Source organism: Anabas testudineus, chromosome 3 (genome assembly GCF_900324465.2).
Source record: "Anabas testudineus chromosome 3, fAnaTes1.2, whole genome shotgun sequence".
Classification (NCBI taxonomy): domain Eukaryota; kingdom Metazoa; phylum Chordata; class Actinopteri; order Anabantiformes; family Anabantidae; genus Anabas; species Anabas testudineus.
In genome coordinates, this window is record NC_046612.1 from 12419304 (window position 1) to 12877996 (window position 458693).

The following is a 458693-nucleotide window of genomic DNA, read 5'->3' on the forward strand; positions in this document are numbered from 1 at the left end:
CTGAAATAAGAAACAGAGAAAGGGAATAATATTCCTAATAATGCTAAATTGTCGTTCTTAATAATGTAATGGAAGTTAAGTTCTGTATGTATAACTGTTTCCCGCTTTTGTTTGCATCAGTGTGTGACCAATCCGAAACCATCAGTAACATTAGTTTGTTTTGTTCAATAGAGAGTGTTTGATATTCCCAGTCTACAAAAAGGCAGTTTGATTGCATTTATGATAAGCAAATAATAAGCTACATGTCACATTACACTGTGAGTGTTGTGCTTCAGGTAGAAAGAGAAAAAAGTAAAGGTTAACGTGCACACGTACGCTTTGAAGTGCACAAACACACGCGCGCGTGCGCAAACATCACAACGTACACGCACAAACACAATAGTTCAACATCTCATAAATTTTTCAAAGGAGCTTCAGACAGAAGTCAGTGATTTGGCAAAAGCCACACACACACACACACACACACACACACACACACACTGGCAGAAAGTACAGACATCTACACATAGACGAATAATATATGTAAAAAAAATTTTACTGGTAACAGTTAACATATGCAGAAAGTATGCATGCATTAATTTGTGCTGTATATATATATATATATATATATATATATATATATATATATATATATATATATATATATATATATATATATATATATCCCAGGCTTCTCTCTCGCTGTTCAACAGAACAGTCATGCTCTTCCATTTCTAGCTGCAAAGAGTTGCAGGTCAAAGTTTGCGAAGAAATAATGACACACATGTACACGCTTACAGAAATTGTTAAAGACGGGGATACTTGTACATCTGTGCCATGCAAGATGAGGGGAGCGTCATTCCCACAGGGGGCCTGGGAATCAATTACCACTCTCCCAAGGAGTGTGGATTGGCTACCAGGGAATGACAACATGCCAGACAGCCACACGGTCAGACTGTCATCATTTGATTTACACATAATCAACTCCTAATTGTATCACATTGGGCTGCAGGTACATGTAATTTGGAATAGAGTGTGAATTCACAGGGGTTTTGGCAGGCAGAGTGATTGTGTCCCAGTGGTAATGAAGGAGAACTGAATGCTTTAATGTCGTTGGCCGGGGTAGAGCCGAGCTCCCGACTGCACCCAGTCACGGAGTCTCGGGAACCAGACTTTAGTGCTTTGGCAGTTTGATTGACAGCTGACATGACTGGCTCCAGAGTTGCCAGTCAATCCATAGCTGAAAGTAGCCGTGATGCATGTGTCTTTCGATCAAGAAAAACTTCAAAAGGCTTTTCTTTCCTTTGTATGTGGTATTGTTGTCTTCTCCCAGAGTCATCAGCTCCACGTTGCAACCGTATCCTCTGGACACAGGAAGTTTGCAGTGTGGAACTATTCTTTGCAAAGTTTACGGAAGGAGCCATGACGTTCAGGTTACTGCTTCACTACAATGCTTGTAAGGTTATCGGGCTGCTTAAATTACAAATTTAATTATGTGACACTCAATTATGTGACAGAGTGCTGGTACATCAGGTTGGGACGCAATAAATCATCCCAGCCTTATGAACAGAAGGTATAATTCAACCTCTTGCTTTGGCATTGTCTAAACTTACGCCTGTGCTGCATCCGTGACATCAGACAGAAGGCAGCAGACTCCCCTGAGCATCAAAATGCAGACAGACTGAAAAAAATAATCATGGCCGCTCTATTAATCTACTGTATTATGGCCCTTGATCAATATATATTTTGTTCTTGTTCAACAATAACCATCTATCAAGTCGACCTCGCTCTGCAAAGGATAACCTTTTAAGATGTCAAGAGGAAAAGTGAATTCTCTTTAATATGCAGCCATAAAACATTTATATATAAATATATAAGAGTGGAATATACATAAAGCAATTACCTTTGCAGTAGTTCTTAATGACAGATCACCCTTTTATGTGTTATGGATGCAGTACTGTAGTAACTTGGTGCAGTTATGGCACCTTTTGTTCTTGATGGGACAAAGCTAAAATTTGGCAAAAACCCAAATTATTTATTTCGTGATAAACAAGTCTAGAGCAAACAGCCACCTGGACCCAATTTATGACCTTTTAAATAGACCAAAGTCTGTTTGAATTCATCAAGGCTGGTTCATTAACAGAATAATCTGTTCACCTGTCAGGTACAAGTTACCACGTCATTAGACAAGGACAAAGACAAAATAAAAGCCTGAGGCTTGTCTGTGGAAAGTGAAAAGGAAAATCTAGTTCAGTCCTGTTTGACAGAGATAGCACGAGAAAATATAAAATAAAGACTAACGTAATTAATAAAATGTAACCAAACCTTCCAAAACCGCGTTTTCAGAAACCACAATTTAAAACGTACTTTTGGTTAAGTTTCTTTTTTTTTTTTTTTATGAGCTATCGTGTTTTTGTTTTTGTTTTTTTAATATGTGTGTTCTCTGTGCATAACCTTTCTCTAATTCCCCAATTCTGCTTTTAAATTCACCACATGGTTTATAACTCACTTCTCTTGTCATTGACAATGTGTGTCTTTGTCCATTTCCTAATATCTGCAGTGCCTGTGTCATTCACTGAACTCAAAGTTGTTATACAGCAAAAAAAAAAAAAAAAAAGCCACACACACACACACACACACACACAGTGAGTCTTTGGATCTAATGGCCTTCCTACAGCATTTAGGCCATTCGAGTATATAAATTCAATAAGCAGTTTTCCACGCCCTGTAGCTGTACTCGCCAAGTCTTTTCCCTCACTAAAACTGTACTAAACAAAAGGAAACATTAAATGACTTTTATTGAATGATTATAATTTGGCAACGCGTGTACATGAACATAAAATGCATTCTGCAAAAGCTTTCCCAGTTCTTGTGCAGCCTTCAGTCTCCATCTACAGTGGGTGCTTTATAACTCACAGCGGGGCCACAGTGCAGAGCAGAGTAGACAGGCGCCTTGGTTGAAAAGATTTGTGGCAGCGAGTGAATAAAAAATAAACACAAAAGAACTATAAGACTTAAAGGAAATATTCAGCTGAATTAAATTTGGACAATTGATTTACTGTATTTTTTTTATAGCATCTGAATGCAAAAAAATATGAACAATAATTCAGTTCCTTTGATATTGGTAAAGCAAACAAGCAGCAACACAGACACACAAAGTACAAACACACAAAAACCCAAAACAGGAAGTGAGAGCAGCTAATAGCAGCTCAGAAGCCAAAGGCCATAGCAGCTACAGGTGCACCTCATTCTTTAGTGCCTGACTGAGATGGATCTCAGCAATTTCTGGCGCTGGCGTTGCAGTAAGTTGAATCTTAATAATTCAAGACCTGGAACGATTTTCAAATTGCTTTTATTTTGAACAGAATAGAAAACAGACAATGAAAAAAAAAAAAAAAAAAAAAAGAAGAAGTGCGGTGCTGTGAGTTTGGAAAAAATTTCCTTGTCAGAGAAAAACATGAAAAAAAAAAAAACACACATCACTCATTTCTGTAACATGCTACACACTGTGGAGTCAGTTTTCACAGAATGCAGTGCCATTTATAATAAAAAAAAATAAAAGCTGCGCCTTTATTGCAGATGTTTTTTTCAAATCTTTTCAAAGAACGATGTAGCAGCTTCAACATTAGTCAGCACTTGTACGGTCCAATGCTGCAGCTTCTGAGGAAGGAATTTACAAAGCAAGCTGTTTCACACACCCAAACTCTTCCACTTAACAACTCTCCCCCTTTCCTTTCTTTCTTTCTCCTGTGTTTTTTTGCCAAGTAAACAAATATCATTTCGAGTGATCCCTCACAATCCACCCCTCTGCCTCTGTAGTGTATTCGAGCCTGCTTGCTGTGCTTGTCAGAAGACGTCCCTTTAATCGCTCAGTGCCGGCATGTGATGTTCAAGGCCCGCTCCTCCTTCCAGCCATCTCTCCTCTTTATCTGTCAATCACGAGAGCTCGAAAAAAATAAAGTCCCGATGCCTTTATTTCAAGAGGAGCCTGATCAATATCATCAATCCATCTGCCTCCCCTGCTCGCACCCCCCACATGTTCTTTCTCTTCATCTCTCGCCCTTGTTCTCTTTCTATACTTCTCTCAGTCCCTCTCTCTCTGTCTCTCTCTCTCTCTCTCTCTCTCTCTCTCTCTCTCTCCCTCTCTCTCTTGCTTGCTGCAGCTGTATCCATTTCCTCCTGGCAAAAAGGGACTTTATGAATAAATGATACTGAATTGCTGAAGGTTCAGATACTAAATAATGAATTTCACCACCAAAAACACAACAACTTCTCCAATCATAAAATAGCTCTCCCCTTCCATATTGATTGTACTTGTGCAACCAGATGCAGAGAGCACAGTCTGCATCCGTGCAAGGTAGAAGACCATACAGGAGTAAATGTATAAAATGATAGGGAGCCACCTGCTTTTTTAGCTATAGATATCTGATAAGGGAGGCTAACATGTGGGTGCCTATGGTGGGTACACTTTCTCTAAGCGCCTCTCTCTTTGCTGAAGCACAAAGAGCGGCGTTGGTCTGAGGTAGGCGGAGGAGAGAAGAAAAAAATCGGGGAAAACTTTCCTTCACGGGACATTTAAAGTAAGTGCGGTCATCTATTCTGTGCTACGGCAATGGGCAATGTGCTGCTGTGTGTGAGTGTGTGTGTGTGTGTGTGTGTGTGTGTGAGTGTGTGTGTGTGTTGTGAGAGAATCGTCCTGTTGTGTGGTTATGTGTGAGTGTGTGTGCGTCTGTGTTGAAGCTGGCTTCAAGGAGAAAGAGTATTGGCTGGTGAGGCCATGATTTTTTTTTTTTTTTTTTCCTCAGGTCATAGTTGGTTGAGGTGCAGCTGTAATAGTGAGAGTTGCTCCACACTGCTGAAATTATATTTTGATTAGTCATCTCATTGCCTTTCTACAATAATAATAATAACAACAACGAGAAAACAGCTCACAGGGGCAACAGCATGTAAATGGGAATGTGCCTCGGGGGGTAATGGGGTTATTGTATGAGAGCTTTTCAAATATTGGGTCTTATTTTCACTTTTGTATGCGCTCCAATGCCTCCTAATATAAAAATACACATATTGCATGCTAAGGGAGAGCAGTTCGGTTGTAAAGATCTCTACGTGTGTGTGTGTGTGTGCGGTTGTGTGTATGCAATCACCAACGAACATGAAATTTGTCTGATTACATGGTGAAAATCTTTAGTGTAGTAATTTAGTATTAATCTGTATTTTCTACTGCTTCTTTGTGTCTGTTCAAAAATGAGTTAATGAAATAAGTGTATGTGTAATAGAGGCAGGAACTCAATTTCATTTAATTCAATTTAATTAAAGTATATTTTTGGTTTAATCGTGGTTATGGAAAAAAGAAAACTGCACATTTAAATTAGAAAGTGGTTGAGAATGCTTAATATAATACCATAAAAAGTAATGTTATTTTATTATAATAGAAAAAAATTGAGTAACGTACAAAAATAACCTAACATAGGCGATGAAAGCATCTTACTTTCTATGTTTTTTTTATATTTGTACATTTCTGTTTTATAATATTTGGATGTTGTTATTTGGTATAAACACATATTTATTTATTCCACTTATCCCCATGTATTATTTAGTCAAATGCATATACTGCCATGTTGTACTGTATGGAGGCACATAGTGTAGTAATGCAGCAAGTCATTGTGGTGAGGGATAAATAATTGATGTCTCAATGAATATGCAAATGAGAAAGGAAAAGCGAGTGAGAGTCAGGGAGGAAGGAGGAGCGTGGTGTGTTCCTGGTGCACAGAGTTAAACAAAAGGCCTGTGTGATTTCCATCATCCAATTAAGAAATATTACAGCCTCCACGTTGGGACTGCAACCATTTAGAGTTGTTTGGGGTCCAGCATTCATGTAGCTTTGTGTTGCACTTTTGGGAAAGCCTTTGAAGTAATTGTGTTCTATATTTCCCCAGATAGGGATTTTATTTTTACATGGTGAGATATGGTTTAATACAATACACAATAATTCAAGCAAGGCTGGGAATTTATTTTAATGAAGTCGGATCTATTAGTATGTAACAGATGGGTGTTGCATTCACAAATGCACAATTCATTTAAGCAGCACGTATAGTCATCAAGAATATATAATACCAGGGTAAAGTTCGAATGGAGAAATGTTTTTTTGCATTTTCTGTCTCTCTGTTTTACGCTTTTACACACACACTCACTCACGTCATGTCGTATTGCTTTTCCAGGTTTGCATTAGCCTTATAACCTACAAACTCGGGGAGACTAGAGCTTGTGCAGCAGGAGCATAACAACCTTTCAGCGCCGAGCTCTGAGAGAAAAATTAAAATTTGATGTTAATCAAGCAGACTGAGAGCTGGAGATGACAGGTGCTTTCTACTCTACTTAGCCCAGTCTCTTTCCATTTGGCATCACTGCTGAGCTTCAGCTCAAAGTTGCCCTTTTTAGCCCCGTCAAATGGAACTTGCCAATCAATCATTCAATGTTTCAGCAGCATTTGTAGTTCTGACCAGAGTGCATGACTGTGACTGATTCTGGCTCGGTGAATAATTTAACTGATTAATGAGAAAAGCGGTGAGATGAAAATGCAAGCTGTGAATTTTGGGAGCTACCGACGTGGATGATGTTAAATTTATCTCAGTGTATAGTGTATAGATCATTTAAACTGTGTGTGACCACTAAATAATTACGGTATGATAATTATCTAAAATACTGAATCTGCATGACAGCCATAGGACAAACATGTCAGAACTCATGAATGTATTTTTTCTAATTCCTTCCCTGTGATCCACCAGTCCTTCTACCTCATGTTCAGATTATGGGGTCTTGTCTACAAACAGACACAACCACATACACACTCATAACACCCCCGGGGACCTTGCTCTCAGACAGGAGTCACAAGGTTGAGTTGGTCATTATGGAGGTCCTTGACTAGGGCACAACACAAACTTATGATCCCTAACATTGGCCTCCTACACTCCCCAGTGAGTGATACATGGAAACAAAGTGTGTGTGTGTGTGTGTGTGAGACAAGGCCATCTGCTACCTGCCCTCTAAAATCAAACCTGAGCACCGTGTTGTACTTATATCTAACTATATAACCTCAATAAAAGAGAAGCAATTTCCCACAAACTCCATCATGTGATAATCCATACTGTCTGAAGTTCGGGTGCGTTTGTCAGTGATTCATGATGACTGAATACCAGACCAGAAAAAGCTTTAAAAGATGGAGATTCGCTGCATTTTAGAGCCATTTTAAATCTTATTTCCTTGCTTCCTGTGCAAGATCTGAAAGAGAGAGAAAAAAAAAAAAAAGATTTCTCCTCCACTCTGTCAAGTCCCTGAATTATTAGGGGCATCAATATCTTTAGCATATTGCCAAGGGCTTCCAGACAGTATCTGCTTTCATTATTAGTGTCAGCTCAATTATAGCTCACACCCAACTGTTTCTCAACATCTAATAGCATCAATCGACAGGAACGGTTGACGAGCCAGCTCTCGCGCACGCACTCACGCACGCCACGCACGCTTGCACGCACAGCCGATACTTTAATCTGTGTGTGCACGTGCGTTTGCACCACCCTTCCATCCCTGTGTTCTGTTGCGTTCTGTCATCTCGCTAATGTACACGGCTGAGAGGAAGCACAGGGCTCATAATGGAGGCCATGTTCTTAGTGGCGATGAGCAGCTGATGCAGCCTGGCCCATTTTCATCAAATATTAATGGCATGGAAAAATACACCCGGACTGAGGCCTCGTCCACAGCCAAACTGGAGAGGCTGGGGGAAAGAGCAAATGCAGTGAGTGTGTTTAGAAGTACTGTCTGATGGCCATAATTAGGGGCCGCTCCAATTAAAAATTCAAAAGCCCCACTTTATTTGAGCGCATGAATCTTCCACTCGCTGCAGCATTTATTTCCCTTTTACAAAGTATTTTATTTTACAACGCCAATTGAACTGGGCTCTTCTCCCCCTGCACTCTTTTCTCTGCCTGGTGCTTTTCGATTTCTCACTCACTCGCCTCTCAAGTCAGAGCGCCGTTAAAAGAAGAAGAAGAAGAAGAAGACAGCAGCAATTTCAACACGCGCAGGCCGTTTTTCAGGAAACTCTTGTCAGTTTAGGCAAATGATTGTCAGCCATTAAAAGAAAAAGAGAGGAAATATCACGCAGTGCAGACACAAACAATGAATTATAACTGGCAATAATGGCTACTGCACTCACAGGAGGAATGCACTCCAATTCCCCAGGACGTGTTGGGTTTTATTCCCGGAAAATAACATAATGAATTTACAGAGAGATTATTTTTAATTCGGGTTCAGAATCAGACTGACCCAGCCTCAAATTATTTACAATACCAGCCTTTGTATTTTCTTTCATCACTTTGTTGCTGCTCAGTTTAGGCAGAAAACAGTCCCTGACAGCACACGGTGAAGCCTTTGGCACAGAACAAAGCAGATAAAGTGTGAGATTTCTGCCCCGTGCTTTGTTTGATTATACAAACAATCGCTTCACGTTTTGTGTCAGCATCACAAGGAGGAATGAGCGATAAAGAGCCGTGTGAAAAGAACTAGGGTTTGGGGAGCTAGGCTTCCTTTTTTTAACCGTGCTCCCTGTGCCCTCTTTTTTTCTTCTCCATTTTCCTCCCTTTCTTCCTCATATTTCTTGCTCCTGTCTCTATCTCTCTCTCTCACACACACACACACACACACAGAGAGACACGACACACATTCAGAGCAGTCTATTCCTCTTTTGAATAACACCTCTTTTATTAGTTTGGGTCTTTTCTCTGTTGCCCGCTTTAAACAGAGAGGGGAGATGGGATTCTAAAGAGCTGCCAGGGGCTCAGTTTGCACAGCACTTTGATGTCACTGAGATGCTGTGAGAGCAAACACGCTCATACCAGAGACACACACTCACCAGACACCTCTACATAACCAGCCTGCGTGCACTTCCACTCCTGTACACACGTGCATAAACATGCATGCGGTACAGATGCATTTGCGGCTGCAGCAGCACATACGGACGTTCACTCGTTTCCTTCTTTTTCTCTGTTTCAGTCTCTTTGTGACAGCATGTTGTCCTTAATTAGTGCTTCTCCATGAAGAAGGTGCACAGTGTAAGGTAAGGTAGTGTTTAAAAAAATGCCTCTGACCTCGCTACAAAGCTGCTTGACAGTGTGGTAATCATGACCACTTCATCACAATTTAGGATTTCCTCGTGGAGAATAAATTGGCAGAATAGATTCTCATCTGTTATCCTGATAGGTTAAAGAGATTCCATTTATCTTTTCGCAGAGAGGTCAAGAGCCCTGGGAAATGCAGAGAACAATCAGAAGTACAGCCATGTCTTCATTATGTCCAAATGAGGTTGGGAGAGATTGGACAAATACAACGCATGCCCATTCAGCACTTCATATTCATGACCCTATTAAAGGGGTCCGGAGTCATTTTCAGAGCAAATTTGATCAGATTTACCCACAGTGTTGACGCTGATAAGTGTTATTTGAACTTGGACAAAATGAAAGAGGCTGGGGAAATTAACACATATGGTGATGTGCTCCAAGTGACAGACACAGTGATTTTTATTTAAGACGGAGCTGCCTGCAAAGCTGTGCCTCTTTTTGCTTAGTGTTATATAACTCAGAGTGCCTGCCTCATTCCTCTCTAAGTAGCAGCGTGAGAAGCAGAGTCTCATTGCTGTGTGTGTGTGTGTGTGTGTGTGGTTGCACAGCCTCCAACGAACCCTGACTAACAAGCATGTGTTAATTATGTAGGAGATCACAGGCAGGTCATCCAGCACTCTGCCACTAAAAAAAGGAAAGATGCATTACTGGAGGGCATATCCAGGGTGGGGATGGGTGTAACACCATCCTCCGCCACCATCTCTCCCTCTCCCCAGCCTCCTCCTTATTCAACATCTCCCTCATCATCATCCTCCTCATTTGTTGTCCTTTTAAAACATCAAAGTTTTTATATCAACATTGTTCCTTTGTTATATGAAAGCACAACCCATGTTAAGACCTTTTGCATTGGCACACACCCAATTCATTTTACCACTGTTTTCACTAAATTAACTGTATATTAAAACACTGAAACGGTGCCACAACATATGTCAACGTCACATTACCTTTATCACACTGGAAAAGAATTACAGTGGCTGGTACGGTTTAAGTGAGGATGCTAGGAGAGTTCGACACAAGCAGCTCGTTTGGGCTCTTTGACTACATCATTTTTGTTGCTACAGCAAAAAGCAGAGAGCAAATCCACTAATAATTGTTTCATTTGACACATTTTGATCATGAAATAGCTGTATTTGTCAAACATATTTCCTAATTTTTCGAGATTAGGGTTGCACCTGCTGACTGAGTCACGTGCTTCCTCTTGGGTAACACACTTTACAGTGGGAGTCTGCCTGATGCTAGAGTGCATCTTTAATGAGCCCAAAAACATGGAAACTTGCTGCTGAACATCCTTTGTATGGCGGGAATGACGTGAATGTTTTTCTGAGTGAATGATTTACTTTCAAAGCAACAAACAAACTGATCTCCACTTACTAATCTGGTACACGGTTCATTTAAAGTGTATGCTGCATGTTCAAAATGCAAACATGTGCATACACAGATAAATCTGTTTGAGAAATTTAGTTTATACCTTATTTCATTTGTTTCCTATTAACAACACTCCAGGAACTTTACTCCTGAGTCACCCTAATGCCAAGATTCAGTCTATCGTTTGGTTTGCAGCCCCTCTCTATGATTGACCCTCCCTTTTTCTCTCTCTCACACACACCCCTCCACCCTATACCCCCTAACGTCTACCCCGCCCCCAGGCTTTGCCCCAGAGCACATTGATTCCGCTGTATACCTAATTACTGCTCATAATCTATTCATTTCACCACCGCCAAAGAGGGCAGCAGCTGTCACACAACACACCACCGGGGGACTGGTGGAGGGATACTGGGGCTAGAAACTGTGGTGAGGGTGAGGATTAAAACTTGGAGGAAGTGCTGATGGCTTGATGGCAGCAGCAGCAATAACAACTGCTCCCGAGAAGGCTTCATGCTGAACATGTTTTGTTCCAATTCTTTAAAAAAAAAAATTAAGATTCGATGTGTGATATAGTTGTTTTTTTTTTTTTTTTGGTTTTTGCAATGCAGAGTTATGCTTCAGCTCTCATTGCTCTCAGACAGCGACTGAGCAGGATTATGCCGTTGGAGGTGATGTGTGTTGTTTTGGGAGTTAGAGGCAAAAGGGCAAACACAGCCAGTCATCTCTTGTTTGATGTATTTATCACAGTGAGATTGTTAAGAATGAATAACACAGTAGGTTGGAGTCTCGACCCTGAACATGTGCTTCAGTCATACATGCGCGTTTGTGCATTTATGAGCTGCACTGTTCATGATGTACACCAGTGAGACAGATATTTGGTAACCTTTTCTATACTGTAATTCATATTCACTGCTACAGTGGTTAATGACTTGCGGAATATATTAATGTTTCTTTGAATAAATCACATTTACCATGGATAACAAAGCTGGATAACAAACAACAGTTAAGTGCTTTGCATATTCAGTAGCTTCGCTTATACTCGAAGTTCCTTGTTTTGTATGTGTTGCAGTAAATGAGCGCTCATTTGAGAAGTTGTATTGGTCTACATGAAAATGTTGTAAATAAAAATATAAGTGAGGAGATATTTGCATACATTTCTAGCACAGTTACAACAGAATTTGATGAAAAATCAAATCCACATATGTAAAATGGTCCTTCTGTGCTTCTATGACTTCAGCACCTGGCATGTCTGAACCTATGTTTGAACATATTCCCCATACCTTAAAAGTGCTGCTCTATCATACATGTCACAGTAAGGCCTGTAATACTGAGCGCCGCTGACGCCACAAGACAACATGGTGAACATGCCCACAGAAATGCACCTCTCAGCCCGCCCAGGGGTAATCAGCATCTGTTTGTTTAATCTGCTTAATCTGCTGGTGAGCTCCGCTGGGCGTACCTAATTAGCAAAATTAATTTGTTAAGACATTAGCGTTGTAAGAGATGGCCAAATGAAGCTGCACTGTTTTATGCAAATGGTGCTGTGAATTTGGTTGGCTGTGTTACCTCAATTAGACCCTCCTTTGATATCTGCCTTTTTTTTTTTTTTCATTCTGTGTCCCTTCTCTTTCCTCCCCTTTCATCTTTCCTTTCTGCTCATTATCACTGTCAGATTTCACTAATCATGAAATACTGCTATTGTATGACAGCAAAGATGGGGCATGGAGGGGAGAGGGAGGAACAAGGCTCTGAATCTGCTAATCAGTATAAAAAAAGTTAAAAAAAAAAAAAAAAAAAACAGGGTATCGGGGTTTTCAATTAGGGCGTACACTCTAGAGCATCCACCACCACCATCACTGCATCGCCACCACTACCGGCACTGTGTGTGGTGTGTTTATGTGTGAGCGGGAGCAGCTCTTGGAGTATATTGGTGGGGTAATTAGTCTCTCGTATGTCGCACCCCTCACAAGCCTGTTTAAGGGTTAATGAGGCCCCAGCAGCTTCTCTGCATGGGTTAGGGGGGTTATGTATGTGGGTCGGTGCTGGTAGAGGCCTAGCTTCAATGAGAAACCACCCATAGGACTTCCCTTTGAAGTGTCAGAGGGTCCCCCCCTTGTTCCGGGTGGCTCCTGTTTCATTTGTCTGAGTGGCAGCATAAAATATAGATGAGCTGCCAGACGACACAATCTATGCACCCCTCCGCCAAAATACCCCTCCCTTACGCATCAATCCACCCCCACCCTTGACATTATTCACAGATTAACCAACGTCCCGGTCACCTGATAATGACCTCCCTTTCTCCTCCTAATCTATCTTTAGAGAATGACAGTAAAATAAAATAAGTTTATTTGTGATTTTTCTAGTCTCACAGCAACAATATGCAAACCAACTGCCACCAATGGACGAGTTACAGAAATGCAAACTATTAAATTAAGACGATGTAAAGTTGATAAAGTTTACAATGTGTATTTTTTAGTTTTGCCCTGAGGTGGGGTTTGGCAGTGAGTGGTAATGCAATAGAAGTGTGAGTGATACTGCAGCCTTGGGGATTTGTAGTTGTGGGCTCAACTGTATTTCATCTTTCCTGGTCCCAGTGGGATGTCCAGTAGTCCATTTGAACACCATGTCTAGTGAGAAGCAAGCCTCTGTCAGCTGTGGCCATGGACAATAAGGACCATGCAACTGTCTCTTAAATTATAACTGTGACCGGTTAGAAAGAAAATGTTACATTAACCAGCAGTTTAGGCGTTAATCTTTTTAATCTTTTGTCTCTGAGCTGAAATGCCTTTATTTTATATTTAATTTTTTGTAAACCTTGATTCTTTAAATATGATATATATGGTGTTTCTCTTGAATTGCAGTTACACTGACAAACTGCGAATTTAATTTAATTTTATGTTAAACCTCCGAATATTGCACTTCTCCTTCTAAAAACCCGATGACAAGCAAAAACCATAGTCCACAAGTTGACCGATATTCACAAAGTTCAAAATGGTGCAATTCAATATGTTGTATTGAATTTAAAGTCCATTTTAGCCATGCAGACATCTAATAAGAAAACATCAGGTTTCCATATGAATATTACAAATTCAACTAAAGTCTCGAACAGCAGGATGCAGCCAGAGTCCTCTGATACTAATGTTTTTGCTTGTCTTTATTTTGGAGACCTGCATCAATCAAGAGAAAGTTGGAGAGGAGCATTAATATGCCCTCATGATGACAAAATGCATTAGAGTCGGGAGGCACACATTTTATTACGGACTACAGGGACCTCTAATTTCATTCCAGTCCACTTTGTGGAAACGACAAAATGTTATTACATTCAGCGGGTGTATCAAACATTCCATAGCCACTATTTATTTTCACTTTATTTGCTTAAGTAACACAGGGGCATCTGCAGGTAATTGTTTTAAGTTTGAGAGAGGCTCTATACATAATAAATCATCTTTTTCTCCAACTTTAAATGGTTTCTTTGGAGCGACTTCACTTTTCTCCAGTCACTTCATGAAACTTTCTAATCCCAATTATTTTTGTCGGAGCAGGGAGATTGCTTTGACCTCTGTCTTACTTCACATGTTTTGCTTCAAAAGTGGAAATAGATATCTGAGTGGCCCGCCTGTCGACAAGGTCTGATCTAATTACTGGATGCATTCTTCATGTGAAGCAGGAACATTTTATTATACAAAGATTAAAGACAGCATATAGATATTAGAAATTTAAATAGTCCTCCACGAGCAACAGTGTTTGCTTTGTTCTGTGTAATATATGAAAGCTTTTTAAAGGCATCAGGTAATTTTTATGTAGTTTGGGTGTGAAACAATATGATCAGAAGTCAGATAATAATTAATCCTTTGAGTCGTGTCTATTCAGTGAATACAGAACAGATATTAGTCTTGATATGGTTGGTTATCTTTCTTTGACAAATGCTCAGGAAACAGAGATAGACTGCAGCTACACAGAAGCCAAACCAACTAGCAATTACAAACAAGATAACAATTTTGCTTCTGCACTTGAACTTTGAGTGGGGTATAAGAGCTGACAGGAGGACCGGGGATAACAAGGAGGGGGGGACGGGGCATTTCTAATCTCTAAATTATTATATCTGGACTACTGACTCTTCAGATTGCTTTTCCTAATCATTGCACCCTGTGTATGTTTGATCTACATGATGAACAGATGATTAGTTTTTCATGAAACCGTTCAAGCAAAACGCTCCAACATGAGCAGTGGCAAGACGCTGTTGATTTAGCTGTTTGAGAGGCTGCAGGCCCCGACATCTACCGCACATCAGCCTGAGCTGGAGCCCACATGGGAATAGGGAGGGGTCAGCCAGGGTCAAGTCTATGGGTAATGATATATTACCTGCCATATATTTAAGGTTTTGCTAATTCTCTCAATTATGACCATTCCTTTGCCCTGTTGGCCTTGGAAGCAATGAGGCGACAAAATCAATCTGGGCACATATATACATTTTTGGCAGAGAAATTACACCATCCGGATGTTGCAAATGACAGGCAGACAGCCCAGATGATCCCCACTGTCATATATACATGATAATGTCACTGTCTGGCGGGGCGAGAATGCAATATGAAGACATAGGAGAAATAGGTTTGTGTTATTAAAATTAAACATCTCTTCAACCACATCAATTTAGGCCTTAGGAAATTGTAACAGGTGTATTTCACAATTTTCTGAAATGTCAGAAAATTGTGAAAGCCAATGGGACTTCATCAGTCAAAAGGCCAACTTTTAGATTACTGCCAAAAATAAGCTCTGTGACAAAATAAAGTTCATCATACATTCTGCCCAGCAGGTTATAAATCACAAGTGATTTTTGAAGCTTCTGAACGTAATAAGCTATTATTAGGTTACAAACAAACTACACCATAGTTGCATGGCGTCAGAATCACTGTAGCGTAACGTTCGACTAGTGAGTAAGCAAGTCTCTGTGTTTAATGCAGTCACTTGTTATCAGTCACCTTTTTACCTTGTGTTAACAGTGCTACATTTTAAAGACTGAAATCATCAGCCAATATTAAGATGAAGTCCAATATGATCTAATAACTACTATGTCCAAAACTGACATGAGCTGACATAGTATCCCGCAGATGTTTAAATAAAGGTTTCACAAAGGTAATTTTGATTATAAACTGTTTGCATTAAAATGTACCAAAGTGTTAATTCTTTGGGCACACAGCCTTGGAGAGTAGAAGGCACAGCTGGTAATGTTTCTGACACTGGTACTGTATTTGCACTGAAAATAATAAGATGTCATGAAGTCTATGACCACATAAGAAATCATTCTTAATGTTAAGACGTGGAGAGGGACAGAGAAATAATTTTTTGGAAGCATGGACAGTTTCAATTACACTGTTCTAAAGTGTTTTTAAGATCTGTTGTGTAATACTTAAATGGCATGAAGCGCAAGAGCTCCTGTCAGATAAACCCCTGTAACCTCTGTATATGATGCGCCGACGCTCAGCACCTCAGCATAACAGGGTGACGGCTGTGCGAGTAGAGCGAGAGGGATGAAAAGAAGGTGAAATGGCTTATTTAACCAACAAAGAGCAAGGAACTGCAGGGGGGTTCAGTTCTCCATCAGTAACTTTGTTCTGCTTGGATAAAGTAGAGAGGAGACAGGAAGTGTTTGCTGCAAACAGAGCAGTGTGGTACGGCGTACGCAGCAGGCAGACCACAGATGAAGGCTGTGCATCCTCTCACGTTTTCACGCTGATTAACTTCTGAGACACATAAACTGCTGATGCGGCATATAATTTAAGCCCTCGCTGTGCTTAAAGCTTAAGTTAAGTGTTTTGTTTATGCTTTCAAATCAATAATGGTTTAATGAGTGGGATACTTGTAAGAAAAGGTCTTAACATAATTCAGCAATACCATGAACTTTGTTTTTATTGCTGATAACTTGCTAATTAACAGTTGTTCAGTTTATCAACCTTTTCAAATGTGCAAATTAGTGAAAACTATAATTAAGATCTGTGAATGTACTAAGTGCAATGTTTATGTACACTGTATAAATAAACTGCTGTAGCTGCATCACTTCAACGCTAACATTATTTTGAGATGGGGTGGTTTTGTGTTTTCTGTGTAAAGTGTACCCTAGTGTCCATCACTGAAGTCTCCAGTGTCCACTTACTGAACAAACCACAGTCTGCTGCTGCAGCACAGTAATTTCTTATTTCCCATGTCCAACTCCCATTACCCACTGCATGTTATGAAACATCTGTTGACCGTCACATTTTTCTATTAATTGCACATTGTTGTGACTGAAGAATGAGAAGAATTCATAAAAATAGTTTCCACATTCTTTTCACATGAGATCTTTTCAACTAGATAACATTTCTCATAACAAAATTTTTGTGTAATAATAATGTTTTTAGGATACTCAAAATATTACTAATATTACTTTTTGTCTTCTTGCTCCATTGTTTCAACTATTCCACTTGTTTTGTATTCGGGCTCCTGTTTGCATGACTCTTGAATTTTGGTATCATTGCGGTATTAGACAATGTTGTGTAGTTCGGTCAAATTATTGTGTAGCTTGGTCTTATTTGGCCTAGTCGAACGTCTCCTTGAGATTATTTCAGTGGAAGTGTTCTGAAGGGTATTCACCACAAAGTGAAATATACAGGTGAGCACCTGTGGAGTTACTGCTGATTGCATCATTGCAAGAAGTTCTAAGAATACACAGGATTTGTTTACAGGAACCAGCCTAAGTTATAGTGACACATACATTACAGACAGATTTATTTCTAGTTCCAGTATTTCTCTTTTAATGACACTGAGTTTATGATTTGGGTTTGTGCGGTGCATCTTCCCTTTGCTGCATCTGTAAGTACAGTAGTAAAACCACTTTTTATCTGTCTAGGTGCAGCTTGTATGATTGCGTCAGAGACATATGTTTGGTTTCTTTTTTTCGCTGTGATGCTATACATTGTCTAGACTTCTGTGTTGTCAAGCAGCACTATCGGCTCACATAAAATAAAAGCAGTGCTGTTTTTGTGAAGATGGTGGCCTTACATTGAACTCCTTTTTTGAATATATATAGTCTATACTTGTGATATTCCATCATTCTGTGAGTCTAGGGGCTTTCCAGTTGTTTTTATAGGAACTCTTCCAGGATGAGAAAAAAAAAAACTAACAAGCACTTGTCAGTTCCCAGCCGTCATTCTCTTGACAAGCCACTCTTGTGGACTTTTCCTCTTATCTTGCTTCTCTCTCACATTGCAGCCATCTGAGAGTGCACATTTCATTGTGTTTATATGTGTGTACACGCATGATTGTGCTTGTTTCGTGCACGCCTGCTTGTGTGCGTGCGTGCGCGCACGCACGTGCTGGCCTGCACGCATGTGCCTGTGTGTATACGCGTGTGCTTACATGTGTCAGAAACTCAACATGATCTTGTCTCCGGTGAAGGCCTTGGATCACCCGGCCCTGCTCACTCCAGACCTGACAGTGCAGCTGAACTAATCAATATCTATCTGCAGTCAAAGGTGGGTTCTGCCATGAGGCCGCGGGGGTGCACTAATTGATGGAAACTCACCGCCGGCTAGCTCCATGCCCTGCGGCGCTGGAAGACGGCAAGCTAGGGCCTTCCACCAAAATGGAAGCAGGAATAGAGAACAGAAAGGACCAAGATCATAATCAGTAGAGAGAAAGCTGTTTAGTTTTTGTCACTTTTGTCTGTTTACGTGTGGCACAGTGTGATTTTACATGTGTGGAACATGCTGCTTGTTGGGTGACATATTTTGCACCTTGGCACTTTCAGATGACTTTTTTGTCTTATAGCGAAGGACAACAATGGTGAACATGCCAATGGTAAACAGGTACAAAAGCTGAGGAAGAGTTTTTGTTTATTTATTTTTTGTTTCTTCCTTTAATTTTCAGTTTTGTGGGCGGCATGTTTGATGGGAAATTCATTACACATGCAATTATAAATAGTTAATTAACATAGTCTTCTATGAGCACCCTTGTGAAAACCTAACTGAATGACGAGTTATAGAAGTGTTATAAAGCAGTCGTTTGTGGCTCAGTTGTTCAAAAGGCTTTGTAGCCACATAAATTATCACATACACGAGAATCACCACTATCAGTTTCCAGTCAAGTGGAAAAAACAAAGAGTGTCCCAAAAGAAATAAGATAATTTGAGAGAATGCCCACGGACTTGCTTCTTCTTAAGAATATATTGTTATGGTGCAGACTAAGTACGCCATGATAATTACCATCAATAATTGAGCAAGGGGAAATGGTAGAAAGAGGGGCATTCAGTGCTTGCTAAATGTGCCTGAGAGATACTGGATGCTGAGAGATGGGCAGTCTGGCTAGCTAGCTAATTTGGCTCCTTTTAATGTGGCACTGAAGATTATCTTTACATTTCCACCCGCTTAGCGTTGGCTCTCGTGAAACCTGGGAAGGGAACACATAGTGTTTCCTGTCACTGCCTTTTATCAATTGTCATGGGGAACATATTGCAAAGAGCAACATAAAGTAAAATGCATGTTTTATCTTTTAGGGTTTTCATTCATGAATTAGAGCCTCTGAATTGCTTATAAAAAAAGAGCACTAATGCAAAGCTTTCTTATCATATTTGTGACTGAAAGTTGAATCAAACACAAGCTACAAACACACCTTATTGCACGATATGACAAATAGAAATCTTACTATAATCTAACTATTAAGTCGGTTTTTTTTTTTTTTGTGCCTCTAAAACCAAACACCACTGAATGAAGGAAAAGTTTCTTCCCTTAAATTCTCTGTTGTGCTGTGTATTTTGTGCTGACGATTACCTTTCCCGAAACAGTGAGTCTGAGATAACCTTAATGCAGAACTAGCTTGAGGGCAGTTGTTGGCAGGAGCTGTTGCTCATGTATCTGGAAGAAGCAGCACGCCTCTGAAATAGACCACACATCTGTTGCAGTTCAATCGTGCCCATGATTAATGCGATCAGCAAAAAAAAAAAAAAAAAAGGTGGAGTCAGCCCACAGAGAGAAAACTAACCTTGAAACTTATTACATTATGGAACTGAAGTGATCTCACAAATGTATTTTGGGGCAATTCAGAGAACGCTTTTAAATTATCTGGGCATCATCATTTAAATATAGCTTATTTAGTCCTTTTAAATATATATATATATATATATAATACTGAATAAAGCATCACCAACCATACATAGACTTGGACATCGGTTTACAACCACAAACAAACTGTAAAAAAAAAAAATGTTAAGCAGCCATATGTGCAGCCTGTGTGTAAAGAAGCGGTGAGTCTTCCACAACAAAGAAAGTTCAGAGTCAGTATTGACTGAAAACGATAGGCAAACCCCCCAGGAATAAGGTGCACTTTCCAAAATGTAAATCAGGCCTTCCCTGAGATACAGACCTCTCCCTCCCCTGCTGCTCAGAAAGCTTTGCCATTCACCTTTAAACAGCAGAACAATAATCAATGGAGCATTATTAATGCTGAAATCATTCATGTGCACTCCTGAGGTACCCCGCTGAGTGTAAAGCCCTTGAAGACATCCAGTGGATTGCACTATATACATTGCATGGTAGAATGATACACCTATAGATGCCTATACTGATGTATATTTATCCAACATTTATGACGGGGATTGTTCCCATCAACTAAAATCTGCTTTGTTTAGACACCCAGAGACCATATTGTTGAGGCTGATCATCAACTATCAGTCAGAGAGATCAGTTGCTCCAGAGACCTCTGATACCTTCAACTCCCCTTCGACATCTTCTTCCCCTGCATTTCTGTTAAACCCTGAAGTGTCTGAGCACTGGTATCATGAATTTCAGTCTTGAGACAGAAAAGAATCATGTATGTATGCTTCAATCTTTAATAAGCCATGTTTCCTCACCTTGTTACACACAAGCCCTTACTCCATCCCTCAAAGATCCTGGTGTGAATTTTTCATAAACCATGTCTCTGTTTCTTGTTCATGGGCTGTCTCAATACACAGAGGCCTATTCCTTCCATGGAGAACAGGCCGATGTATTTATTGGGCATTAGAAGAGTGGAGCAGCAGTGCTCTGCAAAATGAAGTGGAAAGGAATGAGCCTTCTCCTTCATTACAGGGCAAGATATAAATCAAACTAATTATGGAACAGCTACAGTATTGAGCCCATGGAGGGGAAATGAAATGATCAGAGGCAGGTCGCAGCTCAACACAGAGCGAGTTAATGAAAATATTAATTACCTGATGATATACTATGATATACTGGGAATCTGGAAGCACCCCCCACACCGTCTCTCGCCCTCTCAAACCCCCTACCACAGAGAGCATTTGTTTTAATTGAGTAATAATAGGACTGTTACATTTGGCTGAGTCACTTGATTTGAGTGGGTAATTGACCAATAAAGGCTGATGACAGCCAATTATGTCCCATGTAGCGCTAATTACTTAGCAACTCTTTTAAGTGTCTGAGAACATTACACTTCCTGCAGATGGTTATTTTCAAAGTCATAAAATAAAAGCCAAGTGAGTTCACTGAGATACTTTGGTCCACATGACAGACACTAAATTACTGTAGTTGCTTCAGTAACTCTCTCTCTGTCGCACACACACCACCTCCCACCTAACATTATGGTGTAATTTGCTGTTAATATCAGATTTTGGCCCCATGATCGATTTCCTCTGTGTTTTCATTCTGAATTATTCAGTGGTACACTTTATCTCCTCACCTTCCCCTCTCTCCAGACTGCCATCCCTCTCCCCACCCCTCTGCCATACCATTTGTCACACTGGTCAATAAGTGGGTGATATTTGGATCCTGACTGTGTGGGACTTGTAGGGTGTCGATGTGAGGGTGGGGGAGACCCAGACAGATAATATTGCACAACAGTCAATCACGGTAATTAGAGGAGGTATCAACAGTAGTCTGGTGTACTGAGATTTGAGGTAAAGGATGTGTTGAAGTTCATGCTATTCTTAGGATTTGTTTATTTATTTGCTTGAAAGAGTAAATCAGCTCCTCAGTTTGTGCTTTCGTGTTTTCAAAAATTCATTTACATCTAATTACAACTGCAGATGTTTGTCATTTCTTATGCCTTTTTGGATTTGGGATGTCTACTTCAGAAAAGTGCCACTTGGTAAAGTCCAACATAGTTTTGTTGTAATGTAATATTTCTCCACACATCGTATATGTTTAAATAGGCAGAGTAAGGGGTGCAGAGGCTCGCAAACTGTTTTTTGATGGAATATTTTTCCTTTAAAACACCATAGATGATACCAAATAAAAGCAAAATCACTCTTCAAACAGCAACAATCACAGCTGTTGCCACCAAAAAAGTTCCGCAGGTGGACGTTTGAAGGACAAACTGACAATTTGCATTGTTAATTCACTACACAATTAAATTCTATTACTTATTACGCTGGCATGTAATTACCAAAGTGACACCAAAACTATGCTCCAAAACACTTCATCAGTGTGACCAGTGCTTGTAACTTAAGCATATTGTAATTAGTGATCTCAATTTGTCTAGCTTGGAGAGGTGACGCACTCAACCCTCTATCTATCTGGCTCACAGCGAGTCAGTGAATTAATTTTACACAGTTTGCGGCTTTCCTCCATCCAGAGTGACAGGCTAATCAGTACTTTGTCAAAGTCGACTCCAGCTCCACCTGTCAAAGCTGTCAGTCTTCTAAGGAGTCGATGAGGTCCCTCGAGTAATAAACTGGAGAGCTGATTTCATACAGTGTGACCTGCAAGGTGTGAAGTCAGGACACTGAGGACATAACAATCAATGTCAGAACATGTGGTATTGATGAAAGGTGTCAGAAATGTCTGGAACTTACACGGGATCCTGCAGGCGCTTGGTGGTTGTCTCTTGGGCGTGATCATCATTAATAAACAATGTATTATATGGTACAACAGCAGCAAGGGTCTATTCACTGTAGTAGAGATAGTCCTGCGCACTGAGAAGACACGAGATATTGATGAAGTGCCCTTAAGGGGAAACCTCAAACTTTTACCTGCTTGCTTTTATTCTGTTAATCTTTGCTAAAGACGATCTCACTTCGTGTCACTGCTTCAGAAGGGGATGGGGAGGCTTTTCGCAGAGGCGTGAACACCACCCAACGGTGCAACGCTTTGTCGTCTGGTCGATCTGTGACACTTAGGTTGAGGTGCTGATCTAACAGCTGTGTCATGAGTTGGATATTCCAGTAAGGGGATCTAGAGGATGATATTGCAGTCTGAGTAACAAGAGGCTAATAAGATCACAGAGAGACAATCAATGAGCAGTAAGCTGAGCTCTCTTTTTGTCTCCGTCTCTTAGACACTTGTTTCCTCTTGCTGTTGAAGGCTGCCTGATTTTTCAAGGTTCTCACTTAGCATCCTCCACAACTCACTGAACACATCGTAGACGCTTTAGGGAGTAAATGCAGATGTTTATTTTTTTATTCTTGTAAAAAATGCATGTATACAATATCTTTGGGATAACCAAATGCTTTGTCAACATTAGTAAGCTGAGCATGTCTGCAACATGAAGACATTTTATTTGAACCCTCACTTTGAGAAAGTTATATACACTGCCCGTGCAAAAAAAAGTCACACACTAATATTTCATTGTACCGCCTTTAGCTTTGATTACGGCACACATTCATCACAGCATCGTTTCTATATGCTTTTGCAATGTCACAACGTTTATTCCCTTCCAGATTTTCTGATGATGGGAGAGTCGGAGCGCTGCGCAAAGTCTTCTCCAGCACATCCCAAAGACTCTCAGTGAGTTTAAGGTCTGGACTGTGTGGTGGTCAATCCATGTGTGAAAATGATGAGTGACACTCCCTGAACCACTCTTTCACAATTTGAGCCTGATGATTCCTGGAATTGTCATCTTGGAATATGCACGTGACATCATGGAAGAAAAAAATCCATTGATGAAATAACCTGGTCATTCAGTATATCCAGGTAGTCAACTGACCTCATAATGTTGCTGAACCTGAACTGCAGCAACCCCAGATCATAGCACTGCCCCCACAGGTTTGTACGGTAGACATGATGGGTGCATGACTTCACCCTCCACTCTTTATACCCTGATGTGCCCATCACTCTGGAACAGAGTAAATCTGGACTCATCAGACCACAAATCCCTATGTTCCCTGACAGATTAAAGCCTTTTTTTCCTATTAGCCTCACTGACAAGTGGTTTTCTTAAGGCTACACAGCTGTTTAGTCCCAATCCCTTGCATTCCCTTTACACTGTGCTTGTGGAAATGTTTTTCCTTTCACTATTAAACACAATCGTGAGTTCTCTCCTTGATTTCACCAACTGTTAAATGATCATGATCATCCAAGATTTTTTTTCCAGCCACATTTTTTCCTCAAAGATGATGGTTCCCCACTTTCCTTCCAGTTTTTAATAATGTATTTGAAAGTTCTTAACCCAGTTTTAGTATTTTCATCAATCTCCTTAGATGTTTTCTTTGCCAATAATTCAACCCCTCTGAAACAGATTTGTCTTCAGACATAGTTGTTCAAGAAATTAGAAGCTACTCACTGCATCAGTTAGGGTTAAATAACTTGTTGCCATATCAAACATAATCATCCATGCAGTAATTACCCAATGGGAGGCTCTTACCTATTTTCTCAGTTTGATCCTGGTGGTGACTTTTTTTTGTGACGGGCAGTGAATAACTTCACATGATGTTGCCTCAATTCTTTGCAGCTTTATTTAACAAATGTTATGACTTTGTTAGGACTTGGTTTGGTAGGTTTGCTTGTAGTGTTCTGGTTTCATTTGGCTACAAAACATTGGATGCATTGGAACTTGATGATTTGCACATTACGTTTTAATGCTTATTATTGTCTGTGTTCGTTTAATAAGCAGGAAGGAGTGAGAAAATTGTCATTTTTTTTTCCAGTCATGTGAGCACAAAAACTCAAATTGCCATCAATCATCCAATTAGACTTCCGTTGTCTCGCTGAATTGAGATGATAGGTGAGTGACAGTCCAAGATCTACTATACTTAGTAACAGTCCGAGTCATTGTTAGTTCCTTGTATTACTAGTGTCCTGGGGAGGTCATAAATCTGTTTAGCCAGTCGCATCACCTTTCTTTTGGGAAAATAGGCAAGTCTAGATAGTGTAATTTATTCAGTTTTAATTTGAAGGCATTGTGTAAGACTAGAGTTAGGCGATGATTATGGTTAGGGTAAGTCTCCATAAAATACAGGTAAGTCCATTTAAAACGATGGGATCATAACTGTGTGTGTGTGTGTGTGTGTAGGACTCAACCAACATGTGTTCCCCTGCATGCTTCTCAGCCCCAGCTTAGCAAATGAGAACCAACCTTCCCGGGCAGTCTTTCCTCTCTACTCCAACAACTCATGAAATATTTAACGTGCCTCATAGTAACCTCTGTGTGTGTGTGTGTGTGTGTGTGTGTGTGTGTGTGTGTGTGTGTGTGTGTGTGTGTGTGTGTGTGTGTGTGTGTGTGTGTGTGTGTGTCTCATACAGTTTTCTTTCTATCCTTCCAGCTGATGGTCATGGGATGAAAACGTCAATTGCCGCTTAAGCCCCGCTAGATTTTAAGAGTGCAGGCGACACCACCCCACACCCCCACACACCCCCACACACCCCCAGCCCTACAAACACCTACAGCCGCACTTGGTGAACTTGCTGCACGCAGCCCATGGTTTTCAGTCCCATTTGATTGTATTCAGGCTGGGTGCGCACAGAGGTAGCTGGATACAAATTTGACACCCTGCCGATCGGGAGCTGCCGGCTGTTTAATCAACACTGATGAATATTTGATGGCGTGGCGGCGGGCAAACGGTGGCCGACACTCTCCTCATTATCGAAGTCCGTGTGTACAGAGGAAGATATTCAATATCTACCGATGGGGACCTGGCCTCTCTCAGCCGCATGAAATGCCCTCACAGGTCCTGAACGAAAAACTAGATGTTGTGTAGGCTGTGTGGTGCTGGGCCATTAAAAAAAGTGAGAGAGATCTGCTGGGAGAAAGCGGGTCCACTGTAGTCTGGATGATTTTAGTGTCATATTATTTATTTCAACTTGTTCTAATTTATTTTGATGGGTGCACTTTAGTAAAGGGTGCATCCGACAAACTTGATATTAGAAAAGTTTCGTTAACAGATGAAAAGTGGTTAATTATAAGATCAGAACTCTAAATAACTCCAGTTCTTGTTTTATATTTATTTCAATGTGAACTAATGAACTACTGAAAGGGTGGAGGGAGATCTTCTGAAATGACCTTTAAATACAGCCTAGAGACACAAATTGAAACTGAAGACAGCTTTTCCCTCGCTTCATATTTGTCCAATCAATGACTTTAGTTTCCATCTTTAGAAAAAGCTCATGGTGAACATGTGAACAGCACAGTGAGATAAATGTTCTGCACCAGGAGGGAGGTGAAGGAGTTCAGCACCGAGGTCAGCGACATGGACAACAACAGAAAACACCACATCTGTAATATCTGTGGCATTAAAAAACACATAAGGACAGTTAAGACGGTAACGTTAGTGTTCAATCTGGGACATGACAAAGGAAACAGCAGAGGCAAAAATACAGGCCAAAGAAATTATTCCTTTTTATAAAGTTATTCTGTGCACTTGAAGCTTGGACACAGTAGCATTAACTTTCACCACTAGCATTTGGCTCCTGTATAAACATAATAAAATACAGTGTTAAAAAAATAAAACATGGCCGCAGTTGGATTTTTACAGTAGAGTCACAGAAATATTCTATATTTGTGGAGAGGAAAAGGATTGATACAGAACTGATTTGTTCTTCTTTTTGATTTTACACTGACATTTTATGGAGTGGGTATTCACTCCGCCTGGGGCCACGGTGGCTCCTCAGAGACAGGACTTGGAAAATAAAGCACGTTGGGATAGTGAGGCTGATTTTGCATGAAGTGACATTTAGGTGGCGATTCGTGATTTCTGACAAGAGGTGAAACATCCGGCAGCGAACCGGCGCAGACAGTGACGAGTGTTTTGATGTTGCAGTGCGACATTTTATCGGTATGGATGTCAAGCGGTGCAGGGACAACGCAGCCAGAGGGTTAAACGAGAGATTTGCGTCGGGAACGCTTCGTCCACACTTTCCACACCATCTCTACAAGGACAAATTAAGATCCGCCAAAGTGCGCGATGAGTGGCACGATGACGCGCGTCATCTCACTGGATGCAGGTGTTAAAATAACCATCACCTTCAGCTGAAATCTAAACGGTATCCTCACGGGGAAAATAGGAGTTGTAGTAATAGTTAGTAGTTGCTGGTACATTGTGGATTTACTACAAAAGCGAAATTATAAAACTGCCACACCTGGTGTAAAAGTCATTGAAGCAGTAAATAAATATATTTATGGAGGAACTCGCTATTTGTGGCACGCTGGAGTTAGTGCTTGACTGACTGTGCAGACTTTAATGAAATTCCATAAAATATCCCAAAAAAAATGTCAGTGAGCTGCTGCACAGCCTTCGTCAGCTGCTCCACTCATTTGGACGATACCGAGCTGCAAATAAAACGTGCTCTCCGTGGCTTTGTCGTTTTGTTTCCACGTTCAAGGTATATGTGGTGGCACTCACCAAGAGAGTTGGTGACGACTCTCACTTTGTTGATCTTAATATTTAAGGTCAAACTAAAACAAAACAAAACGCACAGCATCTGCCACGTCATCAATGGTTTCATCCTCTCCATTCATTTGTCCTCTAGACTGCAAAAAACTTTTGGTGTCTTCCAGCGATAGCTGTTTGTTAACAGAGCTCATGTTAAGGGGATGTGTGCTGGCAGACTTTGATCTGTTTGTGTGTGTGTGTGTGTGTGTGTGTGTGTGTGTGTGTGTGTGTGTGTGTGTGTGTGTGTTCCATTCAAATACCAGTCTAAATTGGTATTTTTATGCTGGCTACCTGCATATCCAACCATGCCCATATTTTATCTGTCTGTAGCTACATGACAAGAGGTCAGCCCCTCAAGATCAAATATTTTTCTTACTAAATGACGGATTTATTAGACAAATAAGTTGTTCGTCTGACTCTGAACCCTCTGTGATTGAAATATACCCCTGTGTCAACAGCATCGCTTTTCAAACCGAGTCCCGGGCGATGGAGGGCTGCCACAGCGGATTACTGAGCAAATATAAGTGGGAAATGAGAGCAGATCTGGGGGATCTACCCATCCACATCCCCGATTTGACATTTCCGACCACAGGCCAACCTTCCTGTGCATTGTTAAATCAACGGAGCCCTCACTGGGGGCTCTTATTTTAGTTTTAAGACACTGCAGAAGTAGATCGATGTCAAAAACAAGGACATGAGCCAATTCAGAAAACTCAACCTGGTATATGTGCGCTCTCCATTTCTTTTTTTTTTTTTTTTACCTTAGCGTGTAGTGTTATAATTATAATGATCTAATCCATCTTGACCTGGTTGCCCAACAGCTGCGATTAGGGCTCCCTTCCCTTCGCTCTCTCCCGCTCAGAGCTATGGTTAAAAGTCGTGCGCTCGTAAATCTAAGAGCCTGCCTTACCATAACGTGCGCTGAAATCATTATTTGGCGACGTGGTGTCAGAGACTCTCTCATCTCGACTGTCAGGAATCCAATTTCCTTTTATTTACATTCATGGTATAGACTAATTACTGCCCGACTAAAGTAGCCTGAAGGAATTAAGTTATGAGATGCATTGGTTGGCTCCATGATTAATCCATCGCGGCCTGTGCAAGAATACGCAGGAAGAAGGAGGGGATTGGAGCAGTGGAGGAGAGAATGATTACATAATAATAATAATAATAATAATAATAATAATAATAATAATAATAATAACATTGCTACAAGGTTCAAACATCCAAAGTTCATGGGATGGAGCAAGAGGGCTAGGTTAGTGGAGAGTGGCTATGGGAGGGGGGTTCACCTAAATGATCTTGACATACATATAGAGTGAAGGCCCTTTCAGGCCTACCTACGATACGGCCCACTATTGATAGAGCTTTAAGGGTTATGATATCGGTGAAGTTACCGATGAAATACCCCCCTGATTAATAGAGGACTCTGTCGTAGCGGGCTGACATATGGTAGGCGAGGCAGCTGAGGACGGTACCTCAGGCATCCCTTACGGCCATTAGCATATTAGAGGCTATTGTGCAGGCAGACAGTCCGACTTCATCCAAAGCCCCTGCGCAAAGAGAGAGAGAGAGAGAGAGAGAGAGAGAGAGAGAGAGAGAGAGACAGCACCCCAGAGCTGTTTGATACAGGCTTTCAATAATGCATCAGTCTTCCATCCGCCAGCGGAGCTGTTCGTGGTGCTGAAATTATTGCCATGCGGGGCGTGCGGTGCCGCGCGTGGACTGAGCTCAGTGCCAGCGGTGTTGTGTTACTGTGGGTAGCTGGTGTTGGACTGGGAAACTTTGAAGATATAAGATAAAAAAAATAAAAATATATATATATACAACAGACAGACGTGTATAGATAGATAGAACCAACTGGACAATACACACACACACAGACTATATCTATATCTCTCAATATATATCTATATATCTATATATATATAGAGAGAGAGAGATAGATAGATAGATAGAGAGAGAGAGAGAGAGACATAAACAATATTTACGTTAAAGTTATAAATTATATTATTTAATTTAATATTATTAGTATTATTTATTAGTAGTAGTAGTAGTAGCAGTAGTATTAGTTGCAGTAGTAGTTATATGAAGAATTTAAAGCAATGTTTATATAGTACATCAGTCTAAAACAAGGGCCTACTTTGACTAACAAACATATGGGTCCTTTACTATCACGCCTGTTTAGGTCTATGCTAAATATAACCGTTGTTACTGATAAAGAAAAACACCAGAATCGAACTAAAACTATTTTACTCACGGTGAAGAATCGCTCATTTTTCTCTCCAGGCAGCCAAAAGCTGAAGGAAAGTAATAAGAAGCAGCGTTCTCTGCTGTTTAACAGCGACTTCCTTCATCCGCCTGTTTTCCCTGAAAGCCCGATGGCTGTCTGAAAATATTGCATTTTATATCAGCAAATCACGATTAATATTGCATTACCTGCATTTAAAAATTCGTTGTTTTTTTTATAAACGCAGCGGAAAGTGAAGCAAACCAAAAAAATATTTGGACGTTAGGAGACAGACAGAAGGCACACAGTGGTTATTCCAAATAAACAAATCAACTTCCTAATTCATTTCTTTAATTTTCTCTCTCTCTGGTGTTTGAGTTATTCTGACTCTGCTGTTTAACTTCATTAAATGTTGATTCCTAGATAATAAAATGCGGTCACTTCATCTTAGTTAAGATTTCCAGGCCTGTAATCAATATTTCATTTGACAGTCGGTGTCGTTGTATTTAAGAGTGTGTAAATATTCAAATGTATGGGCAAAAAATACACAGTCAGTATTTATTGCATGAATTAACCTCTGGTGTCACTTTTAAACAGTTAAATCTGCACATTCAGTGAAGGTGTAATTAATTTTAAATAGTTGTTAAAAGTTTTTTACACAGTCATTTTTAAACTGAGCCCAAAAAAATCTAACAAACAACAAGAGGCAGAGTTTGGTCGTTTGTCGAGGGCCTGTAGTAGACTCTGATAGGCTTGTAGTGTGTTCAAATGATTTACTGGCCAAACGAATTTGTTATTATCCAATATCTGCATTAAAACCTTGACTGTGATGTTCAGTGTATAGGCCCAATCACAACCAGAAAAAAAAAAAAAACGCAGCTTTCTTTTCTTCAGTTTATTAGAAGATTGCTGGAACACACCTCCCTGTTGAATTTGGCTTTTACAGGATGAAGAGTACCAATGAAAGTAAGAGGACAACAGGGGGGGGGGGGAGAGTGGAGAAGTTGTGAGGGGAGGAAAAAGGAAAACAGTGGGACGTTTTTCCATGATGCACATGTCGCCGCGGTTTTTGTAAACATACTTGTGCACAAAGTAAAAAATATTACTTACACAACGTTTCCGTAACAATTAACACGACAAACAACGCGGTGATTCTTAATGTGAAAACAGGCATTTAACAGTGACTTACACCATCCACAAAATAAGGTCTGTCAGTAGACAGCCCTCCTGTATGCAGTGATCTTTTCCCAATGCATAGAGTGTTTGCACTGCAAACTGGAACACGACGGATAATGTCATGTATTTATTTATTTATGTATTTATTTATTTATTTATTGTGATCTGTCCTCGATGTTGCACACAGGGCTCCTCTCGCCCTCTGAAACTTTTTTTTTTTTTCCTTTTGATGCCAATGGTGTCGACAGACACTCTTAATTTATTTATTTCCCAAACAGGATCTCACCTCTTACACGTGATAAAGTGAAGTCTGTATATACAAAAAACCATTTCGACCTAACCGATCTATAAACCTAAAGGGTTCTTTTGTGCAAATTCAAAATAAATATATCTATAGATGTGACCAGCCCGTAGAGGCTAAATTACTGCCCGTGAATTCAGATTTCATGCAGGCCTAAATGTTTTCGTTAGTCGTAAAAGTTTGCAACTAAATTTGAGTTTTATAGCAGCCTCCAAATAAGAAGAATTGAACAGATGAAGAAATGAACAGATTCATGAATTATTCTATACCAACAACGACAGAAACCAAACCAAAAAAAACACAGTTCAACAATCAATGAGGTAATTCGTAAAATGGCTATAATTCAAATAATAGGCCTATTAGGAGAAAATAACTCGCTATGATATCAAGCAAATTACCTCTTTCCACATGTTTTTAAAAGGCAATTTCGACGGCGCTAAACTTTTTTTTTTGTTTGTTTGTTTCCCCTCGTAACAACTGAGCGAAATCTGTGTAATCTGTTATTTGCATACTTCACATTCACCGATAACGTGAAAAATAAACAAGATATATGAAGCCTCATAAAGTGGGCATCTACAGCCCCCCCCCCCCCCAATGTGCACCAACGTGTAAAATCGCTGGAGACAAAAGACTGAAAATGGTGTCTTAGTGTCCCTTGGTCCCCAAATTCAGTCACACAAGTTTAGTTTGTTTGTTTGTTTGTTTGTTTGTTTGCCCATCAGTGAGCAGCGGAAAATTTCAACCTCTTCTGCTTCTGTCTTTGGTTACAAAACCACACTCGCACCACGTTTTTTTTCAGGTCCAATTTCTCAGCTATAGCTGCTATTTTCTCGGAGGACGGTCGAGGCTGCACAGCGAAGTAAGCCTCCAAAGACCTCTTTTCCGGGGCCGCTATCGAGGTCCTCTTGCGTTTCTTTTCCCCTCCGTTGAAAATGTCAGGTTTGCTCATTTTTTCCCTCTGGGCCCCCTCGGCCTCCTCCAACCAGGCCTGTAAGATGGGTTTGAGCGCAATCATGTTGTTGTGAGAGAGAGTTAACGACTCGAATCGACAAATTGTACTTTGGCTCAGTGATCCCACGCCGGGGATTTTGAGATTAGCCAGAGCGCCTCCTACGTCCGCCTGGGTCACCCCCAGCTTGATCCTCCGCTGCTTGAAGCGCTCCGCGAAAGCTTCCAGCTCCCTTGGGTCTGTGTCCGAGTCATTGATGGAGGGGAGTCCGGTGTTAGTGAGCCCTGGGCCGCCTTGACTTCCTCCGTGATGTCCCGGCAAGAGCCCGTGGTGGGTGAGAGGCGAGTTCATGCTCATAGCCTGGTGGGAGAGGTGACCCAAGCCGTGCATGTGAGAGTGTGGGTGGCCAGAGGAGGTGGAGATGAGCCCTCCGCCGCCACCTCCACCACCTCCGCCACCTCCTCCGCCGGTCCCGTCGTGCGCACTTGACATCAGGGCGAGGGACGGCGAGCTGATGTGGTCCATAATGTCCGGGGGCTCCAGGTTCTGATGGTGGTGGTGGTGATGGTGATGATGGTGGTGGGCCAGCGGTACGGTGGACGTGGACGAGCATGGCACCGTGCTCATCGTGTGGTAAGTGGCGTCGGGCTTGAACGGGTGCGTCTTTCCCTGGGACACGGCGATGTCCACGGCCGCCAAAGCCTCAGCCCGGGCCAGCAACGTCTCATCCAGGCTCGCAAATATGTTACTCTGTAGCTGGAGGGGTGAAAATTAAAAAGGGAGAGGACGGGAGAAGGCAGGGGTGCGAAATGAGTAAAAAAAAAAAAAAAGAAAGAAAAAGGAGAAGAGAAGAGGGAAAGAAGAAGATGACAGAAAAAAGAAAAGACATAAATAAATTGATCTGTCAGTCGGGACTTTTGGCGACACATAAAACAGTCAGATTATTCCTTCAGAAGCAGCAAGTCATAAAAATTAATACAAAAACAGTAAAGCCGGGCTTTGCGCGAGCATGCTTTCAAAAAGATCACAGACTCTTCGAATGATTGCCGTGGAATACATGAAAAAAACATTAAGTGCGCGTCTTGGCTGAATGTGCCTTGGAGCAGCCCTTGTTATTACGCACAGACAGCGTTCAGCGCTTCATGCAGCCCAGGCAGGAAAAAAAAGGACAAAGTGGAAGTTTTTGGGGGGATGATTTACCTGTGGAGTTTGTAGACAGGCTCTTCTTATAGCTTCCGAGCTGGAATGCAGGGTGGTGTACTTGTGTTCGGGTAAGGAGGGATGCATGGCGAAGTGCGGCTGTTTGCTGTTCATGGACATCATCTTGGCGAGCTTCTCCAATTAAAGTGCAAGAGAAAGAAGGGCGAGCGGCTACAAGAGCTGGAAAAGAGTCATAGATACACACTGATCCTTTGCCTCTCCAGTAATGATGCAGTGCAGTTCGCTGTGTAGTGCGCCGAGTGCAGCCTTGAGCCCGGAGATCACAGAGATGCCTGCAGTCTCTCAGACGCACTTATCTGTCTACTGTTTCCCACTGCTGGGGATGAGAGAGGCTCTTACACCTGAGCGCCTCAGATCTCGTCAAGCCCGTGCTCGGCTGCTCTCGCGAGACACAAACTGCCAGAACAGGCTGACAGATAAAAAAAAAAAAAACTGCTCACAGGGCAGGCAGCAACATCTGGAGACTAGACGCCTGTGTTTATAAGGGCTCACTTCTCTCCATCCTGCCACGGAACTGCCCGTCCCGACGTCTTTAGGCCCCGTTCTTTACGCAAACCACTGACTTTACGCACGGATTCGTTACCTTTGCAGTATGTTACATATTATTCCACTATGACAGCAATAAAAGCACCAATTAAACAAACATTGAGGACAATAGTTTCTGATGAAATAGAAAAAAAAAGTAAAAAAAAGATTAATATTAGAATATTTTTATTACGTGCGTAAATATGAATTACACTTTCTTTTTCATTATCTATACAGAATAAGGCCACAGGAAAGTGAAGGTATATGTTTATTTCATTTATCCTCACCAGTAACATATATTTCAACGTGTACTTCCACTGTCTCTCATCTTAACCCTTATAAGTAATGAGGCCGTCGCCTTATCATTAAAGCCCATCACCGCCAGACGAGCACTAAACAAATTGATTTAATACACTGGGCGTAACCTTGTACACAGTCTTTACCTAAATTAATTAATCCCAATGAATTAACACTTCATTTCTTCAAACCACAACGGTTGCCCAATTAAAATTTCATGCACCGATTAGAGGTATGTGAAATATACATGATATCGTTACATTTACATAATAAATAAGGCGCTTTGTGCTACAGTGGAAATGCTGCGCCTGTGAGGTCTCTGAAGTGTGTCGTTATAGGCTACAACGAGCTTTAATGTGCACGAACAAGCTCTCCTTTTTGGCTTTTATTGGCTGCAGACTAGTAATTGTTAGTTTAATGCAATGCAAATCATCACAAAAAGCTGTATTAAAGAGACAGATGATGAAAAAAAACAACAACAAACTCTTGGCTAATATGTTAAATTCACCAGGGTTGTGTGGCCTCCATCATGTGACCATGAGGAAATTAAGCTTCATACACTGTCGATTCATAATTTTATTTTCCTGCAGTATTAAATTCAAATTGTTTTTCATGATAGTCATGTTCATTTCTTTTCAGTATTGCATGTCAGCATAAAAAGATTACCATGAAGAGCATGTTTACCGAACAGCCCAAAATGACAAACACACAGAAATAGGCCGAAAGTGATTCACTACGAAAGAACAGCACACAAGTGTTTGTGCGTCGATAATAGAACACATCAGGCTGTAGACATACCAGTGCACTAGACAGAAACTAACAAACCTGTCATGTTTCACTTTAATCTGTGATTCATCACAATAGACAAAAAAAATTCTAATAATAATACCAGATGATAAGTAACACCCAAGCACCTTATTCACAAATTTATTTTGAAGCAACACAGAGTTAACATTTCCTGCCGTGTGTGGTTGTCAAGCCTGACCAAAACACAACGACAGTGCACACTACAGTGAGAAGACACAGGCTCAGTTTTTAAAAGCTTCACATGAGCTTTGAAAGCTTTGTGGGACTGCTCGTGTTAAAGGGACTGTGAGACTTTCTCTTTGTTGGCTGGCTGATGTTCAGTGCATGCCTCTCTCTCGTTGTGTTCACAGGTTTACCAGTGCAGCTGGAGAAGGAGGAGGTGGAGGGGTTTACACAATCATGGTCTTGTCTCGCTGGACTGAGGGAGCCAGAGGGACCTGCCTTATTCTCTTCCAGGGGATCAAACAGCAAATCAAAAGACAGTTCTTCAGTTTGAGAAGACCCTCCATACCCGGCACAGCCAGGGACAGGGCCACCACTCTCCCTACCTGACACAGATGCAGCAAAACTTTCCTCTGTGTCCTTGTCCTTCAAGGTACCATCCACGTTGTCAGATGGGTGGGTTGTCTGGTCGCCTTGTAGGACAGGTTTGCCACCATGGCTTGAAGAGACATCAGGGCAGGTTTGTGGTTCTGGGATGAGAGTGCTGTCCAAGTCTGTGGGCGGGGAGGAAGCCAGGGAGAGCTGTGATCCCCGGCTACTGGAACTTTCTCCATCTAGCATCATGGAGTCCAACTCTGAGATTTTGTCCAAGTATGCAGCGTCCATGGAAGCCTCGCTGGACATCTGGAAACTATCAGTACCGTCACCTACAGCATCAGCAGATGTGGATCCTTTAACTGAGCTTTCTTTACTTGGACCTGGGCATGATTGGTCGTTAGAGTTAGATCTTTGCCAACCACCCCAGAAGACAGACTTTGAGGGTCCCATGTCAGTATTTGAAGGCAAGCCTTTGGGAAATTTGTCAAGGCTACTGAATTGGTTGTCCATGTTGCTGATACTGTTCTCTGGTCTAGGAAAGTCCTCAAAATCAAGCCTCCTCAGATGAGACATAGGTTTAAATGCCACCTTCTTTTCACGGATACCGGGGCTTCTCAGAGTCAAGGACCGGAAGGCAGAAGATGGAGTGGTGGGCAGAAAATCAGAGGCGCTTTCCAAATCCTCATTTTTCTGATCTCTGCTCAGATTCTTATTAAACTCTTTATTATCTGCAGATGGCGAAAACGCCAAATTGTGATTTCTAGGAAATGTTCGACATTCTGCCTCTGGATTACTGCAGATTAACTGCCTCTCATTGTCACTCAAGCTTCTCATCATCATGTTGATTTTCTGTTGCTGCGTGAGAACCTCTGATCCAGCCTTGCTGGTCCCACATGCTTCCTGCACATCAAGACATTTCTTCTCAGACTTTCTAACCTGAGACTCCAGCTCTTCAACGTACTGGTCACTGCGCTCCAGAGCCCTCCTCAAGTGGTCTAAATCACGCTCATACTGCTGGATTTTAGCCTCTAATGCTGCCACAGTGTAACGTCCAAACCTGGAGAGAGCATATTTTATATCTATAAATCCTGTCTGCCAATACACTGCTCATTATCAAATAAAAGTGAAAAAGCAAAAATATAGTGAAAATAAGAAACATGTTACAAACACATCTAATTCTTTGTGCCTTAAATGAATTAAGGTCAAACACAACACAATTAAGATACTTACTTCTGAGGAGATCTGCTCGCCACCTCTGCTTTCAATCTCATATTTTCTTGTACAAGATCAATATTTTGAGATCGCAACGCCTTATTTGCCTGAGGATGGTAAAGTAACGTTTGCATTATGTTATACAAATTATTCCCACAGCAGAGGTAGCAAAAAAAAAAAAGACAGTCAAGAATAATAGTTATGCCAGTGACATCAAGTTACTAATATTTCTGTTGAGAGATGGTAACTAGACATACTAAAAAAGAAATACAGTGTCATGACATTAACTTTATTGACAATCACTTTATATTCTTTAAGCAGCCAACAGATATACACTCACTGGACACTATATTATGTATAACTGTACTTTTACAAGGTTAAGATTTCTCAGCTTTGTTTTAAACCACAGATAGATGATAATTCTACTACAGTAAGTGTTTATTAATGAGGTCATAGGAGGGCTGGGGTCATAATGGGTCATAATGGAGGTGTTTTCTAATGTTTCTGCCTCCTTATAAAATGTACTGAGTGACTCCACCATCCACTATAACTTCCATAAATATATTGCAGAATTATGAGTTTTCTGACAGTATCAACAAAAAACTGAGACATTTTAACCTTGTGTAGATAGAATTCATGGACAAACGGCTGTATGGAAAATCATTAGATTATACAGGTGTACCTAATAAAATGGCCACTGAGTGTAGGTAATTAGTACAGATGGTGAATAGACAAAAATGTTTTTGTGGCAGCTATATCCACAGCTCTTTGTACTTCACCCTGTTCACTGACCTCCCTGTTGTGGACAAACTAAAATCTACTTTGAGGATCAATACAGTTCATATAAATGTGATTTATTGATATTTACATACCTCCTTCAGCTTAGCCATGTCTTGCTTTACTTTATCACAAACATCCGTGGCAGCTCGCAGCTTACTGGTCCACTCTTCCAGGATATGGGGGTCAACTATTTTATCACCACTTTGCACTGTGCTAATGGTGCAAGGATCCAAGGCTGTCTTCAATTGTGTCTCTAAACTTAGATTTTTTGTTTTCAAGTCTTCATTTTCTTTTATAAGTCCTTCAATTTCTTCCTGTTAAAATAAAAATTTATTTCATGATGATAAAGTGATACAACATATACTTTAAGCCACAAAATCTGCACGTCTGGGTGGTAGCTGCACTTAACTCTGTTAGCTTTGTACATGCTTGATATTGATATCAAAAACAGAAAAGCATGATAAATATAAGAAGTTACATTGCATGATGAATTGATACCTCATACTCCTGCAACAGCAGTTCTCCTCTGGTTTTTCTGAGACATTTCCTCACAGAAGCACTATCACTGTGATCACTGTCATTGGTACCCCCTGAAACAGAAATACATGAGGACAAAATAAAACACAAGGGCACTAGGCAACAAAATACTCATTGAAGTAATGCTCCAAGTACAGTCACTCACAGTTTTGATGTGGGTTCACAGGCTTATTAGTTGTATTACTATAAAATATCAGCATAGCTGGTGCTTATCTTGTTAACAAGTTAAATAAAATATATTGTTAAAGATGCTGATAAGTTCAGGCTGGTTTTCTTAGTATGCCTTAGTAACTGAAGTAAGATTTTAACTTAATTTAAAGTAGCTGATGTATGTTAAACAGGTGGCTTCCTGTTTTTGTTGTGGCTTCAGCATTTGTTTCAAGTGGAAGTCACAAACATTTAGATATTAAAGTTATTACTGATCCATTTCACAGTGGTTTGGTTCTTTCTTAACACCCATTTCTCTGATAACTATGGCCTAGTATTGCATACTAGTATGATCAGTATGATCAACATAACTGATATTAATTTTACAACAGTTTGCAAACTGGTATTAAAGTTTTATTTTCATTGTGGACATTATTTACATTGCGTATTAATGAGAAATTGGTGTTTTACAGTATGTTAAGGTTTGTGTTGCACAGAGGAAACAACTGGAGTAATAAAAGCTCTACCAACATTTCAGCTCTCAAAATTAACACCTGTGTTTTGCAAGAAAGATTATAGTGAAGGATAGAAACATCAAAATCAAAAGCTCAGCCATTAATTAATTAGCCAATCACAAGAAAATTAATTAACAACTACTTAATGTCAAAAATAGGCTACTGGAAGTCCTATAAGAGATGTAACCCTTGGTCAAAGGCAAACATTACCTGAAATAAGATAAAACCATTTATTAGAACAAGGTGAGGGACATTTTCTTGACATAAGTCAAACATACACTACGAAATAATCCAATCCATACTCAAAACAAGTCAGACTAGACTTTAAATCCAAATACACAATGCCAAAATATTAGTTTGTTCCATCTTCTTAAATTTGAGAATTAGGTACATTTCTTTATTGTACATGAATGTAAACTGAATATTTTGTGGATTCAAAACAAAAACATGTGAACGAGCAGATTAGTCTATAATGAAAATAATTTACAGCATTCCTATTTTGGTGGATTGAGAAATGTTTTTTCTAGTCTAAGATAAGTTCCCTAGAAGTTGCTAGTATGCAATGCTAGGCCACAGTTATCAGAGAAATGTGTTTCAAGAATGAACCAAACCACTGTAAAATGGATAAATAACAACTTTAATAACTAAATGTTTGCGACTTCCACTTGAAACAAATGCTGAGGCCACAAAAAAAACAGGAAGCCACCTGTTTAACATGCATCAGCTACTTTAAATTAAATTAGCTTAAACCAATGACTAAGACCTACTAATAAACCAAACATCACATCAGCATCTGTACCAACGTGTTTTATCCAACTTGTTCACATGATGTCAGGATGACTGATGAAGCCACACATCACCTCTTTACTCTTGTTTTGTGTGCTTTCATTAGTTAGCCCACTAGCTACTCACCAATGATCTCTCTGCAGGGGTTGTCCGCTGTGATGGGGACCCTGCAGGTGGGACACTGGCTAGCTTTCTGCAACCACATTTCCATGCAGGACGAGCAGAACACGTGGTAGTTGACACAAATCACTGGCTGTCTGACCTGCAAGGAGCCGAAAAGCAGCAGATTCATTGTCAGCTTTAGCAGTGAAGTAGCTACATGAACACCAGGAAACAGTTAGCTTGAGTTAGCTTGAGTTAGCTTGAGTTAGTTAGTTAGCTAACGTCAGGTTAGGTTACTAGGCAGCGGTTTACTCCGTGTAAACAGACCACCTTTGTTTAACGGCAGGGAGACTCGCACGGTGGTAAAACCAGAATGGCACTTACCTTCCCGAGACATATCTGACACGCAATGGGCAAAGTCAGTGAAAGAGTCGACGTCTGATAGTTAAGAGCCATGGTTTGGATGAAAACACAGCACACTGCTCCAGCAGAAGCTACAAATCTCCCACCATGACCCGCTGAACGGGAGAAGCGCGCCGAGTCTCAAGAGTACGGCGCGACAAAGAGGCCAAAAAGGCTCCTGAGGCAAACGGCCAAAACAGACGCTTATTGTAGTTTCCGCCTTTTGTTATTGTTATTAAAGTGAAACCAAACTTAGTAACCGTGTTACACAGACATAAATTAAGATAACTAATATAACTGTGTGATTTATGACATTTAAATATAAACTTAAACACTTACACTTAAGTGGCATTGTATTATTGAATTAGTAATAATAACTTCCTCTAGAGGGAATAAAGGAGAAAGAGCACACATGTTCAATCAGGCAGTATAACAACAAAAACACTTTGCAACAACCACACGTTTAACTAAGTAATTTAAAAAAAGAAATGGTTGCCTGTCAAATTTAGAGATGTTTCGGATTAGACAAGGCTAAAGTGGATTAAAAAATACATTTTGGTTATAAGTTGATTTGAAATGTGACTAATGTCTGTAAATTACCTTTTTAAATTAAAGAGAACCAACAACAGCTCTCTACAACTCATGATATTGTTCTGTAGGTGGTCATCTTAAATTTGAGTTCTTTATTTTTGCATTTTCAGTAACAAACCACACAGAAATCCAAAATGGACAATTTTTTCTTTTTCTTGAACGGTTGTTTTATTTTATGCTTTATGCTACATGTTCAAATAGCTATCAGCAACAATGGCTTCTCCACCAGTAAGTCATCTATCTTTAGGGAACAGTTGAGACCAGTGTAAGTGTGCCAGTGAATATAGAAGTGAAAAATGGTGCAGTAGAAAGTGTTACATTTCCAGTACAAATAACATGACATTTCCAGAGCAAAGGTCAGCTCGCTGTAGTTGATGGCCAAGACTGCTGTATTTTCCATAACGATTTATGACTGCCTGTCATCCAGAGATATGCAGAGCTTACTCAGCTTACTCAAAAATAAATCTTAAACATGCAACTCAGGAAAATAGAGCAAAGCGTTTGCAGAGATTTAATGTGGTAAAAATAAATAAATAATATTTTCAGATATGCAACAACATACCGGTGCTTCTGTTTGGGTTAAAATTATCTGTTCTTCGAATATCTCCTTTGTATTATACAATAAAGTTCTGGCAAAACGGGATTCACTTTAGGTTTCACTAAGACAACTAGGTTATAGGTCAGTGTGCTGCCAACAGCAACTAACACATCAAGTCATTAGCATGTTGAGCTTTCTTTGTTTAACATATTTTATTTTTCCTAACTATTGCAATATCAAATAGAAAAAAATACACAAAAATACAGATTAGAGCAATAATATTAATAAAAAAACATAAAGATTGCAATGAAATGTTTTGCAAGCCTTCATCTCAGATAAATAATGTAATTTATAAATAATAATGTGAGCGATCTAGTATTAGAATAATTTCCAATACAAGTATTTCAAATTACATTTCCCCCACAGTTTAGCCCTCCAGAGCCATTACTCATATCTAAACTAACATGTCCTTTTCTTCATTGTGTCTCAAACCGGGACATCTTCTCAGAATCTAATATGATTAGAATTGACTGACTGCAGAATAAGCTTGTACACTGATCCCGATTTAAAAACGCCACTAGTAGTTGTTTGGCTGTTTTCAACACAGGATCAAATGGATCACAGACCACCACTTCTTTAACTCATTTTCTATAGCAGTTTTATGAGAAGATTTGGAGTAACTCTACAAGATCGATATGTTTTGATAAGAGTTAAATGTAGTATCCCTTTAAATAACATAATTTAATGTTGCTTTTATTATCACTGTAATGAGAATTTGCTAAAATGTATACAGATGTTTTCAATACATCACATATTAATATATTTCTAGCAACCATGTCTGATTCGACTAAAAAAAAAAACAGGATATTTTTGCATTGCAAGCTTTCATTCAATCCCACGTTCATCTCAATATCACAAATGACTTCAAAGAACAAGATGCTGTCAGAGATACCTCCCAGTGTGCCTCACTACAAATTGTAGCTGAAGTGGTTCATGAATTCGTTACTGGAAAACGTGCCCTAAAATAACCAATAACAAAATTATAAGAAAGAAATACACATTTTCAACAAGTCCCATTGTCCCTCTGAGATTACATTGCTCTGAAACAAGCCAGCCATTAATTGGTGACAGTCAATTAATCACAGCTGGTACAGGCTGGTGCATCTATTGATCTTGTCCCAGCACTTATTTTTCATCCCTAAATGACACCGATTGCCAGATTTGACCAGCATGTGTAATGGACAGTGAAGAACCAATGACCCGAGTGTCAGTCTTGTCACTGGTTGGGATCTGGATACCCTCCCCCATCTCGCCCAAATAGCATCTTTACCATTTAGCATGGAAAGGTTTAGACTGCCCTAAGAGCACAGCAGCGAAATAGTGTGCTCTGGTGCTCAGATGACCTTTTCTGTTTAAGGCTTAATCTCTGACAAATGCTTGCTTTAATTAGCCTGATACCACCTGCCTAGGCTGCCACCCCACCCAGCGTCTCTCTCTCTCTCTCTCCCTCTCCCTCTCGCCCTCTCTCTCTCTGTCATCCCCAGTGAGCCTGTTGGAAATTCACAAACACATCAATGAGATCTAAATGACAAAGTGAGGGAAATCTTACATGTGCACATACAGTAAATGTACGCTTGTGCAAAATATTTAGACATAATAATCAGTTCCTTATGTTGAAATAATGAATATCCCAATTTGAATGTGACAAAAGTGAACGAAGCACAGAGAAAGGCGTAACGATGAGAGTATATATAGCCAAAAAGAAAAGATCAGCCAGCAAACATTAGGAGGTTTCCGATAACACACAACAGGTACCTGCTTCTATTGATTAGGCACTATCAGAGAAAGTAGATTATGTGTAAATTCAAGACAATACAGGAGGAATAGTGGCTCCAGAAAGTCTTAGAAATCTTTCCAATAAAAAGTGAACCTTTAATTCAGCACCTTTCCGAAGGCTCTTTGGTATCATTTACCACTTAGCAACATTCTGCAAGCTTTGCACACGTGGGTTTGGGCCGTTTTTGCCATTTCCCCCGGAAGTTGCTTTCCAGCTCCATGATGTTAGTGCAATTTTTATGGGGTTTAAAATTCAGGTTATGTCCAGTTTATGTTTTGGCTGGGTCACTCATGGACAGAGGCTTGTGTCATCCTCTCTGGTGTTGGCTGTCTCTTAGCTGTATGCTTTGGCTGTGCTGAACGGTGAACAATACACTGGTCTCCCATCGCATGCAATCCAGAGCAGGTCTGTATTTACCTTAATTTATCCTTCCCTCAATTCTGACTAACCTGACCAACCAAGTTCCTGCTGGTCAGAAGCCCTCTACTTCACAGATTCTGCCACCACCATGCTTCAGCACTTGAATCATGTTAGCTAGTATTCCTCCTACCACAGAAGCATGAACAGGCCCTCAGTCAAGTGATGAGCAGGGACCTGGTGTTTACCAGATATAGTGTTTGGCATTCTGTCAAAAAGCTTTTTTTTTTTTTCTTATGAGACCACAAAATGTTTGATAAACTCAAAGTGTGTGACCTTACAGACAAGAGGGTGCCTTTCTAAACAAGATCTAAAGAACTCAGATAGTTCAAGAGGATGCACAATTTGCAGCAAAGGATCTAAACTTTTAATAATGAGAGAGTCTTTGATTTTAAATGAAGTTGCAAAACTTAATTTCCTCTGAAGGGAACTCTGTTCACTTTTTCATTATGAGTTATTAAGTAAAGATACAAAGGCAATTTAAAATTACAGCTGTGTGTTTTGAAGTCACTGTGCTTTATAATGTGTGTGAACTGGACATACCCTACTCTTTTGAATGTTACCATATCAGCTTTAATTGAGGAGTTAATGAAAGAAATACATGCATAGCGGTAAATTCTATAAGATGCTGATAAGAAAACCTTCTAATGTCTCCCAAAGTTTGAATGTCTAGCAGTAAATTGAAAAAAAAAATGTTGCTGATCACTTTCCAACACTGCTGAAATTAAATCCTCTCAAAAGCACAGCTTCTCCTACAGACTGCAGCAGATCATGGGCATCCCTCCCACTGCAGTAGCAAACACAAGTAAAACAGATGCATGGCTACAAATCCCTGTTTTATTGGAAAGGGGCCTAATTATTAGGACGTAAGTCAGGCAGTGACTGGAGGGCCGTCTCCTTGATGCAGGCCTAGTTTATATTTATCCCCTCTCTTCTACAGCTACAGCAGCAGTGCCACCATCACTACCAGCAGTGTATGCCGCTTTTATTACATTGCCTACAGGCAGGTTCAGCCCTGTCACAATTGCACACACTCACACGCACACTTACACACACACACACACATATTCACACAGCCTGCAGGACCGGCAGCCAGTTGAGTCCCCTCAGCAGCAGAGTTACCCCGCATCCCCATGCAGCCCCACATGGGCCCCTGGGACAGTGAGGGAGGGAGCGGGTATTATGGTAATACTATAGCCTGCTGCTCCCTTCCCCTCTCCTGCAGCACAGCTGGGAAAGACCATCATTACAAGTATTGTAGCAATCTGTTTAAGAGGAACACATTGGAGAGGTTGGGTGACAGAGAGAGGATGAGTGCTGCATACATAGATCACATAAAATATGATTAAAATGTGTGTGAGGGGACCAGGAATAAAATGCAAAACTTGTTATGAACACCTTATATCAAGTCTACTGTCAAAATGGCCAGCTGTAAATCTCTATTTTTCCCTTTTTACTTTTTTATTTTATTAAAGGTTTCTTGTGTTGAGCTGGTCATATCTCAAGACAAGGGGCCTGTGGCACATTTGGAATAAATAGGACATAAAGTACTTGAATCTCTAATGCCTCATATAGCTTTACCAATCTATATTGTAGATGTGTAACATGTTGGAGATCCATTAGAAAGTGACAGAAATCAAATAGCCTTGTAATAATGAAACTGTACCTTACTTATGGTCAAATTATCCTGATTTCATGCAAAAAAAAAATCATTCAATTATCTTTGGATGCAAATCAAAGAAAAATATTAACATGTTGTCTTTATTGTAATTGATTAATAAAAGCTGTGGTGTTCAGTGAGGAAACTCCCACAATAATGCTGCTTTAAATGCATGTTTTTTGCAAGAGAATAATGAACATGTATCAGGAAAGTCAGATCAGAACAAACAGCCTACTCCACTATTCTGGTAACAGATTAGACCTTTGACAGAGCAGTCAATCACTCACTTTCAGATTAGGCTGCTCAAAGCCATTCATTTACTTGTCTTGATTTGGAGCTAAGGCTGTGATTCAGAGCCTTCCTCAGACTCCATCATCCTCACAGTATTTTTAGGAAACAGAGATATCCATTACGTCCCTTTTTTTTTCCACCCAGTGCCTTCCTCCTCATTCTATTTTCAGCCCAGTTTTGAACGGAAAGTTCGATTGATAAAGCACAGAATCTATAACAGCATGCACAGAGGTGAAGGGTTATTGAATGTTCTGAAGATGAACTATTAAAAATGCATATTATCTCATTATTCCTGCTGCCAAATAACTGGAAACTATATATGCCACAAGACAGAAAGTGATTCTCTCTTTTCTTTTTTTTTTTTTATTCTTTTCTTTTCTTGACCTGACAGAGGGCACACGAAGAGGAGAGAAGGGAGGGAGGAGCGTGGTCTTTTGAAAACTGCTACAGTGCATTAATGTCCCTGAAACCTGAACCTGTATTGGATCTGAAGGACATTTTTAAGACAGGCACCCTCCACACCCTCTATTTAAAGTTGAGGAGAAAAGCTGAGTGTGTTGCTAACTCGCAAGAGTAGTGTAACATGGAGTGAAACCGAGTGCTATAACATCATGTTGGTGAAAACACAATGATGTTTAATAGTGCTAAAAAAAATGCTACTGAAGGAGAGCTGGTGAAATAATGTTTCACCACCCTCCCTGCCATCTCCTCACCCATACCACACACACACACACCAGGAGGCCTTATTAATTATTTGTAGCCACTTGACTTCATATTGTGCTGCCAGTGGCTTGGTCAAAGATTATAATTACCACTTCCCTGTTTGTATCACTTTCCATCTCCTGTGCTTTTAGTGCAGTATTACTTCTCTTGTCCCTCTCTCTCCCTCTCTTCCTCCCTCTCTCTCGTATACACAAGACCAAAAGTGCAGGCACATCATTTATTGATAAGACAAAAAGAATGTAATGAAATTATCAATGTTCTTGAATTAATTATGAACATGATTAAGAAAGCTAAAATCTCAGGAGCCGGTCTCTCATTACCCATTCACTCTTAGGGATTGCTTTCATTCAGGGAAGGAGAGGCGAAAAAGCCTTGCAGCAGAGCCCACTCCGGCTCAGCCTTTCTCCCTGTGTGCCTGTCCCCTTGTCTCTGCTGCCGGGCTGATTGACCAACCCCTCCGACTGAGCGGCTGTCCGCCCACCTGGACGGCTCTCTTGCATCCATCCATACTTGTTACCATGATGTAGCCAAGCACAGCTAGCTGCCTCGTGGCCTCTGACGTTTGTGTGGAAAAGAGAGGATGTGCTCAATCTTCCTGTTCTACACCTGCATTCAACCTCTGGGGTCTTGACCTTCCTAAAAAAGAAACACTTGCGGTAAGTAAAACTTCTCAGACTTTTAATTATAGTAGACTTAAACTGCCTGTCTTTTAGAAATACTTGTCAGTTGTACTTGTCTAAATAGTTTCCCTAGTTTTTTTCTCTCTGTTAAGTGAAAAAGTCTATTATAATATTACTAGAGTGAACAGTGTCTTAATTTTAATTCAATCTAAAATATTACTGATGATACTGCTTTCATTAGGTTGGAGTATCATGAGTGGGACATAAGTTATTGTTGCTTCAAGAGAAAAACTAAATTGGTGTAACTGCATACAATGTAAAAATACATATAAGAAGTAAAAAAAAAAGTATTTAAAGCAATCCATTTGTTAGATTTTGTTCAGTTTTGTTGCCCTACTAATGATTATTAAGTGACTCTGTTGTGAAGTCATTTAAAAAGCTGATTATTTCTGTTGAGTAATTTATCACAAATATGAAGGAAACTGTCACACCTGTATCACGCAGGCAGGGTTGCAACTTTGTTTAGTCTGAATTTTGCGGTGATGAGAATAAAAATGTATGTGAGCCATGCAGAAACTATTTAAATTTGTAATTTGTTCCTTTAACACAACATGTAATATAGTCATTTATATACAATCTAAATAAAATTAAAATAGCACGCAGCTGCAGTGATAAAAAATTGTGGGGGTTGTGTTTTGTTTTGTTTTTTTGTCACCTAGTAATATGTATAATGCCCATTTTGTAGCATGTAACATCCTATTTAAATGTGAGTAGCAGTCCACGTTGGACTAATTTCAGTGACGGTTTATCCATTTATATTCAGTGGGAGCAATAGAAATGCTCTGAAAGAGATTCAAATCTTTGGTTCAGTCTGACTTTTTTCTGCTCAGTCACATGGGACAATATATGGGGCAATACTCCCTGAAGTATTGGGAGTTTCAAACAAAGTCTCAAACCCACTGTCTCTTTCCTATTCACACCATCTCTCTTTGTAACTTTCTTTCTAGCTTTCTCCACACGTGCACACACTCGAACGCAAGGCTACACACTCACTCACACACACACAGACACACACTCGTGCTGGAGATACAGAAATACAAACCAACGCATTAGCTTCTCCTCCCAGAACAAACAGAAAGTGCACACTCCTCCATGTGGACATGTATACTGTATTCCCACTAACATGTCTACTGTGTTTTACTGCTCGTCAAACGTCATGTTAGATTTGAGAAATACACATTTAAATAATTGTTATTTAATTAATTATTGTTATAAATTTTGTTCAGCTATTTATCTCACACCTTTGTATAAATTACATTGAAAGGTTTTGTCTGGCAGTAGCTAAAGCTGTTTTTTCTTTTTTTTTCTGATTTCATGATTTCCGCCAGAATATCAAGAGATAGAAAGATTCACTAGAACACAGAGAAAACAAGAGAGAAAGATCTCAGGGGTTAATGGCAATCCTCCTGTCCTAGGGATTGATCCAAGTATTGGATCGCACATAAAGCTGCAGTTACTGGATATTACCCTGCTGCTATCGGCCTGCAGTGATGGCCTGGATAAGAAGTGCTTACCAAAGAGGATGCTCCTCCAGGGCAGATACGGTTTCCCAGCCCTCTGGGAACGACAACCACATGCCTGCTGCTTGCTCAGGAACTTTCTACTTCATCGAGTAAATCCAGAGGCCTTATCAAGTTACTGGCCTACTGAACTGCTCAAAAAATGTTTAAACCACCGAGGATTTTGAGCTGCGTAAGGGCAGCGCAGTCGTTAAGTGGCACCTGCTTCTCATAGATAAGAGGCTTGATTATTTGTTATTTGTTCGGCTTGTGTTTTATGTTAGATGAAGTAGGGTTATCTCAGATTTAGTTCTGAGCCGAATGCGGTTTTATAGACTTCTGCTTAGTTAGATTGTAAAGTTGCTGAGTTATTCTTAACATTATTGATAAGTTTACTTTTTACTTTATGCAGAGTTCACTGTACTTGTCTTGACTAATTACTGGGAATGCTTAAAACCATTTAAATGGGCATGCTTCAAGTAATTGTCCTCAAACCAGTCGTGTCTGCATTTTCCGTAGTGGTTTTGGTTCACATTTGTATAGGGGTTAGCTGATCTGGTTTGTGCCAACGTGGGAAGCTCTGCACATGAGCATCTGCTGTATGTCTCTCTGTGGTATTACCCATGAAGCACCTGGCTTATGCCACACGCCAGCAACCAGAGCCCAGATGGCAGCTAAGCAGGCTAATTATTTCAATACAAAACTCTGATGTCCCACACCAGCACTCTGGGGCCACTTTGGCATTCTGTGTTTCTGTCTCTAGCTCTGCCGAAGAGGATATCTGCCATGGAGATATAAAGATGTCAAGTGGGTAATCATGGTCATAGACAGGCCCCGGTACAGTGCTTGGCATCCAGATGTAAAGCTGGTCATATGTGGTCTCCTTTAGAGGAACAGAGGCATTTGGCACCGGTAGGATGGTACATTCATAGTCTGTGCCCTTGGTGCTCATTGATGCAGATGCAAGCTCATAATATTGTTGAGTCAAATCAATTTTTGTAAACATTGTTTTGTATCCTGTCATGAAAATAACCACCCAGAAATTGCTGATTCAGAGTATCAGCAAGATTTCATAGCGGTCAAAGCAGCAGCAGTGATAAAAACATGTAGCCATTCATCCTCATTGTGTGTTTTCAGGTACTGACTGACGTGTTTTGTGAAGTATTTGTCTGCTTTTGTGTCAGGGGCTTCTCACTCACACTCCTCCTTCATCCATTAATTCTGTGTGTCCCCTTGTGGCCACACTGAGGTATTGTGATCTGTCCAGTTGAGGATCATTCACTCACCTCCTCTGTAGCACATCGCTAGTTTACTGCATGTCCTGTTTCCGCTTTTTTAGCTCATAAAGTAAATCTTGAATAGAGTATAGCAGACAAGTTAACCTTTGGTTAACATTAAAGAATGTCGGCTTACAGTTACACACTTCAAACTAACTAGAACAACGGTTAATTCTCAAGAAGGCCTTTATACCTGATGTTCCAGTACTGAACTGTATCATTATCTAACATCAGAGGCTGCACTTTCTCTGCACATCTTCTCTGAGGTTGATGAAGTGTTGCCATTAGAACCGTTTCCTGCATCCACAGCTGCATCGGAGGGAGAATTGGTTGGGGTTGATAAAGCTGGCACTTAGAGTGCGGTGCAGGCCCCACAGCGATAACCTACTGACTCCAACATTAAAGACTCCACCAATGGGAAGGACCACGACCCTCCTGATCTATTGCTTCTTGTCAGGGAAAAGTACTGCTGGCTGCAGCCTGTGTATTTTGTTTTTTGTTTTTTTTTGTAGTGCTTGTAGATCTGGCCTCCAAAGGGACACACAGTAAGTGATTTGATGCATGCAAGTATTTACACACACACATGCACAACCTGACATGGCATTGATTTCCCAACTTCAAATCTATAATAGTTTGGAGATATTTCAGAATTGTTGAGTATAATTTCTTGAACATACATTTAACAACAACAACATTTAATGAATCTACACTCAAAAATGTATTTTTATATATATATATATATATATATATATATATATATATATATATATATATATATATATATATATATATATAATGTAGGCTGTACTTTTGCAAACATGTCTAAGGCTGTCAAAGATTTTTACTTTTAAAACTAACCAGAGGTTCATTCCTGTCGCGACAGAATGAAGTAGGCGGCCGTTTACACGTAAACTGGAACCTATTGTTGTGTTCGCTGCCTCAAACTCTGAGACGAATTAGCTGAAATAAAGCAATAAAGACTCTAATTTGTCCCAGTACAGTTCTACCTCATCCTTTTACCCTCCTCCTCCTCTGTTCCCTCTCCCTAAAGTGTATCCCATCTGCTTTGGGGACCTCTCCCCAGCATGGAGGAGCAGGATAAGCACACCATTTCCCTGTCAATACTTTGCTATTAGCCTCTGCAGATCCATACATCACTGGGCTCTAGGCTATAAGCTGGTGTAGGGTGTTCTCCTTATCTGAATGGCAGAGGTTGAGGTTCTCCTGTCTGCCCTGCCCTTTGATTTATCCAGCTAGTAGGTTAATGAGAGATGGAGCCTGCCTCTTTACTTGTACCCTGAGGGGATGAAATGTGTGCATGAAAAGGGGTGAAGTGGAGTAGGAAGGGAGGCACAGTATGGTGTCCTAAAATGCTGTGAACGTTACTTCAGTTTTCTCAAGAGTTATCAGCAGTAAATATAGACAATAAAGAAACGAATGGGAAATAAGCGCCTAAGAAAGAATTGCCTAAATTGTCCTACTGTAGATGTTTAAAGGCCTGTTTGAGTGACCGTTGGTTCAAAGTGGTCAAAGCGAAATCTTACAAAAGCTGAAAGGAATAGTTTGACATTTTGAGAAATGTCAACGTATCACAAGAGTAAGATGAGAAGACTCCTTTTACATCGCCCACTCTCATGCCTGTTTGATAAATATCAAGCCAGGACCAGGAAACCGAAAGAAAAAAAAAAAGCACCAACATAGAGACCGTTAATGAACACATTTTATCATTTATGAAGTTTTCCAAAATGTCGCGTCCAACTGTTACTTTAAAATACTGATTCTTTAAAAAGCAGAATGTGAGAGTTTCACCTCAGCACAAAGCAAGGTCTTTAGTTTTGTGCAATCTAACATATACTAAGTTTTGTACAGGTGTGATGCTGGTCAGGTCCCTTTAGCTGCTTTCTGGTGGAAGAAAAGGAATCTGGAGAATAGCTAAATGTCCTGATAAAGACACTAGCGTTTAGATCCAGAGGGTGGTGACACCTCTGTATCTGATGTACACAGTCAAATCGTTCAAATAGTGGAGAAAAGGGGTCAAAAGCAATCTTTTTATTTTGGTCTCTCAGGCAATCTCCTCAACACTTCAGTTTTCACATATCCTGTGTTTCTATTTACAGAAGAGGTGTGACGAGAATGTAGTAAATGATGATAAAAGGCAGTCCTAAAAAGAGATGTGTAGCTTTTGAACACTTTCCTAGATCAGTGAGTTACATTGCCTGTTACATCAGTAAGTTTATGACCTGCAGATATTTGGCCTCGATCCAAGAAGAAACTGTCTAATGAGCAAGCTGTGTCAGTGTCTCTTGCAGCTCCCTCTCAGCAGTCTGCCTGTACGCTTTGCAGTGTGTGTGTGTGTGTGTGTGTGTGTGTGTGTGTGTGTGTGTGAAAGCAACAGAAATGCTCTATGTTGAAGGCATTTAGCTGTGGGATAGAGAGGGAACACAGGAACTCACATACAAGCACAACAGGGGAAGACAAACCACTGCCAGATAAATGTCCTACTTAGCTATCACACTGTAGTACATTTCAACAAGAAATCAGACCCCTCCCCATGCTTGCTTTTCACACACAAACACTTTTCATGAAAATATCTAGCATATGGTTGTACAGTATGCTTCCAGCTCGTATCCCAAGGCCAGTTTCCCAGCTGGGTCCCTGGGAGAACTGAGAGGAAAATGAGATACAGAGATAGAGAGAGAAATAGATGGAGAGAGGGAAAGAACAAGTAGAGGTAGAAGAGAAGAGAGGATGAAAGAGGTGGTCACATGTTTCACATCCCTCATCAGCCTATGACAGATGTATTTTAGGTTCGGACTGTTAAGTACCTGATAATTAGTTTGCCTGTGAGGCTTCAGTCACTGTGTATCTGTAATCACTAACTAGGCCCTATAGGGGATGACAGCTTTTCTCAGTGATTTATACAGTACAGCTTCTTCCAATGTGCAACGCTGAAAAAAACAGACACGAGAGCTCCTCTGACTGAGATCTACTGACAGAGCTGCTTCTCCAGCATGATAACCACATAGACACGAGATCGGGGGTTCCGTATTGAATTTGGAAAAACACGTAGTAGTTCAAACAAAAGAAAAAGTTGGTCACGGGAAATGTTCTGGCAAGTAGTAACCTTGGGAAGATTTCTTCTGCCAAACTTGAACATGTATGTTTTCAAGACCTGCATGTAGAGGATGACTTCCAGTCATCAGTTGGCATTGTTCTTGTTTCAGTAGGTCGTATAAATATACTCGCTGTCTTTGTATTGATCAGTCAAGGTGCTCCTGGATGCTATCTTTTCCTCAAGGATATCTAAGTCACAATTTGTTCAGACTCACAGCAGGTAGTGCTGACCTTGAGTCTGTCTATTAGGTGACACCGTTATGAGACTATGATAGAGATTACCCAATCATGTCACCATCATATGTCGTATGTTTTACAGATGTACAATGATAGAAATGTAAAAAACAGGAATTTAAGATGAGGCCGATTATTTTATATTCATCTTGTGTCTGAAATATTATTTTTAAATTTTAAACATCAAAGATCACAGACATTTGAATGAGAGAATACCACTATAATGAGATGAAATATAGGTCCTTACATCCACTAAATATAAATCACAAACCCTTCTAACCCCTGACATTGTGTATTAGAATGTGCATAAGTTTTTGCTGTTGTTATTGTTGTTATAAAGTGTCAGCTGCTAATAATCTAACAGCACTATGGATACTATTAGTGTGATTGCTGCTCTGCATTGTCTTTTAATAGTCAATAAACTGCCAAGCAAACATGCATCCTGTCTTGAAAGGGTTAACATGACTCTCATGCGCCACCACCTCAACATCCATCATGTTTCTCTGTAACCAGATCATAGCTTCAATCACAGGGTAGATTAGATAGTAGTCTATTAATCTCCCATATTAAGCAGATCCATTTGTGGATGCAAACGGCCCAGAGAGGCCATCCTTTCACTTGTTGTCTCTAAATCTGATTAGCAAGCATAACGACATGTTGCTGAGGGTCACAGGAGATATAGATTGGGCCCTGCCTGCATCTCCACTCTCGCTGGCTGGGGTGTTGCAAGAATGAACAATTTTATGTTCAAGGACTCCTGAGGATTCCTGTTCTAGTCACCTAGCATATTGAACACACAAGATAATGGGGCGGGGGGGGGGGGGTTCACATGGTGTATGTTTTCATTTTCAAAACACGGTGCAGCATGTTTTTGGGAAATTTTAGCAAAGCATCCTCTCAGCATTTTACACACACTGCATTTTTTGGGGGGGGGTAAAGCACTATATTTATTGATGTCTGGTAAATATCTGGTCAGGTCTAAGAATCTGTAATTCTAAGAGCAGAGTCAGGGTATATTTCATTAATAAACAAACATGGCACATTGTCTGAGCTGCCTGCATGGACAGACTGGCTTTCCAGATGGAGGTCTAAATAAAAGAGGAGAAGTCTAGTCTGTGAATCTGTGCTGTGATGATGAATGTCTGTCCTGTCAAAAATGCCAGCTCCAGTGTGTGAGCTGTGGAGCAGCAGTGGTGGAATTATTCACATCCTCAATTTAAAAAAAAAAGTTGCAGTAACACAGTGGAAGAATACTTCATAATTACTGAAAGTTCTGCTGTGACAAGTACAGAACAATTAGCAGCGAAATCTATTTTAAATGTTGAGAGTAAAAATACTCATTGAACAGATGTATTGTGTATTTTTATTAAACAGCATTATTATTACTTATACATTAACATGAACATATTTTTTTAAACTTTTGTACACACTTTTTGTATAAAGGTACACACAGTACACAGAGTAGAAGTATAAAGCTGTAGTATTTCAAATGTTCCCTGAGTAAATTAACTCACATTCTGCTTCCGTAGCTCTATTGTGTGTTTGACAATCCTGTGGAAACACACAAAACCTTTAGGGTCACAGGATGTTTTATATTTGATCTGTGACCCATTCAGAGGTTAAGGTGTCAGTGAGGAGGATGAGGATGAAGAATATGCAGATGATGTCATTGGTCTTTACATAGCCTTCTTACCCCAACACACACTGAATGAGGGCTGGCTGTGGCGTTCGGGTTTCTGGTTTCTCTCTCTTTGACTTGGCCCGGATAAGAAGGAGGAATATCTGGTTACGGTGCGGAGCAGCGAGCGTGGGGACGGATCTCTTTACTTGGGGGAAGTGAATTGATTGGGAGAAAAGCTGGTGAGGGGAGAAAGGAAGAAAAGTGGTAGAGGGGGCAAAGAGACTGAGACTAGGACTGGGAGGGTATTGATCATGTGACTGCTCCTGCCATAACCTTTGATATGCTTCTGTGCTTTTATTGCACTGTTATGCCAAATAGGATTGTTTCTTGTAAAAACAACCGAGAAAAACAACATGTGCTCAATGAGAGGGCAAGCAGAGGCAATGAATCGTAAAGATTTGGTTTAGTCATTAACATAAATTTGTACCTTATCCATTAACACTTTGGCCTCAGTGAAGGTTATGTCACAGAATATGTTCTTCTGGACTATAGAAGGCTCTCAAAAGTATGTTCATGTTTAAATGCATTCAAATATTGGCCCATTAATTATCTGAAACAAATATCACAAGATATTTTTGATAGGACACTGTGATTTACAAGAAATAGCTTGTTTTTATAGAATATAATCAATATAATAATAACACTTAAAAGATTTTTCTGTGAACATGTATATAGGCAAGGTGCTACTGGCACAAACAAACAAATTTAAGGCCAGTCAAACACATTATATTTGTTAGGGGAGACAGAAAAGGAGATGGATAGCAGCGGAGTGCAGTCTACATGCTACCCACTCTTGTATTGAAAAGACCACATTAATTATTTAATGGCAGGGCTGCTAGCTATTATTACAGAAAAACAGTGGACTGCATCTGGACGCTTTCCTCACATTTGTATGTCAATACACACCTTGCCCTTGTGGGTTCACCAACCACCATGGAGCTCACATCTCAAAACAAGGGCACGCTGAATGGGTCATATTCACGAGGCGTAGTGCAAAACTCATTCTCTGCGTTGAAACATCCAGTTAACAGGTTAACCAGATGAGATCCAGTATGTCTAAATAAGAGAAAGAGAAACCGTTGTTTGTCTCAACACATACATTGCTCTGTGCACTATCCTTGTGTGTGTGCAGAGAGAAACAGGCAGACAGCCTGCCTGAAAGAACAGGGAGGGCTGGAGGTGAGTGGTGGTGGTGGTGGTGGTGGTGGTGGTTGCTCAGATTTGTCTGCTATACCAAACAGAGTCTCCTCTCCTCAGTGTCGCTCCTTCCCGCCTAGATGGACATTTTTCTGTTGTTCACTCTGAGGTTATGGTTTTAGATTGAGGGCAAAGCTCGGAGCCCGCTGTTTGTTTTGAAGGAATCCAATGTCAATACAGATGCAGCGGGGTTGGATTGTTTGCAGAGTTAATAGTGGTTTGATGATGTCATTCTCAGTGACCTGAAGAGAAATTGACCCCTGTTGGGTGAGTATTTCTAAAATGCCACCTGCACAATTATGGTTGGAGTGTCCCTCGGCTGTTGTATGTGGCGTTTGTTTTATCTGAGACAGGCATGCTCGCACACACGGTGACCCTCATGTGAACACACGCACACACACACATACACACACACAAAATGTGTACTATAGTTTAATATGCTGACCCGTACCGCCACATCTTTTAAAAACATGTTCGTTGAATGTCAGTAGAAATTAGGTTCCTCACAGTGGTGATGCATATAATTTATTCATCCTGAGTAACTCCGAGAATTCTTACAGGGTGTGTTTTTACAGATCTGGACCCACCTCCTCATTTTATGTTGCTTCTTTGATTCTACTATTTTCTAACCTGTAAACAAACTAAAATAAGTTTTACATTTTTGATTCTTCAAAGCAGCCATGTTGTGCTTTATTAAAAGCTTTGCACACTCCTGATATATTCTCTCAACCAGCTTCACGAGGCAGTCACCTGGAAAGCTTTCCCGACAGCCTTGAAAGAGTTTACACATGTGCTGAGCACTTGTTGGCTGCTTTTCTTTTAGCGTGGCCAAGTCATCTTGATTAATTGTTGAGGCGATGTCATCCCAAGCACTCCATCACTCTCTTTCTTGGTCAAATATCCCTTATGTAGCCTAAAAAAGAAATGGTGGCCCAATTTGGTAGAATGTCACAGTGGCCATGTTGGTTATGTGTGCCTTGAATTCTGAATAAACAGCCAATGGTGTCGCCCAGAAATCACCACAACACTGTCGCATCTCCTCCTCCACGTTTCACAGTAGGAACCACACATGCCAAAACCATCCCTCAATCTTTTTTCATCTCTAACTTGGCAGTTAAACCAAAAATCACAAATTGGGACTCATCAGACCACGGTATAATTCATGCTCAGATTTCCCTGCTCTATTGTCTGTTCCTTATCAGTCTTCCTTTGTAGTGGTTTGGTTGCAGCAGTTCGACCAAGGAGGCCTGATTCATGCAGTATCCTCTGAGCAACTTAGCCTGTAACTGAGCTCTGCGAAGTGTGTGTGTGTGTGTGTGTGTGTGTGTGTGTGTGTGTGTGTCCTTTTAGTATAGTGTTTTATTCTGTAGGATGACCACAGATAGCCAAGAGACTGGATTTAGCCAAGACCTGAATCACGGTGGAATTCTTTTTGTCTTCACATGACCTTTCACAATATTTAACTGTGACTTCCACAGTTAATGTTAAAGTATATTAAAGTTATTGGAATAGTTACTGAGAGGCCAATCTGTATATATCAGTATCATCAGGAGAAGCTGAGCTGCCTGGATCGTGCCTGGAATAATAACAATTAACAACATTAATAATAATATGTTTCTGTATACACTGTACTTTCAATAAGCTAATATCAGTCAATATATTGGCTATTGCTCAATCACTGGTCTTAGTAGAAATGTTGCTACTGATTTTTAAGATCTGTTACGGTTTGATTTTGTACCATCTCGTCAAAAGAAGTCAGCAAACTAAGCATTTACAGTTAACAGCCCTGGAGGCTCAACTTCAAAGCAGCCGACTTGAAGCAAACATAAATAAAGCTGCCTTGAATAATTGTTCTTGTTATAACGGTACTGTTTTCTGGGCAGAGCCTCGGACGGCTGCAGCTGGATGTCAGATGTTAGATAATTGCAACTTCTTAAAACTACTGTTTCCTATTGTTGCCCAATAATCTTTCAAGATTGTTCTTTAAACTACTTTGTGAAGAGGCGCCTGGTCCGATGAGAGTGGAAGACTGACCTATATGCTCAAAAAACATCTGAACTTGCATCTAACTGAGTTTCATATTACCACAGCGCTGTCCCTTTTCAGCAAGAAAATGTGCTACTGCTTGGAGAAAAGTTATAATGGGCTTTAAAGTCACCTTTTTCCAACTTCGTCCAGAGTTATTTTTCTACACGTGATGTTACAGATCGGTGTAAAGGATGACGAACTGTTCTTTCACCTGCCTGACTGAAGTAGACAAACAACCTCAGCCCATTAACACAGAGTCATTTTTGCCTATTTGTTCCTGAAAATACGTTTTAAAGTCGTAACAATTGACAGATACAGCACGAGCATTCGTTTTTCACAATGCTCTGTGTTCACTGAGCTAAATGTTGTTTTAAAGTATGTCTATGGCAGCTGTATTATGTTCAGGGCAAACTGCTGTGTGTGGCATCGTTGTAGTCATCACTCAGTCGTGAATTATACAAAAACCAGGATTCCCATGTGTGAAATGGCATTGTTCACAGTTTGTGTCACGTCACTGCATGTTCAACTAGGCAAAACAAAGCCTTTTCAATATTTTAGTGTGCCGGGGCTGGCGGAGTGAGGAGACATCACCGCACTCTTATGCCTCCTGTTGTGTCTTCCTCCTCCTTTCTGGTGCCCCGTCCTTCTCTCTCATTCTCTGAAGTGCTCACTCGTCTCTAACTCAGCAGCTCCACGTCAGACCTATTTTCACAAAATGAAGCCAACAAGAATTGACTCACAACCATCCCTGTTCCCCATTTATCACGTCTCCATCTGTCCTGTACCACGGGCGGCGTTAGCTTCAGCATGCAACCCTTTTAAGCGCCCTCCACTGGGTTTGACTACTATGTGCTAAAATGCAGTGTTAATCAAAGTGCACACAGGTACATCAGGGTTTGGGTCTCAGAGGTTCAGTAGAAAAAAAACTACACTACAGAAATGATGAACAGGGGGGCTGTTGAACAGATGTGGAAACAGAGACACAAGAGGAACACTGAAATTTAGAAAGAGAGGAGCAAGTTATATGTATGTTCATATACAATAAACTTTAATATTAATTAGATTTCGTAGGAAATGTAATTGTGACTGCACCATGTGTCCATTTTATTGCTGAGGATGTGCTATTAACTTACATATTTGAAAGTAATCATAGAAAATAAACAGACATTTATCTTTTGACTACTGGATTGGTTCTTTTTTTTGCCACAGAATACAGTATCAGTTCTAAAATAAGACAGATGGTGGATTTGTTTTTCCTCAATGACAAAAATAGTTTTTGCTTAGATTTACACCTGCAGACACAGAAAGTAAGATACTGTGAATGTCGATGATTTTGTTGCCTGAACCAAACACAGACAGACTGTGGATGCAAACTGTGGTTTCTGATGAGACAGTTCTGCACTTTGTAGACCCACCGTCCACCATCCATCCGTCATTGATTCAAAACCAACATAGCCTCTCAATGAATTCCAGTCAGCAATCATGTCTATTGCAAAACATATCTGCTGTTGCAGTTTAGTTTTAAACCTAAAAACCCGGGGGTTGGTTTGAGCTCACACTCCACCAGATCATCAAGCATTCATCATATTGTTCAAGGTTTCTGTGACCACAGCGCAGATGGAGTCCTCGTGTGCTTGTAAGTCTTTATGTTCCTCTGCTGAGTCGACCACAGAGGAGCTCTTCTCTGCTCCCTACAATCTACTTTGTGTCCTTGTGCAGGAACTTGTCCGATTGGGCGTTGGCTAATTAGGTCTGACTGGCCAGGCTTTTAAGTCACAGGCCATCATGTATGAGGCCTGGTTAAATGTTGATACTGACGGGACTTTCATTTCCTGGCATAACTACACACCCTCTAAGGCAGTGCTTCCCAACCTGTCGGTCAAAACCCTAAAAAGGAATATGAAAAGTTCTGAAATGACTACTAGAAAATAAAAAACAGTATCTATAACAAATTAACAAATACCACACCACTATTGTGCAACGGCTTCCTGATGATGGACTCACAAATGTTCACATTAGCTGCTGCAAGAGAATCCTTTAGTTTCCTAAATGTTACACTGAGCTTGCTTTTTCCTGGACTATTGCACACTTTTGTTTGTTTTGTCTTTAACGATTGATATTTTCTTTTGAAATGAAATGGGTTATCCCCTTAGTAAAAAAATGATTCCGCAACAAGAAAAAGTCTGTGAACCCTTTGGAATTTCCTGGTTTTCTGAATTCATTTGTCAAAAAATGTGATCTGATCTTTATCTAAGTCAAGAGTATTAACAAATATAATGTGCCTCAAATATAATGTGCCGCAATAAGAACAACCATACAAACATTTCAGTGCTTGTGGAAAAAGTATGTGAACCCTTTGAATAATGACCTCATAAAAGCTGATTGGAGTCAGGTGTTTGCACAAGTTAAGAAAATTAGTTTGGAGGTGTGGACTAGAGCTACTTCTACTGACAAAAACGACTCTACCTTTTTTAGTTTACTCTGCGCAAGAAGAATGGGCTTTTGTGAGCTATGCCTCACCAAAAGGAGCTTTCAGAGGATCTACGATCAAGAATTGATTAATGATGTAAAGAAACAACCCAGAGTGACCAAAGATTTGAAGGCATCATTGGAACTGGCTAACATTTGTGTACAGGAGTCTACAGTAGCTTAAACATTGAACTAGCAGGGTGTCTATGGCAGGACACCACAAAGGAAGCTGCTGCTAAAAAGAACATTACCTGACGTTTCAGCCTAATGTGAGAATGTCTTTGTGTCAGCTGTAGAAGAACAGGACAATGACCCAAAACACACAACAGAATGGCTTCAGAAAAACTAAATCCACCTTTCAGAGTGGCCAAGTCAGAGCCCAGACCTCAACCCAACAGAGATGCTATGGAACGAATTGAAGAGAGCCACACACGAGGCATTCAAGGAATATGACAGAGGTAAAGCGGGTCTGCAGGAAGAATGGGCTAAAATTCCTCCTGAACAATCTGCAGGTCTGTTTCACAGACTGCTACTGCTCAACTAGTAATTAATTCTAAGGGTTCACATACTTTTTCCACCAGCACTACGAGGTTTTTATGGTTGTTCCACATAAAGACATGAAAGATCAGATTTTTTTTTTTGTTGTTGTTATTATTTTAGGCACATTATATTTGTTAATACTCTTGATTTAGATGGAGATCAGATCATATTTTATGACAAATTAATGCAGAAAACCATGAAATTCCACATATTTTTTCTTTGCCACTGTATTTGCATTAAGGTAATACTGCTTTGTTCGAAGGGGTCACTAAGTCAATAAGGTTGAGTTCACTTCAGTTTAATCCTGGATCATTTCTTCCCACTGGTTCAATCCTTTCCCTGCTGATACAGTAACACTACACAAATCACAAGATGGATAAGAAGCTAAAGCAGAGACCTGGAGTGGTAGAGTAGTCAGATATTAATCGAGACATTTTACTTTTGTCATGAGAACATTTTCAGGCTGCGAGGTGCTGTGCTGATGTTTAGCCTGAGGGCGTGACAGACAGGAAGGGATGTTATGCTATCACAGCGTTTGATCACCTGCGTCGCGGGAACACAGGTATCAGAGAGAGGTTCATATCTCTCACAGCTGTTGAGGAATCTGTCGCAAGGCCTGTTTAGATATTGGTGTAAATGGGCTGAGGAAGATTTACTTTTAACTTTGAAGATACAAGCCAAGCTCCTTTCCTTTAAATTCCCTTTGAATAAAGTCGTGTCCTGTACAAGTCAGAACAGTCCTTTGAAACGGAAATGTGTGAGTCAACATGCAACGCATTACTCTCCGAAGCTGTGTAATGGTGTTAACTGTGTGCTAATAGGCGTCACAGCACAATTACTTGGCCTGAACATAATAGAGGTCTAATCAATGTATGGATCCTGCCCCCTACTGTCAATGATGGAAATGACATCTATAATCAATTAGTTGGTGTTCAGTGTTGAGGGACTGCAGGGTGACAACTGTCAACAAAATATTTCTCTAATTTGGATCCTTTCACTGTACAGGCACTAAAAATACATCAGTCATGGGAAAGTTATTAAAACACGTTTGGGTTTGAAATTTACTTTCATTTTGTCTATGTATTTATTTGGGACACTTCCTATGTGTGTGTTCGTGTTAAAGGGAATGACAAGTTTCCAATTCTGGTTGCTTTACATTTAGATTTTCCTTCCCATTTCCTTTTCCTATCAAAAAATTGAAGTCTTTGGGATGTGTCATGATTCTCCACCTGCTGTATATGCAGGCAACACAGCATCCTCTTCTGGACGAAAGGGAAAACAGCAGAGCTAATGTAAAACAAGTGAGCAATACCTGCCTTATTCCTGCCTGACCAAACTAGGTTTACGCTTGTGGAAATTAAATTATATGTTAGTGTCATTATTAGATTGCTGCTGAACAGTTTGAAATGGACCCACTGAATCATATAGGAGATGTTAAAATCCCAAATGTCTGACATTACATCTCAACTAATAACTAACTAGTAATTTGACTTGAGAAAAATCATATTATTGCCCGGGGAAGCATTAAAAAGTATTCCATGATCAATGTATCTGATTAGTTTGCTTTGACAGTACACTGGTGAGCTAATCAGGCCAAAGGGATCAATGCAGTGGTTGTCACGCTGCCTCGCGTTTCTTCCATCTGTGGATAACTACAATGTAAATGACTGGGTACTAAAAGAAACCCTACTGGGACGCATACCAAACTCTGCCTGTGCTGCATCGTGCACAGGGGAATCTCTACAGACACTTAGGCAGTTCTTAATCAGTAGTGTGCGAAAAATAGGTCCCTATTACAGAGCCCTCTCTGAGTCTCTTATCATCATATTTGTCAGAGCTGCTTTATTCATTTCCAGATCAGTTTCCTCCGACTATAAACTTTACAGCCCTTGTAGCAAATCTTTGTGGTACAATCTTTATAGCTGCTGATAGGCTCTGAAGCTCTTTCCTCCTCCTCTGCCTCTCCTTTCCTCTCTCTCTCTCTCTCTCTCTCTCTCTCTCTCAGAGCTGCGAGGCCACCAGATGCTCTCCCAGCCTATTTGTCCTGTCCCTTTCACAGGCAAACTAATTGCTAAACAAAAGGTGCTGGCGTGCCCTGTCGAGTACCCTTGTAAATGCTTTACAGCCACAGCTCCATTCTGCCCGCTAGTTAAGTGCCTAATTATGAAAGCATCACAAAAGAGTCTGATTAGGGATAAAGGAGAGGAGGAGGAGGAGGAGGAGGAGGAGGAGGATGTGGTCCTATAGCGTTCCACACAGGGCAGCTGTTAGCTCAACATAAATGAAGTCCCACTAATGAAACTGCCCAAAGGCACGTAAAGAGCGGACCAGCTCTTTATGATTGTTGAAATGGAGTTACTGTAAAGATGTAATGATACGTAACACTACAATGTTAAGTGTGGTGGTTGTATGATTTAAGTGATATGAGTAAATGCATTTAGATAAAGCAGAGGTGCTCCGACCTTAAAATTAACTCTTGTCCACCACAGACCTGTAATTACAGTGTCTTTACAGTTCATTATTAATTAATCTGCCAACAAATTTCTTGAATGATTGATTCATTGTTTGGTCTCTAAAGTGTCTGTAAGTAATAATAAAATGTTCCCTGTGCAAGTCCACAAAGAGAGGTCCTCAGCGTTGTACAACGTGTAAAAAATATAAACATATTCAGTTTACTATCATCGACTTCCTTTACTAAATTATTTGTAAAAGCAAACGTTAATATAATATTTTATATACTGTTCTTATATTACAGTATAACTCGATTATTATTACCAACTCATTAATGTTTAAGTAAGTAGCACTTTACTGATTTTGCCATTTATGTTTGGTGATTTTTATATTTACTATAAATGTTAAACATTTTAAACTGATGATATGAACTGAAGTTTCATATTTAAGGTCTCAATCTGTAATCTGTAGCAAAAAAGTACAATATTTTCCTCTGGATTATAATAAAGTAGAGGTAGAAATATTCAAGCACAAATGCCTCAGTTTGGCACTCAAATACTATTATTAGTATAGATTATTACCAGGGTTAATCTATGAAATTGCATTATATTGTTGAGGTGTTGCTGCTGTTCAACCCTCTGCTTTTTAGAAACAGGCAGGAAAAGAAAAGGAGTCTGGAAATTGCTTCTTTTGGTGTGCGTCTGTGTTTTAGATTATTCCTACACCTGAATCTGAAAAAATGTGTCCCATCACCTGCTGATGTGTTTAACTATGTGTGCACGTGCATGCGTGTGCTTGTGAGCTCGTCTGTGTACGGACAGAGAAAACAGAGAGCCCCTGACTTGTCTCTTGACAAAGTTGGGTAATTAACGACAGAGCCTATTAAAGGGAGAATATTCAGTCAGTGATAAATGGCTTTAATAACAGGACCGTGTTCCCTCTAACAGAGACAGATCCTCCCGCCACCGTCTCCCTGCCCACCAGATAAAACTACTCAGACTCCCATCTCACCACCCTCTTCATCTTGCCTTTTCCCATCGGCAGTCCCGCTCCTTCTCCATTTTCTCTGTGTTTGTGTTTCCCTTTTTTTCCACTCAATTTTAAAACATTTTTGCTTTTGCCTCATAGATTCCATCTTTTCTTTCAGTCAGTTTGTTTTTTCTGCAACTGTACGTGTAATTTCAAAGTCTCATCAACACAATATCATCAGGCAATCATCAAGCATTACATGTCATCCATGCATTCATGAAAGCAGACTGTACGCTGTCCTGAAAAACACAAACGTGCGTGACCTTTAACAAGCTCCGCCTTGTCATCTACCTGCATGTATGTTTGTGTTATTCTGCATGTTTGTCTTGTAAAACATCGTTAGCCTCTTTGTGTAGGGGCCATGCAAATTGGACAGTTAAGAAGCTGCAGGACCAATTTATGTTCCCGTGCAGCCCTTTAACAGCGGCTGTGCTACCGTTTTATGTGTCCTGGTGGGTTTAGGGGCAAGGGCTGACCACAGGGGTCACATTTGTCACAGCCTCATATTGTGAGATTGGTCCAGACGTCTGTCCTCATTAGAAGAAGCAGCTCAGAAAGTGAAAACGTTCAAATGGGCGACCGGACAGAGCCTCTGGGTATTAAAAAGCAACGTATATGAGATTTCTAGAAGGACTTCTCTGTGTGTTTTACATAAGTCACATTGCTTTGTTTTTCTTAGAGAGAATCAGATTTCTTTTGTGCTGTTGTGATTTGTATAAAAATCAACTGCAACGTCTCTTTGTATGGATCATCCACAGACCTCACTGTGTGCAGCTTGATACTGAATCAAATCTGTTGGTTTCAGAGTGAAACCACAACTATCTGCATCACTAGATAAGAATCTATCAATATGTTGTTTTCATCATTAGGATGAAGTGGCCATTTAACTCTAATATTATGCTTATAGGCCAGAAGACTTCTCTGACCCTATAGTTAATGATATATGGGAACAAATATACATTTGTTAATTCATACCCTATTTAGCATAAACATTGTGATATATTTTCTTTTTTGCGGTCATAACTGTGTATTACATTAATTTCCATATTTTGTCTACCTTTATTATTTAAATATTGTATACTTATTAGGTTTTTATAGGTTCTAAGTTAAAAATGCATTTAATGTTTAAAAAAAGTTTGATTTGACAATGTATTATTATTTTTGTGCAAACAGCTACACGATCTTTGGGGCCTATACAAGTAAAGTCAATCTAACAATGACAAGAATCATATTAGCAAGTGAGAGTGTGTAAAGGATGACAGTTAAAGGCGTTTATTTGTGTGTCCTTCACAGACTCAAAGAGGCCCGGACTCCAACTATGGACAAGACTCGAGAAATAAAGCTGAAAACTTTAGCTCCAGGTTTGGTCTCTGTTAAGCACACACACACACACATACAGTATGCACAGGCACATTTCATTCCATGTCCCTCTCCAAAGTGTCTCCCATGTGAGAAAGGACCTTGTAACATCAAGCAGTCTCTCACAGAACCAAAGGCCAAATACACACGGGAGTCTAATTTGGACCCCACTCATGCAGCAGCCATAGAAGGCACTGGGGGAATGACACTGCCAAGACCCTGACACCCAAAGAATAAGCTCTGCAAATTAATAGAGAATGACAAAGGAGTAACTCTGTGACTGACTGGGACCTCTGCTTCCTAGGAGGCAAAAATGTTCAGTGCTGATTGCTCTCATTAAATTTGGTATAGTCATATAATTATGAAAATATGTCTGGAAAATGCGATGCGTGTGGTTAGTTTGCATACCATGGTAAATTTGATACTAATGTTTAATATTTATATGGTTTCTGTGACCTTTAAATGGGACCACGGAAAAAGGTAGTCTCGAGTATGTGTTTTAGTCTATGGCCTCATTTTACCCACTTTCTCGGCTAATTTACAAACATTAAACATCTCTATTGTGGTCTTTATTTGAATGATACTCAACCATTTTGAACAAGATTAACATAACCGATCATTTTGCTAATTTGTTCCGAACTCAGGCAGGAAAAGGGACTCAACTATATTTCCCATTATAATTAGGTGGATAATAACGCTGGGTGAATTATTGCACTTTTGTTATTCAGGAGGAAAGTCTTTCCTCTGCTCTATGTCAGATGAGATATTAGTGTGGACATAATTCTTATTCTGGCAGCAGCACAGTGACTGATATTATTTAAATTACATCTCCTTGGGCAAAGTATTCGGAAATACTTCGCAGATGGGTATTCATCAGAAAATGGTGCTGAGAAAATGAGGGACATCAGGGGTTGATTACACTGACAAAAATGTCTTTTTTTTTTTCAGCGGGAAATGACTAATGTGGTAACAACAGACTAAGGTGTGCGGTGCACTGAAAACTGACTGCATCTTCCCTCAACTCTCCATTCTGACGTTTGTCACCAGATTCTTTTTATTTAATGTACATTTTAGATGCACAGATAGATGCACATATGATGAGTCAATGAGCATTTGTGGCATATAGTGTATTTTCCCCTTTTGAGTCAATATTTATTAGACTCTCTCAACTTGCATTTTCCCTAAATGAATGAATTATATATATTTACATTTGTAATTAAATTAGAGTCACAGTATGGGAATTGGGAGTATTGATTCAGATTCAGAACATTTTGAAGAGGGATGAATAGTTTTTATAGAAACTAGTGTTTGCAGATCTAGAAGACTTTCCATGGGATGGCATGAGGTTTTTGCAGGTTGGACAGGGGTAAATGCTGATGTGCATGTTTGTTGCAGTTCGATCGTTTTTTTTTTTTTTTTTTTTTATATTAACCAGGTGAATCCAACTGATGTTAGCTAACCTTATTTTCAAGCGAGGTCTGGCCAAGGTGGCAGCTTAAAGTTTAAGACAGCACAAGCTAACGTGAAACACACACATACAAAACTAAAACCGTGTGTAACCCTACAATAGAAGGGGCATCTTCCCCCTTGTACCACCATGTGGTCTGCCCCTGGGCTCTAGAGAGAGAGAGAGAGATGCAGTGTAACATGGCTCACCTGTACAGCAGACACATTCACTCACTCCCACACTTCAACACACTGCTCCTCCCCGCCATCTCTGCGCCTCTGCTGTGACAGCTTTGGCCTTTAAGCTTGACACTGTTATCACTCGGGCTTCGCATTTTGTCAACAGTGTCATTAACATCATTTAGCTGACTGTTCTGCCGCCGTGACTGACAGCTGTTTTGACGATCTCTGCCACATCGACTGCACACACACTCATATCCATGCAGTTGAAATGCTGGATAACAGTAATGCAATGCTAAAAATGACGGTGGCGCTATTTAAATTTATTGGTTTTAAACCCAGTGGCTAAGGGATTATTTTACAGCCCGCTTCCTTAAATATCTTATGCTGAGATAGTGCTGTCTAAATTGTATTATACATTACAAACCTCTACAAGTATATAGCAGCAGTTACACAGGAAAGCACACATTCACTTTTTATGGCACACAATTCAATGTAAATTCTTGTGCAGATAATATTCTTGTCCTCATTTGCGGATCACAAATGTGTGCTCACACAGATGGGCCATGTTGTTCCAAATGTCCCTCCACCTCATTCACGGCGTACCCTTTCTGTTTACCTTCAAAATGCTGATTTATGCAACACATTTCCGTCAGAGCCGCACCGCACATTTACTGAACTTTAACCTCACATCTCTGGCCAGCAAGCTGCAATCCAACACCATCCCACACCTTTTGGTTTCTAATGCTGTTTTACTACCATGCCGTATCTGAAATTACAATGTAATGTGCTACTGTTAGTTTCTTTTTAAATAAACCTGCCAGTATTACGGCCACTTGTTAGGAAGGTTTATGTGTCTAGGTAGTTTTACACTTTTGGTAACACACGTCGTCAGTCTTTTCTCTCCTCTCTGTTCCTGTGTGTACCATATGATTGTAAATCTGCCCAACAACATCCACCCATTCATCAGAAGGCTGGTTACAGCATCTCATTAGTTCAGACTTTCTGAATTACCCTGGAGATAACAGCGTGGAAAATAATGGTAAAACAAGATTGTCATAAATAATCCTGCAAAAACAATCAGTCACAAATGCGACAAAGCAAGCTTCATCCCATTTCACCACACATTTAACATTTTACTTTGAGGAGAACTCAGACTCCCAAAGTGCCCGAAATGAATTACATTGTGGATTATCGTGTAATTATGGATCTTTCCAAAGTCTGATAGAGCAGGAAAATTGAGTTCTGAATATTTCATAGTGCACAGCCCTCAACATCATTGTTGAGGAAATTATTTAGGGATAGCACGCTCATTTGCAGAATGGATAAAGGTTCATTGTGAGGCGCCAGAGTGCAGCATTTGGAAATCTCCATGATTCAAAGGAATCATCCAAAGATGAGCATGTCTGCTCGATAACTGTTCACTCAGTACATCATCAATACTCAGTGAGTCACCCAAAAACTATCAACTGCCATCCTATCCTATTAAGCTGTTGCCATATACTGTATTGTATTTGTGCCACATATACATCACACTTATGTGAAAAATATACTGTACAGTTTGTTTGTGTGTGTGTTTTTTTTTCTGCAGATGATTCCCGGCACTGTCCCAGCCTCAGCCACCGACCACACAGGCAAGAAATGGTAACTCACGCACAGTCCCACCTGTGATTCTGATTTGAGACACCAAATTGAAGCATTTATTAAAACAAGCATGTTTTCTTTAGGCAATGTGAGTAAAGTTAATGTTCAGTTAGGTACAAATATCAGACGCTTACGCCCGTATCAGGCGATGATATCAATTTGAGCACATATCATGAAATAATATCAGCAATATCAAGGAAAACAAAACAACTGAGCAATTCAAGGTTCGATAAATTACACACTTATGTAAACACTCTGACTGGGATGTAAAAGAATAATTTTGTCGCTTGAAGAAAACATATGAAGAAATGCCACTTTTGAAAAATGTCATCCTTTAAAGGCAAATCTAAATGTCAGAGAGACAGATACTTTACACATAGAGAGCGCTGCCTTCTGGGTGTAACACAGAAAGACATGAGAATAATATTTTGTCCCTGTTGAAATGAACTGCAATTACCCAGCGTCAAGCACACAAAGTAGTGCACTCGCAGTCACAGGCACATAACCTGGAGAGGGGCGCACGGTCAGTGCTTGCAACATTACTCAGGAAATCAGAGAGAGAAAGCAAAATAAAAGCACAAACAACTGTCATTTGTAATGTCAGTGGAAAAAATAGACTTTACTCTCTCAGACTTTCTGTAATGATGTGATTTTCTTTTGTTAAACTATAGAAAACATGGGGTTTGGAGCGTTGATCAGAGACCAAAAGCACTAAAAGACAAACTTCTCAGTCCACAATCTACTTAATAACAAATGTTAGAAACTTCACTTCATGTCATCTCAGTGCTTTGAAATTTATGCAACTGTGATCATCTTTGAAGAAAGAAAGTGGTAAGGCGTTTTAAGTTATCTGCACCATATTAACGTTTTAAAAATATGGTTTGGATATAAATGTATTTTTCATATCAAATTCTCTGTTTTATGCTACAACTGTGTGTTATTGTTATATTATGTGTTTATACACCTAATCTCCACTAAAGGGAGGCCACAGGGGAGTTATAGTTGTTGACAAATACATGAATAAAACTCTTTTATCTGCTTACAACTAGATTACTGTGTATTCTAAATCATTTCTTAAACAGTGCTTATGGTACTATTATATATGCAGTATATTTTACTCAAAACATCACTTTGACTTATTCTCCAGACTTAATTTGTGAAAACTATTGCATGTGAATATGTGCAAGTAGCTATTGGCAATGGGGGTTTTACAACTTTTACCTAGAAGAGAGCAGAGATAAAGCAAATGGAGCAGCAACCCATGGTCACGTCTAAATCTTGCATGCTGGAGAATGTCAATCCCATAAATAATCAAAGCAGGAATGAAGTCTTCTGTGGTTTATCTGTATGGAAATGCTCAGTGGACGATATGAGCAGAGGCCTGAGTGAGTGATTCCATTACTAGCGGGACTTCTGCAAGAAGGCAGCTGGACAAAAAAACAAAGACGAGGAGAAAGAGTTGAAGGAAAGAGGAAACTGAGGCGAAGAAAGATGAAGAGGAGAGCTACAAAAGAGGCAAGAAGAGATGGAGTCGGGGAGAGTGAGAAGGAAGGAGACAAGGACTCACCTGTCTGCTCTCTGTTCTTGCTGTCTGAGGTCATGTGTTTTTATATTAATGGTTGGGGTCATGTGTCAAGTCGGGGACAATCTTAGCTTCGAGGCTGGAGGGCACCTTCAACCTACAGGGCATTTAGGTATCACTTCAAGCCAACAGAGAGCCACCAGGCTCTTCTCTTAGCATGCAAATGAGACAGGAACAAATGTCGCTTCACTTCTGGGGCTCCATGTCCCAAAGTGCTTAACACTCTTCCTGCCAACCCCCCCACCCCCACTCCACCCCACTCAAGCTTCTTTAAAAACCCCTCCTGCAACTCCCTCACTATTTTTCCCTCCCTTTCATGTTCTTTAAATGAGCTTTCCAACTCCACTTCTTTCTCGCAATTCAATTTTACAAGGCCATTATCCCCGGTGTAATGTGGAGGTTAAATATATCGGGGCAGACGTTATGTGAAAATAATTAGTGCTAATGAATAATGCACTCATTCAGCTGATGAAGGATGGTTGTCAGGGTAATGGAGTGCGAGGAGGGGCCCCTCTGACAAATGAAATTAAAATATTTAAACTCCATATTATGATATTAACGGGCCCTCGCGCTCTTTCTGTTACCTAGTCGCTACATGGGACAGACCAGCCTCTCTGTGACACGATAGTTGTCCCATTACTCATGCACATCTGTCTCACCAAAGACAGAGCGCAGGTACAAGGAGGAAATGTCCCTGTACTACTTCCACTGTACCTTTCACCACAGCTAATCACCCCTGCGCTGATAATCACTTTGAGAACATAAGAAATGCCAGTCCTATCGATAGCTTCTGTCTGTCTGCCAGATTATATTTGGTTCTCTTTATTTATTGCCCCTATCCTCATTTGGTCTCTTACGATCTCATTCTGCACCCATCATGTGCCAATGAGGGATGTAGGTTTTAAATCACCAAGTTTACTGCACCCTCCCAACCAACTAGCCTTCTCGAATCAATAACGGACCGTGTGCTCTGTGATTGATAAATGGTAAAACATCAACACCATCTTATTGGAAATTATGCTTAGAGGAGGACAGAGAAAAGTGGCAGAGGCAGAATGGAGCCAATGCATATTGTTCAGTGCTTCGTTGGCAAACTCTATCAGCTTTGATGACACTATAGATGGTTCAATTCAGCCAATTTACGACATACTCACTGTCTACACACTTGCAGTTAGTATCCAGAGTTTGTAGGACGTTGTTTCAGGATGAAAATGTTGATGATTTATTTTATAAAAATTATTATTATTATATTTGAATGCTTTGAACACTAAAATGTCACCACCATTGTATCTCAGTAGAAAAGACCATGTAGATGGCTCAAAGCCTTGGCAAATAAAACCAAATCGATTGGCATTTGCTTTTGTAGGTTTCACTAGTTTGTTTTGTTTGTTTTTTTTTTATTACTTAATTTAACTTATTTTAAATTGTTTTTGCTTTAAACGGCACATTATGGATGTCCAGCCCAAAAGTAGTTGTAAAAAAAATTTGATTTCAGATTGTTACAAATCATCACAAGTCTTTAAGTCCACATTATGTTCAGGGTTCATAGGACAGTGAGTAGCTGGTATAAAAGAAAAGGCTGTGAGCATTGAAGTGTGCTGCACATTCCCTGGGGCTCAGGAGATACAGCCAACACACCACACCAGCAACATCTGACAACTTTCTTTTATTAATCTCATATTTCACAGAATGGCGCTATATACATTTGACTTGTAAAACAGACCTAATTACAGGGCCTGTAGCATGCAAGCAACACATCAAACAGTAAGTTACAGTAAAGGCCGTGATCTCAGTTGCATTCTCTCTCTTTTTTCTTTCCTCCCTTGCCTCAGCACTCCAGAAACACTGATTATAACAGGGACATTAATAGGGAATTACAGTGGAACAATTTACACTTAATGTAGCCATCATGCGAAGAGGGAAGAAGGCTGGACAAAGGTATAGCAGTATTAATAATACATGCTTTAATTAAGCAGCTGGGAATGCACTGAGCAAGATCAAGGCACAGGGAAAGACAGACAATGAAAGAAAAGTGGTAGAGAACAGGAGACGCAGTGAGAGAAAGACATCTGAAGGAAAAACGGAGGCGAATGAGCAACTGAATGACAGAGAAAGGGCAAAACAGAGCGGAGGAGGGAGGAGGATCAGAATATGTTGCTGTGGGTTTTTCGGTGCGCTGTGATTCATGGGCAGTAAATATGCAGAGCCTGATGGCCATAAGGCAATCAGAGGAGCGCCACTCATCTACATGTTGCACAGTGGGCTATAATCCATCTGAGGGCCAAGAAATAATGATACCAGCAAGAAGGAATAAGAGCAGGGTCTGTTTATTACCTCAGACAGAACCATAATGCATACAGATGTGAGGGAGGCACGCAGCAGCCTCTGGCCAGAGAAATCCTTTGAAAAGTACAGAGAGTAATATAGTGTTTAGTGTAATGAAACACAATCTGATTTAAGCACCTATTAAGGCAAAATGTCTGATGTCACATGAAGTTTTAATACAAGTGCTCCAGCTATAAAAGTCATTGACAGATCAGATATGGACATGCAGGGAGGAGGAAGAGTTAATCTGACATGTTGACTGAAAATAGTAAAGTCACTACTAAATTATATGAATCTACACTTGTGTACAGTGATATGTAAGGTTATAATTTGGTCCAAATATGCACATATACTGTATACATATTGGGTATATATAAAACTTTAGGCTTAGATCTGTATAGATAAAACCTACCACTGGAAATAAAGCTGTAATTTCACTTCACTGGAGTCATTACGTTTGCTTTTCTTTATTGGCAAAGAGGCCCCCATAAACATATACACGTATTCACAAACACAAAGACCTCCATTTCCTGTCTCCACATAGAGGACATTAACACCAGCATCCTACTGGTGCCGGAGTAAGTAATAAATTGTGTAGAACATTGATAAACTAATGCAATTACCTGCAGGGCAAGCGAGTCAGCTAATTTAAAGATACCAGGTTTGTTCATGGGGTGGGAGGCTCTGAATAGGTCCCTAGGGGGAATGATGGTGCCTTTATTACATCTGAGAGGTCAGCTTGGTAGCACTGTATTAGGATTGATCTTTTGATCCCTGGCTGGAACCCCCCAGTACTGTACCAACCCCATCTGGCTGAGAAAAAAAACAGCTTATCTGGCGCAAAGGGTTAACTCTGCCAGCCAGGCAGCCTAATTGAGCACCACACATCTCAGCTACACAGCAGAAACAGGAACCTAGAGGGTCGTAACAAGCCAGGCGTGACTTATTCGCATAATAAACCAAACAGATATCTAAATGAGCCATTGAGCTAGCCAGAGGGAGGGAGGCCATTAGGCCGCATGGACCATGGGTACATATTTGTATATCTACAATTGCCCTATCATTTGCATATGTGGCTGGCTACAGAAATGTTAGTGCTGGTACCCAGGGGCCTAGTGACACAATAGAACAACTTTGTACTCATTCACAGCATCATAAACAAGTCATAGCCACATTCATTCTCCTCCCCAAATCAAAAAGTGATATACAGTGTGGAGGGAAACATTTAAATTATACGGAAAACTGCTACACCGACTGTACATCCTCACAGTAAAGGCATGGATGCAAGAAAAGGAACTGAAATGTCACATCTTAGTTTTAAGTGAGGTTATGTACATGACTATTTCTTGGCCAGGACCACCAATAACACTAAGAACAGTTGTTTTTAAAGGCTTGTTATAGGATACATTTACATTTTTTTAAGTCTGTCAGGTGCCCATATGAACACAGAAATGTCTCATTTACTGTAGTCATTCATCTTTCTGAAGCTCTTTCAATGTATGAACCTGGTGGTTGAACCTCCACAGCCTTTGTTCAGGTGTGTATCCAGAGCTAACATGAGGCTTAAGGAGTCTGAGTTTATTAGATCGAGTAAGCATCTTTCAAAGTTAATGTCTTTTTAGTGTGAATTTCCTTTTGTGTTTCCCCGGTGAGTTGCAGTAGAAAGTAACAAAAGGTTGCATCTTTGGCAGATTAAATAAATGTGACTTATTTAGGAGGTCAAACTATATTGTCTTCAAAAAAAACTTTTTTATATATTTCTGCAGAGATGGAGGACTGTGGATTTTGGCCCTTATCACCTAGATAGGAAGCATCTTTTGAAGGCATCTCTTAAAACTGTATTAACAGAAGGTATAGTTGCAGTAAGCAAAACCAATTTCAGTGGATATTGTGATAACCAGTGTTGTAAAAGTGTAACCATGTACCCAAAGAACTGGCTATAGCTTTAAATGTAATGAACACATATGAGATTATTATTAGATTACAGCAGTTTGCTTCTTACATGTTCTAAAGTGTGTATTTGACTGATAAAACCTGTTATGATATCAACATTCAGGATGACTGACTGACTCAAAAGCTCAATGCAAATGTAAAATCTCATATATCCACTTCAAACACGTGACTATGACTTTATTTCATGTTTGTGTGCTTTCATTAAAACCTAATAATAAAGACACTGTAGCCTCATCAGTTTTCTAACTGTGTTCCAATAGTACGCGCCATGATTTGTGCCATTGATTAAGCATATTTACTTAAAGCTATAAATTCTTACTGAACTCTTGAACTATTAAAAGTATTTTAACACTGTGAAATGAGGATTTCAGGACTATGTTTGTAGATTTGTTTGGGTTTTTGTCTCATTGTTATTTGTTTGTTTTTTAAATGTGGAGTATCGTTTGATGGACACATGACCAACATGCAGGAAACCAGAACTCTGTGAAATCAATCAACACATGTGGAGAATGATAGGACGACTAAACTGTCATTTCAGAGACCCCAGACCTGTCATTATGCCCTCAAATATGTGTGTTATGCTGTTGTTGTCACTAATCAGCAGGCTTGTGGTAATGGGGCAAGGGTCAGCCTTTAATGTGACCTTTGACACATAATTAAATTGCCATCTTTAACCTCAGTTACAACTTGTCACAGAGCATTGGATTACATGCTGCAAATCACTGCACCAATCAATGACAGAGGAGAGAGGACGGAGACAGTGACCTGCTGTGTCCAGCTGTGTCTGCACAGAGATTATCTTTAATGAAGTTGAACTGTACAGTGATCATGTTAGTCTGTAGCCTAATCAGATTCTCAATGACGTACTGCAGTGACACGCTCTCATCCTAACAGGGAAACTGCAGATAAGATATTATAGAGCCCCTTACTAGTCACATGACCTGTTTTATCTGTAGCCATGCAGTTACTCATGCAGATTTCTGTGTCACAAAGGTAACTCCAAGTTTATCTCGAGTGAAAGCTTCTTTTGGGTCTCCCAACTGGACAGGTAGACCCATAACTTACTTACAATAAATGTAAGTGTGACTATCAGCATTTTTTGTGATAAGCCCTTTTCATCAGTCTCACTGTCGTTGTTTACTGTGACACTTTATTATAACTGAATCTGAAGTTAATATTCACTCTCATTTGTCTCTACTAACTCCTGCCACTATATTCACCAGCCGGTAACTCTGTGATGTTTCTTGCTGAGCTGGTACAGTCTACATCCTGGAATCATCCTCTTGCTGCATCCAAAAACAATTCTGCGAGAGAAACAGTAAAGCTGTGGGCCGAGCACATAAACAGTTATCAGAAACTGGCTCTAATGCTCCATAAAGCTGATGTGAGTTGTACATTCAGGTAATAACAGTCTGTGGAGGCAATTATAATACGATGTGGATAATGAGTACTTACAGATGCTTAAAATATGTTTAGCTGATAATGACAAAACCAGTACCACTATTAAAGAACTGTGTTGTTGCGTTTGTCTTTTTACTTATTTAAAGGATGATTCCAGTAGTAGTTTAACTACATTTATGTCTGCATAGTAATTAAAGTACGTAAATTACTTTATTGCCATTTTTGTGTACTGAAACTACAAACAGATGTACCTGCACAGGATCATAAAAAACATATTGGCCAAAAGAATTAAGAAAAGACAGAACATGTAAGTTGTTTAAGGTCCATACAAGGCGTAGTGTACTTTGGTTGTACTATTATCACTGAGGGAGAGTCATTGATACGATTCATTGATGGTCTACAATCTGTGGTCAGCAGACAAGGTTAAAGGGCTTTGTTCAGTCTAACATAGCAGAATTTCTCAACAAACTCAAGGTGATCCAAAGTTTTTTTAGAAGAAACAAGAGCAACTAGCAGAAGCTTAACAGCTGAGGCTGCCGTCCTCACACAGACGGACTCCACACTGAAACTGCAGCCGGTGTTACAGCAAAAATAAAAAACAAAGTGTCCCCAAACTCAAATGATCCTGAATGACTATACTGATTATGATTTAGAGGCTGCTTGTTTTGTTTCAAACTGTGCTCCTCTTTGCGGCCAGGGGCCCTGTGTTGTTTAAAGGGTTATCAGGGTATAAATACTAAATTAATCATGCTTTGGCTCAACTTGGTGGGGACTGAAATTTGCTTATGAAGGCCCATGATCACATAAAATATTAATGGCTTTCGCAGAGAACTGGCATTGTACCGAAGGGGGCAAGGCATGTGAAAGTGTGCAGCACTGTGTTGGGAGGGGTCACTGCTGATTTGAGATCAGAAACGCCACCTTTACGTTTTCACCTTAAATTGATAAGTGACACACAACCAGTGACCAAAACATTGTGTTTGCACGTGTTCCATCTATTAGGATGAATTTTGTACACATTATTCTACAAAGCTGGTTAAGTGGTAATTGGTATTAATTGGCATGCAGCGATGTTTTCGTGTCGCGGAAATGCAGCAGTAATATTTAAATGAGGCGGAATAAATACATTAGGAGTAATGTTATGCATTTTTCTAGTGGTTGTATATCCATGTGACCGACTTCTTGAGCCCCTGAGGGCTTTAAAAAGGCACTGTGATCATTTTCACTAACAGACAGCAAACCTCCAAGTAAACAAAAGTGAGACTTTGAACACACACACACACACACATCCTTTTTTGAGTGAAGCACACTTTCAATTTCATCTGTTTTGTCCAGACAGAAGGAAAAAGAGTCAACATTATTGCAGCTCATTCCAAAAATTCATGCCATTCGTCTCCTTGACACAAATCAGAAAGTAAAGATTTATATAATGAACGACACGGATGCTGTAAACTTGTTAGCCCATACTTTCTGAGCTCACACTGCGATATATAAACATCCTCTTCCCACTGAGACACAAAGGGAGGCAGGCAGAGCCCTCAGACATCCCTGCATGCTCGTCACGTCACCACTGAAGTGGCACAGTCCTAAATTTTCGGACACATTTATTTGTGTAGAGGTTCCACAAAGCGCTCTACACAATTGTCAAGAAATGAGGGCATTTGTGTCAATCAAACCAAAAGCCACAGGTCCGTGACACAAATACACAAGTGTGTAGGTAAAACTGCAACAGCTCGTTTGATCACAAATGATGCTCGTGTGAGTTTGGTGGCACCACAGTAGGCAAATGAGACGTCAGGAGGGGGCATTTAACACTCCCGTGCTGAGACACGGAGGAATGACAGGAGGTATTTCTGGCGGTGGCGCAGGGGGAAAGGGCTTAAATGATAAACAGCAGATTCTCTACAAGCAAATCTGATTTCTCACAATTATCTCTGCAAGCCTGACAGGCACCGAGGGCGGCCCTGAGACACTGAACTGGTAGACACTGATTGGGTTATTTGTCCTCTCTTATTCGGGGCTGAGAGACTGTGGGAGCTGCACTGTGGAGGGCCTCTCTGCAGGTGTACACCAAACACCTACTGTTCGCAGAGTCGCACTGTTCACCATACAAAGAAATCAGAATCCTTTTTTATTTTACCAAAACGCCAGAGTCCATACTCACTTTGGATTTCAGCAAAGTGAAGGGTGGTCAGGTATGAACCCATGTCAAACTTAAGAGCACATGCTGCTTCCATTACAATATTGCTACTCTTATAGGCTGTGTAATAACAAGCTTTTCACAAAATAGACAGTTTTCAGCAGGAAAACAGGTATGCTTTTAAATATGCTGAAGAAACTCTGAATCCTTAATTAAGTCTTTACATTTTTGAGTGATTGCACTGTTCACGTACAAAGAAACAATGGTAGTGAATGGATGTATACTGTGATTTTCAAATTCTCCCACAGCTTTGGCCATTTCTCTCACACACAGTTGTTGTCAAAAACACACTTAGAGCAAAATATTTTATATCAACCGTCTTGAAAACACCCTTCAGTCTTATAAATCAACACTGTAAAAGACATTAACAATTCAAGGAAACAGAAGAAAATGACAAAGAGGAAGTTATAAAATATTGCAGAGGTCAAACCGTTCATCTTTCTCTTATGCTACCATCCATGTTCATGTCACGGTTGGTAGAGAGAAACACAGGCAACATGTGAGCGTTCACATTATCAACATGTATAAGTTTGTTTTTTTTCAGGGGGGGTTTGGTATTAAAACGTTCCAAGAGGGATATAGGAAAGAAAGTTACACCCATCAGCCACAATATTAACACCACCAGCTGTTGTGGCTGATCTGTGTATAATACTTGGCCACTTAAAATTTCATACCCAACCATTCAGTGACCTTTCATGTAAATGGATGAGGGTATTTGATGTTCCAACAGTCTGCACAATGCAATGCTAAATAGCTTAAAATACACATTTTGGTGCATTTTAATTACCAACACATACAGGACAGTCGAAGAAATCGCAACAATTATTCAAAATAATAACAACCATCTACAATTCTTTTGTTAATGATTGTATTTTTAATGGAAAAGCACTTAGTTTCACAGCACAAACAGATGTGTACAATAAATACAACAATATAAATTCAATGTTGAAGCCTCTTGGAGAAAAAAAAAAAAGATGTGAATGGATTCTGCTGACAGCTCCTGCAACACAAACAACACAATGTATTTAGGTCACAACGTCCCACTTAAGCTATGAAAATACAGTTTTTGTTAGGCAATAATTACAAATTTAGCAAAAATATACTATGAATATAGTGCAGTGTTCTTACCTTAGCAGTGCATTATCTTTACATTACCTTAGTGGTCCGATAAAGAAACAATAGAAGTAGGAATTTTGTAGGAAGTTTGCTCTTTAGGGGAAGAGGAAGTTTTTTGTTTTTTTGAAATGGTCTTTTCTCCAGCTCCTCTAGGAGCATTATTTTTTTCACTGCCACAGCTTTTTTTTTGTTTTTTGTTTTTTTTTTGGTTCTTCTTTTTTTTTTTTTTTTTGGCAGGATGTTTGACCATTTCAAATCTTTATTTTTTTGTACAATTCAAAGTAAACTGAGAAGCCAAGCTTTCATACAAATCATTTAAACCGAGACATAAAATATTTACAGTGTTAAACCAGTCAAACTAATACTATTTTGCAAAAGCTACAGTCCGTCATTCAGTTACATTAAAACACAGGTTTTGTTTTCTCAAACCGAATCAAACAATGTGTCCTTTTAAGTGATCAGCTTTCTCACAAACTATGTGTGTTTTGTAACCAAAACAACAAATAATACAGAACTATTTCTACATTAAGAGCATTAAAAAAATCACCATTGTTGCATCTGGTATACACATTAAAATTAAACTCACACATGGTTCTTATGCCAGTTACATTTTTGAGAAGGGAAAAAAGGTCTAGCCAAAATGAAAAGTGCCTTGTTAATTTATAAACAGGCACTGAAAATCTATAAAGTTGCTGGATTGTTGCTCGTCTTCCACACCAGTGCAACCAGGGAAAAGTCTGACTTCATCTGCGCCAGGAGCGAGGCTCGTTGTCATCTTCTTCTTCATCATCATCCTGCAGCAATGCATCGTCACTCAGCGATTCTTCCGGGTACTGTTAAGAAAGAGGAAAAAGATTGGCGGTCTCTATAGTGAACAGAGAGCTACATCTTTTATTTTGAGCATTAGCAGCACTCAGCTTGCTCCACATTTTTAAAAGATCTTAAGAAGGACTAAATTCTTAGCTTGACTGTATAATTCTGCACACAGACCAGTGGCCAAGCAAAAGCCAAATAGAGACAATCTTTGTTGCAATGTGTTATGGCTCCCTCTTGAGTTCTCTAAATGCAAACACAAGAAATAAGCCTTACTGATAAGATATCTGAGCTGACAGATATCTGATCCTCACCATAGTAAAGACACTGTAGTGGATTTCTACACAAGCATGACTGGTAGTACAGGAAGAAATAAGACCAATCCTGTCTGATCCCTGTCCTCAAGGCTTCTTATCTTTACAGAAAATCTGGCACAGGAGCAACAGTCCCCATCAGAACGATAATTAGAGATATACGCAAAGTGAGAAATCTTCCCAAACCTCCTCTTCCTCTGGTTCTGCCTCGTCAACATCTGCAGTATTCAGAGTAGCGACAGGCTTATGCCAGGCCAGGAGTAGAGTCTTGTTGTTGAATCTCACGCCATGAATAGCCGCCTGCAGCCGGCAGAAGAAACACAAGTGTGTCAAGTAACAATAACAGAATTAGCAACACTCTCGGTGCTCTGGCCTAAACAGCATATTGCATAAAGCAGTGTTTAAAAAAATGGAAGCTACAGTCACATTTCAGTTTGAATGTCAGGAAATGAAGAAATCTGTCACCTGCTCTGCCTCTCCTCTCGTCTTGTAAGTGATGACTGCAGACAGGTTGTTTTCATCAATCTGGCAATCTTCAATCTCTCCAAATTGCTTCAAAAATCGGCAACACACAACTTTTGGTCACTTTACATACACACTCAATTAGGGTAATTATTGTACACGAAACAGTACACCTCATATAAAACACAGTAACATGTTTGGTTTTTGTGGTTTACGCTTTTCCTGGTACTAGTGCAAGTTATCATGTCTTGCTGAGGAGTGAATAACTTGACCTTAGAGCCTAATGAATTACGACACCAACACCATGTTATTGATGTAGTTGTACAACTGGTGGTCAGGTGCATTGTGCAGTTGAGACCACCAGAGGGCTCTGTTGCTTTTTTTGCTCTTGCCTGAGTGTAAATAATATACAAATGACAACTGTAAATCTTGTAATGCATTACATCAATAAAGAAATTGTAGGCTGACTTACAGCAAAGTGTGGCAGCAAGTCTACATGATCTGCATCGGTGAAACCAGAAATCTCCAGCGCTCGTGGTCGATGATCCACTACTGCATGCAGTGGCACACCTCTTCCCCGGCCTCTGGAGCCCCTTCCTCGAGCCCTGAGAACACCGCGGCCTCGAGTGTGGACCCCACGGCCTCGTCCAGATGACAAGAGTCCTCTTTTAGCCGCCTGGATAAAAAACAGAATAGTGTGTAAAGCCAAGTGGTAGCTGTTTAAGTAGAATTTCAGCACATTGTTTCAAACTTAAGGGAAAGTTCAAAACTGACTCATTACCTCAATTTGCAGCTGGGTATACTTGATCTTCAACAAAGCAGTGTCTTCTCCAGCTTGAGTCTTCTTGTACAAGTCCAGCTCTGTATCCAGCAGTTCTTTTTGAGCCTGAACATATTAAGTCACATCAGGAAAGATAAGTAATGAGTCAAAGGGAACTAAAAGTATAAAAGTATTTGAGTTAGTACCTTTAGATGAACGAAGTCTGTAATGTCAAAGGAATAACAATGCCAAGTAACGGTTACAAGCCTACAGCTATAACATTGGTTATAAACAATAACTGAAAGAAAAAATAATACAGAGCAAAAGTGACGTACAACCTTTCTCAGTTAACTTTTGTGTGTGTGTGTGTGTGTGTTGTATGGAGGTCAGGACCTCAGCCTTGCTCTTGGCAGTGCGTAGTGGGTTGCTGCTGCCTGAGATTCCCTTTATCTCTTCTTGTAGTTTGGTGATGCTCTTGGTTAATGTGTCCAAAGTTTCCATGATCTTGGCTTTATCCTCTGCCTTCATCGTTTTGTTTTTCTCCATTTTGGATATCAGGAGCTATGAGGGAAAGTGCATAAAAAACAGAAAACCACAAGTTTAACTTGGGTAAGAACTGCTTTCAAGAGTCCACAGGTCAAATTGCAATATTTACAAATGTGGTGACCATTTTTTTTTCTCTGAACAGCCAACCAGTTCAGAAATTACAGTCAGGTCAGTTTAAATGTATGTATGTCTGATTGGAGACTACATCAGATTATTTTACCTTCTGTGTCTCAATGTGCTTCTCCAGTATTTCTTGCTTCTTCTTTCTTACATCCTGCTGTAGTCTTAGGGCTTCCTGTGAAAGGAAATATGGCAAATTAGGTTCTGAGGATCAGAGTCCCAGTTAATTGCTTCCCATGATATATATATATATATATATATATATATATATATTTATTTATTTATATACCTTAGTCGATATAAAGATCTCTATATCTTATATCTTTTCAGCACCTATCCTCAGAACCTCATTTGCCCTTTTGTGTATACTATACTCTATTCTTCTATATTATTTTATTAGGGCTTCCTCTGTTGTTTTCTGGACTGCCTTCAGAGCAGCAGGATTATATACAGTCTTTGTAAGGCCAACAGAAGTAGAAAACACCTGAAAGGATGAGAAAGGTTACAACACAATTAATAAAATTTAAAAGAAAAAAAAACTGAAACCAGTTTTTAAAAAAAAAAACAAACATTGCTGAACACTTACTTTTTCAAAAGGAGCTGCTGGTTTGGCAGAGAAACCCAAACGGTCCTTCACTGACACTTTAGAAGGATTCTGCACCAATGGGGCAAAATGCATAATGTTTATACACACCATCTGCAGATTCTGACAAGTAGATGTCAAAAGGCAGATCCTCACCATTATCCACACTCACCTGAGAGGCAACACTGGAATCTTGCGCGGGTTCAGAGTTAGCAGGGAGTAGAGGTCCGAGACGATCTTTGACAGACTGTTTCAGCGAAGTGGCTGGGGGCTGCTGAACATCAGAGATTATTTAAAAGTTAACGAAGATCTTTTTTATATAGGCATAAAGTTTCAACTTTAAGGTGCATCTATTATCTACAAAGTTCTAATATAGTTTATCAATCTTTACTGGGGCTGCACCACAAATATCAACAGGATAAATGTGGTGATAAAACTGGAACTTTGCAGAGACACCTTTACATTGTAGCTTGTGTTGAGACAAAACATTTTACAATAACAACATGCAGTAAATTACAATAAAAAAAAATTTGTTTTTACCATGGGTGGCTGCGGCTGAAGCTGCTGCTGTGTGTGAGACTGTCCCAGGCTATGTACATCACCCCCATCATCACGAAACCAGTGCACCTTGATAAAGCGGTTGTTGAGAACAGCCTCTGTGCTTTGCATAGCGCGCCTGGCCTCGTCTGGAGAGGCAAACTGGATCAGTGCCCCCTCTGGGTCATTTTGATAGGCCACCTGTCAGAAGACAAATGGTACCGTAAACTGGTTAAAGGAAACAATGATACACATACTGTAACTCCTGCCAGTAACACAGGACGATTTATCTAAACTTCACCTCAACACTGTCAGGTTATCAGATGGACTTATTAACCATTCCTACCGCAACAATAAATGTGTTTACAACTCACTGTGCAATACTTCAAAACCAGTGCACAAAGGCCTTAGGAAGATAATTCATTTTTACATTTTTAGCAATTATTTTACATATGTCAGAGTTTAGATTCATTTTTGTACATTAAATTTAAACAATACCCTCAAATTCTGTCAGAGGCCTCTTTTGGTCAAATACAACTTTTTCTTCAGCTCTTACGCTTCCTAATGCCAACATGACCAACAGCTGGTTTAAACTGAGTACAGTAAGTGCTCTGTTTTTTTTTTTTAAAATACTCAGAGCAGCTGCTATCACAGATGTGGGTGTAAATGGAGACCTTGAAGTCTTGCCTGTCACAGTATGGTTAAGGAGGGGCTAAAGGATTAGGCCGAATTGAAATACAAATCCAAGCAGACATCCACCAGTTAAATGTCAAAAGCCGTTTTCATACACAGTAAGAATCTTGTTGGGGTAACAAAAAGCCTGTATGAACACTGTATATCAACAAAATACCATGTGATTTTGTGGTTGTTTTTTTACTCATGCTACATTCCCAAATGTATGTTTTTCACATATCAGCTACCTATTGAGCTGTATAACCGATTATCTAGGGCATGGACTGACCTGCAGGTTGACGATGGTGCCAAACTTGCTGAAATGTTCGTTGAGTTTGCTGATGTTGTTGAGCTCGGAGGGAATTTGCCGAACCAGCAGCTTGGTGTTAGGAAAGAATGGAGGTCTTTTGTGAAAGCCCTGGTGGTTGGGTTTGTTAAAGTTTGGTCTGAGTAGAGAAAATGAATGATTAAAAATGTAGTCAGGATGGAAAAGGATCACTCTGGCTGATGGCAGCATGTGACTTATTTTTACATGATAAGAGAAAGGTTTCTTACTTATCAAACCAAGGTTTCTTTTGGGGGAAGGCCTCCATCACTGGATAAAGCTGGCCTCTTCCTTGAATCAGATTCCATAACAATCCTCACACTGTTGTTGGGAATTTTTTCTGGTGAGGGACAAACATTGAGAGGTCAGTACTAGGGATGACACAGCACAGAGCTCACAAGGAGAACAAAGCTCCAGGGCTTACTTTCAAACACAAATACTAAGAAAATTTATGCTAATGATAGGAAAGTATATGTACATTTTAAGACAAGCCATGTGAATAATACCTCTGATTGGCTGATCTACCTCCGCCATTGTGAGGCCAATCAGGTTGGGTCTCTGGGCATTGCCCCGGTGGCGGTAAATTGGCCTGGGGGTGTTGGTGATGCTTGGAGCCTCAGGATTGTAGACATCCGTCTCATAGTTGTCTAGTGAGCGAAAAACTAAATGATAAAACACCAAGGTACAGGAACAGCGACTCATGAACGCGATATAAATGTTGTAACTACAAAAAACACACGGCAATTACCGGAAGTGAAAAGGGGTGCTGGACCCTGGGGAAGTGAGGAGCGCAACCCAGAGGTGACGATCGTGGGAACAGAGCTGGTGATGGAATTAGGAGGAGCATCCATGCCCGATGGTTGCAGTGGAGGAAGAGGAGGAGGGGGACCTTCGTCAGAGTAAAAGAAAAAGAAAAACTCAACGACTGAGAAGTTCAAGCAAAACACAAAGTATGTAAATCTGATCTTTGTCTAACTAGTTATTATCGTAAGAGTTCTCCAGGTAGATGTCTCCTGACCTGCCTTCTGTTTATAGATCCATTAAGTTAACCTTTCAGATGTGCTGTTTTTGTTCAGTCAACTCCACAGTGTCAAACATAAATATTTATCTTTATATTTAACAGTTGACAGACATAATTTTGAAAATTCTATAAGCATGGCTGTACTCCAGAGTGCTCATAGGTTTAATGCAATCGGCAATACAGTCAGGGGAAAAAAAATATTTGAACCCCAGCTGATTTTGTAAGTTTGCCCACTAAAAAAGAAATGATCAGTCTATAATTTCAATGGTAGGTTTATTTGAACAGTGAGAGACACAATAACAAAAAATCCAGAAAAATGCATTTCAAAAAAAGTTAAATTAAATAAATTAATTTGCATTTTCATGAATGAAATAAGTATTTGACCCCTTTGAAAAACGTGCTTTAGTACTTGGTGGCAAAACCTTTGTTGGCAATCACAGAGGTCAGCTGTTTCTTGTAGTTGGCCACAAGCTTTGTACACATTTAGGGGGGATTTTGGCCGACTCCTCTTTGCAGATGCTCTCCAAGTCATTAATGTTTCGTGGCTGATGTTTGGCAACTCAAACCTTCAGCTCCCTCCACAGATTTTCTATGGGATCAAGGTCTGGAGACTGACTAGGCCACTCCATGACCTTAATATGCTTCTTCTTGAGCCAATCTTTTGTTGCCTTGGCTGTGTGTTTTGGATCATTGTCATACTGGAATGCCCAACCACGACCCATGTGAACCTATTGAAATGTTGTGGTTTTCTGCATTAATAAAACAAAATAATACTCTTGACTTAGACGATCAGATCATGTTTTGACAAAAATGATGTGTCTAAAATAATAACACAAAAAAACCTGATCTTTCAAAAAGTATGTGAACCCTGGGAAGAGGACTGCTTTAGTTCTGTAAGATTCTTTGGATGCCTCGTGTGTGGCTCTCTTCAAGTCGTTCCATAGCATCTCTGTTGGGGTTGAGGTCTGGGCTCTGACTTGGCCACTCCAAAAGGCAGATTTTGTTTTTCTGAAGCCATTCTGTTGTAAACTTGCTTTGGTGTTTTGGGTCATTGTCCTGTCGTATCACCCAACTGAACTAATGTACAGACATTCTCACATTATCCCGAAGAATTTTTTAATAAACTTGCCAGGCCATGATGCATTAACACAGGCTCAAATCATGATGTTTCCTCGACCACACTTTACAATTGGGATGAGTTTTTCATGATGATTTGCAGTGCCCTTTTTACACCAGACAGGGTGCTGTGTGTTCTTTCCAAATTATTCAATCTTAGTTTCATCAGTCTGTTTTGCCAATACCACTGTGCAGTGTCAATGTGCTCTTTGACAAACATCAGGCTTGCAGCAATGTTCTTTTTAGTAAGCAGCAGCTTCCTTCATGGTGTCCTGCCATAGACACCCTGGTTGTTCAATGTTTTACCTACTGTAGACTCATGAACACAGATGTTATCCAGTTCAAATGATGTCTTAAAATCTTTGGCTGTCATTCTGGGCTGCTTCTTTACATCATTTTGATTGTTGTTCTCTTGGGGTCATGTTGACTGGCCGCCCACTTCTTGGTAGAGTAGCCACAGCCCCAAAGTGTCTTCATTTGTAGATTGTTTGCTTAATGTTAGACTGGTGAATTCCTAAAGTATTTGAAATCACTTTGTAACCTTTCCCAGCTTTACGTAAATCATCAATTATCGATCCTCTGAAAGCTCCCTTTGGCAAGGCATTGCTCAGATAAGCACATTCTTCTTGTGCGGAGCAAACTCAAAAGATTAGAGTGTTTTTTTCTCAGTCAATGTAGCTCTAGTCCACACCTCCAAACTAATTTTCTGAACAAGACTGCAGGTATGCTAGCAATTGACTACAGTTAGCTTTTTTTTTTAATTTTGTATTATGGAATTGGTCATTAAGGATTCACATACATTTTTCACTTGCACTATAAGATTATTATGGTTGTTGTCAATAAAGACATGAAAGAGCGGAATTTTTTGTGTTATTATTTTAGATACATCATATTTGTTAATACTCTTGACTTGGATGAAGATCAAATGATGTTTTATGACAAATTAATGCAAAAAAAACACAAAATTCCAAGAGGTTCACATACTATTTCTTGCCACAGGTAGATACTGTGATCCTCTGACCTCACTTAATCAGCATCTAATCCCACAGTATGTCTAAAAACCAAAGGAAAGCAATTTACTTAGAGCTACAGCAATGAGTAACATGACTGATTCCTACCTGCAACAGGTGGAAGGCTGGGCGGGAGGGTGCCTGGTGGGGGCACTGGGGGCCGGAGGTTCACAGGTGGTGGGTTCATGAGAGGTGGCGGTGGTGGGAGGCCTGGTGGAGGTGGAGGGTCCACACCTGGGATGGGTGGAGGTTGGAAGGGCAACATACCGGGCAAATTGACATCTTCTACTACAACTGGGTCACTTCCGTGGTCGAAAGGACACATGTCCCCTCGCATGCAGAAGCCCTTTTCTGTAAGAGACAGAAAATGTGTAAAAAAATCTAACACATGGAACTACAACAATAGAAATGGCCAACATACTCTCTTTAAATGGGGAATCAGCTTTTATAACTTACCATCATAGTCACGGCATCGCTTCCGCTGTTGAGGCGGGGGTCCCCTGTTAAAAGGAGGGTGCTCAGGGCGGAAGTCTGACCAGCTCTCAGTGGTGGTGTTGTTGCTGTGATGATGTGTGGGTGCGATGACTGTGATGGTGCTGCTCAGTGAGGGCACAGGAAAATGTGACGTGGTTTCAGTGGAGACCAGGGTTGCTGGGGTGTAGCCATCCGCACTCTCTGACCTGTCCATTCGGTCATGATCATACTTCAGTTTCCCAGAATCTCGTTCTGTGAATGTGAAATAATGACCATATATGTCATAAAAGCACTAGTTTACACATCTATTCCATGATATCCAGCCATCATTTCTGTACACAACATGAACTTTGAACTTTGAGCACAGTGAAAGATGTAAAAGAGCTGTTTTAAAAGGCAGGTTTACATGTCTTTTCATAGCATGGCAATGTCCTAACGGGCACAAAGTGGCCCTGTTGGTGATCTATCATAAACTCCCTTGGATTGTTTTAGATGCATAAATCAGTTTCTCACCCCTACTCCTGCTTGTAGACTGAGTTCTGCTGAGAGACCTGCTCCTGCTGCGATCTCGATCCCTATCTCTATCCCTGTCTCTCTCTCTGTCACGGTCTCGGATGCGGTCCTTGCTCCAACTCCGGCTGCGGCTACGACTACGACTGTAACTGCGACTGCGGCCTCTCCTGCGAGTGTAGCGATCGCGATAAGAGTCCCTCCTCGGTGGGTTGCGGTCATAATCCCTCTTCCTGGTGCGATCATCTCTCTTTCGGTCATCTCCTCTTCTAAAATTAGGAAAAAAATATAGTTATAATCAGAAATTAAAAATAAAATACAAGTAAAAATTGTCTACAAAGTGTCTACAGTCAGATACACACACCTGCTATCTCTACTGTAGCGAGAGCTTGACTGTGGAGGGCTGTGATTCACTCGCCGAGAAAATTTCTTATCTCGTTCATCTTCCCGATTTATCTGGAAAAAAAAAACGTTATTTTAAATAAGCAAATTTATATATTGCTATTTATCTAAGACAGTAACTGATATAACAGGTCTGTTTGATGTTCAGTTTATACGTGATGGAATTAAAGAACTAACTAAACTAAATCAAAATAATAGATGCCATTTCAAATATTGTGTATTTAAAAAGATTACCTCTTCTTTTTTCTGCTCATCTTTCTCAACTTTGCCCAATGAAGATGACAGCTCTGACTGTGGGAGGTAGCTTTTATTGTTAATGGCTTCAAAAAGCTTATCCACAAATGGCTGTGTCTCTGAAAGAAGGGAACATTGTAAATCAAAGACAATATCTGAATGCAGAGTAAAGTCTTCATAATGCAAGGGACTGCGCAGCATCTGTGTCACAGATGCAACAATTCGTTCTTATGGAGAAATGTGTGGAAAAAAAAACTCAAAAAGAAAAATAAAAAATAATTTCGCAATCCATATGGTCAAAAGAATCTTTGAAGAACAAGAACAATTAAAACAACAGGTGTTCCTGTGTTGTTATGTCCCAGACCCACAAATTGGAGCTGGGGGATATTACCTTTCTGGAGAAATACATCCAACTGGTCTATACACAGAGCTTTAAGTTCCTTTTCACTTTTATCTTTCTTCACCAAAGCAACAACATATTTGGCGAGAGCAGAAGGGTCTGCATCACAGCTGAAATTAAGAAGAAAGAAACTCAGTGAGAGTAGTGAACATGGGAATAAATAATGTATAACGACTTGTAAAGGTGGGCCATCAGAGGTAATGTTCTCACAAAATAACTGTGACACTGTGCTCATCTGGATACTAATTTATCTAATGCAGACAGTGCCAAAATGGTTCAGCTGTGAACAGCAGTGTGGCTACCAGCTAACATTAACTTAACTTACATGGGCTCCAAGGTTTCAGACAGCCATGTTTTCAAGGCATCAAGGTTTTCAATGATCATTTTAGATCCAGCCGAACTTCCCCTCCACCACGGCCAGAGTTGACGTTAGCTGGGGTGTTGTTACCTATCTGTTTAAAATGAAAGTTAACATTAGCTGCTCAAGCTAACTACTCCAGTGGTCTTTGGCTAAGTTGTGGTGCTAAACGCGACGTTAGCTGAGCTTAACCGCGTCAACGTTGCTTGCGTTAGCTAGGCTAGCAACCGTCTTTCCAGGCCCTAAACGTGCCGCACGATTCTTTGACTCACGCAATAGATTTAATATGTTAATGCTAAAGCTGTGAGTCTATTATTTATTAACGCTGAAGTAACTAACCCTGAAGCCTGAACAAGATTTTTATCAGAAAATTTAAGGACCATTCACGCTTAACTTGCTGCTTTATCCCCTCTCACAAGCTAATATGCCATGGCGACTATTTACTTCCGCTTGTGTTCTCGTTGCCAACATATCGCGAGAGGGTGATATGAGGCGCGTCCCAGCAGTAGATCACAGAATAGTTTATTTATGATAACGGGCCCTGGTCTTTTGGTGAAATAATGTGATAATTAGATCTTTTGACACCATTTGTGAATCATTAACCTCCTATTGTTAAGTTATATAAAATAAACAACTCTTAGTCATAACCTACAATTATGTCACCTACAAATAGAGGTCTGTGTCTGATTCTATTAGTGATAATAAGATTTCTGTAAATTCAAACAATGATTGGGTGTACAATATGTTTTGATTACATCATTTTTAATGTATATATATAGGCTATACTTTGTTCACATTAGGACATTTGAACAATTACTAAAGATATACTGTATTTATTAATCTGGTGTTTTCTTAAGACATTTTTACATTTGAATTTTACAATGTCTGGAAAATCAGGTACGGACATTGTGTACAGTTGCTGGTTGTGGTTTCTGGGTAGAGGCTCAACATGATTCAAAATGTACACTGAGGAAACCCCAGTGTTTTGTTTAGAGCACATCAAAACACTGCAAGTTGCTTGACAAAAAAGATGTCTTATCTATACTAAGGTCAACCAGTTATTAATTCCAAGGGTTCATTCACATACTTTTTCTACACCAACATTATAAAGTGTGGGAAATATTTCCTATACTTTCTCTGATGAGCAGATCAACTGAAAATAAACACCTACTTGCTTGATGTGAATTTCCTGGACAATTATCTGTTTTATTTACATAGGCTTAATTTGACATTACTCAGACTTACTAATGATGTAGGTAGGGTAGTGTCCATTAAATATCCAGGCCAAATATCACTGCATTTGTAGTACTTAGAGATGTAGTGAACAATGACGTTGTAATACTCTACTATACAGTACATTGCTTATGTGGACATTGTAGAGGGACTGGCTCTTGACAAAAGATAATAGTCACAAAATTCACAAATCCACTAAATTATTGGTTTATTTAGTTGCACACTTGAATAGGAAAACATGAAAACAATCATTTCACTTTTTTGATGCCTACAAAAAACAAACATAAAATTCTGACCTTTTTTTGTTTTGTTTTTTGTTTTTCAGAAAGAAAGAAATGATTGAATGATCAGATGACCAATGTACATTATTGTATAAAAAGCATAATGTTATTGATGCAGTGCTAAAATAGTTTTATTCAGACAAACAGCATATAAATCAAAAGTATTGTTCCAAATATTGTGTTGAAAAAACAGATACACATTCAACAATTCAAACTCAGCAACTGTTGTAATTTTGATGATTTAGTTTCTAATGACACATTCATTAGTTCTAACCCAAAAGCCTTACATACTGTATATTAATGCACTTTAAAACAGTACAGTACAGAACATAAATTGTTGTTCATTTTTAACTATTTAAGACAAAATTAACGAATCGTCGTTTTTAAACATCTAGTAACGTTGACCTTCTAATTTTCTCTGTCGATAAACTGCAGGTTGATAGGGTCTCCGGGGCAGAGCAGGCCATGGGTTTTGGCCCTCACATCGCCAGTGAGTGGGGAAATTGCAATGTGGAATTTCTGAATGAGCTGCACACAGACAAAAACACAGAGATGTTGATCAGAATTTATAGTTATATGTGTGTTTACCTACAATCACAGGCTACTCTATGTGAGTAGGCAGTTACTTTGTCAGTGGGATGGTTCAAGAATATCAATTTATCATGAAATTACTCAAAAAGATCCTGAAATATCCTCCTAAACAACTGGTCAAAAATTTTAATTGTTGTTTAATTTGGTCTTAAGGCTTTATAACGTAACCTCATTTTTCTATGTTTTGTTGTTTAATGAATGGATTTAGCTTATACTGTAAGAAATCGTGGTGTCTTATTTGGTCGGGACACACAAATACAAATCATGTGTGTATGCATATGTTCAATTTGTAGTAGAAAGTAAGAATAGTAAGGAAGAGTAGTAGTAAGTAAGTAGTAGTTAATCTCCTACCCTTGTTAGAGATAGATGCATCTCTAACTCTGCTATTCTCCTGCCAACGCAGCTCCTGATACCATAGCCAAAGGGAATTGAGCCAAAGTTGTCGACATGATCTGTGGTATCTTTCCGTATCCAGCGATCCGGCCGAAAGTCCACCGCATCAGCAAAGTTCTCATCATCCAAAGATGTGGAGTAGTGACACATTGCCAACTGAGTCTAACAAAGTGAGAAAGCAGAAAATGTCAATTGTCTATTGAAAACAGCTGGGCTATTGTACATCAACTGTTTGAGTGAGAGAAGGACATTCATCCTGTAATCTTTTTAGCAGACACCCACAGTCAAACCTTTTATTCAGCATATTCACACTCTAGAAGACTTGCATCTATAATGTCTTACCCCTTTTGGGATGAAGTATCCACCCAATATCAAGTCATCCTGGGTAACGCGTCCGTTGCCTGGGAGAACTGGAAAAAGCCTGCTCCCAGGGAGGGGTGCAAAAAAGGTTAGTTATTAAAGTTATTTAACTATATTACACATTCTTCCATTAAGGTTAATTCTGAGATAACCAAATAAGTCGAAACCCACACTAAGAGAAAGATAATAGGCAATAAAACACTGAGTATACTGGACGTGAATATATTTAAGTCTATTCTACTATTGATAAGTTGTTCGACAACTAGAGAAGGAAAAAAGCTTGGCCTGTACCTAAGCGTCTCTTTGACCAGAGCTCTGATGAGAGGTAGATGCTGGACATCGTCAGCTGTGGCAACTCTTCTGGGTCCCAGAGTTCTTGTCACTTCTGTAAAGATTTGCTGCTGTACATCAGGGTGTCGTGCTAGCAGGTAGGCTGCCCACGAAAGAGTGAAGGATGTCTAGGAGAATGAAAGAGGGTAATTTAAAGAATGTGTCATATAAATTTGCATTCAGATGTATAGTATATTAGTCGTCCTGCTACTTGTCACCTTTTGGCTTCATGTTTTAAACAGGTTCTACTTTACTGCTAAATTATTCAAGAGATTATAGGTTGTTGCATAAGTGCTGGCAAAAAAATAGACAGGGAGAGTAAGCTAATTTCACACACTGAGTAGATACTCTCAGCCCTTTACACTTAAATGACCCTTCTCGTCTATTCTTATCCCACTGTAACGTGATTAAATGCATAGCGCTGCACTTAACAGCATTACAGTACTATTTGACATGACATGTCACCTCAGTCTAGACTAGCCACTCCCACTTGTCCTGAAACTACCTTAGTGTTCCTGTTCACCTGCACAATAGATCTTCATTGTCTTATCACCTTTGAGATTGTTATGTTTGCCTTGGAACTCATTCAGTCTTTTTTCCTAGCCAAGAGGCACACTGGATTATGTGACTACTGTCCTCTTTCTTTCTGGGTGTAATTGCTGTCTGTCCCACATTATATCCTACTCTATACCCAGCACAACTTGTATCTGTCTATCTTTCCATCTAACCTTTTCACTTTTCCATCCAAATAAATTCATGACATATGGGAGATTTACTAAGACAGCACTAATCTTTCTAACATCTTACCCAATAAACCCCAGAGGTCAGTCTGAGGTCAGTGTTTCCCCGTGGAGTAACTAATGATCGAAAGAGTATCTATGCTTACCCCACAATCCTTTTCATTGTTCATTCATTTATTGTTTCATCTTCCACATGCAATACGCTTCCCCAAATATCTCCTCCCACCCCATCATCGCCCTTTCCACATCTAGACATCTTGATCCTAATCAGTCGCAGCTTGGAGACACATTGGCGACACCTCAAACAAAGGAGAGGAATTGTATGACAAAGGATACAGCCAACTCTTCTTTCCTGCTTATTATGATGCCAATTTCAAACTCGTTGCTTTTTCATCACACTGTCACTCTACCTCAGCAAACCCCCCCGTTACCCTTACCCCTTGTCTCACCTCTGCCAAGTCGGTGCTATAATTCTGGCTGTGACTAATGTGTCTTGACAGGTATTGTGCATGTTGAGTTAAGGCAAATGCACCATGAGGTCAGGTAATGGCCCATCTAAGTTCACCCCCTACCAGGATGTGGCTATTGCAACAAGCTCTACAAAAACACATGCCCTTTTATCTGGGGGACCCTCTAGCTCAGCACAAAACACTCCACAGCCATAAATTTCACTAATCTGACAGCACCTCAGACAAATTAGGCAGTAATTGTGCACATGTGCGCACACATGCAAATGCACAAACGCCTAACAGAGTGTGAGAAAACGAATATGTTAGAGAGAAACACGTTCTTGTTATATTCTTAGTACTTTTTTGTCAGCTATTTTTGGGCATCTAATAAGTATGGTTGGTGCCAGTGGCATAGTCTTAAATTTTGGATCTACACCACATATCACATATCACACCCCTGCTTTTTTCTAGTGTTTTATATATCCTTTTATCAAATTTTATTTTATTTTATTTTATCTAGTAAATTAAAACATTAAAAGAATGTCTCATAGACATAGACAGAATAAAAGATTGGTTCAAATACTAATAGAAGTTTATCAATGAGGTAGTGTGTAGTCTCTGATTCACTGCTCTGACCTGAAGCTGGCACATCTACACAGGCATAAATCTGGCGCCAGAAACCTAACCCTTTGAAACTCAACACTAACACACACACATACACACCCAACTTTCTACCCCTCGAGCTCCTGCTAAAGCCTCCCTGCACAAATTCTGTAACACTGGCACTGAAATATGGACACACACCGTGTCGACCCCAGCCAGTAGCATCTCTGTTACATTGGCGTAGATGTCCTCCACACTCATCTGCCTGGTAACGAGCAGGTGTGTGAGCAATCCCCCCTTCACCTCCTCTCCCCGCTCAAGCTGGGCCTTAATCTCAGCGAATCTCTTATCAACGTGAATGAGGCCTGGGATCAGACAGAGACAGAAAAGGTGGAGTGAAGAAGCAGAAAAAGAGCAGGTTATTTATAGGTAAAAGGCATCCTGCAATCACAAGATACAGCAGAGATTAGTAGAGACTGATCTGTTTCCAGGTTGTTTATCCAAAATATGATGTGTAACGATGTAAATATGAAAGCTGACTTTTTAAATGAAACTATTGTGCTCAGATATTATTTTATTAATGTGCTCACTACAAGTATACTAACAAGTATTGATATGCCTCCTGCAGCCAAAGATTACAAGCTGTAAACCACTTACTGAATTTAAAGAGGCCATCCCAGGAGTCACAGAATTCCTCCCACGGTTTAGGGATGATAGACCGAAGCCACTTCGGGATCGCCCCGGCATACATGGTTGTCTTGAAAGAGCTGAACATGAGGTGCAGTGCAGCGATGTAGTCTTGGGTCTCCTGGGGAACCTCACTTTCCAAACAGCCAAGTCGACACTCGTATAAAATGGCTGCCACCGCTGTAAAGACAAAGACAAAGACGAAGTGTTTCCGTCATTTGTTGTGTGCAGATACACATCACTGGCTTCTTGATATAAGTGTCACTGGTGTCTGACACTGGCACAGTGTTTGTCATTTCTAGAGAGGACTGAATAACATAATTTGTGTATTTTCAGTTTTCCTCTTTTCTCTCTGCTATTAACTCTTCCTGCCAACACATTACATTTTCCGTTGTACCATGTACATTTGTGCATATGACAAAATAACTATCTTATCTGTACCTTGCATTCAATCTGAGCCCACTACTAATTGCCCTCCTGCCGTTCCTTCCCAGCCAACTTTGGCAGGATCTTTACCCACCTTCCATGGCATATTTGAAGAAGAGATCATTAATATTGAGGACAGTTGCACCGTCAGCCTGCTGGGTACGCAGCACAGTGATTCTCTTGATCAGATCATCCACTACTTCGTTGACATCATCAGAGAAAACTGCTACGTCACGGGGGCGCATGATGAGCTGTCTGAGCACGCTCCGCATCTTCAGCCACTCTTCCCCCTCGCTGTCAAAGAAGATACAGGACACAAGAATTGTTGTCAGTCAAAAGTATTGATCCCAGACATCCACAGACAGGAGATACAGTAGCCTAGTTTTTGTATTGTATCTACAAGTAATGATGCTAAATGAGCTAATCTCAAAGCTTACTGATACAAAAGCTGACAACTGAGTCAGCTTGCACACCAGCAGTGAGCTGATTCCAGTAATGTGGTCCAGATTGATTATCCTGTTAAGTCTAAAGTCATTTATTTCAAGAGGTTCTGAGTCAAAGCTCAAAGGTTACAGGGAACTCACGCTGAGATGAGTCCAGTGGAACGGCCTCTCAAGTCTCTGTATTCTTTCCAGGAGTCCATGTTTCCTCTCCGTGGTGTTGCGCTTTCAGTCCTCAGAACCTGAGCCACCAGGTCACGGTCTGCGATCGAGACCACCAGCTGGGGCCCGAAACGAGACTTGAATATTTTTCCATACTTCTTACTATGCTCCAGCTGTAACACAGTAAAGAAAACCCATTTTTAGTTGATTTGACCAAAACAAGAATATGGAGTGATTTCCACAGCGTATTAATAAACCATAAAAGATAAATATGATAAAATAACTATATCACACTTTTAAGCATAGCATTCATTAAAAAAAAAACCCAGGTTAAGGAAGAAAAATATTATGATTAATGTATAAAACATATAAATAAAAATAATGATGCTGCTGATAAAAATTAAAGAAAGATGCAGCCCAGTAGTGAAGCCTTAAATCTGTTGTGCTCTGACACAACGTGATAATCAATCACTTTTAATTTAACACGTGACAGGCTACTGATCATCAGTAATTTAATAATGAATTAGCCTAATTCATTAATGAATTAATTGTCCTAATCTAGATTTTACTAGGAAAAGAACCAGGGTCTTATTTTGTAACGAGATGAGAGATGAGATGAGATTAACTTTGTCAGTATCAACCCAAACTTGCATTCCGTCACAGCGCAGCCTCCCCGTTCTCAGTTAATCCTCTCAAGTAGAAAATCTGGTTTTATTAGCACCTAAATCTGGCTTTTTTTCAGTTTTGACACTTTTTAGCTTTAATGATTTAATCTTCAAACTAAGAAAAATGTTAATCATGTGCAGTTTCTTGCACAGAAGAGAGAAATAATTCTCAGAGTTGGGCTCAGTTGATTGCAAAACTCATACACTAGAGAGGAGAATAAATCAGAGACTAAACTCTTTGTGCCATTACTACAAACACTGGTGGTAAATCTGGAAAACACACAGAAATGATCCAATCAGTCAAACATATCGAGAACATCACCAGCACTTGCACAACTGGCCACCATCACCTGTATTTCATGAATCCTGCTGAATCCGTCTCTCCAGAAAAACTCAATCAAGTTGGCAAAGGTGCTGGGTCCAGGCATCTCCTTCAGGGTCTTGATTCTGGTTTCGTCCACCACATCTGGAGGCGTCATCGCTCTTTCCTCTGATATACCAAGAATGTCGCTGGCTGCTGACTTGTGAAAGCTGCGTAAAACGAAGGACAGCTGCTTGTTCCGGGAGTTGCCGGCCAAATTCTTCAAGCACGCTGCAGTAAAATGATTTATTATTGCCATTCTGAAAAGAAAACAATAAAACCGAATCTATTGCACGGGCTCAACACTTCTTGCAACCTCTGCGTATCTACGCGGTGACCCGTGCGCTGTGATGGTTCTGGAAAGGCTTTTAAAGGGTGCCTTTTTTGCAACCTTAGACGTGATTGGATGCTCACTTCAAAAGAAGGGAGGAATGGCTCTATATTCGGGTGTGGGCGTTTCCCCAAGAAGCACACTGGGTTTTGTCTTTTAGTGGGAAAGGACTGCGTTACAACGTGCCAGAGCAGCAGTTGGGTACATCTCACTAATCAATCAGCCCGTGTGCGTGTGTGCGCACACACCCCACCCGCCCCCGACACACACACACAAACGCTCATTAAACACTGATGTGATTACCACCACATGCAGCCAAATTTCACGTTTACATGTTATAAAACACGGGGAAATCCCTCCCACTGACCCGCTCATGTAAGCTTGGTCTGTCTGCTCCAATACATCATCACTCACCGTTGAGCGTTCACTATATTTTGAGAAATACTCTTAATGTAGATAATCAGCAGAGACAAGAGTTCAGAGCTCATAGAGCCATATGATGTTTGAGTGTAACATCTCATGCTATCTCCTTTTTTTTTTTTAAATCAAACTTAATATATCACATTTGATTTCTCCTAATCATTTTATATATATATACTATTTTAAACTTTCAGTTCCATTTATTGCCATTATTTAAAATTAAAGCAATGAGCTAAATCAGACGTGTTACTATCTATAAAAGATCATTCTAAGTTATACATTGAAATAGTATTTATTAGCATATGCATCAGTATTCTCTATATGCTTTTTTCTTTCTCTTTCTGACACATGCACTTTAGTCACGATCCTCCTTTACCCCTTGTCCTCATCTCCACGAACACGTGAATTCAAGTCTACCTCATTACTTTGAGCTTTTTTCAAGCCAATAAACCTCAGGGCTCCTGAGGACACAAAACAGGGATTAAACGGATCCGGACATGACCCTTCAGAGGGAACTGTGCCCTTTGGTCTGGCAAGGAGTAGTTGGACAGAGGTGCTATTTCCCACACTGAGTACTTTTGCAACTTTTAAGCTCGTGCAGGGCTCAAAACTCCGGTTTGATCATGCAAGCCTGCTGATCATGTGTCGTGTGTCTTGGGCTGCATGTGCGTTGGGTCAAACTCCAGGGCTGACTTATGCCCAGATGCCTCTAGAGATAATTAATATTAGTTATCAGTCTTCACAGGAGTACAGCTGTAAATTTAAAGCTGATCCTAAAATGCCAGTTAATATGAACCTTTTACAGTCTGTTGCTTTATGACTACTGAATTTAATCAACACAACTTAAAATATGATTTGGGCATTCAAAACATTCACAATGCTGTCTTCCTGTTGAGGTTAATTGCTCCTAGACAACATTATTTATTGTCTCACCAACTGATCGCCATATAAATATTAAGTATATTTTAATATAAAGATATATACACAAACAAGTTACAAGGTTAGAAACACCTACACACTTTTTATTTTTATTTCTTCTGTTGATTTTATCAAATTGCTGTAAGTGATTCGTTAAACACACATTAAAAAAGAATTAATTATCAATTTTCAGTATTTTCAAGTCAAATTTGCATGATATGAATGATATTGGACTTGGTAGTTAGATTAAATTATGTCCAACTAATAAATAGTGAGAGTTTTGAATTATGTTATGAATAGATGGTGATATAATGTTTGATGAATTTTCTGTTTGTTATGTCTGTATAGGTCTAAGTTTAGATCTCCCTGGTGAGTGGTGGGAGATCTAGGGTGTGGCAGCCCTTAGTACAAAATGGCTGCCAGCTCATTCCATGCTGCAGAAGATTGCTGCAGAGGCTGTCGCTCAGACCTGCTGCCATTTGTAGTTTCAGTTTATTTGAGAACCAGTTGGGAGTTCAAAAACATCACCTGGCCAGGGAGACATGGCAGCCAGTCACCCTGGGGACAAACTGGATGAGCAATCAGATTTGGTTAAGACACTCTCAAGCAGCCAAAAATCAGCAGATGGAGAAAGTTATGGGCTGTCATAAACAAAGATAGAAAGGCATGCAGCATTAGTTTCAACAGATTCAACTGTAAGTAAATGAGATGAAGAATACCAGAGTTGACCAGGGGAAGTCTCACAGTGGTCCCCCTCAAAGAGCAGATGATTGTGATGAAGACGACACCCCAGGAGAAGGGACATGCCATAGAGACAATCATGGCAGACTTCAGCTGCAACCGTCACTACATCACAGAGAACCTAAATGATTCTCCCTTCCTCTAGACGAGGACACTGAACAATTTTTGACTACCTTGAGCTATCCCTTTGAAAGGAGACAGGGAACTGTCTCTGCCTTGAGACCTTTCATTGTTTTAATTTTGACTGGAATAAAGGAGCTTATGGATCATCTAATATACAGTAGATGTACTGTATAAGCAGACACTGACTGGCTCTTATCATGTAATTTATGGTGCATGCACCCTGCAAAGTATATGCAAATGAAGAAACAATATTTCTAATAACCTTTTGTTAATCAATCGACAGTTTGATTGATTACAGCTTGTAAATCTTCGTATACCAACATATACAAGTTGCTAAGTCGCAATTGGTGTATAGCAAATAAAATAAAAATCACACACGAACTGTGTTCCACTGTTGTGAAGCAGGAATGTTCCAAAACAAAACCATACATGATTAAATACTGTGGCCTTTAATCACAATTTCCATGAGTCCTTAATCAAAGCATAAATCCGGATTGGATTGCACAAATAATGACCTCTAAAAATTTGGCTGCATCTCACACCTGCTAAGACTTCTTACCGATCTCTTCTTAAACTGCCAAAACATTGTGCCTTACACTGCAAAGCCAGAGATTAGCATTATGACAGAAAGAGGGCCTGTCCAGAAGTGCAAAGCAGGCAGTGCAGGCAGGATGGAAATCTATGTTTTTTATGGGGTTTTGCCATCACTAGGTTTTTATTTCTTTTAGAAATTATAACAAAGAATCCACTGTCAAAGCTGGAGGAGTTCTGCTTGTCCTCCTGACTCTTAAAGTGGAGTAAAGTGGGTTTCAAACAACAAAGGCTTTAATATTGGGTGTCAAACAGTATTTCACTCAACAAATAAAACGTTTTAAACTAAAAATTTTCCCTCAGATACACCTTTTAGTAAAAATGTAAATAATTCAACACCTGAAGATGGAAAAGTCAGAAGTAATTTACTTTACATCACCATAAAGTAGAATGCATTAAATGTAGTCACATTTGCAAAAAGCTGCATTAACAAAAGTCCAACACATGGTACACTGTTAGTTTTTCTCCTCAGATATAGTTTTACTAACAGGTCTGTCAAGTCACTGCTAAGTTACTGGGAGCTGATCATTAGCTCCTTAAAGGGACATCAATCTTGCTTCATACTCCAGGATTCATCCTACATAGACATATGTGGCTGAAATGTACTACAGACAACAAGTCAGAGGCTTGTTGTATTTCATACTCAAGTTCCAATTTTGTTACAGATTCAGCCTTGATATACTGGCTACTTCTCTGCACTGTGAAACAGAAAAAAGACACTGCTAAATCTAAAGTGAGACAAATGAGAGCCAACAGTTGACATGATGAACAAGGCTGAGTTGATACTATCAAATTTATCACAGAGTAGCCACAGTCTGCTGTCATCATTTGCTGCTTTCTTACAAGATGTAGCAGGCGTAGAGGTCATTTCAACAATTATCACCAACAGCTAGGAAGAGAAACCAATGGAGAGTACTGGTTCTGATAATATTCAGTTTCAGGTTTTCGCCAGGTATTTTTCAGTTTTTCAGACCAGTTAGAATATCTTTACCCGCTGCTGGTTGCCGTGTGCTCAGCCTCTGTAGCAATTATTGCACCTGGCTTCAACTTATTGCAACTGAACAAGTCTTTAGTAGTCAGGGTCTGTGTCACTTCCTGAAGCGCTTGAACAGTGGATGAACATTCTTGCTTGCTGCAGAAGCTTTACTGCCCCGGCTTTGATATTCCATGTAGACAGTGTCATCTGCACCTGACATGGAGCTCATGGTGCCCGCCCGTCTCGAGAACTAATAAGAAAGCAGTGAGAGAAAAAAAAGTGAGAATACTGCAATATGTAAGCCCAAAACCTTAGGCATGCAATAGCAATTATTTATATTAGTTTATGTGATTCTATGTTTTGGTTGAAGTCCTTACCTGTGGTCGTGTGCCCACCTCCCCGGCAACCACTTCCTCCTCAGCATCAAGGTCTGAAGCAGCTAGAACCTTCTGAAGCAATTGCTGTTGCTCCTCTCTGGTGGAAAACATCAAGTCCTCTTCATCCATGCCTGCCATCTTAGTAATCACCTATCGCAGAACAAGAACATGGTAATTCAGCTTAGACATGGGTTATAGTTGTGTCACATACAATTAGGCCCGTATGTATTTGAAACAAAACAATCAAGATGTGCTTTAAGTACAGATCATTTCCTTAAATTAAAGGTGCTTTGTCAAAATTATTGGATGAATTACGTACAAAAAACTGCAGACCTAGCAGAACAACAGCAGGGAAGAATTCAACATTTACACCCTATGTGAATTTTTGTCACTGTTGAAATATATTAGAACCCAACTCTAAATGAAGATCAAGTACTTGGCACGCAGCTTTGCTTATTCATAAACATTGTCCCATTTCAACTGATAAATATGTTCCAGAAAGCTACTTTACACACCTCTGTACCTTTTTTTTTTTAAACAGTTCCTGCTCTGGTTCATTCTTTGTTTTATCTCTGTTTAATAAACTCTTACTTTCTCACCCAGTCACATTTCCAGAACTGTGACAACAAACTTGTACGGACATAGAGCATGAAGTCCATGAAGTAAATGTCTGATATGGTGTAAAAACTGTGTTCAATTAGTGGTGCAGATATGTGAAATTATGTGGACAAGTTGAGATGCTGTAGGGATAAACATACCTTAAAGCTGTATCCTTGGTCTACCAGGAACCTCTGCCTCTTAGTGGAATAAGCCATCTCCTGGGTGTCCTGTGACACTAGTGAATAGAAGTATGCATTGTACTCCTCTGCTACCATTCCTAAAAAAAGAGGAGCACAGGTCAAAGGAAATTTCTTTAGTTTTTTGTTATTTTTCGTTGATTATGATATACAAGATGAACTAACCTCATACGAACAAAGAATTCATGTGTTTGTGTTTTTATTTGTTGACACACTGACCTTTCTTGGCTCGTAAGACTCTGCCAAGCCTCTGGGCCTCCTGTCTGCGTGATCCACCATGGGAGGATATCTGGATTAAAACATTGGCTTCTGGCAAGTCAAACGAAGTGTCTCCAACCTGTGTGGTGGCAGAGGTGTGGCACAAATCCACAGACACGCAAAGGTGAACATCTAGTGACTTTAATTGTTGACAGGGTGCAAACTGAAGATAATCATCATGAGCACATTATACTGCATAAAACCTGATTCCAGTACTTTTTTACAGTAATCTAATTTTTAACAGCCTGAATTTATAGATTTTGTTTGAGAATTATATAAATGTCTGAAAGGATGTCTAGACACCCTACTATGTATAACGGGTGTTATCATATGAATGTTGTGCTGCATTTTTTATTCTATTTTTATTGTGCAACACAGCTCCCTACACATAGGAGACTACTTAATGATGCTCATCTGTCTAGATACACTGCTACTGGACACAAGGGGACTAGAATAGAATGGGAATAGACTTTAAGTATAATCTATAATAGACTGAATAGATACAGTAGATCCCCTGGTTTACCTTGGAGATGAAAATGGTGTTGATCTTTGGGTTGTGTTTGAAGTTCTGCAAAATCTGCATACGCTCACCCTGAGAGGTTGGACCATAGATGTAAGGCCTAAATACGTCAAAGAGAGAAAAATTAAAATCTAATGTGAAAGGGCATTTCACACAAACAATTAAATTGTTCTTACTGTAGATAACTTACTTGTTGAGGCGAATGGCGTATTCCTTCAAAGCAAACACGTTGTCAGCAAACACAATGATCTTGTCATTGCGCCGCTCATGGAATCGAATGAGAAACTGGCACGCACGGAACTTATTGGGGTTCATGGTGTAAAGCAGGATGCGCTTCTTTGTCTTAATGGCCACATATTCTCTGTAAAACTCTGGAGACATCGGGCACCACACCTGCAGCACAGACACACGCGTACATTGTTCAGAGAGGTGTATCAATGTAGAATAACCAATTTTAAAAAGAAAATCTAAAAAAACGTATGAAAATGTAAAACAATATAAACCAGAGGTAATCTATAAAAATTGCAGAATATTCATGGGTGAACGAACAGTATTTGTAGATTTTTATCATATAATACGTTTGATATTTCCACAGTTTGAGTACAGCAGAGCGTTGCTTTCAATTATATCTCGAAACAGCCAAAGCAAGCTCGTGAATGCTTGTTGTTAACCTCATTTCTGAAGTTAATAACAAAGAACAAACCTTATCCGAAAAGGACTGAGCCACATATTATTAAGGTTTATTTAGCAACAATGTTGTGCCCGTTAAGATAATTTTGTTAACAAAGAAATCACTTGTTTATTGAGTTGCGGCTAAATCTCTTGAACGTGCACTTTCACACCAAACTATTCAGTGATCAGCTTCTTTCACACGGTTCCACACACAGCTCAAAATGTGCATGGCAAGAAAAGGTTGATGAACTTGTGTGCTTACTGGTCATAAAATGTCATCTGATCTCCACAACACACAATCATAACCTTTTTGAACATGCCTACTCTGGTGGGAAAAGAAAGTGAAGCATTGGATTTAATAACTTGTCAAACTGCCATAACCACTCAAGCAGTGATTAAAACATTTTCTCATTATTGTTGTCAAGGTGGTCTTTGCCAAGTATCAGCTGCACAGTGATGCTTTACTTGGAACAGCAGCAACTTCCTGCCATGGACAACATGAATCATGTTCCATTATTTGGACATGATAGATTCATATAGTAGTTCACACCGTCTACACAGAGAGGAGATTCCCAACAAAGCTGTCTAGTTCATGAAATCAGATGTATATGTTAGTTAATCTTATTTTTCTACCACAATACAGACTCACCTCTGCACACTGGACCTTGGCAATATAGCCATTGTTCTGCAATTCCATCCAGTTAGCCTCATATAACTTTGGTCCAATTAGGAAGTTGAGGTCCACAATCTTGTCATCTTCCCTGACCAGTGTGGCGGTGAGCCCTAGCTTGCAGTGTGCCTGGACAATGGTCAGAACACGACGAAACATCCTGGCTACAAAGCACAGAATTATTATGTTAGTGTGTAGCTGGATCTACTTCAGTGTCTACTTCATAACCTTTCTGAAAAGTGATTTACTGTCATAACTCACCAGGGATAGTGTGGACCTCATCCAGGATAATAAGTCCCCACTCCTGGCTCCGCATCCACTCCATGACCCTCTCAGCCTCCCAGGAACGCTTGGTGGTGTGACCCAGCATTGAATATGTGCTGATGGCCACTGAGCAGCCGATAGGCTTGTCTTTGGCATCAGATGTGAAGCGGCAGATCTGAGAGTCGTCGATAGTGGACCACATCTTAAATTGGGCCTTCCACTGCTCTACTGACACAGAGGAGTTTCCCAACACCAGGCAGCGTTTACGCACGGTGCATGCTGCTGTCACACCTACCAGAGATTTACCCGCCCCTGAAAAGCAAAGGGGAGATAAAATTATTGACACATATTTTACAAAGAAGCTTTATGCTACAATATGTCTAACAATGCTATTGAACGGTTTGGGCTGACTTTGAAAGGTAATGTTACCTATCTACCAATAACAAGCGTATATCATTTGTTTCATAGTCTAAGCAATTGTTTGCTGTACATTTTTATTTCATACATTATTAGATAAGGCTTTATTATTTTATTGTTTAGTCACTCATGTTCTGTCCTTTTTAACTACATTAAATCAGCTGTCTCACCGCAGGGCAACACAATGACCCCTGAACGAGCGCGTCCATTCCCAAACATCTTGCGCAGACTCTTTTCCTGGTAGGGCCGCAACACAGCAGTGGGCTTCAGGTCTATGTTTATGTCTGGGTTAACTGTGTCATTGCGAAAATCATACTCTGCCAGGAGGGGGTACTCCAGCTGAATACAACGTTTCTGCAGTTCTTCAATCATCTCCTGTAATAGACCACAGAATAATACAGTTCAGAGTAGAGCATAAAATACGGCTACATTTTATAGAGCACTTTCTGTGAAATATAAGAACCAGCATGAAGACCACTTCAGCTTTCAAATGTGAGGAACTACTGCTTTATACTGTGTTAATCCAATATGTTTCATATTTTGGATGTGAGTTTTATGCCATCAGCAGTGATGTTTTGTATGTCACAGTAAAACAGAAACAAACTAACAAAAAAAAATTAGATGTGTACCTGGCGAATCTCAAATGACACAGTCTGAGTCTCTTCTTCCTCCTCCTCTTCTTTATCCATCTGCTCATAGTAGCTGAAGATGTCCTCAGGGACCGGCTGAGTTGAATTTTGCCCATCGCTGGACTGCTGTGAGGAGGAAGTACCACCCTTTTCTTGAACTGATTTGGATATCTGCGAGAGAGACAAACAGAGGGGTCATTTGTCGTACATATATCCAGGACAACAGTTATATTTTTTGAGAAGAAACTAAACATGAAATTCTGGGTTGCTGATTAGACTTGACTCATTATTACTTAAATATTGTGAATAATCTCCTTTTTAAAAGTGACTGCACTCTTAAAGTCTGGTTGTGTTGCCACCAAACAGAAACTACATGATCAACCCCTAAGCTGAGAAGCACAACACATCACACATTGTAATATAATAATACTGAGAGAGGAAAGCTGGTGTACAGGACACTTCTAATAATTCAGGAGTCAGCATTTATAACTTAACAAGTAACTGCCTTTTATGTCCTTTTCTGGTTTAAAGTTTGTTGGGGTAAAAAAGATGTCACATTGTATACCGCTGACTTGCTGTGGATAACTTCAGTAATGAGCTCAGTGTCCGTGCCATCTGCAGTACGGAGCCGACATTCACGAATCACATTGTCCTGCAGAAGGCGCTGAATCACATCAGGGAAGGCACTCTCAACAAAATACCTGAAGATAGATAGACAACATAGTTTAAGAAGAAGTGATAAAGGGAATGATGTGAAAGTAGAAGTAGGAGGAAAGGTTGTTAAAATGACCTTACCTGTTGTGCTTGAGCACCAGCTTCACTTTGCCGTAGCTCACTGTGCAGAGCTGAGAGAAAGACAGGGAATAAATGCAGTAATTAAAATACCTAATTTCTATTATTATTATTATTTTGCTACATTAAAAACAAAAGATTTGCAATAACTTTACTCATTCCTCACATCTAAAAACGACGGTCTTTGTATTATACCTTAATGAACTGCACAATTCCATCAGGTACAGATGTCTTGCTCAATTTCTGCAGGTACTCCACAATATCAGAAGTCTGGAGACCCACGCTGACAGCGGCATACAGGGAATAGGCCGTCAGTTTGTACTCGTGAATGTGGTTAGGCCTGCACACCGGCTCTGCAATTGCCACCAAGAAGTCCTGGGCGTACTTATAAACCGGTGAAAAGGCTTCAAGAAAGATGTGTCCATCTGGCGCCTAAAGGGGGGAAAAAAAAGAATGAAGTAAGGCTCAAAAGAAATGGAAAGAGAGACATCCTTTATTATAATGTGCAAAAACAGGAAAAGGGCGATCGCCGTCTCATTTGTAAACTGTATCAAGTGAAGAAATCAATAATCCAAACATGTCTTACCACCCAGAGAGGGCGTGATGAGTGATCATTCTTCAGCAGCATCTGGCTACGGTAGTCTTTGGCTCCATACTCATCCAGTTTTGTACTGGACTCATCCACTTGTTTCCCTGCTGCAGCAGGAATGGCCTCCTGAGACTCTCCACCCGCCACTTCTTCTTCATCTTCTTCTTCCGCATAGAAACGCTTTTTGGACTTCTTCTCTGTAGGTAGGACAATTTCAGTTAGAAACTTTCCCACATATAGTGCTGAATAAACAACTGAGAAACTTTCTAACTGGTTGCAAAGCAGAACACGTTAGTTTAAATCATGTACGTGTATTTTCACACACATTTCTGCCTTGGGGTTTAGCATTCATAGTTAGAAAATAGTTTATTATTTTACTTTGTGTCTGTTTTATCTCTATATTACAGTAATAATTACACAAAAGGACACAGCATGACCAGACACGTATCACAATAGTTCACCATATACATATGTGCTAAATAAGTAAAGTAATGATTTAAATCATTTCTCCAGGCATTTGTATCTGTGTCTGTCTTTCAGTTGGCCACTGAATTAATGTTAGCTAACAGTTAGCTAGGTAACATTGTCTAGATTAAAACGTAGCATCAGCAACTCACCCCGATCTCCTTTATCCTTTTTGCCCATTTCAGAAATGTTCAAATATCTAATCTCATTCAAAACATGTCAGATCTATCTGCATAAGCTGACAAAGTCCTCCTGAAATCAACAAACATAGACCGAGAATCGTTGAGCACAAGTTGATGCGACGCCACACCGGTGTCATGTCAAAATAAACGTCACATAGAAAAACTTCCTGTCTCTGCCTTCAAAATAAAATCATAGTCTCTAAAATAATAATCAAGATGCTACTAATTTTATTAAATCATCTCAGGGTTTAAACAGTGGTTCCCAATCATTTGTCATGGGATTTGTTGATTTATTTTCTTATATTTTTCTTATATTGTATATTTGTACTGTACAGATATTTTATTCTTAGCTAAATCTACTTCTACTTTCTTTATTATATTTATTTCCTATAAATAGTCTTCAATAGTCTTTTATTTTTTAAGGTCACGGGCAGTCGCCTAAGCATTTCACTGCATATCGTACTGTGTATGACTGTATATGTGACAAATAAAATTTGAATTTGAATTTGATAGTCCATTCAAAAGATAGTCACCAAAAGATGAAAAGTGGTTCAAACAAACCATTGCCAGAATACCAGAACTTTTTTCTCTTCATTTCAAACACTCACATTTAAATTAATTGAGGGTTTAGATTTGTATCCTGTGACCTCTTTAGGACTCCACAGGCTGGAAACCACTGGCATTAACAAACTGACCGTGTATTGATTAGATACATCTAGCTTAATCTATGGCAGCTATGAAATTGTTTAAAAAGTTGCACATTAATGCACACATAACATTTCATCTGCAGTGCATACTGTTTCTACAAAATAGTTTTTTTCCTTTTGATACTTCTGCTGAGAATACTTTTACAGTATTGTTTTGAATGTAGGACTGAAACTTTACTTAAAGGGTGAGTGCCTTTTCAACCATTAGTTACAGAAACAAGATGTTGTAGTGTTCTACTCACACTTCAAATTACATCGTGTCTATTTTATGTATTCATCTGAACGTACAAAGTGAAGGCTTCACTCCACACAGTGTGTAATAGTTGCTACCTTTTCGTGTATTTTATCTTGAAACTCAACGACTTACTTCCTGTTGTGGTGCGGTGTCTTCACACAGCTTGACAGACGAAACGGACGCTTCAGTGTTTACTTCCTGTGTGAAAGGTCAACTCGTCCTAATGAGGTTTCTCTCGTTAATGGGGAAGATTTCTGACTTTAATAGAAATTGATGACACAAAGCGACTGAGTTAGTAACTCACAAGGGTCAAATATGTCGTCTGATAAACCCATCGGACCCGCCCTGCCCCCAATGTTCAGTCAGGAAAGCGATGAAGAGTCTGATACTGAACAAGGGTGTAAGTATAAGACAAATCCTTTGTTGGACCGTCCACCACCATCGATTCAGACGAATCAGGTGACTTTTTTTAAACGGTAGTTAGCTGTTTACTTCTCTTAACCTGCAGTCGCTGGCCCCGCTTTGCCTCCGGGTTATAAACGGGCAGAACCGTCGAGCTCGTCGGATGACAGTGAGCAGGAGGTGTCGGTGAAAAGAGCTAAGACAAGGCACACAGCTGGAGACGGACCTGCAGGGTAGGCTTATAAGCTGCAATGAGTTGAGATTTTAAAGGTCAATTTATAATTTACTCATGCTGTATGGAACAGTTATTATCAGGAAGTGGGTTCAGAGAATGTGTCAACAAACTGTGTGCCTTTTCTGTGCAGAGACCCACATGATGATGATGATGATGATGATGATGATGGTTTCTTTGGACCAGCTCTTCCACCAGGATTTAAAAAGCAACAAAGTTCACCAGAAAGGTATGCAAGCAAACTGTGTAATGTATTTCAGAAGGTGAAAGTGATTATTTGACACTGTCAGTGTGGATAAATGGGGAATTATGGAAGCTGTAAGTTCATAGTTTTCCCTCAGGCCACCTGTGCTGGGACCAGCCTTGCCACCTGGGTTTCGCAGAGCCGCATACAGTAACGATGACGACAATGACAGTGAAGGTGGAGAGGGTTTCCCAGGGCCTGCCCTACCACCGGGATACCAGGCGGAGTCCTCCAGCAGCGAGGGAGAGGATGAGGATGTGATAGGACCCATGCCGGCCAAAGGGCCTGTTCAAGACTCCGTGGCTCTGGACTTTGAGCGCAGAGCACGGAGGATGAAAGAGAAGCTGACAGGACAAGTGAGTGCTCAAGCTGTGTTTTCACTTTACAATCTGGAGCTTACAGTTACTTACAGATTAATCACTCACCAAGAAAAATAAAAATGTAAGCATTGTTACCTTACCATGTCCCAATATAAGCATGCAGACACAGTAACAACGTGAAGGATAAATACAGTATCTCATACTTGGGTGTCCTTTGGTGTTACTTTCTTATGCCAGTTTTCTTCCTCTGCTGTCTGACTCTGTTCCTGTGTGTATTTCTGTGTGAACAGGAAACTCCTGAGGTTCTGACCAGAGAAACATGGATGACAGAGCTCCCACCAGAACTGCAGCACATTGGCTTGGGGGCTCGAACTTTCAAGAAGAGGTCTGGCCCAGAGAACAAAGATCGGTCCATTTGGACGGATACTCCAGCAGACAGAGAGCGCAAGGCCAGGGTAGTTAATGAAAAATAACTCATGTTTATGTTTATTGTTAGTCATTCTCATCAAACATTCTGTAACCTATATTCTGTATTGCTTCTCCATTTTTTATGCATCTGTTCCTGACTAATAGGAACGCCTTGAGGGAAAGAGAAAGAATGAGGGGGAGAAAGACAGTGTGCCACAGATGTCCCAGAAGGATGTGGAAATGGCAGAGAAAGTGTCTAAGTATAATGTAAGTGTTCTTACCTTATCACGTTCCGATTTATGAGTAATGTCAGAAGTGACTAAAATGAATAACGTAAGGAACTTCTGTGCCCTCTCTCTGTTACCAGGACTCTAAACGTGCCGAGTCTCTGATGAGTTTGCACGCAAAGAAAATGAAGGAAAAAGCAAAGGATAAGGATGACAAACCAGCGGAGAGGAGACCATTCGATCGTGATGCAGACCTACAGGTCAATCGCTTCGATGATGCTCAGAAGCAGCGTCTGCTGAAGAAGTCTCAGGAACTGAACACGCGGTTCTCCCACAGCAGGGACCGAATGTTCCTGTAACTAATTCTCAATATGTAAAAAATTTATTCAAATACACACACCTGCAGTTACAGTCTCTCGGGTAAAACTTTATTACAGAGTTTGTATTTTGTACTGTGTTTTTACATATACTTGTGTTCAACAAAGGGAGAATTAAATTTTATTTTGGTCTATGACATGAACTAAACACTTTTCGGCATGGTAGAGACAAGGCATGTTCTTTCATGGGATTTCGTGCCACAAGCTGGCAGAAGTAGTAAGTAGCCTGTGGAGCTTGCATTTATTCAAGATACAATCTATTGGGGCTAATGATATAAAGACAAATATTGAAATAAAGAAAATAATTTTCCCTCATTAATATATAATTACATTTCATGTTATCTTTTGACACTTGAGAAAATCATCTATTAAATGTAATTCAGTTGACATTCTTGTATTATTTTCATCTGGTAAAGGCTAAAAAGTATACTAGGAAAAGTTAGACTTAGTCAGACAAAATGTTTAAACCTGACTGCCAACCGGAGCCATCTGTCAATGTCTCAACCCCTGAGACTAATAATACCCATTGTAAAATTGTGAATGATTTATTTCTTTGTTTAAAACATTTTTGTACAAGTAGTTCTTAAGTGTATTAATGCTTCATCCATCCTATGTAGATTTTCATGTGTCCACAGTGTATAATTGTTTTTGAAATGTTTTATTTTTGCAAAAAGATGATTACACTTTGAATATTGCTGAATCTGTTATTGTGGAGTCTCAGTCTGCACCACCAGTAGCTAGCTGCGTCAGCTCAGAATTGACAAAAACATACACAGACTATTTTAGTTATTTGACCTGATTTGTTAGTTTTTATGCTTGAAACCTGAATATATGCTGCTGTTAGCAACTTCAAGCCTTCTTGCGTTTTAAAACCGCTCTGCTCACACTGCTTGAAGGAGGGACCATATTATGGGCCTTCAGAGTCGCCGTAGTTCATTTTACACATGCGTGTTATCTATTTTTATCAATAAGCTAATTGTAGCATCATTTTAAACATGACGGAGAAAGCAGAGGTAGATTTAACTGGTGCCAAGCAGAACACGGGTGTGTGGCTTGTAAAGGTGAGTGTATACCCGTTTTAATAATAGTTCTTGCGATACAGGATACATTTGCAGTTCAAACACCTCTAAGGCTAACAGTAATGTAGCTTAGCTCCTGCTACGGTTCTGAAACAGTGCTATGCTAATTAACTAGCTAGCGCTAACTGTTAGCTAGTTAAGGTAAACCAGTCTCAACTAACGTTACTCAGTATAAAATAATTTTTAATGGATAAACAGAACCAATTGAAACATAACGTAAACCCAGTGATTTAGCTTAAATCAATCGGTAGGGAATTTAGCCGGCAGACAGAAACTAGGCAGGTGCAGTCTGGAGAAAGACGATGGGATTGTTTTGAACTCTACTTCTCGCTAATTCGGTAATAACTGTTTAGTGTTAACTGCAACGGTGAAAGAAATGCATTTCCCAATTGAGTAATTTATGACTGTATGCAAAGGTTTGGCATGTCGAAAAACATTATTTGTTGCCAGTTAAGATTCAATTTCACCCTGACTTCACTAAGATCTTTTGAAGGTGCGGGCATAGCATGTTTTAGATCCATCCAAAAGTTTACCGTCAGTGGTGTCTGAGTCCTTAAAGGATGTCAACTATCATGTAGGAGAAGGACTAGAAACAAAAGTATAGGTCACGGGTGATATTGATATATAATGAAAATATGTATCTAGAATGTGTTGATATTTATTTATATCTTTGTTAAGGTGTGGAAGCAGCCTTAATAACATAAACAAATCTACGTTTCTTCATGCAGGTGCCCAAGTATCTCTCTCAGCAATGGGCAAAAGCAACTGGAAGAGGCGAAGTGGGGAAAATCCGAATCTGCAAGTATGTGCACCTGAATAAAATAAAAAACACACCATGTTTAAGTTTTTTTTAAGCCTCTGTGTTTAAGGAAAATCAAGTGATCAGTAAAGAAACCTATATTTGGGAGGGGGAGAGAGAAAATGCAAATAAAATGTATGCTTAGCAGTATTTTGTTGTTATAGTATTACTAATGCATTTACCTTGTTATTCATCCTAATAAAACAATTCTAAGCTTTGTCTTTTTACATTTTTTCCCAGGAAAGGAACCCAAGGAAAACCAGAGGTAAGTGATCTGGGTATTAAACATAGGATGATGATGGTGGCAAAGAAAGGGGCTGAAAACTTTAAGTGTGGACGATACTACTCTTTACAGGTATCTTTCACGTTAAATGAAGAGCTGACTGTGATTGAGGGAATAGAAGACAAGACAGTATCTGCGCCTCGCGAGCACCCATTCACCATGCAGTCAGTTGGAGGACAGATGTTGGCGGTCTTCACTGAAACTTCATCAGGTGAGTTTCTGTTTTTTCAATCAAGAGGATGCCAAGTGTGTGCTTTGAACGCCTCTTCTGCAAAACGGGGCACATAAAAATCCATAAATTTTATTTTTAGTTTGTTCAGGTGGTGGAGGAGCTCCTGCTACTGTTTGTACATCTTCCACAGTTCTTCTCTTTCTCGTCCTGCTTGTCTCTGTGTTTTGTGAACTGGCATGTTGAGTGTTGGGTTGTCCTTAGTTTTAACAGAAGGCATACAGTGACTTTAGAAAGTATTCAAACCCTTTTTTGCTCTTGATACTTTCTGAATCCACTGTATAAGACATGTACTGCATTCAGTGGATGCAAGTAAACATGCAACAGGAAATGGAAGAAAGCTGTTATGTTGGAAAATTGTCTTCTTCCACGCTGATCTGTGTTTCTGTCTGTGATATCAGGCACAGTGGTCCCATTTGGAATATCAACACAAATCATTGCTGAATTTGGAGTTGATGCAGTTTATTGCATGAGGTTTTTCTGATTTGATTTGCATTTCACCAGCCTTTTCTGCACTCTGAATGTCATGTAGGTGCTTTGCTGCTATGGGTGGTGGTGAGCTTGTGCTACTGTGCTTACTTTGGGACACAGTCTTTCTGTAGGGCTGAACAGTGAAAATATTTTAACCACAGTCACACAAGTATGACTTAATGTGAACTTTCCTTTTTGACAGAGAACTGTCAGGCAACTGCTAAAAAGGTGGAAATATTAAGACTTCAGTTTATCAGATTGAGTAGATTAATAGAAACAGACGAGACGAAAAGAAATACAGTAGTTATTGCTGCTCTGTAGATTTTTAGAAATTGCACTTAAGTAAGCGAGAGAAAGGTACAGCGTTACTTGCTTTGTTTTTATGTAAAAGTTTTGTTTCATTTTTTGTTTTTGCAGCACTTTATCAGTTGTGTATTTGTGGTGGGACACTGTGCTCGCTTGTTGTAAGGGCATGCTTGCTTTGCTCACGCGTATGCGAGTACCCGTGTGACATAACACTCAGAATATCTGTGTGAAACGCTTTGTGTGCGACTAAACCCTGGGTGTTCGATCCCCTCCTTCCTCCGTCTTCCTTGCCCTATATTTTCATGTTTACCATCCCTCCCTCCCTTCCTGTAGGCCAGTCAGAAGAGAGATCTGATGGCAGCAGCTCAGGTTCGGGGGCGGGGGCAGGTCCAGGTGAGTCCTCCGTGTTGCCAGCGAGTGACAGAGTTGTTCTACTGGGAATCAGACATGAGTGTTTCTTTTCTAATAATTCCGTTTGCAGTATTGCAGTTGCACATAAATTACAGGACACACTGGCCTGATGCAGTGCTTGATTTTGCAGTGAATCTGAATAATTGACATGAAACATCTGGAGGACGGAAATGTGATGAGACTGGGTTGAAATGACATTTGAGCACAGTGCTACTTGCTTATGGTGATGGTTGTAATGGCAGTCTAGTTATGACATGGTGTTGGAAAAGAGATTTGATTCAAAAACTTCATGAAGCAAACTCTTGTCTCTGCTGTGAATTTATTTCTCAAAACACACTGCCCCAATTTTCAGTAGTGTGTGCACTTTAATCCCTTCTTTCTTAAACTCAACCAACCTTTCACCATTCTTTTTTTAAGCAGTAAACATTCACTGAAAATGCATTGCAACACTTGGAGGCTTTAATAAAATCTTCCCTTTTTTTTTTCAGATAAAATTGCCTTGGAGGGAGTGGTAGTGCAGAGAGCGGAGTGCAGACCTGCTGTTAGTGAAAGCTATATGAGGCTGAAGAAGTAGGTATATTGAAATTGGGCTATGAACAAGTTTTGCATGTTAAGAACCTGACCCTGCATTTATGTATTACGACCAAAATGTCATGTGTTCTATGCAAAAAAAAAAAAAAAAGCAAGTATTGATGTCTGCCACGTCTTTGCATTTGATTTAGTCCACTTGACTAACGTGATTTTATAATATGAGTTTATAATATGAGTATCCAGAGATATATTGTACCAGCCCTATCAAGAAATAAGCAACATAGTGTTGAGTTATTCTGTTATATTGCTTTTAATCATACTAGTGCTTCTAGGTTTTTAGGTTAATCCCCTAGATGACACATGTTGTGTATGGTACTTGACCTTATTATTTAATTAATTCAATTAATGAATTATTGCGTCTTACAGGTTACAAATTGAAGAGTCTTCCAAACCAGTCAGGCTTTCACAACAATTGGAAAAAGCAGTTACCAGCAACTATAAACCTGTGGCCAACCATGCTAACAATGTAAGACATTTTTCTTTCATTAATCTACTTGTGTTACACAATGTGTTACTGCTAAGCGTATTCATATTCTTGTTAATGAACCTGTGATTCAAGCTAATTCCTTTTCTTTTCACATTTTTGTACGTACCATTTGTAAAAATAACTGCATTCTTTAGAAAAGCATTGGCATTGCTGTTTTGGATCAGTAATACCTGACCTGTCTGTGCTCTTCTTGCTGCAGCTAGAGTATGAGCGGAAAAAGAAGGAGGAAGGCAAGAGGGCAAGAGCTGACAAACAGCAGGTGTTGGACATGTTGTTTTCTGCTTTTGAGAAGCACCAGTACTACAACATCAAAGACCTGGTGGATATCACCAAACAGCCTGTGGTAAGACTAGAAGGCAACACGAGGGTTTTAGCTATAAGACTGTACGCCGATTGATTTTAAACAAAAAAAGTATTATTTTGACATTTAGTCAATAGCAGAAATTTAGATTAATACTTTTTGTACAGTTATCTTGTATCTAAACTCAATGATATTTTGCTTTTCCTGATTATGCAGCCTTTTCTTGTGAAAACTGCTGACATACATTGTTCATGCAACTTTGATCTCATATATATATATATATATTTTTGTTGTTGTTCTCCCAGAGTTACTTGAAGGAAATCCTGCACGATATTGGCATCTACAATGTGAAGGGGACACACAAGAATACCTGGGAGCTCAAACCAGAGTACCGACATTACCAAGGCGAAGAAAAGACTGACAAATAGTTTCCGGCCCTCTCAATTCTCCAGGACCTCTTCGTTTGATGGGGATCCCTCCCAGACGAGGCCACAGAGTTTGCGTCTTACATTAGGGCTCAAACATGGATGGTGAGGTCAAGAAAAGGTTGCGTTTTACAAGGAAAGGTTGGATCTTCTTATTTTTTTAGGAGATAAAAACAAGGGGCAGTGGGACAGTTTGAGGTTTTATGCTCATGTCTTTTCCTGATGTGGTTTCTGTAATAACTCCAGCAAATCCTCAAGGTTAAAGCCCCCAGTATTAGAATCAGTCGTCTATTCAGAAACAGGACAGTGTTTTATGATACATTTACGAACTCTGGTTCCTGGCATTGGATTACTTTTAATATTTTGAATCTAGTTTATCCAGAGGTCAAGGGTTTCATGTTTAAAGGACAAAATGTAAGAGGAAGGTTATGAAAAGCAACAGCTTGCACCATTTAACTGAATTATTCTGAGGAAGTTTCTTTATCTAGATGTAGAATTTTACTTTAATAAATACAGTGCTCTTGTGAATTAATCCGGTTTTTCCTCATGATGGCAGACAATTTCAGCCTGAACTGGTGTTTTTGATTTGATGGCCAGCAGCATTGCTGTGTTTAACATGTACTCAAATTAGCCCTTCTTCCTCTTTTTAGATTGTTTTATATTTGACTTATGCAATAAATGTTTCTCTAGAAAATTTTCAACCTTACCTTGTACAGTATCTCATTTATCAAGTTTGATCCCATATTGCTCTGTAATGGTTACCCACACAAAGCAATGTCTAAATGACTCTTCTCAGCCACATTTTACATTTAATTTTGGTTAACCATTTCATGACTACAATGACTCATACGTTACTAATCTAAACTACTTTCTGGTTTTAAGTAGGACATCTTAAATACAGTTTGTATTCAAATCTCAGGAAAGTTCTGTTAGTGAAACTATTCATGTCACTGTTTACACTAATTTATAATGTCTAATTATGTATCAAGTTAAAATGTTAAAAAAAAACAAGCTTGCAAAATGGTCATTTATTTCTTTGACGACAAAATTTTCAGCTTAAGACATTGCATGCACAGTATGCAGACTGCTTTAATGTAAAGTAAATGCTGCCAGCAAATACAAATCGAGTTATATGTATGACAATATAACTACATATAGAACATTTATTTAATAGCAAGTTTGTTTGAACTAACAAAGAAGAAAATGTTCCACTGATCAAATCTTCATCGGGTGTTTGCAGCATCTTATTACCTGCAAGGAAACAAATACCATTAAGTTGCAACACAAGTGCCCCAGAAATACCTTGTAGAAAGTAGTCACACCTACCCATCAATGTGCAACAAATTCCCAAATAAATGCTCTTAGAACAAAATTACTATGTTTTGATAAAAATATATTAAGAAAATTATTGATGTACTGCTTATGTAAGGCCTGATTACAAGAATCTGACCTTGGAAAATATGTATTCCTTAATTCAATCTGTGCTGCTAGAGAAAGTAGCAGTCAGAAAGCGCAAGGAAATTCAGTTTAGCATCTCTATGCAAACCCAGAAGCCAATGAAGCATGCTTCAGGTCTATCAGTGGATGCAAAATGAAGCATATCCCAACTTGAGAAATAATGCACTCACCTGCAAAGTATCTGTTCAGACAAGACTGCTCAAGAGTTTGTTACAGCTGATACAGTTTGATTCATCTCCCCAAGCTTAAGTCATGACACTGGTAACAGAAAAACAACACAGAACATCAAGGCCATTTCCAGAACATCTAGTGTTTCATGTTTAGAGACAAGAACTGATCCAACATGAAGACATTCACATGATTGTGATCTACAAGTTTAACATTTTACATTTATCCTCCCCTATTCAATCCGAGACGCCACGGGAAAGAGGCGAGCAGAAAGCGCGGGGACATTTAATATTGCATCTGAAATATTAAAACCTGGGATACCTCACATCAGAGGAATCAGGCTGTCAAAGATGCATCTTGTGACCTGGACAACAGGCTTAAAAAGTTAAAGATCCAAGTATACAAACCTTTACATACATTTTCACACAGTAACTTGAGGCAGATGGCAGCTGTGATGTTGGAGCTCCTGTTTCATACTAGTTTTCTCCAGTAATTATATTGTGGTGTTAACAGCAGCACCATCTTCACTGGGACGTCCAAAGAGAGACATCATCCGCCACCTGGCTCATACAGAGGTTCACCAAATGGCACATGAGCTGTAAGAGGGATCATAAGGAGTCATTTACCCGTGTTGTCTCTGAAAAGCATATAATGGTAAATCTATCATATGACAAAGCAGCTAAACTGTTAGGTGAAGACAGCAGATCAATAAACACACTGGACATCTCCCAGCTCCGGACTAGTGTGTGAACAGTACAATCAGTGCCAGATCACAGGTTAGCAAGAGGAAGGTGGGTTAGCAATGTCGTTAGCATGTCCGCTGCTTAGCTAACTCTACACTCGTGTGTCCGTCCTACTTTATTACTCTGTGTAACCATTATCCTTCCTCTAAATAGACAGTAAGCACGGACTAACTTTGCAAAACCGGTATCTGCTGAAATCACCGATAGTAAACTGCTTTAGCCTGAGATTCAATGACACTAGCTAACTTCCACGTGTCTGTAGTTAGCTCGGCTAAATGACGAAACGCTAAAACCTCAGTTTCTCCTAACGCTGCTTTGTAGTTGATATAATAATTACTTACAACAAACCGTGTATGTAGCCATGACTGAGCCGCTGAGGATGTTCTGTGATCTATAATGAGGACGAGTCTCCATGACTCGTACCTCTGCTTCGTGCTGCCGCTGAAAGGACTCGAACGCATCAGCTCCCACATTAAATAGGTTGTGGCTCATTGTCGCCCCCTTCAGGACGAAGACTGTAGGCTCCTGGAGTCCCAAGAACATTAAGTAGAAATGAGGTCGTTTATTGAAACATTTGTGGGAAAAAGTCTGAATTGCATGGTCTGATATAAGGTTTTGTTTTTGTAGACGAGGATCAGGGAGTTCGGGGAAGCAGGTGCTGTTGAGTTGACCACTTTGTAGGCAAAAGTTCTCTAGGAGAAAGTTGTGTCTGGACGTGACGCCTCAAAGTGTCGGTGTGATGCATGAAAATCCAGTGTTAAAACAGTTCAAGTGAGCAAATGTGTCCTGTTTTATTGTTGGTGTTTGTTTGTGGTGGTGTAGCAAAAATAATGAAAAGCAAATGAATAACGAGTTTAAAAAAAAAAAAAAAGTCCATCAGTGGTACATCTGATGCAGGGTAATAAATAAATAAATAAAGACGCAGACACGCATGTGCACGACGCGCGCACCCGCCTCCTGCTCCATCAGTCTGTGAGTTGACTGAAGACGAGCAGCAATTTTTAATTGGACTCTTCCTGTGGATTTGAGTGAAGGTACCACCAGCCAAGACCTAAGAACAGGTAACTTTAGGCTTAATTGTCTCCATCCTACCATGATGTGAGAGCACTCTTACATGTATTTACTATGCACACAAAGACCTGATGGTCAACACTAACTCGGTCCTCATTGTCTCAGACAACAAACAGCAATTAAATCTGTTTTCTATTAGTTGAACTGAAAACTAACAGTTAAGGCAACGCTTGAAAGAATGTGTGTCTAATTCAGTTGAACATTTTGCTCAGTCCTCCAGGCTGAAGACAGAGAAGCAACAGCCCCAGCGATGTTCAGAGCAGTGTTTGGAAACAGGAGAGAGGGAGGAAGAAAACACGGAGACAAAAGTCAGAGACACCCAGGTAAGAACTGCTGTGATAAGAAGTCAATATCGTATGTTTGTCTTCCTCCGATGATGCCTCATCACAGCTTTAACAGCACATGGGATGTGCTTTTTGTCCCTGATCACGCATATCTTTCTCTATTTCTCTCATGTTGAACACATCAGATCTTGCGATATTTGATGGCAATATTCAGGTTCTCTCCTCTTGGGTGATTTAAGTAAAGCCATTTCAATTAGCCTAATTCAGCAGTGTGTTCTGTCCTTCACACAATGTCCCGCTGCTTGCATTTAAAGTGTGTCAGGCAAAGTTAGAGTGGGTTAGGCAAACATCTTGACCTATTAAAAACATCCAGAATCTCGCAGGAGTGGGTTATCACTGAACGAGGATCCGTGTGATGCACTTGATAGAAACATGTTGTGTTTTGCTGTGAACAAGCTCGACCCTTTGTGAAATGTAAAAAAAATCTGCTGAGCAGCTGGAACATTTTGTGTTGAAATGAAGCTGTTTGTAGTTTTCACAGGATGAACTTGTCAAATGCTGCAGCACAGAGGAGACTTCATACTGTGCTGAGGAGATAGATGAACATAAGTAGAGCTCAATATTAGAGCAACCATGTTGCTCATTAATATTTTAAAATGTGCTGCTCTGGGTAGCAAGTACAGAGAGCAAGACAGAAAACTGTGTCAGTCTCATTAAAATGATATACAATAAAATAATGCTTAGATTTGAAATTTATCACTTCCTCTTGAAAGCCGATCATTAAAAGTTCTGAAGCAAGGATTCCTCTACACATGTAGAAATGATATAACACAATATTGTGTGAATGTGTATTATTGGGTAGGGGCCCTCTGAGTCCTTGTTTTGCTCCTGGCAATAATAGCAAAACACATTAATTTAAAGAAGTGGATGGCAAAATTACACCACAGAGAAAGCTTCTGCAATGTCTAAGAGATTATTGCCACTCACTTCTGTAAGTGGCAATAATCTCTTTGTAATCACCTGACTTTGTGAGTTCTTGTGCATTAATGTTTGATCGAGCTTCCTGGCAGCAATAATGGCCTGAAAATAATTGGAATAATGAATTGAAATATAAGTGTAGCCTCTTTATTGATTGTGATCCCATTCCCTTAAATAGATGTCCTGGCTTTGCCAACTTTCCATTATCTCATTTTCCAATATGCCTCCAAGACAAGATATGTTTGCTATGTTGCAGCACTATATGAGGCACATCTTTGCTGTTCTATCTGCGATATGTTACAGCTACGCCGAGCCACGTTTCTGTCGAATGGGCCCTGCCTTTTTAACTACTGTGTGCCAAAGCCTTCTAAATTGCTTCTCTCTTTTCTCAACACGCCCGTATTTTCCATGTAGGTGGTGAGGGTTATGCCCCCAGCACCTTGCAGAGGGATAGCGGAGGGCGTGCCACACACTCCCAGGAGCGTGACAGTGGCTACACTGAAAACCCAGTAAAACTGATGAGGTTGACCAAGGGTGTGTCCATTTCTTTACCGTCCTCCCCTCTTCTCCCTCGCCAGACAAATGTGGTTCCCTCTCACTCGTGCATGAAGTTCCCAGGTGGGTTAAACAGAAATAGTGAGAATAATAAAAAAAAAAAAAACAAAAGCACAGTCTCGATAGGAACAACTGAGCATGACGAGCTGTGTGTCAGTGACTGTTTGCACAAACAGGAGAAGGCTCTGATGGGTTTGCTTTGATTAACAGAGAGCTTCTGTGCGTTCAGCTGTTCCATACATGTGACAGTAAATACAAGAGCATACAAGACTGTGCCCCCAGGACCCAAAAACGTGACAGCTTGTCAGAGTAAATTATTGAACGATATAACTTAAAGCAAAAAAACCCAATTAGATAGGCTGACTTTTAAGATATCACATTCATTGTGATATATGGCAATTGATTTCAACTCAGGGTTGAACATTTTTTCACCACATGTAAAATATATCAGGTTTCTCAAAACAACATATTCACATATGATGCTTTCACTTAAGGGAGGATTAGAATGTCATTGGAGTGGATGCCCATTTCATTTCCTCTTTGCTGCCCTCTCTATGTTTCATGTTGATCTCTTAATTTAAGCATGGAATAAGCTCAGAATGACAAAAAAGGCTCAATGAAAAAATAAATTACCTAGTTACACAACATCTACTCCCCTCCCTCAATAAAAAAGATAGAATAGTATGCAAATCAAAGCAGCCTTCTAGCATCACACTCTAAACTAATGTTAATAAAACATTCAACTTAATTAAATTACAGAGTGTAGGCAGACTTAAATAATGGACTTAAATATGGCATCTTGTCCATTTAAAAAGTTAGTCAAATTTTTCCAGTAGTTTTATCTTGGATTTTATTATTGTTTATGAATATTTGTTAATTATATCAATTTTATATATATGTTTTTGTATACCTGTGATAATAATAATATATCTATAGTAGTATATATAGTATAATAGAAATAGTAATATTGTGTTATTCATTAAAGTAAAACACTAATGAGTCCATTGTTTAACAAAGTATTTTAATCAAATTATTGGTGCTTCTAAAATGTAATTACTAACCTTTTTTAATACAAAATCACCTGTCTCACCTGAAATGAAGCACTAGGTGGCAGTGTCCTGCAGCAAGTCCAGCCATTCAGAAAAAGGTGTTCTTACATTTCACTGCACGCAGCACCGTTCGTGAATGAACATGACATGGAAAATTACAGCAAGTAAATACATATCATGTCATGCCCTTCATTTTCTTAGTGGTCACGCAAAATCAAATTTTAACACAGTTTTAGCACAGTCGTTTTGTCGGAGTCTATTTGTATACGTGATACAAACACACAATAACCTTGAACAATAAATATTCTGCACATTTCCGTGTTCAAAAACATCCCATCGTTGTGAATGATCTTGCGTTCTAAAGAATCTGTGCTTCCAAGAATACGGTTCTTGCATAAATTGAGACACACCCACACATGAGTGCACCACTGCCCCTTCCATCGCACACACATACAAAAATGCTTAAGTAACAATAATATATTCAAGATAAATGCTCATGGTGCACTGAATAGTGTACTGTTTGCATGCATGGCTTGCACTCTCTATACTGCTTTATACTCCTGGGACACAATTCAAATTCTGCACCACAGATCTCATCTAGAGAAGCTTAATCTCTCTCTCTCTCACTTTCTTTCATATCCCTCCCTATCTCCACCCGCAATCCGTCCCTCCCACCCTGCCTGCTCTCCCTCCCTCTCCCTTTTCCCTCTTTGCTGTGGCCGAAGGACGGGTAAAGAAGCTGGAGTATGTGGATGGCTCTTCCAGTGCAAGAGAACCTCTTGTCTTTGCCTCGTGCAGTGGCAAGACAGACCACAGAGGTGAGAACAGGAGCGTGTGGGCATGTATTTAACATAATGTCTGTTTTTCCAGGTACTGATCAGCGAATCTTAATGAGAATGAATGGGGTAGAGATGAGAGCAGAATGACAGATGAGATACAAGAGAAAGTGAGTGTGTGTTTGTGTTTTAATTATGTCCAAAATGCTTTATATTAAGTTTTTCCTTTCAGATGTATGTTCCAACAGTTGTCCATGTGATTCTCCGTGTGTTATTGAGAGTGGATTTGTTTTATCAGTTTCTTTGGCGACTTCTCTTCATGTTGTGTGTCCAGTTAAGGTTAGATTAAAGCTATAATGGTGTAAATACCCACATGTCAGACAGCTTTCATTGTGTTTCTGACCAGAGGGCTATCCTTAGGCTAAGCAGATTTTATGAGGCATCTTCCATCCCGGTTGCCAGGCACCTCTCAGCTTCCCGTTTCCAATGGCAACTGCTAGGTGGTTTGATGAATAGTACTGGACATTCAGTGTGTCCTCATGTTACTCCAGATTGGATCTCAGCGCTCTGCTGACTAAATGCAAAGTTTTCTCTCCTCCCCCTCTGTGAAATACACATGCACCCTCCCTACCCAAGTCTTCAGCCATCTCTCAAGCTGTGAAATGAAAAAGAGTATTGACAAATGCTACAAATGGGACACCTTATGGAACAGAAATGACTGGGCTTGTCTACCAAAATTGACCTTCATCCTTTCAAGGCTGGGCACATGTTGGGCACAGAATCTGATTGAATACAACAGCAACGTGATGCAGTGCCTTTGAGAGTAGAGAGTGAGGCAGGAAGACAGAATGAGGAAGAAAAAAAAAATCAGCGGAGGGAGTGCGAAATGAATGTGATGTCTAAACGCAAAGATGTTTGTGAGGAGGAGTGAGCTGTTCCTGTAATCTGTGATGTCCTGTCATCCTGTTTATGTGCCTACTCAATATGCATGTTACTCAGCTGATAACAGTACATAGATGAGACATGAAAACGGGTGCATGTATTACTCAGCGTGTTAAAGCACAGTAATGTGGAAAGTGTTAAAGCTTTACTCTGGTGAGATAAGAATGGACGCGGGGTTGGAGGTCAAAGCATCAGGGAGCCTCAAACAGTGATATACAATATGAATTAGCACATGGCCTTTGTCAGCCAGTCTCTCCAGAAGCAACAGCTAAGCCAGAGCCGAAGCACTCCTTCTTTCTTTCCCCCAGCTCATTGAAATTCGCAACTCGTCTCTTAACTGAGAGCACCTGGCAGGCGTGTGCACAGGCGAACTCGCAACCTCTTGCTGCTGCCTCAACTAGGGACTGGAAAACCACTGTCCATGCATTCGTAATCAGGGCAGCTGGGGTTGTTGTGACCTGTGGATGCATAGATTTCTTGCAGTTCACTAGCAACAACACTGCTGGGTGGGAACCTTATGAGTGAGCTGAGCCGAAACGAGAGCATCACTTGATGGCAGTTTCATCCGACCTGCCATATTTCCGTTAGCTTGTTAAGCTGTGTGTCCTGAATGTGTGTGTCTTTCAGACCTCCACGTGGAGCCCCAGCTGGGCCCCTCCCTTTCTACCCAGGAACTAATGACCAGACTATGCTTCTTACTGGGAGAAGCAACGCCTGGCACTGCTAGCTCTCCTATGGAGGACAGGAAGGAAAAAAAGGTAGGGCAGCATATTGATTTACCGGCCGTTTGCTGTCATGTCATCTAAAGGTGCGATGGATGTTTCATGAAACAACCTCTTTTTTAAGCCCTCACCTGGCCGTCAGACATTTAAAGTTGGTTGTGTTTAAGGCGACACCGTTAAATACAACTCAAAACCCTCTTGGGAAAATGGATCAATATGTGTTTTGGAACATTATTAATTGTGTTGCTAGGCTTCTGCAGGGCTCCATTACTATACTCAGCGACCCATTAGTTTAACCCCTCTGTGTGTGCTTACGCCTTTTTATCTCTATGCCTTTGCATGCTCAGCCTTGGCCCATTTTCTCAGCCTCATTCCACCACCTGAGCTCCAGATTCAGTCAGTTTCATAGAGATAGCGAGGTTCATATGAGGAATGTGGGTTGTCCTGGCTAAGATAGATGAGGCTCTGGTATAAAGGGAATAGTCATGAGCTGTTTCTACTATCCTATCTATATCTATGTTGCAGAATCTTTACATCAGTAATGAAGAGTGCTGAAATAAACATGGTCAAACTACAAATATATCAAATATAAAAACATGTCCATTTATTAAAACACAATTGATTGTTGTGTGAACACTTCACTGCCTTCACTGGTAAAAGGTCACAAGCATTAATAGATAAAACATATTTGAAGTGGTTTTAAATATTTAAAGATAATAATAAATACTATACTTTAAAATGTATGAAAGATGTTCAGTATGTGGTGCTGGGAAATTATAATATAATTTGTATTATTTCTTCAAACCTTTTCCTCTGTAGAGAACAACTTCAACTTTGGGTTGCTGCTCAGCTTACTGGTATATACAGTACTGCCTGCTCCAAGTCCTGTCGCAGCATTTTAAGTCAGGACTTTGCCTTGGTCATTTGAAGACATACATTTCATGCTTTAGTCGTTCTTTCATAGAACAACCTATAGATTTATAAAATAGATTTTCTGTCCTGCTGTATGAGTCACTTTCTGTTGACCTTCAGTTGCCTTGACATTTCCTTGTACAACTCAAGGCCGAAATCACGATACTGCCACCACCACAGATGGGATAAGGCTTTTATGCTGGAATGCACTGTTTGGAAGTTGCCAAACATAAAGCCAAAAAAGCTCTGCTTTGGTCTCATCTGTTCACAGAATATTCTTCCAGTAGCTCACTGACTTGTCCACGTGGCCTTGAACAAACTATGGATGTGCAGCAGTGTTCTTATCTAGAGTAGAGGGTTCTTCTCGTCTACGCCTATAGCATTGTCGTTCTATGGTCGATGGTGAAATGATGAGATCAGCCACAGCAAGAGAGGCCTAGCTTCTTAGATGTTACTCTTGGGGTTATTTGTTGGATTGGGTGACCTCTATGACTATTACACACCTTGATCTTTGTCGGCTGGCCATAACAGGGAAGGGTAACAATGGTATTGGTGCTGGTGGAGACAGCTCTTTTTTTTGTGATGCTTTCCATAGGTTGACATAGATTTCCTACACACTAATATGCTTTACTTAGTTTTAGGATTGGCACAAAAATTGTGCAATACATACAGTGCCATCTCCAGAAATCAATTGAAGTACATCAGTAGCACAAACCTTAATGTTACTTTCATCTAGTGTCAAATTCCTGAATCCTGAAACGTACTTATTGGAGTATCTGATGCACAGTTTTAACTAATGGCCTCATTCAGACAGACAGACACCTGTGATTAAAGTACAAATGTCATTTGTCTTTGTGAAATCGGACTCGTGGGAAACAGTAGAATGGGTATACATTGATTTTTACAGTAAATTGTAAATGTCTGCAGTGATTTAGTTTGGAACACAGCTCGCAGTCATTATGAAAAACTTGAAAATGACAGCCAGGGTGAAAAGAACTGGAATTATCATTATCATTCCCCATCTGCGTGCACACATAGCCACAATCACACACATTTGCAAACACACTGTCATGCAAAGTGGAGCTCTGTCAAAAGGGTACGAGTGACACTGTTAATTTACTACACTTGTAAAATATTTTGTAGTATCTTGTTGGGTTATTTCTTTTATTTCTCTTTTCAGAGAGTTGATTAGTCTGTGTCATCATATACATCTTCTTGTTCCTTGTTCCTTTATTAAGTTTTGCTATTTATCCATATGTTTCAGTGTGATACCTCTGCCCAGGGGGGCAGTCCCACCTCCACTCTGACCTGCAGCACTGCCTCCCCCAGTTCAGGGAGTCCTTCTTCAACCCTTAGCACCAGTGCTGGAGGCCAGTCTTTGTCTCAGCCTTTGTCCTTGCCTTCACCTCACTGTGGCCCCAGCACCAGTCCTAGTGGAAACCTTCCCAGTCCTGCCCCATGTCCCACTACTGGATCCATCACTTGGAGCAGCCCTGGGCCTCCTTCTCAAAGCCCTACCTCCACCCTGGAGAGCAAGGATAGTGGGATCATAGGTGAGAGTTGCTGATGTGTATTTGTTGGAAATCCTGGCAATGTTTTCAAATGATGCGTGTCTAAATTGTATGTGTTCAGATTGCTTTTTGCACCAGATGAAGCACGTCCAATACAAAAGGTTAGCCATGCCAAGAAAGAAACTGTGAGCTAAAAAACATCAATGGCCTATTTAAATAAATGTGTAACCATTTTCCCATATCAGGAATCTAAAATATTACTGAAGTGCCACACCTCTCTACATATTGATGGGAAGTTTAAAGTCCTTGTCAAATATGTACCCCTACCCCACAGCTAGTTCTTCTATATCGCCTGTGCCACTTCAGCCTCAAGGCTTCAGCTCCCTCCTGTCAAAACTGGGACACTGCTGTCTTTGTTGCTTATGGGTCTGATTCTCCTAAAATAGGACACTTTTTTCTCCCTAAATAGAGTTTGTATTTATAGTTGAATACAAAAGTGCAAAGGGTGCATCAAATACAAATAAAACTCGTTGATTGATGTAGTTACCACTGTTATTGTTGACTGAGTAAATGTAATTTGTCAAAGGCATTACTAAGTTTTAGGTCTTCATTCTGTTTAAGCTGAAGTGAGCATTTGCATGCCATATGTTCTTTAAAAAATATGATTTATTTTTATTTTTAAAAACATTTTTATAGCTCACCTATTCTATATTTCCTTTGTGCCACTCAGCAACCATCACTAGCTCTTCTGAGAATGAGGAGAGGAGCGCCTCCAGTGAGGTTCTGACTAAAGATGAAGACCTGGGAGGTGGAGCTGGTGCATTGGGCCATACAAGCGAGGGCCTTCATCCTGGACCAACCAGGGACAATCTGACCGCCCAGCTAGATGAGGCCTTACCTAGAACTGACTTCATGGAGCCTAGGACTCCACCAGCACCGAAAAGACCCCTCCCACAGCACAATTTACATAGCACTTGCTCCCTTGTGATGCCCCGTCCAAACTCTGTGGCAGGTACATTTATCTTTTCTTATGTTCTCATCCCCCTATCACAGGAATAGTTTGACATTTTGGGATAAGCTTACTCACTTTCTTGCCAAGATTTCGGTGAGAAGAATAATACCTGTCTATTCCTAATGAAGCTGAAGTCAAGCATTAGTTTAGCTTAACATGAAGACTGGAAATGGAGAAACAACTAGTCTGGTTCTGTCCAAAGGGGATAAAAAAAATCCTTTTAAGGGCAAGTCTAAAGCTTACTTAACACGTTTGTATTTCCTAAAGTCGAGCAGCAGAAGAGACTCCAGGAAGTCATTGCTCCCGGCTAAGAAATGCCTCCTGTAAAACCTCAACGTGCTGTTTTTATCCATTTTTATATAAACTAAACAAACAAGACATAATGTGTTAGTGAGCTAGTAAGTGAATTGCCAAAGCTTTCATTATACTGTAGATGAAGTCGGCTAATGAGGGTATGAATGTGACAGCTGTGACCTGAGTGATAAACTAATGGACTGATAAGCACCGATTGAATAACAAATTGATTGACTTTATTGTTGACTTAACATTTTCCAACTTTTCATTCGATGTAGAGAAATCATAATTTGCAAGAGCTCTGTGATGCAGAACAAAACTTCGCTGCTCCATGTGCTAGTGCTCTACTTAACACTGAGACTGGATACACGCAGCGAGCAGTACCAGTTGAACGTCCTGGGAGGCCTCTAGTTGTCATAAAAATACCCCTCCTCCCTCTCCAGTCACGATCTTTGCTGGTGCACAAGGCTCTTTTTCTTCTCTTAGATGTCAGTTCATTTGTGGCGAGAGCAAAAGAAGAGATTCCCTAAGGAGTGGATTCACAGTAACGCTTGCCAGTTTCTTCTGTCAGCTGGTGCTTTCATTTAGGCTCTGTTGATGAAATTCAGAATAAAGATAAAGCGATCCACAGCCGGTAGAACTTTACTGCATATTCATGAAAGACTAGATTATATAGTAGGGGTGTATATATATATATATATATATATTATGAGGCAAAATTGAACTTTAATCATTCCCAGATGGAAAATGTAGTTGTTTTTACATCAAAGTTGCTCAAACAAAGCAAAACAGGCAACGCATATGAATATAAAGATTAGGTTTTATAAACATATACTCAAATTAAAACTTTAACGCAAGCACTGTCTTAGAAAATGAATAATGTATTAAATGTAATGAAAATCTAGACGATACATTAGATAGTGTGCACAAAGCAGCAACATGGCAGCAGAACAGCACAGAGAAAACAGAGGTTTAATTTTGCAATTAGTGAATGCTTAAATTGACTCATTGTACAAAATTATAGTGTATAGACAATAGTTGGAGGCTCCATCACCTTACGTGACCATGTGTATTGAACATGTTCCTCACTGTCTGTTCTCATTACCGTCTTCATAATAGGAACTAATGAAAGTGTGTCATACTCGCAAAGTCCTCACAGATAAATGTTGATTGCTGCAAGAACAGGAGAACTGAAGGTAGTACAAGACATTTAGTAGAGTCAATACGAGTAACCTGCTTCATCACCTCTAGTTGGGCTGAGGCTGGGGCCATTTTGGCAGGAAGCAGCTGTACAATATGATGACCATCAGCAGTAAGAGTGGCTAAAGTGCTCTGTTTTTTCTTCGTGCTATGTTCAATGCTGAGGCGCAATAGGTGCAGGTAGCTGCATGATTTTCCTGGTATACAAATCCATTTGAAACCTGTACTTGGTCCCAGCCATTAAATAGTCCAGCATGAAAATTGCTGATTTACAATTTTGGCACCAATTAAAAAAACAAGATAGACCTTCTGGGCGGAGTAGGGGTAGCTGTTCATCCCATTTCCAGCCTTCATATTAAGTTGACTGTAGCTTTTTATATAACATGCTGATATAAAGTAGCATCTGAGGTAAATACCAGTTTGGCCAAAATGTCAAACTATTGCTTTAAAGTTGAAAAGGTTCTGTAGAGTCAGCGATGGGTTACTCATGAGTGTTCTGGGGCGGGTGCTATCAGGGATGCTGGGGGCTTGGGCCAGAGCTGTGGAGTTGACCTTTTAAAGTGTTGACTCATCAACAGGGGTTTTAAGGTAATCAACCACACTGTCATCAGCAGTAAACATAAAGGTTGGCACAGAGTGTGGGATAAGTGGTGTTGAACAGGTCCCATCAGGCTCAACTGTCAAGAGTGGATGGAGGAATGAGCTTTCCTAGCGTTCCTGTATCCCTGTGTTACACTGGTCGTAAACATTGTTTTAACTCTTTCACAGTATCCTTGGTCCACTCAGCCATTTGGCCTGGCTGTCTTTAGCCAGCAAGCTTTCTCATCCCACTCCACACCTCCTTCACACTGTTCTCATCCTCTCACTGTGGATGTTCTTTCAATCCTCAGTTCTCCACTTCAGCTCTTGCTTCACAATTATGCAATTTCCTCCATGCACCCAATCCTAAAAGCCACCTTCTACCTGTTCATAGTTCCAGTGTCGTCCTCAATCTATTTTCTTCTATCATAATTACAGTGTTCACTCTGCAATTGATATGTTTTGCACCAGGGAGGCAGTCATTGTCCACTGGCTACTCCACAGAGCAAGTTTCATGTTCTTCTTAACATCCATGGGTATCATGTAATTTCAAGTTCAGTGTTTCTTTGTCCCTGTTGTCGAGTGATTGTCCAGTACATGAAGTATTGTGTGACTCTCACCTGGCTGTAGAATGATTTGGTGGTTTGTAATGAAGAAGGATGCTTAAGGACGTTGCAGTCCAGTTTCTGTCTGTGACTCTAATTGCTGCTTTAAAGGTTTAAGATTGTTACAGCTCAGGGATGTGTGTTGCCGGTGCCTCAGATGCTCTGAGATTACTGCATTTCACATCTACAGTACATATTCATAGTAATGTGAGGTCATCATCATCATCTACAGCATTATATAGATGAGTGCAATGTGACTCAGACCTTTTTTATCCCACTCTGAAGGGATTAGGGTCTTGTAATACCAGATTTTCAGATTTTACAGAGGATATTTTTATATTATAATGAATCAATGAAATCAGCCAGTCTGTGACTTCCCATTTAAAACAAACCACTATAACAGAAGACTTATTATTATTTTCAATGCAGCTTTGGAGTCTTTTTGGTAGTATTACTTCACATTTTAATACTAATACTATTTGCTGTATCATCATCCATAGGTGCCAGAAGTACACAAAGACAATACTAAAGTAAAAGTACAAGTACTTGCCTAAAAAAAGTTTACTGAAATTACCACTTCAAATGATTTACATGCTCCTAAATGAATTTTTAAGAACAAAAGTACTCTAAGACACTAAGAAACTGCTATCCTTGGACATCAATGACTGAGTTACTGATTAAAAGTATATTAGATGCTATTGAACTTCATATCACCTAGTCCAGATTTGTTCCACGTTTACATTTACTTTTAACAATTTGGTAGACACTTTTATCCAAAGCAACTTGAAAGTGATGCACAAAGCAAACAATGCGCCTCATAGATAAGGTTTCCGCAGACATCAAACCTGTTCGGGCCTTGTGAAGTTTAAATCACGCACAGATTCAAGGAGAGAAAAACTTCAAAAACCATATTTGTGAGAATTTCATTTAAAAAAGCATCAACATTCACTCTATTCAGAAATGTATTGTTATAAACAAAAGTCAATAGAAACAGAAAAGCAAGTATTTGAGCTGACACCACAGTAAATTTTTCTTTTTTTTTAAAAGAGAAATTTTATTTAATGTGAACTTGTTTCATATTTGTGCTGCAAACTGAAAGATGGAAAATATGACAGAAATACATTTCTAGAAAAAAAGATCTGTTACTGTAACTAAAGCACCTGTGTTAATCACATAATTAAAGAATACTTAGTTATTACTACCTCTGCCATCGTGTAAATGTAAAAGCATCCCTCTGTACACACAACCCAACATTATAAATAAGAGCAAACCTAAGTACAGTATCAGAAAACCAGTCACATTTGGTACAGACTCTTCCGGTAAACAGTGGCTGTAATTTAGTTAGTTGTTTCTCTGCCATGACAGGATTCATAAACCACTTGGATTAGATTTTCCTTCATTAAGAGAATGAAAGATAACTATGAACACCCTAAGAATGGAGAAGAACAGAGGTTCTTAACCTTTTTTCTTACCACCTGCTCCAAAGACAGATGCACAGTGGAGGAAGAGTGACGTTTTACTCTCTATCTGAGCATTTGTCCTTTTTATTATAAATTAAACTACATTTAATACAGAGGAAGTGTAGCTTTCCCAGGCAATCTGGCAGGTACGTTTCTGGCATTTGAATCATGCCCTCGTTTATTGCAGTTTATATTCATCTCTGGTCTGTCTCCCAGGTAAATTCTGGCACTGGTTTAATTATAGAAAAACTGCCAAAACTACAGCATTTCCAAACAAATAGCTCAGAAACAAAGTCAGTTCAAATATTCAGTTTTATTGAGACTACACTGAACTTTGTCATATGTTGAACTGACTATAGACCGCTTATAGGCTTCCTGTAGATTTATAATGTAACACTGAACTGTAATATACAGAAATATGTTTGTAACATTTTGTCTACAACTTAATTAGTTGTTAAATATTTTGCTTAAGAAACATCAGAAACCCAGTGCAGTCTAATTCAAAACCACAAACAGTCACACACTTGTAAAGTTAAGATTAAACATTATATTTTAAATATTTACACTGTTGCAGTGAACAGGGTTATTAAAATTTAGTGTTTTGCTGCTTAATAATTTGCTGTTTGTGTTTTTCCTTTTATGTTGCTTTTCACAGTAGCCTGAACTAAAGACTCTGCTAAATGTGTTGAAAACTGCAGAAAATAAGCCGGGCTGACCTGTAAACTCAGTAGTGTGAGTGCGTGGACGGATGGGTGAATGTGGGAGTAAACAACTCTCTCTTTTATTTCTTAATCTTCTGCACGACATGTTCTTTATTCTTCTCATTCTTTTATGCGGTCATTAGAAGAATGCGTGTAATCCCGACATCTGATACAATTTTGCATTCCAGCCGGCGATGTGTTTCCACTGATTAGCACAAATTCGGTGTCCTGACGTGTGAGACAGTATGAAACATTTGGTCTTTTCAGACTCATGCTAGCTTGAGATTGCAAGACGTGATAGGAGTTGCTTTCTTTTCTCTTCTCTCTCTCTCTCTCTCTCTCGTCTCCTCAAGGTCACTGAGCACTCATCGTTGAGAGCAACAACTGTTTATGTCTCATGTCTCCATGGATACAGTAATTGACTCAAGCAATGAATTTGACACTTGTGTGGTATGCATGTGTACTTTTGCACATTTCCCGCGTCTTTCTCACACTCTCAGTCTGTTCTCCACCCGTTCTCCCTTTTACAGCAACCAGCTCCACTCGACTGGAGGATCTGAGTTATCTGGACAACCAAAGGGCTGCTGGTCACAGGAGCTCCGTCCGCAAGCACAACACAGCTGGACGCACAAATGATGACTCCAAAGGTATTTTGGTGGCTTAACCTCAGGGTGAAAACAGTGTGTAAATATAGCTTTGTGCACACAAGTGCAGACCTGTGTGGACCATTTATGCACTTCCCCAGTGTCATTGCTTAAATTAGTCGTACCAGGCATACATTATATATTCATTCGTTTTTATACGTTTATCTCTTTCCTCTCAATCCGTGCAGGAAGATTGGTACCATTCAAACAAGCTGACATCATGCTAAAACCTCTGCTGTTTGAAGTACCTGGCATCACCGCAGAAACACCTTTTGTCGGTCGGGAATGGCTTTTCACACGTCTGGAGGAGGTCCTGAGAAAAACGAGCAGCTGTGAGGGACGCGGGGCTGTCATTGTGGGTAACGCAGGATCCGGGAAAACTGCCATCATCTGGCGGCTGGTGACGCTCAGCTGTCACGTCATGCGCACGCCACAGGGAGGTCCCAGCATCCCTCACAGCCCCGGCTCCTCCCCTAAATGTAAGACGTTTATCTTTATTGTAGGACTCAATACATTCCATGTTGTTTATATCACAGCATTGTTGTGAGAACACAGTAGTCAGAAGTTACATTTATATGTTTTCCAGTTTGCTCAAGTAACTTCAGATTCTTGTAAGATATTGAAATAAATACCACTTTTTGTGAAGGAGTTTGAAACTGGGTCACACGCTCTTCTTTCAAGTTCTCCCCTGAGGTTTCTCTGCTGATTGCAGTTGTGTAAGAAAACCTTTTTTTTTTTTCTTTTTCATTTCATGAGTGGCACTGGAAATGTTCTTTTGTCTGGAAAAAAAAACAAAACAACCTCTCTTACGGCCAGATTTAGCACATTACACACACATGCTGGAGCTTTTTGTGTATAATGTGACATCTGTAATTTTAAAAATAAGAATCGCCAAAAGTACTTATTCACAGAGCAATAGTTGCATAGTTTTACATTTACAAGCTCAGGGCAAAGCAGTACAGAACAGCAAAGAATGCAGCAGCATTTATTTTTCAGTATCACTGCATTATTCACTGACATCTGTACTGTATGTTGTCATTTCGAGCATGGTGTGCCACTGTCTGTATGTTAAGTGTAGAGAATCCAAAATTCTGCACTCATTGAAACAAACACTCCTAATGTTATTTAATGTGACTTTGCTTAATGTCAATTGCAGCAGTTTAAATGTGTTTCTTTGCGGACGTCACTCGCAGCATTATCGTGCCTACACCTGAGACTAATGTAAATTGCAGCTTTGTGTTTGTTGTTGTTGCTTTGTGCTCTGTTCAGGTGGGGACAGGCAAGCAAAAGCAGCCTCCAAACAGCCGGCAGATTCACAGCCCAACCACAGTACGGTTGCAGGAACAAGCGATAGTGCGGCACAGAGGAAAGAGGCTGTGAAATGCATAGCTGCCAAGGTACCTCAAAATGTACACATATGCACACACATTTGCATTTCTGCACTTGTGAGCACCCTCTCATAAAGACAAGCGTTGACTGGAAACAGGGGGAGACAGCCAGTTTCTTCACCACACTATCATTTTATATTGTCTTTAATTAATAAAAAAAACGTATAGCATAGAAACCTCAATTGTATTAGACTATTTCTTGACTAGGCGTAGTTGCCAGGCAACCAGTGACTCAATCAATTGTGGGGCTCATGAACCCCCAAATATGCAGTTTTACATTTTGGGTTTTCTACAGATGAAAACATTCAACATTGATGTTTTAAGGTGTTGCTAGGCAGATTTTGTAACCTTGGGAAAGAGTCTTTATGCTAACGTAAGGCCACCCAGCTGGTTCTATATTTAATGAAGAGAATGACATGTCTTACTCCAAATTAACTTCAATTACTGACCGACGTGTCACTTTTCAAAACATTTTGTCTCTCAGTAGTAAAAAACTCACATTGGTCCTCACAAAGATACAGGAGTACACACACAGCCACGCATCACATTTCCTCCTGTTGCTGAGCAGACTGCTGACTCACCTGCAGTTATAACATAAGGAAGAAGAAATTATATTCACATTATAGCTGTGCCCTCAGATTTAGCTTCTTGTTATGGCTGTTTAGATAGCTCTGGGTTTTCTCTTCTCTCGCCGGATTTGTATTTACTCTAATATAATACAGTATCATACATTTTTGTCTTCACACAAGACTAAAGAGTGACCAGTGCATAGAGATAAACACACATCACCATTGTTTTCTATTTTTTAAAGAGCTACTATATGGTGCCGCACAGTTTTTTACCCAAGATTTTAATGCAAGTGCTCTGTGTTTTTGGGCACATGTATCGCATAGATGACATGGAAGCTTCTAAATTTACTAACTTGGCCTCAATAAGAGTTTCCATGGGAACTAGTCAGTCTACTTCTGATGGTGAGGATGTTCGCTCAAAAGTAAAATCATTGCGTTGCTGCATATGTGGACTACTGATGGTCTAGATTGGGACCTGACTCTATAGCCTTAAAGACTCATGACTGAATGCTACTGAAGATTTATATTTTTCTGCAATAATGCTCGTACTGTTTAGAGACACCTACTATTAATCTTCCTGCAAGTGTGTTTGTATAATTTCTCAGACTCTTGTTTACTATTCAGCTTAGTGCCTGAACGTGTTGTAGAGATGATCTGCAGTGATATATTGAAAATGAGTAGGAGACCGTTATGACTCAGTTACCTCTATGATTTCTGTGTTTATATCTTAACTCTTATTGATTTCATATTCTGTGGTTTCAGTCGTTGCTTTCTCTCTTTTTTTTTTGTGCCATTTCTTTTGGGCCATGAGTTTGTCTGAAAATATTTATTCTTCCCTTTACCCCACAAGTCACCCAGCTGAGACAATTTACACTTCTTCACCGAGTTATAACTGAGTCAAAGTAAAACACACAAACATACACACACTGCTACAATCTGCTGACCATCAGCTGAATATCCGTCAAATACGAATGTACATGAATTCTGCTTAAGGCACTCATTAACTTCAGATGATGGCTCATATTTTTTAGATTCAGACTTTTTCTTGTACGGTGTGAACATCAGGAACATCTGAAGCTAAAGTGGCACCATTTTTTTATGAATCACATTTGCCATAACATAAATAAATCAGCAGCAGGCTAAAAATGTGCATATAGTATTCTGACACTCAGCCAGGTTTATCCTCAAATGGATTTCACTAGTTTTTTTTCCAGTAGTTTTTCCTTATTACCTCGTGGACATTGAAGCTGCATGGCACTGTGCACAACTGCAGATGAAAGCTATGAGCAGAAGCCCGAAAGGTCTCACATACAGTTTTTTTATAGACACTTCAGCTTACATTAATCCAGGGTTCCTCCCATTAAATACTCAGTGTTCAGTGTTTAAACAAACACCATTCATGATGCCCTAGTTTAAGTGTTACAGGTATTTTTCCAGCTGTTAAAACTTCCTGCTCCAGACCAATAACAGCTACACAGCTTTTATTTAAACCAGATTGCAGATATTTTTGTCAAATAAGCAGAAATGGCTTTGCATGTTTCTCACTTGCCTCTTTTTGTCTGTCAGGTGGTAGCCTACCACTTCTGTCAGGCTGACAACACCTACACCTGCCTGGTGCCGGAGTTTGTGCACAGTGTTGCCGCCCTGCTGGCCAGAGCGCCCCAGCTCACCCCGTATAGGGAGCTGCTGACACAAGAGCCTCACCTGCAAAACACGCTCAGCTTGCGATCCTGTGTACAAGACCCCATTGCTGCCTTCAGAAAGGGTGTCCTAGAGCCCATAGCCAGCCTGCGCAAGGGTAATGAACTGTCCACACACCAGCACTTTAAGATAAATGTGAAAGTCATTTTTAAAGAGCTTTTTAAAGTTTAAAATAGTATCATTTTTAAGGCTGTCTGCTTCCCTCGCCATATAATTAGTAAACTTTCTGTAATCTCCTATTTGAATTAGTACATTAATGACTCCATGATAGGCCCTAGTTATGGTCAGTAATTTGAAACAGAGACTGTCAGTGGATCAATTAGTAGAGTGGTTGCCCATCAACTCAAGGGCTGAGAATACATGGACCAACTCCTCCTGGCCTTATGTCGAATTGTCCCTGGATAAGACACTGAACCCCCAAGCTGTCCAAAAACTCCAGCCAGTGAGGCATAAGAGAGTGCTGTCTCAATGTCTGCAGACACTGTGGGTTCCACTCTCAAGCCTGGTGAAAATTAGGGAAGGTGAGGGTTGCATCAGGAAGGGCATCTGGTGGAAAAAAAACAAACAAACAAACAAATGTGTGGCCACCCCCCATGGGATGAGTCGAACGAGGGGGAGAAAAAGGTCAGTGATTTGAAACACTGTGTGAAATAGATGTTAGGTCATTTACATAGGGAAATGAGGAGCGTAATTTTTGCCCCTGTGAATCATCAGCATCCCACAAGGACTTCAAGGTCACAAAATACTCTGGCTGTGAATGTTACAGGCGTATTAGCCAGCTCAGTTTCTCATGATACAGTCAATCAGATAGGATTGATGTGTTATTATGGCCAGACCCTGCACAGTCTGAGCAGAGGAGTGTTTTGTCTACTCCATCTCTATTAAGCAGGTTAGAAAAAAAAATGGAGAGCGCTTGTGGCTGAGTGCATGAGTCCCCACAGGCGTGCAGGGATGTATTGACAGCTTAGATGAAGGGAAAAATGATAGATATGTCCTGTTTCAGTCTAATAATGGCCTGTGCCCCCCTTTCAACACAAAACACAAAAAATCTATAAAAGAATATATATATATTCTGTGCTAGAAAACAAAGGTGCACTTTTCTTATGAGAACACTTTCACACATTTCTTTGTTTGTTTCCTTATTGTGTGCTCTTTATAGGTTTGTTTATGATGCCCTAACCTATGTCTTTTGTGCATTTAGAGAGGAGGCTACCTGAAGAAGACTACATCATATTAGTTGACAGTCTCAATGAGGCAGAGTTCCATAAACCAGACTATGGGGACACCATTGCCACCTTCATCACCAAAATAATCTCCAAATTTCCACTCTGGCTTAAGTTGGTGGTCACAGTCAGGACAGGCCTGGTGGTGAGTGAGACTTTTTACAGGATTAAGCCTACAGCCTACAGTGATCTCTAAACTACATCACACCAGACCTAATGGGTTGGTTTATCCAAATATAATTGACATTTTTTTCTCACTGATCTCTGGAGGTATCTAGCCATATCTCTATTCACCACCCCAATACAGTGGAGTTGAATTGAATTTTGAAGGCTTATGTGTGTAACCTACATCTCCAAGCCCCTGTGACCCTGCAAAGAATAAGTAGGTTTAGATAATGAATGGAAGGATGGATGTGTACACATGCAGTACTCCAGTCACTCTGGATAATCCACGTTTCATGTCAGCTACCAAAAAAAGAATCATGCTTCTTATGCTCCTTTTGAGTGAGGTCTGTGGATTATTAGGTTACTGTTTCTGGAAGAAGTGTTGCTTTTGTATTATTTAAATGTGTTCAGTGATACAAATGATGTTAAAAATTATTGTATTGACATATAAATGTGTCTGCAAATTGTTTTTTTGCCTCGCTTCTAATTTCCAGCACTTTGGAGAGCCTTTAGGCCATGTGAGCACTGGACTATTTGATTAAATGTAAATAAAATCTGAAAACCTGCACAACCAGATCTCTGTATGCAGATGCCTACATAGCACCAGAGGTAAGTGACGTGATAAAGGAGGATTCAAGGTGAACCAACCCTTTAAGTTTCACCTTGCTTCATATTACACAAAATCACAGAGGTGATCCCAATGCCAGCTTCCGTTGTCTTAGTTCCCTGCACAGACTGTGCAGTGTGATCTTGTACTTTTGCTGCGATGGTATAGACATGGTGACAGTTGGCACTGTTGCTCTCTCTAGTCTGATGTATTTTCTCAATCCGGTTGGTAATCCCACCAAACAGCGGATGCATCTGTCCACTGCCAAAGCCAAGTCTCCAAATGCTGCATGGATTACGCCCTGAATGATGGTAATACTACTGGGAGTCTGCTGGGAGTCAGGAGCTTGACAACCAGCCAGCTGGTTACATAATTGGATTAGTGTTTAGAAATACACAAGACACATTTGGGGTCATTTTTCTCATGGTGCATTTGAAGTCAGCAAGCAATAAATACAAAAAATCAAAGAGTACAGTTATTCTTCCCACCCCCCTAGTACTGTGTTTCCTGGTTGGATAATCATTCACCCGTTTACCAGCCATTTTCACAGAAAGTGACTGTTTTGAAAGGGTTAAGTAAAGAACTGTCGTAGCTGGTTTAGCTAGTGTTGAGCAGTTCAGGATGGCAAGACAGAAGATGAAATGTGAATCTGAGAGATGCCTATGAGCAATGTTAGAGCTTGAGTCATTGTCACACTATTTACCGTACTGTATCCCATGGCTCTGCATGAGTCAGAGGCAACAACATCTGAGAAATGGCTTCTCATTTTGGTCCTTTCAAGTTGTCCTTAGCATTGAAGACACCATACGTACTATTCATTAATATTGATATATTTGCCCTAGTAGTAGTAGTAGCACCAGTATTTCACCAATAATGCCTCTGTTTTCTTCTTCTGCAGGAAATCACCACCCCTCTTCCCTTCTCTGGCATCTCTCTGGATATCCTGCCGGACAGCAGCGATCTGGGAGCTGACTTGAGCGACTACATTCATCACCGGGTCAGCAGCAGCACCCAGGTTGCCGTTAACGTCACCACGCCCACAGGCTCTGCCCCTGATCCGCTGCTCCTCAGCAAATTTAGCAGCCACCTGTCTACACGGAGCCACGGCTCCATCCTCTACCTTCAGCTGACCCTGGATCTGTTCCACAAAGGCCACCTGGCTCTAAAAGGAGGAAACTACCTTGTGGTGCCCGTCTCACTGTCAGAGGTCAGACATGTTTCACATTGATTCCCAACATGGAAGGGGTGTTTGCTCCCTAGGGGGCGCTAGGACAATCGCCAGGAGCGCCTGGAAATAAAGACTGTTCACACAAACTAATTTGAAAAGACATAAATGATGTTTTGATTAAAAAATAAAGACACATTTACCGTAAGTGTATTTTTGGACCAGTCCACCTCCTCCTCATCTGGTCCAGTCCACAGCCACTTAACACCTGTCAGTTATCCCAGTGAGCTGTCTGCCATAAAATGGCATCTCGCCCGATGCATAAGCAATCAATGTCCATAAAATCCCCACACAAGGGTCACAGGCAGCAACCATTGTTCAGACATGGTTTTTACCAAAATAGAGAAAAAGAAAGTGTACTCACATGCTATTCAGATCAATAAAAGAAATAATATGACAGGATCAAAGACTTTATACAAGGTGCCCAAAATAGTCCAGAGCTACTGCAGAAAATGACAGATGTATTTTAATGTTACATAATCATCGGTGTTAAATAGGACAACAGATGAGCAGGTGTTATTATACACACAAAATTCTGGGAATTGATGTGTGATGATTTAGTGATTAGATGATGGATGTGAAAACCTGTCTAGAGGTGTTCTGAAGATGGTTATGGCCAAGCGGTGGACTGTAACATTTAAACACCTGAGCTTGGGTAATTGTAAAATAGAGATCATTAAGTAGAATTACCTAATTATAATTGTTTTAATATTAACCTAAAAGGGCCCTAAATGCCAAATTACCGAGCGTGGCTATGCAATCAAAAGATGCTTTGAACATTCGTATTTTAAAAATCATTTCTAGTTTAATGATCGTTGACGACATGTGCTAACTGCTAAGTATCTGTTAGGTGTACCTGCTGATGTGTCGCGTGAGCTTTCCGGATAAAGAGGTCTTTGAACGGGTACTTCCGGTGCTAAATGTGGCACTGGCGTCTCTTCACCCACTGACTGATGAACAAATGTTCAGGGCGCTGAATGCAGGCAGTGTGAGGGGGGAGCTGGAGTGGAAGGACTTCCAGCAGAGATTAGACAGCCTGGCTGGATTCATGGTAAGCCTCTTGATATGACTGTGTAGAAGGGTACATAAGCATAAAAGTTATCATTATTATTATTATTTTTGGATTTGAAGTTGTTTGTTTGTCTACAAAGAACATAAGTAAGATTTACATCTGGGAATTTTGTTGTTAAGTTTTTATATAAAGTACTAACAATATGTGAAAGGACAATAAAGGGAAAACTGAACCTGGCGTCAGTTAACTGTGTCTTTAAACTTAAGACATTAAATTATTATTTGTGTTTGCAGGTTAGACGCAGGGATGGCACACGGATGCTGTGTCACCCATCCTTCAGAGAGTGGCTAGTTTGGAGAGCAGATGGAGAAAGCACAGACTTTCTTTGTGACCCGAGGTGAGGCTGAAAGTCAAAGGTCACAGAGCATATCAATTCTTACGAGGCCTGAACTGCAAGTCAGTTGTGTAAATGTGTAAATCCAAACATGCCATTTCTGACACATAAGCACTGTGTGTACATGTACAGGAGCGGCCACGCTCTCCTGGCATTCATGTTCTCGAGACAGGAGGGCAAGCTGAATCGGCAGCAGACTATGGAACTGGGACACCACATCCTCAAGGCTCACATATTCAAGGTAACAAGAACTGTGACACGGTGTTCAACTTTTGAATGTAGGTTCATACTGGAACTGATTGTATCCAAACTCTCTCAAACCTACTCTATTCCCAACGGCTTCACTTAAACAAGATGCTGCATTTTACTGTGTTTTATTGCACAGAAACACACACAAATTAGAGCGAACCCCTGACCTTACCATCACCCACACACATTAGCACAATTCATATATATAAATACCCACACTACAGTGAATATGCATGCCTTGTACTCTGTGCTTTATACTCCTGGGACATAATTCAAATTCTGCTCCATGGATCTCATCTGAGTAAGTTTAATCTTTCTCTTTCTGTGTCTCTTCTATCTCTGCCTATCTATCTGCGTCTGTCTCGCACAATCACAGGGTTTGAGCAAGAAGACAGGTGTGTCCTCCAGCGTTTTACAGGCCATGTGGGTGAACTGCAGCACAGACACTCTGTCCGCTGCACTGGCCTCCCTAAGGAACCTTTATACACCTAACATCAAGGTGACATACATGCGCTCTACATTACAAAACAGCCCAAATATGTAAGCTTATATACATATCTATACTATTCTTTACATTGATCCTGCAGGTAAGTCGCCTGTTAATAATGGGTGGTGCTAGTGTGACCTGGTGTACTGAGGTGGTTGGACATGCTCCCATCCTGGCTGTCCATGCCCACCTGGGGCATCTGGAGATGGTCGCTCTGCTGCTTGAGATGGGCGCTCCTGTAGATGGGACCACTGACAGCGGCATGACGCCGCTCTGTCTGGCTGCAGCAGCAGGACATGTTGACATTGTCAGCGTGCTCTGTAAGAAAGGAGTCAAGGTCAGTTTCATTTCCCTGCAGTGAGGAAGAGGAACAAATTTACTATATTGTAGTCATGGAGAGTGTGACCAGTATAATTATCAACCCTCTCAGTACTTTTACACCAGTGGTATCACGAACAGCCCTGGTTTTAATGTACATTCACCACAGTTTCAGGATCTATTCTGGGAGACAGATGACATAACCAGACGTGATCTAGGCCAGCGTATTACATACACTGACCACCACCTGTGTCCCATAAGTCCTTCTTTGTTACCCCACTGTGCCAGGTGGGCCATGCTGATAAAAGTGGCCACTGTGCACTGGTCCATGCCACGCTGAAGGGCCATTCAGAAATCATAAACATCTTGCTGGGCCAGGACTGGGGAGCAGAGGTCCCCACTGACCCACAGCAGCAGCACAGCAATGAGGCTGTCACTGGGAAAACACAGGCGGCACAGCAGGCGATGACAGCTGCAGCTAGTGTGGGACACACACAGGTAGGAATCAGATCAAGGTTTTAACACTGCTGAAATTAGTTTTCTATGTAGAACGTGGTGTTTTTGTTTGATGTAGATAGCCGTTTGCCGTCTGCTGTGGTCAGGGCCTGTGGGTGCTTTGGTTTTCTTTCTGCACAACAAGCAAGAAAATACAGAAGTCTCTAAAATTGTGTTTTCCTGCAGGTGGTGAAGAGCATACTGGACTTGAAAGATGAACAGCTGGCAGTGCAGATGGATGCTCACGACTCTCTCTGGGGAGAAACGGGTGCATTTCAGATAAATTTAGCTTTCTCACCTCTTTCTGTCCATCACTGTGGTTCTAGAGTCACGCCCAAGGGCTTTAGGTTGGATTTCAGGCAATAGCTGGCTTTGTACACTAAATATTATATTTATATGGATGCACTGTGAGTAATACAGTAGATACTAACTGGTTTCCATATTATGATTTAATTATATGCTTGCTGATATAAAATAGTTAATTCAATTACAGATTTATGAAGAAAAAATTGTTTGTTTTTGACAGAAATGGAGCATCAAATTTATCACACAGAACATCATGTCTGGCTACATCTGTAGCATCTAAAAAGCATCTGTGATTCAATTCTAATACTTTTACCTCTATCACCGACGTGATAGTGCAGCTTGCAGAATTCTGTTAGGACCATTTCCTGAAAGCATGTCGGATGAAGCCTGCATCTCTGCCCACAGCACAATTAGGGTATAATTCTATTACACAGTCCCCTCCAGTGCTGAGATAGACAGAGTGCTAGCATGAAATACCTTCTGAAGCATTCACCTTTGCATGCACCTTATGTACCCTTTGTTTTATGGTTGGTGTTACAGCAGTATCACTGGCTTGATGTCTATTTGCACAGAATAGTTCATCATGTAAAAGTTAAATTCTCATTACTGAATCAAGGAATTGCCGATTTTGAACATGCTCTTCTAATCATAATATCATTTTCACCAGTTCAGTTTGTGTCGTTGAGGCAGCAGCTTTACTAACCCTGTTACAATGCTTTGCAGCTTGTTCCCTTAAACAAAGACAACTACACAGTGTTTTTATTTTTTTCTCTGTCTCATATATGATGGTAACTTTTCATTAAGGTGATGTTTTACAATCAGTTTGTTCACCGAGGCATGCGGTTTCATGAAACATGATGTTATCTATGAAGGATACTTGGAGGTTAGAGAATGGCATCAATAACTTGCCTCAATCCCCAGCTGCTTAATTAGCCAAGAGACTCGCATGCTAAGAAAGGTACTAATGCCCATCGTTTGTCAAAGAACCACAGGCTGGTGTAGGAGGGTGTACGTTATGTAGTGTGTAGAGATGTTTTTTTCCTTTTGCTGTTGAAGAGGAGGAATAACAAAGAGGAAGCCTAGGTGTCTTTGAGCAGTAGATATGTTTAAAACAAACAGAGAGACATAATATAAAGAGCTACTGAACTTGGATTAGAATCATATTGATTACAGCCTTGATTTCCTCTCTGTTTCTCACTCCTGCTTTCACTTCTCTCCGAAATGTGTCATTTACATATTCTTCTCTACCCCTGCCCCATCTCTGTGCCGACCCTCTGTCAGTGCTGAGCGCAGCAGCAGGGAGAGGGAGGATGGAGATGTGTGCGTTGCTCCTGGAGCTGGGGGCAGGGCTGGAAATACCAAACCGTAGAGGAATGGCCCCACTGCTGAGTGCCACCAAACATGGACACACAAGGGTGAGAAAAAGTCACTGGAAAAAAATGTTTATTGTCACCAGTGTGTTTTTCTTCCATTATTTGGAGTCATTTTCGTGCCTTTTCCAGGTTGCAGAGTTGCTGCTGAAGCAAGGTGCAGATATAAACGTCGGTGACAAGCAGTGTCGCACTGCACTGATGCTGGCTGCCTCTGAGGGTCACATGAGCACTGTTGAACTCCTACTGTCAAAGGGTGAGACTCCCCAGCTTCCCCAGTGATGTCCACGTATGTTTTATGAACGTGCATTGATTGTAGAACAATATTTGTCCCCTCAGGTGCTTCGTTGTCCTCTACTGATCAGGAGGGGCTGACTGCACTTAGCTGGGCCTGTCTGAAGGGCCAGAAAGGTGTGGTGCAGCTTCTCGTGGAGGCAGGAGCAGACCTAAACCAACCAGACAGACAGGGACGGACTCCACTTGATCTAGCTGCTCTCAACGGGGATGCAGATACAGTGGGTTTCACACTGTTTTCTAGATTCACAATAGAAAAACCTACTCAGTTCTATTTTAGTAGTAGAATTTCCTCTTCTTCCTGGGGTTGGGAAGCAGTTTATGGATTACAGAGAATATACCTGACAATAGGTTTACTCAAATATTCTAATTATTAAAAGATGATTAGCAAAGTGCCATACATACAATTCTCACAACAACATATTGGAACTCAGCCAGACAAAGGAAATAAGTCATAATTACCAAGATAATTATAATAATCATAATTTGTACCGCAAGTCAGGACGTCAATTTGCAATCACAGGGCATGTGGAGAGAAAATAAAGAAAAAAAAAGCTTCCAATCATTCTGACTCTCATTGATGTAATCTGTTGATCAGCAGGAGTGTAATCAAAACTATCGCATGATCACAAATTTTCCAAAGCAAACAGACTCGTCGCTAACTTCTGCTAACGTAGTGAAGCGTACAGTGTGTAATCAACCAAGTAATTAAAATATCTATTTAACTATAAATATGATATCTTGTTATTATTCTGTGCATGGCCAGGTGCACTGCCTCGTTGAACATGGAGCTGTGCTGGAGCGAACCGACAACAACAGTACCAGAGGTTCAGAGCGACCCACTGGCTGCCAGAACCCGGCACTGGTGGCTTCACTGCTTAAAAAAGGAACCAGGATGGGTATAAACACCACGATTTTAATAATAACCACACCTCAGTGAATTTTATATTCAGCACAAAAACTATTTAATACTACACGACACAGTTAACAGGTCCACAAACATCAGTCCAGCTTCCAATGTCAGTACTGGATTATGTGCTGTAGTTTTGCTCATGCACACTGAATTTGTATTCAGATGTATGATTATATTTGCACTTTGTGGTTTTGTTTTGTGTTGTTTGTTTGTGCCACCTGAGTACATTTGCTGAATTTATTATACAGTACGTTGTTAATCCCTGTTCTGCGGCAGCTGCAGCTTCACATCCACCATCTTTAACTTCTTCTTCACACCTTTCTCCCTTCTTCCTCGTTTCCTCTCCTTCATCAACTGGAAGGCTACAAAACGGCTCCGCATGACCGATCAGGTACATTGTTTAATAAGACACAAAGTAAAAGTGACAAGGCAAGACGTATAACAGAAAGATAAATATTTGTACCACCCCTTCAGGTCACGCCACATGGGCTATGGCTTCTTCCAAACCAGATATTCTCCTCATCCTGCTGCAGAAGCTGATGGAGGAAGGGAACATGCTTTACAAGGTATCTTATGGTGGTATACTAAACCTTGGAGCCTTTTATTTGAATCTGCTTCAAACAATTAGTTGTCAAAAACAAACTGTCTCCTCTCTCTTTATTGCTGTCTCATCCCCTCTCTGTGCCTTTCTCAGAAGGGACGTATGAAGGAGGCAGGCCAGCGTTATCAGTATGCCCTGAGGAAATTACCTCGTGAGGGGCAAGGAGAGGAGCTGAAAGGGCTCAAAGACCTTCGCGTCTCCCTCTATCTAAACCTTTCTCGCTGTCGCAGGAAAACCAATGTAAGGCTCACAGTTGGATCAAACTGCTCATGCACTTTTAAACACCGGTCGGTTTATTAGACACTGCAGGGATGGCGAGGCACTGTAGACGTCTCCTTAAGATATATAATTTATCTGTATCAACATGAAAAGATAATGTCAGCACCAGTATAGCTCACTGTAAAAAAAAAAAAAAAAATGCTTTTCAGCTCTAATCTCATGTCTCGCTGGTAAACAGAATGTACATGCAAGACCTGGAAGCAGGTGGTGACATAATGAATAAGTGTGTGCTGTTAGCGTAGAGATAGATGTGTGTGGCCTGCAGCCAGGTTTGGAATCCACCCTGGTGATGACAGACGTCCTAACAGACTGTGTAAAAATGCCATCCTTAGGGTCACTGTGGCCAATGAATAATGGAGCACATAATGTGATGTGATAAGGTCACTCTCTCTGGCAGACAGAGCGCACACTTTTCCTCTGTGTCTCTACAGGGGGTTATTTACAGTGGACGAGCAAGTTTCCTGGCTAAACCCACATATTATATCAGAATGCAGGCAGTGAGAGTCAGCAGAGAGACTACATGATACCACCATTAAACATTAAACAGCACCGTTCACAATCTCCCATTCGAGGCTGCCATTTTAACCCCCCTCTCAAGGACAGAATCACAATATGTTCGTGTTATTACACATTCACCTGAGAGGGATGACGGGGGCAGTAAAAACCCGCAGCTCTCTCAGTCTATTTCTCTCCCTCGCTTTCTGTTCCTGATCAATAAAAATGATTCAAGCGTGAGTCATTTTTATTAAATAGGCTTCGATCTCCAGGTTCATGTAATGAAGATGCAAACACAAACACGATTTTTTATTAGAAATGGCCTCGGATTATTTCTGCAAAACAAACATTTTCCAATCTATACACTTAATCACACAGCAATACACAGGGATTGTTTTACTATGTGATGTGTTTAATATGAAAAGTAAATACTAAATACACTTTCCTATCTGAAATTACAGGATTTTGGCATAGCTGAGGAGTTTGCAACAAAAGCCCTGGAACTCAAACCCAGGTCTTATGAAGCGTATTATGCTAGAGCACGGGCCAAGAGGAGCAGCAGGTACAGTGGTTTTTATATGAAGGATATTATTTCAAAGCAGAATCTTTTTGTTCAGCGGAAAATTATTCTTGTCAGAATCAGCGATGCTTAGTGATGCTATGTGTCTGTGTTGCTGTAATTGAAGGTCCTTTGTTCCTCTTCTCCGTCTTCCCCAGGCAGTTTGCTGCAGCGCTGGCAGACCTCCACGAAGCAGCACGACTCTGTCCGTCCAACCGGGAGATCCGCCGCTTGCTGTCACGGGTAGAGGAGGAATGTAAACATCATCAGAAGATATCCGGCAATAACTCAACGCAGGGTTACAACAGGGACCCCCACACCCACCACCATCAATGCACAGAAGAGGAAACGGACGTCTATTCACAGGGAAGTCTGGAGAGGCAGATCCCTGCAGAGCAGGCTGATGCTGAGAAGGAGGAGGAAAAGGAGGACGGTGAGGAGGTGAGCCTGCAAAGTGGGAAAAGCCCAGAATTCTGGCCCCTGAATCCATACGCTCCAAACAGGACTCTCCCTGGAGGTGTGGCATTTGGTTTAACGGATCAGGCGCCAGGTTTTCCTCAAGAGGAGTATGTACCGAACCAACTCTTTGTGGATTTGCCTGAGCCTGTTCCTGCTATCAGCAGACAGAGCCAGAGCCAGAGCAGCAGGACTCATCACCACTGCCACTCCCTCCAGGCAGGGAGTAGAGTTGGGGGCAGGCCTCTCTCTCTGTGTGGCCCCTCCAGTCCTCTGCCAGGCAGACACATGTCCACCTCTCTGAGGCCTGCGCCGGTGCTGGCTGTCGACATCGGTCCTGGATCAATCAGTGAACACTCTGGACACAGCCCCACTGAGCACTACCACCCCATGTCCCCCAGCAGCTCCTCCCCACCTGGACCTCTCCAGATGTACCAGCCGCGATCCTCCAGCTTCTCCAGGGGCTCTGACAGATTCACTACCCACTCTGCAGCTTTGGATGGCCTGGCCCTGGCTCTGGGGTCTGGTATGGAGGTTAGGAGGGAGGGCGGAGGAGGCGGCACTGCAGGCTCAAGGGGCTCCAGCTCCAGTCAGGCCTCCAGTGGGAATCTGTCAGACGGTGGCAGACAGCAGGTGCTGGAAGCCCCATGCCCCATCAAGAGCAGTGGTAGCTTCAAGACAAAACCTGAGCTAAAGCCCCGGCCCTTCATGGGAGTAATGGACAAGGCAGTGCGCGTCCAGGGCCAGCAGACCTCCGGTCTTAGCCGACAGGGAGGAGGAGGGGCAGAGAGTTTCAGTATGTCAGTCATGGAGTTCCAAGGATTGAACAATGACTTCAAGCGTGCCTCCTTCCAGGAGCAGCTCTCTACAAGTCAGACCAGCAGCCAGCTGGGCCGCGAGTTTGGAGAACGGCCCCACCAGCGAGAGGCCAGAGGCACCACGTCCTCCCAGCTACGCTTCCCCTGATGGGAGGCACAGACAGGCGAGCCTAATGAGAGACAACCCATCTCTGCACATGGCTCCCATCAAACCCAAACGCTCATTTATAGAATCGAACGTCTGAGTATAGTTTATCGAAACGCAGATGCAGGCTGTTTTCAACAAACATCGTCCCAAATAAGGTAGCAAGGGAGACTGTTTGAGAACAAGTCCCTTCCCTGAGCCTGTTTTGTAGAGTTATGCTGCTGCACTGCATTTTACAATCTAGAACCAGTGTTCAACTCAGGCTACTACGCTTTTGCTTACATGTCTACAGCTACACTAGTGTATTCAAGAAAACCAGACATACCTTAAGTGGGGATTAAAAAAAAAAAAGAACTAGTATAATGTCTGAACTTTAAATTTATTATATCAAATATGGACGTCAGAGAAAGCTTTGTGCACGAATATACAAAACCTCATGCTATTAGTTGCAGGATATGACCATTTCTATTGTCAAGTGTCTTTTAAAAAACATTTATATTTGTACGGTGTACACTGTATTTGCAGATTATATATTTCCCTGTAAGTGATTACCTGTCAGCATTACAGGCTTCAGAAGAAATTACTTTGTGTACTTGAGAATCTTTTTCTTAGTACATTTGATAACAGAGGCACTGTACTGTACATGACATTGTTGGAAACTTCTTGTCATAATCTTATATCGAATTGATTGCTTCAATATTCACAGTAATGTTATTTATTTTTGCATAGCAGAGAGCATATTCATATGAAGTGTTTATTGGTTTATTTGGAGACAGAGAGAGCATTTACACAACCAAGGATAAAGATCTTGAGAGACTTCTTGCATTGCTATATGTCCATAGTTGTTATATACCCTTTTATGGATTACAGACTATTACCACATTATTACTGTGGTAAAATAAAACTAATTAATGGGTAACTACATTTCTACATCTACTTTTTTACAGTATATAAACCATAAAATGTTGCATAAGCTTTAGAGTTTGTATGGGTGGATGGATACAAGGTCTTTTCACATTACAACTTATCTGATCTGACACTTAACCAAACCATTAAAATAAACGACTTGTGGACATTGAAATTATTTGAATATTTCTTATGTTTAGTTTTTTTTTTTTATTGTCATTGATGGATTACAAGGTGGATGTTGGCCTGCACGGGGAGGTAAACACAACAGATCATAGGGTTTGTAATAAGCAAGTCCAGCTATGATCAGACAATCTAACAGATACATGTCTGTAAAATACTTTTGCAGATCAACAGACTATATGTGAACTAGTTGCAATAAACAGAACATCCAACCAATTACATTTTTTTAAAACTACAACTCAGCTCTTTAGCTTCGTTTCCAATATCCTGTTCATGTTTGAAGTGAAAAGAAGCAAATTAAAATCCTGCAGCAATCAGACATTAAACATTTGTCTCAACTCAAATGTTAGTGCACTGTAACTTTTCATTCGAATGGTGAAACTCCTGAAATGACTGGGCTAGATATCAAACATGCTGTGTGTGCACACCATCTCCGCAGTCTAGATATCTAACATGCATGTCTAATATCTCAGAACTTGAAGTGATCTGCAAAGAATTTCTTTTTTTTACTGAGGCTAGAGTTGCAGGCATTTTTAGCATGTGGTAGCATATTTTTTTTTTATTTCGGCTTGGTAAACTGGCACCTATCTGCCAAAACAAACCACCTGTCCTGTAGGCTAGGAACAAAATGACCTAAAGTTAAAGTCAGCGAGTGAGTGGTGAAGAAAGCCTAACACTTATCAACGTAAAGGGTCCAAGCTGTTTTTTTTTTCTTTATTTTATTTTCCTGAGGAGGCGAAACCCTAAATTAGAGCTGAAACGCAGGTGAACAATCTACTTTTCTACTATTGGCCATCAGAACATTTTGTTGACAGAATATCACTCTGTCTCTGTTCCTTAGAGCTATAAAACTGCCTGCCACCAAAGAAAGACTCGTACCTGCGATGTTGTGGGATCCCTGTGGGCCCCGTTTGCTTGTTTCTGTCTACGTCAGGTGAAACATCGGGGACAAACAGAGTAAGACGTTTTTTCACATGCTACTGACTCGTCTTCCAGCGGCCAATAGCCATCTTTAGGGTGTGGTTAGGAGTGAGCAAAGTCGTCAGTAAGGGCAGGTTGGTCATGGGGCTGGAGCGGTTCTTGGTGTTGATCCAGCTCTCGATGGCCTCTCTTTCGTAGGAGTAGCCGTCTGTTGGGAAATGTTCAAAATGCAGTATAATAGTATATACACCACTAACCCAAACACAAGCATGTCTGAGTCTGTGTCTAATGAACTGACGGAGACATATATGTTGTTATGTTTTAACCGTGTTCAGTGGAACAGGTGTGATGTTCACTTACCAGCAGCAATAACCGGTTCCTTCATCAGCTCTCTGGTGATTGGACACAGGAACTCATCTGGAATGCCTGAACACACCGAATCACTCTTTAGCTCCTCCACCTTCCTTAGGAGTTTACTGCGCAGGCCTACAGACTCTTCACACACACACACACACGCACGCACAAGCGAAGGATAAAGAAAAGATTTTGATTGAATTGAACAAGTTGAATTGGTTAAAACATATATATTGATATCAGCATGGTGGTTTAGAGCATTTATCATTCCTGCATTTAGCACTTTTCACTCTTGGATGGCAAATGTGAGCGTGGGTGAGAGTGAACATGGTGGGAACAGATCATGTCTGCTGACTGTCTGTCCATTTCAAAGTTAAATACTAAGCAGGCACTTGAGTGGATTTTCATCTGAAAGCTTGTTGTGTTTAAAATTAAAAGACTACAGACTCCCTGACAATCTTACTGGTACATTCGGTTTCATTTATTATGCTTCTTGTTTTGAAGCAAAGAACACCTATTGATTTCACTCCCACCTTTAAGTGAGTGAATACATGTGAGTAGACGCCCTCTTCACAGTAACTCAGTCACACAATCAGTTAAACGGCGGTCACCTGACAGTTTTGTAGTACAAGTACATTTGTATCTTCCACAGCTGAAGTGGGAGAGACTGTAAATACAACAAGTATCGGTTGAGGTGTCACAGTGTCTAGTTTGATGGGCAACAGTTCATTTTATTCACATCAAACCACTGAACCTTCTTCCAGTTCACTTCAGAGAATCCCACACATGGGTCCTGGCGAACTCCAGCTCAGAGTTAACATGGGTTGTTTTTTTTTTTTCCTCTAATCGTTGCTATGTGCACAGTCTCTTTAATCTCAGCTGCAGAAGCTGTGCACTTCTTGCACAGTCACAGACCTACCATAGGCAGATTCATGCTTGTGCCATACTCGTTTCTCGATGATGGAGATGTTCGGTGACTAGGACATTTTCTTTTAGGGTGCCATCGCTTACTTTTTGTCTGTTGGAGTATGTTTTTGTAAATTCATCTAAAAAAAAAGACTAATAAAATCACCTACGATTCATTGTGAATAAAACAAAAGGGGAAAACTTCCAACAGGGTGAGTATCTTTCATAGTCATTGTAGTTCTGTTAAAATGGAGAGACTCATGCTATGTTACTAAAAACAGAACAATGTGAAAAGAAGCTGTCACAGCACTGAAGCTGTGTAAACCGAGGAGTGACTGACAGTCAAATGACGGCACGGCAATACAACAAACACAGACAACTACATGACGAATACTTGCACAACTGGTAGACTGACATCAACATAACACTCCTACTTCAGTGAACGAAAAAGAAAAAGCAAAAAAAAAAAAAAAAAAAAAAAAGGGTCTGATAAAGTGATAAAGCAATTTTTTTTTTTTTAAATACTCCATTTCAGCCAGACTTGGAAATAACCAAGACGGCCTAATGGAATTAGGTGTAAATCCACTTTATACCTTTTGGGAAATACTCTTTTGGGGGTTGAGTTATGTAACTGATGAAGTGCTTCAGATTAAAGTCAGAACTGCTGAAGCCCCAAAGCTGAGTGCTTTTTCAGTGCAGCCTAACATTATATAATCTGCTACATCCATTCATTCCTTCACCCTTACTTTAATTTAATGTGCGTTTCATCCATGTATCTAGGTACAAAAATCCTAATCCACACACGTCCATGTTCATTCTTATAGGAGACCAAACGTGTCACACCCATAGGGCAGCGTTTACATTCTTACATCTCAGACCAAAGCGGGCGATTTGGAGGTAGGAGACAACGAGAGACTGAGAAAGTGGCACTGCACTCGCTGATCAGTATGTGATGTTTGTCCTCCTCACCTATGTGCAGCTCTGACGCCAGCGTTTCCTTGGTGAGACTGAGCAGCTCTATCCCGTCTATGTTGTTGGCCCTGAATTTGTCCACCAATCCCCCGAGGCCTTCCTCCATCAGCCACTCTGACACATCGTCCTCTGACCAATCGCTGACCAACAGCTTCGATCGGCCTGCCGAGGTTCTCCCTGAGAGGGGGAATCAAAGCAAGTCGGTCAGCCCTCGACAGCTGCAGCACCTTTTGAAAAATGACTGCATACTCTCCATGGAAGACTATCCTGAAATCCTGCTGACTAATTATTGATCAGGGGCTGTGGCTAGCACGACTTGTGTAATGATATAAATAAATGTCTGGAGGTTTCATCGACGTTTTCATTGACACAGAGTGAATCTAAAAGGTGAAAAGAAGCCAGTGCATGCAGAAATGGTTTCATGTTAGAGCAAACTGGGATCTGACACCTACAGGTACAAAAGATGAACATTTCTAATTATGATAACATGTTGGGATTTTCATTCTAGAGTGAAACATATTATATTGTAAAATATATTTTCTTCTTTCTTACCTTCATTTGACGTCAGAGCAGGTTCCTCTGAAACACAGAAAGGAATCAGTAACTGTAAACACGAGCACTGCAACGTAATCTTTGAGCAATCTTACAACCCTTCAAAATGAGACGAAGGAGTGATTAAGGAAAAGAGAGCTGTCTTGTACACAACACCTGTGTCCTTCACAACAAGATGGAACTTTTTTTAACCTGTGATGTAACAGTTAAGTGACTATGGCAGTGACCCTTCATGTAGTATTCAAAATTTGCAGAAAATATACAGAACGTCTTAAAGATTTTGTGCAGATAAGATAACAAAGATAAGACAAGAGCAGTAAAACCTGGTCTATGTCAAAAAGCAATATTTTAGTTAAAAACAACACTAACCAGGCGACAACTTCCCGCCTTCCCATTGGACACAAGTTGGAGGTGCAGTAAAAAAAAAAGGCAGAAATAAAAATAGATTTCAAGACAATTAATATAAATACAGTAATAAGTTAAATGTGTATGCGTGTGTTTTTCCCACCATATCCGCTGCATCCGTCCTCCAGCCTCCAGATGTTTACAGTCTTATCCATAGATCCTGTAGCAATTAGCGGTGAAGTTGGAGAGAAGGCACAAGCTGTCACATACCTGCAGCAGGGAACAGTAATCAGATGAATACTAATTCTGTCAACAGTGAGGTATAGGATTTCTGTATAATAACAAACAAACAACAACAACAAAAGACTTTCCAAAGAGACTCATCAGCTTATCGATGGAGTTAAATTCCTAAATATAGAAGGTCCAGAACTTGTAAAACTAAATATTACTAAAAATGCACATGTCTAAAAGTAAGTGTATAAAAATAAGATATAAATATAAAACTGCTTCTGTGAACATGCAGGTCTATTGAAAGCATTTAAGAAACTGAAACTAAAAGCCACAAGCTTTGACTCAGCTGTAAGGGCCCCGCCTGAACATCTGAGGCTGCAGTTGAGCTATTACATGGTTAAAAGGTGGGCACTACAGCTTGATACTGAAGCAGTGATTGAAATATTCTCCATCAGAGGGCCAATTCAGTGGTTGCTTACCACGTCAAAAGGCTAAGGCACTAAGATGTGAATAAGGATTAAAATTGATTTTTCGGTAGATTCAAGAAAATCAAGGCAACGTTAACGAGGACAAACTCCCTAAAGCTAAGCTGAATTGCTCAAGAATGTTGATCCACAAAAGCTTGTTGGCTTCAAACATGTCTAAAATCTCCAATAAGTACTGAAAGAAAAGCACTAACACAATATTAAGTCCGTTTCACACTGTTTTAATACGAGTTTGTCTGAAGTCAAATGAGTTTCCTGGAGGCTTCTGTCAAGTTTTGTGATTTGCTTCTTTACTTTCCTTCAACTTGCCTCGACTACTTCCACTTCAGTTAGCGATTTTCCAAAATGACTTTCATTTGTGCCACTGAAAGGAAATGAGCTTGCTGCCTTTCAATTACAGGTGGCTGGATGGACGCGTAAGTAGCAAGCAAGTGCGATCATTCAGCTGTGGCTTCCACGTACGTGCACCATATGCTTAAAGGAAGAGATGTAGCGCGAGTAGTTGAACCTTTTTCTAAAAAAAATGCTAAATGCATGTATCGTGAGCACACAGCGTCAGTAACTTTTGAGGTTCAAAATCACATATAGATGTATCATATATGATAATTAATTCTGTTGGCTTCTAAATATTTTTGTTAAGTATTAAGCATTTTAGTTTGCTCACATTCAGAACACTGACACTGAGAAAACCAACTACACAAAACTCAAACACAACAATAAGTACATATTTACCTGTCGTGCTTTTTCAACGTGTAAAGCAAAACTGCATTTTTCTGCAAATAGAAAAAGGATAGCAATAAGCAGAATATAAATATTATGTTATGAATGGTGCGGTGTATACTGGTAAAACCTATTACTATTAACTAAATCAATAAAAAAAGGAGAAGTACTTACAGCATCATAAATTGTAACAGTTTTGTCCACAGAGCTGAAGAAAATAAATAAAAAAATACAATTAAAACTATGTAATGTTTTAACTACCTGACTGTGTGCTGCAGTTCTGTCACTGAGAAATAAAGCAATCCATGTCTCCCTCCAGTGGATCCTCTGAGGTACTGCACTCCTACATTTGTGTTGAGGGTGGCCTATTTATGTGTCCAGGCAGTTAATCTATATTTTACACTTCTTCATCCTGATCCTCAATAAATCAGAATCCGTGTCTTGATCTATTTAGAATGAAGACACCAATGTAAAATACAGTTTTATGATCTGCCCTCCAACTGCACCAGTGCAATATGAATTTCTTGCGGCAATGTGAACGGTTACAAATCCTTCATGTTTTCAGAGGAACATACAGCGGTTATTGTATATTTTAGCCCATCGCTTAGTAATGTTTGCATCCTCGTCACCGTTGGTGAATTCAAGAAAGCGTCACCAAGGCTGCAAAACAGTGACCTTTACTCTATTTACTCAACAGTCACCAAGATCCCGATGGACCAATGCTAGTTCAGCTTCTGGCTAATTACAACACTAGTATAACACAAAAACACAAATAGAATACGACACTGAAGAGAACCAGACTGACAAAAGCAAGGTCATTAAGCAACAAGCAAACTAGAACCATGCAACAATATGTTTATAAAACTGTGTGTTCAGGATTATGAATGAATCATGGTTAATTTAGTAGCAACTCCAGTGTGAAGGATTTTTTTCAGTGTACAAACTTTCCAGTGCACTTTTTTCATAGAGTCCCCCACCCGACATCTCCAGTTGGGCATATTGTTGGGAGGCCTGAGGTGACGTGCACAGCTACTATTCTCTCCTAAACTTAGGATCTTACCCGCTCACAAGCAGCTGCCCATCTGACGAGTACGCACAGGAGAGCACTGGAGCCGTCTGACTACTTAATGTGTGCAGGAGCTGCATCTTAAAGACTGCGTGAAAAAGAAAAACAATTGAAAAAGATATTTTTCAAAAGGGTCAGTACAAGCAAAAGAGAAAAGGGAATAAGTCACTAAACCCTTAGAGCTGGACTTTGTAATGGACCAGATCTTCAGCTGACTGTCCTGTCCACACGATGCCAGACGAAACTGCACGACAGGTCCACCTGAAAGACAAACACAAAAACGATGCCACAGGTTTCACCTTGAGCAGTTACAACAGTAAAATGCAGCCGACAAAGCTCTGTGCCACCGAGAAGATGATAAATACACAGCAGTGGTTCTCACCACTGAGGATGCTGGGAGCGAATGTGCAGCAGGTGACACCCAGGTCGTGGGCGTTCTTCTCTGCGTGGAGTTGGTTCATGCCCAGGTCCCACAGACGCAGGTCCCCATAGGTGGAGCCGGTCATGAACACCTGACTGCAGGGGCTGAAGGAGCAGGCTACCACTGTGGTGTCAGTCACTGCCCCGGTCCTTCACAAACACAACCAACAGCAGTCACATGAACACATCAGTTTACAGCTGAGTCCAGCTTTACTGTCACTGCTTACATAGACAAATACATGGAAATGTCAGGACTGTAAAGATGTTACATCATGTACAGTAACAGAGACGAACTTTTATCTGTTTTATCTGAAAAGCCATTCCAAATGTATAGTTAAAGGGCTGGAACTAACAAACAGTAGTAAAAATAAGTAAAACCTTGATGTAATTTGTGCATTTTCAGCTGATCAACCAGTAATTTCAGCTCTAGACAAAGTCATCTTTCCAATTTACCTGCAGAGCTTTTTGGAGGGGAAATCCCACAGAGCCAAAGTGCCATCAGACGCACCCGAAACCAGGTGAGCGGAGTCGGGGGAGAGTGCACAGATCCTGACCGGGCTGCGACCAGGATGCTCCAGGACAGCCTCGATCTCCCCCGTCACCGTGGACCAGATCACTGTGGTTGCATCGGTCGAACACGAGGCGAGGAACTGCCCACAGGCGCTGAAGCAGCAGCAGTGGATGCTGTAGCCGTGTCCTGACAGCGGTGAGAAGGGCAACTGAGAGAAGTCACGCGTGTTGTAAATCCTGAGAGTTTTGTCCCCAGAACATGTGGCCAACAGTTTGCCAGAAAAGGCACACCAGTTGACATCATCCCGATGGTCTTGTAAAGTGCAAATCAGGGACGTCATGTGGAGTGCTGCTCCTGAAGTTAGCACAACGGAAATGAGAAATTATACGAAAACCTGAACCCAGCAGCAGATTTGTGGAGACATAGAATTAAAATGTGCTCTTCTGGCTAATTCAAGTCAGGATGCAGTTGTTTTAGTTTTCTAACTAATGCATGACTAATGTAAACTCTCTGCCAACACTCAACTGAATACTACTAATGACATTCATCTCAGACGAGAGTCAATCAGGGATATTCAGTTACCTTATTTCCTACAATGAAAACTGGATTAAAACAAACATTAGCTGAATGACTTTCTGCTGTTAGGTGACATATATCAGAGAAATCAAATAAAACAGTATTTAGTGCCACAAATTTGTACACATTTACAAAGTTTTATGTAAAAAGACCAAAACATTTGCTGCTTCCAATTTCCCAGATGTGAGGATAGGATATAGAATTAATATCTTTGGTTTTGGACTGATGGACACAACACCAGCTATCTAGAGATATTCCCCCTGGTGTTATTATTATTATTATTATTATTATTTTACATAATGTAGAAAACATCATCGTGTAATTCATCAATAAATATTCAGCAGACTAACACACAGTTTGTCTCAAAGATGTGTTTGTTTGCGTTTCTCATTTCTAGAAATGATTTATTCAAGTTCAACAGCAGATAAAAAAAAAAGAAGAAAACTAAAAACAAGATAGTTGTGTTTTTTCTCCTCTACGGACATTGGTTGATGTTTCCCATCATCAGGTGGAGAGAAAAGCAAACAGCTGCAGCTGCGGCTCCAACTAAAGGAAACTTTCTTCTTCGTTTGACTGATATTATTATTATTACGACAGCGAAGAAACAAACGATTGGACAAACAACAACGATAAAGCAATAGATAAACAAGAGTAAATCTAACAGTAGCATCAGCTTCACCTGTAAACACTTGTGTTTTCTACCTTTCTGCGTCGTGTGGTCCGTTCGGGTCACTGCTGTTCACTTCCGGCACGAACAGCTGACCGTGACGTAGTACGCCTTACGTCACTGCGGCGGAACGTGTTATGTTTTTCTTTTCACGCAAACAACAAATAAATAAAATGACGAAAAATCTTTAGTGTCACATTTAAAGACCATCAGTTGTTATATCTGATACCCATATACAGGACTATTCTGGGAAAAGAAGAGTATAGAGAAATATTTTGGGCGACTTAAACTAACTAACTACCTTTATTAGACTAACTAAAAAGATTAATAACACAAAATACAGTCATAAGACTATTGATGTTGAACTGATGTTAAATTCACAAACCACTGGACACTGTGTAAAGTTCTGCAAATTATAATTTTTAGATTTAAATCATCATTAAAGCAGTAAGGTGTTATAATAAGCCCAATCAATACCAGCTGCAACATTAAAGTAATAAGCACAATAATTTTTATTCCTTAAAAAAAACTAAAGTATCTTTTGAATTAATACATTTATTCCTTTACTTTTTGAATGCAGCACTTTTTACTTTTAACACTTTTAATTCTACACTGTGGCATTAACACTTTTACATGAACAATCTGATACATTTAAATCTATTTGAATGTATCATAATGTATATTTAAAACCTCTGTATATTACTTTTGTAGTTTATTTTTGGTGTTGTAAAATGTGACAATGTTCCATAAAAAGCTCTACTGTGAATGGATGGATAGAAACACCGTGTCCAGTGCACTTCCACCAAAACTCGGTGGTTTGGGATTAAGGGCCTTGCTCAAGGGCGCAATTAGTGGTGTTGATGAGTGAAAAGGCGTTTATTTTATACCATTTATAAGATTATTCTAGAGAAACTGACAAATTGTCATTTATTTTCTGATTTCAGCTCATTGTGAATATGATCTGGTTTATTTCGTCTTCTGTGACTATACCGAGCTGTTTATTGGACAAAAAGAAAACATAATATTGGACTTTGTGAAACTGAAAAGGATATTATTCACAATTTTCTGACATTTTATTGATTCAGTGACTAATTACTCAGTCGAGTAAGTAAGCAACAGATTAATCGGTACTGAAAATACTTGTTGCAGCACTAATGCATCGACGTGTGACGTGAAGAATAAATTTTATCCACGGATCCATTACGGCATCTTTTGTCCAAAGCAGTGCTGTAAGATGAAATTGAAATAAAACCAGTTTAAGTCATTTACATTGAAAAACATCCTTTTAATAGGTCCGTGCCACACACTAGTGAAAAATAAAGCTCCTACAAAAGAATGATACTTTTATTCCACAATATCTTAAATAAAGTAACTTCAAGTACTCTTGACTTGGGTACAAAAAAATCTAGCTGCCTCCATCAGGCCACAACACACAGCAAGGTTCAACACAGTGGTTACAAATGGCCTTAGGTCCTCTGTATTGTGGCAGATTACGAGGAAATGCATCATGGAAGCATAACTGAATGCTTGTTGTTCCTTTTTTTTTTCTGCTATGGTGAGGAATGGTTTCTGTGTCACTGTCCAACTTTGGAGGCCTTGTTGGATTGAAATCATATAAAAAAATAATGTCATCATAAGAATGAAAACTAAAAACAATAACATCCCCTACATGCCCCTGTTGGAAGGGTAGGCACTACCAAGATTAAGGATACCACAGTGTTTGCAGAGGATATGTATATACTGTACAAACAATATATATGATAATGTTTTCATCACGTTCACTAAAATAGAATGCTACAATCATTCTAAGGCATAAACAATATCTTAATATTCTTAAACAATTTTTACACATCGTTCCAAACAAGACATAATATTGACATTAATAAACAGTATATACACATGAATCACCATTATCTAACTGTTCCTCTGCTGTTCCTGTAAATAAATGCAGTTTTACAGTTTGAACAAATGAATACAGTCCTCTGATGCCCCAAAGCACTGAACAGTGTAAACAGTTTTTTTTTTTTCTTGGCTTTGTTTGATATTTGGGTGAAAAAAATTATAACACAAAGACACATTCCTTTTTTTTTTTTTTTTTTTTTAAATTCAAAGCGGTTCAGTTGATTCTTCCTTTTCGTAGAAAATGAAGTGGACCTTGATTCATAAATAATTATTACAAAATTAAATACATTCACTATAATATGATTAAATAACAAAAGACTATTTACAAGTAGTGGAAAGTATTCTAGCGCAGACACATCAGTGACAGTTGAGGATTCATTCAGTGCAGTGTTCTGAGACAGGGAATGGTATTGCACTACGACACCCCATTTCTCTGGGACTCTTTGGGGCTTTTATCCCTGCTGTGATAAATCCAGCACACCTCATGTAACGACTGTTTTTGTTTTCAAGGTGACATCTCTCTTAAGTACACCACGGGTTCCTTATTAATGTTGCTTCTCCTTCCAACCTGCAAAGCCACATTCTCCATCAGGAAATAAGAACAATGAAAAACTTGGTGCTCCGGTATGAAAAGCTGAATGGGTTTATAGAGAGGATCTGAACCTTTAGTTTGTTTGTTTCAGAAGCTCAGTCCAGCGCTTCTCAAAGAACTTCCTCATGTTGTGACCAGCTCGACCAATGTCTGAGTTGTCTTCATTGAATTTTTCGCAGTTATCAAAAACCAAGTTAACGTCAATGATGAAAGTCTCCAGGTTTTGATACCTGAAAATAAAAAAGACAATGTTTAGGTGAGAAAGTGCAAGTTACACACAGCTGATTTAATACAAACTGTACCTGTCTCTAAAAGTTATTTCCTGAAAAACATCACTCGGACTACAAATTCTGTGCAAAGGCCCCAAAGGCTTTCAGTAGGAAAAGAACAGGTAGAAACGATGGGGACTCACTGGCTGCTCACAAGCTTCTCACGTATAGTGGAGAAGTCCATCGGCTTCTTGATGACCTTCTTGTAGCCAGGGACCGATTTCAGGTTGACGGGAGTGAGAAAAGGCCATGCATCCTGATGCCGCTCCAACTCAGCAAGGAGTACCCTGTTGAACACACAAATACACAAAGGTACACACAACAAACAGTTAGCCAAAGAAGGATCTTTAAGATCAAGAACAGTTTTTGCTATAAAAAAAACTTTGGATGTAATACAGAAGCTGTGTTCCACTGGGAGATTTACAATTTATTCACATGTATGTGCACACAGAGAAGATGCTCTACACTCAACCTCACACCTACATGTCAGCAGCTGCATCTTTCAGCTACTTGTTTTGGTTCTATGGTTATTTACTGTTGTGTTCTAAGATCTAGTTTTTAACTAGCTCTAAAGAGTTCCATGGGGCTCTAAAACCCGTCTGAGCACCACCTGCTGTGCACCAAACAGATAAAGCTGTTTGCAGGGTCAGATATTTGCCACATGTCTACATATCTACAGCACATGTCTGCTAGATATTTAAAGAGATAACTGTTACCTCACTATATCAACTGAAAAAGTAATGACAAAGTCAGCATTGTTCAGACCCCGTCACCCACACCAGGTGTGTCCTTGAGCAAGACACTTCACACTAGCTCCCTGAGCGCTGTATGGCTGTCCACTGCTCCCCCCCCCCCAGGGGGATGGGTTAAATGCAGAGGACCAATTTCATTGTAACATGTACATGTGACATATGATGAATAAAGGCTTTCTATTGTGTTCCCCCCCCCCCCCAGTGGCCAAAAATGTGTATTTCATGTGAAGTCTGTAGTATCCGTGTTTTAATGAGCTAACACCAATGAATCATTGCTAAAAATCAACAACACTTATACTTGTTGGAGAGAATATGTAGAACTTTAACTTTAAAGAGTTTAACCTCAAAACAATCTTTCTTTAACTTAGTCCTATGGTAGATATAAGTATAAGTATAAACAAGAGTGAGGGCTCATACCTGCATAAACCCAAGTCCCTGTTGTTGTCTCTAGCCGTCTTGGCTCGCTTCACACATACAGGGCTCTCCTGATTGGATGCTGACAGAACAGGGGAGGTCTCCTCTGTTTTCCTCTTCCTGCTGGTGTCTTTTGCACCTTTCTTGGGCGTGCTGGTGGCACTGGCTGAGTCATCCTCAGACACATCGCCATTGCCTGTCTGCTTCCCATTCTTCTTCGCCTCTCCACCTTTCTTACCACCTCCTGCACTGGCTGCTACTGGTTTGCTTGGAGGTTTTTTGCTTTTTGGGGATGGACCACTTGCCTGTGCAGAGTAAACAATGGTGCAATCAAAACTAATAGAATAGTGTCCACTTGGACCAATTTATCATACGAATACTAGCATTTACTAAAATATCAGATCAATTTGTCATATCTTACGCCACATGACATTATATAATTTTCCCCCTGGCTGCACCTACTTAAAAACATTCTGTAAAGCTTGCAATAAAAAACTGTTGTTTTCCTGCTCCTCAGAGTATAGAGCACTTTATTGTCATTTAATGGGATAAATGCCAAATCCATGCTGCAGACTATAAAAGTTGGGAGGAAACATAATAAAACTTTAGGGGAAATATAAAATTCCTGCAATTGAGCATTTGTTCAGCATGGGGAACAGATATACTTTACACTGTAATACAAACAGCAGCCTAGAATGTTCTAAATATATTTAAAAAAGAATTTGAATCATCAAAATTGTTAAACTCAAACACAAATATTGGTACAATTATAATAATTTGAATAGATCACATTGGTTAAAGTCTTCTATGGGGTGGATATTTTTCTAAATTACTGAGGGTGGTGAGAATCAAATAGAAAACAAACAATTATATGAGATAGGATTGAGTTTTTCTCTCCAGTGATCCACTGTGAGCAGATGCATTTTAAAAGACTCCGATACCTTGGATATGCAGGCTGGGCAGTACCAGTCACCCTCTGGGATACTGGTAATCTTGGGTTTGTGACAGTAAGTGTGGCAGCCTTTGTCACAGCCATCACACAGCAGGAGAAGGTCCTCATTATCTCCCTTCTTGCACATCTGACAGTACTACAAAATAAGTGCATCCATTAAAAACAAGCATGCACTTGCTCAATAGAATTTGTTTTGAATTAATGGGGTAGAAACATAATGTGGCATATTTTTTTTAATCCGCTGCTTACCACTTTCATGATGGAACGCTCCCAGGCGATAGACTTCTGCAGTTGCTGGATACACATGGCCAACTGGGCAGCACTGCGCACTTCACTCAAGGCCCTTCTCCAAACCTTCATCCCATGGGCCACTTCTTCCTCACCACTGGGGAAGAAAACGCAGAAAGAAAGGGAAGGCGATGAGAAACAAAAATGCACATATATGTGCCTATTATGTGGGTGTGTTTCACACATACACACAAAGCAATAAACAGTATTGGTTTATCCAGCCGCCAACAAGACAGTAGACCATAAAGAGCTCCAGCTGTGCAGAGACAGGCATAAGAGTTTTGAGGGTGTAGGGCACTGGGGAGAAGTTCACACTGATTTTGTCATGTTAAAGGGAAGTTCATGCAGGAAGAGTGAAGGAGTAGAACCTGTGTAAGTGTATACTGTACAGTTTAGTGGGAGCCATGAGTATGCCCATAACCGAGGTTACAGATGCACAACACCATGCAGATGACTGCAGAAAAACAAACAAACAAATGCTGTAAATAATGCCTGTGCAGGAAATGAAACTGAGTGGAGTCCCCCAACCACACAAAAAAACCTCACAAGACCAAAAGAAAAATGCAACAAGCCACCACAAAAACCTGCCGTCAAAGCAGCAAAGACCCTTACTTTTTGAGTAATATGGGAAACATAAAGCACACAGAGAGAGGAAAGGGTCTTAGTGGGAGAGTGGGGAGCTTTGGTTGGAGAAATGACCTACCCTTCCCTGTCAGCACTAGTGGATGGGGCGGGGGCAGGGACAGTGACCGTACCCACATTATCCAGCCTGATCTGAATGGTGGTACCTAAGGGGCTCCTCAGGTACCTTCTCTCGATGTTGCGTTCCAGATCAGCCAGACGTGTCACTGCTATGTCCAACGGGTTGTCCGGGTGACGCATCAACCCGCCCTTCTCTCCTCGCTCATCTGGATGCTCCTTGGAGTCCTTGGAGTCCTTGTCTCCTCCGTTTGTGGACGCTGCCATGGATTTGGTGGTGGGGGGCTTGTGCTCGTAATACACCAGGTCCTCCCTCTCAGACTGAGGGTCAGGATATGTCCAGCCCTGCTAAAGGAAATTAGCTGCTCAGACTTTTGACCACAAGACTCATCATGCTTCGCACTAAAAAAAATATGTGGTGCAGTATTTGTCTTCATGTGTTAGTATTTTACCTTCACTTGCAGGCTGGCTGCTGTGACCTTCCTCTCCAGTTCCTCTACCTGTTGCAGCACAGCAATGTCCATCTCCATAGCCTGCTCCTCAACACACCAGCCTCGCACCGACTCCACACTGACCTGGCTTTCCTCCAGTTCACGCAGCTCGATCATGGCCACTAGATGGGCAGCATAAAAGATATCAGTAAACCACAAATACATACACCAACACTGTTACCAAATCAGGACACAGACACATCCACACTGTAGCACTATAACAGGCAGAGATAGTCATGTAATTCAGTCATAAATAATACAGTCTTAACACTGTATTCAGGGATCATCAAGGCTGCATAGCCTCAATGATAGTAAATTAAATCTTTAGTTATTACAATAAATATAACAGACTTTATTGTTCATGGATCTAGTGTCGAGGCACTTACCGTCTTTGTGTTTGGTGCAGACCTGGGGGATGATTTCCATGTATTTCTGCATCTGCCTCTGGAGGCCCTTCTCTCTGATGCCTCGGGTGTGGAGAGCACTGACTAAAGCCCTCAGCTCTTCAATGTCAGACACCCGCCACCACCCTGTCAGCATCTCTGTGACAATGAGCACAAATAGGCATGTAAGCTAGAATATATTGAACATGCATCCCTGTTAAAAGGTTCTGCATTCAGCCATGTTATACCCAAATGAAATTGTGAACAGCAGAGCAGAACATTCCCTAATCCAATTATCTTGGATTATTCAGGCAAGTGAAATCTTTTAAGGCAGGTGAATTCTTTAAAATCATGGCATCTGCTTTAATTACTCTAAGAGTTCTTTTCACTCACCTTCTGGGATGGGCCGAGGCATGGAGTGGTCAAGGGATTTGGGCATTTCCAGAGCAGGAGAGGGCATGGATGAAGTTTTCTCAATGCGAGGTAAAGGTGATTCACTCTTACTGGAGACACTTGCTGCTGTGTTTCCCTCTAGAGAATGACCCAGCATGGGGTTGGGGCTGCTGCACAGAGGCAGGCTGGGACTAATCATACCGCTGGGCCAGCTCCCAAAAGAAACTCCTAGCAATGAACCACCTGACTTAACCTGGGGAAAAAAGGAAAACAAAAGCATGAGGGAGGTGGAGGTAGATAATCACAGTTAGGATGATCTGGTAAATACAACAGCTAATTCTATTCCAGTCAACAGCCTCACCTGGAAGGCTGATAGTGGGTAGTTGAGGAGGCCAGCTGGGTGGTGTGGGCTGGCAGAGGCTGAGGCAGCAGAAGGTGTTAGAGGCAGGGCAGGGGACGGAGGTGGGGACTTGGGTCTGGCTGGAGTGGAGGACTCCTGAGGAGGAGACATGCGGGGTGCTCCTGGAGGAGTTGTGGTGATGGAAGAGAGGTCACAGGGGTTGCGTGGGAGCAGACTGAACCAGTGTCCGCTCCTCTCTGTCAGGACTCTGAGCAGCTGGTCGTTGGCTTGGAATGAGAGGTGTGGAGATGGGACAGGGGATGAAGTTGGAGGGGTGTTCCCTGGGCTTTCACGTGGGGCTAGACAAGGTACGGCTAAAGAAGCTGAGGCTGGGGGAGGGATGTTTGTAGTGTCATCAGCAGTCACCATGGAGGAGGTTGTTGCTACTGCTGCCTCAGAGGTATTATGAGTAGGGGAGGATGATGTTAGTATGGTAGCAGTGTTATTGCCCATGGGGCTGCCGTTCTGTCTCACATGGGAACTCTCCTTGCCCTCTGCCTTCACAGTTTCTCTGCTAATGTCCTTGTGCACATCGCGGACTGTGCACAGTTTGGATACACAGCCTGGTTGCTGGTAGAAGAGAGCCGGGGAGTTTTTCTTCCCTTCGTGCTCCTTTTCGTCTTCTTTCTGTTGCTCTAAGCCTTGTGTTCGGATGCTCTGCCCATCATGGTTGGTGGGTTTCTCCTTCTGCAACTCAATCTCCTGAGGTTCTTCTTTGACCTTGACCTCCTCTGCTGCTCTCCTCCTCCTCTGTCGCTCCTCCTCGAGTTCCTCTGGAGCTACAGAGAAGTGAGAGAGATTGTTGACGTAGCTAAAACTCCAATTACTGTGGTAGATACTACAACTATGTGCTGATCAATGTGTAATATTATTCTACACTTGCTTTTGGAAGATAAGTAGTGTTGTGTTAGACTATCACTGTTTACAGATGCAATCTCAAATTAGTTTTAGAGAATTAAGATAAAGCACAACATCATCAGCATATTCCATGGCACCAGAAACAGCTGATCAGGCTGCTCAACACATACACTGAATTTCTTCCTTTCTCTTTCTCAGTTCATCAAACACAGTGTGTACTCTGCTCTAACTACCTTCGCCACTCTCCATGGCTTCAATGAAGACTCCTCCACAGTGGGGAAGCACCCAGTATCGGCGGCGGTAACGGTCCTGGCCATACATCATGGAGCGCAGAGAATGAGATATCTCAAACAGCTTTCTTCTGGTCTGATGATGTTGCTGCAATAGTACAAAACATACTGTTTATGTCTGTACATTACTTTGATCTATAGACCTTCAGTCAAACAATATACACTAAACTAAAGTCCTTTTATAATCACTATGATATATTGACCATTACATGTTAATGCTATTGAGGTAATTTATTAAGCTAATTAGAGCCTTCATGGGAAAATAGTATGTCAGTGTACGTAACATATACACAGTTCATTATTGTTGTTAATAAATAGGCCATATAAAATATTTTGCCCTCATTTTGCATTCATTATATGAAGTAGTATAAATCTATGCTAAAGTGTATTAACCTCATCACAGCACTTGTATATTTAAAATAAAACACACCTTGGCTAATTTCTCTATCTGTTTCTCCAGCTCCTCGAGACTGGTGGCCTGGTCAACATCATCCTGACAAGACAAAACAAGTAAAGTAAATGCATGTGAGCAATTCATCGTTAGTGCTGATAACAGATCTGTAGATGGAGATCTCTTTTTTTTACCTCATCATATGTCTCCACCTTTTTAACCTTCTTCATGTCTTCCTCCTCCTCATCCTCGTCCTCCTCTGCCTGGTCATCGCTGTCGTCATCGTCGTCGTCATCATCATCACTGTCTCCACCCAACTTTCTCTTGCGCTTGGCGGCAGAGGAAGGCGTGCCAACAGACTGGTTTTCTTCCACACCCATACTGGCCTCCCTTTTCCCAGTACGTTTGGCGTAAATGGTTTTCAACCTGTATGAAAACACACAGGTTCAGTGTGACTGTGTACAGAGAATTGAACCATTACTTTATAAGATTTCAAAAAAACTTACTTCTTCAGTTTTCCCTCCATAATGATCTTGTCTTTCCTCATGTTTGCCATCTGATCCAGGTTCTTGTCAATCTCACTGCACAGGAAAATAAATGCAAGCCTGTCAGTTACAGTTGTGCCTATGCGCATCAATGTTTCTGACATTCATACAAAGTAATAGCAGAAGAGGAGGGTGGCAACTGACTACAGCCCTAGTAAAAAGTGTAATAAGCTGGTATCCCAGAGCACAAATTAATACTTGCATAATTACAATCAAAAAGACTCTACTGCAAATTACTGCTCCCTCCTGCAGCTTTATTAAGTATTTTCCACTGCATCAATAAAACATACCATTACTGGCTATTGAATAATACTGAATATAATGAATAGTCTTAGGCGAGATAAAAACACATACTGTATGTTGCAGATGAACATATTTGCAGCTGATGAATAGGAAGGTTGGATTTCTAATTTTGTTTTTTCAGTTATGAGACGTCGGTTTCAACTGCTATTCCTACCTGATAACGGCTTTGCTGCAGGCGAGCTCGTTAGCGAGAAAACCCAGGATTGAGGCTTTCTGAGCAGGCGTGTGTGCCTGGAAGGCCTTAGTCTTCAGACTGAGGGCCAGAGGAGCCAGTTCTGTATTGGCACAATGGGCTCCCATGTACATCTGTAGCACCTCAGAAACATTATCCCTGTTGATGCCAACGTTGGTCAGGTGGTCCCCCAGCATGGTTTTAGTCTGATAAAGGAAGAGAGAATGATTGAATGAATTAAAACAAAATTCTACTATATAAACATATATATATAGAGATATATATATAGTATTTATAATAAACATATAGCAGAAGTAGTTTTGCAGAAGTAGAATTCACAGCAGAGCTTCTGTATTGGATTACATTATATTGTAGAGGTGCAATTTCCAAGGTGGCCTATCACCATAGCCTTGAATTCAAAATGTACTTGTGTGAAAGTACATTGCACTGGCACTACATTAATATCAAAGTATCAAATGTAAAGGTTTCATAGTACTTTTCAGATTAAGCTGATGACTGATGCATTAAATATTAAGAGATATTAAAAGATTGTAGGCTGCTTGATCTCCAGTATATACTGCATGTATAAATTTATAATTTAAATCCTATTTTTGATTATGAACTTGGAAAACAACATATAACAATACTAATATTATAAGTATTACAATGCTGTTAAGTCACTCCTAATCAACACGTCTGGATAAACCAGTAAGTGCTCTCAGGTATAATTCAAGTTCCCAATTATAAACGCATTGCATGACTTAATAAGCTAAATGAAAAAGTTCACCTTTTGCCCAGGAGGTAAACCAGGATCACAGACTGCCAGAGAAAGCAGTTTGACCAGAAGGTCTTGGACTTGGCCCATGCTGTCCCCAACATTGAGCAAGCCCTCCTGCAGCATGCCCAGTGTGGGCACATCCACATTCAAATCAAGCCCCAAAACCTTCCCAAAGCCCCGCAGGAACTGCATAAGCATCAGGCAGTCCGACACGGCACGTCCTGGCAGGATAAGTCCGGGAATCCGGGAGAACTCGGGCAGAGGCTGGACAAAGAAAAGAAAGTTATTTTAAAGTTAACTGAGTTTGTTATGGCGGTTGTTGTGTTACTGTGAACAAAATACATTATATCCTGTTTGGAGTATGATAAAATATGATCACACACATCTGTTGACTGTTATCAAGATGGTGCTTTCCAATTTATTGTAATGACTGCTTATTTTCTATTTTGTACAGTACTCTTTTTTCACCACTTGAGGGCACACATTTCCACATATTAAAAGGCTCGCTGCTATGGTCTTATAGTATGACCCCCAAGTAAATATTCCACATACAATTTAATAACAATAATAAGAGCAACAATAATAACATTAATCTGACACTAATGGTATGCTGTAATATTATGTTTAACTCTGCTGTCCTAAATCATAAAAACATTTTTTAGCTATGCTCAATAGAGAAAGATGCACAATATACTGTGCATCATAGTGTGTATGGCCTATGGACTAAAAGGTAGAGTAATTATTATTAGTGAGCAACTTAACACTCACATCACTGACCAGACCTACTGTCTAAACTACCTTATGATCAGACAGACACATGTCTTCATTTGGCTTCTTCAGTTCCCTCGCTATCTCCAGCTCAAGCCTCCGTTGCTCCAGTTTACGCTCTTTGTTCAGACGCTTCTCGTCCCTTTTCTCCTGCCGCAAGCGTTCACGCTCCTAGAGAGTCAGAAATTCAAGGGAGCATTAGGGGAGGAAAGTGTGTGTGTGTGTGTGTGTGTGTGTGTGTGTGTGCGTGTTTGTGAAAACAGACAAGAAGGTTTACTTGACTTTGCTGAGCAGTATTAGAATTCAGCCTAATGCTGCTGTGCATTCAAAGGAAAGTGCTTGAGGGCCAGAATCTTTTGACTTGACTTGGTAAGTGTGCAGAAAAAAAAAATGAATGGAGGAAAAGAGCACACAAAAAGGAGAGAACGAGGGACTCTATCCAGGGAATAATGACTGGTGCTTTTTCTGGAGTGAACTGTGTGTGTATTTTTGCATTTATTTGTGTGCATATGGGCTACCTCTGCTTTCTTGCGAGCCTCAACAGCCTTCATCAGCATTACATGTTGCCGCCTTCTCTCCCTCTCCTAGAGTAGGACACAGAGGTACATTAACAGCACACACTGCACACGCAGTGCTACACATTTAACTAAATTTAGTATGTATTAATGTAAAATTGTGATGCACAATAGAGGCACCATACTTGAACAAACACAAAACGATGCTTCACATTTATACACTTTCACATGTATGGTGGAAGCATAAGTGAAGAGTACAGTAGTACGATGACAACCAAAAAGCAACACATAGATGCGATACAAAGTAGATGTGATGACAGGCTCAAAAGGAGAAGCAGCTGGAATCGGTGACGGCGCCTCTAAACTAAAGCTGACACAACAAAAGCAACAAAACGCTGGTTGCCAGAAGTTATCTGGCATGCCATATTGGCATTATAATTAAAATAATAAATTCAATTACATGAGTCAATGCTAATGTTTATCTGACATATTATTCTAATAATATTTGGTGAGGAGATGACAAAGAGGAATAGTTGGTATAGAGTAGCTACAAACAGAGCAGTCCTACTTCATTGGTTTTGGCAGCTGAAGTATTAGCACAGTATGTGAGTGCTGAGGATGAGACATCTATGTTGTTCTTTGGTGCATGACACACAGTTTAGAGCAAAAGGGCACAGGAATCACCAGTGACTATCATTGTATTTGATCTCTTTAGGTTCCCCGTTCCACCATATCGGGCTGTCATTGCCTCTGTGATCACCAGAAAGACACAATTGTGACTATTAGGGCTTGCCAAGGACATTTCCAGCACATAGTGACTAAAATGGGCTGCTTGTGAAGATTGTTTTGTCATTGCAATAAACAAAACAGGCTGGATGCCAAGCACTCTGCTACAATATTTCTATGTTCTTACTGGTTTGATTTATCTACAAATGGGAAACTTCAAAAGGGACAAGTTCAAAAAGGACATGAAGCCCGTGGCATTCAGAATTTTCTAGCTTTCGATTTCATCAACAACACTGAATATGTTAAAGGTTATAATGATAAAAACTATAATAAATCAAATGCATATGAAATGCAAGTGACGACCTTAAAAAGCAGGATTATTACATGTCTCAATAGCTCCCCACCCCCTTCTTTGCGCTGCATGTGACGGTACAAGGAGTTGATGCAACAATCAGTTCAGAGTCCACCGTGAAACAGATAGGCAGACCTTCAGATTGCTGCAACTGTGTATGAGTGAGAAGGGCTACAAGCAGGACAGCCAGGCCAAAACAAAATGCTACAGAGAACCATATTTGTCCCCATGGTGGAATTGATCATATTGTTGTTTTACAGTCTATCAAGTCTATTTTCAAGCAAAGGTTGTGCCGTACCCACCACAAACTGTGGGTAATCTGCCTACCACGGTCTCCACCATAAAGACAACATGATTCTCGGCAGCTGTTTTCATTCTTTGTGCAAGAGTACAAGAACAGTGAATGACAGAGAGGCTGGGATGGGGCAGGTTAAAGTCCAGCACTCTGTGGACTGCAGAACAGATGCATGGACGAACAGACACAAGCTCAATGTCTGGGCCAAAATCGTCAAGCACTCATGGGTAACACAGGCTATTCCAATACAACAGTTAGACAATGTATGTGATGGATGGAAACTCCTCGAGTGCACTTTCAGACAGTGGGTGTGGATTGGCTAGCAGTCTTTGGAATGCATTCTGAGTAAAAGGGGTAGGATGGGGGAGGGGGGACAGAAGCTGCCTGGCCACCGTGACAGGGTCAGTTGTCCCTCAGGACGAGCAGATGGAGGCAGCATACTGACTCTTTTTCTTTTTTGTTGGTTTTGCTGGAAAGCCATGCAGAAGAATGTAGTATGACAGCAGCCAGTGCTACACTTAATGCATTGCTATGACAACCATAACACAACCAGTTACACGATGCAGGTGTTAGATGTACAAAAATAAACATACCCATACCATATCTAGTCTATGCCTCTCCAACTCCTGGCAGAGAGAGTTGGCAAAATATTATGAAACAGAAGTGATATCCAATACCAATAAGCATGGGGTTTAATAAATAGAAATACTGTTTAGTTGAACTTTAGATTAATTATATAGATATTTTAAATAGACATGTATACAGTATATACTCACACATAAACACAAACACACCTCATAATTCTTATTTGTGGTAAATGGTTTTATTCGGCAGTAACTACTTTGTTTAAGAGACTGAGCAAATTGGAGTGAAAGCCTACCTGGTGTTTGAGAATCTCTGCCTGCTGTCTCCTCAACTCTTTCTCCTTGAAGAAAAGAAAGAGAATATGAGGGAAAAATCAATATGCTTCCATGGTGCCAATATCATGAAAATCACTACAGACTGATGGAATTTCAGCCCATTTCAAAAGACCACTCTAATTTTTTATTGCCAGCGCCTCCTTAAGTGGAGAAAGCCCCAGATCAGGCTACGTATCAAATAATTTTATTAATGTGATTTTTTTTTTTTTTTCATGCCAGCAAAAAAAGTTCGCACGCCACATATTGATGTGCAGAAATATTATATTAACAGTAATTGTAAGTGTGACAAACATACCTTTATCCGTTTTTCAGCCTCCAGTATTTTAGCATTGGCGGCTTCTTCCTTCTTTTTCCGTTTGGCCTATGAATAAAAATTAAGGTCAAGAATCACACAGAGACATATATCAATCAGTCTTGGGTGAGAGCTTTGCTGCACTTTAACTGATTGTTTGCAGTTTTCTGGTTTGAGCAAAGATTTTATGCTCCTGAATGCCAGTCAAATTTGTAAAACACAGCGAATGAATAATGTATCTCTTTAACACGTAATTGTGAAAATTCTGAAGCCTCCCGTTAAGAGTGGCTTGCCAACCGTGTCAACTCAAAATTGATTTAGTCCTGCTAAAACACTTTGAAGCTCCTACAGTATAATTGTGTGTGCCTGCATATGTGTGTGTGCGGACGTGTATGCATCTTCGCACGTGTGTTTGTGTATGTGGAAAATAGCACCTTTTTTTTTTTTTTGCCTCGACCCACTTATGCTAAACTGTTACTGTTGTCTGATGAAAAAAAGACTTTTCTGTCCAATTTAAATAAAGTCTGAAGAGGCAGCAACAGCCATTTTAATATTCAACAGCCGTCAACCAAGACCAATTTAGCATTAGTTCCATGTGGAATTATGCCTAAGAAGACGCAACTCCCTCCAATGCATGCTGCTGTTCAGTAATGAGCTTTAGGAAGATTAAAACACTATAGACTGAGGGGCTGTAGCTATCCAGGAATGTTCTGCTTAATCAGAGGTGCTATTGGATCAGATTCTGTACCTCCAAAATTTGCTGTGCTCTGAGTTCCTTCTCCATACGAATCTGCTGAATACGCTTGATCTTTTCCTGTAAAAAAAAAAAAAAAAAATCTTTTAATATTTTAGACTCTGGAAAATATCCCTGGATAAAATCACTTTTCAAGCACTCTATTCCAATTGGGGTGGCCAAAAGGACACAACAATAAGTTTAGTACGAGAAGTAATGATGGTAATTGAAAAGCAACAAAAAAAGCAAAATAACCATTCAGCATTTTGTGCAGTGGACACAGGTACTCTGTGAGTCAGGACACTTAGATGAGGAGAAAGGCAAGAAAAGGGTTGATGATGAAGACGCACCTGCTGCTTGAGAATCTTGATCTGTTCTTTCTGCTTCCTCCGCTCCTCTGCTGCCATGATAGCTACAAGAGTCAAGTCAGTGTTAGGTTAGTGTTTTCAAAAAATAACTATATTCATACCTGAGAGCTTTATTTATTCAGACGATCTCATTCGGATCAGGATGATGATATGATTTTACACAAGAAATCAAGTAATTCAGACAAGTACCTGCCAAGAAAGGTACTCAGTCGCACAAAACAATCATAAGACTCACAGACACACTCATTAAAACAATAACATGTATTATTGCAAACACAGCGTGTCCCTTACAGGTATGGGTGACTCTAACTTCAAATAAATATTAGTTTAGGTAGTCATCAGAAAACAGTAGCAACCAAAACACAGAGAAAGGACCCCCCCCCCCCCCCCCCCCCCCCCCCCCCCCAAAAGAAAAGGCTTAAGAGTAAAGCACATTTGTACATTTATCAAATAAATCACCCACAATTATAGCGCGCTGCAGCAGGTATTGTATGACCGTATGACCAGGTCTTTCATTCTTATGCCTGGAGGATATTATTGAACTACATGAAGGCATACACTTGTGACATGATCAGGCGTTCTAGCAATTTAGGCAGAGAAGACAGATAGATAGGTATACAGAAGATAGATTAGGTCACCGGTATCCCCCTATTTATGCAAATGTACTGTATGTAAAATGTAAGGCAATGGAAATACAAATGGAGTTTATTTTATCAGCTACAAAAGTTGAATTAAATATGTTTAAAACTCTTTTACAAATTAGAATTTTATCCTGTCATCTTCATCTCCTCGTCTTCACAAACTGTATAAGATTCAAAACTGTGGTTTGCTGAAACAATGGTGAGAAGGCTTAGTAAATATACTTATTACTGAACTGTATTGTTCTTTATTTTAATGATAAATGATCAAGTAATCATTGTGATGTTCTTCTTTTTATTCTACTGTTTTCCCTGGAGTATTTTTTTTTCAAACAAAACCTAGAACCCATTATGAATAATTTAATATTTAAATATTAAATATTTAAAAAATCAAAATTTAATTTGTTTTTTTTTTCTTGATTTTAAAGTTCAATGTCGTGTAGGAATTTAGAAAATGTATAAGCTACATGGATTAGAGCAGAAAGAAGATTAAAGCGAGCCCTTTAATATGATAAAAACATTAATGGATATACATACAATGTCTATTTAAGCAGCATGACAGCCTCCAGAGGCCCCGTACGTCTTTATGCTACACTGCACTACATTTAGATCAACCTCCTTTAAAGTGGCATAACTGACCACAGCCCTGCACACTAACAACACAGACAAAAAACAACAACAACAACAAGAGTTTACCCTGCTGTTTCCGAGCTTCTTTGGCAGCACGTGCCAGCGCCTGCTTTTCCAGTTTTCTCATCAGTTTCATCTGTGCAGCCTGTCGGGCTATTTCTGAATGGAGTAGGAAGGACGACACTGTCACTGATACATTTCAGGAGAATGCCCACAGTAAATGCTGCTGTAGTCTGACCTAACACATTTGACTGAGATCATGCTTTAACTTTCTTAAAGTTCAGAGAAAATAGGGGACAGTTACTCAAATACTTTTTATATTGCTACACATGAAGTAGGTGATTTTACTGTAATAAATGAGCATGACAAACAGCAGCCTTGTCCCTATACTGCATTTTTCACAATTGTAATTCCCTCCTTGGTCTCAGCTGCCTGAATAATGGCTGATTGATTAATGGCAAACACTTTTATGACAAACATTTTTCAGGGCTCATTTCTTCTGCTAACCTTGAGCCTCTAGTTTGCGCAGAAGTTTGACCTCACTTGGACTGGGGCCCTCAGGTGCCAATGGATCACCCACATTAGGGGGTCGCCCCTTCCTCCGTCGAGTACCTTTAGCGCCTTCGCCCGCCGACTGGCGCTCTGAATTTGGAGGGCGCCCCCTACGGCCTTCCATCGCCAAAATACGAGGAATGACCTCCTCTTCCTTTAACAGGCTCCACTGTAAACCCTAGAGAGCAGGGAGATAGAAGTAGAGATGTGGAGATTTGGCAGGGGTGGGGGGAGAATCACTTGCTGACATGAATTTTTTTCATGGACTGTCAACAAATAATGTAATCATTAGCTAAACTCTAATCCAGAGGACTGAATAGGGAAATTTCAGATATTACTCATTATATTTTCAATAATAGATAATATAAATCTGGCTAGATTATATATGAATAACACGTATTTATTGATCTATCTAACTCAGATTATAGGTAATCTGTCTCTCTGGCCCCTCAGCACTCTAATTTCTCTAATCTGTTTCCAGTAATAGACACACACATTTCCTAGTTTATCTTTTTGTATCACAGACAGAAAACATGGCATATATCACTGGTCACCTGTGGAAGTAATGTCAGCTGATTATTACATTTCAGCATGCACAGTGAGAGGTCTATGAACTAGGACTACTGAGGGTTTTGGTTGATTCCTATCCATGCCCTGACAGTGACTGCTGCATGAAGCTCTGCCTGCCGCTAGATGAAAAGATGAACAGGGATCAGGGAGAGAAAGAGAGAGATGAAAGGCAGTCACCTGGGGTCCTTCTCTGGCTTCATAGAAGTCACCAACCCTTATCTTTGCACTGAAGCTAAAATTATCACGCGTGATGCCACTTATTCCATTTCTGGATAGATACTACAGAAGAGAAAATAATAATGGCGTTGGTTTAGTCAGAAAAAATGCGAAATTAGCGACATTGAAAAGCAACTGGGAGGCACTAGATTGGAGGGAGTCTACAGTTACAGTGTGCATCTGTGCAGCGCTACTAATCATTATAAAAGCCAGGGGACAAAAAAGAGCAAGAGCTCTCAGGAGAGAAAAACGGTTCTGACCTTGGGGTGCACAATTCAGGCCCTTTCTTATTTATCTGTGGCATTGCTAGGCTTTTTACTGCCTACATACTAGCAGTGAGTCAATGTTACTGAGTAGACATTTTTTTGTACTCACTGCTACACTCAAATGCAGTTTTAAATTTTTGATAAAGCAAACAAAGATTGTAAATTAGAATATGCTGTACAAATGGGGCCAAAGCTGTGCATCCCAACACTAATCATTCATCATTTTAGAGGGGGAAGGAGAGGTGAAAAAAAGTGGCACAAGAAGTGAATCTAAGAATATCATCTCTCACTATTAGGGTCATAGAGAGCAGGGTAGGGGGTGGGGGTGGAGTGCAGCTGGAGCGATAGCATAGATAATACACAACAAAAACATGATGCCCAAGCACTTGTTTGAGTAATGTGGATGAGCAGTGTAGCAATTATTACCAAAAACAGCTTTCCATAATAAATCATCAACCAAGCCGCCCACAATGATTCCCACTGTAAACCCTGTTACGAACTGAACTGCTCATCTGCCTCAAACATTTGCTTCTGTATCATGATTTAGATTCAACTGCAGTGCTTTGCGGCCCGAGGTACCTTCATCACATCTGGGTACTGCCTTAGTTTCTTGCCACACGGGGCGTAGTAGGCCACCTCTCCCTGTGGGCGCCCAGCCACAGATTTGATTCTCGTTTCTCTCCGCCACCTGGGTTTTTAAAGAATTGAAAAAAAAAAAAAAAGCAAGAAAAAAAAAAACAAAACAAAAAAAACCCCAGCAAAGTTATACATTTGTGACCACCCATTGAACCATTTTTAAATAGTTTTCTCTCTCTCTGCCTCTCGTACATACCCCAGCTCCAGAGGAGTCATTAGTTCCTTCTCGTCCATCACCCTCTTTCTCTTCCCCAAGCCTGTGGAGAGACAGAGTTCAGCCATCAGTTTGACTGGAAGCCTTGCACAGCAGCAGCAGCGAAAGCCTCAGATCTTACTAATAATCATACCTGTTAGTTAACAAACATGTATGTGCACACTGGCACATGTATCATGGATATAGATCACGGTAGCGTATTGAGGCTGAGGTAAATTCACTAAATCTGGGAACTGCCTTAGTTTTCATAATAATATTATATAACTAAAATGCCAAACCTAATAGATAGTAGAACATTTATATGATTTAGTTTCCTGAATAGTTTATTTAAGAAAAGCATAACATAACATCTTTTTCATACTGAAGGTATTGAAAAGATTTAAATATCTGCTTGAAACATTACTGGCAAACATACCACATACTATTCGCCTTGTTTTGTCTACTCCTAGTAATCCGTTTGCGTTGAAAGAAGGCGGAAACAGAACTCGTCGGTGTGCCAAACAAGTTGTCAGAGCTCTTGGGCATGCCCTTACAGGACCTCAGAGCACCGGTTAAGTCACGACAACCAACCGCCTTCTTCCTCCCTAAAAGTGACAATCCCTCTCTTCCATTTTCTGTGGATGATGGGAGTATACCACCCCCAGGCAGTCTACTGTAACTTTAGCTTTTAACAGTATGAGATTCTATTAAACCTATCTCTCACCTCTCATTTTTACATTTTCTTCACACATGATTTTGAACACGTTACCTAATGGAGAGGCTAGGCTGTAGGACGATGAGCCCGGAGAGCTGTGATAGCCCAAGGCACTGGAGCTGGTGACAATGGTGGGAGTCTTGATGACCTGTAGGTTGAGAGGGGAGCAGCTGGTGGCGGTGTGATTGGCTGAGGTGTTCAGTAGTTCTGGGCCTTTGGTTAGCCTGCGGGGAGTCATCTCCTTCTTAGATGATCCAGACGGCAGCAGCTTTAGCTCCTTCGCTTTCTTTCCGGAGATGTCACTGTCTGAGTTGCTGTCAGACTCTGAAATGGAAAATCAGGGTGAGAGGATGATCATAGTTAAAAATGATTGAGATATCAGATCAATCGGCAATGTAATTAATGTTTTTATGTATTATTTTTTGTGTGTTTCTACCATTTCTGAATGAACCATATGTTCATTCAAGCTGAAACACCTGGTCAATTAAATCAGTCGGAATCTATCTACAGAAAGATCAACTATTTAGATCTTTTCTGTTTTTCAGTCAGAAATACAAAACATTGTGTAGCTGTACCGTTTTGGTATTTTTTGGACTGGAGTTCACATTTTTATTCATGGTAAGCTTATTCTCAGGTACACAGAAGATACAAACCTGACAGACTATCATCTGAGTCTTCATCGTCCTCCTCCTCCTCAAGGTCATCATCCTCATCATCATCATCATCTCCTGAGTCATCAGATTCCTTGTTAGCAGGGAGACCAGCTGTGGGGTTACATGTACCAGGGATCCCCACTCCAGGAATTCCGACTCCAGGGATACTAACTCCAGGAATCCCAATCCCAGACTCTCCTCCACGAAACAAATCCACTAGAGACTGTACCAGGTGGTTCTGAGAGAAGCCCTTCCAGGCAGATAAAGGGTCTGCTTGTCCCTGCCCGAGCCCTGGTGTCTGTCCCTTACCCTTCGGGGTCTTGTTCTTCCTGGATCCATGGCCTGTGGCATTGGGTGAGGTAGTGGGGGGCTGTGACTGAGGCCCAGCATGGGTAGTTGCTTGGGTCCTACTCGCCCCTGTGCTCAGATTGACAGGCATGGACCCAGCATCGGAGTCACACTGAGGGGACTTACCTTGAGAGGCAGAGTTTTTGCGAGGTTTGGTGATGAGGGCCAAAGGTGCGTCCTGAGTGGTACTTTGGATGACTCCATTGGGGTGGTGTGGTTCAGGGAGCCCTAGCAGGGCACTCGAGAGGAAGAGGTTGGAGTGATTGTTCTGGGGTGTAGCAGACGGAGCGGGTGGCAATGGCGATGAAGACAGAGACGTCCTCTTGGGAGACTTGTTTGGCCCCTGCTGGTGCCTCTTTTGGTCAGCTGGGAACGTCTGCCCTTGGGACATGAGAGTCTGGGAGGAGGAGAGAGGGACAGAAGAAGGAGAAGTAGGGAATCAGGGGAGGCAGGGAGAGGGAGAAGCAGAATAGGAGGAACAAAGAAAGGTTAGAAAAAAATTTGAAAAGAATTGGGACAAAGTGGAGTTGCTCCAGCTGTCAGTTTGCATCACTTCTGATTGTTTGAGCAGGTGACAAAACTACAATGCCGAACACTGGTACAGTTAACTGTGTCTAAGCCCCTTTCTGGGAAACAAAAAGAACATAAATGCAATAACCAAAGGCATTGTACTCAGCCAAGTTTACAAAAAGAAACACTGAGTATCGCTCCAAAATTGTAATTACTTGTCTGCACATTTGAAAAGCTCCATCATCATTATCATCATGCGGCTGGGCATGTTTGCCTTTTTTACACTGATGACAAGTTTGGTTCAGTCTGTGTTTAAGCAAAGGCAGGTTAGACTTTAACGTTGCACTTTCAACTGGATGTGATATGAAGTGAAACAAATCAATTTCACAGACCATGAAATACAGTAACAGTGCTGAAACCACAGGGGGAATTTAGCTCGTTGTAAACTTCTCTATACTGGTAAAACAAGAAAGGGGAAATTATTTTCACAGAATAAGCTGGCCTCAATAGGTTTAGCTTATTGATCATTGTGCTATCATTCATATTTTACCTAAAGCAATGAAATCTGTGCAGTAAAAAGCAAAGACAATGACAATATTGAAAGGATTTCTTTTGAATTGACCGAAAAACATAAATATTACAATAGCATGTGTGCTGGGCCAAAGTCTGTTTCACAGTGGCAATGAAAGTTTAACCTTTTATCAACAGGCTAATCTTTGCACCGGTACAGCAACTGTAACCACAGTAAATGAGTCGAGAACTGTTAATAGATCACACAGAAGTGTTGATCAGCTTAGTGGGCTACATATGAATGTTTCAAACATGATACCACATACGTGGCCATAAACCATCAGCTGGGACAACGCTGTGAAAACCTAACATCCACAGCAGTAGTATGTTGGAACATGCTAAAATAATCTGGCTCATAGCTAATAAGGTTCATCAAATAAACCAATTTAGTACAAGATGTGATAGTCTAACTTATGTAAGTACTGAACTAAACGTACAACACTACTTTGTGCAAAGGACTAAACAAAGATTAAACACTCGTTACCCGACTGGAAGATCAGACGCAAATGGCGTTGTTGTTCTCAACATTACTAGTGTTCATTTAACAGTGGTAACTACATATGTGTACAAATACAGTCATTACCAACAGCTGAGTGTGACACAACATTCGCTTATCACAAACCTCCTCTCCAAAGGTGACCACAGAATTTAACCGTTACACTGAATAGAAATATAAACACTGTTAACAGAGTCATTTCTCTCATTATCTCTGTCCAATCTCATAGTTCTGAGAATTACTATCAGCTCTACTGTACAAAACAACGACTATCTCTGATGTCAAAAACTCAGTGTTAGGATTTTATGTGTGCAGCTTCACTCATAACAGTTCTGCAGTTGTCTGTGAGCTGCTTGGATCTTGTGATAATTAAATGTGCTAAATTCAAAATCAAATGAAAAGATGCTCTGGCTATTGTATAGCAGTGAGGAAACAAGAGAAATAAAACTGCAATTCTAACTTCGCACTCAGCTCCAGTGGATAAATTCATTACTGCCAGTTTGTTGGGAATAACTTTGTTCAATAAAGCTGAGTGTGCAGCTATTTTTCTTGTCTACCTCACAGCATACAATGTATATGTGAAGTACAACGTGTCATTTGTGAGGATATGGTAGAAAATTACATTATTCAACTGCTGTTATCAGGTTGGCTTACCTGTTTGAGCCTGAACTCATTGATCTGCGCAAGTGAAGCTTCCAGCAGTTTCCTTTTGTTGGATTTGGCAGCGCCGATGACGGTGTGCTGAGGTGACTTCCGTGAGGACTTCTGAGAGCTTGTTACAGATGAGGTCAAACCAAAAGGTTTTGGGGAGGTAGACAGAGGAAGAGTTGAGCGGGGTGGAGAGGGAACAGAGAGAGGTTTAGGGGAAGAGCAGAGAGAGAGGGGCAGGTGCTGAGGGGAGGAGGAGGGCAGCAGTTTAGGAGGTTTGGGAGATGCCGTGCTGGCAAGTGCCTTTGGAGATGTGGTGAGGGCTATGGGGGAGGAAGACGGTGAAGACTCCCTGCGGGGCTGAGTAAGGAGTGCCATGGGTTTTGAGTTGGCAGCCAGGCCAGTGGACTGAATCACACTGAAGTGTTGCTGTGGCTCTGTCCGGGATCTGGAGCCGTGCAGGGCCAGAGGAGAGTTTTGGGACAAGGCAGGAGGGGAGACAGAGCAGGGTAAGGGCACAAGGGTTGGGGGGTTGGAGGTGACCTTCCGGGCTTTGGCGTCTTTCTTTTCCCGGCGCTCCCCAGAGAGTGGTCTGTCAGTTTTTGCAGTTCCAGTGCTGGGTATCAAAACCTGGGGAGGAAATAAAGGTCTGTCAGAACAAAGAATAGCCTCGTGGTATGATAATTTATTTTAATTCACTCCACATTTTGAGCACAATTTTAGTGGATGTAGGCTCTGAAAGTATTGTCAAGTGCTCTGTGACCAGAGAGGCCGAGGGCGTGCTGGTTTCACGGTTTGGACCAACAAAAAAAAAAATGTCTCTTTGTCACTGTGTGTTTTTATTAAAGTTAAATATTTTTTTTTACCTTTGTGTTCTTCCTTGTCCGCTTCTCAGAGTCGGATAATTCACTGTGTTTGTCCTCTTCTTCATCATCCTCATCGTCGTCATCATCATCTTCATCATCCTCTGCTAAGTCTTCCAGATCACTGCTGAGGGACCCGTCACTTGAGCTGTCCGAGGATGTTCCTGATTCACTGTTGCTTGCCGCAGAATTGTCTGCTGCCTTCTTTCGTGGCTTCTGAGTTAAGAGGAAAAACTGCAAGAATGACCCTCACTGTCCAACGCATTACTGTAACATTTTATATGTTACCTGCTTTCAAACTAAACAGAAATACTAACCTTCTCTTTAGGTTTCTGAATTGGCTTTTCCACCACTTCTGCTGGATTGTTCTGAGGGCTGCTAAGGTGAGTATTAGTGGTGTCTGAATTTTTGGTTGCCTTGGTCGATGCCTGAACAGAGGCCGAACCTGCAGAAAAGCTCCCTGACTGTGTGGTGGGAGGACAGACGCCACTACCGTTCACTGCCCCATTCACCCCTAGAAACACAAAACAGATCTGCTGCATTACTAATCAAATCTTCGGAGAACTTTGCTACACATGATAATGAAATATCTGGAACTAACTGCAGAATGTAATAGGCTAATAAAAAATCTGATTTATACATGTATCTCATCAAACATGCTGGCTGTGTGAGTCACAAGCCCAACATGAGTGGTTTACATAATAAAAGATAAATTAAAAGATACTGTGAAATTAAAAGAGTGCAAGAAACAGAGATTGCGAGAAGGAACACAAGGGAAAGAAGGGAGAGAGAGGTTGACAGAATCACTAAGTGAGGACTGAAAGTCATTAAATTTCTCTTGAAAAGCAGGAATCTCATCACAGAACAAAGTGGATTTAGGCTGGGAAAGATGAGGAAAGATAAGGGTTTGGTTGTTTATCAGTACAAAGTGTCATTACCTCTTGGAAACATAATAACATAATTCGCATATGATGAAATGTTTTGTCACTTACTCACTCAATTCCATTGAAACAACTAATCATTGATATGCACAATACACTAAAACTGTGATGGCCAATGTATGTGTCTTTTTGATAGTGCTGCACCTTTGGGTGGGGCATGGCTATTCTTGCCGGGCATCCTGATCTGGACAGGACTGGCGCTGTGGTTTGGCTGAATGTGAGGGGTGAAGAATGGAGGGAAGCCAATGAAAGAAGGGAGAAAGGCAGCAGTTCCCCGTCCATGGGCTTCAGCAGCTCGCCACCACTCTGTTGGGAAAGGAGATGAAGTGGAAGACGAGGAGGAGAGGATTAAAAATGCAATCCCATTAACCGACTGATGATCAAAATTCCAAGTTTCCCGTCTTACCAGAAAGAGCTCCTAACTGGGGGTGAGCAGCCAGAGCAGTTGACATGCCCAGGGAGCCCAGGCCTCCAAACTCAGGCCTGCCCGCTCCGGCAGTGTAGAGGGCTCCGAAGGCTGGGTGGTTGACCAGAGGGAAGGCACTTGACAATGTGGAGCCAATGAATGGCTGCTCTCCTGCTGCTCCAAACAGACGGCCTGAAATAAATCCGAGCCAAGCAGGACATGTTCAAATGCCATCTATAGCAGATAGCCATACATCTAGTTGTGTCTAACAACACACTGGCCAGTGATACAGAGCAACAAGTGGAGATACTGCATGTTCAATAACCAGAGTCACTCTGTTTAGATTTTGTCCTGTAAAGTGAGAAATGATCATTGTAGATTTTTTGTGTTTAATTGTATTTAGTTGTTTCAAACTACTGTTTCCATTTCTGACACTGACAAAACAGCCGTTTTCTTTACAGGAGGTGAATTTTGCTCTGAACTCCAGTTTCTAAAAATATACACAGCTAATTCAATTTTACTTTTTGTATATATTTATCCAATCTTTTCTTCCATAAACTGTGACGTTGATGTTAGTGCACAGCTAGTGTGACAGTTGTTTATTGCACCTTTAGCACAACTCATTGCCCTGCTTTTAGTTTTGTATATGTTTATTTGTGTAGACTGAGAACATTGTTCTCAAATTACCTCTCTAAGCTCTTGATGTGAGAATCGACAGGGTGGAAAAAGTAGATTTAAAACGCTCTTGAAGGTGTCGCTTCTTATCCACCTGACTACAGAAGAATTAAATACACGATGACTGTCTTCTATTTGTGTAAGAATTAACTTCAGCTTTAGCTTTAGCGCTGCGCCTAATTTTAAAAGGCAGCTGTGTCGTTTCTGAGCAAGAGAGACTGACTGTTGCTTCAGGGTGATGCTTATGTCTATACAGTAAAACATTTAAATTACATTTGTCATAATCCAATTTCAACATAGAACTATTTGTGCATTGGTATTTCTTCAGTTTGAAGTGGGTGTCAGAATATGCTGCATTGGACAAAAAGTGAATATACTTGGTGAAGTGAAGAAGTGTGTGTATAAAGTGTAAAAACCTAACCTCCTGCTATCCTTTTGGCATTCAATTTCAGCACAGAAGAATACTTCATCAACATCATCATCGTCTAGCGTTTTCCTGAGCACAATCATTTCTGGCAGGGGCGACTGCCACGTATTACCTCCTCCCAGAGTCAGATGCAATTTGGTGTGAGCATATTTCATGCAAATTCAATTTCTATTCCAGAAAAGGAGAGCAAGCCTTCTTGATGCCTCTGCATAAGCCAGGTAATACACATGCAAAAAGTGATGACTGAAGAAAAGGAAAGTGTTGTGCACAATGCAGATGAAAATGTCAAACTACTATACACTTGCACACACCACAGAAATGTAAAACAGAGTGACACTGGGGCACAGTGTTTTCTGAACTAATGCAGTCTGGGATCTAATTACCCACAGGGAGACTTAACACATTATGTGCTATACATAATGCTATTCAAAACACTGAAGAAGACTATTAATGAACATGATTCTTAAGATGCACCTCAAAAAAAAAGAAAAGAAAACAGTGGTTATGTGACGAGAAATAAAGCGTTACTTGCATGCCAGCAGTGTGACGCATGAGAGTATAGCCCTTTGCTTCAAGGCCCCTGTGTACCACAAGGCAGCAAAATCTGCCTTTTGAATGTCATTAGAATATGCTGAATATGTAGAGCCCGCCTTGCCAGCGTCAGCTAGCGGATACGAAGATAAACGACTGCAATGCAACCCCCAGAAAGGCCAGCCACAGCATTCACTTATGCCTGGGGTGCCCACCTCTCCCCCGCACACCCCTTTCCTTTCTAGGCAACACAAAGTGACATCTGCAAATGCCTTTTCAATATTAATGCAGGCTTCCAGAAGGCGAATAATTAAATCTAAAAATTTGAAGTGAGAAAGAAGCACGGGCAAGACATACCTAGGATTACCTACTCCCTCTTCCTCACTCTATGTCTCTGTCTCTCTCTCTCGCTCGCCCTCTTTCTCATTCTGTTTCAATCCTTCTTCCTCTCTGACAAACTGCACCGCCTGCTTTTTTCATGTTTGGATGCTGCCGAAGGGGGATTAATTTGTTGTTTGTTGCAGTCAATCAAATTTCCACAGACAGATTTAAGTTAATTGCATCCGTGAGTTGATCCCAGAAGGAGAGAGTGCTACAAGCGCCGATCAGCTTTTATTCTCTAAGTGATATCCTCATCAATGACACATACGCACACATTCACACACACACACATACACACACACACACACACACACACACACACACACACGCACAGACTGTGCTCATTTTTATGTTGTTCTGATTTTTTTTTTCTTAAGTGTTATTGGCACATTGGCAAAGGACCTTGAATCAATGTCTGCACAGTCTGTGATGATACTATATCTCTGAAATACGTAATTACTGATGTTACCTGCTTACACAGTACAGCTGACTTATTCTTGTTGCACTGGCTGAGAATGTTTTTCCTTTTGATCATGGCACTTGGAGCTAGGGATGTGACTTACGTGTATATATTTGTGAACATATATACGATATATTGGAGATATAATCCACGGACTGAACAAGCCATTGTATGAAATGAAAAAGAATTGCCTTGCTTGATTCCCACAAAGAGCGGCAGAACTTCAGAGCTAACAGCCTGCTTCTCAGCATTTCATTTGACGCTCAGTCCAAAATCGCTTATCTAGAAAATCTGAGCACACGTAATGGCACACAGGGATGTATAATGCATAAGGAGGAGAAGCTCCTAATGGCGTCTTCTTTGGGACAACATTGGGGAGTTGAAGGACAAAACAAGGCTCTTTATTTTGTTGTCTCCTTCTTCCTCTTCTCACAACAGAGAGAAAACACAATTATGGAGAAACCTGGATATGCTACTCCCTGCTCAGTCTAATCATGGTTTCTGTGTGTGTGTATAGGGCCTGAAAACAGTAAGACATTAAGAGATGAGAAGAAAAAGAGTATGAGCAAATAATCTACTCTCACAAGGGATATTTGATAAACAAACACATACACACACATGCACACACTCCAAACGTACACACTCCTCTCTGCCTAATGGCTTTGACCAATACATAGAAAGGAGGCTGGTTGCTGGACAGGGCTGACTAGACATTGAGTGGCTGACAAATGTTAAATCATGCAGGCAGAGTCTCTCTCTCTTTTTCTGTCTCTCTCTTTCTTTCTCTCTCTCTCACACACATGCATGCACAGTGTCCTGCTGAGTCTGACTCTGAGGCAGCTGGAGCCAGAGAGCTGAAGGTTGTCAGGAGACATGGCAAAGCATGTGTGTGTTTCTCACACAAAAGAGCCCCCTAATTGTTTGGGATTCATTAATGCAGCAGCTTTTCAATTGCAACCCAAGCTGTCATGAAAAAAAAATCCGTGTAGCTGGGAGAGAGGTGTATTCACACAGGATGCAAAATAACTGTATAATTAATACTGGAAGAAACTCATTTTCATGGTAAAGAAATAAGGAGGACTGTGAATGCTATCAAGACATGAAGGTGGCCATATTTGGCATGTTTTATAGTTACATGGGAACAGTTTGCAATGTGTGCTGGTATTTTTCCTGTGATGCACGTGGTTTTTCAGAGATAGAAGATTGACAGAGGGAGAGAAGTGTTTCTTACCAGAGGTGGTGAGGGTGGATCCCAGTGCTGAAGGGCTCGGGGCCAGACTGCTCTTAGAGTGGGGAGCGGGGGATGACGAAGAGGAAGAAGAGGAGGAGGAAGAGGCCGCAGGGGAGGAGGTGCGAGCAGCAGACAGGGTGGGCGCAGGGGAGGCCAGCCGCTCTCCAGACTCCATATCTGTCAAACACAATCCAATCAGCAGGGTTACAATAGCAAAGCACACCCACCCATACACACACCAACACACGCACACAAATGCATACTGCCACACCTACACAACATGTTCGAACACACACGTGCGCGCGCACACACACACACACATCTCCTGACACTTTTCCTTTCACATCTCACTTCCCCTGAACAATATTTCTATTTAGCCATGCTCACTGGCTCCCAGCCTCTATTGATTCTATATGAGGTGGGAAGGAGGTTGACATCTTTAAGGACTCTGGATACTGGACAACAAAGTAAGTTTTACATTTTTACACACAGGACAGTGCTGCTAATGAAAATGCAACTGAAAAGCCACTTTCACACAAAACGGACTCTGCCCAGGTTGGTGTAGGATGTTTTGAATGACAGAAGTTTTAAGGACAAAACAAACAAATGTTCACTTTTCGTTATCATTCTCCCTGTCTCTCTCACACACACACACAAGGAAGAGGCGCAGACAAACTTTTGCACACACAGACACACATGCACACCTGTGCTCCATAACCCGGATCTCTTTACACCTCCTTGATGAAAAAACTGTTATTTAAATTTAAGAGCTCTTTGAGGCCTTTAAAGACAACATTGCTCCCAGAGTCCTTTCGGTTAGAGGTAGAACTAAATGGAGAGGCTTTTAGATGATGGATGCATTAACCAACACGGTAGCTGTCCATTATCAGTCTCACAGAGTCAACATGCCAGCCATTATCAACCAACCGACAACATAAACCATCACAAGAAGCATTTGGCCATTCTGCAGCCAAATATTTTGCTTACATTATTCAACTTTAATCCCCTTTTGCTTACAACTCAGAACACAATGTGGCTGTGCCCACACAGACGCTAACTTGTGCAGCCAAATAAATACAAAACAGTGTCAAAACACATGAATTTACACACACACATACACAAACTGCGTCCCCCGCCGCAGACAGACAGACGCACACGCGCGCACAAAATCACCTCGTCTGTCTATCACATCAACCTGACTCTTTTTCTCTCTTCTCCTTTTCCATATCCCTCTGCCTGACACTAATCCAGGACTGAAAATCCCCTTCAAAAGCACAGTTTGCAGATTGTGTTTTACAGGCAGGCTTTGTTATTGTGTCATTACACATAAACAGTCTCTGCCTCCATCTCTCTTTTCTTCCCTCTCTCCTGCCACCCCTACACCCCCCACCCCCCCTCTCCTCTGCAGTGGGAGCAGAGCCACTGATTAAATCTCTGAGACAAAAGCTGCTATCCTCTGAATATCAAGTATCAGCCTTTCGCCAGGAGCAACACTGACAAGAGAGGGAGAGTGGGAGAGGGAGAGAGGGAGAGCGAGAGGCACGGATGACAAGAAAACCTGCTGCAGTCCACGGGGAGGAGGCTGGTGTGCCACTGGACTTGGGCAGCCATGACTGCCATTGCTGCAGTGAAAAGATGGTGGTTGTGTAATTATGAGCAAGGTCAAAGGTCCCTTCAGTGGCCTCTCTTGCAAGGTGACAGGATGTGGGTTCGAATTATCAAACCAAATGGCAAATAAATGAACATCACGGATTGGTTGTAAGAGTGAGTTTCTGGCTGAGTGAAAAACAAGTTCTTTATTGTACTCTTAACCAAAAACTGTTCTCTGCCACATTTTGTTGCATGAATGGCTGTCACACTCTGTGCTCCTTTCACCTCAGCTGTCACCCTTTAAATGTCAGGTTAGGGTGAAAAAAAAACATGAAAAAAGGATTCTTTCAGAAGATAAAAAAAGAGTGATTTTTTCAGTGGTTGCTCCTGACAAAAAAATGTAAGTATCATTAGAAGAGTGATGAAAATGGAGAGGAGCTGTGGCCCTTCATAATTATCATAATGCACATGAAAACAAAAGGCTCGTGTCTCAGAGGACGAGCAAGCTTATGTGGTGTCAGCTGCTAAGTGAAGCGGATCATTCTCTACCTTTTCAGAGGAGAGAAAAAACAGAAAGAGCGAAGGGAAAGGAAAGAAAAAAGAGAAAGATTGAGGGGGAAAAGGGGTAAGCAAGACAATACACTCTGATTTTGTTGTGGAAAAAAGACAAGAAAGGAAAAGAGAGGAGAAGATGAAGGACAGGCTGTAAACCATTCCTGTCGTTTCTCAATATCTGCACTTAATGCCTCGCCTTGTCAAAACGTGATGATGTGAACAGAATTGATTTCCCCCCTAACAAACAACAAAAAAAGCAATCCCTTCTTTGCAGAGGTGTAAAGCAGAGCTACCCTCCCCCTCATCTCCTCTCATCTCTCGCAATCTCTCAAAGGGCCTCTTTCTGGGATAAGAGACAGAGATAGAAAGGACAGCGGGGGGAAAATGACTGCAAGGCAAGTCCATCTTCCTCTGACAACTACAAACTGATCACTTAGTGCAATTAAATCTAATAACAATAATAAGATTGAGTTCAGCAATGTACCACCAAATGCACAGCCACAACAGTGATTGCAACAATAATGGAGCGCCAAGGTATTTAAGGATCCAATCCTGACTTAATTATGAGAAATTAAAATGGATTTAGCATCAGAATTAGCTTGATTTTTTAGGTAATTAACGGCACACCACAGTGGCGGTATAAGGCAAGCGTTATAATCTCCGTGAACGGCTAAATCAATTTGACTTGAACAACACTAACCAATCAACACGGAACGGTGTAACCAGAAACAGCAGGTCTTGCAGATGCAAGGAGAGGGAGAATTTATGCTAATAGCTGAACTATGATTTATGTGTTCCAGCGCCGGATTCACAGTCACGTCCACAAATACAACACAGCACCCAGCTGTCAACGAATGCAGCTAATAGTGGCTAGATGCAACGGCCCTTCAGGAAATAGTGTAGCTATAAACAGCTCTGTGGTTTTATGACTGCATGTGGCCTTCGTATAGGAGTCTTTGCACGTCAGTGTCATCTTAAAGGAGGGCAGAGTTGCACAGAAGAGACATAGAGTGGGTACATTTGATGCTGGTGTAATGGCCTGTGCTGCCTGGTATGTTCCCTTACATCATGTGTTTGTTCCCTGGTGTTGTATGTCTGTGTTGCGTGTATGTAATGGTGCTTGGTTACACATGCAGCGGTTTCAAAAAAGATTGCCAATAGATGTGCTTGTAGAAGTGTGTGTGTGTGTGTGTGTCTGTGTGTCACACCCCTGTGTGTCTCACTCTGGCCCCTTTCCTCCTCGCCCCTTCAGCACACACACAAAAAACACACACATACACACAGTAACAGATGGCTGATACTAACTGAGATAATCCGCCAACAGAGTCATCAGCATGGATCAGTGGTAATCAGAGTGTGGACACAATGTCTCTTCTCCAGCCGTAATGGAAGGAGCGCCTGGCGCAAGAGAAGGGAAATGCATTATTCCCCATGATGCCCTGACCCCATTCAAAGACACATGGTAGCTCCCAGCTCTCTTTCTTTTTTCTCCTTGCTGCAGCCGACAAAGACTGTATCATCATCGCTTTCACAACATCCACTCTCTCCACTGGATCTCTTACTCCCCGCCTTTTATTGTGATCTGCAACTGTGTCAAACGCAGACCTCAGTTTAGCTGTGTCCTGCTCCGAGCAGCTAACAAGAAAAATGTCAAGTCTTTCATGGTGAAGGTTGTTTGTACAGAAGATCAGAATGAGTAATCCACTATTAGCACTTCTTTTTTTAATCAACGTATTAGAGTCGTTTTTTTTTTTTTAGCACTTGGTTTGTTATGTATTCCTCAAAGCACACATATTGACTTGTTTTTGTATTATCATTTCCAGTAAATAAAGGCGTTCTTTCTGAGAATTCATAATACTAGTATACAGGAGCTGTTCTGGTTACCAGGTGACAAAACTGTCAGTCTGTTCTCATGAATCACTCATTACAGTATAACACACACACACACACACACACAAACGCACACACTGACACACAGGTACTTTCTCTCACAGTTGTAATTGTGAAAGTGACTTCACTGACACTAAATCTGCAAGAACCCTTCAATTTTGTTCCTGACATTGTATATTTGTTGCTCAGACATACTGCTTGAACTCCCCCCTCTCTTATATGTTTATGTGGGTGTGCGTTTTTGTAAGCACAACATGTATATGGATGTAAACAGTTGTACTTTGCATGGTTGCTGGCAAAGAACACTAACTGAGCAAGATCATCTTGCTTACAGCAGAGTGCACGCACAAGTTTGCTTGACCTCTTGTCTCCTCCCTTCATCCCTCCCTTCCCTGCACGCACACCGTTAGCCAGGAAATGACATAACCAGGCATCTCAGCAAGGATTAAGAGACAACCTTTGTCCAGAGTCAAACATCAATTCAGAGAACCTTTAAAGAGACAGTTGTACTGTGTGATATGAAGCCAAAGCACTGGTTGCAGGATCTGAAAGGTTGAAACAGAAACAGTTGACTCATTGTTCTATCTATAACATGATAAAAAAGTAATTTAAAAAAAATGTCCTTCACAAGTTGATAAAGCTCAAGATAAGGCCTATTTTGTTCTGCTGTCTAAAAACCAAAGTTTGAACTTAATTACTATCACATGAGACAAAGAAAAGCCACTAAATCAAAATTACTTTATTTTAATTTCCTTAATTTAGCTAATTGTTCCACATATTTCCAGGTTCTCAGTGTAGCACTTTGTGAAACCTTGGCGAAAGGGCCTTAGTGAAGTATATGTTTAAATTCATTAAATAAATCCATACTGAATCACTGAATCATGGTGGGGAATTTGGATAACTGCATAAGTGCTACATAAACTGATGGACTGAGCCAAGGCCTGAAAGGACTACAAAGAGACAGCATGCCCCAGTGTGGCCTTTCTAGGTGACAACAACTAGAGTGACTCAGACCCCTCCCTCGGCTCTACTCCTGCCCAGTGACAGATGGCAGAGCAGGGCATGTAGGGGATGGGCACCATCTCTCACCCCGCCTCAGCTAGCCTTGGCAGTGGTGCTGGCCACAGGTCTTATTACAGCCACACCACTGCCCGCCTGCCTCCATGTAACACTGGAGCTTACCACGCTAGAGCTGCTTACTGCCTGCCAGGGCAAAAAGGTAATGATATGGTCCTGTGTGTCACAAATGCTAGAGCATGGTAGAGCATGGCATTAGCATTGAAGAGTTTCCAGATTCAGTATTCACTGGTCCCTGTCGTAACACACACGTATCCATGTCGCTGTAAGAAGCTTTAGATAAAATATAAAACCAAATGGCATGCCACATGTATCCGTATATTTTTGAAAATGACAAGAAATCAGCCCTTGCCAAATGGTTTTATTTGCCTTTTCAAGCATACGGTAGATGCCAAAGGCTGGAATCAACACCCCTACTCACCATCCGTCTCTGCTGGGTTCCCAGTGACAATAATGTGATTTTGGGACATGGTGATGACTCGGTGGAGAGGAATAGGATAGGCTTGTCACTTGTGTTTGATGTCAAACCTATGTGTGACAGAATAGTGTTACTCAGCTCAACCAGACATAGCACTACTCCCATTTCCTGGCCATAAATAGAAGAGAATGAGCTGGTAGTCAGTGTGTGTCTGAGTGCATGTGTGTGTTTGTGCACAAAAACACACCCTTACACATAATTCTAAGTATCATAAAGTAAGCTGAATATGAAAATTCCCATCTCTTACGCTCATTCGCATCTGCATCCAGCCAAAGGTAATTATTCTCCCTATGGTAACCTAGCGGGGTCTTCACATCAGAAAACCAGAAGTGTGCATCATCATCCCTGATGAATCTGCCCTTCTCCCTCTGCTAACCACTCACAGTCATCTGCCAGTCTCACAGCTCATTACGGTTTTTCTGCAGAGTGAACCAGATCTGCTCACCACTGGCTGCATGTGTCTACATGAGTCTATAATGACTTTAGAGCAGTTAGACACGGAAATACCATCTCAATGAAAATACCAAGTACATATGTGCACATCGATACACACACCCTTGCCAGAGTAGATGCAAGAACCAGAGACAAGTTGAGTGGTAAGCAAAGCTCTGTTGAGGTTAATTACCATTTAAATTACATACTGTAGCATTTTATATTGCTCTAGTTCAATTGTTACAACAGAGCTTCATTGTCACTCAGTGCAAAGAGCCAAACTGATGATTTGCAAAAAGTGTACCCTGAGGCCTTCAACTTGGGAGTTTAGACAGCTCTTAGGTTCCTAAAATGCTTCAGAAAACCAATCATACATATTAAATACAGTAACCTCAATCTCTACTGTATTTAAGAAGACATGCAGATAATTGCACAATTCTGCAAATGTAATTTTTATTTTTGTCTCATTAGACATTACACAGGTTGATAGAACTATGTACTATAGTAATTAAGTTTCTAGTCTATAGGAAAAAAACACTTATATTAATTTTGATACATACAGGGCAGGTTATACCAAAGTGATTCTTTAATGAGAATTAAGTCACTTGTGTCTTTATCTGTATTCTCTCAGAGATTATGTTGTATTAAACAACAAATGTATGTGTATTCACTAGATGCACTACATACCTTTTCATAATGGTGGTATGATTTTATATAGTTTTATCAATTTTATTTTAAAATTCTTCAGATGGCTACAATTGAACAACAAAAAACAGTTTATTTATACTTAGTATTTTATTCTGAGCTTATATCAGGTTTTCATTGTTGAGAGCAATTTCCTATTTAATTCTAAATGAGATATCCCTCACACTTTAGAAAATGCAGGAAATACAAAAATACATAAACCTGAATAACAGGAAATAGCATTGGTTATCAGGGAAAATCAAGGAAAGAGGGAGAGAGCAGTGTGTGGGGGGTGACAGAGATGGGGGAGGGGAGACAGGATGAGCTCAGTACTCCAGATATGCATAATGCAAATGACACGCATGTCAAATAGCAAAACACACTGACAGTGACAGAACAATGGAATAGCCAGAAACTGACAAGCCTTCCTTGAGCCTTCGTTAAAGTCTCCTGTCCAATTCCACGAGAAGAAGCCATTTAGAGTCAGTTCTGTTCAGCTGAAACTTTACTTGCACAGAAAATAGCTTAATCCATGGCTACTGTTTACAAGAGCCCCGTCTGATACTGTTCCTGGACCACATAATGTCAGAAGAGCCAATAGTGTCCATGTACAGTTTTGACAGCTCCCCTCCACCACACAGAGCTTTAGTGAACATGCTACTTCCTCATTGGCCAAGCTGCCAAACTGTCCAGAAGGAAGATTTAACATCTGTAATGTAAAACATTTCATCATTCAGTTTAATTTACCATTATGACACCTTTAAAAAATACTGTGAAAAAACTCTTCTTACATAGAATGAACCATACTACATGCTTGGTAATATATTTGTAGAACAAAATTACCCCAAAAAGCGTCTTTTCAAATTGAAAGATGACTAATCTGATCAGTTTTCAAGCACAACAGCCAAGCCTTATCTAGTTACAACTCTGAGGATTTAACACTTTCCCTTGTTCTGTCCTGTGTCGTGGTAAATTGAACATATTTGAGTTTTGGCCTGTTGGTCAGGCAAAAAAATAGAAAAGAAATAATAATTTAAAAATGTGGCCTTAGGCTTGTAGATTTTTTTTTCCCCAATTGCCATGCAGCCCTACTATTAACCATTATATTTAAAAAGGCCCCAGTTAATTAAAGGTAAATCATTGTAAAACAACTCCTTAACCTATAACCTTTAACCCCAAACTTTTAAAAATCTTTATCCAAGGTCAAAGAAAAATCTGGCATGTAATACTCTAGGTAGTTTACGTGACGTACGTACTTAATAACATAATAATGCTGAATTATCACTGCTTCATTGTGCCATTAGGTTTTCTGATGTTGTGTTTATTATCTTTTCTGCACCCTCCCACCTTAGCACCTTTCTCCCGCCCAGATTCTCATCTGCCACTCTGCATTTTTTCCTTTTTGACCTTTTATTTTTTCATGCTTTTCTTAAAATTAGAATTTATGAGGCCTGCACGTAATCACCTCATGAAAGGACTCTGGCATCCTGTTCAGCACAGAATGGCTAAATAGAAAATGAATGTAAACACGTGTTTAACATTCAATAGTAAACAGAAAACATGTTCAGTCTTTCCAGTGGCAGACAATCCACTGCGTTGTGCATTTGAATACTGAAATTAGATAAAGGTCTTAACAGCTATTGACTAGTTTCAGAAGAACAATCTGGCAACATAAGCTGTGATGAGAGAAAATCCACCAGCATTAAACTCAATATGTCAATCACTTGTATTCCTCTGCTCAAAAGGGTGCTTTACTTAATGTTAAACATGTGAAAATGGCTGGCTGGAAGAGAATAGTGTTGTATTGACAGAGAGAGAGGCAAAGCAGCGGGCAGTCAGCCACTCTGTTCTGCTTCACTGCAACATGGGAGGGAGGCCAGTATGGACACACACATACACACACACACACACACACACACACACACCGACAGACACTCGCACACATATACATATATACAGGCATGCACACACGGACAAGCACACACTTGCAGAGATGCGCACACACACTGATACTGTCTCTTCCTTTTCTCCCTGCCCCTCTCTCTCTCTCTCTCTCTCTCTCTCTCTGTCTCACACACACACACACACTCACACACAGTGCAGTGCAGCAGGTGAGGTGCCAGCACATCACAGCGCTGCCATTTTTCAGTGTCTTGCTCAGGGAGAAGCGCTCTGACATTTTATGAAGCACTCTGCAGAAATCAGCAGCTTGTAATGGCGGCTGGACTGTCACTCCTTTCCACTCTTCACACTCCCTCTATCTCCCTTCCTCACACTGCTTTTAAGATATTATCTCCCTTGATTAGCATAATCTAATCAATTTTACAAAATTGGCTTTTAATTACAAAGGGCAATCTCTTCTTCTTACTCTGTTTAAGCTTTAAATGTCTTCAGCATTTAAAAAATGGCAGACTGAGGCAAGAAATAAAACACAAGTGAAAGGTTAAAAAATTGCTGCTCATCACACTCAAGTGAAAAAAAAATGACTGATGGCTAAAAGGTATAAATAGAGAAAAATACTTATCATTGGGGTTCATTTGTAAATCGCAGGTTTTTCAGAAATAATCTTTTCTAATCATTCTGACATTATAAACCAGCAATCAAGTCAATGCCTCTAACTTTTATTAGAGGCGGCAAAACAATGTATGAAAACAGCTGTTTTCTCACATGTTGATTGTGTTGAAATCATGGCTACTGACATTACTGTGTAGGTTTAATGGACAAGCCTCGTGATTAGAAATGCAGTTGTTAAGCAGCTGCATAAAACCAGGATCTATAACCATGATTAACTCTCTGGCATGTTGTCGTGCCTGACGAGTTCTCTGTTGAGCAATGATTAACAGCCAGCGACTCTGCAAAGCGCTACTAGTACATTAACACGATTGTTTACATTAGCTAGCTCCTCACTGAAGACATTACTCCTGTAGCTAAGCTAATAGATGTCTGCAGGAGGTGGGCAGACAATTTACAACACAAAACTACTGTGCTCTAAACTTTTCCCCAAAAAGTTTTACTCAAGGCCAGTAGATTTTTGAGTAACTCAGAATAGTATGCCCACAGGAAAAAATATGATTCAACTTGAAATATGTGGGAAGTGTCAAGGCCAAATCTCTCAGTGTAGGCTACGCTATAAACCTTAAACTAAGCCGATTTCATTAATGTGACATTAGCATTTGTAATGAGAAAAGGGGAAAAAACCCTTGGGACATCTTTGTACTGTTACAAAAACTGCACAAACTCATGCTTGCACATGCCCACGCATATGCACAGACACATTCACACGCAAACATAAACACACACACACACAGACACATAAGCCGCAATATCAGGCTCTAATTTACATCCATATTACACAAGAATCAGAAAATGCAGCCAAAGCACAGAAGAGGGAAAATATTGTATTTGCGTAGGTTTTATAATGAAATATCACAGCTTAGTTTCTGTAAACTAACAGTGACAGTAAATCTGTTCAACCTTTATTGATGAACTGAGCAGTTAATTCCAGACAAATAAAGCCTGGCATTCACTCCCACTCTCCAGACAGAAAGGAAGACAGTGTCAAGAGCAAATCTTCAACAATCTGATCGCTTAAAAAAGCTTGCCAAAACATTTGTGACATTCCCAAATTCTGAGCTTATGTAATATGTGACGGCACTACTTGTTTCTTCTTCATCAAAATTCGTAAGCTTAATGTCGTACATCGAGTCGCCCGGTTCTGCATGTCCCTCGTCAGACTACAGAGAAGTCCTGGAAAGCATCTACATGTCAATTTGGGTAATCGACTGCAAGCTCTTCATTAAGTCAGTATTGAGTTGGACATTTCAAAACTGACTTATGTAGTTTTAGGTCCTGGCCAATGACCCTGTGTGATTAGTTTAACTGTTGCTTGTATAATTCAGTGAAGTTAGGAGCTACTGAACCTTAAGCTAAAGTTAAAAGCTTAGGGATTGATTTACTAAGATCCCAGTACTATATTTAGTGGGGAACCTTCACATTTGGTTGGTGGGTGTTTTGCAGGAGATCTAGAAAAATAGCATTATTGGCAACAGGTGCAAAATGGTGGGTGTGGTCATATTTAAATGAGGGCTTTGCGTATCCACAATGTAGATTTGGAGAAATTACTATACATGTATTGTCCGTCCTTTAATGTAAATAATTATTTAAATCTCAAGTCAAATCTTATATAACTTGGTTAAGAGTCAGACATCTCCATACTATACTACCTCCATAGCCATCTCCTTGTATAAAAGAACATTGCCTATAATTCTTAGTCCCTCCTATAATTCTTGGTAAACCAGCAACAACATAAAAGTGGCGTTTGGCCTCATTTGATGCATCTTGAATGTACCAAAAGTTTATGTAATGGCATTGTAATGTAATGGCATTCCCCTGTGACAAGGATTTCAGGAAATGGGACAACATACATAAAAACCCACTTTGGCAGACCTAAACAGTGGCAGCTTCAGTCCACTAGACAGGACCTACATGCAAGTAAATACAGTCCTTTTGTGACTAGCTGCAATTCAGCGCCAAGTTCGCATTAGCTCCCAAACTGGATAGATTATGCGTTTTTTTGTAGTTTTTTTCTGTCATTCCAAATATATTAACACGAGTGGTAAATGCACATTCTCTATGCATTCATTTATTTCTCCTTTGCCTCCTGCTCTCCCAAATAACAGCCAAAAACTGTGCAGAAGCAGGATGCATCTGCCTTTCAAATGTATTGAATACAGACACAATCACAGTCACCACAATCAATTTATGTATTTGCATTTTTCTCCTGCCTGTATATTGTGTACACTGGTACTTTGCGTATTTAAGTAAGATGTCACTACACTGGAAAAGTACTGTATTAATCAGCACATTAATAAAATACACAACCCTGCACATGTCCAAACACTATGACATCGCAGGAAACTACTCCTTTGACTTTGGTGTATGCAAAAAAAAAAAAACTTGTGTTGCACAGTGCAGAGATAACTGAATTCTGTGACATGAAGCCTTGCTGCCCCCAGTAATGAAATTTAACTATAACCAGGTGAAAAACAATCAGGATGTATTTGGATTATTACTAAACTAACACCATTTTTTTAGAGAGCGTGAGGTGCAACAAAAATGTCCATTCAGAATTAAACAATAACACAGCCAATACTGGGTGTATATAATCAAGCAGAAAGGCTTCAGAACACCACATATGCTACATATTTCACCATAAGCCTCTAATTGTGTTAATAAAATCATTTGCTGAAAGATTGGTGTTTTCTGCTTTTACGACACTGGACAGACCTTTCAATTGTTATGTAACTTGCCATAATGCTCGCAACTGGAAAACATATAACTAGAGCAATCCGTGTATCATTCAATAATTAGTTTTTCAATTTATAACAAAAAAAAAAAAACCAAAACGCTTGTTTTTACAATGTTCGTTTCCAAAACAAGCACTCATAATTCATTTTCATTTTTTTTACTGGGAATTAGTGGCATGTCATGCCAAAACGTGACTGTCCGCCAGAAACTGATCAGCCATCCACAGGAACACGCACAGCCTGTTAAAAGACGCATCTTCCAATTTATCTGCGACTACAGCTGTTTATTTTGATATTAAACAATCATGAAGTGCAAAAATTGTACAATAAACATATCCCTGTGGTAATAGCGAGGTTCCCTATGTCTAAATGTGTTCATATGTCTGATACTGGCTTAAGTCTGCCTGAAATTACTCTACTGAAGTGGACTACATATAAAATAAGAAAATTCTAATGAGTCAGTGACTTTTCCTGCTCTGTGCTCTGCAGTATAAACTTTGCAAACATAGAGATACAATAATGTGTTGTTTTTGGACAGCCTGGATTCATGACATACAGGTGTAAACACAACACAAGACAGTTACGATTAGATTATTAGTTTAAATTGAAAAACGAATGAATGAATGATACACTGATTACATTCACTTGTTTCCAAATGTAGGTAATAAATTACAACTAAATGCCAATTCAGCATGCAAGAGAAATGATAAACAGGGTGCTATTAATCAGTTCAACTTTGAGCTCCACTGATCTATGCGCTTGTAAAAGGAAAAATAAAAAAAAGGTTTGAGTAACTTTCTGTACTTAGTACTGTAGCAGATATCTAGCGTAGGTGTGCAGACATAGATTTATTTGTGCGATGCATACAGTGCATGCAGGCAGGTAAGGGTGGGGGTAAAGTAATGTTAAAATAGGCATTTAATGAATTAATAAAATAAACAGAAACAGTCTCTGGTTAGGCTGAGTCAAATAACATACACATTTCATCAAAGTAAGACTAAGACCAGGATTTTAGAACACGGTCATCATCACAGTTTGCATAGGGGTATGCATAATGTTACTTTGACATGGTTCCTTTCCTTATTTTTACTCTGTTCTCGTGACATCTGATTCAAAGGAGTTCTGAAAAAGCTGGTCCCAAAAGATTAAATGAATGTCGTCTGCAAAGTGAAAATGTCATTGTCCAATCCTGGTGTTTTTGTTTCCGTGCCCCTGCGCACCTTTTCATCAAACGTCTTGTCAAGTGACAAAATCAGGCCAGGATATATCTAGCAATGCATAAAGAATATTAGATTTGCTCGGCTTGTGTTTGGCTTCGGTTACAGTCAATAGAAACTTGACAGAAATATTTAACACAGATGAGAATTGTTTTACTCTACAGTTCAGTGTGTTATAAAAAGACACTTTTGCCCTTACACACTGAATAAAAAGATAATAAACGAGTGTCATAATAGGAAACAGCTTTGCTGTACCATTTTGCCTGTATCACCTTTCTGCTGCTCTACCCAGGACACGTTGTCTCCCCCCCGGGGGCAAACGTAGAAGACCTTTTTAAAATTCCAGCTGTGCCTTTAAAAGAGTTTGTCACACTGGCCATGGGGGGCTTTGAAATGATGTGCTCAATATCCACAAAATACAGCTCCCTTTTTACTTGTGACATGGCTCTATTCCTGTGTCACCACACTTCTCCTGTGAGATTTCATATGAAAAGTCATAATATTTGAGCTTCCATTGTTGACTGTGTCAAACCCAGCCTTAACATTACTGCACTGCAATCACACTCCTACAGGTGGATACACACGTGCCTACAAATACAGACACACAGACTTACCTGTGTTAGACTGAGCAACACAGTTGTGTTACACTATCTTTTCATGTGAAACTTTACCCACTGAGCCATCCTCTAGATCCTAACACTTCCTTAAAGTTGAGCCAATCACACAGTTTGCCACTAGCCCTCTTTTGTTACCTGATATTATTTAAGGAGGAGCTAAAGTGGGAAAAGAATAATGGCTTTGGCTCAATGAGTGTATGCTTGTTTTTGTATCTGTGCCTATGTCATGACGAGTAGATTCCTGAAACCGAAGCTGCCTGGGCCTGTTGCTGATAACCATGTCTACCCCACTCACTGCCCCAGAGGGAGTCAGGACGAAGACCACTGCTCAGGGTCTGTCTGTTCACACACACACATGAAACACGGGCTTGGATTACACAGGGCTCAAATATGACTCATCCCAAAAAAGGGTGGAGGAAGGCCCTCTTGTTCTGCACAAATGTACACACACAGACACACACTGCCCGCAATAATAGCTACATCACAGGCTTAGAGAGAGGACCTTGTGGTTCCCCACACCTGCCAAAGACAGATGTTAAGAATAAATCAGAGACAAGCTCCGACTGAAGAAAAGCTCCACACTGTTGCAACTCCACTAACTCACAACATAGTACACTAACTGAAGAGCAAACAGCTGCACATGACAACACACACTAGTGATGAAAGTAACAATAGCACGCATGCACCTGACATGATTCAGAAAGAAGCTATAACGTGGTGGGAGGGGGAATATTTTCCAGTATTTTTTGTTTTAGGCTGCGTTCTGTTGCTGTGTAACCAGCTCCCGTCCTCTGGAGCTGAGGGTTTTTAAGTGCAATTGTTCTGGAAGAAGCTAAAATCCTCCAATGACAGACAAACAAGTCACAACAAGGCTGAAAGCAGTGTGGGCGGTTTGGAGAGGAAGCTCTTTTTTCCGCTGCTGACTAGGTGAATTTTATGATTTCTTCATTTAAAAATAGCACCACTGGGTTATGAAGAATCAACACGCTCACAAAGCCTGCCCTTTATGTACATGTATTGCACAATAATATCCTTAAAAAAGCTATTTTAAGGGACTGTCACCTCGGAAATTATAATTCACACATACACAAGCGTCACTGTGGCACACTTCCTGGTTCCAGAAACATTGTGTCATAAAAAACGAGCTCAGATGCATCTGAACAGGAGTGTGGCTGTACTCTATGCTGCCAGCCATGACTATGGACATATTTGTTTTTTAAGCCTTTGTCATCTAACAAGTTGAGAGAGACAAAGAGGACTGTGTAAGTGGTGTGTGTGTATGTGCGTGTGTGTGTGCGTGCATGCCTTTATTTCCTTGTGTGGACACATTTTGTTCAAATACCATACTTATGAGGACATTTTAATTTGTCACAGTGCATTTTAACTGGTCTTCACTAGTTCCAAAGAGCGGGTTCGGGGTTAAGACTAAGTTTAATGATTAGTGTTAGAATTAGGTTTTGTGTTTAGAATAAAGTTTAAGGTTATTTAGATGTAATGGCTGAGGTTAAGATAAGGAGCAATGGAATGCAAGATGTCAATGAGTGTCCTCATAAGTATGACTGTGTGTGTCTCGTAAACAGACACCCTTCATGCTTTGTGGCCCAGAAAACAGGATAAAACATTGAGTTAACCAGCAGCACTCAGACGTTATCTCTTTTCTGCTGTCCTGGAATGCCAGCCTGCTGTGAAACTCTGAATATGTCCTGACACACCACATAACGTGTCTATGTGTGTACATGTGTGCGAGTGCCAACTCAGGGAAAAAGGATTTAGCTTGGCTGTTATGCTTTGTCTTTCTGCATTAAAGGGACAAGGCTAAGTGTGAATGTCTAGGTCTTGATACTTGGTAAATCTTCAAATAGTGGAGACAATGAGACTCACGAGGGCAAAGCAATTATGTTGGTGTCCAAAAGGCAGCAAACAGTTAGCTCTGAAATTAAAATCTGCAACAGAAACATGACAACTGTATTGGCAAGAGCGGCAGTGGGTTTATTTTTTCATCTTTAATCTAGGAAAGTTTATTCTCGTCCTTGCTTCCAATCACTGGACAACATAAAGCCCATCTCTGGCCCTTGGGATGCCAATGAGTCTAACATCCATGACTCAAGAGGTCAGGCAGCCTATCCAGGCTGAGCATTAGGGGTTAAGGGGATGAAACCAAGTGTGAAATGTGAGAAGACAAGCCAACATGGTTTCTCAGGCAACAAATAGAAAGGCGACAAACATATCTCTGTGACTGCAAGGAACGTGAGGTATGTTTGGAAGAAAGACTGTCACGTCATCTGTGATTCATATTAGAGCAAGATGGAAAAGGAATTAAAGTGGCTTTTTGAACTGGCTGAGTTTAGACATGTTAATCAGTAATAGCCTGTTGTACTTCAGACGGAAAGGGGTGTGAACACATTGGTGTGTGTGTGTGTGTGTGTGTGTGTATACGTGTGCATGTGCATGTGAGTATCTGGCAATCCAACACCACTTGGACTGACTCGAGCTGGTTGAAGCAAGAGAAAGCTCCAGAACAAGAGATAATCCATCTGGACCGTTTCCTTACAAAACATATGGAAAAATGCAGAATCTTTTTTTTCTTTTCCACCCACAATAGCTATTAATATCTCACACAGAACATTTGCTCATGTCCCACTAAGGACTGGAATTCCTGCTGAAAGACAGTCATTTGGAGGATTAGAAAGAGGCAGTCAGACATTTTCACGCACTCATCATATGTATGCTCGGAGTGCAAGGATGAGCATATAGTCCCATAAATACATGTGTATGTAATCAACTTGTCCTTATATCTCTCTCCTCTCTCTCTCTCTCTCTCTCTCTCTCACACACACACACACACACATTTAGGTAAATTGCAGCGACATAATCTGAACACTCAGGCAAGACACGGCTTTTTCTGCTCAAGTCACTTAAAACAAGATAGACTTTCTTTGGCACTGAAAATAATTCACTCTAATATCAACATGGACCCCTATATCACACCAACTACCTGACAAGAATTGTCAACAGCAGCGCCAAAAACCTGTGTTAAAATGACAGCGCTGTAAATTGTTTTAATTATAACCGACACAGATAACAGCCTGTGGAAACATCAACCTTTTCTTCAAGTCCTCTGCAAGATTTAAACGTACAGTATTCCCTGGAAAACACAGTTGTTGTGTGTGTTGTGTGTATGAGGGGGAGTGTGTGTGTGTGTGCGCGCTTTTGAATACAATATTCATTTTGCTGCAGGAGAACAATCTATGCATAACAATGAGCGGCGCTAATGAAATCAGCCATCAACCTGCGATACATACATATTAAAGCAGGACCTCAGAGTGTCATTCGCTTAGTGCATCATTTGTTCCCACTCGTTTTTTTCTCTCTGCCACCTGACCTTTAGAGTATGTGCCCCCCCCCCCCACTTCTCCACGCTAAAAATAGGAAGCGTACCTGCAATTCTGTGGCATTATGCATTTGTGTGTGTATATGCGGTACTATACTGTCATGACACTTTTTTTTTATCATGCGGAAATGACTTGTGCATTAAAAGCAAGGAAGATTTGTTCTTTTGGGATTTAAATGCAGAAAACTAATGTTTTGTTGTCCAAAGTTTATGGAGTTAAGCACCACTTTTTAAAAGATGAGGTTGGGCATCACGAACAGTAACCTCCGACAGGGCTGTACCTTCACTAAAATGTCATATCATCCCAGCTGCCAGGGAACGATGCTCCTCCCTTCCCTCTGGGCATGCTTCGCAGCTCTGGTCTCTCTGTCTCTCACTCTCTCCCTAACCCCCCACCCCCACACTGGCAGGGAAATGGATCCCTCCACCTGACAGTGGCCATTTTGAGCCTTCTCTCCTCTTCTCTCTACTCCTGCTTCCTGGTAAACAATGGAAGAGGGATAATTGATCAAACAGCCAGGGAACCCTCTGAGCAGGGGAAGGTCACCGCCCGCTAGCCCAGCTCACTAAGGGGGGGTAGGTGGGGGTGGGGGTGTGGGGGGCTATTTGTATGTGTCAATATGTGCATGTGCATTTGTCTGTTTGTGTATGCTTGTGTGTACATGTCTGAATTGCAATTATGAATATGTTTTATTTTGTGTGTGTAAGAGCAAGTGTGCAAAAATGAAAAGACACTAAGGTAGACACAAACAAAAAGTGCTGTGTGTGTGTGTGTGGTGGTGTGGGGTGTTGTGTGTGTGTGTGTGTGTGGGGGGGGGGGTCTCTGACGCTCTTGAGCTGCCATTTTTCTTTCCTGACAAAGACTCCATCTGCCACAGAGCCATTTGCTGCCTTCCGAGTCGGCAGAGCATTCTGCACGCCGCGTTCACCTTGATGTCACCTCTACACGGCTCACGCCTTGCTGACGCTGTACACACACACACACGTACACACTGAAACAAACATACAACAACACTTTTCTTTTCCCTCTCGTACACACACACATGTATATACTCATTGCCTCACACTCACAAAACACACACTTTCACTTTCTGTCACACATGCTGTGTGCTCTCTTTCTCTCTCTTTCACACACATACACACACACACACACACACACACACATTGAATGTGTATGTGTCTAGGCAGCGGCCCTCCCTTTACTCTGCATGGCTGATATCACTGTGCAACCATCAGCGCTGTGCATTGTGGGAGTGTCTGTTGGGGCAGAGAGACGCGACAGGGGCTGAGGGATTCACACGCCTCTGAAAGACAGCCAGAGGGAGAGAGAGGCAGGAGGGGTGGGAGGCAGAGAAAGAGAGAGATACGGAGGGGGCCGGTAACTGGAAATGAGAGATGGCATTTTAAAGAGGAAGCTGAATTTCACCTGCAATTACCGTAGCTCCGGGGCACATGGCTCGGTTAAGAGACATTTCATTCCAAAGCCACTGCATATAGCTGCCGCACTGAGCCCTGAGAGACGCATAAAGAAGAAGGGAGAGAGAAAATAGAGCGGTGGAAAACTCTCCTCTGCCCAAGATGGCCCTCAGCAGATGCAGCGATGAAAGAAAGGAGGCAGCCAGGGATGTAACTGGTAAATGAAACCCAGCAGAAAAAGCTGGAAAGGAGGGGAGAGGAGAAGAGGAAACAAGGACAGATAAAGAGACAGAGGAAAGAAAAAGGGTATCTCATTCAGCAGGCCCCAACTCAACCATCTGCACACCAGACCAGACAGCTGAACTGGGCCTCAGAGAGCACACAAACACACACAAACACAAGCACCCGCAGACACTGAACAAAGAGCAAATCAAATCCAATAAACACAGATACTCACACTCTTGGAGTTAAGTACAGGGAAAGCTGGATGTGTTTAATGATTAATATCATTCTTTGTATTTGTTATCCTCTTTCGATGAAACCTCACTCTATCTGTCTCTTCCTCACTCTCTCTCTCTCTCAGAGCTCCAAATGGAGCCATAATGGCTTCCCCGAGGCTCAATGTCCTGGCTAGTTTCACCAGGCACACCGCTGTGTTTCATAGGAGAAGTGTGACGGCACAAATACAGTAATGAGCTCTCACTGGGAGCTGGGGGCCTCCTGGCACTGCTAATGGCTCCTCTGGACTGAAGCTGTATCCAGGTTACAACCTGGCCTGGCGAACAGGCCCAGTAGGAACAAACTATTCCCAGCCACAGGCATGCATTGTAGTCAGAACACCAGGTCCATAGTGGACTATGTGTTTGGTGTGTGGGTGTTTGAAGTAGGAGAGGAGGAAAGAATATCTGGGGAGGGGAGTTAAGGGGCAGGAAGCTGCAGAGGATGTCAAGAGGCAAGGGGCCAAGGTGTGACAGAAACTGTGGAATAAAGGCAGTTGAAGAGATGTGGTTTGGCCATAAACGCAGCAGATAGATCCAATAAACCTCTCACAGAGTCTCTCATAGGGCAACAGCTGGCATGGGGTGAAATGTGCAGGTACATGCATGCACGTGTGTGTGTGCGTGTGCGCACGTCTTTATTTCCTTGTGTGGTCAATTTCTGTTTCAATACCCTTTTTTGTGAGGACATTTTAACTGGTCCCCACAACTAGCCCAAGAAACCAATTACTAATAGTCACCATATAAACACATTTGAAGAGGATTTTAAAAATGAAAGCAAAATTAGCTGCATGCACACTGCAGTAAACACAAAAGATAGAAGAAGAACGGCAAGCATAAAATATAACAGGCAGGTTTTAACCTTTAAACCCAATAAACTCTGTATGTTGTGTCAAACACAGATCAAACACACAGAACTTTATTTTAGCCCAAATCATGTTTCTTAAACTAGAAATTCTGTCACGCTCAATTACATGTAAAATGATGATCATGAAGACTTCAGCGATTTTCTATTGTATCAATGACCCAGCAAAAAGACATAGATTAGATATTTCACTCAGCTTGAACATAATGTGATTGGTAGATTTGTTGGTAAGTGCAAGGCTTGATCATCTCCTGTTTTCAAACCTAACAGTGAAACAGGCATTAGGGCTGAGTCCAAGGAGCTCAAATTGCAATCCCGTTTGTGCAGAGCTAAAAGGTTTGTGATGTATGGGGTTTAAAGGTCTACTTCTAATGTTTCATAAATTACTGGCATGCAATAATGTTACATTATGACACTGAAAACTCAGCATTGCGTGTCCAACATCTTCCCTCCACTACAACAAACACTCACTGACTTACACACACACGCATGCACGCACACACACACACACACACTTGTTGCGGTTGTTGCCCTCTCTGGGAAAGCTCACAGCTTGGGTTCTTTAGCTCCTGTTTTGTCTGGCTCTCCATTCAGAATGGCCCCCTCATGACCATGCACATTATCATCTGGGCAGGCAGCCCCCAAGTGCACTGAGGCTCCCCGGGAGCAAGCAGTGATTCATGGCACAAGGGTCTGTAAAAGAGCAGCTTCACCCCACGCTGCAGCTCTTCATGGGGACAAGGAGAACCGAGGCTGTTTGGCAGTGGGGGCAAATCAAAAGTCTGGCTAGAAGACTGAACCCTGTTGAGACCATGTGGGCCAAGGGAGGCAGAGGGGGATTGGTCAGTGTGTTTGTGTGTGTATGTGCGTGAGTGTGAGTGTGAGGCAAAGAGATAGTGACATAGATGGGTAAGCCTGAACTAATGCTGGAGTGTCTGTTGAATCTACTCTGCTCCTTAACCCGAGGACAATCCTAGAGCAGCTTTTTAACAATCTTAGCTCCGAGGCAAGTACAAAGTACTAAATGTTTAGGTGTTATCTCTAACACTTCCCCAATCTAACAGAGCACCAGTTTAAAGGGCACTGAGAAAAAGACAGTGTGAAAAACAAAAGGACTCATGAATAAGAGCTGAAAAATGATAGTAGTTGCTAGGATTGATGAAACTCTATTCAGGTTTTGTGACAGGCAGTGAGACACTCAAATTCTTTCCCCTCAGGCTAGAAGGTGTAATTTCCCCTTCCACTGTCACAAGAGCCATGTAAAAAATTATCTGAAGCTCACAGACTGACTGCTTCAAAGTGATTTGTAATGCACAACATGTATGCACACATCTGTCTATCTATCTATCTATCTATCTATCTATCTATCTATCTATCTATCTATCTATCTATCTATCTATCTATCTATCTATCTATCTATCTAAACACTGGCATACTGCTCTGTTATAGCACACGGCAGGATGCGGATGGAAATGCTGGCCCCACAGGACACACACACACACACACACACACACGAAGAGCAGACTGCTGTGGGGCTGACGCAAGACTATCTCTGTCTCACGTGTCTCTCCCCTACGGCCGCCCGCTGCTCCTGACCTTCGAGATGTTTTTCTCTCTCCTTCTCCCTCTCCCTTTATTCCTCTCTATTTCACACTCACACAACACACACACACACACTGCTCCCTTTTCTGCACACCTCCCAGCGACTCAGTATTTTGTCATTAAAAGGCATAGCATTTCAAGCTTGGATCAAGCAGATGGGGCTGTGTAAGCATTGCTGCTCCTTCACGCAGCACCTTGGCTTAAGTACAGATAGTCCACATGCATTACAGCACTCTGCCCTGAATGCATGCACACAAACACACATGTACACACACAACCTTTCCTGGAACAAGAGAATCAACCTGGCTGTGGATGGCTGCTTCATGTGGGTGCTGTGTGGCTCAGCTGTGTAATGCTTAGTTGATGTAGTTGAATACCTCAAGACATGCTCTACAAAACAAGAACACTAAACAGCAGACAACAGTATTATCTCTTAGCAGAAGGAGCGTCCTGGTTAGTCATTCTTATCCTAATATATTTATTAGTCTTTACTGGAGACCAATGGCTTGTGCCTTCTAGTGGCAAAACACTGACAAAAATATTCACATAAAGTTCAGTGGGTTCATACACACAATTACACACATGCACACACATACGTGAATGTAATATAATTATATCTCTGTGCCATTAGACACATTTCTCTGTCTTTCTTTCATTTTCTCTCACTCTCAACATTTGCATATTCCTTTGGGTGTTTGAGTTGAGCAGCTCTTTCCTTTTTCCTTCTCTTGTCTTCCAAGCAACAAATGTCAGCTAATTACACCATAGCTGTTTGGATGAGCTCCATCTTTCCCTGTGTTCTGCTGTGCTTGTTCTCTACGGGGCTGCAGGAAGAGTCAGGCAGCCAAGACACCAGTTAAGAACAACCAGCGGTGGGGGTTGAGCTACAAGGCTACACCCCCCAGAAATCTATTCCCCAAGAGAGGACTCATCAATACTTATCACAAATGATACAACCCGCTTGCACCAACCTGCGGGGGATATAATGCATCATTCACAGCTAGAGATGAAGCAGTAATGGTTAGACCTGATAGAATCAGGTGTGGTAGCACACAAGGCTAAGGAGTTACAGATGAAACAGGTATTTCCCAGAGCTCTGCATTCAGCAAAAAAACTTCTTAGAAAAGATACCATTTGATCTGGTGACATACTTGCAGACACAAGGGCAACAAGACTGACAAGAGAGAAAAGTGCAAGTCATTGTCTGAGCGCGGAACAACAAACTGCCACCTTGGTGTGTGTGAAGTGAAATCTTGAGGACGCAGCCGCGCCCCTAAGTACAGCTAGCTCTCACACAGAGTGAGAAAACAGAGAGAGAGAGAGAGAGAGAGAAGAAGAAACGGACAGCGGTGGGAGAAGCATAAAGTTGCACAAAGCAATACACATAAACAACGAAACATAATCCAAGACCCTAACTCAGAAGCACTGCAGGGCACAAATGACAACCATTTCCATTCACCACTGGATCAGAACAGATAGCAAACTCAAAGGATGTTTATTAGGCGTGTATGTTTGAGACAAATATTCTGATTAGAATGGGAGAAATCTAATTAATTGCTTGATTCACTGAATGAACTAAATTTGTAACATAATCATAACAACTGCTTTTCAAGGGGCTCTTGTTAAATTTAATTGGGGGAGAAAAAAAAAACATCCTCTTTCACTGAATGAATGAAAATCAAATTAGGCCTGAAACTGGAGGAGTCTGCAAGTTTGTTCTACTGTTCCATAAAAAAACTGTAAAAGCAGAAGTGTGTAACAATATATTTTTCAAAAAGTCACGTACCAACTGTTCTGTAAAACGCAAATATTATATATGCCACAGAGCACAGAGTGAAAAAGAAGAGAAGTGAATATTCTTTAGTACATTGTGTACTCACTGTTAGAGATGTCTTCAGCTCTTTGACATAACTGCTGTAACACCTGGAGAAAAAGCAGAAACAAAGGATCACTGTGGTTCAGGTTAAAAATACAATCTGAGTCACAGGAATAAAATGTGTCTCCAGTTTGCTTTGATTTGTATGATAGTAAAATTGTTAGATTTATACGGAGCATTGAGATAATGCTGGAACTTTTTCCTTTTCAAAGCCTGAAGGGACAGAGCACCAAAAACTACCTGGATATCAAAGTTATAGTTACACAGCTTAGTATTCGTGTTTTTTCAGACACATCAAACAAAAAATACAGTGACGTCTGAAACACAGCTGTGGCTACACACACACACGCGCGCACACACACACATAAGCAGAAAGATATTCACACACAAAAAGTCTCTTTCTCCCCAAGCCCTTTCTTGCAAAACCTGTTTGTTAGAAATGGATCTAGACATTGGAGCTTTGAGTGTGAGGATATTTTCCCCAAACACAAGACAGTTCTTGCAGAGAACCAAGCCTCGCCAGTGTTCTCACGCCCATCTCTCATGCATTGTCTCTAAGGCCCTCCTTTGCTCTTACAGCCTGAGCCTAATCTAAGTAGCTCACCATAACAAATGCCACCGCGCCATGTATATCTTACTACACATACCCAGATTTTACTTGTATTTATTTATGCTAATGTATACTTGTTCTTGAATATAAAGTCTCGTCTGACCGATGTTAAATCTCCAGCTACACGTGTAAGCATGGTTAGATAGTTTTAAATCAGACACATATGAAAACCATTACAATTAGTAGGTACAAACTTCAAACCTACTTATACACTTACACACACACAGAGAAGCAGTTTTACAGATATTTCCAGACACACATGCACATGCAGTGTTATAGCAAGTGTGGGTAGCTATCTAACAAGGTTTTGTTGACAGTAAACACATCCATCTGGTCAACAGCAACAGAACCAAGTCTGGTTGATGCTTCGTCGGCACGGATGTGGTCTATTACAAAGATATATTTCTTACTCGAGGTAGTACTTTAAAAAGCTGCTGTTTTCACTGCGAAGTTTAAATAATTCCTGTAAATGTCACTTGTTGGAATGACTGCTGTGATAAAAGCAAATAGAAACATTACAGTTCATGAGCCTAAGTGATTTTGTCTTTCCAGATGCCCTACGGTCATGTCAAAGTCTGTGGCACATAAAGCAACACACATCTGTCATTACAGCTCAATTTATCACTGAACAGAAATCACCTAGTCTGACTGTGTTGATAATCAGCACACTGATCGAACTGTAATGGTCCCTTTTGTCAGCTACACTCTCATACAGACAGACAGACAGAAACACACACACATACACACACACACAAATACTTTGATAACTCATCGCAGTGATAATGATAACAGAAAGCCAGGTAGGCTGAATTCGTGTTCAGCTTTTTCATAAAGGCCTATTAGTGGATGATTAAAGGATCTCTGCTCATAGGGCTTCAGCACAGAAAATGATTTGCCAGGCATGAGGCAGGTGAATTACACTGGATAAGAAAGCCAGTGCTGTCTGCCATCATTTGCTTGACTGAGAATCTCGCTGTTAGTCTATTAACCCCATTTTACTGTCTTACCGTTTTTACATCAGTGGTGGAAGGATGAAACATCAAAAAACACACGCCTTTTTCCTAAGCCTTATTTAACTGCAGTGTCCTTGTAAGTCATGTGAGTTGGGGCTACAGTTAACAATTATTTTCATTATTGATCTGAAGTCTTTTTCTCTAGATGTCTTTAAGATTTTTACTTGAATGCAACATAAGACAAAAAGGTATGAAATTCACACCACTGAGAAACTGTAACAAGGGAAAGTTTGTGCTTGAAAAATGACTAACAATTCATTGACTATCACAACAGTGAAGCGCATTAATTTTCTGTTGGTCTTCTAATTAATATATCAGCTCTATTGTTTTAGCTCTATGTGGATGTCAAAAGGATGTTTACTATCAAATAACAGAAATACTATGACTTGACAAATGGGATAATTACTAAGAGTTTACCGTTTTATCACACAAGCAAAAAACAGAGCACCAAAGCAATTAATTAATTTAATAATAGAAAATATGTTCTAATATAATATTTTTGAAAGTGACACAGAACTATTTGTTATGGCCTAACAAAGTGATATAACAAATGACTGCAGTAAGTTATGTTGGAGAATGTATTACTTTTTGAAAAACAATACAAATGTCATTTTATAATAGACATCATTAGTTACTAATTTCCATCTAATTAACTTGAAAAAACAAAGAGAAAAACAGGAACTATCTGCAAAGTTATAATTACCCACATTTACACTCCAGGCATGCTTGCACATAGACTGTGTACAGCCTAACTGTTATGACATCTCTCTGAATCCCCCCACCACCACCCTCCATGCCTCAGCTACACAGATGTTGACTTTACTTTAGGAGCCATACAGCGGCTCTCAGGCATCTGCACAGGACTGAATGCGAACGTCGGACTTTTGTACCAGCCACAGAACGAGAGAAAGACAAAGAAAGAAAGAAAGCAAACAAGAAAGAAAGGTCACACCGTGTTTCGTGTGAGCTGTCTTTACAAAAAACTTGGTATTCGAGCATGGAAAACAAGTGTACTCAGAAGATACACACATTGAGATTGGCCTAAAATCTCTTGCTTTTTAATATTTGATGCCTTGTTAGAAGAGCGACACTGGCGAGGTGTTTGTCTCTGTTGTCTCTGTTGATCTCTGGCACACTGGGCCCTGTGGGAGAGAGCGAGAGAGACTTGGCCGCAGACATTTTCCTGAAGCCCCCAGAACAAAACAGGCAAGTCTTGACAGTCTGTCCGCCACCGAGTCGTCACACAATCAGTTGCAGGAAACCAATCCCTAAATAGCAGTGATTCATCTCTTCATCACACACAATGCCAGTACACAGTGCACAAAGAAGCTCTCTCTTCCTCTCTCTCTCTCCCTCTCTCTCTCTGTCTTACCCTATCTGTCTCAGCCCCTTCCCCCCCCCCCCAGTGTGGTCTCTCATGCTGCTTAAAAATAAGTGCTTCTCCCAGCTTTCTTTGCCCTGTGATTTACTGGCAGTGTTTAACTGCAGGGCAGCATCTTTTATCGTTACATGATCTGGGGCTGAGAGCTGACAAAATGGAATCTCTGTGCAAGTACCTTTGTATGTGAGGAAGTGTATGTTCAGGGCAAAGTGGGGAGTGAGTGGAGGAAAAAAAAAAAGAACCTGTGTGAGAAACGTTTGTCTAAGTGTAGCTGAAATCCGCACAGCCTCCTGCTGCTGTGTATATGTGAATCTACTATATGTGTGTTTGTCATTCCACTAAATGGTTTCTTCCTTGACTTGATGGAGCAAGTGCCATCTCAAGGGGACGGGTTACAGTATGAAATCGCTTTGAGACTGGCGAAAAGCTCAGAACATTAGCACAATCCATTTGTGGGAGCTAGAATGTATATGAACTACCACACTGGGTTGTGTGTCTGTGTCTTTTTGTCTGTGTATGTATTTGTGCTTTTGTGTTGCTAAGATAACTCTTCTCCTAATGGCTGAGTGGCTGTTGCACTCATTAGCCAATCCATGTCTTTTTCTTGCTTTTCTTTGAAAGATAAGTCTCGTTCAGATCTACGTCTACCTGGCTGGTGACTGCCAACAGTTGCATTTGAACAATAACATCAGTGTCGTATGTGATCGGATCACCACCAGTGAATAATCAGCCTAGCGGAGGCCTACATAACAGGTTCAGTGTATCATTACAGCCTTGATGATCTATCAAGATGACGTGTGAAGGTCAGAGCAGCCGTGACCAACACAGCTGTCACATCTCCTCCCGGCACCCTCTTGGCTAACTGGCCTTCTAAAACACTCAGCACAAAACATGGCCAATTGGAGATCACCAGGGCCAAGGCCAGCAGAACATGCCTTTAACCCAGGCCGCGCTTGTATCATAACATGAATCCCCTTCATACAATACCACATACTGCTGAGCAGGCAAACCAGCGCTGTTTCGGTGTAATGACACTGCAACTTTAACAAGGAAACTGTTGCCATATCCTGATGTAAAAAACATTTTGACATCTATTAGTAGCGGCTTTCAAAATTTAATTCAACACCCAATATTGCCACAGTTTTAAATGACTACCAGCTCTGTTGTAAGCGAGGAAAAGGCTACAGTGGAGCTGTGTGGAGAGCAGATGTGAATCCACTTTGATTTCAATGCCTGTGTGTGTGTGGAGCTTCTATTAAATGGATCTGCTGTCTCCTTGATCAAGGGAGTCAATAAAGGGCCAGTCCTGTCAAACCCTCAGGGGGAAGTGTATGCACATATGTGCCCGTGTGTCAGTGTGCGAGTGTGTGTGGACAAATATGTCTTTCTATTTTATTGCAATCTTTGTGAGAACATTTTGGCTCACCCTCAAAGATTAAGGTTTTTTCAAGTAGCATGAATGTCCTCACAACTGTAGAAAGGCAAACATATATGTGTGCGTTTGTGTGTGGTTGTGTGTTATGGACAGTATTTGAAGTACTCTGACAGGTGAGTGATTGAGTGCTTTCATTTCCCTCCAGCGACAACAAGACATACACACAAAGATGTACACACACACACACACACACACACACACAGAGTGGAGGATGGAGAGAGAGTGAGAGCTGTTGTTTCCTAAAGGATGCTGCTCCTGCCTGCATGCTTAAATTAGCTCTAAATGTTTGGATTACACACGGGAGCTCTCACAGAGGATTTAGCAGCCATAGCCTAGAGTCCAAGGGATGTGTGGATGTTTCCATCTACATCCACGCACTCATGCACGAATGCATAAAGTGTATTTACACACGTTATGAACATATGTCACTTAAATATGACCACCATACCGCATTATGTAAATTAAATAACATAAGGTGCATCTATCTACATCAAACAACAGATGAAACGATGCTAGGAATTCGAAAACACAACGCAGCTCTAAATGGTGTAAAGAGCAACACGCAGTATTTCATTCATCAGATTTCTGCTATGTGGAGACAGTGTTTTTACATTACACTTTTTAAGTGCTGTCTTTTCTTTCCGTCAGTGGGGGGAGGATAGGATATGCTAGCAGACGTAGAGACAGGGAGAGAAAGGAGGAGAAAAAGAGAAGGGGAATGAGGGAGGTCAGCGCCCCAAGTCTCAGATAAAGGCCCTCTCCCTCCCTTCTGCCTCGGCTTTCGAAGCCCCTGCCAGGATCGAGAGGCGTCTCACGTTACAGCTGTCTCTCAGTGTCATCGTTCAGAAAGAGAGAGCACAAGAGAGAGACAGGCAGACAGAGTGAGAGACAGACAGACAGAGAGGGGGAAAGTGGGACAATGCCACAGCCTGAGAGGGCTAGGCTTTCAAAGCTGGACAAGAGAAAAACAACAGCAGCAGGTTCAGCTGGATGAGGAAACCCTTGTGGTTTGGCTCCCCAGTAGTGTTTCTTAATAAGTGATGTTAATGCAACATACATTTTCACTACAATATGAAAGTGTTTCAAAATCACTGAAATGTGCTTTGACCTTTTCAAGACAAATTATTTTGAAATGTAGTGTGAACGGTTCTAGTCAGATCATTTCCTCCACACCACCTGGAACTAACTGAACAGTGGCAATTTCCTAAGAAGAAAAAGAGGAAATACATTTTTTAATACCTTGTTTTGTGCTCTCTCAGAGAAAAGAGATGGTAATGAATGTAAGACTACATGCTATGGGGCTTCTGTGGATTAGGCATCATTGAGTCACCATGAGTATCCTTTTTAACCCTAAAATGCTAACAACAGGAGCTTGTCCCAGGTCCAATAATGACTAATCCAAGGACTGCCAGCATTTCAGTGTGTGCTGCTAACATGTAAAGCCATGTAGGTCAGAACTGAGTCAAGTCAAATTCCGAGCGAATGTTTTTTTATATTTCTGTAACCTTTACTGCAGACAAATAAAGGACACTCGCAAATTCCAGGTGAAAATGTAATGAAGAAAAGGACGCTGGATATGCAGAGTTTCACTCCAAACTGTAGCACAGTGAGATCTAATTGTATCCGTGTGGTTTTAAGTTTTACAGCACAACACACATAAAGCTATCACACAGCTCAAACCTGCATTCCTATTTGTTTTTCCTCTATCTTTGTCATTTCTCATAGTGTTCTGTAGGAGTTAAATATTTAAAATTCTGGCTTAGTGTGGAGCAGACTTTGCCAGCACAGCTAAAATAAAAAGCCTTTGTGGCAGCAGTGACCAGATTTTAAATGCTGAAGAAGATCAATAAATGGGGGCTGTCGAGGCGCAATCTCATGCATTTGTGTGTATATATATATATGTGTGTGTGTGTGTGTGTGTGTCCTGTCCCTACGAGTAAACGCCTGTGTTCTGATAGCCAATGTTTGTATGTGTGTGTAGATGTTTGTGTGTACGTGTGTCTCTGTGTGTACATGCGTCTTAACACCCATCAACGCTCACAGCTCCCCTGCCTGCTACAAGCTATTCTATAGTATCATCAACAACCTCACTGACCCAGGAGGCACACCAATAGAGAAACCAATATCATTCCCATTCCCACATCTGAAACCTTCTTCCTATTTCTTTTCCATTCCCAGTACTTTTTCCCATCTGAGTACAGTGTTGTATTTATACAATTCTAGAGAGAAGTGTAAATAGAGGCCCCCTGCTACAGATTGGAACTGTCAACATGAAGTAAACATCAAACTAAATGCCGGTTTTCCAGACCTTATTGCTATTTCCATAATGAGGTTCCTGCTGAAGTAAAATGATGGGCACCTAGACAAGACAGACAGAGGGAAGAAAAGTTTTCTTGGAATAAGAATCGTCCTTAACATCATTTTATGCTGTCCCAATCCACCCTAGTTCGGCTCCACTGCAGTGTCTCTGTTTCATGAATTCAAATACACTGATGTGATTTCTTTTCAAGAAAAGAAATGATTTTGATGGACACAAAAGGTGAATTATGAAGACTTGTATGCATGCTGTTATATGGCTTCTCCAAGCAAGCAGTACATCTGTATTTTCACCTGCTCACTAATGTACAGAACAAAAACAGCCCTGAAGTGGAAAAATCATCAAGACCTTTTGAGACTTCATTAAAAGAAACTCGTCTGGACTTTCCAAACAAGGCATCTCTTTGGAGGGGAAAATCAACCTTTTCACCTTGCTGGTGGAAAAACAGGCATCCCAACGAGACAGAGCATGCACAAACAACCTTGACTTTCATCAAGGAAATTCTCACATTGAATGATAAATAGAGGCCCAGGGGACGAACAGCAAAGAAGCAGCTTATCGCCTTTCCCTCCCAAATTTGGCCGCTCTGTCTTCTGTCTCCTGAAAGTCAACCTGGGGTGACCAACTTGCACTTTACACTGCTTATTGTTCGGTAATTAATCCACCATATGTAATCCACGTAGGAATGTAGAGAAAGCTAAAATGGGTGTTGATTTGTTTAGTCGTAATTAAGAGTTAAGATTGTTCGCTTGTTTCTACAACAGGAGGCATATGCGCCCAAACTCATTAGCTCTGTTTTCAAAATATAGATGCATTTCTCATTATGCAGAGAAAAACGCAAGCAGACATTTCTGGTCAAAGACAGCCACAATATGTGAAAAGGCTCTTGTTAAAAGCTGCTGTCACTGAGCATGCACTTTAGACAATTATTTGTGTACCCTGATGATTATCAGGACATCCAATGAACAGGCAGTGTTACCAAAATAGCAAGGTAACATAAGGTTAGGTAGATCATCCGAGAGCTAACCAACTTTCCAGCTGAGAGGACATTAACCTGTGAGGCCATGTAAACATGTATCAATAAGTGAGCTGCCTGTATGGGCCTAAAACAGCACAAAACAATACAGGCCAAGACAGACTCACAGCAGCACTGGTTTGATTATAAAACAATAAAAGAATTATCAATCTAATATCTAGAAGCGTTCAGGGCTTTTGCTAAAATGTGGCTTCTTATCCAAAGACTGTTAGCCCTTATAGGAACAATGTCGACTTCACAAGCATCACTTTAAGTCCTTAGTTACCTAATTTGTTGTTATTCTTTTCTGTGTGCGTATTCACGAGCAAGTACGTTCATATGTACAAAGAAAACTGATGGGAAGACATGAAAAAACATGATCAAGACTTGATTTCTGACATTAGCTCTTGAATCATTTGGTTAACACAGAGCAGACCTCTACTTCCTCTCTAAATTTCACAGCTCTGTGTCAGCGCTAACATGCAGAGATTTGACAGGGCTCCCAGATGGCCATTATTATTGTTTGTTAGTCCGATTAATCTCCATGTAAATATAAAAAACAGATAAGTTTCATTTTTCTTTCATTATATTATTTGGCTGTTTGTGCCAGTATTGACACCAGTGTGGATATTAGAGTGATCTTACTAAATACTAAAGTTTGAAAGTTTCTGCCACACAGCTGTCACAAGTGAAAGGTTTGTTGAAAATGAGCACCAGTCAATCATCACACACTTTTTAGAAATAAAACAAAAGCGCTAGCCTTCATTCAAAACAGGCTGGCGGTTGTGACATATAACTGAAATAACGCAAAATTACAAATGCACACTTATGCACCATCGGATGAATGAGTCACATGCCACACCTACAAGACATCATTTTGATACAACTTCCTGTAAAATATCTTAACGAAAGCGGTGCTTTACACTTATGACGACTTAATCGATACACCACACACACACACCTTATAACACACACACTTCTCGTTTTCAGGAGAACATAAACCATGGGTTACTTCCAAAACAAAAAGATAGTCCCATATTCAACAGTAAAGGATTATAAAGACTACAGCTTTGTGTGCACATGGGATTGTCTTCTCAAAAGCTGTCCAAGTTCTGTCAGATTCAGCACCCCCAGACACAGAGCTCATGAACTTAATTTCACCTAATCAGCTTAGTCAATAGCAGCCGTTTGCTGTGACTTTGGTAGACATGCAAATAGGGCTTAACTATGTCTATCCTTAATTCCTGAATGTTCAAGTCAAGCAGAAGTCCTCCTTTATCTCTTCAAAAACAACAGTCCCAATTTGAGAGAGAGAGAAAGAGGAGGAAGCTAAGGAGGAAGGGAGAGAGAGAGAGAGAGAGAGAGATTTTTTTCTTGGCCTGGCAAGGAGAGACATCTCTGATTTGAGTGTGCTTGAGGTAGCACAGTGTGCTTTCATTTCAAACCAACATGGCAAACAAACTATGACAGATTTGTTCCCCTTTTTTCACTTTTGCTCTTGCTCACTCTCTCTCTCTCTCTCTCTCTGTCTCAAAATTATGGGAAAACACACTGCACAAATGTATTAGTACTTGCAGTTGGTTTGTGCGTTCAACTGCAGCACTCGCGCATATACACTTGCGAGCGCAAGCACAAATACGCACACTCAAACAAATCTGCACAAAATGACACTAACAATAGACAGTTGTAACAGTGGTAGGAAACTGGGAGACACTGTTCCGTTTCAATTCACTGATACCACTAATGGCTTCTTAGCAGCTCCATGAAATCAAGCAGCTGTCATGTAGATGCATCAGCAGCGAGAGGAGGGAGAGCCATCCCCATAAGGGCAGAGGCACCGCGCCTTCATGTTTGGCTAAACATCTGCTCCTCTGCACTCCAGCTTTGCAGCAATAAACGGGCAAACAAAAGAGGTGGGAGGTGAAATGATCAGATTTTCCATTTCAAAGCATTTGTTTGGTTTGTTTTCTTCTCCCTCTCACCACCACCACCACCACCCCCCCCCCCCCCACCTTCGCCCCATTTCTTAAACTGCTTATAGGACATAAGGAAAAAAAGTGAGATCAAGTTTTAACTGTAAAGGGGGGGAGAGCGAATGCATGAGCTACAATAACACCTATTGTAAGATGGAGGACAGAAATTAAATAAAGTCACCATTTTCTAGTCACTGGATAATTTCTGAGAAGCATCTCCTGTCTAAACTGTTGCAGACCAGTATTATAGCTCAGTAGCTCAGCCAGGGATGATTCAAACTGTGTGTGTGTGTGTGTGTGTGTGTGTGTGTGAGAGAGATGAGAGATGCATGTGTAAGTGCATGTTTTAAACATGTCATTCTGGCAGTTTGCTTCAACTTGTATTTAAATAACAACAACAGTACACCAGTTTAGCAATAGCACTGTCCCAGAGCAATAAACAGGCCACCTTTCACCGCCCAATAATTAATTTATTATCCTAACAACTTTGTCATTTAAATTCTGTCTAATCACTCTTGTTTGGCAGTGACATCCAGCTACATTTTGACAGTTCTTCCCATAATAGGATTCTTTGTAATGAAATGTAATATCCTTTCCTTCGTTTCTCCCTTCCCTCCTCCCTCCTTCCTTCATTCATTCATGTTCAGTTGCAACGACAAACATAAAACAGCGCTGAGTAAACACATTGAACACCACATTTGCTTAAATATAGCGATAATACGTTTGTGCAATTTCGATTGTGCAAAAAAAAAAAAAAAAAAAAAGAAGAAAGAAACACCCCATGTCCAGGTGTCTGTCCAGAAAACCACCATCCTGACACTGCCTCACTTTCTATTTGCGTTTTGCTTTTTTTAGAGCACACAACCCAAAGTGCTCCTCTTTAGAGATAAAACCGACTTCAAATCATCGCTGACAATCTACAAACCACATTTAGTTTCTTTCTAAACACGTCGAGATCCTGCGCGTCGCTTTTTTTCCTCCCAACAAGTCTAAAACTTTGGTAAAACTTGCAACACACACACAAAAAAAACGTGGATCCATTTCCTTTTAAAGTGTGTTTGTCAGAAAGAGAGAGATGGTGAAGTGGGGGGGGGGGGGGGGTAGCGGTTCTTGGAGAGAGAGAGAGAGAGAGAGTGTGTGTGTGTGTGTGTGTGTGTGTGTGTGTGTGTGTGTGGTGGGGGGGGGGGGGGCGAATTTAAAATAACCAAGATGGCGAGAGGCTTGTTGTTTTGGAAGGGCCAGAAAAAAAATGGAGGATATTGTAATGTACACAAAGGGATAAATTTCAACAAGTCGGCCGAGCGGCGGTGAGCTCGGCTGCGCGCTGCTCGGTTTGAGGAAGCGACCAGCGGCAGCAGCTCCCCGACAGGCTGGCCGGAGAAATGACTAGCGAGACGAAAAGCTCCCACTCGGAGCCGAAAGAAAGCAAAACGAAATGTTCAAGTTAATCGAAGGGGATATTTATGTTTGTCGCTAATTGTTTTATTTCCGCGTCGAGGAGGAATGGAGGAGGAGGAGGAGGAGGGGGGAGGAGGACTGTGAAGCTGGATGGATGTTAGCGGACGGACAGCGAGGACCGACGGTCGTAGTCAGCCCCCACGAACATGCAGCACGTCCGACACACACACACACAAAAAAAATCCAAACGTGCGATAAAAAGCAAACGAGACAACAACACAAGTCCTGTAAAAGTTAAAATACGTCAACGATTAAACAAGTTATCAAAATACAACAGCCCGAGAGCGAGAGAGAGAGAGAAAACAAAAAAAAAACAAAAAAGGGGAGAGAGAGGGACACAAAGACGGTTCCCACTGTCAGGTCACCGCGAACAAGACCGAGCAGGGAAAAACACATTTCACAGGAAAAAACTTTACGGATTTCCACTCGTGTGCGACCGTCGACGTGCGTGGGAACACACCGGCACACGGAATAAGACCCGCAACACGAAAACTAGAAGCTAGAAAGGCAGTTTTAGACAAGCAGGAGGTGTATTAAATAATAATACTAATAGTGATAATAATAATAAAAGCGAAGAAACTAGAAGCGCAGCCAGATCTACGCAGCTCGTCGCTCGCTCAGTGATGAAGGGGGAGAAAAATAAAACACTTACCTTCTGTTAGTTTCGACACTTTACTTATTTCCAGCGTGGGTTTTTTAGTTCACCTAACACTTCGGCTCGGTCTTCTTTCTTCTTGTCGCCTCTGTTTTGTTTTTTTTTTTGTTTTTTTCCTTGCTCGGTTTTGGTTATGAAAGAGGTCGGGGACGAATGATAAAGACGGGAATTGGGCAGTAATTGAGTCTCGGTGTGTGAGTGTGTGTGTGTGTGTTAGTTACTAACAGCAGATTGAAGGAGACTCTTCTCAAGGTTTATTCAGCTCCACTTCAAGGAACCGACCTGACGTCAGCTCACTACTGCCACACAAAGAAAACTTATTATTTGTGCAGCGGCCGTAGTAAAAAAAAAAAAAAAAAAAGAAACCAAGGATACAGTTATTGAGCGTTATTACTTTAAATGCGACATTGGCATTGGCAGACACGTTGCGGAAACTTTATTTATCGTGTTGTCAGAGGTGTGTTTATAGTGGCGAGAGTTAACAAATAATACATAAACAGGCTGCATCTGAAACGTTTAGGTTTTTTCCCAGAAAAGCCCCCAAACTTAAATTTAACTTTCACCCCCCTTTTATTTTTTCATTCATTATCACAATGTTGATTGTGCTTTGAATAAGAGCTTTAAAAGATGGATTAAAGTGTGGGATTTTATTATTAGTCATATTCGCTGTTTGACTCATTATTCAGTTTTAAAAAAAAAACAAAAGCACAATTTAAAGTTTCTTAAGTGTGAAGCTTTAATGTTTTTGTTTGTCAGTCATGTCTGATTACTTACTTTAGAGCAGTTTACTGAAAAAATTGCTCCACATATTAAATAAAGATTTTTTTTATGTTAACATAAGAACTTAACCGATAAAACTGTTGTCCACTACTTATGAATTTGACGATTAGATTTGAATTTGATGATGATAATGTTGGATTAAAGTGAAATTATCAGTGAATAAATTATTTTTTTTGTCAAATTGTTGTTTTTTGTCGACTGTTGATCAGAGACCAGGTCCATGTCTATCTATCTATCTATCTATCTATCTATCTGTCTGTCTATCTATCTATCTATCTATCTATCTATCTATCTATCCATCTGTCTGTCTGTCTACCTGTCTATCTATCTATTATCTACCTATCTGTGCATCATCGAATAAGTGTCAGTGTCAGTTCTCAACACTGACTCGCCAGACACGGACCAAATTTCTCAGAAGATACATGATCAAACAAATACAAATCAGTTTCACACAGGCTCTAAATTAGATGGCATTTGCCAAACAAAACCCAAAATGGGACAGATCTACCTCAGGATAGGATCAATACATTGTCTGGCAAAGACAGCCATCTGTGCCTAATTGTATGCTTTACCTCCTCTTCTGAACACACAATAAGCAACAGGCTGAACGCAGGCCCTCTGACCCAGACTGGGTTTCCAGACGGGGGAAGATTATTTCATTCAACTGGAAAACAACAAGGGGGTGGAGTGGAGGGATGGTGGTGGGGCGATTTTTTTTTTTTTTTTTTTTCAGATGGAGTGGGCAACTGTTCTTATATGCCCCACCCTGATGAGGATGAGGATGGGTCACAGAGCCAGAGCCAACTGGTGCGTTTCTCTGCATGTCACATTGCCACTGGTTGTATCCATTTTAACAGGTATTATATGGGATTAACAAACTGTTCACTGTTAGTTTATAGACACCTCATAAATCACACACAATGAACTCATTGTTAGCAGCATGATGGAGTGTTAGTTTACAGGCACATTCATATTAATGTTTCATAAACATTATAAATGACCATAAATGCATCTTGTTTCTCTCTCTCACGCTCTCTCTCCCTCTCTCTCTCTCTCTCTCTCCTCACACTCTTGGCTGTGCTGTTATGTCACAACATCCAAAAGTGTTAAACTGATGTTTTAGATGTTATTGCAACAATTGCAGAAGTATAACTCAGTCATTTCTATTTATTATTTTATATATATATATATATATATATATATATATATATATATACCACCTAAGAAAAGGTGGTGGGTGGGAGTGAGGCTCTGATAAAACATTCATGATTACCCGAGTTTAGAGGATGGACACAGAACCCCTTATTCAGCTTGTGGTGTGCAGTTAAAGCCATTTTATAAGCTTGCTCTTCATGTTCTTTGGTCATTGATTTTTCTCTCTGCCCCTTTCCATTACCTGTTGAGATGGGGGGTTTTGCTCTTCTTCACACACACACACACACACATACACAAACGCACATACACACATACACACACACTTACACACACACACGCACAAAATCCTCTCTATCTGTCTCTCTAGCCACTGGCACCCTGGTGTATTTCTCCATCTTCTCCGCCTCTCGTAGCAGGAATGACAGGCCATGAGGAATGACAGTGGGTCTGTTTGTCATACAGTAGCAGCAAGAAGCAAGGATTTTTAATTGCACTGGAGAATCTTCATTAAAGACAGCACATGGGGGCGGGATTGGGGGAGAGGGCTGCATGGGGTGGTGTAGGGGGGGCCCTCTGAGCATCGTCATTAGGAGAAGGCACTAGCATCATAGAAGGGTGGGCCCTCTTTGCATGCACACTGAGAATGCCTGCCTTACCTCGGTCATTTGTAACATAATAAGTGCCAGCACAATGACTGCAATGCGAGAAAGCACACCACAGGGAAGAGAAGGGGGAAGGGAGAGAGCATGTCTGTCTAAAAGAAGGACTTTTTTGTCTTGATTAGAAAGTATAATGAGGCACTAAAGAAACAGGAAAAAAAAAAGATCTCTCCTGAGACTGATGGAAAACAAATTAATCCGGTGATTTGGATTTAATTATTATTTTTCTATTAGTCCACCATGCAAAGACAGGGACAGCCGTCAGAAGCGGAGGAGCTGTGCTTGCATTTATTGATTTTTGCCGAGACACATTCAGGGAATACAGATTCATCTGCTCTCCTCCCCACACAATCCACTATGTGGGATTCCATTAACACACAAGAAGCTTCCAGCAACTCTGAGATGTTTAATTTGAACACCATAAATGGAGCTTAAAATAGTGTTCACACACAAGAAAAGCGGCCTAAGGATGTCTTTTTATGCAATTGAATTAGGCCTCACTTATTTTTGTGTCCTACATAATAAGTATAAAATAAACACCTAATAAATTAAATTAAGACAATGTTCTGTCGTATAGAATGAGTCAAGCGCTATTGTTCCTCCCTGCTGCAGACATCTTACACTGTTAAATAATAGTTTAGTTTAATTTAATCTTTTGTTTTGGATTCATGTAAGCACCCTGCAACCAGACTGGAATTGTTCCTCCTTTCCATGTAGTATCTTCTCGTTTTAGCATCCTTTCAAGACATCAGTAGTCTTGAACACAATGCCTTGTGAGATGTAATGATTTGCAAAGTCAATGATTTGACCTGCCTGTGTGATTAAAGCACGAGGGACCAATTTGAGGCTGCTATATGTAGAATATTGGTGTGCCTCAAGTAACACTCATACTCTCTGACTGACATAAAATTCAGTAATTATGCCAGATGAACGCTGTTATTGATTGGTTTTCTACTATCTCTAACTGAAGGTTTGCAATAAATGTAATGGCTTCAAGTGGGTAGGCCCAGTCAGATATGCTGAAAGCTGAGCTATACCTAATGTCATATGGGATTCTATTTGACAGTGAAATATGCATTACTCCTTGACATTTAACCCCCAGAGACATCAGAAGAAGCAGGTTAGTAAGTCCTTTTGTGACACAACTGTATTTAGCCATCCCAAAGTCACCCTCATGATTCCCTGCCAGCTTATAAAACACCCCAAATTAACTAGATAAAAAAGTTATTCGGGAGAACGGCCAAATGATGTTTTCCATAAAAGGTTGAGGAGTAAACCCCTGCACTGTCTAAATGAGTGCACTTGGAGGGTGTTTATTGTGGTGAACGTAACTGAGCAGAACCCTCTGTGGCATGATGTAATACACAGAAGGGAGAAATCATCATAATAGCAGAGTAGTAGAGTGAATCATTCGTTGATGAGGTACATTCACACTGTCATTCAATGAGGAGATGCAGTCTGTGTGCACATGTTGTCAGTGTGTGACCGATGGAGAGAGAGAGAGAGAGAGAGAGAATTAGTATGTTCCTTTTCTGGGAATAAGGAGTCATTTGTGCCAGGAAAGTGGAGAAACAAGTCCCAGCCCTACAGTGATGCATCTCTCCATAAAGAATGAGATCACAAACAAGTGTCACTCCAACCTGAGCAAAGCCCAATGACCTTGAATCAAATAAAAACACATCTTTACCCACATCAGTGCGTTCACGCACCACATAGAATGTCAGCAGATTTTCCATTTGCTAAATCTGCACTTAAGTGCAGGGATTTAGCTAAGGTAATCAACCTAGTATTTTCCTTCAAGTCCATATGAATATCACCCTGGAGGAACCCTGCTGTTAAACACAGTCGACTACAGTTAACTGTGCACTTATTTTTATAATTTAATCAACTTAAAGTGGAATGAAATTTCCCCCACTTGTAGGGCTGGTGCTGACAAAAAAGAAAGAAAGAGAAACTGTTGCACACACAGAATTACTTACATTCTGTGACTACGGTTTCTCTTATTCTGCATTTTGTGGCAGATGATGCTGAGGGGATTTTTCAAGGGAAATGACTTTCACACTTGAAGGAATTTCAAGCTTCAGTGCATTACTTTATCATGGTTTACTCATAACTAGCTTAGATTTCTGTCCACTGCAGCTCACATAAATATTTGACACAGGGGAATACTTTGATAGATAAGTGACCGTTGTACTTTTTGCATTATCATAACTGAGGTTTTGTGAGTTTCAGCTCTCTTCTCTGTCCCACATAGAAAGCATGATGTTAGTTATCGCTGTAGTGCAGTTGCAACACCATTTGTTGTGTCAACAAAGTTTATTTATATCTATTATACATAGAAATAGTAACATTACCTTAGTAAAGCATGGTGATTACCTGGAAAATAAGAAATCTATTGTAATTCAATGGAAAACACTTGTACCCACTAGTGATTTGTAATGCAAAGCTACCTTTCACGAGATTCCACTCAAATGCTAATCCACTAGGCTCTCAGCTCATGTTGACAGACACATCATCTTCGAAATCAGCCACTGATGATTTAGCAGTGTTCAGTTTCTGCAGACAGAACATTTTCTTTTTGTATTCAAGTAGTGACTTGACAAGTTTGATTTGACACAGAGCTCACAAAACTTTGGATGAAAGGATGATTATGTGACCATGGAGTTGTTGTAAACCAGTAAGTTCACTGTTGTCATGTGAGTCATGCTGAAACTGGAATTTTTAAAATTATTATTGTGAAATATATCAGTTCCCTATCCAGTGAAGACATCAATGTTCAGGAAAACAGAAACTTTTTAATGAGGACATCATATGCCAAAAACATGTTTGGAAGAGGAAATAAAAGTACAGTAAGTGATTGTGCGTATGGATTAATAATTTTACAACATAAAAAAAAAACAATTAGATTAAACTGTGCATCTGAGAGTTGAGTTTGATAGAAGAAGAGTAACAAAGCTCACATAGAACCATATCGTAACTACAGCATGATACTCAGCAGAACTGAAATCATTACTGATTTGTTTCATGTATAACCGAAGAGCTGCCAGCTTTCAACACCCACACATAACCACATATGAAACATATATTACCTAAGAGAAAGTACCCATGTGTTGATACAGATGCCATAAAACTAATCGCAGCATCTGTTTGAACGCGTATTTGAACACATATTTGTGTGCAAGGTGAATTTGGCTTTGGTTTGTCCTCTATAGTGCGTTGATTTCCAGACATAGAAGCAAAGCTAGAAAAGACAGTGTAGCAAAAAAACTCCAAAGAAAAGTAACATATTGCATCAAAATGCTACCTATGGTCTAATTATAGACCTTAAAGCATCATTTAAATGCAGAAAAATGTCAATGCATATCATGTGAGCTATTTTCAGACAGAGTACGTCTAGGCCATGAAAAATCCATCTACTGAACAAGTGTTCATTTTCATTTTAGAGGTGTGTGTTTGAACTGCATGTTAAGAGCTATTATAAAATGTATGAAAATAGACCCCCCCACCCCCACCCTCACCCTCCACCCCAGTAGTTGTCGTCAGTGTTTGTGGGCATCAGACTAAACGTGAATTCTCCAGTTTTTCTGCACATAGTAGTGGTGAGAAGAAGGTGTGTTCTGTATCATAATTTATTGTTTGATATGAAAAATTGGAGATTCATCAAACCAAGATGTTAGTAAAAGCTTTCTGAACAAATTTATTGTTGAGCAATTTTCAAAATCCAAATGTCTACAATCGAAAGCAAAACATAATTACCAAATGCCTGGAAGTGAAATGAAAAATATGAATCTCTTATTTTGTTAAAAATTAATTATCACAATAAGATCTAATCAGAAATGCCTTACGGGCTTACTATTTAAATCCCTTAGCTCAAAGATGCTAGATTTTTGGTAATTTCTCTATAACGCAATCTTCTCATTTCTCACACTCTTGATTTTTCTGCCTCAAAGTCTCCTGGAGAGTGTTTTAGGTTGCTTCACTTCAAGATCCCAAAAAGGTGTGTGTTTAAAGATAGACCTAGAATAAACCCAAACCCCTTCAGCTGTTGATATTTTGCAACTCCAAACATGAACAGTAAGATAACCAGGAATAATTTAGAAAATGTATAGACGTTATTAGTCACAATCACAAAATCAGGGAATGCATCTGTAGTGACCCATCAGGCGGGAACCTCCTAGATCCTGGTGGGAGTGTATTCTTTCTAAAAGGCTGTGCTCTGCGAAATTCAGCAACCACACTTGCTGTATAAAATCCGTGAGAAAAAAAACATACATTATGTTCCCTGGGTGTATAAAGTGACAAAAATCTGGAATCGTGAAGTCATAGGGTGCTAACATCTGTCAGTGAACCAGTCACACCTGCATGTTTGAAAGTTTCATTATGAACAAAGTATGATGGTGTCAAAAAGAACATCACAACGTCTTGTGTAACTCAAATGCAGGTTGTGTACGCAATAATCATAATGACTAATTTAAAGTGTTGCTGTGCCAATTTATTCTTCAGACTTACTACAAGTAAAATTTAAATTAACACACGCTAACTCCCTGAGGCAAATTATACAATTCAAAAATTACAAATGTGTGTATTTCTATTAATGTGACATTGTTAATTGAATAATGAACAGTCTCTATTAATTTATTTGATTGGCAAAATAAATTATTCAACATACGTGTTTGCGTTGAACTAGAATGTTAATACAGCTGGGCAGGACTGGTGATTAGTTACTGAACAGCAATAAATAAAGCATCAAGGTTTAGTAGCGGTAAATAAACATCTTGTTTACTCTGTGGCCTGTGCAAAAAAACAGCAGCAAATATATGCATGTATGAAATAGAAATGTGTCAATTAAATTAAGTCTATAAAGATACAGAGAAGTTAATAAATACTTTATCCTTAATGAATTAAAAGAAACTAAACAATAGAGTCAGGTGGGCCTGTGGGGGTGGTCTTACGACAGTTTTAGGACTAACGAAAACAGGCCCTGTGTTAATTAATACTGGCAGGCCAGTGTTCCTCCTGGCGATGTGCAGGCAGAAATTCTGGCCTGCCCTCAGTGACGCCTGGTCAAAAATAGGGCACCACACAGCACAGTAATGATCATAATGGTGACATCATCTTTGCCTTCAATGTGCTCTCCCCTCAGTGCTCTTCTGAACAAAGAGCAGCAGGCATGCAGGGAGGGAGGCAGATGTCACTTTGTGTCTGGGGAACATTAAGACCAACAAATGTTCTTTGAATCCTCGGAAAAGCCTTTTAGTGAATGTGTGGACTAAAACATTGCTCTGCTAAAAGTCACTAATTGAAAAACGTGATCCTTCCCCGTCGCAAATTAGGTGCATGAGTTTTTGTTTGGTCTGCGACATGATGAATTTAAATAAAACATTTTACAGGATTTTTGTTCACTGCAACAGAGAAAGCCTACAGGGAGAGAGGAACATCTGAAAATAGCTCACGAGCATTTAGATGGTGCCCCTGGAACATGTGACCTAAAGTGTTAACACATGCGGCCTTGATTTTTCACAATTGCTACCGATCCATTCGGATGTTATGTCTTCAGTGCTGCTTTTCAAAGCATACTGATACACAGCCTAACATCATCAAGTGGACGAAGACTTTGCCATTATAAAAATGTAAATATTAATAAGTTGTGATAACCAGCAACAGAAATTTAAACAAACTGAACCTTAAAAAGGGGTTTCTGAAAGCAACACAACACTGATAATTCCCTGAAGACAACAACGCTCAATATGTTCTCAGTACGTTCACTTAACTCTGTTTGTTTCAATTCATCTTCTGTTTGATTGCAGAAAATTAATGGAACCTTAGCCTGGATGCTCCTTTCTGGAGGTTTCTCAGAAGCTATGGACTCTTGCTCTTTGTGCTCTTTAAGGCACTGAGCTTGTATTGTAGTTCTCCTATAAACCGGCCTTTGTGGTATTCATGCGTCTCCACAATCAGAGAGAGGGAGGAAGAGAGACAGAGGGAGGGAGACAAGGAGCAAGAGGAAACAGATTCTCAAGACCTGGACAAGCCGTGGGAAAAGAGGGGTCTTGTAGAGGAAAAGCAGAAATGTCTCAGGACATTCCTTTGTGATTACACAGGGCTGGACAAATCCAGACATTCTTGCAGTTATTCTGTGTCTTAAGGCTCGAGTTAAAGTCAATTTTGTGAGTAGAGGGTAAACATCAACACCTCTGCATTCCTACAGACACTGGTATGAAACTTTACAATATATTTCACATTGTTATGCTTAGGTTTTTTAGTGGTGTTTGGATGTATAAAAATAGGGGGATGCTTAATACATTTCCAATAATAATGCATTTATACACTAGGATGCTGAAAATAAACTGCAGCAAACTAAACATCTGCTCAGAGAGACAGGTAAATATCAGTTAATCGATCAATCATACCCCTGTACATAAATAAGTAAATTCAAGAGGAGAGCACTGTGTACACATCTCAGGTTACATGCTCATGATCTGAGCTGAAGGAGTTCGCTGCCCCAAGTGGAAAAAGCATGTTTCTCTCTTGTCACAGCGAACATGAATGAGAAACGGCTCCGAGGAATGCTCCATTATCATCCTATCAGCAGCACTGGGGGAGGAGAACTGGTAGTCTCTCTTCACGTAGCAGTGTGCAAAATCTTAGGGTTGGGGGGGGGGGGGGGGGGGGGCATTGCCCTGCAGACCCGCAACTGGGTTGAGAAGCCTCCTCCCCAACTCACCAGACCTTGCACTTTCTAATTTGTCTAGGTCATGCGTCCTTTTTGTCAGCAATTAATCTGCAGCACCACACTCCTATATTTATCCCTTCTCCTTCACCTCTTGTTCTGTTAGCCTTGGGTAGATTTACACTTGGTTTGATCACTGTTCACTGTTGTATACATGCGACTAACAATGGATCACTGGGTCTTTTCAGTGCTACACTTTACCAAGTGTGATGAGTATCTTGTTGACCTTCACATTATTATGCATCTGATGTGCAACAGTGCTCTCCGCTCCAATCTGACCTTCCTGGACCCACTCACACTTAACATAAATTCAGCGTGTTACAGCTTCAGATGCTAAATTAATTTTAGTCAGTAGAAAAATACAATAACATCTATAATATCTGCAACAGGGAAACATAATGAATGAAAAGAATATTTATACTCATCTTTGATCAATGCTACCTGAGTTCTATTATTTAGATGTGAGTTAAAGTATGCAAATCATATGAGTGCCCTAATCCTGGATTTACTGTGATGATGGGATCAAATGTAATCTAATTAAACCTGATGAAATTGGCTTTAATTGCCTCCCTGCCTAAACAAACACCAAGTTCTGGCATGCAAATAATAGTGCGGCTAAACTGTCTCTTTTAAAGATGTGGGGGAGAAAAGTGTGAACTACAGCGCCCCTTAGTGGTTATTCATTTACCCTGGCTTTCATAATGACGTCAGCCCCTAACAATACTGTGTCTAAATGGTGTGTACCTCTGCTGCAGATGACCCAGATACTGATATCTACCTGTCTATGCATCATTATCTTACAGCATGTGTAGTATGTGAGATTAAGGTTCTCTCTGCCTAAACTATCAGTGTTTACTCCAAATTCCAAATAGAGGATTTCTCACCGACCTCATTGTAGGGCCAGTGACTGCAGACAGTTTTGGGTGTGAAATTAAATTAAATTGTGAGAGAATATAACCAAATAAAACCCACATTTAGTGTTTTATTTACCCAGGATTAGAGATACCCATTTATCAATTATCAGATGAGTTTTCTACGCTCCTGACTCCCAGAGGAAAATATTTGTTATGCATTTGACATTTGCTGAGGACTGCTGAAAAACATGTAAGCATTTTATCACTATTAATCTTGACTGGTATTTACTTGTTTATAAAAGCTTTAATAAAATTTGCAGAAATTTCTGTTAGGGCTTTTTTTTTTTTGTCTGGAAATGTCAGAATGCAGTGATGTGTGTTAGATTCATCACATGCCCCAGTTTAGTTAAAATCCAGTGAGTGGTGCAGATGAGCTCTTGTACATAAGATAGATTCTTGGAGGTTGAGTGATGCTGTAACTGGGCAATGTTAGAATCGCATTTCAAGTATTTAAGTATCATTTTATTTGGATTGTTTTGCTTTGTTTTGATTTAATTGAGATTCAAAAGTCATAAAATTAACACAGTTTTTCTTTATCAAGCTCTAGGATCACTGGCTAATTATTCTGGACAATTAATATAATCATTGTTTATATCATTATTTCTGTCATCATTGTTTACTGCTCTGCATTCCCCTTGAGACTATAATTTTGCTATTATTTTGGTTGGTGCGATTAAAATGGAGCAGTATACTTTTTATACATGAGTTAAAACTAACCGTTAAGTGGTGAAATTCATTCAATCCACAGAAGAACTATATGTCCAGTTACCCACCTGCCAAGAACTGTGCCAATAAGAATTAAAGCAGTTTTAAAGGCACAGGGTGGTCACATCAAATATTGATTTGATTTAGTTTAATTCAGGTTATGGATTTCTGAATGAGCTTAATGGGCTTAGGTCCAGTGTCATAAGAGTCCAGAGGGCCTATGGGCCGGAACATCTTAAGTCACTGTTCACATTTCTTTGAAAGAGCTCATTAAAAGACATCCTATCGTGTCCTACGAAAACACAGAAAGGTGCAAAAGGCCCCAAAATGATGAACTATGACAAAGTGGCAAAATGTCTACAGACACTGTGGGGAGAACAGGTGCAAAACAAAATAGAAAAAATGGGTGCCCTTCACCCTGTAATAGCTCATTTTGTCAACATCCATGACTGTGTATGTGACATTTTGACAAAATAGCATATCCACACTTGCCTCGGGTGTATTGGAGTGGCAGGTTTGAGTTTTTTGATAGATCTACAAACATCAAAATGTAGTTGATTTTCTTCTCTCGGCCTCACGAGGGAGTTGTTTAACTTGGTCTGGAAATGTGTGCGGTGACAAAATTGGAGTAATCTTATCCTGGCTGTGCCTCCCCTCCTCGGGGTGCATTGATTTGGTTCATGATGTGGATTTATCCCCGGAGCACGTTCAGCAGAATGAAGCAGCTGGAAGCACTCCTGCTCTAGGCCACGCCCAGCGGAAGTCAGCTGACCGTCGGTGTCAACAGGAGTCAAACAACACACAGACGCCATCGTCCCTGCTGCACCTCAGCAAGAAAGACTGGACTCGGAGGTGAGGATAAATGCTGACATCGCATTGTGTTGTGAAGGTAGCGAAGGGGATTTGTCTCCAACAAATGCCAGTCCACATTTGGCCTGACGTTACTGAGTGAAGCCAGATTTCAGGTCGCTAACGCCTGCTAACGTTAGCTTACAGCTGGCGTTCCCCTTGTTGTCAGCTCTACTAACTCTCCCGTCCACGAAGGTGGTCACTATGTAACGACAGCTAGCTAATTAATATGAAAGACTCAAAGAGGTTGTTCTTTATTAGCTAATTTCCGTTAACGTTATTTTGTAGCTAGCCCAACGCCGACGTTGCTAAACATTTGTGGCATACGAAATGTGCAGCGTAACGTCAAAACAACCGTGACGTAAAGTTAAAGGCAGGAAGCGTTTACGGAAATAACGCCGATGCTAACTTCTTCAGGTTAACTAAAACCACTGTGGTCAGCTAGTTAACCTAGTTAGTTAGCTAACGTCAGGTAAGCTCTCTGCCTTTTGGTGTCAAGGAGACTGTTCGTAGATCATCACTCTTTTTAAAAAATCTCAAGTAGATGACGAAGCAGTGAAGGTAACGTTGACGAAAACACCAGGCCAAGTTGGTAAAGTCGGCGATTAAACTGCCTCAGCTGAAGCTTGCTATTTACTTAAGGTTACTTATGGTCACCATTTGAATCCATCCCAACTATCTAAGTTGACTTGTCAGATCTGAAACACAGCGCACTATGACAATCGCATTGCTTTAGAGTCCGCATCTTTTGTGTGCTTGTACAAGTAGGACAAAGGTGTCACACATCTGAAATTTAGTTTTATACCTTTAACTATTTGTTAAACATGTCTTGGAGGTGAAAACACTTTTTCTGCATATATATTAAAAGTATTAGATCTTAACTTTCTTCAGCTATTAACATTAGTGTTAGTTGATCACAGAAACACAAGTCATATGCAGAACTTGTTCTTTTCCTGCATTAATCATTAATAAAATGGGATCTAATCATGACTAAGGTTACAAATATCAACGTACTCAATATTTATAAGCCAATAAAACCTTTAATATCTTTGTTGAACATGCCCGTTAAACAGACAGTGGTGGTAGAAAAAGTAATGGCAACAGCGTTTTAATAACTGGTTTAACCAACCTCAAGCAAGAGCTTTCTGTAGCAGTAGATTAGACCTGCACAATATCCAGCTTAGAAATATTATTTTTGCTTATTTGTGACTTTGGTGAAGATCAGGTCATATTTCATATCCACTTTATACAGAAAACCAGGAAATTGCAAACAGTGCTGTTACTTTTTCTTGCAACTGTATCCACACATGTCCATGTCTCCAAATCAGTACCAGGATGTAACTCAAACTTAAACAGGTCTTTTCAGATACACTTTTATATTTTGCTTTCAGCTGACACAAAACTTAGCATTCAAAGTTAGAATATATAATGTTAGTATTTTCATAACTGTTAGAGAGTTTCTTGGTCATTAGAAGCTTAGCACAGTGCTGCGGTTTGCTGCTTGGTGGTGTCATATTCATGTAACAGAGTTCATGGTCCTAAAGATAGCCACTGCGACTTTGACACCAACTTCAGGAAGTGTTTTGGCAAGGTTTAGTGTTTACAGGCACACTGTCACGTGTGCTCCATCAACAAATCAGACATGCTTGCACACCACCCTACCAAGCCTTATTACACAACAGAAAGCCGGTTGCAGGGCTGTTTTAACACTGCGCCTAGACAGCATAAAAGTCTGTGCTGCAAGGTGCAGGCTTCATGTCCTGTCTTGTCATTGGGTGGAGAGTCACAGATGCAGTTGTTAAGTTCCTGATAGCACAACTGGACTATGTAGTAACATTAGACCTCAGTCTCAGATGATGTTGCATTCTAATATTCTGTTGTAATAAATTTTGGATTTTTCAGCGTCATCTTACGAGGTTCAAGGCAATCCGCGATGGACTCCAGGTCTCGCAGACTTCCTTTTTGTCTACCTAGCTCAAGGTCATCTTACACACCCAATCCAGCAATCTCCTCCTCATCATTAGGATCCAGTTCAATGTACAGTCGGGAGACAGTTCTGAATAATGACTGTTTCCCAAGGGCATCATCAGCGTACAAGGCAGACACACAGGTAGGCTGACAGCACCGTCTTCAAGAAGTAGCTTAAAAACTAACTAAAAACTAATTGTACACAATATACCTCCTCATCTTTGAATTCAAATGGACTACACCAATCATTTAGTTTACTGTTATAGTTTTTGTTGGTTGTTTGTATGGTTTTAATTTAACATAAGTTTCGTAGATCTATTTCTGCTGTGATATGCAGTGGTAGTGTAGGGGGACAGTATGACCTGGAATATTGTTAGTTTAAGGTGGAGTAGCAGTTAAACAACAACAGGTGCCCTCTAAGGGCTTTGCCATCTTTCCATATCTGTGTTCCTATTGTACTTGGGGCTTTAGTTGTGTGTCTTTGTCGTGTATTCCATAGAGAAGGCATTCAAGAAAGCTATTTTGATACAGTTTCCCTTAGGAGCATGGTACAGTAGCTAACTATGTGTATCAGTGGTGCAACACTGGACACTTTAGAGATCTTTTTATAGAGCAACCTAGATTCCTTTGCACGTGTGTATTTCGGTCATGCTTCTCATCAAGGCACCCAGTCAAAAGATTGTGTTACTTTAGGTCTGCACCATGTCTGGTCTTTTCCTGCTCTTTCCAGAGTCAAGTCAGGTGCATAGATCAAACAAACTATTCATCTTCTATTTGTTTATTTGCTGTGGGTATACTGAGATGAGAGCTAATTAAAGCTATCCTCTTATTATAGAATGAGTTCATAGACAATAGAGGTTTTCTTACATGTCACATGAATACTTACTGATAATAAGAAACTGAAAAGAACAGAATTGCAGAATTGTCTCCTATCAGTAAAATTTCTGCAGTTGCAGATCGGTAAATATCCTATGTGGAGTTTTACCACACTTTTTTTTCTGATGTGCTTCTTCATTAAAACAGTTCCTAAGCCAGCTTTTTGAGTATGGTAACGCATTTTTTTAAAATAAAAACAGTGGCAGATTAATTTACAATTTCATTTGATTTGTTGCAGAGCTACTCAGCTTGCATTTCTTTTTTTATGGCCTTTTCTGTGTAGTGGTAAGGTGTTGTCATGCAGAATTTGCTTCACATGCATGTTTGATCATCAGTATAATTTTTTTTTCTTCCACTTCTAAAGCGCAAAAAACGTAAGTTGTTTTTTTTTTATGTTTGTAGTACATGTTTGCTAACTAACATGTTTCTTTTGAAGAGTTCCCGTCTCCTGAGTTCATCCAGAGACTACAGCACCTCTGACAGTCTCTCCAGCAGGTGGAAGTTGCCCTCTTCTCTGACATCCTCCAGCAGGTCTTATGATCACTCATGGACTGAATCCTCTCTCAGCAGCAGGAACAAACTGGTACTGAAGTTGTACTGTGTCATTTGCTTGTAGCAGGTAGAATGAAGCCTGTTCAGTTGTATTTTCCTACAATATAAGACAGGTTAGGATAGAGGATGATAGATGAAGGATTTTATTGAAATATAATATAATTTATTTCATGTCTGCCTTTATTTTCCCAGACTGATTCCGATGGGAGACTGGGGATGCGCTCAGGTCTATTGAGCACCAGTGATGATGGTGATTCTAAAAGGGCCAAACTGTCATATAGTAACAGAGGACTGTACTCAGGAACTACCGGCACCTCAGTTACAGGATCCACATATTCCAACAATGGTCTTAGCAGTGGTAGAGGTACATAACACTATACTTTGAAAGGTCATGAGAATTATTGCCCAAAGGGACAGTGTGTATACTATTGTTCTGATGTGGGAAGGAAATGCAAATATCTGACATAATTCACACTGCACTGCCAATTTTTTTATTTTTTTATTTTTTTGCTTGCTTATTAGTACTAGTGGATAATGTAGGTCAAATGCTTGAAAATATTAATATATTGAACAGCTACGATGTTTACAGTAAAGAAAAGAGAAAACACTGGGTATTTAGTGGTCATCTGGGAATACTACTGTGATTGGAAATACATTATTGATCCTACAGAGTTGAAGCAGCACAGACACAGCTTAAAGCTTTAGAAAAAAACTAATCTGGAAATGTATGAATAAGATCACATATTTAAGAAAATATATATTTGTATAATATATTTCACTTGTGTAAGTCTGGTCATGCCATGGAACTATAAGTCAGGTGTAAATAATTGCCATACAGACAAAATAGTGAATCTGTATTGTGGTATATGTACAGAATATGCAAACACTTACCTTGACTAGTCAAATTAGTGGACATGATTTGAATAAGAACTAAACTTGTACGAACCACAATCCATGTGGAAACATAGGTAATTAAAATTGCCACATATTAAAAAAAAATCTAAATTGTGCACTAAAGTAAAATGTATTTATCTACATTTTATTGTACTGATTTGGAAAATGAACCTTTTCTACTCAACAGGTACACTTGAAAAACGAAATGACACATTTGATTCATCATGGAGCTCATACCGTTTACTCTCACGGCCATCATCTTCCTCCTCCAAACCTCTGCTGTCCAGGAGAGAGCAGGAGACAAAGAATGAGCCCAGTCTCTCAACTCTGGGAGAAAGAAGAATCCGGAGTCCTGGACTTGTTTCCTCGTTGTGTAGGAAATTTTTATTGTGTAAACACAAATTCACAGATACAACTTGTAGTAGCCAGTCTTACACAAACTGCTCTTCTGTTCCCCATTTCAGATCAGACAGACAGGGTGACCTCTACATATGCACAGGGAGCTCGCCCTAAAGATACTGCCCACTCTTCCTCCTCCACTGCTAGAGAAAGCACGTTAAATCAGCACCTCTCATCCTCCACCTCCCACAGATCATCTTCTCTGGTGCGTGACTTTGGCACCAGAACCACATCCCGTTTTTTGAACAGCTCGTCCACACGCCGTTCACCTCAGGAACAAATGGGAAACCCTGAACCCTCAGATATCACCTCCGCTTACTCATCCCACAGCCGCTGGTACACCACACCCCCGGCCAGACAAGAACCCACGCTCCCTCCACGACCAGCCCCTGAAGGTAGAGAGCCTGAAAGCCGTAGCTCCACAAGACGCCTTTTTTCTCGTCTTTTTTCACGGTGCTCCAGTCAGGAATCTTCCAGTGGATCTTCCAGTGTTCGCTCCCTTGATGATGACTGTCCGTCAACTAGTGGCGAGTCTGTGGATAGTGACGAAGGAGCCAGAATGCCTAATGCGAACTGTGACGCTGGAGGATCTGAAGCAACCTTGGGTAGTCTCAGAAATCGTAGGGCAGACCTCGCCCCTATCAAGGAAAACAATGACGGCTACCATGGTGACCTGGCTCGGCCCAGAATGGAGAGGTCTTGGAGAGAGTCTAACATCAGCAGTAGTACACCTAGTAACACCAGCAGTCGAGGCGGAGGCGGCAGCAGCAGCTCCTCCTGGCTTTCCTCCTCCCTCCGTGGCCGCTGCCCTCCCCTTCTCTCTCGCCTCAGGAGACATGCTAGGGACGAGAGCACACACACAGCAGCTGCAGGCTTAGAAGAAAGCTACAGTCGTCCACGGCATCTACTGAGAAGGTGGGATGACCTTGAACATAAAGCCTCACAGGATGATGATGATGATGATGATGACGACGACGACGACGATGATGATGAGGAGGAGGATGGAGATGACGACGAAGAAGAAGAAGGAGCAGTTGGTTTAGAGGCCTACGGAGCAAATCGTCCTGCTAGTCTTGAGGATGACGCATTACCTGACCTCGAAGATGCATCTGTCAATTTGTCAGCACGGCGCAGAGTGGCGGTATATGAAAACATTTCAGTTTCTTTGGGTCCACAGAGCAGTGTAGAGAGCCAGCGTGACGTCCAGAAGGACAAGTCCATTTCCAGTAGGGATCAAGAGAAGCTGCGCAAGATCAAGGAGAGGTAATGGTTTTGATCTCTTACACAAGAAGTTCCATGTTGTCCTCTTAGTCTTTAAATAATAACCAAAAAGTAAACGTGTAAATGTGAAGGGCTTTCTTGCCGTAAAATAGCAGTTTGTTTACCACTGTATCAACAAAGGTTGATACTGTGGTGAACAGGATGTGTTAAACATAGCTTAGCATGCTGTCATCCCAGTACGAGGGGCCCTCCAAAACGCAAAGATTTATTTACATGGTGTATTCTGGTGCCTGACATCCCTGGCAGCTGCTGCTTCCAGCTCAGCTGACTATATCACTAAATAGTGGAAACTTTATGTACCCCAATCAAATCTATTTCCTTTTTCAAGAAGTAACAATGTTAACATTGTTAATAAATGCCGTTGAATGCAATAATTAACTGTAGTAAAACTTAAAGTTTTTATGCAGTAAATGAAAGGTACTGTAAACAGTTGATATAATTTCTTTTATTTATACATATATATATTTTGCGGTAGACTACTTTTGGAAGATTCTGATGAGGAAGAAGGAGACTTGTGCCGAATCTGCCAGATGGGGCAGGAGCAGGAATCCAACCCCTTGATTCAGCCTTGCCGTTGTACAGGAAGTCTGCAATATGTCCACCAAGAATGCATCAAGAGGTGGCTGCGTTCTAAAATTGGCTCAGGTACATCTAGACCTCTGATGGGGCTGCAGCTTTCACCAGTACCACGTCTCTTAATCAAAGTAAAATTTGATTTATTTATATATATTTTTTTACTTTTTTCCACTAAGGTACAAACCTTGAGGCCATCACAACTTGTGAACTCTGCAAGGAGAAGCTGCGCTTGAACATCGACAACTTCGACATTCAGGAGTTATATAGGACACATGTGCAAGTGAGTCATTTCACTTTTCTTGTCAAGGAAACAGAATTTGAACATATACAGTTCTCAGAATATATTCAAATAACACAACAAGTCACATTTACTGAACTTTGAACCCAGGCAGCAGTTGCAGGATGCACATATGTCTCTTTAATTTCACCAGTGGAAGTTTGAAATTCATTCAGCTGTATCACAGATGCCTTAGTGGCCCCCATCACAGGTAGTCTTCACTCAGTAGTCACTCCGTTTTTGAGGACAGCCTGCTGTAAGCAGATTTATGCATGTGCTATATTTGTTTCATTTTTTCAAAGATGGATTTAACTGTACTCCTTGTATCCATCCCTTAACTTGTGCTTCTCGAAAACCTTTTTTCTGGGTTGGTTAACTGGTTTATTTCTTTTTACTTCATGGGGTAGCTTGTAGTAGGGATACTGAGTCACCAGTAATTGAACTTTTCAGACAGGTGTATTTATGCCACAATCCATGAAATACATTCACTACACTCGTAATCTAACTAATTGTGTGATGTCTTAGACCAGTTGGCTGCACCAGTGATGATGTAGGTGAGTTACTTTAAAGGGGCAGATTACTTAATGTATTACTTTGTAAAGATCTGTTGTAAGAGTGTTTTTAGTTGTCAAAAAAGCCAACATCAAATACTTTGACTTTGACCATGATTCAGTGTTTTAATACAGGTTTGACCAATCCTGGTCCTCAAGGGACACAGTCCTGCTTGTTTTCTAACAGTCCCTGATTACCTGGATAAGGTGTGATCCAGTCAGAAGCTGCAAGTGCAAAGATCGTTTGGAAAACAAGCAGGAAAGTGCCCCTGTTTTATAAAAAAAACAAAAGGTAAAACTTCCAGGGCAGGTGAATACTTTTATAGGCATGCTAGATATGGGTACATGTACTTCTTATCTTATCAATACTCCTTATCTGTCCAGTACTTAAGCCGTGTTCCTCCTGGCTCTTTATTACTGTGTAAGAAAAATAATAAATGTAAAAATTTGCTATTAGCCTGATGAGCCTGCTGTGGTCAAAACATATCAGAGTTGGAGAACGACCAAAGTGGTTGAAAATGGTGCTTTTATGTAAATGTAACTTATTGATCAGATACTTTTGATAAATTGCTCTTGCTTTTATTGCACTCACAGTAATAAACAAATGTTGTTGACACGAGCGAGTACATAACTTGGCCCACTCAGCGCAGTTTCCCTCCTCTGTGTGCATGTATGCAGGGGACTCTGAGCTGCCAGCTTAATTCCCTGTTTCTTCAAGTGCTGATAAAACAAATAATCTTAAGAATTTAGCCTGAATATACACAAAGTATTGGTAGCCATCCCCATGAGTGAAAATGAAAGGAAAAATCTGAACACAGTGAATGGCGAAGCTTCTGAGAGGCGTGTCAGTGTTATGCTGTGATGTTGGCTGTAACCAGACCCCACTGAATATTTACAGTATAATATACCGAAACACCAACTGTGACGTCTTACAGGAACGTGAATACCATGTTCATGTTTCCCCCTCATGAATCAATCTGTATGTATTGTTTAAGAAGTGAGCTGTGTGCTGAAGGGTTCTTTTCTTGCTCTCCAGTCAGAATATGATGAATTCATCAGCAGTGGTCTCTATCTGGTGGTGCTGCTGCATTTCTGTGAGCAGAGGTTCTCTGACGTACTGGGAGCTGTCGACGCAGCTGGAGTGAGTGTGCACACCCACACACACACACACACACACACACACACACACACCCACAGATGCTTAGTAAAATCACACATAACACTAATTTAGCCCTGCAGCTGAGTGGATTAAAATAGTCTGTTCTGAAATAACCAAGCCATTAGTGTGGTATTGTTGAGTTACATTACAGTGTCCAGGTGTTGTCTACACAGTAAATACTTTATACATGGGTTTCTTACTGAACTATGCTCAGCATTGATTTACACACTGTTGAAAATGTTTAAATCTTGAATAGAGACGATTCTCCCCTTTCTCACCCAGTTATTCAACCTGGTGAGAATTCTTCATGAACACATGGACAGTCTTGAAAGTATGTGGCTCAGTCTTTTTCTCCTGCTTCTGTATTTGTTGAACGGCAGTCCTGATTTGTGCAAGCAAGCTTTCATCTGGAATTTCCACGTTCAAATGGCTTTTCTGTGCATTGCTGTACACTGTAGCTCACCCACTTTTGTTTTCATTGACTGGAAATGTGTTAATGTCTCTGTATTGCAGTTCCCCACGGCGAAGGAGACGAGGAGGTCCGAGACAACAGGCCGTCGATTGAGTTTTCTGACCTGGATGACGATCTCGAAGAGGAGTACTAATTGTGTGAAAGCAGTGAAATGAGGGAATGAAGTTGCAGCGCTACTCCATGCTATGTGGTAGCTCCCAGTTTTCACACATGCTTTGACATCATCACGTTCATGCAAAGTGCATCCGCAGTGAGAAATACCAAGTGCACAGAACATGTCTTGCCTTTGATGCAGATGGCTTTTGCAGATATGCAAACTTGAAATGAACTAGTGCGTAAAATGTTTTAGTTGACACCACTGTATTTCTGTTTCTGAGAGTGCACTTTATCCAATTATAATTACTTAAAAATGCAAGTCTTTTTTTAACTGTTATACCACAAGTGCTTTAATGTTGAATAAGGCACAACAATGATCAGTGTGATTTGTACTTAAGTTGTGATGGCATGTGAAGACAAAAAAAAAAAACCTTTGAGAGAGAATATAAAAAAGTGGCAGTCACTTCTTTTGTCTGTTTTCCTCTTTTCCCAATGAGAAGTTTAAAAAAGAAAAAAAACAAAACAAAAAGGGATCTTATTCCACCGATACATTTTCTTCACCTTTGTTTCACTGTTTGAAATGCTTTGTCTGTACAATTCTAGTTTCATGCTTTTAATTTTTTGGGAATAAAGATAGAATGCAAAGCGCTTTCTGTTAAGTCTCTTTATTTACTATTAACTATTGATGCTACAGGCAAAGTTTAGTGGGCCAGGAAGTGCTTCTCATTAGACGTCTGCTGACGCTGGAGGTGTTTACTGATATAGATATTTTGTTTCGATTTCTTTTATTAATTCTAAAGGAAAATTTAGTTTAAATTTTAACCTCTTTGCTCCTTTCTCTTTGTTGTATGCTAGGAGTTAACTGCCAGTATTTGTAAAGTGCTGCTCCTCAGAAAAGGGATCACCCTCAAGTTATCCTGGTTCCAGACCTGTGAATCGCCACCCTGATTAGATAAACAAATCTAGCTACTTTGAAATGTGCACACTAAAACATTCTAAAAATTATATGCAGTATATTCAAATAGAAGCGGTTAAGTAAAGTAAGACTAAGCCTGTGAAGTGACTGACAATTTTCAGTGGACATCCTGCAGATTTCCTGTCAGTTGTAATATCTGTACATAATTTATTGGTGGAGTGGCACATAACAAAGATAATACACAATATATTTGACAATGATTACAGTGCAACAAGTGTTTAAAACAGGAAACTTTATTGAAAAGAAACTGTACCCGATTTGACGTGATAGATGTGTTTAGGCGTGCTAGAGAGAAAAAAAAAATCCAACGTGGTTTAAAAGTACACGTGAATGGGTTAATAAAACAAACAGAGGTGGTTCCTTAAAACTGAAAAGAGTTCATGCTTTTGACATTCAGAAAGGTCAGCGTATCTTTGGTTCGTCCTTGTAATAAAACACATCACATATTTACAAAGCATCTACAGTGAACACTAGTGCAATTGCTCCATCTTCAAAAACATACTTTGTTTCTTAACTTACTTAAAAAGTACATATAGTAGAACTGCAGCTTCATGACAAACTAAAGTGCGTTTTTGCTCAGTAGTTAAGTGCATATTAAAGTCAGAGCCACAAAAACAAACAGGTGTCAGATCAATTTTCAGGTTAAGTTTGCGTGCAGCCCGATGGCTTGGAAACTCAAATTTCTTCTTAAGTAATGTTCAAAGGCACAATCAGTGAGTTCTTCCCTCCACGACTATAATCTTTTGCAAAAAGGCGCAAATGGTCTAAAAATACTACTTTATTTTCTTGACCAGCATGTGTATTCTCTCAATCGGCAATATGTCGTTTGGTGAGAGCAATTTGTTATCAGCTGTAGTTCAGGCCAATAAAACAGAGCACAGTGTCACAGCCACAGGCCCAAAAAACTAAAAAAAGAGCTCTCAGCCAAGTTTCTTATCAGATATAAAGAACTGCTGAGATCCACAGACTTCATCCTTTGGCTTGTAGCAATGTACAGGGTGTAGAAAAGTAATGCTGAAACTATTCAAAAGCTTTTCCAAGTCTGGGCAGTGTTATGAGTATTTAAAAGAGACTACAGCAGAATATTTGAATAAATAACACTTGATGTCAAAGTAAAATGTTTTTCCCTACTGTACTGTCTTTACTATATTTTCAGGTGAACTGTCCTTTTAAAAATCTATTAATGTATTAATTTATGTTCACCTTGTGGAAATCAAAACTTCTGAGGTTGAAAATAGGTTCTGAATAGACTATAAATGGTAAAGTATAGAAAAGTAACTGCACATTTTATCTAGGATAGTTTGGAATCACTCAAGCATCAGTGCAATTGTTTAAGGCTAAATCGGAGTGTAAGACATTTTTCTTTAGGTTGCATAATTCAACTCAACCAAACCAAAATCTTTTTACAATACTAAAAAAGAAAAAGAAAAAACACTCTTAAACCTATTAAAACACTAACGACAGTGATCAACATTCACCATAGAGTTTCAGCATTTAAGTATTTACATTAGTTCTAACTTGGGAATCTAAAATAACCCAAGTTAAGAAATCAAATTGGCAGAATTCACAATTCTCAAACCACATTTACAGTTTTACAAATAATTCTAGAAAGTTTGCCGGATTAAATAAATAATTTGAAAACGGGCAAAAGCTGCATCTGCTCTTGGTGAAACACACTAAAATGCACACAAGGCAGGAACAATACTCCCTGAGGCTGATTATTTGAGCGAGCTCAGTCCGCATCCGTTATAATACTATTGGTGTCGGACTCATCGAAGGTTCTCTTGTAGCGGACAGTGGAGGTGAAGTGGGCTCTCTTCTTCTTATAGATGACGAAGGCAGCAACTAACAGCAGAGCGAGGACGAACACGATGAAGAGACCCAGTGCCACACGAGAGCCTGAAGACCCTGAGGACAAAAAGTGAGGTTAGTAATCACTCAGTTGGCTCTTAGAGGGTTTTCACGTCCTCACTGAACCAGATGTCATCATGTTTGAGTTCATACAGCTTTTACAGCTCAACTAAATTCACTTATCAACTCATCTAAAGCTCCCTATTTATAACTTGCTTGAGCCAAACAAAACTGAAGTGTGAAAAATGAGAGTTTGCCGTTTTATGATTGGCTTCGGGCCAGACTGTTTCTTGTCCAGGACCAACAGCTCCCTGGAGTCTCCAGTTGTTGTGTGGCAACATTTATCTTTGCACAGAGACAGGCTGGTAGTTTCCTCCTGTTTCAAGTCTTTGTGACATGTAATCACTAACCAGCCACACCACACAGAGAGGGGAGTGGTATCGATCTTCTCTTTTAACTTTCAGCAAGATGAAAATAAGCACGTTTTGGATAATGTTAAACTAAGATAAGACTTTAATGATGGGAAATTCGCTGTTATATTATCAGTGATCTCCTGGACAGTTTGTGGTGGTACTTAGTGGCACTGGAAGCAGCTATACATAATGACCCTTAGCTGCCATTAGATTCAGCTCAGGTGAACATGGGGGCATCAGTGACTTTGTAATTCAGGAACTGCCTACACACACTGGACACATCGCACCAGGCACTAGGAGGAACCCACTGCTGGACTACCTGTGTATTGGGTAGCAGGTACTGCTTTATGCCGTAGTGGTGACAAAGAGAATAGCAAAAGAATCAATCAGAAGACATAAGGAGAGACCATCTGTGTGTCACCACGACATGCGAAACTATTCCCTTTTTAAGGTTTGTTTTGCTTTTTTCCACTGCACCTGTTGCACCTACACCTACTTTCATTTGCACCAAAGCAATAAGCTAATGTTATTCCTGAACTGTAACTGACGTGGTGTTCTACTGTGATAATTAAGTGTTCCCTTAATTTTAAGCAGTTCATAGAATTATAACTCCTTTAATGCAGCTGTGATACTCACTTGCTTTAGTTTTGCAAACAACGGTACTTTTGGTATTACTGCAGCTGACCAGCTCCCAGATTCCATCCTTCGTTGCCGACATGATGGCACAGCGGGGCCCCGAAATCTTTGCTTCGTTCTTCAGGTTAGAATAGGCCACAGCTGAGCCATCCTGCCAGGACACGGGCTTACCTAACAGTGAGGACATAATGTAAACAGAAAAGGAAGGAGGACTGTCATCACTGTCTTGGATGCGGAGAGTTAATATCGGACTCAAACTGAGAACATGACTGGCTTATTAAAACAACATTATCTGATTTGGTCACTTGGATTGGAACAAGCTATCACTCCCAATTTAATGGGCATTCATTTTAATGCTTCAATTTTCCCTGTGAATGAAGAGGCTGCTGTTCCAGGGTTTACCTTGACTATCAAAGTCCAAGCCGAGCCATGCATAGCTGGTGACTGAAGGGTAATCAGACATGGATTTCACCACAAAATCATTCTCCTCTTTGGATGTTATGGTTAGCAGTTCAGCATCTGTCAGGAAGGAAAGAAAACAACAATTTCTGGACTTCAGCTGCATCAGATGAATATTAACGATAACCTTTCAAACATATAGCAACTCACCTAAGTTCTGACAGATGTCCCTGGCCTTTTCAATGCTGTGGACTTTGTATATGTCTGACCTCATGTCAAAGGCATAACAGTGATCCTGATAGTGCACCCACTTGGCAAAGCTGTTGCTCTGAGGACAGCGATTGGCCTCTGGGGAACCAAGCAATCTAGCTCCTGATTTATAACAACACAGGAATCACATCAGTAACAATATAGATATATTGCTGATAGTTTTCTCCCCTAAATCATTTCTGCAGTTTAAACCATTCAGAACAGGTAATTTCCCCTTTTCCTAGACGGAAGAGGAACAATGTGGTTCTACATACAGTCCGTAGGTCATAGCTGTCTTACTCTGGGAAGTGGTAGTGATGTTGGTTTTGTAGCAGAGGGCTCCGTATAAGGTTGCATTGCAGTTTGTTCTGACCCAGTCTCCGGCGGAGGTCACAGAAACACAGTGGGTGTGTTGACCTGGGGTGGAGCTGTCACTTTGTTCAGAGATCGTGGCTTTGTAGTCAAATTTTGTCCCATCTGACCATTCATAGTCAGAGATACGATCCTGCATCGAGACAAACAAAGTCACGTCAGCATATCTGGTTACTGGCTGAAATAACATTATGAGACGCCATCAAAATACATTTGCTCAAATTTTGGTTTAATAAACATTCTTCATCTAAAAACTTACATCCTGGTTTGACAGGCCAATCCAAAGGTCAAAGCCATCTGTATGGGCAATGAGCTTCACATGTGCACTGTGCTGGATGTCATGGATACTCGCCAGGTAGCCTCCACGCTTATCACACTCTTCTACAGCTTGGTACCAATTCAACCTCCGGGCCACAACTTCATAAGTTAAGTTGCCAAATTGCAGAAAATCTTTGGTTGACTGGTTGTACTGTTGTTTGTTGTCTTAGGAGAGGAGGATTAAAACGATGTTTTCAGTATTGATACTGGCAGAAGTGGAGAATTTATAACAAGTATTGTGTAAAGTGTGTTATACCAACCATTGTCCAATTTGCAGGTCACAATGCTTGCTTGTTTGAACTCTGGGAACAGGTTTGGATTTTGAAGGAGAAACCAGCTGCCTTCCACAGTGAGGCCAGCCAAGAATTGTGTGTCTACATTTGGTCTGCCAATTTGCCAGTTGGAATATTGGACATTTGTGCCATCGTACCACTTCATCTGGTTATCTATAGCCGAACAAAGTCACTATTAACCCTGACATATTGACATATATTCACAGACTCACACCAAGGATCAGTGCTGCTCATTATCAATCATTTGTTCAACTTTTTGTTCTTCAGACATTCATCAGGTAGAAAATCCAGTTAACATATACTGCAGCTTTTGCACCACCTGCCACGAACTATAAAAATTCAAGGTCAATGAGCTCTTTGATTGTACTGCGATTGTCAGTTCAATTTTACAATGTAGCTTTCTAGTGCTCAAGAACTTACTCAGTAGTAGTAAATGTAAAAATAAAGGTTTCTTGTCCAATATGCTAGCCTGAGATTAGGTATCAGGACCTGTATTAGATTAACAAAAAAACTGAATACCCAGATATAATAACCGCTGAAGCCACTGAATGGAGGCTTATGGTCAATTAATACCAACCATTTTCATCTTTGAACAGCCCCAGCCACACAAACTGCACCAAGTTTTTAAATGGTATGAGGTTCTTCTTGATGAAATCGTTCTCCTCTTCATTTCGAATAGTTAGGATGTCTGCAGCTGGATCTGACACAAAAATGCATCATAATTATTCACTGTTTTTCTATACATTAGTGTGATAGAAAAAAAGTTTAATAAGCAAAGCTCCACATAATAAAATTTAAAATTCTTACGAAGTTTTTTGCAGGTATCCTGAACCTGTCCCCTGTCAAACTGTTCCCATCTGGAGGCAACCAATTGGAAGGAGTAGCAGTTGTTCTTGAAGGGAATCCAGTTTGGACCATTCATCTTATGAGGACACTTTACTGCAACAACCTCGGGTGTGGTGATGACCTCTTCTGTAATAAACAGGTTTACAGGTTTAGATCATATTTAAAACCTTTACCTTTCCACTTTGAGCTAGCTGTAGAGCAGCTTCTTCCTGAGTTTCAAGTTTGAAACACCTGATCAAACTTGTGAATCCTTCTTTCTACACACACACCCTGTGACTTGTTTTGACAGACATGCCAAGCTGGAAAGCCATGGCTTAATCTGAAAATATAGATCCTGTTTCCACGGGAAAAAAAAATATCAGCAAGTTTGCAATAAACACAGTGCAGCATCTTAACCTCACCTGGAATAAGAATAAAATTTCCTTGGAAAAAAATGTTTCAGGCACAAGAAATTCCAAACTACTACAAACTACTTAAGGAAACACAACAGGCGCTTATGTTTGCTTTATTTGGACTCCACACCCCTACTAACCATGTAGTTTGTGGCAGATAGCTCCTCCTAGCTGCTCCTCACACTGGGTGGCTTTCCAAAAGCCATCAGTGTCCAGGTAGACACAAGGGCCGCTGGTGTCATCTGAAGACCAGCGACTGAATACGGTGTGACTGTGGTCAGTCCAGCGGTAGTGGATCCCTTCCTGAATACAAAGTTTAAGACATTTTTAAAAGAATCTTAAAGAAACTGTTGACTGAAATTTATTATTTGGTGCACTTACATCTTCGCTAAATAGGCCGATCCACATAGGTGTGCGCGCACGGCTCACATGCACAGTGAGGGTGGACTGGAGGAAGGCGTCAGTCACACTTGCCAGGTACATGCTATTATTTCTACAGCGCTCCAAGGCCTCAAACCAGGTAACGTTTTCAGCAAGCAGTAGGATGGTGTGGTTATTGACAACAAATGGCTCGGTTGGAATGTGGGGCTCCTCTACTTTATCTGAAATGAGCATGGTTTAAAGAATATCAGATCACGAAAGCTGTCTGAGAGACTACAGATATAGCTCAACTTGCTGAACATTAGAAAAGTTACAAACTATCACTATTTACTGCCCTTTCATCTGACACCAAAGGTTATACTATAGAACCTTAATCAAAACCTTAAATAATAATAAATAGATAACAATCATAAGAGCAGCCTTGGCGATTTACCTGCATAGTGCTGACAAATAGCCACATGCTGATATTGTGTGCAGGAAGAATAGTCCCAGGTTCCCACCATGGCAGAGTTTTGGCTATTGATTAAATACGCACACACATTCGAGCTCTCTGGATCCCACATCTGTCACACAAAAGAAAACAGAACATGTTATCAAACTACAGTTTGTGACTGTCAGGTAGGCTGGATTAAGATTCAATATGATACAGCAGGACCAGAGATATTGTTCCTTTTATCTTACGCATACTACTTTCTTGTAAAAGCCAAGCTAAAAAGAACTTACGTTGACACGTATAGCCTTCTGCTTGCCCAAGAGCAGGGGGTTAAAGTTAAGGTAGTTAAATGGGGTTTGGTCTACCCATTCAGGGTCGTTATGCTGGATTTTCAGACCAATCCATATCTGCTCCATGTTTCTTATTCTTGGCAAAAGAGTGGTGATGAAGTCTAAAACACACAAATAGAGTACAGCATTAGATTTATTTTGTATTCAAATATACATACAAAACAATATTAAGAACTACTACTGCTTATTTGACATCCTCGGTTCTCACCTTGCTCCACCTGGTCTGATATCGTGACCAGGGTTCCTTTCACTGACTTGCATTTCTCATCGGCATTACTGAATGACACAGGCTTCGTATCCTTCATCAGTGTATAGCACTGAAAAAAGACAACTGTGTCATAATCACTTGAGCAAAGCGTATTTATTCATTAATCATTCCTAAAGGATGGAGAGGACTTTTAAATACCCTACACTGTTTTATGAAGTTATGAAACCATAACTCAAACACACACTTTAGATTCTGCTATTAAATATCATTTCAGTTGCTCTTGGCCTTTTTTAGAGAGGCTGACATAGAGAAAGATCATGACAACCAGAGTTAATTGGTTTTAGTGTAATGCAGAAACTGAACAGTTGATGATGAATCAGACCTTATTTCTGAAGGACACAGAGCCTTGTTCACAGGGCAGTCCTCCATCATGAGGCTCCAGGGGGTTTAACTCCACAGAAGTGATGTTGTGTTTTTCACACACAAATGAAAATTTCTGTCTGCAGCTGTGTTCATGTTCTAAAAGTAAACATATGACAATGAACGTGTGTATTAGTAAAACAGACTGAGTGTCACTATTGTGACCTAGAAAACATAATAGCCAGGGCACCCCTTTTTTTAATTTCTTTTTATTTTAACGGTTTCTGTCTGGTTAGTATGTTGACAGTTTTTTCAGCACCTTCAACACATTTAAATATTCTTCTGCTAATTGAGTTTGATTGAGTTAGGAGGCGTTTTCTGTCTAAATAATATGATTGTAAATTTAAAAAGGCCATTAGTCATATTCTGCTGTGTAGAGACATTGTGCTATTTGCTCACCTGGAAAGATCTTTTCAGGAGTGATGGACGTGCATTTGCCCAGGAAAGCTGAATGATAATAGTACATCTGTGTGTACCTGAAACAAACATTTTTTCACATTTTACAATATAAATACAAAAGCATAAGCATCATAAATATCTGCTTGATTGTGTTTGCACAGCATAAACAGTGTATTTGTGTTGAACTGTATTGGCTCACGTCATGGGGAATAACCGCCCAGGTTGTCTCAGATCAATCCACCAGTTTTGTTTAGAAGAACTTGAAATCTGTGTATAACATGTATAATAAGTACCACATAATAAAAATAATGACTTCTTATACCACTAACACAGTTTCTAAAATACTAGTGAAACATTTCAGCAGTACTGCACGTCCATAGCTCTGAGAGAATAGAAACAAACCAGTCAAAATGATACAGCACAGGCAGAGATGAGAAAACATGTCATTTTTAGAAAAATAAATTAGATGCCAAGTGTATGCCACAAGGCTATCGTGTCATTGATGTTTAGAGGCAGAATTTAGTTCCACTTTACACTGTGTACTCTACTGTTTGACTGCTACAAGCTGTGTTCTCACAAAAAAGACTAGAAGCTTTCCATGACCAGATGATTGTGGAAAGAATTTCCCTGGTCATAAGCTTCTTCAAATCAACTACAGCTGCACAAGGAGAGACAAAAATGTAAACATGGCAAAACCGCGCAGAGAAAACAATCATTTTAGTCTGGACTCCAATTGAAATTACATTCAGTGATCCTTTTTCGCAGTCTAAAATGTGTTTTGAACACATTGTTAATAGAATTATTAAAGGGGAAAAAAATAAATGCTCCCTTCACTCAATTCAAAACAAAAAAATATAAAATGTAAATTTCTCCCTTATCATTTTTTTTAATTCCAGTTGAACTTCATGTTTTACATCGTTCTTTCTCACATTAATTGCTCTTCATTCATTTAATGTTTACACAGCAGCCTTAACTACGCCTAGACAATAAGTCTCTGATCACACAGAGGGACTGTAATGAGAACTATGATCAATATGATGATTTTTTGCAGCCAACCCACTGATTTCTAGCATTAGCATATGTTTATGTGAGGTACCTACAGGCTCTGCAACTGTCATGATTTCAGTCAAAAAAACCCACAAACAGCAGATAGATATAAGAAACCTTCTCTTTCTACTTGGGCCTGAAATAAAGATCTCATTGTTTCAGACCAGTGGCTGTAAATTGCTCTTCACTGTACACACCCACAATCCTCAAAAACATTTCAGCACTTTATCCTTTATATGTAAATGTAACATCTCCATTATGTTGCACTTTTCATCTCCATACTTCTCACTGTAAACGGTATATGTGCACACAGATATAGCAAGTGTTATTCAGGGCTCAGTGCTCATTGAATAGTTAGTTAGTCCTGCATCCTTACACAGTTACTTACAGTTTTTATGTACTGGTGGATCTTTACGACAGCAGCGGAGGTAGATGGTGCAGCCAGTTTGCTGTTGTTTGTACTGCAAAAGAGAGTTGCTTCCTCAAAAGTGAGTTGAGGTTCCTTAACAAACCAAAACTCTGTTCCATCTAAGAAGATAGATGTCTCATGGTGCCCACCTGGAAGACAAAACACACAGATTTTACAAAGTTATAACAAAGAAATAACACCCAATCACAGACATGCACAAGTGAATTCAGTGTATTCTATTAGAGAGCTTCTGCATTATTCACCAAAATAATTTAAACCTTATCAATACTGCGGAGGATGCTAGAGAATTAAACACTCTTTTCACTGGTAAATGAATGACATTAACTCATTAGAATATGTTTGTCAGTAGTTTCTGCCTGTTCAGTATACAATAGATAAAGTATGTACATTTCTATAGTATTTTATATAGTACATAAATAACTAGCATGATGCATTTTTAAGACTTCTCAGACCCTGCAGATACTCTTGCATTAGTAGACTGTAGATTGAGAAATAAAACATCAATTAAAGACATGGTGTCCATTAATAGGTCCAAATGACAATATAAACTCAGACTTCGATTTAAAACACAGATTTAGTCATTACCGGGATTGTACCAGTCTGGGTTCTTTGGTGTCTTTCCTGTTGAAGGCAACAACAAAGAATGAGTTAGAAGCAGAATGTAACCAAAAGCAAACACATTACACACTCATATCACATTCCAGCAGATCTGCGTATAAGCCCATAAGGTTTTGAAATCACGTGTGAAGAAATCGACATAATTAAGAAGTCCTAATGAAAGGTGTTAGTTCCTCACAACCAACCTTTGCTTTGTGCACATATAAACTACACATTAGAGCTTCTATGTGAAGACTTACCACGGGGGATTTGGCACACCCACTCTAGTCTGGCATCACAGTGAAATGGTGTGGCAAAGAAAGATGTGGGAGGTAATTCACGAAACAGATACACAAATAGGTGTTTCAAGGTGGTCTTCATTGTCTAATAAGGAAAGAAACAATAAATTGACTAAATGAGGCAACATGATAAATGATCGCAAAGGTCAGAATCTGAATGGCAAAAAAGTACTTCTTAAATGGAGGAAAACAGCAAAAGCAAATCAGTTGGGCACTCCCCTTCATGTGAAACACAGGAGTCAAATAGAGGATCATTATGGTTAATGTGACGGACAGCAAATTACAGCGTCCTCGTGATGTGGAAAACACAAAGCTGAACCACTAACCAGCAGTAATTTCTGGGATTTTGTTTCAACACAGCATGTATGATGATATGAAATCACTGACTACATGGGGGTGGATTTCAGCTGCAGGTCCTCTCGTGACTCCTACAAACAGCTGAGCAAATGGCCTTAGTACACAGATCAATCTGAACTACAGCGATAGACAGATCCAACCAGAAGGCTTAAATCAAAACAATGTTAAAAAACTAAACTAAGTAAAAAGATGCACTAAGAGAACATTAACACTATAAATGAAAAGAAAGCTACACAGGTGTGGGACATGAATAATACAGGCAGTACATATGTTTCTTTGTCCAAAAAAATCTCAGTTTTGTAATATAAATCCACCCAGCTCACCTTGAATGCGGTGCAGTCACGATTGTATGCGTCATCCTCCTGGAAATCAATTTGCAAAACGTCCAAAGATACCTGTTGCACACATTGAATGAAAACTTTTCATATATAATTCTTTTTATTTCTATGTAATTCTTAAAATGCACTGAATGATCTCCCATCTATAATAACATTTAAAGTACATTGCATGTCTTAATTAATGTTAGGTTTATACTATTGTACACTTTATTCTATTATACTCACAGGCCGGCCATCGCTCCACTCCCAGGAGCGATCCGATGGGTTTCTCCTGTTCAGACCAACCCAGAAGTAGCGATTATCACTGCAACAAAAGCACCACAGCAAATAAACATTATTCATGACATGTTGTTTAAAAGACAAAGATAAAGTCTCGTAAGCACTGAGGAAGTGAGAAGGACGTTGAGGTACTTGTGTGTATGGGTATATACCTGATAGTGTCTCTCATGATGCTGTTCAGTTCCCTCATCTCCTCAATATGTGTGAAGCTGGGCAGATCGGCTCCCAGGGCATGGCAGAACCTCTTAGCCTCCTCCCAGGAGCGCTTTCTGCTCAGACGTTCTTCATGAAACACCTGAAGAGGTGAAACAACAAATCACAACAGATACTAAAAGTACCAGTAAAGTAAGAGGCAGGAGCATGAAGGATCATTTGTGCTTCACCAATAAATACCTAGTATTTACTTAATACAATACACCAGTAAGTCCTTTTTGTCCAGGTTAAGTTTATTTTTTCCTTTAAGTGATTTTCTTTCTAGACACCCCACCCCACCGATTTAGCAGTGCACCGAATCAACATTTTCAAACTCACAATGGACATTTAAAGAAGTACTATCAAAAACAGAAACATCATCATTTTCATTCCATGCATTCTTCTTCCTTATCAAATCCACACACCAGCAGTGTGGACACTGACACTGACTCATATCAGATGTTGTGCAGCTTCTTCTGGAGCCAAAATGATATTTATAGAACCTTTCTCACATATGTAAAATCCGCTATGGCTCTCTGTGGCCCTAATGACGAATACTATTCCACATGACGAGGTGTTTAAAGACAAAGTCACACAAACACACACCTTGTAGCAGTATTTGACATTTTCTGTGGTCACCCATCCAGTAGCGCAGGGTGCATTGGGGTCCGGCTCTGGTTCTGGTGGAGGAAGTGGACTGAGGTCTCTTCTACAAATGGTGCCGGCCCTAAAAGTGGTACAGTTCTTCACCTCCCACTTGCCCAAAGGTTTTGCTGTTGAAATTACTGCACAACCGCCACGTCTATGAGCTGAAAAACACACATATATGAAACTGAAAAATTCGATCTACTATGTGAGATTTAACATATAGTTGTTCTAGTTTAATCATGTACATGACAGGTATTTTAACATACACAAAGTCTGACAGAGAAAAACCTTTTTTTTTGCCTTTTGCAGTTCATTAAATATAAACCTGTTGAGCAGAACTAAAAAAATAATCTGGAACCATTTGTCATAGTTCTTTGGGTACAGCTTCTCATATGTGAATTTTTTTTTGTTTGGCACTATTTATTGGACAAAACAAGGATAATTATATATACAATTTTCTGACATACTATTAATCAATGGTATGCGTAAGTTTTTGAGACTTTTTTGCTATCTAACTATAAGTTACTACACTTGATAGTCTGACTATCTGCTTTGAAGGCAGGAAGATAATGTATTTTTGAGATTTCACATCTAGGCTCTATGTTACATTGCACTTAGATTACCGTTATGACAAGGATTTCTCTAATGACCAAAACATCTGATCTATCAATACATATGGTATATTACATTCATGTAAATAGAAATGGCAGCACAGCAAATGATTAATTGTATTTCATAAACATAGGTTCAAAATATATATAGAATACTATATTTAATACTATGACCATGAGTCTGTTGTCTTAGTCCTCTAGTCTCTGCAATTCCAGGATTAGGTACTGAGTGGAGCAGAAGCAGTTTGGTTTTGACTGACCTGTCTGAGACCAGCCCCAGTTTGTGTATGTAACCAAACTTGGGGACCCATCCTGACTAATCCACTGGTACTCCCCTGTGTTGTTAATATCCTGCAGCCCAATCCAAAAATACTGAGTGGCATTGCTGATGTGTTCTCCAAGTAGGCGGTTGATAAAGGCCTGCTCAAACCTGGAAAAAATGGAAAGTGAATATCCTGTTGAAACATTGCAGAACAGCTGGTGGAAATTACAGAAATGGAAAGTGATGAGTGTCAGTGTGTATTTTTACTCAAACCTAGGGGTTACCAGCTGAATTATGTCCTACCTGTTTCTGATAGTGATGTTGCAGTGATCTTTGAAGGATACGTTTTTGGCGTTGACTTGATAACAGGAGTTGCCATGTCTCCTCCAGCCCTGTGGCATTGACAGCAGATAAACTTAAACTACATTCAAAAAATAATTTTCATGTGCAGTTCTAGTTCTGATACTCAGTCAATACAGTCACTTGAATTCACACATATCTTTCATTTCTAGCAACTAACTGAGCAGTAAGACCTGTCACACATGTGCTCTATGAGACTGAACTAAAATGACATGACATAAAATGACATATTCAAAAAGCTGCACTTTAGCTTGGAAAGTCAGGTCAAACAGACAATACTTACATCGGCAAAGCTACATCCGGACTGTGTCTCTGAGTCTTTCACCTCTCCTTTTCTCTGACACATAAAAGGGAGCTTATTTGTGCAGTTCCCAACTCGCCAACCATGAGACTGTGTAGAACAGATACATATTTAATGTTATAGGCTTTATATAAACAACTTCTAACAAAATACATGCCTCACACCCACATTGATGCACACACATATACCTCTGCAGAGTAGAAGACACAGCTGGTATTCCCAGTGGGCTGGACTGGTTCATTTGGGCCCCAGTAGGTGAACGTGACTGGTTCCTTGTCAGTCCACATGAAGACAGTGAGGCCCTTGTTTATCTGACTTGTTAGCCCAATCCACACGTCCAACAACTGACCATCTAGTGGATCATAACACACACAATACAATGTATTCAACTTGTTTCATGAGCTCCTCACACTCTGATGAGTACTTCATCAACATTTTACATCAATGAAAATTAAAAATAACTATTTACATCACGTACAAGTACAACAGTATAAAAACATTTAGAAAATGACATAATTACCTGCATGGAAATTAGTGCTGATCATCTCTTTGCTGTCGATAGAGTGAAAGTTGGCCAGAGAGCCTTTCCCTCCTCCCTCTGTTTGGTTACAGTGCTGCATGGCATCTGTAAAGCTTAGAGGCTTGTCCTTTACCAACTTGTAACACCAGCCATTCCATGGTACCCAACCGTCTGCGCACACAGTTTCTTTATTCATGAAAGACTCTGAGAGGAGAGAGCAAGACAGACAGAGGCTGTTAGGGAAAGTCAGATCCAGTTTACCTAAGCAATAATCCCCCACCCAAAAAACATCATCCACAGAGTCGAACTGCATTTTGTAATAAAAGTGTAGAAAGGAAAAATGTCCTTTTAAGAAGATATAAACAGGGAATAGTAAGGGTACGACTGAAACTCCACAAAGAGAGCAAAATTATAGGTGGTGGTGATGGACCCAATACACTGGTTGACAACTGCTTTGAAAAACAAGAAAGAAGAAAAACAAAACTGGTGTAATTATATTGGTCTTAGGCCTACTATTGGGAGTTTGGAGCTTTAAGATAACTTCATCCAGTTGGGTCAAACCAGATACTGATTACGGGAGACATCCTGTATGAAACTATGAGCTACAAGTGAATCTTCCGTCTGTAGCTTTGTTTTTAGCTGTGCAATGCTGCACTTCTACGAAAGGAAATGTGTGTTGATCAATCCAGAATGAAATATCACAACTATAAAGTATAGAAACCTGAAATGACATTAGTAATCCCCGAATGTTTTGTTTAGCATTGGCATGAGGTTGACAATGGTGGTTTTGATTGAGTGAATTGTCTCAACAAATTGAAACGTTTTACTTTGGTTTGTAACCAAATGCCTGCAAAACTAATTACATTCACTTTAATAGTACTTATTACGAAGTAGCAAATGTATGAATGCTAACACTCAAAAAGCAACGTGGATCATCTTGTTAACACCACTGTACCCAAGTATAACCTCACAGAGTTGCTTGAATGTTTCTGCAGCAGGCGTTTCATACAGCAGCAGGAGTTACTCTACCTGGTGTGGTTGTGTTGGAGGAACTGACACTCTTCTTGCAGATGTATGGCAGCCGTTTGTTGCACGACTCAGCTTCAAAGTTCTTATTGGAGTTTAGAAAGCCACAGTCTGACTCAATCATAGAGGTGGAGGTGGGTGGCATTCCTGTCCAACAACACACAATAAATCCACACTATGAATAATAAAATCACAGACTGACTGTGACAGCAGAGCAGAGGATTGCCATTTATCTGTGAATATCTTCCTCAGTCTAATTAATCAACTATGTTTCAAAGTGAAAGTTTTAATAAAACTGAGGCTTTATCTTGCAATACTGGTTAAACTTAGTGCTGCTGGTAGCAACACTGACATGTTGCATATTGTAGCAACCACAAGAGCCATATAGCTGCAATATCCTTGATGTTCAAAATGTCAGAATAGCTTCCCTTTTAGAAGAAAAAACTAGGAGGTTTTATAAAGCCTTCCATTTAGGATTAGTAATATGTTATTCAGTAATGCTAACAATCCCAATGCCACACTGTGTCCAGTAACCAGGCACAATGAGTTTCTTTACAACACTGGCCTCACTGTTCCTCTGACTGACAATGACGTCCCAGTTTATGCTTTTTATAAGGGCTGCAACAACAGCAGACTACAACAGGATGCAGGTTTCGCCGTGGTTCAGGCAACTGAGATCATGCACAGGTCTGCAAAGTAAGCTGTCAAATCTGACCTACTTCTGTTTACATGACAGTTAGAGCTACTTGCACAGAGTTTTGCACAGATATTCTCAAAAATGGAGCAAAGAATAAACAACAATATATAGGAAAGACATCAGAAAAGAATATGATTGCCTTTTTCCCAGCGCAGGGTGGAGAGAGGGGAGCCATCTGACCACTGCCAGCCCTGAGTCGTGTCCAACTGATGAAGGCCGATCCACATCTTCTCAGGCATCCTATCAAGGCCTCCCAATACTGCAACAATACAGGAAGAGCAAAGAATGTGTTTTAAAAAGAAAACACACAGTTATATAATGAAATGACATAGACAAATATACAGAGTGGGAGAAAGATAAGATTTCAACAGTAAAACCTGGACTGTAACTATTAAGTGTCAAGTACATCAAAGTATTAGAATATAAGAACATGAGATTGACTGATAAACTGTAATTTCTCAACTTGCACACATAGGTTTTTTCTTTCATGTCATTGGACTTTTACTTTTATCTTTTCTTTCACTTTCACACTGCTAACATTAAACAGGAGTGATGAAATGCATTCTTTTTAGACCCATGACTAAATAACAGAAGTTATATGATGTGACATTTGCCAGTAATAATAAGATGTTTCAGTTTCTGCTCTGCCTCTGAGAAGGGAGCATAGGTCACAGTCAGAATTAAACAACTTTCTTCAAACACAGGCCAGGAAAAACTATATATTTAGAGTGCCATTTATTTTTTTGTGCAATTTAGAAATTGTGCAATACAGAATTTCAAGTCCCTGCCAATGTACCTATTATTGCATTTTATTATCAATAATAGATATTATATATGAATCTCCTTGGGGAAATTCTTGTGGACTGGCAACCCGCTTAAGGTGCCATGGGTTAGGGGTTCAGTGGCTTGTCCAGGGATACTTCAACATCTGGCCAGGAATCAGGGGTAGCAGGAAGTAGGGTCACGACGGCCACACTGACTAAGCCACTGTCATAAATAACTGAATGTTCAGGAAATGTTACTGTGTTAATAGTAGAAATACAGACTTACGTGTTGTGGAGAAGAGATCATCAGGCCCAGACACACTGAGCAGATCAGCACCCTGACTACGACATGAATCCAAAGCTTCGTGCCACGTCACTGCGGCATCAGAAATAAACTCATAGCAAAATTCACCTTCGGGTCCGGCGAACAGAGTCTGGCAACCGTCCTCTGAAAAGTCAGACAGTGTTAGCCTGAGTGTGTGTGAATGAGTGTAGATGCCTAACGTTCTAACTATTTTCTAACTATCCTATTCTCAAACATTTTAGTGCATCATCATAACTACAGTATGTTCTGGTGGAAAACTCTGTCTTACAGAAACGAGTTGTAAATGTTTCGAAAATGGTCAAATGATTGAATCTACAGACAATAAAATCGACTACGAGGACCAAAAATCATGAAACAGAGGATAGTATTAAAAATGAAATGCAACATGCCAGGTAGTAGACAGTTTGCCTTCTTTTGGTCTTGGTCATAGTCGAAGGAGGTGGCACACCATGTCAGTTCTGACAAATCTGCATCAGGGAGGCATCCGTGATGCCAGGTGCCATTGAATTTGAAGGGGAACACGCAGGGACTGCCAGCAGAGTTCCCATTGGTGGTGTGAACAACTGTGCAGAGAAAAGAGAGAGAGTTAAGGACCTGTTACTATTCTATTGTGTCATTTTTAAGAAATTTGGTTAAACTGCACACACAAAACCACTTCTTCTTTACAAGTGACACATAAAAATGCGAAATTTAAATCTGTGTGAGGAAACATTTCTTTTGAAAACACAGTTGCACACAGTTATGGTCCATAAAACAACAAGACAAAAGACCCTTAGACCTTCATTATTTAGTTTAGTGTTGCACTGTCAGTGTTGCAAATGTCAAATGATGAGAGAGTCCATCCAACACTGAACACGGGCATCTACAAAGCACCCCATCCATAACTTACATGTTATCCTGTATGCTGCAAAAAGAAAAACGTTAACAAAGAGTGATAGCAATGTACAGGTAAAGTGTAGAAATAATCAGAGGCAATGTAGAGAAATTGGTTTTACATCAGACATGTGCTAAATTTAAATATATAATTACTGAGAAAAGCAACATGTGATTGTCACATTAGACTATGGAATCTGCATTTATGTTTTCTTTTATCAACAAAGGATATAACACTCATTCTTTAGGATTCAAGTCAAATATTCAAATAATAACTTTCCTTCCTGCTACATTTGATCTTGGTACAGCACTGCTACGGACTGTGTGAAAAAAAAAATCACTTTTCAAGAAAAGAAAACCTTTTGAAATTATATTATTAGCAGATACATTTTTTTTCATAAAAAAAAAAAAACATACTATTAAACATATTTATAGTAATGGGACCAGTTGAGATGTTGTACTGCAGCACAAACACTGAACTCATGTGCACAAGTTCTGAAAAGAAATTCCACCAAATTAAAAACTGAGATAAATAGATTTCAGTCAAGTCCTATGTGACACAGCATGTTTTTTCCTGTGCATCAAGGTCATAACTCATGAGAAAAACAAAACAAACCAATCAGGCTCTTTTTAAAATGTACCAGAACTCGTTTGTTCACATGACACAACAGCTGATACCTTTATTTGCAGCTGCAAAGGTGTAATGCATCAGTTGGAGTTAATTCCCAATCATTCCAGGAAACGGATCCTTTAATAGAATTCAAAGTCTTGCACTCAAGAGAAACTACATTTGACACTACTTCTTTTGCTAAACTAATAATTTCTCAGTCCTCAGCGCTCCATAACAGACTGCTCAGAGACATTGGTTCTCTGCTGAGATGTATAAAACCACTTTCTCCTTGAGATATCAGAAAGAAAACCACACTCACCTCGGTATGGCCTCCGACAGATTTCATCTTGGGATCCTCCCCTGACCCAAGTATCATTATTGTCCGCTTTGGCTGCAACTTTCCCTTTGTTGACTGCAAGGCCCATTTGGTAAACAGTGTAAACAGCCCCATCCGCACAATGCCAGCTCTGATCAATGTTGGTGCCACAGTCAACCAGAGACAATGTCTTGGAGTGGATGTCCAACGCCAAGCACTGGGATGTGGCCACATGGAAGAGTCTGTGACCCGAACCCCACTTCCACAGCTGGGACCTGCTGTTTGGGTCGCAGGTGGCGAGGTTCAGGTCTGCTGAATCCCCTGTAGTCAGGCACTTCTGTGAGCTCGAGTGCTGAATGGTGAAAGCATCCTCGTCTGTGATGATGGGACAGACGCAAAGGTTTAAGAATAAATAACTAATTTGCTGCAGAAAGCTTTTTGTTACAGTCTAAGATGACTGAGTTTGTCCAAAATGTCAAAGGCAATGAAGGAAAAACTAGAACAAAAATCAAAAGCCTTGCTAAAATAGCTAGTAGCTACAATTTATAGAGCTCATATCATGTGAACTGGTTTATATCATATCATTCATGTTACTGGGTTCTGGATAGAGACATTAAACTACTGATTGCTCATTGACAATACATAGATACTTGCAGATACTCTCCAACCAACCTCAGCTGGACTGCCTTTGTCGATAAAACAAAATGAATTAAGTGGATAAACCTTCCTTTAAGGTAAAATTAACATAGAGTATAAACCATGTGCCCAAATTAGACCTAACATTCACTTTCATTTAACAGCATTGGGTATTCTTGGTGATTCCCATTCAACTCACTTAAAAAACAAACTAACTAATAACTAAAAGGCCAATATATAATTACTACCCAATTATTTAATATGAAATATACATATAACTATAGAAGCATAGGAAATCTGGGGAGTAACGAAGAGACCTGTAATAACCTGGGTGATTACAGCAAATTATGAAGCAGCACCAGCCTCGTATGTTTTCTAAAATTAGAAAAACAATATCTGGTTTCTTGTGTTTTATTGCAGCAGTTAGTTGGAGCTGTCAGGAGATGTTGTGGCATCAAACTCCTGGGTTTGTCTGGTCGAGAGGAGCCTGGTCGTGGGTTAATGTCGCACTTCGGTGGACGGAGTTATTTCCAAACGCAGACGGAAGAAATGGCTCACAAAGCAGCATAAACGAAAGTAAACGAAGAGGGTTTGAGGCAGCTACTTACCGAAACCTTTGCTCTCAGCCAGTGAGCAAGTTCCCGAGAAAACAGCCACCAAACAAAGGCAAAGTGTCGCTTTGGATAATTTCAGCATGGTCCCCCGGCGGAGTGTTGTGGCCGGACTCATAAAGCATCAGCTCCCCGCGGGTGGTCGAGCGGTGAAAACACACCGAGAGGCGACTGGACTAATAAACGAAAGGGATCGGAGAACTCTCCACAGCCAGCCCTCCGCCACTGTCAGGTTTATTATCGGGAGTCCCGCGTCGACGCTACTGTCAGTGAACACCGCAAACAGCAGCACGGAGCTCGTCCCTACACGAGGGCTTTCCGGTGAGCCGACAAAATAAAAGCGCGCACACGCGCAGGACTTTCTGCAACCACCAAAATGCTGCGTCGCTTCTGTTTTTTTTTCGTGGTGTCAATTTGTGTCCACCCATTTGAACATGCCTTCACATTAATCCGTAATCTGTAGCCTATTTGGTTATGTTCCGATCTTAAAGGCTCCTTAATATTTAAAACTATTTTAATTTTGAAGATGTTATTGCTCGTCTTCCGGTTGCTGCTCTAATTCTTCTGCTTTTCTGCGGTGGCCTCCCTTTATATTTCTTTATGTCTAGCATTTATGTTTAGTTCAACATCACGCCCACTCGGTTGTTTCCGTAAACTACACAAGCACGCATGCTGTGATCTCCTGGAAGTCTCCCTCACAAATAGCAGCAGAGCATTTCCCCTTATTTTTTTGCACACTGTGCTGTTGTTATGGCTTTAAATATAGACTACATAGCAGCTGATGTGAATTATTAATTTAGAAACTGATGCACTGTCAGACAAATTGTCAATAGCTGCTCTTTGCTCTCATTAGGTCACTGCTCCAAAACACTGAAAGCATCGCTTCGACAGTCTAATGGCTTGGATTGTGTTTTATTCCGATCAATTAAATATTATGTGATTATTAGCTACATTATTAAGCAGAGGCCTCAGGGTTGTTTCCACAGAAGACTATATGTGATCTTTAAAGCAGTATAATATATAGTGTAAGTGTAAAAAAAGGTTCAGTACCAAGGATACCAATCAAGGAACAAAGCTATATTTTCACACTTGAACATAAAGAAAAACCTGTCTGGCCACTTGTATCCTGCCTCTCTGGGATTGGCTCCATCGCCCTGTGACTATTAACAGCAAAAGCAATTAGTACAATAGATGAATGGATGTTTGGCCTAATCATTATGAGTATTATTCTTTTCCTACAGCCCACAAGGACTGTATCAGACCACATCACTTTGAACAGCGCCACCAGAACTGAAGACTAACGTTGTTTGAACATAACAACATAACATAACAACATTTATCTTATCTTATCTTTTAAGACTATCTGGTTGTTCTTCTTCACATAAGGAATGCTCTGTTCTTTGAAATGTAAATGTGTAGACATGGCGAAACAGAAAGAAAATGTGTGGTACTTTGCCCTGTAATAGCATCTAGACAAAAGGAGTGACCAAAGGTGTAACTAATGAACCTACATCGTAACCACCCATCCTGAAAAACTGGCTACAGTACAGATAGTGAGACACTACACTGAGTTATTATTTCTCATCCAATAAAAGGTCCATACACTATATCATATTAATTTATTTCATTTTGAAGGTTTTTAAATCTTCTTTTGAACTGTACATTATGATTAGTCATGGAGCCACACTATTGTTGCTGCCCAGTGTCTTGTTAGCTTCATATGGTGCATGACACTCAAAAAACAAATAAATCAATTAGGCCTAATTGCAATTTATTAAAACACAAAGACAGTTGTGCAAAATACATCTCATAATGTGATCTGCATCACGTTTCTGTTAATTTTGAACATACAAAAAAAGCCTCAACACACAGCTTACATACTTAAAAATAACAATACAAAAGTAATACTGACAAAATTGCTGCAGCATTTGTACAGCACCTGGTTTGTGAGAGAAATATACAAAATAACATCACAAATACCTGTAATTTCTAATTTGTCATCAATGTACCTCTTATTTATAAAAGTGAATGTAACTTTTAACTCTCACATGTATACCTGTTTAAATCATATTAAGTAAAAACCTTTCGTACTATCCAAACAATTTCTTATCAGTTATAACAGATTTCAATCAAATAATATGCCTTTTATCAAGTTTAAATAGTCTAGCATCCCTTCTTCAACACAAACTTTGTTAGTCCATTCAAACATCAGGAATTGAAATGTGGGTTCTTCAGTGTCAGCACAAAAATACCATATACCATTTACGAACATATGTCTTATTTGAATTATTTGAATGAATGTTCTGAAACATTGAGAGCAACCGGGATCCCTCAAACACATTCTGACATTTAAGAAAGAAATATTTACCAGTATCATCTCACCACTGTCCTGAGGAGTCAGCATCACAGCTTTACAGTGTCATGAGGCATTCATGCCTGATGGTGAAATGATGAGAGACAGACGGAGAACGGGTGGACAACAGAGAAAGGACGAGCAGTCACTGAGTGCTAATCTCCTGAATGAGCCTCTAGGTTTGTGATCAGCACGTTTCCATCTGACTCTGTAGCCTGTGAGCTGGTTTGTCTGTAATAAGCACTGCCGAGCATAGGGAGGCCGTGAAAACGTGCAGCGTTCCTCTTGTACACAAACCACGTCACTCCTGCCAGCAGAGCAAAGATCAGTACAGCCACCAGCACTGCAGTGGAACTGATAGCATGATGTCCACCTGAAACAGACACACGTTTAAGTAGTCATGCTTTTGAATCTTGTGACATGAATACATGTGAATCTGTAAATGACAAGTGATTGAATGTTAGCATTAAACAATGTGCTCATACAGGACACGTTACATTTATCTAAAGTGTGTTCAAAGGTGTTCAAATAAAGTGTATTTCACCATTTAGTGGTTCCACTTCCACCTCAGTTACCACCTCTGCAAAAGAACACATGCAGTGATGTTTAAATAACTTGTATAAATGTGTTCTGTACAGATATGAGCTGCGACAAAAACCTGCTCTGTCATTACTTCCTTAAAGCTCATAACTATGAAATGTAAACTAGACATTATTAAATTACTGTGGTCATCGTCATACTGTACAGCAGCTGGATCAATACACAACACAGGTCCAAAAACTGAGAGAGAGAGAGACGTGACACAGCAGAATAATGAAGCAAAATGGTTTTAGCACAACAAACAGATTATTTGCAGTGACATCATGCTGTGCTCAACTTCACAGATCAGAAAAAAGGATGTATATATAAATATCTGGCCTATAAGTCACTACTGTAAAAGCTCCACAATCTTCACCTGCTAGCTGCTGATGGTCTCTGCTGTGTGGTGACGGGGATGTAAAGTACAGTGGGAATGAAAACACTGATGGGAGTGAACCAAAACAGTTAAGTTGTGAAAACCACAACCATGAGCTGGAAGATAATGAAACACTCAAAGTCTCTGATAATTATGTTGTTTATAGAAGCTTTACATTTTGTGGGTGTGCAATTTTAAAGAAAACCCAAAGTAAACTAAATAGGGCATTTTCTTTTGTGTTCTTACCTCATCTTGTTTATACTGTCTTATACTATCTATCTGTTAATTTAGTTTTTCTTCTTTAATTTTAACCCCGTAGTGTTGTTACCCGGGTAAACGGTACTTCTCATTTTATTTAATATTATTCTATCATAACGTTGGGTCAGTTCAGTGAAGACCCCAGATCTCTAAGCTATAGCCTGTGATCCAACTTACCTAAGACAGATTTGCAGACAAAGCCGAGCCGGTCGGTGCACTGTGACAAGTGCCACACACCATCATTCACTCGGGTGGTAACACAGACATCTGCAGTCAGCTGCTTGGAGTCTGGGGCCTTGTTGGGCCAGTTGGTGTAGTCCATAGGCGAACCATCCACCCAGGACATTAAATCAGCTAAAAACAGAGGCCACAGTTTAATAAATTGGACTGCAGTGGATCATGATCGTCTGATGGGTCAGTGGGTGTGATGCTGTAGATTCTTACTGTCAGTGTTAAAGTACATCCCCAACCACACACTCTGGTGAAGGAACCCTACTGACCACAGCTGCTCCAGGACAAAACGGTTCTCTGTCTCACTCTCAATGGTCAGGACATCTGAGGTGTTGACTAGAAAGTGGCAGCAGCACAGCAAACTCACAAATACTCTTTTTGGCATTCAGGGATCAATGGTTATTGGTGTTTTTACTAAGTTAGATGAGATACAACCTTTATATAGTGAATGTGTGGCTATAGCCAGTGGTAAGAAACCACTGCTTTCTAAAACCTAATGCTGCTCAGAGCAGCTTCTCTATATAACCTTTTTGGGGAACATGCCCTTCTAGCCAACAAATGACATCACTGAAACAGCCAAGTGTTTCATTTATTTCTCAGATCTTCGATTGTGATACTACTGTGATCTAAACATCAACATGAATCCATACCTTTCTGCCTGCAGTGCTCCCTTGACTCTTCAAATGTAAGTTTCTGCACCACAGGCTCAAAGGTGTAACAGCTATGACCAAATTTTACCCACGTGGTTGGACACTTCACCTCGTATGAAATAAATGGTTTATTTCCTGAAAGAGAAAATGATGTGTATTTTCACCGATGAGTAACAGCAAGCAAAGCAGCTGAAGAGAAGCAGGATTTTCATGATTCACTTGAGGAGCACTCACTTGGTGGGGCAACGTGACACAGAGCTCCTGGTAGCAGGGTTTCGCAGTCTGCTCTCCGCCAGCCCCCGTTCACGTCCATGTACACACATTCTCCCATCACAAAGTCGTCATCGTCATCTGCTGCGTCCCAGTGCGTGTACACTGTGTCGCTGCCATCTGACCACTGATAATTGATGCCGCTCTGCAAGGAAGTACAATAAACAGGTTAGTAAAGAAGCAGCAGCTGTTGCGGCACTCCTCCACTAAGACTCTATGCTCCTTGTATAGAGAGGTGTTTTTCCAAATCTAACTGAGAAGCTTTACAAAAGGGATGGGCATACTCTGCAGAGGTACTGCAGACACTGTTGCCTTGTCTCAGATTTCCTACATAACCACATCTTTAAGTGGTTGGAGTGTATAAACTGGTCATTTGGAAGATTTTTTTAGCCTGTGTATGCAGCATTGGTTTTTACACTGTGTAGTTTCAACATTGGCACGTTTCCCACCTGATGACTTTTAGACTTGATATTTGTGTATGTTACTGAAGTTACCAAGCATGATATTTGCTAACAAACTGATGGTAATATATAACGAGTAGGATGAGATCTGTAGTTTCTAAAGTGCATCTCATGCATGCAGAGGTCTATTGTCAGCAATTCATGATCATTAACCAGTATTAAAAGATTAGTTTTGGCAAATACACTTAAGACTTACAGAAAATATGTTCACATGCTTAAAAGGAAGCTACAGATGGTTAGTTTAGTATAATGGCTGACAGAGACAGTCTAGTTGTTTCTCACAGTTATGAGTCTATAAGCTAAACTGTGTATAAAAGTGTATCATATTAACTATAGAAAAAACAAATATATAGAAAAGCAGACAAACACACACGATGCCACCTTTCTGACTCAACCATGTAGTGTTATTGTTATAACACGGTGCAGAGATATACAGTACAAATTGCACAAGAGGATACATACGTCTTGACTATACAGTCCAATCCAGTGGGGGACTGCCAATCTATTGACAAGGACAGTAAGGAAAGCCTGGTGGTAGGCATCTGTAACGCTCACTAGGTCAGAATCATTCTCTATGCACATATGCATCGCGTCGTACCAGCTCATGTTGCCAGACACAACCTTGTAGCTGCGGCTCCTGTACTCAATATTATCAGGAAGCGGGTGGTGATAGGAGTGGGTGGGGGATTTGGATATATCTGCAACGAGAAAACAAGACAAAAGAGAAGAGTGTGGGAAGAAAATAAGGGCTCAAAAGCAGGATCAGGATATTCATGTTCGTTTTTGGAACATACAGGAGGTAATTATGACTGATTTACTGTCACTCACTAAATCAAAAATAAAGAAAGGTCACACCATGTTAACACTGAAATGTGACTCCATTGTCAGTGGTGTCTCTATGGTTTTATTACATTCAAGAAAAATATGCCAGCCTGGCATATTAGTCATACATTTTTTTTTATTTGTATCATATCATTTAGCACTCACATTCATGGTTATTATTGTGTAGAAAAAACAAATACTTAGACACGTTAATTAAAACATTTTTGGAAACTAAAATAAAATAATTCACACCCAATGTACATTCCCAATGTAAATGTGAAAATGAAACATGCAAAAGCATCATGTTCCAGGGAACCAGACCAGTAATACAGAAGTCAGGGGGAAAACCCAACAAATCTTAGAATTCCCGTTCAAAGGTTTCCATCAAACCAAACACATGTAATTTATAGAAAAAGACACAGAGGGAAGGAGCGATAAGTGTTAAGCACTTATGGTGCCTGTAAATATCAGTGTGTTTTCTCATTCGTTAATGTCTGTTAATGACACGTGTGCACTATGTTCAGTTTTGTTAATTGTTGCTTATTTGTGAGCCCATACCCCACTATGTGTCATGTCAGAAATGAAGAATCCACTTCAAGAAGATTTTAGTTTTTGACTTGCAGAGAAAATTATTATATGAGAAGTTCACGAGAGACCAGTGAGCATCAGAAAGCTAGAGCAGTCTGACGACAAGCGAAAGAAAGATCTGCTGAAAAACACACAGACAGAAAGTGAAAGACAGAAAATGAGAGAAACAAACAAACAAAATTATGAAGCGCCTGAAAAGAGCTTACCTTGAGGTTTTTGACAAACAAAGCCATACCCACTCTCGCTGCACTTCTCATCGTACCATTTCCCTGTTATGTGGAAGTTGTGGTTGTTGGACAGAACTGTACACAGTGGTTCAACAGCAGCTCCACTGAGCCAGTCATCCTCCTGTGGGGTTCACCAAGTACATATCAGTACACACAAATACACACAAATACACACAAACCCCTTCACAAGCCTCAGTTCCCACGTCTTTAGATTCGTAAGTTCCATCAACATTTGGTGTGTTTGTCCAGATGAGATCATGGGTACAGCTCTGTTCACACCATGCATGTTGCCGCAACACTACAGCTCTGGCCACAACAGCCCTGACACACCCCAGCTCCTCGACCGTGTCTGGTGTTCACCAGTACTGTAACATTAGAAACCTTTTACCACATCAAACCATGACTTCTCAGAAACAAGGTTGTTAGAACTAAAAGTGATCAACCTATTGTATTGGAGGTAATTTCTCCAGGAAACGCCAGTGATACTGCTTTGAGAATATATTATATCTGAGAACAGTGGAGTCTCCTGCTTTGTAATTCAATCACAGCATAACCCTGCATTCCCCTTCAGAGTCTCACAGTCGTCCATCTGGCATAGTTACTACTGAAAAAACAGACCAGGAGCTGCAGTGAGTGTTCGCTGAGAGTACTGGTTTAAAAAACACTACATGGAGAGTGTATGGGTGTATGGAGAGTACTGTACATATAGTGATTCACACTAGAAGTCCCTCTCTGAACAGAAACACACACACTTAAGCCCAAAGAAAAAAGGTAAGTAAATGTCTTTGTAAAAGCCAGGACATGATTTGATGATCATTCCTGACAGCTAACAGTGTACGTCAGCATATAGTATTCAGCTTACGGTCAGATAGCTCTTTGGTTCAATTGGAGACCAGTTGGTGTAGATGACTGATTTCCCATTGGTCCATTTCATAGTGTCCTCATCCCGCAGACCAATCCACACTCCTACAGAGCTGCCCTGGAGCAGCATGGTGATGTAGGCTGCAGAAATGATGGCATGACAACAGCAAAATAAAAAACAGCAAAATAAAAAAACAGACGTCAAAAATAGAGCAATATCCCTCTTTCACGTGCGCAGTTAGGGAAGAGCACAACAAAAAGTGACCTTGTCTAAAGTGTTTGTTTATTAAATGTACAGTTCACTTTGCCTCCACCTTGTTCAATCTCATCTTCTACAGCAACCAGCGAGCCATCGAAAGAGGCGCAGATGGACTGGGCATCGTTCCAACTCTTTCCCTCCTTTGGACTGCCAGGGAGGTGAAGCAGGAGACACTGCCAACACACACACACACACACACACATCCCACATAAAGCATGAATATTACATTGTGAAATGCTAATCGTTAGTCCCCCGTCACCACCAGGACTCATGTTCGGAACACTCAGGATTCAGAGTTAAAAAATAATCCAAGAGCAGGAAATAGCTTCATGTTACACGTGAAACAAAAAACAAACAGCTGATTTTGTTCATCGACAAGAGCTCTTGCTCTTATGATTCAATTTGACAGATTTTTGGTAATGTTACACAATGCATTTACTTTGAATTTAATAGTTTAAAACCAGTTAGATATGGCTGCACATGTGACCCTTGAACCACAAATTCCCCAGTTTGAGTCTGGTTAGGAACTGGGGCGTAAGGAGGTTCATCAGTGGGGGGTAATTCACTCAAGAACAGTGACTATAAACATAAACATCCTGCATCAACCCCAGAAGCAGCTGGGAATTTTTGAACTGATTCCTGTGGGAGAACAGGGCCAAATAACAACATGTCCAAGTCTGTGTCTCAACCTTATGTCCAAAGTAGAGCCATTTCTCTGGGCATCCTCCAATGTAGTGCGGCTCCCTGGGAGTTTCCACCACAGACACGGTCTTTCTCTTGCACACGTAGCCATGAAGATTGCTGCACTTATTCGTCGACCACTTCCCTGCAACATACCAGGTGCACCTCAACACATTCAACTATGTAATTCCGTAAAAAGTGCATGATACATGCATCACTTTGTGTTCCGGTATGGCCTTGTGTTTACCTGATGAAGAGGACATGGTGACACATAACTCATTTTTCCGAGGCCCACCACTGGCACCACCTTCTGCCCAGTTCTGAAGGTCTATCTCTGTCTTATCACTCCACCTGCAAACAAATGAGCATTATTATGGCCCTAGCTGATGCCCTGGTCTTAATGCGTCTTTTCATGCATGCAACAAATGCTGTGTGTGACCAGTAAAATCTGATCACATTCTCTCTTATGTATATATGTATATATATATAATATAAAGCTTGAGTCTCTTCAAAATAAACAAGTGGTGATGGCGCCATTAAAATAAACATAACTTAAGAAGAGTGCACAGTGAGATTAAAAAGCTGTTTTTTAGTGCTGATAAGACTTGCAGATTTATGTTACAGTTCACACAACGCTCATTTCTAAAATAATGTTGGCCTGTTAGTGAAAAAAAGACATGTCTACACTCACGTGCTGACAGCAGTAACAGAATCAATAGCGGTTATGGGAAATATTCAACAAGCTCCAAAGAATACACACCTGACCTCCTCTCCAAGCTGCCCAATGGATAAGCCGATCCACCAGTCAGTCGGGCCGAGGGAGAGCTGCGGAGACACGGTGAAAGAAACAGAGATGAACAAGCACTTAACTTTACTTTTACCATCCTGCACAGTGATCCAGTCTTTGCGGGACTACAGTGTAGAGCAGAAAAGACTGGATTAGGCCATTCAGCCGCTCTGCTAGGCCCGTGCTCTGTTGCCTTGTTTTGTTCCCTTTATCCCTCCCAGGTCTTGACACCACAATAGACTTCTTCAGCCTGGTCCAAAAGGCCGCTGGCACAAAAAGGCCCAGCCTATTTCTTTCTCTGTGTGTGGGAGCACTTGAGCATGAAAGTGCCCACGTTAGGTCCATTTTAGTTCTTTGGTGTGTGTCAGAATAGACTTTTCTATTAGTGTTTGTATTACGAACAAGTGTGTCCATTGTGTTTACACTTGTTGATGCGGGTGTTTGTTTTTCACTGTGTGTGTATGTGAGCAGATGGTCTAGTGGGCCACTTAATGAAGCCTCTTTGAATAAGGTTCATTTTGATTAGACTGTGGGAGTATTTACACAGGGAAAGTAGATTCTCTCTAAAATCACAGTATAAAATGTAAAGACGGGGGACAAGATTTCATTCACTGAGGCTTTTAATGCTTGTGTAATTAAAGAGATATATTGCAGGGCAACCGACTAGTTCTTTCTGTTTTTATGAGCTAAAATTGTTAATTTCTAAGTTTTATCAATTGTTTCTTAAATCTTGTTTGACATGTTTTAAGAAAATATAATGAAATATGTAGTAAATATAGGATCTACTACTGGTACATTATGTTTAATTATGTTTAATTGTACTAAACAAATGGTATTGCTAAATGGATGTGAGTGAGCTTTAGATAATTCACAACCAAATTTGGATTAGAGGGGATAACAGACTCGCCGCAAGCGCTCCTTGACGAAGTGCAGCTCCTCTTTGGAGTGAATGGACAGCAGAGAAGCTCCCATCATCTGACAGGCCAGGGAGACAGAGTGCCAGTCAAAAGGGCTTCTTGACCAGCAGGTACTCAGCTCCGCGATAAAACACCCAGGGCTCGCTCTCTGCGGTGGAGCCAGGACACAATTTTAAATGAAAACAAACACAGTACAATTAATGAAGGTATAGTGTTTTATTGCAGTCCCACTAAATGTTTAGATTAAAACCTAATCTTTTAGAATCTGTACAATATCCTTTATAAAGGCCTCAGTGAAGAAAGAAACTATAAAAAAGCCAAAGCAAGACGCTGCAGAGTAGACAAATGAAGCTTCATGTAGTCGTGTTTTAACCAAAGCAAACACAATTTGCTTTATATCATATACAAATGAAGACAATATCTAAATCATCACATTTATCCAGTTTGTATATGTCGATATAAATGTAGTGAAAAATTTTTACTTACGCTCTGTGTACCAATAGGGTTTTTTTAATTTATCTCCTGAAACATAAATCAGAATTTGGTGAGATACAATCAAAATATTTGGTTTTGAAGTCTGTTTGGAAAGCGCTGGTATCAGGGTATATACCTCTGGACAACTTGCAGATCCACTCGTGTTTGGTGTCACAGGGCTGTGGGATGACAGTGTTGGTCAGGTTGCTGAACACGGCACAGTCCCTCCTGTCATCCTCCTCGTTCTTATCCCCTATGAAGGACGTCACCACCTGCACACACACACACAGACAAAATGAAACCACGAGGGACATAACTTCTGAATATTAGTGTAAGGCAGGTGCAGATACATTAGTGAACATCTCTGTGTTCTTACAGGAGAGCCGTCTGACCACTCCCAGGATCCAGGATGTTCAGGGTCTCTCTTATTTAAACCCACCCAGAACCAGCGACCCTCTGTTCTAAAAGAAAAGAGGAGAACAAAAACACACAAGCAGCTCTTAGCCGTAGTAGCCGGATAGCACCAGTAAGAAAGTCTTGAAGAATCTTCTGCCACTCTTTTGCAAGTGAGCCAGAGTGAACTTTTGTTGTGTCTCTCAAGTCTGTTGCTTAATTTCCATTAATGCTAGCTGTACCACCATGGCATAATCGATACTCAGCTTTTAGCTCGTCAAGTGTTTCCACGTTCACTGTGGTGAGTGAGAGGAATGTCGGGCTCCCACGATGAGAAACAGACTATGTATTCACATTTTTTAACAATACAAATACAGGTAAATATTATAGATCTTGCATTTAGGAAAGAAATTATAATAGCAAAATTAAAACCAAATACCTATTTAACAAACAAATATCTGGATATAGAGCTCCAGCTCTACAATGATGAATAACAAAATTTTTTCTATCAAATCACATTTTATCCCTGAATAAATAAAATCTGTTCTCACAGCTCTCTTCACATCAACACATCAACTGACTTTTTATCAGTTCCCATGACATTCCTGCACTTATGAGGCCCAGAGGGCTGTACCAACCCTTCAAACATGGTACTGAGGAGCTCCTTAACAAACTCCTGCTCCTCATAGTGGTGGAAACTGGCCAACTGAGCCCCGAGGGCCTGACAGAAGAAGTCTGCTTCCACCCAAGAGCGTTTCATCAGGACTTTCTCGTCGTGGAACACCTGAAGGGCAAAAAGCATTATGAGCTAGAAATACTAGAAAAAACTAACTACAGAAATATATCACACACAGAAACACTTTTTTGCATTTATTTCTGCATATATTTTAATTTAATTAATTTAGTTTCCCATAGTCATGTGAGCTAGCAAATAAATAATCCTATATAAGTAGAGTTAAATACTAGTGTGTACACCCAGTATTGATTTGGTGTCCTGTCCAATACGTACCCTGTCTGTCAACTAGTGCACGCTGGAATAGATTAGAGTCCAGTGTGACCACGAACAGCACAGAAATAAATGCATGAATGAATGACTGAACTATGTTTGTGTCACCGAGGGTGAAGTTCTATTTATGGCCACTTAGCTAATGCTTCACTATTCAATGGAGACTAGAGAAGAGAGGTAAGGACACAACATGACTATGAAAAGATCAATTGGAAACATAAGTCAGGACGGAGAAAAGAAAGAAGCACAGAGCTAAGATTAATGTGATCCAACCTTAAAACAGTGAAGCAGCCCAGAGAGTGATTCCCACCCAGGAGGACAGGGAGCATAGGCATCAATGTGGTGCTCGGGCATCTGGACATCATGGTAACTGCTGATGCTTCGCTTGCACACTGACAAAGCCTTGTAGGACTTGCAGTCTTTCACCTCCCAGTGACCCAGAGCAGGTCCACCTGACATAGCAACACAGCCACCAGCACTGACTAACGAAAGGAGAAGATCAGTGAGTAGAAACGATTGAAAACCAAAACCCAATCACAGTATGCTTTTTCGTGATTCCACAACAGCCACCTGGTTGGTGTTTGTTCCAGTTTGTGAAGGTGAGAGGCAGAGAGGACCCATTGTGAGGAAGCCAGCTGTACTCTCCCTTCTTCCCCTGGTCCATGAGGCCAATCCAGTAGTACATGCTACTGTTGGCCCCACTCGCACTTAACAGACTGTTGACAAAGGCCTGTTCAAACCTGGTGGCACGAAGAAGAAGACAGCAGAGGTTAGGAGAAGGGCATCACAAAGAAACAAAAAAAGTGCTAAGACAAGTCAACAAAATGCATTGTTTATACAATAAACTAACCTATTTTCCATAGTAAGAAGGGGAGATTTGCAGTAATATCCCATGACTGCATCTTCATGGCTCTGCTCATGGCTAGTCACTGTGTAGCAGGAGTGGCCGTGTCGCTTCCAGCCCTAAAACAGAATCCACTAATCACACTTTATCCATGTTGTATTTCATACAGCGCCTTTATTAATGATTTCTCCAATGCATTTATTACAAGTAAAAAATTAAATTTAAGATATCTGCAGGACTGGTACAAATTCCACACAAACCTGTAGAAGAAAATTCAGTTTTGTTGTGAAATCCAGATATTAATAATTTAGTCTGACTAGTCTAAATTCAATAGATTAAATAGAAAAAGATATTTTTCATTTTACAATATACAAAATGAACAATGCACAATTTTAGCACTTGTGCGAGTTGTGTGAGTGACAGAATTTACATTAGAGATAGGTGTGTGTGTATGACTGGTTAAAATAGTCATTAAAGATCACTACTATTACATATTGACTGGTCATAAATATCTGTATCTATCTATAAATGAACATGATAATGATATTTTAATATAATTAAATTAAATGTATCTAAGAAGGTAGTCAAAAATATATATTTTACTGTGTCAAATTAAAGAGCTCTTTAATTGGAATCATAACTAGTCAGAATGAAATTATAGACATCTGAATGAGGAATCCTCACTAATTGTTTGTAACTGTAATGGCAGCCTGTCAGTCAATCAATGCAGGAGGGTGTACAAGACGTTTTCATAAGCTTCGGCAATAAGCAAGAATAGTACTGACAAAAAAAAAAACAGAAGCATATGGTTCATACATTTTTTCCAAGAAATAGAAAAATGCTTCTTTCAAGTACAATAAATCTTAGTTCCTGTTTAAAATTTCTAATAGCACCTACCACAAAATAATGTCGATGAGATTAGTTTATCAGGTTTTTGGGTTTGAATCATGACAATGATCAGATCTATCAGACCCAGACCTGATGATGGAACTAGATGAAAACGTACTGCTGAATGAAATCTAGAGACACATTTCACAGCAAAAGATCCAAAAGGGTTCAACCAAAACCAAACACCTCAACCTCATGGTGGCAGCACAGGGAAAATCAGACGATCACCAGCTGTTAGAGTTCACCCTCTGGCGACCAGTTAAGAGTGCCGGATAGTGCAGCTCCTGCCAAATGACTAAATGTAATGCAAATGTAAAACTGGACCAATGTGGTGGCACTGTCACCCACTGAGCCATTTTTAGCATGGAAGGTCTATGTGCTGATTCTTGTAACTGTATCTGTTCAACGACATGTAGGCCTGAGTTGGGTAGTGTGCTGTGTGTGTTTTGACAGGTGGTGATGTTTTGCCCCCCCTTTACCCCCATATTCCATCTTCTCCCCATCCAACCTATACGTTGGGTCTAGAGTCCTATGCTAACAAAAAAAATTTAAACGAGCGCATAAAGATGATTTTGTAAGACCAATGGGGTCATTGTAAGGATTACACATTGTTACCTGATATAGTTCAACAAAGGCTAAAGTGGAAATCATTGGTTTGTTTGCAAAGCCAACCAGGAATGATCAAAGATGGCTGTCCACTACCATTGTGTCTTCAGGAATGCCTTTTGGAGGATATGAGTGACTCAGGAGGCCGATATTCTTGTAAACAGAGTCAAGGAGCAACATGAATGCCAGACAATACGTCAGCAGCCGAGTGAATCAGCTCATTGTGCTTATGAAGGGGCAATTTACTCAGTTGAACTGCAGCAGGCGTGTGCCTCTGCCTGGTGCCCGTCCTGATCTGTATGGAGCTATTGTAACTCAGCATTGAGCATAATCTGCCTGACAAAGCTAAAAATAAACCATTTTAATTTAAGCTGAAAATGTAAAAGTTTCAGTTCTTACTAGTGTGGCCAAAGCATTAAAATGTAATTTTATCAAGATATCAAGTCAGATTTACTTGATATCTTACTTTAATATGATTAAATGAGAAATTGTCATTTGCAAAAGTTGTCTCAGACAAAGGAAATAAGGAATAAACAAATGCTGATGAAACTAAATCCTTGTGGAACAATTTCAAGCCAAGGGCTTTGTGTGTGTAGATGTTACCTTTGCTGTGCCACACTGTTGTTGACCTCTTATCAGATGTAAAAAAGGAAGATTCAGCATTATGTAATCTGCAATATGGAGCTGTTGTTTTTGTTTTATTTCCTACTTCTGTGAGCTTAAGGCAACCGTTCAGCTACTACACAAAACAGTCCCACAGTGGATGAAAGGGTTCCCTTGTCTTGCTTCAGCAACTGAACATATGCTGACAAAAAAAAAAGCACGTGCTTGTACTTGTGCATTCATGTTCCTACCTCGGGACAGCCCTCATCCCAGGTTCCAAGGTGATGAATGGGATTCTGGCTTTCTCTTCTACACACAGCAGGCAGTCGCTCCTCACATGACGCTAAAAGCCAGTTACCTTCCTGTGAAAGAGTTCAACATTTTAATCTCACTATGGCGGAACCAGAAAGGTTCCCTCACTAACTAAAAGAACTTCATTACTAAAAATCCACAATGCAAATTATTTTCCACAAAGCTTTGTTTGATCTGTGTATTTATATCCAGTCTACTCGATTTTGGTGGATGATTATTATACCCGACCAACATAATACACTGTGCTGCAGATAAAATGTAAAATATAGAAAAACTGAGAAAATAGTGAGGGTGAAAGAGAAGAGAGAAACTACATAAAGTGTCTAAAGACTAGGATTACATCCAAAAATAAATGAATGATTGAAAGAGTTCCTGTTCACAGAGTGTATGCAGCACGAGGAAATTCACGTTATTATCGAAAGTAATTAAATGTTGGTTTTGTAAAAACATCAGGTAGCAGATGAAATAAAATGAAAGCGAAAATAGAAAAGAGCAATGTAAACAAATACTGTACACCTTATTTTGAGCTAGTTAATAGCAATTTTATCTAATAATAATGTAACACTAATAACATAATAGTCGTTAGCACTGTTGCCACCTAGTTAACAAAAAACACTGGTTTACAAAAAATGACCCATGCAGTAAAGGCTGAGCTGTATTTAAACTTGTAGTTTTGAAGTTGAATAACTTAAAAGCATCATTTATGTAGCATTATTAATATACAGTAGAAAAAGTTTTCCTTAAAATCCAGGTGTAATACGGCTCTTACATGAAGTAATGAGAGTTAGTTTAGTTTAGACGGTATTACAATATTACTGTGTGCAATTTAAGCAATAAAAAGAAAAACAACCAGTTGATCATTTTAATGGGCTTTTCTAATATTATATTATTAGTGCTGCTCTTTACCAAAGCAAAATGATCTCTTATCAGATTACTTGGTTAATTGATGGAATAACTTGTAGAATACTCAATTAAAATAATCACTAGCTGCACATCTACTTCTTCTTATTTAGCTTCTTACATTAATAGAAGCACAAACTGTGTTTCTCACCTTACTGTCTGCTTTCGCGCACAGTGCTGCATCTGTTAGGTTGTGAGGAGGGTGATACTGCTGCCAGAGAGTCAGAGTTACCGGGGATCCATCGGACCACTCTATAGCTGGTGACGATGCCTGTTTCCAAAGACCGATCCAGACCTCCATACTGTCCTTAGAAACTGCAAAACATGAGGAGATGCACACGGCATTTGATGCATCCAAAGAGTGTCTGTAACAAACTGCACATCATATATCTGCATTGCATGAACCATGGACCATGGTACTTACAGTTGGTCAGGAGGTTGAGCAGCATTTCAACATCAGACAGAGAGTGCAGGCTGGTGAGGTTTGCTCCATGAGAGCCACACGCTCTGGAAGACTCCTCCCAGCTTCCTGCTTCTGTTTCTGACAGCACCCAATAGCAGAAACCATTATGAGGCCACCAGCCATTAGCACACTCTGTGTGAATATACTGCCAGTTCTCTGTAAGAGGAAGAACAAGCAGGAGATGAGAGGAGAGAAGGAGAAACCTGGACAGCACAGACCAGAATAACACGTTTTTACAGCACAAATTCACAGCGGACATTGTTTTGGTCTAGCCGCCAACAGTGCAACAGAGAGGAAGGTCAAAAGTTCACTCCCCAGGTGCTGTGCAGATGTTGAGGCCAAGAGCTACAAGAGTAAAACAAATACTTCTACATTTAATACTTTGTCTCATAATTCATCCCTCTGCAGAGTCAGATAAGTGGTCTGACATGAATGCATCGCGTGTGTTTGTCTCATGTGTGCAGTACAGATACCTAGTGGTTCAGCTCTCCGGGTGTCGTTAGGTGTCTTCTTACAGATGTAAGGCAGAGCAGACTCACAGGAAAGACTTTGCCAGTGACCATCAAAGGCTGAGTTGTATACTCCACACTGTCTGTTGTCCTGTAGTGGGCTGGCAGGGAGAGCTGATGGAAACACAGAATGGGACCACTTAGGTTTGTGTATTTTAGTTTTGACCTTTGTGTTTTGGAATGCAATGCAATGCAAATATATATTTTGTTCAATCTTTCAAATCTAAGATGAAATGTTTCCACAATTATAATAAATACTGTTGTATCACGCATTATTCAGGAGACTGAGTGTCAGCCTTGACTCAGTGTCTGTTTTTAGCAGGTACATCGATCACCGTGTTCACCTTGAGCGCCAAACTAGGCGGCAAGGCTGAAAACAAATAAATGGGTGTATGACGCAAACATGGGCATATTATATCTGAGGAAATGGCTGTCCATGATACTGCCATTACATTTTATATGCATGAATGCAACTGTGGGTGTGTCTGTTGGATAACCATCTTTTCCATTTTAACCCTACAAGAAACAACATGTTTTGGTTCAACAAACACAAATGCCAGGAGAGGATGATTGAGCTCACCTCAGAATATTCATCATTCGTTTTTCCAACACGACCACAATGGATTATTTGTACAGTCATTTCTCTGTTTTACCGGCTGTTCGTAAGAAACTATTTAACTGACATAAAAAGGAGCTAGTCTAGTACCTCTGACTCATGCATTTATTTAACTCATGCACATATTTTACAATCTGGTTCGTGGCTATTCACAAACTTAACAGCTTTTTTTTGTGTGCAGAAACTTGTCTGCTCAATTTAAGGGTAATCTTACTGTCTCTTAGCAAATAGTATAATTTCAAATATGACTGTTATGAGTGTTAAAGAAACACATAATCAGTACCTGTCGTGAAATTCACCAATGATAGAGGGGCTCCATCAGACCACTGCCACCCCCGCCCATCTTTCAGGTGGTTCAGTCCGATCCACACCATCACTCCAACACTTGCCAGTCGATCTGCCACAAGACACAAACAGATGATCTGTTACAGCACAGGCTATCAGCCTGTTCCAGAAATTATAGAGTGACACACAAAATAGCTAGAAAGAGGGACAAAACCTACCTCTGATATACCTGTGCTCTGCCAGGCTGGTGATACTGAGCAGGTTTCCCCCTTGAGCCTGGCAGGTTGACAGAGCCTGACTCCAAGTTAGGATGGTGTAAAGGTTAAACTGGTAACATGCACGCAGCTCCTGGTTTGACTCCCAGAAACGCTCACAACTGGAATCTATGAATACAGTTATGACTTGGAGAGTTGGAATGCACGACACATGAAGCAAAACCAGACATATTGTGATCACAGTATATGGTACTAGATGCCCAAGTACAGTATAATCTTTTAAAAAGGTTGAAAGCAGACACACAACCATTATACCCTGATGTGATCTTTAAATATATCCTTTCAAAACCATGAGCACTGATATGTTACTAAAACAGCCTCCGCTCCTTGGAAAGGTTATATTTCACCAAGAGTTTGGAACCTAGCTGCAGGGATTTCCCCTGATTCTGCCACAGGATCGCAGTGGGCTGATGCTAAGTTGCAAGGCCTGGCTCACAGATGGTGTTGCAGCTCATACCAAAGGTGCTGGATGGTGTTGAGTTCCAGGCTCAGTGCAAAACCATTTCAGAGGCCCATTTTATCTCACTCTGGTGTGTCTATGTGCATTTTGTTTTACCTTGCATTGGACAGAAGCCCCATCTTTCGTTTTCATCATAGCGAGTGGTGGTAGCACACCAAGGAAGATGGTCTTCGAGCCCCTCAGTCGTGCACTCAGAGTACCATTTGTTGTTGTATTTAAAGGGCAGAGCGCAGGGCATGCCGTGTGCATTTCCCAGCAAAGTGTGGATGTCTGCAAAAAAAACATACAAAATATAAAAATAACTAACAAATATCCTGTGCAGACGAGTAAGAGAATATCTAAGATGTTTTAGATGTTTACCTTCATATGGATAAGAGCAGGGCCCTTCCCTAGGGGTGTTGTACCTTTTCCACTCATGGTAAGAGTTTTTTTTTACCACCACCAAACGTCCAGCCACAGCCACCTTCCACTGTGACGCACCATACAGCTTGTTTCCGATGCAGCGCCACCACAGCACAGGGAGGGACATGTCACACTCGAATGTGCCAAGAGGTTGCGTCGTATCCGAAATATTGAGGCCCAGGCACATGCTGGTGCCCAGATTGAAGAGGCGATGCCGGGAGACCCACTTCCACAGCATGTGGCGCGTCGGGCGTTCGCAGTCCTCCAGCACCAGGTTAGAGCGATCCACTGTGATGCAGCGTTTCAGAGGCTCGCTCTCCAGAATAAACAGACCCTTCTCTGGAAAAGGACGAGTGGGAGAAGAAGAAGATGATGATATGAGCCAAAGTGGGGAGAAGGAGAGACAGAGGAGGAAAAAAGAGAAGAGCAGTGGGAGAAACAAAGAGGTGAGGGACTGATGTGCATGTGTACTTTAGAAAGGTGAGGACGCATGGATTAGTCTACTAAAATATAATAAATACAGTATAAATACAGTATGACGGATCACCTCAGCTGGCTACAGAGGATCTTACATAACGCCAGTGGTTCACAAGTGGATTTCCACATTTCAATATTTCACCTTGTGGAAACATGAAGCAATGGAGAAGGACGACGAAGGCCAGGAGTAAAACCACAGTGAATAACAACATAACTGAATAACAGAACAGAGGGTGCATACTGAATGCATGACATTACTTATGTTTAAGTCACATAGTCGGAAACATTGTTTTAAAAATGTGTTGGTGAGCACATCCAGCACAAGATGGGTTAGAGTTAAGTGTTTATATATGGGAATGAGGTCCTGTGTGGGCTTTTAATTAATTCATATTTGGTGAATTCATCATCTAAAGCCTTATATTTATCTACTTGTCTATACAAAATGTCAAATTTTACCTCACATTGTGTCAGCTAAACAAAAACAAGTCTTATAATTAATCACAAAAGACAAAACAGCTGGAAGCAGAGGAGACAGTCAGTAGACAACCATTAGGGCTCCATTACTGCAACTATATTAAAATGACAATAAGTTACACATGAACATTACACATTATATATTACTCTTCACTCACTGGCCCTGTTCCTGCTGCCTCATCATTTCAGCCACATTACAAACTTCACCACGCTGAATTCAGCCTGAGTGTGAACTAAACCACATCTGTAGCATCTGCATTTCTCCTTGTGGGGTTTCACGTTAAGGAGATTCACAATGCTTCCTTCCAATAACTAACTGGTTTAGTGGACACGTTGGGCGCTGTTTTTTTCTTCATGGCTGGATTTGATGCAGCACTTGAGTTTTCGTGCCTGTTCTTTTTTTTTTTTGTCGTTGTTGTTTTAAACTTGCTCTGGGATCGCACACTTCACGTCTCCTGCGAGTCTCTCGGGACAGTTTAGAAACTCCACAAACCTCAACTCGTCAGGATTATTCCGCTTTGTCCGTTCAGCACAGTTACATAATGAAAAGAATAAGAAGAATCCTCCCAAAAAAACATGCAGACGATCGTGGACTTATTTTGCGGATTTGGCCTTATAAAAGGGACTTACTGTAATAGTCCGTGAGCTGTTTAGTGTCCAGCACCTCATCGTCCTCCTCGGTCACACACACGCAGCTTTTCACCAAAAGCACAGTTGCACAAAAAGTCGCCACAACAGCCACAGAGTCGACGCAGCGGAGCACACGGATGGACATCGCGAGTGGTTGACGTGGAAATGTCCGCACATTACGAGACTCCCGATCAGAGAAAGTATCCTGGGCTTCTTGGTCCTTTTTTCTTTCTTTTTTTTTTTGTGCCTCACAGAAGAAAAACTTTTGCACAGTGAAGTTTTCAGCGGGGGGGAACCAGCGACGTCACGTCTGACGGAGGAGCTGCAGCAGCTCTGCGGCTGTTTTCACCGGGACGCAGTAAAAACACAGATAGATAGATTTGACTTATTGCAGCACTTAGTTTTATTTATTTAGTCTCTTTAATTGGCAGACAATTGCACATTAAGTCAGTAATTCAACTTTGTTTCTGTGCCATGCCACTAAAAAACTCGGGTTTCCACATTAAAGGCTCAGCCTTGCTTTACAATAAGACAACAAAACAAACACAATATTAAAAAAAAAAAACAAAAAACAAATCTTAATCATCCACCTGTATATTTACATTCATTAGACAGATAGATTTTTCTTTTCAGTAGTAGACCACCCGTAGTGTAGACGCCTCCTTTCCAAGCTGCATGTTACAGTAGATTAAAAACATTAGTGGAAGTGCACACAGGGTCATGCAACAGGAAAGTGCAGTGTTGAACTGGTCACAGACAGACAGTGCACTCTGACAGCAGCAACTTCATCATGTAGTGTCGGTACAAAAACGAATTTAAACTCAAAATGTTCCCATGTTCTCATGTTCTCTGTCTCACACACACACACACACACACACACACACACGTATATACACTCAGATGTTCAGATGTCTGCATTGACTCCAGTTCATCATCAGTAGGGATGCACAGTAATGATCTTTTCTCTGTGCGTGTTTTTATAAGTTACATTTTTGAAGGTAGATGTTGAGCTTCTGAACAAAGGGTTGGTCCCCTGAAAAACAAAAAACAAAACAGAAGACAATCATTACCATATAATAATTATATTATTTGGTTATTTTCATTTAGAAGAACATTAAAGATTTTCATTTCAGTGTCAGTGTCAGTGTGTGAGGGAGAAATGATAATACCTGAGGTGTAATTTGGCTAAAGATGATGCCCCCACATAAGTGCCTCCATGGCAACATAACACTTTTATATCTCTCAAAGCATTATTGAAGAAGTGCTTTAAAAACCTAAGACATGATTATCTCCCAAACTGACAAAAGACTACAGGTAAATAAAAGTCATAGTGTCATGGTTGCTATGGGATTTGCTATGCGAAAAATACAGAATATTAGCTGGCTCATCTTTTAAACGTCTTACTGTTTGCCATTTTGCCTTCGCCTTCTCAGCCTCAAACTTGGCCACCTCTTTGCGGTCATGGACAGACACCAGCGCTTTCCACACAGCCAGCAGGATCAGGCCGATGCACACGACAGAGAGGGAGACCCCCAGAATAATCATGGGAATGTTGGGAGGCTCTGGGCAACCTGGGACAGAACAGGGGATGAGACGGTACTCACACCACAACACTCTGGGTTTTATCTGTTCTCTAGCCTGTAGTGAAACTTACCGTACATCTGGAGATTGTAGGCAATGGCCCCTGCGTCACCTTTTACCACATTAAATGAGATCCAGCACTCATTGTCCATCACCAGTGTGCACTGTGTTGAAGGAATCTTGTCATAATCTGAGAAGAAATATGAACATACATATCTATAAGGAACAGATGAATCCCTCGTAGATCACCTTCCCTTTTAACATTGTGCTGAGAGTGTAAAAGGATATACTTTCCTCTGTGGTGCTGTCAGTGTGATTTCCATTTCAGAGACTACAATCTAGTGAGTGTGCATGTGTGTGTGTGTGTGGACCACATCATTATATTTCACATCTGAAGCCTGAAAATCTTCTTTGATAATCAGATATACCTCTCAGTTTGCACATGTATAGCAGGTTAAAATTATCTCTTCTATAAAGGAGGACAAGGTCCTCTGGCTATTCATATGCTGTACAATAGCTTTGCCTGTACGACAAGGTAAATAATATGTTCCCCATTGTCTGTCCTGGCTGAATGGACATGGATTGGGGTGTGTTGGAGAAGGGGGTGCAGGCTTCGGAAAGACACCCGAGTCGACGCAGGTCAGCATTCCTCCAAATCTCTGATCCATGGTTAAAACGTATCCCATTATTGATACCACAATGAAAAAACACTGAGTCCAGACAACAAAGTCTAATGACAACAAGCATTTAGGTAGTAGTGTTACTGTGAGTGGACTTCCCATAAAATATTAGCAATTATAATTTTATAGAGATAGATATTTGTTATCCATGAAAACTGACACTTTAGGCTGTTGGGTAAAAGCCTAAAACTCTTTGATATTAAAAAAATGTTTGTTTTAATTTTAAGGGGTTTACCTGAGCTTTCAATTTGTGTGTCTTAGCATTAGCTAAAATAACCATTACTCATCTTTTCCAGGTACCATTGATTTAAGTTAATGCCAGTGTAACATGAAAAGCAACCTGCAGAGATGTAAAACCTGCTCCTCATCGTACTTGATAATCCATCAGGCTGCCAGTGTCACAGCGTATAATCAGTCACATAAAGAAAGTTGAAAAGTTTATATTATAAATGTTCTTAACCAAGTTTAGCTGGTGGATTTTCAAAGGGTACTAGTGTGATCTTTGATAAATGTTCCCCTGCATGTATAAGAGCAACCTTAAAAACTAGTGATGATATATCTTCTGAGCAATTACTGGATTTCAACGTAAACAACATATTTATACAGATTAGTCTTTTTAAACAATGGGGACCAACTAGCATAATTTGTTTCATTCTCTCTGTTCAACAAACTAAAAAGTGGTTATGCTGTTTCTAAATGACCCCAAGACTAGTTTCATTTCTACCAGCTGACACACTGTATACACCGATGGCAGTATTTACTGCCAGCAATCATCAACTTAAATCAACTTACAATATTCAAGTTGATCTAATAAGTTGGACAAACTTAACTGAATGAAGTTCAACTTACAAAACCTCTTTTTGTGTAAGTAATAAGATAAATGCAATTAGCTATTTTGTTGTCCTGCATTCAATAATATTCGTATAATAGAACAGGTGGACTGGGGAGGCCTTTACCTTCGGTTTTGTTGATGGACATTTTAGGATTGCTGCACTTTTGATCACACACCTCTGCATCATCCTTTTGCTGGAGGTGGCACTCCACGCAGCTCCTGGTGTTAAAACAAGTGGACAAACAACAGATGATGCAGTGCCTTTTTGCCTTTTTAGAGGTTAAGGTTTATTAAAGCTTCAGTTGCTGACACAGTGAGTACAGAGGAATCACAGTGTTGGTCACTTATCTAAGTTTTCCCAAGGCTTCACTCTCCCTCTATCACCCTTCTCCCCTATAACAGTGGTATCAAATGGCACTAGCCCTGACAGCGTCTTTACAATGGAGAAAGGAAATCTCTTAGTGCAGTGTGCCTTTGATGTCACATTAAAGGTGTAGACACATGTGAACAGGGGACATGAACTTGATATGCCTGTGCTAAAAAAGAACAAGCCAATCATGTAGTGTAAAGAGACAACATCTTATATCTTTCAGGTAAGGAAACAACAATTAGAGGGGAAAGGCCAACAGAAACCTCTACATTACACCCGCCTTCACCTCAAGGATTAGATGGCTTAAACGTGTTCTCACCTTGCAGAGTTACAGGCATCTCCGCATGTTGCGCACTTCTCGCACTTGTCCCCAGATGCTCCCGGTACAGAGCAGACACACTGGCCGCATTCACACTTCCCTCTGCCGCTGCAGAGGGTGCCATCCTCTGACATGCACGCTTCAGAGCTGGTACTGCAGTTACAATACTCCCCCGTCCAACCTCTTTGACAGCGACACTCCCCACAGTCACACACACCGTGGCCTAAAAAAAAAAAAAAAATCACTAATTAATTCAAACTTCCGACTCACCACATGAATATGGGAATAATTCATGAGATTCATTTGTTATTACTCACCTCCACAGAGTTCCCCGCGGAAGCGAACACAGGAGTAATTGTCACACTCACAGTACGGTCCGTAGATACGGCCAAAGCTGGATGGGTGACACACACATTGACCGCAATAACACTGCCCTTGACCACTGCATATGTCAGACTTATTGTTTGCAATGCAGTTGCTCAACAATGCACTCTCCTCATTACATTCACACTGCGCTCCCAGGAACCCCGGCTGACACATGCACACGCCACAATGGAAAGTCCCTTGGCCGTCGATGCACTGGCTGCTGTTTGCCACAGGAGACTGATGGCAGTCACATGAGCAGAGAGACTCCAGTTGAACCTCCAAACTGTCCTGTAAGCCCACAGCTTTGAGGGAGAAGCGCCGAACTCCTGACAGGCAGCCTGGAAGCTCCACAGACACATTGAACACCACCTGAGGAGCAAAGAAGCCCCATAAAGACCCAGCAAATGCACTATTTGCTCTTTTTTGAGCAACATTTGCAAACAACTATAGTATTGGAAGTTGCAGGAAATAATTAAGCCTATTTTAAAAAAAAATGAAACTCTAATAGGTGTGACCAAATTCTTCTAATTCTTGGTCTTGGTTTGTTAACTTTTTAACGCATAAAAGCATGAAAGATAATATAAAACACCAGCTTCATAATTTTAGTGAGTCCCAGTTAGACAAATGTTACCAATAAAATAAAGTTATGAAACAATCAGTTATTTTCTTGAATAAATGTTTTATCCTCTATCAAAATATTTTTTTAATTACAGCTGATGTTATCAAATTACTTGTTTTTTCCAAGCAACAGTTGAAAATCCAGACGCGTTTGGTTTACTTCAAGACAAAGAAAAGAGGCAAATCCACATAGCTGAGCATTTCAAAACAGACAATCGTACATATTTGCAATGAAAATAAACCAGACAGATTGTGATTACACAACTGTAACTGTTCTGACATTCAACTGTCACGGAAGCTCTAGGCAAAATAGAGAACACAGTATAATTTAATGTAATGATTATTAAAAAAAAAAAAACCCTGTGATTTATTTATTTTTTTATCTTTCTACTTCTGCTACTCTATTATCAGACTCATTAGTCAGATATAAAGCACGTTGATCTGCACTAACTTGTATAAAGGTTGCTGTACAAACAAGGAAAAGAAGGTTTAGAGTCACAGCCACCTACCGTCTCTCCTGGTTTGATGTTGGAGCAGTGTTTCATATCAGGGATGACTGTCCCGTTTGGGCAAATGGCTGTGAAAGACATCTCCAGCTCCTCCGTTTCTCCGAGGACCTCTAGTTCGATCTCTGAACGCAGTTCCTGGAAAACAGAAATTTCCATAGCTTTAAGGGGATTTTACGTTCACCCTGCACTGACCTGCAGCATGACTGTTTAAAACCTACTATCTAATTTTGGCTTTTTGGGTGAGTCATCACCCCAGGTGTGCTGGGCTGTTACAAAGGACCTGAGGAAAGAGTGACAGCCAACATCAGCTGGAGAAAATACCATGTTCGACTGCCTGAACTCTGTGACAGACTGTCTGGGCGCTAACAGAGGGTTAATTGTGTGTTTCCTATAGGCCTGCAAATTATACACTGCCTTCAGGGTTACTAAGGAGGAGAAAACAGAGGGACACTTATGGGATACACCCAAGTGAAGATGGATTAGGGTAAAGCAGGTATAACAGATTCAGAAGACTTTAATGTTTTTCGTTATGCTGCAGGGTATTTAAAGTGAGGTGGTGAAATATCTGTCCACAAAGCCGCATGAATCCAATCCAACAATTCAAGTAAGAATAAATAAAGTCGTCATCGGCCTTTTATCACAAAATATCCCTCTGTTTGTTCTTTTACTTCCCCAAAGAACCACAATAAGTGTGGTAACATGGCAGAAACTCAAAAAGTGGATGCAAACGACGTATGAAGTAATTGCAGGCTTGCCACTAGTCACTGCTACAGAGATGGAGAGAGTAGGAGAGAAAGAGCAAGTCAGCGTCAGAGCGGTGAGGAGATCAAACAGTTGAAACAAGCAGGGACTTGCTGTGAAACATGTTGATGCAACGTGCAGGTTGGTAGAGGAAAAAATGTAACAGGAGAGAGAATGAAAATAGGAAAAGCAAGCAAAGGGAAAGGAATCGCAGAGATGCTGGAAAACATAAGATGCACTGTAAGATGTGTAGCGTTGCTTCATGCAAGCGTTAGGTTCATTATTTATGTGCTATGATTTCAACTCAAGCCTAAAACATTTAGATCACAACGTGAAATACTAGTAAGTTATGCTGTTTTTTTAAATAGCAGGTGTTTTGTGTCCTATTACTTCCTGAACGCCGCCTGGCCTCACATTTAAAATCACCAAGACGGAAGAAGAAGTTCATTTACTTTGTATGCCGTTATAATCAGTTCCAGGATGTTCCGCGAATCTGACGCCAGGACTCCAACTGTGGCGCCAGGTATGAGATTTGCATAGTTCTACGAGAAAAACACAGATAAACAACAGTGGCTGTTACAAATGTGGGCAGAGGCGCGAGTACAGAACGAACGGAGGAGACAAGAGGGCTAGTTGTAACAGGCTGAGCGAGAACGTAGCCCAACACATAAATATGTACAAACTCACACAAACATTTGGATTTGGTTCTTGTCGTGCTGGAGGGAATTGAACACCTTTATAGGAATGAGCTGTTACCTTATAGTTGTGTTTCTGCTCTTCTGTCACAGCAAATATCAGCAAGATATTGTTCTCCACCACTTTATCAATCAGCTGACCAAGAGATGGATACTCCTAAAATAGCAAATGATTAATGATTAATGTGAGACAGTGACGACTCATCAGAGAAGAGCATTACATGACTCATAAAAATGAAGTCGTGGAAAATGAAAAATGAAAAACTATCATTGAATAATCATCAAGGTCTGACCTACAGTATCCTTTGTCTGCGTACCTGCACTGTGGACATGGTGTAATCGTTGTTGGTGTCCAGGTGACACTGTCCATCGTTGGGAATCACAATACCGGCCATCTTACTGTCCATCCCGAAGTGTGAGTCAGCATCACTGACGAACACCAGCAAACGCATCGAGTCATTCCTCCAGCCTATCTTGTCCTATAAGGAGAGCCACTGTTCAGCTCATGTTCCTTTTTTTAGAACAACAAGGATGAGCTCAAGTGTCTAATAAAATACAGATACCAGCGTCTAAGTGCATATTTTTCAGGAATTCTGAAAATCAAATCTTACCCCACAAACAGCTGCCTGCATGATAGCGTCAAAGCCACACTCTGGCACATCAATATTTGCAGATACACGCTGTATTGCAATGATCTCGTTGAACTTGTCAGTGCTGCTCGTCAGAGACAAAACGTGTTTATATCCGAACGTTGGCAGGCAGGCTTGGCCTAGTGTTCTGTAATGCACCAGAAGTCAAAAACAAACACTTGACTAATAGGATTCACTGAGACACCAAATCACGTTGCTGAAACGTCCAACAACAGAGCATAACATTGAATTCTCTGGCCAGGGGAGTTTACCTGCAGGGGTTTGCCAGCTCTTTTTCAGTGACCCAGATGTAAGGCAGGACAGGTTTCTCCACGAAAGAGCCAAAGCCAATGCGAAGTTTACTCGTGAGGTTGGCCATCTCTTTAGACAGAGAAGAGCCCAGGTCTTTGATCATCTTCAGATCATCGATCATGGAAGCTGACAGGTCCATCAGGTAGTATATGTCTACGGGATAGTCCTCTGTCTGTTTAATCTTCACCTGGAAGGTCAGCGGACTGCCTGTGCAAAAAAACAAAACAAAACAAGAACATCTCAATTTGTTCTGAAAATGAGGAACCAGTTCTGAAAACGATCAGCTGAAAATGCTCGGTATCGTGTACCAGGTCGTAGTTTGAGGGCCATTTTCTGAGGGGAGATTTGAGTGATGTTAGCATTGCTTGTCTTCTCCCCAAGTGGGCGATCCTGGAGGATTTGAGCTTTGGAAACAAGGAACTGGAGGTGGTCCCTGGCACATCCCTTTTCTAGTAAGATATCCAGTGTGTCACATCTTTCCCTGACTGAAAACCAGTCTGTGAAATTCTGAGAGAGTTAGGAAAACATAACACAGAGATTGTTTTATAGCAAGCCATAAAATATACATTTTATTATGATCTGAAGTTGGAACTTTCTGAACACGAATTGTTATGTTGTGAAAAACAAAAACACACACTACCACACAAAGAAGAAAACTTTTACCTCCTGTGTGCACCAGGCACACTGAGCACTGAGCTGCAGGCACTCTTCACAAGTCCCAGCGCTGCCGGCTGAACATGATCCTGCAACACACACACACACACACACACACACACACACACACACACACACACATGCACAGAGTGAACATCGACCAAAGTAAAACAAAAAAAAAATCTCGCTGGCGGCAGGATCTTAATTTATAAAAAAAAATTTGGATGTGGCAAAATAACTAGAGTGGGTTTTATTTCTGGGCGTAACTCATTTATTAACACGTCTAACTTTTAAAATGAGGATGATCAAAAAAAAAAAAAAAAAATCAACTAATGAAAAAATGTTTTCACAATAAAAGCATGTTGACCAGTCATTAAAAGCACCGTAGTCTGTATGGTTTGCTCTTGAGGAGCTCTGACTCTTTGTTTGCACATTTCAACGTGTTGCCCATTTATAAACGGAACAAAACTCCAGCCTACCCTCCACGGAGCTGATCCAGTATCGGAGAATCAGGCTCAGCAGAATAAGCCCCATTAGTCCTTGAGATTACTGCTTGAGAGGAAACACAAGTAGAATATTTCAACTTCTCTCATATTTACAGGAGTGAATCGTATCCAGTGCCGGCGCTGCTCGACCGAAAACGGAGAGGAACGCGCCGCCGTCCCCGCTGTACCTGCACAGAGAAGGAGGGAGGAGGAGGAGGGAGGAAGGAGGGAGGAAGGAGGGAGGAGGTGAGAGGCTGCGTTTACCTGCGCTGCCTTTTATGTTCACTTCCGTCCAGGTGAGCGAGCGAGAGAAGCTGAAGCCATGTCTGCTGTCAGCGCCGCGCTTCATTAGCTCATAATGAATCAGGTTCGTTCCCACAACTTTTAGTCACATCCCGAGCTGATGAAGCCATAAAGGATGGCAGGGTGTCTGGAGGGGGCCAGATCCCGCTTTGAGAATCCTGAGATCACCCGGCTATAAGTATAAAGGGGTTCAAAATAGCTTCATCTCAACCAGCCACAGCAGTAAAGTGTTTTTTTTGCAGGTTTGCACATCAATATTAATCTTATCATGGAGCAGTATTATTTTCTGCAGTGAGTAGCCTTTGTATTGACAATGTGAAGACGTGTACTGATCATTTTATGATAGATAGATAGAATCTGGATTCAACAGTAGCTATTGAAATGATACTTGTGTTTGTTTATATCACCATATCACTGCATTGATGTAATTAAGCTGCACTCCAATAAAATTGCTCATCGTTGGACTTTGGCCGAAGAGAAATCATAAAGACAAGGCACGCCGTGAGCAAATATAACTCGACTACTAGTTCTACTCAACGCTGGAACAGAAGACATGTTAATCTTTAACAACACAAGAACATGAATCATCGCAATTGTTTCACAAGCATTTTTTATTTTCTTTTTCAGCTTGACGAAAACAACCGTGGAGGCCGCTCATAAGCTGTGAAATATGACCGTGACTGTGTGCATGTCTCTGAATGTGTGCCTGATACGAGGGGGAGTAGGGTGGAGTTGTGTAGGTGTTGAACTATTGACAGCTGCAGTGCAAATATCCCTGCTTGTCCCAACTCACAAGAATCTCACAATTCAGCACCGCACCCCTCTGGATGTGGGTGAGTCCCATCTGTTGCCCCAAACCAAACCCCACCTCCTCTCCTCCAGCGCCAATCCTTCTTTCCCCTTCTTCTTTTTTTCCACTGATACCCAGGCTCCCCTTAGCTCCTCATCTTACCCAGCAGCCTTCTTAAAGTGTCCATCTGTAAAGTCTCCACATCACCTATTCCTCGTTTTGTCTTAGTTTGTCTCACTTTCAGTCTCCTCTCCTCTCCATCCTCTCAATTTCAAGAGAAATATCAAAGCATGACGAAATCCAACACTATTTTTGGTAACATCTTAATTGTTAGGTGATTTCATGCCCTGCCTGATTAAGTGAGTTAGATGCCTCAGGTGTAATAAGGTGTCATAGTTGCACAATACTGTTTATCACATATCAAGCTGACTCTGACTTTAACAACCACTGTCAGTTATGCTTCAGGGATACGAACGTTTTCTCAAGATACGTTTGACAGTAGTGCTTGATCAGTCTCATCAAAATTCAGTGAAGCAATGAATTATTCTCATTCATGTCTCCCTTTTGGCATCACACACTTTACTGTACATCGAAATTAGGGTATACGTTAACGCTGCAGTGAGCCAACTCACCTTCAGGGGCGCCTCAGATAACATGCTGTCCTGTCTCAGGCTGGCTTCCTTGTCATCAAGTGAAAAATGGAGAGAAACTGAGACGTATCTGGCCAGTACATTCAGTCCTATTGTATCCCAGCAGTCATCAGAGAAACAGTAAACCTATTGTAACAGAGCCCTTTATGAGGCATGGTGTGAGGGTGACCCTGCTACCCATGCTCCCTAGCTCATGTGTGCTTTTGTGTGTGTGTGTCTCAAAGTGGGTGAATGTGTGTGCATGCATACTAAGGGTCATATGTGGGTGTTTGCACAGGCTCCAACTTGCCTGTGTCTGTGTGTAGGGGGAGGCTGTGATGATAATGAGTGACAGTAGCAGCTGCTGGCTGCGGAACCTCGGTACGAGCTGGCTTCTTTATCTAAAGACGACCCGACTGATGTGATAGTTTTGTGCTCCAATGGCTGAAGCTGGTTTGAACTGCAACATTCAAACTTAATTTGGATTATGTATGCAGGCGTGTGTCTGTATGTGTGTGTGTGTGCATGTGCACGTTTGTTCAAGTTCAATTACTTCCTGCAGGGAGGAGGCGGAAGCCAAGGGGAGTGCCAGTGCTGTAATAGAGCCTCCTTCTCACAGTGGTATGGCTGGAATGCAGGTGTACACATGCATGATCAGCCTACAGTGTATGATTGGAACAAGAATCAAAGATTGAAGATAACATAGCTTCAAAATCACAATGTTAGTCTCAGAGGGCTTTAGTATTTGTAAAACAAACACGAATCTCCCCTGAAACTCTCGGTTCAGATAAAATAAAAAAAAAAAAAGGTCATAGTGGCTCAGTGAGGCTGAGCCAAATGCTCACGTCGCATGCTAAAATGATCGCAATAGTGGTGCAATAATAATCCATGTTGGTGTTTGCCATGTTCACTGCATTTGCTCAGCATGTCAGCATGCAAACATTTGCTAATTAGTACCAAACACACGCTGAGTTTGATGGGAAAGTCATTGGTTTTTTAGTCATAAACCAAACAAGAACTGAAAGAAATGTTCAGATAATGCCACTAGATGAAATGTCAGGAGTACTAATAAAACTGATTCCCTAGGGATGTATCAAATTTTAACCTAATGGTGGCACTAGAGTGAGTTTTTATGTAATCCACTTGTTTTTTAATATAACTTACAGACGTAACAAAATTTTCTCAATCCTTAAAAAGACATTTAATACTTCAAGTTCTATAAAACGTTTCACTTTTGAATCACTTGGACACACAATTAGCACATCACGTCCTAGAATAAAGAGAAACACCCACATAAAAAGCTAAAAGGGGTAAAAACAGATAATACCTATAGTTTATTTACTGTGTGGCTTTATGATAAAGTGACTGCTCATGATTCACTGTATTGAGCAACAGGAACTAGTGGTGGGAAGTGACAATAAAGAGTTTTCATTGCTCTGTTTATTGTTGTCAGTGTTTCCACCTTTGCTATATTAGCTATGACCTGCAGAACAATAACATAGTTATGTGATTTAAAATTTTATTCTACATGTCCCTTGCACTGAGGGAAGTAGTAATGTTGTATATTCATAATTCTACATTCTGCAGTGATTTGATGAGTTTAGATGTCGTGTTGTTCTATTTGCAGTGCTGAAGTAGTATTTAGATGAGTCACTTAAATCTTACATAATGTCTGTAAGGAAAACTGACTGGTGTCAATGTAAAATCAGTTGTTAGAGGTATTAATACAAGTACTGAAAAAATGCTGCCTGTGACTGCTACAAGTATTATGTTATTCATTTTCATTTTTGGAATAATTTAATTTCACAGGCCAAACAACCTGTTAACCATGAAAACAATCTGCTGATTAAATGCTAGTATAAGTAATCCTTATTGCAGCTTTATACAGTTTATTAAATGGCATTATCCTCATTTAGACTTTTTCTTTGTATCTTAAAATATAACGTTTGGAATGATTAGGAACTTACAATATTATTATTCTTCAGGAAGCATACCATGTGTTAAATTACTAACGTGTGTCCCACTAAATGAATGATATTGGATACTTGAGTAAGCCTTCCCTCTTAGTGTCTGTGGCCTGAGTCTGACCTTGGGCATCTCAGGGGACCAGTGCCATGTGTCCCCTCAGCTGTGAAAAATTAAAAGAGAGACAGAGAGAGTAGGGAAGGAAATAGAGAGAGAGAGATTTGCCATGTATCTTATGTTCAAAGGGTCCTTTCAATAGGCACTTGATTGATATGTGTGTGTGTGCAGGGGCTACTTGGCACGTGTATATTTCTGGAGTCGTGGTTGGATAGTTGGATGAGTGGTGTGTGTTTTAGGGGTAATAGAGGGTGTCATGGCTAATCTTGCACCCCGGTGGTTTTGATCCCGTTGACTGGTAAGAGATGGGGGCATGGTGCCTTTTTGTCTCTGGAATCAGCTGCACTAAGTCTGAGATTAAGAAAGTAGATCCGGTGTAGGAGTGAAACTACAAAAGCTGTGTGCCTGAAATAGTGCAGGAGAGGGCTGAGGCATGTGCACATGCAAGTTGAACTTGAAGTTACTCTTCTGATCCGTCATAAGTTGCATGTATAAGATCAGACATAGCCACACACACACACACACAACAAAAGCTTGATAGCAGCTGACATTAAACATGCTTGGCAGGTTAGGCTCACAGCGCCCTCTGCTGACAGACAACTGTTGGTCAGTCGACCATTTAAGTGGTTGTTGGACAGTTTTATGTTTTATACTGCTAAAATCTAACTGATCTAACTGTATACAAGTTAAATTATAATTTTCTAATCAATGTAGTCCAGAAATGATTAAGAACTCATCACTGAGCCACATTGTGTAATTCAGTGTTCTAAGCACTGTGCTTTAGTTTGAGTCCTGATCCTAAATACTCTTCATAATTAGTTCTCACTAAAGCACCAGCCGTGTACGTGACAGTTTAAACTAGCTTGAACTGTCACAATATACTGTATTTACTCCTTTTTGAGTTAGATTTGTTGAAAATAACAGTGGCTGGTTATATATAACTTTGCAATATTAGATTAAGTTGACGCTGATGACAGAGACAGGGCAGAGAAGGGAACCAGTAAGTAATAAACTAATGCATTATTGGCATTTGCATGTAAAAAAATACAATTAATACAATTAATTAAAGAGGCAGGAGTCATTTCTGAGAAAAAGAAGAACCTTTTATTCAGCGCTGTTTTTAATCCAATGTTTTTAATCCAAGTAGAGAGCAAGGAGAAGACTGAGATTCAGTAGAAGGTGACAGGGGAAGCAATGAGGATAACATGTACACACGTTTTAAAAGTTTTTTTTTTTCCAGCCACAAAAGATCAGAATGGGAAAATACACTCAGAGTAAGTTACTGCTGGTATTTCCCTAATGTGAGCATTTATTGCTGAGGCTGATCAGGGAGAGCGCCATGACCATACAACTGTGACCATTTTTTCATTTCATAGTAGTGTCGGGCTTTTACATCAGAATTAAATCATTGAAAATTAAAGAAGAAGAAGAAGAAAAAAAAAGCAAAGCAAACAATAAAACGTACTCATTTTCCATGTTTGGCCCTGAATGTTTATAATTTACAAAGCTTATTCTTAACAAGTCAACCTGTGAAATACAGCCTGTCCGTTGTGATTTCAGCTTCCATTTTGAAGTACTTCATTCACGATTGTTGTATATCTTGCAAGAGGAAACAGTTTCAATAGTTACTTGTGTTATGCCTGCAGAGCTCTACAGCAGCAGTGTAAGCCAACATAGTGACTTTTAATCTTTTTTTTTTTTTAAGGAAAAAGAGAAAAGGTTAGGGAAAGTGGTTAGTCAACTAAGATTAGCCTAGAACGGCAAAGGCAGACGAATGTACCAAATAAAATGCATGTAGCCTTCATTCATTCGTTTCAAGCACTACTTTAAGGAGAAGCTACTAATCTTACTTTGAATCGCTAAAATGGAGCACCACACGTGAACAACACTCATCATGTTGAGAAAAAGAAACAAAGAAGAAAGAAGCAGTGATGAGGCAAAGCACAATGTTTCTTTGAAAATGAAGAAGAAAGGAGAAATGCTGCAGGTGGGAGACAAACCGTAGAAGTCCTATTTAGCCAGCTCCTGAGCGTGGCTGTTGCTCTGTTTGGTCCACTATAGTGAAAAAAGGGCTTTACCTGCAAACCCCACAACACTAGCAGACTCCAGCAGAACCATGAGGTAGATTACTGGTCAAACTGACCACAAGAGAAAAAAAAAAAGCCTCGTAAAAGATGCCCACTGGGTGTAAAACTTTCATAAAAGTACGGCTATTGTTTCTTGTCTTGCCTTGGAGTTAAAAAAAAAAAAAAGAACAGGAAAGAGGAAAATAAAGGAATTACCTTGCTCTGAGTTTGACACTGTTCTTTTTTCTCAGTATTGCCGTGGGACTCTCATTATCTTTATTGCTACCAGAAGACTAGATAGCGAAACACTCAAATAAAATCTCCGTGGGTTCACACACACATTTCAGATAGAAAAATGACACCTGATCAAGTTCAATAAAAAAAAAAAAAAAAAAGTTTGATGTGAGTTGTCAGGAAGGCACCTTGTCCAATAATAAATTTATTAGTTTCCTAATGAAATGGTTGCCTGCATTAGCTATCAAGTGCAGTCGAACATAAATTGATTTTGTGAGCAATTCTGTGGCAACCAAGATGAAGCCACTGTGACATTTTAACCTTCAGTGCAAACAACGTTTTGCAAGGTTTTTCACATATCACAACTAAAATGGACTATAAAAAATCATAGAAACCTTGAAGGGGAAAAAAAAAAATGTCTCAATCTCATGCATTTTAATATCACATCATACTGGAGGGGAGAGTTGGAAAGGGAGAGGTGTAGAGGGCTTTTAGGGGGATGGGTCCTCTGGCATTTGTTTGAGAATCCTTGAAGAGAAAAAGAAGAACATGTTGTTTCTTATCAAAATAAATCTTGTTGTTTTTTTCTGTGATTAGCCAACTGCTTTAGTCCATTTACACTGTCCTCGATTTCCACCACAAACGTTGGGGCTGTGCAAAAAAGTTCATGTATCTGGTCCAATCAGAGAAGGCGGTGACTGTTATCATTGTGATGTTATCAGCAACTTCCCACCTGCCCTCTGGCTCACAGAGTGGCAACACAGCCTGAGAAGTAAAGAAACAAAAAGCAAAAGCACTGAAATCAACAGAACTAACAACAATGAACAGCAGCTATAGGACTCTATTCATTCTGACTCACAAAGTGTTACAAACCTATATAAACTTTTAACCTAACTTGAAGCCTTTAGTCCAAATATACTGAGATAACCATGATATTTTTCTTATTATTAGCTACTAACAGCTCTATAAACTGAGTCTTTAGCCATTTTAAAGCAGTTACTTGTTATCTTATTAGAAAATGGTATCATGACTTCTATTATATGGCAGTTTAGTCGCTGAAATAACAAACGTGGCATTTACTGCAGACAGCCTGCTTTCAGAACCTGAAGTGTACCTGTGATTACTTGCTGAGTTGACTGTAAGGAGATGAGTTGTTGGAAGAATCCACTTGCTGTGGCGTGCCGTTTTCCTGAAAAGAAAAACAGCATCTCTCATTTAGAAGGTGATAATAGCTACATCCACTGTGTGTGCACTGAGAAAATTGATAGTTTCAGATGATGAACACTTCAAAAACAACTCAAGGCCTTATGAATGGATGATGATTGGACTGGCACGAGCTTGTGTAATTTTAGAAAGTAATTACTGTTTTAAGGCACCGGGTAGCTGGCGAATGTCCTGGATGAAGAGCTGAATGAGATTAAGATACAATATACTTACAGGTGGTGCCTGCATGGGAGGATAATGAGGCATGTAAGCTCCCTGGACACCAGGGTTGGCCGCAATGTACTGTAAGGTAAGAATTATAATTAATATTATTCAATTTGTAAATGACAAACAGTCAGGTATCTTCCCAACTAAAGACTCATCATGTGCTACAAAACTTTATATAGTGCATTTTCTACACTTTACAGTACAAAGTTCGGGAGAGATACTGTTCGCTAGTGAGGAGACAGACCCTCTTGCTATTTAGCCCTGGATCTAGAGGATCGTAGGCTTGTAGTAGTGTGGTTTGAGGACATTAAGAGAGGTTTATTTATTGTGCCATGCACAAGTAAGTGTCCTAAGTTCTACAGCCAAAATGTTTTTTTTTTATAATTTTTGCTTAAAATCCTTAAATCATCAAATACTGGGCAGTAAAATATTCTAGGCTACTTCCAAACATCAACAGACCACCACTTATTGTACACTGTGAAAAAATATGTGTTGAGTATTAAGAATATTACTTTATTTAATATGTTCTGAAGGAAATGAAACGTCTCTATGTATATGTGTATAAGTGTGTAAGTGCTACATAAACGTGATATTTGTGAGTATTTTCTGTTTATTTAAACTATACATATTAAATCTGATCACCAGTGTGTGTGATGTAGCATATCCCAAGACTGCACTCACCATCCCGGTGTTTCCCAGTGACAGCTGACCCATCTGCTGAGTAATCATGGCAGCAGGATGCAGTGGCATGGAGGGATCCACAGAGGGAGACATCACAGCAGCCTGTAATACAACAGCAGCTCACTCTTTACCACATATCACATGATAGCGTTCTACAACACACACAAATACCACAGTGAGGCTACAAACCACAGCAGCAGGTGGTGTATATAAGTATGAATATAACATAAGGTAGTGTTTAAAACCTATGTATGTGTTCTGCACATTCAATGTAGATGATGTAACACCCAGTGGTTTTGAGGTTTAACACAATGTAAACATGCACCTACAAACAAATTGCAATACATTTGCAGCACTAACTCTGTGATACTGCAGCATTCAGACGTAGACGTTATGTTTTCATTGTACTTGAGTTACATTAATGGATTAAAATATGTAAAAAAAACAAATAAAAGTCTGTCTTCAAACAGAGTATATTCCTTTAAACATGACGCCTTTAGGGAATAGGCCATTTCCTAGTAAACAGTGGGGGAGGGGGAAGATCAGCAGAGACACTTGTTCCACTGGAAACCATCTGTTGGAAGAGTCAAAGAGTCACAAGACTGTCTCTGCTTCAGGCATTTCCTGCTGGATCCAGAGAAGGGGAGTTGGGGGGAGGAGGGGGGGAGGGGGGCAGTGACTGAATGTACTTTTAGTTGTTCCATTTCTCTTTCATACACACTCCAACACACATATACACACTGACAATGTGTAAATACACAGGGACTGTTTCCCAGAACTCGTCTTAGCTCCGTCCTTCTTTTACATTTGGGGAAGTTTTGGATGTCGGTGCTTTGACTGTGTCAGCAGAACAGTTTGATTAAAGTAACACCCTGTGAGCTCAGAGCTTTAGCTGTAGCAGCGCCACACACCCATTTCCTGTACACAGAATAGGAGGTGGTGTATGAGTGAATGAGGAAAAAAAGCAAATGCTCTTGTTCCCTTACCGGGTGTTGCATGATATATGGTTGCTGTGCCACCCAAGAATGACTCTGTACCTAATGGAGGGTCAGACAGGGAGGGAGAGGCACAACGAGAGACAGATGGAAAGTTAATGACGTGTCTTGAATTAAACTCACATATTGCCAACTGCAGTGTGCAATGGTTTGTAAGTAGAAAGTAGAAATGCATGGATTTGTGCTGTAATAGCATATACTTTTTCATATGCATACACCCATCTTTTTTCTTTTTAACACTATTCCTGCACAGAGATCCTGGTCAACCAATGGCAGCTCCTTCAGTTAAGTAGAACCAATCTGGTTCTCCTCCTCTGGCATCACACTGAAGAGCTTTTAAAATACCCAACTGATCTCAGCCATTAAGTTCTGACTCGTAGTTAAATCTGATTAGGAGTTCAAAAACGTTTTCCAATAAAGTTTAGGTCAGCTATTTGACACCCTAATGACAGCTTGGCCGAGGTCAGGCAGAGTTACTACAGGTAACTTACACAACCCTCAAGGCAAACGTCAAGCATCAGGTGCAATGCCCACTGGACAAACAGCAGAACTTGGAAATTGCAGGTGTTAAACAAACAAGTTAGGCACTGGAATATGTGGGAGGAGCTGGAGAATAAAGTTTAAGCCGAGAGATACCTGCGTGATGTAGTTTCAGGAACTGTAAAACCTTCTGAGGGTTTGTTGTCTGTGACTTTATGTTGCTAAATGCAATCTGACTGTTCTTTGGGTGTCTGAATTTGTTCCATTACCTTATGTGGAGACGTCAGTGTTCATATTAGACATCAAGACTAGTTGTGGCTTGGTATAAAAGGCAACAAAACTTATACAGAAGTGCTCAAAATACTACAGCCCTTAGGCACCAGGATGATGACTGAAGACAGACTGAACAACAAGACCATCTGAGCTTAATATTACCAACTCCACACATGATGGTAATATCTAGCAGACAGGCCTGGAAGACCCAAACATTTTGTGGCTCTATCTGGAGACCATCTGGCAGAGGAGTCTCTTCAAAACTGAGACAAATGTTGCCAGTGGTGGGATGTGTTTATGGTTCATAGAAAGTAATGAATCAAAGAGTATGAGTGAAATTTTTAGCAACAAGCAAGAACCCACTTCAGAGAAAGCGTGACTGAGGGATGACCTGCAGAGGTGTTTTCGACAGCTTAACACTTATGAAACACTAAGATGTTATGTTACATGGTTTCTGGCTGACTAGACTCCTCAAACAACAAAAGATCACTAAAATGATCACCCACCGCCACACAGGGCTACAAAAGATTTACCACATACTGAATAAGCCACACAGAAGTAGAAAATACATACGAAGGAGACAATGAAATAGAGATATTTTAAATTTAAGTGTGACCATCTTCTGCAGTACCTGGTAAGCAGACACTGGAGACATATAGGGAGACATCGCAGGCTGCACAGTCATTATCCTGTTAGTCACTGGATATGGGGAAGGATAGTACCTAGAACACAGATGGTATTTCAAAATAAAGCTCAAGAATTACAGGGCTAGTAAAAAGTGAAATGATGTCAGGAGCTGCTATAGACTGAGAGTAACTTACCCATTCTGTAAAGCTCCTGAGGAGGGATCATAAGTGAGAGTCATTGCACCCTAACATGGGAAAATACACAGTTATGAGAATTATATGCAGCGTTTGTTTCTCACTCCTGCATCATAAAAACTGGTCACAATACGAAGTAAAATATAAGCAGATGCATGTGTGGACTGGTCATAGTTTTATGCATCACACAATAAAAAAAAACTTCATTCTCAACACAATAAAAATAGCACAGAGGAGGCAACTGGTTACAGGATGATTGGCAGATACATACTAGTCTGAGATCTCCTGCCTGCCCATTGGGAACATATCCGCTGTGAGCATGTTTCTTCCTTTGACTGTCAGCAAACTTACACAGCAAAGGCTGAGAGGGAGCTGGGGGGCAAAGCACAAAGAAATGACATATTAACAGTCACTCAGCAGTGACTCATGACAGTTTGAATCTGAAAGAAAGTGAACACAAAGTTTAAATTCCTTCCTACCCAGAGCTCCAGAAGCTGTCTTGATAAACTTCCCATTAAAGTGGGAGATGACTGCGTTACACTGCTCTGTTGTGTCCATCCTAAATGTGAAGATGATGACACAGTCATGACAAATCACACAGAGATGTTCTTTCTTTAACACAAAATGATGCAAATCGCTATAACTCTTCATAACTTCATTGATGCTCAAACAATGTGCATTTGAAAGGACAAAGAAGGTGTCTTTATTTGGCTTCCCTTCAAAGAAGAGCGAGTTTTATTAATGTATTGCAATTCCAGACTGAGTATAAAATAAACTACTGACCACAAAATGAAATTATCTTTCATAGTTTGATATGTTGATGAAAACTGTAGTTTTTTTCTACAGCAAAGAAAAAAAAAAGAATGCTCTCTGACTGACCTGGCAAAGCCCACACCTCGGCTGTTGCCGCTGTAGTCCCGGAGGATCCGCGTGGAAACGACCTGGCCGAAGGGCTGCAGCATGTTCTCTAACTCTTTCTCATCCACGGAGAGAGGCAGGTTGGAAATGTACAGATTTGTGGGGTCCTGCTCCTGCTGCTGCTTACGTTAAAGAAGACGAAAAAGAAGACGTATGTTCAATGTCATGTGTATTTGTAATATATTTTGCATGTGGCATTTGACATGAGAGACAGAGTCACGTGCCAAAAAACAAGAACAGTTTGCCATGAATCATGCAAATAAGTGTATTGAACCACAGATATATCCAGTGCTGCAGCACTTCTGTCTTAGTCTGTGTGGATTAATGCTTCAGGCTAAGCTGAAGTACAGTTAAGGGTCAGAGGAAGAAATGTGGTTAAACAAACATTAATAAGCTTTCCTGCACGCGCGCACACACACACACACACACACATACTGAAGCACATTTCGTTAGTGCTGTGCAGCAGCAGCTCAACGCCTCTACGGTCTTCCCTAGAAACAGCAGGAGAGCAGCGTAGCCTAGCTACCACAACACACAAACTGTGTTCTGCTGTGTTTGTTCCAAGCACAGCGGCTACATGCAGGTCCCTAGAGAGGAACCCTTCATCAGTGAACTCTCGTCCATGAATCTGTGCACAGCCAACACAGGCCAGGCTGGGAAAGGGAGGAGACAGTGATGATCCAGACAGTTTCCACTGCCCACTATGAGACAAATCCCAGACGTGATGTAGAAATGCCCTGTTTGTCATCTAAAAATATACGAGAAAAATTAAAAGCTGGTGCGCTTTACTTTAGTCACACTGGATCAACAATGGCTCAGAGCAGTAGCTTTAGTGCAGCTATGCCTACATCAGTATGCATAAATAGTAAGCGTTAACACTTAATAATACTGGTATAATATGTACATGTGTACTATAGAGGACAATCTGACCGGGATGGTGTGTTACTTTGTGAGCTGGTGGGCCTGTGTTTAACGCTGACTGGCAGGTTATTTGGCAGAGAGAAATGTGACATCTGGTTTCTACAGTGAAAGTAAATGGGGTCACGGGAAGAACAGCTTGTCAGCTGAGGTCATGTGACCAGTCTAAAGTCATACCCCAACACACACACCGGACACACGCACGAATTACAGAAGCACAACCCCATAGTGATGTTCACGAGCAAGACAAATATGCACACGCAGACACACACACACACACACACACACACACACACACACACACACACACCACCAATGCCTGCACCAAACTCACCTTGGCCATCTGGGCCTGTATGCCGCTGGTTTTCAGAGCATGTACTGCCTTTAAAGCAGCTGCCGGGCTGTCAAAGTCCACAAAGCCGTAACCTGCGGTTGGTAGAACAGTAGTTGCATGAACAGTCACTAAATAATAACAGCAATCAATGATTATACACTTTGTCCTACCATTATTACAGAGCCATGGGTCATTCACTGTGGACGGATACTCACACATGATACACACATGTGGTCTAAATTAATACTACAAACGCAGCCATTTACCTTAGCTGAGCATAAAAAGTAGTAATGGGGAAACAGCTAGTCTGACTCCGTCATTCTCTGTCTAAAAGGTGTTGTCTGATCTGTCCAGTTGTTTATTTCCATAAGGTTTCAAATCAGGAAATCTAGTTAGGTAATCCATCATAATCTCATTTTCTTTTTGTCAAATTTATATTATCATGACATTGTAATGCAGTGCAAACTTTGCAAATCAATCTCTGCTCTTAACTCTGATGTCCGCTTTGACAAAAATAAAGGCAGACACAGTCACTGTTCACATCCAAGGTGATGGATTACCCTACTCAGGAAAATGTTAAGTCGCTGCAAATTGATTTTCATACCCTTTGGGAATGAAAGGTAGCCGAGGGCTGCCAGAAAGGTATGGAAATTCATTCAAAAATCTGAAACAACGTGCTATGTTTTCTTGGAACTCTGGAGTGATATAGACTGCGCAGTGACATGCAAAAACACTGGTAAGATACTTTGTGATACATCCACTGATAGTTTAACCAAAAAGGTGAATCTCCATACTTATATATTTAGTGTGGATTTGAGAAGTTATAGTGTTAAATCTACTTTTTTTCCAAGCACTGAAGGTTTATGGCTGGTACTGTGAATTAATTACCTTACTGACCTTTACATTTGTTGGTTGTCTTGTCCAGGATTGCCTTTGCTGACTGAATTTTGCCATACCTGGGCACACATGAACATGTAGATCACTGTCAAGGCACTCACTTTGAAAAGGATTAATCAACAAGGAAGACTGGTCATTGTCTTTTCGTGGAAATATATGTGTGTATTGTTTTTCAGTGCAATCACTCAGCATGACAACTTAGCCTAGTGAGATAAAAAAGCCAAAAAGTGCAATTCATTGAAGCACCTATGCTCATGGAGACAAATGGTGATTTCACTTCTCTGAACATTTCCAAACATAACATTTCCAGTTTCAACATTTAAGACTTTATACTAGTAAGTTGAACTGAGATACAAGCTGTGAGCTGCTATCTGGGTGCACACACCATACATACTGAATGCCTAGCTGACATCACCATTCAGACCTTGTTGCTATGAAAAGCGCTTTCATTTCTGCTTTGTGCTGGCAAACACCATTGGGAACATGAACAAAACACAAGCAAACAGGACACAAACAGCTGCTGCTGCTGGTTACATGGGTGAATACCTCTCTCCATATGTTTGTGATTCACAGGGAAAGAGAGGAGACAAAACTCCACTAATTATGGCATTCACCCCTCTAACCGCTCAGGCTGTAGCCTATAGTATCAAGTATCAGGAGTGTTTGCTTAGTTTCCTTTTTTGTTAGAAAGCAGTCATCTTTTGCGTTTGCTTCACATGCCCGCATAACTATGACTTTTCCATTTGTGTGTGTGTGTTTATAGAGGTACAGTGGTTGGAGGTTTTTATGCATTGGTGTACATTATGGGTAAACCGATTCTTCTGAATGTCAGCATTTCTTTTGTTTAATTTCAATTCAGTTCCCTATCTATGGCCATGAAAATACTATTTGTTCAGTTAATTTGTCTAAAACTTTCCTATTATCAAACAAGACACCTACTGGATTCAACCACATTGGTGTAAAACTAATTGTGGTGTTATTTTAGGGGTTAGCTGTTACCCTGTTTCTAGCCTTGTAACATTACATGCACACGTGCATCTACATTTTTAATACTTTCACAGTATTTTTTGTTCAGATGGTGAAGGAGACCTTCACCATCAAACTGGAATTACGTCGGTATGTGACATCTTAAGCGCACTATGGCCTCATGCTTTCGACAAACATGCTTATCAGTGACAAAACAGTGGTGTTCACAGACACAAACACACTTGCAATGTTCATCCTGCCTGTGTGTGTGTGTGTACTCACTGGTGACAGAGTTTGACCAGGTCCAGGTCTGTCGTAGCAGGAGGCAGGCCGCGGATGTACAGGTTCGTTTTGCTGAGCTGTTCCAGGCCTGTGCTGCTGCTGTTGCTGCTGCTGCTGGGACTGGACGGAGTCATGGGGTAGGACTGCAAACAGGAAATCCACTGTTAGGAAGTGTATGTGAGCTATATCTAGATCTAGTTTAAACCTAGATCAAGAGTGACCACACAAACATTTGATTTGTGTGAAAAGGAAATGTAGAAACACAAATGAGGGACAGTGTGCCTTCATTATTTCATTTTTAAATTCTACTAAAGGTGATAATCACTGTTCTTTAACAATGTACACTCTAAAGGGAGCTTTCAGAGGATCTACGATCAAGTATTGTTGATTTAAATAAAGCTGGAAAGGGTTACAAAATGATGTCAAAGAAATTCTCAAAGAAATTGTCAACTTGAGTGACAGTCAAAGATTGAAGGCATGATTGGACCTGGCTAACATCTGTGTTCATGAGTCTAGAGTAGGTAAAACATTGAACAAGAAGGGTGTCTATGGCAGGACAACACAAAGAAAGCCTCTGCTAATTAAAAAGAACAGTGCTGCACACCTTTATTTTGCCAAAAGAGCACATTGACACTGCCCAGCAGTTCTGGCAGAATGTTTTGCGGACTGATGAAACTATATTGAACTATTTTGACAGAACACACAGCACTACACCGGTGTAAAAAGGTCACTGCACATCAGCATGAAAACATCATGCCAAAAGTATGGTGGAGGAAACATCATGATTTGGACCTGCTTTGCTGCATAAGGGCCTGGTCGGCTTGCAGTGATTAAGGGGAAGATGAATTCTTAAGTGTATCAATAAATTTTTCAGTATAATGTGAGAATGTTTGTACATCAGCTGAAACTCTGTAGAGACTGGGTGATGCTACAGGACAATGACCCAAAACACACAACAGAATGGCTTCAGAAAAACTAAATCTGCATTTTGGAGTGGCCAAGTCAGAACCCAGACCTCAACCCAATAAGGGTGTTATGGAACGACTTGAAGAGAGCCACACACGAGACGTCCAAAGAATATGACAGAGGTAAAACAGTTCTTCAGAAAGAATGGGCTACAAGTCCTCCTGAAAAATGTGCAGGTCTGATCCACAGCTACAGGAAGTGCCTGGTTGAGGCTAGGGAGGGTGGAGGGTGGTATGTCAGCCAGTAATTAATTCCAAGGGTACACATACTTTTTCCAAAATCACTATGGTGTTAATGGTTGTTCTCAATAAATACATGAAAGATCAGAATGTTTTGTGTTATTATTTTAGGCACATTAATACATTAATACTTAATTTAGAAGATCAGAACACATTTTATGACTGAATTAATGCCGAAAACCAGGAAATTCCAAAAGGTTCACATACTTTTTCTTGCCACTGTATGTACTGTATGAAAAGTACACAATATTTTCATTGTAAATGTACTTTTTACTCCACTATAATTGTTTTGCAGATTAGAATTTTATAAGAAAAACATATAATGAGCTTATGAAATAATAATAGTGCAGTGCTTTTCTAGAGAATTACTAGAAACATTATACATATGGCATAAAAAATACCTAAGATTAGAAACATTCAGCAATTATACAGAATCATATAATACCGTATAGTATTTAATCCTGCATCATGAATACATTTACTTTAGATACTTTCTTTTTTATTTATTCTACTTTTAGCTAAGTAAAGGATCTGCCACTCTCAGGATCTCAGTGGCATATAAGCTCCTGGTTGTTGTAAAGAAATGATTCTGGCCACCATTATACCACGCGATCCATTAAAATAAATGTTGTACTGGAGCCTCACAATGCAACTGAATCTGTGTTCACATCTTACATCCTGCTGTAGAGCTTATCAGAAAGCTACAGCTCTCTTCATACTTGTGAGCCAAATCATGCCGAGCTGCCCTGCAAAGCATTTCCTTCCCCTTACTCATTCATTAAAATAGCTCCCAGCCACCCCAAACCCTCTCCAGGATCAAAGACAAAGCATGGCAGCATCACACCATCTGTCCATAACCAAAGGACAATCCACTGCAAGAGCCAAAGCTATGGACACAACTACAGCCAGGCCGAAAACAATCACTGAGATATTTTTCCACATTCATGTGATGGTTAAATGTTCATAGGAGCTATTTTTCTTTTACAGATGAGGGATTGTTCGCTGTGGCAGGAACATCTGTTAGGCCTGTTATGTGTTCAAGCAGAGGCCTCGCATTTTTGTTGGTATGCAATTACCACACTAACTTCTTTCTGAGATCATCAAGGGTTCACATAAGGCCTGTGAGATATACGCCTACTCCATTAGAGGGCAGCTACGGTGGTATATTTCACAGAGGCAGCATCACACTTTACAGCAGACTAAACCTGTGTTACACCTACACTGAAAACCCATGCGCTGCTACCCTGCCGGGACTCATATGCAGTTGGTTCCAGATCCCTGTCTTCATACTAATACATAATACTTTTTGATGAATAAATATTACAGTTTAATCTGGGAGCTGGGTATTTGGGGGTTATAAGCTGTAGGCTCAAAGTTGGACCCACAATCCACTTTATCCGAAACAAGGCTTTTTTTTTTTCTTTATCTCCCTCACCAGAGGTTAAAATAACAGCTGCCTTCTCATCTTACATCTAGATGATAATGTGCAATGGGAAAGCGAAGGGGCACAGCCTCCAATTACCTTTTGTTCACCTGAGAGGTCAAAATGAAGGATGGAGGTGGCACAGTTCACTCCAGTGCTCATTACATTACATTAATACGCTGAGCTCTCACTGTGCCTTTCTGAACTCGGCCAGAAGGCAATAATGTACAGTTTATACAAAAAAAAAAAAAAATGGACTACAATAACCAGAATGCATATTGAGCAAAGTGACCGTGCAAACAAGGTTATATTCCATTATAATAAAAGACTGGGCTGTGGAGCTATAGATCTGTCACCAGCTGGTTATCTCTCTGTGCATCAGAGGATCAGCGTCCCCTGTGCAGCCTGTTCTCTGCATTTATATTTATACATATGCATATATATATATGCTTATATTCAAATGCTGCCTAAATTATGATCAGAGAAGTAGGCAGAAATAAATGAATGTGTGTATGCGTGTGTGTGCGTGCGTGCGTGTGTGTGCGTGCGTGTGCGTGTGTGTGTGTTTGGCCTACCTGCTTACGATTGGTTGTCTTCAGCGGGTTGCCTGTGTTCGCAAAGATCATCCTGGAGGTTACAGTTAGACTGTGCTCTATTTTACTTCCCCCCTTAAAAGAAAATCAAATCGCAACGAGGAGCCACTAGAGGCGGAATCCAAGCGGTGTGAGGAGCCTATCAAACAGCCAGTCGGCTTAAAACATCCGCATACTGAACGAGGTGCTTAATAGTAATAAAGCCTCTTTCCTGCATTGATATACTGACACATCTATAGAGTCAGATGCTCACTAGGCGATGGTCCAACCCTCCGGTCCGGTTCATTGATCTACGACGTCCTGCTGCAGACCGCTCGCCAGTTCCACCTACTACAGACCAAACCATCTCCGCCTCTGCAGGGTGTTTCCACATTAAATGAACTGCGTGTCCGCGCCCTAAGAACTCGCCTCGTGTGTTTGTTTCATGCGACAAAGAGACGTCGAGACGTCTGGTGACTGAAACTAAGTGTATAATGGGACATAAAGCGCGTTGGAGCCTGATTTGAAGGTGCACAATGAATCGGGCTGAACACTCGCCGCCTCTCATGTTGTTGTCGTCCGCACATACCAAGCATTCTTCACCCCCACCTCCTCCAACCACACACACACACACACACACACACACACACACTGGGTCCGTGAACATTTTAACCTCTTTTCATTTCACCACTACTAATAATAGGAGGGGGGATGAAATAAAGATATACATGTCTAGTTGTTATTTCGGTCTGTTGACCAACAGGACACATAGAGAACAAAATGACTTCTCTCACATGTCGAAACCAACATTTAACTTGATTTAATGCCGATCACATTTCTACAATGTGCATGACATCACTTTAAATAGAGTTTAAGGGCAAACGAGCGTTTTCGATTTTACAGGAAGACGCGAAAATACATCAGGATTCAGGTTATTGCAATATAACAGCTAATATAATTGTATAAGAAACAAAAATATTTCACGTTCACAGGTAGGCGGGACTTCCGTTTTCATTGAAGATATCAAAATAAGAGTTGGTCATGTTTTACGTCCTCGGTGGTCTTATAGCATATTTAATATTTAATCAGCAGTTGGTAGTAAGAAGTGGGGCAGATACTATTGACTCCAATATTGATTGATTGAAAAAAAGATTACAAAAATATTAAAAAATTAATTAAATTTGTATTTTATTTTATCTTAATTAGGGAATTGAGACAGACAGTTCACATTAAGAGATTTGCTGCTATACATAACTAACACTTTACTTTACATTTCAGGTTCTTTTATTAATAAATAAAGGACTATGGGATCAATGGCATTTTAAGGCATGCTTATTTCGTAGTGCTAATGTGTGGATGGTTGCAATGTTACTTTGTTGCTTTAATCTGATTTACTCACTACTTACACTAGACCAACACAATTTTAATATATCAAACTCTTGTTTGTAAGCTTATTAGGCACATTATTCAAAGAAGTCTACATACTGCATGCTAAAAAATTTTCAAGTAGGTCTGCATCAACATCAATTAAAATGCATTGAAACTGTATCATATATATATATATATAATTGCAGTTTGTTTGTTTTGTTTGTGCACAGAGAAGCTGTGCCCTATACACAAGTGCTTCTGGGAAGGCAATTAATCCTCCTTCCCTTCAGTGTTGGACAATATTTCTGGATGTAATTACATTACAGACACATGTGACCTGTTCTCATGAAGCTCAGTGTTGCACCAGAAAGAGATTTTCCAGCCAGTACAGTAGGTATCAGTATTTTGGCTGTGTCATAAGTCAAGAAAGAACAGCATTAATATTTCTTTATACAATAAATCAAGATGTAATTTTCTTTTTGTTGTTGTTGTATCAACATCATCCACCCACAATAAAACCCAGTCTGCCACAATAACTTTGACACATGTCATTTAGGAGACAAAACGAGGATTAAAATGACATGAAGTTGGTTCTTCCCATCCAAACACTGACGACAGTACAACAAGAACAGTGATTATAAAAATACTACTTTATGCCATGATGATAAGTCTAGAGGGAAAATTTATACTTAGCTCCAGTCCTCTTGGTAGGGAGAAGGGCTAAATTGATACAGAGTGGGAAATGTCATGGTCCTGGCACATTTCTGATTAGAGGAATTAGACACTGTTGAAACTGACTTCAGTCATTTAGTGTATTTCTGTGTAGAAAGGCCTAAAGCAAAGAGAAAAGTTTAAAAATGAGACAGGCTATGAAGTGAAAATCAACGGAAGACCATACAAGGTAGAATGCACAGCAGAAACAACCTGTGTTTCTCCATACACACTCTCTCTGTACACATTAAAACCATGAGCACAGAGCAGTGTTAGTGTAATATTACATTCTGCATAAACCTTAAGATTTCAAATAAATAATATATAACTGTTATAACATGATGACAGCAAGTTAGGTCTAAACAGAGGGACAAAGAGAGGGAACTTAAAGCACATGAAGAAGAAAATGGGTTCAGTAAGGAAAACAGACTGTAATGATTTAATCTGTGTGAGAGAGCATGGGCAGAAAATGACACAATGAAACCCTGGGCACAGGAGCTGTCAAAGCCCCCCCACGCCCTCTATAGAGCAAGACCCCTGAAGCGTTAAGCCACATTTAGTTGATCAGTTAAATATAGCCTGGATAAAGCGCTATAAATAAAAATGATTTTATAGATATCACAGATCCCACATGGCTCAGATGATTACTGGTACAAGTGCAGGATGTGATTGATCGGGTGGACACATTTAGGAGATGGGAGAGAAACTCTAGGTCTCAAGAGACACTGGCTAGTGCCTCTCCAGTGCCTGCCAGAGATTTTACACGCCTACAGGCTTTATTTGTGCAAATATCATCAAAGACATAAGAAACTCTTATTTTGACACGGTGTTTATGTTAGCGGAAGTCCCACCCCCTACGCAAAATCCCAACTGTAAATCAAACGGAGTGAAATTCTTGTTTTTGCGTCTCTCTATGGAAAAGATAAACACTCGTAGTTTGTTCTTCTTAACTCAGCAGAAAACTATATCTGGTCCCAGCTACACGTCCAAACCAAATAGTCCAGCTCTATTTTGTTTTCTAAATATAAGCTGAAAAGGGACCATTTAAGCTGTTTTCATGTGTCTGTGTTGAAAAAAGAGCTTTTTTCTTTTTTTCAAACGCGGACCACACACACACACACACACACACACACACACACACACACACACACACACACACACACACACCCTCTCTTCCTACCCCTCCCCCTCATCCATCCAACACACTACATGTCAGATAATCAGGATGCATTGAAATATAAGCAGAGGCCTGTGCTGGAGGTTACAGTGACCCTGTTAACGAAGTGAAATAATAAACAAGAACAGACACTTGATTTAGTTTTTCAAATGACTTTGAAATTCTACTATTTTTATAAATATCGTGGGCCACATTTAAAGTCATTATCAGTCATCATATTCATAAATCCAGCATACTGATTCATATAGAATAGGCTGCCAAACTAACGTATGAACTTTTAGTGGCAGTATATTCACTGGGTCCATAAAAGTTACCTGGCATGTTACACATGTACAACATGTAATAGGTTACCTTATCATACAGCACATGACCTTTTCTAACCTTGTTGAACCAATCTACATCTGAGCTGTGCAGCCAGTGGACTAAGCAATAAAACAAATCAAAGTGTCTTTGCCTTTTCTCTGTTTGCACATCTCAAACCGTTTCTTTAGAAAGCTAACATGGGAAAAATGGAGCAGAGCATCTTTGTTTTAGACACATCCCAGCTTAACTGTCTGAACACCCAATTTCCCTATGACTTTTATCTAATTACTGCCATTTTGTTCCCAGTCAAACACTGAAGGACTCAAAGCAGTGCCTTCCACTAGCAGCCATCCCGCTGCAGGTCCTGCTGGAGATTTATAAAGCGAAGCTAAATCCAAATCCCACCAGGGTGCAGGGAAGCTCTTAAGGCATCAAATTTCTCTCCCTTATTTCCTCTGCTGGTAGGATTAAGGTTTCATGCTGGTGTTGTGTTACAAGCTACTTCTGACGTTCCATCCTGACTGTTTGGGATCATTCCATCCCAAACAGTCAGGTCATTTCCTGCTTTTTGTCGCCCATTTTGCTAGTAATTGGTTAATAAACCCATCACATCTACTGTTTGTCTGCCCTTCAACTGAGGAATGAGAATCGATTCAAGTTAAATGTACATAAACAATATTTCCCATGTTAAAGGCGTGCATGCATGATTACAACGCCTCAAATATCTATTTGATTACTCGATCCCTTCACTGTTTGCCTAGGTAATTTATCAGAAACCTGTAGAAATGACTACGGTATGTTTAGAGCAACTAAATGAATGGGTTTCTAACAGAGAAGTTGTCAACCAATCACATGCAGAGCTGAACTGAATGAGGTAACCTAGTCAGCAATAATGATTCAGCAACAGTTAACTCTGCCCACTTACAAGCAAACGTATTGCTTGTTTCCTGCATTGTTGTGTCTCGGATCGAGTTATTGCCTACATCAGATCCTTCAATTATGTGTCATTATAGAAGACATTTAGGCTGTGTTAGCAATAACCCCACAGAAACATCAACAATGAAGCCAGACATTATTAATGTGCTCCTTATAAGTTAACTCAAAGGCCTGTTTAGGTTAGTCCACCACAAGGAAGCACATCCTGGTGAAGGCCGCTGAGTGTGTTCTGAATTGTGTTGAGATAGCAGGAGGTCTTGTGGGTGTGTAGCGGGAGGGACTGAGGAATGTGAATGATTATCTGCTCCTTCCACATCCACCAAAGAATTAGGGAATTTAACATTTCTGCTCAGGCGAGCTTGGCATGACAGCTGCCCTGTCTGGCAGTAACACTGCTGGGTGAGACTGGACAAGTTGTTCCGCAGAACCGGCAACTGTCTGGCTAGAGCACATGAAACCAAACAGAGAAGCGTTTTCACAAGCCCAGTGATAATGTGGTTTGGCTCTGAGTTTGCGGCTCCTTGGGGAAAAATGAAATGCTTGCATGCTGAAATATGAGAAACCACACAAACATCACAGCATTTTCACTCTTTTGGGCATTAAAAGAAAGCCACTGTATATTATGTCAGTTAAGATTTCTATGAAGATGACACATTTGTGCATCTTTAATTCAATGTGTATCCAGTATGTATAGCCAATTACAACATAAAAGGCTTCAATGTTCAAAATACATGTAAGAATCATCAGGAATCTCAGGGATTATTAACTTTATAATGAAAGCATGCTACCCATATGTATACTGTAAGATATTTTCACTTTCTATATTGTCTCTAAAAGACTGAGAGATGAAAATAAGTAAAGAAACACTGCTAAATATAAAACAACATAATACAACAATTGAATGTAACCACCAGACCAGAGATTTTATCTTTTACAGTAACGCAATTTATACGCACACTGGCTGAACAGCACACGCTTTTAGAAATATGAAAGCTGAACTCCTGTATTTAGTTGTACTAACACAGCATTTGCAGTTCATGTAAAAGCATTTCTTAAAAAAAAATCCATATGAAGCTCATTGAAATGGAAAATATATGAGGTTAAAAGCTCCTATTTTGAAGTGAACAGTAATGATGATGATCATTTAAGATGTGGTGTGATGAATGACACAACAAAAGCATTCTTTTCTTTATAAATACATCTGACAATGATTGGTTTTAATAAGTGATGATTCCACACATGCCCATGTAAAAATAAAAATGAAATTAACACATTTTAAATACTTTTGCTGTATGATGATTTTACTACAGATATTCACATATTTACATCTACAAACTGTTTCCAGCAAATTGGCATCTGTGCTGAAAAAAATGAAAATTATTAATCAGCTATCAAATTTTTCTATCATTTGCTATGTATCGTGTGTTGGCTGTATTATAATTGTGGATTTGTACGATCAGCAGCTGCCGCAACAGCTGGACATGAGTAATGACTGTGGCGCCACCTTGTGTTTTCATTTTGAAGTGGCCAGCAGGGCGACTGCAATTGACGTCATCAGTGCGACGGAAGAAGTTTAGGAGAAAAAGACAATTCGGGCTGATTCATTGTAGCCAGTTGGTTTGACTCGACTACACACAGACAAACATAGTCTTCTGAATATCCGTAGTATTTGACAACAGGTAAGTAGCTTCACAACTTTAACACACTCGGTAACTTTCATAAACGACAGTGGAGTGGAATCACTGTCAATGATTTGCTTTTGTTTTTCTTGTCCGAGATGATAGAGGCTAAGTTAGCATGTCTAAGCTAACAGCACGCTAACGCCGCTCAAGCTAAATGTTTACCAAAAGAAACGAGCGATTTAAAATCATTTGGCGCTTTTGTTTTTAATAATTTAAACAAAAAAAAAAATATTTTCAATTAAAGCTTAATGTATACATTCTTGTCCTGTCACGTTTAGCTACGTCACTGTGGCTAGCTAAACTAGCTAACTAACCAGCCATTAGGTTGTCAAAAAGCTATTTAAATCAGGATTATTTCGGGATTTCAGATGCAAGAAAGTTAAAATTATATCCTACAATCATGAAAATTGAGTAGTTCTTTATTAAGACAAAAAGCTAATAAAGGGTCTTAAATATTCACATACTATAGTTGAAGTAACACTAAAATAACATACATTTTATAGAGAGTCCTGTTAGCAATGTAATGATGGATTTGGTATTTCAAATGACATTGAAATTTAACTTTAAGACCAGAAGTGCAAATTATTTTCACAGTATTTGCTGTATTTATCATTTATTGAGCGAGATGGTCTGGAAGATGTGTGTATGTAACGTTTTCCGTCGACTTGTCAACAAATTAAAGGCTTACAGGTGCTCCACCAAAAAACCAAAAGGAAACCTTTAAGTAGCCTATGTTTGTCATGTGCATATTAAAAGCACTATACTGAATCTGTCAAAAGCAACTCTTACCTTTTTATTAATATATAATATAGTACGTATTTTTCTGATATGTGAATACTGTTATTATACACAGTTAAATGTGACAATATTACACATGTTGTATGTCAGCTGTATACTTTGGACGCAACCAAATAATTGTTGTGACTGTTTAACAGATTTCGAAATGGACCGGCTGCTGAGGCTCGGAGGCGGAATGCCAGGACTTGGCCAGGTAACACAACAACTGAATTGTTGTACAATAATTATGGGAAGAAATTAAAATGTCTGTCACTTATCCTAATGACTCTAAAACTCTTATCCAAACTCTTTGTTTACAATACACAATTTTATGTGCCACTTTAAACTTACTACTTACTATACTGTTAATAATCTGAGGACATACAGTATTGGTCTGGACAACTAATAAACACTACTTTGATTCCTTAGGGACCTCCAACAGATGCACCTGCTGTCGACACAGCAGAGCAGGTGTATATCTCTTCACTTGCCCTGCTCAAGGTAATATCACATGATGTGCAACTTAAAACCTAGTTCTTTTAAAGTGGTCATTTTAGTTATGCAGTTAATATTTTTGTGACTTCTCATGTATTTGTTCTTCATTAGATGTTGAAGCACGGACGTGCCGGTGTACCAATGGAAGTCATGGGATTGATGTTGGGAGAATTTGTTGATGACTACACAGTGCGAGTGATTGATGTGTTTGCCATGCCCCAGTCAGGAACGGTATGTATGCTCTGTAAGAGCAGTGTCCTACCATTGACAGGGTTTTCACTGAACCACGCATTTGCAGCAGTGGGATACCACAAAATTGTAATAGCTAGCTATTTTGTAATAAATTGAATTTCTGCAAATTTACTGTTAAGAATTGAATTTGTATGCACTACTAATTTATATATATTTTTTCACTACAAACCATATTTTATTGACATGGGTAGTCAATACGATAGATATTCAAATGAGAAACTGTGGCAGCAGTAGCCGTTATCATGCCAAACAAGGCTATAGAACAAGTTACCTCCAAGCACAGAGGCTTTCCTTACACAGTTGGTGTAAAAATGTACCATGCTCTAGTTAAATTATTAGATTAGCCTGCCCTTGCTCAAAATGAATCAGACACTGGATATGGTCTAGAGGTGTTGTTAATGCAAAAACTAGATGGGGATATTTAGATAACGAATGCTTTGTAATCTTCTTTCAGTAGTTTTATCAAAAAGTCTGTTCTTAATTATTAATTTTGTGTCTCACAGGGTGTAAGTGTTGAAGCAGTGGACCCAGTGTTCCAGGCTAAAATGTTGGACATGCTGAAGCAGACTGGCAGGTAAAACTGTTACACATATCTGCAACAGGGTATACAGTATATGGTGGTCAGATGGTTGCATTCATAGTCAGAACAGCCTGGCAGCATTGCAGAGATATTAACTTCTTAATTTTTTTGAGTGGGGCTCCTAACCAATTAGAAAGTTTAAATAATTTCTGCTTAATTAGAAAGTTCTGTACCTTTTTTTTTTTTTTTTTTTAAACTGCAATTTGGTAATGATTAGTAGCTGAGGCTTTGGGCAGTGTGGGGGACCATAACAGATTTCTTAAGTTGCACATAGTAGCTTTAAGTAAAAAAAAGTATAAATGCAGGTTTTAGAAGTTTTATCTGAAACTTTCTTTTGTTGACTAGTTTTCAAGCTAAGATAATAGTGTTTGCTTTCTTCCACCTATGTTGCTCATCAGACCAGAGATGGTGGTGGGGTGGTACCACAGTCACCCTGGGTTTGGCTGTTGGTTGTCTGGTGTGGACATCAACACACAGCAGAGCTTTGAGGCCCTTTCAGAGCGAGCCGTTGCAGTGGTGGTTGATCCCATTCAAAGTGTCAAAGGAAAGGTAATCAATTAGCTCTCACTGTAGGTGCATAACAACAGTTTCCCCAAGGAGATCAAATTATTAATTATTATTAACACATTAGTCATTATTAACACAAGGTTGGCTATTTATGTCCAATCTAAAGTGAATTAAAAATAACAAATGAGTTCCTAGACTGCATTCATCATATGTGACTTTTGTGTTCTGCAGGTTGTTATTGATGCCTTCAGATTGATCAATGCCAATATGATGGTGCTGGGCCATGAACCAAGACAAACCACATCCAACCTGGGTCATCTGAACAAGCCCTCGATCCAGGTATCATAGTACATGACAGTGTTACTTCATTCAAGTTTTTTATTTATTTTTTTGAATAATTGCTTACAGAGCTTATCGGCACAATTTCTTTATAATCTTTGTTTACTAAGTTTGTCTAAAAACATTATCATATGACAATCCGCAGATAACCAAAGTAGACTTCTAGGTACTAATCTGACATTTTCAGATTGTTACAGAGAGTTTTTTGGGTTTATTTCTTGTAGTTAATTAAACCTTTCGTGTGGTTTCAGGCTCTGATTCATGGACTTAACAGACACTACTACTCCATCACCATTAATTACAGAAAAAACGAGCTGGAGCAAAAGGTTTGAGAATATAGTTTCGCTTGAATGCCTTCCTTTTAAAGTGTGTTTGGTGTTTTAAGTGGAACTTTGAGAAACATGATTATTTTTCTTTAGATGCTGTTGAACCTGCATAAGAAGAGCTGGATGGAGGGTCTGACCCTGCAGGACTACAGTGAGCACTGCAAGCTCAATGAGACGATTGTCAAGGAAATGCTGGAACTGGCTAAGAACTACAACAAGGTACACTATTTAGACCTCATCTGACAATCTCTTTAAACTGATTGGGACATTGTATTCAGTTCTGCAGAAGGCTGCAACTGTCTTAAACATGATACAAAAGGGGACAAAAGTTCTAGTGTTTGATTCATGATAACAGTAAGTGCCAGAAAGGTCATTTATTTAGTTAATGTTGGCTTTAATAATCTTATATAATTTGTTATGCTGTTTATACAGATTTTATAGCACTGTATTGTAATCAAACAAATCGCTAATCTATCATTTGTTTTAACTGATGACTGACACAGCAGAGACTATCAGTGCACTACTTTCTGCTGTGGTTAACTGGTGCAATCACTCATTTTTTCTTGTATTAGATTCATTTGGTGTTGCAATCCAAAAATTATTTCCCCTGAATAATACAAATGGCAGAAAGTTCTACATGCATGCAAATACGCACACGATTTGAAGTGTGCTCCTCGCGCCTCATCAATACTGAGACGATGTCGTGTTTCCACCTCAGGCTGTTGAAGAAGAGGACAAAATGACCCCCGAGCAGCTGGCAATCAAGAATGTTGGAAAACAGGTAACAAAGAAATTTCAAGCTTCAGATAAAAACATAAGAGCAAAATATATGTGTTATTTATTTATTTAATGATAGTGATTGGCTTTTGGTTTGGATAGAGTTAAATAGATTAATATTTATATATTGTGTATAAACATATTACTTTGTTAGTTAGTTGAACCCAAAGATGTATTGATGTTAAACATCTCAAATCATATCTATACTACTGAATATTCCCCCCTTCTCTAATTATCTGTCCTTCCTGCAGGATCCCAAGAGGCACTTGGAAGAGCATGTAGACGTTTTAATGACCTCCAACATTGTTCAGTGCTTAGCTGCCATGTTGGATACCGTAGTGTTCCAGTGATGGCACTGTGTGTATAACTGTTAATATTTCAACCCTTGTTTTCTTTTATATAAAATAAATGTATGTATGAAATTGAAACATTGGGTTGTCTGATTTGAGTTACTCTATTTGGCTGGCAGGTTTGATCCTGCTGGTTATGGATGATGCCAGGTGTTCTTCACAGATGTTTATATTCAGCTGCTCTTTGCTAGAGGGGTGTTCTTGCTCTGCCTTCAGCTTTAGAGTATGTCAGAGGTGTCAGAGAGTTTCTTTGTAAATTTTTGCATTGTGTTTGGAATCATTGCCATGTTGTAAACACTTTCTGAGACTGGGGGTTTACAAACTTGCGTTCTAACTTCCTCACTACTTCTGATGGAATCAAAATGTATAACAGTGGAATAAAAGCCATGTTAGTGGAGCTACTTGGTGGAGTGATGTAATACCGATCCTAACCACTGGATGGTGTAAGAGTTGCAGATAACCTGAAAAAAGTCATGGCCATCACACCTCAAATCACAGGAGCTGTTTGTTTTTCAGAAAGGCTTGATCATTTCGGTCAGAAATGATCTCTTCAAGATTTTGTGCATAGTGGGTTTATTCAGTCAGTAATAGTAAGCGTATTTATTTTAACAAACAATATCAACAACCAAAGTGTTAAGACTAAAAGGTGCAGGTAGAACCAAACCCAGTCTGTATTCTTGTTTGTTTCTGTTCTCCATAAATCAAACACAAAGAGAAAATAAAACATTTGAAAACTAGAGGTGAAATACACAATTTTAAGCTTATAGCATTATTCTGTTAATTTAAACCCAACAATAGAAACACAACTCCTTTTGGTCCCTGTTTGAGCTTTTTGTTCAACAAATGCCTCTTGAGATTTTAGTTTCTCGTCTGTATTGTAAAATCTATGTAGGAGTGACTTGGGCATTGCTCTAAACATTACTTTCCTTATCTGTAATGTATCGAATGATTACATTTTTATAATGTGCAACTATGTAACAGTACATCATTTTGGTAATAACTTATCTTATATCCCTGATTATTTTTGCTAAAACATAAAACAACATATCACAATGCATTAACACACTTCGGCTCACTTTGTCTACATATCAAAATCCAGATAACTTCCCTGTATTTGTCATGCACATCAGCACAATTGCAATTACAATGAAAAGGCTTATGAAAGTTCACTGTTTAAAAAAATGTTGATTACAAATACTGTGATTTTATTGCGAAGTTAGCTTATGCTTACTTTTGCTATAATTTACAGTATAGTCATAGTATAGTCACCTCAGCTTTGGGGATGTGAAAGAGGAAGAAATATGTCCACTGAACTGCAAAATTTGTAGCTCTTGTAACGTTTTGCTTTCATAAAGAAAGAACTTATATGATCATGTATAATCCTTAAACAGGAGAAATGCAGAAGGGAGCAATGATAGCTTATACAACCTGTTCTTAAAGTGGGAGTTGGGCCCTTTTACTGGTCTCCAGGATTTTAATCTGAGATACAGTTAGAATTGCATAACTCCAGTGACAGCAGTGAACATGGAGCATATGGTCTTTCTCCACCCTCTCCAGTGTATACCAACTAGACATTGTTATGAAAGATGTGTCCACCCATATGCTATATTAGTGTTAAGGGGCTTCGGGCTACATCATTTTGTTCATTTTGTTCTGAGATCTTTTCAACCCACACAGGAGGAAATTGGCTTCCTCTCAATGTGAAAGTTGAAGGCTGTCAAACGAAATAATAGGTCTTCATCCTCTAGTGATTTGGGGAATGTTAAATTGGGCCCCAGTATAGACCTCATGGTAAATATGGGAGCTAAAACTTGATCCCAGCTGTGTACATCTAGCATTGTTTCACTGTAACACGACTGCTGCCTTAAACTAATGTAATGCAACTATTTTAAGGCGAGATCTTATTGAAAGCATATTAATGTGGAATTTCAAATCAAAGATATGAGAAAGAAGTTGTCAGAAAATTAATGTAATTGTTAAAAAATGTCAAAGTCAATGAAAAACCATTAGTGGAAATAAAGCACGCATTCACTGTGGCATCATTTTAATAAGCTTCTGCAATGTTTCAACATTTTCTCCTGGCCAGAGTTGCATTTTCTTCTCACCAAGATCTTGACTTGATTATGGGAGAGGTCTTCCAGCACATCCCAAAGATTCTCAATGAGGTTAAGGTCTGGACTCTGTGGTGGCCAATTCATATGTGAAAATCATGTATCACGCTCCCTGAACCACTCTTTCACAATTTGAGCCTGAAGAATCCTGACATTGTCATTTTGGAATATGCCATTAGGGAACAATAAATCCATTGACAGAACAACCTGGTCATTCAGTATATTAGTATATTAGTTAGTCAGCTGACCTCATTCTTTGGACACATAACATTACTGAACCCCAGATCATAGCACTGCCCCCACAGGCTTGTACTGCAGGCACTAGGCATGATGCTTCACTTCACCTGCCTCTGTTTTTACGCTGATGAGCCCATCACTCTGGAACAGGGTAAATCTTCAAATTGGCCACCACAGAGTCCAAACCTCCACCCCATTGACAATCTTTGGGATGTGCTGGAGGCTTTGTGCAGCAGTCTGATTCTCCCAGTACAAAATCATGTCAAAAAACCAATGCAACTCTGGACGGAAATAAATGTAGTGACATTGCAGAAGCACATCGAAACGATGCCACGGCTAAAGGTGGTTCAACAAAATATTAGAGTGTGTGACTTTCTTTTGAACAGGCAGTGTATAATGCTAATATAAATGTGTAAAGCTAATAGAAGAAGTGATGCTGTGAGGAAAAAAAATAACACAACAGTTGTTTGGTTTAAAGTGACGTAGAATTAATGATGTAGTGGAGAAGATGAACTGAATTAAATAGGGGTGTATGAAAATAATTATTTTCTGTAATTACATAGACAGCTTCTCAATGTGCCTGTACGTGTTTATGCTTTCTAAAAACTTGAAAAGTTATCTGCAGGAGTTTGTGTCTACTCCACTGTGTGTTTAAAGTCCTGAATTATTTCATAACCAGTTGACCTCATGGTGATATTCGCAGACATGTTCCATTGTGTTCGAAATGTCAGATGTCTCAGTGTGATTACAGACTCAAGTGTAACCTGTGTGCATCCTGCAGTAACAGCAACACAATGTTATCTTTCGAGGGCTTGAGCAGAAACATTTCTTCAGAAAACTTGAGTGTAGCACAAATCTGAGCCAGGTTTTTGTGCCAAGTATAAATAGGATAAGATAAACATCATCTGCTGGATGCTTTTTTCTCCTTGGTTGAGTGTGGACGTTTGCCACTCTGTGGTTGTGAGTGCATGTCTGGCCAGCTGATCCTGACAGATGTTTGAGTTCCTTTACTTGTCTAAATCTACGAGATTTTTCTAATATGCAAGTTGCTTTTATACATAAACAACAGAACAAACTCATCTCATGTTCTTTTGTAGCACTTATTTTTTCCACTTATGTTTTCCTTGTGTGGCAAACTACTTTGAAGCAGAAGAGTTAAAGGAGGTTATAAACAAGGCAGGGACATTAACAGATGCTGGTACTGTTTGGTGTGGTTTAAGAGTACAGATCATTCCCATGAGGACACGGCCAAGAACACAACAACCTGCCCCGCCCCAGTGGACGGCAGTCTGAAGATGATAGAGTTAAGGCTTTTTAAAGTGCATGCTCTCACAGATGAACTGTTAAGAGTTATAAAATGGAAACACCACCACATAAAAAATCAGCTGGGCCAAGTTTTCTTTTTTTTGTTTGAACTGATCAAAAATTCTTTGTTGCTGAATCAGAGTCTCATGAAAAGTCGTGAAGGAGAGTCTGCTTTCAAATCCAAAATGATCTGCTTGAGAAAATTCTCTCGTTCATTCTTGAAACCTTGTAAAAATCTGTTGCTAAATAAAAAATAAAAAAAAACCCCTCACCTCATAGTCCAGCTGTTCTGGAGCTTTGATCTTATCACTTCTCTTTAGATGTTGGTTGGTCAGTTTTGTTCAGACTGAAATATTTTGACAACTATTTGAATCATTACATTTAATTACAGACTTTTTTGGTCCCAAAGAATCAATCCTGTTAACTCTGGGATTTGACTCAATCATTGTGATCATATAATTTTAGTGGCTTTAGTTAACCTAACTAGTTTTCTCTCCAGAGTAGCTTTGCTGTAGTTCAACTGCTCATAAATACAACTTTAGGTGGGATTGCTCTGCACAGTAATTTGCGGGAAAATGTTGGTGTATATATATATTGTACTGTGTATGTGATAAAATGTGAGTTCTGCTCATTACTCTGCACATAAAGTAGGTTATAGTGAAGGTATATTTTGTTTATTTTGTATACTCTGCTCTTCTCAGAGAACATGTCTTTCCACCTATGAGCCCAGATCTGCTTTCAGACTCTTCACAGAGCACCTTCTCCGTCTCAGCTGAAGTTCACCTTTCTTCTCTGTTTGCCATTTTAGTGTAATGCAATCTGTAAAGCAGCTGCACTGTGTCAGCTTCGAGTCTGACTCCCTTCTTGTACCCGGATCCATCAGAGTGCCCCTAACCTGCAAAGGTTTTTACTCTCTCAGCATATCTGCTCAGCCAAAATGTAAACATATCTTCAGGGCTGGAGGGTAGTTCGTACCTGGAGAGTCTTCTGGCAAATACTAATGTATACAACATGAAAAATGGTGCCTGCTTCTGTAAGTGCGGGCATGACGTCTGAAATATGCAGAATGTTGACTGTGTGTGGATTACGCTCTCAATCAATGGCTTTCAGACCGAAGAATCATAGTTTGAACAAGTTGTAATTGTCTATTGTGAGAACCAGCTTAAAATAAAAAAGACATGGCAGAGATGGCAAAGTAGTCATGCTGCCTGTAGCATAACAGTTAAACCACATTTTACCAGAGGAATTCTTGTGGTATGAATTTATTCCTTAAAAGGATTGAATGAAAGCACGTGGAGTTACAGGAGGGATTTTATAATGTAAATTATAGACAACAAATGAGGAACAACATGAGAAGGACAATAGGGGGTGTGGTGGTGAAAGATTTAACCATATCACCAAGAAATCATTTGTTTTGCATCTTTGTATCCGACGTTCCCAGTTGTTGAAATGTTCCTCATTACACAAATAAACAATGGCAACTTGTGATCTGTATTTAGTAAAGCAATGTAATAATAGACCATTTGCTGAGCAGAGGGTTTGTGTTGCTCTCTTCCATTGGTGCCTCACAAGACAACAGGGCATTTTATGACCTTAAACCATCAGTACAGAAATGATTCATACATACATTTTATTTTTGGGCTCAAAACTAATGCTGTTTTTTCCCGCTGAATTACATCAAACAGGACCCAATAATTAATGTAATAGCCTTCTCACTTTGCTTTCTCTGCACTGGAATTGTGTCTGACATTTTTTTTTTTTTTTTGCTTGGATGTTTTATTTCTGTCTATTTCAAAATTTACTTTACTTTATACAGGTTGTTGTTCCATTTAGAGTTTTTGACAGTGATGCCTTCAGAAAGACTGGTACCTTAAAGCAAAGAAAGACAGATTTAAATTACAGAAACCTTTTTGAATATTTGTCATCAGTTGTTACTATCATTTTCATGTTGTCATTATTATTTTTTACTTTTTAGCTCCCTGCATGTAGTTTTCTTCTAATCTTGATTTGTATTGTATTGTTTGTCTTACCTTATGGATTAATGAGGCACATTTGCAGTTATCTGAGCTGCACCATACTTTACAGATGTTAGTTGATTGCAACAGTGTGATTGGGGAACTCTTTGTTGTTGGACTGTGCAAAACTGCTGATCCCTGTGAAAAGGAAACACTGACTGAGTCTCCATTTTTTTTCAAGCATGTCCAAAAGAGCCTCAAGGCAGGCAGGAAGGCCCGAGGCCAGCATTCAAAACTGCAGCCACACAGAGTCTTACTGAGCTACCACTTGTTATGTGAAGTCATTTCTTTCCATGTTTGCCCTCTGTGTCTGTTATGCAACGTAGCCATATGCTTCCAATCCACAGGGGAGAGTCAAAAGAAAAATAAGCACAAGAATTTACCAGAAACTGGTTATCTCCCAGAGCACAGATAATTATATCACGGAACAGCTCGCCCCCTCAAAGTATTTGTTTAAAGGTAGCTTTTGTGATATTGGATAGAGAAATGATGGGAGGGAGGGATATGATAGTGAACAAGAACAAGAGCTGTCTTGAAAGCATCATTAAGCGCCAGTGATGATTCACTCCTTAAGGCTTTTATCATGACACCAGCTGGAAAGCAGAGGAGGTTTCGGACGATAAATGACAATTTGTCTCCTGCAAGGGATGAAGGGATGTTTTTGCTCCTCTGTCGTTTGTGTGTTCCGTGGTTGTGCTACAGTAATGACAGTAACGCTGTTTCGTGGTGCTGTGATGTTGTGACTTGTTGTCCCAGACTGCTTTTCCACTCTTCTGTGTTATGTTACTCATTGGTCTTGGCCTGATGATGTCATTGTCCACAGAGCTTTCACCACAGCAAAGGGCCTGTGGAGGTGAAGTGAGTGGGTGTGTGTGAGTTTTGTGACACGCAGTCAGACCGGCTGCGTTTGCACAGGAATGAGGGTCGTTTTGTACACAACCACTAAAGACAGGTGCTGTTTTGATTGGTCTAGTCTTTAGGGACTCACCGTCTGGCTCAGTGTTATTTAAGTCAATAATGAACTCTTTAACACACGTACACACAGTAGAACATAAGCAGGTCTCTATTTTACAGTATATTTATGTCACCTGGTAAATTTATGCTAAGTTCTGATTGAGTTTTGCTTGATGATGCTCATAATAATATTCATTAATTTAAATTTTTTTTGGAACCACACTTTAATTTTACGCACTTATTAATAATTACTTTAAAACATAAGTTTCAAAAATTTTGCACACCTAATTTTTGGGTCATATGATACAAAACGTGCTATATTCCCTGCTGTTTAACATTTACATCTATTTATTAGTAAAGTTGACCTCCCTCATTGACCTCACTTCAGAAATCTCCAAACTTCCTCTTTGACTATTAGACAGTCACCACTGACCAAAGCGTCTCCACAGCAAACACAAACTTTCACAATGTGAATGTAGCAATCACATCGCAAAATCTATTCATATTGTACGGCATAGCCTCTGACTCCAAAACTTCTTTATTTAGAGGTTTTCTTGGATTCATATTTAGTTAAACTATAGTTCAAACTTATACTGTTTGACATAAATATCATGACCAAGGTTTGTTTTACATTCAAATTGGCATTGAGAAGAAGTCAATCGCTGATCTATTACCTCCTTTACCTGTGTCTGCACATCTTGTTGTGCCACAGTTGCCACATGAACAGCAGATCACATAAACTTTGTAATATCTAAGACATGAATAAATTACCGTCTTGTGGTCTTTCTGATCTGATGTCATCTGTTGGATTTCTTCAGGGGAGGATGAGCTGTGTAATTATTGGAGGTTAGAAGTGGAGCTGCACATTAAAACACAAAAGCACAAACTAAAGCATGTAAATACACAGTGTGATGAGGTCATACTTGTTTTCTCAGAGCGTCTATCATCATCTATTTAACAGTCTTTAAATCTGCAGGATGACACTGATTTTCCTGGGCTGAGAGTTTGTATTTAGTTTGACAAATAATTACAAAGTCATCCAAGGTGGATCTGAGATGGAGCTGGCTAAGTTCTGATTGAGTTTTGACTCTCAGATGCTTTGTGATTCTTACAGTGTTACTGTCATTCGAACTTCTGAATCTGTTAATTTATAGTTAATTTTCTTTCTTGTAAGTAATACGCAAAATTATTCTGACTTCCTCACTAGATAGTATAATTTCCGAGAATGTATTTAATAGTCTCGTAACTGCGCTTGCAGCTGGGTTAGTTTTGGGAAACTCTCATTCTTCATTCTTAATGTTTTCTCCATACTGAAAAATCACGTTCTGTCTGGAAATAATGTAATAAGGTCTGTCAGTGTGCCTGTCCTCAGAGTGTGAGTCATTCTCTTACAGCTTGGTTATGTTTTTCTTTTTTTGATCTACATTGCCATGCATGTGAGTCACAGCCAACCTTGAGTGTTGTTCTGTGGACTCGGTTTACTTAATTTAGCTGTCATTCTGAGAGCAACTCCGGTAAACCCTTAACAATCACACTGAAATAAAAAACACAATGTGGGCTTAAAGTGTTATAATGTGGTCATAGTGTGGTTATAGTCTACGACTAGTTATGGCACAGCCAGTAAAACATTCTGGCATTTCCCTCAGAAAACAGTGCTGTGGCAAATGGTGTGAGAAAGACTGTAGTCAGTCTCATGTGCAGCCAAATGGATAGAAGACTGCAGACTGAGACCAAAAAAGGTATTGGAGAGGAGTGTGGGGGATGGTGAATTGAGAAAGTCTAATACAAGACAAAAGTAGAATGATTTGTGATGTAACTGCCTCCACTTTCTTTTTGTCTAAACAATGGACAGATAATTGTCTCTAACACTGAAATACGAAATCATAAATATTGTGTATTAAAGGTCAGATCCTGCCAAAGGTTTTCAGATTTCGTTTTTTCACAAAAATATGTAAAATATATATATATAAAGGTTCTGAGTGGAACGTGGGAAATTTGCATTAATGTGAGAAAGTGACTTTTTTGCTAGTAAATCATATAAACAGTTAATTTATTTTGTTTGACTTAGAACCATCAGATAATCAACTTTATACTTTGATTCAAGGTACTAGTGTATGTAGCCTTATTTTAGATAATAGAAACATGTAGATGTAAAATAAAAGAGAACAAACTAACTAGAAATCACTTATTTTACACAAATGCATGCCCTATACTTTCTCCTAATATAAAACCACAATCATATAGGAGAAGTTGTACCCTGTGATGTTCTTCAGAGTTTTGTAGAGTTGCCAAACATCAACATTCTTGTCTGTAGAAAGGGTTGTGATTTCAGCACTTTGTCCCTCCAGGAGAGTTCATACTTTACAGCCCCAACCTCGTCACCACCCTACCAAAGCTGAAGAAATGCCATTATAGCCCTCCTGTTAGCCACTGGCAGAATCATGTGAACTGTGACCCAAACTTCACTCAGCAACAGCAGCATACTGCTCATCCACAGCTGCTCTGCCCATCCTCCATCACCATACCCTCTGAATCAAGTCTCCCCAGCCCTGCAGCGTTAATGTTGGCATGGCTGACATTTGTGGCAAAGGTGTCAAAACTGAATCTCAATACAACTGTGAATGGGAAAAACTGGAGTCAGGGAGGACAGAGTTTGCTGTGGTAAGAACTAAGCGGAAGTATTTTTTAAATTCTTGTTTAATTTACAAAGTATTTTGGTGACCTCAAGCAAAACGCAAATGGTTTCTGTATGTTTCTATGCATACTTTATTTGTGGAGGTGTCTCACTATGTGTGTGTATTGATTGGGGTGTCGTAGTCTGTACCCTTCCGTTACACTACCACACAGACATTCGTCTCTGCAGCTCCACTTATTCAAACTAAGCAGGGCTGAATGAGCCATTCTGTGGTTCCTGCGCTTGTGTCTCAAATGACAGAGGTTGTTTTCTTTTGTTGATCATTTATTCCCACCAAGTCATACCATCCACTGTTGACAGAGTCCAAGGTGTTTGTCATGCATTTCCCAAACAGGCTGAGTTCACCTGGGCTGAGAAAGGTGGGCCTCCTCGTCATATTGCCCCAGGTAAGCTGGCATGTCGTCTAGACTGGAATAAGTGAGTAATGGTGATGCTTACAGAAGGGTACACAGTTACTGATATTTCCCCTCTCTGGTTTGGAAAGTGAGTCTGCATAATTAGAACTCAGTTGCATAAAAGATTTAATAATAATGACATACTTTAATGATCCCCATGGGGATAATGTTACAGTACATGTCGGCACAACCATTGTGTGTTGGTGTCTTGTCCAAGGACAACTTGACCCGGGTTGAACAATTCCTTTCTCCTCGCTACACAGGAATCAAACCACTATACCTCGGTGGCAACTGGACGTCCTTCTTGTTAGGTTAAATCAAGAGTATTAACAAATATAATGTGTCTAAAATAATAACTTAAAAAATTCTTATCCTTTATTTTTTTATTGAGAACAACCACAGAAACCTCATAGTGCTAGTGGAAAACGTATGTGAATACAAAAAAGCTAACTGGAGTCAGATGCCAGCATACCTGGTTTCCTATCAAGAAAATTAGTTTGGAGGTGCGGACTAGAGCTACTTGACAGAAACCACTCAAATCTTTTGAATTCGTTCTGCACAAAAAACGCATACATACATACATACGCATACTCTATGTGAGCCATGCATCAGCAGAGGATCATGACAAATAATGCAGAAAACTACAAAATCCCATACAATCCCACACATACTTTTTCATTTTCTAAACCAACTATCTTTAGACGGAAGTAGCTACTGGGATGAACAGTGAAATGTTTTGACATTTCGACCTAACCAGAAGGAAGTCCAGTTGCTGTGACTCAACTTCCAGATAACTTCATCTGGATGACTGAGAATCTTCAATGAAACTATACCTGGGGTTTGTTAGACAACTGCTATAAACCCCACACCAACAAAGCTGCTGTTCTATGCTATTCTATGAAAGGGGCAACAGAAACACGCAAAAATAGGTTTGTTTCAGCAAAGGATTACTACTTAGTAGAACTGGTTGTCTTTAGGCCTTACAAGTACACTTTGGCAGACAGGTTGGAAAAGTACAGACAATGAGAAAAACACGAGGCAGAGAGAGGGCAAGACTCCAGATCATGTTTTTAACTTACTAGAGTCTTATAAAGCTTTATTCTGCTTCACTGAGTGGTCGGCACTGTTAAAGTCTGATTCATGTCATGCGTGTCATCGGGATGTTTTCAGAAGTGCTGAAATATATTCTGCCCTGACCTTCTCTATACTATGTACCAGTCAGACTGGAGAAAAGTTTGTTGTCTAATAAAACACACATTGAAACAGAGCATAATGGAAACTGCTCACTCATTAAGGCTTAATGTTTTTAAAGACGGGAAAACATACCACAAGTTAAACAACTAGGAAACAGATCCCAATTGGCTCGGCAATTTGGGCACAAACAACTCCCACTGCAGAATGAAATTAATGCATTTACTCAATCAACAACAACACCTTTGTGTTTTCTTGTGTACTCTGCGTCTCACTGCTGAGCACAGCTTTCTTGAATCTACATTGATCTGTTGTACAAGGAGGGCCAGCAAAAGGTCTGGCTGCTCAAAGCCCCTCTTTGTCTGCTTTCTCCAGGAGCTTTTGAGGACAGCTTGTCCAGTGAGAGGTGGTGAGAGGCAGGTTGCGGTGAGGGAGGGACACCTATAAACGCATGTTGCGGACACACACCAAAAGTGTGAGTAACAGAGCTGACCAAGGTCAAGACAGAGTGATTCTCTACCTCGCTGTATTTGTAGCTTACAGTAAGTCCTTTGGAAATATGCCCTGTCTGTGTGAATATCATCACCTTTTCACTAGCATCCTAATCATACTTTCATTAATGTGAGGGACAGTAGCAAAGCTTTATAACACAATTAATCTTAGTTAGTGTGACAATAGGAAAAGACACAGACATTTTCACATTAGTACCAAATTCTGTGCACATCTGCGAAACTCATTTTGTAACACTAACAAAGTGGCTATTTTTTCATTCCAGTGGGTAAACAGGATGCAGAACTGTTGCCACTACTTTTTGCATTTGCCTTCGTAAAAACCATGGAGACAACTTCTTCTATTCACGTTGACTAAATTCACTATGGCTAGATTATTGACAGCATGTGTGAGGGCACAAGTTAAAGAGGCGCATCAGTAGCACACAGCAACGTTTATGACCCCTTTCCCTTTTATGTAAGACTGTCGTCCAGGAATTGGCAGCACAGATAATGTCAGGTTTGACTGGAGGAAGTCTAAACTGTGACTGAACCGAGGCCACGCAGCTGACTGCAGAGGTGGAGGCCATAGGTCAGCATCCAGAAATGTTTGCAATGGGAGTGTTCTTTCTTGGGATCTTTAAAAAAAGGAGTGATCCTGAGAGAGCAGTACAAAACAACTCACAGGAATTATTGTACACGCAACAACAACAGAAGTTTGGATACAAAAATGTACAGACTAAGGGAGATTTTAGCTTTGAGGAGCAGAGACAAAAAACAGAGAACCAAATGATGTGTAAAATATATTAGACTCGTCCCTCGGCTCCTCTTATGGTCTCGTCACGCTCTCAGGCATGTGCAATGTCTTGTGTGACACAACATATAATTGATATAGTTGATGAAGCACCACTTTCAGTACCCCTCATTTGTCAAGTCAAACCATCACTGTCACTCACCAAGCAGCCTCGCCCAATCTGGTTTCCATGGTAACTGTGTGTTGCAGCACTGTGTTGTGGAAACTTTGAGAAATGCTTTGTCAGTGTTTGTCTCCGCACAGGCTGCCCCCTCTTCGTGACCTCTAGCCTTTTGTCGCCAGAAGAAGAGCAGCAGATGCACTTCACATCCTGTGCAGAGAATTCGGGCTGATTCAGACTTGAGCGATGACGCGAACCAGTAAGAATGCTGACAACCTCAAATTATCTTTGCTCAACCATTTGAAATTCTCCTTGTAGCTGTCTGGACTATGAACGTCTGCCTAAACGCGTGTGGTTTCAGGCGTCTGAGTCCGCACTGGATTCTTGTGTTCATATTTTGACTGCAGAACTACAAATGCACAGACTCTCCTACTTTTACTGTTACAGCCGGGGAGTTAGAGGAAAGCAGCAGGAATACAGCCAGACATGGGTGTGTCAGACTGACATTAATGGTCCCATTGGTGCTCATCTTGTCCTCCACCCTTCTGGAACATAAACCAACCACCTTCAACTTTCTACATCTCTTCTAAACCCTCTCAACTTTCCTTACACCTCACTATCACTTCACACACCTGCAGTCCTCTACTCCCTCCCACAAAGTATTCCATCTTACTGTGGCCATCTGGCTCCCACGCTCCAAACTGCTCATCCACACTTTGAGGAAGCCGGGGTGGAGTATGGTACATTAAAAACACGCACTCTTAAACCTAAATTTGTAAATCTTTTTTCTCTGTTTGTCACTGAAACATAAACACGTGAGGCATATGGTACTAGCAGTGCATGATAATAAGTAACTCTGATCTCTATAGGTTCATTCTCATGCCTATGTAATGCAACACGTGTTGCACTAGCAAGATTATCAGAGAGGATTTTTATTCCAGCACGTGCCCAAACATTCACTGAGTTAAATCTTAGTTGAAATATCAATATTATATATGGAAAACAGAAAAGGAGAGAAAAGACGAGATGAGGTGAATCACTCTGATATAAGCCAGACTACCGTCCAGAGGCTTTGACAGAGACGGCCATAAATCCAACAGTGAGACTTCACAGTCCAGGAAATTAAGTCATACAAATCCACTACTCTAGCTGGAACTGAATGTCTCTTTTCTTCACAAATATCTAAATGTTGTTTTGCACCAGTTCCTCTCCTATACAGCACATTTCAGGAAACAAGTCTTTATAAAGCAATACCTTTGGCACGTCCAGTGTTTTTGATTCTTCACACTCCAGTGCCGTTTCACAATTGGAAGGTCTCCTGTGTGAAGGCTTTTTCCACACAGGAGAAATTGGTGACTCAGTTGAACTTACTTCTAAAACAAGGACTTTTTCTTTTTTATTTTGATGTTTTTCTTTTACTGTTTCCCCAAAACCGTCTGCTTGCTGTTTCATTCTTCAGCCCTGAGGCACAACTTGTTCCACGTGCCCAGTGACAGGAATTATTAGACCGCAGCCTCACACACAGTAGCTGCTCTTCAGACCAGACCCATGAGTAAGTTTATCAGAAACAGCCGCTCCTGCACCGTGACATGACCGAAAGACCCTGCTGTGGTTGTGTTTCCTATTTCTCCTTGCTTTTTTCATTTATTAGAGGAAATAATTTGCGACAAATTATCCCCACAGACTCTTGGTGGGACATTTACCTTCTATATGAGACTTTTGATCCGTGTTAAAAATGCAGTACGTAACTTTGAGGTAGTTTAGGGGAACATCGTAAACAAGGAAATACTTAGTATTCTTCAAAATACAATTAATATTATTATCATTTTTAAAGCTACTCATAACAAACAGCCAGTGTTCACATCCCAGTAGTGCGTTTATGAGTGGAAGTATCTTTTTTCAGACTAGTGGAAACCTGGCATTAACATGGGATATTGCACTGGCCAACACTGAAACAGAAGACTGTGCTTGCTGGGAAAAGTTATGCCGACTGGCTGTGAATTACTGACATAAATTAGAGCACTTAGGATCTTTTTTTTTTTTTTTTTAACTCTGTAACACACACACACACATTTGGCTAAACCAGACACATGACAAACGAAGAAAGAAAAACACAGTGATGGATGTAGAGCAGGTGGAAAGGGAAGAGAGAGGCGGGACAGTATACATGTGAGAGAAGGTGAATGAGATTGAGTTGAGTCTGTCTGACATGAGTCATATCATATTAACGTAGACACATTCAGTTAACATTACCTTTTAATGTGACATTCAAGTCATGTTTATCAGACAAGTTGTGACTTTTATGCAAAGACATAGGGACTCAAAGGTAAACAGCTGCTAGAGGCCCCTCAGCTATTGATCTACAAAGTGTTTTGTATTTTGTTCCTCTGTTTAGTTTTTAATCATCATTTCCTCCCATAGAGCTAGAGGACATTTAAGCATAAGGATTTAGGTGTGGACAGGCAGTGAATCAGTATGGTAGTCTCTCATAGTGAAGCTTTTCTGTTGAAGTTTACTTGCAGTGACATCCTGTGGTTCGCATGGATTTGATTTCCCTCAGCTCGGTCCCTAACCCAGTGGATACTACCTCTTTTTGTCCATCTCTGAGATGAACAGATTTTATAGGCTCACTCGTCTTTGTGGTCTTTCATGTTGTGACGCTGCTTGAAAGTGAAGTGTAAGTCCCGCTCATAGTCGGGTGGGACATCCAAGCTCCAGTTAAATCCCTCCTCTCCAGTGCGCTGCAGCGGTGCGTCTGGGTATAAAACCAGTGCGCTCCCCTGTCCTGGGTCTGGTGCACCAGCTGCGGGGCGGCAGAGAGAACCGCCTGGAACAGCAGCGACGGGGAATTGAGAACAACAGTCAGAAACTAGATTTCTCCAAGCTCAGCTCAAGTTACTTTTCTTTCCACCTTGCTTTCCAGCTAGCCTTGATTTTTTTTTTTTTTCCCTTTTAACTTCAAAATGACTGGCAGCCCACTGACAGGGCTGCTGATTGCGCTGTGCGTAAGCGGCGCGGTCCACGGCTCATCACAGAAGAGCAAAAGACAAACGGGCCAATATCAGGTGTTTCCCGATGTCCACAACGCAGCAGACATCCGTCCAGGTTGGTACAGGGACTCATATTGCCATTGCATAGCCAAGTATTATTCAGTTTATATATCCAAAAAAGAAACTGTGTTTTTCTTCAAGATCTGGAAAATGATTTATTTTGAGTCATCTTTAAATATACAATAAATTCTTCATGTTCACTTTTTTTTGTTGTTAAATCAGCAAAAACTTTAAATTACATAGTTCAGATATTTAATACTCATTATGTGACAGCATTGCTCTTATGATTTCCAGTCAGCTGTGAGGAAAATGGTCGCTCATACAGACAGAACGAGCAGTGGGAGAAACCCTACCTTGGTAGAACAGTGGTGTGCACCTGTCATGGAGAAGCAGGCATCGATTGTCTGACGAAGCCTGAAGGTCAGTGAGAGACCTGAGAGGGTGATCCCAACATCTTTAAGCAGGCCATGCTTCTCAGTCTCACTCATCACATCAGGAGATCAGTAAAAACTTGCTGTAGTTTGGGATAGTTTGAATACGCCTCTATCCCCAAATACGACTCATTTCATAGCTTTTGATTGAATAGCAACAAGTAGAAAATGACACAGGACAAAGAACATGTTAGATAATTACAGCCTCTTTAACTTTTGGTGTTCCTCTGTTTCTCTCTCAGTGGAGGAGCACTGTTATGATAAATACAATGACAGGAGATACCAAGTAGGTGAAACCTACGAGAGACCAAAGGATAGGATGATTTGGGACTGCACATGTATTGGTTCTGGTCGGGGGAAGATCAGCTGTACCATCGCAAGTGAGTAGTCGCTCAACATTTTAAAAATACATTACTTTAAAAATCCAAATGATTGTTATCATTATACCGTTTACTTGGAAATTAATTATAAGGGAAATGCCAAAAGCCAAACTTAACTTAAAATCTGTTTCGTTCACAGATCGTTGCCATGAAGGCGGGAGGTCGTATAAAATTGGGGACACTTGGCAGAGGCCTCATGACACTGCTGACTCCATGCTGGAGTGTGTTTGTCTTGGAAATGGTAAAGGAGAGTGGACCTGCAAACCTGTGGGTAAGTACTTTTACCCCATATACATAAACCTTTAGGTAAACCAGGAGGTCATCACCTTCCACATGAACTCTGGAATGCAGATAATTTGCGAAATATATAGCAACTTAAACATGTACATTTGTATAATCAGCTGCCGCCCTGTGGGTCCTACACTTACAGCAGGGTCACTTCCCAGAAGTATGACTGAGTTTCATATTGATTATAACTATTTAGCAACGGTCTATGCAAACAAGGTATGTGTGCAAAAGAGCACGCCTCCCTTCTTTGTCAATCTCCCACCACAGTTAATGATTGTCACATGGTTTGTTCCTCGTGGAAACATCTGGGGGGATTTGGATGCTGCAATTTAAGCTCAGAGATAACTGTGCCTTGTGATAAATAGCAGATGTAATAAATTAACCTCTTTTTGGGTTTTCTGTGCAGCGGAGCGTTGCTATGACAACAGCGCTGCATCATCATACCTTGTAGGGGAAACTTGGGAGAAACCCTATCAAGGCTGGATGATGCTGGACTGCACCTGTCTGGGGGAAGGAAATGGACGCATCACATGCACCTCCAGGAGTAAGCAGAATATAAACATGCACATATGAACGCTCTTATATGCAAAGTTCAGTGGCAGCTGTAGACCATTGTTGTTTTTCAACCAGATCGTTGCAATGACCTTCACACAAGGAGGTCCTACCGTATCGGAGACACGTGGACAAAAACTGACCAAAATGGAGAAATCCTGCAGTGTCTGTGCTTAGGAAATGGCCGTGGAGAGGCGAAGTGTGAAAGGCACAAAGCAGGCCGAGGTGAGACTCAAAATCTAGACTAGCATTTTCTCACTTCTCAGCATTCACAGCCCTAATGTTCATCACTTCCTGTCTGCTTGGTGGCATACACACACAGGTACCGCCGTGGTGACTCCCATTCATACTTTGACCCAGCCAAATGTCAAGATCCTTACAGAGGGGACGTGCCGCACAGACTCTGGAGCCACCTTCTATGATGGACAGCGCTGGATCAGAAGCCAGGGCAACAAACAGATGCTCTGTACCTGTTTGGGCAATGGTGTCAGCTGTCAGGAATGGGGTGAGTATAGAAGGGCAGGATGGGCCAGGGTCTCAGTGAAGAAATGCTACTTTTTGCCTCTGCTCACTTTTACCCCTCCTGTTTGTGCAGAGGCTAGGAGCCAGGTATATGGTGGGAACTCAAATGGCCAGCCGTGTGTGTTCCCCTTCATTTTCATGGGGAAGACCTACTACTCTTGCACCTCAGATGGGCGTACAGATGGGCAGCTCTGGTGCTCTACAACCTCAGACTATCAGAGAGACCAGCAGTACTCTTTCTGTACTGAGAAGAATGGTAAGACTCAGAAAGAGGTACAGTGATGGAAACTTTACTTTGTAGGTGTTTTTTGAAATCACAGGTATGCTCAGGAACGGTAACCAGATCAGAGATGTAACAGCAACTGTTGTGTCTCCACAATTTCAGCCATCGTGGCAACACTAGGCGGAAACTCCAACGGTGCCCTGTGTCACTTCCCCTTCCTCTACAGTGGAAGCAACTACACTGACTGCACCTCTGATGGGCGTCGTGATGGCATGAGGTGGTGTGGCACCACCCACGACTACGACGGAGACCAGCGCTTTGGATTCTGCCCCATGGATGGTGAGTGTGTGTGCACTGCTTTTTATACACTCCATATCATGCAGCTGCTTTTCATGTTGTCAATGAAATGTCTAATAATGTTACCAAAACGGATGTTTTTTATCTTTAAACAATGAACAATGGCTTTTTTTTTTACAGACAATCTAAAATCTAAAATCATGATGCTAATGACAGATGTGCAAATGAATAGAATTCCCTTAATGCCTAGAGTAGAAAATTACTACATACAGTGTGTAGTGCAACATATTTACTCTCTCTATTTACTCTACTTACCCACAAATGTTCATGTTTTTTTGTATGGACTACACAAACAAGATATAATATGGTAAGAAAAATGCTTTTCCCTAAATAAAATCTTTCTTTAAAATGACATGCAGTCATGCTGAATGCTTTGGTCTTTATCTCATAGATGATAATGATTGTTGGTTGCACGGGTCAATGTAGACAATTGTGTACTTAATAACTGGAATTTAAAAAGGGGAGAGAGTTTATGGTCATGGGAGAGCAAATAGTCTTTCAAGGCTGTTACATAACACCATTGCATTCCAAACAGTCTGGGCTGAACTGGACCCAGGAGAATTCATCTTCTGAACACACACACACACACACACACACACACACACACACACACACACACACACACACACACACACACACACACACACACACACACACACACACAGCTGCCTGCGAATGCAGAATTGCATAAAAAACACTCTAGAAGCACAGAGAGAAAAGTACTGTCTGTTTTTATGTTTTTAAGTTATTTATCTTTCTCTATGTAGCTCATGAGGAGGTATGCACCACCAATGATGGGTCAATGCACCGTGTAGGTGACAAGTGGGATAAACGTCATGATGTCATGGGCCACATGATGGAGTGCACGTGCACGGGCAATGGCCGTGGAGAGTGGAACTGTATTGCTTACTCCCAGCTGCGAGGTCAGAGAGCTAACTTCATCTCAATTTTAAACAAAACGTCTTTTAGAAGTAGCCTTGAAATAGTCACATGATCTATTGTCAGAACATAAACAGTGTCTTTTTGCTTCTCTTGTCCTTCACATGTGCAGATGAGTGTATTGTTAACGGCTTGACCTATGAAGTGAACCAAGAATTCTCCATGCGTCATAACGAGGGACACATGTTGAACTGCACCTGCTATGGACAGGGACGTGGACGTTGGAGATGTGATCCTTTTGGTGCGTTGATATCTTATTAGCTTCCTTTTTTAGGAAGATAATTTGTTTTACTGCTGGAAATAAACCCCCAACCCTTACCTGCCCCTTCCTTCCATCTTTGTACAACAGACCAGTGTCAAGAGCCACAAACCAAAGCCTTCTACCAGATTGGAGAGGCATGGGACAAAACCATCCATGGCATTCACTACCGCTGTTATTGTCATGGCAATGGGATTGGAGAGATGAGATGTGAACCTCAACAGACTTACCAAGGTAGAAAAAAATATCCAGCTGCTTTTACACATCACAGAACTTCGCAGAATTTAAGCTTGAGATTTAAAGATTAGAGCCCTGTCACACTCCTTATCTTTAGTGCGCACAGATTTACATTCGGAAGCATGACTTATTCTCTCACTTGCTTTATATCGTTGTAAATTCAGTGAGAAAGCAATTCTGTTAAGACATAAATATAAGCAGATGTTGAGATAAAAAGGTCAAATTAAATCACTGCATTGCTCTGTGGTAAAAATGACCACTGAAAAGTTCACTTTAGGTTACGGGAGGGAAGCAGGAATTTGGCGTTTTCTTGACTTTGAAGTCTGATAAATGGAGTAGTGCTGGCCAATCTAGCTCTTTGTTGTCGGAGTGGTTTTTCATCCTCTGCTTGGTGCTGTAATGCTGACCTGCTGAAGGGGAAAGGGATGCTGGGCGGGAGGGGAGGGAGCCCTACACACTTCCTCCCTTTAGTATATCCTTCTGGTTGGGTAAAAGCTGCTTAATGTGATAGTTTGTACTGCAGCACATTGCGTGCTCTCAAACAAACACTGACCTAAAAGGCTGCAACATTTGCCTCACTGTGATAAGCGGGCAGAAGGAAGTTTGCTGGTGTGAGTGCAGAGCAGGGAGCGTGAAACTTAAATGTGTGTGTGTGTGTGTGTGTATCCGGGAGGTTAAAGAGGCTAAATAAACTGTGATGAATATAGTACTCCAGTGCTATGCCAGACTGTAAGATGTCAGTGGGTGTTTGAACTGGTTTAGCACTGGCTGGTGGTTTTGGTTCTTCCCCAAAATGGTGAATCCATCTGACAGAGCCTCACTAAAAAGCAGCCAGCGTTCACCCACTCACCGCACGTAACACTGTTGCTATTTTGACAATGTCTGAGTTTTTTTTCTCCTTGCTGTTTCTCCTACTCCTGATATTTTCCTGCTGCTCAGATGGCCACAGACCGGTCCAGGTAATCATCACAGAGGCAGGAAAACAGCCAGACTCCCACCCCATTCAGTGGAACGCGCCATCGTCTGTTCACATTACCCAGTACATCCTCAAGTGGAGACTTGTGAGTCACTATTTTGGTTCTTAAAAAAATGTACATGAGCTCCTCTTTGTAGCGTGCAGTTTTTAGATGTTCCAAGGAAAATATTCCCCTCCTGAGATTTTTTCTCACACATATTTTTATGAACCTTATTTGAAGTCAAACAGACTTCCTCTTAAGGGGTTTGTACTGTATATTCTGGACAGTAAAGCCATTCAGAGCACTCATCTGGTCCTCCTGCTGAGAAAGTTTTTAGTGCAAGCCAGACTAAGTACATATAAAGCTACTTGTGAAGTAGGATGTGGCAACAAATGAATCAGTACTGCAAAGACAATTTGAGTAAATAATCTTACTGCAAGGTCCATTTAAGGTGTTTCTGCATCAGCCCTAATCCACAGATGGTATTTCCCAGTTATAACAATTTGTAGATGCGATGGTAGATGATTCAAGTTTGATCACATTAACTCCTTCTGGTAGAAAAATTCTCGTACGCCATGGAGGGAGGTCACCATCCCCGGCCACATCAACTCCCACACCATCAGTGGACTACGTCCAGGTGTCACCTACGAAGGTCAGCTGATCAGTGTCCTGCGCTACGGACACCGTGAGATCACACGCTTCGATTTCACCACTAACCATGGTTCTTGTGAGTAGGCTTGAGCAGTAGCATTATCTCGATGTCACAAATCAAAAGAAATATTGTCATGAAACGTATCTTTATCTTTCAAGTGGAAACATCAGAGGGAGAGACGGACGTGCCTCCTCCAATACTTGACACTTCTGAGTCAGTGACAGAAATCACCTCAAACAGCTTTGTTGTCTCCTGGACATCAGCGTCTTCTACCATCTCTGGCTTCAGGGTGGAGTATGAGCTCAGCGAGGAGGGAGCCAAGACAAAAACCTTGGGTGAGAGCCTTGAAACATAAATGAAATATTATGCCACATGAAGATAATTGAATTGAATAATTAACTGCATGATGTCCCTGCTGTTCAAATGCTACAGTTATGCCACATCTCAGATTAAATATGAACTTTTTGTCTTCTTCTCCAGAACTTCCTCGCTCAGCCACCTCTGTCACCATCCCCGACCTGCTGCCAGGACGCAGATACAATGTCAATGTCTATGAGCTCCCAGATAAGGGACAGCCAACCCTAATCCTGACTACCTCACAGACAACAGGTAAGAGAAGTTATCTTGACAAGGATCATGCCAATTCTGTACATTTTTGCACAAAATATGACACAAAGGATCTTTTTTTTTTCCTTCATCCCAGCTCCTGACACTCCTGCTCAGCATGCCATTGATGACGTGGGAGAGACCTCCATCAGAATCCGCTGGTCCAGACCTCAGGCTCCTATTACTGGTATGAACTTTCTGTATTTTTTCTATGAGTGTATAGACTGCTCCTGTGTTCTGGCTGTGTCTAACTATATCTTTGGGCCTGCCAGGTTACCGTGTGGTGTATACACCATCAGTGGAAGGCAGCAGTACTGAGCTGACTCTCCCAGACTCAGAAACCTCAGTGACACTGGTTGACCTTCGCCCTGGGCTTCTCTACAACATCAGCATCTATGCAGTGGAAGAGGACCAGGAGAGTGAGCCTATTTTATTGCAGGTCAACACAGCTGGAACCCCTGTACCAGGTACATATTTTTAAACAGATAAGTATTATTTGATGGTTTAACTACTGGTTAAGAGCTCCAAAGTGTAAATCTAACTATATCTGACTTCTGAATATATCCTCTATCAATCAATCACCATTTCATGTCAACAGAGGAGGTCCCAACACCCACAGAACTGCAATTCAATGAGGTGTCAGATGTGAAGATCACCATCGCTTGGAAAGGTCCATCCAGTGAGCTCATTGGTCACAGAGTGTCCTACTCCCCTGTTGGTTCTGATGGCAGTGATATGAGGGTACTGCATCTACCTGTCTCACCAAATGCATATGCCGAGGTCACCCATTTGCAACCAGGCACACTATACCGCTTCTACATCTACGCTATTAAAGGTGGAGTCGAGAGCAAGCCGCTCGTGGCAGAAAAGTCCACCAGTAAGTATCACCATAGAGAAAAGAGCCCGAATTGGACCAGATAAAAAGTTAAAACCTCTGTCTCACACATACATTTTCTAACCTTTCCAGAACCAGATTCACCCACTAATTTGCAGTTCACTGACATTGGGCACAACAGTGCAGTTATCATATGGGAAGCTCCCCGTGCCATCGTCACCGGCTACCGTCTTTATCTGAGCACTGGGGGCTCCACCCCCATCGAGAAGAGGATCCCAGGCAGGGTCACCCAGTACCCTCTGAGGAATCTGCGCCCAGACACTCAGTACGTTGCCATCCTGCACTCTGAGCTGGACAATGAGCTCAGTGAGGGCGTCACTGCATATTTTACTACCGGTCAGTATAAAAAAAAAAAACAGAGCATCATCAGAGGGTAGACTAAATTGTTGAAATGTATTTATTTTATAATTTATTTTTCTTTCTGTCCTCGTCCCAGCTCCCCAGATGGGAAATGCTCCTGCTTTTAGCACTGAGGTCACCGATACCTCCATCATCATCACTTGGATACCTGTCCAAAGGTTTAGCTATAAGGTAGAAACATGGCCTAATCAATGCTGTATACTATATGACAGACACAGTTAGCAACTAGCTAGTGGGCAGAGTGGAAATGTTAACAAGCAAGCAAATTAAAACTAAAAAACTTAAGTGTGTTTGATGACCTGAAAGATAAATGCTGATGTTGCTCTGTGTCTATTAGATATGTCAGCAGACAACAATCCATGCATGTTCACCATATCAATATGATATGACAATATGACTTGTTTTAAAGTGATTTTTTTGTTTATGTGTGTGTGTCCGTCCTTCTCCCCAGCTGTCTGTACTACCCAGCCAAGAAGGCGAGTCTCCCAGAGAAGAGACCTCTGGCTCCGGGCGTATTTACATTTCTGGTCTGATTCCTGGAACCGAGTACACCTACAGCGTTTATCCCATGTTTAATGGACGCACCCGTGGAAACCCCATTACTCGCAATGTTGTCACATGTGCGTATATTATTCATTTTAACTGAGGAAAAGACAGTCACAATGAGCCAAGATAAAAAGAAGTTGTATAACTGTTCGCCAGATTAAATCACTGAATCATTGAATCAAGTCGCTGATGCTTTTGTCATGGCCTGCTCTTCTCTCATTGCAGCACTCTCTCCTCCCACTGACCTCAGAGTGGAGTCCAACCCCAACACCGGAGTTCTCAATGTACGCTGGGTAGCCTCCAGAACACCAGGTAAATATTGACTGTGCTCCCCACGCGCTGCCAACCCACTGGATCATGCAGAGTCTAGACCATGGCCTTCAAATGTTTTTTTTCCACCAGAACAAACCAGGTCTCTTCCTGGTATTTCCTTTTCATTTCTCACAGTGACTCATAAATTGCAAAAACCTCTTGACATTATGTTCTATCACCTCAATTCTGATCACGTTTCCCTACCCTTTGCAGGCATTACAGGATACAGAGTGACCAGCACGCCAACCAATGGCCAGAGAGGAAACTCCCTGGACGAGTTTGTCAGAGCTGATCAAACTTCAATTGTCCTAGAAAACCTGAATCTGGGGGTGGAATACAATGTCAGCGTCTTCACTACAAAGAACCATTTGGAAAGTTTACCTGTGTCCACTATTGTCACACCAGGTATGACATACCAGGGGAGCATTCAATGTTAATAGGCACCAAATCTACAACTGTGTCCACATAAAAAGACCAATATATAAGTGTGAAAGAAAGAGCAAGATTAATTTGCCATTGATGCCAGGTTTAAAACAAAAAGAGCCTACTTTCATCTACTGTTACTACAGGAATACTTTCACTATTCCCAGCTTTCCTCTTCACGCTGGGATTTCCACACAAACCCAGTAATTTTTATTTTGGTTGTCATGGTTTGAAAAAACTAAAACAAACAAACAAAAAACAAGGCTGGAAGCCTTTTCTGTCCTTTCTTAAAGCTGCATTAGTGTATTTTTGGTCTCTGGGGGCATAATTAATTACAAAATGTAATATTTTTGGAAAAAACAGGCCAAAAAGCTAAACTCAAACACTGTTTAATGCAGCTTTACTTAACATAACCTCCTACTAACATGCAACATCATTGACTAAACTACAATGCATGGACATCATGTTTATCAATTGGGATGGTGAATTGGTATAGTCCTTGATAAAGCATGCCCAGAACAGTAGTATTGATCACTGCTTTAATTCGATTCTGAATGTTTACTGACGTGACTTGACTCATTTGCTGTTATGTCCATTGAGCATGGCTACTGTTAAACTCTGAATCTCTGACTTCTTAATTGAGTGTCAAATGAATGTTTTTGTTATTAGAGATGTAATTATTATGGCTAAATTTGCTTGCGCTTTGCAACTGACCTAACCCTTTCAGACATCCCCACAAGTCACATTGAGTTTATCGACATTACTGACACCAGCATTGGCCTGAGCTGGATCCCTCAGAACTATACTACCGTTACTGCTTACCGGGTAACGGTAGTAGCATCGGGAGAGAGCTTGCCAATTTTTCAAGATATGGTGGAAACATCTGCTGGTTATTACACGATTTACGGTTTGGAGCCAGGCATGGAGTATGACATCAGTATCATCACTGTTACAGAAGAGGGAGAAAGCGAGCCGACTACATACACAAAGCAAACACAAGCTGGTGATTTAATTCTTTCACTTCATCGGTGGGAAGGGTTTGGGTTTTGATCTGGAAGAGGGTGCATTAACAGCTCTTTTATGATCATGTAACATACTGCCGTAACTTTCAGAAATGTACCTTCAGTGATATTTTCTATATTTCTACTTTTAAGTTAAGCTCTTGGTTTTCCTGCTGTAGGTTAAGTTCCAACCCCTCTTTCTTTCAGTCATTCCAGTTCCCACCAACCTGCAGTTTGGAGGGGTGGGTCCTGACCACATTAGAGTGACATGGACTGTCCCCCATGTTGCCACACCCAGCGACATCTCTCGATTTGTCATCCGCTACCACCCAGTAGCCACAGATGATGATATTAAGGAGGTTAATGTAGGTGGAGCCACCAACACCTTCCTGCTGCAGAGTAAGGCGGCTCTACGATCCAAAATAAACTATATTCCGATGCCTAGCGTCAAGTCAACAAATTGTAACTGTACATTTGTCTCTCCATTTCTACATAGACCTGTTGCCTAACACAGAGTATCGTATTAGTGTTGTGTGCGTGTACGGTGAGCAAGAAAGTAAACCAGCCACAGGGACTCAGAGGACAAGTGAGTATATCTGTGGTTTCCAAAGTGGGATGAGCCAAAGGTGCTGCAAGTTTGTTTATGTCCATTTTACAGTATATTTTATAAAGCAATATACATGTTAATATGTATATTCACATGTATATTCACACCCTATATTATGGGGTGACATTGGGTCAAGCAGATAAGCAACAAAACATAAAGCCAATGGCTTCTTGTATTTTTAACATAGTAAGACTAACTCTTTTAATCTCCTGTACCTTTCTCTCCAGCTCTGGATGCCCCTACTGGCTTGGACTTCTCTGACATTCAGACCAACTCCTTCACCATTCACTGGTTGGCTCCAACTGCTGTTATTACTGGCTACCGTATTCGATATCAGAAGACGAGCGGCGGGCGAGCCAAGGATGAAAGGCTGCCCCCAACCAGGAACTACTTCACTCTGACTGGTCTGACACCAGAGACAGAGTACCTGATTTATGTGTATGCTGTCAACAACAATCAGGAGAGTCAGCCTCTCACTGGCACACAGGCCACCAGTGAGTTAGAATTGTGGCTTCTACTTTAACTTCCCCCTATCCCCTAAATTTTTATTATAATTACTGTTTCTACTGAAACATTTAACCGTAATGCACCTCTTTCCTTTCCTCTCCAGTCTCTGATGCTCCCACTGATCTGGAGGTAACATCGTCCACCCCTACCAGCATCACCATTCGCTGGGACGCCCCTTCTGTCACAGTGAAGAACTACAAGATCAACTATGCCGGGACAGGTCTGTAACTGTGTTTTGACTTTTTGTTTCCTTTAAACCTCATCATCAGACGCTCAATGTTTAACACCTGGCCATTCTTTCTAGGTGGCCAGAATCCACAGGAGTTTACAATCCCAGGCTCTCAAACCACTGCTACCATTACTGGTCTGAAGCCTGGTACCGACTACACCATCACAGTCTATGCTGTTACCGGACGAGGAGACAGCCCTGCCTCCAGCACTCCTGTCTACATCACACACAAGACTGGTATAGCACTGTCAAAATAATGGTACCTAAAAAATCTAGGAGTTGAGGAGCATTAACAAAAGCTAAATATTTCCTTTAGATACCGAGGCCCCCACTGACATGAAAGTGACTGACGTGAGTGACAACACCATCACAGTGCGATGGTCTCCTGCTCAGGGACCAATCAGAGGCTACAGAATCACCAGTGTTCCCAAGAATGGTCTGGGACCCTCCTACTCTGAGGTTGTGGCCCCTGGTAAGACAGGATAGAAATAACACAGACTGCTTTATTTTATATTTTTGCAAAATAGTATTTTTGACTGGCGCCTTTTCTTATTTTCTTTTACAGATCAGACAGAGATAACGTTCACCGGTCTGATGCCCACTGTTGAGTATGTTGTAAGCGTCTATGCTCTGAGCAGTGATGGACAACCCTCTTCTCCTGTGGTGGAGAACGCCATTACTGGTAAGTTTGACTTAGTGCAGCCCAAAAAAAGTTTCTATTGCTACCTTCATAGTACCTTTTATTATTTTAAATTGAAATTCAGTCTTTGTAAATCAATTTAAGATCTCAAATAATCTCTGCTTAGAGCTTATGTGTACTCTAATTTGCAGCTATGGATCATCCCAAAGACCTGACATTCTCCGACATCCAGTCCACCTCCATGCGCATCAGTTGGGACAGTCCAGATGGCACAGTGACATCATACCGTATCCTGTACTCCAGCTCAGAGGAAGCAGAGCGCGAATGGCGTCCAGCACCCCGAGGTGACCAGGACAGTGTGTTGCTGACTGGCCTTTACCCTGGGACAGAGTACACCATTAAGGTCATTGCCCTCCATGGCCGTACACCAAGCACACCACTGGTGGGAACCCAGGCCACAGGTAAACATTTAGAAAAGATCAACATATTGATGACTTACAGTAAAATCAATATTAGCTGACCATAATTCTAAACGTGGCTTTGCCTCTCTATCTTCAGTAATCCCACCTCCAACCAACCTGATAATCTCTGAGGTCGGTCCCTCTACATTTACATTGTCGTGGCAAGCCCCCAGAGCACGACTGACAGGCTACCGTGTGGTTGTCAACCCCAAGAACGTCAATGGCCCGAGCAAAGAAATGAATGTTTCACCAGACACCACACGTGTTGTTGTACCAGGGCTAATGGTAAACACAGGTCTCATCTCGGTATTTACACAGATACATTAGTCAATTAATTAATTTTAATACACTCTTATGTGTGTTTACTGTAGGTGGCCACAACATACCAGGTACATGTCTATGCTCTGAAGAACTCTGTCACCAGCAGACCACTGGAGGGAGAGACTACCACCCTGGAAGGTAACTGGCGCAGCATAAATCAACACATTTCCCGTCAGCACCAATTCTATAACGGTTAAGATAACGCTCTTCTTTCCTCGTCCATGCCAGATCTAAGTCCCCCTCGACGTGTGCGCATCTCTGATGTAAAGGATACTTCTTTCACGCTGACCTGGCGCTCCAAGGTGGAAACCATCACTGGTTTCCTCATAGACGCCACGCCCTTTGGTAGCTCGCACCCCACCATCAGCAGGAAAATGCCAGCAGACACACACACGTACACTCTTACAGGTACAACATATATTTACCCCTGAACAGACTTTTAAAAAGGTTGGTTAAATGGTTTAAGGTGGTTTATGGTTGTTTTAGTAGTGTGATTTTTTGTGTTATTGTGTTTGTCTTGCTTCACAACGGTTTTTCTTTTGGTTTTCTAAGGTCTGCAGCCACACACCACGTACACTGTTAACCTGTATACTCTGAATGGCAACACAAAGAGCTCTCCGTTTACTCTCACCATTCAAACAGGTATTTAATCAATCCACATCGACTTAATTTTTAGCTGTTAAAAACAAGTCATAGAACATCGAACCACAACAATATGATCTCTCACGATAGTGAGAGCAATCGCGTCCTCTCTAAAATTGCATATTTCTTCTTAGCCGAACCAGTGGTCCAGGCTCCCACCAACCTCCAGTTCACATCTGTTAGCCCCACCTCCATTTCCTTCACCTGGCAGCCACCTGCCACGCACATTACAGGATACTCCATCACCTTCGAAGAGTTAGGAGGAGCTCGACCACGGGAGCTAATTCCACGACCCCACGCTGGCCAAAACTATGCCACCATATCAGGTATGTGTTTGTCACACAATACATTTTTACTACAAATAACACTGTAAATGAAAATATGTGGCTACATTCTCATATGCGTAATAACTCTAGTGCAACCTACTAATTCCACTTTATGATGATTATTTCTCTCCTCAGGCCTGAGACCAGCCACAGACTACATCATCAAGATTGTTGCTATCCAGAACACAAAGAAAAGTACACCTCTGGTTGGCAAAATTAGGACTCGTGAGTATTTTGAGACTTCTCACTCCCTCTCAAATGTAATTCTGAACACGATGCATTCAGAAAAATTATAATATTCAAACAGAAGTAATTCGAACCTGAAATAGTTTATGGATAAACATCATAAAAAATGTCAGTATTTAAATAGCAGCTTCAATCTGCTTAGCTTAATCAAATGTTTTACTGTAACAACTCGGAGGCTTTGAGATGAACTGTGCAGTGCATTAGCTTTAGGCTGCTAAAACAATAATACCTCTTTTTATTTTGAATGCCTCCAGAAATGACATTCAAAATGTCTGTGTGTACTGCAATATGGTGCATTTACTATAAAGTAGTAGTACCCCTGCAATGCTACACATCTGCCGCCTCCTGCTGGCTGAGTTATGTTACAGCAGCTTGTCTAATTTGCTTGCTTCCCTAACCCCATCTCTCCTGCCCAGAACCCGTTTCCTCGCTTCCCCTGCCTCACCGCCCTGGAGGTGCTGGCAAGCTGGATGTGCCTGAAATAGATTTGGATAACAGAGTCCAAGTAGTGGGCACCAATGGTCAGGATGGGCTTGGTGGTCATAGCCAGCATGTGGAATATACAGAGTATAACAACGAGGCCACTACCAGATATAATGGGAACAATGGCAACCCACAAACTCCCTATGGGCAATTTCGTGAGCCCCTGGTCTTTGTATCCCTTCCTGATGCAGAGGGTCGCAGAAAACCCATTGTGAAGCTCAACTTGCCCATTGGCGCCACATTCGGTAATGAGACGGATGTGCCACAGGAGGCGCAAACTCAGACCACCATCTCCTGGAAGCCATACAGCCAGAGCAATGGCTACCTGGTGTCCTGCTATCCTCTTGCACAAGCAAATGAGAGGATGTTCCAGGTAAGAAATGAGGGTCTTGTTTACCAGCCAATCATGCAGTTTGAATTTATGAGTAGGATCAAATTTCTTATTTCATGTGGGTAAACTGCACCTGTCTCTACCTGCCAAGGTCCCACTGCCAGGCACAGCCACCACTGCTACCTTGATAGGACTCACCCCTGGAGCAAACTACAATGTTATTGTGGAAGCTCTGCTTGGAGATCTCAAAAAAAAGATTCTGGAGCAGGTCGTCACTGCTGCAAACACAAGTAAGCATCTTACTGATGCATCTAAGTGAACTATATAATTGCTCAGTGTTACAGAAAGACCTACAAATGATTATGCAAGTAGCAAAATATCAGAGGCATGTATTAGGATCTATTGTGAAGCATTCATACACGGGATATTGCCCTACCATTGAAACCACATTGTTCTATTACTTCCTTCCTCTCACTTGTCAGTCCCAGAGGGAGTGCCCTCCACTAAGGACATGTGTTATGATGCCTTTACTGCCACCCATCATGAAGTTGGCGCTGAATGGGAGCGGATGTCTGAAACAGGGTTCAAACTCTGGTGCAGGTGCCTTGGTCTGGGCAGTGGTCACTTCAGATGTGATTCATCTAGTAAGTTGTTTTTTTGTATTTATTTGCTGGAGTACATACAACAGAACATTTTAGTGGAATTCACTTACTGTTATCATGTTCATTATTAGAGTGGTGCTTTGACAATGGCATCAACTATCGCATTGGAGAGAAGTGGGACCGCCGGTCAGAGAATGGTCACACGATGAGCTGCACATGTTTGGGAAATGGCAAAGGAGAGTTCAAGTGTGAACCACGTAAGTGCTGTTAATACCGAGGAATTGCTCCGTCTCAAAAAGATGTGAAGGAACAGCATGTGATCATTTGTATTCATGCCCACACAGACACGTCGACGTGCTACGACGATGGTAAAACCTACCAGGTGGGCAACCAGTGGCAGAAGGAGTACTTCGGAGCCATTTGCACCTGCACATGCTTTGGTGGACAACAGGTACAGCTTCAGCTTCCCTGCATTTGAGTTCAGCATAATGTTTAGTCACTTGTGGTCATTCTTTGAGTTAAACTATGCATACATTCATACTTGTGTATGTTTTGTCTTGTCAGGGGTGGCGATGTGAGAACTGCCGCAGACCAGGTTCTGACATTGATGCTAGTGTGCTGCAGCCTGTTCGATATGGAGACAGACTGCAGAAATTGGTGAGTACAACAATTTTATATGTACATGTTGTAATACAGACACAAATACTGATGTTCAAAGACTGAAGCACAGTGTGATTAAATCTAATGAAAACAGAACTGGTTGTACCTACTGTATGTTGTCTTACCCTTTCAAATCTTCCTCCAGAACATTCACTGCCCCATTGAGTGCCTCCGACCCGATCTGCTGGCAGACGCACATGCTCCCCAAAATCCACGAGAATAAACGAGTGGTTATCTGACATTTGCTTTGTGCCATCATCATCCAATCGCTGCACTGTCCCACCCTGTAGAAGCCACGTTGTCTGTGACTCAACTAACTGCCACACGTCTAACTAAAGAGGTTATGCTACATGATTAATCCTGATCCTGTCCTGAAGTCTTTTCACTGTTGACTGTCAAGTCTCTAAATTCATGCTCTGTTGAAAAATGAAGACTCCTGCCAACATGACATTTTCTTCAACATTTACTTTATATGCATTTCAAACTGGCATTTGTTTTTCATTTTTAATATCAGAAATGTTTCTAGTCAAAGAGGAGAAACTGTCATAAAGTAAGCACTGTGTTAATGAATGTCAAGGTAATTATTTACGTCATTTAAACTGTACATGAAAACGCGCTTTTGTTGTCCTCCAGCCTTTCTGTTACCGAGGGGTCGCACTGTGTATATGATCGACACATTCTGAATTCCGTCTTTTTTCTAATTTATCCCTTTAATCGCAGCAGTGTGAATGTGTGAACTGGGATGTGAGATTGAACTATTTTTGTACGTTGTTGTCCGTGCCAAAGTTGTTTCTACCTTAAAAGTCCCTTATTTTAATAAAGCTGGGGAAATCCTGAAACTTAACCAAACTGTTCCGCTTATTTTTTGTGAAGGAGAGACTTAGGGACACAGGTTTCGCTTGCATAATGCTTTCTCCAATGGCGTGTTGGACGGGAACAACTCTGCCCAGATAATGGCACTAACTGATAAGTCAGGATTAACAAATGAATTAAAAACATGACGTCGCTGGCAATTGCAAAATTTTTGAGCTATTTCACAGCAATTCATCACGTTTGTGTTGAGATATTTCAGTCTGGGACCAAAGTGATGAATCGACTGTCCGACATCTTGAGAGCCACGCCCTTAGCGTGATTAAGAATCAGACAAAATACTTGTAAACTGTCAGTTACAGTTTATTTCACAATGAAATGTTAATGATCTAGAATGAACATTGACAAATACTGTAACAGTCTCTAATGTCTGTATCACAAGTTAGGAATGCAATTAGAGTAAACAGTGCATTTGTGACCTCTACGCTTCAGCATGAGGAGGCTAGGAATGTTTTCAGTATCATGTTAGGAAAGGATTTGGATTCTAATGATGCAAAAATTAGTTAACAGAACACCTGGAAACATATGGAGGACCTCAGTGGTGGAAGAGCCGCAGCTTGGTGTGCACCAGAGTGATGCCCTGCTCGTTACAGGCGTTAATCACAATCTCATCAGCAGCGGAGCCTGCTGGAGCTGCAATGTACTCAACACCACTCTGCAGGAAAGAAACATTAGTAAAGATCTTTAGGAAACTTGTCTGTGTGCAAAATGATTACAGTGAATGTCTGCAGGCCATTTCCATGCAATTCCACAACAAAATGCATGCATACAGTATTATCACAACATACTGAGGTGGGAGATATTTACCCGTTTGGCACGATCTATGTTGTCTCTGAAGGGGAAAAAGGCGTCAGAGCTGACAGCGACGGCCTGCAGTGAGCTGATCCAGTTCTTTTTCTCGGTCTCTGACAGAAGTTCAGGTACTTCTTCATACATCGACTTCCACACTGCCAAGTCTGGACCCTTTCAATACAAAATACAAGCGGTACGGGACATTTGGTTTATTTCCAGCATCTCTACTTGGCATGGTAGACACATGCAAAACAGTGCAGTTAGGTGGCCTGTGTATACGGCTCTCTCAATTTTAACCAAAGCGAAGTTCAATCTAATGCAGCCATAGTCAAAACACTGAACTGACGTCCATTTGAGGTGAAAGCTAAGCTGAAAACATCTTTCACTTGTCCTGCATTGTGGCTACATAATGTTGTATTTGTGTCTCAATCCTAAATTGAACACACAAGATGGCTGTAGTCGAAATCAAAAAATGTTCTTCAAAGGACAATTAAAATATAAATTATTAAAATGTGTTACTCAAAACTGTGTTTGTTCCCTGATTCCCCCTTAATACCACCTTACCTCTCCAATGGTATTACTGACATACTGGTCAATTGCATTGGCCATCTCTGCTCTCTTCACACCGCTGCGAAACTTCATGTTCAGGACACGAGGGTGGTGTCTCAGCCACCAGTTATCAGCTTTGTCACCCGCAAGACGTGTGCAGTGGATACGAGACTGCTGTCCCGCTCCGATACCAATAACCTGAAAAACACGACAACATTAAATGATGTACGGCCTCGCTAGATTTATTTCTCGTCCTTTTTCCATCAGCCGCTTACCTGTCCATCTTTAGCATAGCAGACAGAGTTGGACTGAGTGTACTTGACAGCAATGGTGGCCACAGTGAGGTCACGCACAGCTTCCTCTGAGAGCTTGTGGACACAAAACAAAGTCAAAGGGTTTTGTGAACATTTGTTCTTTCCACAATAACGACCATCATCAATAAAAATAAATGCACAATATGAAAGACTCACCGAGCCCTTGGAAACAACATTGCTGAAGAAGTCCTTGTTGATTAGGCCTTCGTTTCTCTTCTGTTTGAGATGGAGACCAAACAGCACTCTTACCTCAGCCTCATCAGGCTGATAGTCTGGGTCCATCTGGAACAAAAGGCACACACGGTAAAAAATAGTAAATCAATCAAATTGAACTCTGTAAATACAGAAATTATAGTTGATAAGAATCTGGCACCTGAAGCACACAGTAGTTGCCGTTCTTCTTTTTGGAGAGGATCTTGAGTGCCTCCTCGTCATAACCAGGGGCAATGATACCATCGGACACCTGGGAGCAATCACATTCAAGCATGGGTAAGTAAAACTATGTTGTTGTAGCACAAACCTTTGCTTTTCATGATTCTTCTTCAGATGACTTCACCTCTCTTGATATAATCCTGGCAGTGGGAACATCACACACATCTGACACAGCAATGAAATCTCCAAACGAAGACATTCTGTCCGAACCTGAGGATTGACAGAACAAAACACAAGATTAATGACAGAAAAAAAAGAAGATTAAAAAACAAACAAAAAAAAAGTCCAGGCTTTCTCCTGTATGAGTCATTGTTGTTCACCTCTTGCTCGGGCGTAGGCTGTGGCCAGCGGAGTGAGGTCCTTCAGCATGTCATGCACCATGCACACTTTGGCTTCCTCCTCCGACAGAGGAACTCCTACTGCAGCTCCTTTACAAGAAGGGAAAAAAGCAACTTTCAGATGTAGGGCCTTTATTTTTATTTATTTATTTTATTTTTTTTACAATGCTGAGAGCGTGTTTGTAAGTCTTTCTTCATCTCACCAGCGGGGCTAACGTGTTTGAAGGAGGTGGCAGCAGGCATGCCGAGGGCACTTTTTAACTCTCTGACCAGCTGCCAGGCGTTCAGCGCATCACACAGGTTGATGAAGCCTGGGGAACCGTTGACCACTGAGGAATAAAAGCAAAATTCAAAATATGACAAAAATTATTTGTAGATTTCTGCTTTTATTATGGAAACCACAACAGCTACATTCACACTTTGCCATCAAAAAAATGCTTTTTTTGTCCCAGAGACGACCATCAGTTAAATCTACAAAACTTCACTGTATGTCTGCATTAAAATTAATTTAAAAATTAATTTCCGTTGTGTGTAAAGGACCAGCAGGCAGCCGGTTAGCTCAGCTTAGCTCACCTTTTAGGGGGAGGGCTGGGCGCAGGGTGTAGAGTTGGGCAGGCGCTTGGTGTGGATTCATCCCATAACGCAGAGGCAGCTGGGAAACACCACGGCTGTACTGTCCACGAAAGTAGTCAGATATGGCCTCATCGTACTGTGCTGTGTGTGTAAAGGCCTAAAGAGCAAAGAATATAAAATACACTTAAGTATTTAATGATGAATTTTTGGACATTTTGTTCTTGAGGCTCAGTTTATAGCTAAAATGCAGTTTAGTGGCATCAAGCTGAAAGGTCACAGGTCATCAAACGTTCAAGCCAAACAAATATTTCAACACTGATTTCACTGGACTTTGCCTTTTACTGACCCTCTAAGCAAAGAATAAAAAGAGAGCCTGATAAAATGTTTCTCTCCTCATTCCTAGGGCTTCACATACTTTTTTATGTTACATTTACGTTTTTATGGTTGTTCTCAAAAAAAACATACATAAAAGATCAGAATTTTTTGTGTTATAAGTTTAGGCACATTATATTTGTTAACACTCGAGTTAAATGAAGATCAGATCATGTTTTATGACAAAAAGACAACATTTTAAAAGGTTCACCTACTTGCTTTCTTGCCACTGTATTAACTGACTTTTCCCAACAACTTAAGATTAATGTGGAACATGTCTGCACAGTGACAGGACAGGTTTAACGGATGTTTTGAGGTAAATCAGAAGATCAAGGAGAGAACGGCACAGTTTTCAGCACAGGATCGTGACCTCATGACAAAATAAACAGGATTCCTGTTTGTCGACATTTAGTACAACACAGGAATTCAAAATCCAATATTCAGACACACACTGCAGCTCTGAACACATCTAGATGTTACCCGGGTGAACTGTGTGAGAGAACACCAACGGCCTGAAGGTTATCCAGACTTTACCCCTCTAGTACAATGGTCAGGTAACATCGGAGTGTAACCCCCCGCTGTGAGGTCCTGCCTCCTGCACCATCTACACAGAGACCCCCTCACCTGAGAATGTGTCTGACTATGCAAAGTGTCCAGGTCTGTCCAGGTGAAAGTATACAGTATACAAGTTTACATATGTAAACTAACTTACTTTAAGGGCCAGAGTCTTGCGTGTTTCCAGGGTTGTGTCTTTGTCTCCTGAACTCTCCAGCTCTTTGGCAACTAGCGAATAGTCAGCAGGGTCACACACGATCGTGACTCGAGCATGATTCTTGGCTGCTGCTCTCAGCAGAGTTACTCCACCTGGGGAAAGAGAAAGAAGAGGAAAATGTTTTGATACACATATCACAGAAATATCAGCATTTCATAAAGAAATGTAATGATAATACATTGGAGGCGTAAGCCTTCTGAAACTGTGCGTTATTTGAACAGTCATTTTTATCCTTCTAATATTCCAAAGCTACATTTCAACCTACCGATATCAATCTGCTCCACAGCATCCTCCACCGTAACACTTGGATTAGAGACGGTCTTCACAAACGGGTACAGGTTGCACACCACCACTCTTCAAAAGAGCAAGCAAACAAATCCCAGCCACACACATTAAAGTTTATATATCATCCTCATACTCATGACTGAAGCTAAACGATACAGAAAAACTATGTTTGGATTTAGTGTGTGATTTGCTCATTTGTTTTTTTTTTTTCCTACTTTATTCACTGGGCTCCCTTCTACTTTATACATCTCCAGTATTGCACTCTGGCTGAATATCTGCATGAGGGAACACTGTTATGTCAAAATTATTCACAAAATGCTCCATAATTATATCTTCTTATACTTTTCTTTTATCGTGATTAACGTTAAAGTGTTAACATGTAAAAGTTAATTAGCTTTGTTAAAATATGGATGGTTTGTTTCCATTGCTGCTGCAACTCCTGCCATGAAAGTACAAGAACGCTGAGTCAATTCTGTTACATACACAAAACACTTTTCTCTGTCTATATCCTATACCGTAGTTAGAGTTACCTTTAGCTAGAATGACAAACATTTCTGAAACTTTCAGCCTCTTAACTGGAATTAACTGCTGGATCATTTCTGTTGTACATAATCACAATCTGTTTTTACTCTTGCAACGCAGCCACAGGTCAAATGAGTACGTGTTTAAACACATCTGTATCTTTAGTGTAAACGTTTAATTTTAATATATTGTTTGGTATTTAACAAACAGTGTCCTGAACTAAATATGTTGTTCTTGTTGTGGCCTGCAGTGGAGAACTGTGGGTCACGCATTAAAATATGAGGAGATGTTACTTTAATATGATTTAGTAAAAGGATCAGCAGATTAAATCAGTGATGAAGCGTACAGATTCATGCTTCTCCTTCTATCCTTGTCTGATCACCCACTCAACCGTTATCCTTCAACACAGACACACCAAACTCCAATTAAACAATAAGTCAGTGACACAGATAAACAGAAACTATATCTAATCAGTCATGTTGTGTCTCTCTCAGACCTTAGTCTGGGGTGTTGGATACGTGAAACCTGTAATTCAATCACATTCTTCTAAGTGTAAACAAATGACAGTCACAAGATGAGCTCATAGCAGGAGCAGCAGTTTTCTAATTAACTGGTTTCTGAATCAATCCCACGTGTCCGAGCTCTGAGCCGGTAGCTCGGGATCTTCCTGACAGTGAACTTATCCTGAACTAATGTTGTTAGTTTCTGTTTCTTTCTATTGCAAATACAAAATTTCATAATATGAACGTGTGTGTGTGTGTGTGTGTTTAAGTGCTTTATCTTTCCCCTTCAGTTTGTGGTGCCTCTCTCACCTGACCAGGCTGTAGCCCAGTCTCTCCATGTCTGCAGCGTCACTGCTGGTCTTCCTGGCCAGGATGCCTCCGTGCACAGCGGGGTGCAGGGTCTTCACTCTGCCTCCCAGCATCTCTGGGTGTCCGGTGAGCTCGGACACATCCCTGACACACAACCCGGACACAGACAGATGCATTATGTGAACATCACGAAAAAAAAAAAAACAAACAAGGCGCTTCCGGATTTCATTGAACTAGTGGAGCACCCACCTGACCGCCAGTCCGGCTTCACGCAGGGTTTTGGCTGTGCCCCCGGAGGCGACCAGAGACAAACCCACATCCACCAGCCTTTTGGCAAAGTCCAGCAGCCCGGATTTGTCAGACACGCTCAAAAGCGCTGTAGGGACAATTAAAAATGAGTTTTTGTTCGTACACACAGAGCAGTAAAAGGTTTGTTTCTGCGCAGTAAAGTTGACCACGTTGCCCAACGTTAGCAACACGAAGTAGCATTCTCCGTGTTGAGCAACACAACTTTATGGAAACCGCAGCGGAGTAGTAAAACACGCAGAAAACACCAACCGAGTTCAGACGAGGCCATGTTCGCAGTGTGGTGGAGGTCGAGGGGCTTCTGCTCTTCCTACTGATTCACTCGCACACTGTGCAGACAGACACAGAGAGAGAGAGACAGAGAGACAGAGAGACAGACAGACACAGAGAGACAGACAGAGACCTGCGCGCTCCTCATGTGCTTCATGCGCTCACATCGTCCCGCCCCCAACTCAGCAGCGCCCCCTGTGGAGCAAATGCGCCTTTTCAAACCAAATGACCCATTGAGTGAAATAGATTATTATTATTATTATTATTATTATTATTATTATTATTATTATTATTATTAATTTTTATCTTAAGATGTCAAAAAACCCTTCTGAATTAATCAGTAGTGTTCTGTGGCACAGTTTTTTACAGGTCTTTTTGATGAAACCAAAATATTACCTCCAATTAGAAACTGGGATTTTGGCTTTTTGTTTGTTTGTTTGTTATTAAATTATATGAATTTTAAACAAAACAAAACAAATAAACAACAACAACAAAACAATGAGGCTGACACTGTTTGTACAAACGCTAACAGTTATTATTTATTTATATTGTCACATACTGTCAACCCACAAATGACATTTTCTAGTCACGTGTGTTTAAGGAGGCTAAATAAAAACTGTACAACTGTAACTGGCTTGTTACAAATAGTGACTGATGTATAAACATCAGAATGACTGTTTGTATATTTCTGTTAAAAACGGAGAGTCCTTATTTTGCCACAAGAGGGCGGACATAAACTTTATTTCTGCACAAGTCTGTTTGGTAAAAGTCTGGATGTTTCTTTACCTCAAAATGTTTGCTGACATTTGTGACAGCAAATGGTTTCATATAGGCTATTAGCTCCATATATAAAATTCAATGAGTCCTTGCTGAACTTCTAGTTTTGATATTGAGAAACAGAATAGTCCTAATTAGTCCTAATGAGTCAAGCAGTCACTTGGCAGATGTTAAATCCTTTAAACAATGATATGAAATTCTACTTTGGTGCTCCTAGTTATCACATGGAAGCTCATGCCATTATTTTGATAAGACTCATTTATCCTAAAATAAAAGAACACAATCTACAGTTTTTGTGTTTTCATTTGTTTGATGCAGGTTAAATCTTTTTGCTGATCAGTGTACACTGAAGGTTACGCTGACACGTCACTGTGTCCACTGCAATTGGTAAAACACCTGTAACATACATTTCCTGCAACCATAAATGGCTCCTATAAATACAACCCCCCCCCCCACCACCACCACCACACATTTACTATAAACTTTACTGGAAAAAACAGAGGGTTTTTTTATGCTTTAGAACAGCATTTTAAGTCGGACAGATGTAAATTTATTGGGTCCCGTCACTCACTTCCTTACTTGCCCATTAGTTAAGTGACAGGACAGGGCCTAAGAAACCTGCACCAATATGTGTGATTACATTAAAAGATCGCACAATCTGTTCATATTTAAGTAATGAGCCCGACATTTTGCTGATTGATTAAACCACATGGTGTAAATATTATAAGGTGGGGACTGATTTATAATCCAACAAAGCAAAAAGAGGCCAATTTATATGTCCAACTATGAAAATGGGGGTTTCTGGTAACCACTCCGTGTTTGAGGGCTGAACTGACGTCTCAGCAGTGACTTGAGTGATTCAATAGACAATGAAATTATTTTATAGAAACACACTGGCTCACTATGTATTATTGGTTAAAAAAAGAAACAGGTAGCAGGCTGTCAGCACTTTTGTTGAGAAAACTGACGGCATTATCAGCAACAACTGTAATTCACGTGGCAAATATTTAATCAACAAGTCTGGTGTATTCAGATTAATTTAGAAGAGAAATGTAATCAATGACCTCCATATATTGCTCCACCGGCTTATCAATTAGCTATGATTTCTGTACTGTGTCAGTGGGGCCTGTGTCATAAAAACAGGCCAAATGGCATTTGTCATGCAGCTGACAAGTCACACAACTAAATGAGCTCCTATTGATTCTCATGATTTTTCATCAGCCAAATTAACAGCTGCCGTTTGATAGAGGTTCAGTCTGCACACTTGTTATTCTAGTCTCCACTATCAAATCAGAGCTAAAAAAGTTTGATAAAACCACCTAACAAGCACTTGAAGTTAAACATGTGGCTGTCAGGATTACTTACTGCCCTGAACATGTTATTTGATGCTGCTGCAAACCATGTCTTAACTAGGTTGGTTAATGTAGGCTGTTCTGTAAACAAATGCATATTTATTCTTTAAACAGAAATATTTTGCATCTCCCAGATGGTCTACCCAAAGCTGGATTACCAACCAGAACATCAGCTCCATATTAGATATATATCTCCATATAGATAATAATTTATAATTTTGTCATACAGAAGAAGAAGAACAACAAGGCTGCAACAAATAATTATGTATCTATCAAGACATCTGACAATTCCTTTCTGTAATAATCACTGTCAAGTGTGTAAAATATCAGGAAGTCATTATTCTCCCGAGATAACATGCTTAATTTTATTGTTTTGTTCAAACATGGTGAGTTACAGTATGATAGGTAAACTTTTCAGAAGATGTTCATTTCTGGCATAATTGCTACTTAAGCAATGGTTCATATGTTTTTAAACTGTTCGGTGACCCATTATCTGTTCTTATCAGCCCATATATGTCTATAATAATAATTGGCTGAACAATTACTCAGCTATTCTCCTCTCTGTTTATCTTCTGCTAAAAACCAGTGTCTAAAGGTGCTTCCAGCCTCAATTTGCTTTTTTTTTTTTTTTTTTACCAGAGGAGCCGGTGTCTGTCCAGCCAGTTGAGAATACACTTAATGTCGTTATAAACATGTGGCTGTAGTGTGAGGGAGGGCTGAATGACACCATGCTGCATGTCCTCCAATCTGCTCTTTAATCGCAGCCCTTACATGAGCGCCCAATAAAACACTGTGCCGCAGTTACACACACTTGGAAATTGAAACAGGCCCGTGTGACATTACCATCAGGCTTGTGATCACTTTACTTCCTTTTCATTAACTTAATTATTTGGCTATCAGTAAACCCCACTGGGTAATTGATATCTGAGAGCTTTTGTAATGAATTAAAAACACTGAACTGAGAATTATTTACTGCTTTGCTTTACCAGAGGCAGCACAGCGGCTGAGAGACAACAGGAAGGAGTTGAAGCACATGAAAACACAAAAATTGCTTTTTTCTCTGAAAAGTGGACTTTTTAATAGAAACTTTGACCATTTTACGATTTGAGAGATTTACTTGGACGTTTGTGTTTATGTTGGCCTATTTGTTTCTATTGATCACACAACAAGGTTTTTCTTAATGTGGTTTTTAACTTTAATAATTGAATAAATTCTCTACAGCTATTGGACGGATTGCCTTGCAAAATAGAGCAGTTCAAACTCACTCACCTTAAAAACGGATCATTTCGACCTCGCAGTTGGAACTGAATTTACTTCTGCTGTGACATTAAGTGCACCAAGTTAAATGAATGCAGTCTAAACAGTCCTGCAACAGTGCTGCTATTGAACTGTGATGCAGTCTGGCCTTATTAACAGAACTGTGGTTCACACAATAGAAACACCTGTCAGTGTGTTCAACAACAGCACAAACTACATCTTCTAAATTACAACTCAACACCACTCTCAACAACTGAGTGAATATTTTGTACATTTAGCGTATTTTACCATCTAATTTACTAAAAAAAAAGCTACAAACATTTGACTGACCAGCAACATTCACCAAAAATAAATGTTTTAGCTTTTTTATTTCTTTTCTTCACTTTTTAATTCCACAGTTACATCACAAACTAGTTCCAGATAAATACACGTAGGATTCGTCTTTATGATCATTCAAATAAATTAACTTCTTTTACACGCGTAACACGTGCAAATTCAGAACAAATTCATCATCTACAACAAAAAACATCACATAAAATACACAGAAGCACATGTAATACGTGGGATGTTCTGCAAAGTGTTTGCCCCAAAAAACATTCAGCATCGACTGTACATTCTCGCGCTGTCTGGCTGTACTACCACTACAGGTGGAGCTCCAGTTGTCAGTAGATGGAGTAAAGAGAGGGTGACCAGAGGTTGATCCTCATGAAAACAGCGAAGTTCAGGGAGGAAGTTTTGTCAGCATGCAACAAAATGTACAGTACCTGGAGAGGATTTTATTCACAGACAGTTTATACAGTATATTTGTGTCATAATGTGTCTTTGAACAGTTTGTGATGTCTAATTGGACACACACACACACACACACACACACACACACACACACACACACACACACACACACACACACACACACACACACATACAAAGCAGTCCAGACAAAGACCTTTGGGCTTGGTAGTTGTCTTCTACGTACAGACACGTCCCGGTGTAATGTCTTTGTAACACTCAGCAAACCAGTCTCCTGGGTGTCCTCTCACAGTCCTGCCCCAATCTTCCTGTCACCTCCTCCTACTTGCACCCCTCCCAGCTCGTCATCGGAGAACGGGCTGTGGGGACTGTAGCCAACATCAGTACCACGCTGCAAGAAGTCTGTGGATCGCGGCACCCCAACGGCAAAACTGTGCCGCATATCCTCCTCTTCTTCTTCCTCCTCTTCCTCGTCCTCTTCCTCCTCTTCTCCATCCTCCAGGTCGAGGTCTATGCCTCTGTCATCTGGATTCACAGCCCGTCTGTTCTCTTCAGATTTGTCTGAGGATGTTTTGCCCCCACTGCGAAGTCGCTCTGCCTCAGACTGGGCCGAGGCGGTGGCCTGCTCCTTCGCCTTCCGGCTGCGCTTCCACTTCATCCTTCGATTCTGGAACCAGATCTTGACCTGCAGAGACGTGAAAGTGTAAGGGAAATGTGTTGCATTTAGAAAACTGAAAGGGTTTAAATACATCTTCTTCTTCTTCTCTCATCTATCATCTACCAGTCCTGAAAGAAAGACCCCTCTTTACTTGCTCTCCCTGAGGTTTCTGCCTTTTACCTAATGCTGTTCCAAATTTATCCCAACATCAGTGTGTACAAGTGTAAATAAAAAGCTGTGGAGTTAAATTTAAAAAGAAAACAACAAGGATGTTGGATACGCCACAGTCTTTGTACCTTTTGTTAGATGATTCAGACACTTTCAATAACAGATAATAATAAAAAAAGTATCTGAAATTTAGCTTCATGTGTTTCATTTACACTGTAACTCCTCTTTGTTGAGAACCAAAAGCAAATTGTTGTCAGTCACAATCGCATGAGCAACAAATCCTTGTCAACAGGATACTACACACTTAGAGTGAAGGTAGGTTTTTTTTTAATGGTCTTTTACAATATTGTTTAAAAATGTTATTTGCTATTTTAGTTCTGTCTTTCATAATTTAAAATGAACATACAATTATTAATATATCAGTATTATAATCAAATGTTAAGATGATAATGACTTCACTGGTTACATGTATCGCATTTTGTGACATATATATTTTAAGATGTTTGAAAGTCATTGTTATTTCTGTTCATATAAAAAGGCTAAAGTATAATTTAAAATGTATGAACCTAAATAAATGAAGTACATTTTACCTATGTGAGCAGTACATGTGCGTGCTCCTGTTAAAGACTGCCGTTAGTTTTAATTATTTGTTGTTTAATAATTATTACAGCAGATTCTTTCTCGATGCTTGATTTTTTTTAAATGACGTCTTTGGCCGGTGAAGGGTGAAGTGGACTCTTACTGTACCTGGGTTTCAGTCAGCATGAGTGAGGTGGCCACCTCGAAGCGCTTGGGTCTGGACAGGTACTTGTTGAGTTTGAACTGGTTCTCCAGCTCCAGGAGCTGCTGACTTGTGAAAGCAGTGCGGGGCCTCCGGCACTTCCCCAACAGACCGGACTGAGGGCCCGCTGCAGGAGAAAAAGCCAAGTTACCAGTCTGAAGATGTTATTTTGAAAATTCAGCACATTGTCCCTTCACAGATGATTGTTGATTGTATCTGACTAGACCGTTTTATTTATGTAATGGTCTACCAAGGACACAGGAAGTTCAGTATAACTCTGTGGGTGGGCACATGCACACATATGCCCGCACTCCCTGGCCATCATTAACTGTAATAGCTTTACTGCAGTTTATTGTTGACGCGGGGGGGACGCGGCAGGAGCGGGCGCAGGGGCCATAAAAACACAGGCATGCCATTAACTTAATGAAAATTCAATGAAGGCTTTTGGGATTTTATTGATGAACTACAGAACGTTTTAGGTGTTTGTTTATAGTTTCTTCGTCACACAAAGACAATTTTCATCAGGTTGGCGTTTATAGAGAAATAAAATGGGCCAAAATTAAAATATGACACAAGATAAGCAGTAAAACCGAGGCCGATGTGTTGTATGAGCCAACATGGCTAAGACTAAATGATCTCCTGCATCACATGGAATCAAATATTTTACAAATTATACAGAATATCATTGTACTGACTGTGAATTAGATTTAATAATTAATAATAATTTAATAATTAAGATTGAAGAAATCCAAACGCGTAAAAACTGCTTGTTTCTCTGTCTGATCTCAAACATGCTAAATTAAAAATTATCATTTACCCCTACTCACTTTGTAGTGTAAATATTAATAATAATGTAAAAAATAATAAATTGAAATTGAAAAATAAAATAATAATAATAATTGAAAGAAAAAAAACAACAATAAGAAAACTCTTCATTTGGCAGTCAGTGTTTCATTTGGATGAGTTTACAGCACCTCGGCGGTCCTTCACAAGTTAAATGATCTGATTATATCCTCTCTAAAAGCTGATAACAGAACATTCATGCGTGGGAACATGCTTGTCCAATAACTGAACCTCTGTCGTTGCAGATTTAAAGTTTTATTTTTCTTCATCTATACAATGCTCGTTAATATTTTCTACTTACAGCTGTAATCTGGCAGTCGTGGCATCATGATCCCAGCTCGGATCCAGTGCTCCAGGGGCAGTGATCCCGCCATGGCAGCCGCCTTCAGGTGCTCTGGGTAGCTCTGTGTTAGATGCGTGAAACCGGTGTAAGCGAACGCGGGGTGCTGCCCACCCAGCGCCGACAAAGGGTACATGGGTGCAGGATACATGCCGGGAATCGCCCCCTGTGGCAATGGAGCGAGTGCTGGATGCGTGAGATTGAGGACACCCGGTTTGGGGATTATTCCGGGCTGAAGGTGTGCGGCCCGCGGAGGAGGGGTGTCCGCACGGCGACAGGACACCGGGCTGCCTGCGGGACTGTCGCTGCTCAGACCGGGGGAGACGTCTCGGCCCCCCCGGTTGGTCTCATCAGCGAGCAGGGCGTCAATTCTGAAGTTTTTCGATTTCTCCATGACGGCTTCAATCAGCAGGTCTGCAGAGTCTTTAAGAAAGAAACGTGTGAAACTCGGCAGGTGCGCACCAGGGCTGTGCGTCAGCGCGCATAGAGCAGAGTCTCCTTCAGTCACCAACTCATATGTTGTCCTTGTGTTTTCATTAAGGTCAGGCTGCACGGTCAGGAGACGCTATTTGTTATAAAAAATAAACATGATCAACTTACAGCAGCTCATATCCCAGTATTAACGTATGTGCATCCCTGGATCTGCTTCCTTCAACAGCACAGGCTACATGTCACCCTTCAGCGTTGCGTCCCTCCTGTGGCTTCATACTAACTTTACAAACTACAACGCCTCACTCCAGCAGCCGTCCTCCTCCACCCCTGCAGGCCGGGATTGGCTGGAGGCTGAGCTGCTCTGACGGGCTTCTAATCAGCTAATTACCCGCTCGTTTCTCCCCCCCAAAAAGCATTCAGAGTGAGGTAATGTTCAACCCTTGTCCCGCCTGCAAACACCTTCAACTGCATCAAAGCGCGGACGTACATTAGGAGATTAGGCAATTGTATTTTCAGTATCTATCTTACTGCCAGCTCCTCATACTCACCACAGATTGCAGCTATCCCGCCATAAACAAAGAATTATATGCATCTGTTTGTGACTGTCCAAACTAATTATTATTGCTCCACACCTAAGCCCCAAATACTGGCTGTTTGTCAGCACTTTATGGTATTAGGTACCGACTGGCTGAGCACTAGAAACATCCCGTCCACTCCAGAATTTAAATCATTAGGCCTAATATTGATGCTTCATTCTCATAAGGCCACACCATTGTCAGTAAAACTTACGATCAAGAATTCCCATAGTAAAAGGCTCAAAGTCAATTAGACATCCAACATCATGTCAGTCAGTGGTAAAAGTGTAATATTATATAATATCAGTATAATGAACACACTATTAGGCCTAATAATATTACAAAAATGCATATTAGTCACATGTAAAGGAAAATCTCCATCATTTATATGGCCTAATTATTTAAAAAATAATGTTTATTTAGTTAAATTCTTCCTTATAGCTTTTTCTCAGCACTTGTTTAAGTGGAGCTGTTTCAAATAGCCCACTAAATGTTTTGGTTACTAACTAATGACTTATTTGTTGGCTGAAAATATATAGTGATACATATATAGAGTATGATAACTAATATTATAATTTATATTATTCTGTAGATTAGGACACCTACAGCCGACTTATTTTGGTGCACTGGCTGCAGACGCTGATCCCACGTCCTCAAATGTGAAAACAGAACTGCGTTTGAGTTTGTGATTGATTTTCAGACGCCCACTGAGGTCTGGAAATGTAGGGACCGCGTTCATCGAGACAAATAATCCAATTACGTGATAGGCTAATGAAAAACAATCCTGCAGCCCTATTATTACTGTGGCCTCGGAGACATTCATGCAGACGTTCATCATCACTTCATCGGTGGCCAAACAGCTCCAATAACAACCAGCGGTGCGGATGTCTTTGCTGTCAGATGACTTAGTGCCACAGTTTAATCCAGCGTCCACCCAAAAACCTCTAAACTGTATATCTCAGGAGATTGAAATCTATTCTGCTGATGTGAAGGAATGGTTTGAAGACCTGACGTGAGCACATGCGCGTACATGCGTGTAGTTGACCTCCAGAAGATTGGAGCGGTCCCTCCGTCCCTCTCTCCCTCACTGTGACCCAGCGTCTCTCGCCCTCAGCTCTCCATCAGGCAGATTACCGCCCGTCTCCGCCGCTGATATAAAGGTAATTTGCTCCGGGGAAATCAGAGCTGCTTTCACCCTGTTTCTCTCAACCTGTCTTTTATGGTTTTAAGGTAATTTAACTAGCAGGGCCGCGTTAAAAGAGGCGCGCACAGATTAAATTGAACCAGTGCCTGAAACCGCGTCTCTTCGGTTGGTTCTCCTTGAAGAGATCAAATGCTGCTGCCAGCTGCCTGTGCTGCTCAAATACCTCTGGGATGTTTTAAAAAGAGTCTACATCAGGGCAGGTGCCCCGGTGCCCTAGAGCTCCTGGTCACTCCACGTGATTTCTGTCTGCATCATTTGATTATCTACAGTTGTTATATGTTTTATTTACACCAGCAAAGCGCGATATCCAGTTAGATTTTTTTTTTTTGGCATTTAAACTTAAAAATGACTGAATCACAATTCATTCACAATTAAATGTTTCAGCTCTAGAATAGAGGTAGACTTTAGCCTGGGTGAACATTGAAACTTTCATATACACATGCATCAGGGGTCAATAACCTGCCTTTGGAGGATGCTATGCATCAAATCAAATTTGAATTTGTTTAAAACAAAACCTATTGTATGTTTGATTGTTGCAAATAAACAGTGTTGCTAAACATATTTTATATGTATCAACTTTTGTGCAAATACCAACTAACTAACTAAGTTTATCCAAGGGTTTACTTTCACTTTTATAAACCAGCAGTTTGTGTGTGGTGATTGATTATACCTGCTAAACATCATCACTGTCCTGTGATCCGTGCTACAGTATCTTATTAATGTTAACTCAAAGACCTGCTGTGTCTACGGACAGCCTCACTGAGCTGTGGGCACTTGTCTTGTTTTCACAACTCAAAACAGCAGCAATAGTAATGAGACCATATTGATCCATTAGAGAAAACCCTTTCGGAGGTCAAGGTCAGCCGCAGTGCAACACAATGGGACTGTGTTGCTGATTTGCTGCGTTACTGTTCGACACAAAGCCATGCCACTATTTATCAGCGAGAACCTGGCTGAAAGGTTCACAATACTGAATCTGTCCTAAACACAGCTGCCCTCGTTTCCCTTTCTCTTCCACATATGTCCTCACATATGTACGTGCCCTCTTGGACCCTTTTAAGGACTCTCTAAATGCAACGCACACCCTTCTGACTGTGAGAGGACAACTTGTTCAAAGAAGCCGCTGGCCCTTGACGTTGCACTACAAAGCCTGAGTTTATCTGCAAATTATGTGCCAGTAAACTTAGCGGCTAACAGAAGTTAACTGGAACATTAAAGGGCTTATCAGCAATTACAGGCATATTTTTCAATCATTACCACAGCTCCGAGACTTATCCTAAATAATCCAGACTCTCGTGTTCTCTGTGTGCTTGGCCTAGTCAACACATGATTGTCTCACACTTGGCCGCCGATCCCTGCTGGTTTGTTTAACCTATTGATAAGACCCGTCACGCTCTCGTTGCTAGACGAGATTAAGGAAATTTCAGGAACTGATATGATGTAAGCATTTCTGGAGCTTCTACAGATTGTCTGTTGAACTGCATCGCATGAAAACCTGTACTGACAGATAACGACTATGAAAGAGACAGGTTTTCCATTAATATGCTGTAGTAGTGTAACGTTGTATTCGTGTATGACCAGGGTATTGTATGATCCTCTAAACGTGTGGGACTACACATTTTTGCACGTTAGGATTGGACACATGCAGCCCCTTATCAACACATTCCCACCCCTATGCATTCAGGAGGCTGCTGTAACAGGGTATGTTCTGTATGTGCTGTATCTGTTTTTATATAGGGACTTACCCCTGGGAAGAGCAGAGAGCACTAAAGCAAAGTGAACGTTTCGTTCCCCCACAACTACAGCTACAGTTGCCAGTGTTTGACAATCAACTGCTCAAAAACAGTCCCGTAAAGTTTGGTTCTTACCTTCTACATCACACAAAGCATAGTCAGACCCCGCGTACCTGTGTACATTCCTTTATCGGCTCTTCCTTAAGACTTGTTGTTACACATGTAACTTTCAGAGATGCTGTCGACCAACACTCGTTCTCCCACCAGGCAGGAGTACAACGTCCAGGCTGTGGCTATGATAAATGATTCAGTGCACAATGGGCTTTCTGTGAAGTGAAAATAAGCTCTCCGTACCCCTGGTAATTAGGCTAATTCCCACAATGTTAAAGGCAGACGATAAATCAACCCGCTTTCTGCAAGACCTTGAGACCAAAATTAATGTTGTCTCATTAAAGAGATAAAGGTAATTTATTAGAGTTTTACTTGTCTTCTTGGTCTCTGTACCCTGTCCCCATCATTTATTAACCAATATTGAGCTTTGCCATATGACATCTAGCTCACTGGATGTGAATCTCCTTTTTTTTTTGTTTTTGCTACTTTGGCCCCTTCTCACTCTCGTCTCTCTTATCTGGTGGGAATCAGCACTTTCGTGAGCTGGTGGTGGAGAAAAAATGCAGTTGTTTCTCAAGCCTGAAAGTCACTTTGCACAAGTTGAAGTTTGTTTTTGTAAAATTGCTATTTCCCAGCTATCCAGGACAACTTAGTGTTGTCGCTTTTTTTTTTTAAAGAAACCTTTATTAATCCCATAGTGCAGAAATTGTATTGTGGACAGACTGCCCCTTTGAGGTGCCAAGGATTTTATGGTTCAGTGTCTTGTCTAGGGACACTTCAACATGTGGCCAGGGATCGGGGGGAACTGGGAATTAAACCAACAATCCTAGGGTTTGTAGACAACTGCCCCTACTGACTGAGCTACGGTTGCCCATACCTTTCTGAATATGTTAATTCCTTGTGCAGGTACTTGTCATATCTTGTCTTGACTAGTGAAATACCAACAGGGCTTCCATCATACATGATCAAACCTCTCCATATAAGCCACATTGCAGCACCATGACTCGTTTTTGATCAGCTGAAAAGGACATTTGACTCCACTGATCACAAATCTGCACTGTTATTCCTGTATTCTGTGTTGCATGAAATCAGCAGCATGCTGAACTTCAGTGCTGACACTGATCAAAAGATGACTTTAATGCTGCAACTACAATTACTTGAGAATATCCTGCCACTAAAAAAACAAACATCACTTGTTTCCTAAAACGACATACAGTAGTTTATGTTAAGGTGACAAACCATAAGCTGTAGTTATATAGTAGTAGCAGTATGTTGAGAGCAAACAAGGAAGTACAGTAAATGGCAATAAGGTCTGAGTTGAAAATAACGCGGTGTTTAAAGAGGAAACTGGAATTTTCCTATTTCTGTTCTGGTTTGTTCTTGTATTGTTTTTGAGCCTAAACCAAACCAACATTTACAACTGTGTTATAGATCCGAATCAGACAAAACTATGTGTTTTTATTTTGTCTGCCTCTCGTAGCAGGTTGAAATATTAGTTCAGAGTTCAGTGTCTGCCTAACATCTAAATTGGGGAATTCCAACCTTGCAACTCACCAATCTCTTTCCCAGCTCACCTGTTTATTTTTTCCACACTGGAGACAAAAGCTTCCTTTAAACACAGTCCAGCCCTGTGGGAGTTTTATGACCATTTAATGGGTCCTTGCCTCTAACAGCCCCGTGTTTTACTATCACCTATACAAGGGCCCTATTGTGCATAGACATGGGAGATAGGAGATAAATACACCTTATCAGCCACAACAAGACATCATTACTTTCACCCTGCTATCTCACTGTCCCTCTCCACCATGCATTATCTGACCACTTATGAGGATATTCACAGTCATCAAGTGCTTTGAAGATCTCCGCCAGTTGGTTGTTTGCTCTCTCTCATGCAGATCAATGCAGTTACAACCGTGTAGGGTGTTATAAATATAATGTTGCACAGTCCACTGTGAGCCATTCTTTGTTGTTGAAAATGACATTTAAATCTTCATCTAATTGCTACTTTGGGGATGAGGCCTATGGCTTATGAGAGCTTGTTTTCTGCTGTGTTTTCATCTGCAAGGAAATTGCCCACCGCCATAAGCACTAAAGTAATGTCCTCTCACCGCCCGGTTAACACTAACTGAAGATTACTGTGGGAAGAAGGACGGACAAGCAGTAAAAGGTAGTGTGATCAAGACATCTCCCTGCATTTAACTGTAATTACACAACTGCTGTCAAATGTGATAGTACAAATAAAAAATAGCCTTTTTAGTGTGCAAAACTTAGTTCATCACCTTAGTCCAGTCTGAGACATTCCCAACAGCTTCAGCTGGTCGGCCCCAATTCCTGGGCACATGTCAAAGTGTCCCTGTACAAGACACTGAACCCCAAACCCTTGGCGCCTCAAGGGGGCAGCCTGTCCACAAAGAATTTTCCCAAGGGGATTAATAAAGTATTAGTTATTACTATTATTAAGGATGGTCGACATTATACCTGCTTAATCCAGAATAGACACAGGCATGTACAGACAACCATCAAGGGTACACACATATGGACAGGTCTTGTTTGTTGCACTTGTTTGAACAATGTGGAAAAAATAACGTTAACATGTTTGCATAGTTAGTGTGAGCAAGTTAAAAATAGCATTTACAGAGTAAAGGCTGCAGAATCTTTGATTAAGCTATAAAAGAGCTGTGAGACATGTAAAGAATTTATAGTTTTTGTGGAATATGAGGTGAAAATACAACCGTCATGACCGTGATAAGGACCCGCTCTTAAAAACATATAAAAAAAAAACTGCTAGGGACAACTTGAGTAGTAGTTCTAGGCCAGTGTGTGATGATGCATGCAAGTAAGAAAACAAATTGAATCATGTGTGAGATTAATCTTTTAAGGAAATGAATGTCTATGGTAATGCTGGTTGTGCCACCTCCAATCAGGTAATTTCAGCTTGGATGCAGTCAATATTAAAAAAAAAAATGAAATGACTTGACTTTGTCAATAGACTAATGGAGCGCTTTTAAAATCTGTCAGTCTAAATTGTGGCAGATGTAAATCACAGCATTGTGGTGTATTTTAATGGAGCTCCATTGATTAAAAAATAATCAGAGGTGTGACGAAGTGCGGTGACTCCAGCTTCAGCAACACAGCTCTGACAAAATGCTGTGAAAATATCCGCACAGAGATGCACCGGGCAGGTCTCTATGTCTTTGCATGTCGTCTTTACTCTTGGTTCATTGTGTTGTTTGTCAGTTTTGGGGAGTAGCTTAACTGAATTTAGCAGTAACTTGCTGAGAGTTCAGCTCCTTTCATATTTGCATGGTTGAAGTTATGTAATTTTTGCCATGTTTGGTGTAGTTTACAACGGTCCCATGTGAGTTTTTATTATGATTCTATTCTATTATAATTTTGTATTGCATATATAGTCTCTATCTGGTCTTTAGATTGATCTACTATTTGAATGGAGCAGCTCTTAGTTAACCAAACCAGGGTTACTCCCCATTGTGAAGTAATTGGTAGCTTTCAGAGCAGCTTCCCCAATACTAATATTTGTTGTATTTACAGCTTCAAGGGTAGAGAGGTCAGGCAACCCATCCCTCTGTGTCAGTGTTCTAATTAGTTTGAATAAGCTGCCCCTCCTCCTGAAACACCACACATACTCAATCTTTAGGCGAAATCATTTTTAGTCAGCCTGACTAAAATAACTAGAGGCAGTCAAATTAAAAACAATGCTCGCTTTGCTAGTGTCAAACTGTGAACTCCTTATTTAGCTTATTCTATATATAGAAATACATGATCTACATCTAGCATAATTGTATTTAATGGAATTATATTTAACAATTAGAAAACAAAAAGATTGTTAGTATAGATAAACAACAATCAGCCAGTTGCTATATACTGCAACAGCCGTGGAGCTTGATGGATTCAAAAGAAGCTCAGCCACACTACAGGGGAAAGTTGAGGAAGACTTAATGCAAATGTTCTCTCATGATGTATGAGTGACATCCGGCCAAAAGCCACTCAGGAGCGTCCTGATCCTAGAAACCAAGGTATAGGTTTGTTTACTATATTGCAAGTGAAGGAAATTGAAGCAATATGGAAAAAAAGCTGATTATCAAAGTTTCCTAAAGCTTTAGAACTTGCTTTAGAAAGTTAGAGGGACAGAAAAAACAGAAAACAAATCACCGTCATGGTTGGTGTGTCTGGCAGTGGTCGATGCAGTCAGAGCACAGAACTTGACTGTCATATTCAACACACCAACAAAACTACAGATTAGCCAGAAGCCAACGACTTGTATGTGTCATCACACTGTCAGGTTGTCAGCTAAATTTCAATTGTGTCCACTCTTTGTATTCAAAATTTTACTCTTCTTTAACATCTTTTTTCTATTCTTTTCTCACCTCTATTTTAAAAAGTATTTAGTAATTCAGTCTTTACATTGGTGCTTGAATAATATTTGGTGTTTTATGTTGTACAGCGATTTAACTTAATTTTACCTTTTGTTTACAAAGGTAAAAGGTGACTGACCTTATCCCCAAATTATTCTGGGAAACTAAATTTTACACTTAGCATGTTTACATAGCTAAATCTCACATTTATTGACATTTGATTTTGTTCAAACATCCTTATAAGATTAGCTCCGTGATATTCTGTTTGCTTTTGGTGCACTGACGTGTTGAGTTTCAGGAAATGTTCCAAATGTGCCAAGGTGGACCCAGCTCAGTGTGAGCTAACTGAGGAATTAGCAATTCCATAATTGTCTGATCTGTCGGAGGCTCTGACAAGCTGATATGATGTAGTAGTCACTAAGTGATTTGTCTTCTCTGTCTCACGCTGTGTCTCACACGAAACTTCTCTGCATTAAATCTTTGTCCTCGTGTGTCATCACTGTCTGTCAGCTTCGCAACAGACCGTATTTGCTGCATTTTGACTCAGAGGTGTTAATAATAACACTGACAGTCGCAAGCATGAACAACAGCAGCTCATTTTTCTGCAGTTTGCACAATAGTGGTGAACACTGTATCGTGCCAGTGAGAGAGCCCACGTGAGCTGGATGGATTTAAGGCCACGCTTCCTATTAGATTTAGGAATAAAACAGAAATATGAATGCAGGTACCTTTTAGTTATTATATGTTTGTCACTTATAGCATTAAAAACAATATTAATGCCCCATGATGTTCTCATAATTCTTTGAATTTCACTTTAATGTCCTTCATCACTGTCCTTCATCACTGCTTTTTGTTTTTTGCACTGGATCCTTTTCTGTTCCCCCTCCCTGATGCCGTACGCTTGCACTGACAATGCAGCATTATGGAAATAAATTGTTCCATTAGGTGCATTGTGTTCTGTCATCAGGCCAAGCACACTGAGTTATTAATGGACATGGTGTACACTTTGATTAAGACTCGAGATTTATGAGGGAATATCACCCTTCACTGAGTTGTGTCCAGAAATACACTCACAGGAAGTGACCTTATGAATGACAACAAAATAAAATATATTTGACACAAAATAGGTGCGAATGTCTGTCTCAGTATGTTCATTTAAATATTTCAACATGTATTAACCTAACTTACCTATATCACAACCATCTGAGTTATTACAAAAAGTGGCTCCGTGAGGCTGTACTTAGCTAAAGCTGTGTTTTCAGGTCAACAATAGTAGTCATTCAGTCAATCAGCATGCTAAAATGCCCAAAATAACACTGCTGACATGATGATATCAAGCCAGTGTAACATTAGTCGTATTCACCGTCATACCAGGTTTGCTCATAAGATTTCCAAATTAACAATAAATTGGGGGTGGGAGTGCTGTTCTGGGAATATGGTTGGTAATTCTGACCTGATGGTAGCCAACTAGATGAAAGCTTTAGTGGATTGTTTTTCATTCCTGATGCCATGCCTCTTACAACTGCACAGATCAATAGAAAGATGCTGTTTACTAAATAGTGAAAGAACCCAGTATGAAAAGAGGAAGTGAATGTGTTTAGGAGGAGATGTAGTTAAACACAGAGCCAGGTACACACCCATAAACCTAATGTTGGCATACTGTAGTTTCAAATTTATAGACAGCCTTTCAACATAATGGTGACAGTCACTTCTGACCAAACGAACACTAAGTGTCAACATCTGAATCTTCCCTCATTTTGTTGGGATCACACAGGCCTCAGTCATTCCTTCTCTAGGTGTGTGCATGAGTGTATATGTACAGTATATGCACTTGTACAAGTGCGACTGATCCCATTTATCAGGACAGTTAACCCTTGGCATCAAGTAGTAACCCACCACAGGAGACCAGAAGGGGAAGCAGGCACTCGTTCTAATTAAATCTCCTCTCCACCTTCCCAACCACACCTACATGCCTCCCCCCCTCCTGCAGGAGACACTGACCTTCCAACCCAACCTTCCCCCTGCTGCCTGCACTTCCCACCTCAGCTCTATAGAGAGGAAAAGTGACTTATGAAGGAATCAGCTGCAAGCTACAATGGAAGTTTAAAGCTTTCAAATCCCTTTTACTAGGTTCATACATTATATCTTATATTACAAATTACTTATTTGTCATATTATCATTTTTATACTGCTTTTTACTTACTAAATGTACAGTGTTAATACATGAAAATAAATTATGTTTACACATCAACAGAAGTCATAGAAACACAAATTAAGCAACCAAATATGTATTTTTATTCTAAGACACCTGTATGGATAGCAGCTTGGGGTGGTCAATTGATTGGTTTTGATGAAGCCTAAAACCTTTGCTGATTATCTGTCTTGTTCTCTGACATGCAGCCAGGAGGAAGCAGAAGTTGGACCACTGACCTTGGGGTTCATAGATGGTTGCTCTAGAAACTAGGACACTGCTGTGCCTAGTGATATTAGGATTTACACTCCCCTCCAAAAGTATTGGAAACGTGAGGCCAGTTCATTTATCTTTGCTATACATTGAAAACATTTGACTTTGACATAAGAAGATGAATATTAAACAAAAGATTATTTCAGCTTTGAGACATTTGTGTCTGGATCCTAAACAAAACGTAGAAGGTAGCACCATGTGAGCAAAAGTCCTGGAACAGATGACTGACAGGTGTGTTTTGTTGCCCAGGTGTGTCCTGTTACACTGATTATTCAAACAACAAATAGCAGTGAATGTCTACATTCAGTTTCTGATTTGGGTTTTACCTGTTCAGACTGCATTTATAATTTAGAGGTGTAAACAACATGGAAACCAGAGAGTTGTCTATGACTGAAAAACAAGCAATTGTGAAGGTGAGAGAAGATGGCCAATAAATCAGAGCCATTACAGAAACATTGGCAATAGCCAGTACAACCATTTGAAATGTCCTGAAGAAGAAACCACTGGCGTATAAGTAACAGAGGTCAAACAGGTAGGCTAAGGAAAACAACAGCCATTAACGACAGAAGGACTATAAAAAAAGATGCTAAAACAACTGTTAGTGATATCAGTGAGGTATCACAATCTTGTGTTCAACGAACAAAAGTACAGAGGCTACACCAGAATATAAAAACCACTCATTAGCAAGAAGAATATGAAGACCAGGTCAAGATTAACCTTTACCAAAGTGATGAAATGACTAAAGTTTGAAGAAACATACAAGCTCATCTGGGAAACACAGTGGAGGTAATGTCATGGCTCCTTCTGGGACTCGCCGTAAACACCTGGGAATCACCTGATCTTTTGTATTTTGATGTGAAAGCAAAACGTGTTCAGTCTACAGCAAAAATAAAGAAACTGGTCTCACTTTTCCAATACTTTTGGAGGGAAGTCTAGTTAATATGTAACAGTCCCTACGAGTACTGTACTGTACTGTACATCTAGTGCACGCATAATAAATCACAACAAATTCATTCTGAACTACTGTAGTTTGACTGTGTGTAAGAGTCTCTTCTGAACATATAGGGGTAAAAAGAACACCAACTGTGTACTCTTCACTGGTCTTTCTAAGTTTTTATTGCAATAACTATATTTGCTTTCCCAGGACAGTTGAGCTAATCGACATATGATGATGCTGCTTTTCTCCTTTCAACTATGTATGCCCTCACTGAGGTGTTGACCTTTCCTAATCCTGCCTGTTTTCAGTGTGAGTGGCATATGAGCTCAACGCTGACTCAAAATCAATGTGTTCTTCCTTCACTTGTTAAGTAATGACAGTCAATGAAATAGCATTAATGTGAAGTGTTTGCACTAGTATAAAGGCATACAGCTGGCTTTTGTGTGGTGCGCTGGGTTCAAAAGTGGGCTAAGTGCGGGGTAATCTGTCTGCTTGACAGCATCAAAGCAGCTGGCATCATTAATACAGTCTCTGGTTAAGGCGTAGTCACACTGGCTCCATCCACTGTTTGTGAACGTTACACATGAACTTGCATGCCGCATGCTGGTACAGGTAACTGTTTTTGTGTGTGCACTAAAATATGCACAAATTAGAATTTAAACTGTTACGTTCTCCAAGAACTGTTTAACAATAAATAGTTTTTTTAACATTACTGGACCTGTTATGACTTTGGTAAAAATTCTAGCACCGCGGACAATTTATTAACATGAAGTACAAACAAAGTTTATTAGCACAAAACTGTTGATCTATCACGCACAGTAGTGACAAATGACTTTGCAAACACATAAAAACGTACATATCACTGATGTCCAGCAATGACACAAGGAGAGGTCCATTATAATAAAGCATCTGATTAGTGTGAATATTACTAACATGTTCCAAAGGTTCTAGCTGTGCAGACTTTCTTTCTCCTCTGTGCACGTATCTATTTACTGCAAATATTGCTGAAAACAATTTTAAATATAAAGTATGCAGTATAAATAATACAGTTGTGTTAAATGTATACAAATAGAAAAATAAATTAAATCTCTCAGTTACTAAAATATAAAGACTGACTTGTGAGGTTCTTCTCATTCTTGCAGACAGATTCTCTCAAGTCCCATCAGAGCGGATGGAAAGTATCTGAACTGCCATCTTCAGGTCTCGCCACAGATGTTCTTCAGAGTTTAATTTCTGCTTTATACTTAATGCAGTAATACAGTATTTGTGTCACTCTTCCGTGCAGATAGAGTAACTACTTCAAGAATGGTCTCTGGAGTAGTTATTCTGAAGAAAGAAAAAACAACAACAACTCCCTATTGTTTTTTTAAGTAAACGTTAGGGTGACCTAGATAAAGCACATGTCAAAATATAAAGTTGAACATTTTCATAAGCAATCCCAGCCAGGAGTTTTTTTTTTTTTTTTTTACATTAATTTGAAAGTCTTCAGCCAACAAAAGAGCTCCTCATACCTACAGACAGAAGAGATTCAGGTCACCTGCATTCTATTTACATAAAACGAAACAGATACATGTGCATGTCTGCATGCATGCAGATAGTGGGTCGTGTCAACATCTCATTTATGTAATGGATCCACATTTATTGCACCCTGACATGATTGACAGGTGCAAATGACATCACAAACATTTAAATTGTTGTCCTTCTTTGCAGAGTAATACATTTTAAGTGATGCATATTCCACAAACAAGCTACTTTCTACACTCATTTTCTACACACACACACACACACACACACACACACACGCTTTAATCTCCCTCTCACTTTCTGCATTTCATTTTACTGTCCCTCCAACCTCACAGTGTCACTGCAGTACCCAATTGGCATAATTGAGCCAGGTCAGATGATAAAGAGACCTATAACAATCAATGCAGGTGAAATAAAAAACAGCTCCCAGTTATTACTTTTGTCCTTTTCCAACATCAATCAATGCCCCTCCCCTACACACACACACACACACACACACACACACACACACACACACAGTTTAACAGACTGGAACTGCTGCGTTTATTTGAGGAAAAGGTTTAATGTCTCTGAAGGAGGAGTAAAGACACGAGGAGGTGAAGACAGGAGGAGGAGGAGGTTCAGCAGAGCTGAGATAGATTAGATGTGACAGGCTGCCACTCTTCTCATCAGCATGACACAGCTGTCACAGCCCTATTTCAGGAAAATTAAACAGCCTTACGGTAAACTGGCCTGCCTAGGGAGGGGAGGGGCGCGAGGAGTGTCTGTGTGTGTGTGTGAGAGAGAAAATGAATAAGCTTGTAGTATTCAGATGGGCTCTCTGCTTCTCTCCTCCCCCACTCTCCTTTTGACATGGTAATGGCTCCAAATTGATGAAGACACTTCACTCATTCAGTGACAACTCTACTGCCAAGCGACATAAACACCTCCTCTGCGCCTCCTCATCCATCACTCTTGAAGCGCCGCCCTCCTGCCTGCTTGGCATTGGCTGGGCGGGAAATTGTTTAATCAGCTAATTTGTTCTTCTTTGGCCATCATTAATGACCGCACCACCTCTGGATTATCTTGTCATCCCCTCCTCTTAATCAGACCTGATGAACTGCTCATCAAACTATTATCCTCCTTACGCCTTTGCCATGCTTCACAAAGGTTATAGGCCTGTAATTAAAACTAATCTGTTGGGTCACATTTCTGTCTTTAATTGGCGGAGTAGAAGCCGTTTTAGTGCCTCAGTAGTAGTACTCACTAGTACTCACTCACTACACACTGTAACTTCACCGTAACTTCAGAAATAACAAGCACTTTCTAAAGAATAAAGAATAACCAGGACGAGGATCTGTGCCACAAATACATCAGCAAATGCAGTAATGCTGCATATTCACTGTTCTTAGTTTCTATTTTATTTGCAGCATTTTCCATGTGTATATATCTTCCTGAACATTGTACAGGAAATGACTTAACTTAAAAGCATAAACACACTTATTAATACTCAGTAAAGCTGACAGACAAGCTATTAGCTTGTGTTTTTTTAAACTGCAGTGAGTTGGAACTCTGTTGGCCACCATATATTTCAAAAGACTGAGACTATTACACCAGCTTTCTCAGACTGTGTGTGTGTGAGTGTGTAGAGAGAGAGGGAGAGTGAGGATGATGTGTGTAAAAATCTAATTCCACAGCTACTAGAACTACATCAGTTGGTATCAATGCAAATACTGCATTATTCTGCAGTAATTGGCCATGAAGTCACTAATTCACATTAAATACAGCTTCCTTGTCACAATATAAAATCCAGCCTTCTCCCACAATAAGTTACATCATACACGCTTGTGGAGTTATCAGCCACAATATTATATAATATTACATTATGTAAAAATGATCCCACGGTTTTTCCCAGGAGGCAGTTATAGATTTTAAATATGGGAAAAAGATACTGTCAGTACTGATCGGTACTTATTATATCACCAGATAATATTAATATTCAGGTATTGACGGTAGGGAGAAAGAAAAAAAAACGATTCATCACTATATGCACTCCACCACAGTTTATCTAAACAACACTCTTTGGGTTATTTGTTATTGTTATGTGAATTATTATATATCATTTTATTTTAAACTGTTAGAAATAGAAATAGAATGGGTAGCAGCTCAATTGTTCTTCTTATCAGTGCTTCATTAGATGAATTAATAAAGATTAGCTTTGGGGACCAGTACTAATAGAAGCTAGACTGAGGATCCACTAAATTGCTTTAATCCATAATTAAACCATAATTTCCCTACTGTGGATTTTCAGTTGACAGTTTATTTATTTATTCTGAGCTTGAAAGCAGCACTTGAAATTAGTATATAAGTTATGTTTTTATTTCATAATATTCCCTGCGATATCGAAAAAATATCTACTGAGGCAATGGATTTGTAATTTCAAACTTGAAAATGAATAAACTTAGTGTAAAATGCAACCTTTGCAACAACAACCTTCTATCATTTGTGAGAGCAGAAATGAAGGAAGTCCTCTCAAGGTGCTGGTGTGATTTGACTTAAAGCTGACCTGTTCAATCTGTCTGACTTACGAGATGAAGATCCTGTCCTAGCTGCCTGTTTGAGACACTTTTTTGCTGCTTCAGCAGAGCCATGCAGCTACACTGAAACTGAACTAGTTGTGACGCCTTTAAAAGAATTCACAACATCCAACCTGTACTGACCTTATAAGGCAAATAAAAACTATCGATCCCCCTACTTTAAAAGACTTATTGTGGAGCTCCATTTCATCTAATCACTTGGCAAAAGAGTCCAGGGTCTAAATAAAGAAAAAATAAATTAAAAAAAGTCCCTGGGCCAACGTGTTGCTCTCACCTTTGCAGATGAAATTACCCGAAAAGCTGTTACAAATCAATATAATCAATGCAATCAGCTAACTGACACAGGCAATCTCCTGCCAGTAAGTAAAATACCCCCGGTGGAGATCTTTCAATCTCTTGTGCCATAATTGCCCCCAAGGGCGACGTTAGGGTGTAGCATTTTGTACACTTAATTAAATTAGTGAGCTCTGTGGACAGGGTGGGTTGCCGATCTCTCAGAAAACAAATAGGTCTGGCCCTGTGCCAGTAATTAAGGCAATACCTTTCCTGATTACGCCAATCCTGCTTAATGAACTCATTATGCATTTTAACCCACACACTCCCATGAATTAATGACCACAAGGAAAGCTCCTGGAACGAAAGAATGGGCCGATCACAAACACAAGTCATAACTCATCCACTCAACGGGGTAAACGTAATGTCCATATTTCTCCCTCTTTCAGCTGCAGCCAAGGCTAATTTGGACTCGGGTGACAGCACAAGTTCTGGGTCTGTACACATAAACCTTGAAAGAAATGGGATCGATCATCTGGCAAGTAGCAACAGAAACTTTACTAGGTGACTTTACAAGGTCGCACTGGAATCATTTCTAAATTGACTGTATTTAGAAAACTTTCGTATGGTCATTTTGAAAAGATGAGACCACATGCTCACGCCCACATTGGGGGTCCAAACATATCTGTAAAATGATTTAGAGAGACCTAGGAACACTGCAGAGTGGGAGCAGCGCTGCGCTGACCCATAATGCCTCAGTAATTAAATAATTCACTAATTGATTCATTGCCAAATCTATAAAGCTTGCAGATGGTTTATAGTGTGAGAGCTAAAGTGTGTTTGTGTTTGAGGACCAGGGTAGGGTTACAAATGAAATAAACGTGCACACACAGTGCATTCCCCAACTGAATGACAAGCCAAAGCACATGAAATTGGTGCTAAAATGTAGGCGAACATTGAGTTGACCTTGCACTTGTGTTGTATGACATCATTTCAGCCCCTCACAGGCAGATGATAGTGAATATAAAAAGTGGGGGCCGAGTGTGTGTGTGTGTGTGTGTGTGTGGCCACATGCTGAACCTATAAACACAGCTCCGTCCTGAACTCTGTCCCGGGGGAGTCTGGGGTTTGTATGCAGGCCTGAAGAAGAAATCAGCTGAGATATCATAAATTTAGGTGTAATGAATCCCTTGGTTGTTTGTGTATGAAAGCGTATGTGCACTGTAACCATGTGGTAGGTTGTGTATACATTATGACTGACTGGTCATTTGTGTGCGCACATTTGTTCCTGGTAAGGTAGAAATTACCTTTGAAAGCAATTGGGAGAGAAGTGAAGTGTGACATTTCACTGAACTGAGTGGACGGGAGGATTGTAAATCCAGTTACATGGACAGTTTCATATTTGTTTTCAAGTCTGTGCACACACACACACAAGTGAATTGCCACCAGTGTCCAATGCTGTCAGACGAAGGTTGTGCTAAGGTTTGGTAGATGATTCATCTAAGACAACTTTAATAAAACAATAAAGTACTTCTCATTTAACATGAAATCACATAAAAGATGAAAAATTAACTAATTTAAATTTAACAATTTCTCACCTAAATGATTCAGAAACAACAATCCATGTTAAACAGATCAATAGGTCACTTCTAATGAGATTTCTTTTTTTTTTTTTTTTAACTAACATGTGAAAATAAACATTTAATCTTACCTTTGCAGTGCTCATTGTCCAAATTTATAGTATTAGTTTTGAAACATCATACTCTGATATAACAGACTATTTAATTCAGGCTGTTGAACCTCATACTGAACTCAGATACAAATTTTGAATACACTTTTGGAAGGAGGAATGAAAATGTGTAACAATTAACTACAACAGAAATAACAGTGTGTAATAATGTAATTATTATTATTAATAATTATAATAATTATTATGTTATAATGAGTGTTCCTGGTGGCTGACGACTATTGTTTTAAGACAGATTTGTAAAATTGTGAACAGATCCTTTAAGGTCAACTACCCAAATTAGCTCCACAACTACCAACAACAATAAGATACTACTTTCATATTAATGCTTAATTATAACAATAATGCAGTAATACGCTTAGAGACCTTTATTCTGAATTATGAGTACTGAGAAATGATAATAATGGATATTTTTACAGTATATTGTAGTGTTACTATCTTTACCTAATTCAACAATCTGAATACTTTTTATAATAATTTTTATTAACTAACAGACGTGCTATGATCAAGACCCAAGTACAAACGTCTTTCACACTACAAATGTTTGCAATTGGCACTTGATTTTACACAACCAGAAGTGGAGTCCTCTATATAGAGTATGTTATTCACATACAATTAGTAGTTTTTAATGTATAATGCTCTTTATCTCATATCTGTCTTAAAGACTGTATCCAGAGTGATACATACTTGGTATTTATTTATAGATACTGTGCAGAGAAAAAGAGATTAAACATAATTTCAACAGAAATCTCTATAATTTTATAACACGCTTTTACTTATTAATATCTGTGAACTGCCAGTACACTTGAAAACATTCCTTACTTTACCAGTAATGTGAGAACAGAATTAACAACTACACAAAGAAATCATAGTCATTCAACAAAGTATTAAAGACATAATATATTTGAGCATTTTGTCAATTACCATTCCAACAATTAACTGTATTTGTTGGCTCTTCAGGACATTTCTTAGCTCAACTATGGTCTATTATCATCACATTACAGAGTCACAATAGAATTATTATTAACTTAAATTTAACGTTAAACTTATATAATAATCATTTTGAAGGTAAAATTTAGGTTTATAAGTAAAGACCATCATTTGAGATGTAGATGAACCCTGAGAGAACAAAAGTGTGAGACCAGATTCACACGTAAGGAAACTGAGAATTTAAAAGGAGCATAGCTGGAATGGAAAATACCTTACAACTGTATAAAAACACAATACAGTGAAAATGAGAAGGTTACAAAGGTGAAACAGCAAAGGCAAATATGAGAATAAATTTTACTTAAAGTTGATAAAAACAGTTTCTTTGTTTGCTTTGTTCAGTTGTTTAACTAACACCAGACCCCTTCCCCTAGACGTTTTATTGTGTGTAATCAGTCACTCTTTCCTGTGGTTAAAGAAAAAACACTTTATACATTATCAATTGTATTGACAGAAATTAGTTAATCACCATGTCAATGTATGGAAAAGGGCTATGTGACAGTGGAGCACCTCTATGTGTTTAAATGCAGCATTGCAGGTGAAAAACTCTGCCGTCTGTATGGAAAGACGGTGTGTGAGAAGCACGAGTAACCACAAGATGTCACACACACAAAACCAAGAATCAAGATAAAAAATAAAGGGAATCATGTAAAATTCTTTCTTGGTAAGGAATGTATTCTGATATGCATTTAACTCAGGTACCTTTGTTTATTGAAAAAATGTTTTTCTGCTTTTGTATGTTTTCCCTTATCTTATAAGAAAAGTTACACTTAAGGAAAAACGTTCTCCTTCATAGGAATATACTAGAAATATGCTTATTCTGCAAAGCTACAGGCACTAGCTGTTTAACTTAGCTTAGCACAAGACTTCAAACATGGAAACTATAGTAGGTGGATCTTGCTATGTTTGGACAGAGCCAGACAGTTTTCATCTCCAATCCCTATGCCAAGCTAAACTAAGTTAACAGGGCACCAGTTCCAGCTTCATATTTAATGGACAGTCGTAAGAATGGTATTAATCTTCTCGTGCAACTTGGACAAACCGAATACACATATGTTTCACAATGTCACACTGTCTCTTCAAGATTACAAGTGAGAGTCACATCATCAATCGATTTAACATTTGACCGTTGTAAAAAGCATCATATTGCAGGGTCAAATAACATTTCAGATTCCCTAGATTCCTTTGGCAAGTCAATAAGGACTGCCACTGTGATACACAGGCCAAGTCAGACCGTTCAAATTAAAAGCTGATACTGTTGCCAAGCAGTATCTGTGACAGTCTGTACCTAAGTTTGTACACTGAAGTAAATGAAAGTCAATAAATAAAACAAATATTTTTAACTGAAGAAAGAAAAAGATGTTAATTACAGTGTGCAAAGGTCGTCCAGAGGCCACGTCTAGAACACGGTGTAAGATCAGACCATGTTAGTTTGGGTGTTGGGGCTGCGGCTCTGCAGGTCCTGTACCTGGTCAAGAACCCAGTTGATGTTTGGTCTTTCCTGGGGACTTGACACCATTATAGAGCTCAGCAGCATCTGTAGGCCTTCTGAGTAACTGGACACAAGACAGACAGACACTCAATTAGCACAATATGCAAGTACAGTAGTTATACAAATCTTATTACATGACCTTTAAACTTAAGAACAATCATGCACTGTTAAAATGAAACAGCATCATACAGAACAAAAACAAGCTATTCAATAGAAAGAGAATTAAACTGTACTCTGTGTTATCAGCATTCCTTGGTCTGCAATGTTATCTTTGTGATATGTCCTTAAAATCAGCTACATGTACTCACAGTTACATTATAACAATACTTTCTTCCCTCTACACATCTCCATTGGCATGGAATAGCAGGAGAATAACAAACTGATAAATTGATGGGAAATGTCAGTGATGTTACACTGTAAGATATCGTCACAGTACAAGTACCGACCTGCAAGGCTGTGGGATCGCCACTGGATTCTGGACAGCAAGGGCAACACTGTCCCCTTTCTGAAATACCAGATCATATGGCCCCTCCAACATCATCATGCAGTAAAGCACACAGCCAAGTGACTGGGGGAGTATGGAAAAAACACAACAGGTGTAATTAAGAAGTAGTTACCAAATAATCCACAGTAATAGCATCAGTCATCACCTACTTCATGAGGTCACTTAAGAAAACAACATATGTAACATACAGGGCTGTGTTTTGGCAAGAATCTCATGATACAGTGTGATTCAATATGTTGCAAAGTATTGTTATACATGACTGTAAGTAAAATTATAGTTTTCATTTTACCCAATTTTAGTAAAATTGTCATAATATAAAAGAACACACTACCATAGCACAAATTCTGAGTAAAAAACACTCACAACATACACTGCACTGCCATCTAGCAGTCGGAGCTTTAAGCACAAAACAAACTGAACCACTATCTGCCATGAATCTTTGCATGTAAATTATTCAAAATAAAACCGATGCAGTGTTTTTGAGAATCAGTTCAGTATGATAATTCTCGAGTGCACCAATATTTTCTAGCACCCTTAGTAACATATACAAAGCAGGATGGATAAAGAATACGAGGCTTTACCCAGATATCCGTGCGTTCATCTATAATGCAGTTGCTCTCTACATTGAAGAGTTCAGGAGCACGGTAGGAAATGGTGCATCGCTGAGCTGCCCAGTCCTGTATGGTCATGGCTTCTCTAGTACCTCTAACCTGTAATTAATTGAGTTTTATTAAAACAATCTCATCTCCTCTCGTCTGTAACATCAAGCAAAACAACAACACAGTGTTGTAACTAAAGCATACTGTACTTCATACAGTAAATAATGTATTAAACATTATAAATATTACTTCTATTAAGATAAATAGAGTTTGATGAAATATTGAAAACTGCTGAGGTTATCAGGGAAAAGTGAACCAGAGCATCTAACATTACTGGAAGCCATTGGGAAACAACAAAACAAAAACTCCTCCAGGTGGCAAAAATGCTAATCACCGTCACACATCCTACAAGGTCCTACATCAGCTTGTGTTTGATGCTACAAGAGGAACACACTGTGGAGATGTGACTGACAATAAAATTGATCGGGGGCTTTTGTGTTTAAAAATCAGCATCAATCTGTTTACAACAATCAGCAAAATCTAAAAAAAGCTAAAAGAAACTTTACCTCAATCCTGGCACGATTCATAGAGCCCAGGTCCATCAGAACTGGTCTGTCATCCTCATCCAGAAGGACATTTGTGGGCTTCAGGTCTCTGTCAAGTGATAACAAACACATAGGTTGTGTTGAGATGTCTGCAGGGTTGTTAGTTTAAAAAGGGAGAACAAAGTTTTTGCCTTTTATTGTTAAATGATAACATGAAAAATTAAATGATTGTCGCGTAAAAGCATCGATTGAAATGCATATTGAAATTCCTAAACATGTTGGATTTCTCTGTTTTGTTGACTGTTGATCACAAAATACAATAAATGTATTTTGGAAAAAGCAATTTACAGAATGTTAAACAGTATAGTACAATAGAACAGTAAGACAATTTTCAAAAGTTACTTTATATCTGTATGTGTATGAAGTAAACTGATTTGCTTGACTTGACCAGATTTCTAGGTTTCCTTTTGAGATGCTGGTGCTGGCTCGGTGTTGGTGAGCCAGCATCCAGTGCATTGAAAAAGAGCATATCCTTCAGTCGCATTTAAATAGACGCAAACTGCAATGTATCCATTTGGATTCAAAGAATACAAGATTTAGAAAGATGGTAACTCTTTTCCATATGATGTTGTCTGATGTCAGACAGCTGAGCAAAGTGAGCTCATTGTGTTAACATTTACATTTAATTCAGTCATTTGGTAGAGGCTCTTATCCAAAGTGATTTACAAGTGAGAAACATATACATAAGGAGCAACTTAGAGTTCAATATATATAATCCAAAGATTACGATTTCTGGAAAACAAGTCAACATGATGTGTGGGTGGAGATAGATTACCTGTGTGCATAGCCTTTGTCATGAATGGCCTTGAGTCCAGAGCAGATGCCATGCATAATTTTTAAAATCTGCTTTTCAGGCATTGAGCTTCCTTTGTCTCTCAGTTTCTCCAGAACAGACCAGAGACTGCCTTTCTGATCACACAAACACACCAAGATATCAGAATCAGATAATTCCCTCGAGGTTATCCTGGTCATTAACTGCTACACCAACTTACTCTTATATAAGGCAGAAGTAACCAGGCTTCAGTCTTGCCCCCACGATCAACAAAGCTGTGTGCAACCAATGTCAAGATGTTGGGGTGATTAAACATCTGGTGCATCTCCACTTCTGTCTGAGCCTCCTGGCGGCCTTCACGGTCATGGCACAGGATCCTCTTCAGGGCATAGAAGTGCCCATCCTTTGCTCCTTCTACCAGATCAACATAACTGAATCCACTGATGAGAGGGTACAGAGAGATTAGAGACTGTTAGGAGCATAACTGCGGTGAAATTACTCTTTTGTTCTCTTCTTCAAAAAATCTCTCCAAGACATAATTAAATTATCAACAGCTGTCCGACTTTCCCATCACCAACAAAATAATAGAGTGTGTGACTTTTTGTGTCTTGACAGGCATGGATCTTGTCTATGACAAGGCTGTGAATGTGGAGTCTGCAGTATGAGGGTTTTATCCATCTGGAGCCAATTGTGGATGTTTGATAGTTTTAATCTCAGTTTTAGAATTGACATACCCCTAAAAAGTCTAAATGAAAAGGTAAAAGAATAAGGTTGACAAAATTACATATATCCCCACACAGCAATATCAACAACATATTTATCACATCAATACATTATAATTTCATAAATTAATACATATTTAAATATATTCTCTTTCTGTGGATCTCAGAGCCCAGTCGATTTGTGTCTAGTAAACATATAACACTGGGCCCAAATAAATTTTAGTTTGTTGTTTAGTTGTTTCAGCAAATATTTGGTTAGTTTGTATTTGCTGTAGCCGGACACTGAAGGATAAGTAGAACAGACTAATAATAGCCTATAGTGCCTATGTTCATTGTAATGAGGTTTTCAATATGTGTTACAGCGAGTGTTTTTAAAGGTTTTTAGATAACAATGGCATTTAGAGCAATCAGCTTTATCATCCTTAGGCTCCACAGACAATAATCCAACAACCAATAAATCACGGATGTTTCTCTTTTTGTGGGATTTGTTGACAAATATAAAGCATCACCTCATTTACCATTACAGAATGTGTTTAGTGAACCTCAAAACAAACAACGTGTTGTCTTACCCTTCATCTAGTTTCTGGACAAAGTAGTATTTTTTGTTATCAACTGTGATAGAGCCACGGGAGCAAATACACAAGGCCTGTCCCATCTTGACTGGTGCATTGTTTAAAAGCAAGCTTTTAGGGGCCTGGGGGTAAAGGGAGAAGTTATTTTAGAGAGACATTCAAAGAAATACAAAAATTGTCTTGCACTTTTAAATATGGAAACAAACTAAACCACATTTGTTGAGATAAAGTAGCTCACAAAGTGTCTAACACAGCAGCTGATCACTAGCTAACAACTTCCAGGCTTAAACTAACAAACTAAAATGTGACATATACATAGATTTTAAAGTTAACCCCAAACTCTGACTGCATTTAAACTGACTATTAGACACAGCGAGCAGCTAAACATAATAGAAACGTGCTATATTTGATGGTGTTCAGCCTTTTTTCTTACCAGCTAGCTTTCTGTTTACCAGGTTAGCCTGTTGTCATATTTCCTCCATTTTCTTCTTCTCGTATAAACTCGAGTCGTGTGTGGCCCACAGCGCCGCAGGAAGACTAGCGGCGGCAGGAGGAAGTTTGAGAGGAGAAATTATGGCGGATTACGGGTATAACAGAAGGGGCTCCAGCGACGATGGAGGTGATATAATATATAAACTATGTTGAGATTAAAGCAGTGTCCCAATAACTTCAGTTAGTTTGATTTGCTACTAAAATCGGCCCCAACTAACGTCAGAGTGATGAAACGCGTGTAAAGCATCTCTAAGCTAACAACGTTATGAGGCAACGACAGGCTACGTTAGCTTGCTAATGCTAGTGTGAAGTAACAGTTAGCTAGTTAGCTAACATTGTAATACTCTTATTTGTCTGTTTACATTGAGAAATTTGGATGTGTGGGGTGCCACACTAGCGTCAATGCTACCTTTCACAAGGCAACAATAATAAAGCAAAACAAATATAGCGAAGTTAAATGCAGCTAGCTAACCTAGCTAAAGTAAGAATCAGGTTAGCATTAAATAACTTACCTAGCTAGCACCGTATGAATGAGTAACAACGTTAATGTTTTTTGTTGTCAGGCCCCAGTCCTCACGAATTAACGTAAACCGCAGTATTATTAGTCATTTCTGCACACACACACACAGTCTTCCACTAATGCACAGTAAGTTAAATAATAACCAAAGCTACATTTTGCTTGTTGGTGACTAGAAATGATTCACTCAGATAAAGGTGACAAGTTAGCTTTTATTATCATCGTTCGTATTATCGTTCCAGTTCCCGGAAAAGTAGTTGTTCACCTTGGTGAGTTGTCTTGCCTCAAGCAGGGCCGCTGGAGGAGGGAGGCAGAGTGAAAACTAAGCCTGTCTCTTGTAGCACTGTGGGTGGAGAAGGGACCGCAGTCAAACGCTCATCCCAACATCTCACACCTGAGGATGAAGATGAGTCCACAGCAGGTCCACCAGCGCCCTGCAAGGTCTCCAAAATTGGCTTTAGCATGAGCAGTCAGATGGGGAAGAAGTCAAACCCCATATCAATCAAACTTGGAGCAACTGTGAGTGTTGAACAGTGGACTTTAACTGCTGGGGCGTAACATCTATGTAAAATAACACAAACCAGTATTTGTAACTGTAACAATGATGATGTTGAAACTTGAATCAGGATGTGATACAACGCTAAGTTCCCTCAGTGTTACCAGCATTACTAAATATATAAATTGAGTAATACTCATAACACAACTCAGAGAGACCCAAAATGGGACGTAGGCCAAAAATCTTAATCAAGCAACAGCTCTTGTGTTTCTCTAAACCTGTTCTAGAAACCCAAAGAACCTGCACCCTCGCCTTCTTCAAAAAAGCCGGGGCTGGCATCAGTTTTTAATGAAGATGATGATGTAAGTACAAATACACATAGTAGTGTCATGCTTGTATCCATAACAAATATGCAGAGACTGACTGTTACTTTGTTTTGCAATGCAGAGTGAACCCGAGCAGATGCCTCCAGAAGCAAAGATGAGGATGAAGAATATTGGCAGGTATAAATGCATACACGTGTACTTAATACTTGTTTTCTTTTTGGCCTTTGGCAAGATTTTTCTTATTTGGATAATTTTAAATTAATTGCTACATTTCACATGAAGGTTTTTAACTTTATGAAACTTTTTAGGGAGACACCAACATCTGCAGGACCTAATTCCTTCAACAAGGGCAAGCAAGGCTTCTCTGATCATCAAAAACTTTGGGAGAGAAAGCTGAAGGCCCAAGCAGACAAATTGTAAATGGCTACCACAGCTTTGGTCACTGATAATTTTGGATAGGTAACACCATGTCAGAGATATTTATAAAGACTCAAATGATTCCCCACATGTAATGGAAGAGTACTTTAAGCCTTCTGTGATACTCTGACTGGTTTCATGTTTACTTTTCTAACCACTACCAGTTGACACTAAGAACAGAAGATGCAATGTCTGTGATGAGAAATATAGTGTTGTAACTGAGAGATAAGACAAACAAATTAGCCAGAATGCTGTTTGAATGGTGTAACATTTGCTACAGTTACTTTACGTGGGCTGTTGGGGAAAAATATATCAACCCAGAGTTTTTATGCCTCTTCTGCGACATGTCTATTCATATCTAAAGCTGAGTAGCTGTGGTCCTGAGCAAGCTCTTCATGTTGCTTGTCTAATATTTGTGTAAAAATGTATATACAAGTATGATAATGTTTTATTTTTAAATCCGATTAAGTGAGTGTGAGTTTGAGTGTTATGTTAATGTGTGTGTGTGTGCAGAGCAAGTAGGGCTTAGATGTACAGATGGGTTGTTTAGTTTCATTTAGTCTCTCAGCGTCGGTGTGCAACCTTTTCTTTTTGCCTCCTTTTCTCTAACAAAAGACCTCACTTTCAGTCTTTTGCTAGATTTGTACGTACATATTTGAGATTTGTACCAGTATTTCCAGTTCTACCTAACAAACCCTATATTTTGTTCTGCTTCACTGAATTTGGCAAACACATTGTAGCTGTGAACACAGCCCAGGTTCTATAATAAGCAGCAATTGTTGAAGGACTGATGATGTGTTTTTATTTAACTGTGTAAAGACCAGAATCAAATGGCCGTGGCATGAATAGTAGGGTGCTGGTAATATCGAATGATTTATTGATGCAATGATTTATAGGTGGATAAACTATTTACTAGCAGTGATTTGGCATGTTTACAAACTTGCTATTGTTATTTTTACATCAAAAATCCCACACCCGAGAAATATGAACCCATTTATTTCAATTCAGAAATTCGGTACCTCAGTGACTTCTCCTGTGCCTCAAACTCTTTTGGGAAATTCCCTTGATTTAATATTAATTCCTTTGAATTATATCAGTATCCACTGCTCCATTCAACTCTATCAACCAGAACTCTCTCTTGAATACATATTTAAAAGCCAGTCAAATAAAAATTTGGAACCTATGTACTGTGTCAAATATTTATTAATGACATCTCTGTTTTAACAAACCCAAACCCCTCCAGATGATCAAAAATGCAGCAGCACGCCTCATTTTCAATCAACCAAAAAGGTCTCATGTCACACCGCTCTTCAGATCTTTGCATTGGCTTCCTGTGGCTGCAAGGAACAAGTTCAAAGCTCTGTCTCTTGCCTACAGAGTGGTCAACTCCACAGCTCCATCTTATCTCAGTTCAATCATTCAGGTTTACATCCCGTCCCGTCCACTGCGCTCAACCAGGGAACGTCGTCTGGTTGTACCAGCACCACACAGTCGACACCAAGGAAAACTGTTCAGCTCAGTGATCCTACGATGGTGGAATGAGCTGCCTATCTCTGCACGCTCAGCCACCTCACTAGCAATCTTTAAAAAACTGCTGAAAACAGAACTCATCCGCATCTTCCTGTGCACTTAAATAAAAAAAAGGGGGACTTTTCTACTCTTTCGTTCTCACATCTCTTGAAACAGAAACACTTTTTGATAGCACTTTTCTTTGATGTTGTTTCATCTTGACTTAGATTTTGTTTGCTTGCCTTGTTCCTCACTTGTAAGTCGCTTTGGATAAAACCGTCTGCTAAATGACTAAATGTAAATGTTAACAGTAAATGATGAACTATGCCTTATTTTACCATAGAAAGGCCAAGTCTTTATTTCCGTAGCGCTCGTTTTGAAAACTCTGTTTTGTTTTAGTTGTTTATTTTGTCCACTTTACAAATCCTTAAATATTTTTTAAATAATTTGTATAGTTGATACACTGTCATGTTTTTTTAACAGTTTACTGACATTTAATTTTGGTTCCCCCCACATGAAAAAAGAATAAATTCAGATTTACCATCACTATATAATGGGAAATTTCTTGACACAATTATCCATTCAAGTCTCTTGTTTGCCTGCAAACAACTTAAATAAAATAATTTAGTAATAGTAACTGTATATCTGCATCATAAAATAAATATTGCAACAATATTCTGCATGTTACGTTCACACTGTACAAATGTTACTGGTAACACAGTCTGATCATTCCTTCATGCATGGAACCAGCTTTGCTCTCTGTGCTTGGGCATGGCCTTCTTCAGAGACCTCCAAAAACTGCAGATGGCTCCTCTAGAAAATTTTCCTGAGGTCCAGTCTAGACTGGGTAACACCATCAAGGCCCTTTGGACCATCGTAGGCAGCGGAGGTTCCAGTGGGATGAGAGATTTGGCTGGTTTGCTGGTCCATATTAGCAGGAGTTTGAGGGCAGAGTTTTGAAGCAAAGCCTGAAGATATGTAACAAGTGGCAAGTTGTTAATGAATAGTGTCTTTTGAGTGAGCCATAAGAACAGTGATTTCAAATGATAACTGAGCGGAAACTAGAACTGAGTCAGTTCCTGAATCAGAAAACTAGTGGTTTTCTCTGTGGGTTATGTTATGTTACGTTTTAGTGTAAATTTCCAACCAATCTAAGTTACGGTTTTCATTAGCAGAGTAATAAGGGGAATTATTATTATTGAGCCATTAAGCCTGAAGCTCAATAGGTGTAACCATACCTTACAAAAATAAAGGGACAAATGAGACAAGTCTTTAAAAGAGATCTAGTTTCCTTATGTAGGCCTTACCTGGACTCCCGATTCCAGTACAAACACAGCATTGCTGTCACAAAGATAGTCAGCTGACAGGAGACAGATGAGCATGCGGCTTCTCTGTATTGCATTGACCACGTCATTGGTATAAGCTGCAATACCAAATAGAAACTTATCAACTACCTCTGCAGTGAACACACATGCATTCACATATAAAATTGTTCTTCTCACCTCCCCCAGGAAGCACATCCCTCTCCAATAGACAGAGGCGATACCCCCACTGGACTTCTAACACTTGGGGTAGCAGGACTTCTAGTGGCGTCTGGATGGATCCACCTTCCTCAATATTGAGTGGGTTTATCCAAGATAGACGTGCTGTGAATAAGAGTTAGTTTATTGTCGTGTATAGGTACATGAAAACCTGGTACTTGGGTACTTGAAACAGATATCATACACTGATCATGTTGACCTACCTTCCTCGTCATTGTCAGGTCCTGACAGGAAAGAAAGAGTCGCACCTCCCTCCACTTCTGCTGACGAAGGGCTCCACACATACGACAGAAACACATCAAACTCTTTCTCATCTGATTGATGTTGGGAGATGTGAAAGACAGGTTTGACACCACAACATTAGATCTGATCTTAGATATGTGGTGTATTTTCTGTAATAAGATTAATTAGCAGTACATTAAGACTGACGTGCACTAGATTACAACTATTTTATTGTACTGTTGTAATGTTTAAATGTATTTAATAATGTCATTTTTAAAAAATGAAATTGCATCTTCATTTTGTGGTAGAGCTTTATCTAGAAGCATATGCACACAGGCTGAGGTTGCCTGTGGATTTTCACTTCATACTGTGTGTATATGTGTGTCTGCTTTCTGACCTTCATCGTGTTTTCCATGTTGGAAGTGGGATCTGTAGAAGAGCTGTATTTCCAGCCATTTCACATGCAATATAACGACCACTCCCGTCACCAACAGCAAACACACAAAGGGATACCCAACCAGTGACGGCCATTTTACTGAAACCAAAAAGCATTTAGAATACACATTAGATTGTATTATAAATTGAAAGTGTCAATAATTGACTTGGGAACGGTACAATCGTCTTTGTTTTAAACTGATTATCACTAGCTAATTTGTTATTTCTTCATGATTAGATAAGTTTATCTGAGCTTTTTACAAAAAAACTGCTGTTGAGAGCAGTGGAAGGAAAATGAAAAAGGATATTACTTCTTGATTTTTACCAGATTTTAGTATTAGGCATTACATTAGGTATTAGTTAGGGATAACAGTGACAATAGAAACAACAGTACCTTTGTTTTTCTTCTTAAGGCTAATAGTGGCACTGCTGTTTCCTACAGAGTTACTGGCAATGCAGGTATACGTGTGGTTCAGATGTTGTGGAGTCACTTCTTCTATGATGGCTGTCTGTATGACAATACACTCTTCAAATATCTTTGTATTGTGCCTGAATCAGGGAAAGAAAAGTACAAAAGTAAACTTACCACACAGGTCAAGCTGAATCCCTGTTTTTAAGTTTTATGGAAACCAAATAAAAATGCAAGGCTACCTTAAAAGTGCAGAACAGTTACTTGTTGGCAAAACTGAATATAATGACTCACTGTGGCTTCTCCATGTGTAGTGGAGTCATATTTTTCATATTCCCACCGTAATTCATGAACCATCGCACGACTGCTGGAACATATATCTCAACAGGAAAATGTACCTCGCAAGTCAAAGTGTAAGTCTGCCCTAGAATAAGAGCAAAACAAGCTTTAAAATGAAGCTGTTAATGTCCTTGAGTGACACTGAAATAACTTGAAACTGACAAAAGTAAATTTGAGTAAGTAAGTTGAAACGAACAATTTTACAAAAATTAACTCACTAACTAACTTTTTCATAAACAAAGTAATGAAACTGGCCTGGTCAAAATGATGGTGCTGTCTATTAAACAATTAAAAAGTGGTCACTGTGCTGTGTACCACACTGAACATGGACCACAGAAACCTAAAGAGAGTTGTCTCAGGAGATAGACAAATAAAAGATAGACAAACACGCTAAAGGTAAAGGCTGTAAGACCATCTCCAAGCAGCTTGGTGATCCTGTGACTAGAGTGGCACATATGATTCAGAGGTTTAAGGACCACAGGACTGTAGTTTAATATGTAAATATAATCCACAGCAATGCCACGTGCATTTAAAATGCATCATAAACAAATACAAACCATCACATCTGAAAGCTGTATGCAATCTAAATTAGTTCTGAGTTAGTGAGTATACAAAGTATAGCCATTTGAATGCATTTACCAAGCTCCACTTCCTTGGTTGCGTTGGCATCAGGATCCACAATCTTAGGAGGGTAACTCGCTGCATAATGTGCTGTTGCACAATAAAGAGGAAACTTTACATCAACACATGGTTGCACAACATGTAAGAAAGCACAATTTATATGCTGGGAGGCATCAACATACAAACAACAACAAACTCTCAGGTGCTTTGTTCCATGAACACTTAAAATAAAACGAAAACAAAAGAATAAGCTCAATATACTGTAGACTAGCAACTTATTTAGGGTGCAGTTCATCCTTCGCATTGTGTAATTCAGCCTCATGAGGATGGATAAAAAACCCTATTGCAACAAGTCATTATCTTAAATCTTGCTTAATGTCATACGTGATAACAGCCATAAACTCCTGCTGAGGCGGAACCTCTGTGGTTTTGGGGTTAGAAGGAACAGAGCTATGAGGTAGTTTAGAGAGAGTTCAATTTAAAAAAAAATGGTGAAGAGACTGAAAAGCACAATAACATGCCAACCTCATGTTTTTCGAAAAGTCAAAAGATTAGAATTATTTTAAGACAGCAGGGACACACTAATCCCTACAAAGTAGATGAAAATGAAAAGAAAAGACAGTGAATATTTCATGGTGAACTCCTCACTGACCAGCTGTTCGATTGATGCTGCCACCAGAACTAGCAAAAGTGGGTGATGGTGTTAACACAGCTCTTTCAAGACACGTTGTGTGTTTTTGCATACTTAGTCATTACACGCACATACTTACGTATCACTTTGACGCTAACAGCTCTCCTGAAGGTCCATATGACTCCTTGCTCAATAATTTGTCTATCACAAAAATACACACCAGTATCAACTTCCCTGACTTGGCACAGATGCAACCTCCCATCCTCCTCACAGAGGGCTCTACGCTGCTTAGACACAGCTCTGTCGCCCTGTAAGAAAGTACACACGTCTGAGTTGTTGCTGTCATGTGGATGTTTCTGTTGTGAAACGGTTAACCCTTCTTGGGTGTGTGCTTCACCTTATACCATATCACATCTGAATTGTTCATACAGCTGCGACCCGGGCAGGTAATATTTCCACCTTGAGCGTTGAGCAGGATTTTCGAACTCTCCTTAGGATCGACGCATCCCAAACTGCTCCTCTCAACCACCTGTAGAAACAAAAACATGTTGCTGCCGCTGCACGGCAGAGACACCAACACTTGACAGTGGTTCATGTAGTCATACATTTTTAGTGTTTTCGATGAATTTAGTAAACATAGCATCAACGATTTAGACATGAAAATGTGTATTAATTGATGTGTATTAATTTATGTTCCCATGTACCCTCAAGACCTGGGTCACTGAGGACATCAAAGCCATCGTGAATGACAGGAGGAAACTGGAACAAAGTCCTCAGCATAACAACACCCGGGAGGTGTGGAGGGACATGCAGACTATCACTGGCTAAAAGTCCAGGTGACTGAGAGGACTATGGACCGGGCCAACAAATTTAATATTTTTTTCAATGGATTTCCCAGGATCCTCAGTGACTACAGACCAGTGGCCCTAAATTATGAGGGCTTTTGACAGGCTGATCTTCCGACCAGGAAAAACAAGGCACATCAGATTTTGAGTTCAATTTATAGTTTAACTGAAAACAATAAGTGCATTTTGAATGGTTGTGTAACCACAGGCCAATACTCACTTGATCACATATTGTGAGGGATGCGTAACTACTTGCTTAATGTGTCCTCACTTGTCTCCAGGATAAAACATGGGGACCAAATGCACAGTTCACTGTGTTCAAAAGGCCAAGTCATGTGTTAATAGAGTAGGTTATAATAAGAATACCAAAAATTATTATTTACCCTGTGTCACATGTGTAATTTCCAGAGTGGTTTGCCTTAGCTGGAAACATGTTCCCGCAGGTAATAGGTGAGCTTTTACTTCTTTCTCTGCATACTCCAGTCACATTTACGCATGGCACCATGAACATTTCCCCCTCCACAGCTCTGAAGTGCAGATTTGTAGTTTTCAGTTGACGACCCCAGAGATCTACATTTGCTGCAGAGTCATATTTCAGTAGCAAGTTAACAGAACTAAAAAAAATGAAAAATCATTGACACTCACATCAGCAATTCCTGTGTGACTTTGTGTTCAAATCAAATACCTGATTGTCTCTTTTGATGACCTCCCACACAGCATCCCTCCAAGAAAACAGGAAGCATCAGATAAGTCAGAATGAATCCCGTTTGCATTCCTTGACTCTAAGTGGGTAACAAATAACTGTTGAGCTCAGTCATGACATCACTGACATTGGACTTCTATATTTTTAGCATTTTAACCAGTATCAGATCCACTTTTCTTGGTATTTTCTCTTTGCCGTCTGTAATGTCAGTTCCCCAAAGGCGGCAACTCATTTGATGCAACACATTCACAGGACATATCGATGTTGCAGTAGGTGGTATCACACAGTTTCCTGTTGGGTTGTGTCTGAAGTCAATTTCACTGGAAACTAATATTTGTGTTCCTGTTAGTTGTTAGCCACTTCCTATGTCAAGTGCAGTTTCTTGGTAATGTTATGTTGTAGCTTATCATGGTGTGAAAACAAATGCCAACTGTAACAACCTAGCTTAACTAATGTAAAATATATTTCTGACATTTAAGAACCATAATACAAAGGTCTAAAATAGTATGATACAACAAGAGACACTTATGTCAGGCAGATATGCTTTTTTATGGTAAAATCCCCATGACACAAGGGGAACACAAACACAATTTTCCAATATTAAATTTAGAAAAGCGAAAACATGATGCCTATGCACAAGTAGAGCTAAGCTGCACTTGGCAGAGTTCCTGGGGCACACCTGCACTTTGACTGGCCTTGTTTCTAATACCACATTCACACATACATTCAACACCACAACATAATGTCGTAAAGTGGTGTGATCTCAAACACTGTGAACCATTAATGAACTCTAGTTACACATTACAGTTTTGACAGGTTGTTACACAAATTGATTAAAATCTTCCAGAAAGTGAGCATCAAAACATAACCAAACTGTAACATTTTATGAAATAAACATAAATCCATTTCAGTCTAGTCAAGACATATCATTATTTACATAACTGATTAAATTGAAACTCCTTTAGTTATTTTCCTTTACAATTCCAGAGGGTTTGGTGAAAAAGTTGTGGAAACTTAAAACAGAATGTGATTTATAATGCAAGAACCAAAGGAAGACATGGAGCAGCACAAGCACAGTTTTTTCTTATTGTATCATCTGTTTCATCTGAAAACCTTTCCACTGCCTCCTGGATGGTGAGAGTACAGCTGGTTTACCTCATAGTAAATGTGTTTAATTTTCCTGAACAAGGCAGAAAAAAGTCAGTTCACAACTCAGTGGTTTTAAATAAAAATCAATGATTTGAAATAAATAAAAATGTATTATCCGTAGAAGGAAAGGATGAAGAACAAGATAACAAGGACTACAGATATTCATTTTGTTTAAGAGAACACAGATTGCTGTGCTGTGTTTAAAAAAAAATAAAATCTCCATGTAAATGTTTTCCACAGAAGGCCTGCATAAGCATACACAAGATTAGACTGTCTGTCTGTTAGTCTAACAGGACACATTTTGACAGGTTTTTATATCTGACAGGAAATGTATGGAATTACTCTTCATAATAAATACAATATATAGTATTTATCTGAAAATTGATAATTTAGAGGAAATGAATTCTGACATGGCTAAACGTTTAACCCCGATGTAACATCCTGTGCTGTCTGAAGTAAAAGTCTATGTTTTGGTGGATGCTGTGGGGCTGGCAGATAATACCGAAGCTGTTTCAAGAAGGAGGACGAGGATGTCAGGGAGCTGCTGCCCTTCCATGTGACGTAGTCTCCAGCCTCGCCCAGAAGTTGAAGAGCCTCTCCTACTGAACCTGATGATGGCACCTGCGATTCCTCAGTTTTGATGAAAACCAGGTGAGACTGATGCTCCACAAGGGCTGCGTGGATGGCACTCAGGAGTGCAGACCCTGGACCCGAGTCTGGGGGTGTGGGAACCAAAACCACTGCCCGGCTATTCTCTATGCAGTCTAACACTGCCTGAGCTTCAGCTGCAACCAACCACAGTTCAGATTATATTATAGATTGTCGCTTCAATTATAACTATTTCAAAGTGAACAAGGAAAAAACGAAATAAATTTAACCTACAATATGCCGATGTAACCTACAAATGGTTTTGTCATTAGAAGTACAATATCATACCTCTTCCTGGTAAGATGTCACGATCATAAAGACAGAGGCTGTAACCATAAGATGATTCCAACACACTCTCCAGCCATTTTCTGTCACAGTCTTTTAGTCCTGCATCTGTGTCGCTGTCATAGCACAACAAAAAGGCATCGTAGCTCTTTCCATCTAATCAAACAACAACAAACAACAACAGCTCTGACATTGCTGTCACAACCAGTGCAGACTCAAAAAGAGAAAAACTGAAACCTCAAACATGGTATAGCACAAAAAACATGACTCCCACCTGAGGGGCTCCTGTGACACCCAAGAGTGTCTCGTAGGAAAAGAGTGAGATCGATTTTAAACTTCACATAGATCACTACAGTCACAGTCATCACCACTACTATGGAGACAATGGCAGCAACCAGGGAGACATAGGACGGACGAGCTGTGGAGAGAATAAAATGATCTTGAACTTGACAATCTTCGCTGTTGAGTAAAAGCCAATTGATGAAAGATAAAATATTAGATCAAATATTCAAATAAATCATTTTCACAGCCACCTTTTTGGGCCAGGGTGATGGTGACGATGACTGACATCTGGGAATCTGACTCTAGTTTACAGGTGAATTTACTTGACAGATCCTCCTCTGACACTTTTTTGATGACAAGAGATGCTGTAATCTTTCTTTCATCCATCTTTTTTTCCCTAAAGTGGAACAAAGGGATGGGGGAACATTCATGAGCACGGATGTTAGCTATGATATCTATGTGGTTGTGAGAGCTGGATTGTTTGTGTTTACTCTGTGGAATTGTAGAAAACAGGGAAGCTGTCATTCGTTTCCACAAATGATGTGTCCCTCAACCAGAACACCTCAGTAAAGTTTGAATACGCAACAGCTTTACAGTCGATCACGACCACTGAGCCTAGAAAAAGCAGAGTTTTACACAGCATTTAAAAGTTTTCATTTAGAATGGCGGTATGTTTGTACGTTTGTGTGTCCATGCTGCAAATTTGAAGCTCACCCAAATCTACACGAAATACATCATTGTTATAGGGCGAAGTGATTGCTTCAGTTTTCCTGGGTTCTGTACAAAAACAGGAGAAACGCTGTATAATTTAACAAAATAAATGAAGATAAACATACATGTATAAAACAAGTGCTTTATTACCTTTTGGTTTGACATCAAGCACCATCGTAAAGGTCATGTTATATTTTTCACCACAATACAAGTAGGATCTTGTACAGATGTAGACACCTTTATCTTCTTTTCCCACACTCTGGAAGTAGCCATTGTTTGGCAAAGACTCACCTTCCTATAAATTTGATCAATTTTTAGGCATTAGGTTACTGAAACTAAGCTTTAAATCTCCCAAAACCACAGAATGTGGTGTGTAATAACTCAAAATGATTGAACCATAGAAAATCTCCACCAGACATCTCACCTGACCACAGTTTCTATAAAACCAAAATCTTACCCGCACTCAAACATCAGCTTTGTAAAATTCACACTCAACAATCTCTCATTTAAAATTACCTTGCGCCATGTAATAGGGTTACTGGTCATATTCAGGGTATTGACATCAGGGATGTTGACTTCAGGACAAGACAGTGTGCAGGACTCTTCTGCAGTACAAATCTTCGAGAACTTCTCTTTATTCTCTGTGTTGTATACTGTCAGCCTGAACTGACTGCTGGCATTCCTGTTATGTTGTTGAAGTAAAAGATATAAAGGTTTCATTTCAATGTTGAATGATATCCACTCTGTGTGAATGTGAAAGTTAAAAAGGGCAGTGTGCCAATGAAGCTGTACTTGAAGAAACCACTATCAGGTGAATGTGTACTCTCCTGGTTGTCTTGTCCTATATGACTCATACTAATTCATTCACATATTACATACAATATAAGAATATAAGATGTTTGGGTACAAACATAAGTCAGGATCATTGTGTGATTGAACTGTACCCCAGAGAACAGGAGTAGTTCCCCTGATGCTTTACAGATGCTCTCAAAAACACAAGGCTCCGTCCATGAACCAGCACATCCATCTGCCCCTGCTTAGCACATGACGTGTCACTGGTCAGAGCCATCTCCTGGGGGGTGTAAGCAGTCCAGACCCATCTGGTGTCACCACTGTGAGACTGATAGGGGCACTGCAGAGCTACCATCTCACCTGCCTTGATGTTTATCTCCTCGGGTTCTGAGGAACACACACCTGCAAAAGAATGTGGTTGTAAATGTTTGTTTACTGTGCAAAACTTACACAAACAGACGTGTGGACGGATGCATCTAAATATAAATAAGATAATTTCTTTAATGCATCATTTATATATAGTCATTTTAACAAGTACCAGTGGAACGCAGCATCCTTGCACACTGGAACAATTTTGGTTCCAATTAAGTGACTAAAAGAAATAAATCACTTCTAAAATGTAAAGGTGCTGCCTTTACAGAGATTTAAATAGGGTTACGGGACTTAAGAAGTCGTTCCCTTGGTTTAAGATTTTTACAGCACTGAGTAGTTACGTCCAGTCTAGTTGAGACTAGACCAAGTGTGAATTTCTTGTTGTCAGCAAAGTGTCTGTCAGCAACTGAGTTCTTAACCACATCCTAGTTTCTTGGTCTTCAGTCTTGTGATTTTAGTGTGATTGAAAAGAAGTAAGGTTTAGGGAAGACATCACTTTTCTGTGATTTAGAATAAAGAAAAATTTTAATGAGAGTATACCAAATATTTGTGTAACCTTTCACAGATGAATGCATAGAAACAAAAATAAACTGTTTGTGCTGGTTCTAATTTGTGGCGTCCAGAACCGCTGTGGAAATAAATGGTATTATCTTTCACTGGCATTAGCCTGAATCATATTTAACTTAATTTTAATTTAATGTACTGTAGAACAGTAGAAAGTAATTAAGGACAACCAACTATAACAAGTGACTCTAATTATAGCAAGACCTTTGAATCTTTGGTGAATTCAAAGCCAGCAGAATATAAAGTAGCTTATTTCAAATAGTTTCTCTTGTGCCAGCTGCAACATCCACAATGAAACTAATTTTACTTAAATAAAAATAATGAAGAACTTGTGACTTGTAGGCCTGACAGTTGCTCAACAGTAGGCTACTTCCACTATGTCTACTTCTGGGTTTCCAGCACTCACAGTTCATTCATTGCGTCCTGAGAACACGTTTTTACCTGTCGATGATGTGTGGAGGAGAAGCAGGAGGAGGACAAACGCTTTCTCCATCATGATTCAAGTCTGCAGCACTAACACTAAATAACGACCAGGTGGACGCAGCCTTCATGAATGACAGCTGCCGGGTAGATTCCCCCTGATGAAGTGATATCACACTGTGCGCGGATAAAAGCGAAAGTGAAGGAAGAGCGTCGCGTCGTGGCTGAAGCCCCTGCAAAAATATTCCTGTTACTTTCCACATCACTACTCTCCATATGTTTCGCATTGTCACCACTTGCTATTATTACCAGTGTTATTGTTGTTTTTCTATTTCCTCCATGATGAAAGTCAAGATAAACAAGTGGATTCGTGTCTAGTTTCGAGTCAGCAGGGGCGCAGGCTGTGATCTGGAAACTAGAGAAAGTGGCCGGGAAACCCGCGTCTGCGTAAAGGTGCAGCCCCTGGTGCGTGGAAAGCTGTGCTGCTATTTCAACTCATTTCAAATGGTTTACTTTGGGGAGATTCAACCAGCACCTTCACCCAGCTGATAAACTGGTTGAACAGGCCAGACCATGAGGGAGATGAACTAGTTTAACAAGTGCTCTGATAGAATTTAATCTTAAAAAGAGTGAATGAGTGTTAAACTCTATCAGTATAGACTGATCATACTTTACATATACTGATCTAATACTAACTACTAGGGTTAGTATCAATTTTCAGGAACTGACAATACTCAAGTAGAGAAGAGACACAGCAAAAATTACAAAAAAGTTAGAATCATAATTAGATCCAGTACTTCAGCAGAATGAGGTCCAGCTAAATCCCAGCATGTCACATTCATTTTCACTTTTACAATGAAACCTGTTGGCGTCTGAAAAAACTATATGACTCATTTTCCAGGGAGTTGACGTTTATTCATGGTATTATATTGTTTTAGCTCAGTCAAGATTGTGTTCTTTGGAATTATTATTATTGTTCTTGGACATTATTCCCAAGAACAAGCAAGTTTAGCAGCTGATAAGTAAGTAACCAGTTATTCATCTTATTGCCTTTGCTGCTGAGAAACTAGTAATGTAAGTATTCTCAATGCTCATCCAACAATTTCTACAGTTAAAGCTTCACATCAAAAGTGTTAAACTGGTAAAAATGGGGGACTGCATTGCTCATCCACTGAATAAATGATTATAATGTACTCTGAAGTAGCACTCTGACATTTTTATATATTTTTACACTATGTGGGTGAAAGAACTGTATGTTAACATGTTGTTGCTGTTCAAGATCTGTATAGGACAGACCAACAGAACATTTAGTACAGTTTAGCAAAATCATTTTACATACAAGTGTAGTACAAATGACACTTAGATGTTATTCACTTTAAATTTTCATCAGAGAAGTCACAGGAAACGCATTTTTTTCTGTGTCTGTCAGTGTGGTTGACGCTGACCCTAAATCTGCAAAACAAGACAGTGGCAAGATCTTATTTACTGTTTGTAAAATATTTTTTAAAACTACAGCTGATTTAATACAACTTCACAATTATTGTCAAGGAATTAACAATGGGTTTACTTAATTTCGTTTCTGTCTGCATGTTTAATTTATTTAGCATTTATTTGCATATTTGTCAACATGTTGCACCACTGAGATAGATCATCAAGACGGTTTCCTGTGGTAGCTAAGCACTCAACATCTAGTTTTAAGATCTTTATTTTTCTGTGTATCTGTTTCATCAAATTTCCTCAAAATGTTGTGGGTGAAATATTGAAACCTTAGACACGCTACTACTATCGAGATTGAGATGGGGGTTGTAATACTGTAACTTGTTGGCATAAATGACAGCGGACTGTTTTCACTTTCCTGGTTTTCTGTTAAAATTGGTCATGAAATGTGATCTGACCTCTAAATTTACAAATATCGAGACATAACATTTTATTTCTAAGATGATAAACAGTCACAATTTTTATAAACACTGTTTCGAGTATTGGCACCAGGTTGAAGATTTTATTGGGCCAACATGGAAAGTGGAAAAGGTGGTGTATTGTTATGACAATACACTGAATTCTGTTTTAAAGGAGATCCTGTCTCTGAAGATGCAAATATCAATTTCCTTCCACTAGGTGGAGGAAAAACATCAGGTGGGTTCACATATTATCATAGCTCCTGTATTCTAAGTTCTTACAGTAAAGGAGCAAATAACATCCTTCTTATTTAGCAAACATGGAGCAACAATGCATTTTCTGCTTGTTCTGATGTGTTCTTTCCCGTGCTGACCCCTGTCCATCACAATATTAACAACAGTAGGTGTGTTAAAGTTGTTTTTTGTATACTGTTGATATCAAAAACCTTTATTAATAAGTATTGGTATAGCAGAAATGACAAAAAAGTGCATTTGTAACAATTCAGAACTGTCTTTACTCAAGGCAGTTGTGTCTACTGTTCACCTGGGTCTGGAATATCCACCACTTCATTTGTCACCTGTCCACACCTGACAGTGAAGACATTTACACGTCCCAGATGAAAAAGCTTAGGTTGAAGGAAAGCTGCCGACCATCTTGCAGTGAGGCCTGACTTGCATATATATATACATTACATACTGTACTGTACATTTGGCATTTACTAGAAACATAGACATACATGTTTTGACTGTTTTAACAGTTATCATAGTGGGTAGCTTCTCGAGGCAAAAGCCTCGTTTTTGTTGGATGCTGTGGGGCAGGTAGATAGTAGCGTAGCTCCTTGAAGAAAGAGGAGGTGTGGATCATAGAGCTGGAGCCCTTCCAGGTGACAAAGTCAGTCTCACCAAGAAGCTTTAGAGCTTCTGGTACTGAACCTGATGACGGCACCTTTGTTTTCTCAGTTTTGATGAAAACCAAGTGAGACTGCCGCTGCACAAGGGTTAGGTGGATGTCATTCAGAACATCAGAACCTAGACCACAATCTGGAGTGGTGGGAACCAAAACTACTTTCTGGCTCTGCTCTATGCAGTCTAACACTGCCTGAGCTTCAGCTGCAATAAAACACAGTTCAGATGATATGTTACTTTCATGTTCTACAGCTAAAGCTTCACATCAAAAGTGTTAAACTGGTAAAAATGGGGGGACTGCATTGCATAATTAAATCAAGTTAATTACAGTGCTTATACAAAGTATTGTATGTTTTATACTTTTATTGACAACATAAATCAATCATGGTCAATAAGAGTTGGCGACTGACAAAAGAATTTCAGAATAAAATACCTCATTAATGTCAAAGTGAAGACAGGTTTCTACAAAGTAATGTCAATTAAATAAAAATATATAAGGTGTAATCAGTGTTTGCATTAATTTTCACCCCCAGGTCAGTATTAAGTAGATGCACCTCTGGCTGCAATCACAGCATCAACTCTGTGTGGATAGGTCTCAGTTAGGCTTGCACATCAGGACACTGGAATTTTTTGCCATTTTTCTTTGTAAAACTGATCAAGCTCTGTCAGGTTGCATGAGGATCGGGTGTAAACAGCCCTTTTCAAGTCCATCCACAAATTCTCTATTGGATTGAGGTCTGGTCTGTGACTCTGCCACTCCAGAACATTCACCTTGTTGTCGGTAAATCATTTCTATGTAGCGTTCGCTGAATGCTTTGGGTTATTGCCCTGTCTTGCCAACTGAGTAAGATTGTCCTCCGGGATGTCCTATATTTTGCCACATTCATCTTACCCTCTACCTTAGCAAGCCTTCCAGGGCCGGCTACTGAGAAACATCCCCACAGTATGATGCTGCCACCACCGTGTTTCACGGTGTGGATGGTGTGTTTGTGGTAATGTGCAGTGTTTGTTGTGCGCCAAACATAGTGTCTTGTCTGAATGACAAAAAGCCCCTTTTTGCTCTCACCAGACCAAATAACCCTCTTTCACTAGAGTCTTACACATGCCTATTAATGACCTGGCTTTCTCCTTGCTACTCTTGCATAAAGCCTTGACTGGTAAAGAACCCGGGCAGTAGTTGTTGTACCTACAGTCTCTCAGAGTGGTCATCGGTGTGTTAGTGACCTCTCTTGTTCTCTGAGTTGCTGGGAGTGTTCTTTTGTCTTCATGGTGTAATGGTAGCCAGGAATACTGAACAGCTAGTGACTGGACGTTCCAGACACAAGTGTCTTGCAATCACTTGAGACACATTGACTGCACTCAGGTAATCCCCATTTCACTAACTGTGGGACTACTAGCACCAAGTATCTGGAACTCTGTTGGATTAGGTCAGTTATTTTAAAGAGAAGCTTGTTTTCACTTTGACAGTATTTAGGTATTTTTCTGAAATTTCTTTGTCAAAGTCGCCAACTTTTATTGACCATGATTGATTTAATAAAAGGATAAAACATACATACGAAGTGAATACTTTTTATAGGCACTTTATATCTATGGTACATCAATGTAATAAAAGTCAGTAGCAGTAGACTACTATACCTTTTCCTGGTATGATCTTGCGATTGTAGAGACACAGACAGTAACCAAACTTCTCCTCCAAAACACTTTTCAGCCACTGTCTGTTGTCCTCATTCAGTCCTGCATCTGTCTCATTTCCATAACACATCAAAAAGGCATCGTAGTTTTTTCGATCTAAAAAAACAACAAGCACAACTCTGTCACACCATCCAACAGTTCACAGCCACAGTATCTATGGCCTGGATTCTGCTTAAAACAGAAACAACATAGATATCAGCACACCTGCTAACACAGATGTTACTTGAAACAAATATGACTCCCACCTGAGGTGCTGCTGTGGCAGCCAAGATTGTCTCTTATGAAAAGAGCGATATGAATTTTAAACTTTGCGTAAACAACTGCAATAATGACCACCACCAAGATTCCCACAATGCCGAGAGCCAGGAGGAGGGGAAGAGGACAAACTGTAGAGAAATAATGAACATTAAACTTTCAGTACACTTCACAGAAGTAGACTGGAACATGTCAGATCAAAGTTAAATGTGACTTCAGAGCAGTCTGAGCTTTATGAACACAGCTGAACACAACACTGCTGAAAGCTACAGTATATGAATAAACTCAGCACTGATGACACTGTTTATTTGTCTTTCACACCTTACACACCTTTTGAGGCCAGGGTGACAGTAACAAAGCTTGATAATTCAGATGCAGATTCCAGTTTACACGTGTAACGTCTTGACAGATCCTCCTCTGACACTTTTTTGAAGACCAGAGATGCTGTAACATCTATTCCCACGTTATTATCTTCCCTAAAATGCAAGGAAAGAACAGAGTTATGTGTGATATGCATGTGTGCATATGTGTGTCTCATACAACATTTGTGCTTTCAAACACAGCCGAGTGCGGAGCGTTTACATGGTATAATTGTAGAAAATTGGGAAGCTGTCGTTCGTTTCCACAAATGATGTGTCACTCAACCAGAACACTTCATCAAAGTCTGAATGCACAACAGCTTTACAGTCAATGACCACTGTTGATCCTGGAAAAAGCAGAGTTTAAACAAAGTTTGTAACTTGTACATTGTAAAGCTACTGCCAAGCATTGCATGTGTATCAATCTGCTCACCTAAATCTACGTAAAAGACATCACTTTTGTAGGGTGAAAGAATCATTGGTTTCCCAGATTTTTCTGTGGAACAAAACAGTAAATTGTAAAACTTTAAAGAAAGACACGTTGAAGTCTATGATAATGAAAAAATGACTGAAAGTGTCTTACTCTGTGGTTGGACATCAAGTATTACTGTAAAGGTCATGTTATATAATTGACCCTGAAACTGGTAAGATCTGGTACAGGTGTAGACACCATGGTCTTCTTTTTCCACACTGGAGAAGTAACTATCTTTTGATGATGAGTCACCTTGCTGCACAACGGGAAACAAATGAAGTTTTAGCCATGAAAGAAAAACAACATCATTACATTTTATTCACAATCAACAATCTCTCATTTAAAATTACCCTGTGCCATGTAATAGGGTTACTGGTCATATTCAGGGTATTGACATCAGGGATGTTGACTTCAGGACAAGACAGTGTGCAGGACTCTGGTGCATAACAAGTCTTCGAGTACTTGTTCCTCTCTTCATTCTCTGTGGACTGTGTGTTGTATACTGTCAGCCTGAACTGACTGCTGGCATTTCTGTTATTAAAGTAAAAGACATAAAGGTCATTCATTTAAATATATAAATACATTTTAATGTTTTACAAAAGCTCTAATGTGAAAGTACAGAAGAATTCAGAGATCTCCTTTCAAAATGCTGATTTTCCTCTTAGTGTGCCACGTCTACATCTAGATAATTCTGACATCATTAGGCAAGACCTGAAAATTTCCATCACCATGATGAAGAGATAAAGCAGGATGGATGGTATTCAAATGCTACCACTGGATGTCATTAACTTTAGCATTACTCTCTCCTGTAGTTGTGTTTCGTCCTCTCTGTCGCCCTCTCTCTGTTCTCCTCTGCAGGTTTCCTCTGCCTTGGAGCTGTGTATCTCCACAGTGCAGTTACTGGTCCTAACGACCACTGGTTTTGCTGCTTGTTGCGTTTTTTTGTTGCCTGCTGTTCCTTTCTCTCTCCTCTTTCCACTCACCCCAACCGGTCGAGGCAGATGGTCGCCCAGTCTGAGCCTGGTTCTGCTGGAGGTTTCTTCCTCTAAAGGGAGTTTTTGCTCTCCACTGTCTCCTAGTGCTGCTTAAGTGGGGTTGTTGGGTTTTCTATGTTATTCTGTATGCACACACTATTGTTTTCTACTATTCTGTACACAGTATATATAGTCTTGTTCAACATCACACTCAGATATAAAAGCCTATAGAGGTTTTTTTTACCCCACAGAGCAAGAGTAATTCCCTTCATGGTTTACTGATGCAATCAGTATCACAAGGCTTCTCCCAGCGATCAGCATCTGCTTCTGCCCAGCTGACTTGTTGTTGATCACATACATCTCCTGTGTGGTGTAACTTGTCCAGACTACATTGTTATTGTCATTGTGATTGTGCTTCGTGGAATGAGGGCAATGCAGCACCACCATCTCTCCTGTCTTGACATATATCTCCTCAGGCTTCAGGGGAGACACACCTGCAATGAGATTCACACATTTTAGATTTTGTGTGTGTGTGTGTTTGTGTGTGTGTGTGTGTGTGTGTGTGTGTGTGTGTGTGTGTGTGTGTGTGTGTGTGTGTGTGTGTGTGTGTGTGTGTAAAACTATAGCTACTTCATGGACTCATAAAATGACATGTCAAAGATATGATATGCTGTGTATATTAGCAAAGTAGCTGGAAATTTGTGTGGTTAGTGTTTTTTAAATGAGAACAGACATCTGTTCAGACATCGTGCAGAGAAATGATGTAGTTCTGGATGTAACTTATATGTTTCCCTCTCAAGTGTGTGTTATACTTATGAAACTTTAGGACAGCCACAACCTGGTTATTTTGATTTAGTTCTGAATCTAAATAAAAACTGTGGTCGTTTTATTTTTTTATATCTTTTAACTGAGCTCTGTGACTCTCACACTCATCTCATACAGATTGGTTTGGCCCTATGGGTCTTGTCAGTAATCCTCCCATGCCTTGTTATAGATTTGTATTCACTGTACAGCCTTAAGAGTGGTATTATTCATGTCATCCTGTACTGTTATTATACTGTATATTACAGCTTTGTCTAGATATATTTTTTATTGTGTTTTTGATGCTGCTGTAACATCTGAGTTTCCCTCTGTAAATCAATAAAGTTTTACCTGATCTAACCTTATCAGAAGACTGATCTGAAGCCAGTAAATCGCAAACTGTCATTGTTTAAATTCGTAATTCATCCCTTGTGTTTTCAGACCTGCTATTGGACAAGCCAGCTCTTCTACATCACCACATCCTCCATAAAGCTCAGAGATGCTGCATGTTGCCCCTCAGTAATTTACCATCAGTATCGAGACTCCAGGGGATCCTGTCTTATCACTATCTTCATATGAACCCGTGCTCACTGAAAATTCTTTACATTAGAGTGACTGTTACTAACGTGATCTCGTAGAAATTATATTTATATACAACTCATTTGCAACAGAAATAAGTTCAAAAGGAAATGTTATTATGATTCCATTATAGATTAGAAATATGGTTAATTCATGTATTTACCCAAATCCATGATCTGTCCCTAATCTTAAGCAATGTGACAATATTTATTGATGACCACAGACAGGACTGTGGATGCCACCACACAAACTCTGAGACAATCAGATGCAGTACACATATGGTACTTCCTCTTTTTTATGTAAGAAATGACGTTGTTTCAGAACATAGTACGATTGTGTTGCTATGTTTTTAATTACCAATGTAACTAAAAACATATCTCAGACAGGATTTGATTATAGAAACAATGACGTGGTGACTAGTGGTCTTGTGAGTTCCTTCTACATGGGGCTGTTTGTCATGTATCACATTTCACATTTAAAATGACACATTTGACATTTTGTGATATTTTTAGTGCATTTGATATTAAAATATTAATATTACAATTTCCTGTCATGCAGAAGCAACACACCCATGAATTTCCACTGTGTAAGATTGCGATAACCCTCTTGTGTTAATCTTACATACTTTATTTATATATTACTTTCTTGAAATTGCATCATCTAATTCTATGGAAAATAAGATGATTATTTTCTTTTGATAATGGAAACCAGCTACTTGATAAGAACCATTTATCATTTAAACATACATCAGATTGAATCACGAGTACTGACCTTTTACTCATTTATATCTCCAAGCAGATGATTCAGAGTTAAGCAGGACACGTGAAGGTGTTTCTTTGATTTTATAGGAAGGCTACTTATGATCTACTGATTCTACTGATGGCAGTCTGTTCTCTAGTAACTAATCATGGGTCAGTCAGAAACTGTGGAATTATTATGAATCATCATGTTGTTACCAGTTATTACCTCAGTAACTATTTCCCCTGCCAACACTTCATAACAATCTAAAATGTGGGACTCTGAACCAGTGTTTTAATATTTAACATGTTTTATTGTATAAGCTTATTATTATAAAACTCTTACTCCACATACACTTGTTAAGAAAATGTAATGAAGTAAAAAGTACAAAAGTTACCTTTGAAATGTAGTAAAGTCGAAATAAATGTAGAACACAATAGAAAAACTCTAATTGAAAGTAATGTACATGTAATTTAAAACAGAATTTAGTTTGGATCAAGTGTACCATTAACACTTAAAGAGATGCTGACAAGTTAATGCTTATTCTTATTTTGAATTTCAAATATTCATCACCTGGATTCATCTGTTACAACACGAATCAACCAACATCAGACTTAAACACTCAACCTTGGTAATCGTCCATATGTTGAAGTGACTCTCTTACCTGTGAGTAGTGTCAGGACGGGGAGCAGAGCCACTGGAAGAATGTTCACCATCATCTTTAAAAGGATCCTGAGGAATGAAGGCTGTCAGAAGCTGTAGCTGAAGCTGACCTCTTTTCAGAAGCAAAACTGAAACAGACAGAACAGAAACAACAAAGGTCCGACTGATCCTCCCAGCGCGTGTGAGATGTAATCAGTACAATTAACATGTTTCGTGTAACTGTATAGTTAATATATAATAGACCAAATCAGCCTTTCACCACTTGTGCATCTTATGGCACAGAAACACTTTTTAAATAGCACGTTGCTTTGCTGTTTTTCTCCTTGACTTAGATTTTGTTTTGCTTGCCTTGTTCCTCACTTTGGATAAAAGCGTCTGCCAAATGGCTAAATGTAAATGTAAATGTAAATGTAATGCAGTCTTATTTTAATAGTTTTAATTAAGTGTTGTTCAGGTCAGAACACTTTTGTCAGAAAATGTTTGTCGTTTATTAATCATCGTTTTCTTTAATAAACTTTAAATATTCCTTTACTCTTTCCAGTTTATCCAGTTCATCCTCCTGATGACACTGTCCCGGCTTCCATGTAACTTTCATGCTTTCCATTACTTTAAAATAATTACTAGTAAACTACACGGTGAAACCTGAGCCCATAAAATCTGCTTTGTTGTAGTTTTGTGACGGAGCCACAGGACGCGCGGCTCCGTGCGTCCTCGGCGGGGGTTCATTGCTATGGGCGACCGCGTCTCTCCGCTGCGCTTCTGGATCTGAGGTTGTTGCAGCGGAGGCACGGAAAGAAAGGGATCCCTCGAGGATTTACCAAAGATGACCGACATACTCCGGCTGGTGTCAGAAGTGGGAAGGCGGACTTTCCCTACACTCTCCAAGCTTTCTGAAAACGGTCAGACAAAAACCTTTTTTAAAACCAGTGTCAGGGTGGTAAACCGATTCATTTGATCTGAGAGCCGCTAATTCACTGTAGATAAATGGGAATGTGTTCCATTGACTACATATATAACCAAAGTGAATGTGTTTTTCAGATATTGACTCAATTTGGGCAGAACTATCTGCTTACATTGAACGTCAGATGACCTTTCAAAAGGTGAACCTATCTATCTATCTATCTGTCTATCTATCTATCTATCTATCTATCTATCTATCTATCTATGTATCTATCTATCTATTTATCTATCTATCTATCTATCTATCTATCTATCTATCTATCTATCTATCTATCTATCTATCTATCTATCTATCTATCTATCTATCTATCTATCTATCTATATCTATCTATCTATCTGTCAACTGATTGGTCTCTGTTATAGGGGGTCCACCTGGTAGGACTAGGGACCTTCACCTTCTCTCAGCAGAAGTTGAACATAGGCAACAGGTTTATCATGATCCAACGACCCATTTTCCTCCTGGCTGGGAAACTGGCTCAGTCGCTGGGATTAAAACAGATCAGGCCACTGGCTGCAGGTGAGCACATTATAGGAGACACAATGGGAAAAGAAATACTGAATGTATGTTTATGTAAAATGTATACTGCGACAGCTTGAAAAGCTCCAGTCAGCAAGCACTGCCAACAGCTCAGGGAACTAGTTACAGTTTTTGAGCCCATTAACCACTGAAACCGTTGTTGTAACAAAATAGTTTCTAAGCAACCAACTCAAACTCCGAGTCACTGTGTTCAACTAAGAATCTGAAACAGAGCTACCTCTAGAAAGCATTAACATTTATTAGGTATGGGAAATTGGTAGTTTATTATGATCCATAATATACCTCCTCCCTAATATTTAGAATAAGATTTTATAGTATTTATTAAAAGCTTATTAAGATGACGCCATTTTCCAGTGCTCTCCGGTTGCTCTGGAAACTTGATGTGCTGGTGAATCATAGCTGCACTGATACAACTGTGCTTCACGCATTAACACAAGAACGATGATGGTTTTGGTGTGTGACTCTTGCAGCGACACACCTTCCAGTGGTGCAGCTGAACTTTGCTGCCGTGTCACAAGAGACGCCGTTCAGTCGAGATGCAGTGGAGGGCTGCATCAGAGAAACTCTTCAGCTTCTCTTCAGATCTTTGACCTCCGAACAAAACATTTTTGTCACCTTCCATGGGATTGGAGTTTTGTCCTTTAAAAACAACAAGGTGACTCTGCTGCTTGTTTTTAATTTCTTATACCTTGAGAACTCTGACAGCTGGTTTTCCATCCCGTCTAACCTCAGTTGATGTGCTTCAAAGGTCCAGGATGAAATTCAACAGAGATTTTATCAATGCCATGGATGGAACTGGTAGGATACTGTTAGCTTTTAACAATGTAAGTGTAAAGAAGTTCATGTATATTTGCATGATACAGCATTTGACGGATTTACAGTGTATTTATTCATACAGATCATTGGTGCTCTGGCCTTTGCAGAGACCTGGCAGCAGCGTCTCTTTACTGTCTGGGGGACTGTCCAGGCTTCAGAGGCCACAGACTGGCAACCCTATTGCACTGCCAACTGTCTGCTCTCCGCAGCCAGACTGCAGAGCTGCTGACAAAGATGGATGCTGCTTGTCACTAGCTCCAGAACAGAGGAGTGCAGGAGGTGAAAGAGCTGTGTGCACAAGTCGGACAATCAGGGTTTGAGCTTGAAAGCATTTCTGAAATGTCCTGTTTAAAAGAAAAAGACCAACTGAAATAATATGATGCTCATGTTTGTTCTTTTGTTTTCTGGCCAAAAGGTTGAGTATTATAATTAAGCTATACAGTCTCAGCAGTTCCGCTTAGCATGGACCGAATGGATGGGGAAACAGCAATCCTGGCTCTGTCAAAAGATAACAAACACTTATGTTTTGACAGAGATAAAAATAGAAGACCGCAGAAGCAGTAACAGCAGGATATTATTGTACAAATAGTCCTGCTACCCCCTACTGTTTCCAGTTCTCATGAAGGGGGGACATTTCCTTGGAGCTATGTTGTTACTCTTGAGGTTAAACTTGTTGCACAAGTAAGATGAGGGTGAATTCTCAAACTATGAGTCAGTCAGTTTTACTTTCATTTCAGTTTACCTTATAATCAAAGACCAGATGAGTAAGAAATTAAAAGTTAGTGGATTCAAACATTTCTCAACCAGAAATTGCTACTAAAAAGTTGCCACTGAGTGTCATTGTTATTATAGACATGGTCGATATGAAGAGTGAAAAAAGTGAAGTGATGTTTAGAAATAGTGAAGCTACTCAGAGTGTGGTTGTCTCTACAGAAGTTCCCCAACAGAGAGAATCTAAAACCCATCAGACACTGCAGCCTGCCAAGATGAAAGCTGTCAGCCTGTCTGAAGAACTGAACCCAAAACCCCCCATGGAGACCACAGACAAGTACTACACACACAAAGACACAATACACACTGTGTAGAGAGGTTCAGCTTGCAGTGCACTAAGCTGTTGTTTGGAGGTAAATGAGTCAGTGAGAGCTGGGACCTCAGTGGTGGTCAGATATTGTTTCTGCCTAGAGACAGCTTCCAAATCCATCAATGATGCACAACTACCTGTGGGACAGATTTCTCTTCTGTCACCACTTCCATGCTTTCAGCTTCTACACACACACACACACACACACACACACACACACACACACACACACACACACACACACACACGTGTGCCTGTAATCCAAGGGAACTGTCATAGTGAAAGTTTTCTGATTAAAGAAGGGGACAGAGTGTGATCTGGAAAGTGAAACAAGTGCTGACTATCTGTGTACAAGTTGACTGAATTTCAGCATCACTATAATTACACTAATTAATGTAGAATCGAGTGTGCTCAGAAATAGTTATATGTCAGGGTTAAGCCCGGAAGTCATTCGTGCATATATTACAGCGCAGGGCTTAAGCATGTGTTTCCACTCTCAGGACCACGAGCTCTGCCTCACCACCAGAGGTCAGACCCAACCTAGAGCAATCTTGTCTGAATAATAGCTGCTCAGGCCACAGCCGTGCAGGACAGGTGAGAGTGCTGTGTATCACATATTGTACGACTGAAATAACATTTCTGGTAACTTAAGTCAAGTTTGATAAAGCTAGATGCTGTTGTTGTTGTTGTGTTGTTCTCAGATCAGAAAATATATAGTATATACAATCAAAATATAGTAATCCAAAGTTCTGTAGTATCAATGAATCACATGACTATGTGTAATGTGTAATGGGTTGTTCACTATAAGTAATCCATAACCTGCAGGTTTACGCTATCTTCACTTAAAAGCCTGTGAGGGAAATAGTTGTAGCATATTCATTTTGTTTGTTTTTTTTTTAATTACTAATCCATTGCAGTGTTATTTATAATTTTACCACCTTCCTGTGGGCTTTTCTCTTTAGGAGCTGTGCTACCTGTGTATGCAGCGAGCCAAAAGAAATGTTCCAGTGTACCTGAGGGAGCAGCAGGTGGCAGAAGAAAAAGCTCAGGAGAAACTCTTACTGTTTAAAGAACAACAGAGAGACAAGCAATACATGGAGGAAGAACAGGTGTGTACGACACCGGGTCTACAGCCAGTATGAGCTAAATGACAACAGCAGCAACACACCGATTCTTATCAGTCGTAATAGTAACCAAAACATAAACTCTGACCTGAAGATTGTGCTCGATTAAACGTCACTGGATCAAAATTCATCCTAAAAAAAATGTCTGAAACAAATTGGTTAGCTATCCTTTCATAATCCTATCAAAATGCCAAAAACAACACTGTGATGGTGACATTAAAGCAATAGTCAGGAGATCATTGAGGAAAGTGTGATTCTGGGAAACATAAATCTCTCAACCGAATTGTAAAAGCTTAAAAAATCTTTTTGAATTGAATTTTGGCCACTTCTCGTGTAGGCTCTTGGGATTTCAAACGACAACACTCAGATTGAGGATGTGGAAATGTGTGTGAGGATGTGTGTTGGTTTCACTCAGCCAGAAGTAGCACATAAAACTTGAACCATGGCGTAAAAACAAAGTAAAAGCAGGAATAAAAACTTCTCACGTCAGCATTTGAGGAATAATTAAGGGTTCATAACATAGAAAAACATGCGCAAATTTGCAAACTTGCAAAAATTACATAAACTGTTACACTACTGCACACAGAGGACTGCATCTTTCAAGCAGGTAAAATCCACTTGTATACATGTAACCGCTGTTATTTAGGTGAGGGGGGAAGCATAGGAGAAATCAAAGAATGTGTGTGTTTACCACTTGAATAATTATATTTGGATGAATGAAACAAACATATAATCTGTGTAGTGTGGCCAAAGATCCTGGGTCAGCACATAATAAATTACCTCTGAGCAATAGGGTATTTTTTCCAACTTAAGAGACGACATGTCTGGAGCTTTTAGATGAGTCATTATAAGACTTGGAAAATCATTACTTTAGGGAAAATGTCTATTTTCATGGTGGATACCAGTATAAATCTTTGAAATGGAGCCACCTAAACCATGTTTGCTTCTGTGGTCAATCACTCAGTTTTTATAAGTAGATCACCTACAAAACACGCAATTTACAAGTTTGCACATGTAATTTAATATTTGCCATTTTGGGGCCTGTTGTTTTTTGCCAATATTATTCCATGGACCAATAAAACAAAGTCTAAAATGTCATAAAGAACTGATGGAGGGGTCAAAGAAACCACGGTTCACTTTCTACCCTGGTTGGTTTGGTATTTTGTGCTCTAAGAGTGTATTATTATCTAGTAAATATAGTTTTTGTGTCATCATCTGACAGGCAAAGCTGAATGAGCAACGTGGGCATGCGAAACTGGTTGCTACATTCAACCTACAAATGTCAGAGAAGAGAGAGAAGACTTCCTGTACTCGGTACCCTGTGAGTAGAACATGGAGCCAGCGGCACCAGCTGTCCCTAAGTTCAGTCTTATCATAGTTACTTAATTACTTACTTAACATTTTGTGGATTTTTACACTAAATGAAAATAGGTTTCACAACAGAATCCAGTTAGATAGCGAATCATTTTTACTAAATAGTCACGTCTACTATCAGGCAGGTGTAAGTGTTACCTACTGTTACTAAACTAAATTAGACCTGGTAACAGACAGAGCTAAAGACGAAGCATGCAGCTTCAGACTGAGGAGAAAAACATCTAAGAGAGATTTAAACTGAGAATAATTCAAATTACATTTCACAAAACAACCACACAAAAACCCACAGTATATACTAATTTCAAAATTAGGACACTAATAATGTCAATATTGCTGGTTAGCTTAATGAAACATTACAGGTTTGGCATGAAACCAGTAAGCTTCATGGAAAGTGATTTGAAAAGGTTACAGGTGGTGCTGCTACTGTCCAATAACATAATGTTTCCATTGAAACCTATTTATACAATAGGAATCTTAATTAGCTAAGACATTTATTAACTTTTACTGATGCAACTTGATGTTATAGATACATATATAGAGAGAGATAGATGTCATGACTACTTCACAGAAAACAGTTCAACTTTTCAGTATGGGAACAGTAACGAAACACAGATCTGACACAATCGCAGAGGATTAATGAGTAAGCAGTGACACTGTAAACTTCCTCTGAAATTCTGGTGGATATTTGACATACAGAACGTGTAGGTGGCAGTGACGCTAGCCATGTAAAAATAGACACATAGTCATGATCCTAATGGTAATACATTGCATTACAAAAGGAAATCATCAAAAGTACGGTTTAAGTTCATGGAGGTCTGAAGGATTATTATTGTAAAAACTATAAATCACTCGAACCTTAGCGGAAGAGCGGTTTGTTAAAATTCAGTGTCTTCTCTGGGCTGCTCAGACTTCATTCATCTTCCCGGCTCGGCCCCTCACTCCTGCCAGGAGGATTCAGCAGCATCATTATATGAACGATCTTCAGAACCAGATAGAGAGACGACGGCAACAGGAGGCTCAAGACCAGCAGAACCGGCTCCTCACGGAGCGTCTAGACCAGATCCAGCTGGTCCAGGAGTGAGTCTGTAAAAGCTGTGCTGCTCAGTCATTTCTGAGGTTCAGTGGTGACAACTATTATGCCACGTGATGTACTGTGTGTATTTTAGGATAGCTTTGCAGAAGGCCCAGCAGCTCCAGCAGAAATCCGAGAGAACTAAGCACTACAAGAGAGCTCTGGATACTCAGGCAAGAAAACACTTCACAAAGTTCACTTCAAAATATTTGTTGTCCTTATTACAAACGCAGCTCAACAAAACAGCAAAAGAAATGCTCACCAGTGATAATATAGGACAATATAAGATATAGACAGAACACCTATATCAAATCATATCATATATGCTTTCAGATTAACTTTCTGAGGAATCAAGTCTTGAATAGTTCTTGAAAACCATGAAATGTACAAAAATATTCATCAAGATCATAAATGTTCCTGGATTTCTACATTCACTCGTAATAATATTGTAGGCAGTTGTATGGTAGCTGTTTTTTCATTACAATGTTTTACTCAAATAGTCTTTGACAGTATTTATTGTCCAGCTTCACTTGCAGTACGTCAAGTAATTTTTTGTTAGACTCACACATTTCAGCTTGTTTTCTACCTCAGAGTCTGTTAAAAGTACAAAGGCAACGAATATTAAAAATAAACTCCATGCACATTGGCAGTAGCATGAGTTGTGTTTGTGTGCTTTTCTCTTATTGCCTTTAACCTGGCGTACACATACGTGTACAACACATTTTGGGCTCTTGTGTGTGCAAGCTGATCGCAACTGTTACACAGCCTTTCACAAATAGGTGTGTAAAGAAAAAGGGCATTGCTAGTTTTTAATGCAAAATATTGTTATATGTGTGTTATGTGTTGATAAAAAAAAAAAGTGTTATAATTAGTTTAAAATGTAAGCATATGATGTCTTTTCTGAAAATGTTTGTGAAAAGATGATGCTTAGTTTTTAGTTATATCTTATCTTATAAGCCCAAATAGCAAAAAGAATTTAAAAATGCATATCAAATTAGAGCTCGGGTCTTAAGAGGTTAAAATATATTCCCTCTGAACTGTGCTCTTACACAGATCTACATCTGTCCCTTTCTGATTTCCTCTCTGATGCTGCTGATTTCCACAAAACATCAGCACAACATTATGGTTGTCAACATGTGCCCTTGTGTTTTGCACACTGAGGAAGGTAGTAGGTCAAAGGAAGGCAGCAAAGGTTACCGCCCATCCTGCTAGACAAGGGCACGAGTGCACGCACGCTGCCTAGAAAACCACTTAAAGCCAGTTTTCTGCTACAGTATTCTACTGTGTGGCAGAATTCACGAAAACACCAGAAGCCTGTTAAGGTTTGGGGGCGATTTATACTGGTTTACTTGGATTATTACATTATGATGGGTCAGATTCACAGTACACCGTTAAACTTTCTGTTCATTAAACCTGTTCTGCCAACACACAGTACAGTGCTCAAGAAAATAAATAAATGCAACAACATAAAATAACAAAAAGACTAATAGACAAGCACAGACTACACCTGTTGGCTTTCAGTAATACAGTCCTTCACTTAACAATCTAGGGGAATGGTATGGCATTAGAGAATTTGTCTCATTTTCTAAATGCACTACTAAAGTATAACATGCTTTGTTTTTTGTTTTTAGGCCATAAAGACCCTGCTACATATCATATATATTGTCACATATGGGGGAAGTATTATAAAGTGGTCTGCTGTTAGGTACAACTGAGGGGAGTCTGTTCTGTCCTTCAGGTGGGGGATAAGAAGCATGCAGACCCTCAAGAGGACCAGCCTGACAACTCTGGGCTCAACCATCATGAGACAGCCGAAAGCAATGCAGACAGCCGACAGAGGGCGCAGAAGGTCACAAATAACCATAGTCATATTTTTATATGTATAAATTATTATGTTTTTTTCCTGTTCCACTGCATTTAAGACTAAAAAAAAAACAAACAAATTGATCAGTAAAAGTATCCTTAGAGAGCATTATATTATTAGATTGTATGTTAGTGGATCGATATAAATGAAGCATCAACATCTAAGCAACAGTGTTAAGCTGCAGCTTTACATTAGCCAACATTAACTGCTAAAAATGAAAATAAATACAGTAGCATGGCATAGAAATGCTTAGACCTGCTTCTACATGAGTTGATTTATATAGGTTTGTTACATACTGAAGTTGATGTGATGTTTCTTTCCTGGCAGATCTTTGAAGTGAATTTCAGTGCTGTCACCCAGAGGAAGAAGGAGGAACTGCACACCCGCCAGACACAGCTGGAGAAAGAGAGGGAAATGCTGAAACACAACAAAATGGAGTGAGTAAAGGGATAGTGAAATAACAAGCCCTGAATACCAGTGAGGATGTGCAGAAAAATGCAACACCCTTAGTTTAAACATGTTGTTTTACTCTGTTGCATCTCTCTGATGTATGTTTTCACTCCAGGCTGATATTGGACCACATTAATCAGTTTGAGAAAAAGCGGAACGTCATTAAGTCATTAGAGAACGAATGGAGTCGCAGTGCGAGGCTCAAGCAGCAACGGGAGGACGAGGAGAGGCGCTTCCTGAGGTGAGGATCCCCTTCCATAGGTGTTTACATGTATCCATGGGTTCATGTTGGCAGCAGGTACCCGATGAGTCCGATTAGTGTAAATGTGCAGTGCAGTATTTTCATATGTCCTGTGTGCAGCTGAACCAGGCTGTGAACACAACATTTGCACATTAACTATACCTTATAAACATTCTCCATTATAATAAGGGGTGGGGGGGCATTGAGTATTAACTAACATATTTCTCTGCTTCAGGCTGAAAGTGAGTTTATTCTGTTTCTCTGTGCTCAGATCTGCTGGTCAGCTCATGGTAGATAAGCTCACACAGTACAGGCGCTGTGCCCAGTGTAAGAGGAGGACCACCAACTGTGGGGAGAGCAACATCTGGAAAGACTCTCATTACCTGTCTGGCTCACAGCACATGATCTGAAGGACAGTGTTAAGTTAGACATCAATACTTTACGTCCTAAACAACTTATAATGTGATGTGCACTGAAGATGAAATCTTTTGTCAAGCCTATGTGCTCACGTACTTTGATGTTATGATGTGGAATACTTATTATTTACTGTTTTAATATGATATTTATTCTTGCTGCCTTCCTAAATTAGTCTTTGGAATTCATTCTTATGGATAATATGAGTGTTTCGTCATTCAAAAATAAATAAATCAACACACGACTCTCTGCTCTGTGTTTTAGATTGGTTCTGAGGCCCTGTGTGTTAATTACAAGAGACGAGAACTTGTAAGAAACCAGAAAATCCAGCAGTTACCACACAGATTTATGCATAGTTAATAAACATAAGTACTTGTTAACCACATCTATGCCTTTGTCCTTGGACATTACAAACTTTGAGAGACAGCTGCACCATGTCTGACCCTGGCAAATGAAGATGTAAAAAGAAGGCCTCGATACATACACACAAGTTCATTACCTACACAGAGATGAGAGACTTTGTGGGAACGAAAACAAGATAAAGATGAAAGTAGATATGAGGTTTTGATACAGGAGGAGGGGTTTGTGCAACCATGGGAGTCACCATGGATGATAAATGTTGTGTTGCAGGACTTATGACAACATTCTTCTGGCTTTCGTCCCAGTTTTCTGTGAAGCCAGAACTCCCTTAATAAGCTCAAGAAGACATCTGAAGGTCTTTGTACTGAAACAGATGCACAATGAACAGCATCATACACACACTGGCGGATCAAATCACTAGGTGACAGATCCTGTTTGTGCATGTACTGTATGCACAAATAAATATGTACGTCTGTGACCAATTGTGCTCTTGTATATGCAGTATAGTGGGATGGCACAGAGAAATGTCTCCTACATACCGTCGCTATAAAATTCCCTATTTTTGTTATGATCCCTCCGTTTCAGTTCATCAGGGAATCAGTCTCTAGGGAAATGTAGAGAACTTTTACAGCGCATTTATCAAAAGTTCCCAGGGAAATTCTTTTTATCTGAGTGTAATAATTGAATGCACTCAGGAGGAAAAAAGACCACAATGCTTCAGACTCCACAGTGAGGTCAGTATAACAATATTATAGTATAATATAATCAATTGACTCATCATTGTCTTTGGAGTTATTAAAGATGTGGTGGACTCGGCCTGTGGGACAGCCCCACTGCCCGGAGGCAAACAGCAGGAGACCGGTGACAATATACTCAATGCTGTTTGACATCCACATGATGACTGATAATTAAGGGTTGTGTAAGACTGTGCAACTTTACTCTGCAACAGCACCAACGTGTCTTCATATATTTGGTTCAAATGTGAACTTGTTTCCTCCGGAGAATCTGTGGAATGTGTGAAATTACTGCAACTTGTGTTCAACATGAGCACCCTCTGTTTGCCGCTGTCTCTTTCTGTCTTTCCTCAGCCTTTCTAATGTGCATATGCATGTTTCCAGATTTGCAGGCTAGTAGATCTAATGGATATCCATTCTAGTTTTACTGCCGGGCAGATTGTAGTTGGCTTTTTGACAGTTTCTGAGTTCATTTGAGATCCAGATGTTCCCACCCTGCCTACACGCCATCCCACAATGACTAGAGTACAATCCTCATAAACCAAACACATCATGAGAGCATGTGAGCTGTGTCACTGAATGACAACCAGCATATCATCCATTGTTTACCCTGTTTCCATGCCTGCGAAAAGAAAGCTGTTTGGGTAAACAGCTTATAACTGGGATTCATTTAATCAGATCTGGAACGTGATACTATGGTACGTACAGTATCCGGTCAGCATGATAGGGCTGCTAATGGAGCTTTATTCACATTTCTCTGCACTTGATGGAGACCAAAACAAAGCTGAAAGGAGGAGCACTCACGTGTTCACATGTAAAAACATACGCTCACACACAATCCACGCACACTCTGCATGTGAAGAATGTGATTGCCTGACAAATATATTTCTCCTCTTTTACTGAAACTCCCTCCTTTCCTGTTCCTCTTCCGTTCATAAGCTACAGCCTCATGGTTCACATGCGAATAACCTCAGCACATGCACACACGAAAAGATACACACAGACAAAGTATTTGTACTATTTTCTAAGGGAGTACTAGTTAAGATTCCTTTCCCTCTGCTTCTGCTTCTTCCATCTAGCTTAACTTTTTGACTTGACTTCTTCCTAGATGACTTCTTTTCCACCTCCACCTCTCTTCATGCGTACGTTAACATATCTTTTCATCACTTTGTGTTTTCCCATCTTCACTTGAATACAACACACGTCTCCTATTATACACATACAGATGCAGCTGCCACGGGCAGTCCACCTTGGCAACAGAACAGGAAGACCAGATCTGCCAAAGTGTGAATGTGTTGTGCTTTGCTTTACAACGCCGTTCTGTTGTTCAGTAAAATACAATGTGACACTAAAGAGGAGCACCTCGCTGGTGTCAGTGTCATTGTTCTGTGTTACTGTGCTTCTGCACGACTACACATTCAGTTGAGAGGAGAAAAGGAAAGTGAGAACACATGAGCTAAAAAGTCGGTCATAAAATACATAACTCCCACTGTTTCTAATTTACTTCACATTTATTTGTACTGTGTGCTCTGGCACAGTTCAGTACTTTGAAGAAAAATATAAATACTTTAATTACTCTATAAACTACTGCTTCTTTTGTTTTGTTACTAAGTTCAAATCCACCCACATGTTCAGTTGTAATTTACTATCTATGTTTTTTGTTCATTATCTCCGTGTTCTTGAGTGTCTTTAAAAGTAGTGCATAAATACAATATATTATTATAATTATTGTGTCATACTATCAGTTTATAATGATGCGTAAACAGAAATTGACATGTAAAAACATGTAACATGCAACATGTAAAAAAGCTTTAAATGACCAAATTACCTAGTTTATACTAGTTTGAAAACTGCCACACTGCTCTTCTCCTTTTTTATACAGTTTTATAGTTGTACTTTTATATTATTGTATACTGTATCTTTTTTATAGGTGTATAATTCCTAATGTAAAGCCTAAACTGAAGTTTACTACAGTAAACAGATGAGAGCATAGTATTTCACTGAAATATGTTGGAATAGAAATAGAAGGAGCATATAATACAAATATTCAAGTAAAGTAAAAGTATATGTTCTAGTAACTGTACTATATTTAAATGCAGCATGCAAGTTCTTCTTATTGGTAACTTGACCACTGCCAACCATTGTCATATTCCTCTATGCTCAGAATGGACAGCATGTGAACAGCTTGTGGTTACAGGAGGTACATTTATACTGGCCCACAATATGTCAAATACCACTAAGGAGAGAATATTTAGTGTTATACATACATTTCAAACTGTATTCCCATACACCTAACATCACTGAAAAAAGTAACCGCATTACTGTAACACTTATAGGCAATACCTTTGTGCCCATCACTTCATGACAGTTATTAAAAAAAGCTGTCTTCAGAAGCCTTTGTGGAAAACCATAATAAATACACACCTACACTAACATTGCACGCAGGCCGGTCCCATGTCATCACCTGTTAATCAGCTGCAGTTCTGCACTCGGCACTCGTTCTGTGCCTTTTATTAACTGAGACACAGGGTGTCTCCTGATGTTATGAAGGAACCAGACCCAGTGAGCTGCAGTTTCAGGTCGACTCTGACACAACACAAGGTGGAAACATTTTTTGTAAACTGTTTGGCAGAAAATACGTTGAGGAGTCTCTCGGGATGCCGGCATGATCCAGCTGCAGGCGGATCATGGTAAAGGTATTGTAGTATGACTGATTACTGCTGTCCTGCCTGAACACAAACACTATATTTGATGTCAGCATGTGTGGGTGTCTGTGTTTGAATAGGATTCAGTGCAGTACCTCCAGTCCGGCCCTTAATTGCCTGCTGGTAATCGGCTGAGTCTTGATAGATGTCAGCAGCTGGGGATGAATGGGAAGAAAAAGTGAGATGGAGATAATGTTGATAACTTGCCAAAGCCAACAAGTGAGGCTACCCTCTGCGTGTGCCTATGCTTATTAGAACCTACAGTACCCATGACAGCCTGCAGGAGGCATTTCAGATTGTGCTGATTTGATGTCTCTTGACATATAATTTAGGGTGTAGTTTAAAATTTGTTGAGCTCGATTAAAGCTGCACTTATGCCTGTTGTTATGTTTGGATCATCTGTGCATTGTTACTAACCCACATAGACCGATCATCCAGTTTAGCTCATTGCTTTACAGGCCACAGCACACACTGTCACTGCTCCCATCAGTGGTGTTGTAGTTGATGAAGATGTTAAACTGAACCTTTGATTTGAGCCTTGCTGAAGTTGTAACATGTACAGTATTAGTGTATCTGACACCAGAACACATTGGTGCGAGGGGGTTTCAGATTCAGCATTATAATATAAAGTAATAGTCCTCACAGCTACAGCAAACCCGGGATGAACTGTACAGTATGTGTGTTTGTGGACTGCAGCTGAGGTCCAAGATCAGCACGTAATGTAATGTGATTACTCACTGACCTGAAGTCCAGCCAAGTGGCTGAAGGCCACTTCCTGCCACAGCCCCTGATCCAGACTGTATACATTCAATATTGCAACACATAGTTGGGTAAATTACTGTGAACTAACAGTATGTGAACTGGAATCTGGCCTCTTTCAGAAACATGTCAGGCACAGATCCATGGAGGAAATGTTGGATTATATCTGTATCATACTGAGAGAGATACTGTAATATGCTTTATGTTTTATATGTTAACTATTTTGCTGCATTAAAACTCCTCTATATTGAGCAACAGTTAAACTTGTAAGACAAGAAATGCAAAAAAAAAATGAATTTGAAAACAAAATTTGATGTTATAGTTGAGGATTATACAAAATACCTGAAACTGATAACATCAAATGATCCCACGGCACTTCACAATAACTGAGTCATAATTAAGTTCCATGTTATGACACATTTGGGCATGTGGCTATTTCACAGGCTTCAAACACAATAGCTGGAAGAAACTATACAGGCCTAGACAGGAAAAAAATAAAACACTCTGAACATAAAACTGACCGGATAGAGTGATTCTGTATGAACCAGCAGAAGAACGCTGAGAACAATATTCCCACTGTCAAAAAAAACATGGAAAACCCCTTTGTCAGTGTGACGCAGAGGTCTCCCTCCTGCTGTGAACACACCCCTTCCCTCACGGAAGCTCTCATTAACCCGAAATGCTCCACACGTCCTGCTGGTCGGTGATTGTGCCCTGATTTAAACATTACTATGGCAACGGGTGTTTACGGGAGCAAGGGTATTTGGGTACAGAGAGAGGTTGCCCGGGGTGGACATGCTGCACAGTGAGACATGCAGGTTTGGAGCCGAGAGTGGTACCTCCTGCAAGCATCATTCAGCTTTAGGACGACAGCAGCAACATACAAAACAACAATAAAAACAGTCAGCTGGTAAATATTAGCACAATCAAACTGAAGTTTTAATTCAAACTGGAACACTACACCTGTTAAAAAGGCTCAAAAGGAGAACTACATTAAAAACTGACCTTCTGACTGCTACAGCTGTGAAACTAAGCACAACTTAGTCAACTCTTTTGAATTCAGCACAATTTTTGTTGCTAGGGAAAGTGAGTATAGAAAGTCATCATCACCAACGGGTACATGTAGTTTGAAGTTTGTAGATGTTTTTTTTTGTTTTGTTGTTGTTTTTTTGTGGAAATGTTCTGACCATTCAGCAGAATTCATGTCTGCTTAAAAAGTTCACAAATTAACTAATGACTTTGGAAATAACACGGACAAAGCAATCAGTAGCTTTTAATCATATCGCAGCTGGGCAACTACATCTGGATGCCCTCAAACATTTCAGGGCAGCTACTAAATGGACCTTGAGGAGGAACAAAATTAACCTCTCAATCTCAGCAAAAAAAAAAATGCTGACTCTGACTCTGATCTGGTGATGGATAAAAACAATAGCAGTGATCTCATAGGTTTTGAGTTGCACAGTTTAAATTGGACTAATGTGTAGTATCCCTGCAACCCCGTGTGAAAAAGAAGACATTAATAACATGTGTGCTGAAGAATGTCTCGCAGTTGGTCCCCCTACGTCTTTTAAGCTGTTTGCTTTGGCACAATAGCCTACGTAATGTTTTCCTGTTTCCAAACACCAGTTGAGTTAATGGTGTTTCCAAATGGTCATTATCATATTCTAAATCAAGAGACAAGCATCTCAACTATTCTAGGGACACAAAGACTTCAGTAGTTCTTCTCATACCACACTACCACAGGCATGACATTAAGAAAACATTATCTTTAGGGAAACTGGAGTTAAATATATTGGATAAAATTTGCTTAAGCTACAACTTGCAACCGTAAATGTAATATTTGGAGAATAGCTTTGCTTGCTGATCTGTAGGGGAAGAGGTAGGAGCTGAGCAGCTCAAGCAGCTAAATAAACTGGAAGTGACTCACAAGTCCCAGATCCCAATACCCATTATTAACATCCCCCACATCTCCCACATCCATGGAGAACTCCCCTGTGGTACGGTGGAGATAATTGGGCCTGAACCAGAGAAATGGAAATAATTTCATCAACAAAAGTGCAGAAGGGCATGACTTTGGTCTGCTGGGTGTTTATTATGGTCAGAAGTGATTTAACTGGTATGTTGACAGACTCCATGCCTGTGCCGTGTGGTCAGACCCCTCTGGTTGGATGCCGATGACATTGTGATATCATCTGAAATACAGAGCAGAGCATAACAGGAAACCTGCAGCTCAATAATAGTCATTGTGCTGATGGTGTTTTGGGTTATCTGAGTCACGCGGATGAGACTAACATGCACTGTCCGTGCAGCGGGTGTCACCTGTGTGGCAGTTGCTCATCTTTTTCCTGACATTGTGTGAGATACTGAACCCTAAGAAGTCCGATCACACTCTTAGTTTGCTGTGGGGCAAGATATTATGTCAAGATGTTCTTTCATTGTGAGAACTTTTTCTATCAATCACACATAACTCATACGATATCTGTTGCTCTGAGAATGAAACAAACCCCAGATGACAGCCCTGAAAAATCTATTGTAAACACCCGCTTGAAGATGGATTTGATTCAGAGGAATTCCTGATATCTGGGATCTATCTGTGGCTGACAGACTGTCAATTTCCTCTGTGTGGTTGTTCTCTCAGGGATGGGTGGATGCACAAAGTGACTCAACTTGGATCAGGCTGCAAGCAACCTTGTCTGAGTCATAGTGTCCCTTGGAAGGCCGCACGTTTCAATTATAAAGGCATGCTGCGGGTATTTCATGAAAATTTATGTAAACAGTCCAATAATAAATAAGACATGCTTCTATCTAGATTTAGAGTTGTGTTTTGTTGTGAAGCATATTTGGCATTTAGTTTTGTTGATGCTCTTACAACTGTCGTTCACTTTGTGGGAAACAGTGTTTTTCTGTGGTGAACGGTTAGTTATCTTAAAGAGTGATTCAATATTTTGGGCAATTTCGAAGAGTTAGATCAGAAGCTTGACAACAACTTAATGTCTGTGTTAACAAACCAAGTTAGCCTCACTTGGCCTAATGACTGGATAGTTAGCAACTGTCTGCAAGGTTCAAAAATACATCTACAGGCACTTCTAACCATGACTTGACAAGAGAAATGCTAAAATGACTATTGTTAGGTTTCGAGGACATTTTCATGTTGAAAATATGAATGCGCGCACACGCACACACACACACACACACACACGCACACACACACACACACACACACACACACACACACACACACACACACACACACACACACACACACACACACACACACACACACACACGCACACACACACACACTTGTTGAATACGTGGTCATCACTCGTCATGCAGAAGGGACTGATATCCCATCTGACTACTCCCAAAATCCTTCTGCAGTAACACAACAAGCCCAAACATACAGCCAGAGCAAGTTCCAAAGGAAAGAAGAACAAGGAGTCCTGTAGAAGATAGTATGCCACCCACAGAGGCCTGATTTCAACATCATAGATTCAATCTGGGATTAAATGAAGAGACGGGATACAGTCCTCTAATCCAGAAACAACGTACCTGCAAAGTACTTCCTATAAACCTATAATAGATGTTAGCTCAGAGAGAGCTAAAGGTAAGGAAACACACAAGTAGAAAAACATGAAGGAAACAGTGGAGAGACTCCTTCTGATCATTCCCTCTGCATCTGTGCTGTGAAATCATGAGTTTATTTGAAATAAACTGCACCCATGGCAGTCATTCCTATTTCTGAAACGAAAACACAGAATTTTTGTCTAATGAAGGCTGAGTTATTTTATTAAATTACCCATTGATCTGATTACATACATTGAACCTTATGAGGGAAAAACTACCTCAGAGGAAGGAGAGAAGACAGGAGGGGGGCTTCAAATAATCTTCCAAATCAACCCAATTACATTTGTAATGTCATCAAATTATAACCCCCAAAAACTAGCAACATGAAACCACAACTCTAGGAGTTGGATGTCAAATGTCCTGCCATATCTTGCACAATGATGTGAGTCATTTTCCAGCGAAAAATATCACATGCTTTGCCAAGATGAGGGATTTACCCGTAGTCACGGTCCAAACTTTCCTGTAGGCAAAAACCGATTAGAATAGCTCAGTCATCAAAAGCATTTCAGAGACAGAACCGCCGTGACTTTAGATTTTATTGTTTGCATGCCTTTTGTTTGTGATTTCCTCCTCTGTTTGAGTTGAATGCCATACGGTGATGTGAAACTGTGAACACTAAAGTAAATCTTACCAGGATGAGCTACGCTCTCTGTGGTTGAATGTTTTTTTACGTAGCCTTAGGTATAAGTGTGTTGGGTGTAGTCCCAGGTTTTCTGTTGCATCTGTAGCCACACCCAACAGTGCACTGTCCATGCCCTGCGGTACACTTCTACATTACTGCAGCAAAGGCTAAACCACTGGAGAGCAGCAAGAAACGTCTTACCGTCGGTTATAAGTTGCTCTTTAAAAGGGAACTTGCTGCTTTGCTGCAGAAGTAGACTCCAGGACCCCAGGACATCAATGTTAGGTGTGGTTACAGGTGCAGAGAGTACACTTCGGACCACACCCAACCACATCCACTGGGTAGTCTGAGGTAAAACAGGCTCAAACCTCTTAGAAAACTCTTAGCTAGAAAGGCTGGTGTTAAGTTACTTTTTAAAGGGTAAACACAATATCATATTGAGCTAACACAATCTCTACCAATATAAAAAAGGAAATACAACAAGAAGAGGGCAATGAATGTGAGAAGAATGGTCATATGGTCATGTGGGCTGTAGGGACATGGATCGCTTTGTCTGACATGGATACCAACTGGACAGTGATAGTGAAGTGATAGTCAGAGCTAACAAGTGAGAAGGAAAAGCTGTCTGGTGGTGGTTTCGGTCTTTTTTCTCGGGTGTTTGTGTGTCTGTAGGAGAACGTCAGTAGCCACACAGTTTGTTAATGTAGGTAATGTTAAGTAAATAGTGTGTAAATGCCTGAATATGGCACAACTATCAGTGTTCCCATGTTTCTTGATGGTGCTTAATAAAGTCACATGCAGACACCTGCGAGAGGCACAGCATTATACTATGTTGTAATACCATACTGTGTTATACTTTCTATACAATACCACATTTCTTTGCGGTTTATACTTCTAGTGGCAATATACACACAACACAGAAACACAGCAATGCAGCATGTAGTCATAGATATGGGCAGTATAGTTGTCAGTTAACAAGAAATGATACTACATAAACACGTATATAAAAACAATCCCCAGGACAGCTGTTGACGCAACAGACTTTGATCAGTTTAAGTATATAACTGCTATATAACTTTTTCTTACTATGCAAACTTCATACCTAACTTTGGGCATATATAAAATGACATAAGTGTACGTGTAGGGTGCAGAAGTTAAACACTCCAAACTGTAAAGTACAAAATAAGTCACGGACTGCAGCTGAGCGAGACAGTGTTTACAATCTTTTACACGAGGCATTAAAAGTTATATATCAAATGTGCTTGCCAACAGTTGCATTATCTCCCTTTTGGCTTTGCCTCAAGTTTTAAACTTGGCTTAAGTTCACCCCAAGATTTCACAGCAAATAACTTCTTGAAAGACCTCTGTGATTATCTCGTTTTTGCCAAACAGCTGTTTCAAGGCCACTAGGGAAGAGAGAGAGAGAGAGGGAGAAGAGGTCTATGATGGGAGCAGTGGTTCAAACAAGAGACTGAGAGGCACAGAGACGGGAGAAAATATAGGATGAACAGAGGGGACACATAGAGACAGACAAACCAAGAGACATAAAGAGACTTGTTTGATTGTGTCTTTGGCCAGAAGTGAGAGGAGGAGAGTGGGAGGAATAAACAATTAACATGAACAGTACTCTGGGGAATGTGGGTTTCCCTGACAACAGCGGGCATAGCCAAACAGAACGGGCCTTTCATAACAATTCAAGACAAACAGAAATGTCTCCCTTATTAGCATCCAGGCTATGGCAAAAAAGGGACATCCCTTCCTGTCATCCAGGAGAAGAAATGTAGATTTATTTTTTTCCTCCTCAAAATCTTTTATATTCAGTTCAGCTTCTGCTCTCCATATTTTAAATCACTTCCAAATGTGGACTTGCACAGAAAAAAAAAGATTATCATACTGCAGAAACTGATCTGTAGGAACAGTTCGACTAGATCTACAGAGAATGTTCTTATAAAGCCTCAGGTAACTTCGGGTTTGCGTAGAAATGCAAAAGAAACAGCAGAAGTTGATCAGAGTAAATGGGACAAGAGGAAGATGAAACACTGGCAGACACTCCTGGCCCAGATACTGCTCCAGAGAGAAGGAGAGAGAGAAAAGTGTTCGATTATATAGTTGATTATGAATTTGTGTTGTGGGATAGGTGGGGTTTGGGGTTGTTCACAGCAGTGTTTGATGAGCCAGCTGGTCCACCCTGAGCCCTGGCAAAGGTGCGGAGCTATAATCAGTGGCAGATGACTTTGAACAATAGTTCAAAATTGAATTTGCTCGAGTTAGTTAGAGTTAGACGAGAAGATTAATACCACTGTGATCTCTGTACTGTAAATATACAGCTGGAGACAGCAGCCACTTAGAAAAGCTTAGCTTTAAAAAAAAAAAAAAGATTGGAAACAAAGGGAGAAAGTGCAAGTCTGGATTTGTCCAAAAGGTAACACAATTCACCACCAGCTAAACGGCACAAACTGATCTTCCTGGAGTCTTCCCAGAAGACCTCACATAACCTCAAGACGAAAGCAAAACAGAACCTTAAAAACATGCTAAAGATTTCGTTTCCGTCTCTGATTGAAAGGTTTAAACCCACTGGATGTGATGAGAAGTGAGCTCTTTTGCACTTCTGGACATAGCCGACGTAGCTTTTTCAGGTCTCTTTGCTAAATCAAACTCTAAATCAAACCTGCTCCAGCTACAAAGTCATCAGCAGAAAGACGCGATGTGATATTGATCTTCTCATCATGCTCAACCCCCATTTAATATATTTCCCAAAAACTGCTGCATTCATTTGGCAACAAAAACAACTCAGCTGAATTCTGCACATGCTTCATGCAATGATAATTGTTGACACTACGTTTTTCATTACTAAGTCCATCTATGAACAATTTGCTGCAGGACAGGGAGGAGCGGGAGGAGGTTGGCCAACTGTTCAGCCATGCATGAGTCCCAACTTACTACCCCCACCCCTCTTGTTCTTTCTTCTTTCCTCTCTGTCTTTCTGGGCTCAGTTGAGCCTATTCTAGTCACTACATAGCATAATATTTACCAACAGCTTGCACATTTCTCAGCATGGGTGGGTCAACTGGAAATCAGATATCCAGCATTTGGCATCAGAGCCATACTCTGCCCACTGAACTCATTCCTCTGAACAAACAGTCACAGGAACAGTGAGGGCGCTTCTGAGCGTAAATGTCAAAGTTTCAGAGAGAATAATCCGAGCTGTAAAACAAGCGAGGTCTTGAAATGAAATAAGCAGCTTTCATGAAGGTGAACAACTCAGTGTGAAAGTGTGTTTGGGGAAAAACACTGATGTGTGTGTCTTATAAAATGATTTAATGAGTAGTTCAAGGATGTTTTTGTGCAGAGAGAAGGGGCTAGGAGGAGGAATCTGGCTGTGTTGCCCAATCTAATTGACATTGTGTCAAATTTTCTCTCAAAAACTCACAAATACACATGAGTCTTGTTAGTTTTCAACCATTCTCTCTGCACGTGTACATTCCTTCTCTTCATCGCTCTTCAACATCAGTTTTGGACTGGCTGCACGGGTCTCAGGCCAGCTGCTTTAGCCTTTGTCAGTTCTCAACGAAAATAAAACTGTAATATATATGAATATTACATCAATATTTACAGTATCGTCTCTATAAAGAGTCGCCATAACCAATTTCAGAGTATAAAAACTACATAAGGTCATAATGAGACTCACTTTGAATTCACTGGTCAAATCATATAAGACCATTATCAAAATGCAGATTCTGAATTCAAGACACTGACAATAACTTTTGGGTTGCCAGTTCCAAGTTGTGTTTACCCTATGCCTACCTATTAGTCTTCTTAACTTTATTCATCTAATAAGGTCTAATTAACCACATATTTCTTGATAGTTTATGAAAAATATTAAAGTCATAATCACTTGCCAAACAGAGAGGTTAAATACACCTCAGGGGTGTTTTTCCCCTCACAAACGGTCAATTCAATCCTGGATCTAATCAATAGCTTATAACTGATGCATAAGACGTAATAAATTAAAAACTGTAGTTCTGTGAAGGTTTATTATGTGAGTGAAGAGCTGGTTAATGTCAAACAACTGAAAGTTAATAATTATTTCAATAACCTAATCTGGGCTTGTTGTTTTTGAGTAACTCACTGAAAAAAAAGTGTAAATATTTATATTTAACATTATTTTTAGTTATTTTTTTTGTCCTGTGCTGTCAATAGTTGTGATTGAGTCCATTTGGCTTTTTAATTATTGTTCTAAGAAAAAGCTAAATCACTAGCTTTTTGAAAACATTAAAACCTTTAAAAATCAATGATAGGTCTGATAAATCTGAGTGATGTAACAAACATTTACTGTTTTTTTTAACAAAAGCATCGACTCTTATATGTAAAAAGCGTGAACTGGATTAGATTTCATTATTCTAAACCTGTCAAACAAAGGAGAAAGAAGATGCACTTAAGGTGGTATCTCACCAGCAACACTGATCCGTCACATGACCGTGCTGCGCTCGGACACACACACACACACACACACACACACACACACACACACACACACACACACACACACACACACACACACACACACTGGGTAAATCCTCGTCGGCAGATGTGACACTGTGCGCGCAGACGGACAGCTGGGACACCGCCTCCTCCAGCAGCGCACAATGATCCAACTTCCTCAGGATCGACCGGGCTGCTTGTTTCTGTCAACTCCAAACTGCGGCGGAGTGAATACGGTCTTCAGTTCGTGAGAGAAGGGCCGAAAAAAAAAAAAAAACGACTGGTCTCCTTTTTTTTTTTTTGTTTTTCCATCGGGAGTGTTCACTGGTTAAACTCCCATCGCGGGGAGTCTGCCTGCTCTGCTATAAGGGACCTGAAGAGATTTCCCCTCAGTGTTGATCCAGCAGCTCACCTGCAGACGTGAAGCCATGCGCTCCCGGGCTGCTCTCACCCGGTAAGTCACGTCTGTGTCAGGGTCTGTCCGTGCGCAACAGAACAAGTGGATCACAGGAGTGAGCTGTAGAGAGCATAGAGCCTGTGGGAGGAAAGATAAGTCAGTGTTTCCTGCACATGTTAACATTACAGTGATGAGAAGCTGAGTTAATATTAAACAGGACGCTTTCAATGTCTGATTTGCATTAATACAGGTAGGGTTTTGTTAACATGATACTTTATCTCTTCACCAGCTCCATTACAGTACTGTAGGCTCTATTATATTCCAGAGCAACACAGACATTAAGTGTGTTATAGATACGAAAACTACGGCCTGGATCACCCTTCACCCATTTACAAAGAAATAGTCTATATTCGGTGCAACAAATTGTTGTTCAGCCTCTCTTGAAGGCTTAAGGCCAATCCCACAGGCCACTTTAGGAATTTTCCATCAGAGCCTAGTAAGGCCTGATCACTGCCCCGTCTGTCATATTTGCTGCATTAAAAACACTGGACGTTTACTGCTGCCAAATTCCAGCGCAGATAAAAATTCTTCATGTTTAAATACTCCCTCAGCTACCATGCTTGGTATTGTAATCCATGATGTTGGTTTTAGGAATGGGAATGTTTTCCATGCAGGTAGTTATAGACGTCCAGGGATCTGGACACGTTTGATCAGAACCTTTTAGGTTCTGCAGAAATTTTGGGCACATTCTGTTTTTTTTTTTTTGTACAGTAGTTCACCTGACTTCTATTTCCACCTATCCACAGGTTCACTTCTTTCCTGTTTCTCTTCTTCCTTCCCTCTGTGTTCTCCTCATCTTCCTCCTCCCACCCTCAGTGGATTCTCCAGCGCGTCCCTGTGGTCCTACCGCAGCAAATAGAGGAACGACCTGCCCCTGACTTTGTGTCTCCAGTCCATCTGTATGTCACCTCCCCCTGTGACCCAGAATGCCACAAGAGCGCTCCGCGTCCAAGCTACTGGGACCTGCGGCGTCTTCTGTCTTATGAGACTCTCCACTCTGATGGTCAACTAACTGAGACTGCCATTGGGATTTATGGGTACAACCCCAATTCTAACACCAGTCCGGCCTCCTCCTCAGGGTCGTCTGTGAAGGCTGAGAGGTCACGCGTCAGGAGAAAGCGACAGATCTTCGGCCATGATGGGCGTTTTAGCATTGCCGGGCAGAACTTCCTGCTTAAATATCCATTTTCAGTGGCTGTCAAACTGTCCACTGGGTGTTCTGGTACACTAGTGGGGAATCGTCACGTTCTAACAGCTGCTCATTGTGTTCACGATGGAAAAAACTACGTGAAAGGAGCTCAGAAACTCAGAGTGGGCTTTTTAAAACCCAAACAACGAAACATGCCCATGTCCAACCATGTTAGACATGTCTCTGCACCTTATGCGCCACCAACCAATGATAAAATGAAGTTCCAATGGATCAGAGTCAAACGCACTCATGTTCCAAAGGGGTGGATTAAAGGGAACGCCAATGACATAGGGATGGACTATGATTATGCTTTGCTTGAACTCAAGAAACCCCACAAACGCAGACACATGAAGATAGGAGTCAGCCCCTCAGCTCAGCGGCTGCCTGGTCAACGGGTTCATTTCTCAGGATTTGATAATGACCGGCCAGGTCAGCTGGTGTATCGGTTCTGTCGCGCCGGCGAGGAGACATCAGACCTGCTGTACCAGCACTGTGATGCTCAACCTGGGGCCAGTGGCTCAGGAGTGTACGCCCGCATGTGGGATGGCCAGCGTCAGCGTTGGGAGCGGAAGGTGATTGGCGTGTTTTCTGGGCATCAGTGGGTAGAGCGCCAAGGGGCGTCTCAGGAATTCAATGTAGCCGTGAGAATAACGCCTCTCAAATACGCTCAGATCTGCTACTGGATAAAAGGAAATTTTTTGGACTGCCGAGAGGGGTGAGGAAAAGGTGGAGAGTGAGCAGGATACAAGGGCGTAGATGCAAAACCATGAGAGGACAAGCTCCTCATACAATTTTCTAGAATACTGTGGCCGAAAGAATCCACACTTTTGATCCATTACATGTAGCACTGACATAACAGATATATATTTTTTGTTTGTTGCCTCTATTCTCAGGCATCAATATGTGTAGCAAAAGTACGGACACTCGATAGTGATGCAAAATTAAATAAATACGGCATGTTGAGTTTCAATTAAGCTTAGTTTTGTATCTTCACCCACTTTTCCAAAACATAATACAGTTATTTACATTAGTGTGGGCCACTGTGGTGCAGGTTTATCTGCTTCTACGAACATTAAGCACCTCAGATGTGGAAAATAGACTCATGTAAAAAGATGTTTTAGAGTAGGCAGCAAGGAGCAGGGACTGGGGGAAAAACTTTAGCTATGCATTATAGCATTATTTTTCTTAAGCTAATACTAAAGATTGCACTGTTAAAACTGTATCTACTGGAAATTATGACTTTTGTAGATGAATGTAAGAAGAAGGTAAGTCAGCTACCAAAGGTGCCAAACGTTTCTATCATGCATCTCCTTCTCAGACACTCTAGTTATCTACAGGCATCGTTTATTGTCTCAGCTAAATGAACAGTGAAAAGTGTTTTCGAACATTCAACCTGTCACACTGATCGACCTTAAACAACTTCAGATGACTGGTGATATGTAACACGTCTGTTGAATACTGTACTTTAATTCTCAGCTCCACCATGTGGCAAAGATAAAAACCGCAAGTGTGTGCATTGAAGATGACACCAACTTATCCTTGGCCTACATAGGCACTTCTTGTTTGTCCTCACATTTGTGACACTGCATCATTTGAGTGGAACTAAACTGAATACTGTGGCAAATGGAAAATATATGCTTTGAAATAATTACGTCTCATATTTCTTCCATCTGCTCATATGCTCTACACATAAATACACACCATGCTGGTTTAAACACAAAACATTCATTTTATTTCCGACATCAAAAAGCATTCTCAGAAATGCTGTGGGAAAGCTGAACACTGAAAAAGGTGAAATATGGGGACCAGGTCTTCTACAGCACCGAAAAATTCAGGTTCAACCAGGACTCTGAAAGCCCATCCTTATGGGATATGGCACATCATTTGATAACTTTAATAGTAAACAGAACACAGATCAACGTAGTCAGTGTCAATTATACTTTTATCTCCCAATTGCCTAAAGGCTAGAGGACAATCCAGTACACCTCAGGTCAAAGTAATCAAAAAGTGACAAATTGAAAAGCTTTCCCCGATGATTTGCTTCTGCTGTTATTTCACGGCTTGGCTAAACCAAACAAAGACAACACGCCTGGCACAGTATGTAAGTAAAATGAGCACATAACGACTGACATAGAAGCAAGATTTAAAGCAAACCTTAATCTGTCTCCTGAGATGAGGGCAAGTTAAAGATGACATAATCCTTCGCCTTCATTATAAAACTGATATTTCATTGATGATGCTCAACTGAAGATTGCTCTGCCAATTATAAAAACATGCCAGCAGCTCCAATCATTTGCTAAATTTGCTACATTCAAGTGGAAAATAACTGCAAAGAGAATATAAGCACCAAAGATCTCGTTTATGGGCAGAGTTTGCAGATAAAGCAGAATAATGGCCGCATGAATGACATCCGAGTTTTAACGAAGAAAACAAAAAAAAAAACATCACATTTGTTCTTACTCTGCGATTCAGATACTGTATACACACTGGTTCATCTCACAGGTACTTTTCATCCACCTCATTTACACAACACAGGAAGTACCGATTCTCAGATTTTCTGTTCAGACTTTCGCTCCTGATAAAAAAAAAAAAAAAAAAAAAGGGGCTTTTAAGTTATACTGATTTCTATCTGAATACAGGGCCATTAACAAGTCCTGACACTTATCCATGCTACAACCTGATGTTTTGCACTGCCTGTAGATTAAAGCTGGTGACTTCAGAATAAAAGGATGTTCAGCAAGTGTGACTAAACAGAGAAGGCAACCACATGCAAGGCAACCCGTTTGTAACACCCTTCTGGTAACTGAGAACACAAACTGTAATTAAGTGCCACATACAAATATTTCCCCTCCAGCTGTCTTCACCTTTTGATTTCGGACTCATCACTCATCCGCACATTCTCCGACTGTCACATCCATATACATGTGAAGTGACATTGGGCAAAAGCTTAGATCCTGGGACGTACCAAGAGCATTTATTATTAGCCACATACGTTCTGTTATCTGTATCCGGTCCACAAAGATATGAACTTAATGTGATATGGTCTTCACTCCCATTATTTCAGCATAGAGGCACCGATGTTGAATAAAATAAACAGTGACCAGATGACCTTAAAGAACACAAGTCATGTGCTATAAAACTTGTAGGATTTCAGCCTGTCAAACTGTGGTTAGAGTTTTGACTCTAATCATCACTTTGTTACAGCACCACAACCAGGGCATGCAAGGCTGTACAGCAAGATAGAAACACCCACGGTCAAACTGACATTTTTGGGCGTGCTTTGAGTTAAATGACACAAATAGTATCTCAATCCCTTCTCACTTGCTGACAGCCTTGTGTACATTTGTAAAATAAGTGGTGCTACAGCTGCTCCTCCAGGTATCCAGTGCTAAGAAACAAGCAGATACTGACAGTAAAGACACAGTCACAATGTGAATGAGGAAGATAAGAGTACCGTAACTTTTCTTCTTGAATACTAATCAAGTCAAAATCCAAATTTTATTTGATTTTGTGGTAGAAGAACTTAGGCCTCTATTCTCAAAAGAGCTGGACACTTATATGAATTCACTTTTTTGCATTGTAGTAGACAGATGAGAAGATCAATACCACTTGTAAGGTAAATATGAAGCTACTCCCAGCAGCTCACTTGGGTTAGCGGACTTTAACAGATAAACAGCAAACCTTTTATTCTACTGTTACCGTTCGTTCCCAGCACCTCCAAAATACAAATTAATTAATTATTATTGTCTGATTCATCACATCCAACCATCTTCTTCTCTTGCATTACTAAAGAATCTGCAGTTTAAACATGTCAACTGGCTGTTTTATAGTGTGTTGTGTGCTGTAATGTGGTGAGCAACTTTTCAATTTTACACTTTGGTTTTTGTATTAATTAAAATAAGCAGCTTCATATTATGAGTGGTACTGAGCCTCTAATCCAACTCTGGGCCTCAAAGAAAAACAAGGTATTTCACAAACGTTTTCCTTTAAGACCAGTGACAATAGAAGATCAGCATTAACTGCATTAAACAATGCTGGAAGTGATCAAATTATCCTATTACCCCAAAAAGAAATTGGTTTCTGATTTGCAGGTTGGCATCCTCAATGTTGACGCAGAATATGAGCCAAATCCAGATTCAAAATCTCAGGCATTTTTTCAGGAAATTTACATAGGTTTTCGCTGACTGTCGAGGCCAAGTCTGCTCTGTGATTGGCCACCTGCACTTAAATATCTTTGGTGAAAGTCACCTCCTGGCATTCCTCGACTTCCCTGTCGACTAGCAACAACCTAACACAACATGCTTTTGTCACTGTGGTAATGCCCGGTGTAACTCGAAATAGTATACAAAATAAAAATATTCTTTTAAATAGGTATATATAAACATTGCATTAAAAATAGAACCGTATCAAAACAATTATGAGTTCACAGTCTGTCCCTTAACCTCCAAAACACCCTCCAGCCATCTTTCCTCCACATCCAGAGTTTGTAGGTGAGGTCTCGCTGCGCGAAGACTTTACTGTGACTTGAGCCCCAAACTGTTGGAGGGCAGAGGGTAGGCGTAGGCTTTGCCCAGCACAATGCGGTCTCTGAGCAGTTTAAAAAGGACATAGTAGTTACAGAAGAGAATGAGACCCAGAGACAGAGTGTGGTTCCAGCGTTCAGAGCGCAGCAGAGAGTATAACTGGTATAAAATCACACTCGACTCAATCCAGATCAGCAGGTTCAGGATCCGCAATGGCTTGTGGAACAGGAACTAGAAAACCAACATGAAGAAAGTTAATTAAAATAAAAAGACTGAATAGAAACATGTGATATACAAGGGATGGATATAATAAAATTAACTTGTGAAATACATGCATTCAGCTGCAGAGCAGATCTGTGGCTCTTTGACTGATGAGTCAATAAATACAGACATGCAGACTAAATTATAATCTTACTTATTCAAATTCTAAAAATACTCTAAATTCATAGTCATCTCAATGACAAGTAAGCAACCTCAGGAAAGTTCCAGTTAAAATAAATGTTTTAATAACTTTATTTTCCACATGTTAAGCATTTGTAGCATGTTAAGTCTTTATTTTAGACAGTTGAGAGATGACAGGACACTTGTGGAAAGAGAGATGAAATAGAGGCTGCATTGTGATGTACTGTGCTGATTCAACACTGGAAAGTAAATGTATAATATCATCAGTGTTAGCCAGTGAGTTGAATCAAACAGATCCCCATGTTACTTCTCACAGTATCAAGCTACAAGATTATGTTGTAAAAAGTTGCCTAAAGCTGGGTTTATACTTGATGCTAGTTGTTAAGCTGGGTGTTAACCTCATCAAGTTGTGTTTTTCTTTGCACTGATGTGGTACATGTGTATTTACATTGTTTCAGTCTGATAGAGAAAGGTGGTTCATAGGGGAGAGAGTTTGCAGAACAACCTCTACCAACATCAGAAATTTGTGAACGTGAAAGTGAACACAAACAGCCTAGAGAGGCATACATCAGCAAATGCAAATTGCCTGTGTATTGGAAGGAAGTCATTCAGGCGAGATGGTAAATGTTCTGCTTTAATAGGCTGCAGAAAACCAACATTATAATTGGCTTGGCTCTGGTAAAGGTTTCCTGACTATTCCATCCACCCTAATGTAAATTAAGTTAGATTCACTGTCACTGTGACAGAAAGTCAGATACTTACATAAAACCTTGCATGGGAAACGTCAGAGGGCAGAGCGACATTATAGGGTCCAACTGCCTTATACAGACATCGACTGTGTCGTACCAAAACCCCCTGAGGCCAAATAGTGCTTTCTGACCACCTGCAAACATATTAACACCACAGTTAAACACGCATATTAAAGTCACTTTTAAACCACAAGTACAAATGTGTGCACAAAAGCCCACTCACACATGCTGAGGTGCGTTGCTATATGAGCCATGCTCCAGTTTCTGCCAGCGGCCCAGGTGAGCTGCCGAGCGATGAAGCAGGTCACAGTAGCTGGGGGGCAGCAGCTGACTCATCAGCATCACAAATGCATTGATCCACACCATGATCAGGTGCTCACATGACCAGCGCATGTCATAGTACTGCGTGCTCTATAAAAATCATAAAAATTTACAAAAAACACAGGTAAGACTGCAGACAACCAGAGAGGTACTGAGGAGATGGTGCAGCAAGAGTACAAGATGTACAACTTTAAAATGAACAATGAAATATTAAAAAACCCAAAGATACCAACCTTTACAAAACAGAGAGGCAGGAAGGCAACATAGTAAGCACTGAACAACGAGTTGAACAGCACCTCCTTGATTCGTCGATTGAAGTCGCTCTTTAGCTCCTCCACCTCAGCTCGAATTAACTCTGGTGTGTGAGAGTGTGTGTGTGGTGGGCACGTGTGAGTGGGCATGTGTGGGGGGCTGGAGAACTGCTCTCTTAGGTTCTCTCGTAACAAGAAGAGAAAGTCACGTGGTCGAAAGAACGGGGACTCTGTGAGGTCGGTCTGCTGGTGATCGGCTGGGTAATTGCAGTCAGCTGATGCTGTTTGGCTTTTCCCTCCCTCCTGATGGAAACAGCAGAGCGGGACATACACGCCAAATCTGACACGGAGGGAGAGTGGTGAGTGAACGAGGACAAAAGAACAGAGCAGTGAGTTTTAGTTTCAGGTAATGGTGAAATGCTACATATTTTAAATGGGGGCAAGTGTTTAAAAATTAGTTTAATGCAAAATAGCAAATTTATTTATATTGTTCAATGTCACAGTGACACAGTGGTTGGCACTGGCCTTTCTGTCTGTCCAACACTGGTCTCTCAGTCTCCTCCCACAGTCAAAAGACGTGCAGATTTGGTTAACTGGCAACTCTTAATTGCCTATAGGTCTGAGTGTAATCATGAATGTCAGCTAGGAGCAGTTCCACCTTATACCTAATTCTAACTGATGGATGCAAGTTTTCATGTTTTTCTTAAAACCTACAAGTAGTCATGGTTTGTGTATGAGAGCACCCGAGTCACAAAACACAAAGAAGTTTGATGCCACAATAAGGAAAAGTGATAACACTTCACTTTACCATTAACGGAGTCAGGTGTTAATATGACAGTTATGATAATCTGAGTAGTGAATCAACATTTTAAACAGGGTGGCAAATTAGATTTGAACTTTCCACCACTATGGCTCTACTCTTTAAGCGGGTGAACACAGGTGTGTTAAAGATTCACCCTATCTGATAAAGTTCAACATCAGACATACACAAACCACCTAAGAGAGAAAGCAGGGTTTGAAATTCTCGTTCTGCTGCGTTTCTATTCTTCACATAACTACTTATGTTTTGGTGTGAAACAGTTTTCACAGTTATCCTCATTCGTCTCATTCACTGCACCACACCCCTTTCTATGATGGACGGCCTTTTACTCTACATTCATGTGTGGCCATTTAGGGCAAAGTATTAACACTTTAACACTACTGCCTTCTGTCATTTAGACATTTGTACACATATACTCAGGCCTTTAGAGAGTGGGGGATTGACGGTATCAAATACTCACGGGTATCCCAGGAAGAGGAGGTTGAGCACAGAGTGGTTCTTGCAGAGGTTGACTAATGTCCAGCAGAGCACCCAACCACACAAGGTCAGCAGGCAGAGTCGAGCTGTGATGAGAACCACATAGCGGAGCAGTGATCCACTGCTGCTCTGAGACACCTGGACAAGAAAGATGACAGGTTAACTCAAATATCAGAGAGGCTGCAGCACCAGCACACCCACTTCAGGTGTTCAGTTTCCACATAGCTTATGTGTTAGCGGACAGGTCTGTATGTTTACCTCAGAAACTATAGTCCAAACAAGCCTCCTGGCCAACATAACTGTGATGAAGATAACCAGGTGGTAGTCCATTAGATGAAAGTTCTGTAGCAGCAATGAAGTGAGAAGAAAAACACTATTATTAGTTTCCCATTATGTTTGAGTTGTTTCATTTCACCAAAAATATCTGATGTGACTTATATACTCTCCACTGACAGATTCATAGTTCAGCTAAAACTAATATAGTTCAATAAATCCTTCTTTTGCACTGCCAGTAATCATTTTTAATTTCCACCATTATCACCTTTCTCCCATTTACATTCAAGTCTTGTTTCCTGTGAGATGAAAATATTGGTCATTGTTGTTTATTCTAAGGTCACAACCACAGCACATAGCATGTTTCCAATAATAGAGAGGACAGAAGAAAATGAAAGTAAAAAAATATATAAGCTACTGATTAAGCACCAGTAACTCAAAGTGAAGAAAACAGAAAACTATAATAAAGCTAAACGCGTACACTGCAGATGTTTTGCACTGGACTACATTTTAAATATTAGCCCTATTTTGTGGATATTGAGCGGAAAGAGAGGAACTGACAGTGTGCGTTAAGTGTGTGCTCTTACAAGTGAGGTAGAGGTAGCAGGGTGGCTGTATGGGTACCACCAGACTGTCCTGTAGATGTTGATGTACTGGACAAACAAGGCCACCAGCAAATAAAGAAAAAGCAGGAATTCAAACAGCAGGCTGCTGTCCAATGGCAGCTCGGGGATCCTCGAGTGGCGGACAGGCTCCGGTGTAATGAAGGCTGAGAGAGGCGGGGCAGACAGACCCACAGAGTTACTGCTCCTGAAAGAAAACACAAACCTGGGGTTTAACAACATATACAAACACTCACAGACAAGACAGATCTGTGCTGATGAAGTTTGTATCAGACCTACTACAGCCTGTTAGTAATCAAAACATTAACACAGCAAATGCTTCATCTTCTCAAACCTTGACTGTAAGAGCTCAGCTAAGTGAAATAATTCTATTAGGACACTATTTTCATAAACAATTACTGCATAGTTTATAATAATGTTTTATTTATTCTCTACATTAGCTAGTACCATCTCCTCAGCTGTGTGGACTTCTGTTTCACACTGAAGTGAAGGCATCTTTGTGGTATAGACTGTTGGTTAGACAAGAAGTGTCCTTTGCAACCTCTTATGGGTTTGTATCAAAAGACAACTCAGCACAAAAGTTAGCAAAATGTTAGCAACAATACTTCCCGTCTCCCCCAAGGGCCTACAGCTGCATGCTGGGAAGGAGTTAAAGCTTTTACTATTACCAATTTAAATACTTCAAACACTGTTTTTATTTGAGCTTTCTAGCAGCAGGCATGAGCAGAGCACTGACAACTCAGTTACATATTTACAGTGAGACAAGTTTGCCATTAGAGTGTTTTACCCAGATTAGCTGCCTACACTCGCTTGCAGGCTTTGTTTCATTAGTCATTACAGTGTAGGATGACTATTGTCAAAAAGGTCCTTCACACCATCACAGTATTCAAATATCTGGAGCAACCAAGAGTCCACAACTCAAAGGTATTTAGTAAGACAGAGCAAAACAGCAAAATTCCTATGTATATAACAAAAAATAAAAAAGAGTGCTGACTACATTCTGCATCCGTTCAGTTAATCAACACATCATTCAGTTGAAGCTATGCATGGCTGTACGTACCTGTTCCTGAGGCTCGTACCATTGCCGAGGTTGCCTCCAACCAGAGTCTGCAGGGACGGCAGAGCAGAGCGACTTAGCTGCTGTCTGCTGGGACCCCTGCGACCTCCCGGCATGGTCGCCAGTTATCGAGGCAACCGCGGACGTCGGCCACCAACCAACAGCCACCGGGATTTCTCCCCTTCTCCTCAATGAACCACCATGTACAGACAGGCCACTGTAGAGGAAAGCGACAAACAGGACAGAGTTAACACAAAATGTAAACAGCAGTGAAGTGACAATTATTATATCAATTTATCAACTATTTTCTCCATAAAATTGACAAGGTAACATCTCGAGGTGACTTGTTTTGTCTGACCAACACTAAACCTAAAAATATTCTGTTTACTATTGTATGCGACACAGAAACACATGAACTTCTCATGTTTGAGGCGCTGAAAACCAGAGCATGTTTACAATTGCTGCTCTAAAACAATTGGTTCATTATTAAAAAGCTGCAGATTAATCACCTGTCTGTTGACTAATTGCTGTAGTTCTTTAGTGAAATTAATTATGAAAAGATTTTTAGAGCACTGTACAGATTCCCCAGTTTTTGAATGAGCTGGTTCTCAGTTCTGTTTTTGTCTGTCTCGGTGTGGATATTAGTAAAAAATTAGTAGTAGAGTAGAGTTAAGAGCTTTTTAAAGTAAAAATGGTACATTTTAGAAAGACTAGAGTGTCCACGTTCACGTGAACAACTTTCACACACTAGGTTTTTGTTTAAACATCCAAACAGGTTTTATTCTCACTATTGTTAATGAAAGATTAAGCCAAACAGATTTTGAATAATTGGATAAAAAGTAGCCAGCACAGTTGGAGGTGTGACCTTAAAGATACAGTATGCAGCTTAAGCTAGTGCTAACATGACGCTTAAGATCAATCCACTCTAGTCCACCCGGTCCTCCCTCTCTCGCCTCTGCTCTTCTTCCATCTGCTTTGCTCTGCCACGTCCTGCACAGTCCTTCAAGTATTTGTCATTATCGAATTACAATAAATAACAATGTTGCAAAACTCACTAATCAAGCAGAAATAGTTCACCAAAAATCTTTTCGTGAATACCTCTGCACCTCTGCCAGGCTCCTCTGTGAGTCCGACAGGATGAGGTGACAGCACCTTTCCACAAAACAGGTTTGGTTTCGCTATGAGCATCTATAGCACTTTGAAACATACAAATACATTTGTGTATGTTCCAAATGTCATTTATCTTCATTCATTTGTGCAGATTTAAAAGAATGAAGAGATAAAAATAACACCAAACCACTTTTTGTTTGATGCTACTTTGATCAAGCTCTCCAGACCTACTTTAGATGAATGGCATGTTACCATGACGCCATTACCATCAATGTTTCAGTCCTGAAAAACCTGCCAGGGTTTTCCCCAGAAAACTATGTAGCAGAGGTAGTGAGCTACACATATCCTGATGTACCTTTTTTTTAACATCAGTTTATTTAGTAGACAAATAAATTATATAGTAGGACATTAAGAAAGGCATTATGTGTTGTATGAAATAGTCTCTGCTCATTTTTAAGAATGATTGTCACAGGTTGTGTTTATGTATCATAATTATAAATACTTTCCTTAAACATCTATGACAGCAAAGTAGATCTCTTTATGTTTTGGCCTGTGGTTCCGACAAAATGTAAAACTTGATAGTCATTTTAACTCTTTGGAGCTGTTTCACATACTCTAACTCCATTCATACAAGATAAAGAAACTATTAAACACACCTCCTAGAATAACAGTACTACATCCTCTAGAATGATTGTGCAGTTGAATCAACACATCTTTGCAACAGTTTAAAGAAAAACTGAAGATAAAGGGAGGATGTATTACAGGACTGTTGGATTAAACCGGATTACATTTAGTCTGGTGTACCTAATATTTAAGTGACAACTGAGTTAACATAGACAGACTCAAAGTAAGAACTTACCCCCTGGAGGGTTCACTTCACAGAATTAGTTCTGCTACCAGATCACCATCATCACCTTTGTGGTGGCAACACTCCTGGCTGCTGTCAAACCACAGCTTAACAATGCAAACAGAGGCGTCACTAATCTACAACCAGCCAGAGTTTCAGGCCTGTTTACACACAGTCGGCCTGTTTAAGCTCATGTTGGAAAGAATCACCTAGAGGTGTTTGCAGAGGCACTGACAATTTAGAAGTGGAGGTCAACGTGAAATAACTGATGAGTTGTCAGCAAACAGCTTATACTGTATATTTCTGCTGTTCATTAAGAGTAAAACAAACTAAAAACTGACAACCTGAGGACGATGCTTCATCCTCTTCCCAACATGAAAGTGCAAAAGCCTTTGTACCTGTATAATTTCGAAAAGCTTGGTAATGGGCCTATTCCACAGCACACAGTTGAAGCTGTCATAGCAGGAAAAGTGCAACAAATAACATTTCAAATGGCTCAACCAGTACACCGGTGAACCAGCAAGAACAATACTGTGACACACCTAGGTGGAACGCAGACATTAATTATGTTGTTACCGATTACACCGGGGCCTTTCCTGCTACGACATGTCATATCATCTGTTGTAACAAAGACTTGGCATCTCCGTACAGAGTGCAGAAATGAAGGCTTATTAATGATATATATTTGATATATTTATAATTATTTGTCAGCATGTTAACGATCACTTTGCTTTGTTGTTTTTCAATGTCAATGTAACATTTGGTTGTTTAAAATAGGTCGGTGAAGATTCTCAGTCGTCCAGGTGAAGTTATCTGGAATTTGAGTCATAGCATCTGGACTTCCTTCTTGTCAGGTCAAAACGTTTCACTACTCATCCAAGTACCTTCTTCTGGATGAGTAGTGAAACCACTTCCGTAGGAAGCTACTTAGATGAGTAGTGAAATCTTTTAGACATAACAAGATGAAAGTCCAGTTGCCATGACAGAAGATTAATTAACTAACTAACTCAATATCTATTAATTAAAAGTGTAAAGTGCAGAATTAATTAATTATTGAGTGAAATATATCTGTGGGACATCTTAACGTTGAAATATTCTCTAGTCGCAGCTTCTCAGATGTGACTGTCTGCAGCTGTGATTTGTCTTATGAGACAGTAAACTGAACATTATTGGATTTGGGTGCTGGTAGAAAAAAAACATGATATCTGAAGGTGTATTCTAGGGAAACTCAAGGTGCTGTAGCACTGCTTTCCACAACACACATCACTTTATTAACATTTTTATTAACAGAATATGTAGTTCTTTAATTGTTTAGTCAACTTGACAGAAAATGTATAAGCTTAATATATATAGATGCTTTAGTTACTGTTAAATAGTTTTTCTCAAATATGAGGATTTTTCTTAGTCACGTGGTAGTAAACTGAACGTCTCTGTGTTTGGACTGTTAGATAAAACAAGACGTGTGTGATTATAGTTGGCATTTCATCTAGCAGTTTATATAAAAATGTATTTATAACAAAAAAAATTTAAATAGCTGCCCAGAACAGCCTAATTAAAAAATAAAAATAAACTAAATAAAATCAACAGTAAAAAGTTAAACCTGAGGCTGAGTATCTAAACTTATATTCAGATATTGACTTGAACATCCTTGTTCTGTGGGTTAAAATATTAAAAAGTCCCGTACAACTGCATAGGCTGTTAAAAAAAAAAAACACAAACCAAATACAGATAACATCTAGCCTCTGCATCTGTATTTCCTTCATGGTGACACAACTTATGTAACATTGTGGGCAAAATACAACAAACTCTGTGGTCAATCTAGTTGAAATATTAAACTACATTAAATATTAATTTTCCACAGTAAATAGTTAACACACACACACACACACACGCGCGCGCGCGCAGAGAAACACACACTTACTGCTGAAAGTCAAGAGTGAAAACAGGAACTGGAGAAGTTTCCTACCACGGAGGGATTGCAGGATGGCACTGTGTCTGATTTAAAGTCAGTACAACACGTTTTTAGTTTTCACCCCGACACAAACATTTCAAGTGTCGATAATGGTGGCTGAAAATGAAGTAGTGATTAGATCTGCACGTTGTTTGCACCCGTGCAGACTCTTGGATGTTTGTATGTTGTTAGTACAAAGACTTCCACAGTGAGACGAGCATTACAGCTGCCTGTCTGTGCGGATCATGACATCTCGCAGCGCTGTCATGTTGCACACGGCGGAAACTTGGGAACCCACTTTAAGAGGCCTTAAAATACAAAGACGTAAGCTTGTAGCTGAGCGGTAGCCTTTAAAAATCTACGCTAAATAGTTTCAAAAGGTTCGTAAAGCCGTCTTTACTCACACAACATCGATAACATACGGAGGGGTGAGCTGGACGAGGATGCATCAGTCAGTTGTGAGACAAGTCCACACAGCACGGAGCATTTCTCCACCTTCCAGCTTCACTGTCTCCGACTGCGCTGATGTGGTGACAGCCTGCGAGGGTACCGACGGTGCTGGAGGGTCGCTTCCCCCCCGGCTGAAAGCATAAAACGGGTTCAAAAGTTAGCCCCGGGCTGGAGAAGCAACAGTGTAAATGCGTTGCACAGAGACCGACGTGGCAAGCGCGCATCTCCGATCCGCCACGTCATCAGCGAGCGACGGAGACACTGCACAGTCGCAGTTTGACAGAACACACGGCTGGTCTGGAGTCAGCGTCGCTGCCATACTCTCAACTTTAATTCTGTCAATATTTGCTAATAACCTCTGTGAAAGACGTTAATATTAATCATTTTATGAACTGTTTAGCATTGAATAATACATTTGCTAAAATACTGCAGCCTACTTAAGTACAGATTTGGAAAGCACTGCAGTTTTGTAGCCTACAACTATGAGATAAACCTACTTGAGTATTCCCATTTTGTTACTTTTACTTTTTTCTCTACAACAATTAACACATTTTGACAGAGCTTTTGTAATGAACACAGAGTTAACAGCCAACAAACAGGAATGCCCAAACATAACATGGCTCAGTTTAAAAGGGCCA

General features: G+C 40.3%; 27 protein-coding genes, 1 long non-coding RNA gene and 2 other non-coding genes across 65 annotated transcripts; 9 read left to right on the forward strand and 21 right to left on the reverse strand.

The window, feature by feature from the left end:
- Positions 1–31480: 31480 nt before the first annotated feature.
- pou4f1 (POU class 4 homeobox 1) lies at positions 31481–33102 on the reverse strand. 2 transcript variants are annotated; one of them, XM_026378732.1, is made up of 3 exons: positions 32980–33102; positions 32265–32535; positions 31481–32228 (listed from the first exon to the last, which is right to left on the reverse strand). In XM_026378732.1, exons 1-3 carry the CDS (start codon positions 33100–33102, stop codon positions 31549–31551), a joined length of 1074 nt encoding a protein of 357 aa, XP_026234517.1. In that variant the 3' UTR covers positions 31481–31548. The 2 variants fall into 2 exon arrangements, with proteins under 2 accessions (XP_026234517.1, XP_026234516.1); XM_026378731.1 differs by having other exon boundaries at positions 31481–32535.
- A 711-nt stretch (positions 33103–33813) lies between these two features.
- obi1 (ORC ubiquitin ligase 1) lies at positions 33814–39812 on the reverse strand. Its single transcript, XM_026377523.1, has 6 exons — positions 39633–39812; positions 39273–39408; positions 37660–37751; positions 37254–37475; positions 36400–36488; positions 33814–36226 (listed from the first exon to the last, which is right to left on the reverse strand). The coding sequence occupies exons 1-6, from the start codon at positions 39702–39704 to the stop codon at positions 34867–34869; spliced, it is 1971 nt and encodes a 656-aa protein (XP_026233308.1). The 5' UTR covers positions 39705–39812; the 3' UTR covers positions 33814–34866.
- Positions 39813–79292: 39480 nt separating this feature from the next.
- rbm26 (RNA binding motif protein 26) lies at positions 79293–90213 on the reverse strand. The gene is given in 23 exon segments (XM_026378554.1): positions 79293–79945; positions 80426–80539; positions 80705–80791; positions 81174–81377; positions 81483–81587; positions 81855–82022; positions 82228–82308; positions 82519–82611; positions 82714–82782; positions 82883–82984; positions 83251–83448; positions 84209–84365; positions 84475–84500; positions 84502–84584; positions 84751–84891; positions 84993–85133; positions 87500–87742; positions 87848–88117; positions 88379–88644; positions 88740–88831; positions 89012–89130; positions 89403–89521; positions 89737–90213. Coding segments are annotated over 23 exon segments (3027 nt in total). The 5' UTR covers positions 89796–90213; the 3' UTR covers positions 79293–79855.
- A 1001-nt stretch (positions 90214–91214) lies between these two features.
- On the reverse strand, positions 91215–97817 carry LOC113174599 (cytochrome P450 27C1). The gene is made up of 9 exons (XM_026378670.1): positions 97480–97817; positions 96447–96637; positions 95957–96156; positions 95407–95616; positions 94951–95114; positions 92919–93085; positions 92610–92688; positions 92226–92429; positions 91215–91811 (listed from the first exon to the last, which is right to left on the reverse strand). Exons 1-9 carry the CDS (start codon positions 97747–97749, stop codon positions 91692–91694), a joined length of 1605 nt encoding a protein of 534 aa, XP_026234455.1. The 5' UTR covers positions 97750–97817; the 3' UTR covers positions 91215–91691.
- A 3145-nt stretch (positions 97818–100962) lies between these two features.
- Positions 100963–108349, reverse strand: ercc3 (excision repair cross-complementation group 3). The gene is made up of 15 exons (XM_026377982.1): positions 108193–108349; positions 107573–107772; positions 107182–107418; positions 106990–107039; positions 106760–106895; positions 106195–106365; positions 105736–105940; positions 105146–105460; positions 104864–105048; positions 103733–103935; positions 103546–103642; positions 102984–103101; positions 102726–102844; positions 101968–102117; positions 100963–101840 (listed from the first exon to the last, which is right to left on the reverse strand). Exons 1-15 carry the CDS (start codon positions 108218–108220, stop codon positions 101703–101705), a joined length of 2352 nt encoding a protein of 783 aa, XP_026233767.1. The 5' UTR covers positions 108221–108349; the 3' UTR covers positions 100963–101702.
- Positions 108350–109348: 999 nt separating this feature from the next.
- On the forward strand, positions 109349–112084 carry gpalpp1 (GPALPP motifs containing 1). The gene is made up of 7 exons (XM_026377983.1): positions 109349–109564; positions 109673–109799; positions 109932–110027; positions 110140–110398; positions 110653–110817; positions 110936–111037; positions 111138–112084. The coding sequence occupies exons 1-7, from the start codon at positions 109480–109482 to the stop codon at positions 111354–111356; spliced, it is 1053 nt and encodes a 350-aa protein (XP_026233768.1). The 5' UTR covers positions 109349–109479; the 3' UTR covers positions 111357–112084.
- A 215-nt stretch (positions 112085–112299) lies between these two features.
- Positions 112300–117462, forward strand: gtf2f2a (general transcription factor IIF, polypeptide 2a). Of its 2 annotated transcripts, XM_026377984.1 has the most exons (9): positions 112300–112435; positions 113182–113255; positions 113493–113517; positions 113608–113746; positions 114875–114934; positions 115441–115522; positions 115910–116009; positions 116230–116373; positions 116637–117462. In XM_026377984.1, exons 1-9 carry the CDS (start codon positions 112370–112372, stop codon positions 116757–116759), a joined length of 813 nt encoding a protein of 270 aa, XP_026233769.1. In that variant the 5' UTR covers positions 112300–112369; the 3' UTR covers positions 116760–117462. The 2 variants fall into 2 exon arrangements, with proteins under 2 accessions (XP_026233769.1, XP_026233770.1); XM_026377985.1 differs by lacking the exon at positions 114875–114934.
- A 365-nt stretch (positions 117463–117827) lies between these two features.
- On the reverse strand, positions 117828–119583 carry LOC113174207. Of its 2 annotated transcripts, none has more exons than XR_003299891.1 (4): positions 119467–119583; positions 118800–118978; positions 118385–118472; positions 117828–118007 (listed from the first exon to the last, which is right to left on the reverse strand). It is a non-coding gene; the product is annotated as an uncharacterized LOC113174207 (long non-coding RNA). The 2 variants fall into 2 exon arrangements; XR_003299892.1 differs by having other exon boundaries at positions 118790–118978.
- On the reverse strand, positions 118215–118346 carry LOC113147666. The gene has a single exon (XR_003297385.1). It is a non-coding gene; the product is annotated as a small nucleolar RNA SNORA31 (small nucleolar RNA).
- Positions 118603–118738, reverse strand: LOC113147657. Its single transcript, XR_003297377.1, has one exon. It is a non-coding gene; the product is annotated as a small nucleolar RNA SNORA31 (small nucleolar RNA).
- A 4204-nt stretch (positions 119584–123787) lies between the features above and the next one.
- On the forward strand, positions 123788–152056 carry LOC113174426 (protein TANC1-like). 2 transcript variants are annotated; one of them, XM_026378428.1, is made up of 25 exons: positions 123788–123880; positions 125408–125538; positions 127679–127967; positions 128656–128937; positions 134307–134423; positions 134609–134899; positions 135690–135817; positions 137944–138175; positions 139280–139446; positions 140972–141280; positions 142149–142349; positions 142604–142707; positions 142837–142945; positions 143330–143452; positions 143541–143777; positions 144047–144256; positions 144440–144521; positions 145841–145974; positions 146062–146185; positions 146269–146444; positions 146990–147122; positions 147498–147527; positions 147611–147702; positions 147831–147977; positions 148973–149248. In XM_026378428.1, exons 2-25 carry the CDS (start codon positions 125458–125460, stop codon positions 149162–149164), a joined length of 3990 nt encoding a protein of 1329 aa, XP_026234213.1. In that variant the 5' UTR covers positions 123788–123880; positions 125408–125457; the 3' UTR covers positions 149165–149248. The 2 variants fall into 2 exon arrangements, with proteins under 2 accessions (XP_026234213.1, XP_026234214.1); XM_026378429.1 differs by lacking the exons at positions 123788–123880; positions 125408–125538; positions 127679–127967; ... (4 more) ...; positions 137944–138175; positions 139280–139446 and having other exon boundaries at positions 140969–141280; positions 148973–149073; positions 149229–152056.
- Positions 151571–160398, reverse strand: wdsub1 (WD repeat, sterile alpha motif and U-box domain containing 1). Of its 3 annotated transcripts, none has more exons than XM_026378431.1 (13): positions 160340–160398; positions 159004–159415; positions 158513–158700; positions 158305–158391; positions 158125–158218; positions 157239–157272; positions 157077–157117; positions 155792–155898; positions 155653–155670; positions 155284–155310; positions 154729–154908; positions 152860–152994; positions 151571–152707 (listed from the first exon to the last, which is right to left on the reverse strand). In XM_026378431.1, exons 2-13 carry the CDS (start codon positions 159399–159401, stop codon positions 152556–152558), a joined length of 1461 nt encoding a protein of 486 aa, XP_026234216.1. In that variant the 5' UTR covers positions 159402–159415; positions 160340–160398; the 3' UTR covers positions 151571–152555. The 3 variants fall into 3 exon arrangements, with proteins under 3 accessions (XP_026234216.1, XP_026234217.1, XP_026234218.1); XM_026378432.1 differs by having other exon boundaries at positions 160317–160393; XM_026378433.1 differs by lacking the exon at positions 155653–155670.
- A 1170-nt stretch (positions 160399–161568) lies between these two features.
- baz2ba (bromodomain adjacent to zinc finger domain, 2Ba) lies at positions 161569–225344 on the reverse strand. Of its 16 annotated transcripts, none has more exons than XM_026378445.1 (38): positions 225049–225344; positions 213199–213241; positions 189702–189878; positions 185997–186188; positions 185735–185896; positions 184967–185163; positions 184653–184865; positions 183793–184416; positions 181215–181959; positions 180616–180885; positions 179850–179910; positions 179597–179705; positions 178713–178814; positions 177921–178143; positions 177480–177572; positions 176128–176189; positions 175793–175858; positions 175048–175113; positions 174713–174757; positions 174426–174458; positions 172463–172528; positions 171975–172115; positions 171186–171440; positions 170381–170604; positions 169885–169959; positions 169573–169804; positions 169418–169480; positions 168931–169075; positions 167801–168618; positions 167440–167692; positions 167050–167205; positions 166625–166785; positions 166282–166520; positions 165435–165570; positions 165175–165321; positions 164237–164538; positions 163211–163354; positions 161569–163028 (listed from the first exon to the last, which is right to left on the reverse strand). In XM_026378445.1, exons 3-38 carry the CDS (start codon positions 189874–189876, stop codon positions 162872–162874), a joined length of 7152 nt encoding a protein of 2383 aa, XP_026234230.1. In that variant the 5' UTR covers positions 189877–189878; positions 213199–213241; positions 225049–225344; the 3' UTR covers positions 161569–162871. The 16 variants fall into 16 exon arrangements, with proteins under 16 accessions (XP_026234230.1, XP_026234240.1, XP_026234226.1 ...); XM_026378455.1 differs by having other exon boundaries at positions 166282–166517; positions 174432–174458; positions 225049–225343; XM_026378441.1 differs by having other exon boundaries at positions 166177–166520; positions 174432–174458; positions 225049–225343.
- An 11371-nt stretch (positions 225345–236715) lies between these two features.
- On the forward strand, positions 236716–246592 carry march7 (membrane-associated ring finger (C3HC4) 7). The gene is made up of 11 exons (XM_026378334.1): positions 236716–236846; positions 238746–238953; positions 240124–240270; positions 240432–240603; positions 241321–241506; positions 241598–242795; positions 243289–243458; positions 243566–243669; positions 245254–245358; positions 245659–245707; positions 245890–246592. The coding sequence occupies exons 2-11, from the start codon at positions 238777–238779 to the stop codon at positions 245979–245981; spliced, it is 2400 nt and encodes a 799-aa protein (XP_026234119.1). The 5' UTR covers positions 236716–236846; positions 238746–238776; the 3' UTR covers positions 245982–246592.
- A 543-nt stretch (positions 246593–247135) lies between these two features.
- Positions 247136–267519, reverse strand: ly75 (lymphocyte antigen 75). The gene is made up of 35 exons (XM_026378497.1): positions 266977–267519; positions 265736–266107; positions 264323–264496; positions 263895–264056; positions 262984–263103; positions 262151–262294; positions 261122–261325; positions 260790–260953; positions 260584–260691; positions 260244–260332; positions 259939–260108; positions 259026–259228; positions 258380–258522; positions 258174–258252; positions 257934–258005; positions 257215–257338; positions 256943–256978; positions 256316–256485; positions 255080–255147; positions 254881–254957; positions 254444–254580; positions 254062–254170; positions 253794–253954; positions 253504–253633; positions 253071–253291; positions 252830–252992; positions 252259–252423; positions 252029–252151; positions 251419–251604; positions 251100–251323; positions 250769–250973; positions 250430–250591; positions 250223–250339; positions 249821–249991; positions 247136–248828 (listed from the first exon to the last, which is right to left on the reverse strand). The coding sequence occupies exons 1-35, from the start codon at positions 267095–267097 to the stop codon at positions 248653–248655; spliced, it is 5250 nt and encodes a 1749-aa protein (XP_026234282.1). The 5' UTR covers positions 267098–267519; the 3' UTR covers positions 247136–248652.
- A 1214-nt stretch (positions 267520–268733) lies between these two features.
- pla2r1 (phospholipase A2 receptor 1) lies at positions 268734–288221 on the reverse strand. Its single transcript, XM_026378498.1, is given in 31 exon segments — positions 268734–269705; positions 269877–269912; positions 270723–270899; positions 270990–271112; positions 271427–271561; positions 271661–271841; positions 272620–272855; positions 273774–273915; positions 274657–274796; positions 274970–275087; positions 275604–275740; positions 275843–275946; positions 276356–276420; positions 277286–277393; positions 277395–277447; positions 277786–277821; positions 277910–278045; positions 278150–278234; positions 278805–278950; positions 279446–279654; positions 279743–279912; positions 280023–280135; positions 282365–282475; positions 283477–283640; positions 283750–283944; positions 284262–284411; positions 285197–285310; positions 285417–285581; positions 286030–286203; positions 286294–286674; positions 287917–288221. Coding segments are annotated over 31 exon segments (4467 nt in total). The 5' UTR covers positions 288062–288221; the 3' UTR covers positions 268734–269487.
- A 70-nt stretch (positions 288222–288291) lies between these two features.
- On the reverse strand, positions 288292–298660 carry itgb6 (integrin, beta 6). 3 transcript variants are annotated; one of them, XM_026377881.2, is made up of 16 exons: positions 298433–298660; positions 296702–296771; positions 296232–296311; positions 295877–296075; positions 295529–295775; positions 295239–295404; positions 294945–295106; positions 294689–294784; positions 294385–294474; positions 293192–293326; positions 292016–292433; positions 291699–291921; positions 291134–291228; positions 289571–289687; positions 289321–289487; positions 288292–288949 (listed from the first exon to the last, which is right to left on the reverse strand). In XM_026377881.2, exons 2-16 carry the CDS (start codon positions 296754–296756, stop codon positions 288851–288853), a joined length of 2349 nt encoding a protein of 782 aa, XP_026233666.1. In that variant the 5' UTR covers positions 296757–296771; positions 298433–298660; the 3' UTR covers positions 288292–288850. The 3 variants fall into 3 exon arrangements, with proteins under 3 accessions (XP_026233666.1, XP_026233663.1, XP_026233664.1); XM_026377878.2 differs by having other exon boundaries at positions 296702–296895; XM_026377879.2 differs by lacking the exon at positions 298433–298660 and having other exon boundaries at positions 296702–296911.
- Positions 298661–301626: 2966 nt separating this feature from the next.
- rbms1a (RNA binding motif, single stranded interacting protein 1a) lies at positions 301627–315555 on the reverse strand. 5 transcript variants are annotated; one of them, XM_026377882.1, is made up of 14 exons: positions 315011–315551; positions 311808–311950; positions 310560–310618; positions 309663–309754; positions 308372–308532; positions 307972–308051; positions 307764–307864; positions 307493–307542; positions 307303–307393; positions 305910–305960; positions 304924–305025; positions 304249–304317; positions 303926–304000; positions 301627–303576 (listed from the first exon to the last, which is right to left on the reverse strand). In XM_026377882.1, the coding sequence occupies exons 1-13, from the start codon at positions 315059–315061 to the stop codon at positions 303932–303934; spliced, it is 1119 nt and encodes a 372-aa protein (XP_026233667.1). In that variant the 5' UTR covers positions 315062–315551; the 3' UTR covers positions 301627–303576; positions 303926–303931. The 5 variants fall into 5 exon arrangements, 2 of the variants coding, with proteins under 2 accessions (XP_026233667.1, XP_026233668.1); XM_026377883.1 differs by having other exon boundaries at positions 308372–308529; positions 315011–315547; XR_003299886.1 differs by having other exon boundaries at positions 303926–304317; positions 315011–315553.
- A 5511-nt stretch (positions 315556–321066) lies between these two features.
- psmd14 (proteasome 26S subunit, non-ATPase 14) lies at positions 321067–325984 on the forward strand. Its single transcript, XM_026379192.1, has 11 exons — positions 321067–321181; positions 322120–322175; positions 322391–322462; positions 322568–322687; positions 323212–323282; positions 323687–323837; positions 324027–324134; positions 324386–324460; positions 324554–324679; positions 325179–325241; positions 325489–325984. Exons 2-11 carry the CDS (start codon positions 322128–322130, stop codon positions 325585–325587), a joined length of 933 nt encoding a protein of 310 aa, XP_026234977.1. The 5' UTR covers positions 321067–321181; positions 322120–322127; the 3' UTR covers positions 325588–325984.
- Positions 325985–340671: 14687 nt separating this feature from the next.
- Positions 340672–357780, forward strand: fn1b (fibronectin 1b). Of its 2 annotated transcripts, none has more exons than XM_026378699.1 (45): positions 340672–340997; positions 341237–341362; positions 341616–341753; positions 341893–342024; positions 342448–342585; positions 342672–342818; positions 342916–343098; positions 343189–343371; positions 343501–343677; positions 344463–344618; positions 344747–344875; positions 344984–345127; positions 346070–346191; positions 346645–346813; positions 346897–347073; positions 347219–347347; positions 347442–347531; positions 347617–347811; positions 347943–348221; positions 348312–348575; positions 348676–348770; positions 349051–349219; positions 349371–349457; positions 349671–349862; positions 351089–351280; positions 351378–351467; positions 351716–351982; positions 352099–352215; positions 352300–352461; positions 352541–352696; positions 352790–352906; positions 353056–353325; positions 353423–353610; positions 353697–353784; positions 353875–354054; positions 354199–354288; positions 354423–354614; positions 354750–354839; positions 355277–355716; positions 355826–355964; positions 356157–356318; positions 356408–356533; positions 356621–356727; positions 356841–356933; positions 357082–357780. In XM_026378699.1, exons 1-45 carry the CDS (start codon positions 340856–340858, stop codon positions 357157–357159), a joined length of 7107 nt encoding a protein of 2368 aa, XP_026234484.1. In that variant the 5' UTR covers positions 340672–340855; the 3' UTR covers positions 357160–357780. The 2 variants fall into 2 exon arrangements, with proteins under 2 accessions (XP_026234484.1, XP_026234485.1); XM_026378700.1 differs by having other exon boundaries at positions 355535–355716.
- A 313-nt stretch (positions 357781–358093) lies between these two features.
- On the reverse strand, positions 358094–364289 carry atic (5-aminoimidazole-4-carboxamide ribonucleotide formyltransferase/IMP cyclohydrolase). Its single transcript, XM_026378701.1, has 15 exons — positions 364126–364289; positions 363817–363943; positions 363568–363711; positions 362214–362302; positions 361889–362040; positions 360805–360961; positions 360435–360560; positions 360214–360321; positions 360018–360103; positions 359835–359924; positions 359618–359743; positions 359423–359515; positions 359163–359345; positions 358614–358769; positions 358094–358461 (listed from the first exon to the last, which is right to left on the reverse strand). Exons 1-15 carry the CDS (start codon positions 364142–364144, stop codon positions 358342–358344), a joined length of 1776 nt encoding a protein of 591 aa, XP_026234486.1. The 5' UTR covers positions 364145–364289; the 3' UTR covers positions 358094–358341.
- A 4153-nt stretch (positions 364290–368442) lies between these two features.
- Positions 368443–375497, reverse strand: mnx2b (motor neuron and pancreas homeobox 2b). 3 transcript variants are annotated; one of them, XM_026377659.1, is made up of 4 exons: positions 375149–375497; positions 371031–371492; positions 369853–370013; positions 368443–368964 (listed from the first exon to the last, which is right to left on the reverse strand). In XM_026377659.1, exons 2-4 carry the CDS (start codon positions 371461–371463, stop codon positions 368566–368568), a joined length of 993 nt encoding a protein of 330 aa, XP_026233444.1. In that variant the 5' UTR covers positions 371464–371492; positions 375149–375497; the 3' UTR covers positions 368443–368565. The 3 variants fall into 3 exon arrangements, with proteins under 3 accessions (XP_026233444.1, XP_026233443.1, XP_026233442.1); XM_026377658.1 differs by having other exon boundaries at positions 371031–371634; XM_026377657.1 differs by lacking the exon at positions 375149–375497 and having other exon boundaries at positions 371031–372420.
- A 13983-nt stretch (positions 375498–389480) lies between these two features.
- On the reverse strand, positions 389481–396669 carry stk16 (serine/threonine kinase 16). Of its 2 annotated transcripts, none has more exons than XM_026378166.1 (8): positions 395706–395796; positions 395270–395394; positions 394199–394418; positions 393982–394115; positions 393168–393255; positions 392584–392712; positions 391944–392065; positions 389481–391561 (listed from the first exon to the last, which is right to left on the reverse strand). In XM_026378166.1, exons 2-8 carry the CDS (start codon positions 395353–395355, stop codon positions 391423–391425), a joined length of 918 nt encoding a protein of 305 aa, XP_026233951.1. In that variant the 5' UTR covers positions 395356–395394; positions 395706–395796; the 3' UTR covers positions 389481–391422. The 2 variants fall into 2 exon arrangements, with proteins under 2 accessions (XP_026233951.1, XP_026233950.1); XM_026378165.1 differs by lacking the exon at positions 395706–395796 and adding an exon at positions 396547–396669 and having other exon boundaries at positions 391423–391561.
- Positions 395810–398703, forward strand: LOC113174290 (PEST proteolytic signal-containing nuclear protein). The gene is made up of 5 exons (XM_026378168.1): positions 395810–395891; positions 396574–396800; positions 397065–397139; positions 397225–397280; positions 397412–398703. Exons 1-5 carry the CDS (start codon positions 395846–395848, stop codon positions 397521–397523), a joined length of 516 nt encoding a protein of 171 aa, XP_026233953.1. The 5' UTR covers positions 395810–395845; the 3' UTR covers positions 397524–398703.
- A 542-nt stretch (positions 398704–399245) lies between these two features.
- LOC113174867 (interleukin-18 receptor accessory protein-like) lies at positions 399246–405034 on the reverse strand. Of its 2 annotated transcripts, none has more exons than XM_026379047.1 (12): positions 404758–405034; positions 404456–404599; positions 403625–403784; positions 403367–403535; positions 402615–402686; positions 401931–402060; positions 401622–401776; positions 401190–401327; positions 400774–400884; positions 400532–400675; positions 400337–400452; positions 399246–399997 (listed from the first exon to the last, which is right to left on the reverse strand). In XM_026379047.1, the coding sequence occupies exons 1-12, from the start codon at positions 404790–404792 to the stop codon at positions 399764–399766; spliced, it is 1608 nt and encodes a 535-aa protein (XP_026234832.1). In that variant the 5' UTR covers positions 404793–405034; the 3' UTR covers positions 399246–399763. The 2 variants fall into 2 exon arrangements, with proteins under 2 accessions (XP_026234832.1, XP_026234830.1); XM_026379045.1 differs by having other exon boundaries at positions 399247–399997; positions 404456–404651; positions 404758–405032.
- Positions 405035–405310: 276 nt separating this feature from the next.
- On the reverse strand, positions 405311–410481 carry LOC113173915 (interleukin-1 receptor-like 1). Its single transcript, XM_026377499.1, has 11 exons — positions 410308–410481; positions 410020–410231; positions 408795–409044; positions 408367–408532; positions 408001–408145; positions 407854–407916; positions 407631–407754; positions 407391–407536; positions 407132–407275; positions 406861–407013; positions 405311–406709 (listed from the first exon to the last, which is right to left on the reverse strand). Exons 2-11 carry the CDS (start codon positions 410072–410074, stop codon positions 406339–406341), a joined length of 1617 nt encoding a protein of 538 aa, XP_026233284.1. The 5' UTR covers positions 410075–410231; positions 410308–410481; the 3' UTR covers positions 405311–406338.
- Positions 410482–410905: 424 nt separating this feature from the next.
- Positions 410906–419427, reverse strand: LOC113174862 (interleukin-18 receptor 1-like). Its single transcript, XM_026379038.1, has 10 exons — positions 419334–419427; positions 416796–417045; positions 415928–416108; positions 415689–415833; positions 415539–415601; positions 415329–415452; positions 415077–415222; positions 414737–414877; positions 414435–414587; positions 410906–413003 (listed from the first exon to the last, which is right to left on the reverse strand). Exons 1-10 carry the CDS (start codon positions 419386–419388, stop codon positions 412645–412647), a joined length of 1617 nt encoding a protein of 538 aa, XP_026234823.1. The 5' UTR covers positions 419389–419427; the 3' UTR covers positions 410906–412644.
- Positions 419428–419453: 26 nt separating this feature from the next.
- On the forward strand, positions 419454–430403 carry LOC113174863 (coiled-coil domain-containing protein 81). Of its 3 annotated transcripts, XM_026379041.1 has the most exons (16): positions 419454–420231; positions 420371–420432; positions 420656–420809; positions 421301–421493; positions 421579–421654; positions 421754–421925; positions 422580–422694; positions 423228–423321; positions 423690–423836; positions 425074–425172; positions 426133–426302; positions 426392–426470; positions 428036–428146; positions 428489–428598; positions 428727–428852; positions 429124–430403. In XM_026379041.1, the coding sequence occupies exons 1-16, from the start codon at positions 420156–420158 to the stop codon at positions 429260–429262; spliced, it is 1923 nt and encodes a 640-aa protein (XP_026234826.1). In that variant the 5' UTR covers positions 419454–420155; the 3' UTR covers positions 429263–430403. The 3 variants fall into 3 exon arrangements, with proteins under 3 accessions (XP_026234826.1, XP_026234825.1, XP_026234824.1); XM_026379040.1 differs by lacking the exons at positions 419454–420231; positions 420371–420432; positions 420656–420809 and having other exon boundaries at positions 421339–421485; positions 429124–430402; XM_026379039.1 differs by lacking the exons at positions 419454–420231; positions 420371–420432; positions 420656–420809 and having other exon boundaries at positions 421339–421485; positions 421579–421925; positions 429124–430402.
- A 12285-nt stretch (positions 430404–442688) lies between these two features.
- Positions 442689–445849, forward strand: LOC113174866 (serine protease 23). Its single transcript, XM_026379044.1, has 2 exons — positions 442689–443009; positions 443759–445849. The coding sequence occupies exons 1-2, from the start codon at positions 442984–442986 to the stop codon at positions 444918–444920; spliced, it is 1188 nt and encodes a 395-aa protein (XP_026234829.1). The 5' UTR covers positions 442689–442983; the 3' UTR covers positions 444921–445849.
- A 61-nt stretch (positions 445850–445910) lies between these two features.
- tmem39a (transmembrane protein 39A) lies at positions 445911–458302 on the reverse strand. Of its 2 annotated transcripts, none has more exons than XM_026379043.1 (9): positions 458028–458302; positions 453701–453914; positions 452605–452827; positions 452003–452086; positions 451728–451882; positions 450430–450787; positions 450099–450286; positions 449889–450009; positions 445911–448955 (listed from the first exon to the last, which is right to left on the reverse strand). In XM_026379043.1, the coding sequence occupies exons 2-9, from the start codon at positions 453811–453813 to the stop codon at positions 448716–448718; spliced, it is 1482 nt and encodes a 493-aa protein (XP_026234828.1). In that variant the 5' UTR covers positions 453814–453914; positions 458028–458302; the 3' UTR covers positions 445911–448715. The 2 variants fall into 2 exon arrangements, with proteins under 2 accessions (XP_026234828.1, XP_026234827.1); XM_026379042.1 differs by having other exon boundaries at positions 458010–458302.
- Between the last annotated feature and the right edge of the window lie 391 nt (positions 458303–458693).

What these genes read in the sequence shown, in the direction of transcription:
- pou4f1 (XM_026378731.1), bottom strand. Translation starts at nt 33,102, where the DNA reads ATGATGTCCATGAACAGCAAACAGCCGCACTTCGCCATGCATCCCTCC. An exon ending in CCTGTCTACAAACTCCACAG is followed by an intron (nt 32,536 to 32,979) that starts GTAAATCATCCC and finishes TCACCCCTCCAG; the next exon opens with CTACAGAGTAACATATTTGC.
- obi1 (XM_026377523.1), bottom strand. Translation starts at nt 39,704, where the DNA reads ATGGCTCTTAACTATCAGACGTCGACTCTTTCACTGACTTTGCCCATT. An exon ending in CCCCTGCAGAGAGATCATTG is followed by an intron (nt 37,752 to 39,272) that starts GTGAGTAGCTAG and finishes TTTCTGTTTCAG; the next exon opens with GGGGTACCAATGACAGTGAT. An exon ending in TGCTGTTGCAGGAGTATGAG is followed by an intron (nt 37,476 to 37,659) that starts GTATCAATTCAT and finishes TTATTTTAACAG; the next exon opens with GAAGAAATTGAAGGACTTAT.
- LOC113174599 (XM_026378670.1), bottom strand. Translation starts at nt 97,749, where the DNA reads ATGGCAATAATAAATCATTTTACTGCAGCGTGCTTGAAGAATTTGGCC. An exon ending in GCAGGATTCATGAAATACAG is followed by an intron (nt 96,638 to 97,479) that starts GTGATGGTGGCC and finishes ACTGTGTTACAG; the next exon opens with CTGGAGCATAGTAAGAAGTA. An exon ending in TACTGGCTGGGGTCGACACG is followed by an intron (nt 93,086 to 94,950) that starts GTGTGTGTCCAT and finishes TCATTCTCCTAG; the next exon opens with ACATCCTTCACTCTTTCGTG.
- ercc3 (XM_026377982.1), bottom strand. Translation starts at nt 108,220, where the DNA reads ATGGGCAAAAAGGATAAAGGAGATCGGG. An exon ending in CATCACGCCCTCTCTGGGTG is followed by an intron (nt 107,419 to 107,572) that starts GTAAGACATGTT and finishes TCCCCCCTTTAG; the next exon opens with GCGCCAGATGGACACATCTT. An exon ending in GAATTGTGCAGTTCATTAAG is followed by an intron (nt 107,040 to 107,181) that starts GTATAATACAAA and finishes TCTTTCTCTCAG; the next exon opens with CTCTGCACAGTGAGCTACGG.
- gpalpp1 (XM_026377983.1), top strand. Translation starts at nt 109,480, where the DNA reads ATGTCGTCTGATAAACCCATCGGACCCGCCCTGCCCCCAATGTTCAGT. An exon ending in GTCTGATACTGAACAAGGGT is followed by an intron (nt 109,565 to 109,672) that starts GTAAGTATAAGA and finishes CTTAACCTGCAG; the next exon opens with TCGCTGGCCCCGCTTTGCCT. An exon ending in AAGAGAAGCTGACAGGACAA is followed by an intron (nt 110,399 to 110,652) that starts GTGAGTGCTCAA and finishes CTGTGTGAACAG; the next exon opens with GAAACTCCTGAGGTTCTGAC.
- gtf2f2a (XM_026377984.1), top strand. Translation starts at nt 112,370, where the DNA reads ATGACGGAGAAAGCAGAGGTAGATTTAACTGGTGCCAAGCAGAACACG. An exon ending in CGGGTGTGTGGCTTGTAAAG is followed by an intron (nt 112,436 to 113,181) that starts GTGAGTGTATAC and finishes TTCTTCATGCAG; the next exon opens with GTGCCCAAGTATCTCTCTCA. An exon ending in GGGGGCGGGGGCAGGTCCAG is followed by an intron (nt 114,935 to 115,440) that starts GTGAGTCCTCCG and finishes TTTTTTTTTCAG; the next exon opens with ATAAAATTGCCTTGGAGGGA.
- LOC113174426 (XM_026378428.1), top strand. Translation starts at nt 125,458, where the DNA reads ATGACCAGACTATGCTTCTTACTGGGAGAAGCAACGCCTGGCACTGCT. An exon ending in CCGTCCAAACTCTGTGGCAG is followed by an intron (nt 128,938 to 134,306) that starts GTACATTTATCT and finishes TCCCTTTTACAG; the next exon opens with CAACCAGCTCCACTCGACTG. An exon ending in GGCTCCGCATGACCGATCAG is followed by an intron (nt 147,528 to 147,610) that starts GTACATTGTTTA and finishes CCACCCCTTCAG; the next exon opens with GTCACGCCACATGGGCTATG.
- wdsub1 (XM_026378431.1), bottom strand. Translation starts at nt 159,401, where the DNA reads ATGACGTCCCTGATTTGCACTTTACAAGACCATCGGGATGATGTCAAC. An exon ending in CGCTCCCAGCATCCTCAGTG is followed by an intron (nt 158,392 to 158,512) that starts GTGAGAACCACT and finishes TTTGTCTTTCAG; the next exon opens with GTGGACCTGTCGTGCAGTTT. An exon ending in TACAAAGTCCAGCTCTAAGG is followed by an intron (nt 158,219 to 158,304) that starts GTTTAGTGACTT and finishes TTTTTCACGCAG; the next exon opens with TCTTTAAGATGCAGCTCCTG.
- baz2ba (XM_026378438.1), bottom strand. Translation starts at nt 189,876, where the DNA reads ATGGAGTCTGGAGAGCGGCTGGCCTCCCCTGCGCCCACCCTGTCTGCT. An exon ending in AGATAGAGAAATTAGCCAAG is followed by an intron (nt 169,076 to 169,417) that starts GTGTGTTTTATT and finishes GTACTATTGCAG; the next exon opens with CAACATCATCAGACCAGAAG. An exon ending in CAGCCAGCCTGCAAGTGAAG is followed by an intron (nt 166,521 to 166,624) that starts GTAAAATACTAA and finishes AATTTCCTTTAG; the next exon opens with CAGGGCTGGACATATCCTGA.
- march7 (XM_026378334.1), top strand. Translation starts at nt 238,777, where the DNA reads ATGGACTCCAGGTCTCGCAGACTTCCTTTTTGTCTACCTAGCTCAAGG. An exon ending in TCAGCAGCAGGAACAAACTG is followed by an intron (nt 240,271 to 240,431) that starts GTACTGAAGTTG and finishes TTATTTTCCCAG; the next exon opens with ACTGATTCCGATGGGAGACT. An exon ending in GAGCTGTCGACGCAGCTGGA is followed by an intron (nt 245,359 to 245,658) that starts GTGAGTGTGCAC and finishes TTTCTCACCCAG; the next exon opens with TTATTCAACCTGGTGAGAAT.
- ly75 (XM_026378497.1), bottom strand. Translation starts at nt 267,097, where the DNA reads ATGAGTCCGGCCACAACACTCCGCCGGGGGACCATGCTGAAATTATCC. An exon ending in CTCCAACACAACCACACCAG is followed by an intron (nt 261,326 to 262,150) that starts GTAGAGTAACTC and finishes CTCTCCTCTCAG; the next exon opens with AGTCTTTCATGAATAAAGAA. An exon ending in GGATACCTGCAAAAAACTTC is followed by an intron (nt 252,152 to 252,258) that starts GTAAGAATTTTA and finishes TTTTTGTGTCAG; the next exon opens with ATCCAGCTGCAGACATCCTA.
- itgb6 (XM_026377881.2), bottom strand. Translation starts at nt 296,756, where the DNA reads ATGGGGCTTATTCTGCTGAGCCTGATTCTCCGATACTGGATCAGCTCC. An exon ending in TGATTATAACGGCATACAAA is followed by an intron (nt 293,327 to 294,384) that starts GTAAATGAACTT and finishes TCTGTTTTCCAG; the next exon opens with GAACTGCGTTCAGAGATCGA. An exon ending in GTCCATCAACAAAACCGAAG is followed by an intron (nt 289,688 to 291,133) that starts GTAAAGGCCTCC and finishes ATTTCTTCTCAG; the next exon opens with ATTATGACAAGATTCCTTCA.
- rbms1a (XM_026377882.1), bottom strand. Translation starts at nt 315,061, where the DNA reads ATGATCTTTGCGAACACAGGCAACCCGCTGAAGACAACCAATCGTAAG. An exon ending in TACAGGCCCAGATGGCCAAG is followed by an intron (nt 308,533 to 309,662) that starts GTGAGTTTGGTG and finishes CTTTAACGTAAG; the next exon opens with CAGCAGCAGGAGCAGGACCC. An exon ending in CTCCCATGCAGGCACCACCT is followed by an intron (nt 304,001 to 304,248) that starts GTAAGTATATTG and finishes TTTTCTTTTCAG; the next exon opens with GAAAACGGCACGCCACAGCA.
- psmd14 (XM_026379192.1), top strand. Translation starts at nt 322,128, where the DNA reads ATGGACCGGCTGCTGAGGCTCGGAGGCGGAATGCCAGGACTTGGCCAG. An exon ending in TTCAAAGTGTCAAAGGAAAG is followed by an intron (nt 323,838 to 324,026) that starts GTAATCAATTAG and finishes TGTGTTCTGCAG; the next exon opens with GTTGTTATTGATGCCTTCAG. An exon ending in TGAACAAGCCCTCGATCCAG is followed by an intron (nt 324,135 to 324,385) that starts GTATCATAGTAC and finishes GTGTGGTTTCAG; the next exon opens with GCTCTGATTCATGGACTTAA.
- fn1b (XM_026378699.1), top strand. Translation starts at nt 340,856, where the DNA reads ATGACTGGCAGCCCACTGACAGGGCTGCTGATTGCGCTGTGCGTAAGC. An exon ending in CTTCAGATGTGATTCATCTA is followed by an intron (nt 356,319 to 356,407) that starts GTAAGTTGTTTT and finishes GTTCATTATTAG; the next exon opens with AGTGGTGCTTTGACAATGGC. An exon ending in AGAGTTCAAGTGTGAACCAC is followed by an intron (nt 356,534 to 356,620) that starts GTAAGTGCTGTT and finishes ATGCCCACACAG; the next exon opens with ACACGTCGACGTGCTACGAC.
- atic (XM_026378701.1), bottom strand. An exon ending in TGTGGAGCAGATTGATATCG is followed by an intron (nt 362,041 to 362,213) that starts GTAGGTTGAAAT and finishes CTCTTTCCCCAG; the next exon opens with GTGGAGTAACTCTGCTGAGA. An exon ending in ATGTTGTTTCCAAGGGCTCG is followed by an intron (nt 359,516 to 359,617) that starts GTGAGTCTTTCA and finishes TGTGTCCACAAG; the next exon opens with CTCTCAGAGGAAGCTGTGCG.
- mnx2b (XM_026377659.1), bottom strand. Translation starts at nt 371,463, where the DNA reads ATGGAGAAATCGAAAAACTTCAGAATTGACGCCCTGCTCGCTGATGAG. An exon ending in ACGACTGCCAGATTACAGCT is followed by an intron (nt 370,014 to 371,030) that starts GTAAGTAGAAAA and finishes TTTCTCCTGCAG; the next exon opens with CGGGCCCTCAGTCCGGTCTG. An exon ending in TCATGCTGACTGAAACCCAG is followed by an intron (nt 368,965 to 369,852) that starts GTACAGTAAGAG and finishes ACGTCTCTGCAG; the next exon opens with GTCAAGATCTGGTTCCAGAA.
- stk16 (XM_026378166.1), bottom strand. Translation starts at nt 395,355, where the DNA reads ATGGGACAGGCCTTGTGTATTTGCTCCCGTGGCTCTATCACAGTTGAT. An exon ending in TGAATCGTGCCAGGATTGAG is followed by an intron (nt 392,713 to 393,167) that starts GTAAAGTTTCTT and finishes AATTAATTACAG; the next exon opens with GTTAGAGGTACTAGAGAAGC. An exon ending in ATGAACGCACGGATATCTGG is followed by an intron (nt 392,066 to 392,583) that starts GTAAAGCCTCGT and finishes ATACTCCCCCAG; the next exon opens with TCACTTGGCTGTGTGCTTTA.
- LOC113174290 (XM_026378168.1), top strand. Translation starts at nt 395,846, where the DNA reads ATGGCGGATTACGGGTATAACAGAAGGGGCTCCAGCGACGATGGAG. An exon ending in GGGCTCCAGCGACGATGGAG is followed by an intron (nt 395,892 to 396,573) that starts GTGATATAATAT and finishes TGCCTCAAGCAG; the next exon opens with GGCCGCTGGAGGAGGGAGGC. An exon ending in CAATCAAACTTGGAGCAACT is followed by an intron (nt 396,801 to 397,064) that starts GTGAGTGTTGAA and finishes AACCTGTTCTAG; the next exon opens with AAACCCAAAGAACCTGCACC.
- LOC113174867 (XM_026379045.1), bottom strand. Translation starts at nt 404,845, where the DNA reads ATGCAAACGGGATTCATTCTGACTTATCTGATGCTTCCTGTTTTCTTG. An exon ending in TCATCAAAAGAGACAATCAG is followed by an intron (nt 404,652 to 404,757) that starts GTATTTGATTTG and finishes ATGACTCTGCAG; the next exon opens with CAAATGTAGATCTCTGGGGT. An exon ending in CAGATGTGATATGGTATAAG is followed by an intron (nt 403,536 to 403,624) that starts GTGAAGCACACA and finishes ACTTTCTTACAG; the next exon opens with GGCGACAGAGCTGTGTCTAA.
- LOC113173915 (XM_026377499.1), bottom strand. Translation starts at nt 410,074, where the DNA reads ATGATGGAGAAAGCGTTTGTCCTCCTCCTGCTTCTCCTCCACACATCA. An exon ending in GTTTTCTACAATTCCACAGA is followed by an intron (nt 407,537 to 407,630) that starts GTAAACACAAAC and finishes GTTCCACTTTAG; the next exon opens with GGAAAAAAAGATGGATGAAA. An exon ending in GTGTCACAGGAGCCCCTCAG is followed by an intron (nt 407,014 to 407,131) that starts GTGGGAGTCATG and finishes TTGTTTGATTAG; the next exon opens with ATGGAAAGAGCTACGATGCC.
- LOC113174862 (XM_026379038.1), bottom strand. Translation starts at nt 419,388, where the DNA reads ATGATGGTGAACATTCTTCCAGTGGCTCTGCTCCCCGTCCTGACACTA. An exon ending in TGTCTTTTACGTAGATTTAG is followed by an intron (nt 415,453 to 415,538) that starts GTGAGCAGATTG and finishes TGCTTTTTCCAG; the next exon opens with GATCAACAGTGGTCATTGAC. An exon ending in CAAGATCATACCAGGAAAAG is followed by an intron (nt 413,004 to 414,434) that starts GTATAGTAGTCT and finishes GTTTTATTGCAG; the next exon opens with CTGAAGCTCAGGCAGTGTTA.
- LOC113174863 (XM_026379041.1), top strand. Translation starts at nt 420,156, where the DNA reads ATGACCGACATACTCCGGCTGGTGTCAGAAGTGGGAAGGCGGACTTTC. An exon ending in CTCCAAGCTTTCTGAAAACG is followed by an intron (nt 420,232 to 420,370) that starts GTCAGACAAAAA and finishes TGTGTTTTTCAG; the next exon opens with ATATTGACTCAATTTGGGCA. An exon ending in GAGGAGAGGCGCTTCCTGAG is followed by an intron (nt 428,853 to 429,123) that starts GTGAGGATCCCC and finishes CTCTGTGCTCAG; the next exon opens with ATCTGCTGGTCAGCTCATGG.
- LOC113174866 (XM_026379044.1), top strand. Translation starts at nt 442,984, where the DNA reads ATGCGCTCCCGGGCTGCTCTCACCCG. An exon ending in TCCCGGGCTGCTCTCACCCG is followed by an intron (nt 443,010 to 443,758) that starts GTAAGTCACGTC and finishes ACCTATCCACAG; the next exon opens with GTTCACTTCTTTCCTGTTTC.
- tmem39a (XM_026379043.1), bottom strand. Translation starts at nt 453,813, where the DNA reads ATGCCGGGAGGTCGCAGGGGTCCCAGCAGACAGCAGCTAAGTCGCTCT. An exon ending in CTGCTACCTCTACCTCACTT is followed by an intron (nt 452,087 to 452,604) that starts GTAAGAGCACAC and finishes TTGCTGCTACAG; the next exon opens with AACTTTCATCTAATGGACTA. An exon ending in AGCAACGCACCTCAGCATGT is followed by an intron (nt 450,010 to 450,098) that starts GTGAGTGGGCTT and finishes ATATGTTTGCAG; the next exon opens with GTGGTCAGAAAGCACTATTT.